Raw genomic sequence first — 531,882 nt, forward strand, 5'->3', positions numbered from 1 at the left:
AAGAACTGTGAGTCCCCCTTGATGATAGATATATGCCACAGTGGTGATATTGTCTGTCTGAAAACAAATGAATAATTCTCTCTTTAATAGTGGCCCAGCCTAAAGAGCCCTGAAAATAGCACAGAGTTATAAAATACTGATTGGTAACCTCGCCTCTTGAAGATTCCAAACTCTTTGTGCTGTCAGAGACCCCCAGACAGCTCCCCAACCTGTGAGACTTGCATCTGTTGAAATCACAGTCCAGGCAGGATGAACAAAAGAGGCCCCTTGAATAATACGATGATGGACTAACCACCACGACAGGGAGAGTTGAATGTTGGGATTTAAGTATATCAACTGTGATATCCAAGTATAATCCCTGCACCATTGATTCAGCATGCAAAGCTGGAGAGCAAAGGGGATCGCGTCTGATGCTGCAGTCATGAGACCTAAAACTTCCATGCACATAGCCACTGAAGGAAATGATCGAGACTGAAGGTTTCAACAGGCAGAAACCAATTTCATTTGCCTCTTGTCTGTTAAATACAAAGTCATGGACACTGAATCTATCTGGAAACCTAAAAAGGTGACCCTTGTCTGAGGAATCAAGGAACTCTTTGGTAAATTGATCCTCCAACCATGTCTTTGAAGAAACAACACAAGTTGATTCATGTGAGATTCTGCTAAATGAACCGCAATACTCTGCTTTCTGTTTACAGATAGAAGGGCACCGAGAACCTTCAAAAAGATTCTTGGAGCTGTTACTAGGCTAAATGGAAGAGCAACAAACTGGTAATGCTTGTCTAGAAAAGAGAATCTCAGAAAACGATAGAGGTCTGGATGAATAGGAATATAAAGATACGTATCCTGTAAGGCTCTTGAGGACATGTAATGACCTTGCTGAACAAAAGGCAGAATAGTCCTTATAGTCACCATCTTGAAAGTTGGAACTCTTACAAAATGATTCAAAAATTTCAGATCTAGAACTGGTCTGAAAGAATTTTCCTTCTTCGGGACAATGAATAGATTTGAAAAATAAAAAAAAGACCCTGTTCCAAAATTGAAACTGGTACAATCACTCCTGAAACCTCTAGACCTGAAACACACTTCAGAAAAGCCTAAACTTTCACAGGATTTGTTGGAACCTGAAAGAAAAATAAATCTTCTCACAGGAGGTCTTATTCTGAAACCTATTCAATACAATATTCTGAATCCAGTGATTCTGAATGGAACCTGTCCAAACATCTTGAAATAATTTCAATCTGCCCCCCACCAGCAGAACTTGATCGAGGGACGCACCGTAATGCAGTCTTGGGGGCTGGCTTTGGTTTCTTGTAAGGCTTGGATTTATTCCAACTCAAGGATGGCTTCCAATTGGAGCCAGAGTCTTTAGGGGAAGGAGTGGTTTTCTGTTCTCTATTCTGACGAAAGGAACAAAACCGATTAGAAGCTTTAGATTTGCCTTTAGACTTTATCTTGAGGCAAAAAAACTCCCTTCCCCCCAGTAATAGTGGAAATAATAGAATCCAACTGGGAACCAAACAAATTATTACCCTGGAAGGAAAGAGATAGTAACTAGATTTAGATACCATGTCAGCATTCCATGATTTGAGCCATAAAGCTCTTCTAGCTAAAATAGCCAAAGACATAGATTTAACATTAATCTTAATGATATAAAAAATAGCATCAAAGATCAAATGATTAGCATGTTGAAGCAAACGAACAATGCTATGCAAATCATAGTCTTTTTCCAGTTGTGCTAAGCTATCCAACCAAAAAGTTGATGCAGTCGCAACATCAGCCATAGAAATGGCAAGTCTGAGCATATAGCCAGAATGCAAATAAGCTTTCCTTAGATAAGATTCAATCTTGGGGGACACCCGGGCGACGGCCATCTTACAGGACGCACTGAGCTTCAGCTCCTCAAGCTATCTTCATTGGAACCTGATTTAGCATTGCATTTTTAGCAACACCTTGCTTAAAACAGTGGAGAGGCTAGACTGAAGAAGTCAGAATTCAAGATATAGGGTTTTTGAATAGTGACTAGGCTCTATAGCTATCAGTACCGGACATTGCACTTTGAGGCCTTCCCCTACCATAGAAGCCTCAGCCTGTCCCCACAACTAGCTGTGCCCTGAGTGCGCAGTATAAATCCAATCTTAAAATGGATTCAGCTAACTTTTTGTTATTGAAGCTCGGCAACATTCTAGATGCTTATCAAGTTGCTTTTGAAAAAACCCTGCAAAATGGGATCTACCCATCCACAGCTACTAACTGGGATGAAGCCATGCGGGGAGGCCACGTCTCTATAGAGGCGGAGAGGGATGCAGCTTTTGTGCCTCGGCAGACAATACAAAGCGATCAAGCTACATTTCTAGAAGATCGGCAAAGTTTTCTGCCTACCCCGAGACAAGAAGATCCAGTCGGTTATGGTACTACATGTATCGGCGGCGGAGACACCTTGGGACCCTGGCGGACCATTCCGCATGACGATGCTACTAAGACAGCTCTGGATTCTACACACACCATGCACTATGAGAAAGGAGGATGCTCTGTGCTGATGCAAAGTAACAGTGGTGAGAAATTCGAGTCTCATAGCAAGGCTAGTCTGCCTCCTATACAACCAGGCGGTCTGAGAACAGGCACCTATGGCAACACCCCTACACTAGCAAACTGCTCCAGACCATGCCATGCAACTGCAGAGTTTTCTGAAAATTTGCACGCTCATGGTGTACAGAAGCCTTTTTCAGCATGCGACCTGTTTCTTGCCCTTCTCAGAGAGGAGGATTACTTTGAGGTACTCTGTCATCGGGGGGAAGTCTGGCTGGCACAAATACCTTACCTGAAACTGATCCTGGAGAGTCTGGACACTTGTGAGCACTTCTGGGGCAATGCGATTCAGGATGGGGCTGCCTGGAATAACCGGCTTGTAACGGATCGATCTTCAGCAATGCATCCCTCGAAGTGTGCACACCACATTATGGACAATAAGCCTAATATAAACTGTATATAACTAATGGTCCAAGAGTGAACTCCAGGGCAACTACCATGTATGCTATAAAACTTTCCAGGGGGTCCATGAGCGACCAGTAAGGTAGCTATCCAAATGTTAATGTTTTTCTATAACACAAAATCGAGGTCTCTGAGATATGCCGTAATGGCTATAATTTAATGCCTATATGGTTCATGTGTACTAAAGTTTGTCATTATATTTGTCATTTATGTGCATTACACTATTTTCTAAGAGACCAGGTAGTGCCTTTCCCCTTACATCCCCCGCCCCAATCCTACCTGGTTCCCATCGACCCAAAAGTGGCCGTTTTCTTTCATTAAAGGGAAATTGTTTATTACCAAGCTTATAAATACAAAAAAATGAGGTCTTTTAATGTACATCTAACTTCTGTTATATACCATCAAATAATAATGTTAGTTTTTGTACAATTGTTATGTCATGCCTTTTTTTAATGTTTGGAATTCTGTTTATGTGTATCTGCATGATGCATTTTCATGTAATTTTTATTCCTCAATAAAAAAACCTATTAAAAAAAAATAAAAAAAATAAGATTCAATCTTCCTATCTAAAGGATCCTTAAAAGAGGTACTATCTTCCATAGGAATAGTAGTACGTTTAGCAAGAGTAGAAATAGCCTTATCAACCTTAGGGGCTTTTTCCCAAAACTCTCATTTAGTCACTGGCAAAGGATACAACTTTTTAAAACTTGAAGAAGGAACAAAAGAAGTACCAGGCTTAGACCATTCCTTAGCAATCACATCAGGAACAGGAAAAACCTCAGGAGTAGTCACAGGCGGTTTATAGACAGAATTTAAACATTACTGTATTTATTATTAAGAGGACCAGACTCCTCAATATCCAAAGTTATTAACACTTCTTTTAACAAAGAACAAATATACTTAATCTTAAAAAGATAAGATGATTTATCAGTGTCAATGTCTGAAGTAGGATCTTCTGAATCAGAGAGATCCTCATCAGAGGAGCATATATCAGTATGTTGCCGGTCATTACAAATTTCATCAATATTATGAGAAGTTTTAAAAGACCTTTTACGTTTATTTGAAGGCGGTATAGCAGACATAGCCTCCTGTATTGCCTCAGCAATATAATTTTTCATATCAACAGGGATATCATGTACTTTAGATGTTGAAGGAACAACAGATACTGTACTAGCACTAATAGAAACCTTTTCTGCATCCAAAAGCTTATCATGACAACTGTTACATACTACAGCTGGAGATATAATCTCCACTAGCTTACAACAGATACACTTAGCTTTGGTAGAACTGTGTTCATGCAGCATGGTTCCTACAGCAGCTTCTGAGAAAGGATCAGATTGAGACATCTTGTAAAATGTAAAAAAGAAAAAATAACATTAAACAGAAATATCTTATTTCCACATATAGCAGTTTCAGGAATGGGAAAAAATGCAAATGCTAAAATTGGCAAAAAAAAGCAAATATCATAGCCCTCTGAGCATAAAGAAGGCAAGGAGCATATAGGAAGTGAGGTAAAATGAAACTAATTTTTTTTGGCGCCAAGTATGACGCACGACGCAAAAGTAAGTTGAGAAATGTTTTGTTGCCAACAAACATCCGGAAATGATTCAACTTGCGTCATAACAAACACAATTTCGCACCAAACAACCTAGCGTCAAGTAAGATGAAGGAAATGACGAACTTGCGTCATGAAGAACGCACATTCGCACCAAAAAAAATCTCTCGTGCCAAGAATGGCGCAATAAATAACAGCATTTTGCGCCCTCGCAAGCCTGATTTGCCCACAAGTTTTCCAAAGAAAAACAAGTCAAATTGAAAAAAAGACTATACCTTAGATAAGACAAACTTCCTAAAACATGAATCCCATAACAAAAACTGTTGGACTGCAAAGGGAAATACACATTGACCTGACTCATGGTAAATATAAGTAAAATACATATATTTAAAACTTTATATTAATACATAAATCGCCAAACCATAGCTGAGAGTGTCTTATATAAAGATACATACTTACCAAAAGATACCCATCCACATACAGCAGATAGCCAAACCAGTACTGAAAGCTATCAGCAGAGGTAATGGTATATAAGAGTATATCGTCGATCTGAAAAGGGAGGTAGGAGATGAATCCCTACGACCGATAACAGAGAACCTTGAAAAGATTTCCCACGAGGAAAACCATATAATCAAATAGACGATACTCTCTTCACATCCCTCTGACAAACACTGTACTCTGAGGGGAATTGGGCTTAAGAATGCTTAGAAGCGCTTATCATAGAAGAAATTATAAAAATCAAGCACAAACTTACTTCGCCACCTCCATAGGAGGCAAAGTTTGTAAAACTGAATCGTGGGTGTGGTGAGGGGTGTATTTATAGGCATTTTGAGGTTTGGAAAACATTGACCCTGCTGGTAGGATTGTATATCCCATACATCACTAGCTCATGGACTCTTGCCAATTACATGAAAGATTAATAGGATGTGGCACTCCTAAAATGCCTATACACCTCTTAAGATTTAGTGTGCTGGTAGTCAAGATCAATAATATCTAACATGTAAGTAGAAAAGAGAAGTAAAATAATATTGTACTGCTAAAGAATGACAAGGCCGCACAAAATATCCAAATTTTATAAATCTCAGATTTATTGTGTGAGAGTACATTATCCAAACACCAAAAAAGTATATATGTGCTAAGAATATTCCTTAAACAGACTTGATCCGTATGGTGAGCACATTAGACAAACAGCCTCCGTTGTATAACACTTCATATAGTTCATCAATACAATGTTGCCAGTGCCATTAGACATACACTTCAATCAACATGCATTTACTTGCCACTGGGTTTACGGCTCCTTGTGCGTATCAATGAAACTTAGTAATGAGGTGCGTCCAGTTTGATAATCCCTTTACTTGATACAGCTCCTGGTGTCAGTATATTCCGCAGTTGCTACATCCACAGTCGTCACAATCCAGTCTTAGCAGAATCTTTCTAGTTGAAAGTCATTCCATGACCACCCAAAGTGTGTGATACTTTCAAAGTATGCCGGCTGAAAGTGAAAGTGTTCTCATTAGCCGCAACTAATACTACAGTTACTAGGAGCGTGCAGTTACACTATGTGCTCCTTTATTTCAGGAACATTTGGGTGTTTTGTATACAACCGAGTGACTGTTTAGAGGCGTGGATTTAGCACTAAGTGCCTCTTCTCATATTAGTTTGTTGACATCCCTTGCTCTCTATATATATGTTCCTAACCTCCGTTGTAGTGTTATTTTATTGTTAGCACATACTGTATATACTTTTTTGGTGTTTGGATTATGTACTCTCACACAATAAATCTGAGATTTATAAAATTTGGATATTTTGTGTGGCCTTGTCACTCTTTAGCAGTATAATATTTTTTTACTGCTCTTTTCTACTTACGTGTTGGATATTGTTGTATAACGCATAGAATGTATGAATAAGAACATTAAATGATTCCTTATCGGATTAATGAAATTTCATTATCAAACTAATCTCCTTTACTATTTAATACGAGTATCACCAAATAGCATAAAAGTATACCTTAATTTTTTATGGATATTTATAAAAATTTATAAATTAAAAAATATTAATTTAAAAAAAACTATAAATATTTATCTCAACCTTACCTGGGATCAAACACAGGTATACCATATTTTAATCCACTTACCAAACCATTCATACTTTAAGGCATTTGGCTGGATATTAGACCATATCTTGGTCTTAAAGAACACTCAAAAAGTAAATACATATAATAAAAAAGCAGACAAACACTTAAATGTTTCCAATTACAGAATGACAGAATTATATTATCATATAATTATTATATACAGTATATTTAAAAAATATTCATATGAATTACTTAAAAATAATATTCATTTAAATATTACTATCAACCTGATCCTAGGAATCAAACCCATGACCACAAATTATAAAAAAAAATCTATAACCATTCATCCATATTAGAACTTTACCACAGCAAATCCAACTATCTAAATTTATAGAAAATGGTGCAATTCAAAGTCTTTGTTTAATCCAATAGAAAATCATAAAGGACTTTAAAAGCCCCACCCACAAACTGCCCTGACATACCCACAGATCACTTAGAAATACCCACAAACCCTGCCCACTAACCACCCATGATCCTTCCCCTTCCAATAAAGCTCCACCCACAGAATGGTGATAAGCTCTTTTCAACCTCCTGTGTCCCTCATTCTCAGCCACAAAAGTTGAGAGGTAGGACTCTGTATTTTAGATCAGGGCCACCATAATGTCCCAACTTCCAGGGAATTTCTCTAGCATTTACCTGTAAGCCCCCATACTTACTCTCTTTTGTATAATTTATCTGACCCCCCCCCCCCCTCCAGGAAGCATATTCTATTTGCTGTAGAGTGAGATACCAGCACATTATCAACTTGATATTAGCATTAAGTAATTGTGCAGATTTAGCAGGTTTTGCTGTTTTTTCCTCTGGTGATTGGCCAAAGGTGCTGGAAGATTATTTTTTTTGCCAATGCCTTACATATTTTGGGAGGGATCTTTAAAAATATTTTTGCAGTTTTGAACTTCTGTATGTAAAAATCCTTCTATCAACATGATACCTTTTCACATGGATACTATTACCTGATGTAAATACAATTTGAAGAGTTAAAAAAAATACATTGGCCTAGACTTTCCTGTTCCTGTTCAGTATAATACAGCATCTTCCTTGCCCTTGTTTGAACCTAGGGCGCGATCCGATATACGGCGCAGGTTTCGGCGCAAGCGTGGAAACCTGCGCCGCTCGTAGTTTCAGCTCGCATAGCGAGCTATCACATATACGGCGCCTGCAATTGCTAAAGTGCCGTAAGTCGGACAAACTAGCGATGTCCAGAAATAATCGTAAGTACAAATTTCTGGAGTCGCCAGTGACTTAGGGCAATTTAGAAACTGCCGCCGCATAAAAAGACTAAAGTCTTAATCTCCCGTTACTGTCTAACACGCCTCCCACAAATAACCCGACACTTATACCCCTCTATTCGCAATCCCCCCTCTCACTCCTAACAATAAATATATTAACCCCTAAACCGCCGCTCCCGGACCCCGCCGCCAGCTACATTAAATGTTTTACCCCCTAATCTGACCCCCCCACACCGCCGCCAGCTACATTAAATGTCTTACCCCCTAATGTGATCCCCCTACACCGCCGCCAGCTACATTAAAATTATTACTCCCTAATGTGAGCCCCCTACCCCGCCACCACCTACATTAAAATTATTACCCCCTAATCTGAGCCCCCTACCACGCCGCCACCTATTTTAACTACATTAACCCCTAATGTGAGCCCCCTACCCCGCAGCCACCTATATTATATGTACTACCCCCTAATCTGACCCCCTTACACTGCCACCATCTATATTACATTTATTAACCCCTAATGTGAGCCCCCTAAACCGCCGCCACCTATATTAAATTTATTAACCCCTAATCTAATCCCCCTACATCACCACCAGCTATATTAAAATTATTAACCCCTAATCTAATCCCCCTACATCACCACCACCTATATTAAAATTATTAACCCCTAATCTAATCCCCCTACACTGCCGCCACCTATATTAAATTTATTAACCACTAAACCTAAGTCTAACCCTAACATCCCCTAACTTAATTATTATTAAAATAAATCTAAATAATATTAATAATATTAACTAAATTATTCCTATTTAAATCTAAATACTTACCTATAAAATAAACCCTAAGATAGCTACAATATAATTAATAATTACATTGTAGCTATTTTAGGGTTTATATTTATTTTACAGGTAACTTGGTATTTATTTTAACTAGGTAAAATAGCTATTAAATAGTTAATAACTATTTAATAGCTACCTAGTTAAAATAATTACCAAATTACCTGTAAAATAAATCCTAACCTAAGTTACCATTACCCCTAACACTACACTATCAATAAATTAATTAAATAAACTACAATTATCTCCACTAAAATACAATTAAATACACTAATCTATATTACAAAAAAAACAAAACACTAAATTACAAAAAAATAAAAAAAGATTACAAGAATTTTAAGCTAATTACACCTAATCTAAGCCCCCTAATAAAATAAAAAAGCCCCCCCAAAATAATAAAATTTCCCTACCCTAAACTAAATTAAAAAAGTAATCAGCTCTATTACCAGCCCTTAAAAGAGCCTTTTGCGGGGCATTGCCCCAAAGTAATCAGCTCTTTTACCTGTAAAAAAAAGAACAACCCCTCCATTACAACCCATCACCCACACACCTCTACTCTAAAACCCACCGATCCCCCCTTAAAAAAACCTAAGTCTAACCCCTAAGTGGTCCTTACCTGTCCTGAAGACTGGCAGAGAAGGTCCTGTTCCAGGCGGAGAAGTCTTCTTCCAGGCAGCGACCTCTTCTTCTTCCAGGAACCAGACGGCGCGGAGCGGAGGAGTTGAAGACCTATGACCGCGGAGCTGAAGACCGTCCTCTCTGGAACTGAAGACGAGGCGATGCAGGAACTGAAGATCAGCTACGCTGGAACTGAAGACCGGAGCCATGGAGCGTGGAGGATCCTCTTCATACGATCTCCGCCATACACTGAATAGGAATTCAAGGTACGCAATTAAAAATGGCGTCCCTTGAATTCCTATTGGCTGATTTAAGCCTTCAAATTCAAATCAGCCAATCGGATGAGAGCTACTTTAATTCTATTGGCTGATTTGAATAGCCAATAGAATAAGAGCTACTGTAATTCTATTGGCTGATTTGAATAGCCAATAGAATAAGAGCTACTGTAATTCTATTGGCTGATTAGAATAGACAATAGAATCCGATATACGGGGCACAATCCGATATACGCTTGTGCCCAAACCTGCGCCTCCCGTAGTTTCAGCTCGCACAGAGAGCTTTCACATATACGGCGCCGGCAGTTGCTAAAGTGCCGTAAGTCAGACAAACTAGCGATGTCCAGAAATAAGCGTAAGTACAAATTTCTGGAGTCGCCAGCAACTTACAGCAATTTAGAAACTGCCGCCGCATAAAAAAACTAAAGTCTTAATCTCCCGTTAATGTCTAACACGCCTCCCAAAAATAACCCGACACGTATACCCCTCTATCCGCAATCCCCCTCTCATTCCTAACAATAAATATATTAAACCCTAAACCGCCGCTCCCGGACCCCGCCACCAGCTACATTAAATGTCTTACCCCATAATCTGAACCCCCTTCAACAACGCCAGCTACATTAAATGTCTTACCCCCTAATGTGATCCCCCTACACTGCCGCCAGCTACATTAAAATTATTACCCCTTAATGTGAGCCCCCTACCCCGCCGCCACCTACATTAAAATTATTACCCCCTAATCTGAGCCCCCTACCCCGACGCCACCTATTTTAACTACATTAACCCCTAATGTGAGCCCCCTACCCCGCCGCCACCTATATTATATGTACTACCCCCTAATCTGACCCCCTTACACCGCCGCCACCTATATTAAATTTATTAACCCCTAATGTGAGCCCCCTAAACCGCCGCCAGCTATATTAAATGTATTAATCCCTAATCTAATCCCCCTACACCGCCGCCACCTATATTAAAATTATTAACCCCTAATCTAATCCCCCTACACCGGCGCCACCTATATTAAAATTATTAACCCCTAATCTAATCCCCCTACACTGCCGCCACCTATATTAAATTTATTAACCACTAAACCTAAGTCTAACCCTAACATCCCCTAATTTACGTCTAGATTTAGATTTCTGTGGCCAAAGGGGTGCGTTAGCTACGCGTGCTTTTTTTCCCCCGCACCTTTTAAATACCACTGGTATTTAGAGTTCACAGAAGGGCTGCGTTAGGCTCCAAAAAAGGGAGCGTAGAGCATATTTACCGCCACTGCAACTCTAAATACCAGAGTTGCTTACGGACGCGGCCAGCTTCAAAAACGTGCTCGTGCACGATTCCCCCATAGCAAACAATGGGGCTGTTTGAGCTGAAAAAAAACCTAACACCTGCAAAAAAGCTGCGTTAAGCTCCTAACGCAGCCCCATTGTTTCCTATGGGGAAACACTTCCTAAGTCTGCACCTAACACCCTAACATGTACCCCAAGTCTAAACACCCCTAACCTTACACTTATTAACCCCTAATCTGCTGCCCCCGCTATCGCTGACCCCTGCATATTATTATTAACCCCTAATCTGCCGCTCCGTACACCGCCGCAACCTACATTATACCTATGTACCCCTAATCTGCTGCCCCTAACACCGCCGACCCCTATATTATATTTATTAACCCCTAATCTGCCGCCCCCAACGTCGCCTCCACCTACCTACAATAATTAACCCCTAATCTGCTGACCGGATCTCACCGCTACTCTAATAAATGTATTAACCCCTAAAGCTAAGTCTAACACTAACACCCCCCTAACTTAAATATAATTTAAATCTAACGAAATAAATTAACTCTTATTAAATAAATTATTCCTCTTTAAAGCTAAATACTTACCTGTAAAATAAACCCTAATACAGCTACAATATAAATTATAATTATATTGTAGCTATTTTAGGATTAATATTTATTTTACAGGCAACTTTGTAATTATTTTAACCAGGTACAATAGCTATTAAATAGTTAATAACTATTTAATAGTTAACTAGTTAAAATAATTACAAAATTACCTGTAAAATAAATCCTAACCTAAGTTACAATTAAACCTAACACTACACTATCAATAAATAAATTAAATAAAATACCTACAATTATCTACAATTAAACCTAACACTACACTATCAATAAATTAATTAAATACAATACCTACAAATAAATACATTGAAATAAACTAACTAAAGTACAAAAAATAAAAAAGAACTAAGTTACAAAAAATAAAAAATATTTACAAACATTAGAAAAATATTACAACAATGTTAAACTAATTACACCTACTCTAAGCCCCCTAATAAAATAAGAAAGACCCCCAAAATAAAAAAATGCCCTACCCTATTCTAAAATTAAAATAGAAAAGCTCTTTTACCTTACCAGCCCTGAAAAGGGCCCTTTGCGGGCATGCCCCAAAGAATTCAGCTCTTTTGCCTGTAAAAAAAAACATACAATACCCCCCCAACATTACAACCCACCACCCACATACCCCTAATCTAACCCAAACCCCCCTTAAATAAACCTAACACTAAGCCCCTGAAGATCTTCCTACCTTATCTTCACCACGCCGGGTTCACCGATCGATCCAGAAGAGCCTCCGATGTCTTGATCCAAGCCCAAGCGGGGGGCTGAAGATGTCCATGATCCGGCTGAAGTCTTCATCCAAGCGGGAGCTGAAGAGGTCCATGATCCGACTGAAGTCTTCTATCAAGCGGCATCTTCAATCTTCTTTCTTCCGGATCCATGTAGTTCATCCCACCGACGCGGAACATCCATCTTCACCGACGACTTCCCGACGAATGACAGTTCCTTTAAGGGACGTCATCCAAGATGGCGTCCCTCGAATTCCGATTGGCTGATAGGATTCTATCAGCCAATCGGAATTAAGGTAGGAAAAACTTGATTCTGATTGGCTGATTCCATCAGCCAATCAGAATTTTCTTACCTTAATTCCGATTGGCTGATAGAATCCTATCAGCCAATCGGAATTCGAGGGACGCCATCTTGGATGACGTCCCTTAAAGGAACCGTCATTCGTCAAGAAGTCGTTGGTGAAGATGGATGTTCTGCGTCGGCGGGATGACCATGGATCCGGAAGAAAGAAGATTGAAGATGCCGCTTGATAGAAGACTTCAGCCCGATCATGGACCTCTTCAGCTCCCGCTTGGATGAAAACTTCAGCCCGATCATGGACCTCTTCAGCTCCCGCTTGGATGAAGACTTCAGTCGGATCATGGACATCTTCAGCCCCCCACTTGGGCTTGGATCACGACATCGGAGGAGCTCTTCTGAATCGATCGGTGAACCCGGCTTGGTGAAGACAAGGTAGGGAGATCTTCAGGGGCTTAGTGTTAGGTTTATTAAGGGGGGTTTGGGTTAGATTAGGGGTATGTGAGTGGTGGGTTGTAATGTTGGGGGGGGTATTGTATGGGGGTTTTTTTACAGGCAAAAGAGCTGAATTCTTTGGGGCATGCCCCGCAAAGGGACCTTTTCAGGGCTGGTAAGGTAAAAGAGCTTTTCTATTTTAATTTTAGAATAGGGTAGGGCATTTTTTTTATTTTGGGGGTCTTTGTTATTTTATTAGGGGGCTTAGAGTAAGTGTAATTAGTTTAAAATTGTTGTAATATTTTTCTAATGTTTGTAAATATTTTTTTATTTTTTGTAACTTAGTTCTTTTTTATTTTTGTACTTTAGTTAGTTTATTTAATTGTATTTATTTGTAGGTATTGTATTTAATTAATTTATTGATAGTATAGTGTTAGGTTTCATTGAAGATAATTGTAGGTATTTTATTTAATTAATTTATTGATAGTGTAGTGTTAGGTTTAATTGTAACTTAGGTTAGGATTTATTTTACAGGTAATTTTGTAATTATTTTAACTAGGTAGATATTAAATAGTTATTAACTATTTAATAGCTATTGTACCTGGTTAAAATAAATACAAAGTTGCCTGTAAAATAAATATTAATCCTAAAATAGCTACAATATAATTATTATTTATATTGTAGCTATATTAGGGTTTATTTTACAGGTAAGTATTTAGCTTTAAATAGGAATAATTTATTTAATAAGAATTAATTTATTTAGTTAGATAAAAATTATATTTAATTTAGGGGGGTGTTAGGGTTAGGGTTAGAATTAGCTTTAGGGGTTAAAAAATTTATTAGAGTAGCGGTGAGCTCCGGTCGGCAGATTAGGGGTTAATGCTTGAAGTTAGGTGTCGGCGATGTTAGGGAGGGCAGATTAGGGGTTTATACTATTTATTATAGGGTTATTGAGGCGGGAGTCAGGCGGATTAGGGGTTAATACATTTATTATAGTAGCGGTGCGGTCCGGTCGGCAGATTAGGGGTTAATAAGTGTAGGTAGGTGGCGGCGACGTTGGGGGCGGCAGATTAGGGGTTAATAAATATTATGTAGGTGTTGGCGGTATTAGGGGCAGCTGATTAGGGGTACATAGGGATAACGTAGGTTGCGGCGGTGTACGGAGCGGCAGATTAGGGGTTAATAATAATATGCAGGGGTCAGTGATAGCGGGGGCGGCAGATTAGGGGTTAATAAATATAATATAGGGGTCGGCGGTGTTAGGGGCAGCAGATTAGGGGTACATAGGGATAACGTAGGTGGCGGCGGTGTACGAAGCGGCAGATTAGGGGTTAAAAAAATTTAATAGAGTGGCGGCGATGTGGGGGGGCCTCGGTTTAGGGGTTCATAGGTAGTTTATGGGTGTTAGTGTACTTTAGAGCACAGTAGTTAAGAGCTTTATAAACCGGCGTTAGCCCAGAAAGCTCTTAACTACTGTCTTTTTTTCTGCGGCTGGAGTTTTGTCGTTAGATTTCTAACGCTCACTTCAGCCACGACTCTAAATACCAGCGTTAGAAAGATCCCATTGAAAAGATAGGATACGCAATTGACGTAAGGGGATCTGCGGTATGGAAAAGTCGCGGCTGGAAAGTGAGCGTTAGACCCTTTCCTGACTGACTCTAAATACCAGCGGTAGCCCAAAACCAGCGTTAGGAGCCTCTAACGCTGGTTTTCACGGCTACCGCCAAACTGTAAATCTAGCTGTTAATTATTATTAAAATAAATCTAAATAATATTAATAATATTAACTAATTTATTCCTATTTAAATCTAAATACTTACCTATAAAATAAACCCTAAGATAGCTACAATATAATTAATAATTACATTGTAGCTATTTTAGGGTTTATATTTATTTTACAGGTAACTTGGTATTTATTTTAACTAGGTACAATAGCTATTAAATAGTTAATAACTATTTAATAGCTACCTAGTTAAAATAATTACCAAATTACCTGTAAAATAAATACTAACCTAAGTTACCATTACCCCTAACATTACACTATCAATAAATTAATTAAATAAACTACAATTATCTCGACTAAAATACAATTAAATACACTAATCTATATTACAAAAAAAACAAACACTAAATTACAAAAAATAAAAAAAGATTACAAGAATTTTAAGCTAATTACACCTAATCTAAGCCCCCTAATAAAATAAAAAAGCCACCAAAATAATAAAATTTCCCTACCCTAAACTAAATTAAAAAAGTAATCAGCTCTATTACCAGCCCTTAAAAGGGCCTTTTGCGGGGCATTGCCCCAAAGTAATCAGCTCTTTTACCTGTAAAAAAAGAACAACCCCCCCCCATTACAACCCACCACCCACACACCCCTACTCTAAAACCCACCTGATCCCCCCTTAAAAAAACCTAAGTCTAACCCCCAAGTCGTCCTTACCTGTCCTGAAGACCGGCGGAGAAGGTCCTGTTCCAGGCGGAGGTCTTCTTCCAGGCAGCGACCTCTTCTTCTTCCAGGAACCAGCCGGCGCGGAGCAGAGGAGTTGAAGACCGATAACCGCGGAGCTGAAGACCATCCTCTTTGGAACGGAAGACGAGGCGATGCAGGAACTGAAGATCGGCGATGCTGGAACTGAAGACCAAAGCCATGGAGCATGGAGGATCCTCTTCATATGATCTCAGCCGTACACTGAATAGGAATTCAAGGTACGCGATTAAAAATGGTGTCCCTTGAATTCCTATTGGCTGATTTGAGCCTTCAAATTCAAATCAGCCAATCGGACGAGAGCTACTTTAATTCTATTGGCTGATTTGAATAGCCAATAGAATAAGAGCTACTGTAATTCTATTGGCTGATTAGAATAATAATTAATTAAGTTAGGGGGTGTTAGTGTTAGACTTAGGTTTAGTGGTTAATATATTTAATATAGGTGGCGGCGGTGTAGGGGGATTAGATTAGGGGTTAATAATTTTAATATAGGTGGTGGCGGTGTAGGGGGATTAGATTAGGGGTTAATAATTTTAATATAGGTGGCGGCAGTGTAGGGGGATTAAATTAGGGGTTAATAATTTTAATATAGGTGGCGGCGGTGTAGGGGGATTAGATTAGGGGTTAATAACTTTAATATAGGTGGCGGCGGTGTAAGGGGCTCACATTAGGGGTTAATAAATTTAATATAGGTGGCGGCGGGGTAGGGGGCTCAGATTAGGGTTAATGTAGTTATTATAGGTGGCGGCAGTGTAGGGGGATCATATTAGGGGTTAATAGAGTTAATGTAGGTGGCAGCGGGGAAGGGGGCTCACATTAGGGGTAATAATTTTAATATAGGTGGCGGCGGTGTAGGGGGATCATATTAGGGGGTAATATAGTTAATGTAGGTGGCGCGGGGTAGGGGGCTCACATTAGGGGGTAATAATTTTAATATAGATGGCGGCGGTGTAGGGGGATCATATTAGGGGGTAATAATTTTAATGTAGCTGGGGCGGTGTAGGGGGATGACATTAGGGGGTAAGACATTTAATATAGCTGGCGGTGGGGTCACAGGTAGATAGACATTGCGCATGCATTAGGTGTTTTATTTTGCAGGCAGTTTAGGGAGTTACGGGGCTCCAATACTCAGCGTAAGGCTTACTACGCCTGCATTTGTGGCGAGGTGAAAATGGAGTAAGATTTCTCCATTTTCGCCACGTAAGTCCTTACGCTGTATATTGGATACCAAACTGCGCGGGTTTGGTATATCACTCTATGGGCCAAAAAACTACGGCCGAAGGGTGAAATATACGAGCGTAACTTCTAGGTTATGCCGTATATGTGATACCAAACCAGCGCAAAATTTGGCATCGCCGGCTTTTGCGGGCGACGCTGCATATCGGATCGGGCCCCTGATGTCTGATTACCACTAAAAACTCCACAGGTTTCTAATGAGGCATCTTAAAGGGACAGCCTAGTCAAAAATAAACTTTCATGATTCAGATAGGGCATGCAATTTTAAACAACTTTCCAATTTACTTTAATCATCAAATTTGCTTTGTTCTCTTTGTATTCTTAGTTGAAAGCTAAACCTAGGTAGGGTCATATGCTAATTTCTAAGACCTTGAAGGCTGCCTCTTATCTCAGGGCTGATGAGGCATCTTAAAGGGACAGTCTAGTCAAAATTAAAACTTCATGACTCAGATAGGGCATGCAATTTTAAACTACTTTCCAAATTACTTTTATCATCAAATTTGCTTTGTTATCTTGGTATTCTTAGTTGAAAGCTAAACCTAGGAAGGCTCATATGCTAATTTCTAAGACCTTGAAGGCTGCCTCTTATCTCAGTGCATTTTTGACAGATTTTCACAACTAGACAATGCTAGTTCATGTGTGTCATATAGATACCATTTTGCTCACTCCTGTGGAGTTACATATGAGCCAGCACTGATTGGCTAAAAGGTAAGTCTATCAGAAGAACTGAAATAAGGGGGCAGTCTTCAGAGGCTTAGATACAAGGTAATCACAGAGGTAAAAAGTATATTAGTATAACCGTATTGGTTATGCAAAATCGGGGAATGGGTAATAAAGGGATTATCTATCTTTTTAAACAATAATAATTCTGTAGTAGACTGTCCCTTTAATGGGTTTTTTTTTTAGTTCATTAATCAGTGTTCACTGATATTCATTCTGAAATGGACAGTCGTAATAGATTAGTTTTATAATTTTAAGTTGATTACTGAGCCAAAAGAAATATCCTTTTTTGGAATTATAATCAGCTTCTCCTGAGTAAAACAAGACGTGTGACTCTTTGAAATGGAAAGAATGCTGATTCCTGCAGATGAACATTTATACAATTTATAAGCACTTCCCTCAAATTGTTTAGGTTAACCTTATTTTGCTGTGGCTGCAACCTTTTAAGCAAAGGACACTTTGAAGTGGCTACTGAGATTAATATAATAATAATAAGAAGAAGAATAATAACCTTGGTATAAAGCTATCACCATGACATTTTATGATATTTTTACTGGAGACATTTTTGCACATGCCTTTTAGCCTTTAGATATGTTAAAATTTGTATTTCACTTAAAGGGACAGTCTAGGCCAAAATAAACTTTCATGATTCATATAGAGCATGTAATTTTAAACAATTTTCCAATTTACTTTTATCACCAATTTTGCTTTGTTCTCTTGGTATTCTTACTTGAAAGCTTAACCTAGGAGGTTCATATGCTAATTTCTTAGACCTTGAAGCCCACCTCTTTCAGATTGCATTTTAACAGTTTTTCACCACTAGAGGGTGTTAGTTCACGTATTTTATATAGATAACACTGTGCTCATGCACGAGAAGTTATCTGGGAGCGAGCACTGATTGGCTAGACTGCAAGTCTGTCAAAAGAACTGAAAAAGGGGCAGTTTGCAGAGGCTTAGATACAAGATAATCACAGAGGTTAAAAGTATATTATTATAACTGTGTTAGTTATGCAAAACTGGGAAATGGGTAATAAAGGGATTATCTATCTTTTAAAACAATAAAAATTCTGGTGTAGACTGTCCCTTTAATCATAAGAAAAATATACATATCAGTACATTTCATTAATGGCAGTCTTGTTTTATCCTATATAATGTTTGGGGGTACAAAATATAACAAAAACAGAAATTCTATTTTAATTAAAGTGCCATAAATGTGCAGTAGAAAACGTCAAACAGCAGGTTTGGCTTAACAGTGGTAACAGGAAGAAGATATTTGTCAATTTCTGGTTAAATATTGTTGGATTCTGTTAAAGGGACAGTATAGTCAAAGTTAAACTTTTATGATTCAAATAGAGCACACAATTTTAAGCAACTTTCTAATTTACTCCCATTATCATTTTTTCTTCGTACTCTTGGTATCTTTATTTGAAAGTTTATGAGCCGGCCCATTTTTGATTTAGCACCTGGGTAGAGCTTGCTGATTTGTGTCTAAATGTCTTGCATTATCAAATAAAGATACCAAGAGAATAAAGAAAAAATGATAATAGGAGTAAATTAGAAAGTTGCTTAAAATTGCACGCTCTATCTGAATCATGAAACTTTAATTTTGACAACACCATCCCTTTAAGTATTTCTGTCATCATATAGATCCCCTTGCATTCCAGTACTTAAAATGTATTATATATTTTCCCATTTGAACAGTAATAATGTAATTTATATGCTTTTTATAAAATATTAGAATTCTGCATTCACGACAAAACGTTACTACCTATATTTATGTGAAATTAAAGGGCCAGTAAATATAGTATATTTGCATAATCAACACATGTATCATAAAAAGACAATGCAATAGCACTTACTCTTGCAGATCAGTAGTAGATTTTTAAGACAAATTTCAAAGTTATGTATATTTCCACACCTCAGCTATCAGCCAATCACAAATGCCTATACGTATATTCTGTGAATCCTTGCACATGCTCAGTAGGAGCTGGTGACTCAAAAAGTGTAAATATAAAAAGTAATTTTGTTAATAGAAAAAAATTGGTAAGTTGTTTAAAATTGCATGCTCTATCTGAATAATTAAAGTCTCATTTTGCTTAAGTCTAGTCAAAATTAAACTTTCATTATTCAGGTAGGGCATGTAATTTTAATCAACTTTCCAATTTACTTTTATCATCAAATTTGCTTTGTTCTCTTGGTATTCTTAGTTGAAACTAAATCTAGGTAGGCTCAAATGCTAATTTCTAAGCCCTTGAGGGCTGCTTCTTATCACATGCTTTTTAAATTGCTTTTCACAACAAGAGACTGTTAGTTCATATCTTAGGGCACCATGTACTAAGCCGTCAATTAATCCGAAATTGTAGACGCGTATAAACTCGCTGTTACTCGCCGCGGACCCAGAAATAGATACGTCTAGCCCGTCGTGAGCAGTGGCGGATTATTGATAAATTTGACGCCTCGCTCGCTGTGACTAATCTAATGTAAGTGTCAGTAGAATTGTATGGCCAATTATTAACACGTGACATGAATAATTTATGTTATAAATTTTAATATTTTAATAAACAATTATTTGTAGCATTAATTTTTACCACTTTTTTTGTATTCTTTATATATAATTAGTAGCACAACGATTGTCGCAATTTGCTTCCTCCAAACAGCTAATTTAATGACTGTGACATAAATTACATGTACAATGACAAAGTTTGATCTATATGAGCCACAAGAATTTTAAAAACTATTGAAGGGAAAATTAAATTTATAAAAATAAGTGTTAAGAGCAAGCCCTCAAGGGATTGGGAATTTGAATATGAGCCTACCTAGGATTTGTTCCAACTTTAAATTACAATAAAACAAAGACAATTTCAAGTTTATAGTCTTTTGGAGAGTTGTTTTAAATTACAAGTCCTATCTGAATCCTGAAAGTTTAATTTTGAATAGACTGTCAATTTAAGCGTCAAATTGAATGAGATGTTTAAATGGATTAACACCAACTATTGAGAGGTTAACAAAACCAAATAACATTATCTAAAATAGTAATAGTAGCTATAGACAGTACTGTTATATCACACAGACAATATATTTTCAATAAAGAACAGTGGTTTTTTATGCCCTTTATTATCAAAATGATTTATAATTACTATTTACAATCATTTATAATTGAATAAAAACAACATTATCTAGTTAGATGTTTATCTATAGTCCCTTTTTATACCTTGAAGTATACATATCATTAGAAAAAAATGTTGTTAGTTGTTGGATACCATGCTTTGACCATTGTTATGTCTGTTGATGAGAACCATGATTACTTTTTGTCTTCTAGGAAACAAAAGATCGAGAGAGGGCGCCACGATAGCGTGATATCGCTTCGTCAAATGGATTTGTGTGTTTGTAGGTAATACGCTTACCAGAGGGTTTGGCACTGTACTGTGACCTGTGTGTGATCGCTTGCTAGCACTTAGACAGTGGCTAGTACACTGCAGGAAATGCAATTCCTGTGGATCTCCTCCCGGTTCTTGCTCAATGAGCACCTCCTTCTGTGGCCGTGATGTCCTTTGTTTAGAATAAAAAGGATCAGCTTTCTGTACTGTTGTAATAGTACTGGAATACAACGATATAGACAACTTCTCAGTGTATAAAAATTACTTTATTTAATGACGCGTTTCTCAACCCCAACCGGGTCATTTCATCAGATAAAAAGCGAAATACCAAGAGAACAAAGCAAGTGTTCTAATTAAATCTGAAAGTAGTTTGAAATAACATGCCCATTTAAAAGAAGAAGGTTTTCTTTGGACTTGACTGTCCCTTTAGAATAAATTAGAATAAATTACACTCCAGTGGGTTCTAAAGAGATGAAGGTAATACAATTTAAAGTAAATAAGCAAGTATATGTCCACAATGTGATAAAGTACCTACAAGCTCAATCCATTTGATTATGTTGTGGCTTCAAACTATTTCAAATACACAAATAAACCTTAAAAAAGCAATATCATACTATACTGTCCCTTTAACCTTGAGATGCTGCTTAAATGTATGTGTTTGTTAAGGCTTCCAGGGAGTTATGTTGGTTTTTTAGTCAGTGCAAGTGTTCCTGCGCCTGCAATTTGTGGCGAGATGAGAATGGAGTAGATTTTCTGAATTCTGCGCGCGTAAGTCCTTATGCTGTATATTGGATACCAAATTGCGCGTAGTTCTATGTTAGTCTATGGGTAAAAAAAATACGTCCGAAGGGTGAAATAGCATGCTACGTCATATATGTAATACCAAAATCGCACAAAATCTGGCGTCGCTGGCTTTTGCGGGCAACGCTGCATATCGGATCAGGCCCTGATTATCTTCATGTTGGGGTCACAGACTATCTGAACATTCAAGGAATGGAAATGCTTTCTATTCCTATAGATCTCCTCACAAGCTTGAAGTGGTCTTACTGCAACATGGGTACAGTCTATGGCCCCTAGGACATTGGGCATCCCAGCCATCTTATAAAAATTAGATTTTATAGATTGTCATTCTTCTTGGGTAGATGGTAAGCAAACATATCATGAAAAAATAATCATCATAGCCTCTATGACTTTTGTTAAGTGAAGTGAAAATGCTGATTGACTTATTCCAATAATGATGCTAGAAACCGACTGAAAGGATCCTGTTGTCATAAAATGCAATGCAGCTAATAGTTTCAATAGTCCAGGAATAGCCTGTGAACGTGCCGTCATCGGCTCCAAATAATCTTCTTTCTCTCGATACAAGTGTAAGATGGATTCCCGATCAAGCCGGAATCTTTGTACAATCTCTCGGTCTGAAAGGCCGTGCAAACCAACCCGTGGAAGGAATACACGGGGGACACAAACTCTCCTTCTTCTAACTAATCGATTAGCGACATTTTCTTCAGTATTCTGTCTTCTAGACCGGATTTGCATCACATGGAGAAGAAACAAATAGAGAAGTGTCTCCATAGCTGCAGAAATAAACAATGTAAGTCCAATGATGATATTACTGCCTTTTATATTGGTCTTTACTGGCGTCTACATTGACTTTCCTATTGTTTTGTACCTTGCCCACCACCTAAAAGGTGGCGAGGCAAAAATAACAAGGTGGTAGTGAAAAATGTAGCGTGCGGATAAATAGATTTTTTAGTACATTAGTTTATTGCGAGTTGGTGGTTAAATCTGTCTATTTACATTGAAAAATGGAGAGGTAGCGAGGTTTAAAAATGCGGGTTTGAACATAGTTGATGGCTTTGTACATATCCGTGTGTGAGTTTTGATGCAAAAATATTTGCGGGCAGCTCGCTGACTGCTTAGTACATGGAGCCCTTGGACATATAGATAACACTGTGTTAACGCACAGTTATTTAAGATTTATCACAACACAATACTAAATGCAACTCAATAGATTTTATATAGACACAGTCATGTGATCAGGGGGCTGTCAGAAGGTTCTTAAAAACAAGGTAATCACAGAGGTAAAAAGTATATTAATATAACTGTGTTGGTTATGCAAAACTAGGGAATGAGTAATAAAGAGATTATGTATATTTTAAAACACAATAAAAATTCTATTGTAGACTGTCCCTTTAAGGGGTGATCAGGGGCATAACTAGAGGGGTCTCAGAGTTCTCAATTGAGAGCAGGCCCACACCTTTAGGGGGTCTCTGTGGCACTACCAAAAAAACTGTAATCATATTTATATAGGTTGTTTAAATCCTCTGGCAGGACTAACCAAGGTGGAAGGATAACTCACAGTCAGAGAAGCAACTCCTATTGATCCTATGTGACATATGGCTTCTGTTGAAATGGGGGTCCCTGCCATAGCCTTTGCCCAGGGGCCCAATGATGTCTAGTTATGCACCTGGTCACATTGTTTCACACAGCACTAATTTTAAAAACACTGTTTAGTGTGTGTGTTTGTGTATACAGATAGATGCTCAAAAAACAAAGTATTGCAGTATGCAGTGATACCTTTTTTATTGGACTAACATAATATTTAAAAGACAAGCTTTGACAATGACTTTGACAATGACAGGGACAGCGATGGGCACAAAAATGTCACCCCAATACGCCAATCTTTTCATGGCGTACCTAGAAAACAGATTCTTATGTACTCAGCCCCACAAACCTTATACATATTATCTTTACATCAATGATATTTTCATAATATGGACAAAAGGAGAAGAAAGCCTCTTATATTTCCACAAATCATTTAATTCATTTCACCCGTCAATAAACTTTAAAATGGACTTTTCAAATCATAGTGTGAACTTCTTGGACTGCACAATAACTGTCACCAATGGCATCCTTCATTCATCTATATACAGAAAACCCACAGACAGGTACAGCTACCTCGACAATTCCAGCTTCCATCCCAATCACACCAAACAAGATATCATCTACAGCCAGGCTATCAGATATCACCGCATTTGCTCTGACACAAAAGACAGAGATCAGCACTGTCAGAGTCATTTAGGCAAACACATACATGCATAAATACACACACAGTCACATACACACACACACATAAACACCAATGGGTAAAACAGAAACACTAACCCCTGTAGTCATGTCACACTCACATGATATCAGTGCAGGTAGTGGTAGGTTAACGTTATTGATAATAAAAAAAAAATATTATTAAAAAAAAAATAATAATAATTATAATTTTTTTAATTTTTTTTTAAGCTGGGCCCCCACCCTCAGGGGCCCAGTCGCACCTGCGGCCTCTACACCCCCTGTAGTTTCGTCCCTGCTTTGTATTGTAGGAGACTTTCCCGTGGTGTTTTTAGGGCAGATTTGATTTTTTTAGATATTGTCCTTTCCTTGTAGCCCTGAGGGTGGGGGCCCAGCTTAAAAAAAAATAAAAAAAATTATAATTATTATTATTTTTTTTTTAATAATATTTTTTTTTTATTATCAATAACGTTAACCTACCACTGCCTGCACTGATATCATGTGAGTGTGACATGACTACAGGGGTTAGTGTTTCTGTTTTACCCATTGGTGTTTATGTGTGTGTGTGTATGTGACTGTGTGTGTATTTATGCATGTATGTGTGTTTGTGGAACCAGCAAATTACAGACCTTGTTACTACAGCATGGGGGGGGCAGGGGTTAAACAGTGTCACTATACAGTACCACTGTATACAGTATGGGGGGGGGTGGACCATGTCACTGACTACTGTGGTCACTTTATAAAGTACTGGGCAGGTAGGGTCAGGCCAGCTATCTCACCGACAGATTACAAACTGTGTCACTAACTTACTATATACAGTACTGGTGGGTTAAACTTTGTCACTATATACAGTAATAGGGGGTCAGACCATCTCACAGACTGTGGGCACAGGGTACCTCCTTTTGCAGACATGTAATCTGATTCACCTTTTTTTCTGTGTTAAATGTAAAAAAAAAAAAAAATGATATGTATTAAAGGGACATGAAACCAAAAAAAAACTTTCATGATTCAAATAGAAAATTCAATTTTAAACAACATTCAAATTTACTTATTTTATTTAATTTGCTTCATTCTTCAGATATCCTTTGCTGAAGAAATAGCAAAGCACATGGGTGAGCCAATCATACGAGCAAACTTTGTGCAGCCACAAATCAGCAGCTACTGAGCCTATTTTGATATGCTTTTCAACAAAGCATAATAAAGAGAATGAAGCAGATTATGTAATTGAAGTAAATTGGAAAGCTTTTTTAAATTGCATGCTTTTCTAAATCATGAAAGAAAAAAAAATGGATTTCATGTCCCTTTAAATTCACCTTTTTTTGTAGGGGGGAGGGGTGGTGGGGGGGGGGCCCTTCTTAAATCCTTGCACCTGGGCCCTGTGGTTTCTAGTTACGCCTCTCATACAAAGAAAGGGAAAACAAAACAAGAACCCCTCTAGTAGTCACTTACAACCCTACTCTGGAAGGAGTACGCAAAATTATTAAAGAGCTACAACCACTAATTTCAGAGGACCCCACACTCAAAAAAAATATTTCCTGAACCCCCATACTAGCATTCAAACAACCGCCTAACCTGAGACAGGGATTGGTCCGCAGCAAATTAACCACAGAACAGAAGCTTACACAGAATGGCACTGCACGATGCAACAAATCACTCTGCAAACTGTGTCAACATATATGTGACAACAACACAGCCAGACACAACAACGCGTCATACAATATTAAAGGATCCTATTCATGCTCATCTGCTAATGTGGTGTACATGATACAGTGTACACTGTGTGACAGAGGTTGCTACATTGGAGAAACTGGCCTAAAGCTGCATCTCAGAAAGAATCTACACAGACACTCGATCAAAAACCACAAGGAAAATTAATATTGTACCCCTGTTGGTCATCACTTCACCCAGACTGGTCACTCCATCCTTAACCTCAGGATTAAAATTCTTGAAGGGAATTTCAAAGACTCTCATGAACGAAAGACGTTTGAGATGAAAATGATCACACATTTCAATACCAGAAATGAAGGACTTAATGTAGACTCTAGCTTTCTCACACACTACCATAACTTTCTATAATCTCTCATCTTATTGTCCTATATTGGTTTCTTTTTCCTTTTGTTTTTCCTCTCATCTTGCCTATTTACTCTCCTCTGTTTATTTATTCTTTCTGGCTATTCTCAGCTATTTTCTCCTTCAGACACATTCTCTGCTTTTATGACACCCCTCTCACCCCCCTCCCTCCCTTCCATTTGTTGTATGTGATGTGTATCTATATCAGAATGATCAGCATTGCTTCAGACCTGAGGAAGAGAGGAAAACTCTCGAAAGCTTGTCTTTTAAATATTATGTTAGTCCAATAAAAAAAGGTATCACTGCATACTGCAATACTTTGTTTTTTGAGCATCTATCTACTGGACTAACACGGCTACTCAAATCTTCACTACAGTATACAGATAGATAGATTTCTAACTTAAACTGCTCCTACTTCTTCTGAGCTTTGCATGACATCATCAACTACCTCAGGGATGACATCACACATGCCATCACCTATAGAACTTGTCACAATTCCCAATTATAAATCAATTTAATTCACAGCACTTTTTTCTACATTAAATAACTTTAAAAGGGCTTGAAAATGTAATTGAAATCTGGCAGTTTAGTAATCACTAGTAACAGCTAAAACTGCCAACACATTAGGTTTCATTTTTCATATATTTTCCTTCAAAATTTGAAAAATAATTATTTTATGTAGAGAAAAAAAAAAGAGATTTTGATAAATGATGTACTCAAGCGCACACACATTTTAGTCACTTGGACAAAAAGCATTGCAAAGGTTGTAAACAACTCAGTGATGGTTGCTTCATGTGTGGGAGGACGGTTTATATGTTGTTCTCTATTTAAATATAAATATCTATGAGTTTTAAAAATGACATAAGTCTAAGGGGCCTATCTATCAAGCTCTGGACGGAGCTTGAGGGCCTGTGTTTCTGGTGAGCCTGCAGGCTCACCAGAAACAGCAGTTATGACCATAACTCTGTCTGCCTTCTCTGAGCAGGCGGACAGACATCACCGCAATTCAACCCGATCGAGTTGATTGACAGCTCTCTGCTGGTGGCCGATTGGCCGCGAATCTGCAGGGGGCAGCGTTGCACCAGCAGCGCTCACAAGAGCTGCTGGTGCAATGCTGAATATGGAGACCGTATTGCTCTCCGCATTCAGCGAGGTCTGGCGGACCTGATCCGCACTGTCGGATCAGGTCCACCAGACCTTTGATAAATATCCCCCAGTATATTTGTGCATATGGCTCAAAAACAATTAGAGTAAAATTTTGCTTTAATGTGTTAGAACATTTTATTATTGCACTACTGGTTGCATATAACTATGGACTTGATCACAATCCTTTAAAATAACATATCTTAAGTTTTTCAACAGAAAATCACTTGTAGGTAAATCATTTCATAAGTTATTCTAAAGGATTGTGATCAACCCCTATGTGTTTAACTCACACAAATACATACCACACCACCCAAAAATCCTGCATCTTGTGGAGTTGTCCTTGTTTCGGAGGTCTACCCACTGCTCCGCTTGCAGTTTCCCCTGATCAGGGCAAATGTCCTGTTATTCAAGGATGGTCTTGGCCTTGCCCATAGCACATCTACTCTTCCCAACCCTTCACTAAACAAACCCCACTTTACACTCAAGGCTGACCCCTCCTTTCATGGCTCTGCCCACAAGTCTCTCACCTTCCTGGCTTGCAAATGTTGGGTTGTATGACATAGTTAAAGTCACCTCCAGGTCAGCAATACTGAGACATAGCGGCACACATCTAGGGAGTCAATAAGAGAAATATGTGAGTAGCCACCAGTAAGCTCCCAGTTGTTCATTGCGCACCCAAGCCTACCTAGGTATGCTTTTTAACAAAAGGATACCAAGAGGAAATTAGTACGTTTCATGACAAAAGTAAATTGAAACGTCATTAAAACTGCAAGAATCATTATTATTTAATTTTGACTTTCAGGTCCTTTTAATGCATGTAAAATCTGAGAAAAAATGCTTTGGTATTTAAAGTGCAAACTGCCCTTAGTCTTTAAGGAGTTAAAAATATGTAAACTAATGAACCAATTCCAGACAGCTTAGTGTAATAATTGGTTTTCTGAAAACCTAAAATATGGCTTTAGAGCTATTCTACCTAAAGAGACACAAAAGTGTGCTTTGAAATACATGGGAGTGCATTTCATATTTTACTGTCAGCCACAATCCTTTAGAAAAATCAAAAGATTTATCTGCAAAAATCCCCATAGTCTTTAATAGTTGTTTTATGTAGAAAAACATTAGATAGATTTTTCTAAATAATTGTGATCTATCTCTTTATTAGAATGCCATGGATGTCATATAAATATCAAAATTATTGTAAGACTGTAGAGCCTGTATATTACAAATGACAATATTGCATTGGCTCAATGTAATGTTGGTAATAATAATAATTACATTAGCCTGATAATATTGTGCAGGCGATTTAGGGGTTAATATGTTTATTATAGTGGCGGCGATGTCGGGAGCGGCAGATTAGGGGTTAATAATTTTATCTTAGTATTTGCGATGCGGGAGGGCATCGGTTTAGGGGTTAATAGGTAGTTTATGGGTGTTAGTGTACTTTTTAGCACTTTAGTTATGAGTTTTATGCTACGGGCTTTGTAGTGTAAAACTCATAACTACTGACTTTAGAATGCGTTACGAATCTTGCGGGATAGGCTGTACTGCTCACTTTTTGGCCTAAAAAAAAAAAGCTTGTAATACCGGCACAATGGAAGTCCCATTGAAAAAAGACTTTACGAAAATTGCGTAAGTTAATTTGCTGTACGGCCAAAAAAAGTGTGCGGTACAGCTGTACCTACAAGACTCGTAATAGCAGTGTTAGTAAAAAAGCAGCGTTATGAGACTTAACGCTGCTTTTTTACTCATAACGCAAAACTCGTAATCTAGCCGTTAGTTTTTATAACCATGTTGAAACTTGGATTTCACTAGGTTAAATGCCTTTTCTGTTTTATTATCTGCTCTGCTGTGGACAGCTATGGACTGTTATCAAACTGAAAATAAAGTAACCATCTCACAGGATTTAATGTGCCTTTAAAACCTTGGTGGCCATTGAGTGAAATGTTCTAGTCATCCTTGGCAACCAAGTGGATAATTCAAATCCAGATTATTATCCCATATCTCTAATCCGAATCCTAGCATCTCTAATTCCAATCCCCATCTTCTAAGAGTAATATTAAACCTTTACACTAAACCTAATCCCCAATCTCTTACTTAGTTCTGTTCAATAGCTGAGTATTTAATTTTGACAGAAACATTTAATATATAACTTTCGGGTTCCCTGGCTGTGTGATCTTTTGCTAGGAATTGTACAATCTGGGTTGTCCTTGTTGGTGAAAGAATACGTTTATGAGACATTCTCCATTCCCTAATTCAGTACTCCTCTTTTGATACAAAAATGAAAAAATGTATTTATAACCCTTGGAAATTGGGGACTCTATGACAAAGAACCCAATTTAAAGGGACAGTCTACTCCAGTATTTGTATTGTTTAAAAAGACAGATAATCCCTGTATTACCCATTCCCCAATTTTGCATAACCAACACAGTTATATTAATATATTTTTTACCTCTGTGATTACCTTGTATCTAAACCTCTGCAGACTGCCCCCTTATCTCAGTTCTTTTGACAGACTTGCATTTTAGCCAATCAGTGCTGACTCCTAGGTAATTCCACGGGCGTGAGCACAATGTTTTCTATATGACATGCATGAACTAATGCCCTCTAGCTCAGAAAAACTGTCAAAATGCATTCAGATAAGAGGTGGCTTTCAAGGGCTTAGAACTTAGCATATGAGTCTACATAGGTTTAGTTTTCAACTATGAATACCAAAAGAATCCTATCTCAATCATGAAACTTTAAATTTGATTAGACTGTCCCTAACTATTATCAAAAATATATATATATTTTTTTCATTTTGACAGCCACCAGAGGGCGCTAAAGCAGAGTGCTATTGAGTGTGGAAAATGTCATTACAAGGAGTAAAGCATTAGCTTTATTGATTGATAGGATTTCTTAGTGTGCACTAAACCACTATGCACAGTGTGAGACAGACTTAGCACTTCATTTTGCACAGTGTGTGCCTGAGTCAGACGGGAGACCACTTTCATTTGCAGAGTAGGTAGGACTTACTTAGTAAATGTTTTTTATTTAATTGTGCAATTTCGGATTGTAACTTCAGTGTGGTAGTTGTATGGTGGGGCTAGGGGTCCATAAAAACAAATTTATTTAGCAATATGCAGCAGCTATTTATGATTATTTGACAATGATGTAGACATTCTATATTTTAAACCATGCAGAAATGTTTCCTCCTCAATACATAAATGGTAGGTGTCCTTTTGGCAGATATGATTTTTTTTAATTTATATATGTATTTTTATTACATTCCAGTTTACTGCCCCTTTATGCAAGGACTTTCCAGAAGCCAGGAGGCATTTTATCTAAGATTTTTACATCTGCATAAAATGTTATACTCTCAGGCTAAGATTGCTCAGTGTTTGAAATGAGACAGGTTAACTTAACACTGTTCAGTTTACACTACAGCTGACTTAATTTTGAAATACATACTAACAAGCCTAAACCCTGCATTTAACCAGATCTAACGGTATGAGATTGAGCACCACAGCTTATGGTTCCACCAAGACCATATAGAGTACAGCATTTTAAAAATCCATAAGTACAGCTGACAGATGGGAATATTTGTACTCCAGATTTGTAGTGGTGCTCTTGGTTGGGTAAAATGGGGGGAACCCCCCAAACATATGTCAACCTTTCAAACGTACTTTTCTTCATCTACCCATTCTGACAGATCAATAATGTACAATTTTGAATTCACAGAAGTATTTTTGCTTTCACATTTACAAATATGATTCTTTAAAAAGTGATCTCTTAATTTCTGCTATTTATTTTTTATCATGCATGTCACACACTGTTGATTTAGGGGATGGCTATGTGCAGAAATGTTACCTCCTGTGAGTGTTTCTGTGGGTGTCTGTGTTTATGTATTTGTGCTTTTGTTTGTGTCTCTATGAGTGTGTATGTATTTTTTTCTCTGAGTCTCTCTGTGAGGGTTTGTGTGTCTGTCTTTGTGCCTTTTTAGTGGATGTCTCAGTGAGGGTGTGTGTGTGTAAATATGTCTTTGTGTGTTGTCTGTGGATGTCTCTGTGAGGGTGTGTGTGTATGTCTTTGCGTGTTTTCTGTGGGTGTCTGTGAGTGTGTATGTCTTTGTGTGTTTTCTGAGGCTGTCTCTGTGGGTGTTTCCTTGGGTGTATGTGCAAGTTTGTGTTTGAGTTTGTGTGTGTGTGTGTCTAATGTCTGTTCCTTTTTAGGACATTTTGACCTTACACATCTTTCTACAGACTTTGAGACCAATGAGACCTTTCCGGAAGTCACCAATCCACCACTTAACCTTTAAATTATTGTTTAGGCAGTTCAGGGTCCTTCCTTTCAGCCACTGCATGGTGTTGTCATCAGATAGTTGGCATCTTCCTTAACAAAAAGATAATCAGAACTCCATATTTTTTCTTGTAAATCTCCTTTTTTGACAAAACTGTAGTCTACCTCATTACTTGTCAGGTCAATGTAAACAAGTGCTGAGTGTCTGAGATTGCTTGTGTATTTCTTTGTGTCTCTGCTAGAGTGTCTATATGTGAATCCTTAAGTGTGTCTGTGTGTTTGTGTTACTACCTTTACAACACTTCCAAGTTTTACTACACTTAAGAATAAAGTGCAAATAAGTTTTAGTCACTTGGTCAAAAATTGCACATGTCAAAGGGGGGGGGGGGGGAGGCTGATCAATGGTTAAGTAAGGGGCCCCAAAAGGAAAAAAAAAAAAAAATCATATATAATTATCTAAAAGCATTTATTCCAAATTTTAGATAGTCATATATGATATATTTTTATTTTATTTTTTTAAGAACTGGAACCATTGTCATGTGCTTTCTTTACAATATGAGAAAAAGACTTTGGCTTTGAAAGAAGGAATAATGCATGCAAATTAAATTTTCTGGGCAGGATGGCACAGGCAAAACACTATGGAATTAAAATGATTTAAAAATATTTTAAGCACCATTTACATACCTGCTCAGCTCCTGAAATCATTTTGTTGGCACAGTGACACCACAAACAAATTACACATGCTGTGGAAAAATAAATCTGTTTTCCCTATTTCCAGTCCCATTGTTAACAGTAAATACAATAAATCTGAGTAGCATTGTTTAAGAAAGAACACGTTTTAAACAATCCCATGTGTATTTTTCTTTGTCTTTAGGAAATACTATAGATCTAAAGTCTTGTAAATGTATTATTTAACCTTTGTTATTAATACACTTTTTTTCTAAATCATTATTTAATAAAAAATGTGCTGGTTTCTTCCTTTTTAGTTTTAGTAAATTAGTTATCTTTACAAGAGAATATGGCAGGTTTTACCTAAAAGGGATTTGAAAGTCAAAATGAAATATTTATGGTTCAGAAAGAGAATGCATTTTAAAAGGGACAAAAAAGTGCAAAAAAATAAATTAAATATAATGCCGTAATGTGATAGATCAGGGGTGGGCAGACTTTTGTAAGGCAAGGGCTACCTTTTATTTTATTCCAAGTGACGTGGTCACAAAACAAAAAAAAACAAAAAACACCAGTCGCTGGCTGAAAATTGTATTTTTGCCACAAATAGGACCTGCTGGCTGAAAATTATATTTTTTGCCACAAATAATACAGCTTTAAAAAAAATCTTTACTTACTGCGAGAGCTCTCTCTTTACGTCACACTGGGACCATCAAGCAACCTTATCTGTGTACTGCACCTGCGTATGAATAAGTAGTCTCACAATCAAGACCACTCGAGTCTAGGGCTAACGGAGTAGTCAAGCCTGGAACACATGGGAAACCCACAGCTCAGGTACAACAATGAGAATTAACTATTCTCAGCCAATCATAGACAGACTTATTCTACAAAGTAATTTTATTGGCTGGACGCCATGTCAGGTTGATTAGCAAGCAGGTCCCGTTGGCTGCTCTCCAACTGTCTGCTACTAGCTGAAGACTACTGCAAATAATTAGGACAGTGACAGCGGCAGGCTTTGTACCGCCTACACAGCAACCAGAGACTGGTATAGCAGCAACAGCACTGACCTGCACAATTTGGTGACAACAAATTCCGGGGACAGAAAGCTGCAGAAACTAGCACAAAGTATAGCTAATATTAAAACAGCAGGATTCAGTCCCAGCAACTTCAGCACACACCCGGCCCCAAATCCAGGAATCCTAAAGCGTCGCCCAAAACAAGCACTAACTCCTGGAGTGCCGTAGCTGAAAAAAACAGGTGAACCACTCCTCAGATAAATGATAAAAAGAAAAAGTAGCAGGCACTACACAAAGGTGCAAAAAAGTCCAACAGTTTATTGAAGAATAAATATTAAAAAACAAAAATTAAAAAAAATCGAAAACTGGACAAAACACTGAACAGACCATGGAGGTAGGACAAAGACAGGTGTCTGACGTGTTTTGCGCCCCCTACAGGTGCTTACTCATAGACAAGTCTAATTGTCTATGAGTAAGCACCTGTAGGGGGCGGAAAACGCGTCAGACACCTGTCTTTGTCCTACCTCCATGGTCTATTCAGCGTTTTTTCCAGTTTTCGATTTTTGTTTTTCAATATTAATTCTTCAATAAACTGTTGGACTTTTTTTTGCACCTTTGTGTAGTGCCTGCTACTTTTTATTTTTATAGCTAATATTAGTGTGTCAAAGAAAGTATCAGAGAGCAGCATTAAAGCCTGGTACAGAGTAAGTAAAAGAACCTTAGGTAGAGTAACAGACCCTCTGGAAAAAAGCAACACCAGACCATTCACCCAGCAGAGCCTGGTGACAAGTAACGGAGGACAGAACTAGAAAGTAGCAGCAGAATATCAGACAGAGCAGGACCTGGAACTGCCAAACCCAGGGATACCGAGCAGCATCTCAGCCAGGCGCATGAAGCGTCTACTATGGACTAATTGCTCTTGAGACCAAAAGTAGGAGACTTTGGAACAGGCAGTAACCAAAGCTGGAGCAGCGATTTCAGCTACAGCCGCGTCGCACATGCTGAAGTCTGCATAAGAGAAACATTTCTCATATATCTACGGTGGTGAGGCTCTTCACTCAGATGTGTGAGAAATCTTTCTCTTATTATGCAGACTTTTGAAATCTTCCAGGCGATCACCTCAAAATTCACTTGAGGTCCACTGGTAGACCGTGATCTACCTCTTGCCCACCGCTGTGATAGATTATTTTATCGTTGCAATACAAGTGGCGCACTAAATAACCTTTTCACTTGTCCGCTAACTGCGCTCAAAGTAAAAATGTATTGCTCCCACATTAGCACACGTATTAATAGTTGAAATTTAACGTGCCTTTCTAGTCAGACACATTGCCTTTTAATACCTTTAAAAACCTTTTTATTCATGTTAATATGATATATTTTTTATTAAAAAGTGTGTATATATGTATAATATTTTATTTTTATGTGTTTTTATTTGTTTTGTGCAACTCCTCACACTATAGACTTCTATGATAGTGCACAGAAAAAATAATAATACATAAACACATATACATACACATTTATAAATACATATACACACATACATACACCTATATACATAAATACACCCATATACACAATATATATATATATATATTTACACATATACATACATACACTGACATATATACATACACACACTTATACACACATACATTACAACACACATGCATATATACCCAGGCCCGGCACTTGCATAAGGCAGGCGCCTTATTTCACCCAAGCAGGGGGCGGCAACACTTATATACATTGATAGTTAAAAACATATATATTAGTTGCTGCACACTCTTCAGCAACTAATATATTTTTTTTTAAATATCAATGTAAGTATTGCCGCTCTAACTTTGCAGATTGCAGAGTGCCAAATGCTGGATCTAAAGTGTCAGGCAGCAGGCCTGCCCACTAGGACACCGGGCAGCGGGCTCCATGCAGCAGAGACGCTTCCGGTTACTTGTACAGTGAGTGCAAAGCAGGAGCCCCCTAGGCTAAGGCGCTCACCGCTCAGCCATGTAGGGGAATCTCTATTAGCAGTGCTCCTGTCCTGTTGAGTCCGTGAACTGCCGTCGATGGGATCATACAGATTGCTAAACCAGGGGCCTTACTGTTTGTGCGAGTGTGACACTGAGACCGTGATAGCTGATGCTTGAATGAAGGGAGCATAAGAGCAACTTGTCAGGTTCAGATCATTATTTAAAATGTTTAGAGCCCTTGCTTTTTGATGCTGCTTGTTTCCAGCACAGCAGAGGAGTCGGTTACTTGTTGCAGTGTGCACACAAAGCAGGAGCCCCCTAGGCACTCAGCCGTGTGTGGGAATTTGTATAGGTGCTGCCTGGTGCCTGCTAAATACATTTACAGCCTGCAAGCCACTTTATAGAAGAGGAAAAAAATGAACAGGCTTTACCAACCCCCTGTCCCTGAATTAGTCAGACTGGCAGTGGCACCCCTAAATGACGTTGCTGCATTGTAGATTCCAGAGTTGGAAATTTCCAAGTATGTGTTTTTGTTTTTTTCTATTATCCCCAAACAGTGAAAAAGATAACTATAATGGAGGAGACCAAAACAAAAGACTAATTCAGGGACAGGGGGTTGGTAAAGTCTGTTAATGTTTTCTTCTTCTAATAAATAATCTGTTGAACAGACTTTACCAACCCCTTGAATTAGTCTATTGTTTTGGTCTCCTCCATAGTTATCTTCTTCAGTGTTTGGGAAGAATAGAAAAAAAAAATCACAAGTAGAGCACATACTGGAAGTTTTCCAGCGCTGGAATCTGCAATGTTATTAGCTCCAGAATCCCATAACCAGCCCCCATATTACTATGCAGGGGATTTTGCCCCCTCATTTACTGTCACTGGTAGTACAGCCCTCCCTCACTTTCTTTTTTTAATTTGTGTCCGTGTTAGTGCATCTGTGTGTTAGTGTTTGTGTGTCTGTGATAGTGTGGGTATCTATGTTAGTGTCTCTCTGTTTCTGTGTTGGTGTCTGTGTGTCTCTGTGTTTGTGTTAATGTGTGTCTATGTTAGTGTCTGTGTGTTAGGTTTAGGTGCCATTTTAAATATATCTGTGTGTGTATGTATATATATATATATATATATATATATATATATATATAACAACATTTAAAATTAGGGGGAGGTAAAAGGTGAGTTTAAAATCCTCCACTACACATATATATATATATATATATATATATATATATATATATATATATGTATAATTTGTTATGCAGCACTACCACAATTTATTTTGGTATGTGGCACAACCATTGTTTGATTTGCTATGCGGTGTTACCACTGATGTGTTATGTGGCGTTACCATTGTTTGATTTTTATGCAGCGCTACAACTGTCTGATTTGCTATGAATCACTACTACTGTTTGATTTGTTATGTTGTGTTTAGTGTGCTACCACTGATTTGTTATTCGACGCATCCACTGTTTAAATTGTTATGTAGAGCTACCACTGTTGGATTTGTTAGTCGGAGCATCCATTGTTTGATTTGCTATGCAGTGCTACCACTGTTTAATTTGTTATGTGACGTTACCATTGTTTGATTAGTTTAGCAGAGCTACCACTGTTGGATTTGCTTTGCTGCGCTACCACTGTTTGATTTGAATTTAGCCACCAATTAACAAGAGTTACTCAGGTGCTGAACCAAAAATGGGCTGGCTCCTAAGCTTACATTCCTACTTTTCAAATACAGACAGCAAGAGAAGGAAACAAATTTGATAATAGGAGTAAATGAGAAATTTGATTAAAATTGCACGCTCTATCTGAATCATGAAAGAAAAAAATTGGGTTTCATATCCCTTTAACTAGTAATGGGGATGATATGTAATCATATGGGGGGGGGTCAGCAAGATGTATCCTCGCTTGTGTGGCCAAAAATCCTAGTACCAGCCCTGTGTATATCTTTGAGTCCTTCCCAGTCCAGCACCTGATCATACATCATATACCTTTATATAATCGCTAAAATACAAATTCAATAATAAACCTTGATTTTTCATTTAATATGTATAAATATGAGTGAAATGCTTTAAAATATTATACATGTGTGTTGTTATGCATATTTAAAGGGACATTATACACCGATTTTCATATAACTGCATGTAATAGACACTACTATAAAGAATAATATGCATAGATACTGATATAAAAATCAAATTTAAAACTGTTTAAAAACTTACTTAGAAGCTCCCAGTTTAGCTCTGTTGAAAAGGTTAGCTGGAACACCCACTGAAAGTGGTTATATAACAAAAAGAGCAGACACTTCCCCTTCCTTTGCATATGAAAAGACTCTTTACACAAACAGGAGCAAGCTGGAGTAGGTATACATCAGTATACATCTAAAACTTTGGGGCTTGGTTAGGAGTCTGAAAATCAGCACAATGTTATTTAAAAATAAGCAAACTATACATTTCTAAAAAAAAATAAACCTGTATAGGCTATATAAATGGATCATCTACAAAACATTTATGCAAAGAAAAATGTAGTTTATAAAGTCCCTTTAAGCATTAGCACTTTACTTCAGGTCTCCAAAAGTGCTTGTGATATGAGCGATAATAGCGCACATGTTCTATCCATTCAAAATAAAGGGTATGCTAAAAAAATAATGAAGGCTCTCTGTTATACTTTTTTATATCATCCACTTCTAATACGAGATTTTGCACTAATTTTTAGTACTAGATCACACTATAGATAATGCACCCTGCACTATTGGTTGCATTCCAATTTTAATCTAGCCCATAGTTAAAGGGACAGTCAAGTCAGAATTAAACATTCATTATTCAGATAGGGCATGCAATTTTAAACAACTTTCCAATTAAATTTTATCATCAAATTTGCTTTGTTCTTGTATTGTTTGATGAAAGCTAAACCTAGGTAGGCTCATATGCTAATTTCTAAGCCCTTGAAGGCCACCTCTTATCTCAGTGCATTTTGACAGTTTTTCACTGCTAGACAGCGCTAGTTTATGTGTGCCACATAGGTAATATTGTGCTCACTCCAATAGAGTTATTTAAAAGTCAGCACTGATTGGCTAAAAATGCATGTTTGTCAAAAGAACTGAAATAAGGGGATAGTCTGCAGAGGCTTAGATACAAGGTAATCACAGAGGTAAAAAGTATCCTATTATATAAAAGGCCAAGTGTGTTTGTCCGAAGCTGTCATGCGCAGTAGAGACAGCACGAGGACAAACACACCTGGCCTTTGAGTCTTGCTCCAGTCCCTAGCTGATCTGCCGCCTGCGGTAGAAGTGGGTGGGTGTGAGCGGGGGCGTGGCCGGGCATGAGTGGGGGGCGTGACCATCGATGTGAAGGGGGCGTGAGAGCGCAAAAGAGATGGGGGAGAGAGAGCTCAAAAGAGAGGGGGATAGAGAGTGCAAAAGAGAGGGGGGGAGAGTGCACAAAAGAGGGGGGAGAGAGAGAGCAAAAGAGGGGGAGAGAGAGAGAGGGGAGAGAGAGGAGGGGAGAGAGAGAGGAGGGGAGAGAGAGAGGAGAGGGGGGAGAGAGAGAGGAGGGGGGAGAGAGAGGAGGGGGAGAGAGAAAGAGAGGAGGGGGAGAGAGAGAAAGAGAGGAGGGGGGAGAGAGAGAGGAGGGGGGAGAGAGAGAAGAGGAGGTAGAGAGAGGGGAGGGAGAGAGAGAGGAGGGGGGAGAGAGAGAGAGGGGAGGGAGAGAGAGAGCTCAAAAGAGGAGAGAGAGAGAGCGCAAAAGAGATGGGGGAGAGAGAGAGCTCAAAAGAGAGGGGGAGAGAGAGCGCAAAAGAGATGGGGGAGAGAGAGAGAGCAAAAGAGAGGGGGGGGGTGAAGCACAAAGAAAGGGGGGAGAGAGTGCAAAAGAGTGGAGAGAGAGAGAGTGCAAAAGAGAGGGGAGAGAGAGAGTGCAAAAGAGAGGGGGGAGAGAGAGAGAGCGCAAAAGAGAGGGGAGAGAGCACAAAAGAGAGGGGGGAGAGAGAGTAAAAGAGGGGGGAGAGAGAGAGCTCAAAAGAGAGGGGGAGAGAGCGCAAAAGAGATGGGGGAGAGAGAGAGCAAAAGAGAGGGGGGAGAGAGAGCGAAAGAGGGGGAGAGAGCGCAAAAGAGAGGGGAAAGAGAGAGCGCAAAAGAGAGGGGGAGAGAGAGAGAGCAAAAGAGGGGGGAAAGAGAGCAGAAAGATAGGGGGAGAGAGCGCAAAAGAGAGAGGGAGAGAGAGAGCAAAAGAGGGGGAGAGAGAGAGCACAAAAGAGAGGGGAGAGAGAGAGCAAAAGAGAGGGGGGGAGAGAGAGCAAAAGAGAGGGGGGAGAGAGGGCAAAAGAGAGGGGAGAGAGCACAAAAGAGGGGGGAGAGAGAGAAAGAGCAAAATAGGGGAGAGAGAGAGAGCACAAAAGTGAGGGGGGGAGAGAGAGAGAGGGGGAGAGAGAGAGGAGGGGAGAGAGAGAGGAGGGAAGAGAGAGAGGAGGGGGGGAGAGAGAGAGGAGTGGGGGAGAGAGAGAGGAGGGGGGAGAGAGAGAGGAGGGGGGAGAGAGAGAGAGGAGGGGGGAGAGAGAGAGAGGAGGGGAGAGAGAGAGAGGAGGGGTAGAGAGAGAGAGGAGGGGAGAGAGAGAGAGAGAGAGAGAGAGAGAGAGAGGAGGGAGAGAGAGAGGAGGGGGGGAGAGAGAGAGGAGGGGGAGAGAGGGGAGGGAGAGAGAGGGGGGGAGAGAGGGGGAGAGAGAGCTCATAAGAGAGGGGGAGAGAGAGCGCAAAAGAGATGGGGGAGAGAGAGAGCGCAAAAGAGATGGGGGAGAGAGAGAGCTCAAAAGAGAGGGGGAGATAGAGCGCAAAAGAGATGGGGGAGAGAGAGAGCAAAAGAGAGGGGGGGAGAGAGAGCAAAAGAGAGGGGAGAGAGAGCGCAAAAGAGAGGGGAGAGAGCACAAAAGAAAGGGGGAGAGAGAGAAAGCGCCAAAGAGAGGGGGGAGAGAGAGTGCAAAAGAGAGGGGGAGAGAGAGAGAGAACGAAAGAGGGGGGAGAGAGAGAGCACAAAAGAGAGGGGGGAGAGAGCAAAAGAGGGGGGAGAGAGAGCTCAAAAGAGAGGGGGAGAGAGAGCGCAAACGAGATAGGGGAGAGAGAGAGCAAAAGAGAGGGGGAGAGAGCGTGAAGAGAGGGGGAGAGAGCGCAAAAGAGAGGGGGGAGAGAGAGAGCACAAAAGAGAGGGGGGAGAGAGCAAAAGAGGGGGGAGAGAGAGCTCAAAAGAGAGGGGGAGAGAGAGCGCAAACGAGATAGGGGAGAGAGAGAGCAAAAGAGAGGGGGAGAGAGCGTGAAGAGAGGGGGAGAGAGCGCAAAAGAGAGGGGGGAGAGAGAGAGCACAAAAGAGAGGGGGAGAGAGAGAGAGGGCAAAAGAGGGGGGAGAGAGATAGCACAAAAGAAAGGGGGGAGAGAGAGCAAAAGAGGGGGAGAGAAAGAGAAAGCACAAAAGAGAGGGGGAGAGAGCGCAAAAGAGAAGGGGAGAGAGCGCAAAAGAGAGGGGAAGAGAGAGAGTGCAAAAGAGAGGGGGGAGAGAGAGAGCAAAAGAGGGGGAGAGAGAGAGAGCACAAAAGAGAGGGGGGAGAGAGAGAGGGGAGAGAAAGAGGGGGAGAGAGAGGGAGAGAAAGAGGGGGAGAGAGAGAGGAGGGGAGAGAGAGAGAGGAGGGGAGAGAGAGAAAGGAGAGAGAGGGGGGGAGAGAGAGAGCTCAAAAGAGAGGGGGAGAGAGAGCGCAAAAGAGATGGGGGAGAGAGAGCTCAAAAGAGAGGGGGAGAGAGAGCGCAAAAGAGATGGGGGAGAGAGAGAGCTCAAAAGAGAGGGGAAGAGAGAGCACAAAAGAGATGGGGGAGAGAGAGAGAGCAAGGGTTGGGACCGCTGTACTGCAAAAAAATGGCCCGTGTGAACGGGCTTTAGGACTAGTATAAATATAACAGTGTTGGTTATGCAAAACTGGGGAATGGGTAATTAAAGGTAATAAAGGAATTATCTATCCTTTTATACAATAAAATTCTGAAGTAGTCTGTCCAGAGCAGCAATGCAATACTGAGACCTTACTGAACACAACTGGTGAACTAAGGCATTCAGTATGTGTGTAGCCACCAATCAGCATCTAGCTCCCAGTAATGCATTGCTCCTCATGAACCTACCTAGGTGTACTGTTCCTTAAAGGTTACCAAGGGAACAAAAGTATGTTTTAAATAGAAGTTAAAACTTCTAAAATCACAAGCAATGTCTGAACCATAAAACTGGAATTTTGACTTTCATGTCCTTTTAATAGACATTTCAATTGACTTCTGTTATCAGATTTACTTATTTCTCTTGGAATCATTTGTTGAACAGCATATCTATATATTTCCGGGAGGTAGCAATGCACTATTGGAAGTTAGGTGGCTACGTGCATATGCCTCTTTTCACTGGCTCACTAGATGAGTTTGCAAGGGCTAAACACATAGGCCTAGATTACAAGTGAGGCGATAATTTTTATCGCTAACTGTACTCAAGGTTAAAAAAAAATCTACATATTGCTCATGCACTAACCTGAAACTATGTTCTTCACTTAGAAGGAAATGTTCTTTTTATTTTTTTAAAATAGATATTTCTATATGTACATACACACGTACACATATTTAGGCATATATGTGTGTGTGTGTATATATATATATATATATATATATATATATATACAGTATATACTTTGGAGCCTTTCCAAGTCAAATACTGTATACATTATTTTAAATATAATTTTTTTTTTTTATTTAAAATATGTATATATGAGTGTAATAGTATATATTAATATGTTTTCCATGTGTTTTGTGTAACTTTATTTTAAAACCTTAGGGGGATATTTGGAATCATTTGTTGAACATTGTTACATTGTGTATTATACTTTGAAAGTATGTGTATGTATGTATATGTGAAATTAGTATTAAAGATAAACATTGATGCTGACATTAGGACACACAGTGTAATATTTTAGACAATGATTTTAAAATTCGAATTTATGTTTGATTCAATATAATCTTAAACTGATAGCTCAAAGGGATAGCCCACTTAACATTAAACTGTCATGATTCAGATACAGCAGCAATGAAAATTACCTCTTTACTGTCATGCTATTTTCAGTGAATTTCTTCCTTCTCTTGAATTTATTTTTCAGCAAGAAATGTCATCTTATATGCCAGCCCATTTTATAACACCTGTGTAGGGGTGGTTTCTAAAACTAGATTGCAATCAGGAGGGGTTACACAGAATAATAATACATTTACACTATATACATATAGTGGTATAAATAAACACAGAGATATGAAAGACAACATTGTTTACAACAAAAAAAGGAATTTAGGGACATGTAAATACACACACACACATATATATATATATATATATATATATATATATATATATATATATATACAAATATGTGCAAAGATTTATCTACAAGTTCTAGCATTAATAATCATTTATTACAAAAAAACATGTTAAAAGCATAGCATGACTTCTAGAAATACAAATACACATTAATGTATGTGAAAGTATCATATAACATTTTTTTTTATAACAAATAAATAGAAAAATAATTTTCTATGAGATATTGTTTGTTGAGGTTTAAATCTATCTATTTCTTGGACATTAACAGATGAAAAATAAAAGATTAGCTTTAGAGAAATGTGCTTGTTCATGGACAGTAATGAAATGGTATAAATAGAGTTGGGAAAAACCCAAATAACCGCGACATTGCTGACTGTTAGTTAACAACAGTCCGATGCTCATCGCGCCGTACTTGACGCCCCTGTTTTTGACTGTTTTTTTATAAATAAGGGCACTGTATGTGGATCCGCGTCAACAATGTCTTGCGATGTCTGGCGAGCGTATTGACTCCGGCGAATGCGCCGAAATTGACGCTTTGATAAATATCCCCCTTACACTTTTTACTTCGTAGGTTGTGCTAATTCTTCTAGCACTATTTGGACTTTAGCTCTAGCGCACCCATAACTTTTAACTTGTAATATCAGCGCTATTTACTGTGGTCACAATATCCTTTGAAAGTAATTGGTGCGTTAGAGCTATGTTGGCCGCACTTCTCTGGTAAATTTGTTTTACTATGGACTTGTAGTATCAAGTTGGACACTAATTTCAGCGTGGTCCAGCGATACTAACTACTGTATCAAACGATAGCATTATCGTGCCCCTTGTAATCTTTGCCATAGTTGAACCAAAGTATGAAAGCATCAATGTAGTATTAATATGATCCAACACATTAGGGCTAAAGTGACATTACACTAAAAGAAAAATATAAAAGAAATATGAAAGAGCAATAGTATATGTTTGCATGAAAATGTTAACGTTATAGTTGTTACTAACTATTTGGAAACAAATAGAAAGTATATCGCCTAGATTTAGAGTTCTGCGTTAGCCGTCAAAACCAGCGTTAAGGGCTCTTAACGCTGCTTTTTACCGCCCGCTGGTATTTAGAGTCAGTCAGGAAAGGGTCTAACGCTCACTTTCCAGCCGCGACTTTTCCATACCGCAGATCCCCTTACGCCAATTGCGTATCCTATCTTTTCAATGGGATCTTCCTAACGCCGGTATTTAGAGTCTTGGCTGGACTGAGCGTTAGAACTCTAACAACAAAACTCCTACAGCCCATGGAAAGGCTGTAGTTAAGAGCTTTATGGGCTAACGCCGGTTTATAAAGCTCTTAACTACAGTGCTCTAAAGTACACTAACACCCATAAACTACTTATGTACCCCTAAACCGAGGCCTCCCCACATCGCCGCTACTCTAATAAAAAAATTTAACCCCTAATCTGCCGACCGCACACCGCCGCCACATACATTATCCCTATGTACCCTTAATCTGCTGCCCCGAACATCGCCGACACCTACATAATATTTATTAACCCTTAATCCGCCCCCCCCAATGTCGCCGCTACCTTACCTACACTTATTAACCCCTAATCTGCCGACCGGACCTCGCCACCACTATAATAAATGTATTAACCCCTAAACCGCTGCACTCCCGCCTCAAAAACCCTAAAATAAATAGTATTAACCCCTAATCTGCCCTCCCTAACATCTTTGACACCTAACTTCAAGTATTAACCCCTAATCTGCTGACCGGACCTCGCCGCTACTCTAATAAATGTATTAACCCCTAAAGCTAAGTCTAACCCTAACACTAACACCTCCCTAAGTTAAATATAATTTTTATCTAACGAAATAAATTAAATCTTATTAAATAAATTATTCCTATTTAAAGCTAAATACTTACCTGTAAAATAAATCCTAATATAGCTACAAAATAACGAATAATTATATTGTAGCTATTTTAGGATTTATATTTATTTTACAGGCAACTTTGTATTTATTTTAACTAGGTACAATAGCTATTAAATAGTTAAAATAATAACAAAATTACCTGTAAAATAAATCCTAACCTAAGTTACAATTAAACCTAACACTACACTATCAATAAATAAATTAATTAAACTACCTACAATTACCTACAATTAAATCAACTAAACTAAATTACAAAAAAAACAAACACTAAATTACAAAAAATAAAAAAAGATTACAAGAATTTTAAACACTAAATACCAGCGTTATTTAAAAGGTGCGGGGGGAAAAAACACGCATAGCTAATGCACCCCTTTGGCCGCAAAACTCTAAATCTAGCCGTTTGATTCTATGATTCTGCCCTGTGGGATAGAATGTCACTGACTGAGAAGCAAAACTCTCTTGACTATGACACACTTCACATGCATAAAATCAAAATGTGTTTTTACAAAATACCTCTAATACATATGAAAATGCACTTAGATGCAACAAAGAAAAAAATGATTTAGGGCTAGATTACGGGTGTTTGCAATAAATAACCAGGAATTACAAGATATTTGGTTAATTTTATAAATGTGTCCCAAATGCCCCAAAATACAGTGGTGTGTGTGACGGATCTCCGGCTACCCCGACTGGGTAGCTCCGCCAACGGATCCTTCCAGCACCTGGAACCAGATGCTATGTAGCATGGAAAACGACCTTAGCAAAGCCCCACCCAAATAACTAGACAGACTAGTATTCAGGTGTTAGAAGGGCCGAAACATGTCAGCAGTTTGTCTTCTATGTGTGTTTGTCTAGACACAGTTTGTCACATCACAGCTACCTGCCTACCATTGGAAGTTTGTAAAAGCTGTCAATAAAGCAGTTTTAATTGCATGAATTTGGTGCTGCTTCATCTATTATTTATCTACTAGTATTCAGGTGAGCAAAGAAGAAACTTTTATTAGGGAAAACACACAATATTTATACAGAGACTGATCTTGAAAACAAGCCTTATCTGACCCTCACATCTCCCGCCATTCCCGCCACCCCAGACAGGCTGGCACCTCAATGGTGTCCATTGTTCCCCAGTGTCCAGTGGTACAGGGATGGGGTATTGAGGGTGATCCCAGGGGAGCGGCGGCCCTTCCAGGGTATCGTTGGAAAGCCCCTGGCCCCCAGCTATTTTGGTCTAAAAAGCGCCTTGATCCATGGCTGGAGGTTGGCGTTATGGCTTGTCCAATGTACACCGGGCAGGCCATGGAAAAAAGGGGTAATGAGGGGGGTCCGAAACCCACGGTTTCCGAGAGAGCTCACCCCTGTAAATCACCCCACCTCTGGTCCTTCCCCAGGGGTAATAACTCCCCAAAGAGCGGAGCTCTGGGACAAAGGACCACTGGAGCGACCTGGGATGAAGGGGCCCGGAGATCTGAGCTGATATGGCCGGCCAGTCGGCGGTTCCATGGGGCCGGCCAGCTGAAGGGCGGTCCGTTGAATATAGCTTGGAAACCCCAGTTCCCAATAGAGTTCACCTCCGGCAATTGGCCGGTCTGTGGCAAGGGGCCTTCGAATCGGCCAGAGGTAAATTGTCCCGGAGGGTGCTGGGTGCGGCGGCCGGCCAATAGATCCAGGGGCCCGGCCGGCCTGAGTGCGATGGGTCGGTCAGAGACCAGTTCTTTCAAGATCAGATTCACATGACAAAACAAGGGAAACAAGACCTCTGGGAGATGGCGGTTGCTCTGAGGAGACCAAAACCGCTGAGATATAAGAGGGGGTAGGTGGTAGGGGGGTAGGAGCTTAACCCCTGCATCTGAGAAAGCTCTCCTCTTCCAGTTCAGCAGACCCGGCTAGATCCATACACGGGTCGGCCTGGGGCTGTCCGAGGAGTTATGCCACTTCAGTTTGCCGGGAAAGTCCATCAGCGATTCCATTGCTTTTTCCTGGCCTGTACTGAATTTCAAAGTTAAAGGGCTGCAGGGCTAAACTCCACTGCAACAATCTTCCATTGTCCCCAGAAACTCTGTTAAGCCAGACGAGGGGGTTGTGATCTGTGAGGATGGTGAGAGGTCTCTAGACTTGGGGACTGAGTCAGGGCTAAAGGAATCTGCCAGTACTCCTTACAGAGGTCGAGGGTGGTCAGGAAGTTGCCCCGGGTAATTCTGTCCAACAGGTCATCGACCCAGGGCATGGGGTAGGCGTCAGTGGTGGTTCTGTCATTCAGCTTGCGGTAGTCAATGCAGAACCGAGTAGTCCCATCTTTCTTGGGCACCAGCACCACCTGGGAGGCCCAAGGACTGTTGGATAGTTCAACAACACCTAGGTCCAACATTCCCCAGAGCTCCTGGTGCATACTGTCTCGAACTGCCCCTGGGACCCGATAAACAGCTTGTTGCAAGAGGGCCTGTCCAGGGGTCTCCACTCGGTGTAGGGCCATTGTGGTGTACCCAGGGACATTAGAGAACATCTCTTGTTGGTCTTCTGGCAGATGCCTGACCTGCCCTCTTTGTTCTGCCCCTAATCTTTCGTCTAGGGTTATGTCGGCTACTCCTTGAGGAGTCTCATTGGGTCTGGGGAGCTCCGGCATGGGGAGGCTCTCAGAGTCTTCCACAGCCGGAGCACAGATAGCAGCCAGATTCTGGGCCCTTTCTAAGTATGCCTTTAGCATGTTCACATGAAAGGTCCAACGGACCCGGTCATCTGAACATTTGGCTACCAGGTATGTGGTGTTGTTTAGCTGTTCCACCACTCGGTAGGGTCCTTGCCAGGAAGCCTGTAGTTTATCCGTTTTGACAGGTTTCAACACTAGTACCTTCTGACCTACTGCTAAGGTTCGGGTACGTGCACTTCTGTCGTACCACCATTTCTGCCGGCGCTGAGAGACCTGGAGGTACTCCCGCACCTAGTCGGTGAGGTCCTTCAATCGGTCTCAGAGTTGAAGGACGTACTCCACAATGGAGGGTCCCTTCTCCCCTGTGAATCCCTCCCAGTGGCTCCTAACTAGGTCCAAGGGCCCCCATACCTTCCTGCCATATACCAGTTCAAAGGGGGATAACCCTGTGGATTCCTGGGGCACCTCTCTGTATGCAAAGAGGAGGTGCGGCAGGAATGTTTCCCAGTCCTTGTGAGTGGCCAAGAATGTCCGAAGCAACTGCTTCAAGGTCCCGTTAAACCTCTCACATAAACCATTGGTCTGGGGGTGGTATGGAGTGCTGTGCAGGGGCTTGATTCCGCATAGTTTCCATAACTGTCTCGTAATCTCTGCAGTGAATTGGGTTCCCTGATTGGAGATTACTTCACAAGGAAAGCCCACCCTGGTGAATATCCAGAGCATAGCATCTGCCACCGTCTCCGCCTGGATATTAGCCAGAGGGATTGCCTCCAGGTATCGGATGGCATAGTCCACCATGGTAAGGATGTACTTCTTTCCTGAGGGACTGGTCTGGCTAAGGGACCCACTGTGTCTACAGCAACCCTACTAAAGGGTTTGTCAATAATGGGGAGGGGATGAAGGAGGAGCCTTTGTGTGATCCCCTGTCTTCCCTACTTTCTGGCATACCTCACACACGCTACAATATTCTTTAATTTTGGCTGTTATTCCGGGCCAGAAGAAGGTCTGAATTATGCAGTGGTGGGTCCTGGTCTTGCCTAGGTGTCCCGCTAGAGGGAATTAATGACCTATCTGCAGCAGCTCAGACCGAAACTGTTTTGGAACAACTAGCTGCCATTTAGGCACCGGCCCTTTTCTCCTCTTGGAGATCCGGTACAGGAGCCCTCCCACTGAAAACATTCAGCTTCAGGGCCCTGGGGGTCGGCACCTATTCAGTCTCGGTATGGGGCTAAAGTTGGGTCGCTCAGGGTCTCCTGGGCGAAGTTGGAAGGGAACGCCAAGGGAGTTCAGTCAGGGGGAAGGGTAGGAGTTGGGGCTGGAGGTCGGAGTAAAGGGGCAGTAGGGACGGGCCATTGGGGACAGGTAGGGATCAGAGCGGTCTGTCTTCCTGGGTGTTTTGAAACAAAAAAAATTCCGGCACCCCAGTAAAATTCAATGTCTTTTATTGCGGTAAGCCCATTTCAATGGTACTAGGCTGAAACATACATCTTACGCATTTCAGCTAGTGCCTTAGTCATAGATGCTGCCTTCAAATTATAAACACAGGTGAATTTAAGAGCATAATCAGTTGCCCATTGGTCAAACTCAAGGCACATAAGTCACATGATAAAAACCGTATTAAAAGCAAACAGATAAGGATAGCGCTAAGCACAACTTACAATTTTTAGCCACTCCTAATCCACCTCCCAGGACATGGATATAATGAGAATAAATAAAATGAGAAAAAATGGAGGGCGCTACAGAGCAAATTGTAAAAAATACATTTATTCAAAGACAAAATTGTCAAAAAAATATTTTTGCAATAAATAGTACATATATAGAGTACTGTCTATTTAAATGCAGTTTATATATGCAATTATAAAATAGATGACAAACAAATAATGATAAAGCGCATTTATCTAGAGATAATGCATAATCTGAAATACACAAAAAGGACGTCTCCCTTAAAACTTGATAAAATTATTCTTATTAAAAAACACTCTTTAGTATCAAAAACGCTCCTCAGTATCAAAAAATCAAAAAACAAAATAAAAAGGTAAAAAGATTGAACCTTCTATACCAACATAAAAATAATACGAGCATATGTGTGCACCACAAAGATAAAAAACACACACACTATATGTAGTTTATTAATTTCTTTGAGAAATGAGTAATCCTTTGTAGATACCAAATCACATCAAATGGTATACACTGTATATATAGTTCCTTGTGTTAATGCATAAAGTGTGATCGATACTATGTTTAAACAATGTAGCCACAGAGTTCCTTATGTCGATACTTGTGATAAATTCTAACTTGTAGATGAAAACAAAGTAACACAGACACCTGTTTTCTTATTTGTATTATATATCACATGTCCTTCGTAAGTCTGAGCTTCGAGTTCATAAGCTCTAATACACTATTATTTGCGTCAGTACTTGTATCAGTACTAATAATAGGTAATGTTGGGAGTAGAAACAGTATGTTATACAGAAGTTTCTTGCTTTAAAACACTTGCCTTCTGGAGATCGATAGAGTGATCTCACTCACCCCTCCAACTCCAGAATAACGGCTCCGGTGTTAAGCTGCACTCCCAATCCTCCGGTCTTTCAAATACTGTTGAAAATGCTTGTAGCAGTGATTTCAAAGTGCAATCCAGTTGGAAGATGGAAAAACAAACAAGAACTCCTGCTCTTAGCGTGTATCACGCAAGGGATTACTAGGTACCTAGATTTATATATCAGATAAAAGTTTGCAGGTAAACAGCTTCAGCTTCTACGCGTTTCACCCGTAGCTTGAGCTTTCTCAAGATAACAGCTGTTCCTGTCTGTTTCTGTAAACTTGCTCCATGAAATAACCAGTAAGGTCTGTAGTCAAATTGCATCGCTGACTGCATATAGTGTGTTTTTTATCTTTGTGGTGCCCACATATGCTCGTATTAATTTTATGGTGGTACAGAAGGTTCAATCTTTTTACCTTTTTATTTTTATTTTTTTTATACTGATGAGCGTTTTTGATACTAAAGAATGTTTTTTTAATAATATGAATTTTATCAGGTTTTAAGGGAGATGTCCCTATTGTGTATTTCAGATTATGCACTATCTCTAGATAAATGCACTTAATCATCTTTTGTTTTGCATCATCTATTTTATAATTGCATATATAAACCACATTTAAATAGACAGTACTCTATATATGTACTATTTATTGCTAAAATATTTTGTCATTTGCTCTGTAGCAACCTCCATTTTTTCTCATTTTATTTAAAAACCATATTAACACATTGTGAACCAAATAATGATAACAATATTGATAATGTATTTTGGGTCAATGGTAAAATATATTATTTGGGACAATATTAATAATAATAATAATGGTGATATAGATCCGAGGGAAGAGAAAAGACAATACAAAAACAAACATAAAACAGTGTTTAAATTCCACTAGCTGGCGTTATGTGCTCATTCAAATTATAAAACTGCTTTCGGCCAAATGTGTATATATATATATATATATATACATGCATAGCCACATATGCGCTATCTTTAAATGATCAGCTATTGCCATTAATGCCAATGTGTATTAAAAACCTGTAAATAATTGTTTGCTTCTAAATCCTACTGTCCAATTTGTCTTACCAAAATAATCCCAGAGTGTATTTGACCATCCCTTAATAAAATTAAATTGATTGTTTATGCTGTGTTTACTGTACTTAAGTGAGTTTGTTTCTTCTAAATAAGACAACGTAATTGTTCCTGCTTGTAGAATTACTTGAAGAAAACATAAGAGAACTTATTAACTATACATAATTTATTCATGGAATAAATACTACTATTGAGACTAGATGAAAAACTTTCTTTGAAACCCTAAGCTGAATTTGATTGCTAAATAGAGTTAAAGTTCAAATGTTTGGATATGAACTCCAAAAAACACTAAATATACTAAAATGAATAAGTGGACCAATTCCTGGTTTCTGTTAGTACTGTCAAACATAAAATACTGAATACTATTTACTTGTCTCATGGGTTGTTTTGTAATTTTGTCAAGACTACTCCCAGAAATTAACCAAGTCAAACTGGGAGTTGAAACCCTCAGGTGACCTGGTGTCCAGGGTGAAAATCCAGTACGTCTCCCTCTTAAAGCGGAGTCTGCTATGATCACTACCTCTCTCAAAATTCCTAATTTTCTCTATGATTTTCCATCTAAAAGAGCTGTCAACTCCATGATGAACCTCCAGAAAATGTCTGACCAAAAGAGATAAGATAATGAGATTCTTGACATCCAAAAGATGTTCCCTGATTCTATCACAACTCTCTCTAGTAGTGCAACCTACGTACTGCAATTAACAAATCAGGTACGCTACAAATTTTAAACGACAATTTACACAAGACTTAAGCTTGTATAAGTTACCATTTCTGAGGGACTCAAATTCTGGACCCTTGTCCACTTGTGTACAGGCTATGCATGCCCCATAGTGGCACTTATACATGCCTTTGCAAGTTAACCAAGAACTTGTCTTTTCTTTGTTGTACCTCAATTTGCTCGATGACAGCATGTTACCGAGTGTAGCATCACGTTTATAGGTGAATCTACACCCTTTGTGTATAACCTTCTCTAATTTTTCATCAGCTGAATGTATTAAAAAATGCTTCCTGATAATACTGCAGATCTTATATTCTGATGAATATTCTGTGACGAAGGTTACCCCTTTATACCTTTCAGAATCTCTTTTTCTGTTCTTGCTGTTCTGGGTATTGAGGAAAGACCCCCCCCCCCCCCCCCGGCCATGGAATCCACTTCAGTTTTTGCTTTTGTCACATCTATTTCAGGGTAACCCCTTACTTTCAAACATTTTCTAAGGATCTCACTCTGTTTTGTATATTCCAAGTCACTGGACAATTCTGTTTTGCTCGAATGAATTGTTCTTTAGATATAGCATATGGGACATGTCGAGGATGGCAACTCTTTCCATGCAATATCGTGTTTTCTGATATTGGTTTCCGATAAAGTAGTCTCCACCTTGGTGCCATATTTCTGTGGTGCTCTTAAGGTGACATTTAGGAAATTAATTTCCATGGGTTGATATTCCATGGTGAAAGAAATGCCAACATCATTACTGTTGATGTACTTGATAAAAACATAATTTATGCTTACCTGATAAATTCCTTTCTTCTGTAGTGTGATCAGTCCACGGGTCATCATTACTTCTGGGATATTACTCCTCCCCAACAGGAAGTGCAAGAGGATTCACCCAGCAGAGCTGCATATAGCTCCTCCCCTCTACGTCACTCCCAGTCATTCGACCAAGGACCAACGAGAAAGGAAAAGCCAAGGGTGAAGTGGTGACTGGAGTATAAATCAAAAAATATTTACCTGCCTTAAAAACAGGGCGGGCCGTGGACTGATCACACTACAGAAGAAAGGAATTTATCAGGTAAGCATAAATTATGTTTTCTTCTGTTAAGTGTGATCAGTCCACGGGTCATCATTACTTCTGGGATACCAATACCAAAGCAAAAGTACACGGATGACGGGAGGGATAGGCAGGCTCTTTATACAGAAGGAACCACTGCCTGAAGAACCTTTCTCCCAAAAATAGCCTCCGATGAAGCAAAAGTGTCAAATTTGTAAAATTTGGAAAAAGTATGAAGCGAAGACCAAGTTGCAGCCTTGCAAATCTGTTCAACAGAGGCCTCATTCTTGAAGGCCCAAGTGGAAGCCACAGCTCTAGTAGAATGAGCTGTAATTCTTTCAGGAGGCTGCTGTCCAGCAGTCTCATAAGCTAAACGAATTATGCTACGAAGCCAAAAAGAAAGAGAGGTAGCGGAAGCTTTTTGACCTCTCCTCTGCCCAGAGTAAATGACAAACAGAGAAGACGTTTGTCGAAATTCCTTAGTTGCCTGTAAGTAAAATTTTAGAGCACGGACTACATCCAGGTTGTGCAGTAGACGTTCCTTCTTTGAAGAAGGATTTGGGCATAAGGAAGGAACAACAATCTCTTGATTGATATTCCTGTTAGTAACTACCTTAGGTAAGAACCCAGGTTTAGTACGCAGGACTACCTTATCCGAATGAAAAATCAAATAAGGAGAATCACAATGTAAGGCTGATAATTCAGAGACTCTTCGAGCCGAGGAAATAGCCATTAAAAATAGAACTTTCCAAGATAACAACTTTATATCAATGGAATGAAGGGGTTCAAACGGAACGCCCTGTAAAACATTAAGAACAAGGTTTAAACTCCATGGTGGAGCAACAGTTTTAAACACAGGCTTAATTCTGGCCAAAGCCTGACAAAAAGCCTGGACGTCAGGAACTTCTGACAGACGTTTGTGTAACAGAATGGACAGAGCTGAGATCTGTCCCTTTAATGAACTAGCAGATAAACCCTTTTCTAAACCTTCTTGTAGAAAAGACAATATCCTAGGAATCCTAACCTTACTCCAAGAGTAACCTTTGGATTCACACCAATATAGGTATTTACGCCATATCTTATGGTAAATCTTTCTGGTAACAGGTTTCCTAGCCTGTATTAAGGTATCAATAACTGACTCAGAAAATCCACGTCTTGATAAAGTCAAGCGTTCAATTTCCAAGCAGTCAGCTTCAGAGAAGTTAGATTTTGATGTTTGAAGGGACCCTGTATCAGAAGGTCCTGTTTCAGAGGTAGAGACCAAGGTGGACAGGATGACATGTCCACCAGGTCTGCATACCAAGTCCTGCGTGGCCACGCAGGTGCTATTAGAATCACTGATGCTCTCTCTTGTTTGATTCTGGCAATCAATCGAGGAAGCAACGGGAAGGGTGGAAACACGTAAGCCATCCTGAAGTCCCAAGGTGCTGTCAGAGCATCTATCAGGACTGCTCCTGGATCCCTGGATCTGGACCCGTAACGAGGAAGCTTGGCGTTCTGTCGAGACGCCATGAGATCTATCTCTGGTTTGCCCCAACGTCGAAGTATTTGGGCAAAGACCTCCGGATGAAGTTCCCACTCCCCCGGATGAAAAGTCTGACGACTTAAGAAATCCGCCTCCCAGTTCTCCACTCCCGGGATGTGGATTGCTGACAGGTGGCAAGAGTGAGACTCTGCCCAGCAAATTATCTTTGATACTTCCATCATAGCTAGGGAGCTTCTTGTCCCTCCCTGATGGTTGATGTAAGCTACAGTCGTGATGTTGTCCGACTGAAACCTGATGAACCCCCGAGTTGTCAACTGGGGCCAAGCCAGGAGGGCATTGAGAACTGCTCTCAATTCCAGAATGTTTATTGGCAGGAGACTCTCCTCCTGACTCCATTGTCCCTGAGCCTTCAGAGAATTCCAGACGGCACCCCAACCTAGAAGGCTGGCGTCTGTTGTTACAATTGTCCAGTCTGGTCTGCTGAATGGCATCCCCCTGGACAGATGTGGCCGAGAAAGCCACCATAGAAGAGAATTTCTGGTCTCTTGATCCAGATTCAGAGAAGGGGATAAGTCTGAGTAATCCCCATTCCACTGACTTAGCATGCACAGTTGCAGTGGTCTGAGGTGTAAGCGTGCAAAGGGTACTATGTCCATTGCCGCTACCATTAAGCCGATTACCTCCATGCATTGAGCCACTGACGGGTGTTGAATGGAATGAAGGGTGCGGCAAGCACTTTGAAGTCTTGTTAGCCTGTCCTCTGTCAGGTAAATCTTCATTTCTACAGAATCTATAAGAGTCCCCAGGAAGGGAACTCTTGTGAGTGGAACGAGTGAACTTTTCTTTTCGTTCACCTTCCATCCATGTGACCTTAGAAATGCCAGCACTAACTCTGTATGAGACTTGGCAGTTTGAAAGCTTGAAGCTTGTATCAGAATGTCGTCTAGGTATGGAGCTACCGAGATTCCCCGCGGTCTTAGTACCGCCAGAAGAGCACCCAGAACCTTTGTGAAGATTCTTGGAGCTGTAGCCAATCCGAATGGAAGAGCCACAAACTGGTAATGCCTGTCTAGGAAGGCAAACCTTAGGTACCGATAATGATCTTTGTGAATCGGTATGTGAAGGTAAGCATCTTTTAAATCTACAGTGGTCATGTATTGACCCTCTTGGATCATAGGTAAAATTGTAAAAATGGTAAAACGATGGAACTCTTAGGAATTTGTTTAGGATCTTTAAGTCCAGGATTGGTCTGAAAGTTCCCTCTTTTTTGGGAACCACAAACAGATTTGAGTAAAACCCCTGTCCCTGTTCCGATCGTGGAACTGGATGGATTACCCCCATTAACAAGAGCTCTTGTACGCAGCGTAAAAACGCCTCTTTCTTTGTCTGGATTGTTGACAATCTTGACAGATGAAATCTCTCTCTTGGAGGAGAGTATTTGAAGTCCAGAAGGTATCCCTGAGATATTATCTCTAGCGCCCAGGGATCCTGAACATCTCTTGCCCAAGCCTGGGTGAAGAGAGAAAGTCTACCCCCCACTAGATCCGATCCCGGATCGGGGGCCCTCAATTCATGCTGTTTTAGGGGCAGCAGCAGGTTTCCTAGTCTGCTTGCCCTTGTTCCAGGACTGGTTAGGTTTCCAGCCTTGTCTGTAGCGAGCAACAGCTCCTTCCTGTTTTGGTGCAGAGGAAGTTGATGCTGCTCCTGCTTTGAAATTACGAAAGGAACGAAAATTAGACTGTCTAGTCTTGGCTTTGGCTTTGTCCTGAGGCAGGGCATGGCCTTTACCTCCTGTAATGTCAGCGATAATCTCTTTCAACCCGGGCCCGAATAAGGTCTGCCCTTTGAAAGGTATATTAAGCAATTTAGACTTAGAAGTAACATCAGCTGACCAGGATTTTAGCCACAGCGCCCTGCGTGCCTGAATGGCGAATCCTGAATTTTTCGCCGTAAGTTTAGTAAGATGTACTACGGCCTCCGAAATGAATGAATTAGCTAGTTTAAGGACTCTAAGCCTGTCCGTAATGTCGTCCAGAGTAGCTGAACCAATGTTCTCTTCCAGAGACTCAATCCAGAATGCCGCTGCAGCCGTGATCGGCGCAATGCATGCAAGGGGTTGCAATATAAAACCTTGTTGAACAAACATTTTCTTAAGGTAACCCTCTAACTTTTTATCCATTGGATCTGAAAAAGCACAGCTATCCTCCACCGGGATAGTGGTACGCTTAGCTAAGGTAGAAACTGCTCCCTCCACCTTAGGGACCGTTTGCCATAAGTCCCTTGTGGTGGCGTCTATTGGAAACATTTTTCTAAATATCGGAGGGGGTGAGAACGGCACACCGGGTCTATCCCACTCCTTAGTAACAATTTCAGTAAGTCTCTTAGGTATAGGAAAAACCTCAGTACTCGTCGGTACCGCAAAATATTTATCCAACCTACACATTTTCTCTGGTATTGCAACTGTGTTACAATCATTCAGAGCCGCTAACACCTCCCCTAGTAATACACGGAGGTTTTCCAGTTTAAATTTAAAATTTGAAATATCTGAATCCAGTCTGTTTGGATCAGAACCGTCACCCACAGAATGAAGTTCTCCGTCCTCATGTTCTGCCACCTGTGACGTAGTGTCTGACATGGCCCTAATATTATCAGCGCACTCTGTTCTCACCCCAGAGTGATCACGCTTACCTCTTAGTTCTGGTAATTTAGCCAAAACCTCAGTCATAACAGTAGCCATATCCTGTAATGTGATTTGTAATGGCCGCCCAGATGTACTCGGCGCTACAATATCACGCACCTCCCTCTGAGCGGGAGATATAGGTACTGACACGTGAGGCGAGTTAGTCGGCATAACTCTCCCCTCGTTGTTTGGTGAAATTTGTTCAATTTGTACAGATTGACTTTTATTTAAAGTAGCATCAATACAGTTAGTACATAAATTTCTATTGGGCTCCACTTTGGCATTGCAACAAATGACACAGGTATCATCCTCTGAATCAGACATGTTTAACACACTAGCAAATAAACTTGCAACTTGGAAATACAATTCAATTAGAATAATATTAAAATGTACTGTGCCTTTAAGAAGCACAGAAGATCTATGACAGTTGAAAATTAATAAATTGAAACAGTTATAGCCTCAATCCTTGTAAACAACACAACTTTAGCAAAGGTTTAATCCCATTAGCAAAGATAACAAATTCTGAAAGCAGGAAACAAATTACAGAATAAACGTTTTTTATCTCAGTCAAACTATAATTCTCACAGCTCTGCTGAGAGAAATTACCTCCCTCAAAATAAGTTTTGAAGACCCCTGAGCTCTGTAGAGATGAACCGGATCATGCAGGGAATACAATGAGTTGCTGACTGAAATATTTGATGCATAGAAAAAGCGCCAAAAAAAAAAAAACGGCCCCTCCCCCTCACACACAGCAGTGAGGGAGAACAGAAACTGTCAGAAAAACAGATTAAGCAACTGCCAAGTGGAAAAATAGTGCCCAAACATTTATTCACACAGTACCTCAGCAAATGAAAACGATTTTACATTCCAGCAAAAACGTTAAACATAATCTCTAGTTATTAAACAGCTTTATGTATTTCTTACAGTGTAATTCTAGTGAAGTACCATTCCCCAGAATACTGAAGTGTAAAGTATACATACATGACATTATATCGGTATGGCAGGATTTTCTCATCAATTCCATTGTCAGAAATTAAAAACTGCTACATACCTCTATGCAGATTCATCTGCCCGCTGTCCCCTGATCTGAAGTTTACCTCACTCCTCAGATGGCCGAGAACAGCAATATGATCTTAACTACTCCGGCTAAAATCATAGCAAAACTCTGGTAGATTCTTCTTCAAACTCTGCCAGAGAGGTAATAACACACTCCGGTGCTATTTTAAAATAACAAACTTTTGATTGAAGATATAAAACTAAGTATAATCACCATAGTCCTCTCACACATCCTATCTAGTCGTTGGGTGCAAGAGAATGACTGGGAGTGACGTAGAGGGGAGGAGCTATATGCAGCTCTGCTGGGTGAATCCTCTTGCACTTCCTGTTGGGGAGGAGTAATATCCCAGAAGTAATGATGACCCGTGGACTGATCACACTTAACAGAAGAAATTATCCACTAAGGATGGTTCACCCCTCCAAATTAGTATCAAATTGTCTATGTATCGCCTATAAAAGGCAATATTTTTTTCTCTAGGGGTTCCTATCTCCAAAGATGTCGGACACCTCCCATCAACCCAGGAACAGGTTGGCATCGGTGGGGGCTAACTTTGCCCCCATGGCTGTCCCACACCTCTGGAGATAGAAAATCCCCTCAAAACTAAAAAAATTTTGACTGAGAAAAAATTCTGCCACTCTGAGAATGTAACCCTGGAATTCTTTGTCAAAATCTGTTATATGCTTTAAAAAGTGAGGCAAAGCTTCTAGTCCCTTAGTATGTTGGATTCTAGAATACAGCACCGTGACATCTATAGTAAGCCATGAATAGCCCTTAAGCCAATCCAAGCCACTTAGAAGAGATAACAAATGTTGGGTATCTTGTAGGTAATTTTTAAATGACAACATGAGTGGTTGTAGGATGCTATCCAACCACTGAGACAGAGGCTCACAAAGGTAGCCTATGTCTGACACTATGGGCCTGCCTCTCACATCATTTATGGATTTATACACCTTGGGTAACATATGAAATATGGATAAAACTGGTTTGTCAACATATAAAAATTCAGATGTCTTTTGGTCAATAAAACTCCCATTTGTGCCATCATCCAAAATTGATTTGAGTTCTAACTGGAATCTAGTTAATGGGTTGAAGGTTAACATTTGGTAATTTGTAGAGTCGCTAAGTTGTCTGTTTGCTTCTTCTATGTATGATTGTCTACCCCATATGGCCCCCCTTGTCCGCCATTTTTATGACCAACTCTTTATTATCCTTTAGTTTATCTAAAGCCTTCTTTTCAGCAAATGTAAAATTGAAACCTGCGCAACGTGGTTTTTCAGAAAGATCAATCTAATCCCTCTCTACTCTTTTTTGAAAAAGTCTCTAGGATCTCCCCTCTAGTCTTGGTTGGGTAAAATACTGACTTGGGCCAGAAGCCACTGTGTTCCTTTTTTGTGTCTAATTCATTCACCTGTCTTTGCTCTGCTAGGAGATCTTCTAGTGTCTGTTTGGTTAATTGGTCATTGAAATCAAAATTACGATCCATGTCTAAACGTGTGTCAATATTTTCTTGACTAATGTTCGTACTGGAATAGGTTTCACTACTATAGAATTTTTTCAATGTAAGCTGCCTTATGAGGCGATTTACGTCCATTAATGTTTGTAATATATTAAAGCTGTGTGTGGGTAAATAATTAAGCCCATATTTTAAAACGTTAGCTTCAATATAACTTAAAGGATAATCAGTCAAATTTATGACACTCAATTCTAGTATTTGCTCCTCCTGCTCCCCCTCCTTAGCTGATAATGTGTTTGGGATTCTTTTCCTCCTCCCTCTCCTGGTTCATTAAGGTTTAATTGAAAAACCTGTTCGAACTCAGTCTCTTCACCCTGTTCTACCACTGGGGGCGTGTCTGGCTGATTGTATTTGCTTTCAACTTTACTCTTAACTGTTTGTGTATTTGTCTTTTCTGCACCTTTTGTTTTTAGAATAGATTTCACTTGTGTATTTTTATTACTATCCAATCCTCTTGTAGCTATTTCTACTGAGCCTGTTGAATCTTCACATCAGTGTCAGAAAATACAACTTTCTTATTATTTGCCTTTGCATTCCATGTTTTTAGATTTCTTCTCACTAGGTGACTGCTTGCTTTTACTATTTCTATTTCTAGATATACCTCTACTCTTGCGAGTCCACCTATATTCTTGGCCTGTGGTGTAGTCTGACTGGTCCCTTATGAATTTTGAATGTTTGATCGCTATGAGGTCTTGCTTCATTTTAGTGATGGTTTCTTTTAACATTTTGTCATACTTAGAAACATTTTTTTCCCTAAGGGTACTTAGTTGCTTATCTTTGAACTCTATTATCAGTATCAGCATCAGTTTCACAGAACATTGAGACAAAGAATTATTCCATCTTTCAATAAATTCCACATCATCAATTACAAAAGTGGGAAATTTCCTAACTCTTAAACCTCTGGGCACCATGCCCATGCATATATAACGCTCCAGGGTCCATTTATCCAATTTTAGTTTAGTTTCCTTGGTCATTAAATCCTCCATGGATTGAAATTTATCTCCTAAAGGGTTAATGGGATCAACATCTGAAAAAATGCTTTCAAAGTCCTGAGTAAGTTCATCTAATTCTTGAACATTAGTTAACGAATAAAAGTTCTGCTGTATGTGCTCCATTGTGGACAGGATATAACTGAAAACGTATGTAAACGTATAAATGATTACACCTTGGGGACACAGTTATTCAGTTGATAATATTGGAAAACCAGCTAATAGTAAAACCCCACTGTTCATAGGGTCTGGAGTGAACTGATTGTACTGCCACAATCAAGTGATATGTAAAATAAGGTCTGTTCATTCAACTCCCAATGCTCAAAAAAGTGGGTAAAATAACTGTCAAGGATTTAATCCCTAAATGTGCACATAGAGTCCCGCAGTAGAGACAGATATCAAATGAACCAACGGACAAAAAAATCCCAAATTATAACTCTCACAGCATATTGTGGAAAGTGGTAATTGAGTCCCAGAACGTCAGTGTGTGTAACTGTTTTAAAAGTCTATTGAGCATTGGGAATTGAATGAAAAGAACTTATTTTACATGTCTTACCTGGGTCCCCAGGTTAGGCATAGTGGCTAGACATCTGGCTTGCTGGCGGGTAGTCAGTGGGCAAATGTCCACGGGTGTACCCCCTGTGGAGTTATAAAATATAGAATATGGGAATGTGGAGTTATGAAACATAGAATATGGAATGTAGAGTTATAAATGTAATTAACATATGGCTAGATTACGAGTTTTGCTGTAAGAGCTGCTCGGTACTAACTTGCAAGTTATTGTCACCGCTTAACTCCCTGTAGCGCTGCTATTACAGGTTTTGATAAACACAACATTAGCAGGCAATATTGCAGCGTAAAGCAAAATTTATCTCCATACGGCACTCCAGTATCAGCATTGCTTTAAACAGGTTTTACATGCTTGTGCACGATTTCCCCATAGACATCAATGGGGAGAACCGGCTAAAAAAAAGCCTTACACCTGCAATTATACTTATTATACTTATTAACCCCTAATCTTCCACTCCGGACATCGCCACCACCTACATTATACTTATTAACCCCTAATCTGCTGCCCCCAACATTGCCGACACCTACATTATATTTATTAACCCCTAATCTGCCGCTCCGGACATCGCTGCCACTATAATAAACATATTAACCCCTAAACTGCCGCACTCCCGCATCACAAACACTAGTTAAATATTATTAACCCCTAATCTGCCGCCCCTAAAATCACCGCCACCTACCTACATTTATTAACCCCTAATCTGACGCCCCCCCAACATCGCCGCCACTATACTAAAGTTATAAACCCCTAAACCTAACCCTAACCCTAACACCCCCTAACTTAAATATAATTAAAAGAAATCTAAATAAAAATTACTATCATTACCTAAATAATTCCTATTTAAAATTAAATACTTACCTGTAAAATAAACTCTAAACTAGCTACAATATAACTAATAGTTACATCGTAGCTAGCTTAGGGTTTATTTTTATTTTACAGGCAAGTTTGTAATTATTTTAACTAGGTAGAATAGTTACTAAATAGTTATTAACTATTTACTAACTACCTAGTTAAAATAAATACAAATTTACCTGTAAAATAAAACCTAACCTGTCTTACACTAACACCTAACATTACACTACAATTAAATACATTAAATTAATTAAATACAATTACCTAAATTACAAAAAAAACAAACACTAAATTACACAAAATAAAAAAAGAAATGATCAGATATTTAAACTAATTGCACCTAATCTAATAACCCTATCAAAATAAAAAAGCCCCCCCAAAATAAAAAAAAATCCTAGCCTAAACTACCAATAGCCCTTAAAAGGGCCTTTTGCGGGGCATTGCCCCAAAGAAATCAACTCTTTTACCTGTAAAAAAAAAATACAAACACCCCCCCAACAGTAAAACCCACCACCCACACAACCAAACCCCCAAATAAAAACCTAACTAAAAAACCTAAGCTCCCCATTGCCCTGAAAAGGGCATTTGGATGGGCATTGCCCTTAAAAGGACATTTAGCTCTTTTTCAATTGCCCAAACCCTAATCTAAAACTAAAACCCACCCAATAAACCCTTAAAAAAACCTAACACTAACCCCTGAAGATCAACTTACAGTTTTGAAGAGCCGACATCCATTCTCAACGAAGCCGGGAGAAGTCCTCAGCAAAGCGGCAAGAAGTCCTCAACGAAGCCGGGAGAAGTCTTCATCCAAGCCGGCAGAAGTGGTCCTCCAGACGGGCAGGTCTTTATACAGACGGCATCTTCTATCTTCATCCATCTGGCGCGGAGCGGCTCCATCTTCAAGACATCCTGCGCGGAGCATCCTCTTCTTCCGACGACTAAATACGAATAAAGGTTTCTTTAAATGACGTCATCCAAGATGGCGTCCCTTTAATTCTGATTGGCTGATAGAATTTTATCAGCTAATCGGAATTAAAGGTGAAAAAAATCCTATTGGCTGATGCAATCAGCCAATAGGATTGAGCTTCAATCCGATTAGCTGATCCAATCAGCCAATAGGATTGAGTTGTTCTCTGTTACCTTCATATCTCAAGGTATGTGATTAATAAATTATTTATGTCAACTAATATTTGATAGATATGAGTGTTAATTTAATCTGTTAGATAACCCAGATTGAATATTTGTCTATAGCTAGTTTTTATAGCCAAGGCATATAATATTTATATTAAAGAATAATTCTTACAGCATTTCTTTCTGTATCCTCTTTTGTGAGAATCATACATCTGTTGCTAAACACTCATTTAGTGATAACCCATAGACTGAGGAATACAACACCCCCCACAAAGGCTGATACCAAGTGGCTGAGGTCATTTCCTAGTAGAACCTCGGCAGGGAGCAGGTGCATGATGCCCACCTCCACATCATGGGAGCCTGTGCCCCAGTGCAGGTGTATGTGGGTGGTGGGGACCTGTAGGGTGGCACCTCCTGCCACCTGAATGGACAGGGTCCTCCCTACTTGGCCAGAGGTGGGGGCCAAGTGTGGTTGGATCAAGGTGATTGCAACGCCAGTGTCTCTCAATCCCTGGGTTGCCTGGCCATTGACCCAGATGTCCTGTCGATGGTGGTGATGGTTATCCATGGTGGCAGTATGTACTGCATGTATCACCCCAACCTCATCTGCCCACCCGGTAGGGTCCTCTGCATACTCACAGTGAGCAGCGGCTTGGTAGGTCCTGATGGTAGCCTTCTCCCACTGGGCCATTGGGGCATTTCTTGGCTGTGGGGTGGAGGGAGTTCTGGCTGCTCATGCTGGGCAGTTGTACTGGATGTGGCCAATCTGTCCACACAAAAAGCATTTTTGGGACATACCAGACTGGGTCTGGGGTGGCCGGGGAGCCATCGAGAAACGGGCGGCCACAGGGACAGATCAGGGGTTTGCCCTGGGCATAGCTGCTTGATCAGCTGTTTAGGGTTGCCGATCGCAAACCCACTCTTTAACTTACAGCAGGACAGCGCTATAAAAGTGTTCCAGTAAGATTAGCTGTGAGGCTTCAGCCAGGGTGGTGACCTTGCAGCCGGTGATCCATGAATCCACAGCACAGGTGAACCAGAGTGTCCACTCCATGAAAGGCTGCCCCACTTGTCATTAAGCTCCCAGAATTTCTGCCGGTGTGCTTCTGGTGTGAGGCCATATCGGGCCAGGATGTGCTCCTTGACCTTGTCATAGTCTCTTTTGTCCCCAGGAGGGACGGTGTGAAAAGCATCCAAGGCTCAGCCGGACAACTTGCCAAGAAGAATGGAAATACGGTCGGTCCTGGCAACCTCTTGCAGCTCACACTGGTTTTCAAAGACTTGTAAAAAACTGTCAATGTCCTCATCTTCTTTCTTGACGACTCAGAAAGCCCCATACAGTAACTTTTGAGGATGGGGAACCTGCTGGGGAGAGACCAGAGTGGTTCCCCCTATGGACTGGTGGATTTTGGCCACCTTGAGCTGGGTGACCTCTGATACTATTTTGCTGATGACATCCTCGGATGGTCTGGTATCCTACAGCGCTATCCGCCACTTGATTTCCCATTGGACATCGGACATGGAAGTCCCTGGGGTGGACGCTGTGCTGGGCCGCCCACTGCCTTGGTCGCTAGGGGACCCTCCAGCCAACTCGTCAGACCGATCATCCTCCATTAGCTCGGTTATGATGGCTTCTTTGGTTTTGTTGCTTACGATTTGCCCTCTAGCCTCCAACAAGGCCTTAAGCTCAACCTTCCAGAGTGCAGAGTACCGCTCCATCCAAAGGTGTCTTCAGGTAGTGGTTTGGAGGTTCCAGGTAGATGGAAACATCCCACCGCTACCACCAATATGACAGATCTCCAGCTACCCCGACTGGGTAGCTCCACCAATGGATCTTTCCAGCACCTGGATCCAGCCACTATGTAGTGGGAAAAATTACCTTAGCAAAGCCCCACCCAAATAAATAGACTTATTAGTATTCAGGTGAACAAAGAAGAACCTTTTATTAGGGAAAACACACAACATTTATACACAGACTGATCTTGATAACAAGCCTTATCTGACCCTCACATCTCCCGCCTTTGTCGCCCCTCCAGACAGGCTGGCGCCTCCATGGTGTCCATTGTTCCCCAGTGTCCAGCGGTACAGGGATGCAGTATTCAGGGTGATCCCGGGGGAGCAGCGGCCCTTCCAGGGTGTTGTTGGAAAGCCCCTGGCCCCCAGCTATTTTGGTCACAAAAGTGCCTTGATCCATGGCTGGGGGTAGGAGTTATGGCTTGTTCAACATACACTGGGCAGGCCATGGAAAAAGGGGGTAATGAGGGAGGGTCCAAAACCCCTGGTTTCCTAGAGAGCTCACCCCTGTAAATCACCCCACCTCTGGTCCTTCCCCAGGGGTAGTAACTCCCCAAAGTGCGGAGCTCTGGGACAAAGGACCGCTGGAGCAACCTGGGATGAAGGGACTTGTAGATCTGAGCTCATGCGGCCGGCCGGCAGTTCCACAGGGCCGGCCAGCCAAAGGGCAGTCCATTGAATAGAGCTCAGAAACCCCAGTTCCCAATGGAGCTCACCTCCGGCAATTGGCCCACCTCTTGCCCTCCCCATAGTGTACCAATCCCCAAAAGAGTGGAGCTCTGTGGCAAGGGGCCTTCGAAGCGACCAGAGGTAAAGTGTACCGGAGGGTGCTGGGTGCGTGCGGCCAGTCTTTAGATTCAGGGGCCCGGCCGGCCTGAGAGCGATGGGTCGGTCAGAGACCAGTTCTTTCAAGATCAGAATCACATGACAAAACAAGGGAAACAAGAGCTCTGGGAGATTGTGGTTGCTCTGAGGAGCCCAAAACTGCTGCAATATAAGAGGGGGGTAGGTGGTAGGGGGGTAGAAGATTAATCCCTGCAGCCTGGCATCCATGACAGTGTGTATTGTATTAAAAAAATAAAAATTGTAGCATTTTTATTTTTTAATAAAATAACTGCACTAGTCAGTATTTTGGGGGTAGGCAGGAGTGGGATGTGAGAAAAAAAAACGTCACTGAAAATTATATTGCGGTCTATGTGTACTGTTTGTTCCCAGTAAACAGGGCCGCCATCAGGGGGTGACAGGGGTGACTCCTGTCAGGGGCCCAATGGGCCAGGGGGGCCCCATGAGGCAAGAACTAAAAAAAAAAAAAAAATGTTTTTTTTTTTAAAATTTTGGCAGCCACCAGTGGGTACTACAGCAGAGTGCTAACTGAGCATGGAAAATGTTATTACAAGGAGTAAAGTATTAGCATTTGAGAGGATTTCTGACTGTGCACTAAACCACTATGCACAGTGTGAGACAGACTTGGCACTTTGTTTGTACAGTGTGTGCCTGAGTCAGACGGCAGATCACTTTCATTTACAGAGGAGGTAGGACTTACTTAGCAAATCTTTTTTATTTCTTTGTGCAATTTCGGATTGTAACTTCAGTGTGGTAGTAGTTGTATGGTGGGGCCAGGGGTCCATAAAAACACATTTTTTTAGCAGCAGTGTATTTATGATTATTTGACAATGCTGTAGAAATTCTATATTTAAAACCATGCAGAAATGTTTCCTCCTCAATACACAAATGGTAGGTGCCCTTTTGTTACATACCAACAAGCCTAAATCCTACATAGAAATTCTATATTTAAAACCATGCAGAAATGTTTCCTCCTCAATACACAAATGGTAGGTGCCCTTTTGTTACATACCAACAAGCCTAAATCCTACATTTAACCAGATCTAATGGTATGAGTACCACAGCTTATGGTTCCACCAAGACCATATAGAGTACAGCATTTTCAAAATCCATAAGTACAGCTGACAGATGGGAACATTTGTACACTATATTTGAAGTTGTGCTCTTGGTTGGGGAAAATGGGGAAAAAAAAAAAAAACACACATGTCAACCTTTTAAAAGTACTTTTCTTCTTCTAGCCATCTACCCAGATCATTAATGTACAATTTTGAATTCACATAATTATTTTTGTTTACACGTTTACAAATATGATTCTTTAAAAAGTGATCTCTTAATTTCTGCAATTTTTTTATCATGCATGTCACACACTGTTGATTTAGAAGATGCAAGATGCATAAATGTTTCCTCCTGTGAGTGTTTCTGTGGGTGTCTGTGTTTATGTATTTGTGCTTTGGTTTATGTCTCTATGAGTGTGTATGTATTTTTTTTCTGTGGGTCTCTCTGTGAGGGTGGGTGTGTATGTCTTTGTGCATTTTCTGTGGATGTCTGTGAGGGTGTGTGCATATGTCTTTGAGCTTTTTCTATGGGTGTCTCTGCGAGGGTGTGTGTATGTTTGCCTTTGTGTATTTTCTCTGGATGCCTCTGTGAGGGTGGGTGTATATATCTGTTTTCTGTGGATGTCTCTGTGAGGGTGTGTGTGTATGTATGTCTGTGTTTTCTGTGGATGTCTCTGTGAGGGTGTGTGTTTTCTGTGGGTGTCTCTGTGAGGGTGTGTGTATGTCTTTGTGTGTTTTCTGTGGATGTCTCAGTGAGGGTGTGTGTATGTATGTCTTTCTGTGTTTTATGTGGTTGTCTCTCTGTGTGTGTATGTCTTTGTGTGTATGTCTTTGTGCATTTTCTGAGGCTGTCTCTGTCAGTGTTTCCTTGGGTGTATGTGCAAGTTTGAGTTTGTGTGTGTATGTGTGTCCATTGTCTGTTCCTTTTTAGTACATTTTGCCTTACTACTGATTATTCACATCTTTCTACAGACTTTGAGACCTTTACGGAAGTCACCAATCCACCATTTAACCTTTAAATTATTGTTTAGGCAGTTCAGGGCCCTTCCTTTTAGCCACTGCATGCTGTTGTCATCATTTAGTTGGCATCTTCCTTTACAAAAATATAATTAGAACTCCATATTCAGTTTTCTAAATCTCCTTTTTTTTACAGAACGGTAGTCTACCTCATTACTTGTCAGGTCAATGTAATCAAATGCTGATTGTCTGTTTCTGAGTGCGTTTGTGTGTTCCTTTATGTGTCTGCTAGAGTGTCTATATGTGAATCCTTATGTGTGAGTGTGTGTGTGTTTCAGTGTATGAGTGTGTCTGTGTGTTTGTATGTTTGTATGTTACTACCTTTACAACATTTCCAAGTTTAAATAGACACTTTAGAAAAAAGTGCATATACGTTTTAGTCACTTGGTCAAAAATTGTACATGTCAAAGGGGGGGGGGGGGGAGCGCTGATCAATGGTTAAGTCAAAATTTCTAGTGGCGGCCCTGCCAGTAAATATATATGTTTATGCTTATTTACATATATATTTATGTGTTAATATGTGTATATACACATATTAAAACATAAATATATATGCATATATATAAATAAGCATATATATTTAAAATTTGCTGCCATCGCTGTGCGGCTTACCCAAGTGGCATCACATACAGAAATTGACTCCGTTCTGTAGATAAACTCCTTCACCAGCACAAAGACTCACCATAGCTCAAGTGCCTTTTATTTACAGATTGAGGTGACAAGAAATGTCAGTTGGCTTGTTTGTATCTTGACATACTCTGATATATATTTGCACTTGAGCAGTTCCAACGGTTCCAATGGTGGTGAGCCTATTTGCTGGTGAAGGAGTTTGTCTGCAGACCGGAGTCAATTCCTGTATGTGATGTTGCTAAAAATACTGCAGATTTAAAACCTCTGCAAAGATAAAGGTTGTGGGTAATAAACTCTGCCTACAGCAAAACTTAGAAGACAGTTAGCCTTAAGAACATATTTACTTTGTGGGTGAGTTGTACATCTTCATTTTGTTATAAATGGCAGTAAAACTTGCATGAGATGGTCTTTCACACTAGATGCTGGTTCAGGTACAAAAGTCTGAGGTTTAGCTGCTGCAAGTCCAGTAATAAGCTTAGCTGGAAGCTTAAAATGTGTCAAAATCATTTTCTGCATGATAAGCAGAGGATTGTTTTATGTGTCCTTTTATCGAGAGACAAGTTTATAAGCTTGCACATCTGTTACTGAGCTGGAACGAATGACCTTTGTGTTTTGTTTGCAAAAAAGGAGGATTCGATTGTAGTTCACGTGTATAATACACTGATGAAGGAACTTGAGATGCACCTTTTCCTGGATGATTACAATTTGTTTGTAATTAACTAGTTTGGCAATTTCAACAGAAAGGGGTGTTTCTAAGGGAGTTTTTGGGTGTGCTTCATCTGAGAAATAGGAGACAATAAGCACAATTGCAGTATGTTACAACACTATTTTACCAGAGCTGCAACTCTTTTGAGGGACTACTTGTCAAAGTTTTTTTGGAGTGTCAAGAAAATAGTCATTTAATATTAATGGAAAATTCCCTACTATTCATATATATAGTTTAATTACTTAATTGAGGAGTTCACAATAAGTGGATATAGAGAGGAGCATAAAAATTATTTTTATTTGGTTTTAGTTATAGAAAGTTTTACCTGTTAGAACATCAAATCCCTGACCCCACAACCCTATACACCAGTCAGACCTCAGATCAGGCCCCTGATCTACAAACCCATACACAAGTCAGACCTTATATCAGACCCTTTACCTACAAACCCATACACAAGTCAGACCTCAGATCAGACCCCTGACCTACAAACCCATGCACAAGTCAGACCTTACATCGGACCCCTGACCTACAACCCTATACACAAGCAATACCTCAGAAAAGACCATTAGAGCTGCATTCCCATACACATATCAGACCTCAAATAAGACCCCTGGACTTGCAACCATATTTGTACTCAGATGAAATCATCGACCTGTAGTCATATACCCACATCAGACTTCAGATTAGACCCCTGATTCTGCAATCCCATACCCCCATCAGACCCCAGATCAGAACCTTGACCCCTCAGTCCTCAATACACAACAGGCCTCAGATCAGACAACTGAATCTTAACTGCTGCAATCACTTAGGAACCTTTCTTGGACTCAATTCCCAATATGTTCTTGCTCCATCTGTGCAGCAAATCAGCCAATAGGATTTAAGCAGCGTTCATCCTATTGGCTGATTTGAAATTTTGAGCCAATAGGAATGCAATGTACTCCAATATAAAATGGGTACCTTGTATTCAAGCTTCAGTGTGCGCGGCGGATGATCACATAAAGAGGAGCATCCTCTGGGAAGAACATAGAAGATGTCCCCGTGCTGGATGAAGATGTCGACGCCTGGATGAAGACTTGTTGCCGTCTGGATGAAGATGGATGTCCGGACTTCAGGAACGGTGAGTACATTTTTTGGGGTTAGTATTAGGGTTTTTTTTTGGGTGGGTTATTTTTTTAGATTAGGGATTTTTTTAATGGGCAGCAAAAGAGCTGATTGCCATTTTAAGGGCAATGTCTAAACAAACTCATTAGGGGCAATTGGTACATTAGATTTTTATAGTTAGGTCTTTTTTATTTTGGGGGGTTGGGTGGGTGCAGGGTTTTACTGTTAGGGGTTAATTTGTATCTCTATTTAGGTAAAAGAGCTGATTGCTTCAGGGCAATGCCAATCAAAAGGCCCTTTTAAGGGCTATTGGTAGTTTAGTCTTAGATTAGGGGGTGTTTGTTTTTATATATTTTTATTGAGGCTCGAATCAAGGCTTACATACAAGGCTGCGTCATTAATAGGTATACATAAAACAAAACATACAGCCTATTGAAGTAAAGAATATACAATACAGGTTTATATGACATATCTTAAAAGTCAGTATATTGCTTGCCCTTAGAGTTGCATACCTTCTATCTGATATACAAAGCCACTCTTGGACCTCCAAACAGGATGTAAACTAAAATTTATTTACAGAAGGCAGAGTAAACAGAGAGAGGCCACTCTTGTGTCTCAAATGTTGAACCTCCTTTTGTTTTTTATAATAGTGAAAATAAAACATATACGACTACTTTTGGACCCTTATAGTTATAACTGTACACATTCGAAAAATTAACTTATCAAATTGAACTGGGACAAGAAAAGATTTAAACCATTTGAGTAACTTTAACAAGGCTTCAAATTAAGACTAAACTCTATAACACAAAAGGCTGCTCTCTCATTACTAAGACATTGCACAGATATGCCTACTTCCTCATCAGAAATAGTGTGTTGGGGATACAGAGCTATATGATTAATGAGCTAACTATGCACATATGTATTATGTAGATGCAGCAAGGATTTCACTGCTTGACTAATGGGCCACTGAGGAATCCACTCCTTCTCATCGGCATTAATAGAGGATATGGGACCTAACAGTTCACAAAATAAGATTAGAGAGTTACAGTTAAGCTGACCCTTAGTATGTGGGAACTATAGTTATAGTCTCATTCGCAGGAAAAAAGAGAATAACTTTTATAAGGGTGCAGGAGAGATGGATAGAATATCTCTTATAAGGACTAATAACTATTAGCATTGGAGGTATAAATGGGTGTTGGATTAGAGTGTGTATAGGTCACTGTTAACACTGTCTATATAGCTTGACACAAGTATAATGGGTGAGGGGAGAAAAGTTTGTAGTGAGTCAATAGATACCATATCGTCCTTCCTAGCTATCTGATCTATAGCGGATGTACACTTACTATCTCCTTGTAGAGGAAAGAATAATATAACAACATAACTTATGCAAATATTGTAAAGTAGGGTAGAGTTTGGTATCTCAGTAGACGTGTACCACAATATTATGCTAACAGCTCCAGCATCAGTGATAGAAAGTAAGTTATCAGGATCTTCCCCTTTAGTGTATAGATATATGCAATTGCTGTGCAGTCTCTTGGCCGCTGACCGCCCAGCTTGAGGAAGTAGTCTATTATTCAGAGGTAGATATTGAAGCTGTTAAAGCACTAGGCTAGGGCATCATAAAAATTACATAAACAATACCATGTTTGACAAGTACAATAGCATGAGTATTTAAAGGGACAGTCTACAGCAGAATTCTTATTGTTTTAAAAGATAGATAATCCCTTTATTACCCATTCCCCAGTTTTGTACAACCAACACAGTTATATTAATATACTTTTAACCTCTGTGTTTATCTTGTATCTAAGACTCTGCAAACTGCCCCTTTATTTCAGTTCTTTTGACAGACTTGCAGTTTAGCCAATCAGTGCCTGCTCCCAGATAACTTCATGTGCACGAGCACAGATATCTATATGAAATACGTGAACTAACACCCTCTAGTGGTGAAAAACTGTTAAAATGCATTCTGAAAAGAGGTGGCCTTCAAGGTCTAAGAATTTAGCATATGAACCTCCTAGGTTAAGCTTTCAACTAAGAATACCAATAGAACAAAGCAAAATTGGTGATAAAAGTAAATTGGAAAATTGTTTAAAATTACATGCTCTATCTGAATCATGAAAGTTTATTTTGGCCTAGACTGTCCCTTTAACAATATATTCAGTAATCTCTTAAAACAAAAATGAGCAGGGCAGGAGAACAAAACAAACTAATAGCATAATAATGGAGTAAGTTCCTGTACCATGTGTGTTGCAAACTGGTAACTATATAGTAGGTAATTTAAAACACAAATAAATAAAGCAAGTGAAAACATAGTTATTAGCATAGTAGTAAAGTAAATCTATAGACAGTATGTGTTAAGATACTACATGAGTGGAGAGTATGTAGAAGGGAACAACTATGTGTAAATGTGTGAACACTTCTATGCTGTGTCCAGTGACCTTTTAGTTGGCCCATAAACTTAACCTACTCCAGGAAAGCAGGTACTCCAAAAGTGGTAGAGAGCAGCTTTACTTGCGGTCCATTCCACCACTCATCAATAGGTATATCAGTTAAAGCGTCTCTCTGTGTTTTATTCCTTTCACTCTGCAAAATTTCAGCCGGGCTCTGGACCAAGTTCCTCTACCCTCGGCATGACCAGGGAGTCCCCCAATGTAATCTAGCCTTTCACTGTCTCCTCGACAGGTAGAGCTGCTTTGTGTGTTTTTGGATAGTTCCCTTGTATGTCTGGACTGCGAGGTCCCTCTACACTTGTTAAGGAAGCGACTGCTTCCATGCTGTGGCCCTCAGCTATCTATTGTATTACAGGATTCAAAGAGGGCTCATGGCATCTTGCACCATTCACAGAGATGTGGGCAGCATAGTATTCACCACCCGGTGAGGGATCATCACTAGTCTATGTCACGTTGTGTGGGATTGTAATTGTTAGGGCTTGGCACAGCTGCCGTTCAAGGCTTTCAAAGTGCGCAGCGATCAACTGCACAATCTGCTGTTCCCATATAGAGATTCGTGTATAGGCCTTCATAGCGCTGCTACGGGGTGGCTCTTCTCCCTGCCTCATAGCTGCTCTGAGCACTACAGTGGGTTTAGTTGCCTTGTGATAGTTGAATGAGCAAGGTTTCAATCTTAAAGTTATGGCAGTAATATCTCACTGCTTGGTAACCCGGTTTCCCGGGGGGGGGGCAGTTTTGCGGCAGCCTACTCCTCATGTATCGGAAGCCACTCCATTTAGATTGAGCTGCGATGAGAAAGACAAGTCGCCCAAGATGGCGGTTTCCGCCGCACAGAATAATCCTGAGACTTTCTCTTAGAAATCGCAGCGGTATTCTCGTATGTCCAATTTAGGAGCAGGGTTCTAGTTTAGCTTGGGACTTCTTTTACACGTGGCGTGGTAGAGTCAATCTCAGAGGTAGTGTAGTCACTCACCATGAGGAGTCGTCAAAGAACATAGACTGGAGACGTGATCTTTAAGTTGCATGCTTGGCTGGTCAGAATGCTGGGTAGTATAGATGTCCTGACATTTCAGAAGTATATCTTAGATATGAAAATTAATAATATTTACTAATGTCAGAATTTATGTAAAGGAGCTCCAAGTCAGGGTGTTTTTATTTTAGTGTGGATTTTTTTATTTTTTTTAAGGGTATTAGATTAGGTTTAAAAAAAAAAATTGGGATAATTTTGTTTTTTTATGTAATTTTAGAGTTTTTTTTATTTTTTGTGATCTTCGATTTTTTTTATTTTATGTAATCTTAGATTTTGTATTTAAATTTATTCTTAGGTTTTATTTTTTTTTGTAACGATAGGAATTTTAGATTAGGATTTTTAATTTTTGTATTTTAATTAATGTATTATTTTAATAGTCTTTTTTATTTTATGTAATGGGGTTAACTTAGGGGTGTTAGGTTAGGGTGCTTAGTGATTATATTAATACTTTGCGTTGTGGGGGTGGTGGTTTATGGGGTTAATAGGTTAAATAGGTACTTTGCATTGTGGGGGGGGGTGGCGGATTAGGGGTTAATAGGTTAAATAGGTACTTTGCGCTGTTGGGGGATGGTGGTTTAAAGGTTAATACATTTTATTGTTAGTAGCAATGTGGGGGATGCCAGTTTAGGGGTTAATAATTTTAATAGATACTTTGTGATATGGGGGTTGGTCGATTAGGGGTTAATACATTTATTTGCTATTGCGGTGGGGGGGTGGCGGTTGAGCGGGAGATATTGCGCATGCGTTAGGTGTTTCCTTTTATCATAACAGCGAGCGACGGGTAAAATATATGTGATCGAGTGTAAGTGTAGTTTAAGGTCGGGTTACCATAGTAACCAATGAATTTTTAAGAAATCCGGCATTGGGTGGAAGCATTAACACAATGTTAACTTACACCTACATAAAAAGGGCGACTGCATGCAATCCGCAAAATATTTTAATGGAAACCTGGTACTAAAATGGCTTAAGGCTCCATTTTTAATGGCTCAATGAAAACGAGCCCGAAGTGGGTGGTGGGAACTCTGATCAAAAGTTTCATGCTAGCAGTCTGCATACTTTTGTTGCAGCTCATGGCCTCAAGCTGGGGGATGGCTCACGTTATCACCAACGATTGATGGGGCTTCTTCAGCCTGCAGCATTTAAAGCAAGCCTCCTTCCCCCAGGTGCCTGTGACTGAGGACCGGATAATCTAAGTCTCTCCACTTTGGAGAGATGATCTAAGCAGTTTTCTTAGTACTTTGAGGTTCCTCTAAAAATTTTAGAGGACAATTTTAGCTTGAGAGCTGTTTATATAGTTATGAAGATGTGAAGGACAGGCATATTTGTAGCAGTTTTATGCTCAAAAAAAGCCCTAAAGGGGGGGGGGGGGGGGGGGGCGGAGCAAGCTCTGAAACTGAGCGGTCGCAAACTACCAACGCTCTGGCTTTATTTTACAATTAAAGGGACATTAAACCCAAATATTGTCTTTCGTGATTAAGATAGAGCATACATATGTAAACAACTTTTCAATTTACTTCTATTATCAATTTTGCTTGATTCTCTTAGTATCTTTTCTTGAAGAACCAGCAATGCATTACTGGGAACTAGCTGGACACATTGGTAAGCCAATCACAAGAGGCATATATGTGCAGCCACCAATCAGTAGCTAGCTCCCAGCTTCTGAGGCTATCTAGATATGCTTTTAAACAAAGTATACAAAGGGAACGAAGCAAATTAGACAAAATAAGTATATTGGAAAGTTGTTTAAATTTGTGTGCTCTGTCTAAATCATGAAAGAACATTTTTGGGTTTTATGTCCCTTTAACTACACATTTGACCGTTCAGCTCAGTCCAGCAGGGGTAATTTTCACATCTGATAGTACATACAACCAGAAACTAAAAAAAAGACGCTGACAAGCAAAGAAATTTCACATATCTTTTGTGATGCTTAGTGCTGGGACTTCTTAAGAACGGCCATATCCCAGCCCACATGGAGGCCTAATAATGGAGATGACTAGCTGTGTGAAAAGACTCCTGGATGCCCTAAATGAAACATTTCTAAAGTTGGAGCAGGGATTGATTCTAGCGTTTAGTTCAACTGATGCTGATCCCATACCACTATCTAGACCAGTGTTTTTCAACCAGTGTGCCGTGGCACACTAGTGTGCCATGAGAGATCCTCAGGTGTGCCACGGCAGACTGACAACAGTGTGACATATTTTTTAAACTTTGCTTGTTTTTTACTCCCAGTGCAGAGGTAGTTTGTAGGAGGAATGGCATAACAGCACAATACATACAGTATGTGTGTGTTTGTGTGTATGTGTATATATATATATGCTGTATTAGGCTACAATGTGTGATTTTTTTTAAATTTTGGGATGGTGGTGTGCCACAGGATTTTTTAATGTAAAAAAGTGTGCCACGGCAAAAAAAAAGGTTAAAAATCACTGATCTAGACGACATGAAGCACAGCTCCGGAAGCTACCCCAAGAATCCTCAGAGCAGCTTGAAGTAATTGAGTTTGGTGGGACCCCAACCTCTTCAGAGGTTACAAGCACAAATAATAAGTCTATTGCTTACCCGGAGGCATCTTCCAATGTCCAAGCTGCGTCACAGGAACATGGAGCTGCACAGCTGAGCAGCGCATACCATCTAAGCAGCTGGGTAACAGGAGTGCCTACCTGGTACAAAGATCTGTTTGGGCCTGATGTGGCTTTGGAGCTCTGGTGCAATCTGACCAAGCGGATGAGGAGTGCAATAACTTTGGGCCCAGAATTGATTGATCGCTCTCTTGTGGTCTCACCTGGAGGGACTCAGCAAAATGACTTCTCATGAAATTTCAAGATGTCTGCTTACTCTGTCAAGTCTGGTCTGTACTGCTCCCTAAACTATGACTCTGGAATGCACCCATATGGCTGACCGATTCCATGCTTTCACGAACAACCAGTGTAGGGTAGCTTTACTACATCAGCTGTTTGGAGCCCAGAACTATAGCTCCTTTATTTTAGATAGATTTCTGTTAGCTAGAAAGATTTCCACCACAATATATTTTATTAGTAATATCCCTTCAGATACTTCAATATAGTTAGTCTCTTTTAGAATAACAGTTCAGACTTAATATAGCAATCACTGTAAGTGTTTTTATTAATATGAGAAGATTGTTTCAATTAAAGGGACAGCTACAACTGTATAGGACTCTCCAATATAGGTGGCATATGCATTGTGGGAATTTACTGTACGTTCTATATACTTATGTGTTGTATTATACTAGATTTGTTTGCATGATACTCATGGAGAGCCTTATACATGGTCATATTGTATTTAAAGGGATGGATATACATAAGGAAATATTGTGGATGGATATTTGGTACAATCCTATATAACTTAATCCGGTGGGAGTACATGCATCACTGTTCCTATATCCACTTTATGTCCTAAATTTAATCACCTGCATGACTGCTCTTCAATACGGGACTTGTCGGATCCTGGATTGATCTTGCTATTCTAACTATAAATGCCCTCAAATATGCAAGCTGTGAGATTGGGTTTAACTGCTCATCTCTTGGTTAAATTTACACCTCTCGTCAATGTCCTATATGTATGTGCCCCATAGCGCCTCACCAAGTATACCACTACTGATGTCTATAATGCATGATAGCTGAAGACTTGAGAGTTTGCCTAAAGTTTTGTATACTAGAATATGCTTATACAGGCCACTCTAAATTATGAAGTTTATTGTATATATGGGTCTTGTCTAGTCACCCCCAGAACCTACTGCTTTAACTTGTTGGGTTTTTCCTACGGTTATGGGCTCAACTTCTAGGCCTGTTTTCTTTTTTACCTCATATTTACTGAGAAGTATATAATTACAAGGCCAGTCTGTCACGAAGACAAAACCTGCTATATGGACAGTGTTGCATTGTGTGACATACTGTATACTGTGGCAGTTTAGTGTAGGATAGGAGAGTTCTCCTATTATATTTTTAGAAATATGTGCCTTTACTTTTATATGTGATAATTGAGTAGGATACTATTGTGCTGTCAGCGGCCGAGACAGCAGGATGTATGTGAGCTAAACTAATAGTTGGATCTTCAAAAGACAAAGAGCACTATTATTACTATTATATTTGAATAGGACTCTGATGTCACCTTAATATATAGATATATAATGTCCTTACCAAACATTACCCAAGCATAGAAGACTGAGTTATGGAAGGTTGAGAAGATGTTTGTATATTTTCTCTGTTAAAGGACGCATGTTTAAGCTGAACCTCATGTGCCAGTCCTACTAAAATAGTCAAGCTCAATAACATGAGTTTACTAGGAATTTCTTATAATGCATCTGACATTTTCATGTTGCTTGACAGAACCTACTTTCCTAGTTGACATTATCTAAAGCCTTCTTTTATCTGGGTATATGTTTCTATTATACTAAACAGAGTTGAAATGTGAATTGTAGGAGATGGGGGTTTATACCTAATCCTTGTTTGACTACGATGATCTGACTTACAACTAATGAGCGTGAATGCATTGTAATATTACATGGTGGTAGCCCTGTCAGCGACCTAGATAATAGCTTATAATTTTGCGCGGAATATGTTTAGTGTTAACCCCCTTACATACCTTAGATATTGCCCTTATGCACAGAATACTCATATAACCTCTACATAGTTAGGCCTATCCATAATACGAGATTTATAAAAACCTCTCAACTAAGCTTGACAAACTTATACTCCGTCCTCCCATCTATTTAGCTTACTGAGTAAGCCAAGGAAATTATATCCTAGTAAACCAATCCCTAAAACTACTACTTGCGGCATTTTATACTGATTTTCAAACTACTAGTTCTTATTTCCCTGTCAATGTATATCTATTGGCTATAGCATATACTAAACTAGCAAAACTCCCGAATATTGTCCTACTTTTTTTTAAGCAACAGCCAGAATGTGGCTAGCAACTTTGCAGGGAATTTGTTGATATTCTATTGGAAAAGAAAAAGGAAAATATAAGGTTCACATTGTATACATTTGCCAAATGTGTTTGTATCACATACTGATTGGAATTTATTCTTTGTCATGGCGTATAGTTATCTTGTAACCCATTGTATGACTATAGCTGACTATCTATTTTTATGTAAAGTTTCTATCGAACCTTAATAAAAATTATTAAAAAAAAAAAAAATAAGCCCTAAAGATTTTGCACTATTTCTCTCTATCTCGGCAAGGTTTTGATCATAATACCCTGACCGATCAGTCTGTTCCTGATCTTGACTAAGCAAAGGACACCAAGTAAACAAACTCAAAGGGGTTTTCAAGGGGTATATATATTTACACACACACAATCACAGTGTTCCTGTAACCCTGTTACTGCTAGGGGGTTAAAATGCAAATTATTCTCTATGACATGGTTTACAGAAGTCGCATCATTAAAACGTTTGTATTATGCTTATTATTTATAAAAAGTGTTCACTTTAAAGGTTAAATAATTTCATATTTCTGTATAAGCAAAAGAAGATTAGTACAACTAAAAACAACAATGTTGTGACATATCACCTGAGAGTCTACTTTCCTTTCTGCATACATACATAATCAGTAAGTGGGCATTGTAAAGATGGCCTCCAGCTTATTCCAGAACATGCTTTGTTAGCTGCCATGGCAACGTTAGTATTACTTGCCTGGAAGTTGATTTAGGCATTTAAGTAAACAAAACTCCAACAACAATTAAACATTTATATAATAATTATAAGCTCACATTTTAAAACTAGGTGGATAATATAGGTATAAATTAAATTAAAATGTCGTATTCGTTTGGGCATAGATAATTAGGAATAAAGTTATTTTTTACCAAAATAGCTAATTTGGTTTCACTAGGTCAATAGGTTCATGTTTGTCTTGGCCTAGAAAGCAATCTTTGCTGATATTAGGCCGTTAAAATTATGTGTAAAGGGTGCATTAAAGGGACATCAGATACCTTGTAATTACAAGACATCTGTAGCCTGTAATAAATTAACACCCTTTTTGAGTATCAAAACCTTTTGAATACATTAACACCTTGTACACTGCAATTGTTTTTCATTGGTCAAACTCCCCCATCTCATGCCTTATTTGGAGGAGTTAATATGAGTTGATACTGGAGCAGAAAATGCTACTATCATTTTGTTAACAAAATATCCAATGTTTTGCTGTATTTTTTGTCACCTCTGCTGAAGCAAGTTAGGGATATATATGTATCAAGGTTAGGCTTGAAAATTCTTAAGTGTGCACTTCCAATTCTTAGAATTGTAAAAACCACAAAGCTCAGAATTTAATTACAAGAAAAGGGGCACAATAAATAATAAATAATAAAAAAAATATTGCTAAATTGTTTCACCACACGTGATTACATTTTTTAAGTTTTCTATCAGGAATAAGAGCTTTTTGCTACTGCAGTGACTGCACGTAAATGGGCTGAGAGAGCCAATACATCACAAAGAGGGAGTGTTTTATGCATTGCCGTATATGCTGAACGGAGAACACCGAGTTGTATTCGGGGATCCTTTGATTTTGCAGCGGTTGTAATTATATGCATGTTCCTGAGCCTTGTTGATGATTTTTAAAGATTATCCATGATTCCAATTTGAAGCCAAGAGGCTTGATACCTACTACTGATATACTGAGAGCTGAGTGATAGCTAAGTGATAGATTTCTGAAGTGTGAGTATTTAAGTCTGTGTATTTATCCATTATCTCTCAGGTCTTTAATATTTTGCTGCTTCCTCTCTCTTTTGAGGAATTACCGGCCGGTATAGAAGATTGTTCCTGGTGTACACGCTTTTGGGACTTTATTCTGGAATATATCCTTTTATTTTGATGCGCACTATTTTACACTATTTACTGTATTATCATTTATATTGTTTAGTGGTTTTAGGGATACATTACAAGTGGAGCAGTAAATTATCGCTGCTTATAGATACTGCAAGCTCGTGGTAGTAATTAGCGCTCTGAAAAGTAACCAGAGATCCAAACTCTGGTTAATTTAATAAAAGTGCCCCAAATGCCATCAAAATAGAGAGCATTATAGTTTTTTTTTATTTAAATTTTTTTTAAATACAAAAACTGCACTAGGCAGTTTTGGAGCTTTAAAGTTAGTGGGAGTGGGTTGTTAGAAAAAAACGGCACTAAAAAGTGCCTTTAAATTGCGGTCTATGGGAACTGTGTGTTTCCACAGACCACAATGTAAATATATAGGTATATGCTTATCCCCTTAAGGACCAGGCATTTCAGACTAAAACTTCCCAAAAAACAAAGCATTTTTGCCAACACTACATTTAAACAAAAATAGAGCCTTTTTTATATTTAGCTATCAAAACTATATATTTTTTTTAGTAGACAACCCAAAGTATTGATCTAGGCCCATTTTGGTATATTTCATGCCATCATTTAACCGCCAAATGTGATCAAATAAAAAAAATTGTTAACTTTTTCACAAACTTTAGGTTTCTCACTGAAATTATTTACAAACAGCTTGTGTAACTATGGCACAAATGGTTGTAAATGCTTCTCTGGGATCCCCTTTGTTCAGAAATAGCAGACTTGTATGGCTTTGGTATTGCTTTTTGGTAATTAGAAGGCTGCTAATTGCAGCTGCGCACCACACTTGTATTATGCCCAGCAGTGAAGGGGTTAATTAGGTAGCTTGTAGGGTTAATTTTTTAGCTTTAGTGTATAGATTACCCTCCCACCTGATACATCCCACCCCCTAATCCCTCCCTGATCCCTCTCAAACAGCTCTCTTCCCTCCTCCCCGCCCCCCCCCCCATGGTCACCTCCATCTTAAGTACTGGCAGAAAGTCTGACAGTATGAAAATAAAAGGCTTTTTTTTTTCTTTAATATTTTTTTATATACATTTTCTGCAGTGTGGAATCCCCCCGACCTCCCTGATCCCCCCCCAACAGCTCTCTAACCCTCCCCCTCTACCTATTAGCCGCCAAATTTGCCAACTTTAGTTTATAAAATAAAAAAATAAAAAATTTCTGTAGTGTAGCTGCCCCCCACCTCATTTACCTCCCTCCCAGATCAATTTCCCACCCTCATATCCCATTCCGCAGTATGACCCCCCTCTCCCTTCTCGCCCCTCCCTGCGGCTCTGGGAGGGGGGGGGGTTCTGACAGCATCAGAACAAGGCTCCCATAGGATCCTTTGGAAGCACGCTCTTGTGAGCATTGCTGTAAACTTGTAATACCAACGCACATTAGCGTGCACTGGTATTACAAAGTGGAGGGCAAATATTGCTTTAGTAATAGTGTTACCTTACAGCGTATAGATGACCTATAGCTCCTGTCTATAGTGGGTCCCCAAATACCCACAGAGTGGATTGTAAGTAAAAGAATGGCTAGATAGGAGCGCCAAAAATAGGCAAGGTCTTGTAGGATTAGAGTATGGTGTATAATGCTACCAGGGGTCAGCAACCTTCAGCTCCCAGATGTTTTGGAACTACATTTCCCACGATGCTGAGACACTCTTTAGGCTATCTGAGCATCATGGGAAATGTAGTTACAAAACATCTGGGAGCCGAATGTTGCTGACCCCTGTGCTAGACCATAGGTGGAAGTAACACTCAGTTAATCATATAGTACTTGTACTGAACCATAAATGTGGTAATGGCACTATCTAAATGTATGGACAAGTCTCAAGATAAATGTATAGCACAGAAAAAAACTCTGAGATATTTTACACAAGGTATCACAAAATTTAATACAAATTACATTTATACACATGGATCCATGTTGACATAATCTTATATTGTCTAAAACAATTTCCGCTAATAAAATGAATTAAAATATAACACTTGTATATGAGCCTCACACATGGGGAGATGAGGGCTACAGTGGAGGTGTGATCACGCTAACAAATTAAGCGTAAGCACGCTAATACATTCGACTCTAACAGAATAAAACTGTTGCACATAAAAAATAATGAATTTGGCAAATATACATAAAAAGGTACAGTTGACGTTAGTCCATGTAGTTATCAATCTGGTTATTGATACAAAAATGCTAGTGAATATCGTTAGTGGTGAAAACAACAAGAAAAATAGAGTAAACGATGATTTAGAAGTGGTGTTAAGATGGTTGATTCCAAAAAAGGTAAATTTCCAAAGAACGTGATCCACATAAAATAATAAATCCAAAAAATATATATATAAAATGTTATTCAATCCAAAAATGTGGAAAATTAGTTAAAAAATGATGAAAAATGTGAGCAACTAGTGTGTACACAAACTAGTGAACGTGATCATAGAAAAAAACGTATAAAAATGTGGTAAAAAACGTATGTATTCTTGGATGTTACTCCGTTAATTGGAGTGTCCCTTTAGTTGTAATCCTAACAATGAAGGATATGTAGAGATAAAAATGTGGAGATAAAAAATGTAGAGATAAACAATGTGAAAAAATAAAGATGAATCTGGGAAGTCCTCAAAACCTAGGAATAAAGGATAATAGCATAGTGTGCATTAGCTAAATCGATATTTTAACTCCACTTGTTATCTGGCAGTTAATGGATTTATTATAGTTTTCTATCTGTGTTTTATTAATTAAGAGCTACAGTATTTTTGCTGCTGAAGTGCCTTGGCAGAGTGGTGGTGGGAAGCCACTGTTGAGGGGCCTCATTGGGGAACCAGCCATTATGCTGGGGAGTTAGTGCCCCCACAGTCCAGTTAGTGCCCCCACAGTCCCCCCAACGACACCATTGCTCCCCAGTTGTGAAAAATGTGTATGGCAAAGTCAAGAATGGCATCTTTAGTACAGCTTTATAGAAAGGTTATTGTGTGACCCCCCCACACCTACATGCCATTTCCGATCACAACTAGGTCCATTTTGTTTCCTAAGATGTTAAGCTTTTGACAATGATTCTTTACTGCGTGGCTCATCATCACAACTTCCTTTACAGATCCTTCTGGTTTTTACTGTTTTTGCTTTCCCAACCCATATGGTTAGCCAGTCCCTCCGACTTATATTGTCTAAAACAATTTCCGCTAATAAAATGAATTAAAATATAATACTTGTATATGAGCCTCACACATGGGGAGATGAGGGCTGCAGTGGAGGTGTGATCACGCTAACAAATTAAGCGTAAGCACGCTAATACATTCGACTCTAACAGAATAAAACTGTTGCACATAAAAAATAATGAATTTGGCAAATATACATAAAAAGGTACAGTTGACGTTAGTCAATGTAGTTATCAATCTGGTTATTGATACAAAAATGCTAGTGAATATCGTTAGTGGTGAAAACAACAACAAAAATAGAGTAAACGATGATGTAGAAGTGGTGTTAAAATGGTTGATTCCAAAAAAGGTAAATTTCCAAAGAACGTGATCCACATAAAATAATAAATCCCAAAAAAATATATATAAAATGTTATTCAATCCAAAAATGTGGAAAATGAGTTAAAAAATTATGAAAAATGTGAGCAACTAGTGTATACACAAACTAGTGAACATGATCATAGAAAAAACATAAAAATGTGGTAAAAAACTTATGTGTTCCTGGATGTTACTCCGTTAATTGGAGTGTCCCTTTAGTTGTAATCCTAACAATGAAGGATATGTAGAGATAAAAATGTGGAGATAAAAAATGTAGAGATAAACAATGTGAAAAAATAAAGATGAATCTGGGAAGTCCTCAAAACCTAGGAATAAAGGATAATAGCATAGTGTGCATTAGCTAAAGCGATATTTTAACTCCACTTGTAATCTGGCAGTTAATGGTTTTTGTTAGGTCTGGCTTTCTCTCTCAGGAGATATACCTGGATTCAGGTTGAAGAGATTTAGACATGGAATCTTTAATTATTCCACGTAGAGTCTGGTTCTCCATCTGCAACTCCCGTAGTCCATGGCTTAACTGGTCTACTCTCTGGGAAAGATTGTAGACTATTTGTGGGATCTCCTCTGGATCCATTTTGGGGCTTAGTATTATGTTAGGTCTGGCTTTCTCTCTCAGGAGATATAGTAAATTTTAAAAGGATACTCAGTTGCGGAACTAAATAGTAAATGTGTAGCACAGATTATTCCAGCTGTAACAAATAGAAAAGTAACAGCAGTAAATGAAATGTGAGTTAATGTAATAATTTCCTGCTTGATCCCAAAGTTGTAGGTTAGAGCAGAGGGAAAATTTGGGAAGCAGTAAAATTAAATGAGAATGAACTAACTGAACTAAAACTAAAATCCCTTCCAATAGCTACCTAAATCTTTCTTGTATGCCACATCTAACTCGTAATCCTGTTACTTCACAGGAGCGTGATTTATCCACAGCAGAGTTGTAGCATATAAGTACACAAGAGACTCTCCTAACAAAGTAAGGCAAAGTTCAATCAAGTGGGTATACTGCGCTGTGGATGCGCATCGCTGCGGTAGCTCAGAGAGAGTGAGACCGATCTGCCCGTTACCTTTTACGTCACAGGGAGGCGTGGTCTTATGCCGTGAATCGGCGTGCAAGCATTCCGGTAGCAAACAATCCTTATGGCTACAAATGCTGAGGAGAAGTGGCAAGATGAGTTAAAGTGATGCGGACAGTCTCCCTGACAAGTCCGTAAGTAATAACCTGCGTGCTTTTCTGGTAACTCCGGAGAGAGGCTGTGCTGCTTTGTAGTCCGTGTGAACACAGGTAAAGGTAAAAGTCTCCGGTTAAATGATTCCTGCTTCTATGTGAAGCTGTGGCCAAACAGTAAGGGAGTGAGTAAGAGAAGCAGAAAGCTGGCTGTTTGAGACTCAGTATAAATCTCTAGTAAGAATAGCTTCCAGGAATTAGGCTATTTGAGAGAGAGCTGGTTGTCAGCACTAACTGTGCAGAGAGACAAACAGATCTGAATTACAAAATACTAAGCACCTGTCTGATCTTGAGTGACAGGATTTATAGAGGAAGTGGGAGGAGATTAGAAAAGGTGAAATCCTGACATCACCCCCTCCTCAAAGAAGCGCTCCCAGAGCTTGAGGTCTCGGCCGGTCGGGATGCCTGCGGTGGAAAAGGAAGACAAGAGCTGGGGCATGTAGATGAGAATAGGGCTCCCAGGAATCATCGTCCGTAGAATAGCCCTTCCAGCGGACGAGATTGTCTAAGCCACCACCACGATATCTAGAGTCAAGCACCGACTGGACTTCGTATTCCTCAGAAGCAGGTAAGTGAGACGTGGGAGGCAACATCAATCGGGTATCCCTCATCCCCAGAGCTGGTTTGAGTAGAGAGTCATGAAAACTGGGGTGTATACACATAGAAGATGGTAAGTCCAGAGTGACGGCATTAGGGTTTATGACCTTTGTGATGGGGAAAGGTCCTATGAATAGCTTACCTAGCTTCTTGCTGGGCACATGAAGCTTGAGATTCTTCGTAGACAGCCAAACGAGGTCTCCCACTGAATAAGATGGGGGAGTACGATGCCTAAGGTCGTAATGGTGCTTCTGACTGTTTTGGGCTTGAAGGATATTAGAGCGGAGTGTACGGAACATTTCCAGTAAAGAATTGGATAGGTCATCAACTTTAGGTGAGTTGGAGATAGTTCCAGGTGAGAAATGAATAGTGGGATGGTACCCGTAGTTGGCAAAGAACGGTGTCATTTTCGTGGTGGAGTTGAGAGAATCATTGAAAGCGAACTCTGCCATAGGATGAAACTGAACCCAATTGTCTTGATGTTGTGAACAATAGGCACGCAAATACTGTTCCAGCCACTGGTTGGCTCGTTCCGTTTGGCCATTAGTTTGGGGATAGAAAGAGGTACTGTATCGATGATCAATCTGTAAGAGTGAAGATAGTTGTTTCCAGAACCTAGACGTGAACTGTGTTCCACGATCGGATGTTAAGATACGTGGTACTCCATGTAATCTCACTACATGTTGAAGGAATAGGTGGGCCGTTTCGGCAGACGTTGGTAGCTTGTGGAACGGGATAAAGTGTGCCATCTTGGTGAACAGGTCTATTGCAACCAGGATGGTATTTTGTTTATTAGAGAGGGGAAGTTAAACGATGAAATCCAGTCCAACATGCTGCCAGGGTTTGTCTTGGACCAGAATGGGCATGAGGAGACCATAGGGGGATCGATTCTCAGGCTTTGTTGTTGTACAGACAACACAGGATTTAACATACTGAGAGACACTGTGTGTTAAATCCGGCCACCAAAATTCACGAGAAATCTTTTCAGCCATTCTGTTGATACCTTGATGTCCAGAGGTCGGTGGATCATGGAAGCGTTCTATGACGGATCCCCTGAGAGAGGGGGGAATGTAGAGTTTCTGTAGATGGTAAAAAAGTCCGTTGGGTTTTTTAGTGAGCTTGTTAAGGGGAATTTGTCATCCATTCTGGATAGGGCATCAGCTTTGCTGTTCTTATTAGCTGGTTTATAGACTATGATGATATTGAAGCATGAGAAATAAAGGTACCAACAAATTTGCCGGGAGGAAAGAGTCTTATTCGTCTGTAGGTACTCGAGATTTTTGTGATCTGTATATATTGCTATTGGTTGTTCAGTGCCCTCCAAGAGTTGCCTCCAGTGTTCGAGTGCACGTTTAATGGCTAGGAGCTCCTTCTGCCCTATAGGGTAGTTGCGTTCGGCAGGAGACATGATCTTAGAAAAGTATGCGACTGGATGTATGGGTCCAGATTGGGATGGTCTCTGGGAAAGAACTGCGCCAACTGCGTAGTCGGAGGAATCAACCTCCAGGATGTAAGGTAGTGACGGATCAGGGAAAGATAGGATTGGAGCTGTGGTGAATCTGTGCTTTAGGTTGTTGAATGCGTCCATAGCCTCTGCAGTCCATTCGAATGGAGTTGTTACTGCTGTAAGACGGGACAAGGGTTTAGCGATCTGTGAGAAGTTTTTAATGAATTTTCTGTAGTAGTTCACGAAGCCGAGAAAGCGTTGTACCCCTTTTCTACTTTTGGGCCTGACCCAATCCCTAACTGTTTGGACCTTAGTATCCTCCATCTTTATTCCTTTTGGACTGATGTAATAACCTAGATAGGACAATTCTGTGATATGGAAGGAGCATTTCTCCAGCTTTGCGTATAAGTGGTGTTCTCTTAATCTTGTTAAAACCTTCCTGACGTGTTTGATGTGATCTTGTTCTGAATTGGAGTAAATGAGAATATCGTCGAGATATATTACCAGGCAAGTGTCTAGGAGGTCTCTGAAAACGTCGTTGACAAAGTGCTGGAATGTGGCAGGGGCATTGCATAGCCCGAAAGGCATAACCAAGTATTCAAAATGCCCGTTTCTGGTACGGAAGGCCGTAAGCCACTCATCTCCCTTTCTAATCCGGACGAGGTTGTATGCCCCTCGTAAGTCAAGTTTAGTAAAAATTTTTGCTTGGTACAGCCTTTCAATGAGTTCGGGGATGAGTGGTAAACGGTACCGGTTCTTTATGGTCCTCTTGTTCAATTCCCGGTAATCTATTATCAGTCTGAGACTGGAGTCTTTATTTCTGACGAAGAAAATTACTGCTCCAGCTGGAGAAGTTGAGGGACGGATGAAACCCTTTCGTAAGTTTTCATCGATGTATGATTTAAGATGTTCTAATTCGGGTTGGCTGAGTGGGTAGAGGTGACCATAAGGAACGGTAGCGCCTGGTTGTAATTCTATAGGACAGTCATACACATGGTGCGGAGGTAAAGACTCCGCTTGTTTTTTGCTAAACACATCAGAAAAATCAGAGTATTGTTGGGGAAGAGAGAAGGTGGGTTCTGTGAGTTGTAGTAGGTAGTCTTTGAGTGGAAATCAATGCTTCTTGCAAAAAGGTGAGGACAGGGTGAGTTGTAGGCTACCCCAATTAATCTGGGGCTGATGTTTTTGTAGCCAATGTAAGCCTAGAACAACTGGGAATAGAGGAGATGGAAGAACATCAAAAGCTAAGCTCTCTGTGTGGCCATCAGTAGTTGTGACTGTATAGGTACAGTGTTGTGAGTGATGGGACCAGAGGAGATGGTAGTACCATCAATGACACAAATGCATACAGGGTTATCTTTGCGAACAATCTGTATTTTATTTTTTACAACAATATCTTTGTCAATATAATTGCAATAAGCACCAGAGCCAATGATGGCTTCAGTGTTGCAGGTTCTGTTTACTAATGTACAAAAGCGTCTCCCTTTGCAGCTCCAGGCTATTTAGTGTTGTAGGTAAGATGGAAGAATATGTAAAATGACTCACCCGGCAGCGTACCGGTCGTGCCGTAAACGTGGCCCCACTATGCGGTTGCGGAGTAATCAACCGATTCTTCCCAGCTGTACTGAGGATCCCATCTCCGCCGGCCTCCTGTGCACTAACCTCTTCGATGCAAATGCCGGGTGAGTATCAGTATTGGCGTGCTTCTCGCTACCAACCGTAGCCCACGCTGTCTGCCTGATGCGATCTTCCCTGCTTTACGTAATGACGTCAGATCAACAACACCAATCCAACCACTGCTGCTCCGGTGTACGCCAAGGCTCAAGCTGGGAAAGGTAATAGACGTAATTGTAGAAAAACCAGCGAGACCTCCAGGCGTTAAATCAAAGAGAGAGTCCATGAATAAGGCAGAGGGCTGCCGAAACGCGTAGGACCCGTTCAGTATACCCCTTATGCAAGGGCATTAAGCTTTTATGCTGTTTTATTGTTTCTCCAATAAAGTCAACTTTGATTTAACGCCTGGAGGTCTCGCTGGTTTTTCTACAATTAGGTTCTGTTTACTCCCCACTGTAAAAGTAAAGAGAGATTACAGTAAGTAGGTTGTTTTCCATAGAGGTGAGTAGAGAAGAAATGGAACTTACTTTACTTAGTCTTGAGCAGAACATCGCATTCATGCACAGTGTGTGCAGGGTTAGCACAGTACATACACAATTGGAGATTTCTTCTTCTTTCTGTGGGTGAGAGAGGACCTCGAATGACACCAATTTCCATTGGTTCGGGTGGTAGCTTAGATGGAGTAGATGCGGAATATCTTGTCTGCGAAGGGACGTTAGGGTCTGAGTAAACTCTTTCCTGTCTTCTCTCTCTGAGCCTTCTATCAATCTGGATGGCAAGTTTCATGAGGGCTTCGAGTGTAGAGGGTAGTTCTGTTCTTGCGAGTTCGTCTTTTAGCTGATCGGAGAGACCGAGGCGGAATTGATTCCTCAGAGCCACAGTATTCCACTGGGAATCCGTGGCAAACTGCTTGAACTCCGTTATATATTCCTCTACAGCCCGGCGTCCTTGTTTTAGGCTCCTCATCTTGTTTTCTGCCGTGAGCTGTACGTCGGTATCTTGATACAATTCGTCCATGGTGGCATAGAAATCATCCAATGAAGACAGAATGGGATTGTTGGTTTCATAGCAAGTATCAGCCCAGACCCTAGGCTCACCTCTCAAGAAAGAAATGATGGTGAGAACCCTAATCCTGTCATTGCTGTAGGTTTTGGGTTTGAGGTTGAATAATAGGTTGCAGGCATTTTTGAACTGCCTGTAGACCTTACAATTGCCAGAGAAGAGATCCGGTAATGAAACTTGAGGTTCAGGGGTGGATTCAGGTTGAGGAGATTTAGACATGGAATCTTTAATTATTTCACGTAGAGTCTGGTTCTCCATCTGCAACTCCCGTAGTCCATGGCTTAACTGGTCTACTCTCTGGGAAAGATTGTAGACTATTTGTGGGATCTCCGCTGGATCCATTTTGGGGCTTAGTATTATGTTAGGTCTGGCTTTCTCTCTCAGGAGATATAGTAAATTTTAAAAGGATACTCAGTTGCGGAACTAAATAGTATGTGTAATGTGTAGCACAGATTATTCAAGCTGTAACAAATAGAAAAGTAACAGCAGTAAATGAAATGTGAGTTAATGTAATAATTTCCTGCTTGATCCCAAAGTTGTAGGTTAGAGCAGAGGGAAAATTTGGGAAGCAGTAAAATTAACTGAGAATGAACTAACTGAACTAAAGCTAAAATCCCTTCCAATAGCTACCTAAATCTTTCTTGTATGCCACATCTAACTCGTAATCCTGTTACTTCACAGGAGCGTGATTTATCCACAGCAGAGTTGTAGCATATAAGTACACAAGAGACTCTCCTAACAAAGTAAGGCAAAGTTCAATCAAGTGGGTATACTGCGCTGTGGATGTGCAGCGCTGCGGTAGCTCAGAGAGACTGAGAACGATCTGCCCGTTACCTGTTATGTCACAGGGAGGCGTTGTCTTATGCCGTGAATCGACGTGTAAGCGTTCCGGTAGCAAACAATCCTTATGGCTACAAATGCTGAGGAGAAGTGGCAAGATGAGTGAAAGTGATGCGGACAGTCTCCCTGACAAGTCCGTACGTAATAACCTGCGTGCTTTTCTGGTAACTCCGGAGAGAGGCTGTGCTGCTTTGTAGTCCGTGTGAACACAGGTAAAGGTAAAATTCTCCAGTTAAATGATTCCTGCTTCTATGTGAAGCTGTGACCAAACAGTAAGGGAGTGAGTAAGAGAAGCAGAAAGCTGGCTGTTTGAGATTCAGTATAAATCTCTAGTAAGAATAGCTTCCAGGAATTAGGCTATTTGAGAGAGAGCTGGTTGTCAGCACTAACTGTGCAGAGAGACAAACAGATCTGAATTACAAAATACTAAGCACATGTCTGATCTTGAGTGACAGGATTTATAGAGGAAGTGGGAGGAGATTAGAAAAGGTGAAATCCTGACATCACCCCCTCCTCAAAGAAGCGCTCCCAGAGCTTGAGGTCTCGGCCGGTCGGGATGCCTGCGGTGGAAAAGGGAGACGAGAGCTGGGGCATGTAGATGAGAAGAGGGCTCCCAGGAATCATCGTCCGTAGAATAGCCCTTCCAGCGGAGGAGATTGTCTAAGCCACCACCACGATATCTAGAGTCAAGCACCGACTGGACTTCGTATTCCTCAGAAGCAGGTAAGTGAGACGTGGGAGGCAACACCAATCGGGTATCCCTCATCCCCAGAGAAAAGGTGAAATCCTGACAGTTTTATTATAGTTTTGTATCTGTGTTTTATTAATTAAGAGCTACAGTATTTTTGCTGCTGAAGTGCCTTGGCAGAGTGGTGGTGGGAAGCCACTGTTGAGGGGCCTCATTGGGGAACCAGCCATTATGCTGGGGAGTTAGTGCCCCCACAGTCCCCCCCAACGACACCATTGCTCCCCAGTTGTGAAAAATGTGTATGGCAAAGTCAAGAATGGCGTCTTTAGTACAGCTTTATGGAAAGGTTATTGTGTGACCCACCCACACCTACATGCCATTTCCGATCACAACTAGGTCCATATTGTTTCCTAAGATGTTAAGCTTTTGACAATGATTCTTTACTGCGTGGCTCATCATCACAAGTTCCTTTACAGATCCTTCTGGTTTTTACTGTTTTTGCTTTCCCAACCCATATGGTTAGCCAATCCCTCCGACTCTCCACCAGATGCTGCAGTTTCTTTGAACCCCAGAACTATTATACTCACAACAATTAATTATTTGTATTGTTACAGAGCTAATGGAATTGTGTACAATGGAGTATACGTTTCCACACAAATTAGGCAATGCTGTTGTTGATGCTAAAATATACTATAAGGGGCGGAGCCTGGCCACGCAGGAAGATGACAGCAACTTAGTGGAGCTCCTAGGCCCCGTGGCAATATAACTACAAATAAACAACATATAAGCCCCCCAAACAAGCAAATATTGTAAGCAATTTGACAGTGGAGACCCGCAGCATAATCAACCCCCTCTCCAGCGCGGCAGATGGACAATTCCCCAAAGAACACATAGTGGCCCACGGATCCACTTTCAACAGCACAGCTGCCGCCATCCGACCACACTGCCAGCCGATACTTGCTCCGGCACAAAGAAAAGCATAGGAGCACTCACCGCCGCCACTCGCCAGAAGAGGTGACCGAGACAGCCGAGCTCCCAATCAGAATCACTGTACTCCCGAGGTCAGGTCAGGCCTAGTAACACCCCAAAGCGCACACCGCAGTGAATGGAAAGACCCATAGCACCCAGACAAACCACCCGGCTCACTAACTATACAAGGACACTTGTTGCAGCCTCAATTTAGCAGGTGGGGAGGCCACTGATTCTAAGCGCCAGTTATCGCGAGTAAAGTGGAGACAACCTTCCTGTTGCAGCACCGATCAGCCTCACTCTCCAGCCTGAATCGACTGATCCTTGATAACAGTCCTCCACCCAGCTCATACCTAACCATAAGAAGGGAACAGCTGGACGGCTCTAATAAAAATATTCTGCTAACTAAGAGTACCTACGAGGCCTGTATGGCCTAAAATTTGCAGATCAGAGCATTTCCTCTCACAATCCCAAGGTAAGGGACTTTTTCTGTTTTGCACTACGTGCTCACTTACAAACACTCATAACTTACTATTAATGGCAAATTAGCCTCACTAACAATGCAAAAACCTATACCTCCTACAACGGGCCCTAACAGCTGACCCTACACTAATACACCCTTACACCGAGGCACAAATGTACCATTTGCCTGTTTGCCCCCCACTCAAAAGGGACGCTAGAAGGGACATGGCTTGCAAGTGGAAATGATTGGCCACAGATTAGTCACAGCCCAGCCAAAAGAGCAAATTAAGGGGGGACAGAAGATACCAAGTAGAATTATAAATCTTTTATTATAAAATATATACACTATTTTATGTGGTTTTGCTTGTACCCTAATATATTTTCCTTGCAACATTCTTAAAATCTGAAATGTATAATCACTTTAATATACTTTATAAGCTCTAAACCTCTAAGCCCCTGCAGGCCACTTCTTATCTTAGTGCATTTTATTAGTTTTTTACAGTTGTGAAAGAAAACAATGTAGCACTGCACTTTCAAATTAGTTACAAATAAAATATTGTAAATATTTCAAAAGCTATTGGTCAATGTCAATCTTATATATCTATTGCTTATATACCAATAATCAATAAATAAACAAACAAATGTACTTTAGTGTCCCAGATAATGTAGTCAATACAAACCTTAGACAGAGACGCAAATTATCGAGAGAGGGCATCAGCCCTAACATTCTGTGGGGGCGACAAATGTTTAGTTTCGGATAGGTTCGTCAGATTCTTGTGGTCAGTGAGGATGAGCACCAGTACGCTAGTACCTATGAGAAGGTGCCTCCATTCCTTGAGTGCCAAAATTATGGCCATTAATTCCCTGTCGCCAATTCATAATTTCACTCCGCTGGGGACAATGTCTTAGAAAAGAAACCGCATGGATGCAAGGAACCCTCAAGTGTAGGACATTGAGACAAGAGGGGGCCTACTCCTGTCTCAAACGCATCAACCTCTAGAATGAAAGGCAGAGCAGGGTTAGGATGAGCCAGAACTGGGGAGGCAGCAAAGCCAGTTTTAAGACTCTGAAGGCCTTAATTGCAGTAGGTAAACAATGGAGTGGATCATTCTCTTAACGGGTCATGTCTGTGATAGGTTTGATTAAGAAAGAACATTTTTTAATAAACTTCTTATAGTATTTGGCAAAGCCCAAAAACGTTAAATAGATCGAAGACCAACTAAACAAAGCCACTACAGAACTGCAGATAAATTACTTAACCTAGAAAGGTGACTTGAGTTTGATGGAACTTACATTTCTCGAGCTTGCAAAACAGGCCATTCTCACGTAGTTTCTGAAGTACCCATGTGACATCAGAATGGTGAGCCTCAAGTGTGGGTGAGTGTATGAGGATGTCGTCTAAGTACACCACAACACACTGTTGAAACATATATCGTAGGACATCATTAATAAATTCCTGGAAAACATCAGGAGCATTCCATAGGCCAAAAGGCATTACGATATATTCATAATGCCTGCTCATGGTGTTAAATGCTGTTTTCCATTTGTGGCCCTCTTTGATCCTAACAAGATTGTAAGCTCCTCTCAAATCAAGCTTAGAAAAGACTGTAGCTCCCTTGAGGCGGTCAAAGAGTTCTGTGATTAGGATACAAGATAGGCTTCAAATCTTATCTGCCAAGGGGCAGATTCGTTCTCTCAAATCTGTCTACCAGACCAGAAAAGAGGGATGCCTTTCTAGGGTGCATTTGGGATCTAGCCTCCTTAGGAATTATTGTCCCGGTGCCTATCGAAGAAAGAGGTTTGGGGTTTTATTCAAACCTTTTCATGGTTCCAAAGAAGGAGGGAACTTTCTGCCCAATTCTGTATCTAAAGTGCTTACACAAATTTCTCAGTGCCCCTTCCTTTAAGATGGAGAAGATAAGGTCCATCCTTCCTTTAATTCAGGAAGGCCAGTTTAGGATTACTATAGATCTGAAGGACGCTTACCTTCATGCTACAATCCACAGGGAACACTTTCCGTTCCTAAGGTTTGCATTCCTGGACCAGCACTTACAGTTCCTTGCCCTTCCGTTTGGCCTAGCTACTGCTCCAAGAATCTTTACAAAGGTTCTGGGGGCTCTTCTAGTAATTGCCAGAAGTCAGGTTATTACAGTAGACCCATACTTAGACGATATTCTGATGCAAGCACCATCCTTTCGTCTTGCAGAAGAATAAACTTGGAAAAGAGTTCTCTTATCCCAAGTACCAGGGTGGAATTCCTGGGTACTATAATGGACTCCATATCCATGAGGATATTTCTAACAGACCAAGCTAACTTCGGCAAGTCTTGCCCTCCGGACCTCCTTGAATCCCTCTGTGGCTCAGTTTATGGAGGTGATTAGTCTCATGGTGTCCTGCATGGACATATTTCCTTTTGCAGGTTCCGTCTCAGACCTTTACAACTGTGCATGCTGAGGCAGTGGAACGGCGATCATTCAGATCTGTCTCAACAAATTGTATTAGACAGCCGGTCGAGAGAATAGCTCTCTTGGTGGCTCTGTCCAGATCATCTGTCCCAAGGGATATGCTTCTTAAGACCATCCTGGGAGATTGTGACTATGGCACAGGAGTTGTGGACTCAGGAGGAGTCCTCCCTCCCGATCAATATTTTGGAACTATGGGCAATCTTCAAGGCCTTGAAGGCTTGGCCACTTCTGGCTTTATCCCAGTTTATCAGATTCCAATCAGACAATATAACCTTGGTGGCTTACATCAACCATCAGGGGGGAACGAGAAGTTCCTTGGCGATGAAGGAAGTATCTCAGATTCTGGAGTGGGTGGAGGCCCATAGCTGTTTGCTGTCAGCGATCAACATTCCGGGTGTGGACAACTAGGAGGCAGATTTTTTCAGCAGGCAATCCTTCCATCCAGAGGAATGGTCTCTCGATCCTGAGGTGTTTGCAGAGATATGCAGCAAGTGGGGAACGTCGGTGATAGATCTCATGGCATCCCGTCTCAATACCAAGCTACCTAGGTACGGGTCGAGGTCAAGAGATCCCCAAGCAGATCTAATAGATGCACTAACAGTGCCCTGGAGGTTCAAGCTCATATATCTTTTTCATCCATTACCGCTTCTTTCTCGAGTGGTGGCCTGCATCAAGCACGAGCGTATATCAGTAATCCTGATTGCTCCATTGTGACTGCGAAGGACATGGTTCGTGGATCTAGTGGGGATGTCCTCATCTCCTCCGTGGAAGTTACCTTGTCGCAGAGAACTGCTGATACAAGGTCCATTTGTTCATCAAAATCTAGATTCTCTGAGGCTGACTGCGTGGAGATTGAACGCTTAGTCTTAGCCAAGAGAGGTTTCTCTGAGAGTGTCATTGATACTCTTATTCAAGCTTGTAAACCAGTTACTCTGAGTATCTACCACAAATTGTGGAGGACCTACTTATTCTGGTGTGAAGAGTGTGGTTTTTCCTGGCACAGGTTAAGGTTGCCAGAATCTTATCTTTTTTCCAGGATGGGCTAGAGAAGGGCGTTTCTGCTAGTTCCCTGAGGGGACAGATTTCGTCCCTGTCAGTTTTATTGCACAAGAGACTGGCTGAGCTTCCAGATGTGCAGTTCTTTGTTAAGGCTCTGATTAGGATCAAACCTGTGTTCAGATCTGAGGCTCCTCTTTGGAGCCTAAATCTTGTTCTTCAGGTTTTGCAACAGGTTCTATTTGAGCCTCTGCATTCCGTTGACATTAAATTGTTATCTTGGAAGGTTCTCTTTTTATTGGCCATTGCCTCTGCGCGCAGACTTTCTGAGATCTCTGTTTTGCAATGTGAGCCCCCTTATCTGATTTTTCTTGCAGGTAAGGCAGTTTTATGTACTAAATTAGGTTTTATTCCTAAGGTTGTGTCAGATCGCAACATCAATCAGGAGATTGTGGTTCCTTCCTTCCGTCCTAATCCTTCTTCATTGTAGGAATACTTACTTCACAAATTGGATGTGGTTCACGTCTTGAGGTTCTGTCTTCAGGCTACTAAGGAGTTTAGACAATCTTCCTCTTAGTTTGTTGTCAATTCGGGGAAGCGTAAGGGGCAGAAAGCTACTTCGACTTCCCTATCTTTTTGGTTAAGGAATGTCATCCGCTTAGCTTACGAGACAGTGGAACATCGTCCTCCTGAGAGGATAACGGCCCATTCCACAAGAGCAGTGGCTTCCTCTTGGGCCTTTAAGAACGAGGCTTCTATGGATCAGATTTGTAAGGTGGCTACCTGGTCCTCCTAACATACTTTTTCAAAAATTTTACAAGTTTGATGTTTTTGCTTTGGCTGAAGCAGCTTTCGGGAGAAATGTTTTGCAAGCTGTTGTGCCCTCAGAATAGGGTCTTCCTTTTTGTTCCCTCCCGTTATTCATTCAGTGTCCTCTTGAGCTTGGGTATAGTTTTCGCAACAGCAAGGAATGAAGCCGTGGACTCTCCCTATCTTAGGAAGGAAAACATAATTTATGCTTACCAGATAAATTCCTTTCCTTCCGGATAGGGAGAGTCCACAGTTTTCTCTTGTCTATGAGCGGTCCCCTATTATTTATTTTATTCTTCTGGCAACATTTATACCCTAATATTTCTACTACTTTTCCTTGTTCCCTCGGCAGAATGACTGGGGTAATGAGGAAGTGGGGTGTCTTTGCCTCCTCCTGGGGGCCAGGTGTTGTTTATCCCAACAGTAAGGAATGACGCCGTGGACTCTCCCTATCCTGAAGGAAAGTAATTTATCTGGTAAGCATAAATTATGTTTTTACTATAGAGTATAGATGCCTACAATGGGGTCTTCTTTTTGACTAGTGATCAGGTCCTCACTTGGAGAATCCTGACTCCATTGTACCAGGTTAGGCCCACTTTGTTGTTTAGCCTGGTTTCTGGTAATGGCTTCTACCTGAATTGCACCCATTAAGTGGTCGATATTAAGGAGTTCTCCAGTTATGGCTCCTTGTTTGGCTAATGAATCCGCAAGATCATTTCCTTCCTTATCAGGACCGAGAATGCTGGAATGACCCTTGGTCATTTTCCAGTGTATGGTTAACCCATTGGAAACCACCAGATTGTCAATCTTGCAGAACAACTTGCCATGTTTGACTGGTTTGTTGTTAGTTTTCTGCATGCCATTTCTTTTCCAAGTTGGCAAGCATTCAACAAAACTGTCACGCACATAATTTGAGTCAGTAATGACCACAAATTCATGAATATCTTGTTCAATAGCCATTTCAATGGTTTTTAGAACAGCAGTGAGTTCTGCAACTTGACTGGATCTTGGTCCAATGTTGAAACCTACAGAAATATTTGGGAATCCATTTGCCCAAGTTATACCAATGCCGGCGACTAATCTGCATTCATTATCAATAGTGGCATGGTAAGAACAACCATCAATATATACCCAAGGTAATGTTTGACAATGGTCCTCATGGTATATTTTATACGGGGAAAGCAATTGTTCCTCCAGGAAATCATCTTCTAATAACTTTTCCTAATGATCCTTAGCAGTACAGTCGTGGAGCTCAGCAAGCCCCTTTGCAACTGGATTCTTTTTGTTTTGCTTATAGCGAATTTCTAAAGGCCAGCCTTGTAAGGAAAGAGTCCAAGCTGTTATGCGGCTATTAGACAAATTTCCATCTCTTATTCTCTCACTTTGCAGATATAGCAAAGGCTGGTGGGCTGTTTCTACAATAATTTTCTCACCCTGTATATAGCTGCGCAAATTTTTTAGAGCCCATACAGTAGATAAGAGGGCTTTTTCACAATCGCTAAATCTTATTTCTTCTGGGGATAAAGTTTTACTCGCAAAAGCAAAGACTAATGGCTTCTACCTGAATTGCACCCATTAAGTGGTCGATATTAAGGAGTTCTCCAGTTATGGCTCCTTGTTTCGCTAATGATCCCGCAAGATCATTTCCTTCCTTATCAGGACCGAGAATGCTGGAATGACCCTTGGTCATTTTCCAGTGTATGGTTAACCCATTGGAAACCACCAGATTGTCAATCTTGCAGAACAACTTGCCATGTTTGACTGGTTTGTTGTTAGTTTTCTGCATGCCATTTCTTTTCCAAGTTGGCAGGCATTCAACAAAACTGTCACGCACATAATTTGAGTCAGTAATGACCACAAATTCATGAATATCTTGTTCAATAGCCATTTCAATGGTTTTTAGAACAGCAGTGAGTTCTGCAACTTGACTGGATCTTGGTCCAATGTTGAAACCTACAGAAATATTTGGGAATCCATTTGCCCAAGTTATACCAATGCCGGCGACTAATCTGCATTCATTATCAATAGTGGCATGGTAAGAACAACCATCAATATATACCCAAGGTAATGTTTGACAATGGTCCTCATGGTATATTTTATACGGGGAAAGCAATTGTTCCTCCAGGAAATCATCTTCTAATAACTTTTCCTAATGATCCTTAGCAGTACAATCGTGGAGCTCAGCAAGCCCCTTTGCAACTGGATTCTTTTTGTTTTGCTTATAGCGAATTTCTAAAGGCCAGCCTTGTAAGGAAAGAGTCCAAGCTGTTATGCGGCTATTAGACAAATTTCCATCTCTTATTCTCTCACTTTGCAGATATAGCAAAGGCTGGTGGGCTGTTTCTACAATAATTTTCTCACCCTGTATATAGCTGCGCAAATTTTTTAGAGCCCATACAGTAGATAAGAGGGCTTTTTCACAATCGCTAAATCTTATTTCTTCTGGGGATAAAGTTTTACTCGCAAAAGCAAAGACTAATGGCTTCTACCTGAATTGCACCCATTAAGTGGTCGATATTAAGGAGTTCTCCAGTTATGGCTCCTTGTTTGGCTAATGAATCCGCAAGATCATTTCCTTCCTTATCAGGACCGAGAATGCTGGAATGACCCTTGGTCATTGTCCAGTGTATGGTTAACCCATTGGAAACCACCAGATTGTCAATCTTGCAGAACAACTTGCCATGTTTGACTGGTTTGTTGTTAGTTTTCTGCATGCCATTTCTTTTCCAAGTTGGCAGGCATTCAACAAAACTGTCACGCACATAATTTGAGTCAGTAATGACCACAAATTCATGAATATCTTGTTCAATAGCCATTTCAATGGTTTTTAGAACAGCAGTGAGTTCTGCAACTTGACTGGATCTTGGTCCAATGTTGAAACCTACAGAAATATTTGGGAATCCATTTGCCCAAGTTATACCAATGCCGGCGACTAATCTGCATTCATTATCAATAGTGGCATGGTAAGAACAACCATCAATATATACCCAAGGTAATGTTTGACAATGGTCCTCATGGTATATTTTATACGGGGAAAGCAATTGTTCCTCCAGGAAATCATCTTCTAATAACTTTTCCTAATGATCCTTAGCAGTACAGTCGTGGAGCTCAGCAAGCCCCTTTGCAACTGGATTCTTTTTGTTTTGCTTATAGCGAATTTCTAAAGGCCAGCCTTGTAAGGAAAGAGTCCAAGCTGTTATGCGGCTATTAGACAAATTTCCATCTCTTATTCTCTCACTTTGCAGATATAGCAAAGGCTGGTGGGCTGTTTCTACAATAATTTTCTCACCCTGTATATAGCTGCGCAAATTTTTTAGAGCCCATACAGTAGATAAGAGGGCTTTTTCACAATCGCTAAATCTTATTTCTTCTGGGGATAAAGTTTTACTCGCAAAAGCAAAGACTAATGGCTTCTACCTGAATTGCACCCATTAAGTGGTCGATATTAAGGAGTTCTCCAGTTATGGCTCCTTGTTTGGCTAATGAATCCGCAAGATCATTTCCTTCCTTATCAGGACCGAGAATGCTGGAATGACCCTTGGTCATTTTCCAGTGTATGGTTAACCCATTGGAAACCACCAGATTGTCAATCTTGCAGAACAACTTGCCATGTTTGACTGGTTTGTTGTTAGTTTTCTGCATGCCATTTCTTTTCCAAGTTGGCAGGCATTCAACAAAACTGTTACGCACATAATTTGAGTCAGTAATGACCACAAATTCATGAATATCTTGTTCAATAGCCATTTCAATGGTTTTTAGAACAGCAGTGAGTTCTGCAACTTGACTGGATCTTGGTCCAATGTTGAAACCTACAGAAATATTTGGGAATCCATTTGCCCAAGTTATACCAATGCCGGCGACTAATCTGCATTCATTATCAATAGTGGCATGGTAAGAACAACCATCAATATATACCCAAGGTAATGTTTGACAATGGTCCTCATGGTATATTTTATACGGGGAAAGCAATTGTTCCTCCAGGAAATCATCTTCTAATAACTTTTCCTAATGATCCTTAGCAGTACAGTCGTGGAGCTCAGCAAGCCCCTTTGCAACTGGATTCTTTTTGTTTTGCTTATAGCGAATTTCTAAAGGCCAGCCTTGTAAGGAAAGAGTCCAAGCTGTTATGCGGCTATTAGACAAATTTCCATCTCTTATTCTCTCACTTTGCAGATATAGCAAAGGCTGGTGGGCTGTTTCTACAATAATTTTCTCACCCTGTATATAGCTGCGCAAATGTTTTAGAGCCCATACAGTAGATAAGAGGGCTTTTTCACAATCGCTAAATCTTATTTCTTCTGGGGATAAAGTTTTACTCGCAAAAGCAAAGACTAATGGCTTCTACCTGAATTGCACCCATTAAGTGGTCGATATTAAGGAGTTCTCCAGTTATGGCTCCTTGTTTGGCTACTGAATCCGCAAGATCATTTGCTTCCTTATCAGGACCGAGAATGCTGGAATGACCCTTGGTCATTTTCCAGTGTATGGTTAACCCATTGGAAACCACCAGATTGTCAATCTTGCAGAACAACTTGCCATGTTTGACTGGTTTGTTGTTAGTTTTCTGCATGCCATTTCTTTTCCAAGTTGGCAGGCATTCAACAAAACTGTCACGCACATAATTTGAGTCAGTAATGACCACAAATTCATGAATATCTTGTTCAATAGCCATTTCAATGGTTTTTAGAACAGCAGTGAGTTCTGCAACTTGACTGGATCTTGGTCCAATGTTGAAACCTACAGAAATATTTGGGAATCCATTTGCCCAAGTTATACCAATGCCGGCGACTAATCTGCATTCATTATCAATAGTGGCATGGTAAGAACAACCATCAATATATACCCAAGGTAATGTTTGACAATGGTCCTCATGGTATATTTTATACGGGGAAAGCAATTGTTCCTCCAGGAAATCATCTTCTAATAACTTTTCCTAATGATCCTTAGCAGTACAGTCGTGGAGCTCAGCAAGCCCCTTTGCAACTGGATTCTTTTTGTTTTGCTTATAGCGAATTTCTAAAGGCCAGCCTTGTAAGGAAAGAGTCCAAGCTGTTATGCGGCTATTAGACAAATTTCCATCTCTTATTCTCTCACTTTGCAGATATAGCAAAGGCTGGTGGGCTGTTTCTACAATAATTTTCTCACCTTGTATATAGCTGCGCAAATTTTTTAGAGCCCATACAGTAGATAAGAGGGCTTTTTCACAATCGCTAAATCTTATTTCTTCTGGGGATAAAGTTTTACTCGCAAAAGCAAAGACTTTACATAAATTATCATGCTTTTAGTACAAAACAGCACTCATGCTTATATCTGTGTAATCTGTCTCTAAGTAGAAAGGTTTACCCCCTTCAGGGTACGCTATGTAAGAAGTAGCAGTAGTTTAGCTAATTCTGCATAATTATCAATAAATTTGCGAGAATTCGTCATACCCAGGAATGATCTCAATTCCTTTAAGTTAGTTGGGTTCTTAGAATTTATTATATCTTCCACCGTTTTCTTCTAAGGATTTAACCCTTCAGAAGTAACTTCATGTGCTAAGAAGTTTACACAAGAGCAGCACCATTGAGCTTTTTGTATGGATAATTTGACACCTGTCCTTTTAAGTTGGCTGATGAAATGTGTAAGTTCAGTGATGTGTTTCTCAAAGTGTGTGCTTTTGATTAAAACATCATCAACATAAGATAAGGTCCCCCTTTCCAGTACATCAGGCATAGCCTTATGCATGAATACAGCAAATTCATGTCCTGAATTTATGTATCCAAACGGGAGCCTTTGGAATGCAAATTGGACCCTTTGAACGAGAATGCAAGCTTATACTGGTCCTCCTCATGTACCTTTATGGTTCAATATCCCTGTGCACAATCAATTGCAGTGAATATTTTAGATCCCTGCAACTGCGCTAGGCACTGGTCAATGTATGACACAGGCCAGCCAGACATGTACACTTGTTTGTTTAGCTGTCTTAAGTCAGCACACAATTGCTATTGTCCATTGGGCTTAAGAACAACTAGAATAGGATTGTTATAAGAGCTATGCACCTGTCTGATTATACCTCTTACTTCCAGGTTCCTTATGATTTCTGCACGATAATCATATGAGGCTAAAGGAAGTCTGTATTGTTTAACAAAGACAGATGGTGCATTGGGATCTGTTTGGATTCTTGCAATGTGCAAGTCTGTAGTCCCACATTCATTAGAATCCCTAGCAAAAATATCCTTGTAGTTCTCGTAGCTGTTGGCATTCATCATCACTGACTAAGGAGATTTGCTCTTCGACTAATTGCTGAAATCCTGGAAAGATTTCAGGCTGTCCTATCTCATAGGCTTCTTCCAACCTAGAGGTGAGATCCAACTTGATTATAATTGACATTGCCCCCATGATTCTGGGTATTGGGGTATTCTTGCTCTTAGATCGGCTAATCAAATACTAGAGAGGCTTCTTCAATTTTACAGATGCCTTCCTCTGAGCTGAAGGGATAAATTGACTGAATTGTAAACAATCTTTCTGGCATAGATGCAAAGGATTGTTCTATTAACTGTTCTTCAGTTAGGTATCCTTCAGGTATTAGCCCAATTACATTATTCTGGAATCCAAAAGTGTAATAACTTGATTCCAATGCATATCCTATGGTTGTTCCCTTGGATAATGTGATATCCTGTGGGGTCATGTTATGCACAGGAGTATGGGTCACTGTTATACCCAGATGTTGCATTCTATGGGAGATGCATATTAGTGTTTAAGAAGTTTTTAATTTCTGACCTCTTTTTACCTGTAAGGATACGAGGAATTTATCAGCCCCAGCAGGGAATACAACATCGTTAGACACCTGCATATTCACAGCATATGGCAATTGCTGGTTTAATTTCAGAGCTGCATTTTCACCCTGAAATACTTCAGGGTGCCCCTTTAACCTGCTCCAGAGGCAAAGGTTAATCAAATCTATTTGTATGGCATATCTATGTAAGAGATCATTACCAATATATATTTGATTATCAGGAGTATTTCAAACTAAAAATAGGTGCTTCACTGATTTATTACCTATGAAGATAGATAAAACACTTAGCTGTGATGTTATAGCTTTCACACTTGTCATCAAGGTCATGGACCAAGAGATCTTGGGGGGAAAGGTATTTAATCACTTTAGGTTCAGCTTTCTGTGCCAATAAACCTTCACTTATATAGCTAGCTTCCTGTTTTAAGTTTAATTTAGCATACTTGGTTTTCCCAAGGTCATGCACTTGTATAGGGATAAATAGATCCTCTTTAACTTTCGTAATTTGTGCGAGGAATTACGAATGATCTCCCCCTTTAGGGGATGTAGGGTCCCCCTTGTGGAGTTATATGACATAATACATTGTCGTCTAAGGAATATCTTTCCGGGCGAAATTTTAAAAGTATTACCATCAGAGCCACTTAAAGGAGTCTGATCATCTAATTGTAGGATAGTGATTTCAGGTACAGAGTCATTCCTGAAATGAATCTCCACAGCATCTGGCTTCTCTTCCACCACGTGACAGTTATGTTGGGTGCGACATATACCGGACCGCTCATAATTAATAGGCCTTTTTATTTGTGACCAATTACATTATTTATGCAATCAATTATGGTGCTTAATCGCTTCAGGAGATCACTACCAATAATTAAACGATCAGTTGGCAGATCCACTATAATGACAGGGTGTCTTATATCCCTGTTCCCCAGCCTTAGTTTTAACCATGCCGTACCGTAGACTTTGAGAGTCACCCCCAACACCTGTTAGTGAACCGTCAAATTCTTTTATCTTAGGTTTGTGGGTTGTTAGCTCATTTAGCGGTGTATAGTACCTGTGGGATAAAATAGTTGCCTGAGATCCAGTATCATTTTATCCCATGATAGGGTTAGCAACTGAATCCTGGAGTTCAGCACATACATAATATCTTCCTGCAGTTTCTACCATTTCACACATAAAACTAGCATGATTACAGAAGGTACTTTGTATATTGCATATTCCTGTATTGACTTGCTTTATTTCTGCTGTACCGCATAAAAACCTCAATAAAATATTATATATATATAAAAAAAAATGTTTTGCATGATTACATATCTGTGGGCTTCGCCACATTTTACCTGTATTTGCCATGTTACCTGATGCAGAAGATTTTTCATTCTTACCAGTCCTGTCCTCTGTAATAGGGTTGACAGGCTTCCTGTGTACTGCATCTGTGGGAACAAGGTTAGGGGAAAACTGCAAAGGAAGAGGTTTGTTAGAGCTTCCTGGGTGAGGATGCTCATCATCACAGCGAAATTGTCAATTTCTGGGCTGCAAGAAAAGAACATGATTAGTACCATTATTGACATTTATCATTTTATTCGGTGTATCTCTCCCCTCTCTCTCAGCCACTGGCTGTACCACTAAAAAAGGATTATTAGGGTTCTGAGCCGTCAAAGCTTGACTCATATTAATAAATAGTGTGCATAATTGACTTACTTGCATACTGAGTTGGTCCACTTGATTGGACAAGCTATTTCTACCCATGGACCAATTTTTTGATATCCCAGGGTATTGATTCCTGGACCCTTGGGATCCCTCAGAATCATAGCTATTGTTCCTATTTTGATGTCTTGGGGAGCACTATTTACTTGGGTGTCTGGTTACACTGAGAGTATTTTCGCCACTTATGGTGTTTATTTTTACTGGGGTACTGATTACCTTGTGGGTATTCATCTCTTTAGGGATAATTATTTATCTTGGTATGCCCCCCATTTTAAATATATTCTCTCTGCACTTCAGCCTGTGTTGGGGAAGGGGCAGAGTTAAAACTTTGTGGGGAAGGCCTGTTTTCTCGGGCCACTTCTGCATAAGTTTTCTTGTTAGACTCCAAATTGAGGTGACTAGGTGACACTCTAGTTTCTGCCACAATTTTGGTTCCCTTTTAACCCCCTGTTCACCGAACTGCTGAATAGAGTATAACTTTGTACTCTCTTTGATCAGCCAGTTCAATGAGCAGTTCTCATCAAAATCTCTAGCTAAGTTAAGTTTGATGTGTGCAGGCAATGCTTCATAAAATAAATTCACAAATTCTGAGCTTTCAAATATGGGGTAATCTTCGGCCATACTGTACGCACTTTTTAGTACAGAAATGAATTATATAGGGCTTTGATTGGCACTACATTTTAAACCATATACAGCTATTTTCGCAGTGATTTTAGTGCGATATTGCCCAAACTCCTTTTTGCACTGATTTTTTGTTTCACTCCAGGAATGAATAGTCATCCTTTAGTGAAGCAAAGAATTTGTGATGTTTACCCTCAAATACCAAGGGCAGAAATTCCATTTTTGACTGCTCACTATCACTAATAACATTCATTATGAATAAAGCATTATGCATTATAAAGCATAGGTCACTAAGTGGTCAATTATAGAATTGGTTCCCTTGTTGGAAAACTTAGGTACTGCACTATTTAAAAATGTAATTATTTTAGGGTTGTCATATACCTTATTGGTAGGCTGACCATATTGCCGCTTTAAAAAGGGACACATATGAAAAAATACATATGTCAGGGCTGTTTTCATGGCTGTTTAAAGAAATGGTTCGTATAAGATCCATCACATATGTATTTTTCATATGTGTTCCTTCTTAAAGCGGCAATATGGTCAGCCTACTTATTGGGCACATCTTAGGCTTTCCCATGGACCTTATTTTTGGGACTGGAGCATTCCCTATCTGTCCCTCTATTGTGGGGAGATCCCGTAAACATATTAGCATTATGGGGGTTATTTGGTTAGCTGGCTCTGCCCTCTCACTCACTACTAGAGCTTTCCCCCTCATCTGAAGTATAGCAGTTCCCTGAATTTATAACCTGAGGTGACTGACTATTTGGGAAGTGTATTTATGACCCAATAGGGGTCCTTTGTTTAAATTATTCCTTAATATTCTGCAGTTAATTTCTCATCAATTCTTCAACGAATTTAAAATTATCTACATTATCTTCATTGCTAATAGAGGGGTTTTCATTATGACTATACGGCCCTTTTAAACCACTTAACTCTCTTCATTAAAAGCTGTAGCATATAATCCATACACAAGCTGGCCTTTAGACCCTAACCTAATCTCGTTTTCTCAGCTTTTGAGGTTGGACAAATTTTAACTTTTTTTTTAAATATTTCACTTTCCCCACACCATATATTATTTGCAATATTTTTGGCCTTAGTTTTCAGCATCTTAATTCTCCCTTAATACTTAATCTATTTTTAAGGTGAGTAATGGCTTCTGTTTTAAGCGTTTCTGCCAGACTAACGAGAGATTTTGGGGAACATATATTTTAATACTATATATAGATTCATTGGATTCACTTCTAGTAACAGACATTATTATTTTGGCTTAGTATTTGGTTAAATAAAAATGCTAATATAATTTTTGACCAACAAGAATTTTTTTTTGTAAATTATGAATATTAATGTTGAAAAATGAATAAAAAAATTTAAAAAATGTTATCAATTTTTCAAAAAAATGTTTTTCTTTTTTATAATCTCTATTTACTACAAATATATTATATCAATGTGATAAATATAATAATCTCTTGCAGTGCCTCCAGATAATATGTCAGTATATACCAGGGTTATAATACAATTTATTTATATTATTCTTTAAAACAACCTCCAATTAAAATGTATATACGAAACAATTGAAATTAATAATTTTTCCTAAATTCTTTAAATTAGTTAAAATTTATATACACATTGCAATATATTTATGTAGAGACCATATTATGAATCAAATTATACACGCTTATGCTGTTATAATATTCTTTACAAAGATCATAAAAGATATACCCTTAAAATTAACTTTATGTCATGATTGCCTCCGTTCATCGCCGTGTCGCCGCGGCTCCCGGAACTTCTCTGTGTGTCTGACGTCATGTTGCTTAGCAACATGACGCTTTCTCAACACACCCCTCTGATGACGGTTACGCTGCTGCCCTTTAAACCACGGCGGGAGATCTGAATCTGGGCCCGTTTGTTTGTTTCCCTTTGGATTGTGAGTACCGTATCTTTCTGTTCTTTTGTGTACCGACTTCTGCCTGCCTGACCAAGCCTCTTGCCTAATCCCTACTTGCTGATATTTGGTTATTGACTTCTGCCTGCCTGACCTTGCCTGTAGCTTTTACCCTTTTGCTGATACTTGGATGCCGACTTCTGCTTGCCTGACCTTGTCTTTTGCCTATACCTTTTGCTGATATTTGGATGCCGACTTCTGCCTGCCTGACCTTGCTTTTGCCTTTACCTTTAAACCTTATCTTTGATAAACAAAACCTGCTTAAAGGGACATTCTACTTTTACAAGCTGCAAAAGAGAACTTTGCCTTTCTGTTTGTTATAAACCTGCTTAAAGGAACATTTTACTTTTACAAGCTGCACAAGAGAACTTTGCCTTTCTGTTTGTTATAAACCTGCTTAAAGGGACATTTTACTTTTACAAGCTGCACAAGAGAACTTTGCTTTTCTGTTTGTTATAAACCTGCTTAAAGGGACATTTTACTTTTACAAGCTGCAAAAGAGAACTTTGCCTTTCTGTTTGTTATACACCTGCTTAAAAGGGACATTTACTTTTACAAGCTGCAAAAGAGAACTTTACCTTTCTGTTTGTTATACACCTGCTTAAAAGGAACTTTTACTTTTACAAGCTGCAAAAAAGAACTTTTCCTTTGTTTTACAAGCCTGCTAAAGAGGACCTTTTTCAAAAGCTTCAAGTAAGAGCATTTCCTTTTTGTTCTTTGTACTACTTAAAGGGACGTTTTATCCTTTGTGGCTTTCCTGCATACTGGAACAATATTCATTTTTGTTATCTTCTTATCTGCTTCCTGAGTGGGTCACGTCCTGGATATTTCTCAGTGTGCTAGCGTGTGCTTTCAATTCACGCTAGCAGTTGGGTTACATCCCGGATTGATTCCAGAGCGGCTGACATTACAAACGGGCCCCTAAAATGGACCCCACTGAATTATCTATGGCCGTGGCTCACCAGGGACAGCTCTTGGGTTCTCATGCCACTCACTTGCAGTCTCTGGACACTAAACTTGATCAAATTACTGCTCTATTACAAAATTTGGTTGCTACCGCACCTCCCAATCCTAACCCCAATCCAAATCCGATTGAGGCATTACCTCCTCCGATTCCTAACAATCAGTCTCAGGTACAACTAAGTCCCAGGATACCTCTTCCGGATAAATATGATGGGAATCCTGAAGAATGTAGAGGCTTTCTGAATCAATGCCGTCTTCATTTCCGAAATAGCCCTACTCTCTTTGCTACTGCCTCTTCTAGAATCACATTTCTTATTTCCTTAATGAAAGGAAAAGCCTTGGCTTGGGTATCACCTTTGCTAGAAAAGAATGATCCTATATTGTTGGATGTTGATACATTTTTATCTACATTCTCAAACGTATTCGATAAACCTGGAAGGTCATCCGCTGCTGAAGCTACTCTCCTGGATTTACATCAAGGAAATCAACCAGTCTCTCAATATGCTATTGAGTTCCGCACCCTTGCCTCTGAAACCACTTGGAATCAGGGAGCACTCAGAGCCGCTTTCCGTAAAGGACTTTCTGAGCGTCTCAAGGATGAATTGGTGTATCGTGAACTTCCAGAGTCCTTAGAAGCCTTAATAAATCTCTGTATCAGTCTCGACGCCAGGTTTCGTGAACGCCAACAAGAAAAGGATAGAACACAGAGGACTTCAACTCGAACTCCTTTTCGTTTGGCTCCTCGTTTTTCTAATCCAGTCACTCCAGCCTCTCCTACTACTGATCAGGCTGAACCCATGGAAGTAGGAAGTATAAAATTAACTGAGACTGAACGCTTGAGAAGACGGACTCTTGGCTTATGTCTGTACTGTGGCCTTAAAGGGCATTTATTAAGGGATTGTCCTACTAGGCCAGTAAAAGCCAGGGCTTAACTCTAGTCCAGGGAACTGAGTTAAGCCAAAATATTGGTCATTCCCTATACAAGAAACTCTTTGTTCCAGTAACTCTTCTAATTGGACATAAGAAGATCTATACCCAAGCTCTAATTGATTCTGGTGCTGGAGGTGTGTTCATTGACTCTACATTTGTTTCTACTCATTCTATACCCTTACTAAAGAAGGAGTATTCCATTTCAGTCTCTACGGTCAGTGGAGATCCTTTGGGTTCTGGATACATTCAGTTTTCTACTCAACCCTTACTCTTCACCGTAGGAATACTTCATTCCGAGACAATTTGTTTCGATGTCATTCCCACTCCACAATTTCCCATTATCTTGGGATTACCCTGGCTCCAGATTCACAATCCCGTTTTTTCTTGGACTTTCGGTGAACTCACTTCCTGGGGATCTACATGCCAGACTAAATGTCTTCAAAAGATTACTAAGTTACCACTCACTATTGCTCTCACAGTTGAAACTCCGGAATCCTTACCTATGCATTACCATGACTTTGTGGATGTTTTCTCCAAAAAAGAAGCTGAACGTCTTCCTCCTCATCGCCCTTTTGATTGTCCCATTGATCTCCTTCCTGGGGCTGCCTATCCTCGAGGCAAGACATATCCACTTTCTAAACCAGAAAACATGGCTCTGGAAGAATATATAAAAGACAATCTGGCTAGAGGATTTATTCGACCCTCCTCTTCCCCCGTAGGGGCTGGTTTCTTTTTTGTGGGAAAAAAGGATGGCAGATTAAGACCCTGTATTGATTATCGTGGATTGAATCAGATTACCATCAAGAACAGTTATCCTCTGCCCCTTATTCCTGAACTTTTTACTTATCTTCAGGGAGCCACCATTTTCACCAAACTCGACCTACGTGGTGCATACAACTTGATCCGTATACGCAAAGGAGATGTGTGGAAGACTGCCTTTAACACTCGATTTGGGCATTATGAATATTTGGTCATGCCCTTCGGGCTATGCAATGCTCCGGCGGTTTTCCAGCATTTTGAATATTTTTGTTATCATATACCTGGACGACATCTTAATTTTTTCTCAGAACCACCAAGATCATGTGCACCACGTCAAGAAAGTACTTCAACGTCTAAGAGAATTCCATCTGTTTGCTAAACTGGAGAAATGTTCTTTCCATCAAAAATCCATACCCTTTCTGGGTTATGTAATATCGGCATCTGGATTCGAAATGGACCCTACTAAACTTTCTGCCATTTTGGATTGGCCGAGACCTGATTCTTTGAAGGCTTTACAACGTTTCCTAGGCTTCGCCAATTATTACAGAAAGTTCATCAAGAATTTTGCTACTATTACTTCTCCTCTTACTTCTCTCACTAGAAAAGGACAAAACTGTAAAGTATGGCCGTCTGAGGCTATAGAAGCTTTTGAATCTCTCAAAGAAGCTTTTTCCTCAGCTCCTATCCTTCGTCATCCAAATCCTGAGTTTCAATTTATTCTGGAGGTAGATGCTTCCTCTGTTGCTGCTGGAGCTGTTCTGTCTCAACGAATACCAGAGACTGGAAGGATTCATCCTGTTGCTTTTTTCTCTAAAAAATTCACTCCTTCCGAATTTAACTATGACGTAGGGAATAAAGAGTTGCTTGCCATCAAAATGGCATTGGATGAATGGAGACATTGGCTGGAAGGTACTTCTTTGCCATTTACTATACTTACTGATCATAAGAACCTTCTGTATCTCCAAACAGCCAAACGATTAAATTCCAGGCAAGCACGCTGGTCATTATTCTTCTCTCGGTTTCACTATAATTTGTCTTACATACCTGGTTCAAAAAATATTAAAGCAGACGCACTTTCCAGACAATTTCAAGATACCCCAGTTCCTGAGTCTGGTACCATTCTCCAACCTCATGAAGTCATTGCCCAGTTAACAACTTCTTGGTTACAAGAATTACAGTCCGCTCAAGAGCATCTTCCTTTGTCCTGTAAACCTCCCGATGGTTTACTCTTTGTTCCTGAACGACTTCGTTCCAAGATTTTATTTTGGGCTCATGATAGTCCCCTTTCTGGACATCCTGGCATCAGTATTACCACTCGAAACCTCAAACAACATGTCTGGTGGCCTACACTCTCTCAAGATGTGAAGGATTACGTCTCAGTATGCACACAATGTGCCATGAACAAAACTCCACGCCAACTTCCTTCAGGATTACTCCAACCATTGCCTATACCTCACCAGCCTTGGACTCATGTATCCATGGACTTTATTACTGATCTTCCCTTGTCCACTGGGAACAATACTATCTGGGTGGTGGTCGACAGGTTCACTAAGACGGCTCATTTTGTACCCTTGCCAGGATTACCATCTGCCAAAAGACTCTCTGAACTTTTTATTCTACATATTGTAAGAATCCATGGATTTCCTCTAGATATTGTGTCAGATAGAGGGGTACAATTCGTTTCTCGATTTTGGAGGTCACTTTGTAAACATTTCGGTACTACTATATCTCTCTCTACTTCTCACCACCCACAATCGAATGGTCAGACTGAAAGAGTAAACCAGTGTCTTGAAACATATCTTAGACATTATGTGGATCATTATCATTCTAACTGGACTTCTTACCTTCCTTTGGCTGAATTGGCTCATAATGCCCGGTACAATTCCTCCCTTCAGACTTCTCCTTTTCATGCAGCTTACGGATATCAGCCTAGGACATTCCCTTTGCATACTTCCTCCACAGTGAATCCTGCTTCTGATCTTACAGCCCGAAGATTAACTCGACATTGGCAGAAGATACATCGTATTCTTTCTGTAACTTCTAGACGTTACAAGTTCTTTTCAGATCTTCGACGGAAGAAGGCTCCCAAATATCGCCCTGGTGATAAAGTTTGGATTTCCTCTCAGTTTCTTCGCCTGAAACAACCTTCTAACAAATTGGGACCACGATATGTGGGTCCTTTCCGAATACTGGGTCAGGTGTGTTCCACTGCTTATCGGGTAGCTTTACCCAAGTCTCTCAAAGTCCATCCGGTATTCCATGTTTCTCTTTTAAAACCTGTGATGATTAACAGGTATTCTAAGCCTTTTTCTAAACCTCCACCGTTATTGGTGCATGGACATCCTGAGTTTGAGATCAGCCATATTCTAGATTCCAAGTTGCGGGGCAAGAAATTGTATTATCTCATTCATTGGAAGGGTTATCCAGTCACGGAACGTTCTTGGGAACCTGCTCATCAAGTAAATGCTCCTATTTTGGTCAAGACCTTCCACAAGACTCATCCTGATAGACCTGGTCCTGTCCCCCGGAGGGGTCCTTGAGGAGGGGGGTGCTGTCATGATTGCCTCCGTTCATCGCCGTGTCGCCGCGGCTCCCGGAACTTCTCTGTGTGTCTGACGTCATGTTGCTTAGCAACATGACGCTTTCTCAACACACCCCTCTGATGACGGTTACGCTGCTGCCCTTTAAACCACGGCGGGAGATCTGAATCTGGGCCCGTTTGTTTGTTTCCCTTTGGATTGTGAGTACCGTATCTTTCTGTTCTTTTGTGTACCGACTTCTGCCTGCCTGACCAAGCCTCTTGCCTAATCCCTACTTGCTGATATTTGGTTATTGACTTCTGCCTGCCTGACCTTGCCTGTAGCTTTTACCCTTTTGCTGATACTTGGATGCCGACTTCTGCTTGCCTGACCTTGTCTTTTGCCTATACCTTTTGCTGATATTTGGATGCCGACTTCTGCCTGCCTGACCTTGCTTTTGCCTTTACCTTTAAACCTTATCTTTGATAAACAAAACCTGCTTAAAGGGACATTCTACTTTTACAAGCTGCAAAAGAGAACTTTGCCTTTCTGTTTGTTATAAACCTGCTTAAAGGAACATTTTACTTTTACAAGCTGCACAAGAGAACTTTGCCTTTCTGTTTGTTATAAACCTGCTTAAAGGGACATTTTACTTTTACAAGCTGCACAAGAGAACTTTGCTTTTCTGTTTGTTATAAACCTGCTTAAAGGGACATTTTACTTTTACAAGCTGCAAAAGAGAACTTTGCCTTTCTGTTTGTTATACACCTGCTTAAAAGGGACATTTACTTTTACAAGCTGCAAAAGAGAACTTTACCTTTCTGTTTGTTATACACCTGCTTAAAAGGAACTTTTACTTTTACAAGCTGCAAAAAAGAACTTTTCCTTTGTTTTACAAGCCTGCTAAAGAGGACCTTTTTCAAAAGCTTCAAGTAAGAGCATTTCCTTTTTGTTCTTTGTACTACTTAAAGGGACGTTTTATCCTTTGTGGCTTTCCTGCATACTGGAACAATATTCATTTTTGTTATCTTCTAATCTGCTTCCTGAGTGGGTCACGTCCTGGATATTTCTCAGTGTGCTAGCGTGTGCTTTCAATTCACGCTAGCAGTTGGGTTACATCCCGGATTGATTCCAGAGCGGCTGACACTTTACTCACAATAATCGCATTAAAATACCACAATAAAATACTGTTAACTTAACAATGCTTAGTTAGACAATATAACAAAATACTTTAACATCCAATTCATATGCCAATTTATCTGATCTGAAATAACCTCTTATTTAGCTACAATAAGGCAAATTCTAAAATATACCGTATATAGCAATAACTGTAATTAATTTATGATATTACAATACAAAATTCATTCTAAACATTAATATTTAATACCAGTATACTTACTACAATCTAACTAAAGCTTTAGATTACCTTTGTTTAAAATATTAAATATACAATTGCTTATACTTTACCAGATCACCAGTTTGAGAATTAATTTAATATCCAAATATGTCTATCGTCATAAGTCTTAGGGGAATTATGCACATTTGTAAGAAAATTAATCTTGATAGTCTCTTATCCACAAAGAGTGTCCCAATGTATTTGTCTTACAGAAAACTGTGTTTGCACACTGATCTATCTATAAGCAAAAATGGTAGCAAATAGGATTGCAACTGTTACCAAGAAAAAAAATTCAGCCCAGTTCTCCTTTTTTCTCTGTGTGTAGGGAGTTTTTGTCTGAGACAAAATTCCTCCCCATTTCTTAATCATTCAATATATTTGGATACTCCCTCTTCTCTGATTGGCTACTGGGAGATGCCATTTTTAACAGCCAAATGCCTTTTGGTTGTAATTCTGGATTTAGGCCATCGGGGGCAGCAGACAAAGACAAACAGTTTTATTTTCAACACTGCTATACAGTAAATACAGTTCTTATATATATATATATATATATATATATATATATATATATTTATCAAATGCCTATTTTTATATACTTTTAATCTCCTAGTTTTAGTAATTATATGTTCCATATAAGGTCAGTTTAATATAATTTATTCTGAGTATTTCAAGATAAAACATGAATATACTCCACTTACAATATCCTAAAAATGCGTTTAAAAATCATAGTTTTTATGAAAAGATTTAAAAGGATTATAATACCTTCATTGTTAACTCAATTACTTTCCCAGTTATCATCTTAATATCACATACATAACTTGAGATCAGCAATCAGATGTAGTTTCATATAATTATATCTATATTGGATTACTATCCCATATTAATATAAATATTTCATATCTGTACATCTCTTGCTGAGTGTATAAAACATATGATATTATTTAAAGCACCAATTATATATGTACTTATTAGATGCCTGAAAAATATAAGAATATGTTATCGATTTTGAAACAAGTTGATTAAACAAGTTACATTGATTATATAGCTACTTATTAAGTTCAGCAAATACTTATTTAATATGTTACTGTGAGGCATTTCTTCTTATATCCACAAATATACATTTTTATACAATACTGAGGTATACCACTGAAAATTAAACATAAGTTGTACTTTAAAATGAATTTCAAAGTTACAAAGCAAAAACATGTGTTTCTGCTAGCCAGCCTAATGTGTATCTAGTCTTCAAAGGAAATCCAGTGAGCCATTATGTTAAATTATCACATGTGTCTGTTAGCTCATAATATCTTGAAATTCTGTTAGCTTATCTGAAAGTAGTGCAGAATTTTGTCTCCAACACCCCAGGATGCATATTGAGAATCTTCAAGGGGCTGTTTGTGATCTAACATTTGATTGTCAAGTAAGTGTTAATTACTATGGCCTAGATTTAGAGTTTGGCGGTAGCCGTGAAAACCAGCGTTAGAGGCTCCTAACGCTGGTTTTAGGCTACCGCCGGTATTTGGAGTCACTCAAAATAGGGTCTAGCGCTCACTTTCCAGCCGCGACTTTTCCATACCGCAGATCCCCTTACGTAAATTGGGTATCCTATCTTTTCAATGGGATTTTTATAACTCCGGTATTTAGAGTCGTGTCTGAAGTGAGCGTTAGACATCTAACGACAAAACTCCAGCCGCAGGAAAAAAGTCAGTAGTTAAGAGCTTTCTGGGCTAACGCCGGTTTATAAAGCTCTTAACTACTGTACTCTAAAGTACACTAACACCCATAAACTACCTATGTACCCCTAAACCGAGGTCCCCCCACATCGCCGACACTCGAAAAAAAATTTTTTAACCCCTAATCTGCCGACCGCCACCTACGTTATCCTTATGTACCCCTAATCTGCTGCCCCTAACACCGCCGACCCCTGTATTATATTTATTAACCCCTAATCTGCCCCCCTCAACGTCGCCTCCACCTGCCTACACTTATTAACCCCTAATCTGCCGACCGCAAAGCGCCGCCACCTACATTATCCTTATGTACCCCTAATCTGCTGCCCCTAACACCGCCGACCCCTATATTATATATATTAACCCCTAATCTGCCCCCCACAACGTCGCCTCCACCTGCCTACACTTATTAACCCCTAATCTGCCGACCGGACCTGAGCGCTACTATAATAAAGTTATTAACCCCTAATCCGCCTCACAAACCCTATCATAAATAGTATTAACCCCTAATCTGCCCTCCCTAACATCGCCGACAACTAACTTCAATTATTAACCCCTAATCTGCCGTCCGAATCTCGCCGCTATTCTAATAAATGTATTAACCCCTAAAGCTAAGTCTAACCCTAATACTAACACCCCCCTAAGTTAAATATAATTTAAATCTAACGAAATTAATTAACTCTTATTAAATAAATTATTCCTATTTAAAGCTAAATACTTACCTGTAAAATAAATCCTAATATAGCTACAATATAAATTATAATTATATTATAGCTATTTTAGGATTTATATTTATTTTACAGGTAACTTTGTATTTATTTTAACCAGGTACAATAGCTATTAAATAGTTAAGAACTATTTAATAGCTAAAATAGTTAAAATAATTACAAATTTACCTGTAAAAGAAATCCTAAACTAAGTTACAAATAAACCTAACACTAGACTATCAATAAATTAATTAAATAAACTACCTACAATTACCTACAATTAACCTAACACTACACTATCAATAAATTAATTAAATACAATTGCTACAAATAAATACAATTAAATAAACTAGCTAAAGTACAAAAAATAAAAAAGAACTAAGTTACAAAAAATAAAAAAATATTTACAAACATAAGAAAAATATTACAACAATTTTAAACTAATTACACCTACTCTAAGCCCCCAAATAAAATAACAAAGCCCCACAAAATAAAAAAATGTCCTACCCTATTTTAAATTACTAAAGTTCAAAGCTCTTTTACCTTACCAGTCCTGAACAGGGCCCTTTGCGGGTCATGCCCCAAGAAATACAGCTCTTTTGCCTGTAAAAAAAACACATACAATACCCAAGCCCCCCAACATTACAATCCACCACCCACATACCCCTAATCTAACCCAAACCCCCCTTAAATAAACCTAACACTAAGCCCCTGAAGATCATCCTACCTTGTCTTCACCATACCAGGTTCACCGATCGGTCCAGAAGAGCTCCTCCGATGTCCTGATCCAAGCCCAAGCGGGGGGCTGAAGAGGTCCATGATCCGGCTGAAGTCTTCATCCAAGCGGGCCAGAAGAGGTCTTCCATCCGATTGAAGTCTTCATCCAAGCGGCATCCATCCGGAGCGAAGCGGCAGCATCCTGAAGACCTCCACCGCGGAACATCCATCCTGGCCGACGACTGAACGACGAATGGCGGTTCCTTTAAATGACGTCATCCAAGATGGCGTCCCTCGAATTCCGATTGGCTGATAGGATTCTATCAGCCAATCGGAATTAAGGTAGGAATATTCTGATTGGCTGATGGAATCAGCCAATCAGAATCAAGTTCAATCCAATTGGCTGATCCGATCAGCCAATCAGATTGAGCTCGCATTCTATTGGCTGTTCCGATCAGCCAATAGAATGCAAGCTCAATCTGATTGGCTGTACTTGTAATTATTTTAACTATTTTAGCTATTAAATAGTTCTTAACTATTTAATAGCTATTGTACCTGGTTAAAATAAATACAAAGTTACCTGTAAAATAAATATAAATCCTAAAATAGCTATAATATAATTATAATTTATATTGTAGCTATATTAGGATTTATTTTACAGGTAAGTATTTAGCTTTAAATAGGAATAATTTATTTAATAAGAGTTAATTAATTTCGTTAGATTTAAATTATATTTAACTTAGGGGGGTGTTAGTATTAGGGTTAGACTTAGATTTAGGGGTTAATACATTTATTAGAATAGCGGCGAGATTCGATCGGCAGATTAGGGGTTAATAATTGAAGTTAGGTGTCGGCGATGTTAGGGAGGGCAGATTAGGGGTTAATACTATTTATGATAGGGTTAGTGAGGCGGATTAGGGGTTAATAACTTTATTATAGTAGCGCTCAGGTCCGGTCGGCAGATTAGGGGTTAATAAGTGTAGGCAGGTGGAGGCGACGTTGTGGGGGGCAGATTAGGGGTTAATAAATATAATATAGGGGTCGGCGATGTTAGGGCAGCAGATTAGGGGTACATAGGGATAATGTAAGTAGCGGCGGTTTACGGAGCGGCAGATTAGGGGTTAATAATAATATGCAGGGGTCAGCGATAGCGGGGGCAGCAGATTAGGGGTTAATAAGTGTAAGGCTAGGGGTGTTTAGACTCGGGGTACATTTTAGAGTGTTAAGTGCAGACGTAGGAAGGGTTACCGCATAGCAAACAATGGGGCTGCGTTAGGAGCTGAACGCGGCTTTTTTGCAGGTGTTTGGTTTTTTTTCAGCTCAAACAGCCCCATTGTTTCCTATGGGGGAATCGTGCACGAGCAGGTTTTTGAGGCTGGCCGCGTCCGTAAGCAACTCTGGTATCGAGAGTTGAAGCTGCGTTAAAAATGCTCTACGCTCCTTTTTTGGAGCCTAACGCAGCCTTTATGTGGACTCTCGATACCAGAGTTATTTTTATGGTGCGGCCAGAAAAAAGCCGGCGTTAGTTTTTCGGGTCGTTACCGACAAAACTCCAAATCTAGGCCTATCTTTCTGGGCTTTAGCCAGTTCCAAAGAGGTTATCACAGACAGCATGCATGTATATCTTTACATGGGGTCACCACCTGATAACCTTTATTATATATTTTGGGCCGGAAACTCCATATATGGGTGTTCAAACTTGAGAGTGTCATTCTAAGACTTTACAGGTGTGAGTTCCTTTGTTCTCAGATGTTCTGTTAATCAGGAAAAGGCATCTCATGTCTGACCTCAGATTTGCAATAAACAGAATGTATTCAGCGATAAAATGAGCATGCTAAAATTTAATATTTGATAGATTGTATACTTATTTTATCTTATTATATATATATATATATATATATATATATATATATATATGTGTGTGTGTATTGTCTACTGACATTCACAGGTACCCTGACATATTAACCCCTAAACCGAGGCCCTTCCGCATCGCAAACATTATTTTTAAGTTATTAACCCCTAATCTGCCGCTCCCAACATCGCCGCCACTAATAAAATGTATTAACCCCTATTCCGCCGCTCCCCGACATCGTCGCCACTATACTAAAGTTATTAACCCCTATTCCCCCGCACCCCAACATTGCCCACACTATAATAAAGATATTAACCCTTATTCCGCCACTCCCTGAAATCGCCACCACTAAATAAAGTTATTAACCCCTAAACCTCTGGCATCCCACATCACTGCTACTAAATAAACCTATTAACCCCTAAACCACCAGCCCCCCACATCGCCAAAAACTAAATTAAACTATTAACCCCTAAACCTAACAACCCCCTAACTTTAAATTAAAATTTAAAGATCCCTATCTTAAAATAAATAAAAACCTACAAGGGAAATTAAAAATAACTAAGTTTAAACTTTAAATTAAACTAACATTACATTGATTCGAATCAGCCAATAGGAATGAGGGCTGCTTAAATCCTATTGGCTGATTTGGAACAGCCAATATGATTTTAGCGGCTCCACTTCCTATTGGCTGATTTAAATTTTTCAGCCAATAGGAATGCAATGGTACACCTAGTATAAAAGCGGTACCTTGCATTTGAATCCTCAGTGTGTGGCGGACGATCGCATGAAGAGGACCTCTACATCAGATCGATGGACCTCTGCCTGTACCTCCACCTTGGACCTTCGCCTCCGGACATCGACCGCTTCCCCTACGCAAGGATGAAGAAGATGCCGGGCCCTCAATGGATGAAGATGGAACCTCCTGGATGAAGATGGAGCTGCTGGGATGAAGATGGTTCAAGCCGGACTTCAGCCACTGTGAGTACCTAAAGAGGGGTTAGTGTTTTTTTTATAATAATTGTAACTTTAATTTAGGTCTTTTTAAATTATGTTTAAAGTTAGGGGGTGTTAGGTTTAGGGTTAGGGTTATGGTTAGGTTTAGGGATACGGTTAGGGTTCGGTTTAGGGGTTAATATAGTTTAATTAATATAGTTTAATTTAAATTGTTGCAATGTGTGGGGCTGGCAGTTTAGGGGTTAATAGTGATAGTGATGTGGGAGGCCAGAGGTTTAGGGGTTAATAACTTTATTTAGTGGCAGCAATGTCGGGGAGTGTCGGAATAGGGGTTAATGTCTTTATTATAGCGGTGGCAATATCGGGAGCGGCAGATTAGGGGTTAATAGATTTATTTCTATGGTGGCGATATCGGGAGGGGCAGATTAGGGGTTAATAGATATATTTCGGAGGTGGCAATGTCAAAAGCAGCAGATTAGGGGTTAATAACTTTATGTAGGTGTCGGTGATGTCTGTTGCAGCAGATTATGGGTGTTTAGACGTGAGGTTTATGTTAAGGTGTTAGGTTTAAAAGTAATTTTTTTTTCCCCATAGACATCAATGGGGTTGCGTTACGGAGCTTTTCATTCCGCAATCGCAGGTTTTAGTTTTTTTTCTAACCCTCTCTTCCCATTGATGTCTATGGGGAAAGCGTGCACAAGCATGTCAAAGCAGCGCTTGTATTTTGTGTGGTATGGAGCTCAACGCAACCATATTGCACGCACAAGCCGGCTTTTTCAAAACTCGTAATGGCAGCGCTATGGAGGGTGAAATAACGCAATTTTTAAAATTCCATCTCCCTTATTTAGGGGACAAGTAAGGGAACTTCCAAATGAATGAGTAAAATTATGTGAGTTGATGAAAATATATACTTAGCTAAATTAAAGGGACAGTCTACTTGATTTTTTATTGTTTAAAAAGATAGATAACGCCTTTACTACTTATTCCCCAGCTTTGCATACCAATATTGTTATATTAAAGGGACACTGAATCCAAAAAAATTATTTCATGATTCAGATTGAGCATGACATTTTAAGCAACTTTCTAATTTACTACTATTATCAATTTTTCTTTGTTCTCTGGCTATCTTTATTTTAAAAGCAGTAATGTAAAGCTTAGGAGCCTGTCCATTTTAGGTTCAGCACCATGGATAGCGCTTGCTTATTGGAGGATTATATGTACCCACCAATAATCAAGCATAACCCAGGTTCTCAACCAAAAATGGGCCGGCTCCTATGCATCACATTCCTGCTTTTTAAATACAGATAGCAAGAGCATGAAGAAAAATTGATAATAGGAGTAAATTAGATAGCTGCTTAAAATTGCATGCTCTATCCGAATCATGAAAGAAAACATTTGGGTTTAGTGTCCCTTTAATATACTTTTTTAACCTATAAACCTCTAAATCTCTGCGTGTGTCTAAGCCCCTGGAGGCCTCCTCTTATCTTTTTTATTAGCTTTTTACAGCCAGACAGTGCTAGTTCATGTGTCATATAGATAACATTGTGCTTATTCCTGTGAGGTTATGCAGAAACCAGCACTAATTGACTAAAATGCAAGTTTGTAAGAAGCACTGAGATAAGAGAGCAGTGGCTTAGATACAGGTAAAATTAGTTATGCAAAACTGAGAAATGGTACATAAAGGGATTATCTACATTTTTAAACAATAACAATTGTCAAGTAGACTGTCCCTATAAGATGGCCATGTGTTGCCCTCAATGTGGTACATGTTGCCTCTCTCTAGATTGGAAGATGCAGTTTTTGAGTGACTGCTAAAATTAACCCTGAGATGGTTGTTTCTGTTTCTTGTTTCCTTCTTTATCTTTGAATATACTGTGTGTGTGAAATCTTTCCTTTGTGAAGTGTTTACTCTTTAGCGCTGCGGAATCTGTTGGCGCTCTACAAATAACCGTTAATAATAAGAAGATAATAATAAATCATCAATGAGAAACTTCTGGCTCCATCTCATAACTAATAAATGTTTTCCACCAAAATGTGGCATCCTTGTTGCTCAGAAAATTTTAAGAATTGAGTTAAGGGACATTCTAATCTAAAATCTACTAATTTGTTAGAACTTTTTGTAGTAGTGCTCCTTGTTAAAGGGACATGACTGAAGAAGTTTTCTAAGGGCTAGATTACAAGTGGAACGCTATTTATTGCTCCCACTTGCGCGTGCATCAAGTAGCGAGTGCATAACAAGTTGAAAGTAAAATGTTTTCACACAAGCGCTAACCTGACACGTGCAAAAAGCCGAACTTAGAATAACGCAACTGAATTAACGTATAGCCCCATAGACTGAATAAAGTGTGAATAGTCACGCAAACTCGATCACGTTTTCTCAAGTGCGCTAATTCAACATGAAATATTAATTTCAAGTAGAAGATAGAGGAATATGTTCTATTTATTTATAAATACATATATATAGTATATCATATATATATATATATAAATATAGATAGATAGATAGATAGATAGATAGATAGATAGATAGATAGATAGATGTACAGATATATATTTAAGAATATATATATAAAAATACTTATATTTTTTACACATATTCCTCTATGTGAAGAACATTGGAATGTTTAATATTTACAGTACATACACAGTTAAACACTTTATTAAATATATATATATATATATATATATATATATATATATATATATAGCATGAATTAGATTTTACATGTTTTCAGCTACTTGACTGCAAAGGGATCTAATGCACTTATATATGTAAACATATGTATTTATGTGTTTATATGTGTATATGTCTGTAAATACATATATACACATATAAATACATAAATACATCTGTACACACACACACACACACATATATATATGTGTATATATATATATATATATATATATATATATATACACATATTTAGACATGTATATGCATCTCTATGTTAAAGCTCTTTGCCTGCCTTTTTTTTTCTAACACCTGAAACCTCATATCTTTGAGCCCTTATAACTTTTTAATTAAATGTTTATTTTAATAATTTTCATTAGATAGTGTTATTATGATAGTTTTGGGCAACTTTTTGTCGAGCATAACAATTAACCAGAACTCTGAAGTTGCGATTTAGTGACGCCTGTTAAATTCAATTGTGCTCGAGTGAACATCTTTACTTTTACCTGTAATACGCGTGCTATTTCCGATGCGTGCAAAGAGCCACGATAAACCCCGTTTCGCTTTAGTGCAACAGTTAGCGCGCCACTCGTAATCTAGCCCTAAATATGTGGTATTGTCCTATTTGCCCCACAGTACATAACAGTAGCTTTCATTTTGATATTTTTATATACAAATAAGTAAAATAGTACCTTGATGTACAAAAAAGTATGTTTTTCCAGCAGTCTAAAACACAAATGCAAAAATGCAAACGTTGTCCCCTTAGGCGATAACAAATCAAGAATACCTTTCTGATTCGGCCTGAAAACAAACTTTCTCCTTATAGCAAAAAAAAAGTATAACATGTACTGTTGAGTGCTATGGTGTCTGACATTTATGAACTGACATTATACCTGCTCTTCTAATAAGGGTAGGGGATTGAGCAGGGACAGATAGAGGGGTTTGTAGCACTCTTATTCCTTATAAAGTAATGCCATGTATCAAAACCATGGATAAAGTAATATTATAGGGTAATAAAAACAAAAGTTTAATTGGTTAATTTAAAAAACAAATACAGACCACACAGCCCACTACACACGAGACTGTGTAAAGATAGATAATGATATAAAAACAACTTATATGAGCTAAGCCTAAAGCACGCACCAAAGCCCTGTGGTATATGCTCCCCTGTATTCCTGGCCAATAACTGGATACGTTGGCTTCAGGTGACAGGAGCACAACCCCAAGGCAGAGAATTGGTGCGCAAGGCTGAATACTAAAAACAGATAGTATCCCTGAGTTACAAGGGATCTCGTGGGTTCAAAGACCCCAAACAAACGCGTTTCGGCCGTGGAGCCGGCCTTTCTCAATGTTTACTGCAAAAGTTTTCAAGCCGAGTGACCGAGAGCAGCTTCTTTTTAAGTCCTACCCATGTTCCCATTAGCCAATCCAAGCACGGTACAAAACACACCTCTGTTGTTCGCCAATCAGATTTTCTGGATTTTTTATATGACGTAGGACCATCTCCTATTGGACGGACTATGCCACACTCCCAAAAACTTGTAAGTGTAGTCTTGTACTAATTGATTGTACTAGTACATTCGTAAGTAAAAAGATGAGACAATCATAATCCTGATTACTTCTACCTTTCTACACTAATGTAGTATCATCTATAAGGGGCGTTATGTTGTATATGCGGTTAACGTGTCACTCGAATACACGGTTCATGATTGGTTAAACATGTAAACCGGTCATTGCTTCATTGGTGTACGAGTTAAACACCTTCTTGCATACACACCCCTTGTTTATGAGTATACCGTTATGCCAGTGAGAGTGCGCATAGGACCCCATCGTAAATAGTAAGCTGTCAAAATTAATGATACGGGTCTCAAATCAACATTGTCAGATTCGATCCTTAAAGGTATAGTTTCTCGGGCTTGTATCAATCTTCCTAAGTATAAAAAGCAAGATCCCGCTTATATAGTGATAAGATTCGGCAAGTTCATGAAAACTTTTTCTGATACATATCAAAAAGCATCAAGTCACAGTTTCCAACTATATACCGAAATATCTATGTGCTAGGTCCCCAAAACAGATAATAATGTGCGACTAGGTGAAACATGAAAAATGTCCTTAACTCCCATTGCTTGGTGCCAACAGGAGAATTAAGAATTCTTAGGATAGTATCGCAGTGACACGTCTGTCTTGTCTGTAAACAAGTTATGACGTTTCTAAAATGTTGTCCACTACCCCAGGTTACAGATGAATTATTCGATCATATTATTTACATGTTTTCACGCTAAGATGATGATCTTTTAGAAAGGAAATGAATGAGTGAGGTGTGGTGTGTGTTAGAATTGCATTAATTCTCTATTCTGATTGTGTGGAATACCCAGGTATGCATAACTAAATTCCAAACATCATTGGACATGTATAGTAGCTTCATAATGACATGTGTTATGCCCCATATATAGTAGCTTCATAATGACATGTGTTATGCCCCACCAGATAGAGAAAAGACACATCCCCTTCCCTCATAAAGGCTAACCTAAATTGTATATAAAGTCAACTGACCATGACATAGACAATACTATTCTTACAGGAGGCCAAATACTTATAGAGGGAGAACATGCTCTACAAAGGTAGATAATCAGGATATGCTAAAAGTAAATAAAACATGGGTGGACATATGAAAGGAAATAACGATACATTCATGAATGTGCACCTATTGAATTAGTTTTTAGTGTGTATATTAATACTATAGTGGAATACAGTATAGCACCTGATCACATTGTGCCTACTAATTCACTATAAAGAGCATCCATGTAACTTGGGTGTTCAAAAAATAATAACACTAATAAAAAAACCAATTAAACTTTTGTTTTTATTACCCTATAATATTACTTTATCCATGGTTTTGATACATGGCATTACTTTATAAGGAATAAGAGTGCTACAAACCCCTCTATCTGTCCCTGCTCAATCCCCTACCCTTATTAGAAGTTTAATTAACTAGGGGTAGCACCGAGGTCACCTATACCTTTTATATTCCTTTATTAACAAACACAGTGCTGGTTTTGTGCTTTCTTTTTTAAGTCTAACTTGTGGGAAAACCACTTTCTTATAATTAACTGTGCACGTGTTTCTCTCCTGTCTTTTGTGACATAGGGTAATTTAACACTTATAATTGGTATTTACTTAACAGTATTTATGGCTACTTTTGATTTGGGGGCTGAGATGTTGAAATGGTCTGAGGACATACAACAGTTAACTAAGGATTTGAAAAATAAGAGTACTAAGGAAACTGACTCTAATGTAGAGTGGTTCAAGTCCCTGAAAGAACTTTAAAAAATCAGAAAGAAACAAATTAAAAGACAATGGAACATTGGCATGTTTAATTTCTATGTAGAAAACAAAGTAATTCCCAGAGGCTTACGCCTCAAAATGTTTCCTACATTTCAAGAATTTAAATTAGAACGTAAACTACTATGGGAGGATGCCCTTACCGAATGTTCCTTTAAACTGATAGGCTATCTTATTGACCATGAGAAAGAAAAACTACAAGATATTAATGACCAGGTCAGCAAGATTAACGAGGACTTGAAACCACATGAAAACGTAGAGGAATTTCAGAAATCCTACACAAAAATAAAGGGGGAGGTTGAACGCTTTGCCAAATATATAGCGGATAAAAAAGAGAGAAAAATTGACAGAGACATGAATGACTATACCAACAATAGGGTATATTTGTGGAATTCTAAACAGGGGGGTAGTGATTCTGAGATATCAGATAGAGAAGGGGAGACTGATCAAGATATCTCAGATGAAGAAGTTAGACCAAAATCTATCTTACGAAACAGAATAACACCACATAATACCAATGACTCTGTCCCTTTAGGCGGAGAACCCGCAGAGGCAAAGGTAAAAGGGCCAAGAACACGCCGACAGGTTCAGTTCCACCCCAAAACATCCAGCAAGAAAAACAAACCCAACAAACAGAATTAAATGTCATTAATTTGACTGAGAGGGTGTTAACTGACTCACATATCGCAGTCCTCAAAAGAGGTCTAACATTTGTACCGACACCCCAGATAGATAAGTTTGATATAATAAAAGATGTTCACCTTTTTACCAGGAAGATTCTATTGAAAAAATACTTTGCCAACAGCACTGACAATACATCACTAGATAAGGCTGATATGATAGCTATCAATGACTTAATTAGTCTTTTAGGAGACAATGATGATGATACCAGTAATATTACCACTACTAATACTAGGTGGAGGGATATTTTGAAAACTAAATCCAGGTTTATACCACCCAACAGTATATCACACAATACTGTCACTTTTTTAGATCTGGTTTGCAAAGACATCCTCAACTTGTCTGAGGAAATAGACTCACAATCTATAAACCTCTCTGCTGAGGAAAAACAAGCTCTCACTGAACTAAGTCAGTGGCCAGATGTACAAATCAAACTAAGTGATAAGGGGGGAAATGTAGTTCTATGGCCCACTTCAATGTATGTGGAGGAAGCGAAAAAACAACTCCTTAACAAAAAGAACTACATAAACCTTTTTAATAACCCGACTGAAAACTTTTTGAAACAATATAACAAACTGATATCATCTGCTTTATCCTATGGCATCATTGATAATACTGAATACAAATTCTTGGAAGTTAAACAACCTAAGGTCGCTACCCTATACTTACTCCCAAAGATTCACAAGAATCTAACTTGCCCTCCGGGGCGACCGATTGTATCGGGTATAGGGTCATTGACAGAGAAAGCCAGTAAATACATTGATGCCAGACTACGTCATATAGTTGAATCATTACCCTCATACACTAGAGATACAACCCACATACTGAATAAAATTAATGACATCTCTATAACTACCAATTCTATCCTTGTCACATGTGACGTAGAATCTCTCTACACTAGTATTGATACCACATGGGGATGCAGGGCTGTATCTCACTATCTAGCTAAAGAGAATGATCTATCTAATGAAAACAAGGAATTTATGATTGAGTTATTGGAGTTTGTCCTTAGACACAACTATTTCGTCTTTGACAATAAATTTTATTTACAGACTTGTGGGACGGCAATGGGGACTTCATGTGCCCCTACGTATGCCAATCTGTACCTGGGCTGGTGGGAGGAAACCATAGTGTTTCATGAATCTATGTCTAGATTCACATCTTGTATCTCCCACTGGTCCAGGTACATAGATGATATTTTCTTTGTATGGGAGGGGCCTAGTGAATTACTGTCAGAGTTTGTGTCAGTACTAAATAAAAAACCCCTAGGACTATACCTCACTATGAATAGTGACAGTTTAAAAGTGGAATTTCTGGATCTTACTATTAATAATGTTGATGGCCATCTTATGACTAAAACCTATAGAAAACCGACATCAACTAACAATATTCTAAGGGCTGACAGTTTCCACCACCCCAATACGATCCAGAGCTTACCATATGGAGAGTATCTGAGGATGCAACGTAATTGCTCAGATATAGACTCCTTTAAGGTAGTGGCTAAGGAATTAAAAACGAGATTATTACAGAGGGGGTATTCTAAGAAAGCACTGGCAAAGGCCTACAATAGAGCACTTAGTAAAGACCGAAGTGAACTTCTTCAACCAAATGAGACTAAACCATCTAACCCACTCAGATTTATATCCACCTACACGAGCCAAAGCCAAACAGTGTCTAGTATAATCAGTAAACATTGGCACATCCTTAAAAGCGATGAGGTACTACACACTATAATTCCTGATAAACCTCTCTTCACGTACAGAAGGGCTAACAATCTTAGGGACTGCCTTACCACTAGCCATTTTAATCGCAACGCTAAAAAGGCACCATTATATAAAGGATCAATAGCATGTGGACATTGTAGCATATGTGTACACATGCAAAAGAAGAAATATGTAATGGATAGATTTGGTAAAAGGTGGTATATTAACAGTCATATTAATTGTAAAACCATGAATGTGGTTTATTGCCTATCTTGTGAATGTGATAAATTATACGTGGGGATGACCACTAGAAGCATAGGCACTAGGATGACTGAGCACCTCAGTAATATCAGGTTGGCAGCTCGAGATGTTGAAAATGGTAAAAAGATTACCAGTGTAGCTAAACACTTTTTAGAACATCATAATGGTAAAACCCAAGGATTTAAATGTTGGGCACTCGAAACCATTAAAGTAGGAATTAGAGGTGGGAACACCGAGGACACACTTCTTAAAAAGGAAGCCAAATGGATTTTCAGACTTAATACTGTAATGCCATTTGGTATGAACGAATACAATAATTTCTGGGTGTACTTGTAATATGTTAATATATATTTGGAGATAAGGTATCAATTTTTCTGGAATTTTTCTGGAATCTGTGAAATATCTAGAAAATTGATAATACCACTCCCATTATTTAACATATTAATGACGATTAATAAGTACACCCTAGTAATATGTGCACCCAGAATAGGGATAATCTCTCAGTATCTTAAGATACAGGCTTACAAAATGTTGATACAACTATACCTGTGTGATCTAAAATACAGTTGATTAGTCCCCCTTTTTATTAGTGTTATTATTTTTTGAACACCCAAGTTACATGGATGCTCTTTATAATGAATTAGTAGGCACAATGTGATCAGGTGCTATACTGTATTCCACTATAGTATTAATATACACACTAAAAACTAATTCAATAGGTGCACATTCATGAATGTATCGTTATTTCCTTTCATATGTCCACCCATGTTTTATTTACTTTTAGCATATCCTGATTATCTACCTTTGTAGAGCATGTTCTCCCTCTATAAGTATTCGGTTCCTGTAAGAATAGTAATGTCTATGTCATGGTCAGTTGACTTTATATACAATTTAGGTTAGCCTTTATGAGGGAAGGGGATGTGTCTTTTCTCTATCTGGTGGGGCATAACACATGCCATTATGAAGCTACTATATATGGGGCATAACACATGTCATTATGAAGCTACTATACATGTCCAATGATGTTTGGAATTTAGTTATGCATACCTGGGTATTCCACACAATCAGAATAGAGAATTAATGCAATTCTAACACACACCACACCTCACTCATTCATTTCCTTTCTAAATGTGTTATAGAGTCACATAAAAGATCATCATCTTAGCGTGAAAACATGTAAATAATATGATCGAATAATTCATCTGTAACCTGGGGTAGTGGACAACATTTTAAAAACGTCATAACTTGTTTACAGACAAGACAGACGTGTCACTGCGATACTATCCTAAGAATTCTTAATTCTCCTGTTGGCACCAAGCAATGGGAGTTAAGGACATTTTTCATGTTTCACCTAGTCGCACATTATTATCTGTTTTGGGGACCTAGCACATAGATATTTCGGTATATAGTTGGAAACTGTGACTTGATGCTTTTTGATATGTATCAGAAAAAGTTTTCATGAACTTGCCGAATCTTATCACTATATAAGCGGGATTTTGCTTTTTATACTTAGGAAGATTGATACAAGCCCGAGAAACTATACCTTTAAGGATCGAATCTGACAATGTTGATTTGAGACCCGTATCATTAATTTTGACAGCTTACTATTTATGATAGGGTCCTATGCGCACTCTCACTGGCATAACGGTATACTCATAAACAAGGGGTGTGTATGCAAGAAGGTGTTTAACTCGTACACCAATGAAGCAATGACCGGTTTACATGTTTAACCAATCATGAACCGTGTATTCGAGTGACACGTTAACCGCATATACAACATAACGCCCCTTATAGATGATACTACATTAGTGTAGAAAGGTAGAAGTAATCAGGATTATGATCGTCTCATCTTTTTACTTACGAATGTACTAGTACAATCAATTAGTACAAGACTACACTTACGAGTTTTTGGGAGTGTGGCATAGTCCGTCCAATAGGAGATGGTCCTACGTCATATAAAAAATCCAGAAAATCTGATTGGCGAACAACAGAGGTGTGTTTTGTACCGGGCTTGGATTGGCTAATGGGAACATGGGTAGGACTTAAAAAGAAGCCGCTCTCGGTCACTCGGCTTGAAAACTTTTGCAGTAAACATTGAGAAAGGCCGGCTCCACGGCCGAAACGCGTTTGTTTGGGGTCTTTGAACCCACGAGATCCCTTGTAACTCAGGGATACTATCTGTTTTTAGTATTCAGCCTTGCGCACCAATTCTCTGCCTTGGGGTTGTGCTCCTGTCACCTGAAGCCAACGTATCCAGTTATTGGCCAGGAATACAGGGGAGCATATACCACAGGGCTTTGGTGCGTGCTTTAGGCTTAGCTCATATAAGTTGTTTTTATATCATTATCTATCTTTACACAGTCTCGTGTGTAGTGGGCTGTGTGGTCTGTATTTGTTTTTTAAATTAACCAATTAAACTTTTGTTTTTATTACCCTATAATATTACTTTATCCATGGTTTTGATACATGGCATTACTTTATAAGGAATAAGAGTGCTACAAACCCCTCTATCTGTCCCTGCTCAATCCCCTACCCTTATTAGAAGTTTAATTAACTAGGGGTAGCACCAAGGTCACCTATACCTTTTATATTCCTTTATTAACAAACACAGTGCTGGTTTTGTGCTTTCTTTTTTAAATTTTACCTGCTCTACAATTATCATTGTGCATATTCTATACAATGATACCTGAAATTTACTGTAATATAATGTGCTGCTATTAGTACAAACCCATACAGTAGTATAAGGGAGGCAGTTCCTGCAAGTGAGTCCAAAGCACCAAACAGGAGAAAGAAAGAGAAAATTATCAAGTCAGCAAGATTTATGTTTTGAAAAATGAAGGCATTTCTCCTGCGAAACCAAGACCTAGATTACAAGTCGTGCTGCAAATCCGTTGCGATATTTTGCATTGCCTTGAAAAGGTCATTTGGATGGGCATTGCCCTTAAAAGGGCATTCAGCTCTTTTCTGGCCCATTAAAAATAAAAAAGCCCTAATCTTTAAAAAAAAAAAACACCCAAAAAATTACCACCTAACACTAACCCCAAAATTGGTACCAATGATGAAGGGTGGCACTCCATCTTCATCCCGGCAGCGATCCATCTTGATCCACACGCATGTTATGCCTCATGCATGTATTCCCCTATAAAGATCAATAGAGAACAAAATGTGGAGAAAAAAAACATCTCATTTTCGCATTCCGCACACCCTACCATCAACCCCTAGTCTAATAACCCCTAATCCACCATCCCCCCACATCATGAACACTAAATAAATCTATTAACCCCTAAATCACCATCCCCCCACATCGCAAAAACACTAAATAAATCTATTAACCCCTAAACCGCCATCCCCCACATCACAAAGTATTAAACTAATAACTAAACCCCTAACTTAACCCTAATTAAAATACACATAAATTAAATTAAAATATACTACCTTTAAAAAAAAAAACTTACCTGTAAAAGAAAATAATAACCTTAAAAAAAACTACATTACAAAAAAGACCTACATTAAAAAAAATTACAAAAAAGAAAAAAACTACCATTAACAAAAATAAAAAACTACCCATACAAAAAATAACAAATGAAATTATCCAAAACATTATTCCTATTCTACAACCCCTAAAAAAAAAATACCCACCCCAAAATAAAAATAACCCTAATATACAAATACACTACCAATAGCCCTTAAAAGGGATTTTTGTATGGTTTTGCCCTAAAGATAACAGCACTTTTGCATACAAAATAAAACAATTACCCTCTAAAATTACAACTCCCCACCCCTCCCAAAATAAAAAAGGGCATTTGGATGGGCATTGCACTTAAAAGGGCATTCAGTTCTTTTTCTGTCCATTAAAAATAAAAAAAGCCCTAGGGGCCCATTTAACAAGCTCCGCCAGAAACACCAGAAACAACAAGCTCGCCAGAAACACCAGTTATGAAGCAGCGGTCTAAAGACCACTGCTTCATAACCTGTCCGCCTGCTCTGAGCAGGCGGAAGAGACATCGCCACAATTCAACCCGATCGAGTACGATCGGGTTGATTGACACCCCCTGCTGGCGGCCGCGGATCTGCAGGGGGCGTCATTGCACCAGCAGTTCACAAGAGCTGCTGGTGCAATGCTGAATACGGAGAGCGAGGTCTATCAGACCTGATTCGCACTGTCGGATCAGGTCCGACAGACCTTTGTTAAATAGGCCCCCATATCTTAAAAAAACACCCCTTGCATTCCTATTGGCTGATTTGAATTTTTTAAGCCAATAGGAATGCAAGGGTACCCCTATATAAAAGGGGTACCTTGCATTCAATCTTCAGTGTGCGGCTGGAGAACGCCTGAAGAGGAGTTCCCTGTCGATGCTCTGAAGAGGACCATCAACGTTGCCGCCAACCTCAACGAACACATTCACAGCCACCACCGGAATTAAGATGGAACGCGGCCTGGATAAGGATTGAAGAAGATAGTCCCGCAATGGATCAAGATGGAACGCTGCCGGGATGAAGATGGAGTGCCACCCTTCATCATTGGTACCAATTTTGGGGTTAGTGTTAGGTGGTAATTTTTTGGGTGTTTGTTTTTTTTTTTTAAGATTAGGGCTTTTTTATTTTTAATGGGCCAGAAAAGAGCTGAATGCCCTTTTAAGGGCAATGCCCATCCAAATGACCTTTTCAAGGCAATGGGTAGTTTAGTATTTTTTTGTTAGGTTTTTTTATTTTGGGGGGGTGGGGGGTTGTAATGTTAGGGGGTAATTGTTTTATTTTTCATGCAAAATAGCTGTTAGCTTTAGGGCAATGGCCTAAAAAAGGCCCTTTTAACGGCTATTGGTATCTTATTTGTATTATGGTTTATTTTTTATTTTGGGGTGGGTATTTTTTAAGGGGTATTAGAAAAGGAAAAAAAAAAATATTTTGGATAATTTTGTTTGTTATTTTTTGTAAGGGTAGATTTTTTTTTGTGTAGATTTTTTAGTTTTGTAATGTAAGATTTTTATTTTTGTAATGTAAGATTTTTTTTTTTTGTAATTTTTGTTTCAAGTAATGTTAGGTTTTTTTAGTTTAAGCTTAGGTTTTAATTTTCTTTAACAGGTAATTGTTTTAATTTTTTTAAGGTAGTTAGTATATTTTTAATTTAATTTATGTGTATTTTAATTGGGATGAAGTTAGGGGGGTTAGGTTATGGGGCTTAGTTATTAGTTTAATACTTTGCTTTGATGGCGGTTTAGGGATAAATATTGTATTTAGATACTTTGCGATGCGGGGGGATGGTGGTTTATAATAGTTTTATTTAGTGTTTGTAATGTGGGGGGATGGCGGTTTTAGGGGTTAATAGTGTAGTTTATGGGTGTAAGTGTACTTTGTAAAGTATTTTTGATGTGTTTTGTGAAACTTTTTTGTTTTGCAAGACACAACTAAATCTCTTCGAGTGCGGAATGGATTGTTGCGAAAAAGATCATATCGCACGCAGGAAAGACCGAACGTGCGACTTGTAATATCAAGTCAATAAACATTACGCGCACAGAGACCATATCGCGTGCAGGAAAGACATACCACGTGACTTGTAATCCTCCCGCAAAAAATAGTATCATGGCTTGCAAAACCTAGACAGGATGAGCTAGCATCATATGCCACACAGAAAGAGAATATCATATTCTCTTTGGGTTACCCAGTTATAGTGACAGACAGGGCAGCTAGAGAGAGTGGTTACCTGAAAAGCTATCGATAAAGAAGAATCTTCAGATGCACCTCAATGGTGGCTATAGAAGATGAACAATGAATAAGTTGTTGACCTCTGAAAAGGCGTTTCTCAGCTATTGTGAGGTGTATGAGAGTTCAGTTATCCAAGAGTTTGAATAATTCATACCTAGTGCTGTCAAGGGGATGGAAATTATGGTAGATCTTCATTTTTATCTGGTAGAGATGACCAGCTGGTGAAGCTGTGTGATTACATAGAGGGTCATGTGACCCATGTCAGAATCAGGCACAGTGGCATAATCAACATCCTGGAAATGTTACCCATGTTTAATTACATCAATGTAAGAACAGACAGAGAAATACTACAGTGGAGATACCCCTTAACTGTTTTTATATCCCATACTGTATTACAGTATATATCAAGCCCCAAAATGTTGCTGTTAAACTAATAAAGATTTTTTTCACTTTCTACCAAGAGAGTGCAGCTTTACTTTTTGCTATAATGTACGATTGAGCAAATTGGGGATGCTCTGAAAGCTTTTGCTTCCACTCAGGAATATATTATGGACCTTTATGCTGGAGAGTGCTTGTCTGTACATTCATTTGTATTGCTTGTGTATTGAGTTAATTCCCTAACTCTGGAAAATGCTATTTGGATATACTGGTTTAACTTCTGCTTCCCTTAAAGGGACAGTCTAGTCAAAATTAAACTTTCATGATTCCAATGGGACATGCAATTTTAAACAACTTTCCAATTTACTTTATCATCAAATTTGCTTTGCTATCATGGTATTCTTTGTTGAAAGCTAAACCTGGGTAAGTTAATATGATAATTTCTAAGCCATTGAACTGCCTCTTATCTCAGTGCATTTTGACAGTTTTTGACAGTTAGACACTGCTAGTTTATGTGTGTCATATAGATAACATTGCCTACACTCCTGTGGAGTTATTTAAGAGGCAGCACTGACTGGCTAAAATGCCTGTCTGTCAAAAGAACTGAGATAAGGGGGCAGTCTGCAGGGACTTAGATACAAGTTAATCACAGAGGTAAAAAGTGTATTACTATAACAGCGTTGGTTATGCAAAACTGGGGAATAGGTAACAAAGGGAGTATCTATCTTTTTAAACAATAAAAATTCTGGAGTAGACTGTCCTTTTAAAGGGACAGTCAACACAAAAATTGTTATTGTTTACATAGATAGAAAATGACTTTACTACCCATTCCCCAGCTTTGCACAACCAACATGGTTATATTAATATACTTTATAAACTTTAAACCTCTAAATTTCTGTCTGTTTCTAAGGCACTAAAGACAGCCCCCTGATCACATGCATTTTATGTTAGCTTTTCACAACAAGGGAGTGCAGTTTATCTGTGCCATATAAATAACATTGTGCTCCAATGGCCGCACTTCACTGAGGCTCTGAATGCGGGCCGGGTACTAATGCCTTTAAACACGACTTAACGCTCAAGTAATAAGCCCATAATAACTACAAGATATTCCTAACACCTGAGAACCAGATTGGGGACTCGATGGTTCTGCTCCTCACCGTGTACGCTGTCGCAGTGACCTCTCAGGCTTGCGGCCTTCACCGCAACAAACGATACTCCTGAAGCCCGGACCTAACAGTGCATAGATCGGAACAAACAGGATCAGGGTCAGTACTTGCTGCTCGCATTGGGAACCTCTCTCGCAGCTCATAACATTCTGCACCTCTAACGCTGCAGCTTGTGATCTCTCCCTAAGACCGGACCACGCTTTACAACACCCGGTAAGACCTACATGTTTTATTTTGCCCTAACCACAAATCATCTCCGGGGGGACACGCTTCCAACTCAACAACTCAGGAGCCACCTTAATACACTGACTGTGATGCATAAGTGGGGCACGCAACTGCTATAATCCTCTAGCTGCTGCACTACTTTGAACACTAACGTACAGAAACATCACCTATATATAAAAACTCTTTTCCAGAAGGCTCCCTCTCCAACCTTAAAGCCACGTGGGGCAACATTAAATACACCAAATTAGGGGACACATCAGAAACTACTCGTATCTCTCATATACTTAAGTCATCCTAAATATTAACGTTGTGCTCAATGCTACACGCGCAGCTCCTTGTGAGTCAGATGGGAGAAGGTTACCCTGCACACCGCCATACTTCCATATGCGCTGTTTCACTAACGCACACAGCCACAGCCTAATAAAAGTTTCTGTACAATTCTCCATAAGTGGACATTCTTTTCAGGAGTATGGTTGGGGCCTAACCTACCCTTTTGGACATTAAACATCAGAGCCCCAGACCATTGACAGAAGCCACCCTTTCCTCAGAACTAATGATGTACACAGACTGTATGAATCTCATGGCTGCAGACAAATAACTTTAGCACATGTGCTCCTGGTTCTGGGTCTTTGATCATTGTGCGCCTCACACACGTACCCCCGCTCCCTTTCCCGCCACACCACGGTGTGACGGGTCATACCCCATTTGCCCTTCACCGTGATCGCCCTGTGAGGGTAGAACCCCTAGGGGGTGCAGTGTGTGGCGACACTTTCAGATAAATCAAGTGCCCTAACACCACTTCCAGGCACTATGTCACAAAGAAAGAGCACTCGTCAAGATAAACCGCAAAAGCTGCAACAATCTACCCAGCCTGCAGTTCATGCTTTCTTTAAGCAGACAGACCAGCCGTCCATGACCAAAACAACAGAGTCCATTTCGGACGCTATAGAAGAAGAGCAAGTCAATAGTCCGCCTACAATCATTGAAGCGGCATCTACAATTATGGCCCAAGAGGAGGACACACCAATAACATATAAAGCTATTGTAACTCTAATTGAGCAGGTTAAGACATGCATCAAAGATGAATGCGCTGATCTGAAGAAAGAGATCAGCGACCTGAGCCACAGGGTTGACACTTTGGAAGAGCATGAGTTTGTGGTAGCACAAAAACTAGCACACCTCTCTACGAGTCAAACTCAACAAGACCGTCATATTTCAGAACTCGAAGACAAAATTGACGATTTGGAAAATCGCACCAGAAGGGGAAACCTTCGCTTCAGGGGGATACCAGAGTCAGTATTAAACAATGATATACGAGACTTTCTCCAGGCTCTATTTGCAGACATACTTAGAGAAAACTCCCCTGAAAACCTAGACATTCCACTAGATAGAGCTCATAGAGCACTACGTCCGAAGCCCCCAGATGACTCCCCTCCAAGAGACATTGTGGTACATTTCCAAAATTACTGTCAAAAAGAGGAAATATATAATACTGCCAGGAAAAAACAAATTATACATTTCCAAGGTCATCGAATCCAAATCTACCAGGACCTATCACTCAGAACACTGCAGAAGAGGCGGGACTTCCAACCCCTAACATCACATCTCCGTTCACTTCACATCCCATACAGATGGGGATTTCCTACCTCAGTAATAGTTACGAAAAACGGGAAGAAGACGGAATGCTCTTCTCCCTCTGACATTTATAGATTCTGCAACATTTTAAAAATATCATCACCTGACATAATAAACCATCAATCGTCTCAAAGACCTCAAGATGGTTCAACAGGCTTCAAATCCCAGCGGAGACCAGACCCAGACTCCGACTCTAATCAGACCAAGAGAAGACAAATATCGTCCACCAACTCAGGCACCATGGACTCAGGCTCCATCAGATGAGTAAATGCAATGTATTGTTTGCCTGTATATGCCTCTTTTTTTTCTTTTCTTACTAGGCCCTGATTACCAGACCTGGGGATGCCCATCACACATAGACTATGGTACTTTAACCACTTAAGGGCAATATAATCTGCTGGTATTGAGCTATGTTCCATATTAAGATAAGCTTCATTCTGTTATGTTATGTTATTCACAGAGTTTGATATGTTATAAATGTTCTGATGTTTTACGTTTCCCTACAAGTGTTGACATACTGCTACTGAACTCTAAACTTGTCACTAGACATTATCTCTCCTCTATCACACATTTGACCATACCAACAGACCCAACCACCCCCCTCCCTAGGTCCTCAGCACTGATCATATACATATGGCTCTCATAGAGAGATTCCGTTACAGCTTTATCCACTCTCCGTTACACAACCTGGGTCCTTGCTGAGGTTAAGTGGTGACACAATACATTGATTACCTAAGCGCCCGTGACTTGCCGACTTTAGACTCAACCCCAATAACTCAGACAGTATGTGTACTTCTCACCATCTCTGAAAAGTGAACACATCTCAACAGTTTAAGAAATTCACACAACTCCTTTAACTAACCCCCATGACCCACTAGACAGAATACAGTGACACTGAACAGGCCTTCTGAACCAAAGAGACACCATGGTCCCAAGGGTACTATATTCTGTTTGTGCTGAGCCATGCCTCATATTAAGATAAATTTTGTTGTGTTATGTTAGGTTATTCACTGAGTTTGATATGTTGTATCTGCACTGATGTTTTACATTTCCCTGCAAGCGTTGTCACATTGCTTCTGAACTCTTAACGTGTCACAAGACAATATCTCACCTCAACTACGCACTTAACCATACTAATAGACCTACCCATCCCCCTCCTTAGGACCTCAAAACTGAACATACACATCAGGCCCTCACAGAGAGATCCCTCCTTAGATTTTATATAGTCTCCTGTACATAACCTGGGACTTTACTGAGGTCAAACGGCACCACGACACACTGACTATTTAAATGTCCGTGACTTCACATCCTCTGACTCAATCCTAGTCACATGGACAGCATGTATACACTCCAACATTTCTGAACAATGACTACACTTCAACTAACAGTATAGGGATCCCACATAACATCCTCTACTAATCCCCACACTCCACTAGACAGGACACAATAAAACTGACCGGGCTTCTTTGAAACAAGGCAATGTAGAGGGGCTATGAGTCCCTACTTGCTAGAACAACTCCACTTAGAATTAGTCGACTTCCACATTACCTTACTCTACTCGGATACCCGGCCTGTAACGACGGCCCCCGAGATCAAAGTTACAGGTTACGAGCTGAGATTCTATTGCATAATTTTCTTCCCTCTCCCCTCAGCGCAAGACTTGTATTTTACATTAATGCTGATTGAATTAATGCTGTCATAAATATTGTTATTTACTCTAATACTGTTTTTAAAGTCATAACTTCTCTCTTCTCCTTTCCCATCCTCACTGACTCCTACTGACTAACCTTCCTATTGATACTCCCCTTCTCCAACACTAACAGTAGGTACCCTCTCCCTCTTCTACTCAGTGTCCCATCTGGTCCCCACATACCAAACAGTAGGATAGTGCTAGACACTTGACATTATGATGACTCCTACAGTACGCCATAAAGAAGAAACATTACACATAGCCACCCAGAATGTTAAGGGCTTCCTCTCAGCCGAAAAACGCTCTATAGCGTTCCATGACTTTTACAAACGAAAAATTGACATCATTATGTTTCAGGAAACACACTTTAAGAAAAACCATGAACCTACTTTATCCAAAAGATATTTCGACCAACACTACTGTAGTTCTGGTACAAATAGGAAAAATGGGGTCAGCATTTCATTTAGACGCGGCTTCCCATTCGAACTACTACAGAAATATACAGACACTGAGGGTAGGATCCTAATTCTTGTTGGCTTATGTTACGGCACCCCGGTCACATTGGTAAACACCTATGCACCAAACAGACCCACCCCCAACTTCTTCAAACCCCTAGTTAACAAGATACTAGACCTAGCTAAGGGGCCCGTCATTGCAGGCGGAGATTTTAATTTTCCCATGAACCCAATACTAGACACCTCCAGTGGAAAATCCTATCTACGCAATAATACTCTCAACTCTAACTGCGCAGCCTTACGAACTATTAACTTATTTGACACCTGGCGAGTAGTACACACTAACAGAAGAGATTACACCTTCTTCTCGCATCCACAACACACGTATTCCAGGTTGGATTACATACTGTGTGATCAGGCTCTGCTTTCTGCCCTTGTACACTCTAGAATCACACACACCTCTTGGTCTGATCACAGTATGGTATCTACAGAATTCAACTGGACTAGCAAACCACATACTACATTCAACTGGAGACTCAATGACCATATACTGACTAACCAAGCAACAGTCGATGACATTAAAAAACACTTGGTCAAATTTTTCGCCCTAAACAAACCTGAGGACACGACGCCCGCGAACAATTGGGAGGCATATAAATGTTTTATAAGGGGGGTAATAATAAAACACACCGCCACACAACGCAAGATTCACAATGCCCAGTTCACTTCACTATCTGACGAATTAACCACCTGTGAAACCATTCTTAGGGCAGACCCATCCTCCGCGACCAAGCTTTCCAAATTAAATGACGCTAGAGAAGCCCTAAATAAATTTCTGATCCAAAAAAGCCCACATGAGGGCGTTAACCTCCAAATCTAAGTTTTTCGTAGAAAGTAACAAATCAGGTCGCCTACTGGCCAGGTCCCTTAAAAAACAAAGGCTCTCCAATTTCATTAAGACAATCCGCCACCCATCTGGTGAGGCAACCCACAAAAATGAAGAAATTATCAACTCATTTGCTTCTTACTATAAGCAACTATATAATCTAGCAGACTCCACTCCACAAGATAAGAAAGAGAAAATAGAAACATACTTGAACACCGTCCCTACAACCTCTATCACAGAAGTCGACAAACAATTCTTAGACTCTCCCATCACCCTAAGAGACATCAATTTAGTTATTAAGTCCCTGCCGAATGGCAAATCCCCAGGCCCAGACGGCCTCACATCCAAATTTTATCAGCTCCTACAAGAACACATAAACCCCCAGCTCCTGACACTCTTTAACGACATAGATCAAGGTGCTGTCCTGCCCAGCTCCCTCCTAGAAGCAGTAATCACGGTGATTCCTAAACCGGGCAAACCCAATGATGTGGTCAGCAACTATAGACCAATTTCCCTTATAAATATTGACATGAAAATATATGCCAAAATCCTAGCCAACCGCATGAATGAAATATTGCCCAGCATAGTCCATCCTGATCAGGTGGGCTTCATTAGGGGGAGAGAGGCAAAGGACAATACCACCAGATTACTTCACTCACTGCAACAAGCCCACCTTACCCGTTCGCCCCTAACCTTGCTTTCGACGGATGCTGAGAAGGCATTTGACAGGGTGGACTGGCAATTTATGTGGTCCACCCTGTCAAAGTTCGGCTTTTCCGAGCTCTTCATTTCCAGAATAAAGGCCCTTTATCATAACCCGAGCGCAAAGATTAAAATCAACAATAATATATCCCAGCCTTTCCCCATTTCCAATGGCACGCGTCAAGGGTGCCCGCTCTCACCTCTATTATTCGCTATTACAGTTGAAATACTGGCACTGCAAATTAGACACTGTCATCATATACAAGGCCTAAAATTCGGAGACACTACCCAAAAATGCCTCCTGTTCGCGGACGACGGGATTTTCACTTTACAATCCCCAACCACCTCCCTTCCCGCTCTCATACAAATCTTAGACGCATACAAGCAGGTTTCCAACTTCTCCATCAACATGGAGAAGTCGGGTCTATTGCCGATAAATCTAACTTCTCATGAAATGCTGTATATTACGCGACAAACAAAGTTCACATTATCAGATAAACTTAAATATCTAGGCTTGATAATCTCCAAAGATCCACACACACTCTTTCCAGATAACTTTATCAACCTCCAAACGAGCGTTAAATCCTCACTAGAGAACTGGCATAGACAGGGACACTTATCATGGCTAGGGCGAATCAACACGGTGAAGATGATGATAGTTCCCAGATACTTATACTTGTTTCAGGCCCTCCCTCTGCCCTTACCGAAGCCCTTCCTCTTAACACAACAAAAAATGATTAACTCCTTTATATGGTCATATAAACGCCCGAGGATAGCTCAGCACACCATGTATTTGAGTAAAGAAGATGGAGGCCTTGGTGTCCCCAATCTTACTAATTACTATAAAGCCACACACTTAGCCAGAGTTATAGCTTGGAACCATGCCAACCCCTCGAAGCTATGGATACAGATGGAGGGCCATCTAGCGCAGGTTGACCCCATGAGAGACCTCCCCTGGATTCCTAAAGAGTCCAGACCTCGCATTATACAAGACAATGACTATATCAAAACCACCCTAGATGTGTGGGATGACGTACTCACTCACACAAAGGGAATTTCTACCATACTTTCCCCCCTGACCCCCCTCCTTCGAAATCACCTCTTTCTCAAACACAACCTATACACTCATAACCCAACTAATAGACTCCATAGGTCCCTACCAATTTACTTAGTGACCGACACCTCGGGAGTCAAGGACAGACTTACTCTCAATGAAGAACTAGGCCCACCTTTCCACCGTTGGTACTCCTATTTACAGATCAGACATGCGATCAACCACTGCCCGCACAAAGAAATGATACTTAGACCCCTGACCACTTTCGAACAGTTATGTATCAACCCGAATATAAATAGAGCACACCTTTCTCTAGCGTACAAAATGCTCAGGGGCTCTTTCCCGGAAAAACGACCCACATATCTAACAAAGTGGGCAGATGAACTCCAAAGTGATCTAGATACTGAGACCTGGAGGCAATGCTTTCGACACGCACACTCTACCTCTCTATCCTTGACCATATCTGAATTGAATTACAAAATATTAGCCCGGTGGTACCTAACCCCTCAGTGCCTGAGGACCATATACCCTACTGCCTCCTCCAGCTGCTGGAGACGATGCGGGGAGGAGGGTACCCTTACCCACATATGGTGGTCATGCCCCCTTCTACACATCTTCTGGAACCAAGTAGAAAGACACATAGCCAACATTCTGTGTGTAGCTATCACACTTTCCCCATCAATTATAATTCTTAACCTCATCCCCAAAATCGCTTGCGCTTACCGCAAGAAGCTACTTCTCTTAATGCTCTCCTGTGCTAAACGCTTAATCCCTAGGAAATGGAAGACATGTGAGATACCGACCATTGCCCAATGGAAATCTGAAGTAGATCATGTCCTCACGTTAGAAAGGATGCATTATTGTTATCTAGGTAAACAAGACATGATCTGCAATATTCAATTTATATGGGATCAGGGTTCTTATGATGACCACACTTAAACAGTTCACTCGAAATCTTATACTTGAAACTTTTAAAAGCTACAACCATACCCCTTCCCGTGACTATAGAGAAGATAGACCAGATGGGACACTATCTCCCCTTCTATTCCCCCTTCTAACCCCCATTTCCCTAACCCTTGCCTACTTTCACCCTCTATATTCTTTTATATCTTCCAATGATATGTTGTGACTCACTTCTTCCTTCAAAAAAATCTCAAAAATACCTATGGAAATTGGATTAATCATTAACGATGACTGTCTTTATAGTGAACTGCTACGATGTTATTCTTAAGTAACTGAAAATATATATCTTGTTCATTTTCAATGTACCAATTTTCAATAAAAATCATTTAAACATAAATAACATTGTGCTCATGTCCGTGGGTTGTGCACAACACAGCACTAAATGACTTAAATGCAGGTCAATATATAATAAATAAAAAGTCATGTGATCAGGGGCTGTCAGAAGATGCGTAGATACAAGGTAATCACAGAGGTAAAAAGTGTATTAATATACAATATCTCACAAAAGTGATTACACCCCTCACCCCTACCCGGTGTCATGTGACTCATTAGTGTTACAAGGTCTCAGGAGTGAATGGGGAGCAGGTGTGTTAAATTTGGTGTTATCGCTCTCACAATCTCTCATACTGGTCACTGGAAGTTCAACATGGCACCTCATGGCAAAGAACTCTCTTAGGATCTGAAAAAAAGAATTGTTGCTCAACATAAAGATAGCCTAGGCTATAAGAAGATTGCCAACACCCTGAAACTGAGCTGCAGCACGGTGGGCAAGACCATACAGCAGTTTCACAGAACAGGTTCCACTCAGAACATGCCTCGCCATGGTCGACCAAAGAAGTTGATTGCACGTGCTCAGCGTCATATTCAGAGGTTGTCTTTGGGAAATAGACGTTTGAGTGCTGCCAGCATTGCTGCAGAGGCTGGAGGGGTAGGGGGGTCAGCCTGTCAGTGCATCAAATTGGTCTGCATGGCTGTCATCCCAGAAAGAATCTTCTCATAAAGATGATGCACAAAGAATGTCCGCAAACAGTTTTCTGAAGACAAGCAGACCAAGGACATGGATTACTGGAACCATGTCCTGTGGTTCGATGAGACCAAGATAAACTTATTTGGTTCAGATGGTGTCAAGCGTGTGGCAGCAACCAGGTGAGGAGTAAAAAGACAAGTGTGTCTTGCCTACAGTCAAGCATGGTGGTGGGAGTGTCATGGTCTTGGCCTGCATGAGTGCTGCAGGCACTGGGGAGCTACAGTTCATTGAGGGAACCATGAATGCCAACATGTACTGTGACATACTGAAGCAGAGCATGATCCCCTGCCTTCGGAAAACTGGGCCACAGGGCAGTATTCCAACATGATAACGACCCCAAACACACCTGCAAGATGACCACTGCCTTGCTAAAGAAGCTGAGGGCAAAGGTGATGGACTGGCCAAGCATGTCCCCAGACCTAAACCCTATTGAGCATCTGTGGGGCATCCCCTAAACAGAAGGTGGGGAGCGCTCTGTGATGTCGTCATGGAGAAGTGGAGGAGGACTCCAGTGGCAACCTGTGAAGCTCTGGTAAACTCCATGCCCAAAAGGGTTAAGGCATTGCTGAAAAATAATGGTGGCCACTCAAAATATTGACACTTTGAGCCCAATTTGGACATTTCCACTTAGTGGTGTATTCACTTTTGTTGCCAATGGTTTACACATTAATGGCCGTGGGTTGAGTTATTTTGAGGGGACAGCAAATTTTCACTGTTATACAGGCTGTACACTCACTACTTTACATTATAGCAAAGTGTCATTTCTTCAGTGTTGTCACATGAAAAGATATAATAAAATATGTGAGGGGTGTACTCACTTTTGTGAGATACTGTAACCATGTTTTCTGTGCAAAACTGGTGAATGGCTAATAAAGGGATTATCTATCTTTTTAAAAAATAGAAAAAAATTGAGTTGACTGCCCCTTTAAATTCTCTGTTTTACCCTTTGTTTGAACTAACTTGGTTAATGACTTTAATTTGTTTGTAGACACTGCATTTGTTTAATTATTTTGGGGTGCTTTTCTCTGTGAGGCCTTGACTCGGACTATCTGACTCAGATAACCTTAACACTGCATTTCACTGATATAAGAAGATCTGCATTTAAATAACTATGCAAGTTTATATTTGTCTGGATAGCAAGACAAAACTGTTACAAAGGTATGTTTTTCTTTGATGTTTACAAACTTACAGTTACTTTCTAGTACTTAATTGTTGTTTGTTTTGTAGGAGCTTATTAAGGTATTTGAGAGAGTTCAGCTACTAAGTTTAGTCTCATTGCTGCCTTATGCCTGGTCTTTGTTAGAACACTGTGTTTTCGTCCAATGCTCTAGTAAGGGCTTGTGGTGAGCTGGACATTTCAGCCATTGATTCCAGCATGTTTCATTTTGATACAACAAAACTCAACCTGACACTAAGAAGACACAGGAAAGCGGTTTGCTGTTTGTTACACAAATCCTATTCCTCACCAATTACCATTGTACCTCTGGGTAGTATCCTGCAGGGGCTATGTTAATTTACAAATGGACAGTGATGATATATATATTTTAACTAGGTGGACAAGTGAAAGAGAAAACAAGAACGTATTTACATCTTTGTATGTATTCACATCCAATAATTAACAAAAGTATGTGTGTTATCCACATTCCTAACATTATAACATTTGCTTTTTGTTTCTACATTCCAGAATAATTACTAAGGTCTACTCTAATGGAAATGATATGACAGTACTGAGCATATGGGAAATTACATAAATGGCACTATACATATAACTTTCATATTATTATATATACATATATATGTAATAACAAATGCATACATGTATATGATTGAGTAAACATCCATAAATATGTAATAATCACATAGTGAGACATCAATAAATGTTGACATATGCATGTTACAATAATGGAAAGTTTGTAACCTATAATTAGTATGAAATGAAGAACCTTAAAAGAACCTGCATGCATGCTTACAAAATACCAGGCTGGTTGTAAATTCACTCACACCACAAACTCAAGAAAACCATTAGTCAAACATTCATACATTTGAAAGAATGTGCATGATTGTGTTTGTGTGTATGTCACACTGTTTATATGTTAGAATGTTTGTTATTATGTCAATTTACTATCAGAGAAAGTTAGAAAAGTTTGGATAAAAAAATGATTCACATAAGGGTCGCTACCTGCTTATAGGGTTGCCAGCTGTTCTCCACAAAAATACTAGAAAATCTGTCAGTGACAGGGCATGATGGTCTGTGGGGACACACAATGCCCCCTCCAAAGCTCTACCTTAATCCTCACTCTTGATCCCATATGTATATTTTTCACAACTGAGCAGTCATTTTACCCCTGGGCTGCATATACATCTATTTGGATAACAGTAACACAGATAAACAGTAGCAATTTGACCCTCTTTGCTGCCCCTCAATTCTATCTGCTCTGTATTTGTAATCCATTGAGGTATAGGAAAACTTTTATATTTAAAGGGACATGAAACACAAACATTTTCCATCATTATTCAAAGAGAGAATGCAAATTTAAACAACCTTCCAATTTACTTATATTATTTAATTTGCTTCATTCTCTTTGTATCCTTTGTTGAAAAAAACAGCAAGGCACCACTGGGAGCCAGCTAAATGCATTGGGTGAGCCAAAAACATGAGGCATATATGCGCAGCCACCAATCAGCAGCTACTGAGTCTACTTATGTATCCTTTTCAACAAAGGATTCCAAGACAACAAAGCAAATTAGTAATAGAAGTAAATTTGAAAGTTGATTAAAATGACATGCTCTATCTGAATACTGAAAGAAAAAAAATTTGGGTTTCATGTCCCTTTAACTGAAGATAATCCATTTACATACGGCTAGATTTAGAGTTTTGTCGGTAACGACCCGCGTAGTTAACGCTGGCTTTTTTCTGGACGCACCTTTAAAATAACTCTGGTATTGAGAGTCCACAGAATGGCTGCGTTAGGCTCCAAAAAAGGAGCGTAGAGCATATTTAACGCAACTTCAACTCTCGATACCAGAGTTGCTTACGGACGCGGCCAGCCTCAAAAACGTGCTCGTGCACGATTCCCCCATAGAAAACAATGGGGCTGTTTGAGCTGAAAAAAAACCTAACACCTGCAAAAAAGCCGCGTTCAGCTCCTAACGCAGCCCCATTGTTGTCTATGGGGAAACACTTCCTACGTCTGCACCTAACACCCTAACATGTACCCCGAGTCTAAACACCCCTAACCTTACACTTATTAACCCCTATTCTGCTGCCCCCGCTATCGCTGACCCCTGTATATTATTTTTAACCCCTAATCTGCCTCCACCTGCCTACACTTATTAACCCCTAATCTGCCGAGCGTACCGCACCGCTATTATAATAAAGTTATTAACCCCTAATCCGCCTCACTAACCCTATAATAAATAGTATTAACCCCTAATCTGCCCTCCCTAACATCGCCGACACCTAACTTCAAACATTAACCCCTAATCTGCCGACTGGAGCTCACCGCTATTCTAATAAATGTATTAACCCCTAAAGCTAAGTCTAACCCTAACACTAACACCCCCCTAAATTAAATATAATTTACATCTAACGAAATTAATTAACTCTTATTAAATAAATTATTCCTATTTAAAGCTAAATACTTAACTGTAAAATAAATCCTAATATAGCTACAATATAAATTATATTTATATTATAGCTATTTTAGGATTTATATTTATTTTACAGGTAACTTGGTATTTATTTTAACCAGGTACAATAGCTAAAATAGTTAAAATAATTACAAAATTACCTGTAAAATAAATCCTAACCTAAGTTACAATTAAATCTAACACTACACTATCAATAAATTAATTAAATAAAATACCTACAATTACCTTCAATTAAACCTAACACTACACTATCAATAAATTAATTAAATACAATATCTACAAATAAATACAATGAAATAAACTAACTAAAGTACAAAAAATAAAAATATATTACATATAAACTACAGGAAAAAGAACGCAACTAATAATATCTTACATGCAGATAGCAGCCATCCGAACCACCTTAAAAAAGGGATCCCGTATGGCCAATTCCTCCGTCTGAGGAGAAACTGCTCCTCTCTTTCCAAGTTTGACACTCATGCAGCCCTAATGAAAGAGAGATTCCTAAAAAGAGGCTATTCCAATAAGTGCCTTAAGAAATCTCTCTGGAAAGCCAGAAATATGTCCAGGGATGATTTACTATATAGTAACAACTCTAAAAATGAAAATAGCAAGATTAGATTTATCTCTAACTTCAATAATCAATGGGAGAGTTTAAGGTCAGCTTTTAAGAAAAATTGGCACATCCTATCCCTTGATGAAAAAGTGAACAGTGTGATGGGGGAAACCCCATTGTTGACGGCTAGAAAAGCACAGAGCTTAAAGGACAAATTGGTGAGGAGCCAATTTTCAAGGGGCCCCTCGGCCTCTGACTGGCTGAGAAAGGACAGAGGTATTAAGGGTAGCTTTCCATGTGGGCACTGTGTATACTGTGCCCACATGGATAGCACTAAACAATTCTCTGTCCATGATGGAAAGATCTTTGACATAAGATTCTTTTTCAACTGCAAATCGGAAGGGGTGATCTTCTGCGGTGCTCCTGTCCGGTCTTCTATGTTGGAAAAACGAAAAGATTGGTGAAGGACCGAGTACAGGAGCACAGAGACGATATTCTCCACTCCAGAGAAACTAACGTTGCTAGGCATTTTTGTAATGTACATAATAAAAATGTAGATTCATTGAAATTTATCATAATAGATAAAGGCATCACAAATGGACGTGGTGGCAATAATGATAGGGTCCTCCTGCAAAAAGAGGCGAAATGGATCTACAGACTGGGAACTAGGTTCCCAAAAGGTTTAAATGATAAGCTTGAATTTGTCCACTTTTTATAAATTTTCATTCGTTTTAAATATAATAAACATCTGTTTGAAGTGTGCGCCAGGATAGAGAGTAATTTCTATCTCTCTTCTGTTGTGTAATTGAAAGTATTGGGGGTAACCAGGAATTAGGTTGAACCAACATATATGTAGCTATTACTTTCTAACACAATTTTGAGTTTTGAGAGGCTTTTTGATACAGGGTTAAAAGTGATACAGCTTTAAGGTGTTGCAAGGATACTTGGGAAAAAACACCTGTAAGCAATTAGATATCTGCATAAAAGAGGAAGTCCATTGAGGACTCTATATGCCCTGATGATCCCCTGTAACACATACTGGAGGTGGGGGAGAAACGTGCGTTAACCCAGGTACCTGTCGAATGTACCGTGGGCCAGAATTTCTAGTGCACCTGACTAGACCTATTCCCTGAATCTCATGTTTCTTCAGAGACATTTTGGCTCTATACATGCAGCTGTACATTTCAAGTGAGCTACGAATTTTCTTGGTGTGACTCCGACAGTGGAGTAAGTGGTTTGAGGAGTGTGCTATTGGAGTGCAATGGAAGATGTGCCTATACGATAGGTGAACATACATATAACATTGTGATACAGCCTTTTGTCAAAGCTCTTGGCAAAACTGACAACGTAAAGATTGATTCAACTGGATCCTTCCGTTTACAGCCACTCACAGTCCCTGGTGACGCTACACCACTCCCACTGTCTGTTGACGTCACACGCCAAGCAATCATCACAGGTGCTTGCAAGCAGAAGAAAAGTGGAAGCAACAAAAACCGGAGGACTTAAGCTAAGTATATGCTGTGTTTTCCAACTGAATTATTATACTTGCTAGAGACTCCCTATACAGCAGCACTAACTGCGGCATATCCATTTGCCTTAAAAGGAGATTCCCTGGTACATACCAAAAAGGAAAAAAGCACTTTTCTATATACAATATAGTTCACCCCTGTTTGGACTGCAGCCATATATATAACATGTATTTTGCCTACCTACTATATATGTCCTATAAACATTAGATTCTATGTACAATTTGTTATAAACATAAGTTTTCTGGTTAACCCCTGATTGTTTATGATGTTTTTTCTGAGATTTATAGTATAGGGAAAGAATTAGGTCTCAGTGCACTATAAATGTTTTAGATTTTGCTGTCTTTAGTGGTGACTGAAATTGACAGATAAGATATTGCTATATACTGAAGTGTATTTTGGGAACTTATTATTAATAAATTTTTGAAAGTCTCTGATGTGTGCCGTTTATTTATCCCTTGCTGTTCTAGGGTAATCTTATATACCCTGGTATTTTTTCTATCTTTATTATATATTGTATATTTACTATAAGGGTGGCACCATTTAGAGCAAATTAGCAATATTACCTACTCTCTCACACCCCCTACATTTTTTTCTTTTTTTTTAATTAAATAAAATACCTACAATTACCTACAATTAAACCTAACACTACACTATCAATAAATTAATTAAATACAATATCTACAAATAAATACAATGAAATAAACTAACTAAAGTACAAAAAATAAAAAAGAACTAAGTTACAAAAAATTAAAAAATATTTACAAACATCAGAAAAATATTACAACAATTTTAAACTAATTACACCTACTCTAAGCCCCCTAATAAAATAACAAAGCCCCCCAAAATAAAAAAAATGCCCTACCCTATTCTAAATTACTAAAGTTCAAAGCTCTTTTACCTTACCAGCCCTGAACAGGGCCCTTTGTGGGGCATGCCCCAAAGAATTCAGCTCTTTTGCCTGTAAAAAAAACACATACAATACCCCCCCCCAACATTACAACCCACCACCCACATACCCCTAATCTAACCCAAACCCCCCTTAAATAAACCTAACACTAAGCCCCTGAAGATCTTCCTACCTTATCTTCACCATACCAGGTTCACCGATCGATCCAGAAGAGCTCCTCCGATGTCCTGATCCAAGCCCAAGCGGGGGGCTGAAGAGGTCCATGATCCGGCTGAAGTCATCATCCAAGCGGGAGCTGAAGAGGTCCATGATCCGGCTGAAGTCTTCATCCAAGCAGGAACTGAAGAGGTCCATGATCCGGCTGAAGTCTTCTATAAACGGCATCTTCAATCTTCTTTCTTCGGGAGCCATCATCTTCCATCCGACGCGGAACATCCTCTTCTCCCGACGCCTACTCGCCGAATGACGGTTCCTTTAAATGACGTCATCCAAGATGGCGTCCCTCGAATTCCGATTGGCTGATAGGATTCTATCAGCCAATCGGAATTAAGGTAGGAATATTCTGATTGGCTGATGGAATCAGCCAATCAGATTGAGCTCGCATTCTATTGGCTGATTCCATCAGCCAATCAGAATATTCCTACCTTAATTCCGATTGGCTGATAGAATCCTATCAGCCAATCGGAATTCGAGGGACGCCATCTTGGATAACGTCATTTAAAGGAACCATCATTCGGCGAGTAGGCGTCGGGAGAAGAGGATGTTCCGCGTCGGATGGAAGATGATGGCTCCCGAAGAAAGAAGATTGAAGATGCCGTTGATAGAAGACTTCAGCCGGATCATGGACCTCTTCAGCTCCCGCTTGGATGAAGACTTCAGCCGGATCATGGACCTCTTCAGCTCCCACTTGGATGATGACTTCAGCCGGATCATGGACCTCTTCAGCCCCCCGCTTGGGCTTGGATCAGGACATCGGAGGAGCTCTTCTGGATCGATCGGTGAACCTGGTATGGTGAAGATAAGGTAGGAAGATCTTCAGGGGCTTAGTGTTAGGTTTATTTAAGGGGCGTTTGGGTTAGATTAGGGGTATGTGGGTGGTGGGTTGTAATGTTAGGGGGGGGGTATTGTATGTGTTTTTTTTACAGGCAAAAGAGCTGAATTCTTTGGGGCATGCCCCGCAAAGGGCCCTGTTAAGGGCTGGTAAGGTAAAAGAGCTTTGAACTTTAGTAATTTAGAATAGGGTAGGGCATTTTTTATTTTGGGGGGCTTTGTTATTTTATTAGGGGGCTTAGAGTAGGTGTAATTAGTTTAAAATTGTTGTAATATTTTTCTGATGTTTGTAAATATTTTTTTATTTTTTGTACTTTAGTTAGTTTATTTCATTGTATTTATTTGTAGATATTGTATTTAATTAATTTATTGATAGTGTAGTGTTAGGTTTAATTGAAGGTAATTGTAGGTATTTTATTTAATTAATTTATTGATAGTGTAGTGTTAGGTTTAATTGTAACTTAGGTTAGGATTTATTTTACAGGTAATTTTGTAATTATTTTAACTATTTTAGCTATTGTACCTGGTTAAAATAAATACCAAGTTACCTTTAAAATAAATATAAATCCTAAAATAGCTATAATATAAATATAATTTATATTGTAGCTATATTAGGATTTATTTTACAGTTAAGTATTTAGCTTTAAATAGGAATAATTTATTTAATAAGAGTTAATTAATTTCATTAGATGTAAATTATATTTAACTTAGGGGGGTGTTAGTGTTAGGGTTAGACTTAGCTTTAGGGGTTAATACATTTATTAGAATAGCGGTGAGCTCCAGTCGGCAGATTAGGGGTTAATGTTTGAAGTTAGGTGTCGGCGATGTTAGGGAGGGCAGATTAGGGGTTAATACTATTTATTATAGGGTTAGTGAGGCGGATTAGGGGTTAATAACTTTATTATAATAGCGGTGCGGTACGCTCGGCAGATTAGGGGTTAATAAGTGTAGGCAGGTGGAGGCGACGTTGTGGGGGGCAGATTTGGGGTTAATAAATATAATATAGGGGTCGGCGGTGTTAGGGGCAGCAGATTAGGGGTACATAAGGATAACGTAAGTCGGCGCTTTGCGGTCGGCAGATTAGGGGTTAATTATTGTAGGTAGCTGACTTTTTTCTGCGGCTGGAGTTTTGTCGTTAGATTCCTAACGCTCACTTCAGACACGACTCTAAATACCGGAGTTAGAAAGATCCCATTGAAAAGATAGGATATGCAATTGACGTAAGGGGATCTGCGGTATGGAAAAGTCGCGGCTGAAAAGTGAGCGTTAGACCCTTTTTTGAATGACTCCAAATACTGGAGGTAGCCTAAAACCAGCATTAGGAGCCTCTAACGCTGGTTTTCACGGCTACCGCCAAACTCCAAATCTAGGCCATAGCCTTTTAAATAACATTGCACTGATTTTCAGACTCCTAACTAAACCCCAAAGTTTTAGGAGAATACTGATATATATCTACTCCAGCTTGCTCCTGTTTGTGTAAAGAGTCTTTTCATAGGCAGAGGAAGGGGGAGGGGGGGGTGTCTGCCTTTTTTGCTATAGAACCACTTGCAGTGGGTGTTCCAGCAACCTTTTTAAGTAAGTTTGTACACAATTTTATACTGGATTTTTAGATCAGTATCTGTGCATATTCTTCTTTATAACAGTGTCTATTGCATGCAGTTAAATGAAAATTGGTGTATACTGTCCTTTTAAATATTGGACTGTTCAGCTGAATACTGGATACCTAGCAAACCTGTTTTCTTATGATGATAAATAATAATGTAGACTGCTTAATACAACAAATTCAGGGCAGGCAGAAATCCACATACAATAATATGAGTGATGTGTGCAATGATGTATGAAACCAAAGTTACATCAAAGACCATAAAAGGGACATTGTGCTCAAACAACGTGTATAGGAAAAAGCTGCATTTACATGTGTCAAAAACGTTAAATAAAAGCTGTTTAAATCTAAATTTAAACTAACCTTACACTAACTACAAGTTGAATGTATTAATTAATGTGATACTAAAGTATCTGTGCAGTAAAAAAAATACTTATCTAACAATTGGAGGATACTCAAAGACACTGCTTTATACAACATTTACACCTGAACTACAACATACACTTCTGTCTTTTTACTTAAATGACACTAAATGAAGATGTTAGTTCCAATCCATTAGACTATCCTTGCTGTGCAATTTATTGCTTTTTTCTAAATCCTTTTAATCTATACAAAAAGCCGCTGTTCAATTAGTAAAATTGCTTGAATTAGAAAATGATATAAGAGGAAAATCTAGTTAAATACACACACAAAAATAATAAAACCTATAAGAAATAGGAGTATGTTGGGCTTTTCAACCAAGTAACTTCACAGACCTTCATAAAACCAGAAGATAGCCAGCAATAAATAAACATTGTGATATGCACATTTAAATGGTAATAAAAAAATGCTCTTCTTGATTAGAGTTTGAACACTGCTGATTTGCATTCTCAATTCCTTGGATATCTTTTTATATCCCTTTCCTGTTTTATACAGTTCAACTACCTTTTCCCGCAGATCGTTTGACAATTCTTTTGCTTTCCCCATGACTCAGAATCCAGAAACGTCAGTGCAGCACTGGATGAAATATGCAAGGGTCTGTCAGGAGTCCAGAAACTCATTGACCATTTCCTTCATTTCCTCTTTTGGCTGGGGTGTGATGTATAGAGCAGTCCCATCCACTCTCTACATAGGCTTTCTATGGGCTTTAAAGGGGCTGGACTTCAAGATTGTCAAATGACACACATGTTGATTGGATGTTCACTGGATTTATAAAAAATAATTAATCTATGTGGGCCGGCATAACATTGAAATAAAAGCATTATTCTATGAACTAATTTAACCCTTTCACAGATGGATTAAAAACAAAAAAGTACACATATACGTTGTTAATGGCAAAGATTACATTTATGGCATTTCATTATTCAAAGTTTACCATCACTTTAATTTGTCCCCCTATGAGGCAGATGATCACTGTCAAAACTGGTGACCTCATGTTCCACTAAAATAAATGTAATTTTGACAGCAGAAGGAGCGGCAATTATAGAACCCATAGTGCCCCCCATGAGATAGTACATAAATCACCACATTTCTTTCCTAAGAAATGGTAAGTCCACGGCTTGAGTAATTACTGTTGGGAATATCACTCCTGGCCAGCAGGAGGAGGCGAAGAGCACCACAGTTAAACTGCTAAGTATTACTCCCTTACCCACAACCCCCAGTCATTCTCTTTGCCTTCGGTGCATGGAGGAGGTGAAGTTTAGGTGTTTGAAGAAAAATTTTGATTTCATCTACAAGCAAGTTTTGGGGTATAGCCATATACCATGTCATTCCTTTCAGTCGGGTAGTGGTGGCTTTAAAGCAGTTAGGAAATTGTAAAGATGTACTTACTGCGTTTTCATAACAATTGCTGCCATAGTTTAGAAAGCTGGCTACTCTGTTCTTTCTTTTTCAAAGGTCTCTGTGAAGAACTGTGTCTTCTCATACCTTGTAACTGTCTACATGCCGGACAGCGGAGCAGGTAAGTGCTTTTTCTTCCAGTTGGGGAGACCATGCACTTAACAAATTAAAAACACAGATTTTTTATTGGGACATAGATAATCCTGTTGTATGGGTTACACTGGGGCATGAAGCAGGCACTATAGCATGTTTGAGACTAACATGTAAACTCTTTAAAAAGAAAGGGTAAAAAAATTTTATTAGGCTTTATTTTCTGACACATATTTACTGAAAGTAAGGCTGAATTTTCTATTTCAGCAGATTATTCATTTCCCCTATGCTTTTAAATAAAACAATGCAACATTTTAAACTGTCAGGTTGGAAAAACGGTTATTTCTGGTGCTCAGTGTACCAGGAAGCTATTTTTAGTGCCTCTCTGTGTTGCGGCAGTAATTTGAGTTTGACAGTTGTGGTAACATGACTGGCTTTACTTCATAACGTTTCTGAGGAAAAATTTGTTCTAAGGCACGTGTGGGGATGTCTGAGGGGTATTTTAGAAGTTTATTTAATGTTTATTAAAAGTTTTTTCTTAACCTTTCTCACATAATTTTAGCTGGGAATCGATCCTAATTTGGGATAAAATTTAAAGTGTATTTTTTCCTTGGCTTATTTTAATTGAATATTAAAATCTTTGAAACTTATCTGTACAAGTTTATTTTCTGTTTCACAACATGTCTGATATGGAGCAAGAGCCTGGTCCCATGAATTCATGCTTATTATGTTTAGATTGCTCCTATGCAATTTTGTTCTTCATGTGTCAAGAAAACCTTGCAAAATAAAGGTAACATTTTTGAGCCTAATGTCTCTCAGGATGATGCTGTTAAAATAATACCTCAGCTTTCTCCTGCTACGCCCCAAGCCTCAATGGCGTCACATGCAGTGCCCTGCGGTTCCTCTATAACTCCTAGTGGAGTTTATTTAAAAGTAGAAATTGCTGCCCAGGTATCTTGAGCGATATCTGCGGCATTAGCTGCCATTCCCAGATTACAGTGAAAATGCAAGAGGAAATCTAGAAATTCAGAAAGTAAGGTGTCTGTCCTCAGTTATGCTTCCTAAGTTGCCCTTTCTCATAAGTCTGATGAGGAAGATACATCTGGACTTTCTGAGGGTGAAATCTCAGATTCGGTCAGTATAATTCTTTCTTCTGAGACTGAGGTGGTATCCTTCAGATTTATGCTTGAACACCTTTTCCCCTCTGGCTAAGAGAACCACTATTCCTATTGCGGATAGCTGCTCTTTTAAGGATCCGATGGACAAGAAGCTGAAGGCTGTTTCCAATGGCATCCTGCGGTGTGTATTGCAACCGTGACTTGTTCGGCATCTTATTGGTTCGACACCTTGACTGTTTCTCTTCAAGTAGAGCAGGGGCGTATTATGACCTAGGCCAACAAGGCTGGTGCCTAGGGCAGCAGATTTGGGTGAGGCAGCACATCTGCCCTATTTTCTCTTTAAAAGCCACCACACAGTACAGTGAGCAATAAGGTGCAGGCTTTTACAGAGAAGACAAGGCACGTGCGCTGATTAAGGTCGCTCGTCACAGACAGTGCTCCTTTAAACCGTTGCCCGTGGATATGCTTATAAGGTGAAGCTGAATGAGAAGACCTTGTGCTGATATCCTGCGTCCCCTTGTCAGCTGTGGTGGATCTGCGAGCGCAGTGCTTACTGCAGGTCTTAGTAACTAACAGTAAAGACAAAAAAACAGTAAAGACAAAAAAACAAAAAAACACAGAGCGCAAACCTCTCTGAACGTAAAAACAGTTTAATGAAATACACAGCATAAAAAAGGACAAGTGCAAGCACAAACGTACATAACATAAAAAAAATGCAGGCATAAAATATCACCACTCGGCAGTAGTACAGCTGGGCACAAATGAATGTCCGTCACACTTTGTCACACCGGGTCTTTCCACCGGCTGTCTTTCACTCGGCTGTTGGAACTGTCTGCTATGGTAAAACGGTCAAAGCCGGAAGTCCAAAAGGTGACTGGAAATCGAAAATCGAAAAGGCAGAGGTAGATTCACAGAATCCTAACAGTGGTAGGCTACTGTAATGTAGCTCAGTATTTCTTGGTGCACTAAAACTCTACGCGTTTCGTCGGGTTACGACCCGACTTTTTCAAGAGAATGTCGTTATCCTAAATTTGGCTCCTATTTGAACCAAGCGGGCTGGGACACGCCTCTGAAATGTAACGATCTGATAGGTCGATTTGTGCTGACAGTGCTCAGTCCATGGATAAAGGAAGTCCCACATCTGACCATACAGAGAAAGGTTACAAATATATCTAAAAAAATACAAAAATAAAGGCGAGTCAGAGCATAATATACTGATTATTGGACCGCCATTATAAAGAAATGTATATGAGGAAAATTCATTTGATGTGTTAGTATTAAAAACGACATGCCGTGCATACTTCACATTAATTGATATTAATAAAATTCATAAACATACACAGAAATACATAGGGAATACATAGAAAAAAAAGGAGAATTTTTTTAAAACAATTAATAATCTCTTGATAAGAACTTTAAGCGTACATTAAAAACTGTATATAAATCTAAAACGTCAATACATATATATATATAGACAGCATATTAATCTAAGACATAAAAGACATGAGTTAAAGAGTGCTGACCCCAAAAAACATTGTTTCCCAAAGTATTATTATAATTTAACCACAGAGTATGAGGCATGAAAGAAATAAGTATTATGTATTATACCCCACTACTAAGGACAGGGTGTAGATGGTTTGATGTAAGCATTTATTTTCACATAAAAGCCTGTAGATCCAGGTCTATATTTAGACCTTTAGAATTATCATTATTGAGGGTTCTGAGTTCATGAATCCAAAAGGTTTCATGTTGTCTCAGACTCCTCAATCTATTATTGGAGCAATTAGGAGGAATCCAATCAAGTATCATGACCTTTAGGCTCTTGTTGTTAGCCTCATGAAACTGTTTGAAATGGAAGGGTACACTGTGATTTTCAATTTTATTTTTAATATTCCCCAAATGTTCGTTGAACCTACTCCTAATCATTCTTTTTGTTCTACCTATGTAGTAACAATTGCAGTCGCATATGAGGAGATACACCACAAAATTAGATGTACATGAAAATTTGTGTTTAACCTTGTAAGATTTGGTTTGATCTATATTTTTAAACACATCTCCTCCAATTATGCGACTGCACATATTACAATTCTTAGCCCTGCAAGGCCAGGTTCCATTTTTTCTACTGAGCCAATGGTTGTTAGAGCTTATGGAGGGTGCTTTTGTTGATGTAAATCTGGACGGAGCTAACATGTTTTTGAAATCCTTGTTTTTTCTAAAAGTGATGGTTGGTTGATTGGGTAATAATTTCCCTATGATAGGGTCAGATGTTAGGATTCTCCAATGTTTTTTCAAGATGTTACTTATTTCTCTACTGCCCTGACTGTAGGTGGTAATAAATCTGATTTCCTCTTTTCCTGTATTCGGATTTTTATTTCCATTATTATATTTATTATTGGAATTTGAGGGCACTAACATAGTATCTCTATCCATATTGGAAACTTTTTCTTTGACCGTGTTCAGGAGATTCTTGTCATAACCCTTTTCTATGAATCTGTGATCTAGTAAACTAGACTCTCCCAAATATTCCTCATAGTGGGTACAATTGCGGCGTATCCTCTGATACTGGCCTAGTGGGATGTTTTTCTTCCACCTCGGAAGATGCCCACTTTTGGCATTAAGAAAGCCATTTTTATCAGTGGGCTTCCGAAAATTCTTAACAGCAACTAAGTTATTATGGTCTATGTACAAAATTAGATCTAGGAATTCCATAGCGTCCCTATGGATCTTACTGGTAAATCTGAGATTCATGTTGTTATTATTCAGATGTGCTATGAATTCTTTTGCCTCATCCTCCTGTCCCTTCCATATGAAGATGACGTCATCAATGTACCGAAAATAATTAATAATTTTGGTACTAAAGGGATTATTATTCCAAACATGACCATTCTCAAAAGAATTCATAAAAAGATTTGCATAGGACGGGGCGAATGTAGTCCCCATCGCTGTGCCTTGTAACTGTAAATAAAAATTAGAATCAAATTGAAAATAGTTATGCTGTAATATAAACTCAATTCCCTTCAAAATAAAATCTTTTTGTAATTGGGGAAGGGGACTATTATGTAAACTGTCCTCTACAGCCTTGATGCCTTGGTCATGGGGAATACAAGTGTAGAGGGCCGTGACATCGCACGTAACCCATAAGAACTCTTTTTCCCATCTAATGCCTTCAAAGGTCCTAATGGTCTGGGTGGTATCTTTCAAAAAGGACCTAGTACCTCGGACCAGGGGTTGTAAGAAGTGGTCAATATATATAGAGAGATTGCTAGACAGGGACCCTATACCGGAGATAATAGGTCTCCCCGGCGGGTCCACTAGGGCCTTGTGTACCTTAGGGAGATGGTAAAAGATGGGAATAGAAGGGTCCCTGTCTAGCAAAAAACAAAACTCCTCATTATTAAGGATGCCACAAGATTTTGCTTGGCTCAGGATAACATTCAGTTCTTTGGTGAATTTTAGAGTGGGGTTGAAGGAGAGTCTTTTGTATGTGTCCGTATCATTTAAAATTCTTGTTGCCTCCTTAACATAATCCGATTTATCTTGAACCACTACTCCTCCACCCTTATCCGCTGTTTTGATCACTATATTAGGATTATTTTTCAGATTATGTAGTGTACTTCTTTCATGTTTAGAAAGGTTATCATTAAATCTGTTTAGCCATTTTCCATCTTTGTTTTCCCATAATTTGGAGAGGTCTGTGCTGACTAGTTTGTTAAAAATCTTAATGTGTTCCCCTTGGGCCCCCACCGGAAAGAAATTGGAAGGCTTCTTAAATCTAGTATGTAATATTGGGGGTTCCTCTTGTTCCTCATGTATGCTAAAATCCAAATTAGGTTGAGTAAACAGAGACGTTTCATCTTGTAGGGAATTGAGTACTTGTAACGTAACTGTATCTTGACTATTTAGACAGTTCGTGCTCTGTGTAGTCCCAGATGCACTTCTAAAATCTGGTTGTTGTTTGATAAAATATCTCTTAAGTGTCATTTTTCTAATATATTTTTGTAAGTCGATATATGTTTCGAATTTATTTGGTGCTTTCTTAGGGGCAAAATTCAAGCCCTTGGCAAGCAAATTGATCTCTTTATTGTTAAGTTTTTTGCTAGTCAAATCATATATCGACTCTTTGTTCTTCTCCAAATTCAACATCTGTAATCTTGCTCTCTGTATATGCCTTCCTCCTCTATGTCCTCGCTTGTTCTTTTTCTTTTCATGTGCGGCTCTTCTCTTGACCTTATTCCCTGTGGTGGAGGGAACGTGTGCTCTAGCCTCATAGCCTGTCTGTCCTCTAAAAAATGGTGATTGCTATTGATTCTACTTCTATTGGGTGTTGGCTCTCTCTGTTTCCACCCCTGTTGATCATTACTAGCTCCATGATTGCGTCTGTGCACTGCTTAGATCAGCTTGTGATGTCTAATCATAAACTCCCATTGCTTATATATGTTAGCTACTAATAGCTAGCTTTCTCTGCATTCATGTAATGTCTAATCATAAACTCTCAGCACTAATGTATGTTAGCTACTAATAGTTAGCTTTCTCTGCATTCATGTGATGTCTAATCAAATTCTCAGTGCTAATGTATGTTAGCTACTAATAGCTAGCTTTCTCTGCATTCATGTGATGTCTAATCATAAACTCTCAGTGCTAATGTATGTTAGCTACTAATAGCTAGCTTTCTCTGCATTCATGTGATGTCTAATAGTGATGTCGCAAACCTAAAATTTTGGGTTCGCGAACGGCGAACGCGAACCTCTGCGAAAGTTCGCGAACCGGCGAACCTGGCGAACCGCCATAGACTTCAATAGGCAGGCGAATTTTAAAACCCACAGGGACTCTTTCTGGCCACAATAGTGATGGAAAAGTTGTTTCAAGGGGACTAACACCTGGACTGTGGCATGCCGGAGGGGGATCCATGGCAAAACTCCCATGGAAAATGACATAGTTGATGCAGAGTCTGGTTTTAATCCATAAAGGGCATAAATCACCTAACATTCCTAAATTGTTTGGAATAACGTGCTTTAAAACATCAGGTATGATGTTGTATCGATCAGGTAGTGTAAGGGTTACGCCCGCTTCACAGTGCGCAGTGTAGGTGATATAGTGGTTAGATGGACCCTTGCCCCAACACTGTGTGCCAGACATGCCATTATAGCAGACTTATATGGCTTTGGCGTTGCTTTTCGGTAATTAGAAGGCCGCTAAATGCTACTGCGCACCACACGTGTTTTATGCCCAGCAGTGAAGGGGTTAATTAGGGAGCATGTAGGGAGCTTGTAGAGTTAATTTTAGCTTAAGTGTAGTGTAGTAGACAACCCAAAGTATTGATCTAGGCCCATTTTGGTATATTTAATGCCACCATTTCACCACCAAATGCGATCAAATAAAAAAAAAATTGTTCACTTTTTCACAAACTTTAGGTTTCTCACAGAAATTATTTACAAACAACTTATGCAATTATGGCATAAATGGTTGTAAATGCTTCTCTGGGATCCCCTTTGTTCAGAAATAGCAGACTTATATGGCTTTGGCGTTGCTTTTTGGTAATTAGAAGGCTGCTAAATGCCACTGCGCACCACACGTGTTTTATGCCCAGCAGTGAAGGGGTTAATTAGGGAGCATGTAGGGAGCTTGTAGAGTTAATTTTAGCTTAAGTCTAGTGTAGTAGACAACCCAAAGTATTGATCTAGGCCCATTTTGGTATATTTCATGCCACCATTTCAACGCCAAATGCGATCAAATTTTAAAAAAAACTTAATTTTTTTTGCAATTTTAGGTTTCTCACTGAAATTATTTACAAACAGCTTGTGCAATTATGGCACAAATTGTTGTAAATGCTTCTCTGGGATCCCCTTTGCTCAGAAATAGCAGACATATATGACTTTGGCGTTGCTTTCTGGTAATTAGGCCGCTAAATGCTGCTGCGCATCACACGTGTATTATGGCTAGCAGTGAAGGGGTTAATTAGGTAGTTTGTAGGGAGCTTGCAGGGTTAATTTTAGCTTTAGTGTAGAGATCAGCCTCCCACCTGACACATCAGACCCCCTGATCCCTCCCAAACAGCTCCCTTCCCTCCCCCACCCCACAATTGTCCCGGCCATCTTAAGTACTGGCAGAAAGTTTGCCAGTACTAAAATAAAAGGTTTTTAAATTTTCTAAAAATTTTTTTTAGCATATTTACATATGCTGTGGTGTAGCATGCCCCCAACCTCCCTGATCCCCCCCAAAACAGCTCTCTAACCCTCCCCATCTGCCTTATTGGCGGCCATCTTGGGTACTGGCATCTGTCTGCTATTATTTCACAGTCAAAAAAACAGAATTTATGTTTACCTGATAAATTACTTTCTCCAACGGTGTGTCCGGTCCACGGCGTCATCCTTACTTGTGGGATATTCTCTTCCCCAACAGGAAATGGCAAAGAGCCCAGCAAAGCTGGTCACATGATCCCTCCTAGGCTCCGCCTACCCCAGTCATTCGACCGACGTTAAGGAGGAATATTTGCATAGGAGAAACCATATGGTACCGTGGTGACTGTAGTTAAAGAAAATAAATTATCAGACCTGATTAAAAAAACCAGGGCGGGCCGTGGACCGGACACACCGTTGGAGAAAGTAATTTATCAGGTAAACATAAATTCTGTTTTCTCCAACATAGGTGTGTCCGGTCCACGGCGTCATCCTTACTTGTGGGAACCAATACCAAAGCTTTAGGACACGGATGAAGGGAGGGAGCAAATCAGGTCACCTAAATGGAAGGCACCACGGCTTGCAAAACCTTTCTCCCAAAAATAGCCTCAGAAGAAGCAAAAGTATCAAACTTGTAAAATTTGGTAAAAGTGTGCAGTGAAGACCAAGTCGCTGCCCTACATATCTGATCAACAGAAGCCTCGTTCTTGAAGGCCCATGTGGAAGCCACAGCCCTAGTGGAATGAGCTGTGATTCTTTCGGGAGGCTGCCGTCCGGCAGTCTCGTAAGCCAATCTGATGATGCTTTTAATCCAAAAAGAGAGAGAGGTAGAAGTTGCTTTTTGACCTCTCCTTTTACCGGAATAAACAACAAACAAGGAAGATGTTTGTCTAAAATCCTTTGTAGCATCCAAATAGAATTTTAGAGCGCGAACAACATCCAAATTGTGCAACAAACGTTCCTTCTTTGAAACTGGTTTCGGACACAGAGAAGGTACGATAATCTCCTGGTTAATGTTTTTGTTAGAAACAACTTTTGGAAGAAAACCAGGTTTAGTACGTAAAACCACCTTATCTGCATGGAACACCAGATAAGGAGGAGAACACTGCAGAGCAGATAATTCTGAAACTCTTCTGGCAGAAGAAATTGCAACTAAAAACAAAAACTTTCCAAGATAATAACTTAATATCAACGGAGTGCAAGGGTTCAAACGGAACCCCCTGAAGAACTGAAAGAACTAAATTGAGACTCCAAGGAGGAGTCAAAGTTTTGTAAACAGGCTTAATTCTAACCAGAGCCTGAACAAAGGCTTGAGCATCTGGCACAGCAGCCAGTTTTTTGTGAAGTAACACCGACAAGGCAGAAATCTGTCCCTTCAGGGAACTTGCAGATAATCCCTTTTCCAATCCTTCTTGAAGGAAGGATAGAATCCTAGGAATCTTAACCTTGTCCCAAGGGAATCCTTTAGATTCACACCAACAGATATATTTTTTCCAAATTTTGTGGTAAATCTTTCTAGTTACAGGCTTTCTGGCCTGAACAAGAGTATCGATAACAGAATCTGAGAACCCTCGCTTCGATAAGATCAAGCGTTCAATCTCCAAGCAGTCAGCTGGAGTGAAACCAGATTCGGATGTTCGAACGGACCCTGAACAAGAAGGTCTCGTCTCAAAGGTAGCTTCCAAGGTGGAGCCGATGACATATTCACCAGATCTGCATACCAAGTCCTGCGTGGCCACGCAGGAGCTATCAAGATCACCGACGCCCTCTCCTGATTGATCCTGGCTACCAGCCTGGGAATGAGAGGAAACGGCGGGAACACATAAGCTAGTTTGAAGGTCCAAGGTGCTACTAGTGCATCCACTAGAGCCGCCTTGGGATCCCTGGATCTGGACCCGTAGCAAGGAACTTTGAAGTTCTGACGAGAGGCCATCAGATCCATGTCTGGAATGCCCCACAGCTGAGTGACTTGGGCAAAGATTTCCGGATGGAGTTCCCACTCCCCCGGATGCAATGTCTGACGACTCAGAAAATCCGCTTCCCAATTTTCCACTCCTGGGATGTGGATAGCAGACAGGTGGCAGGAGTGAGACTCCGCCCATAGAATGATTTTGGTCACTTCTTCCATCGCTAGGGAACTCCTTGTTCCCCCCTGATGGTTGATGTACGCAACAGTTGTCATGTTGTCTGATTGAAACCGTATGAACTTGGCCCTCGCTAGCTGAGGCCAAGCCTTGAGAGCATTGAATATCGCTCTCAGTTCCAGAATATTTATCGGTAGAAGAGATTCTTCCCGAGACCAAAGACCCTGAGCTTTCAGGGATCCCCAGACCGCGCCCCAGCCCATCAGACTGGCGTCGGTCGTGACAATGACCCACTCTGGTCTGCGGAATGTCATCCCTTGTGACAGGTTGTCCAGGGACAGCCACCAACGGAGTGAGTCTCTGGTCCTCTGATTTACTTGTATCTTCGGAGACAAGTCTGTATAGTCCCCATTCCACTGACTGAGCATGCACAGTTGTAATGGTCTTAGATGAATGCGCGCAAAAGGAACTATGTCCATTGCCGCTACCATCAACCCGATCACTTCCATGCACTGAGCTATGGAAGGAAGAGGAACGGAATGAAGTATCCGACAAGAGTCTAGAAGTTTTGTTTTTCTGGCCTCTGTCAGAAAAATCCTCATTTCTAAGGAGTCTATTATTGTTCCCAAGAAGGGAACCCTTGTTGACGGGGATAGAGAACTCTTTTCCACGTTCACTTTCCATCCGTGAGATCTGAGAAAGGCCAGGACAATGTCCGTGTGAGCCTTTGCTTGAGGAAGGGACGACGCTTGAATCAGAATGTCGTCCAAGTAAGGTACTACAGCAATGCCCCTTGGTCTTAGCACAGCTAGAAGGGACCCTAGTACCTTTGTGAAAATCCTTGGAGCAGTGGCTAATCCGAAAGGAAGCGCCACGAACTGGTAATGTTTGTCCAGGAATGCGAACCTTAGGAACCGATGATGTTCCTTGTGGATAGGAATATGTAGATACGCATCCTTTAAATCCACCGTGGTCATGAATTGACCTTCCTGGATGGAAGGAAGAATAGTTCGAATGGTTTCCATCTTGAACGATGGAACCTTGAGAAACTTGTTTAAGATCTTGAGATCTAAGATTGGTCTGAACGTTCCCTCTTTTTTGGGAACTATGAACAGATTGGAGTAGAACCCCATCCCTTGTTCTCTTAATGGAACAGGATGAATCACTCCCATTTTTAACAGGTCTTCTACACAATGTAAGAATGCCTGTCTTTTTATGTGGTCTGAAGACAACTGAGACCTGTGGAACCTCCCCCTTGGGGGAAGTCCCTTGAATTCCAGAAGATAACCTTGGGAGACTATTTCTAGCGCCCAAGGATCCAGAACATCTCTTGCCCAAGCCTGAGCGAAGAGAGAGAGTCTGCCCCCCACCAGATCCGGTCCCGGATCGGGGGCCAACATTTCATGCTGTCTTGGTAGCAGTGGCAGGTTTCTTGGCCTGCTTTCCCTTGTTCCAGCCTTGCATTGGTCTCCAAGCTGGCTTGGCTTGAGAAGTATTACCCTCTTGCTTAGAGGACGTAGCACCTTGGGCTGGTCCGTTTCTACGAAAGGGACGAAAATTAGGTTTATTTTTTGCCTTGAAAGGCCGATCCTGAGGAAGGGCGTGGCCCTTACCCCCAGTGATATCAGAGATAATCTCTTTCAAGTCAGGGCCAAACAGTGTTTTCCCCTTGAAAGGAATGTTAAGTAGCTTGTTCTTGGAAGACGCATCAGCCGACCAAGATTTCAACCAAAGCGCTCTGCGCGCCACAATAGCAAACCCAGAATTCTTAGCCGCTAACCTAGCCAATTGCAAAGTGGCGTCTAGGGTGAAAGAATTAGCCAATTTGAGAGCATTGATTCTGTCCATAATCTCCTCAAAAGGAGGAGAATCACTATCGACCGCCTTTATCAGATCATCGAACCAGAAACATGCGGCTGTAGCGACAGGGACAATGCATGAAATTGGTTGTAGAAGGTAACCTTGCTGAACAAACATCTTTTTAAGCAAACCTTCTAATTTTTTTATCCATAGGATCTTTGAAAGCACAACTATCCTCTATGGGTATAGTGGTGCGTTTGTTTAAAGTGGAAACCGCTCCCTCGACCTTGGGGACTGTCTGCCATAAGTCCTTTCTGGGGTCGACCATAGGAAACAATTTTTTAAATATGGGGGGAGGGACGAAAGGAATACCGGGCCTTTCCCATTCCTTATTAACAATGTCCGCCACCCGCTTGGGTATAGGAAAAGCTTCTGGAAGCCCCGGCACCTCTAGGAACTTGTCCATTTTACATAGTTTCTCTGGGATGACCAACTTGTCACAATCATCCAAAGTGGATAATACCTCCTTAAGCAGAATGCGGAGATGTTCCAACTTAAATTTAAATGCAATCACATCAGGTTCAGCCTGTTGAGAAATGTTCCCTGAATCAGTAATTTCTCCCTCAGACAAAACCTCCCTGGCCCCATCAGACTGGGTTAGGGGCCCTTCGGAAATATTATTATCAGCGTCGTCATGCTCTTCAGTATCTAAAACAGAGCAGCCGCGCTTACGCTGATAAGTGTTCATTTTGGCTAAAATGTTTTTGACAGAATTATCCATTACAGCCGTTAATTGTTGCATAGTAAGGAGTATTGGCGCGCTAGATGTACTAGGGGCCTCCTGAGTGGGCAAGACTCGTGTAGACGAAGGAGGGAATGATGCAGTACCATGCTTACTCCCCTCACTTGAGGAATCATCTTGGGCATCATTGTCATTATCACATAAATCACATTTATTTAAATGAATAGGAATTCTGGCTTCCCCACATTCAGAACACAGTCTATCTGGTAGTTCAGACATGTTAAACAGGCATAAACTTGATAACAAAGTACAAAAAACGTTTTAAAATAAAACCGTTACTGTCACTTTAAATTTTAAACTGAACACACTTTATTACTGCAATTGCGAAAAAACATGAAGGAATTGTTCAAAATTCACCAAATTTTCACCACAGTGTCTTAAAGTCTTAAAAGTATTGCACACCAAATTTGGAAGCTTTAACCCTTAAAATAACGGAACCGGAGCCGTTTTGAACTTTAACCCCTTTACAGTCCCTGGTATCTGCTTTGCTGAGACCCAACCAAGCCCAAAGGGGAATACGATACCAAATGACGCCTTCAGAAAGTCTTTTCTAAGTATCAGAGCTCCTCTCACATGCGACTGCATGCCATGCCTCTCAAAAACAAGTGCGCAACACCGGCGCGAAAACGAGGCTCTGCTTATGCTTTGGGAAAGCCCCTAAAGAATAAGGTGTCTAATACAGTGCCTGCCGATATTATTATATCAAAATACCCAGATAAAATGATTCCTCAAGGCTAAATATGTGTTAATAATGAATCGATTTAGCCCAGAAAAAGTCTACAGTCTTAATAAGCCCTTGTGAAGCCCTTATTTACTTGCTGAATAAACATGGCTTACCGGATCCCATAGGGAAAATGACAGCTTCCAGCATTACATCGTCTTGTTAGAATGTGTCATACCTCAAGCAGCAAGAGACTGCACACTGTTCCCCCAACTGAAGTTAGTTGCTCTCAACAGTCCTGTGTGGAACAGCCATGGATTTTAGTGACGGTTGCTAAAATCATTTTCCTCATACAAACAGAAATCTTCATCTCTTTTCTGTTTCTGAGTAAATAGTACATACCAGCACTATTTCAAAATAACAAACTCTTGATTGAATAATAAAAACTACAGTTAAACACTAAAAAACTCTAAGCCATCTCCGTGGAGATGTTGCCTGTACAACGGCAAAGAGAATGACTGGGGTAGGCGGAGCCTAGGAGGGATCATGTGACCAGCTTTGCTGGGCTCTTTGCCATTTCCTGTTGGGGAAGAGAATATCCCACAAGTAAGGATGACGCCGTGGACCGGACACACCTATGTTGGAGAAAGTGTTGTTTTTTTTTTAAATGACATTACTGTTACACCAGATATGAGTGGTGGCACTGGGCAAGTGGGCACAGTATACGCTGTGAGCCTGACACACACGCTGGCAGGCAGGCAACTGCAATTAGATTAAACAGGAAAAAAAAAAAAAGCAGACTGATGTTCTAGCCCTAAAAAGGGCTTTTTGGGGTGCTGTCCTTACAGCAGAGATCAGATGAGTCTTTCAGGACTGTAGTGGACACTGAATACACTAGCCTAGCTATCGATTTCCCTATTAAATCAGCAGCAGCTACACTGTCCCTCCTCTCACTAAGAATGCAGCTTCCAAATGAATCTAAAATGGATGCTCTCCAGGAGGTGGGAGGGTCTGGGAGGGAGGGTCTGCTGCTGATTGGCTGGAATGTGTCTTCTGACTTTGAGGTATAGGGTCAAAGTTTACTCAATGATGAGGAATAGGGGGCGGACCGAACATCGCATATGTTCGCCATCCGTGGCGAACGCGAACATACTATGTTCTCCAGGAACTATTCGCCGGCGAACTATTCGCGACATCACGAATGTCTAATCATAAACTCTCAGCACTAATGTATGTTAGCTACTAATAGTTAGCTTTCTCTGCATTCATGTGATGTCTAATCATAAACTCTCAGTGCTAATGTATGTTAGCTACTAATAGCTAGCTTTCTCTGCATTCATGTGATGTCTAATCATAAACTCTCAGTGCTAATGTATGTTAGCTACTAATAGCTAGCTGTCTCTGCATTCATGTGATGTCTAATCATAAACTCTCAGTGCTAATGTATGTTAGCTACTAATAGCTAGCTCTGCATTCATGTGATGTCTAATCATAAACTCTCAGTGCTAATGTATGTTAGCTACTAATAGCTAGCTCTGCATTCATGTGATGTCTAATCATAAACTCTCGGTGCTAATGTATGTTAGCTACTAATAGCTTTCTCTGCATTCATGAACCCACAGAGTAAAAAGTAAACAGACACTTACAAAGTTTAATTACTTGAATGATGGTAATTACTGTACAGGGAGTGCAGAATTATTAGGAAAGTTGTATTTTTGAGGATTAATTTTATTATTGAACAACAACCATGTTCTCAGGGAAAAACTTTCACTCTGAAAAAGAAAAAAGCGCAAAGAGAGACTCAAGTGCAATAAATAACACAAACGCTGCTGCTCTTAAAAATATGCACTTACAATGTTTTATTAATAATACAGCAGTTTAAAAACACAGCTTTCTCCTTTAGGGTAAAATATCCAAATACTCAGCTGCTCCGGTCTGTTTTCACAGCCTAGTTGTCTTTTTTTCCCCAATGTCCGTTCCCTTCAACTGTTCACCGGAACTATCAGTGTATGGGAAATCCTTGTTCCTGGGGCTACGGTGGCCCTAAATGTCCAAAAAGCAAAGCGTTCTATTCCTAGAACTACGGCTCCTCTGAAGAACCAAAGTGCAATCCTATGATACCTCTACGCGTCTCTTCTGCTATCGTGCAGACTTTTTCAAGAGGATGAAGAGTCAAATGTTCTCAGGGAACCCAAAAAACTCATTAATATCAAAGCTGAATATTTTTGGAAGTAGTTTTTAGTTTGTTTTTAGTTTTAGCTATTTTAGGGGGATATCTGTGTGTGCAGGTGACTATTACTGTGCATAATTATTAGGCAACTTAACAAAAAACAAATATATACCCATTTCAATTATTTATTTTTACCAGTGAAACCAAAATAACATCTCAACATTCACAAATATACATTTCTGACATTCAAAAACAAAACAAAAACAAATCAGTGACCAATATAGCCACCTTTCTTTGCAAGGACACTCAAAAGCCTGCCATCCATGGATTCTGTCAGTGTTTTGATCTGTTCACCATCAACATTGCGTGCAGCAGCAACCACAGCCTCCCAGACACTGTTCAGAGAGGTGTACTGTTTTCCCTCCTTGTAAATCTCACATTTGATGATGGACCACAGGTTCTCAATGGGGTTCAGATCAGGTGAACAAGGAGGCCATGTCATTAGATTTTCTTCTTTTATACCCTTTCTTGCCAGCCATGCTGTGGAGTACTTGAATGCGTGTGATGGAGCATTGTCCTGCATGAAAATCATGTTTTTCTTGAAGGATGCAGACTTCTTCCTGTACCACTGCTTGAAGAAGGTGTCTTCCAGAAACTGGCAGTAGGACTGGGAGTTGAGCTTGACTCCATCCTCAACCCAAAAAGGCCCCACAAGCTCATCTTTGATGATACCAGCCCAAACCAGTACTCCACCTTGCTGGCGTCTGAGTCGGACTGGAGCTCTCTGCCCTTTACCAATCCAGCCACGGGCCCATCCATCTGGCCCATCAAGACTCACTCTCATTTCATCAGTCCATAAAACCTTAGAAAAATCAGTCTTGAGATATTTCTTGGCCCAGTCTTGACGTTTCAGCTTGTGTGTCTTGTTCAGTGGTGGTCGTCTTTCAGCCTTTCTTACCTTGGCCATGTCTCTGAGTATTGCACACCTTGTGCTTTTGGGCACTCCAGTGATGTTGCAGCTCTGAAATATGGCCAAACTGGTGGCAAGTGGCATCTTGGCAGCTGCACGCTTGACTTTTCTCAGTTCATGGGCAGTTATTTTGCGCCTTGGTTTTTCCACACGCTTCTTGCGACCCTGTTGACTATTTTGAATGAAACGCTTGATTGTTCGATGATCACGCTTCAGAAGCTTTGCAATTTTAAGAGTGCTGCATCCCTCTGCAAGATATCTCACTATTTTTGACTTTTCTGAGCCTGTCAAGTCCTTCTTTTGACCCTATTATGCACACCTGATATAGGGTGTTGATGTCATTAGACCACACCCCTTCTCATTACAGAGATGCACATCACCTAATATGCTTAATTGGTAGTAGGCTTTCGAGCCTATACAGCTTGGAGTAAGACAACATGCATAAAGAGGATGATGTGGTCAAAATACTCATTTGCCTAATAATTCTGCACTCACTGTATATTGTTGCATGTGAAGGGCAGTGATTGTTTCAAAGTGTATTCTTCTTTCCCTCCCATCCCCTCTCCCTTCTTTCCCTTTCTCCCTCCCTTGACTGCCTTCCCCCCTTCTTTCCCTCCTTCTTTCTCTCAACTTCCTCCCTTGTTCCCTTCTTTCAATCATTTCTTTCCCTCTATTTTTCCCTCCCCCCTTTTCTCCTATCCCTCCCCAATTTTCTCTTCTCTCTCTCTCTCTCTCTCTCTCTCCCTTCTTTCCTTTCCCTCCCGTTTTCCCCTCCCCTTCTTTTCTCTCCCTTCCTTTATAGAGAAAATGGTATGAGATGCATGCAATTCAAGCAACCCATCTGTATGCAAGTGTTTTGCTAGCAATTTTCTTTTGAATTGTCATGAAAAAACAAACAAAAAACATTTTACACAAAGTTTAATTACTTGAATGATGGTAATTACTGTATATTGTTGCACGTGAAGGTCAGTGATTGTTTCAAAGTGCATTATTCTTTTCCTCTCTTCCCCTCTCCTTTCTTTCCCTTTCTCCCTCCCTTAACTGCCTTCCTCCCTTCTTTCCCTCCTTCTTTCTCTCAACTTCCTCCCTTGTTCCCTTCTTTCAATCCTTTCTTTCCCTCTATTTTTCCCTCCCCCCTTTTCTCCTATCCCTCCCCACTTTTCCCTTCTCTCTCTCCCTTCTTTCCTTTCCCTCCCTTTTTCCACTCCCCTTCTTTTCTCTCCCTTCTTTTATAGAGAAAATGATATGAGATGCATGCAATTCAAGCAACCCACCTCCCACCTGTATGCAAGTGTTTTGCTAGCAATTTTCTTTTGAATTGTTATGAAAAAACAAACAAAAAACATTTTACACACTGACCCAAAAAAATATTAAGTGGAAAAAAGGCCTAAAACCTTTGGGGGGGGCAGCAGAATTTTGAGTGCCTAGGGTAGCACAAAACCTAAATATGCCACTGAAGTAGAGACTTCCTTGGATGAAATTCAAGATACGATTAAAGCTCTTAAGTTGGCCAATTCCTTTATTGCAGATGCCATTTTACAGGTTGTTAGACTAGGAGCTAAAACTTCTAGTTTCGCTTTCCTAGCCCGCAGGGCATTATAGTTGAAATCTTGGTCTGCGGACGTTTCCTCTAAAGTCAAACTTCTGGCAATTCCTTACAAGGGCAAAACCTTGTTTGGACCTGGTTTGGCAGAAATTATCTCTGATATTACGGGTGGAAAAGGTTCTTTTGTACCTCAAGATAAGAAGAATAGGCCTAAAGGACGTCAGAGTAATTTTCCTTCCTTTGGTAACTTCAGAGAAAAGCCTTCCACTTCTTCCATGCAGGAACAATCCGAGTCTTCTTGGAAACCCAATCAGTCTTGGAACAAAGGGAAACAATCAAAGAAACCCACAGCTGATTCCAAATCAGCATGAAAGTTTTGCCCCCGATCTGGGATCGAATCAGGTGGGGGGCAGACTTTCTCAGTTCTCTCAAGCCTGGATACGTGATGTCCCAGATCCCTGGACTGTGGACATAGTATCCCAGGGTTACAAATTGGAATTCAAGACTTTTCCTCCCAGAGGCAGATTCCTTCTCTCAAGATTATCTGAAGACCAGATAAAGAGAGATGCGTTCTTGAAATGTATACAACATCTTTCCTCCCTGGGAGTGAAAGTTCCAGTTCCAGTGCAGGAACAGGGTCTTGGGTTCTACTCCAACCTTTTTGTGGTTCCCAAAAAAGTGGGAACTTTCCTTCCCATTCTAGACTTGAAGTGTCTAAACAAGTTTCTCAAAGTTTCATCCTTCAAGATGGAGACTATACGCTCCATTCTTCCTTCAGTACAAGAGGGTCAGTTCATGACAACCATAGACCTAAAGGATGCGTATCTTTATGTTCCTATTCACAGGGACCATCACAGATTCCTGAGATTTGCCTTTCTGGACAAACATTTCCAGTTCATGGCCCTTCCATTTGGTCTAGCCAAATTTTTTCAAAGGTTCTGGGGGCTCTTTTGGCAGTGATCTGTTCTTGTGGAACTGCTGTGGAACCCTACTTGGATGACATATTGGTTCAGGCGCAATCTTTTCAACAAGCATAATTTCACACAGAGATATTGTTGTCTTTTCTTCATTCCCACAAATGAATATTTCCCCTGCTACAAGAGTAGTGTTCTTAGGGACCATAATAGATTCTCTATTGATGAAGATTTTTTTTGACAGAGGTCAGGAAAAACAAAATCATTTCCTTTGCCTCTCTCTTCAGGCTACTGTGCATCCTTCAGTGGCTCAATGTATGGAGGTAATCGGTCTGATGGTGGCTTCCATGAACATCATTCCTTTTGCTAGATTCCATTTGAGAGCTCTCCAGTTGTGCATGCTCAGACAATGGAATGGCGACCATGCGGATCTATCTCAGAGAATAGTTAGATCAGTAATCTCTCCCATGGTGGATTTCTCAGGAACATCTGTATCAGGGCACATGGTTTCGGAGACCTTCCTGGGTGATCGTGACCACGGACGCCAGCCAGCTGGGCTGGGGAACAGTCTGGAACTCATTAAAATCTCATGGCCTTTGGACTCAGGAGTTGTCTGCCCTTCCAATCAACATCTTGGAGTTGAGGGTGATTTACAATACTCTATTGGTTTGGCCTCAGTTGTCCTCAGCCCAGTTTATCAGGTTCCAGTCAGACAACATAACCTCTGTGGCTTATATCAATCACCAGGGAGGAATTTGGAGCTCCTTAGCCATGAAGGAGGTTACTTGGATTCTTCAGTGGGCCATCCACATTCCAGGAGTAGATAACTGGGAAGGGGATTTTCTGAGCAGACAGACTTTTCATCCTGGGGAGTGAGAACTCCATCCGGAGGTGTTTTCCAGCTTAGTCTCAAATTGGGGGTGCCAGAGTTAGATCTGATGAAGTCCCATCAGAACCCCAAGCTTCCAAGGTATGGTTCAAGGTCAAGAGATCCGCAGGTCGTTCTGATAGATGCTCTGGCGGTTCCATGGGTTTTCAGGTTGGCATACCTGTTTCCTCAGTTTGCTCTCCTTCCACAAGTCATTGTTCATATCAAACAGGAGAGGGTGTTGGTGATTCTAATAGTCGCTGCGTGGCATCGCAGGATCTGGTTTGCAGACCTAGTGGAGATGTCATCTCTCCCACTTTGGAGACTACATCGGAGGAAGGACCTCCTGATTCAGGGTCCCTTCCTTCATCCAAATCTCGTTTTTCTGAAGCTGACTGCTTGGAGATTGAATGCTTAATTCTGTCTAAGCATGGTTTTTCTGAGTCGGTCATTGAGACCATGATTCAGGCTCGCAAGCTTGTTACTAGGAAGATTTACCATAAGATATGGCATAAATATCTTTATTAGTGTGAATCCAATGGAGTAGAATTATAATTCCTAGAATTGTATCTTTTCTTCAGGAAGGCCTGAAGAAGGGATTGTCAGTCAGTACCCTGAAGGGTCAGATTTCTGCTTTATCAGTTTTACTACATAAACTTTGGGCGGATGTGCCAGATGTGCAATCTTTTTGTCAGGCCTTGGTCAAAATCAGGCCTGTCTTTAAAGGGCCACTAAACCCAAAAAAATTTCATGATTCAGATAGAGAATACAAATTTAAACAACATTACAATTTACTTCTATTATTTATTTTGCTTCATTTTTTAGATATTCTTAGTTGAAGAAAAAGCAATGCACATGGGTGAGCCAATCACACGAGGCTTCTATGTGCAGCAACCAATCAGCAGCTACTGGGCATATCTAGATATGCTTTTCAGCAAAGAATATCAAAAGAATAAAACAAATTAGATAATAGAAGTAAATTAGAAAGATGTTTAAAATTGCATTATCTTTCTAAATCATGAAAGAAAAAATTTGGGTTTAATGTCCCTTTAAGTCTGTTGCTCCTCCTTGGAGCCTTAACCTTGTTCTTAAAGTTTTTCAGCTGGCTTAGTTTAAGCCGTTGCATTCCATAGACATTAAGTTTTTATCTTGGAAGGTTTTGTTTCTTGTTGCTATCTCTTCTGCTCGAAGAGTCTCAGAACTCTCAGCTATGCAGTGTGATTCCCCTTATATTATTTTTCATGCTGATAAGACGGTTCTTCATACTAAGTTAGGTTTCCTTCCTAAAGTTGTTTCTAATAGAAATATCAATCAGGAAATTGTTGTTCCCTCTCTGTGTCCTAATCTTTCTTCTTCCAAAGAACGTTAGTTACACAATTTGAATGATGTACGTACTCTTAAATTCTACTTACAGGTGACTAAGGATTTTTGCCAGTCCTCGGCCCTCTTTATCTGTTTCTCTGGGAAACGTAAAGGTCAGAAAGCTACTGCTACTACTCTTTCTTTTTGGTTATGAAGTATAATTCATTTGGCTTATGAGACTATTCCGGTACAGCAACCTCCTGAGAGAATTACGGCTCATTCCACAAGAGCTGTTTCCTCTTCTTTGCTTTTTAAAAATGAAGCTTCCATGGAACAAATTTGCAAGGCTGCAACTTGGTCTTCTCTACATACTTTTTCCAAATTTTCCAAATTAGATACTTTTGCCTCGGCTGAGGCTTCTTTTGGGTGAAAAAGCGGTGGTGCCTTCTGTTTAGGACTGCCTGTCTTGTCCCACCCTATTTATCTGTGTCCTCTAGCTTGGGTATTGGTTCCCAACAGTAATTACTCAAGCCGTGGACTCACCATATATTAGGAAAGAAAAACAAAAATGTATGCTTACCTGATAAATGTATTTCTTTCTGGATATGGTGAGTCCACGGTCCCACCCTTTATTTTAAGACAGTTGTTCTTTTGACTATAACCTCAGACACCTCTACACCTTGTGTTACTCCTTTTTCTCCATTTCCCTTTGGTCGAATGACTGGAGGTTGTGGGTAAGGGAGTGATACTTAGCAGTTTAACTGTGGTGCTCTTTGCCTCCTCCTGCTGGCCAGGAGTGATATGATATTCCCAACAATAATTACTCAAGCCGTGGACTCACCATATCTGGAAATAAATAAAATTTATCAGGTAAACATAAATTTTGTTTTTTTCTGTCATGATTAAGACCGAACATACAATTTTAATCAACTTTTCAATTTACTTCTATTATTAAATTAGCTTCATTCTCTTGGTATCCTTTGATGAAGGAGCAGCAATGCATGACTGGGATCTACCTGAAAACATCAGTGAGCCAATGAAAAGAGGCATCAATGTGCAGCTATCAATCAGCAGCTAGCTCCAAGTAATGAATTGCTGCTCCTGAGCATACCTAGGTATGCTTTCAACAAAGGATACCAAGAGAATGAAGCAAATTAAATAGCAGTAAAATGGAGCGTTGTTTTAAATTACATGCTATATCCGAATCATTAAAGTATAATTTTGACTTTACTGTCCCTTTCAAGGGGCATTAAGCACTTTGAAAATGTTATATAAAATGTTTAATTATGTGTAGCAAAAATGTTTTTTGTAGTACATCATCATTATTTATTTTGCCCCCTGTATGGTTTTCTACAAAGTAATGGGGAACACCATCTTGTCGTGTAGTTATCCTCGATTTAAAATCCGGTTGTTTTTAACTCATTTCCCCTGCAGAGGCCAGATATTAACTGTTAACTGTAACAGTAGTGTGAGCTGATAAACTATCACAGGGATTAAAGTCAGTCAACATGTGCTACATTGCCCACAGCCATTGTTTGCACGTTAGTGTTTTTTTTTTTAAATATGTCCCTAATGACTTTAGCAGAAGAGATTAGATAAGGGAAACCTAGGTTTCAACATGGCAGTGTGCATTACTTTATAGAAACCGAAACTTAAAATATAGCTACATACTATTTTCAGGCTACTATTTGCTTAGAATACATCACTATATCTATCATTTGTTTACTGTTGAATGTCCTTTCAATTAAATTGATAAGTGACAATTCATGGAATTCCCTTCCAACACTGATCATCTGCTTGTGTGCAGTGTTAGATGAAGGGAAGGGGGCGCTTTTAGAGACCCTTTTATCCCAATAAAACATGGTGGTATATGAGACCCTAGTTTGCATAGAGGGGGGTCTTTTGTTTCCAAAGAAGGATATCATACACCTGTAATTTGTAGGTAATGTACAGAAAATGTAAATCACCTGACTACCCCTCACATAAAAGTTATATTCCAGAAATGCTTGATCTGTTATAGTATGGTTTGTGTGGGTACCACAGAGAGAAAAACACTGAAATGTACGTGTTAATTAAATGAGTGCCAAATGAGTAAGAACATCTCTAGCACATTGGTGCGAAAAGGCTCAGCACTGAAGGGGTGAAAAATATATTGTGCAGAAGCTTTATGTAAAGTGTGCATGATTTGTCCCTAATAGAGGGGATTAAGGAGATAGCACATATACAGGATCTAGATGATCTCTAGCAAACAGAGCATGTGTGAGTATCATATGTGCACGTACAAAGACTGCACCCAGTACTGAGTCAGAATAAAATATAACCCTACCCAACTCAGCAGGGCAATGCAAACAATGCCCAATCATTACACCACCATAAAGGCAAAATAGATATAAACACCAGAATAAGATGAATGCCACAGAGACTTCCAAACCTATTCTGACATAGAAACCTACCTGGCACTCTCAGTGATTACTATAAAAAGGTGTTGAGAAGACACACTGTAGCTGGCACATTCATGGATTACTGTAAACTGGTACTCAGAAGGCTTCCTGTAGCTGGCACACTCAGGAAATTAATGTAAATTTTATATGGAGTAGTCATATTGTAGCTGGCACACTCGGGAGATTAATGTAAATTTATATGGAGAAGTCATATTGTAGCTGGCACACTCGGGAGATTAATGTAAATGTATATGGAGAAGTCATATTGTAGCTGGCACACTCGGGAGATTAATGTAAATGTATATGGAGAAGTCATATTGTAGCTGGCACACTCAGAGATTAATGTAAATGTATATGGAGAAGTCATATTGTAGCTGGCACACTCAGAGATTAATGTAAATTTATATGGAGTAGTCATATTGTAGCTGGCACACTCAGAGATTAATGTAAATTTATATGGAGAAGTCATATTGTAGCTGGCACACTCAGAGATTAATGTAAATTTATATGGAGAAGTCATATTGTAGCTGGCACACTCAGAGATTAATGTAAATTTATATGGAGAAGTCATATTGTAGCTGGCACACTCAGAGATTAATGTAAATTTATATGGAGAAGTCATATTGTAGCTGGCACACTCAGAGATTAATGTAAATTTATATGGAGTAGTCATATTGTAGCTGGCACACTCAGAGATTAATGTAAATTTAGATGAAGAAGTCATATTGTAGCTGGCACACTCAGAGATTAATGTAAATTTATATGGATAAGTCATATTGTAGCTGGCACGCTCAGAGATTAATGTAAATTTATATGGAGAAGTCATATTGTAGCTGGCATGCTCAGAGATTAATCTAAATTTATATGGAGAAGTCATATTGTAGCTGGCACACTCGGGAGATTAATGTAAATTTATATGGAGAAGTCATATTGTAGCTGGCACACTCAGAGATTAATGTAAATTTATATGGAGAAGTCATATTGTAGCTGGCACACTTGGGAGATTAATGTAAATTTATATGGAGAAGTCATATTGTAGCTGGCACTCTCAGAGATTAATGTAAATTTATATGGAGAAGTCATATTGTAGCTGGCACACTCAGAGATTAATGTAAATTTATATGGAGAAGTCATATTGTAGCTGGCACACTCGGGAGATTAATGTAAATTTATATGGAGAAGTCATATTGTAGCTGGCACACTCAGGAGATTAATGTAAATTTATATGGATAAGTCATATTGTAGCTGGCTCACTCAGAGATAAATGTAAATTTATATGGAGAAGTCATATTGTAGCTGGCACACTCAGAGATTAATGTAAATTTATATGGAGAATTCATATTGTAGCTGGCACGCTCAGAGATTAATCTAAATTTATATGGAGAAGTCATATTGTAGCTGGCACGCTCAGAGATTAATGTAAATTTATATGGAGAAGTCATATTGTAGCTGGCACACTCAGAGATTAATGTAAATTTATATGGAGAAGTCATATTGTAGCTGGCACATTCAGAGATTAATGTACATGTATACTGAGAAGTCATATTGTAGCTGGCACACTCAGAAATTAATGTAAATGAATACTGAGAAGTCATATTGTAGCTGGCACACTCAGGAATTAATGTAAATGAATACTGAGAAGTCATATTGTAGCTGGCACACTCAGGAATTAATGTAAATGAATACTGAGAAGTCATATTGTAGCTGGCACACTCAGGGATTAATGTAAATGTATACTGATAAATCATATTATAGCTGGCACACTCACAGATTAATGTAAATGTTTACTGATAAATCATATTATTGCTGACACACTCACAGATTAATGTAAATGTATACTGATAAATCATATTATAGCTGGCACACTCACAGATTAATGTAAATGTATACTGATAAATCATATTATAGCTGGCACACTCACAGATTAATGTAAATGTATACTGATAAATCATATTGTAGCTGGTACACGCTGGGGGGTTGTTTGTATTATTTATTGCAATGTAAAAGAGCTGTTATCTTTGGAGCAATGCCCCGCAAAATGCCCTTTTAAGGGCCATTGGTAGTTTATTGTAGGCTAGGGTTTTTTGTTTTGTTTTTTATCATTTTGCTTTTATTTTTTGTAATTTAGTGGGGGTTTTTTTGTAATTTAGAAAATTGTATTTTAATAATTTAATTTATTTTATTTTATTGTAATGTTAGTTTTTAGTGTAAGGCAAGTTACGTTTTTTTTTACAGGTAACTTTGCATTTATTTTAACTAGGTAGATAGTAAATAGTTAATAACAATTTACTAACTAGTCTACCTAGTTAAAATAAATACAAACTTACCTGTGAAATAAAAATAAAACCTAAGGATAGATACAATATAACTATTAGTAATATTGTAGCTAGCTTAGGTTTTATTTTACAGGTAAGTATTTACTTTTAAATAGGAATTATTTAGTTAATAATTGTATGTTTTATTTAGCTCTATTTTAATTATGTTAAAGTTAGGGGGTGTTAGGGTTAGGGTTAGGCTTAGGGTTACGTTAGGGTTAGGTTTAGGGGTTGATATATTTATGTAGAGTTAGTGATGTGGGAGGTCAGAGGTTTAGGAGTTAATAATTTATTATAGTATATTTCGTTGCGGGGGGCTTGCGGTTTAGTGGTTAATAGGTTTATTATAGCAGCTGTGTGGGCGGAAGGCAGATTAAGGGTTTATAATTGTTAAACAGTGTTTGCGATGTGGGATGGCGGCGGTTTAGGGGTTAATGTAAATTTATATGGAGAAGTCATATTGTAGCTGGCACGCTCAGAGATTAATGTAAATTTATATGGAGAAGTCATATTGTAGCTGGCACACTCAGAGATTAATGTAAATTTATATGGAGAAGTCATATTGTAGCTGGCACATTCAGAGATTAATGTACATGTATACTGAGAAGTCATATTGTAGCTGGCACACTCAGAAATTAATGTAAATGAATACTGAGAAGTCATATTGTAGCTGGCACACTCAGGAATTAATGTAAATGAATACTGAGAAGTCATATTGTAGCTGGCACACTCAGGGATTAATGTAAATGTATACTGATAAATCATATTATAGCTGGCACACTCACAGATTAATGTAAATGTTTACTGATAAATCATATTATTGCTGACACACTCACAGATTAATGTAAATGTATACTGATAAATCATATTATAGCTGGCACACTCACAGATTAATGTAAATGTATACTGATAAATCATATTATAGCTGGCACACTCACAGATTAATGTAAATGTATACTGATAAATCATATTGTAGCTGGTACACTCTGGGGGGTTGTTTGTATTATTTATTGCAATGTAAAAGAGCTGTTATCTTTGGAGCAATGCCCCGCAAAATGCCCTTTTAAGGGCCATTGGTAGTTTATTGTAGGCTAGGGTTTTTTGTTTTGTTTTTTATCATTTTGCTTTTATTTTTTGTAATTTAGTGGGGGGGTTTTTGTAATTTAGAAAATTGTATTTTAATAATTTAATTTATTTTATTTTATTGTAATGTTAGTTTTTAGTGTAAGGCAAGTTACGTTTTTTTTTACAGGTAACTTTGCATTTATTTTAACTAGGTAGTTAGTAAATAGTTAATAACAATTTACTAACTAGTCTACCTAGTTAAAATAAATACAAACTTACCTGTGAAATAAAAATAAAACCTAAGGATAGATACAATATAACTATTAGTAATATTGTAGCTAGCTTAGGTTTTATTTTACAGGTAAGTAATTACTTTTAAATAGGAATTATTTAGTTAATAATTGTATGTTTTATTTAGCTCTATTTTAATTATGTTAAAGTTAGGGGGTGTTAGGGTTAGGGTTAGGCTTAGGGTTACGTTAGGGTTAGGTTTAGGGGTTGATATATTTATGTAGAGTTAGTGATGTGGGAGGTCAGAGGTTTAGGAGTTAATAATTTATTATAGTATATTTCGTTGCGGGGGCTTGCGGTTTAGTGGTTAATAGGTTTATTATAGCAGCTGTGTGGGCGGAAGGCAGATTAAGGGTTTATAATTGTTAAACAGTGTTTGCGATGTGGGATGGCGGCGGTTTAGGGGTTAATGTAAATTTATATGGAGAAGTCATATTGTAGCTGGCACGCTCAGAGATTAATCTAAATTTATATGGAGAAGTTATATTGTAGCTGGTACACTCTGGGGGGTTGTTTGTATTATTTATTGCAATGCAAAAGAGCTGTTATCTTTGGAGCAATGCCCCGCAAAAGGCCCTTTTAAGGGCCATTGGTAGTTTATTGTAGGCTAGGGTTTTTTTTTTTATTTGGGGGCCTTTTTTATTTTGATAGGGCTATTAGATTAGGAGTAATTCGTTTTTATTTTTTATAATTTTGTTTTTTATTTTTGTAATTTAGAAAATTGTATTTTAATAAATGAATTTATTTTATTTTATTGTAATCTTAGGACTAGATTTGGAGTTTTGCGTTAGAAGGGGTGCGTTAGCTACGCATGCTTTTTTTTGGCCGCACCTTTTAAATACTGCTGGTATTTAGAGTTCACAGAATGGCTGCGTTTTCAGTGCGTTAGGCTCCAAAAAGGGAGCGTAGAGCATAATTTACCGCCACTGCAACTCTCAATACCAGCGGTGCTTACGGACGCGGCCAGCTTCAAAAACGTGCTTGTGCACGATTCCCCCATAGGAAACAATGGGACAGTTTGAGCTGAAAAAAAACCTAACACCTGCAAATAAGCAGCGTTCAGCTCCTAACGCAGCCCCATTGTTTCCTATGGGGAAACACTTCCTAAGTCTGCACCTAACACCCTAACATGTACCCCGAGTCTAAACACCCCTAGCCTTACACTTATTAACCCCTAATCTGCCGCCCCCGCTATCGCTGACCCCTGCATATTATTTTTAACCCCTAATCTGCCGCTCCGTACACCACCGCAACCTACATTATAGTTATGTACCCCTAATCTGCTGCCCCTAACACCGCCGACCCCTATATTATATTTATTAACCCCTAATCTGCCCCCCACAACGTCGCCGCCAGCTACCTACAATTATTAACCCCTAATCTGCCGACCGGACCTCACCGCTACTATAATAAAGTTATTAACCCCTAATCCGCCTGACTCCCGCCTCAATAACCCTATAAGAAATAATATTAACCCCTAATCTGCCCTCCCTAACATCGCCGACACCTAACTTCAATTATTAACCCCTAAACTGCCGACCGGACCTCGCCGCTACTCTAATAAATGTATTAACCCCTTAAGCTAAGTCTAACCCTAACACTAATACCCCCCTAAGTTAAATTTTATTCTAACAAAATAAATTAACTCTTATTAAATAGTTTTTTCCTATTTAAAGCTAAATACTTACCTGTAAAATAAATCCTAATATAGCTACAATATAAACTATAATTATATTGTAGCTATTTTAGGATTTATATTTATTTTACAGGCAACTTTGTATTTATTTTAACCAGGTACAATAGCTATTAAATAGTTAATAACTATTTAATAGCTACCTAGTTAAAATAATTACAAAATTACCTGTAAAATAAATCCTAACCTAACAATTAAACCTAACACTACACTAGCAATAAATTAATTAAATAAAATACCTACAATTAAATACAATTAAACCTAACACTACACTATCAATAAATTAATTAAATACAATACCTACAAATAAATACAATTAAATAAACTAAGTAAAGTACAAAAAATAAAAAAGAACTAAGTTACAAAGAATAAAAAAATATTTACAAACATTAGAAAAATATTACAACAATTTTAAACTAATTACACCTACTCTAAGCCCCTAATAAAATAACAAAAAACCCCAAAATAAAAAAATGCCCTACCCTATTCTAAAATTAAAATAGAAAAGCTCTTTTACCTTACCAGCCCTGAACAGGGCCCTTTGCGGGGCATGCCCCAAAGAATTCAGCTCTTTTGCCTGGAAAAAAAACATACAATACCCCCCCCAACATTACAACCCACCACCCACATACCCCTAATCTAACCCAAGCCCCCCTTAAATAAACCTAACACTAAGCCCCTGAAGATCTTCCTACCTTATCTTCACCACACCGGGTATCAGCGATCGGTCCAGGCTCCGATGTCTTGTTCCAAGCCCAACCGGGGGGCTGAAGACATCCATCCTCCGGCTGAAGTCTTGATCCAAGCGGGCAGAAGAGGACATCCGGACCGGCAAACATCTTCATCAAGGCAGCATCTTCTATGTTCTTCCATCCGATGACGAGCGGCTGATCTTCAAGACCTCCAGCGCGGATCCATCCTCTTCTTCCGACGACTAGACGACGAATGAAGGTTCCTTTAAGGGATGTCATCCAAGATGGCGTCCCTCGAATTCTATCAGCCAATCGGAATTAAGGTAGAAAAATTCTGATTGGCTGATGGAATTAGCCAATCAGATTCAAGTTCAATCCGATTGGCTGATTGGATCAGCCAATCAGATTGAGCTCACATTCTATTGGCTGATCGGAACAGCCAATAGAATGCGAGCTCAATCTGATTGGCTGATTGGATCAGCCAATCGGATTGAACTTGAATCTGATTGGCTGATTCCATCAGCCAATCAGAATTTTCCTACCTTAATTCCAATTGGCTGATAGAATCCTATCAGTCAATCGGAATTCGAGGGACGCCATCTTGGATGACGTCCCTTAAAGGAACCTTCATTCATCGTCTAGTTGTCGGAAGAAGAGGATGGATCCGCGCTGGAGGTCTTGAAGATCAGCCGCTCGTCATCGGATGGAAGAACATAGAAGATGCCGCCTGGATGAAGATGTTTGCCGGTCCGGATCTACTCTTCTGCCCGAAGATGGAATTCTTCAGCCGCCGCTTGGATCAAGACTTCAGCCGGAGGATGGACGTCACTCTTCAGCCCCCGCTTGGGCTTGGATCAAGACTTCGGAGGCTCTTCTGGACAGATCCGGACCCGGTGTGGTGAAGACAAGGTAGGGAGATCTTCAGGGGCTTAGTGTTAGGTTTATTTAAGGGGGTTTGGGTTAGATTAGGGGTATGTGGGTGGTGGGTTGTAATGTTGGGGGGGGGTATTGTATGGTTTTTTTTTTTACAGGCAAAAGAGCTGAATTCTTTGGGGCATGCCCCGCAAAGGGCCCTTTTCAGGGCTGGTAAGGTAAAAGAGCTTTTCTATTTAAATTTTAGAATAGGGTAGGGCATTTTTTTATTTTGGGGGTCTTTGTTATTTTATTAGGGGGCTTAGAGTAGGTGTAATTAGTTTAAAATTGTTGTAATATTTTTCTAATGTTTGTAAATATTTTTTTATTTTTGTAACTTAGTTCTTTTTTATTTTTTGTACTTTAGTTAGTTTATTTAATTGTATTAATTTGTAGGTATTGTATTTAATTAATTTATTGATAGTGTAGTGTTAGGTTTAATTGTAGATAAATGTAGGTATTTTATTTAATTAATTTATTGATAGTGTAGTGTTAGGTTTAATTGTAACTTAGGTTAGGATTTATTTTACAGGTAATTTTGTAATTATTTTAACTAGGTAGCTATTAAATAGTTCTTAACTATTTAATAGCTATTGTACCTGGTTAAAATAATTACAAAGTTGCCTGTAAAATAAATATTAATCCTAAAATAGCTACAATATAATTATAATTTATATTGTAGCTATATTAGGGTTTATTTTACAGGTAAGTATTTAGCTTTAAATAGGAATAATTTATTTAATAAGAGTTAATTTATTTCGTTAGATTTAAATTATATTTAATTTAGGGGGGGTGTTAGGGTTAGGGTTAGAATTAGCTTTAGGGGTTTAAAAATTTATTAGAGTAGCGGTGAGGTCCGGTAGCAGATTAAGGGTTAATGCTTGAAGTTAGGTGTCGGCGATGTTAGGGAGGGAAGATTAGGGGTTAATACTATTTATTATAGGGTTACTGAGGTGGGAGTGAGGAGGATTAGGGGTTAATACATTTATTATAGTAGCGGTGAGGTCCGGTCGGCAGATTAGGGGTTAATAAGCGTAGGCAGGTGGAGGCGGCAGATTAGGGGTTAATAAATATAATATAGGGGTCGGCGGTGTTAGGGGCAGCAGATTAGGGGTACATAGGGATAACGTAGGTGGCGGCGGTGTGCGGTAGGCAGATTAGGGGTTAAAACATTTTAATAGAGTGGCGGCGATGTGGGGGGACCTCGGTTTAGGGGTACATAGGTAGTTTATGGGTGTTAGTGTACTTTAGAGCACAGTAGTTAAGAGCTTTATGAACCGGCGTTAGCCCAGAAAGCTCTTAACTCCTGGCTTTTTGCTGCGGCTGGAGTCTTGTCGTTAGATTTCTACCGCTCACTTCAGCCACAACTCTAAATACCGGCGTTAGAAAGATCCCATTGAAAAGATAGGATACGCAATTGACATATGGGGATCTGCGGTATGGAAAAATCGCGGCTGGAAAGTGAGCGTTAGACCCTTTCCTGACTGACTCCAAATACCAGCGGGCGGTAAAAACCAGCGTTAGGAGCCTATAACGCTGGTTTTGACGGCTACCGCCAAACTCTAAATCTAGGCGTTAGTTTTTAGTGTAAGGCAGGTTAGGTTTTATTTTACAGGTAACTTTGTATTTATTTTAACTAGGTAGTTAGTAAATAGTTAATAAGTATTTACTAACTAATCTTCCTAGTTAAGATAAATACAAACTTACCTGTGAAACAAAAATAAAACCTAAGATAGATACAATATAACTATTAGTAATATTGTAGCTAGCTTAGGTTTTATTTTACAGGTAAGTATTTAGTTTTAAATAGGAATTATGTAGTTAACAATTGTAGGTTTTATTTAGCTCTATTTTAATTATGTTAAAGTTAGGGGATGTTAGGGTTAGACTTAGGCTTAGGGTTACGTTAGGGTTAGGTTTAGGGGTTAATATATTTATGTAGAGTTAGTGATGTGGGAGGTCAAAGGTTTAGGGGTTAATAATTTATTATAGTATATTTCGTTGTGGGGGGCTTGTGGTTTAGTGGTTAATAGGTTTATTATAGCAGCGGTGTGGGCGGAAGGTAGATTAAGGGTTAATAATCATTAAATAGTGTTTGTGATGCTGGATGGCGGCGGTTTAGGGGTTAATAGGTTTATTATAGTGGCGACGATGTCGGGGAGCGACGGAATAGGGGTTAATAAAAAAAATTGTTGCGGCAATGTCCGGAGCAGCAGATTAGGGGTTAATAATTTTATTTTAGTGTTTGCAATGCGGGAGGGCCTCGGTTTAGGGGTTAATGGGTAGTTTATGGGTGTTAGTGTACTTTTTAACACTTTAGTTATGAGTTTTATGGTACAGCTTTGTAACGTAAAACTCATAATTACTGACTTTAGATGGCGGTAGGGATCTTGTGGTTATAGAGTGTACCGCTCACTTTTTGGCCTCCCAGGCAAACTCGTAATAATTAGCGCTATGGGAGTCCCATTGTAAAAGGACTTTTTCAAAAGTGCGGTACTGACGTTGCGTGACCGCCTAAAAGGTGAGCGGTACACCTATACCTGCAAGACTCTTAATAGAAGCGTTAACGCTGCTTTTCACTCATAACGCCAAACTCGTAATCTAGCTTTAATTAATTTATAGAACTATAGAAATATTTTTTTTTTATCTTGCTTGATATAGAAAATTGTAACAGTATAGACATATATAATTGATTCATAATCTATTTTCTACATAAATAATCATTCGCCTAGATTTAGAGTTCTGCGTTAGCCGTCAAAAGCAGCGTTAAGGGCTCCTAACGCTGCTTTTTACCACCCGCTGTTATTTAAAGTCAGCCAGGAAAGGGTCTAACGCTCACTTCCAAGCCGCGACTTTTCCATACCGCAGATCCCCTTACGCCAATTGCGTATCCTATCTTTTCAATGGGATCTTCCTAACGCTGGTATTTAGAGTCTTGGCTGAAGTGAGTGGTAGAGCCTCTACCGACAAGACTCCATCCGCAGAAAAAAGTCAGTAGTTAAGAGCTTTCTGGGCTAACGCCGGTTTATAGACCTCTGGCGCGGAACATCCTCCTTCCCCAACGACTACCCAACGAATGAAGGTTCCATTAAGTGCCGTCATCCAAGATGGCGTCCCTCAAATTCCGATTGGCTGATAGGATTCTATCAGCCAATCGGAATTAAGGTAGGAAAAATCTGATTGGCTGATTGAATCAGCCAATCAGATTGAGCTTCCATTCTATTGGCTGTTCCGATCAGCCAATAGAATGCAAGCTCAATCTGATTGTCTGATTGGATCAGATTTTTCAAACCTTAATTCCGATTGGCTGATAGAATCCTACCAGCCAATCGAAATTCGAGGGATGCCATCTTGGATGACGTCACTTAAAGGAACCTTCATTCGTCGGTAGTCGGTGAAGAAGGATGTTCCGCGCCGGAGGTCTTGAAGATTGAGCCGCTCCTCGTCGGATGGATGAAGATAGAAGATGCCGCTTGGATGAAGATGTCTGCCGGTCCGGATGTCCTCTTCTGCCCGGATAGGATGAAGACTTCTGCCGCTCCGGATGTCTTCTTTTGGTCCATTGGATGAAGAGTTCAGCCCAGTTGGGTGAAGACGACTCAAGGTAGGGAGATCTTAAGGGGGGTAGTGTTAGGTTTATTTAAGGGGGGTTTGGGTTAGAGTAGGGGTATGTGGGTGGTGGGTTGTAATGTTGGGGGGTGGTATTGTGTTTTTTTACAGGCAAAAGAGCTGATTTCTTTGGGGCATGCCCCGCAAAAAGCCCTTTTAAGGGCTGGTAAGGTAATAGAGCTGTTAACTATTTTAATTTAGATTAGGGTAGGGAATTTTGTTATTTTATTAGGGGGCTTAGAGTAGGTGTAATTAGCTTAAAATTCTTGTAATCTTTTTTTATTTTTTGTAATTTAGTGTTGGTTTTTTTTGTAATTTAGTTTAGTTTATTTAATTGTAGGTACTTGTAGTTAATTGATTTAATTTATTTATTGATAGTGTAGTGTTAGGTTTAATTGTAACTTAGGTTAGGATTTATTTTACAGGTAATTTTGTAATTATTTTAACTAGGTAGCTATTAAATAGTAAATAACTATTTAATAGCTATTATACCTAGTTAAAATAAATACAAAGTTGCCTGTAAAATAAATATAACTCCTAAAATAGCTACAATATAATTATTCGTTATATTGTAGCTATATTAGGGTTTATTTTACAGGTAAGTATTTAGTTTTAAATAGGAAGACTTTAGGTAATAATATTTCATTTATTTCGTTAAATTAAAATTATATTTAACTTAGGGGGGTGTTAGGGTTAGGGTTAGACTTAGCTTTAGGGGTTAATACATTTATTAGAGTAGTGACGAGGTCCGGTCGGCAGATTAGGGGTTAATACTTTAAGTTAGGTGTCGGCGATGTTAGGGAGGGCAGATTAGGGTTAATACTATTTATTATAGGGTTTGCGAGGCGGGAGTGCAGCGGTTTAGGGGTTAATACATTTATTAGAGTGGCGGCGAGGTCCGGTCGGCAGATTAGGGGTTAATAAATGTAGGTAAGTAGCGGCGACGTTGGGGGCGGCAGATTAGGGGTTAATAAATATAATATAAGGGTCGGCGATGTTAGGGGCAGCAGATTAGGCTTACATACGTATAATGTAGGTTGCGGCGGTGTACGGAGCGGCAGATTAGGGGTTAATAATATAATGCAGGGGTTAGCGATAGTGGGGGCGGCAGATTAGGGGTTAATAAGTGTAAGGTTAGGGGTGTTTAGACTCGGGGTACATGTTAGGGTGTTAGGTGCAGACTTAGAAAGTGTTTCCCCATAGGAATCAATGGGGCTGCGTTAGGAGCTTAACGCTGCTTTTTTGCAGGTGTTAGGTTTTTTTCAGCCCAAAATGCCCCATTGTTTCCTATGGGGATATCGTGCACGAGCACGTTTTTCCAGCTAGCCGCTACCGTAAGCAACGCTGGTATTGAGAGTTGAAGTGGCGGTAAATATGCCTGTATGCTTCCTTTTTGGGGCCTAACGCAGCCCTTCAGAGAACTCTAAATACCAGCGTTGTGTAGAAGCAGCGCTAGAAATAAAACACACGTAGCTAACGCACCCCTTTGGCTGCAAAACTCTAAATCTAGGCGATTGTGTTTTAATAAGGATTAACTGATCAGAACTTTGGAAATGTTGTTATGTAAATATATATTACGCTAGAGGTTACCACTGAAATAGAGTATAATCAATACTGTAACCTAGGTTATATCTAACACATTGGAGTACACTGCTGAGATAATATTTATGGTGATATTCTAGAAGATTTAATAGTATCAACAAATTAGAGGCATTGCTGAGATCATTACATCTTTATCACATTGATATAATATATTTTTTAGTAAAAAGAAATTAGCGATATTGTATTGGGGATTTAAGTTAACTAAATACTAAGCTAGAAGTGACTCAAATGAATCTGTACTCAGTATTGAAATGTGTCCCAAAGATTCGCCCCTTACTAAGGCAGACTGCCTTAGAATGGACGCTATAGGCCACATTAAAAATAGATTTAATATTTCGGGTGATTTAAATGATTATATTGATATGCTTACCACTAAGGCCAAAAATATTGCTATTGATAAAAGAATGTGGAATAAAAAAAGTGAATTATTCCAGGAATTATTAAAATTTTATCAATGGAAGAATTCTAAAAAATAGGATGAGATAATACTAAAATCTCGGCCATTTGTAATATGCATTAATGACAAAATGTCCACTCACCTTATAGAAAAAAAAATCAAATTACAGCAGCTAGAAGATTAAATTCGCTCATCCCGCAAATCCGATGAAAATTTAGAAATAGCCAAAAAGGAAAGTGTTACACTTAAACAAGACATAGCCACCTTAGATAAGATAAACATAACCAAAAATAAATTGCTAAAATATAAAGTTTAAATGAACAACTCGCAGAGAGGCATAAAAAGCTAAGTGAACTAAAAAGACAATATAGCAATAATAACCATCCCTTCATTAGTGAGGAAATTATGAAAACCCTAAAAGAATTTATGAGAAGTGAAATCCAAGGCCTCAGGGAAAAATTTAAACAAAGGACTCCGATTGGGTCAGAAGTAAACTTCCCACATAGGCAGTCACCAAATGTTTTAAATTCAGGGAATTTCAATACTTCAGAGGAAGAGGGGAGTTATTATAGTGAGTCAGAGGGCGGAGCCCGCTACCCAGATAGCCCATATAATGCTAATATGCGTAAGGGATCTCCTGATAGTAAAAGGGCAGATAGGGAGCGCTCAAACCCTCATGATAAGGTCACTAGGAAAACTTAAGATGTACTTAGTATGACACCCCTACAATAATTAAGTTTTAAGTAAAGCAGTACACCCATTTTCCAAAAGGGGGACGACTTCCATAATAGATCATTTAGAGGCTTATGAAAATGCTCTAGCTGTATTAAATATAAATGATGGGCAATCTGAAATTGAATTTCTGCCATGGGTATTTGAGCCTAAGCATCACCAAGGGCTGAGGTGCAGAGGGAATATACTCAAAATGGGGGGCATAGCCAGATAAATAGGTATCCCCAAAGAGAAGAAGTGGGGGAAATACTCTCAGGATAACCAGACACCCCAATTAAATAGTGCACCCCAGGATATTAACGCTGAACAAGTTGAACCCCAAAGACAACCGTGTCAAAATAGAAACAACAGCTATGATTCTGAGGGATCCCAAGGATCCAGGAATCAATACCCTGGAACGTCAAAAAATCGGTCCATGGGTAAAAATAGCTTATACAATCAAGTGGGCCAACTTGGTACACAGTTAAATCAATTATGTACACTAATCACTAATATGACTCAAGCTTTGACGGCTCAGCACCCGAATAATACTTTTTTAGGGGTACAGCCAGTGGTCAACAGTGGACCACAGGCACAGTCATAAATACTCAGGTATTATATGAGAGAGAGGGGAAGGATATACCAGATGAAATAATAAATGTCAATAATGGTACTAATCATGTTCTCTCCCTACAGCCCAGAAACAGAAGGCCTGACTGTGATGACAGTTGTCCTCAGCCTGGAAGCTCTAATGAATCTCTTCTTTTGCAGTTGTCCCCAAATCTTATTCCCACAGATGCAGTACACAGGAACCTTGTCATCCCAATTATAGAGGCAGTGACCGGTAAGAGTGAAAATTCTTCTGCATCAGTTACAGTGTTTGATACAGTTAAAACATGGCAAAGCTCACAAATGGGAATGTACATTTTATGTGTGAAATGGTAGAAACTGCAGGGAGATATTATATATTAGCTGAGCTCCAGGTATCAGTCACTAACCCTATCATGGGATTAATACTGGATCTCAGGCAATTATTATATCGCACAGGTACTACACACAGCTAAATGAGCTAACATCCCACAAATCTAAACTAAGGGAATGGGGTGACTCTCTCAAAGTCTGGGGTACTGTATGGTTAAAGCTAAAGCTGGGGAACAGGGTAATAAGACACCCTGTCATTATAGTGGATCTGCCAACTGATCGTTTAATAATTGGTATTGATCGTCTTGAACGACTAAGTACCATAATTGATTGCATAAATAATGTAATTTGGTCACAAGTGAAAAGACCTATTAATTATGAGTGATCCAGCATACCTCACATCAGACATAACTGTCATGTGGTGGAAGAGAAGCCAGATGCTGTTGAAATTAATTTCAAGAATAGCTCTGTACCTGAAATAACTGTCCTGCAGACAGATAACCAGACTCCCCTAAGTGGCTCTGATGGTAATACTTTTAAACTTTCGCCTGGAAAGATAGCCAATATTTCCCAAGATGCCAATGTATTAACCATATCTCTCCAAAAGGGGGATCCTAAATTCCCTAAGGGGGTGATCACTCTCAATTCCTCGCAGAAGTTGAGAAAATTAAGGATGATTTATTTATCCCTATGCAAGTGCATGACCTTGAAAAAAAAAACAAGTATGCTAAATTAAACTTAAAACAGGAAGCTAGCTATATAAACATTAGCTTATTAGTGCAGATTGCTGAACCTAAAGTGATTAAATATCTTTCTCCCCAAGATCAAAAAAGCTAATAAATCAACGAAGCACCTGTTTTTAGTTTTGAATAATCCCCATAATCAAATATATATTGTCAACAATCTCTTACATAGATATGCCATACAAATAGATTTGATTAACCTTTGACTCTGGAGCAGGTTAAAAGGGGACCCTGAAATATTTCAGGATGAAAATGCAGCCCTGAAATCAAACCAGCAGATGCCATATGCAGTGAATATGCAGGCGTCTAGTAATATTTTAATCCCTGCTGGGGCTGATAAACTTCTCTTACACTTACAGGTAAAAAGGAGCCAGAAATTAAAAACTTCTGAAGCACTAATTTGCATCTCCCAGAGAATGCAAAATGTGGGAATAACAATTACACATACTCCTATGGTAAATATTGACCTCACAGGATATCAACTTAAGGGAACCACCATAGGATATGCTCTGGAATCCAGTTATTACACTTTTGGATTCCAGAATAATGTAATTGGGCTAATACCTGAAAGGTACTTTACTGAAGAACAATTAATAGAACAATCCTTTGCATCCATGCCAGAAGGATTATTTTCAATTCAGTCTATTTACCCTTTCAGCTCAGAGAAAGGCATCTGTAAAATTGAAGAAGCCTCCCTGGTATTTGATCAGCCGATCAGAAAACAAGAATACCCCAATACACAGAGTTATTGGGGTAATGTGAATTATAATCAAGGGAATCACATCTAGGCATGAAGAAGCCTATGAGAAAGGACAGCCTGAAATCTGTCCAGGATTTCAGCAAATAGTCGAAGAGCAAATCTTCTTAGCTAATGGCTGTTCCAGTGATGATAAACGCCAACAGCTATGAGAACTCCTGATGGAGTACAAGAATATTTTTGCTAGGGATTCTTATGACTGTGGAACTAGAGACCTGCACATTGCTAGTATCCAACCAGATCCCAATGCAGCACCTGTATTTGTTAAACAATACAGACTCCCTTTAGCCTCATATGAGTCTCTTGCAGAAATCATAAAGAACTTGGAAGAAAGGGGCATCATCAGACAGGTGCATAGCTCTTATAATAATCCTATTCTCTGTATTCTTAAACTCAATGTACAATGGCGTTTGTGTGCTGATTTAAGACAGCTGAACAAACGAGTATACATGTCTGGCTGGCCTGTGCCATACATTGACCAGTGTCTAGTGCAGATGCAGGGATCTAAGATATTCACTGCCATTGATTGTGCGCAGGGATACTGGACCATGAAGGTACACCAGGAAGACCAGTATAAACTCGCATTCTCGTTCCAAAAGGTCCAATATGCATTCACTCAGCTCACGTTTGGATACATAACCATTATAGGTATCTTCTATAAACACATAGAAGATCCTGAAAACACCCCATCTCAAAAGAGGGCTGTATTGGTAAGGAAGATCTTAGAATCTTTATGAAGTCCAGATCACAATTAAAATTACAGGATGGTTTGTTAATTAGAACCTCCAAAACAGGTATCCAACAATGGGTGGTACCTACCCAGTTCAGAGGTCTTATGCTTCAACATGCCCATGATGCTCCCACATCTGGCCATCGTGGTGCCAAATTAACATATGAAATATTACGTGACTATGTTTTTTGGCCACATATGTTGAAGGATGTTCAAACTTACTGTCAAGGCTGTTTAATCTGACCACAATTCCAACCCACTGTGCCAACGTATAGCGCGCCTTTTCAGAAAGGGGGGATGGTAATGCCATGGTAAGATATACAAATTGATTTTATTGGTCCAATGATTAGGTCATCCAGAGGTAACCGATACATGATGACAGTAACATGCCTATTCACTAAATGGGTAGAGTGCATCAGTGCACCTAATAATAGTTCTGAAACATGTGCAGCATTGCTCATCAACCATGTGTTTTCCAGATTTGGTTTACCCCAGCTAATTGAATCCGATCGGGGGACCCACTTCACTAGCGAAGTGATGACAAAAATGTGGAAAATACTAGGGGTTAAAAGAAAGCTCTATATAGCATATAGAGCAGCCTCTAGTGGTGGTGTAGAGCGTTACAACCAGTCCATTGTGAAAATCCTCAAAAAGTTTGTGAGTGGAACAGGTAAAGACTGGGATGTAAAATTACCTCTAGTCCTAATGGTATTAAGAGAAACACCAAGTAGTGCTACTAAGATGTCACCTTTTGAATTGATGACTGGTAGAAGAATGGTTCTACCTCAACATTTACTGTACTGTACATCAGACCAGAACTTAATAAATGCTGCTACTAAACATCAATATGTGGAGAACTTAAAGAAGCACCTGCAATATTGCTCAAAGGTACATAGAGAAGTCTGCAACTGCCACTAAAACCTATTATGATCTCAAAACTTCCAAAAAGGAAAATAAATTTTATCTTTATAACATCGGAAGAGATCAGGTTAAGGAGAAGAAATTTCTTCCATCATGAAATTGTCCTTTTATCATTTCTGACAAAATATCTCCAGTTGCCTATAAAAATGATACATTTATGGATGGGTCCATATTAATCAGTTACCAGCGTGACATCCTAGATCCCAACTCCAAGTCATAGAGGGAGAATAAAAGGTTGTTTCCCCAAGCATACTAAGGAAGTGTTGTAGTTTAAAGATGTCTAGCTAAAGAGCATAAAAATGAGGATAAAAAAATAACGGACTCTCTCCATAGTAAGACTGTCTATGATGCATACTGTCAGTACACTCACCAATTCCAATGGGTTTTAAGTCAAATCCAATACAAACCTTTCAGCCTAGACCCCTCTCCCCACTCACTATGCAGATTACACTGTGATGTATATCTATATAACTCAATTCAAATAATTGCCCTGACAAGGTATTGATCAGAATGCTACCTGGGGGTGAGAGGGACGCTGAGTAGATATGCTCAGAATCCCAGGATATGGTCTTAGATACAATGAAGGGAGCGTGGCTTCAGGAAAAACGCTGTGGATCAAAGCAAGCCTCTAGTCACAAACATATTGGAATGTATCCAAAACATCCACATATAAAAGCTTGAGGTGAAGGCCTAGAGAAAAGGACTGATTAAGTCCAAACACTGCATGAAAAAAAGAAAAGGCAGCACTCACGGAATCCAAAAAAACTGAATTTTAATCCAACGTTCTCAAAGGTATACACAAACACACGTACATGAGGAAAAAAGGGTGTGTGTCCTTATGCATTTCGTGCCGTGTGGCACTTAGTCATAGGATAACAGGTAAGTATAGACTCAGTAGTCATATACCCTAACACCTCCAATCACAGCACATAGCTCATTCATGGGAGTGACAGGGCATACAAAAAAACAAACAGATAAAAAGATTATCAAAGAATTTTTTTAACATAAAGAAAAAAGAAATAGTTCTAGACTATATTCTACTGGGAACGGCATCAAAGAGTACACTGTAACACTAATAGAATTATAGAATACTTTCTGAAGACAATATATTAACTTTGCAACATTGTAAAATAAATTGTTAAGTTGCACACCAAGCAACGGCTGATAAAACAGCCTTGATAGAAGGGGTACAGCAAATCAAAAATTTGTAGTGGTAACAATAACAGAAAAAGGAACAAACTGTAATTAGAAAAGGTTTGATTAGGTATGCTCATATAAATATAATTACCCTCAAGCAAATAAATTCTAAACACTGATCAACCCAAAACGTTTCTAATAAGATGCTTTTTTTTAATGATTATATGCAAATCATGGGATAAAGAAATCCCTGGCAAATAAAAAATCAAAAAGAAACCTTTGGGATGGGGAGTAACAGATATGTACATAAAAGGCAAGAAATGATTCCTGTATGTCCACAATACTGATTAAATCTATAAAAATGAGGCAATAGTACAAAACTATTTAAAATATCATGCATCTAAATCGTCTAATCAATTTAAAAACTAATATCCCATTCCTTGTTTAAACCATTTGGTTCCCTTGTGTTTAGTGTAAAAATCCAGTATAACTCCTTTTTTCATAAGAATCTTATATTTATTACCTCCTCTTGGTGGCAATTTGGCAATATCAATCACGTTAAAGTTAGGAATATTTGTAAAATGTAACCCATTGAAGTGACTGGCTATGCTGGAGTCTTTTACATAATTCTTAACATCTCTCTTATGTTCTCCTATTCTGGACCTAAGGCACCGTGAGGTCTGACCAACATATTGAACCCCACACAGATTGCACTCCTAAAGATAGACCACAAACATGGAAGCACAATTAGCATAATGATCTAACCTATAGTTTAGACCTGTGGACGAACTTTTAATGAATCACCTCTGGAAATAGTCTCACAAGTGCCACAATTATGTGTCAAACACTGAAAAGTGCCTTTCTTGTTCAGCCAAGTTGATTTCTTCCTATTTTAGTTACTAACCACTAAATTAGGGGCTAGTTTATTTCCCAAAGTGGGAGCTTTTCTTGATACAAATTTTATTTCATCTACACAAGTAGAAAGTATCTCATCTCCCTTCACAAATGTCAAATTGCGCTTGATAATATCACAAATCTCTGTGTATTGAAAAGAGAATTCTGTAGAGAATACAATGGACTTTTTTATAACTTATTCTTAACACTAGCCAAAGGCTTATCCTTGACCTCCTTTAACGCTCTTTCAAGCAAACTGTGGTCATAGCCTCTGACCAAATGTCTTTTTATAAGAATCTGAAGATGCATTCCTTCTAAGTCTTAAACATTTACTCTTTGGGATAGCCTTTAACAGGTGTTTGGGGGTGACAGGACTTGGAATGCAGGATTGTATTACCTGCAGTAGGTTTTCAAATGGTGTCTGTTATGACTGAATTAGTCTGTATAGACCCACTCAGTTTGATATTCATATATTGGACCATAGTATGATGCATAATCCCTGTAAACCTCAAACCTAGTTCATTATCATTAATGAAACTCAAAAAAATCACCAAACACAAAGTCACCCCTGACTATAAAGATGAGGTCGTCTATATACCTTATATATAATTCAATATTGTCCTTGAAAGGATTAATTTTATTATAGAGTGCACTGAGCTCCCACCACCCCATAAACAAATTGGCAAATGAGGGGGGAAATTTTGCCCCCATTGCCTTCCCACAAGTTTGCAGATAATATTTGTCATCAAACATAAAAAATTATGTGATAGTAGGAACTCAACGCACTCACAAATGTACATACAGAACTCGTCTGAATATTTAGTTAGGATTAGATGACAATTGTCTAAAGGTGACACCATCACTCACCTGCCTCATTGCTTCCCTTACATAGTCAGATTTATTAATAACCACGACATTGCCACCCTTATCATAAGATCGGATGACAATGTCGTGGTTATCTCGTAATTGCTTAATTGCCAGCTTTTCTTTTTGACTAAGATTAAAAAATTTCTTAGTAGTACTGAAAGATGCCACATTCTGACCAAAATGTATAATGTCTTGTCCCACTTGTAAACTTAACAATTTATTTTAAAATGTTGCAAAGTTAATATATTGTCTTCAGAAAGTATTCTATGGCCTCTAGTTATCAAGCCGTCAACCGCAAATATGCTGGAATTCCGCAGCGTATTTGTGGCGAGGCTGATTCGCCTTAGTTATCAAAGGCTAGAGACCGGCAAAAGTAGAATATAGTGACGTAAGCTACGATCCGCCGGTATCAGTCCGACACAGATCGATTCTTACGTCACTACAGATGTTCCGAACGCAAGTTCGGCATAATCTGACTACTTTTGCTAGTTATCAAATAACTAGCAGGTACGCTCGGCACTATTCCGGCCCAGCGTACCTGGTTTTCAATCCGCCGCCGGATCCCATAGGAATCAATGGGAGTCTCACAGCAGCGAAAGCTCATGTTCGATGCTGCCTGATATCCCATTGATTTCTATGGGAGATGTCTGCACCTAACACCCTAACATGTACCCAGAGTCTAAACACCCCTAATCTGCCCCCCCACACCACCGCCACCTAAATAAATGTATTACCCCCTAAACCGCCGCTCCCGGACCCCACCGCCACTATAATAAACTTATTAACCCCTAAACCGCCGCTCCCAGACCCCGCCGCCACTATAATAAACTTATTAACCCCTAAACCGCCGCTCCTGGACCCCGCCGCCACTATAATAAACTTATTAACCCCTAAACCGCCACTCCTGGACCCCGCTGCCACTATAATAAATATATTAACCCCTAAACCACCGCTCCTGGACCCTGCTGCAACTATAATAAATATATTAACCCCTAAACCGCCGCTCCTGGACCCCGCCGCAACTATAATAAATATATTAACCCCTAATATATTAACCCCGCTGCCACCTACATTATACCTATTAACCCCTAATCTGCCACCTCCTATACCGCCACCACCTATATTAAAGTAATTAACCCCTATCCTGCGGATCCCGGACCCCGCCGCAAATTAAATGTTTAACCCCTAAACCACTGCTCCTGGACCCCGCTACCACCTATATTAAACTTATTAACCCCTAAACCTAAGTCTAACACTAACACCCCCCTAACCTAAATATTATTTTAATAAATCTAAATACATACTACTATTATTAACTAAATTATTTCTATTTAAAACTAAATACTTACCTGTAAAATAAACCCTAAGATAGCTACAATATAACTAATAATTAAATTGTAGCTATTTTAGGATTTATTTTTAGTTTACAGGCAACTTTGTAATGTAATAACTATTTAATAGATACCTGCTAAAATAAATACAAAATTGACCTCGCATTCTATTGGCTGATCGGAACAGCCAATAGAATGCGAGGTCAATCCGATTGGCTGATTGAATCAGCCAATCTGATTTTTCCTACCTTAATTCCGATTGGCTGATAGAATCCAATCAGCCAATCGGAATTCGAGGGACGCCATCTTGGATGACGTCCCTTAAAGGTACCTTCATTCGGTGTTAGGACGTCGTTGGAAGAAGATGGCTCTGCGTCGGCTGGATGGAAGATGGCTCCGCTCCGGATGATTGAAGATAGAAGACGCCGCTTGGATGAAGACTTCTACCGGATAGAGGACCTCTTCTGCCCCGCTTGGATAAAGAGTTCGGCCCGGCTGGGTGAAGACGGCTAAAGGTAGGGTGATCTTCAGGGGGTTAGTGTTAGGTTTTTTTAAGGGGGGTTTGGGTGGGTTAGAGTAGGGGTGTTGTGGGTGGTGGGTTGTAATGTTGGAGGGGTTGTAATTTTTTTACAGGTAAAAGAGCTGATTACTTTGGGGCAATGCCCCGCAAAAAGCCCTTTTAAGGGCTGGTAAAAGAGCTGATTACTTTGTAATTTAGTATAGGGTAGGGCATTTAGGTTAGGATTTATTGTACAGGTAATTTTGTAATTATTTTAGCTAGGTAACTATTTAATAATTATTCTACCTAGTTAAAATAAATACAAAGTTGCCTGTAAAATAAAAATACATCCTAAAATAGCTACAATATAATTATTAATTATATTGTAGCTATCTTAGGGTTTATTTTACAGGTAAGTATTTAGTTTTAAATAGGAATAATTTAGTTAATAATAGTAAGTTTTATTTAGATTTATTAAAATAATATTAAAGTTAGGGGGATGTTAGTGTTAGACTTAGGTTTAGGGGTTAATAAGTTTAATATAGGTGGCAGCGGTATAGGGGGGCAGGATAGGGGTTAATAAGTTTAATATCGATGGCGGCGGGATCCGGGAGCGGCGGTTTAGTGGTTAAACATTTAATTTAGTTGCGGCGGGGTCTGGGAGCAGCGGTTTAGGGGTTAATGAGTTTAATGTAGGTGGCGGCGGTGTAGTGGGGGGCAGGATAGGGGTTAATAAATGTAATGTAGGTGGCGGTGGGCTCCGGGTGCGGCGGTTTAGGGGTTAAACAATTTATTTAGTTGCCGCGGGGTCCGGGAGCAGTGGTTTAGGGGTTCATTTATTATAGCTGCGGCTAGGTCCGGGAGCGGCGGTTTAGGGGTTCATATATTTATTATAGTTGCGGTGGGGTCCGGGAGCAGCGGTTTAGGGGTTAATATATTTTTTAGAGTTGCGGCGGGCTCCGGGAGTGGCGGTTTAGGGGTTCATATATTTATTATAGTTGCGGCGAGGTCCGGGAGCGGCGGTTTAGGGGTTCATATATTTATTATAGTTGCGGCGGGGTCCGGGAGCGGTGGTTTAGGGGTTAATATATTTATTATAGTTGCGGCGGGCTCCGGGAGTGGCGGTTTAGGGGTTCATATATTTATTATGGTTGCGGCGGGGTCCGGGAGCGGCAGTTTAGGGGTTCATATATTTATTATAGTTGCAGCGGGGTCTAGGAGCGGCGGTTTAGGGGTTGATATATTTTTTAGAGTTGCGGCGGGCTCCGGGAGAGGCGGTTTAGGGGTTCATATATTTATTATAGTTGCGGCGGGATCCGGAAGCAGCGGTTTAGGGGTTCATATATTTATTATAGTTGCGTCAGGCTCCGAGAGCGGCGGTTTAGGGGTTAATACGTTTATTTAGTTGCGTGTGGCTCCGGGAGCGGCGGTTTAGGGGGTAAAACAGTATAGTTTAGTGTGGGTGCTTAGTGACAGGCTAGCAAGAAAGCTGCGAAGAAGCCGATGAGCAGCGAGATCCATGACTGTCAGTTCACAACAGTCCGCTGCTCATCGCCCCGTACTTGGTGCGCGGCTTCTTGACAGCTTTCTTGATAACTTTGGTGAACGTATTCAGGTCCGCGGTGGCGATGCTAGGCGAGCTTAGGCAAGCGTATTGGGTCGGCGAATGCAGGAAAGTAGACAGCTTCATACATAGAGGCCTATGAGTCTATTAGTGTTACAGTGTACTCTTTGATGCCGTTCCCAGTAGAATATAGTCTAGAACTGTTTCTTTTTTTATGTTAAATTTTTTTTTCATAATATTTTCATCTGTTTGTTTTTTAAATACATGTATTGTTTGTATGCCCTGTCACTCCCATGAATGAGCTCTGTGCAGTGATTGGAGGTGTTAGGGTATATGACTACTGAGTCTATACTTACCTGTTATCCTATGTCTAAGTGCCGCACGAACGAAACACATAAGGACACGCCCCCTTTTTTCCTCATGTACGTGTGTTTGTGTATACCTTTGAGAACGTTGGATTAAAATTCAGTTTTTTGAGATTCCGTGAGTGCTGCCTTTTCTTTCTTCATTCACTATGTCTTCTTTTGAAGGTCCAATCCACAAATACATCTGGGAAAATTTGCTTTCTCAAGATATGACATGGGAAGCTAAATCTTCATAATAATTTAAAATACTCAGATCATATAGAAACATCTACATATATGCATTGATCTGAAAATTATACTACATTGAATAAATGTCTACTGTAGTGAATAATTAGCTGAATTGATGAATTTAAAATGTTTAACCAACTTACTTCAGAATAGATACCATCTTCTTTCAGGCATCTGATAAACCAGTGAGATTCTAAATATGAAATGAAATATTGTTAGGGTTCCTGAAAGGTTGACTGATGTCATACTGAAATTATTGGTTTATTCTACTAGTCCACTCTTTTAAATACATCTTTTAAAATATAAAATAGGAGGAAATATTATCATGTGTATATGTATATTCTAAATATACTCATGTCTAGTATTAAAATACACGTGCTCAAGATAGCTAGATAGTCCCATACAGTGGGGAAAAAAAGTATTTAGTCAGCCACCAATTGTGCAAGTTCTCCCACTTAAGAAGATGAGAGAGACCTGTAATTTTCATCATAGGTATACCTCAACTATGAGAGACAAAATGTGGAAACAAATCCAGACAATCACATTGTCTGATTTGGAAAGAATTTATTTGCAAATTATGGTGGAAAATAAGTATTTGGTCACCTACAAACAAGCAAGATTTCTGGCTCTCACATACCTGTATCTTCTTCTTTAGGAGGCTCCTCTGTCTTCCACTCATTACCTGTATTAATGGCACCTGTTTGAACTTGTTATCAGTATAAAAGACACCTGTCCACAACCTCAAACAGTCACACTCCAAACTCCACTATGGTGAAGACCAAAGAGCTGTCGAAGGACACCAGAAACAAAATTGTACCAGGCTGGGAAGACTGAATCTGCAATAGGCAAGCAGCTTGGTGTGAAGAAATCAACTGTTGGAGCAATAATTAGAAAATGGAAGACATACAAGACCACTGATAATCTCCCTCGATCTGGGGCTCCATGCAAGATCTCACCCTGTGGGGTCAAAATGATCACATGAACAGTTAGCAAATGCTAGAGAGCATTTGGATGATACAGAAGCAGATTGGGAGAATGTCATATGGTCAGATGAAACCAAAGTAGAACTGTTTGGTAGAAACACAACTTGTCCTGTTTGGAGGAGAGAGAACACCATACCTACTGTGAAGCATGGGGGTGGCAACATCATGCTTTGGGGCTGTTTCTCTGCAAAGGGAACAGGAAGACTGATCCGTGTACATGAAAGAATGAATGTGGCCATGTATCGTGAGATTTTGAGTGCAAACCTCCTTCCATCAGCAAGGGCATTGAAGATGAAATGTGGCTGGGTCTTTCAGCATGACAATGATCCCAAACACACTGCCCGGGCAACGAAGGAGTGGCTTCGTAAGAAGCATTTCAAGGTCCTGGAGTGGCCTAGCCCATAGAAAACCTTTGGAGGGAGTTGAATGTCCGTGTTGCCCAGCGACAGCCCCAAAACATCACTGCTCTAGAGGAGATCTGCATGCAGGAATGGGCCAACATACCAGCATAAGTGTGTGACAACCTTGTGAAGACTTACAGAAAACGTTTGACCTCTGTCATTGTCAACAAAGGATATATAACAAAGTATTGAGATTAACTTTTGATATTTATCAAATACTTATTTTCCACCATAATTTGCAAATAAATGCTTTCCAATTCAGACATGTGATTGTCTGCATTTGTTTCCACATTTTGTCTCTCATAGTTGAGGTATACCTATGATGAAAATTACAGGCCTCTCTCATCTTCTTAAGTGGAAGAACTTGCACAATTGGTGGCTGACTAAATACTTTTTTTCCCCACTGTATATGTTGACCAGAAAGTTTATTAATAGTCGAAAATATGAGTATATTTAAGTATGGACATTTTATAAAAACATACACTAAGAAACAGAGGCCTAGATTTGGAGTTTGGCGGTAAAAGGGCTGTTAACGCTCCGCGGGCTTTTTTCTGGCCGCACCATAAATTTAACTCTGGTATCGAGAGTTTAAACAAATGCTGCGTTAGGCTCCAAAAAAGGAGCGTAGAGCATTTTTACCGCAAATGCAACTCTCGATACCAGAGTTGCTTACGGACGCGGCCGGCCTCAAAAACGTGCTCGTGCACGATTCTCCCATAGGAAACAATGGGGCTGTTTGAGCTGAAAAAAAACCTAACACCTGCAAAAAAGCAGCGTTCAGCTCCTAACGCAGCCCCATTGTTTCCTATGGGGAAACACTTCCTACGTCTGCACCTAACACTCTAACATGTACCCCGAGTCTAAACACCCCTAACCTTACACTTATTAACCCCTATTCTGCCGCCCCCGCTATCGCTGACCCCTGCATATTTTTTTTAACCCCTAATCTGCCGCTCCGTAAACCGCCGCAACCTACGTTATCCCTATGTACCCCTAATCTGCTGCCCTAACATCGCCGACCCCTATATTATATTTATTAACCCCTAATCTGCCCCCCTCAACGTCGCCGACACCTGCCTACACTTATTAACTCCTAATCTGCCGAGCGGACCTGAGCGCTACTATAATAAAGTTATTAACCCCTAATCCGCCTCACTAACCATATCATAAATAGTATTAACCCCTAATCTGCCCTCCCTAACATCGCCGACACCTAACTTCAATTATTAACGCCTAATCTGCCGACCGAATCTCGCCGCTATTCTAATAAATGGATTAACCCCTAACGCTAAGTCTAACCCTAACACTAACACCCCCATAACTTAAATATAATTTACATCTAACAAAATTAATTAACTCTTATTAAATAAATTATTCCTATTTAAAGCTAAATACTTACCTGTAAAATAAATCCTAATATAGCTACAATATAAATTATAATTATATTATAGCTATTTTAGGATTAATATTTATTTTACAGGCAACTTGGTATTTATTTTAACTAGGTACAATAGCTATTAAATAGTTAAGAACTATTTAATAGCTACCTAGTTAAAATAATAACAAATTTACCTGTAAAATAAATCCTAACCTAAGATATAATTAAACCTAACACTACCCTATCAATAAAATAATTAAATAAACTACCTACAATTACCTACAATTAACCTAACACTACACTATCAATAAATTAATTAAACACAATTGCTACAAATAAATACAATTAAATAAACTAGCTAAAGTACAAAAAATAAAAAAGAACTAAGTTACAAAAAATAAAAAAATATTTACAAACATAAGAAAAATATTACAACAATTTTAAACTAATTACACCTACTCTAAGCCCCCTAATAAAATAACAAAGACCCCCAAAATAAAAAATTCCCTACCCTATTCTAAATTAAAAAAGTTACAAGCTCTTTTACCTTACCAGCTCTGAACAGGGCCCTTTGCGGGGCATGCCCCAAGAATTTCAGCTCTTTTGCCTGTAAAAGAATAAATACAATACCCCCCCCCCCAACATTACAACCCACCACCCACATACCCCTAATCTAACCCAAACCCCCCTTAAATAAACCTAACACTAAGCCCCTGAAGATCTTCCTACCTTGTCTTCACCATACCAGGTTCACCGATCCGTCCTGGCTCCAACATCTTCATCCAACCCAAGCGGGGGTTGGCGATCCATCATCCGGTGCTGAAGAGGTCCAGAAGAGGCTCCAAAGTCTTCCTCCTATCCGGCAAGAAGAGGACATCCGGACCGGCAAACATCTTCTCCAAGCGGCATCTTCAATCTTCTTCCATCCGGTGCGGAGCGGGTCCATCTTGAAGCAGGCGACGCGGATCCATCCTCTTCTTCCGTTGTCTCCCGACTAATGACGGTTCCTTTAAGGGACGTCATCCAAGATGGCGTCCCTCGAATTCCGATTGGCTGATAGGATTCTATCAACCAATCGGAATTAAGGTAGGAATTTTCTGATTGGCTGATGGAATCAGCCAATCAGAATCAAGTTCAATCCGATTGGCTGATCCAATCAGCCAATCAGATTGAGCTCGCATTCTATTGGCTGATCGGAACAGCCAATAGAATGCGAGCTCAATCTGATTGGCTGATTGGATCAGCCAATCGGATTGAACTTGATTCTGATTGGCTGATTCCATCAGCCAATCAGAAAATTCCTACCTTAATTCCGATTGGCTGATAGAATCCTATCAGCCAATCGGAATTCGAGGGACGCCATCTTGGATGACGTCCCTTAAAGGAACCGTCATTAGTCGGGAGACAACGGAAGAAGAGGATGGATCCGCGTCGCCTGCTTCAAGATGGACCCGCTCCGCACCGGATGGAAGAAGATTGAAGATGCCGCTTGGAGAAGATGTTTGCCGGTTCGGATGTCCTCTTCTTGCCGGATAGGAGGAAGACTTTGGAGCCTCTTCTGGACCTCTTCAGCACCGGATGATGGATCGCCAACCCCCGCTTGGGTTGGATGAAGATGTTGGAGCCAGGACGGATCGGTGAACCTGGTATGGTGAAGACAAGGTAGGAAGATCTTCAGGGGCTTAGTGTTAGGTTTATTTAAGGGGGGTTTGGGTTAGATTAGGGGTATGTGGGTGGTGGGTTGTAATGTTGGGGGGGGGGGGGGGTATTGTATTTATTCTTTTACAGGCAAAAGAGCTGAAATTCTTGGGGCATGCCCCGCAAAGGGCCCTGTTCAGGGCTGGTAAGGTAAAAGAGCTTGTAACTTTTTTAATTTAGAATAGGGTAGGGAATTTTTTATTTTGGGGGGCTTTGTTATTTTATTAGGGGGCTTAGAGTAGGTGTAATTAGTTTAAAATTGTTGTAATATTTTTCTTATGTTTGTAAATATTTTTTTATTTTTTGTAACTTAGTTCTTTTTTATTTTTTGTACTTTAGCTAGTTTATTTAATTGTATTTATTTGTAGCAATTGTGTTTAATTAATTTATTGATAGTGTAGTGTTAGGTTAATTGTAGGTAATTGTAGGTAGTTTATTTAATTATTTTATTGATAGGGTAGTGTTAGGTTTAATTATATCTTAGGTTAGGATTTATTTTACAGGTAAATTTGTTATTATTTTAACTAGGTAGCTATTAAATAGTTCTTAACTATTTAATAGCTATTGTACCTAGTTAAAATAAATACCAAGTTGCCTGTAAAATAAATATTAATCCTAAAATAGCTATAATATAATTATAATTTATATTGTAGCTATATTAGGATTTATTTTACAGGTAAGTATTTAGCTTTAAATAGGAATAATTTATTTAATAAGAGTTAATTAATTTCGTTAGATGTAAATTATATTTAACTTAGGGGGGTGTTAGTGTTAGGGTTAGACTTAGCTTTAGGGGTTAATACATTTATTAGAATAGCGGTGAGCTCCGGTCGGCAGATTAGGGGTTAATAATTGAAGTTAGGTGTCGGCGATGTTAGGGAGGGCAGATTAGGGGGTTAATACTATTTATGATAGGGTTAGTGAGGCGGGTTAGGGGTTAATAACTTTATTATAGTAGCGCTCAGGTCCGCTCGGCAGATTAGGGGTTAATAAGTGTAGGCAGGTGTCGGCGACGTTGAGGGGGGCAGATTAGGGGTTAATAAATATAATATAGGGGTCGGCGGTGTTAGGGGTAGCAGATTAGGGGTACATAGGGATAATGTAGGTGGCGGCGCTTTGCGGTCGGAAGATTAGGGGTTAATTATTTTAAGTAGCTGGCGGCGATATTGTGGGGGGCAGGTTAGGGGTTAATAAATGTAATACAGGGGTCGGCGGGGTTAGGGGCAGCAGATTAGGGGTACATAAGTATAACGTAGGTGGCGGTCGGCAGATTAGGGGTTAAAAATTTTAATCGAGTGGCGGCGATGTGGGGGGAGCTCGGTTTAGGGGTACATAGGTAGTTTATGGGTGTTAGTGTACTTTAGGGTACAGTAGTTAAGAGCTTTATAAACCGGCGTTAGCCAGAAAGCTCTTAACTCCTGCTATTTTCAGGCGGCTGGAGTTTTGTCGTTAGAGCTCTAACGCTCACTTCAGAAACGACTCTAAATACCGGCGTTAGAAAGATCCCATTGAAAATATAGGATACGCAAATGGCGTAGGGGGATCTGTGGTATGGAAAAGTCGCGGCTGAAAAGTGAGCGTTAGACCCTTTAATCACTGACTCCAAATACCAGCGGGCGGCCAAAACCAGCGTTAGGAGCCTCTAACGCTGGTTTTGACGGCTACCGCCGAACTTCAAATCTAGGCCAGAATGTTTTATATTTGAAATGAAAATGCATTCCAGTTTACTTGTCGCCCCCCACCCCCCTCCGGTGTTTTGTGCAAGAATTGCAACCTAAAGGTATTTTAGATTATCAAGGAGTTAAAACTAGCCATGTACATTCTCAAAGGGCCAATGAGGGACAAGCTTCGATAATGCGTACCCAGATTTCACCAATGATTAGAAAAGAGGTGGGTTTTATCACAGAGATAAAAACCCTTACACAGGAAGAATAGGGGGCCTTTTGACTTTTTGCTTGGCTTCTTTGCTGCTTAAACGTGGCTTACTGACAAACTGCTGCCTTGGAAATACAGAGGCCTAGATTTGGAGTTTGGCGGTAGCCGTGAAAACCAGCGTTAGAGGCTCCTAACGCTGGTTTTAGGCTACCGCCGGTATTTGGAGTCAGTCAAGAAAGGGTCTAACGCTCACTTTTCAGCCGCGACTTTTCCATACCGCAGATCCCCTTACGTCAATTGCGTATCCTATCTTTTCAATGGGATCTTTCTAACTCCGGTATTTAGAGTCGTGGCTGAAGTGAGCGTTAGAATTCTAACGACAAAACTCCAGCCGCAGAAAAAAGTCAGTAGCTTTCTGGGCTAACGCCGGTTTATAAAGCTCTTAACTACTGTGCTCTAAAGTACACTAACACCCATAAACTACCTATGTACCCCTAAACCGAGGTCCCCAAACATCGCCGCCACTCGATTAAATTTTTTTAACCCCTAATCTGCCGACCGCCACCTACGTTATACTTATGTACCCCTAATCTGCTGCCCCTAACACCGCCGACCCCTATATTATATTTATTAACCCCTAACCTGCCCCCCACAACGTCGCCGCCAGCTACCTACAATAATTAACCCCTAATCTGCCGACCGCAAAGAGCCGCCACCTACATTATAGCTATGTACCCCTAATCTGCTGCCCCTAACACCGCCAACCCCTATATTATATTTATTAACCCCTAATCTGCCCCCTCAACGTCGCCTCCACCTGCCTACACTTATTAACCCCTAATCTGCCGAGCGGACCGCACCGCTACTATAATAAAGTTATTAACCCCTAATCCGTCTCACTCCCGCCTCAAAAACCCTATAATAAATAGTATTAACCCCTAATCTGCCCTCCCTAACATCGCCGACACCTAACTTCAATTATTAACCCCTAATCTGCCGACCTAATCTCGCCGCTACTGTAATAAATGGATTAACCCCTAAAGCTAAGTCTAACCCTAACACTAACACCCCCCTAAGTTAAATATAATTTAAATCTAACGAAATAAATTATTAAATAAATTATTCCTATTTAAAGCTAAATACTTACCTGTAAAATAAACCCTAATATAGCTACAATATAAATATAATAATAATATAATATAATAATATAATATAATATTATATTATAGCTATTTTAGGATTTATATTTATTTTACAGGTAACTTTGTATTTATTTTAACCAGGTACAATAGCTATTAAATAGTTAAGAACTATTTAATAGCTAAAATAGTTAAAATAATTACAAAATTACCTGTAAAATAAATCCTAACCTAAGTTACAATTAAACCTAACACTACACTATCAATAAATAAATTAAATTAAATACCTATAATTATCTACAATTAAACCTAACACTACACTATCAATAAATACATTAAATACAATTCCTACAAATAAATACAATTAAATAAACTAAAAAAGAACTAAATTACAAAAAAATAAAAAAATATTTACAAACATTAGAAAAATATTACAACAATTTTAAACTAAATACACCTACTCTAAGCCCCCTAATAAAATAACAAAGCCCCCCAAAATAAAAAAATGCCCTACCCTATTCTAAATTACAAAAGTTCAAAGCTCTTTTACCTTACCAGCCCTGAACAGGGCCCTTTGCGGGGCATGCCCCAAGAAATTCAGCTCTTTTGCCTGTAAAAAAACCCATACAATACCCTCCCCCCACATTACAACCCACCACCCACATACCCCTAATCTAACCCAAACCCCCCTTAAATAAACCTAACACTAAGCCCCTGAAGATCTTCCTACCTTGTCTTCACCTCACCGGGTATCACACCGATCCGTCCTGGCTCCGATATCTTCATCCAACCCAAGAGGGGGCTACACATTTATCATCCGACGGCTGAAGAAGTCCAGAAGAGGGTCCAAAGTCTTCATCCTATCCGGGAAGAAGAGTAGATCCGGACCGGGCAACCATCTTCTTCCAAGCGGCATCTTCTATCTTCATCCGATGAGGACCGGCTCCATCTTGAAGACCTCCATCGCGGATCCATCCTTCTTTTCCGATGACTTCCCGACGAATGACGGTTCCTTTAAGGGACGTCATCCAAGATGGCGTCCCTCGAATTTCGATTGGCTGATAGGATTCTATCAGCCAATCGGAATTAAGGTAGGAAAATTCTGATTGGCTGATGGAATCAGCCAATCAGAATCTAGTTCAATCCGATTGGCTGATTCAATCAGCCAATCAGATTGAGCTCGCATTCTATTGGCTGATCGGAACAGCCAATAGAATGCGAGCTCAATCTGATTGGCTGATCGGATCAGCCAATCGGATTGAACTTGATTCTGATTGTCTGATTCAATCAGCCAATCAGATTTTTCCTACCTTAATTCCGATTGGCTGATAGAATCCTATCAGCCAATCGGAATTCAAGGGACGCCATCTTGGATGACGTCCCTTAAAGGAACCGTCATTCGTCGGGAAGTCGTCGGAGAAGAAGGATGGATCCGCGATGGAGGTCTTCAAGATGGAGCCGGTCCTCATCGGATGAAGATAGAAGATGCCGCTTGGAAGAAGATGGTTGCCCGGTCCGGATCTACTCTTCTTCCCGGATAGGATGAAGACTTTGGACCCTCTTCTGGACTTCTTCAAACGTCGGATGATGGATGTCTAGCCCCCTCTTGGGTTGGATGAAGATATCGGAGCCAGGACGGATCGGTGTGATACCCGGTGAGGTGAAGAAAAGGTAGGAAGATCTTCAGGGGCTTAGTGTTAGGTTTATTTAAGGGGGGTTTGGGTTAGATTAGGGGTATGTGGGTGGTGGGTTGTAATTTTGGGGGGTATTGTATGTGTTTTTTTTACAGGCAAAAGAGCTGAATTTCTCAGGGCTGGTAAGGTAAAAGAGCTTTGAACTTTTATAATTTAGAATAGGGTAGGGCATTTTTTTATTTTGGGGGGCTTTGTTATTTTATTAGGGGGCTTAGAGTAGGTGTAATTAGTTTAAAATTGTTGTAATATTTTTCTAATGTTTGTAAATATTTTTTTATTTTTTGTAACTTAGTTCTTTTTTATTTTTTGTACTTTAGTTAGTTTATTTAATTGTATTTATTTGTAGATATTGTATTTAATTCATTTATTGATAGTGTAGTGTTAGGTTTAATTGTAACTTAGGTTAGGATTTATTTTACGGGTAAATTTGTAATTATTTTAACTATTTTAGCTATTAAATAGTTCTTAACTATTTAATAGCTATTGTACCTGGTTAAAATAAATACAAAGTTACCTGTAAAATAAATATAAATCCTAAAATAGCTATAATATAATTATAATTTATATTGTAGCTATAATAGGATTTATTTTACAGGTAAGTATTTAGCTTTAAATAGGAATAATTTATTTAATAAGAGTTAATTAATTTCGTTAGATTTAAATTATATTTAAGTTAGGGGGGTGTTAGTGTTAGGGTTAGACTTAGCTTTAGGGGTTAATACATTTATTAGAATAGCGGTGAGCTCCAGTCGGCAGATTAGGGGTTAATGTTTGAAGTTAGGTGTCGGCGATGTTAGGGAGGGCAGATTAGGGGTTAATACTATTTATTAAAGGGTTAGTGAGGCGGATTAGGGGTTAATAATTTTATTATAGGGTTAATAAGTGTAAGGTTAGGGGTGTTTAGACTCGGGGTACATGTTAGAGTGTTAGGTGCAGACGTAGGAACTCTGGTATCGAGAGTTGAAGTTGCGTTAAATATGCTCTACGCTCCTTTTTTGGAGCCTAACGCAGCCATTCTGTGGACTCTCAATACCAGAGTTATTTAAAAGGTGCAGCCAGAAAAAAGCTAGCGTTAGCTACGCGGGTCGTTACCGACAAAACTCTAAATCTAGCCGAGAGTTTGGTAAGACAAAAAATTTGCGTATTTCCAGCTTCGCCATTTCATTCCAAGTCGAAATTTTGTAATGGACTCGGCAACTGAATGGGCTGAGATTAACATATGTATTAATAAATTTAGAACTGGTGATACCTCAATATCTCTTATCTATGATCTTATGCTTGCTAAACAAGGTATATTATTCTTAGATAATATATGTAAGATCTGGGAGTGCTCCTTTCCTGCTATAAATCCAGACATAATCAGTCAGAGCCTACTTTTCATAAATAAATGTGTGATTCCCATGAGCTGGAAAGAATCTCATTTTAAGCTTATCAACAATTATTATATCTCTCTATCCAGGATGGCACGGTTTTATCCCACACAAGTCTTTGTATGTCCATGGTGTTTTTTAACAAAAGCAAATTCAGTACACATGTTCTGGTTTTGTCCTAAAATTTTACAATTTTGGCTGAAAATCCAGTTTTGGGTTAACCAACTATTTAATTTATCTACACAACTTTCTCTAGATTAAGTATTTTTTCTAAAAATCCAGAACTATATAGATCCCCAATTTTCATACTCCTTTATAACAATCCTGCTTACAGCCAGATTTCTTATAAGCTCCCTCTTTACCACTCCTTTTCAGGGAAATCCAAGCTCAAATTATATATGAAGCATATCATACGCAGTTTGCATCAGAAAATAAAATCAGTAAATTTATTTGTAGCTGGCTCCCAATCATTAAGTCCTATCCTTTGACAGTTCAAAAAAACATCTTGACTCCTTTTCTAAGCTCTAAGAGCTTTGCAGATCTAGTCTTATATGAGATATTTCCTTCGCTCTGGATCTCAAATTCTAGGGAAGTGGGTTGAGAGAAGGAGTTATCCCATTCCCCTTCCCCACCCAATCCCACGCTTCCCCCCCTTTTTTTTTTTTCTCTCTTGTTCGGTTTTGTTTTGTTTTGTCAGGTACATTGAAATTCCACCGGAATATTAAATAGTTGTACTTCTCTTTTTCTGTACGCAGTAAGCAGGTTTTCCATTATTCAGATTTTCTTAATTTTTGTGTTGATATTTTTTATAATTTGTTAAACTTCTCCAATCTGTACATCGCCATATTTACCAGTAGTTTATTGCCAACAGCATGTTCTTTTTTTCCCTCATCTAGTATATTGAGTATATAGTTTTGATGATTATTGTACTGCATATGAAAGTGTATTTTTCTTTTGTTCAATACTGTAATATGATGCCTTTTATACCTTTTCATGATCTGGTCAAATAATGCTGTATGTTTTTTTTTTTTTGTTTTTTGTTTTTTGTTTTTCAAAAGCTTTATTGTTGATTCACACTCACATCTTAACAACACAAAGTAAAATATATGTGGTTAAATATTGTTTGTAATATTTAACATTTCTTTCATGTAATTAGCAAGAGTCCATGAGCTAGTGACGTATGGGATATACATTCCTACCAGGAGGGGCAAAGTTTCCCAAACCTCAAAATGCCTATAAATTACACCCCTCACCACACCCACAAATCAGTTTTACAAACTTTGCCTCCTATGGAGGTGGTGAAGTAAGTTTGTGCTAGATTCTACGTTGATATGCGCTCCGCAGCAGGTTGGAGCCCGGTTTTCCTCTCAGCGTGCAGTGAGTGTCAGAGGAATGTGAGGAGAGTATTGCATATTTGAATTAAATTATCTCCTTCTACGGGGTCTATTTCATAGGTTCTCTGTTATCGGTCGTAGAGATTCATCTCTTACCTCTCTTTTCAGATCAACGATATACTCTTATTTATATACCATTACCTCTGCTGATTTTCGTTTCAGTACTGGTTTGGCTTTCTACAACATGTAGATGAGTGTCCTGGGGTAAGTAAGTCTTATTTTCTGTGACACTCTAAGCTATGGTTGGGCACTTTTTTATAAAGTTCTAAATATATGTATTCAAACATTTATTTGCCTTGACTCAGGATGTTCAACATTCCTTATTTCAGACAGTCAGTTTCATATTTGGGATAATGCATATGAATAAATCCATTTTTTTCTTACCTTAAAATTTGACTTTTTCCCTGTGGGCTGTTAGGCTCGCGAGGGCTGAAAATGCTTAATTTTATTGCGTCATTCTTGGCGCGGACTTTTTTGGCGCAAAAAAAAATTCTGTTTCCGGCGTCATACGTGTCGCTGGAAGTTGCGTCATTTTTTTACGTTCTTTTGCGCCAAAAATGTTGGCGTTCCGGATGTGGCGTCATTTTTGGCGCCAAAAGCATTTAGGCGCCAAATAATGTGGGCGTCATTTTTGGCGCTAAAAAACAAATATGGGCGTCACTATTGTCTCCACATTATTTAAGTCTCATTATTTATTGCTTCTGGTTGCTAGAAGCTTGTTCACTGGCATTTTTTCCCATTCCTGAAACTGTCATTTAAGGAATTTGATCAATTTTGCTTTATATGTTGTTTTTTCTATTACATATTGCAAGATGTCCCACATTGAAACTGAGTCAGAAGATACTTCTGGAAAATCGCTGCCTGGTGCTGGAGCTACCAAAGCTAAGTGTATCTGCTGTAAACTTATGGCATCTGTTCCTCCAGCTGTTGTTTGTACTGTTTGTCATGACAAACTTGTTAATGCAGATAATATTTCCTTTAGTACTGTTACATTACCTGTTGCTGTTCCGTCAACATCTAATACTCAGAGTGTTCCTGATAACATAAGAGATTTTTTTTCTAAATCCATTAAGAAGGCTATGTCTGTTATTCCTCCTTCTAGTAAACGTAAAAAGTCTTTTAAAACTTCTCATTTTTCAGATGAATTTTTAAATGAACATCATCATTCTGATTCTGATAATGGTTCTTCTGGTTCAGAGGATTCTGTCTCAGAGGTTGATGCTGATAAATCTTCATATTTATTTAAAATGGAATTTATTCGTTCTTTACTTAAAGAAGTCCTAATTGCATTAGAAATTGAGGATTCTGGTCCTCTTGATACTAAATCTAAACGTTTAGATAAGGTTTTTAAATCTCCTTTAGTTATTCCAGAAGTTTTTCCTGTCCCTGGTGCTATTTCTGAAGTAATTTCCAGGGAATGGAATAATTTGGGTAATTCATTTACTCCTTCTAAACGTTTTAAGCAATTATATCCTGTGCCATCTGACAGATTAGAGTTTTGGGACAAAATCCCTAAGGTTGATGGGGCTGTCTCTACTCTTGCTAATAATTTTATTTGTGATGCCATCTTTGATATCATTAGAGTTGATGTCAGGTATATGTCTCTAGCTATTTTAGCTAGAAGAGCTTTATGGCTTAAAACTTGGAATGCTGATATGTCTTCTAAGTCTACTCTGCTTTCCCTTTCTTTCCAGGGTAATAAATTGTTTGGTTCTCAGTTGGATTCTATTATCTCAACTGTTACTGGAGGGAAAGGAACTTTTTTACCACAGGATAAAAAATCTAAAGGTAAATTTAGGTCTAATAATCGTTTTCGTTCCTTTCGTCACAAAAAGGAACAAAAACCTGATCCTTCATCCTCAGGAGCGGTATCAGTTTGGAAACCATCTCCAGTCTGGAATAAATCCAAGCCTTTTAGAAAATCAAAGCCAGCTCCTAAGTCCACATGAAGGTGCGGCCCTCATTCCAGCTCAGCTGGTAGGGGGCAGATTACGTTTTTTCAAAGAAATTTGGATCAATTCCGTTCACAATCTTTGGATTCAGAACTTTGTTTCAGAAGGGTACAGAATTGGCTTCAAGATAAGGCCTCCTGCAAAGAGATTTTTTCTTTCCCATGTCCCAGTAAACCCAGCGAAGGCTCAAGCATTTCTGAAATGTGTTTCAGATCTAGAGTTGGCTGGAGTAATTATGCCAGTTCCAGTTCTGGAACAGGGACTGGGGTTTTATTCAAATCTCTTCATTGTACCAAAGAAGGAGAATTCCTTCAGACCAGTTCTGGATCTAAAAATATTGAATCGTTATGTAAGGATACCAACATTCAAAATGGTAACTGTAAGGACTATCCTGCCTTTTGTTCAGCAAGGGCATTATATGTCTACAATAGATTTACAGGATGCATATCTGCATATTCCGATTCATCCAGATCACTATCAGTTTCTGAGATTCTCTTTCCTAGACAAGCATTACCAGTTTGTGGCTCTGCCGTTTGGCCTAGCTACAGCTCCAAGAATTTTTACAAAGGTTCTCGGTGCCCTTCTGTCTGTAATCAGAGAACAGGGCATTGTGGTATTTCCTTATTTGGACGATATCTTGGTACTTTTTCAGTCTTCACATTTAGCAGAATCTCATACGAATCGACTTGTGTTGTTTCTTCAACATCATGGTTGGAGGATCAATTTACCAAAAAGTTCATTGATTCCTCAGACACAGGTAACCTTTTTAGGTTTCCAGATAGATTCAGTGTCCATGACTCTATCTATGACAGACAAGAGACATCTAAAATTGATATCAGCTTGTCGAAACCTTCAGTCACAATCATTCTCTTCGGTAGCCTTATGCATGGAAATTCTAGGTCTTATGACTGCTGCATCGGACGCGATCCCTTTTGCTCGTTTTCACATGCGGCCTCTTCAGCTCTGTATGCTGAACCAGTGGTGCAGGGATTACACAAAGATATCTCAATTAATATCTTTAAAACCGATTGAACGACACTCTCTGACGTGGTGGACAGATCACCATCGTTTAGTTCAGGGGGCTTCTTTTGTTCTTCCGACCTAGACTGTAATTTCAACAGATGCAAGTCTGACAGGTTGGGGAGCTGTTTGGGGGTCTCTGACAGCACAAGGGGTTTGGGAATCTCAGGAGGTGAGATTACCAATCAATATTTTGGAACTCCGTGCAATTTTCAGAGCTCTTTAGTCATGGCCTCTTCTAAAGAGAGAATCGTTAATTTGTTTTCAGACAGACAATGTCACAACTGTGGCATACATCAATCATCAAGGAGGGACTCACAGTCCTCTGGCTATGAAAGAAGTATCTCGAATACTGGTATGGGCGGAATCCAGCTCCTGTCTAGTTTCTGCGGTTCATATCCCAGGTATAGACAATTGGGAAGCGGATTATCTCAGTCGCCAAACGTTACATCCGTGCGAATGGTCTCTTCACCCAGAGGTATTTCTTCAGATTGTTCAAATGTGGGGACTTCCAGAAATAGATCTGATGGCTTCTCATCTAAACAAGAAACTTCCCAGGTATCTGTCCAGATCCAGGGATCCTCAGGCGGAAGCAGTGGATGCATTGTCACTTCCTTGGAAGTATCATCCTGCCTATCTCTTTCCGCCTCTAGTTCTTCTTCCAAGAGTAATCTCCAAGATTCTGAAGGAATGCTCATTTGTTCTGCTGGTGGCTCCAGCATGGCCTCACAGGTTTTGGTATGCGGATCTTGTCCAGATGGCCTCTTGCCAACCGTGGACTCTTCCGTTAAGACCAGACCTTCTGTCGCAAGGTCCTTTTTTCCATCAGGATCTCAAATCCTTAAATTTAAAGGTATGGAGATTGAACGCTTGATTCTTAGTCAAAGAGGTTTCTCTGACTCTGTGATTAATACTATGTTACAGGCTCGTAAATCTGTATCTAGAAAGATATATTATAGAGTCTGGAAGACTTACATTTCTTGGTGTCTTTCTCATAATTTTTCCTGTCATTCTTTTAGAATTCCGAGAATTTTACAGTTTCTTCAGGATGGTTTGGATAAAGGTTTGTCTGCAAGTTCCTTGAAAGGACAAATCTCTGCTCTTTCTGTTCTTTTTCACAGAAAGATTGCTAATCTTCCTGATATTCATTGTTTTGTACAAGCTTTGGTTCGTATAAAACCTGTCATTAAGTCAATCGCTCCTCCTTGGAGTTTGAATTTGGTTCTGGGGGCTCTTCAAGCTCCTCCGTTTGAACCTATGCATTCATTGGACATTAAATTACTTTCTTGGAAAGTTTTGTTTCTTTTGGCCATCTCTTCTGCTAGAAGAGTTTCTGAATTATCTGCTCTTTCTTGTGAGTCTCCTTTTCTGATTTTTCATCAGGATAAGGCGGTGTTGTGAACTTCTTTTAAAATTTTACCTAAGGTTGTGAATTCTAACAACATTAGTAGAGAAATTGTGGTTCCTTCATTGTGTCCTAATCCTAAGAATTCTAAGGAGAGATCATTGCATTCTTTGGATGTAGTTAGAGCTTTGAAATATTATGTTGAAGCTACTAAGAATTTCCGAAAGACTTCTAGTCTATTTGTTATCTTTTCCGGTTCTAGGAAAGGTCAGAAGGCCTCTGCCATTTCTTTGGCATCTTGGTTAAAATCTTTAATTCATCATGCTTATGTCGAGTCGGGTAAAACTCCGCTTCAAAGGATTACAGCTCATTCTACTAGGTCAGTTTCTACTTCCTGGGCGTTTAGGAATGAAGCTTCGGTTGATCAGATTTGCAAAGCAGCAACTTGGTCTTCTTTGCATACTTTTACTAAATTCTACCATTTTGATGTGTTTTCTTCTTCTGAAGCAGTTTTTGGTAGAAAAGTACTTCAGGCAGCTGTTTCAGTTTGATTCTTCTGCTTATAATTTCACTTTTTTTCATTATAAGATTTAAACTTTATTTTGGGTGTGGATTATTTTCAGCGGAATTGGCTGTCTTTATTTTATCCCTCCCTCTCTAGTGACTCTTGCGTGGAAGATCCACATCTTGGGTAGTCATTATCCCATACGTCACTAGCTCATGGACTCTTGCTAATTACATGAAAGAAAACATAATTTATGTAAGAACTTACCTGATAAATTCATTTCTTTCATATTAGCAAGAGTCCATGAGGCCCACCCTTTTTGTGGTGGTTATGATTTTTTTGTATAAAGCACAATTATTCCAATGCCTTATTTTTTATGCTTTCGCATTTTTTTCTTATCACCCCACTTCTTGGCTATGCGTTAAACTGATTTGTGGGTGTGGTGAGGGGTGTATTTATAGGCATTTTGAGGTTTGGGAAACTTTGCCCCTCCTGGTAGGAATGTATATCCCATACATCACTAGATCATGGACTCTTGCTAATATGAAAGAAATGAATATATCAGGTAAGTTCTTACATATCATTTTTCATAATCAAGTCCTTCTTATCTTCACCTCGGTGCAAGATTGTTAGCGGTCTAGCGGTCATATAAGGTGAAATGTTTGTGTTTATGATATTAAAACTTTATCTATACGGTGAACTTTTAACAAAAAGAAAAGAAAAAACTCAGTCCGCCATGCTCCTCTAAGCAATTGGAAGGTTGGGTTTTTTTTAAGTATCTTATTTAAAGTTCTTTTATTCTCGTGTCGCTCTCTCTCTTTGCTATTAGGTACTGGTGTAGATGTGGTGAAACACAAAGGAAGTGTGTAATTTTGCACTTCTCTCCGTACAACTCAGCTGAAGTACTGACTCTACCATTTTTGTGGTTACTCTATTGTGTTCAGTCAGAACTTGCACTAGTGCCTGTGAACATCTCATCCCATAAAGCCTGATGAAACAGCTTGTTGCTGAGAAACACGTCACTTGTTTTTAATCTTTTACAAGTAAAGTCTATCATTTTTTTACAAACACTTGCTATTGTGTATTATTTGGATCAATCCTGGTCCCTTGGATTATTGCTGATTGCCTCCTGTGGGAACCTTGTCATAGTCTGTTGGGTGACTGTATTGATCCCTTCCTGCCTGATTAGCATCAATGGAGATGCTTCACTGAATGTGAGTACATTTTCTACTATATACAGCATTATCCTCTGGGTCCAAACTGTACTAGGCCATATAGGCACCTCTGTGTCTCCTTGTATTTTTATCACAGAATATACTTCTCTATCCAAGAGGTCGGTCTGCTGGGTGACTGTGATTGATCCCAGACTGCTTCTATTGCACTAACTGGAGTGCTTCCTAAATTGTGAGTTTGCATCGGCACAATCAAATTGCATTCACTGAGTTGAACAAACAATATTGGGCCATGTGGCACATCTGTCTTTTTTCTGTTTTATAGATCATCCCATAAAAACCTAACCTAGTTTACTTCTTCTCAGATAGCCATACTCGTCCATTACCAATATATCTGCTACTCTCTCTTTCCAAGCAAGGACCGTTGGTGGGGTCTGGTTCTTCCAATTTAGAGTGATTAATGCCTTTGCTCCTGTCAATCCTAGATGTAATAGAGTTCGTCTGAGTGTGCATGTGATCTTTGCTGTGTCGTTCAGTAGTGCCAGGTTGGGTGTTAGTGTTAAGTCATTTGGTAGTATCTGCTTGTAATATCTTTCTATTTCTGACCAAAAAATTTTAAGTGTCCCGCAACTCCACGACATATGAAAGTAGCTTCCTCTCTCCTCACATCCTCTCCAGCATCTATCACTAGCGTTTGGGTAGATAGAGTGTGACCTTAAAGGGGTAAGGTACCATCTCATAAGAACCTTGAAATTTAATTCTAATAACTGAGGGGGCATTGAAATTTTATTTGTATTTTTAAATATTCTCACCCAATCTTCCCCTGTCATGTTGTGTTCTAGCTCTTCTTGCCACTTAGAAGTGTATGTTGGCAGGGTCAAAGCGTGTTCAGATTGTTGGAGCCTTTTTGAGATTGAGAGTGTGTGTCTGATCTCCTCTGTGTTAGAGCATAGTGTTTCATAAGGTGTTAATTCTCTTAAGAACTCTTGTTTATGTGGGGAGGTATGTATAAAATGTACCAGTTGTGAGTATTTCAGCCAAGTGGAGTATCTACCTTCCGCAATTGATGTCAAGTTTTCTCTGTTATCTAATTTTCCATTTTGTATAAACCTCTCCAATGGTGTTGAATGTCCCCACTCTAATAAACTTTGTTTGCCTTTATCCAATCCCCATACTCATTCTGCATCTATTGGGATGGGGAATAAGGGAGAACGCATCCCCGAGATATGTTTCTTTCATGTGAGTATGCTATCCCAAGTGTCAAATGTATGTTTATGTATAGTTAAATCTGTGCATTGGGGAGGTCTCAATTCTTTTGGGACCCAACAAAGCGCCCCCACCTCCGGAACCCTCAGAATATGGGAATCTATCGCTACCCATGCCTTTGTTTCCCTAGATCTGTGCCAATCTAAGATCCTTTGTAGAGTAACCGCCTCATGATAGTCCGCTATATGGGGTAGCCCTAATCCCCCATGTTCTGGTCTCCTGTAAATATTTCCTTTATTGATTCTGGGTTTATTCTTGCTCCAAACAAAAGAATTGATATGTTTCTGCAACTGGGGTATATACCATTTAGGGATGGGGATGGGGAGGGCCTGTATAAGATATACAATTCTGGGTAATGTTGTCATCTTAATACTTTGTATGCATCCTCACCATGTGATTGGCTTTGCTGCCCAAGTGTGTAAGTCCTTCTGAATATTGCGCAACAGTGCAAGATAATTATCATCAAACAGTTGTGATATAGTGGGAGAGAGTTGAATTCCGAGATATTTAAGGGATTTCTTACGTATTCTTAAGGGGCAAATGCTTGTTATAGATTTAAATTTTTGTGGTGCTAGAGACACATTCATAATCTCTGATTTTTGGGTGTTGACTAGGAAGCCAGAGAACTTTCCAAAGTTGTTAATTTCTCTCAAGGTTTCTGGCACAGAGTGTAAAAGGTCTGTGAGGGTGAATAGCACGTCATCAGCATATAACGCTATTTTGAAGTTATGTGGGCCGATGTTAATGCCATGAATCCCTTGATTTTGTCGAATGTGCGCAGCCATCACCTCCATTGAGTGGATAAACAAGATTGGGGACAGGGGACAACCCAGTCTTGTCCAATTTTGAAGCTAAAGGGGGTAGACAGCATACCGTTTGCTTTTACTTTGGCATTGGGTTTTGTATATAATTGAAAAATGCGTGTAATCATCTTCGATCCGAACCCTAACGCTACCAACGTCTCTTTTAGAAATATCCAATTGATGCGATCGAATGCTTTTTCCGCATCTGTAGCCATTAGGACCACGGGGATGTTATGAAATTTAACATATGTGGTTAGTGTTAAAGCTCTAATGGTGTTGTCTCTTGCTTCTCTTCCCGGGACGAATCCCACCTGATCTGAGTGAATGAGATGATGTAATACTTTATTTATCCGATTAGCTAATATCTTACCCAGTATCTTAATATCTGAGTTAAGAAGGGATATGGGTCTGTAACTGCTTGCTTAGGTGAGAGGTTTGCTGGGCTTGGGGAGTCAGAGATAAGGGCTGACAGCATTCCATGTGGGAGTTGGTAATTATCATCTAATGATTGGAATAATTTTAGTAGGTGAGGGGTTAAAATATGTTTGAATGTTTTATAGTATGAGTTTGTAAAACCGTCTGGTCCGGGGCTTTTGCCCGACGGTAGGGACTTGATTGCCGCTAAGATTTCAGCTATGGTTATGGGGGATTCTAACTCCTCTTTGTTAACACGCAGTATCTGAGGTAGATTTGCCTGTTTAATGTATTCCTTCATATTGTCTTTATGCTCGGTGGTGTTATTAGATTCTAAATTATAGAGCGCTGTGTAATATGAACCGAAGTGATTAGCTATTTGTTTGCTATCTAGAATCTCTTTTCCCCCTTCTGTTAGTAGTTTGTGTATTTGCAACACTGTCTTTTGAGTCTTCAACATTTTAGCAAGTAGCGACCCTGCTCTATTCCCCTCATAAAACATAATTTATGCTTACCTGATAAATTCCTTTCTCCTGTAGTGTAGTCAGTCCACGGGTCATCATTACTTCTGGGATATTAACTCCTCCCCAACAGGAAGTGCAAGAGGATCACCCAAGCAGAGCTGCTATATAGCTCCTCCCCTCTACGTCACACCCAGTCATTCGACCGAGAACCAAACGAGAAAGGAGAAACTATAGGGTGCAGTGGTGACTGGAGTATAATTTAAAAATTTAGACCTGCCATAAAAAACAGGGCGGGCCGTGGACTGACTACACTACAGGAAAAGGAATTTATCAGGTAAGCATAAATTATGTTTTCTCCTGTTAAGTGTAGTCAGTCCACGGGTCATCATTACTTCTGGGATACCAATACCAAAGCTAAAGTACACGGATGACGGGAGGGACAGGCAGGATCTTTATACGGAAGGAACCACTGCCTGAAGAACCTTTCTCCCAAAAACAGCCTCCGAAGAAGCAAAAGTGTCAAATTTGTAAAATTTGGAAAAAGTATGAAGAGAAGACCAAGTTGCAGCCTTGCAAATCTGTTCAACAGAGGCCTCGTTCTTAAAGGCCCAAGTGGAAGCCACAGCTCTAGTGGAATGAGCTGTAATTCTTTCAGGAGGCTGCTGTCCAGCAGTCTCATAGGCTAAACGTATTATGCTACGAAGCCAAAAAGAGAGAGAGGTAGCAGAAGCTTTTTGACCTCTCCTCTGTCCAGAATAAACGACAAACAGGGAAGATGTTTGGCGAAAATCTTTAGTTGCCTGCAAATAAAATTTCAGGGCATGGACTACATCTAGATTGTGCAGAAGTCGTTCCTTCTTTGAAGAAGGGTTAGGACACAATGATGGCACAACAATCTCTTGATTGATATTCTTGTTAGTGACAACCTTAGGCAAAAACCCAGGTTTAGTACGCAGAACTACCTTATCTGAATGAAAAATCAGATACGGGGAATCACAATGTAAGGCTGATAACTCAGAGACTCTACGAGCCGAGGAAATAGCCATCAAAAACAGAACTTTCCAAGATAACAGCTTGATATCAATGGAATGAAGGGGTTCAAACGGAACACCCTGTAAAACGTTAAGAACTAAGTTTAAGCTCCATGGTGGAGCAACAGTTTTAAACACAGGCTTAATCCTGGCCAAAGCCTGGCAAAAAGCCTGAACGTCTGGAACTTCTGACAGACGTTTGTGTAAAAGAATGGACAAAGCTGAGATCTGTCCCTTTAAGGAACTAGCAGATAAACCCTTTTCTAAACCTTCTTGTAGAAAAGACAATATCCTAGGAATCCTATCCTTACTCCATGAGTAACTCTTGGATTCGCACCAATGTAAGTATTTACGCCATATTTTATGGTAAATCTTTCTGGTAACAGGCTTCCTAGCCTGTATTAAGGTATCAATAACTGACTCCGAAAAACCACGCTTTGATAAAATCAAGCGTTCAATTTCCAAGCAGTCAGCTTCAGAGAAATTAGATTTTGATGTTTGAAAGGACCCTGAATTAGAAGGTCCTGTCTCAGAGGCAGAGACCAAGGTGGACAGGATGACATGTCCACTAGATCTGCATACCAGGTCCTGCGTGGCCACGCAGGCGCTCTCAGAATCACCGATGCTCTCTCCTGTTTGATCCTGGCAATCAATCGAGGAAGCATCGGGAAGGGTGGAAACACATAGGCCATCCCGAAGGTCCAAGGTGCTGTCAAAGCATCTACCAGGACTGCTCCCGGGTCCCTGGACCTGGACCCGTAACAAGGAAGCTTGGCGTTCTGGCGAGACGCCATCAGTCTAAGTATTTGGGCAAAGATCTCCGGATGAAGTTCCCACTCCCCCGGATGAAAAGTCTGACGACTTAGGAAATCCGCCTCCCAGTTCTCCACTCCAGGAATGTGGATCGCTGACAGGTGGCAAGAGTGAGACTCTGCCCAGCGAATTATCTTTGATACTTCCATCATCGCTAGGGAGCTTCTTGTCCCTCCTTGATGGTTGATGTAAGCTACAGTCGTGATGTTGTCCGACTGAAACCTGATGAACCCCCGAGTTGTTAACTGAGGCCAAGCCAGAAGGGCATTGAGAACTGCTCTCAATTCCAGAATGTTTATTGGAAGGAGACTCTCCTCCTGAGTCCATGATCCCTGAGCCTTCAGGGAATTCCAGACAGCGCTCCAACCTAGTAGGCTGGCGTCTGTTGTTACAATTGTCCAATCTGGTCTGCTGAATGGCATCCCCCTGGACAGATGTGGCCGAGAAAGCCACCATAGAAGAGAATTTCTGGTCTCTTGATCCAGATTCAGAGTAGGGGACAAACCTGAGTAATCCCCATTCCACTGACTTAGCATGCACAATTGCAGCGGTCTGAGATGTAGGCGTGCAAAGGGTACTATGTCCATTGCCGCTACCATTAAGCCAATTACCTCCATGCATTGAGCCACTGACGGGTGTTGAATGGAATGAAGGACACGGCAAGCATTTTGAAGCTTTGCTAACCTGTCTTCTGTCAGGTAAATCTTCATTTCTACAGAATCTATAAGAGTCCCCAAGAAGGGAACCCTTGTGAGTGGTAAGAGAGAACTCTTCTCTTCGTTCACCTTCCACCCATGCGACCTTAGAAATGCCAGTACTAACTCTGTATGAGACCTGGCAGTTTGAAAGCTTGTATCAGAATGTCGTCTAGATACGGAGCCACCGAAATTCCTCGCGGTCTTAGCACCACCAGAAGAGAGCCCAGAACCTTTGTGAAGATTCTTGGAGCCGTAGCCAACCCGAATGGAAGAGCTACAAACTGGTAATGCCTGTCTAGGAAGGCAAACCTTAGATACCGGTAATGATCTTTGTGAATCGGTATATGAAGGTAGGCATCCTTTAAATCCACTGTGGTCATGTACTGACCCTTTTGGATCATGGGTAAGATTGTCCGAATAGTTTCCATTTTGAACGATGGAACTCTTAGGAATTTGTTTAGGATCTTTAAATCCAAGATTGGTCTGAAGGTTCCTTCTTTCTTGGGAACCACAAACAGATTTGAGTAAAACCCTTGTCCGTGTTCCGACCGCGGAACCGGATGGATCACTCCCATTAGTAAAAGATCTTGTACACAGCGTAGAAACACCTCTTTCTTTATCTGGTTTGTTGACAACCTTGAAAGATGAAATCTCCCTTTTGGGGGAGAGGCTTTGAAGTCCAGAAGATATCCCTGAGATATGATCTCTAACGCCCAGGGATCCTGGACATCTCTTGCCCAAGCCTGGGCGAAGAGAGAGAGTCTGCCCCCCACTAGATCCGTTCCCGGATCGGGGGCCCTCACTTCATGCTGTCTTAGGGGCAGCAGCAGGTTTCCTGGCCTGCTTGCCCTTGTTCCAGGACTGGTTAGGTTTCCAGCCTTGTCTGTAGCGAGCAACAGCTCCTTCCTGTTTTGGTGCAGAGGAAGTTGATGCTGCTCCTGCCTTGAAGTTACGAAAGGCACGAAAATTAGACTGTCTAGCCCTAGGTTTGGCTCTGTCTTGAGGCAGGGCATGGCCTTTACCTCCTGTAATGTCAGCGATAATTTCCTTCAAACCGGGCCCGAATAAGGTCTGCCCTTTGAAAGGTATGTTAAGTAATTTAGATTTAGAAGTAACATCAGCTGACCAGGATTTTAGCCACAGCGCTCTGCGTGCCTGAATGGCGAATCCGGAATTCTTAGCCGTAAGTTTAGTTAAATGTACTACGGCATCAGAAATAACAGAATTTATGCTTACCTGATAAATTACTTTCTCCAACGGTGTGTCCGGTCCACGGCGTCATCCTTACTTGTGGGATATTCTCTTCCCCAACAGGAAATGGCAAAGAGCCCAGCAAAGCTGGTCACATGATCCCTCCTAGGCTCCGCCTTCCCCAGTCATTCGACCGACGTAAAGGAGGAATATTTGCATAGGAGAAATCATATGATACCGTGGTGACTGTAGTTAGAGAAATTAAATCATCAGACCTGATTAAAAAACCAGGGCGGGCCGTGGACCGGACACACCGTTGGAGAAAGTAATTTATCAGGTAAGCATAAATTCTGTTTTCTCCAACATAGGTGTGTCCGGTCCACGGCGTCATCCTTACTTGTGGGAACCAATACCAAAGCTTTAGGACACGGATGATGGGAGGGAGCAAATCAGGTCACCTAGATGGAAGGCACCACGGTTTGCAAAACCTTTCTCCCAAAAATAGCCTCAGAAGAAGCAAAAGTATCAAATTTGTAAAATTTGGTAAAAGTGTGCAGTGAAGACCAAGTCGCTGCCTTACATATCTGATCAACAGAAGCCTCGTTCTTGAAGGCCCATGTGGAAGCCACAGCCCTAGTGGAATGAGCTTTGATTCTTTCAGGAGGCTGCCGTCCGGCAGTCTCATAAGCCAATCTGATGATGCTTTTAAGCCAAAAAGAGAGAGAGGTAGAAGTTGCTTTTTGACCTCTCCTTTTACCAGAATAAACAACAAACAAGGAAGATGTTTGTCTGAAATTCTTTGTAGCCTCTAAATAGAATTTTAGAGCACGAACTACATCCAAATTGTGCAACAAACGTTCCTTCTTTGAAACTGGATTCGGACACAAAGAAGGCACAACTATCTCCTGGTTAATATTTTTGTTAGAAACAACTTTCGGAAGAAAACCAGGTTTAGTACGCAAAACCACCTTATCTGCATGGAACACCAGATAAGGAGGAGAACACTGCAGAGCAGATAACTCTGAAACTCTTCTAGCAGAAGAAATTGCAACCAAAAACAAAACTTTCCAAGATAATAACTTAATATCTACGGAATGTAAGGGTTCAAACGGAACCCCTTGAAGAACTGAAAGAACTAAATTGAGACTCCAAGGAGGAGTCAAAGGTTTGTAAACAGGCTTGATTCTAACCAGAGCCTGAACAAAAGCCTGAACATCTGGCACAGCCGCCAGCTTTTTGTGAAGTAAAACAGATAAAGCAGAAATCTGTCCCTTCAAAGAACTTGCAGATAATCCTTTCTCCAAACCCTCTTGTAGAAAGGATAGAATTTTAGGAATTTTTACCCTGTTCCATGGGAATCCTTTCGATTCGCACCAACAGATATATTTCTTCCATACTTTATGGTAAATTTTTCTAGTTACAGGCTTTCTAGCCTGAATAAGAGTATCAATGACAGAATCTGAGAACCCACGCTTTGATAAAATCAAGCGTTCAATCTCCAAGCAGTCAGTTGGAGTGATGCCAGATTCGGATGTTCGAACGGACCTTGAACAAGAAGGTCCCGTCTCAAAGGTAGCTTCCATGGTGGAGCCGATGACATATTCACCAGGTCTGCATACCAAGTTCTGCGTGGCCACGTAGGAGCTATCAAGATCACCGAAGCCCTCTCTTGATTGATCCTGGCTACCAGCCTGGGAATGAGAGGAAACGGTGGGAACACATAAGCTAGGTTGAAGGTCCAGGGCGCTACTAGTGCATCTACTAGAGTCGCCTTGGGATCCCTGGATCTGGACCCGTAGCAAGGAACCTTGAAGTTCTGACGAGACGCCATCAGATCCATGTCTGGAATGCCCCATAATTGAGTTATTTGGGCAAAGATTTCCGGATGGAGCTCCCACTCCACCGGATGAAATGTCTGACGACTCAGAAAATCCGCTTCCCAATTTTCCACTCCTGGGATGTGGATTGCAGACAAGTGGCAGGAGTGAAGCTCCGCCCATTGAATTACTTTGGTCACTTCTTCCATCGCCAGGGAACTCCTTGTTCCCCCCTGATGGTTGATATATGCAACAGTCGTCATGTTGTCTGATTGAAACCTTATGAATTTGGCCCTTGCTAGTTGAGGCCAAGCCTTGAGAGCATTGAATATCGCTCTCAGTTCCAGAATGTTTATCGGGAGAAGAGATTCTTCCCGAGACCATAGACCCTGAGCCTTCAGGTGATTCCAGACCGCGCCCCAGCCCACCAGGCTGGCGTCGGTCGTTACAATGACCCACTCTGGTCTTCTGAAGCTCATCCCTTGGGACAGGTTGTCCAGGGTGAGCCACCAACCGAGTGAATCTCTGGTCCTCTGATCTACTTGGATCGTTGGGGACAAATCTGTATAATCCCCATTCCACTGTCTGAGCATGCACAGTTGTAATGGTCTTAGATGAATTCGCGCAAAAGGAACTATGTCCATTGCCGCAACCATCAAACCTATTACTTCCATGCACTGCGCTATGGAAGGAAGAAGAACAGAATGAAGTACTTGACAAGAGCTTAGAAGTTTTGATTTTCTGGCTTCTGTCAGAAAAATCTTCATTTCCAATGAGTCTATTATTGTTCCCAAGAAGGGAACTCTTGTTGACGGAAATAGAGAACTTTTTTCTACGTTCACTTTCCACCCGTGAGATCTGAGAAAGGCTAGGACAATGTCCGTATGAGCCTTTGCTTGTGGTAGAGACGACGCTTGAATCAGTATGTCGTCCAAGTAGGGTACTACTGCAATGCCCCTTGGCCTTAGCACCGCTAGAAGGGACCCTAGTACCTTTGTGAAAATTCTTGGAGCAGTGGCTAGTCCGAATGGAAGTGCCACAAACTGGTAATGCTTGTCCAGAAAGGCGAATCTTAGGAACCGATGATGTTCCTTGTGGATAGGAATATGTAGATACGCATCCTTTAAATCCACCGTGGTCATGAATTGACCTTCCTGGATGGTAGGAAGAATTGTCCGAATGGTTTCCATCTTGAACGATGGGACCTTGAGAAATTTGTTTAGGATCTTGAGATCCAAAATTGGCCTGAATGTTCCCTCTTTTTTGGGAACTATGAACAGATTGGAGTAAAACCCCATCCCTTGTTCTCCTAATGGAACAGGATGAATCACTCCCATTTTTAACAGGTCTTCTACACAATGTAAGAATGCCTGTCTTTTTATTTGGTCTGAAGACAATTGAGACCTGTGGAACCTTCCCCTTGGGGGTAGTTCCTTGAATTCCAGGAGATAACCTTGAGAAACTATTTCTAGCGCCCAAGGATCCTGAACATCTCTTGCCCAAGCCTGAGCGAAGAGAGAGAGTCTGCCCCCCACCAGATCCGGTCCCAGATCGGGGGCCAGCATCTCATGCTGTCTTGGTAGCGGTAGCGGGCTTCTTGGCCTGCTTACCTTTATTCCAGCCTTGCATCGGTCTCCAGGCTGGCTTGGTTTGAGAAGAATTACCCTCTTGCTTAGAGGATGTAGAATTTGAGGCCGGTCCGTTTCTGCGAAAGGGACGAAAATTTGTTTTATTTTTAGCCTTAAAAGACCTATCCTGAGGAAGGGCGTGGCCCTTTCCCCCAGTGATGTCTGAAATAATCTCTTTCAAGTCAGGGCCAAACAGCGTTTTCCCCTTGAAAGGGATATTAAGCAATCTGTTCTTGGAGGACACATCCGCTGACCAAGATTTCAGCCAAAGCGCTCTGCGCGCCACAATAGCAAAGCCTGAATTTTTCGCCGCTAATCTAGCTAATTGCAAAGTGGCGTCTAGGGTAAAAGAGTTAGCCAACTTAAGTGCTTGAACTCTGTCCATAACCTCCTCATAAGAGGATGCCTGATTGAGCGACTTTTCTAGTTCCTCGAACCAGAAACACGCTGCTGTAGTGACAGGAACAATGCATGAAATTGGTTGTAGAAGGTAACCTTGCTGAACAAACATCTTTTTAAGCAAACCCTCTAATTTTTTATCCATAGGATCTTTGAAAGCACAACTATCTTCTATAGGGATAGTGGTGCGTTTGTTTAGAGTAGAAACCGCCCCCTCGACCTTGGGGACTGTCTGCCATAAGTCCTTCCTGGGGTCGACCATAGGAAATAATTTCTTAAATATAGGGGGAGGGACAAAAGGTATGCCGGGCCTTTCCCATTCTTTATTTACAATGTCCGCCACCCGCTTGGGTATAGGAAAAGCTTCGGGGGGCACCGGGACCTCTAGGAACCTGTCCATCTTACATAATTTCTCTGGAATGACCAAATTGTCACAATCATCCAGAGTAGATAACACCTCCTTAAGCAGAGCGCGGAGATGTTCCAATTTAAATTTAAATGTAATAACGTCAGGTTCAGCTTGTTGAGAAATTTTTCCTGAATCTGAAATTTCTCCCTCAGACAAAACCTCCCTAGCCCCCTCAGACTGGTGTAAGGGCATGACAGAACCATTATCATCAGCGTCCTCATGCTCTTCAGTATCTAAAACAGAGCAGTCGCGCTTTCGCTGATAAGTGGGCATTTTGGCTAAAATGTTTTTAATAGAATTATCCATTACAGCCGTTAATTGTTGCATAGTAAGGAGGATTGGCGCACTAGATGCACTAGGGACCTCCTGAGTGGGCAAGACTGGAGTAGACATAGAAGGAGATGATGCAGTACCATGCTTACTCCCCTCACTTAAGGAATCATTTTGGGCAACATTACTATCAGTGGCATCATTGTCCCTACTTTGTTTGTCACATTTATCACATATATTTAAATGGAGAGGAACCTTGGCTTCCGAACATACAGAACATCGTCTATCTGATAGTTCAGACATGTTAATAGGCATAAACTTGATAACAAAGCACAAAAAACGTTTTAAAATAAAACCGTTACTGTCTCTTTAAATTTTAAACTGAACACACTTTTTTACTGAATATACGCAAAAGTATGAAGGAAATGTTCAAAATTCACCAAAATTTCACCACAGTGTCATAAAGCCTTAAAAGTATTGCACACCAAATTTGAAAGCTTTAACTCTTAAAATAACGGAACCGGAGCCGTTTTTATATTTAACCCCTATACAGTCCCTGGTATCTGCTTTGCTGAGACCCAACCAAGCCCAGAGGGGAATACGATACCAAATGACGCCTTCAATAAGCTTTTTCAGTGGACCTGAGCTCCTCACACATGCATCTGCATGCCTTGCTTCTCAAAAACAACTGCGCATTAGTGGCGCGAAAATGAGGCTCTGCCTATGACTAGAAAAGGCCCCCAGTGAAAAAGGTGTCCAATACAGTGCCTGCCGTTTTTTTTTAACAAAATTCCCAAGATTAAAATAACTCTCCAAAGTTATAAACCATTAAATATGCTTATAAAGTAATCGTTTTGGCCCAGAAAAATGTCTACCAGACTTTAAAGCCCTTGTGAAGCCCTTTTATTCTTATATTGAAAATTAAGAAAATGGCTTACCGGATCCCATAGGGAAAATGACAGCTTCCAGCATTACCAAGTCTTGTTAGAAATGTGTCATACCTCAAGCAGCCAAAGTCTGCTCACTGTTTCCCCCAACTGAAGTTAATTCCTCTCAACAGTCCTGTGTGGAAACAGCCATCGATTTTAGTAACGGTTGCTAAAATCATTTTCCTCTTACAAACAGAAATCTTCATCACTTTTCTGTTTCAGAGTAAATAGTACATACCAGCACTATTTTAAAATAACAAACTCTTGATAGAAGAATAAAAACTACATTTAAACACCAAAAAACTCTGAGCCATCTCCGTGGAGATGTTGCCTGTGCAACGGCAAAGAGAATGACTGGGGAAGGCGGAGCCTAGGAGGGATCATGTGACCAGCTTTGCTGGGCTCTTTGCCATTTCCTGTTGGGGAAGAGAATATCCCACAAGTAAGGATGACGCCGTGGACCGGACACACCTATGTTGGAGAAAAATGAATTAGCTAGCTTAAGGGCTTTAAGCTTGTGTGTAATCTCATCCAATGGAGCTGATTCAAGGGTCTCTTCCAGAGACTCAAACCAAAATGCTGCTGCAGCCGTGACAGGCGCAATGCATGCAAGGGGTTGTAATATAAAACCTTGTTGAACAAACATTTTCTTAAGGTTACCCTCTAACTTTTTATCCATTGGATCTGAAAAGGTGCAGCTATCCTCCACCGGGATAGTGGTACGCTTAGCTAAAGTGGAAACTGCTCCCTCCACCTTAGGGACCGTTTGCCATAAGTCCCGTGTGGTGGCGTCTATTGGAAACATCTTTCTGAATATAGGAGGGGGTGAGAAAAGCACACCGGGTCAATCCCACTCCTTAGTAACAATTTCAGTAAGTCTTTTAGGTATTGGAAAAACGTCAGTACTCGACGGTACCGCAAAATATTTATCCAACCTACACATTTTTTCTGGTATTGCAACTGTGTTACAATCATTCAGAGCCGCTAACACCTCCCCTAGTAATACACAGAGGTTTTCCAGCTTAAACTTAAAATTTGAAATGTCTGAATCCAGTTTATTTGGATCAGATCCATCACCCGCAGAATGAAGCTCTCCGTCCTCATGTTCTGCAAATTGTGACGCAGTATCTGACATGGCCCTAATATTATCAGCGCACTCTGTTCTCACCCCAGAGTGATCTCGCTTACCTCTAAGTTCTGGAAATTTAGACAAAACTTCAGTCATAACATTAGCCATGTCCTGTAGTGTGATTTGTAATGGCCGCCCTGAAGTACTCGGCGTTACAATATCACGCACCTCCCGAGCGGGAGATGCAGGTACTGACACGTGAGGCAAGTTAGTCGGCATAACCTCCCCCTCGTTGTTTGGTGAATGATGTTCAATTTGTACAGAATGACTCTTATTCAAAGTAGCATCAATGCAATTAGTACATAAATTTCTATTGGGCTCCACCTTGGCTTTTGCACATATAGCACAGAGATATTCCTCTGAGTCAGACATGTTTAACAAACTAGCAATTAAACTAGCAAGCTTGGAAATACTTTTCACTCAAATTACAAGTATTATGGAAAACGCACTGTGCCTTTAAGAAGCACAGAAAAAAATTATGACAGTTTAATAATAAGGAACCGGAATTGCCCCCATTAGTAATGGATAATTAACCCTTAATAGCAGAAAAAAATGTACAAAATATAAACGTCTTTTATCACAGTCAAAGCACAATCTCACAGGTCTGCTGTGAGTGATTACCTCCCTCAAAATAATTTTTGAAGACCCTTGAGCTCTGTAGAGACGATCCGGATCATGCAGGAAGAGAAACAGACTTTTGACTGAATTTTTGATGCGTAGCAAAAGCGCCAAAATAGGCCCCTCCCCCTCACCCACAGCAGTGAGGGAAGTTCAGTAAACTGTCTTAAATTAAAATAAACGACAGCCAAGTGGAAAAACAGTGCCCAAAAACAATTTTTCACCCAGTACCTCAGATAATTAAACAATTTAGCATGCCAGCAAAAACGTTTAAAATCAAATAACATGAAATGTCATTAAACAGCCTGTTGCTAGACGTTCCCACTGCAAGTTAGGCTAAAAATTATATGCATATAGTATTACCCAGAGAAGTGCCATTCCCCAGAATACTGAAGTGTACACATATATACATAAACAGCCTGATACCAGTTGCTACTACTGCATTTAAGGCTGAACTTACATTATATCGGTATTGGCAGTATTTTCTCAGTCAATTCCATTCCTCAGAAAATAATATACTGCAACATACCTCTTTGCAGGTGAACCTGCCCGCTGTCCCCTGATCTGAAGTTTACCTCACTCCTCAGAATGGCCGAGAACAGCAAAATGAATCTTAGCTACGCCGGCTAAAATCATCCAAAAACTCAGGTAGATTCTTCTTCAAATTCTACCTGAGAAGGAACAACACACTCCGGTGCTGTTTTAAAATAACAAACTTTTGATTGAAGATATAAAAACTAAGTATAATCACCACAGTCCTCTCACACATCCTATCTATTAGTTGGGTGCAAGAGAATGACTGGGTGTGACGTAGAGGGGAGGAGCTATATAGCAGCTCTGCTTGGGTGATCCTCTTGCACTTCCTGTTGGGGAGGAGTTAATATCCCAGAAGTAATGATCACCCGTGGACTGACTACACTTAACAGGAGAAAAATACATCTTTTTAATTCCTAAGGCTTTCCTCTGTGCTTCTTTAATCAAGATAGCATTTAGCTCTTTCCTGGTCTCTGCTAGTTGCTTAAATGACATTAAATCTTTTGGATTATTTTTATGAGTTATCTCTAATTGTCTTGTCTTTTTCGTCAAAACATCCGCGGTGTTATTGTAGGTTTTTCGTCTGAACGCTGTGTGTTTTATACATTCTCCTCGTAACACTGCCTTGTGTGCTTCCCATAAGATTGCGGGGGTTATGTCTTGTGATGTGTTAATAATGAAATATTCTTTCAGGGATTTAGTTAAAGCTTCCAATGTGGCTGGATGTCTCAGTAAAGAATCATCCATCCTCCATTTGAACGGTATGACTGGGTGATTTGGCCACTGGAGGGTTATAAGTGCAGCTGAGTGATCCGACCACGGAGTCGGTTGTATATCTGAGTCTTTGACCATAGACAAGTGATTCCTATCTACCCTTAAGTAATCAATTTGTGTGTATATGGACCATGGATGCGAGAAGAAGGTGTCATTTCTTTGACTTGGATGTTGTATGCGCCATATGTCGAGCATACCCAGTTGTATCATATAGTTGTATACTGCATTTGGTAGTCTTATGCATGGTGAGACCCTGCCTGTAGAAGAGTCCACAGATGAATCTAGTACCACATTGAAATCCCCTCCCAATATTAGTGTCCCTTTTTTATGTTCTGTGACCAGTTTCGCTAATTGTTGGTAAATTTATGTCTATTGCTGTTTGGAGCGTATATATTGACTGGGGTCACTGGCCTATTAAACAGTACCCCTATGAGGATCATTATTTGCCCTTCTTTGTCTGTCACCATATTCTGTAGACTAAAATGTATGTTTTGATGAAAAAGAATTCCCACCCCATTCCTTTTTGCCGAAGTGTGTAAGTTGAAGTACCCTGTTGGGTGGTCCCTAGATTTAAATGTTGGAGATGCTGATGCTAAAAAATTAGTTTCCTGTATGAATATGATAGAGTCTTTATGTTTATTGAAGGGCCTAAGGGCTATTGAGCGCTTAGTAGGTGAGTCCCTTTGTGTTTTGTGTGATTATTGTTAGCTGTATGTTTGTTTTAATGATGTACACTTTGGAGCAAATAAAAAGAATATATATAAAAAAAAATAAAAAGACAAAACTGGGCCTAACATTTACTTCCAGACGTGTGCATCCTTCTTATATGACGGTGAAAAGAATTTATCTGGATATTGATTCTCAGAATGGTTTGTTGGTAATGTATGGCAATTGTTATATATATTTAATATTTTAAATCAAAGGAATTCTTTATAGCATAGTTAAATTGTAGCTGTGATTTAAAAGGGTATTTTGTATTTTAAACTTATGTCTCATTGGCCTTTCTAGTCTAGAAATAATTATATTGATGTTAAGATTATTTTTTGCTAAGAATAGTTTTGTTTTCCAGATTTATTCAGTCAGTTTTCTTTATTGTGGAAATTTTTAAGAACTGCCCATAAATTGGCTATTGTGTTGATAATATACAAACTTCTCTAGTTGTTGTTGTTTAAGCATTGTAAGTTAGTGATACATATTTTGGCATTAGACTTGTGTTGTTAGCTAATTACAAATTGCCTTGTAAGTTTAATGGTAAGGTGTGATTTTAATAAGCGATTCATTAAGAGTAAGGTTAATTTATACAAATATTTATTTTATAACTTGCTTGGTATAGAAAATTGTAACAACATAGACATATATAATTGATTCATAATCTATTTTCTACATACATATAATCATTGTGTTTAAATAAAGATTAACTAATCAGAACTTTGGAAATATTGTTACGTAAATATATAATATGTTAGAGGTTACCACTGAAATAGAGTGTAATTAATATTGTAGCCTAGGTTATATCTAACACGTTGGAGTACACTGCTGAGATAATATTTATGGTGATATTCTAGCAGATATAATAGTATCAACAAAATGTATACTGATAAATCATATTGTAGCTGGCACACTCAAGGATTAATGTAAATGTATACGGATAAATAATTTTGTAGCTGGCACACTCAGGGTTTAATGTAAATGTATACTGATAAATCATATTGTAGCTGGCACACTCAGGGATTAATGTAAATGTATACTGATAAATCATATTGTAGCTGGCACACTCAGGGATTAATTTAAATATTTACTGAAAAATCATATTGTAGCTGGCACACTCAGGGATTAATGTAATGCATACTGATAAATCAAATTGTAGCTGGCACACTCAGGGATTAATGCAACTGTATACTGGTAAATCATATTGTAGCTGGCACACTCAGGGATTCATGTAAATTTATACTAAGAAGTCGTATTGTAGCTGGCACACTCAGAGATTAAGGTAAATGTATACTAGTAAATCATATTGTAGCTGGCACACTCAGGGGTTAATGTAAATGTATACTAAGAAGTCATATTGTAACTGGCACACTCAGGGATTAAGGTAAATGTATACAGGTAGCCCTCAATTTACGCCGGGGTTAGGTTCCAGGAGGAAAAGTTGTAAATCGAAACCGTTGCAAATTGAAACCCAGTTTATAATGTAAGTCAATGGTAAGTGAGGGAGTTAGGTTCCAGGCCCGGCTTAAAATTGTCATAAGTAACATCTAATGCATTATTTTTAAAGGTTTGAAATGAAGACTTTAAAGGCTAAACAGCATTATAAACCAAATAATATAGATTGCTTCATCATCAAACTAAGTTTAATGAACAATAACATTTGCTAAACATCACCTAATAAAATAATTACACAACAGATTGCATCATCATCAAACTAAGTTTAATGAACAAAAAGTTTTTTTACTTGCATTTTTCTGCAAACTGTTCAATGCATTGTTAGCATGTTAGATAATATTGGGTATGCACCTATTCTATGCATTTCAATCTGCAGTGATTAATAGGCAGTTAGGCACCCTCACCTCAAGCAGCTGGACAGGAGGATAATAGGGAAGTGGCTGCAAGATCTTGCTCGATGGGTCTTGTCTGATCTGTGTACACAGATCAATTTAAGGCTGTTAAACTTGCTTAACTTTGCTAAAACACAAGCGGACAGCTCCACCTACTGGCTATTTTAATTAGTGCACTGCTTTTCAATGCATTTCAAAAGCAGTCCCATGACTGAAAAAAAAGGTTGTTATTCTGAAACGGCGCAAATTGAACCGGCGTAAACCGAGGGCCACCTGTACTAATAAATCATATTGTAGCTGCCGCACTCAGGGATTAATGTAAATGTATACTGATAAATCATATTGTAGCTGGCACACTCAGGGATTAATGTAAATGTATACTGATAAATCATATTGTAGCTGGCACACTCAGGGATTAATGTAAATGTATACTAATAAATCATATTGTAGCTGGCACATTCAGGGATTAATGTAAATGTATACTGATAAATCATATTGTAGCTGGCACTCTTAGGGATTAATGTAAATGTATACTGATAAATCATATTGTAGCTGGCACTCTTAGGGATTAATGTAAATGTATACTGATAAATCATATTGTAGCTGGCACACTCAGAGATTACTTTAATAAAGAGTTTACAAGGCATACTGTAGCTGGTAAACTCAGGGATTACTCAAACTGGAATTAACAAGGCATACTCTAGCTGAAGCACTCAGGGATTACTGAAATTGGAACTAACAAGGCATACTTTAGCTGGTGCACTCAGAGATTACTCAAACTGGAACTATCAAGGCATACTGCAGCTGGCACACTCAGGGATTACTGGAATTGCAACTAACAAGGCATACTGAGGCTGGCACACTCAGGGATTACTAGAATTGGAACTAACAAGGCATACTGTAGCTGGTACACGCAGGGATTACTCAAACTTGAATTAACAAGGTATACTGTAGCTGGCACACTCAGGGATTACTGTAATAAAGAACTAACAAGGCAACCTGTAGCTGGCATACTAAGGGATTACTGGAACTAACAAGGCATACTGTATCTGGCACACTCAGGGATTACTGTTATAAAGAACTAACAAGGCAAACTGATACTGGCACACTCAGGGATTAATGGAATTGGAACTAACAAGGCAAACTGTAGCTGGCACACTCAGGGATTACTGGAACTGGAAATAACAAGGCATACTGTAGCTGGCACACTCAGAGATTACTGGAATTGGTACTAACAAGGCATACTGTAGCTGGCACACTCCGAAATTACTGGAATTGGAACTAACAAGGCATACTGTAGCTGGCACACTCAGGGATTACTGGAACTGGAAATAACAAGGCATACTGTAGCTGGCACACTCAGGGATTACTGGAACTGGAACTAACAAGGCACACTGTACCTGGCACACTCCAAAATTACTGGAATTGGAACTAACAAGGCAAACTGTAGCTGGCACACTCAGAGATTACTGGAACTGGAACTAACAAGGCAAACTGTAGCTGGCACACTCAGGGATTAGTGGAACTGGAACTAACAAGGCAAACTGTACCTGGCACACTCAGAGATTACTGGAATTGGAACTAACAAGGCATTCTGTAGCTGGCACACTCAGGGATTACTGTAATAAAGAAATAACAAGGCACAATGTAGCTGGCACACTCAGGGATTAGTGGAATTGGAACTAACAAGGCAAACTGTACCTGGCACACTCAGAGATTACTGGAATTGGAACTAACAAGGCATACTGTAGCTGGCACACTCAGGGATTACTGTAATATGGAACTAACAAGGCAAACTGTAACTGGCACACTCAGAGATTACTGTAAACTGGAAATAACAAGGCAAACTGTAACTGGCACACTCAGAGATTACTGTAAACTGGAAATAACAAGGCATATTGTAGCTGGAAAACTCAGAGATTACTGGAATTAGAACTAACAATGCATACTGTAGCTGGCACGCTAAGAGATTACTGGAATTGGTACTAACAAGGCATACTGTAGCTGGCACACTCAGAGATTACTGTAATAAAGTACTAACAAGGCAAACTGTAGATGGCACACTCAGAGATTACTGCAATAAAGAACTAACAAGGCAAACTGTAGCTGGCACACTCAGGGATTATTGTACTAAAGAAATAACAATGCAAACTGTATCTGGCACACTCAGGGATTAGTGTACTGAAATTAACAAGGCAAACTGTAAATGGCACACTCAGAGATTACTGGATTTGGTACTAACAAGGCATACTGTAGCTGGCACACTTAGAGATTACTGGAATTGGTACTAACAAGGCATTCTGTAGCTGGCACACTCAGAGATTACTGTAATAAAGATCTATCAAGGCAAACTGTAGCTGGCACACTCAGAGATTACTGGAATTCTAACTAAAAAGGCAAACTGTAGCTGGCACACTCAGAGATTACTGTAAATTGTAACTAACAAGGCAAACTGTAGCTGGCACACTCAGAGATTACTTTAATAAAGAAATAACAAGGCGTAGTGTACATGGCACACTCAGGGATTACTGTAATTGGAACTAACAAGGCATACTGTACATGGCACACTCAGGGATTACTGTAATTGGAACTAACAAGGCAAACTGTACCTGGCACACTCAGGGATTACTGTAATTGGAACTAACAAGGCAAACTGTACCTGGCACACTCAGGGATTACTGTAAATGGAACTAACAAGGCAAAATGTAGCTGGCACACTCACAGATTACTGTAAATTGTAACTAACAAGGCAAATTGTAGCTGGCACACTCACAGATTACTGTAATAAAGAAATAACAAGGCATGAGGGCGGGGCTTGGCCATGCTGGAACATGGCCACATAACGCTTGAGCTCCGGCACCACTCTTCCCTATCAGCCTTCCTGGGAGACATTACCCTGATGAAACCAGACCTAGTAAGCTAAATGGGGTAAACTGCCTATCGGGAACCTTTTGTCACAATGCAGAAACGCTTGGTTTAACTGCAACAGCGGACCCGACCCACAGCTACGCCACCTCTTTCACACGGCGCAGCCAACATAGGCCTATTAGGCTAAAACACTCTGGATACACGGAGGAGGCTCTGTGGCACTTAAGGATACCTTTCCTGAACTACTCCAGAGGCACATGGAGAAAACGAAGGAGTCGCTATGACGAACAGTCCCGGGCGCCATTTTTAATTTGGGGCCTGATAAACCTGCACACTCACACAGCAGGTTGGATCGGATGTCGCAGCAGAATGGAAAGTGAATGGGGAGCAGATCAGTCAAGCACACAAGGTACTAAATAATCCCGATGGTTGTTCTGCCTTTACATAAGTTATTCCCACATTGTGTAAGAACGAGAGGAATTGAGGAGAGGGGATGACGCAGTGACACATATTAATAAGAGAGGGTTAACAACCTAAATACCAACTGGAAAACATGTCGGCTGTATAGAGACCCTAACCTATAACATATGAGCAGCTCCCTAAATCTCTAAAGAGGGGTAGTATTATATAAAAACAAGTCTAAACTGACCTTCAGAAAAAAGGGGATATTAAACACATATAAGGTGCATCACAACCTACAGAAAGAGACGCTGAGAGCTACATAAACTTGAAAACCACAACATAAAGCACCTTATCACAGCTTTTATTTACATTTAAATATACCACTACTACTTGTAATAATGTCGTCTAGAAGACCAACAAAAACAGACAAAAATGGAAAACCTGCATCACAGACGACATCTGTATCTGCCTTTTTTACTCCCTCAGACCATGGGAAAACAGATACCCCCCCTCACCAAAAGAGCAATTACAAGGTACCCCCACCCAAACGGTTACCACTCCTCAGATCAGTCTATAACACAGCAGCAACTCTCTACTTTGCAAGCTACCATAGACAAACTGCCATCCAAGTCTGATATAGCAGATCTTAAATCCTTCATACAGTCAGAGATTTCCACTGTCAAAAAGGAAATTAACACTTTAGGAGCCAGAATCGAAGATCTGGAAGACAGCCAAGAAGTTATCAATTCCATGATAAATAACTCAGAATCAGGCCTATCACAGCAAGCTTCTCTGATCCACAACCTGCAAGACAAGGTGGAGGACTTGGAGAATAGGAGTAGGAGAAACAATTTGAGAATACGTAGAATCCCAGAAGATGTTTCAGCAGAAGACCTCCACTCCTACTTAACAGATCTCTTCAACTTTATTACCAAGTCCTCCACCTTCACAGAATTAGCCATAGAAAGGGCCCACAGGTCTTTAAGGCCCTGCCCTAAACCATCTGCGCCTCCAAGAGATGTGATTATCAGAATGCTACATTTCAAAGACAAAGAGTCCATCTGGTCAGCTGCAAGAAATATCCACCCCATATCATTCCAAGACAAGGACTTACAAATCTACCAAGACTGGTGCCCAACTACTATTGAACGGAGGAAATCCTTGAAGTTCATAACTTCGGTGTTACAAGATCACAAAATACGTTATCGCTGGGGATTCCCCTTCAGTTTGCTTATACCACATGAGGGCAAATTGCTGATATACAGAGAGTCTTCGGACTTGGATACTCTCTCCAAATCACTGGGCCTTACATTTGTCGCTCCACCCCTGCCTACAGATGAAGAGGGTGGATCCAGAGGTCTACCCAACAACAAAATGTCTTCGAACACACGCTCAGGTTGGACCTCCGTCCCCCTAAGGCACAGACAAAGTAATTTATCTACTCAACAGTATCTCCCACCTTGACCACCTTCTTCATTAGGACTGAGAGATTCTTTGGTCTAACCGCAGATAAGTATTAGTATAATCTCCTGACTGACATAACCTATTTTTCTAATAGAAAACTGTTTCCAGGTGAATTCTCAAGAGACGGTAAAATACACCACCTCCAAACCATTTCTTGATGGTTTTCTCACATGACAACGCTAACACCAATGTTATGGGACTAATGTGTTTATGAGATGATTGATTGTTTGTTAAGATATATTTAGATAAGAGTTAATATTTTTCCTCTCCTCATTATTACTTTGGAAGGTAAATTCAACCATCTAGCTGTTATATGGTCCCCCTTCCCCCTGTTTATGTCGACCTAGTTAACTGTGTTCACATTATGTTTCTACGCCGCTCATTGGCAAAGGCTAATATTTAAGCACCCCCCCCCCTGCAATTATTTGGCTTTACACATCTGACCCTATATGACTCACCCTCAATTTAAAGCCAGGCCTTGAAAGGCTTGTTTAAGATATACCTGCAGATGCCCATACATTAGGTGACACCTGATACTTTTAAAATAAAGAACCACCACCATCAAACAGTGAAACATAGATTAGACAGGGGTTAAACAGAGATCAAATTACCTCCTATTTTATACCAGGGAAAGTTAAGTTATATATAGTTAAGATCGTCCACCGAACCTTATAAGATCAGCCATACCACACCTCTAAAATTAAAGGGAGGCGATGATCACCTTAGCAGGAATGGGCTGCTGGGGAGGAGGGGTCACTCCTCCTTGTAACTCGTCGTTCTAACAACAAAAATGTTTGTATTATGTTTAACATTATGTTGTCTTAGTTGTTATCTGTTATTGTATGTTGATTTGTTCTTATGTTTATTTGTTGTCATGGACTGGGCAGCCACACACCACATATTATATGCAACCTCCAACGATTCTCTAATGTTTTTATTGGTAATAACTAAGATAAAACCTAGCAAACCAAAACTCCTCACACATGGCCTCGCAAACTAATAAAGGGAATAGTAGAAACATAATTTTTTCAACTATAAATACCAAGGGACTAAATTCTCCTAGGAAAAGAACAACAGCCTTAACTGACTTTAGGAGAAAAAAGGGAGATATAATACTTCTCCAGGAAACCCACTTCCTAAAAGGGAAAGAACCCAAAACATTCCAATATAAATTTGGTAAAAGTTATTATGCCTCTCATTCACAGAAAAAAATCCAGGGGGTGGGCATTCTGATCAAAGAGGGAATCCCATTCCAAGAAATCTCTGTCAATAGGGATAGAGAAGGCAGATATATCATTTTAACTGGTCTCTTATATGGCCTTCCCATAACAATAGTCTCAATATATGCTCCGCACACAAAACAACACTCCTTCCTTAAAAAGGTGGCAAACACTGTAATAGAACTTCAGAAAGGCACGTTACTAATTGGCGGGGATCTTAATCTACCACTAAACCCTAAACTAGATAGTTCCACTCAAACTGCATCTACCTCCAAAACTAATATTAGGAAATCGAATAACATACTGAGACAAATGGGGTGCTTAGATGTTTGGAGGATAGTAAACCCAGATGTTATTGACTACACATTTTACTCCTTCCCCCATAAAGTATACAGTAGACTTTATTATATATTTACATACATAACGAGCATGGGTTTAGTACGATCTACACATATTTCTTCGATAACATGGTCTGACCATGCAGGAGTTTTCTGTGCTTTAGAATGGCCCTCTAAACCTATAAATAACTACATCTGGAAACTAGATGACAGCTTACTAACCGACCCTGTCATTAGATTGAAAATACAAAACAAAATAGATGACTTCTTCCTACATAACGTACACACAGACACATCCCCTCAAATCAACTGGGAAGCCCACAAATGTACTATCAGAGGCGAGCTAATAGCCTATAAAGCTTATCTCTCTAAACTGAAGAGAGAGGCAATTACTACCTTTATCAAAGAAATATCCCAACTAGAGGAATCTCACAAAGCAAACCCTAAGGACACGTCCATTTTACAACTTCTACAAACTAAACGGTTCAGCTTAGCTTCCACTATTAGTAAGGAACAGAATAGGAGAGCCTTTTTATTTAAACAACATTCATATATAGACTTAAACAAACAAGGGCGCATGTTAGCCAGATATATAAAGAAAAAAAACCTTTCTCACTAGAAGATCTTCAAATAGTAATTAAAAATCTCCCCACTGGTAAAGCCCAAGGCCCTGATGGATACACGTACAAATATTTTTCGACATTTGCAGAACAATTATCATTACATCTATTACAATACTTTAATTCCATAGATTCTAATCACCCCTTCCCGGAATCGGCTCTTGAAGCGCATATAACTGTACTACTGAAACCTCAAAAACCTCCAGAAGAAACCACTAGCTATCGCCCAATTTCCTTATTAAATACCGACATAAAAATATACTCGAAATTGTTGGCTAATAGAATCAACGCCCTTTTACCTGATCTTATACACCCTGACCAAGTGGGTTTCGTAGTGGGAAGAGAAGCAAAAGACAACACGGTTAGAGCCCTAAATACAATCTTTTACGCTCAAGACCATAAATTACCACTAATAGCACTTTCCATTGATGCCGACAAGGCTTTTGACCATGTCGCATGGGATTATTTACAGCTCATGCTTCGGACCATGGGATTCAGGGAGGGGGTGATACAGAGAATATTCTCTTTGTACACCAACCCTAGTGCTAAGGTGCTAATAAATGGGACCCTATCAAAATCGTTTAAAATATCTAACGGGACACGGCAGGGATGCCCACTATCCCCCTTATTGTTCGCCTGTGTAATTGAGACACTAGCTGTCAAAGTCAGATCCCACCCAAACATTAAAGGAATCACAATAGATAACCAGCAATACATCATATCCCTATTCGATGACGACCTACTATTCACTCTGACTAACCCTGAAGTATCGTTGCCCTTGTTGATTGGAGAGTTCCATGATTTTCATGTCCTATCAAACTTCCTAGTTAATGTTACCAAGTCCGAAATATTAAACGTCACAATTGACCCTCATAAAAAAGAGCTACTAGAAAAACTAACACCATTTAAATGGAACAAACACCACCTTAAATATTTAGGAATTTACCTAGCCACGTCCGTAGAAGCGTTATTCCAACTTAATTATGAAAAGATCAAATTTGAAGTGATCAGAGACCTATCAACTTGGAGATCCAAAAAATTATCTTGGTTGGGCCGTATTAACTTAATAAAGATGAACATATTTCCCAGGATATTGTACATCCTCTAAACCCTACCAATTACCCTGCCAGAAACATATTTAAACTCCTTACAACGAGCTCTTAGCGACTTTACATGGCATAAAAAAACACCCTAGAATCAGTAAATCTGTTATGACAACACCTAAATTGCAAGGTGGATTGGGTCTTCCCAACTTAATTTATTATAGATATGCAATATTTTTGCAAAGAATTGTGGACTGGAATATTCATAAAAAATACAAAAGATGGGTAGATATGGAGCATGGAATAGCCCGAACACAGAACATTAGCAGACCATGTTGGGCCTTCAAATCACAAAAAAACATAACTTCTTGGACGACTATCACCATAGCAGAAACCTACAAACTATGGAATAGGATTTTAATTCTGTTTCCAAATCTTTCCACTAGATCCTCACCTTTAACATCTCTTATAAAGAATGGAGAATTTGACTTAGGGCCTAACATAAATAAACACTCCTTTCCCTCCCACCTCCAAGACTTCCCAGTCTGCTGGCTAGTTCAAAATGAACAGATCAAACCGCAAACAGCATTAACACAACAAGGCTTTTCCTGTTTATCTAATTGGTTTACGTACAGGCGAATCCACAACTTCCTATCGACACATACGCAATCCCCAAATACGACTAGACCATTAACTACATTCGAACAATTATGCATAAGAGCTCCCCCAATTCGCCATACCCTCTCACTGATATATAAGATATTGATTACACCATTCCCTGGACACCCTATCCCATACCTAGAGAGTTGGGAAAAAGACCTAGGAATAATAATTCCACAACACATAAGGACAAGGATAATTAGCACAACACTGAAAACCTCTATCTCCACAGCCACTACAGAAATTAACTTAAAGCTGCTCCATATGTGGTACTATACACCTCAAAAATTACACTGATTATTTCATAAATCTAAAAACAAATGCTGGCGATGTGGCCATGTCAACAGCGGTATGGCTCACATGTGGTGGTGGTGCATGGCCATCCAAAACCTATGGAGATCTGTTATATCCAAAATAGAGGATATACTTGAAACACAACTCCCGCTAGACCCCCTACTATGGCTATTAAACAAACCCCCTAAAATAAAACATAAACCCTCCCTCAAATTATTTTTCATAATGTCAAACAGTATAAAATTCTTGATAGCCAAAAACTGGAGGTCAAAGGACCCCCCCACTATAGAAATGTGGGTTCAAAGGGTATCTGAGCTAATCCACCTTGAAGAGCTTTATTACTTAAAAACTGACAGGATGGCAGGGGTGTATTAAGGCATAGGCCAACAAGGCCGGTGCCTAGGGCAGCAGATTTTTAAGGGGCAGCAGAATTTTGAGTCCCTAGGGCCACTCTACTGAACTCAGGGCCGGGTGGCTAAATCAACCAATTACTAATGACTTAAATGGCTGGCCCGGCTATTCCTATCCTATGGGATTGTATGTGGGTGCGCATGACGTGGTGACAGTGGAGGCGGAGCTCACTTGCGCAGCCTGGCCTGGACTGAGAGGGAATGCGGTATTCTTCCTGGCTCCACCGCGTGATTGAGACTCACACAGACTACACAGTGCAGTGTGCACTACAACGTGACCACTGTGAAACAGCATATGCCTTTCTCCCTTCAAAACATCTTCATTAGGCATTAAAATACTTAAACGGATTAGTCACTAAATACTTGTACATTTACTGTTTGTCTATCTGTCATACATGCAAAGAATAAGTATTTATTGCTGAATCTATACAACTATGTAACTTAAAACACAACTGACAATATGTTGCATTTAATACATTCAGAAACAATACAAGTATATACTTTATTATGATTGTATCATGTGACTTTATCCCCTAGGATACAATTCCTAAACCTATCATAACTACTGTTGTATTTTTTAAGTACTTTTAAAGGTCAGTTTGTATATTCATTACATATTTATCCAAGCAGATATTTTGCTTAAATAACTGTCAATCACCAAAGAAGATGTTTAAGGTTAAACAACTACCTACTGACAAACTATCATACAGTGAAGGATATTTTTTTCTGATATAAACACTTTAATCATCTTTAATAATGTCTTTATATATATATATATATATATATATATATATATATATATGTGTGTGTGTGTGTGTGTGTGTATATTATATATATATATTTTTGGGGAAGGGTGTAAAAAATTAAAAAAAATGTCTTTTTAAGTAGATGTTCACCAGGGCTTGCATTCACTCTGGTCACACACACACATATATATATATATATATGTGTGTGTGACCAGAGTGAATGCAAACCCTGGTGAACATCTACTTAAAAAGACATTATTTTTTTAATTTTTTACACCCTGCCCCAAAAATATTATGTCTAAAAAAAGGCCTTAAACCTGGGGTGGGGTGGGGTGGGGGGCAGCAGAATATTGAGTGCCTAGGGCAGCAAAAAAACTAAATACGCCCCTGATGGAAATATACTCTGAGATCCTAATAACATGGGAAACATACCTTAAAGATAACTAGATAGGGCTGACACTTGACATTATCCTAGAAGGGAAAGGGACACATTTGTTGGAGGTTATTGGTACTTATGGTAGATCCTATTATAGCTTATCTCTCGAGAGACAACCTATGTCGAAAAGTGTTGGTTAACCCAGTCCAATGTCAAGCTATTAAAAAGGAATTGGCTTAAAACATAACATGTGATGTCTCACTTTCAATGTATTACCTTGGAGCTGCCTCTCCACAATTTGTAATTCTACCTTTATAATTTTCTAAATAAAGCTAATTCAAAAAAAAAAAAAAAAAAGAAATAACAAGGCATACTGTACATGGCACACTCAGGGATTACTGTAATTGGAACTAGCAAGGCAAACTGTAGCTGGCACACTCAGGGATTACTGTAATTGGAACTAGCAAGGCAAACTGTAGCTGGCACACTCAGGGATTACTGTAATTGGAACTAGCAAGGCAAACTGTAGCTGGCACACTCAGGGATTACTGTAATTGGAACTAGCAAGGCAAACTGTAGCTGGCACACTCAGGGATTACTGTAATTGGAACTAGCAAGGCAAACTGTAGCTGGCACACTCAGAGATTACTGTAATAAAGAAACAACAAGGCAAACTGTAGCTGGCACACTCAGAGATTACTGTAATAAAGAAACAACAAGGCAAACTGTAGCTGGCACACTCAGAGATTACTGGAATTAGAACTAACAAGGCATACTCTAGCTGGCATACTCAGAGATTACTGGGATTGGAACTAACAATGCATACTGTAGCTGGCACACTCAGAGATTACTGGAATTGGAATTAACAATGCATACTGTAGCTGGCACACTCAGAGATTACTGGAATTGGTACTAACAAGGCATACTGTAGCTGGCACACTCAGAGATTACTGGAATTGGTACTAACAAGGCATACTGTAGCTGGCACACTCAGGGATTACTGTAATAAAGAAACAACAAGGCATACTGTAGCTGGCACACTCAGAGATTACTGGAATTGGTACTAACAAGGCATACTGTAGCTGGCACACTCAGATATTACTGAAATTAGTACTAACAAGGCATTCTGTAGCTGGCACACTTAGAGATTACTGGAATTAGTACTAACAAGGCATTCTGTAGCTGGCACACTTAGAGATTACTGGAATTAGTACTAACAAGGCATTCTGTAGCTGGCACACTCAGATATTACTGAAATTAGTACTAACAAGGCATTCTGTAGCTGGCACACTTAGAGATTACTGGAATTGGAATTAACAAAGCAAACTGTAGCTGGCACACTCAGAGATTACTGTAATAAAGAAATAACAATGCGTAGTGTAGCTGGCACACTCAGAGATTACTGGAATTGGTACTAACAATGTATACTGTAGCTGGAACACTCAGGGATTACTGTAATAAAGAAAAAACAAGGCATACTGCAGCTGGTACACTCAGGGAGATTGCTGGAATTGGTACTAACAAGACATACTGTAGCTGGCACACTCAGAGATTATTGGAATTGCTATTAACAAGGCAAACTGTAGCTGGCACACTCAGAGATTACTGTAATAAAGAAATAACAATGCGTAGTGTAGCTGGCACACTCAGAGATTACTGGAATTGGTACTAACAATGTATACTGTAGCTGGAACACTCAGGGATTACTGTAATAAAGAAAAAACAAGGCATACTGCAGCTGGTACACTCAGGGAGATTGCTGGAATTGGTACTAACAAGACATACTGTAGCTGGTACACTCAGAGAATACTGGAATAAGAACTAACAAGGCATACTGTAGCTGGCACACTCAGAGATTGCTGTAATAAAGAACTAACAAGGCATACTGTAGCTGGCACACTCAGAGATTGCTGTAATAAAGAACTAACAAGGCAAACTGTAGCTGGCACACTCAGAGATTGCTGTAATAAAGAACTAACAAGGCAAGCTGTAGCTGGTACACTCAGGGATTACTGCAATTGGAACTAACAAGGCATACTGTAGCTGGCACACTCAGGGATTACTGCAATTGGAACTAACAAGGCATACTGTAGCTGGCACACTCTGCAATTGGAACTAACAAGGCATACTGTAGCTGGCACACTCAGGGATTACTGGAATTGGAACTAACAAAGCAAACTGTATCTGGCACACTCAGGGATTAGGGATTACTGTAAATTGGAACTAACAAGGCATACTGTAGCTGGCACACACAGGGATTACTGTAAATTTGAACTAACAAGGCATACTGTAGCTGGCACACTCAGAGATTACTGGGATTGGAACTAACAAGGCAAACTATATCTGGCACACTCAGAGATTACTGGAATTGGAACTAACAAGGCAAACTATATCTGGCACACTCAGAGATTACTGGAATTGGAACTAACAAGGCAAACTATATCTGGCACACTCAGAGATTACTGGAATTGGAACTAACAAGGCAAACTGTATCTTGCACACTCAGAGATTACTGGAATTAGAACTAACAAGGCATACTGTAGCTGGCAAACTCAGGGATTACTATCTCTGCTCTCTCCTTTAGAGTAGTCACTCTACACTATCTCTGCATAAATATGCTTTAACATGTTTTCATCCAGTCAACACAGTAGTTGCATAATCAACAAATGCAAGATAACAAGACAATGCAATAGCCCTTAGTCTGTTTTGTGACACTTTTTTGTTTTGCTAAACAGTTAATCAAAGCTCTGAGGACACGCTAACCCGGCGAGCGTTAACTTGAATTGCACTTAAGCTATCCTGTTTAATTTCAATTTGTAGTACGAGCGATAAACCCGACGCACGCAAAAACACCTGCGATAAATCCATTATCGCTTGCACGTAACTGTTAGCTCTTCAATTGCTCCACTAATCTAGACCTAAATGTTTTGTCAATTGGCCTTTAATACCCTTTTTCAGCCATATTAAAACATACATTTTCCATAAAATACAAGAAACGTTCAGTATGTGGCATCTTGCAAATTCCATTGCTTATTGTGCAGGGAAACTGCCACATGTCACCCACGTGAAAAAAATGGCAACAACAAAAAAGAGTGATTTCAGCATAACTAAAAATACCAGGAATTATGTAAATATAGCAGCACTGCATGTGTCACTGTTTAAGCTCTTTGTGTCTAAAAAAAGTCAATGTTACATTTTCATGTCATTCCTCTTGTGAATGCACAAATAATTACTCTATTTTTGTAGTTACTAATCCTGCACGTAGTGACATAGTGATTAATGCCGTTTGGAGTTGCAAAACCTGTTTACTAGCAAGTAGTAAAAATGTGATTCCTCTCAGGAACTACTGTGTCACTAAATTGCTTTGATACTTCTCATGCTAAGAAAAAAAAAAGAGAGAGAGAAACCCAGCCCTCCTACACACAACTCTCATAACAGGTTGAGAAAGGAGGAAGTGATAAGCAGAGTTGCTGTACCTCAGCTCCCTCTCACTGTGTGAGCCTTTACTGGCTGCTGCAGCCTACAGAGCTCCTTATGTGAAGCAGCTATCACTTAACTGAAGCACGTTGTCCCCAGTCCTCCCGATGCCTGTACATTTTGGATGATTCCTACATATGTTTTCAGTAGCACAGGGATGAACCATGAGAGGGGTGTAGGTGAGCCCCCTCTTTCTCCAAAAGGGGCTAACATCAAGAAGCGGTTGAGTGTAGAGGAATTGCGCCTCTTCTTTGAGGCTCAGTGCTCAGAGGATAAAGGTAACCAGAGGGAATTAAGGAAGAGAAGGATGGGGAGTGGGAGCTGGCACAGGAGTAATGGACAGATATTGGAGGAAGCTAGAAGGGGCAGCTGGGACACTCCGCTGCGTACTTACACTATCCCACAGCTTCTAGTGACCAGCTCTGAAGAGCCCCCACCACCAAGCCCTGGACCGGGGATGCTGGAATTGTCGAGTTGGGAAGGACTGAATGCTGATAGTTTGCTAAAGACATCTCAGCGGCGACTTTCTGTGTCCACTGCATCCCTATCTTCTACTGGATCTTCCTCTGTTCTGGAAGACTCTGAGGATGACTTACTAAGTGACAACGAGAGTAAGAGCCAGGGGCACGTGGACTTAGAGAACAGTTATGAGCAGACCCAGGTAAGTGTGTGAGTTAGAGATAAGTGTGTAAATGGCAGATGGAAAAAGTGCTGAGAGTAAAAGTGTTATAAAGGGTTAGACAAAGGACTGAGAGGGCAAACAATACAGAAAATGTGCTGAAATGGAAAGGGCAAGCGTTGTATTCACTAGAAGGGGAGTGTTAAAGAGCGCTGGGAAACCTTGTGTCAACAACACTGATGGGGCAAGCCCTGTATAGGGAGGGTAACTAGTTGGCAATGGCAGGTATCATACAGTAATGTGACAAATATTAACGCTATACAGAGTGCTGATGAGGGGCAATCTGGCACTGACAGGATGCTAGGGGGGGGGGGGGGGGGCAATTAATTATTAGCAGAAGCATATGCTATTAGCATGTGGTTCAAAACTAATAAGGAGCATTGTGATAACTATAAATCTGACTGTACAATGCAAGCACCTTACATTTACACATTACCAATTCATTTTACAAGCAGTACATATTTATATGTAAAGCACTGATATCATTTAACAATGGAAGCACTAGCATATAGCTAAAACAATGAAAATATGGATTTTTATGAGAAATACAAACCTGCCAGCATACCCTTGACATTTTTGATCTGTGTAATGGTGTTTGTCCATGACAATTTAAATCTATCTACTAAGCTTTCTGTGAGCTATCATGTGCAGAATTACTTCTGAATATTTTGTTCTTCATTATCTGTCATTATGTTATTATATTTACAAGGCACCAACATGTTAACACAACTAACCATAGAATTCGTAATCTCCTAATATTTTTTTCTTCTGAATTAAACTTTCCTTCTAAATTTCTTAAATTCATTCATTTGTTTAAAATATATTTATTTATTGAATTTTTCTCTTACAAACAATCTGATTTTTTTTTACTTTAGACCATATAGATTTTTAAAAGCCTTCTTTTTAACATCTAGGGACCTTTTGAAAGTAAAGCAATGATAATTTTGAATAATGTAGCATTATTACTTAGTTTTTAGGTTATTTTAAGAAATAATCTCACTGGATTTTCCTGCTGTGTTGCTTATTCTAAATAATCGGAAGCATAATTCCAAGTTCCTTTCCACTGTTGTTAACGTTGCCTGGGTACCTAATGAAACAGTATTCCTCTTTTTTTTTCTTGTGTCATTGCTAATTTTTGTTTACCTTCTCCCCCACTAATACTACTCTTGCTGCAGTTCTTTTTGTTAAAGCTTTATGGCTCAAATATATGAATATGCTGGTGATCATAGTTCCCAGGCAGGGATCTTGTCCACTTGTGTTTGTGGGCAGCAATACAGCAATCACCTGCACCCTGCTCTCAAGCTATCAATTGAGAACAAGTATGTCAATTATCCTGTGAGCACTGACTATCCTTCAGTCAGTACCATATCCACTCAACTATGTTAGGGTTCAGTTTGGTAGATTAGAACAGTATCACATTTGTAATTATATAAGCTATATTAATTTTTTATGCTTATGTAGTTACTTTAGTTATACAGTTAAAGTCAGCTAATGCAGTTGGTAACTTTATAACAACTAAAAATGTTGCTTATTATTATTGTTAGACTATTATAATATTACTAGAGCTTATCACATTTACCCCGACCCTTCTATTAATATATTCTTCTCAAAACTGTAATTTATAAATGGATGTCAGTTAATTAAAGGGACATGAAACCCCAAATTTTCCTTTCGTGATTCAGATAGACTGGAGCATGTGATTTTGAACAAATTTACTCTTCAATAAAAGATATCATGAGAACAAAGCAAATGCAATAACATAAGTAAATTGGAAATTTGTTTAAAATTGCATGTTCTATCTGAATCATGAAAGTTTAATTTAAACTGAGAAGGGAATAGCATGACTGTACCTGCAAATGCCAGATGCACACTCCTTTGCAAGTCCCAGGACTAGCATCCTGACTGGCTGCTCTAAGTCCTTTTACAATGGGATGTGGGTACTGAGGAAATTTTGAGGTAAAAATATCTTCCTTTTTTATATAGAGATGTTCAGGAGATATTTTATAGCTTTTTACAGATATGCTGCATTACTTTTAAAAGGACGTGAAACCCAACATTTTTCGTTCATGATTCAGATAGAGAATACATTCCAATTTACTTTCTTTTATCTAATTTGCTTCATTCTTAGATATCCTTTGTTGAAGAAATAGCAATGCACATGGGTGAGACAATCTATGTTCAGACACCAATCAGCAGCTGCTGAGCCTATGTAGATATGCTTTGCAACAAAGGATATCAAGAGAATGAAGCAAATTAGATAATAGAAGTGAATTGGAAAGTTGTTTAAAATGGCATGCTCTTTCTAAATCACAAAGGAAAAAAATCTGGGTTTCATGTCCCTTTAAAGGGACAATAAAGTCATAATTAGACATTCATGATTCAGGCAGAGCATATCATTTTGAACAACTTTCTAATTTACTTCTATTATTTATTTTGCTTCCTTCTCTTGTTATCCTTTGCTGAAAGGTTTATCTAGGAAAGCTCAGGAGCAGCAATTTCTAGCTGCTGATTGGTGGCTGCGTATATATACTGATTGTCATTGGCTCACCCATATGTTCAGTTAGGGACCAGTAGTGCATTGCTGCTCCTTCAACAAATTATACCAAGAGAATGAAGCAAATTTGATACAGGAAGTAAACTGGAAAGTTGTTTAAAATTGTATGTTCTTCCTAAATCATGAAAGAAAAATTGTGGGTTTCATGTTCCTTTAAGTGCCATAACATTTGGGTATCATGTCCCTTTAATAAAGCAACCTTAAATCAACCAAATGTGTAGCTCTATAGCTAAGTGAAATGTCTTTGAGCAAAAGCTCTTTTTTAAGCTTGATGTGCATTAAAATCACAGTGTACTTATGAATTTAATGTGGAAGATCAATATATATATATCAATCTATCTATTACTTTAGCTCTCCTGCTTTTATATTTCAGGCCCGATGATCAATAAGAGGTTTAAGAGCACTGAGCTTCACATTATGGGAAATTAGAAACTTTGAGTTGCAAGAAATCCAAATATAGCCAGTTTCTATATCATCAGTGCCAAATCAGCCTAAAATCTATGTTTATGGAAGTTGTGTCATGTTTAGTTTTACAGCAGTGTGACCTATTGCAAAGTGTTAATAACTCCCTGCCCAACAATGCTACTAGACTTTTTTATCTGTCATATGAATAGTCTTTAATTAAAAAAAAACACAACAAAAAGAAAAGTGTGCTCTGTAAGTACAGCTAAAAATGCTGCTGCATTATACTCATACACTGTGCTCAGAAACATTTTGGTTCCACATTTAAAAAAGGACATTAAACACTAAGGGCCAGATTACGAGTGGCGCTGTTTCTCGCAAGCGATTTTGGATTTATCGTGGCTGTTTGCACAGCAGGAGCACTCGTATTACAAGTTGAAAGTAAATGCGAACGCATGAGCGCAATCACAATTTATGCTAGAATGATTACTGCAACCTCAGAGCTCTGGTTAAAGGGACACTGAACCCAAATTTTTTCTTTCGTAGTTCAGCTAGAGCATGCAATTTTAAGTAACTTTCTAATTTAATCCTATTATCAATTTTTTTTCATTCTCTTGGTATCTTTATTTGAAAAGCAAGAATGTAAGTTTAGATGCCGGCCTATTTTTGGTAAACAATCTGGGTTGTTCTTGCTGATTATTGGATAAATTCACCCACCAATAAACAAGTGCTGCCATGGTCTGAACCAAAAATTGTCTGGCTCCTTAGCTTAGATGCATTCTTTTTCAAATAAAGATAGCAAGAGAACGAGGAAAAGTTGATAATAGGAGTAAATTAGAACGTTGCTTAAAATTGCATGCTCTATCTGAATCACAAAAGAAAAAAATTGGGTTCAGTGTCCCTTTAACTGCTACAATCCACAAAAAAGTGTCACAAAACACATCACAAATAAATTTAAAAGTAAAGTTACACTCGTAATAACACTTTCTGATAAAAATTATTTTAAAAATTTATGAGGTCTTAGGTGTTGGGAGAAAAAGGGCTGCAAAAGGCTTTAACATAGGGATACATACATATGCATGTCTATATATATATATATATATATATATATATATATATATACCTGTACATATATATATAGTACTGTGCAAAAGTCTTAGGCCACCATTATATTTGTTGTTTTAGAAAAGTTTTAATGACCATCCATATTTATTTTTCTGTCTCTTTATTAAGATACAAACAGAAAATACAGTAAATATGTTCACAAAATATTAAAAAATAATAATTTTAAGAACAAAATGGTTTCTTCAGGCAAAAATCAGTATTTAGGGGGACCTTGGCACAAAGCACATCTTGAACTCTTTTGGTATATTATACCAAGCTTCTTTCAGGACTTCCCAGAGTTCTTCTTTAGATTTAGGTTGTCTTTTATTTCTTTCTCTGTCCAGGTGGTCCCATACTGTCTCTATAATGTTCAGGTCTGGACTCTGTGAAAAATAAAATCATTCCCGATCAGGCTCTTTCTAAAAGGAATAACATGATGAATTTAAACCTTTCTGTACTTTCCAGAATTTGCAATCACATCAATTCGGACAATATAGCCAACACCACTGGCAGAAATGCAGCCCCAAACCAGGACAGACCCTCCACCATGTTTCACTGAAGGCTGCAAGCACTTATTCTTCCATCTCTCTCCAACTCTTCTTCTCACATATTGTCGACGATTGGTCCCAAAAATTTCAAACAAGGATTCGTTACTCCATAATACTCTTTTTTTCCACTGATCTTCATTCCAATCTTTGTAAGCTTTAGCACATCTTAGCCTTTTCCCCCTGTTCCCCTTCCAAAAAAGTGGTTTCTTGGCTGCTACCCTTCCACAAAGACCATTCCTGATCAAGCTTCTTCGGACTGTAGAAGGGTCAACTTGGCATCATGATGAATCTGCAAGATGCTGAGCCAGGTCTTTGCTGGACTTCTTCCGGTCTCTCAAAGAAGAAACTCTGAGAAACTTGTCATCAGATTTTGAAAGTTTTCTTGGCCTTCCTGTCCTTTTTTTTTTTTTGTCCTTGACCTCTCCTGATTCTTCAAATTTCTTTATAACATCTTGACTCTCCAGTTTGTTTGCTGATTTCCCTTTGAGAGTGGCCTTGCTAATGAAAAAGTATGATTTTATGTCTGTCAAATTCTGTGATCTTTGACATTTTGAATGGAGTAATGTGATTGAAAGTTGGTCTTATTAGCAAGCTTCCAATGAATTAAACTCATACCACATGTGTATGTAATGCTCAAGCATGTCTTGCACAAACCTGGTGTAATAGATCTTTTTTTGAGCGGAAGCGATAAATAGAGCTCCACTCGTAATCTAGCCCTCAATAAATACTAGCTATAATGATGTATTACAAGCAAAGATTCATATTAATTAATATAAAAAAAAACCTGTAAACTTTTAGGGCTAGATTATAAGTGGCATGCTAAGGTTAGCACGCTCGCAATATTGAAATATTTCGCCTGAGCTAACTTATATTACACTTTGATAGTAAAAGCAAACGCACAAAAACAAACAAAATTTGTGTTAGGTTAGTGCGACTGAAGTTGTGTAAAGGGTTAGGACTAAATAAAGTTGCACCAAACACAACATAAATACATTAAAATAAAAAATAAAGCGGTACATTTATATATACACTAACTAATAAAAAATAATCACAGAAATATTAAAAAAATAATAATTATAAGGGTTAAAAGGTATATGGTTTATGACAAGGTATTTGAATGGAAAGGGCTATTATATATATATATATATATATATATATATATATATATATATATTTATATATATGTATATATAGTTAGTTCGTTAGTTCAGCAAAGGTACGAAACCTCGGAGTGCTGATTGACGCTGGACTATCTTTTAAACAGCAGATTTCCTCCGTAATAAAATCTGCCTACTTTCATCTGAAAAACATAGCCAGGATACAACACTTAATTCCACCGGATGATATGCCAACAATAATGGCTAGATTACTGCAATGCACTTTACTTGGGCCTCCCAAAAAAAGAACTCCATCGCCTTCCGACAGTACAAAACGCAGCAGCCAGACTACTGACCAATCAATCTCGCTTCTGCCACATAACACCTGTTCTCCACTCCCTGCATTGGCTTCCAATTAAATGGCGAACATATTTTAAAATTGGCCTGCTGACCTTCAAAGCCTTAAACAACCAAGGCCCACAGTACCTGAAAGAGCTCCTGACACCCTACATCTAATCCCGGCGCTCACTTAGGTCAGCCAACACATCCCTCCTCTCAGTGCCAAGAATAAGGACAAACTCAGGCTCCAGAGCATTCTGCCACACTGCCCCTACTTTCTGGAACTCTTTACCGTGCGCAATCAGAGAAGCACCGTCCTTACAGACTTTTAAAAAAAAGCTAAAGACCCACCTCTTCCATCAGGCATTCAGTCGGCCTATCTGACCTTCAGAAACTCCTAACTTTTATGTCTTATGTTGGTACAGTATATTTGTAAAGTGCTTTGAGTCTCACAGGGAGAAAAGCGCTATATAAATCGCAAATTATTATATATATTATTATTATTATATATATACATATACATTGTCTAAATATGTGTATATATATATATTCATATGTATATATGTGTAATACACTTGCTAACCTGCTCACGTTAAAAGTTTACTTCTGGCAGTGCTTGCGCACAAGCGAAAGCACTAATTAGCGTCCTACTGTCCCCTAGTGTCCTTAAAGCAGTGGGCACAGCCATGTTGTAACCTAGGTTTCCTTCTCTGCTGAGGTCAATTAGGGACAGATAATGCTACCGATGACAGTGAGGACTATAGTATAATGTTAAAGGGATATGAAACACAACATTTATTTTCATGATTCAGATAGAGCAAATAGTTTTAAATAACTGCAATGTACTAATATTATAAAATTGACTTTATTCTCTTAGTATCATTTGTTGAAGGAGTAGCAATGCACCACTGGGAGCTAGGGCTGATTGGTGGCTACAAGTGGCGGTTTTATAAGCTGCAAAGGGCTCTCTATTTATTATATTCACTACTTTTATAAGCCCCCCAAATATTAAGTCCTAGAACTGCACCTGAGGCTTTCAGTAAGCTCCTAGTAGTGTATTGTTGCTTCTTCAACAAAGGATACAAAGAGAAGGAAGTAAATGTGATAATGAAAGCAAACTGGAAAGTTGTTTAAAAGGATTTTGTACTCCTTTTTAAAGGGATATGAAACTCCAACAGTTTCTGTTGTGGTTCAGGCAGAGCTTGCAATTTAAACAAGTTTCCAGTTTACTCTATTATAAAAATGACTTTGTTATTTTATAAATGTGTTAAAATAATACAAGCAATTATAAGAGGATACTTAGTTCTTCAGTTTTTCAAACATAATTCCAGATACCGGTAAAGCTTACATCACTTCCTGTTTTTGCTAAGAGCGCCCATATCCTCCATTTCTGTAGGTCAGTCATCAGATGGAGATTATTAAGGATGTGTAATTTATTTTTTTTCTCGTTAACAATATAAAAATAATCTAGAAATATCTCTTATACAGTAATCTTTAAAACTATTTATGTAATATCCAAATAATCATATATATCTCAAAAGTGCATCCATTTTTTAAAATTTGTATATCACATCATATAATGATAACTCTTATGAGTTGTATTCACTGTATTCAAGTGGAGACATATCTTATTATCAATAGTGTTTCAGACACATGCATTCACCTAAACTTAGGTCCCTGCTTTTCAGCAAAAGATACCATACGAACAAAGACAATCTGATAATAAAAGTAAATTAGAAAATGTTTAAAATTCCACGCTCTATCTGAATCTGCTGGGGTATATTTAATTGTTTGCAGATATATCCTTTACCTTTATTGGGTTTTTTAAATAGCTAATTTTGCCTGTTGTATCCCCACCTACACTGAAAATATGAGTAAAAAACATTTTCTCTGTATAAAAGCAAAGTATATAGTAGACAATAACCCTGATTAAACTCCCAGTGGAGGTGGGAATAACTGCTTGTGCTTTTTTAGCCTAACATAAATAACATGTCAGGTTTGTTACTTGTTGACTCAGCCCATTGTTATTCGCATGTCCTAGGTGATGGTTTTAGTGATAAGAAACAGCTATTTCAATTAGAAAAACAAACACGAAGGAACATGCTGTCACACATTTTGCGTTTCATATAAGAAAAAATAATTAAAAATGATATTGCGGTTACAATATTTACTTATGCAGAGTGCTAATTTAATTTTGTAACTATAATGTGTTTACCATCACTTTAATTATCGGCAAATTACAAACTTTCATGTGGTTTGCACAAAATGATACAAGATTGGTTTACAGTTTATGTCCATTAGTTTGTAGAACCAGTTGATTTGTTTTGTGAGTAAGGATGAAAATACGCATTTGGCTTGACCTGTTCATGCGTGTAACATAGCAAAATGCACATGCACTCTCTTTTAGTTGCAAATCCCTTCATTATTAAGTGGAAGGCTTCATGGAATAACACAGGTGAGTAGACGTTCACTAAAGTGAATTTAGGCTCACATGTACTGTACATATATGAAGGAGGCTGATCTGCATATGTGTGGTACCCTTCCTGTATGTACTTCATCAGTCAAACTTTTATTTTGAGGATACTAACACATAGAGCTAGATTACAAGTGGAACGCTAATTTATTGCGCGCCCACAAAAGGGCAAATTCGTCCGTTTGCGGGCACGCAATAAATAACCAGCTATTCCAAGTGGCTGGTTATTGCTACCGCAAACTCGCGGTAGCAATTAGTGCTCAGAAAATTAACCAGAGATCAGATCTCTGGTTAATTTTATAAATTGGCCCCAAAATAATAATAAGTAACATATTTTTTTTTTTATAACTGGGGCTAAAGTTGGCGGGTGTGGGGCCCCAAAATAAGGAATAGTGTTGCTTTAATAATTTTTTTTATAAAAGTAGCATCTTTATTTATTTTTTTATAACTGGGGCTAAAGTTGACGGGTGTGGGGTGTTTGAAAATAAAACAGCACTGAAAAGTCCCTTTACATTGCAGTCTATGGGAACTGTGTGTTCCCAGTAAATATATATCTATGTACAGTATATTCTTATATACACAGGGCCGGACTGGGAATAAAAAGAAGCCCTGATATATTTGGAGACCAGTCCTATTTTCCATTAGGCACCTCCCATTTTTCTCAGAGGAAATTACTGGGATACCCCTTCCACCAATTTTTTTGCATTCAGAATTATATTAGCTTGTATTAAAGAAAGTGCCATATTGTTGTTATATAGATACCCTACAACCAGTGTTCCCTCTAAGGCCAGTATTTGTGAGCTGCCCAGCAGTGAAACTGTTAATAAGGGAACAACACCTTGCAGTCTGCATTGTGTAGTGTTTGGTAATTGCTCTAATTAACTGTTTCACTGCTAGGCCGCTCACAAAACTGGCCTTAGAGGGAACACTGCCTACAACCCAACTCCATCCATTAATCACCCCTTTAAATTGTAGCTTTCCAGACCCATTTGCTGCAGCCCACCGGGAAGTCTTCTGGTAGGCCAATCCAGCATTGTATACACATATATATTTATGTGTTAATATGTGTATATACATATATGTATATTTACAAATCTGCTGCCCATCGCTGCACGACTTACCCCTTCACTGCGCTTGTTTTCATGCCGTCTCACAGCATAAGAATGAGGCTCCCATTGGAGCCTATGGAAGCGTGCTCTATTGAGCGCCTAGCTTCCTAGCAGTGCCAATGCAAAGTCACATTCGCATTGCGCTGCACTGCAAATACCAGCGCACAATTACCCTTAATAAGTAGTTCCACTGGCTCTGTTGGTGGATTACTTCAGGGGAGTATTTATTGGATCCATCAATGGTTTATACCTCAACACATTTTGCAGGTTTTGAACATTCTTCATCAATAATGAAGCATCTGTATTTTTGCAGATGATTTATATGCTAGGGGCATGCCATGCTGTGCATATTTGTATATTGCATGGAACTACGTTACCCAGAATTGTGTTACATTTGAATGTTCTTATCCTTTGAATGCATAGCGCTGAAAGAAAAACAAATTAGAAAGCCTATTAGTCGTTCTATAAAAATGTTAGATGGTTTTAAAATATTTTAAACAACAAAATCATAGTAAAATAAATAAGTGAAATATACATTTCACTTTTAAAATGTTTGTTTAAGTTCCCTGAGCCAATAAAAGGAAAATGTGAACACTAAATACACTTTGTAAGTATTTAGGCTATTACCTGCCTCCCTCTAGTCATGGGTGCTTCCATTTTGATATCTAGCTTACGCTGCCCCCAGTGTTGATGCGTTTGATAATGTGCAGCAACTACAGTGAAATGTAGGTTCACTAATGCACTCACCAGCCATATTCAGGTCAGGATTTGCAGTGAGTTGCAGCTCTTGAGCTGAGTTTATCTATGTGTTTAACACTTTTGCAGGGTTAAACATATAGATCTGTGCACAATTATCTAACACATTAGAGTATTGTATTATCAATCTTTCATATCTCTGTAATTCATCCATTTTAATCAGCTATCTATTTGAATAAGTGGTCAAAATAATTCTTAGTAAATCTTATCAACAGCTATAATATACATTTAGCATGCTATTGGTAAGTTATATATCCTTAAGCCATTTAATTCAAACAGTATAAGTGACTAAACGTGTCGTGTATTAAATATAATGCATCAAATTATTCCCAATATTACAAAAATGAAGAAAGCAAAACAAGAAACTGTAAAGTATTGCTTTGTCTTGTTTTTTATTGTTGTTTTTTTTTTCTCAAAAAGACACCATACAATACGCATGTAAGAAGGATATTGTAGCGTCACATATTCTGGGGCTGTATTGTACCAGGCTATTGTTTTAAGAAATTTGGAAACACATAGGGCCAGATTACAAGTGGAGCGCTAAATATTGCTTTTAGCTAAATTGATATTTGCGCTCCACTGTGTAATACCAGCACACACGCTAATGCGCGCTGGTATTACAAGTTTACATCAATGCGAACACAAGCTTGCGTTTGCATTGCTGGGAAGCATTTCGCTCATGAGAGCTTGCTTCCATAGGCATCAGAACCTCGCGCAGTGAAGGGGGAACGTAGCACAGCGATGAGCAGCAGTTAGTAAATATATATGTATATGACTATATACATGTATAGTTATGTGTTAATATGTGCATATACACATATTAAAGGGACAATCAAGTCAAAATTAAAGTTTTATGATTTAGATAGAACATGCAATTTTATACAACTTTCCAATTTACTTCCATTAACAAAAGTGCACAGTCTTTTTATATTTATACTTTCTGAGTCATCAGCTCCTACTGAGCATGTGCAATAATCCACAGAATATATATGTATATGCATTTGTGATTGGCTGATGGCTGTCACGTGATACAGATGAAGTGGAAATAGACACAACTTTGAAATGTGTCAGAAAAAAAATCTACTACTCATTTGAAGTTCAGACTAAGGGGCCGATTTAACAAGCCCCATATTTAGCTAAATGTAACTGTTTCTGTGTGAGCCTTCAGGCTTGCCGGAAACAGGAGATAAGAAGCAGCTCCTTAACTGATCCTCCAACTCTGAGGCGGCGTACAGCAATCCACCCAGTCGCATATGATCGGGATGATTGACAAACCCTGCTAGCAGCAAATCTGCAGGGGGTGGCATTGAACAAGCATTTCTTGTGAAATGCTTGTGCAGTGATAAATGCCGATAGCATACGCTTTCGGCATTTATCGATGTGCAGCGGACATGATCGCTACAGCGGATCATGTCCGTCAGCACATTGATAATTCGGCCCCTAAGTGCTATTGCATTGTCTTTTTATCATTCATTTGTTGATTATGCAAATCTACTGTATTTACTCGTCCTTTAACACATAAATATACAGTATCTCAGAAAAGTGAGTACACCTCTCACATTTTTGTAAATATTTTATTATATCTTTTCATGTGACAACACTGAAGAAATGACACTTTGCTACAATGTAAAATAGTGAGTGTACAGCCTGTATAACAGTGTAAATTTGCTGTCCCCACAAAATAACTCAACACACAGCCATTCATTTCTAAACCGTTGGCAACACCATTATTTTCCAGTACTGCCTTAACCCTCTTGGGCATGGAGTTCACCAGAGCTTCACAGGTTGCTACTGGAGTCCTCTTCCACTCCTCCATGACGATATCATGGATCTGGTGAATGTTAGAGACCTTGCGCTCCCCCACCTTCCGTTTGAGGATGCCCCACAGATGTTCAATAGGGTTTAGGTCTGTAGACATGCTTGGCCAGTCCCTCAGCTTCTTTAGCAAGGCAGTGGTCGTCTTGGAGTTGTGTTTGGGGTCGTTATCATGATGGAATACTGCCCTGCGGCCCATTCTCTGAAGGGAGGGGATCATGCTCTGCTTCAGTATGTCACAGTACATGTTGGCATTCATGGTTCCCTCAATGAACTGTAGCTCCCCAGTGCCGGCAGCACTCATGCAGGCCCAGACCACTTCCACCACCATGCTTGACTGTAGGCAAGACACACTTGTCTTTGTACTCCTCACCTAGTTGCCGCCACACACGCTTGACACCATCTGAACAAAATAAGATTATTTTGGTTTAATCCGACCACAGGACATGGTTCCAGTAATCCATGTCCTTAGTCTGCTTGTCTTCAGCAAACTGTTTGCAGGCTTTCTTGTGCATCATCTTTAGAAGAGGCTTCCTTCTGGGACGACATCCATGCAGACCAATTTGATGCAGTGTGTGGCGTATGCTCTGAGCACTGACAGGCTGACCCCCCCACCCCTTCAACCTCTGCAGAAATGCTGGCAGCACTCATACGTATATTTCCCAAAGACAACCTCTGGATATAACGCTGAGCACGTGCACTCAACTTCTTTGGTCGACCAATGGCGAGGACTGTTATGAGTGGAACCTGTCCTGTGAAACCGCTGTATGGTCTTGCCCACCATGCTGCAGCTCAGTTTCAGGGTCTTGGCAATCTTCTTATAGCCTAGGCCATCTTTATGTAGAGCAACAACTTTTTTCCAGATCCTCAGAGAGTTCTTTGCCATGAGGTGCCATGTTGATCTTCCAGTGACCAGTATGAGAGAGTGTGAGAGCGATAACACCAAATTTAACACACCTGCTCCCCATTAACACCTGAGACCTTGTAACACTAATGAGTCACATGACACCGGGTAGGGAAAATGGCTAATTGGGCCCAATTTGGACATTTCCACTTATGGGTGTACTCACTTTTGTTGCCAACGGTTTAGACATTAATTGCTGTGTATTGAGTTATATTGAGGGGACAGCAAATTTACACTGTTATTCAGGCTGTACACTCACTACATTACATTGTAGCAAAGTGTCATTTCTTCAGTGTTGTCACATAAAAAGATATTATAAAATATTTACAAAAATGTGAGGGGTGTACTAACTTTTGTGAGATACTGTATATATGTATATAATCATATACATATATATTTATATTGCGGTCTATGGGAACACACAGTTCCCATAGACACCAATGTAAAAGGCTTTTTTCAGTGCCGTTTTTATTTCTTTCTAATACCCCACTCCTACCAACTTTAAAGCCCCAAAACTGCAAAACTATAATGCCCTCTATTTTGAGGGCATTTGGGGTACTTTTAGAAAATTAACCAGAGATCTAATCTCTGGTTAATTTTCAGAGCGCTAATTGCTACTGCAGGCTTGCAGCCCATATTTGGTTAAACATATAAATGTTCCTGCTTGTTGCTGAAATAAATTAGAAATAAATTCACCATACACATGCAGAGGCGTCTCCATGAACATTACATGGGGGTGCAGAGCCAAAAGCAGCGAGGCTCTAAAAATAATTAAGGCAAAGAGGGAAATTTGGGGAGGGAAATTTGGATTAATTTATAAATGTGCCACAAAATATTCTCCTGCTCATTTCAAAGTAAGTGATATAACATTTTTATTTTTTATTGCATAGTTGCTAAGTATTACATTTGTCCTTATTTAGTGGTCAGTTAAGTTTAATTTTGACTTTCATGTCCCATCATTTTTATTGTTATATCTGTGTGCTTTGACTGTGTTGGTATGCCATTCATCAAGATATGTATCCTTAAATTAATTAAGTACTTTATGGGAATCAAGCATATCTTTGACTGTTTTGCTGGTACCTGGATAATCTAGATAGTTTATTTTAGCTTTTTGTTAAAAGAGTATTGAGGTAATTGGAGCTACATTTCCCATAATGCCTAGACATTGAGCATCATGGGAAGTGAAGTTCCAAAACTTCTGGAGCACCAAGGTTGAGTACGCCTGCTCTAAATAGACGCTAATCCAGTCTAATAAATATTTTTCTATAAATCATGTTACACTTTATAGAGTAAATATTCCTTTTGAGGTGGTGTTCGACACTATTGATAATACATTTTAATTTACGTTTTAACATTTTTAGAGCTAAGTTGCAGGAAGTCAGAGAAATAAGACTACCTATCATTAAAAACAAACCAAAGTGCTTTTAAAGGGAAAGTAAAATGTAACTTTAAGATTTTTTTTTAAATCTTTGTTCTCTTGGTATTTTTTGTCGAACAGTAAACCCAGGTAGGCTCAGGCCACAGACTGCTAAAGACTTGACATGTGCATCCGTGAAATATTTTTTTTAGAATGAATATTAGTTTCCCAGATTATTCATTGGCTGCACTATTCAGTATTCAATTTCTTTTATTTTTTTATTTAAATATTTTTATTGAGGGCTCAAAGTTACAGATCTATATAAAACAAAACAAAAAGTGTTATATCAGGTATTCATATCATATCTGTATGGTAATAGTAAGCATGAAATATATAAGTTCTCATTTTTCCCCCTTCTATGGTGAATTGGCTGCTTTTGGACCACTGAATTATCTTTTGAACGCTCATTCAGGGTTTTTTCATTTTTGTATAATACAAAGGTTAACATATTGGTATGGAGTTGCTTAATTAAATAATAAAATATAGGGGAGGTTAAAAGAAAAAGAAAGGAACCTCCAACTAGGCTATGTATTCTTAAATCACTATATATACTATCATATAAGGCAATACGTTTTGTTGTAAACAAGGACAAGGCAACCAAGCGGTACAAGCTACAGTGTTAGTTTAGCTTAAAGGGACACTGAACCCAATTTTTTTCTTTCAGATAGAGCATGCAATTTTAAGCAACTTTCTAATTTACTTCTATTATAAAATTTTCTTCATTCTCTCTGTATCTTTATTTGAAAAGAAAGAATGTAAGTTGGCCCATTTTTGGTGAACAACCTGGGTTGTTCTTGCTGATTGGTGGATAAATTCGCCAACCAATAAACAAGTGCTGTCCATAGGTCTGAACCAAAATTTGTCTGGCTCCTTAGCTTAGATGTCTTCTTTTACAAATAAAGATAGCAAGAGAATGAAGATAAATTGATAATAGGAGTAAATTAGAAAGTTGTTTAAATTTGCATGCTCTATCTGAATCATGAAAGAAACAATTTGGGTTCAGTATCCTTTTAAGTGTGAATTCAAGCTTGTGCAATCTGTGTATTTATATAATGTATTCCATACAGGGTAACTTTGTCATTTTGTGTATAAGATTTTGTCTATCCTGAGCTGGCAAATATTTAAGTTAAATGGTTCTTGATATAAACTCCCTCATGGCCCCGGCCACTGACCAGTAAGAGGAGGTACATATGATTTCCAGCAGTGATGGGAGATGAATAATGCTAGCCTCTAACGTATAAGTAGTGTAAACGTTGTCCTCTAGGGGCCCCCGCTAACCCCCGGAACAGCTATATGTACATAAGTGCTTATAGAGGTCTTTACTAGTAATAGAGCGGTGACATAATCTCAGAATGGTTTATATTTACAATAAATGGAGGATCAGTAGCCTTGACATCTGTAACACATTTAAATATTATTAGTATTAGATATTCGTTTTGTGGAAACAGAACAAATGTCATTGTTTTAAACAGAAGGCACATGTCTTCTAAAGACACATGCAGACTCCTGAGCTACTAGAAAGTGACCATCCTATACCATTTATGACATTGCACTCAAAATTCCCCATAAAAATGTAATTATGCATAGAGAAGAAATGTTGCAATGCACTGTCATTATATATTTTGTTTGCTCTTCCTGTATATTCAAGTGCTTATTTACAATAAATCTTTTTCTAACTGGCTACAACAAATCAGATAAGAGAAAAACCAACTCCATTTTTCCTAGCAAAATTAAAGATTTAAAGTACAGTCTAGTGAAAATTAAACTTTCATGATTCAGATAGGGCATGCAATTTTTTAACAACTTTCCAATTTACTTTTATCATCAAATTTTCTTTATTTTCTTGTTATTATTTGTTGAAAGCTAAACCTAGGTAGGCTCATATGCTAATATCTAAGTCCTTGAAGGCTGCCTCTTATCTCTAGTGCATTTTGACATTTTTTCACAGCTATACACTGCTAGTCCATGTGTGTCATATAGATAACATTGTGCTTAACCCAGTGGAGTTACCTAGGAATCAGCACTGATATTGGCTAAAATACAAGTCTGTGAAAAGAACTAAAATAAGGGGGCAGTCTGCAGAGGCAACTATAAAAGGTAATCACAGAGCTAAAGAGTATATTAATGTAACTGTTGGTTATGCAAAACTGGGGAATCGGTAATTAAGGGATTATCTTTTTTTTAAAACAATAAACATTCTGGAGTAGACTGTCCCTTTAAATGTCTTTAAAACATTTATTTTGCATGCAGATTTTTTACAATGTTGTAATTAAAGGGACACTAAAGTCAAAATTAAACTTTAATAATTCAGATAGACTTTCCAGTTGACTTCTATCATCTAATTTGCTTTGTTTTTGTGGTTTGCTTTGTTGAAAAGTATACCTATGTAGGCTCAGGGGCAGCAATAATTAATGGGAGCTAGCTGTTGAATGTGTCTAAATAAAGAAAGGAAAAATGTGGTTTTCATTTCCCTTTAATTTGTGCTGTATAAATAAAAAAGGGTCAATGCATTATAGTCCCTTCTACACCCCTTTCAGCATACATTAGCGCTGCGGAATCTGTTGGCGCTCTACAAAAAACTGATAATACATAAGCGCATGCACTGTTAAAAGCTTTTAATTGGTAAGTCTCTTATACATCGTGCAAACACATTCGAGTAATGGAATTTCTTTTTATTGCCTGACTAAACATAAAAGCAAATAATGTATCTATAAGCAGTAGCACAGTTTCAACAGATGAATTTCCTTTATGTTGATGTCATTTCTTCTTTTTCAATTAGAAGATTTAAATATGATTTAGACTTGAGAGAATCTGTGCCAAGCAAATACTATGTAAAACATTTGTATAGTAAGCACTTAGTTTCCTTAGGTCAACACCTTTTTTTTTTTTTTCCTAAAACTCAGTAAGTTTCCTGAGGAAAATGATGCTAGTATTAACCGTCAGTAACATTTTGTGTGTTTATTTTTTTAATTTGTGCTTTAAAGGAAAATGGAAATCAAAACCTGCAAATCAAATAGCTGGTTTAGGCAATTTGCAGTATTTTGCTTTTTGGCCTCTCTATGGAACGTGGGATAAATCCACAATTTTAATGTTTAATGTCCCTTTAAGGTGTTTGGCATTTAACATTTGTTATGCCCAAGTATCATATTGCTGATAGAAATCCAGAGTTTACAGAACATAATCTGTAGCCAATAAACATTGCAGCTTCTAGACTTGATTGTTATACATTAACACAAGACTGTTGTTTGGAAGGAGATTGAATGTAGTTACTTATTAAGATCCATATCTGAGAAATTGTAGTATGTTGTTGCCAGAAAGAATACCTAGGAGACAGACACTCCCAATCTCAGTACAACAAAAGGCCTTACAAGAAGACAGTGTAACTATTGATCTCCACATGACCTGGTGACCGGGGTGGTTGTAGATATCTACTATATCAATAACAGAGACTAAATTCTCTATGTAAAACGGCACAGGGAAACTGCTTACCTTTGTATAATTACAGTATTTCACTAGTTACTGAGGAGTTTATGTTTTAATTTATTTGGTTTATGGATGTAATACTGTACAAGGTTTCGCATTAAAGGGACATGAAATAAAAATTGACACTTTAACTGCTAAATCATTTCTGCCTGAGCTGTTTTACAGTTTTTAGATGCTGCTCATATTTAGGCCCTACTGTGGCCATTCTTCTGTGAGAAAACCCACACATATTATATATCTTTTTTTTTATTCAGGAGACCCAGCAGATTCAAACTATACCATATTTTATCTATATATCATGACATGTAAGAAACAAACAATATTGTGTGTGTGTTTTTCCCCCTAAACTCTATAGTACAAAGAAGAGGTTATCCTCATGTAAATAAGGGTCTTTTGTATCATAATGTTTTGAGCTGTACATAGGGGGCCCTATTAGCCTCTATGCAAATAAATCACCTTATTAATAAAACTTATATAGGGGCTTTATTTTTAAGAGTGGCTTAGGGGCTTTAAAACAAGGGGTCTTGGTCATTAGGGGCTATATGTGTTAATTGGATTAAAACAAGTGAATTTATTTTAAAAGGTGCGTAAAATGTAACCCCTAAGACACACACATTTGAAAGAGCAGGTTATTAGCTTTCAAACGGTGGATCTTGGGAGTCTCTAGGGCTTGACAGAGCTGAGATTAAGTGGTATGAATACCAAATCCATGTCCCTTAAAGGGACATTAAACACTAAATAAATGTTAGATAAAATAATACATTCAAAGAAAAGAATAGTCTGAGGATAACATGTAGATTTATTTTTTAAAGTTTCATTGGGTGTTTGAATATTAACAAAATAAGTGTACATTTTTAGTGTCTATAAAACAATGGGAGCTGACATATAACTTAGGTCACCGTCTCTGCTGTGGCCAATTAGGGACAGTTATAAATAGGTCACTAGAGTGTGCAGTCAATGGCTGTGTGGAACATAACAGTGTTCTGCACTTCCATTTCTGGAAAAGGAACTGAAATGCTCTCAATTTCAGAATGGAATTACAGAAAAAGGAACAAAATAAATAATGAAAGTATAATGCAAAGTTGTTTTTTATATATACAATTTATCATTGTATATTATCATCTCAAAATGTTTAATGTCCCTTTAAGTCCTGTTGTCCTTTCCAGCAGACTTGGTGATGTCACCTGCATCTCCAGAATCTCTGGGTGATGCTGGAGCCCTAAACCTCCAGGGATGTGGGATAAGTGCGGACGTGGGGGGTGAGATGTACTTTACTTATTTTTTCCAGCTGCTACACAATATTTTCTTTTTGCACATATTATGTCCCTTTTTGCTTTTGATGAGTTTCCTTTGCATATGACTTACAGTTCTTACGTGCTGGTGGCGCAGGTAGCTTTGATCAAAACACTAAACACTTCCATGAATAGCTGCACAGATATCACACAAATATCATGTCCTCCATGAGAACGCTTTTTGACCCTTTCTGCAATATGTAGAGTCTTAGTTGCATATGAAATGAAATGCTTTGAAGGAAACGTGACTTTTGGAATCCGTGCTACAACGTTGGCAGTTCCTTAACAGTCTACACTGTAGATAAATTATGCTTTTGGAAAAGCATAGCATATGAATACATTATAACAGAGTAAATTAACCTCCCAGTGTGAGGGAGAGAGAGAGAGGTGTATTTGTATCTGAAATAGCTATTTTTGCTCATTGAATTCCCTTTTGCCTTAATTAGCATTTCAATACTTAACTATTTGACTCTGTGTACCAAAAATGAAGATAACATGGGAAGGTCTACTCTTTCTGCAGAGTCTGCCCATTTGAATGGGCATATCATTGAAAACAATTAGGTGATGGTTTTAGTGAGCAAAACCAGCAATTTCAAATAAAAAAATATTAACAAGAAGGAACAATTTCTTAAACATTTTATAATCTGCAGTAAGTATAAGTCGTTTGTAACACTTTAAGAGGAAACAAATTTTACAGTAATGTGCCCTTTACCTACATCCCCAGTTCCGAAAAAGTTGGGACAGTATGAAAAATGCAAAAAAAACAATCAAAAATAGTCATTTGAAAATTCAATTCACCCTGTACTATATTGAAAATACATTATTAACACATTATTTGATGTTTTACTTTTTGAATTTAATGTATTTTTGAAAATATAAACTCATTTCAAATCTGATGACTGCAAAACGTTCCAAAAAAGTTGGGACAGGGGCAATTTAGGACTAATAGTGATGTGATAAGTTGAAATAAGGTCATGTGAAACAGGTGAGGCAATCATGTAATCATAGTATATAAGGAGCCTCCAAAAAAGGTCTGGTCCTTCAAGAGTAAGGATGGGACGAGGCTCGCCAATCTGCCAACAGATGTGTCAGTGAATAATCCAACACTCTGGGAATAACATTCCCCAAAGACAGATCAGTAAGATTTTGGGCATTTCACATTCTACAGTGCACAAATAATATATTTTAATTAATATTATTATAATTCTGGTCAAACTCGGTGTGTAAAGGGCAAGGCCGAAAATGACTTCTGAATGTGCATGATCTTTTTTCTCCCTTTGTTGCATTATCTTAAAGGGGCAGCACCGGAATCTGGTAACAGATTCTTTACCTTACTATTACATGGTGTAGTGCCAGTTGATAACATTTTTTCTAGTATACTTTTATCCATCAGACGTCACTCAAAAACCGTCATATTCTGTAAAGGATATCCTGACATGGGCTCGGGAATACGTTGGTAAACCTTTCTCAGTCAACGCCAATTGCCGCTGCATCCACAGATGCAGGTTAAGGCTTTTCTATGCAAAGCAGAAGCAATATATGAACACTGTCCAGAAGCGACGCCGACTTCTCTGGGCTCGGTTTTATCTGAGATGGACAGTAGCACAGTGGAATCGTGTTTTGTGGTCCGACTAGTCAACATTTCAAATAGTTTTTGGAAAAAACAGCTGTAATGTTCTCTGGGCCAAAGAGGAAAAGGACCATCCAAGCTGTTATGAGCATCAGGTCCAAAAGTCAGCGTCTGTCATGGTATGGGGGGTGTCGGTGCCCATGGCATGGGTAACTTGCACATCTGTGAGGGCACCATTAATGTAGAAAGATATGTATACATTTTGGAACAACATATGCTGCCATCCAGACATCGTCTTTTCCAGAGATGTCCCTGCATTTTCCAGCAGGACAACACAAAACTACATTCTGCTCTGTAAAGTGCATGGTTGCTTAAGCAGAGAGTGCAGGTGCTAGCATGGCCTGCCTGCAGTCCTGACCTGTCTCCGATTGAGAATGTGTGACGCATTATGAAGCGCAAAATAAGGCAAAGAAGGCTCGTACAGTTGCGCAGCTGAAGACATGCATAATGAATTCATGCTAAACATATTTATGCAATATTCTTATTTAATAAAGATTTTAACTATATATTTACTGTAAATATTTCACATTTGCTAATGCGAAAATGCTATGTTGTTTTTGCAATTTTTTTTTTTTTTTTTTTAATTCTCCATTGACTTCAATAGGGAATGCGAAAATTCAAAGGTGTATGTGCGATCTCGGGTGTTCATTTTTTTTTTACTTCTTTTTTTCTCCATTGATTTCTATGGGGAAATACATGCACGTGCATGCGAAAACTTAAGTTTGGATTTTCACACTATTCGGGTTACGCTAACTCAAAATACGTTTATTTGGAACTTTTTATACCAACACAACCCGACTGGCGCTAAAAGCTTAACTCTAGCGGAGTTTTCACAATTGCAAAAAATGACCGCGCCACTTGTAATCTAACCCTCAGTGTTTGTTTTGTTTGTGTGTTTGTAGGGATCTGTCATTGTACTTACCTGTAACTATTCACATATAGAGCAATGGTACTTTTGCTATCACGGGCATTATTAAGTTACAACTCTCTTAACACTTGTGTAATGTGCTTACCATGGATTAGTACAGTATGTTTCAGTTCTATTTAAAAACAAAATGTTAAAATATCTAATTTATTAATGTAATAATCATATTTACATATATTCAGTACTCTCCTTATATCCCCATAATTCTCCTGTGTGGATTAGAGAATCTATTGAGACACTGACACCAGGTTCTCTTATGACTCTGCACATTCTACTCATCATCTGATTAAAGAAATCTGTTTGTTCCCCAATAATCCCCCAATTCTCAAAGGGAGAAGAATATATTTATAATGAGTAGGATGACCAGGTGAAATAAGGTGGATAAGCTATTTTGTTCTTAAAAAGGACATGAAACCCAAACATTTTCTTTCATTATTCAGATAGAGAATACCATTTTTAAACAACATTCCAATTTACTTCTAGTATCTAATTTGCTTCATTCTTTAGGTATCATTTGTTGGAGATATTGCAATGCTCATGGGTGAGCCAATAACACGAGGCATCTATGTGCAGCTACAGAGGATATTTAGATATGCTGTTCAACAAAGGCTATCGAGAGAATGAAGCAAATTACATAATAGAAGTAAATTGGAAAGTTGCTTAAAATTGCTAAAGAAAAAAATGTTTCAAATTATGACAAGAATATTTTTACGTATATGTTGAATTAAAATTGTTGTGCATATCTCAAAGCACTATAACTTATTAAACACTTGTTATTGAATGGTTCCTAATATTAAAATGACAGATACAAAATTTTAACAATAGCACAAATCTATAAAACATTAAAGGGACAGTCTACACCAAAATGATTGTTGTTTAAAAAGATAGGTAACGCTTTACTACCCATTCCCCTGCTTTGCACAACCAACGTTGTTATATTAATATACTTTATAACATTTAAACCTCTAAATTTATGCCTGTTTCTAAGCTACTACAGGCAGCCTCTTATCCCATGCTTTTTATTAGAAAGACTGCTAAACCATGTGTGGGCCATATAGATAACATTGTGCTCTCTTCCCTGGAGTTGTGCATGACACTGCACTAATTGGCCAAAATGCAAGTCAATAGATAATAAATATATAGCAATGTGGTCAGGGGGCTGTCAGAAGAGGCCTAGATACAAGGTAATCACAGAGGTAAAAAGCAAATTAATACAACTATTTTGGCTGTGCAAAACTGGGGAATGGGTAACAAAGGGATTATCTATCTTTTTAAACAATAACATTTTTTAAATAGTATGTCCCTTTAAGCAATTAGTCTAGCTTTTAATTGACATGTGCATTCAAGCTGTACAAATCTAACCCTTTTAAATTATTTTTTGGACAGTCAACTTGGAAACCAAGGTTTGAAATTGTGCCTTTTGCTTTGTTTTAACATTATTTAATTGTGCTGCATCTTATAACCTTGGGTGTTGTGTATCAAAATACCTCCATGGTTCAAACATAAACAGTCTGGAAAGTCAGTGTATAATAAAAGCATTGTGGCCCTGGGACCTTAGGTTGGACAGCTTTGTGGTAGCATTACTCAAATACTGTAATTATTCCTAAATAACCAAAATTTATAGTCACTATTGCTTTCAACTATATATCACAAAGTATTTAATACCTTGTTATAAAATCTGAGTTGCAATGACTTCATGCACAGTTAATGAATACTGGGACAGCACATCAAGCTTCAGAATATGTTGCCTGAGGTTATTTGATGATAAACATTCTACTCGTATAATGAGGATTAGTAGCTTCTTAACCCAAGCAAATGAGAGTCTGTCTCGCCATCCGCTGGAGTCAAATAGAGCTTAAAATGGTCAGCTCTTTAAGTCTAGGGATAGTTTAGCCAAACTTTGACCAAAAGCACAATATTCTATAGAGGTAATTATACTTTTAGCAAGGTTATAGAAAAGTGAGCTTAAAGGGACATAAAACCTAACATTTTTCTTTCATGATTAAGATAGAGCATGCAATTTTAAACAACTTTCTAATTATTTTTATTATCATTTATTTTCTTTGGTCTCTTGGTATCTTTTGTTGAAAAGCAGGGATGTATGCTTAAAGGGACATTAAACACAAAAATTTTTCTTTCATGATTCGGATAGAGAATACAATTTGAAACAACTTACTATATTACTTCTATTATCTAATTTGCTTAATTCTCTTGATATTCTTTCCTGAAAAGCATATCTAAATAGGCTTAGAAGCTACTATTGGTGGCTGCACATAGATGCCTCGTGTGATTGGCTGACTTATGTGCACTGCTTTTCTTCAACAAAGGAAATCTAAAGAAAGAAGCAAATTAGATAATAGAAGTAAATTGGAATGTTGTTTAAAATTGTATTCTCTATCTAAATCATGAAAGAAAATGTTTGGGTTTAATGTGCCGGCCCATTTCTGGAGCGCTATATATGGCAGCAGTTTTGCAAGAATGTTAAAGGGACACTGAACCCAATATTTTTCTTTCTTGATTCAGATAGAGCAGGCAATTTTAAGCAACTTTCTAATTTACTCCTATTATTAGTTTTTCTTCGTTCTCTTACTATCTTTATTTGAAAAAGAAGGCATCTAGGCTTTTTTTTGGTTAAGGCCTCTGGACAGCACTTTTTTATTGGTGGATGAATTTATCCACCAATCAGCAAGAACAACCCAGGTTGTTCACCAAAAATGGGCCGGCATCTAAACTTACATTCTTGCATTTCAAATAAAGATACCAAGAGAATGAGGAACATTTGATAATAGGAGTAAATTAGAAAGTTGCTTAAAATTTCATGCTCTATCTGAATCACAAAAGAAAAAAATTGGGTTCAGTCAGTGTCCCTTTAAGCAATTGCAAGAGCACTAGACAGCAGCACTATTTCCAGCCATGTAGTGCTACAGATGCCTACCTAGGTATCTCTACAACACAGAATATCATGGGAACAAAGGAAATTTGATAATAGAAGTAAATTGGAAAGTTTTTTTTAATGTGTATGCTCTGTCTGAGCCACAAACAATGGTTTTGGGTTTAATATCGCTTTAATCACAGGAATGAACTGAGCTATATTAACAATTTGGTTGTGTTTACATTTATAATCTTATTTGCTTCACTAAAGCACAATGTTTTGCCTAAGCTGTGATCAGGGGCTTTTAGCCAGAAGCACCTGTAGCCAATGTGATCAGATTAAAGCGACAGTAAACACCCTGACCTTTTAATATAAAATATTTAGTTATGCAAAGTAATACCTTTGCCATATACTCTCATTATATATTTTGCCCACTTTTCACATAATTTAGCTCTAAAATGGTGCCATTTCTAACTGTCAGAACTGGAAACGCACACTGCAGATGTATCAAGGCTAACCCTGCATCATATCTATTTAATTTTTTTATGTTTTGTAAAAATTGTACTTAAACTTAACCCACAAGACACAGACTATTTGAGTTGATGATTACCTTTCAAACAATGGATCTTAGGGGTCACTGGCATCTCTGAATTTCCCTGGATTTGCTAGAGCACTAGACCACCAGGGTTGTAGGATAAGTGCAGGGGGCAGCAATGAAAATGTTCTAAGTATTTTAAAATATATATTCCTATATATATATATATCTGTATATATCTATACCTATATATAATCATATATATAAATATATATAGGTATACATATATATTTTGCCAAATAAAAATATTCAGATATGCATAGAAATATGTATTTAAGAATAAATAGAACATATTCTGCTATGTGAGGAAAATCAGAATGTGAAATATTCATATTTTTTATGTTGGGTTAGCCCACTTGGTTAAAGGGATATGAAATCCCAAAAAAATTATTTCATGATTCACATAGAGAATGTAATTTGAAGTAACTTTCTAAGTTACACCTATTATCAATTTTTCTTCATTCTTTTGTTATCTTTATTTGAAAAGCAGGAATGTAAGCTTATAGGCTGGCCCATTTTTGGTTCAGAACCTGGGTAGCGTTTGCTGATTGGTGGCTAAATGTAGTCACCAATCAGCAAGCGCTACCCCCAAGTGCTGTACCAAGAATGTGCTAGTTCCTAAGCTTACATGCCTACCTTTTCAAATAAAGATACCAAGAGAACGAACAAAATTGATAATAGGAGTAAATTAGTGCATTCTTTAGCTGAACCTTAAAAAAAAAAATTGGGTTTCATGTCTCTTTAAACGCGATTGTGTTTGCGCGTGAGTATGGATGTTGTTGTTATTTCCACTTTTCACACTCCATTGAAGTCTATGGGAGAATACATTAAAGCGGTCGCAATGTTCGAAGTTCAGCTTTTTGCGCGCTTCAGGTTAGCGCTTGTGCAAAAACGTTTTACTTTTAATAGGCGCGCCACCCGACGCGAGCAAAAAGCTTACTTCTAGCAAGGTTAACGTACGAGCAGGAGCACAAAATACTGCTACACTTGTAATCTAGCCCTAAAAGGTTAATGTCCTTTTGGAGCAACGTGTGTGAATGTGCAACATTGTTTTAAATGTGAGGGGGGAGACTTAACAGAGGGTAAAAGGTGATAGGCTCAGTAAGCCCAGAGTCAGTATTTTTTTATTTTCCAGATCACAGCATGCTGTATGACTCACTGGACCTGCATTTAATGTGGTTTGTTGATTGTGGCCCGGACAGCAGGCAGAGAGGGCAGAGAGTGACAGCCATTGAGAAGGGAAGTGATGACTCTAGGACCTGGGTGTGTGCAACGGGCTCTGAATGTTGTTGCCTCCGTCCAAGGGCATTGAAGTTGGGCTCCACTCTATTTCAGCCTGTCTGGGCCGCTGACCATCTAGGCATGAGTTCTTTATGACCTATAGTTAGGCTGACCATATTGCCGCTTTAAGAAGGAACACATATGAAAAATACATATGTCAGGGTTCTTATACAAAACATTTCTTTAAACAGCCCTGAAAACAGCCCTGACATATGTATTTTTCATATGTGTCCCTTTTTAAAGCTGCAATATGGTCAGCCTACCTATAGTAGTAGGGCCGGATTGCTGCCACCTTATTTGAGCAAAGTTTTAATAAGCTATGGCTAATGTTTTTGTGTCAATTGTGACCATAACTGGTTTTCTCCCATAATAATTCTCTTTCGGCTAGATTTAGAGTTTTGTCGGTAACGACCCGCGTATCTAACGCTGGCTTTTTTCTGGCCGCACCTTTAAAATAACTCTGGTATTGAGAGTCCACAGAATGGCTGCGTTAGGCTCCAAAAAAGGAGCGTAGAGCATATTTAACGCAACTTCAACTCTCGATAACAGAGTTTCTTATGGACGCGGCCAGCCTCAAAAACGTGCTCGTGCACGATTCCACCATAGGAAACAATGGGGCTGTTTGAGCTGAAAAAAAACCTAACACCTGCAAAAAAGCCGCGTTCAGCTCCTAACGCAGCCCCATTGTTTGCTATGGGGAAACACTTCCTACGTCTGCACCTAACACTCTAACATGTACCCCGAGTCTAAACCCCCCTAACCTTACACTTATTAACCCCTATTCTGCCGCCCCCGCTATCGCTGACCCCTTTATATTATTTTTAACCCCTAATCTGCCGCTCCGTAAACCGCCGCTACTTACATTATCCCTATGTACCCCTAATCTGCTGCCCCTAACACCGCCGATCCCTATATTATATTTATTAACCCCTAATCTGCCCCCCACAACGTCGCCTCCACCTGCCTACACTTATTAACCCCTAATCTGCCGAGCGGACTGCACCGCTATTATAAAGTTATTAACCCCTAATCCGCCTCACTAACCCTATAATAAATAGTATTAACCCCTAATCTGCCCTCCCTAACATCGCCGACACCTAACTTCAAACATTAACCCCAAATCTGCCGACTGGAGCTCACCGCTATTCTAATAAATGTATTAACCCCTAAAGCTAAGTCTAACCCTAACACTAACACCCCCCTAAGTTAAATATAATTTACATCTAACGAAATTAATTAACTCTTATTAAATAAATTATTCCTATTTAAAGCTAAATTCTTACCTGTAAAATAAATCCTAATATAGCTACAATATAAATTATATTTATATTATAGCTATTTTAGGATTTATATTTATTTTACAGGTAACTTTGTATTTATTTTAACCAGGTACAATAGCTAAAATAGTTAAAATAATTACAAAATTACCTGTAAAATAAATCCTAACCTAAGTTACAATTAAACCTAACACTACACTATCAATAAATTAATTAAATAAAATACCTACAATTACCTACAATTAAACCTAACACTACACTATCAATACATTAATTAAATACAATATCTACAAATAAATACAATGAAATAAACTAACTAAAGTACAAAAAATAAAAAATAACTAAGTTACAAAAAATAAAAAAATATTTACAAACATCAGAAAAATATTACAACAATTTTAAACTAATTACACCTACTCTAAGCCCCCTAATAAAATAACAAAGACCCCCAAAATAAAAAAATGCCCTACCCTATTCTAAATTAAAAAAGTTCAAAGCTCTTTTACCTTACCAGCCCTGAACAGGGCCCTTTGCGGGGCATGCCCCAAAGAATTCAGCTCTTTTGCCTGTAAAAAAACACATACAATACCCCCCCCAACATTACAACCCGCCACCCACATACCCCTAATCTAACCCAAACCCCCCTTAAATAAACCTAACACTAAGCCCCTGAAGATCTTCCTACCTTATCTTCACCATACCAGGTTCACCGATCGATCCAGAAGAGCTCCTCCGATGTCCTGCTCAAAGCCCAAGCGGGGGGCTGAAGAGGTCCATGATCCGGCTGAAGTCATCATCCAAGCGGGAGCTGAAGAGGTCCATGATCCGGCTGAAGTCTTCATCCAAGCAGGAGCTGAAGAGGTCCATGATCCGGCTGAAGTCTTCATCCAAGCGGGAGCTGAAGAGGTCCATGATCCGGCTGAAGTCTTCTATCAACGGCATCTTCAATCTTCTTTCTTCGGGAGCCATCATCTTCCATCCGACGCGGAACATCCTCTTCTCCCGATGCCTACTTGCCGAATGACGGTTCCTTTAAATGACGTCATCCAAGATGGCGTCCCTGGAATTCCGATTGGCTGATAGGATTCTATCAGCCAATCGGAATTAAGGTAGGAATATTCTGATTGGCTGATGGAATCATCCAATCAGAATCAAGTTCAATCCGATCCAAGTTCAATCCGATCCAATCAGCCAATCGGATTGAACTTGATTCTGATTGGCTGATTCCATCAGCCAATTAGAATATTCCTACCTTAATTCCGATTGGCTGATAGAATCCTATCAGCCAATCGGAATTCCAGGGACGCCATCTTGGATGACGTCATTTAAAGGAACCGTCATTCAGCAAGTAGGCGTCGGGAAAAGAGGATGTTCCGCGTCGGATGGAAGATGATGGCTCCCGAAGAAAGAAGATTGAAGATGGCGTTGATAGAAGACTTCAGCCGGATCATGGACCTCTTCAGCTCCCGCTTGGATGAAGACTTCAGCCGGATCATGGACCTCTTCAGCTCCCGCTTGGATGATGACTTCAGCCGGATCATGGACCTCTTCAGCCCCCCGCTTGGGCTTGGATCAGGACATCGGAGGAGCTCTTCTGGATCGATCGGTGAACCTGGTATGGTGAAGATAAGGTAGGAAGATCTTCAGGGGCTTAGTGTTAGGTTTATTTAAGGGGGGTTTGGGTTAGATTAGGGGTATGTGGGTGGTGGGTTGTAATGTTGGGGGGTATTGTATGTGTTTTTTACAGGCAAAAGAGCTGAATTCTTTGGGGCATGCCCCGCAAAGGGCCCTGTTCAGGGCTGGTAAGGTAAAAGAGCTTTGAACTTTTTTAATTTAGAATAGGGTAGGGCATTTTTTTATTTTGGGGGTCTTTGTTATTTTATTAGGGGGCTTAGAGTAGGTGTAATTAGTTTAAAATTGTTGTAATATTTTTCTGATGTTTGTAAATATTTTTTTATTTTTTGTAACTTAGTTTAGTTAGTTTATTTCATTATATTTATTTGTAGATATTGTATTTAATTAATGTATTGATAGTGTAGTGTTAGGATTAATTGTAGGTAATTGTAGGTATTTTATTTAATTAATTTATTGATAGTGTAGTGTTAGGTTTAATTGTAACTTAGGTTAGGTTTTATTTTACAGGTAATTTTGTAATTATTTTAACTATTTTAGCTATTGTACCTGGTTAAAATAAATACAAAGTTACCTGTAAAATAAATATAAATCCTAAAATAGCTATAATATAAATATAATTTATATTGTAGCTATATTAGGATTTATTTTACAGGTAAGTATTTAGCTTTAAATAGGAATAATTTATTTAATAAGAGTTAATTAATTTCGTTAGGTGTAAATTATATTTAACTTAGGGGGGTGTTAGTGTTAGGGTTAGACTTAGCTTTAGGGGTTAATACATTTATTAGAATAGCGGTGAGCTCCAGTCGGCAGATTAGGGGTTAATGTTTGAAGTTAGGTGTCGGCGATGTTAGGGAGGGCAGATTAGGGGTTAATACTATTTATTATAGGGTTAGTGAGGCGGATTAGGGGTTAATAACTTTATAATAATAGCGGTGCGGTCCGGTCGGCAGATTAGGGGTTAATAAGTGTAGGCAGGTGGAGGCGACGTTGTGGGGGCAGATTTGGGGTTAATAAATATAATATAGGGGTCGGCGGTGTTAGGGGCAGCAGATTAGGGGTACATAAGGATAACGTAAGTAGCGGCGCTTTGCGGTCGGCAGATTAGGGGTTAATTATTGTAGGTAGCTGGCGGCGACGTTGTGGGGGGCAGGTTAGGGGTTAATAAATATAATATAGGGGTCGGCGGTGTTAGGGGCAGCAGATTAGGGGTACATAAGTATAACGTAGGTGGCGGTCGGCAGATTAGGGGTTAAAAAAAAATTTAATCGTGTGTCGGCGATGTGGGGGGACCTCGGTTTAGGAGTACATAGGTAGTTTATGGGTGTTAGTGTACTTTAGAGCACAGTAGTTAAGAGCTTTATAAACCGGCGTTAGCCCAGAAAGCTCTTAACTACTGACTTTTTTCTGCGGCTGGAGTTTTGTCGTTAGAATTCTAACGCTCACTTCAGCCACGACTCTAAATACCGGAGTTAGAAAGATCCCATTGAAAACATAGGATACGCAATTGACATAAGGGGATCTGCGGTATGGAAAAGTCGCAGCTGAAAAGTGAGCGTTAGACCCTTTCCTGACTGACTCCAAATACCGGCGGTAGCCTAAAACCAGCGTTAGGAGCCTCTAACGCTGGTTTTCACGGCTACCGCCAAACTCCAAATCTAGGCCTCAGTGTCTTATTTGTAGCTGTTGCACACTGCATTTTAATAGGGCATTTAATCCCTTAAGCGATTTGTTTTGCAGTTAAAGCCAAATAGGGAAATATTTTAATTAGCAGGGTTAGCCTTGAGTTTGCAGTGAGCATTTCCAGCTCTGATAATTAGAAAATCCCCAATTAACAGAACTAAATTACATAAAAATGGGGCAAATTAATTAATTTAACATTTTATATTAAAATCTAAAGGCTATTTATTTTACCTTTAAAGGGACAGTCTACTTCAGAATTTTTATTGTTTAAAAAGGGTAATCTTTTTATTACTTATTCCCCAGTTTTGAATTACCAGCAGGGTTATATTAATACACTTTTTACCTCTGTGATTGCTTTGTGCTAAGCCTCTGCAAACCGCCCCCTTATCTCAAAGTTTTTTTAAAAAAAAACTTGCATTTTATCCAATCACTGCTAATTCATAAATAACTCCATAGGAGTGAGCACAATGTTATCTATATGGCACACATGAACTAGCACTGCCTAGCTGTGAAAAAACTGTCAAAATGCACTGAGATAAGAGGAGGCCTTCAACTTCAAGGGCTTGAAAATTATCATATGAGCCTACCTAGGTTTAGTATTTCACAAAGAATACCAAGAGAACAAAGCAAATTTGATAATAAAAGTAAATTGGAAAGTTGTTTTAAGATTGCATGCCCTATCTGAATAATGAAAGTTTAATTTTGAATAGACTGTCCCATTAAAGGTACTGTGTTTTCTTCAAAAATTGAAAATGAGAAAAATCCTAGGGTTTTCAGGTGCCTTTTGGGGAAAAAAAGTAAATAACGTTCATTAATGCTAGAGACGTTTCGCTTTAAGTGGTTAAATATCAATTTATGGGCACATGGTTATGTTATAAAATATGTTTTTAGTGTGCATATTTGTACTTTATTTTTATATTCATTAGTGAAAACCTTTTAAATGGGGTTATAGTCATAGTCATTATTTGTAAATATAAAAGAGTTGTTCATAGTTTGTTTCATATTATGGGAATCTGTATTTTTTTTCTAATCTTACAGATTCATAATGAAAGTGAAAATTGTTGACTTCATTAAGTTCCTAAATCATCTTCTTCTGCTCATATTTTGTTTATTACATATATGAAAATCCTTTATACACAAATACAAGCAGACAAGAGTTTCAGAAAACACTGGTAAAAACAAATATGTTACATCAAAGTGAATATAAAAAGAAACAGATTGTGTAAAAAACAGCTAATATGTTAGCACTAAGAAATTATTAGTGTAGCTTCTGCCCCCAGTGTGACAAGAGCAGAGAATTTTAAAAACCTAAGTTTTTATTCTTTTCTGGGCATGAGCAAATCTGACTCCCTGTTATCTATCTAGTCTTTGCACTAGCCTAGAAGTTTTATTACATCAAGCTAAGATAAAACTTCCTGCAAAGGTCTCCTTCTCTGTGTATTGTTGCCACCATGTTTTCCTGGGCACTTATGAGTTACACCTGCAGAGGGGAACAGGAATTGCACCCCTGGAGAGCACACGAATAGTGATCCTGGACAGCATTATTCATGTTCCTCCCTGCACACCGTGCAGCATGTGTAACTCATAAGTGTCCAGGAAAACATGGGCCAGGGGAAAAAAAAAGAAATAAAAAGATTAAAACCATTTAAATAAATGAACAATACATATTTCAATGATTAAAGGACCACTAAAAAAAGTAGAATTGCATAATCATGAAATACGTAAAAAGACAATGCAAAAGCACTTTGTTTGAATTTTAATTGGGATTTCTTTTTGACAAATTTTAAAGTTCGATTTTCCCTCCCACTGCATTATGTGACAACCATCAGCCAACCATAAAAAGCATATACGTATATTCTGGTAATCTTGCACATGCTCAGTAGGATCTGATGCCTCAGAAAGTGTGCATATATGAAGACTGTGCAAGTTTAGACAATGGAAGTAAATTGGAAAGTTGAGTTAGCCCTATACAATGCATAGTTAATGCTGCATACAAGGTACCTGAAATTCTCCTATTTTAGCTGAATGGTAGTACACAGTATTAACAATGAAATGTGCAGGACCCTTCATGATGCATAGTTAATGGCGGACAGTAAAATGTTTCAATTCACCTGCCATTCACCTCTTAATGAATAGACCCCTATGTGTTTAATCTCTGCAAAGACACTAATGGGCGCTAGCTGAACACAACTGGTGACAAGAGGCTTTTGTGTGTAGCCACCAATCATCAGATAGCTCACAGTAGTTTATTACTGCTCCTGAGCCTACCTAGGTGTGCTTTTCAATTAAAAGAAAAAATACATACTTAAATTACAGCATTCAATTAGAGCACTGGTTTTCAAACCTGTCCTCAGATCTCCCTAACAGGCCAGATTTGGAGGATCTCTGAACTGGAGTACAGGTGAAATAATCAGCTAATTAGTAAACATGGTTATTTTACCAGCTCTCACCCAATGTAATCCTGAAAATCTGGTCTGTTAGGGAGGGCTGAGGACAGGTTTGAAAACCAGTGAGTTAGATCATGTTTACATGGAAATGCTGTAGACAATATAGCTCTCAATTACATATACAGTAATATGAAGATTTTATTATTCTTATATTCTCTGTTAGGAATACAGAGCTCTAGCGTCATGTTTGTGTTTGATTGTGACTCATTCTGACCTTGAGTTTAATGTCATCTGGTGAGATATCAATTTCATTATCCTTTTATAACTGCGCAGAGTGCATATCCCTTCTCTGGTTAAACGGGCCAAAAGTCATGACTTTGTGACATGCATTTTATTTGGTGTTATTGACGTGTTAATGTAGACAGGATAATGGCCTACAATTGTGTTTCACAATATACTTTTCTGAAAGATCTCTTTAAAGAGACAGAAATACCTAATAATTAAATTTCTGTTGTCTTATTATAGAAGAAAATTCTTTGCTGCCACTGTTTTTCAATAGTCAAACTCTACTTACCACTTGCTTTATTTGGAGGGGCTAATCCAGGTTGAGTCTGTAGACAACAAGGTTAGCCACAGCAATTATGTTAGTATAAAGTGCTTTGTTTTGCAGTTGTTATTAGCTAAATATATGTAGCAGGGTTAGTCTTGACAAGTCTGTATTTCCAGCGCCGAGAATGAAAATGTACAATTTTCACAGCAAAATTACAGGAAAAATGGGAAAAATAAATAACGCCATGCATAAAATAGCGTAAATAGAATGGCTGCATGGAATAAACATTACAATAATAACGGAATCCCACCACAGAATTATCTCTTCACAAAAATAAGAAACTGAAACTGAGGATGTAACCAAAATTAGTGTCTGAGTGGCTCATTTATTTGCAATACATTTTGAATTTCATCATAAAAAATTCTGGCTGTCAGATATAAGGATTTATAAACATTGACTACTAAATAAAAATCTTTTACATTTATTTTAAACAGTTGTATTTGTGATGATGTGGTACTTTAGACATTTTTGGTTTAAGTACCAGTAAATACAGTGGATTTGCATAATAAACAAATACATGCTAAAAAGACAATGCAATAGCACTTACTCTGAACTTCAAATGAGTAGTAGATTTTTTTTATGACAAAAAGTTTTATCTATCTCCACTGCCACTGCATCATGTGACAGCTATCAGCCAATCATAAATGCATATACGTATATTCTGTGAATTCTTGCACATGCTCATTTGGAGCTGGTGACTCAAAAAGTGTAAATATAAAAACACTGTGCATATATTGGTAATGGAAGTAAATTGGAAAGTTGTTTAAAATTGCCTGCTCTATCTGAATCATGAAAGTTTAATTTTGACTTGAGTGTCCCTTTAAGATATGTTGTTTTTTTTCCAACACAAATGTAGAAGGGCTTTAAGTAAATATTTAAATTATAGATGAACACTGAAAACTTTCAAAATCCTACCAGTCCTGTATATAGTGCAGGGAACTACAGATCTGCTCTCCCATGTTTAGAGAACGAGATTATTTGAGCCTTAAAAATCTTGCTTTCTTCTTTGACATTCATTGGTGCATTCATCAGATGTATTGTTCTTGACAGTTCTCTCCTTTATCCTAGGAGTGGAAAGTTCAGCAGCAAGTGCTTTTCATTTATCTGTACATCATCACTTGCATATTCCAGGATCCCTATTAGTGGCTGAGCATTGATCCATGAAACGTGAAGTTTAATTATTTTGTTTTCCATGCTTGAGCACTTCATGTACGCTTAGAACAGGTCATTTGCTACATGTCTGATGACAGATACTATGCTCTGATTCCTAAATTAGCAGTCAAAGTCGTATTTTTATGGAAAAAGTTGAGTGGGCAAATGTCTTTAGTGACGATATTATTTCTCCAACTGCGTTCTCTTGACTTTTTTACTATTATGTAGCAATAGTTTAAAACTATCCTGGCATAATGGTCTATTGGCAGACTTATAAAGTGACTCACCAGTCGATGCATTAAGCTGTAGTAAACAAACTATTGTTCCAGATGCTGTACATTAATTTAACACTTGCTAGCATTTGTTTCTGATTGGATATCAGGGTTTTAATTTTCTTATAGTTGCATCCTACAATGTAATCCTAAGAAATACTCACTATAGGAAATCTAAATACTGCAATATGATAGTGCTACTTGAATAACAAACATAACTAGATAAAACCTCTGATTTTTTTAGAGGCTTATACAATAATTAACTCCAAATAAATAACTTCTTTAAAGGGATTTTTTCCTTTGTTACAGCTAAAAGTGGGTATTTAAAACTGTATCTCATTTTTTTTATAGGCTTGTGTTTGTGTCTTGAATAATCCAAAGTTTTCTTGTCACACTAATTTTGAGTAGAATATCCCTTTAAGATAAAGGCCATAGACCTTAGTCTTAATGAACAAGAATGTTTTTTTTTCCCACCAGGATGGTTTCAGTTTTTAAAGTAACTTACATTGTATTGTAAGTAGCTTATAAATGACAATTACGGGAATAGTTTCCCTAGAAAAAACAAACAAAAAAAAACATACGCCTAGATTACGAGTTTTGTCGGTAAAGACCCGCGGTGCTAACAAGGCTTTTTTTTCCAGCGCTCCCTTAAAGGGACAGTCAACACTTCATTTAACATGATTTGATATTGAAAATTAAAAAACAGAGATCCGCCTGCACTATACCCCTCCTGCCTTGCCGCCTTGCTTCTGTCCTAATCAGCGTCGCTAACTTTTGTCCTAGGACTGGATTCTGATTTGCTTATCAGTTGAAGAAGGCGGCAGCTACGTAACAGTGGGGGGAGTTTGGCTGCCATATTTACCGGTTATTAGAGAAGTTAGCGACGCTGATTAGGACAGAAGCAAGGCGGCAAGGCAGGAGGGGTATAGTGCAGGCAGGTCTTCGGTTTTTTATTTTCAATACCAAATCATGTTAAGGGAAGTGTTGACTGTCCCTTTAAGACAAAGCTGGTATTACGAGTTGTCTGAATGGCTGCGTTAGCCTCAGAAAAGGGAGCGTTGAGACAAATTTAGCTCCACTTCAACTCTCAATACAAGCGTTGCCTTTGGTAGCGGTAAGCTGGAAAAACGTGCTCGTATATGATTTCCCCATAGGAAACAATGGGGCTGAGCTGGCTGTAATAAAACCTAACACCTGCAAAAAAGCAGCGTTCAGCTCCTAACGCAGCCCCATTGTTTCCTATGGGAAAATAATTTCTAAGTCTAGACCTAACACCCTAACATGAACCCCGAGTCTAAACACCCCTAACCTTACACTTATTAACCCCTAATCTGCCGCCCCCGCTATCGCTGACACCTGCATTATACTATTAACCCCTAATCTGCCACTCCGGACACCGCCGCAACCTACATTATAGTTATGAACCCCTAATCTACTGTCCCTAACATCGCCGACACCTATATTATATTTATTAACCCCTAATCTGTCCCCCCCCAATGTCGCCGCCACCTACCTACACTTATTAACTGCTTGAAGCAGTGCTCCAAGACCAGTTCACACAGGTAGAAAAGTGGATCTCGAATAACAAACTCTTCCTAAACACTGACAAAACGGTCACAATGATCTTTGGAACGGGACCTAAAATACAAAAATTACAAAATTCCCATCTTCGCATCAAAACAAAATCCAATTGCACGCTGACCGCAGTCCACTCTTTTAAATACTTAGGTATGTTGTTAGACCCCAATCTATTTTTTGGACTCCACATAGAAAAACTTGCCTCTAAACTTTATCCAAAACTAGGTGCCCTGTACAGAAACAAATCTTGCCTCAGCCCTACAGTAAAGGAAAAGATTGTACAGCAAATGCTGATGCCTATCTTGGATTATGGGGACATAGTATATGCACCTGCTCCGCAAACTCACCTTAATAAACTAAATACGTTATATAACTCGTTCTGCCGCTTTGTGCTACAATGTAACTACAGGACCCACCATTGTGACATGCTAAAAGAACTAAACTGGCTGTCGCTTGAATCCAGACGCACCCTCCATCTTTCCTGCCTTGTCTTTAAGAGCCTTTCTGGGAAGCTCCCACCCTACCTGAGCAGAATGCTCTCCCCTGCTATTCCCACCTCCTATAACCTCCGATCCAATAACAGCACATTATTTAGCTTGCCTCAATACAAAAAGAAAGCAGCTCGATCCTCCTTTTCCTACAGAGCGCCACAATTATGGAATGACCTCCCCCACACTTTAAAAACTTCCCCAAGCCTAAAATCCTTTAAGAGATCCCTCTATACATATCTCAAAACAGAATGCTCCTGTCATGGTTGATTAAATATTTCGTACCTGCTCTATGTTAAATGTTTGCATATATTGTGTATTTTTATTATTGTTTTTGTATTTTATTGTACCCTATTGTATCAATGCAATGTTTTGTGATCCCAGGACATACTTGAAAACGAGAGAAATCTCAATGTATCCTTCCTGGTAAAATATTTTATAAATAAATAAATAATTAACCCCTAATCTGCCGACCAGACATCGCCGCCACTATAATAAATGTATTAACCCCTAAACCGCTGCACTTCCGCCTTGCAAACACTATAATAAATTGTATTAACCCCAATCTGCCCTCCCTAACATCTCCGCCACCTACCTACAATTATTAACCCCTAATCTCCCGACCCCAACATCGCCGCTACTATAATAAAGTTATAAACCCCTAAACCTAAGTCTAACCCTAACCCTAACACCCCCCTAAGTTAAATATAATTTAAATTAAACAAAATAAATTTACTATAATGAAAAAAATTATTCCTATTTAAAACTAAATACCTATAAAATAAACCCTAATATAGCTACAATATAACTGTTGAGTCACCAGCTCCTACTGAGCATGTGCAAGAATTCACAGACTATACAAATATGCATTTGTGATTGGCTGATTGCTATCACATGGTACAGGGGAGTATACAAAGGTTTGAAATTTGTTAGAAAAAAAATCTGCTACTCATTTGAAATTCAGAGTAAATGTATTGTATTGTCTTGTTATCTTGCATTTGTTGATTATGCAAATCTACTGTGTTTACTGGTCCTTTAAACCCAAAGTGGAAAATAAAATTTGGTTTACTATAAAATCTTTTATATTTTTTATTTGTATAGTACTAACATATTCCTTGGCACTAAACAAATCTGCATTGTGTTAAAGTAAAATTGATTTAATGGATGTATAGGACAATATAATACATTTTCTTAACTGGGGCTTTCCTTCCCCTTGCTACGAAATGATTTGTCCTAGGGGAAATTATTAAACATCTCTATTCCTTCAATGTCCTTCTTTAAAGGGTGAAAAGTTATCCAGCCCTTATTCCCTGTTGGTGTTTTCATTCTTTTTCAGTTTCTATTGTTGTAGCATGGCATCAGTCCTACAGCAACAGGAAAGAACAAACTCAAGGGAAAGGATAGGAAGACAAGAGAAGAAATGCCATGATTGGCTATTAATAAGCACTCATTTATACATGTCCGATGGGTCGGAACAGAGGAAGACATTGGTTGTACCCAGCTAGCATGAAAGGTGGTTGCAGTTTCCTAGTAAAATATTTTGTTCATAAAAATGTGGTTGTCAACACTTAACATCTGCTTTTGTTGGACTTGCAATGTCTAAAGTGAAGTGGGGAATGTAATTGAACTCAGGTAATTTATTGCAGCATTTTCAGGCTTAACATTGCAAAGTTCCTCATTATAAAGTAACACCAGAATCAGAAATGTTAGAAAGTAAATCCCGTCTGCAATTAATTAATTGTCTAGGAGGCACAGTATATTTTATTTTTGTTAGGGACGGCTATGGGGGACAAATGTGTATCCTCATATGCAAGCCTCTATATTGGGTTTTGGGAGCTATCCCATATTTTTGGAGATACCAAGTCATATAGAAAACACAAACAGGTAGATTACGAGTTTTGCATTACGGCTTTTAACGCTGTAAAAAATGACAATTCCCGCGCAATGGCCAGTAATGCATATTACGAGTTGTGTCAGTGTTGCTATACCGCAAGCATTTTAGCTTGTAACGCACCGTCCATTCCGCACTCAAAAAAATTATGTTTCAGTGTGGAATTTCCATAGCACCGGTATTACAGGTTGTGCGTTCAGGCTAAAATTCTTGCGCTACAGCCTATACCAACACAATCCATACCGCCATCTGAGAGCAGTAGTTATGAGTTTTGCGCAACAAAAATGTTTTACAAAACTCATAACTAGTGTTACAAAGTACACTAAAACCCATAAACTACCTTTTGACCCTTAAACCGCCGCCCTCCTGCATCACAATCACTATATTAAACTTATTAACCACTAATCTTCCACCCACCCACATCGCGACTATTAAATAAAGCTAATAACCCCTAATCTGCCGCCCACTGACATCACCGACACTATAATAAAGCAATTAACCCCTAATTTGCCGCTCCCCGATATCCACGCCACTATAATAATCCCATTAACCCCTAAACTCCCACATTGCCGCCACTAATTAAACCTATTAACTCCTAAATCGCTGTATCACCACCGCTAAATAAACCTATTAACCCCTTAATCGCCGGCCTCCAACATTGCCGACACTAAATAAACCTATTAACCCCTAAATCGCTGGCCTTCCACATCGCCGCCACTTTAAAAAAACCTATTGACCCCTAAACCGCCGGCCTCCCACATCACTGTCACTAAATAAACCTATTAACCCCTAAACCGCCGGCCTCCCTCATCGCCGCCACTAAATAGACCTATTAACCCCTAAACCGCCATCCCCCCACATCGCAAAACACTAAATTAAACTATTAACCCCTAAACCTAACACCCCTAACTTTAAATTACAATATAACTATCTTAAAATAAATCAACACTTACCTGTGAAATAAAAATAAACTATAAATTAACCTAACATTACTATTCTAATAAAATAAAAAAATACTACCAATTAAAACATCTAAATTACAAATTTAAAACTACGAAAAAAAAATAAAAATCTAAAATTACAAAAAATAATAAACACTAAATTACAAAAAATAAAAAATACTAAGCTTGCAAAAAATAATAAATGAAATTATCAAAAATAAAAACAATTACACCTAATCCAATAGCCCTATAAAATAAAAAAGCCCACCCAAAATAAAAACACCCCCTAGCCTACAATAAACTACTAATAGCCCTTAAAAAGGCCTTTTGTAGGGCATTGTCCTAAGTTAAACTGCTCTTTTACCTTTAAAAAAATACAAAGTCCTCCCAACAGTATGGGCACTCAGCTCTTTTTCATTGCCCTTAAAAGGGCATTCAGCTCTTTTTAAAAAAAAACAAAAAAAACCCTAATCTAAAAAAATCCACCCGAAATATGAAAAAAAAAACTAACACTAACCCCAGAATATCTACTCATGGTTCCTGAAGTCCGGACATCCATCTCCATCCAGGTGGTGAGAAGTCTTCATTCAGGCGGGGATATCTTCATCCATCCCGTGGGCATCTTCTATCTTTATCCCGGCGGGGCAGTCATCCTGGAAACCAAAGACATCCTGTGTGTCCTCTTCATACGATCACCGCCGTACACTAAAACTGAATGCAAGGTAGCCGATTCAAAATGGCGTACCTTGCATTCCTATTGGCTGATTTGATTCTTCAAATTCAAATCAGCCAATAGGAGGAGAGCTTCTGAAATCCTATTGGCTGTTCAAAACAGCCAATAGGATGAGAGCTACTGAAATCTTATTGGCTGTTTTGAACTCCTATTTACTGTTTTGGCTGATAATTTTAGTTGGCAACAGGACACACATTTAGTTTAGTCTATGGCAACAGGACACACATTTAAGATAAAGTTTTCATAAATTGTAATACTACACGTAATTTATTTATTGACATGGCAAGGGTTGTGAAAAACAGTATGTAGGGTGCACCAAAAGACCCCTATGCCACAGGCTCCTGGAACATGTAAGAGCAATTAAAGACCCCAAAACATTTTAGAATCTGTCACAATGCAGATTTGTTACAAATCCAAAGCATACATTTTATACCCAGACCAAGAGGGGGGAGATAGGGAGAGATTTTTGGACCAAAGTTAAGGATTTTGGATATTTAATTTATATACTAGACACCCTCAGGGACCTATTTCATATATAGATGTAAAGAGATACAATTATTTAACTATATAGTTATTTCATGTATTTACAAGTATATACATATATTTGCATTTCCGAAGTGAGAAAGTATTAGCAATATTTATCAATGTAAATCTGTATAGCTTTAAAATTTGTACTTGCAAATGAGTATGTAAGGGTTAATCATTTAGTGTGCATAAAGCTGGTGAGCAAGGGCGTAAGGTAATGCTTTCCTTGTTGTCTAGACTGGACTTTTTCTAAATGTTTTATGGAGATCCATTATGTTTTTAATCGGCCTGGATGCAACAATATATTAAATTGCTAGAAATGTTACAAACACTGCTACCAAAGGTTGCAAAAGATGCATTTTCCTGAGCCTACTTAGTTTTTCTTTTCAACAAAGGATGCTGAAAAAAAGAAGCAAATTTGATAATAGAAGTAAATTGGATTTTTTTTTAAAATTCTAGGTTTTATCCAAACCAAAAAATATTAAGTTAACCCCTTAATGACAACTGACGTACCTGGTACATCAGTTGTCTAAGAGAGTGCTGGAAGCATCCTGCAATACCTTTTCAGAAGACTCCGATGCAGAGAGAGCCACTCTGTGGCCCTCTCTGCACCGGTAGCGATGGTGCCGGTTCGTTGGTGGGTGGGAGCATATCAGGGAGGCGGGTGGGCGGCCCATCGCTACCCGGCATCCGGTTCCTGTAAGTGCTATGTGCACGCCGGGTGCCGGGAGCGTGCGGGGGCGCGCGCGCGCGCGCAATTAGCTGGCCACTGACACCAATGAGAAGGGAAGAGGGGGGAAAAAAGAATTAAAAAAAATAAATATATAAGGATCTGGGAGGGGGAGGGGGTTGGGGTATTGTGGGGGGCTGCTACACTACAGAAAACATTAAAAATTGCAAAAAAAACACTTGTTTTGGGGGCAAATTGGGTACTGGCAGACAGCTGCCAGTACCCAAGATGGCGGCAATTAGGTAGGGGAGAGGGTTAGAGAGCTGGAGGGGGGGGATCATGGAGGTTGGGGCTAAGGCAGGGGTCCATCACAGCTAAAACATTTTATTTTTTTTTATTAAAAAAAGAAAAACTCCTTTTATTTAGTACTGGCAGACTTTCTGCCAGTACTTAAGATGGTGGGGACAATTGTGGGGTGGGGGAGGGAAGAGAACTGTTTGGGAGGGATCAGGGGGTGGGATGTGTCAGGTGGGAGGCTGATCTCTACCCTAAAGCTAAAATTAACCCTGCAAGCTCCCTACAACCTACCTAATTAACCCCTTCACTGCTGGGCATAATTTACGTGTGGTGCGCAGCAGCATTTAGTGGCCTTCTAATTACCAAAAAGCAATGCCAAAGCCATATAAGTCTGCTATTTCTGAACAAAGGGGATCCCAAAGAAGCATTTACAACCATTTGTGCCTTAATTGCAGAAGCTGTTTGTAAATAATTTCAGTGGGAAACCTAAAGTTTGTGACAAAATTTGTGAAAAAGTGAACTTTTTTTTTTATTTGATGACATTTGGCGGTGAAATGGTGGTATGAAATATACCAAAATGGGCCTAGATCAATACTTTGGGTTGTCTTCTAAAAAAAAATATATACATGTCAAGGGATATTCAGGTATTCCTGACAGATATCAGGGTTCCAATGTAACTAGCGCTAATTTTGAAAAAAAGTTGTTTGGAAATAGCAAAGTGCTACTTGTATTTATGGCCCTATAACTTGCAAAAAAAGTAAAGAACATGTAAACATTGGGTATTTCTAAACTCAGGACAAAATTTAGAAACTATTTAGCATAGGTGTTTTTTGGTGATTGTAGATGTGTAACAGATTTTGGGGGTCAAAGTTAGAAAAAGTGTGTTTTTTTCAATTTTTTCCTCATATTTTATATTTTTTTTATAGGAAATTATAAGATATGATGAAAATAATGGTATCCTTAGAAAGTCCATTTAATGGCGAGAAAAACGGTATATAATATGTGTGGGTACAGTAAATGAGTAAGAGGGAAATTACAGCTAAACACAAACACCGCAGAAATGTAAAAATAGCCATTGTCATTAAGGGTAAGAAAATTGAAAAATGGTCCGGTCATTAAGGGGTTAAGAGCATTGCGAAGGCAAGCTCGCATTCGCATTGCTGGGAAGCATTGTGCTCAAGAGAGCGTGCTTCCATAGGTTCTAATGGGAGCCTTGTTCTGATGCCGTCAGATATAAGCATATATATTTACTGGGAACACACAGACTTATAATCGCTGATTAATTATCACGCGCCCACAATCGGGCAAATTTACTAATTTGCGGGCGCGTAATAATTTTGCGCTCCACTTATAATCTAGCCCTTAATTTTGAAATTATATTTTAGCTTTAAACACCTTAGCCTTCCTATATGTGTTTGTTATAAATGTAATAATTAATTTTCAGTCAGATACCACCTTCATCCAAAAGATATGCTTTTGCAGTGTTTAGGTTACCAAATTTGTAGAAGCCTATGGGGGAAAAAAACATCTTTTAAATGAGTGATTGAGTAATAGCAAGATAAACATTCTAACCAAGGGGCATTACTGAAGTTCAAACAGATCTGGGTTTTCGATTAAGCTAAAAATTAAACGGTTCTATTACCATTTAATGCCTACATTGACACTTATGTGTCTGTATGTAAACACACAATTTAAAGGGACAGTATACACCAATTTTCATATAACTGCATGTAATGACACTACTATAAAGAAGAATATGCACAGATACTGATATAAAAATCCAGTATAAAACCTTTTAAAACTTACTTAGAAGCTCCCAGTTTAGCACTGTTGATGAGGGTAAGCTGGGACACCCATTGAAAGGGGCTGAGAATGTAGAAAAAGCAGAGCCTCCCCTTCATATGAAAACACCCACTACACAAACAGGGGCAAGCAGGAGTCTATAGACCTGGGTCTACATCTGATATTTTGGGGCTTGGTTAGGAGTCTGAAAATCATCAAAATGTTATTAAAAAATAAGCAAAATGATACATTGTTACAAAAACACAATGTTATATAAATGGATTATCTACAAAATATTTATGCAAAGAAAAATCTAGTGTGCAATGTCACTTTAAACACTTACATATATCTCCTGATATCTTCAAAGGTGATATGAGCGGGATTATGTTTTAACACACATGGGAAACGCACAGCCAAGGTGTCAAAGAGGCAGGGCTTACATGGTGTAGAGGAACATCGTACAGTGGTCACTGCAGCAGGACTTGCAATGACCAAGATGTAGGAGTTTGGCTTGATCACTGTAAAATATGCAGCAGTAATCTCTGTCAGGTAGAGGAGATTCTAGACCAGGGGTCAGCAACCTTCAGCTCCCAGATGTTTTGGAACTACATTTCCCACGATGCTGAGACACTCTTTAGGCTATCTGAGCATCATGGCAAAACATCTGGGAGCCGAAGGTTGCTGACCCCTGTTCTAGACCATAATAAGAAAGTCTACAAAAGGTTTACTACAAAAACTAATTATAAAGGGTGTGGGATCTCATGTTCTTCTACATAGTTTAACCTTTATTTTATTTTTAAATCACTCCCTCATTTACCTGTTTTTTTTAATTTGTGTAGAGTAATGGACAAGGATAAAAAGCATTACCTTGCAAATTCAGCATTTAGCTGTAACTTGAGTTTTGGAGGTGGAACACTAATTAATATGGGTTCATAGAACCCTCTTATAACCAACACTGGTACTAGGCTGTCTGTACAGAGGTCAGTACATGCTGTGATGAAGAACAATGGTCTAAAACCACAAGCAAATACCCATCTAAATCAATCTCTGTACAGGCTAAAGCGCCGCTGTCAGGGCTTGACAAGGTCATGTCGGGTCTTTTATTAGCCCCTTACAACATTACTACCATTTAGTGACTACAAATATGGGAATTCCTTATATAACTTGGATGGTTTTATCTTACCCCATCATCTTAGAAAAGTTTAATACCTAAGCAAGCGACTGTAAAATGATTACTCATGTTCCTGTTTAAGTTCTTGTTATTTAAGTTCATGTTTCAGATTCTTGTCTCTTACAAAATGCAAACTTGGCAGCTTTAATTGTCCTGCCTTAAATGAACTTCTGACATGAACACAAAACTGTCATTTATTGTAAAGCCACATTGGTGTGTCAGCCACCCATTTGCTAAGATGAGAGTTTGATTGGTCTTTACTGGACTTTTACTCAATTATCTCATATTGTCAACTTCTGTTTTTGTGACTGGTGATGATAAACCTCCACATTTTTAAGTATACACATTTTTTTATGAATAGAGAAGATGTACTTAATGAAAACATAAAGTGGGGGCTAGCTAAGGATCAGGCAAGGTTTCAGCAATTACTTCTGTCTCCTTTTTTCTGTGGAAGCTCTGCTTGAGTTACATTGTTTTGGTGCTTCACAAGAAGTGAGTGAACTGCTTCTATTCAATGTGGCAGAAAGTAATGTTAATAACCTCTAAGTGTGTTTGCTTTTTCTATGTAGATAATACTGAACTCTAAAAAGGTCAGTAGTATCATGTTAGTCCATTATGTATCACACCATTCTAATTTGCATCATGATGTTCTTGCCAGAAATATGACTTACTGATCAGTATAGAACACTGTGATTATTTATTTAAAGTGTTAACATTTAAAAATGCTTCAGATATATATGTGATTAGTGTGGCCCATAGTTCATTTTGGCTCTTATAAATGCATTTTTTATGATATTTCTATTTTAGTTTTTAAATCAATTACATTTTCCCATAGTCACAATTTTTCTACATGTCTACTGTCTAGTACATTTTTTATATGTATTTATTTAGTTGTATAATTAACCATGATTACTTGGACTGACTGCATTTCAGTAAAATTATTGCATGCCCTTCTTACTTTGTGATTAACAGTCATGTCACAAAGAAAATACGCCCTCTTTGAATTCTATGGTTTTACGTATCAGGACATAATAACAATCATCTGGTCCTTAGCAGATGTTAAAATTAGGTACCCACTGGCAACTTTTGGGATATTTTTTTTAAACATTTTACAAAATTATGTATCTGGCCCTTTAAGAAAACTGGCAATAGTTTAATGCATGATGCGGCTCTATAGTGCAGGCTCCATTTAGGCTGGGGAACATATTTTTTATCAGGGTTTATAGGATTATTATTTTTGGTGCACTTTATTTTCTTTAAAACATTCAAAAGTGTTTTTTATTATTTCGAAATCACTGGCTTTACTGCCTGCGGTAGCCACACCCCCTTAGTGTTCCCAGGATTTTCTGGAGCCTCTGTGACTAGATTTAACCTTGAACAGTCGGGGCCTCATCATTTTAGTGCCTGCCAGTCCCAGGAAGGGGGCGAGTACCCATACAGGAGCTGCCAGGGGGTACTTAAGGGCTTCACTTATTTCTTGGGGCTTGTTAAACTTATTACATTGGGATATTGTACAAGTGTCTGAGGGAGTGTTACTATAGTGTAGAGGGCTCTCTACCAGGTTTTCTGTATACTGTTTATTATATAAGGTGTCATTGTATATTGTTATATAAGAACAAATATGGAACAACATGTTTCTGTCCCTACTGATATTTCTTTAGAGGAGTTAGTTTCTGATATCTTTCTAGTTACATATATTTGTTTATTTTGCAAATCTGTTCCAGAATTCCAGGTTAACCAAATCTGTGAGAACTTACAGATGGTAGAGAACTGTCTGCCTGCAAACACCACTTGCAATACAGCAAAGCATGGCCTAATGCAACATTGCAAATGAGCTCTCTTGTGCAATCCTGCCCCTGCTCTCATGCAACCGATTGCACAAGAGCAGTGCATGTGAATCATCCTGAAGCATGTGTCTGGATGATTTATCTTGTCACCTCTGAGGTGGCTAAGAGGATAAAGAAGCAATTTCTTCTTCTTAAATTTGCGGGCTTGATCATGCAAACTTGTTCCACACAGCCTCAAAAGGTGCGAGTACAGCAAAATACATCTTGCCCTTAACAAAATAGTGATTTTTGAACATGAAGATTAAGTAATCATCAATTAAATTAGCTGCTACTGGATGCTTAATAATACAAGTTATTGCAGGTTGAGCTCCTCCTTCCTCATTTATAACTATTTTTTTTGCTTCCAGTAGGATGACAACATCGTACTGGCTAAACAAAACAAAAAATAACTACTGGTGGAGTCATGCGGCAGGATGGGTAGAATGTTCTGATGGCTTTGGGAAAATTGTTTCTCTCACACAATAATGTAAAATTTGTTTACGCATGACAGAAAAATAGGGGTGTTCTGCCCAATTAAAATAGTTTAACCTTTTTTACCTCAAGGAAACTGCCATGTTTGACTATACAGGTACAAATGCCCATATACGGAATTTCAAAATCCAAACTTATTCTGAAATCCAAACTTTTTAATTATTATATATATTTTTTTAAATAAAATGATAAAAAGTACTATTTTTCCCTGCTTGTAAGTTACAATCTTCTCTGCCTGCGTCTTTGGTTGTTTTTTTGTGTTTTTATTGAAAAAAATTAGATTACAGTACTATTCTATCTTTCTGGGGGTAATATGTATACAAAGGTATTAAAATGATATAAAACTACCTTTACAACATGTAAATATTGCATAAATGACATAAGATGTTTACAACTTGATTCCATCCCCTCTCCAAACTGCCCCATTTTAAAAATGCAAATATTCAAAAATTAAAATTATTCCGAAATCCAAACCTTTTCCCCTCCCACGCAGTTTGGATAAAGGGTTTTCTACCTGTGTATTTATCTATCTATCTATCTATCTATCTATCTATCTATCTATCTATCTATCTATATATATATATATATATATATATATATATATATATATATATATATATATATATATACATATATACACAATTATAAATATAATTGGGGTTAATTATAAAATGATAAATGAGCAGATTGTTTCATCAAAAGAACAATCAACTAAAAAAATAATTCACTTAAAATGTTTAATTATACAGTGAAACATTCTTGCAATGTAAGTTTATTTCAATCAGTATCTGTCGGAGATACAGTTATCACAGGCAAGAAAAGACGTAAGCTTTTGAAGTGTATGCCACAGAAGAGCAGGCTGCTTATTTCCTCAATATTGTGCATATATTAAAACAATATTACATCATTGTGCTTTTTTCCTCTTTTTTATTTTAGATTGCATTACATGTTGATAATTTCTGTATGTTCAATTTAGTGGGCCCTTTGGCTTGAATAGTATATTATTATTTACAATAGAGGTGTGTCACTTGGTTCTGTATTTTTTCATTATTAGTGTAGCTTAAGAGTGGGTTACTGTTGGACACGTTTAGCTATTTATCTATGCTACAGGTTGGCAAACTTTTTTTGCAGAATGTGTACCTAAATGGGTTATAATCTACTACAAAAAATATCTCATGGGCTCATGGTACCTTTTTATATTTTAAAAAAGACATTAAAAGAAGCATTCAAGTTATTCTTTCATTTAAATCCGTTATTTATGATATATAGCATGGGTTCCTAAAAAAATAATTAAAGGGATACTAAACCCATTTTTTTCTTTCATGATCCAGATAGAGCATGCAACTTTCTAATTTACTTTCTATTATCAAATTTTATTCGTAAACTTGTTATCTTTATTTTAAATAACAAGAATCTAAGCTAAGGAGCCGGCCCATTTTTGATTCAGCACTCTGGATAGTGCTTGCTGATTGGTTGTTACATTTAGCCGTCAGTCAGCAAGAGGAACCCAGGTGCTGAACCAAAAATGGGACGGCTCCTAAGCTTACATTCTTGCTTTTCATTTAAAGATAGCAAGAGAATGAAGAAAATTGAAAATAGGAGTAAATTAAAACGTTGTTTAAAATTGCATGCTCTAAACTCATCATCCAATTATATGTTATTTAAAATTGACTGATTTAGATGGGCTTCAGTCTAGACTGAATAGTTGTTTTCGGAGAATGGAATGAACAAAGGACTTAACCTGCCTAGACCCCAACCGGGAGGCAATCAAAATACCGAAACTCAAAATCCGTAATAACAGAAGACAGAATGTTGAAATCCAGAAACATCATAATCCAGAAATAACAAAATCCCAAAATTAAAAAATCCAGAAAATCTAACTTAAAAAACCTATACATATGATGTCCTGTGATGTCCACATCTTCACTATCATTTTGCCTCCGCCTGCGGGGTTGTAAACCTCATTCCCCAAGGTTCACTTGGGGTGGATGCCAGAGGATCGGTGGGGCGCCCCCTTGAACCCTGCAGGCAGAGGGGAAAAGATAGTGAATAAGAGCGCGCTCACTAAGAAATTTAAAATAGCCCAGTAATTGCGCTGACTAGCAGGGAGGAGCAGAGACGTAATTGCGCTGCCAGGAGCTGAGACGTGATTGCGCTGCCAGAGAGGGACAAAAAAGTCAAGTACTAGGGAGGAGCTGAGACTTCACACACACACGCTGAATTGGCGGCGAAGTAAGGAAAAAGAAAAAAAAAATCTTACCCCTGCTGCTGTCTGCTTTCGGCATTTCACAGGTTATGGATTATGTTGTGTTGGCATGTTTCACTTTCGGGATTTCGAACTTCGGTATTGCCACGTTCTGTATTCAGTACTTCAGTCTTATTATATAGACCCACCCCAACCTACCCTTAATGGCTTGGGAGAAATGGAGATTTGAATCTCAGGCATATGGTCAGAGATTTAGGAGAAAATTATTTAATTTACTGTAATAATCTATTTTACCTTCTGGAATGTATTCCATTTTTACAAATAGCCCCTCTTTTATCTTTAATTTCAGCACAATAAGTAAAAACAGCTGTTGCATATACAAAAATAAACCTTAAGGAGCAATTTATAATTTTGTACTCTGCACCTAGTATAAGTCGTCATTGGAAATGTAATAAAGCATGTCCATGAAAAATAATATAAAAAATAATAATTATAATATGCTTATTGCTTAAAGATTGAGTGTGCTTACTGTTAGGGTTGTGCATGCGTGCAACCTCCATTCAACTTTACAAATATACAAACAACAGAAGAGGGTGCTACATACTTGGGGTATGTCAGGTGGACATTGTGGCTCCGTTTTGGTACACATTCCATTTGCCCCTATTTGTAGGGGGAAGTGTTGTGCACCTAACGGCACGGAGCAGGGGGGACATCTGTCTCCATCTTCTCCGTGGAAGCCTGGTCTGCCCTGTGCAATTACCCACTGTTCAAACACGCACCACCAGTCTTAAAGCGGATATGAATACTACTATACCCATTTGGAGAAATTTCTGATGTGGGGACTGTTTATATGAGCTACATGTCCTTATTATCATTATCTCTTCTATCTTGTGATATAGGTTGCTTTGCTGTCATGTTTGAGGCTATAATTCCAAAATAAGGTTACCACCCTTATATTTTTTTTCCCAGCCACTACATATAATCAGCTGCATCTATATTTGGGCTGATGTATGCTATAACCGCCCGATGGCCAAATTTACTTTATATGAACATGATGTGATGCCCCAGCGGTATAGCTTATAATTTGTACAGCCCTACAATATCCCACATATTCCTTTCATTACATATTGCGCATCTATCTGTTCGCATATCGATTGAAGCAATATTCATGCCATCTGTCAGTGGGTCCAAGTTTCCCATATGTCATATTGGTGTCACACTTTAATTTTTTCCATCCATATTTGCAGCATTTCATTTGTTTCTTATTTAGAAAATGTCATTCCAACCACACGTACTGATATATAGTCAAATTATTATTTTAATCATTATTATTATTTTTACTGTAATGAGCATATTCAGCATGAATCTATGCTGTTTTGCACATTAAGAAAATCGTTGTTCTGTCCAGTTGGTATTCTGTTCTAAACTTAACACAGGTAATGGCACTTATGGGTAATTTACATTGTATACAATTACCATGGTTACTGTCACCATGCCAACTCGATGCACTAACACTTTCTAATATTTATTTATCACAATTTTAGGCATTTGTGGCAATGTTCCACATGTTTGTATATATGAAGTTTTCTACATTAGTATGTCACACAAGAATGTTCAGACATGTAGATTGCACAACTTTATGAATAAGTTCACGATTGTATATTGGAACCGTAAACCGGAAGTGAGGTAATGAAACTTCCGGTTTCGGACACCACTGTGGAACGCAAGATGCGTTCCAAGCTCGAAGTATTGGCGCACTTTTTTGGAGAGGCACTAAGGTTGGTGTGATTTAATTTGTATGTAACACTATAAATGAGTTGTATTTTGTTTGTTCTGTATGCTGATGAAGGGGTTGTGAACCCCGAAAACGTTCCATTAAATTGTTTTTTTTTAAAAAGTCCTGAGAGTGCATTCTCTTGTTTTATATATATATATATATATATATATATATATATATATATATATATATATATATATATATATATATATATATATATATATATATATATATGATAATATTAATGTAAAATATCTATATTTATATAGCTATATGAATAGAAATACAGGTAGCCCTCAGTTTACGCCGGGGTTAGGTTCCAGAAGGAATGGTTGTAAATCGAAACCGTTGTAAATTGAAACCCAGTTTATAATGTAAGTCAATGGGAAGTGAGGGAGATAGGTTGCAGGCCCCTCTCAAAATTAAGTAACACCTAATACATTATTTTTAAAGCTTTGAAATGAAGACTTTAAATGCTAAACAGCATTATAAACCTAATAAAATAATCACACAACACAGACTTCACTTGCATTTTTCTGAAAACAGTTCTTCCTATGCATTCCAATCTGGACTGATTAATAGACAGGAAGATCTTGTTCCTTTGAAATCTGCCCAGTAGCTCAGGTCTGGTTAAACTGATTAATTTCAGCTTTCTTGTCTTTGCTGCAACACAAGCGGACAGCTCCACCTACTGGCTATTTTAATAAATGCACTGCTTCTCAATGCTTTTCAATAGCAGTCACATGACTGGAAAAAAAGGTTGTTATTCTGAAACGGTGTAAATTGAACCGTTGTAAAACGAGGGCCACCTGTACATGTATAGGTATATACAGAAAATATTAAAATATGTATTTGTAATAAAAATAACAAATATAATGTAAATGAAGCCTATTAGAATGATATGTACAGTAAATATACAGTAAAACACATAAACACATATATATGTACACACATCTATGTAACATACATAACATAGTAACATAGTAGATAAGGTTGAAAAAAGACTGAAGTCCATCGAGTTCAACCTATACAAATCTAAAATACTTACAAAAAGCTCCAGTTAAGCTTAAATAACCCCATTAAAATGTGACCCATTTAATACTAGCAATCATATCCATGAATTTTGTTTATATACAGAAATTTATCCAGACTATTTTTAAATGTATCTATGGTATTGGCATTCACTACCTCCTTTGGTAATGAGTTCCACAATTTTATTGCTCTTACAGTGAAAAAACGTTTCCGTTGCAGGAGATTAAATCTCCTTTCCTCCAACCTTAAATTATGACCTCTTGTCAGAACCAATTTTCTTGGAATAAAAAGAGCTTCTGCCATCTCTGTATATGGGCCTTGAATATATTTATATAAAGTAATCATGTCACCTCTCAAGCGCCTTTTTTCTAAAGAGAACAGACCCAGTTTGGCTAGCCTCTCCTCATAGGTTAATTTCTCCAATCCCCTTATTAGCTTTGTGGCCCTTCTCTGAACTTTTTCTAGTTCTGCAATATCTTTTTTAGCAATCGGTCCCCAGAACTGCACTCCAAACTCAAGGTGAGGTCTTACCAGGGCTTTATATAATGACAGAATTATGCTTTCCTCCCTTGAATCAATGCCTCTTTTAATACATGCTAGTATCTTATTAGCCTTTGAAGCCGCTGCCCTGCATTGTGCACTCATCTTTAGCTTGTTATCTATTACTACTCCCAAATCCCTTTCCTCCTGTGTTTGGCTAAGTCTTGTCCCATTTAAAAAATACATAGCCTGCTTATTTTTACTTCCAAAATGTAGAACCTTACATTTTTCCGTATTAAATCTCATTTTCCATTCACTTGCCCATAGTTCTAATTTTAGCAAATCCCTTTGCAAAGAGAGTTCATCCTGCTCTGACCTAATGACCTTACTTAACTTAGTATCATCTGCAAAAATAGAGATGTCGCTATTTAATCCTTGCTCCAAGTCATTTATAAAAATATTAAAAAGAACAGGGCCCAGTACTGATCCCTGGGGGACGCCACTGATTACCTTTGTCCAATCTGAGTATGATCCATTTACTGCTACTCGTTGCTCCCTATCTTTTATCCAGTTATTTATCCATGAGCTAACATTTTCAGCTATTCCCAGTCCCTTAATTTTGTGCATTAATCTCTCATGTGGCACTGTATCAAATGCCTTTGCAAAATCTAAGTATATCACATCAACTGATTCCCCTTTATCTATATTTTTACTTACTTCCTCGTAGAATCTAATTAGATTAGTTTGACATGATCTATTTCTCCTAAAGCCATGCTGATTAGAACTCATAATCTTGTTTACACGAATATGCTCATCAATATAATCCCTTATAATCCCTTCAAATATCTTCCCCACTATTGATGTCAGACTAACTGGTCTATAGCTTCCTGGATCATCCCTGCTTCCCTTTTTGAAGAGTGGCACCACATCAGCTTTACGCCAATCCTGGGGTACCATGCCTATGCCTATACACATATTTAGACATGTATATGTATGTATGTGTATATATATATATATATATATATATATATATATATATATATATACAATGTAGCCCTTTGCAGTCAAACACCTTGCCATATATTATATATATTTAAGCGCTTATATTATAAGCGCTTATAATTTCTATGAATAATTTTTAACAGATAGTGTTTATATGAGCGTAACTGTAATTTTGAATGTATTTATGTTATATTAAGTGCACTACCTTCTACACAAGGTTTTCATTTGTGCTATCCCGACAAGCGTAAATCATTGTGCTATTGCGATCGCGTTTACTTGTAGTACGAGCACTATTTCTGTTTCTTTCTAAAACCCGATATTGCATGCTCACAATAGCCTAAAATGGGGTGGCAAGTCTTTGTTTGATGGAGGAAGTTTGGCTAGTCAAAAACAATTGCAACAAGCAAAGAGTTAATCTAGTCAAAAATATTTCTTACTAGTCCTGTATATTAATTTATTGCAACACTACACAAAAATCTTGTAATTACTAGGCTTTGCATAAACCAAGAAACAGATATAAGACACTGCTTTCCTACGAATTGTAATTAAATAATTAAGTTGGCTTATCACTGGAGAAGATGATTACTGAAGGCTGTGGCGATATTTTCAAAGATAAACACCAACACCCCTGCAGATCATAATTCCTTATTGACATTGAATACTTGCGTTCAAACACCGCACCTGCTCAGAAAGCCAATAATGGGTTGTTTTGCATCAGCAATGACGCAAAGGGTTGAGAATCACATCAAGACATCCCCATTCTAACAGACATACAAGTTGTAACTATCTACCTAAGGGACAAAACAGCTCCCCACTTGGTAATAATATAGGTAAAGGAAATAGGATAACAGGGCTGATGTGACTAAGATATTGGGGCCTATTTACTAATGTGCGAGCGGACATGATCCGATATCATGTCTGCTGCACATCGATAAATGCATACGCTGTCGGCATTTATCATTGCACCAGCAGTTCTTGTGAACTGCTGGTGTAATATCGCCCCCTGCAGATTTGCAGCCAATTGGCCGCTAGCAGGGGGTGTCAATCAACCCGATCGAATTTGATCGGGTTGATTTCTGGCGATGCCTGTCAGCCGCCTCAGAGCAGGCGGACAGGTTATGGAGCAGCGTCTTTAGAAACACGAAGCATCAATACGGAGCTTGATAAATAAGCCCCAATGTGTTTATGTATAATATAAGAACACTTAAAAAAAACATATTCATATTATAAATAGGTAGGAACGTCTTAAAGGGACATGATTCCCAAAAAATGGATTCAGAAAGAGCATATCATTAAAAAAAACTTTACTATTTACTTTTATTATTAAATGTGCTTCATTTTCTTGGTATATTTAGTTGAAGGAGCAGCAGTGTACTACTGGGAGCTAGCTTAACACATTGGGTGGTGAGCCAATGATAAGAGACATATATGTACAGCCACCAATCAGCAGCTAGCTTTCGGTAATGCATTGCTCCTTCAACAAATGATACCAAGAGAATGAAGCAAATTTGAACATAGAAGTAAATTGAAATGCTGATTCACATTGCATGCTTTATCTGAATCATGAAAGTTTTATTTTTACAGTCCCTTTAAGAGGAATGCAGACAATGCACTATGTACTAGTAGAAAGATATGGCAGATATGTGTGAATGTGCATAGAATTGTTATTATTTTGAGAAGATTCTAAATTAAGCTCTCTCTCTTTCTGGAAAAGGACACAGGGATGACGTTGGGCTTGTTTTCAGTAGGTAACGATTTCTGAACTTCTGCCGATATTGTCACTGTGTCGCAATCACAATTTGCATCTCTACCCCTAAAGCTCAAAATTGGTACCTCCTGAAAACAAAATAAAATTGTTATCCTGATTTCATCATCTAAAACCAAATGCCCACCGTGAATGACAAATAAAAGGGGGATTTGTGAGTTTAGTTATTACATTGCCGAATACCTGTATGCTGATCGATCATTTTTAATAGTGATTACATTATGGAACTTCTACAGAAGAGAACAGTCATTAACAAAATGTCTGTTTAATGTAGCAGTTTAATAATACTTGCAAAATATATTAATAATACACCCAAATTGTATCACTAAGCAACCTTTTATATAAATCAAAAATCTAATTTCTATTATTCATGAATTAAGTGGATTTTCTGATTGACTTGGCAGTAAAACAATGGGATTTAGTTTCCTTGGAGAACTATTACTTAGAAGCAATTATACCAGAATACATTTTCAACAGTATTTCCATCTGATGCTTTGTTAATTTTGCAATGTTGTTATGATTCAGAAGCATGTTGTACTATGAAGCATAATCCTTGTCAGACCTGTTGGTCGCATAGTTAAAGGGATAAAAAGGTTAATATTGTAATGTGCATGGGTGCATTAAAATCTAAAATAGAATAATTTTTGCAATATACTTCCATTAGCAAAAATGCTTTCTAGTAAAAGTTATCACTGTTTTTCAGCAGCATACGCACATATTCTGTAAGGGACCTGTGCACCCGTATTTAAACATCACGCCTGGTGACACAAATTTAATCTTCACAGGCAAAATACACACCATCACTAGCTCTCTGACCTGGAATTCAGTGCACGGCCCTTTACAGCATATGTGAATATGCCACAGAAAAACTAATATATTTTACTATAAACCGTTATTAATCTGAATGTCAAATGAACAATAGATTTTTTTAATCTGCAATTTTTTAAAAAATTTCCTTTGATTTCCTTGTACCCTGTATCATGTGACATCAGTGAATCACACATAATAATACTAACTCATACTTCTATATACTTTGAACTCTTGCACATGCTCAGTACCTCATAAAGTGTACACATCAAAAGACTGGGCACAATTTGATAATGGAGATACATTGTATTTTGTATAATTGCATGCTCTGTCTGAAAGTTTAATTGGAATGTTCTGCTACTTTAAAGGGTCCATATTTCTATAGATGCATCAGAAAAAAATGAGAAAATGTTGCAAAAGATCTATGTACAAAATGCATTTTGTTAGATCATTGTTGCCTTGAAGCACAGGGGCTTGCATTTTAATCTCCTTTTCTGTGACTCATTAGGGACAAAAATAAATGAGCTCCTGTACATATCAGCCAATCCCTGTGCAGCATGTAGGAGTGTCAGGGTTCCGTATTCCACAGAATGCACTCCAGAATCTCTGTGGTGGATGAAAACATAATTTATACTTGCCTGATAAATTATTTTCTTTCCTGGCATGGAGAGTCCACAAATCCATTCAATTACTAGTGGGAATTCAACTCCTGGCCACCAGGTGGAGGCAAAGAACACCCCAATAAAGCTTCAAGTATCCTCCTATTACCCACAATCCCTAGTTATTCAGCAGAAGAATTATGGAAAGAGAAGAAGACACAAAGGGTATAGAGGTGCCTGAGGTTTAGAAAAATGACAAAAAGCCGTCTTAAAAAATAAGGGTGGGTCATGGATTCTCCATGCCAGGAAATAAATTAACTTACCTTCTAGATTGTAAGTTCCCACGGGAATAGGGCCCTCAATCCCTCCTGTATGTGTTTGTAAATTTTGTCCTGTCTCTTACAAGTCTTGTATTGTTTTATTTAAATGAATTGTATCCATGGACAGCACTGCGGAATATGTTGGCGCTTCATAAATAAAGTATAATAATAAATAATAATAATAATAATTTATCAGGTAAATATAAATTATGTTTTCTTTCCAATGGCATGAAGAGTTCACGAATCCATTCAATTACTAGTGGGAACCAATACCAAAGCTAGAGTCCACATAATGGAATGGAGGGATACACAAGACAGGCGAACCTAAACACAAGGCACCACCACTTGAAGAACTTTCCTCCCCAAAAAAAGCCTCAGCTGCCTTTTTTAAAAAAACAAACAAAAAACAAGGAACTCCTAAGTGCTACATCCTGTAGATCAGAGCTTTCCAAACTTTTCATGTTGGCGACACACTTTTTAGACCTACATCATTTCGAGACACAGTAATTAATTCAATTGTACTAGCAAACAGGAGGTTAAACTAACTTGTTTTAAGAGATACGGACACATACATAAATGATATAATAATGAAATTTACAAGTAACAGTAAGTATGTGCAAGAATTAAAAAAAAGTTTAATAACACTAATAGCTACTTACTATTTTAATGTGATGTATGAGGTTGATGGGATGAACACAATTTCTGAATATTTGGTGGAATATTAGATAAAGACACTCGCATTTCATCATCAAGCATTTTTAAGATTCCACTTCCTATCCATATATCAAGAGCTAGAGCAGCAATGCACTACTGGGAGCTAGTTTAAAAAAAAAAAAAAAAAATGACTTCAGCTCAGCGTTTAAGCTGCCGCCCTCAGAGCTCGGTGAGTCTGATTGACTACTGCTTGCGCTGCAAACACACTGCTGTCCCACTCAATGACTACACGTGCAGTCAGGAGCCAATTAAGGAGACTACATGTGCAGTCAGGAGCCAATGTCCTGCCAAAGCCACCAATGGGAATAGTTTCAGTTCCCACTGAGCTGCGCCAATTGGTTAAGATGATCTGTGACCCACAAGGTATCAATCACTTGTCAACCATGTGATATGCGTAGCAGGCAGGCGGAAAGTCAGAAACCAAAAAAATAAATAAATGTAAAAAAAATTCTGCTGAAGCAGGGACACACCTACACACTGCTGCCGACACACTAGTGTGTCCCGACACACAGTTTGGAAAGCACTGCTGTAGATAAAGAAAAAACAGAGTTACCAACCCTGGTTTTATATATAGGGGTAGCAAAAATGTTGGAAGGTAAGCAAAGACCACCTCGCTGTCTTCCAACTGCTAAAAGCCACCATTAATCTTACTAAAGATAATTTCATGGAGATAGCATAACCCCAATCCTTGTTTGCAGGGAAAAGTACCCATAAAAGGATTAACAACTTGATTTCTTCAGATACCTTCTTTGCACATCACCTACAATGTTACACAGGCAAAGAATAAATGGGGATTGTGGGTAATGGGAGAATACTTGAAGCTTTGCTGGGGTGTTCTTTGCCTCCACCTGGTGGTCAGGAGTTATATTCCCACTAGTAATTTAATGGATTTGTGGACTCTCCATGCCATTGGAAATAAATTACGATTTTAAGATTTACATTACAAAAAAAGAAGGCTAAACAAAATTGAAAGTTGAATACTAAGTTTCGTAACTATGTATAATAAATTACATTTTTTAGTTTAATGTCCCTTAAAGTATGCAGTATGCACTCCAGCCTCTCAGAGGGAGTGGAAAAATACACAAGTTCCAGATGTAAATTAGATGAAACCAGGTACAAAATATATAATGAATCTGCACTGCTTTAGTTTGTATTGTTTTTCATTTAAAAACTTAGGCACAGATTACAAATGGAGCGTTATTCCACACAGCGCTAACCCGATATAACACCCTACTCGCTCGTAAACCAGATCGCGTATTCTCAAGTGCGCTAACCTGACATGAAAAAGTGAATATTTCACATTCAAATGTTCTTCACATAGAAGAATATGTTCTAGTTATTCATAAATACATATTTCTACATATATCTGATATTTTTTGGTACAATATACTGTATATCTATACCTATATCTATACTATAATCGCGTTTGTAACGCGTCCGTCGGTGTCGCCAGTTGTGCACGCATCCTCAAAGGAATGTTGGCTGCGCAAGGCACCTAAAAGAATGTTGACTGCGCACGCAGCCAAAATAATTCACCTGGATGCAGCAAAGCTTCATCCCGGTGGATTCCAAAAATGGCAGGGAGGTGAAAGAACTGCAGTGGAGTCTTTCACCACCCTGCCATTTTTGGAATTCATCGGGATGCAGCGAAGGCAAACAAAGCATTACAAAAAAAAACAACTAACCGCTCACAATAAGTATTAGCAAAATAAAAACCTAACTGCACGCAATAAGCATTAACAAAAAAAAATTACTGCACGCAATAAGTATTAAAACAAAAATTTAACCACCGTACGAAGTATTAAGAAAAAAATAATAATCGCTCACACAAAGTATTAAGAAAAAAACAAAAACAACTACCTAATAAAATTATTAACCCCTAAATCCGCCAAACCCCAACATCGCAAACTACCTAATACATTTATTAAGCCCTAATTCGCCATTCCCCCATATCGCAAATTAAATAATTGATTTGTTAACCCTCTAAACCGCCATCCACCACCAACACAATAAACTTAATTAACATATTAACCCCTAATCTGCCAACCCCCACAACGCATTAAATCTAAATTACCTATTAACTCCTAAACCGCCAACCCCCACAATGCAAATAACTAATTTAATGACTAAGCCCCCTAACCTAACACCCCCTAAATTAACCCCTTAATTACATAAAAAAAAAAAATACTACATTACAATTAAAATAAAAAATCCTAACAGTACTTTTAAAAAAAATAAAACAGAAATAAGATTACATTAAATTAATCTAAAATTACACAAAATTAAAAAAGTCTAATATTACAGAAAATAATAAACCACATTATCCAAAATAAAAAAATAAACCTAATCCCTATGAAAATAAAAAAGTGCCCCCAAAATAAAAACACCCCCTAATCTAAGAATAAACTACCAATAGCCCTTAAAAGGATTAACAGCTCTTTTCCTTAAAAAAATACTAAGTCCCCCCTCTAATAGTTAAACCCCCCCACCCACCAAACCCCCCAAAATAAAAAAAAACTAACACTAAAAAACCTAAACTACCCATTGCCCCTAAAGGGGCATTTGTATGTGCATTGCCCTTAAAATGATGATATAGAGGTTCCATAATATTTATTGTGTCTAAACATGTAATACACTTTGGGGGTACACTACTGAAATAATAATAATAAGGATAATATTCACAACAGCTCTTTTTCGATTGCCCAAAAAAACATAATCTACCCCCCCCCCAAAAAAAAAACCTAAAACTAAAGCCCCGGGGGGCGGAGTCAACCAGGAAGGTGAGCGGTCGCATACTCTCTGAGCTCTGATCAAATGCCTCTGTTATCTAATACCGCTCACCTTCCACTAAAGATAGCTTAAGTTTGCTTGCCAATCTTATCTTGGACATTTGACCCTAGAAGAAGCAGTGTACTGTGAGACTCTGAGAAGTTTGAGGCTTATGGAGACCGAGCAGTGACTAAGTGAAGCCGGCGGCCATCTTGGTTGCCGGGTGAAGTTACAACCAAAGAGCTAAAAAACTAATCTAAAAGCCTCGACACGGGTGGTGTAAAACTCAGCAGTAGTTCTCTCTACTCTGCTAACAGGATCAAGAAATCACTCGTACGTGGTTCATGGTCCTCACTCACTCAATACTACCTGCAGCGGTAAGTACTACTATGGAGGGGGCTACTGATTTCTACAATAGGCTACGTTGCTTACTCCGAGAACATCATACTGCTCTTGAGAACAAGCTGCATGCAGCGTTTTGTTATAGTGGTACGCGGTCTGCTCACCAGCTAACCTCCCCCGCAGTTACCTTTACAGCGTGTGATGGTGGGGGCGCTTTGGGGCCCCAGCGCTCTCCACCCCCTCCTGCCAGTCTGAAAACAAATCTTATGCTGTGTGAGGTTGGCGGGAGCTTGGCTGCGGCCGCAGGATCAAGGAATGTTCGAGAGAGCAGTGTGGCTTTAATGGTGAAGGACACACATACATCTGCAGAGGATCGGTCGGGCGCAGCAGCTTGTCAGGAGGAATACGCAATATGGCTCAGATTCTAGGTGACAATGCTAATGCTCTGTATCCAAGACGCCAAGAGAAGAAAGATACATGTTGTTTTCCCTCTGACCAACCATCTAGATTTTATTTGAGACTTAGCATGGAGTTAGTCCATGAGCCTGGGGACAGACTTTCCTTATTTTGGCCATCCGGTGTGGGTTAGATACTCTGAGGTGCATAGCTACCAGAGGCTCACCTACGTAGATAATGCAGCTATGAAGGTGGACATGTATTTAGTTACCATGGGACTTCACTCTTTTACCCACTTCTTGAGCAGAATGCTTGTTTTATAGATATGGGACTGCACATGTTTATATACTACTTGTTAAGTGACAAGCTTATGGTTTTGCGTGATATACAGTTTTCTATGTTCAAGCAGTCCATGCAATGTTATATTGTTATCAATTAAGGTCGCCTGATACCTATGCTATTTATCACACTTATTATAGAACCAACAAACTTCATATCCCACTAAACTTTATTTTATTATTATTATTATATACACCCCGTTATGCTTTGTACTTATGCTTCAGAATCACAGGATGGCTTTAGGCGCTTATTGCTATGATAATTTACTTTCATGAACACGACATTAGGGAATATAGATTTAAAATTATACCTTATATTGCAAGGTGCTACCACTATTCTTTACCATTAGAGGGGAGTAACGGTTTAATTACATTCTATACCTAGTGTTTTTTTTTGTTTTTTTACATGTCTCCCTTAGATTATGGCCACCTACAATTATGCTTATTTCACTTATGTTGCACTTCCCCTAGGAGTGGTAAATCTAGCAATGTATCACAAATAGTCCAATAGCCCTCTTTGTCTATTATACACTATTAATGCTTTACCAAGCTCATGCTAACCATAGACACAGATGATTATAAAAATGTTGGATCTGGTGTCATTAGATATATATCCCAATAATGCTTATGGTTTTGAGTATGTATGGAGGCTTGGATGTCTGCGGCCGGGATGTCTGAGCTTGCCTGCAAGCTTATTGGTAGCTACAATATACAGGCTACATATGGACTAGAGATCTCAGAGTTTTTAGAGGGATGTTAGCATTTAATGTTTCATATGTGACTATGCCTTTATGAACCAGCTCCAATTATCTGCGTACTACCAAAGCTTGATGTGTAATAATAGTTGTTTTGAAATAACAGAAGGGGAACAGGCAGAGAACAGGTATTACGCTTCCTATTTTCTTATCTTTTTATTTTTATATATACATACTATAGGATATTATATGTAAAACTTGCAATGTGTTGTTGTGGTTACCGCTAGCCTTAATTTACAATATGTGATATGCCTCTAGGGTGGGCTGGACCCACACTACTACCACTATTAATGGTCTCCATACTCAATTTATTTTAAATAAGCCATATAGATAAAGTCAAATTCATTTCATATTAGGACCACATACAGCATTAGCCAAGCATGCAATATGCCTATTACACTTATATAGCCACCTCCCTCCCCCCCTCATAATATACCTCCGAGTTTAGGAGGGTTAACTATGCGGCTTATCTAGCCTATGCCGCACCTTCATTACTTTCTTACAGTAACCCTTGCAGTACATAGTGAATGCTGACTTTATTTTCCCTTCCTTGTCTAGTCCAGCAAACTTCATAATTTATACCAGCTACAAATAAGATTGTCTATAATATTCCCTCTAAGGATACTTATAGTATATGGGGGTCCTTGAGGGACTCGATGTGGCATGAGAGGGATGCACGTCATATTATATTATCTAAAAAGAAGGTTCCATTTTGCCTGTTCCTTATTATGACTATTGTGATGTCTATTATTTTACAGGAACTCAATTAGCTGCATTATTGTGTACAATATTTGATATTTCCTTATACTACTTATGCGTAGGAAAGAATTCCTCCTCTATAGTGTTAACAACTTTTCAGGGCACATGAGTGGCCCCTTGGGTAATTGGAGGATACCACAAATTCACTAGTAAAAAAAGAGGTTTTAACTTTAATTTGTACTTATTGTTTAGATATCTCTGCAATGGAATAGTTCACTTTTAACACTTGTTGTACATCATGACATTATTGTGCTTGTTGAAAACCTTAATAAAAAATTATATTAAAAAAAAAAAAAAACTAAAGCCCCAAATAGGTACTCACGGTTCCTGAAGTCTAGCGGAGGTCTTTTCCAGGCAGGTCAATCATCTTCTATCTTCATTCACAGTGAAGGCAGCGCGGAGCGGTGTTCCCAGATGTGTCAATCCTCGGCGTCGGTCCTCGGCAGCAGCGGTCCTCGGTGACATGGAGGCTCCTCTTCATGCAATCGTACGCCGCACACTGAAGATTAAATGCAAGGTACCCTATATTTATTGGGATACCTTGCATTCCTATTGACTGACATTTTTTAAATCAGCCAATAGAATGAGAGCTACTGAAATCTTATTGGCTGATTTGAACAGCCAATAGGATTTCAGTAGCTCTAATCCTATTGGCTGATTTCAAAATTTCAGCCAATAGGAATGTAAGGCACCCAAAATTGATTGCAGCACCTTGCATTCAATCATCAGTTTACGACGGACATCGGATGAAGAGGATCCTCCATGCTGCCGAGCAACGCCGCTGAGGACTGCTGCCGCCGAGGACTGTCGCCAAGGACTGCTGCCGTTGAGGGAATCGGGAACACAGCTCTGCACCTCCACTACACGCCGCCTTCATTCCGGATGAAGATCGAAGATGATGGATCCGTCTGGACTTCAGGAACAGTGAGTACCTATTTGGGGCTTAGGTTTAGGCTTTTTTATTTTAATTTTTGGGGTGTTTTTTTTTAGATTAGGGGTTTTTTGGGCTAGAAAAAGAGCTGATTGCCCTTTTAAGGGCAGTAAAACAGCTGAATGCCCTTTTAAGGGCAATGCTCATACAAATGCTCCTTTAGGGGCAATGGGTAGTTTAGTTTTTTTAGTGTTAGTTTTTTTTTATTTTGGGGGGGTTTGGTGGGGGTGGTGGTTTACTGTTAGGGGGGACTTAGTATTTTTTAGAGGTAAAAGAGCTGGTTCACTTTTAAAGTGAATGTAAGTTTAGATCAAAAACGGGGGCACTTTAATTAATCAAAATTTACATTTTACTTGTGTTGTGAAAATACTTTTAATCTTGACAGTCACTCGTCGTAAATGGTAACCATTTGTTCCAGAAATTATTTTAACTTTATGCTCTTGATAAAGGCTTCTTTTAGCCAAAATGCGTTGAGCTTGTAATTTTTAAATAAAACCTGAAGCTGCACCTGAAGACACCTTTGTGATGATTTTAATAAAAGGCTTATTTTAACTGCAATCTTGTGAGTATAACCAGTTTGTGCGCCTACCACATTGTCTAAAATCTGCTACACTATTGTGAGCTCTTTTATTTTGGAGGTGAAAGCAACAAGGTTGACTCAGAGGATGTGGGCAGCTTGGTTCCCTGGAGGTGACACAGCGCCGCCATTTCCAACACTTTCTGCTTCTATACACGGTTTGGGAAAACCGAGCTGGCAGCGAGCACCTGAAGGGAAGTGCTAACCTTGCTTCATACTTTATCCTTTATAATATGCTTCATTCAGGGGCGGAGCTAGCCTGAGAGGAGTACAGACGTGGAGTGAATGAGCTCCTGCATACTTTTGATAATTTTACATTAAAAAGTGGACTATAGTTGGTTTATTGATGCTGGCTATCTAAACTGAGACACTGGGTCTTCGGTGGCACTAAAGGATTGGGGACTATATACTCTGTTTTACTTATTTGGAGAACTAGCACAGACGAAACAGTAACCGCTCATCTGCAGCAGCGGAACTCGGAGTTCAAGCAGACAGTCCGACTCCTGCCGACTACAGAAGAGGGGACCGCCTGAAAGTACCGGTGAGTCGGAAGATCACTGAGGGATAAATACCCTAATAGTAGTCACTGCTGGCGATACGGGGCAAAAGAGCGCGAAACAGCGCCATTGCTCTGTGACGTCACAGTAGCATACCCGGAAGAGACGGAGAGAGCTGGCTCCAACAAGAGACATAGAAAGCAAAAACATACAGCTCAGCTGCTCTCTTAGAGACTGAGAAACTCCCGGCACACACATAATATAAATATCCTACTGACACTGAGTAAGAGCAAGAGTGTGGGAACATTATAACCGCAAGGTACAAATTATAACACAGGATCTGATCGCTACGATAGCCTTAAGACCAATCTGATCACTGCATCATACTATCTTGCCTTTGAATAACAGCAGCAATCAATTCTTGAACAAACTCCTATAAAGTAACATCGTACTGTCTGACAAACAAAAGAGATTAATAATTAGAGTTGGGAGAGGGAAAGTCTCTGTATGCTGCTGTGGCGGTTTGACCTATACTGAAAAAAGAAAACAAACACTGCAGGTGATCCACAATCTAACTGATTCCCAAACAACAGTGTGTTATATAATATAGACAGACTACCCTACTGAACTGCAGGCTGATATTTGCGTAGCCCAGGAGATCTGGACCCCAGTTGATAACCGAGATATATTACAATATAGGTTCCGGCTAGTGAAGGGGGAATCCCCAAATCCTTACTATCTAACCTCTGCAGTGACTTTATACACCTTAACACTCTAACCACAAGACAGAGGCATACATTCAACTGCCACTACAAAAGAGTCCTCAAAGTAACGTTCTACAAGCACATTAGAAACACCTTATCCACTCCTTATCCACATTCTAACGTCTGCTCCTATCACTAAGTGGACATTTAAAAGCTCCCCCCAACAATCAGCTATAGCATAGCGGCAGTGCTATAGGAGGACCTCCTGTCACCTTCCTCTCCTCCCCCCTTTCCTGCCAGCCCAAAGTGGTGGCAGGTCATACCCCTTGAACCTTTTCCCGAGATCATCCTGTGAGGATAAATACCCTGAGGAGAGGGAGATCACTAATTCATAATATTCTATAACTAACCTTGAAGTCACCCTACAACTGAGAAAAGTAACCTACAGCAGACACATCGGGTGCTGAAACACATACTTCTCAGCACTCCCCAGAGTCCGACTACACTTAACCTACCTCCTGATATACTCCTGGGATAACATAACACAGGAGAACAAGTGGAATAAAATGTAAACTACATCCTAAGAAGGGAAAATTTCTAATGGGGGAACCGAAGGAGATCTAAAATAATAATCATAACACTGATATGAGTCATACCATGTTTTAAAGATTGATAAACATACCTCTTGTTATCCTAAATGAGCTGCCTCCCCGAGACAAACAATTAAAACTGAATCTGGGTTTCCACAATCAAAATACAAGTACATACACTGTAAGGCTTTAGATCTGGCAAAAAACAGCTACTCTAGAAGATAGCAGATTCATCCCTAGCAGTAAACAATACCACTCTCTTGGCTATATCTGTGATACGTCAAGATGTCCACTAAAAGACTCCCTAAGGGAGACAAAACAACCAAAACAACAGCTGTGTTCACATTCTTTAAACCATCTCAAACAGCTAAACACTTGACAGACACAGAAGCAGAGGAGGAGCTGGACGCTGACCATCAACAATCACCACAAGACAAAAGTCCTTTAACAAAAGCTGACCTCAGAAATTTAGTATCTAAACAGGACATTGCAGAGAATTTTGACAGGCTATGGGAGAAAATTGACACTATTCACTCATCTGTGACCAGCAGCCTATCCGAAATCAAATCTGACCTACAAGAGATGGGCAATAGAATTGAAACACTAGAAGATCAAAAAGACTCCATGGTGGAACAAATGGACGAAATGTCCCAAACCATGTCCTCACAACAACAATTATTGGAGGAATTCCAGGATAAAATGGAAGATCTGGAGAACAGGAGCAGGAGGAATAACATTCGACTTAAAGGAGTTCCTGAGGAGGTGGGCCCCACAGAAATCCCACGCTATCTTGCCCAACTCTTCACCCAAATCACAAATTCCCCAGCTGACTATGTTTTCCACTTAGAAAGAGCACACAGGGCACTAAAAGCCAAACCCAAACCAGGCCTGCCCCCAAGAGACATAATAATTAAACTAACTTTCTTCCCAGACAAAGAAAAAATCCTACAAGCAGCAAGGAAAAACCCAACTTATAAACACCAGGGCAACATCATACAATTTTACCAAGACCTCAGTGTCAGAACACTGCAAAGAAGGGGATCCCTGCGCCCTCTTACCACAATGCTCAGAAAACACCAGATACCATATAGATGGGGGTTCCCGTTTGCCCTACACATTATTAAAGACTCCAAAACAGTCACACTAAAAGACCCTGAGGATATTCCTGAGATCTGCAACATCCTATCACTGGAAACACCCAGTATCCCAAGCACAACACCAAATCAAGAGAAAAACAAAGGCCAAGACAAACACCCAGATTCTCTAAAATGGCAGAATATCAATTATAAAAAACAAAAAATAAAGGAAACAAGGGGGAAAATCTCCTAGATGGTATCCTGTTTGTGGCATGGATACAGGACCTCAAACTATACTACTTTAGGAGCCTGAGAGTCGGAAAGATTGACTGAGAGAAAAATATCCAGAGATAGCCTTCGTTCACCTTGAAAGCATCTGCAACTACAAATTTTTGGACCTTTCCCACCTATCACTCAGAGACTCCTGTTAAGTTTCACTACTAGAAAAGTTATCAGTTGTTATGGAAATTTAATTTCCCCCAGGACAATTTAGTATCATACTAGTTTATGTTTACTCTTAGAATGCATAATAGTTTTACTCCTAGGAACCCTTCTGTTGAGGATTCCACAGCACTGTTTGCTATGTTATTAACATTGTTTTTCTTTCCTAGCTTCCCTCCCATCCCCAGTGACGACACAACACTTCCTATCAATTACATTTCAAATCGACTACAACCGGTAATGTCAGGTTTACAACCCGAAGATCCTCAGGTAATAAAAATCTCACTACACCAACCCAAAACAAACACACTAACATGATCCCCAAAATAAAACAATATCCCATAATGTTAGGGGACTAAATACTAATATAAAAAGACGGATGGCGATGACACAGTACACCTCTTTACATGCCAACATTCTATTTCTCCAGGAGACCCACCTACTTAAAGATAATATCCCAAAGTATTGGGCAAAAAATTTTAATACCCATTTTCACTCAACCACCACATCTAAAAAACGGGGCACATCCATCCTCATTCATTCTTCACTCAATTTCAAACAGGAAGACACTATCGCAGATACTGAAGGGAGGTACATAATAGTGAAAGGTAGAATTTCAGATTCCGAAATTACCCTATGCAATGTTTATGCTCCAAATGAGAATCAGCACAGCTTCTTCCAACAAATTTCAAACTTACTAACACAATGGTCCCACACCAAAATATTTATAGCAGGAGATTTTAACATCACCATGAGACCTATTAACCCGACCGAATCCAAACCCCTAACCAACAAACAAAACAGACATAATCGCATTGTCAAATCAATCCAGGAACACCTACTACCTCATTCCCTCATAGAAACTTGGACAACACTATATGGCTCGACCAACGACACTACATTTTACTCCGCTGCACATAAATCCTACATCAGATTAGATTACATTTATGTAAGCCAGATATTACAACCCTTATTACACAACTCCCAGATACACACTTGCGTATGGTCGGACCACTCGATCCTCACTCTTCAGGTAGAGGGTTTGTGTGACCCAAACAGAAGTAAAACTTGGACCTTTGACAAATCATATATTAGAGACCCCCAAACACATGACAAAGTACTGAGATTACTAACTGAATACTGGCATATAAATATAGATACTGCAACTAATCCAGGGATCACGTGGGCGGCTCATAAAGCGGTCCTAAGGGGGATACTTATTAAGGAAAAAGCGCAGCAGATTAGAAAATATAGACAACAACTAGAATAGTTCTACTCAGAAATTGAGGAATTGGAAAAACGACATAAGCTCAATAAGACAAAAGCCAATGCAAATGCTCTCCACCTAAAAAAAACAGCATTAGCTACACTGCTTCATTCGCAAGCCACCAGAACAATACAACGCCAACAATCACAATATTTTATATTTGCTAATAAGCCTGACAGATTCATGGCACATAAAATCCGAGAACGCTGTAGAGCCTCAGTAATCTCCGCGATTGAAACACCTCATAACACAGTAACCTCACACCCACAAGAAATTGTAGACACCTTCGCAACATATTACGGTGCCCTATACGATGGGGAAAAAGTCCTACACAACACAGACACTGAAAAACTTGCCTCATCCTTCTTCAACCACGACCTACTACAGACTATATCTAAGGAACAGTTAGAATCCCTGAATTCCCCCATATCCACAGTAGAAGTACTAGGGGCTATCAAAGATCTCAAACCGGGAAAAGCGGCGGGCCCAGATGGCTTCCCAGGCGACTATTATAAATTGTTCAAAATAACACTGATTCCACACCTTGTCAAACTATGTAATCATCTCATGGAAGGGGGGGCCATCCCACCTGAGCTCCTGGCAGCAAAAATAGTTGTAATTCCCAAACCAGGGAGAGATCACAAGAAATGCCAAAATTATCGCCCAATATCCCTGATTAACCAAGATCTTAAAATATTTACAAAGATATTGGCAAACAGATTAAAACATATTATACCACACCTAGTCCACCCAGATCAGGTGGGCTTTGTCAAAGGTAGGGAAGCTCCAGACAATATCCGCAAAGTCACCAACTTAATTCAGACCTTAAATGAAACACAAACGCCTTCTCTGCTCTTATCATTAGACGCAGAGAAGGCGTTTGATAGAATTGACTGGAATTATATGTTTGTAGTGATGCATAAAATGGGGTTTGAGGGGGCATTCATTAAGGCATTAAAAGTTATCTGTTCCATGCCGGGAGCTCAGGTTTCATCTTCAGGATACAAATCACAACCCTTCCCAATTCGTAATGGGACTAGACAAGGTTGCCCTTTGTCTCCATTACTTTTCGCCCTTTCCATTGAACCTCTGGCCGCCAAAATCCGCTCTCAAGTAGACATCTCGGGAGTTAAGTTAGCTAAAGTGGAACATAAATTGGCTTTGTTTGCGGACGATATTTTATTGACTGTAACTAACCCCTTAGTATCATTACCCAACCTTTACCAAACACTAGCAACCTTCTCTACCATATCGGGATTCAAAATAAACACAGAAAAATGTGAAGCCCTACCCATTGCACTACCACAAATGACTCAGACGCTATTAGAAACTAATTTCAACTTTAAATGGATGAAACATTCATTAAAATACCTTGGAGTTCACCTTCCTTTCTGCCCTTCACATCTATACAAAGTAAATTATATCCCATTGTTCAAACAAATTAAAAAAGATTTATCAAAGTGGAAAACCTATAGATTTTCATGGCTAGGCAGAGTGGCCGCGGTTAAGATGACAATCTTGCCAAGGATCTTGTATCTCTTTAGAACACTCCCTATCCAAATTGTCAAAACAGATATAGACTCATTGCAAAAAGAGATACTAATCTATATAAGAGGAGACAAAACGAACAGGATTGCTAAATCTATCCTGACTAGACACAGGACTCTGGGAGGTATTGGGGTCCCCAATTTAATGGAATATTACCACGCCGCCAGATTAGCACAAGATAGTCTATTACTAAAAAGAAATAAAGAAATTATCTGGCCTACTCTAGAAACAACGCTGGGTGGTTGGGGGGAAACGGATACCGTTATTTGGGATCCTGAGAAAGCACAATCCAAACAAGAATCATATAGACCCTATACTACAAACACCACAATAACTACCTGGAAGAAAGCAAAAACCAAATACAATCTTATTCCACAATATTCCTTATACATCCCGATAAAATATATTTTGCCCAGAGAACTCTGGGATCAACTGCAGAAATGGGGAAATAAGGGTCTCTATAGAGTAGCAGATTTCATAGAGGGAGGAACTACACTTACATTTAACCAACTTCAAGAAAAATTATCCCCCTTGAAATTGAGATGGTATTTATACCTACAGATTCATTCAGCCACCCAGATATATCTGAAACATCCAAGAGAAAGGTACACCGCGCCACTAGAACATCTTTGTAAATCGCAAGAACGAGATAAACATACTATTTCTATCCTCTATACAAATATTCAAATATCACAGAATAAAATCAAAACCCCTACTATGATAGCTTGGGAAAGGGATCTCCACATTTCTAAAGAAACTAAAGAATGGGAAAATATATTTCTAAAGGCTGAGAAGGGACTTATAAGTGTAGATCTTAAGGAGAACATAATCAAGACTATACACCGATGGTATCTAACACCCATTAGAACGGCTCATATGCACACACAGGGAAGTCCCTTATGTTACAGAGGGTGCGGGGAGGCAGGAACATACAAACATATGTGGTGGGACTGCAAAGAAATTACAGGGATATGGCAACAGCTATCCTCCTTCCTTAGTCACATACTGAATGAAAGTATAGATCTTACCATCCAACAGGCCCTTCTACACATAAATATTAGTACACTTAATAAACATATCAACACATTTATTAGGATATTGTGTACAATCACAAGGACATGCATAGCCAGATATTGGAAGACAGGCAGCCCAACCTGGACGGAAATTTATAATAAAATCCAATATACATATACTATGTATGAGCTGGCATCTCACACCCTAGACAATAGAGAAACTTTCCTAGCGATATGGTATTACTGGATAGCTAAATAAATAAAAAATTGAAACACAAAAATAACGAGTGATTTTACCTACTGCGAAATCACTCCCTAATAATCACATCAGGTTGTGTCGTCACTCCCCTCCCCCCCCCCCCATCCCCCCTTCCCCTTTTTTTTTTTTTCTTTATATCCTATTTATATAATTTTACCTCCTAAGGAGGACATACCTCTTTAAAGTTAATTTATGTAGAGTTAATTCAGGTGACCTCAGATACTGTGAAATGGCTATCGTAACTCAACAACAGGTTAATATGAAAGTTAAATTAGATATTTGCTCTACCCCTTAAGAGAGGGTCCCTAACACCACGGACGATACTCAAATCATCATGCGAAAAAAGATGACCTACGAATATTACCACCTATCTTTCATTTCAGAAACCAAAAGGACATTCAAATTTCATTGGGAATGAGTAGAGCACTGTAAACCTTACCACATTAGCTATATTGTTTGCTATATAAATGATGTTATACTGAATGTCTTCTTCCTAACCTTCATGTAGAGGGAATTACATGGAGGGGAAGGTATGTCTGTAATTGTTTTCAAAGTTTCAAAATAATGACAATAAAAAATATTTAAACATAATATGCTTCATTCATCCGGCCTCTTCTATCTTCATCCATCCGGCGCAGAGCGGGTCCATCCTGAAGACATCCGACGAGGAGCTCCTCTTCAATTTGGTCTCCGCCGTAAACTGGATCTTGAATGAAGATAAAAGAAGCCGCATGGATGAAGACTTTGCCGGCTGGATGAAGATGGAAGAGGTCGCCTGGATGAAGACTTCTTGCCGCCCGGATGAAGACTTCTTGCTGGCTGGATGGATACTTCCAAGTGGAACTTCAAGAACTGTAAATGGATCGCCGGGGTTAAGTGTTAGGTTTATTTAAGGGTTTTTTGGGTGGGTTTTATTTTTAGTGTAGGGTCTGGGCAGTAAAAGAGCTAAATGCCCTTTTAAGGGCAATGCCCATACAAATGCCCTTTTCAGGGCAATGGGGAGCTAAGGTTTTTTACATAGGGTTTTTATTTGGGGGGTTGGTTGTGTGGGTGGTGGGTTTTACTGTTTGCAAGAATGTAAGTTTAGATGCCGGCCCATTTTTGGTGAATCACCTGAGTTGTCCTTGCTGATTGGTGGATAAATTCATGCACCAATAAAAAAGTGATATCCAGAGGTCTGAACCAAGAAAAATGCTTAGACGCCTTCTTTTTCAAATAAAGATAGCAAGAGAACGAAGAAAAATTTATATTAGGAGAAAATTAGAAATTTGCTTAAAATTGCATGCTCTATCTGAATCACAAAAGAAAAAAATTTGGGTTCAGTGTCCCTTTAATAGTTTAATATAGTTTCTTTTCATTCTACAGGTAAGTTTTAATTTATTATAAGATAGGGATGTTGTAATTTTAATGTAAAGTTAGCGGGTTGTTAGGTTTAGGGGCTAATAGTTTAATTTAGTTTATAGCGATGTGGGGGGCTGGCGGTTTAGGGGTTAATAGGTTTAGTTAGTGGTAGTGATGTGGGAGGCCAGGGGTTTAGGGGTTAATACATTTATTTTGTTGCGGTGGGGTCCGGGTGCGGCGGGATAGGGGTTAATACATTTATTTAGGTTGCGGCGGGGTCGGGGAGTGGCAGGATAGGGGTTAAACATTTTAGTATAGTGGCAGTGTTTAGTGACATGGTATAAATAATGTTGGTAAAAAGCCGAATAGCAGCAAGATCGATGACTGTTAGTTAACAACAGTACGCTGCTCATTGCCCTGTACTTGGTGGGTGGCTTTTTGCCAGTTTTTTTTTTATAAATATGGAGATCGTATTCAGGTCCACGGCCGCGATGTTAGGCGAGCGTATTGGTGCTGGCGAATGCAACAAAGTTGACGGCTTGATAGATAGGCCCCTTGGTCTGATCTGAGGTCTAATGCAGACATTTAACTGACAGGGAGTACAGGGCCAAGGATTTAAAATTTGGGCAAATAGCTGAAAGGGGCTGTCAAGTTTTTGGCCACAACTCAAAAGGGCTTTAGACAATGGGGTCTGGCATGAGGTCTATTGGGGGCTTAGGACAAGAGCTCCACCTATAGTATATTTGTAGCAGCTAACTGGCAACCCTACTAGGTAATTAGTTAGATTAGCAATGTAGACTATGTAACACACATTCTGCAGCATCCAAGCCAACCAGTGAACGCTTTCTTTTTCTATGCTTTGGGCAAAGCAACCAATCAGATGCTATGTTTCTTGAACATGTGTGTTCTCCTGCATCACTAAAGCTGTTTGTTGTCAAGAGGAAGTTTCTGCTAATAGCATTCCTGTGCACTAGCACATCATTTACGCATCTACAAAACATCTAGCATATCTCTACCTAAGCAAATACTTATTCTAGTCACCTGTAAACCAGAGATTCTCATTGTGTCTTTTACTTTTTTTTTGCCATTTTCTATTATTTAAAGAGTATTTTGTAAACACTGGAAATTGTTTTTACATACAATACTGAGAAAGCTGAAAACTATTTTAACCCCTTCACGCTGATAGGAAGTTCCATGCTGTCCTAACAGTGCTGGGCTTTAACACAGAAGGACGGCATGGAACGTCCTACGGTGTTAAAGCCCAGCTTCCCCCTTTGACGAAATAAGGAATCTGCCTGGGGGAATTTCTTAATTTATTTCCGATGTTTACACTTTGCTTTGTAGTACTTTGTAGTACAGGCTTAAAGGGGTTAAAGGTTCAGTGAATGCAAACATTTCTATTGTGCATATGAAAGAGGAGGATTTAAAGGGACAATGAATACCTTTAAATTACAAGATTTCTTTTTCCTGCAGACTTGCACTAAATTAACATATTAGGTAAGTGTGAAAATGTTTAGAAAACTTTGTTTGTTTTTCAATAGACAAACTCCAGCCACCACTTGCCTCATTTAGAGAAGCGAATCCGAAATAGATATATGTAGCTAGCCAAGGTTATTTGGTTAGAAAAATTGTCATTGTTTTGCAGTTTGTATATTAGGGGCAGATATGTGGCAGTGTTAGGCTTGTGTAACCTGTCGTGCGCACTTTTGTTTATTAAACTGGAAGACCAATTTTCAGACTGTGATTGCAGTAAAAGGAGGCAAAAGATGTAACGAAAGTATATTGGAATGTTGTTTTACTGTGCAAAATTCAAATTACTTTCTTTCATGTTGCAGATAGAGCATACACAGATTGCTCATTTATTATTATTATTATTATCATCTGTTTTGTTTCCTTCTCTTTGTACCATTTGTTATAGTATACCTAGGTAGGCCCAGGAGCAGCAATGCAGTACTGATAGCTAGCTGCACAAATATATCTCTTTGCATTTGCTCATTTGATGTTAAATTGTTTGCTCTATGTGAATCATGAAAGAAAAATTTTGGGTTTCATGTCCCGTTAAAAATTTTGGGCCAGATTACGAGTGGAGCACTAAATACCGCTTTTGTGAAAGCAATATTTGCGCTCCACTGAGTAATACCAGCACACGCTAATCTGCGCTGGTATTACAAGTTGACAGAACGCTTCCATAGGCTCCAATGGGAGCCTCATTCTAATACCGTCATACACGGCACAAAACCAAAGCACAGAGAAGGTGGTAAGTAGCGCAGCAATGGCAGCAAAATAAAAATATCTATATATATATATATATATATATGCTTATAGACATATATATTTATATGTTAATATGAGTATATACACCTATTAACACATAAATATATATGTATATACACCTATTAACACATAAATATATATGTATATACACCTATTAACACATAAATAAATATATATGTATATACACCTATTAACACATAAATATATATATGTATAGTCATATTAACAGATAAATATATATGTATATACACCTATTAACACATAAATATATATGTATATACACATATTAACACATAAATATATATGTATATAGTCATATTAACAGATAAATATATATGTATATACACCTATTAACATATAAATATATATGTATATACACCTATTAACACATAAATATATATGTATATAGTCATATTAACAGATAAATATATATGTATATACACCTATTAACACATAAATATATATGTATATACACCTATTAACACATAAATATATATGTATATACACCTATTAACAGATAAATATATATGTATATAGTCATTAACAGATAAATATATATGTATATACACCTATTAACACATAAATATATATGTATATACACATATTAACAGATAAATATATATGTATATACACCTATTAACACATAAATATATATGTATATACACCTATTAACAGATAAATATATATGTATATACACCTATTAACTGATAAATATATATGTATATACACCTAATAACACATAAATATATGTGTATATACACATATTAACACATAAATATATATGTATATACATACACCTATTAACACAAATATATATGTATATACACCTATTAACACATAAATATATATGTATATACACCTATTAACACATAAATATATATGTATATACACCTATTAACACATAAATATATATGTATATACACCTATTAACACATAAATATATATGAATATACACCTATTAACACATAAATATATATGTATATACACCTATTAACAGATAAATATATATGTATATACACATATTAACAGATAAATATATATGTATATACACATATTAACACATAAATATATATATATATATATATATATGTATATAGTCATATTAACAGATAAATATATATGTATATACACCTATTAACACATAAATATATATGTATATACACCTATTAACATATAAATATATATGTATATACACCTATTAACACATAAATATATATGTATATACACCTATTAACACATAAATATATATGTATATAGTCATATTAACAGATAAATATATATGTATATACACCTATTAACACATAAATATATATGTATATACACCTATTAACATATAAATATATATGTATATACACCTATTAACACATAAATATATATGTATATACACCTATTAACAGATAAATATATATGTATATACACCTATTAACAGATAAATATATATGTACATAGTCATATTAACAGATAAATATATATATATATGTATATAGTCATATTAACAGATAAATATATATGTATATAAGCATATACATATATATTTACTGTGAACACACAGTTCTCATAGACCGCTATGTAAAGGAACTTTTCAGTGCTGATTATTTTCTAACACCCCACTCCCACCAACTTTAGCCCCTACAAACTGCCTGGTGCAGTTATTAAAAAAAAATATATGTGTTCTATAAAAAGTTCTTGTTTATACATTGCTGATTAGTGGGATATAAGCTTGTTGGCTAATAAGCTAAATTCCCAGAACTCTATTGGCAGACAATGACATGCCCCACATAATCAAATTTTAGTAGAAAGAAAATTTTAGGGGAAAAAAAAGCTTGTAGGAAGATAAAAGAACACTTTAAAAAAAAAAAAAAAAAAAAAAAAATATATATATATATATATATATATATATATATATATATATATATAGTTGTTTCAGTTGTGTATTTCCTCTTAATTATCTTGGCTTATACACAATTTCTGCTGTTGCTCATTGGCTGATCGGTACATCAGACAAAAACAAGAAAAAGGACACTATCTCTCTCTCTCTGTCTCTGTCTCTCTCTCTATATATATGTGTGTGTGTCTATATATGTGTATATATATATATATATATATATATATATATATATATATATATATATATGCCCTATTTTGAAGAAACAAAGATAAAACTGACTACAATGCCCCTTTAAGCCACCTGCAGTTGTGGTGCAAACAGGATGCAAAGGAAGGATACACCTGTTTTTTTCTTCTTCTTCTTTTTTACATATAGAAGATTAGTAAAGATGTGTACACCCTTGGTCATTACAGAGAACAGAAACAGGATATGAAGCAGACAAATACAGCTGTTAATGTGCAAATTGATCTAATAGTTGGGATTATCTTTATTATGTAATGTCAAATTACTTTATTAAACACTGGTGTGATAACAGGTTACAGTATATATAGCTGTATATATGTGTGCATATACTGTTTATATAATATTTCATAATAATAGATTAAAGTGTACATATGATAACACTGTGTTTTCCCGTTTGTATGTTTTTAACAGAAATAATGTTTTAATTATGCACCAGAAATTATTCACTGCTTTGCAAAACATCTGCTTGCAAAGTAATTGTTTAAGGAAAATGTATACATTGTTTTTCATGCCTGGGGTCAGGGGTCAAGTTCTACAAGAAAAAGTGTGGGAACTCACCAAGACTTCCACCCCCTCACAATTAAAGTGATGGTAAAGTTCCGTTAATCGCTATCAAGTATTGCATTAATTGATAAAAATCAATGTTTAATTTATCGTTTTTAATAAATGTGGGTTTCAATCAAGTTATAACCTTTATAAAGGCAATTTCTAAACCTCATATACTCAACCCGTTATATATTTTTTTTTCTACCTTTCGATCAAGTTCTTGACTAAACCAATTGAAATTTAGGCCGTTAGGCGGCTGTCACTCCGCGTCATCCACCCCTTCATGCAACTGCACATGCGCTATTTCATTTCTCACGGCATTGTAAATGGCGCACGTGCCCGTGTAACGCATGCGTGATAATTAGAGGTAGGAATCCCTTACTATTTCATCGGCATCTTGTAAAAGATACCGACAAGCGCTTGACTTTACTTTTGATACTGCCCATTATAAGTAAGTATCGCATTTGCTCACAAACTTTATGTTAAATTGTAAAACTTCTATAATTTCCACTCATGCGCAAAACATTTTTCTCGGGAGCGAGCGGATAGCTTTGACGTAGAAGCGGGTAGGACCACTCTGTAGTGTAAGTAGATATCGGAGCAGGAAGTGTCAGATGGGAGGAGCGAGGAGTGGTAAGGGAAAAAGTTTTAAACATTGCGATTTATTGTTGTCAATAATTTACAAGCTTTGAAAACTTAGCCACTAAGCTTACAAAGTGACAAACAAACTAGTTTGTGTACCTAAACTGATAAACTTTACCATCACTTTAACATTCAGCTAGATTACAAGTTATGGCGTTATGGCTGCTCGCTAATTTTGTGTACGCTATTTGGTTGTGTGGGTGGTGGGTTTTACTGTTGGGGGGTTGTTTGTATTTTTTTTTTACAGGTAAAAGAGCTGATTTCTTGGGGGCAATGCCCCGCAAAAGGCCCTTTTAAGGGCCATTGGCAGTTTAGTGTAGGCTAGGGTTTTTTTTATTTTGGGGGGCTTTTTTATTTTGATAGGGCTATTAGATTAGGAGTAATTCATTTTTATTTTTGATAATGTGATTTTTTATTTTGTGTATTTTTTTTTTTGTAATTTAGATAATTGTATTTGATTAATTTAATTTATTTTAATTGATTGTAATGTTAGTTTTTAGTGTAAGGCAGGTTAGGTTTTATTTTACAGGTAACTTTGTATTTATTTTAGCTAGGTAGTTATTAAATAGTTAATAACTATTTACTAACTAGTCTACCTAGTTAAAATAAATACAAACTTACCTGTGAAATTAAAATAAAACCTAAGATAGCTACAATATAACTATTAGTTATATTGTTGCTAGCTTAGGTTTTATTTCACAGGTAAGTTTGTATTTAGTTTTAAATAGGAATTATTTAGGTAATAATTGTAATTTTTATTTAGATTTATTTTAATTATATTTAAGTTAGGGGGTGTTAGGGTTAGACTTAGGCTTAGGGTTACGTTACGGTTAGGTTTAGGAGTTAATATATTTATGTAGTGATGTGGTAGGCCAGAGGTTTAGGGGTTAATAGTTTAATTTAGTATATTTCTTTGTGGGGGGCTTGTGGTTTAGTGGTTATTAGGTTTATTATAGAGGCGGTGTGGGTGGACGGCAGATTAGGGGTTAATAATATTTAAATAGTGTTTGCGATGCGGGAGGGCGGCGGTTTAGGGGTTAATAGGTCTATTATAATTGCAACGATGTCAGGGAGTGGTGGAATAGGAGTTAATAAATTTTAATAGTGGCAGCGATTTCCGGAGCGGCAAATTAGGGGTTAATACATTTATTAAAGTGTTTTCAATGCGGGAGGGCCTCGGTTTAGGGGTTAATAGGTAGTTTATGGGTGTTAGTGTACTTTGAGACAGTTTAGTTATGAGTTTTATGTTACAGCTTAGTAGCATAAAACTCATAACTACTGACTTTAGATGGCTGTACGGATCTTGTCATTTTAGGCTGTACCACTCCCTTTTTGGCCTCACCGCAAAACTCGTAATACCAGCGCTATGGAAGTCCCATTGAAAAAGGACTTTTTTAAAAGTGCGGTACTGACGTTTGCGGTACACCTATTCTGAAAAGACTTGTAATAGCGGCGTTAGGGAAAAAGCAGCGTTATGGGCCATAACGATGCTTTTTGAGTCATAACACAAAACTCGTAATCTTGCTGATTGTGAAAAATGTATACAAATATATATTGAATACCTATACCTCTATACAGAAGATACCTACAGTATTATGTAAAGGCTCTCATAAAAAGTGATGGACTTCGAAATCTTTGTTGAGACTGTTGGGTATGAAACTATCCTTAACATGGATCCATTTCATCTCCATACGGCCCAAGGTGTTCTTAATGTCGCCTCCTCTCCAATTGGGCTCTACCTTTCTAATACCTAAAAACTGTAAATCTGTAACCTTTCTTTCCGTCTTAATACAGGGAGAGTCCACAGCTGCATTCCTTACTTGTGGGAAATACTGAACATGGCCACCAGGAGGAGGCAAAGACACCCCAGCCAAAGGCTTAAATACCTCCCCCACTTCCCTCATCCCCCAGTCATTCTTTGCCTTTCATCACAGGAGTTTGGCAGAGAAGTGTCAGAAGATTTCGGAGTAGTTCCTTAGGAAGGGTATCTACCCTTTGAAATGGGACTGGAATTTAAGGTAGTCTTGTCAGCCTCTCAGTGAAAACATTGATGAATGTTAGAGTCTGGAGATGCAGGAAGAGTCTTTCTGCGAACCCATCCAGACTCATATTACTGATTAACTCATATTAATCAGTGGTGACGAGTTTTACTGCCTGCTTTTCATCACTCAAGTCCATGTCAGAAGCGATGCTACAGTCTGTCAAACTTGTTTCTGTTCCACGGCATAGATTCTGGTAAGATCGTTTTATTTTTTAATCAGATGTTAACGCTAGAAGACAGGGTCACAGTGGGACTCCTTTATCTTAAATATGGAATCAAGGGTTAATATCTCCTGAGGAGATATTCTAAGGTTGTGGGGGGTTAATCATATTTATTTTATGTGATTTCTGCTGCTTTATATGTGTGAGATGATATGGAACTTACAGGTTGCCTTTTTACTTGAGAGTTGCACAGTTTTTATTAAGCTTGGCATGCTTTCACTTTAGTAAGGGCAGTCCTGCATTGCGTACCATGTGACCGGGAGTGGTCACGGTTTCCATTTCCTATTCCTGACTGAGTGACTACGGAGAGGAGCGAGTTTCTCTATACTGTCTGGGTCATAGGAGGTGGTGAGTGCCCCAGTCATTGGGGGTATAGGTGCTGGTTGTTTCTTGAATTAAATAGGGTTACCTAGTTATGGAGGATTCTGAATTTTTAGAGGGTGATCCCTCTATGACAGAAATTAATACCTGTGTATATTGTGAGGAGGCCTGGGTAATCCAGCCCTCTCAATTATGTTCCATATGCCGCAACAGGGTGTTTTCATCAACCAATGTTGAAATGTTAAATGCCACTGAGCCTTCTGTCTCTGAGGAATCTTTGTTCCATGAGGTGTGTCCCCTACAGTCATCCAATCCTACACATGCACTTCCCCTTGCATGCATTTTTCCACCAGACGTTACGGCCCAGTTCCATATGGCAATACAGTTTCTGGAGACTTTCTATGAAAAATTTCTGTCTCGATTCGAGGTGATGGTTCCCACAATATATTTTTGAGAAAGAATTAAAGCCTTGGAGCTTATAATTCTTCTCTGGAACTTTTGCAGAGTATTGCCCAAAGCTAGGGCTTCAGGTTTTTTCTGTTCAGGCCTTGATTCGTTCTGACAGATATGACTTCTGAGTCTAATCTTTCCTTTTGAATGGAGAAAGATTTAATTTGGTTCCACTATTCTGCGTTTTTTTACCGTTGGATGAGAAGGCGAATCTGAGAGACATATTCTTTTTCTCTTGTTATTTTTGGTGCGGTTAGGACCCAGCATCAGAGATCTCTGCTAAGCCTTAGCTATCCAAGAGTTTTTGGAAGCCGACTCAGTCCTGGCATAAGTCCAAGCAGAGCAGAGGCCTGCCTAACCTAGGTTGGCAAGAGGTGCTAGTTCCAGGTCCTAGCTTGGATCGCGTTGGGAACTGATTTGCTCTTTTTGGACTCTTGATTCGGGAAGTTATAGCTAAACTCAAAACTCAAGTTTCCTTCTCTTTCAGACAGAGAGAGGAGCCTTTCAGGGTTTTGTTCTCCTTTGGAGTCATTGTCCCAGTGCCTATCGCAAAGTGAGGTTTGGGAGATTATTCAAACCGTTTTTTCTTTTTGTTTTGTGGTCCCATAGAGGAAGGGAACTCCCATCCTATTTGGGCCCTTAAGTTTTTAAGCATCTTTATCATGTCTTCTCATTGGGAGACTATAAGGTCCACTCAACCCTTGGTACGGGAGGAGCAGTGCAGGGCCACTGTTGAGGAAGGATCTCTTACCTTTTCTTTCCTCTTTGGGGAACATTTCAGGTTTCTAAGGTTGTCTTTTCTGGACCAGCACTTCCAGTGCATTGCTTTTGTTGTTTTGGTCTCGATACTGCTTCTAGAGCCTTGGAGGAATCTAGGGTTTCTTTTGGCAGTCACCAGAGTCCAGATCTTACGGTAGCTTCCCTTATCTTGACGATTCTGGTTTAATTTCCATTGTCTCTTCTCCTTTAGGGATTTCCTCTTCCTCAATCAGAGAGGGAAGAATACGTAGACCAGAGTTCTCTGGTGTAGGCACCAGGGTGGATCCTGGATGCTGATTTAGTCTTCATAAGACAGGAAGACGTGCCTATCGAACTTGTAAAGTTATGAGTTAGCTTCATCAGGTCATGCCCTCCAGGTCTCCTTCAGGCCATTGTTGGCTCTGTGTTAGGTGAGGATAATTTGTCAGGTCCATCTGGACTTCATTCCTTTTGCCAGATCATATCGGTTGAGGCTCGGTGTATGAGGAGGCAGCAGAGTGGCGCTGTTTCGATGTTAACAGATTTACCTGGACTACTGGTTGAGAGAATCATTCTCTGGTGTCTTTGTCCAGATCTCCTTGTCCTGAGGGCGGTTTCGACTACTGTCACAAGTCCATCTGGGTGGTGAGGGTGTCCCAAGAGGGGGCCCGTGGGCTCAGGAAATTTCCTCCTGAGTAACTTTTGGATCCTCAGGCAATCTCTTTGCTCTGAGGGTTTAGTCTTCTGGGTTTGCCCCATTGTATATATACTAGTCAGTCTTACTCTCGGTGGCTTAGATCTCCATCGGAGAACGAGAGAATCCCATGGAGGGTAGTAGCTCGGGTTTGGTAGTGGGTGGAGGCCCACTACTGCTCGCTGTCAGCGATCCACTCTCTGGGTGTGGTCATCCGGGTTAGATGTTCTCTAAAGTTTCTCCCTTTAATTGGGGATAAGGAATCCATCTGAGGGGTTTTCGAATATTTATATCTGGTAGGTGACGCCAGATGGAAATCTCAGGACATCCTGGCTCTATTCCAAGTTACCCACAGATGGGTCATGGTTCAGGGATCCTCAGGCGGAGTTAATGGATGCTTTAGCGGTGCCTTGGAGGTTCAATACAATTCTTTCTCTTCTGCCATATCACTGTTGCCTCGAGTGGTGGTTCAAACCTATCAGGAGCAGGTGTCAGGGATGCTGACTGCTCCATTGTGGCTGCGAAGTTGGGGTCGTGGTTTAGCGAGGATGTTGTCTTCGCTTCTAGAAAGGTTACCTTTTTGCAGGGATCTGTTGAACAAGGCCCCTTTGCTTATTCAAATCTTTTTTCTCTGTGGCGTACTGCAAGATGTCGCTTGGTCCTAGCCAAGGAAGGTTTTTCTGAGAGGTTATGGTCCTCTCCTTTAAGTGCGTAAGCTGGTCCCTAGTCATCTATCACATAGTGGGGAGGACCCCTTCTGCTGTAAAGAGCATGGTTTGTCCTGGCACACTATTTTGCCAGAACTCTTTCCTACCTCCAGGATGGTCTGGAGAAGGGCCTCTTAGCTAGATCTTTGTTGGGACAAGTTTGGCCCTGTCGTTTTTTTGTTAAGGATCTGACAGCGATCAGGCCAATGTGTTGATCTGATGTTCCCCCTTGGAGCTTAGATCTTCTTTTTAAGTTTTTGCATGCTTTTGTACCTATGCATGAGGTTAATGTTAAGTTTTATCTTAGAGATCCTTTCTGTCTAATTAGGGCTTCTGCGTACAGAAGTGTCTGAGATTGCAGCCTTGCCATGCGACCATCCTTATCGGGTGTTCCTCGATTATATGATTGTTTTATGAACCTAGTTAAGTTCTCCTCCTAAGGTGGTATCAAATCACAACTTCAATCTTATGTCCTATTCCTTCTTCTTGAAGGAAAGTTTTCTACAGAGTATGGAGTCATGCCTTGGAGTCCTATCTTCAGGCTGCATAGGGATAGACAGGTGTTCTCTGTTTGTTATCTTTAGTTGAGGAGTGTCATCTGCTTGGCATATGAGACAGCGGGACACAAGCCTCTTCAGAGGATTATGGCTCATTCTATGTGAGCTGTGACGTCCTATTGGTTATCTTGGTCCTCCTTACATTCTTTTTCGTAAATTTCTAACAATTCTTTTGCTTCTGTTGAAGCAGCCTTCGGGAGAACGGGTTTTGCAGGCTGTGGTGCCTTCAGATGGGGCCGCCTCTCCTTTTGCCCTCCCGTTAGCATTCAGTGTCCTCTAGAGCTTGGGTATAATTTCCCACAAGTAAGGAATTCAGCTGTGGACTCTCCCTGTATTAAGAAGGAAAAGATAAATTATGCTAACCAGATAATTTCCTTTTCTTCTGTACAGGGAGAGTCCACAGCTCCCGTCCGTGTTCTCTGATGGGTGGCCCTAAATTTTTAATGTGTTCTTCTGGCACCTTTTTCACCCTGATATTTCTCCTACTGTTCCTTGTTCCCTCAGAATGACTGGGGGATGAGGGAAATAGAGGAGGTATTTAAGCCTTTGGCTGGGTTGTCTTTGCCTCCTCCTGGTGGCCAGGTTCAGTATTTCCCACAAGTAAGGAATGCAGCTGTGGACTCTCCCTGTACAGAAGGAAAGGAAATTATCTGGTAAGCATAATTTATGTTATTGTGCTGGCAATTAAAATGAGCATATATTTTATATATGTTCATTAAGTCTGATTTTTAATAATCTTGTGGTGCATTCTATATAGATTAGGTCACAAGAGCAGCGCAACAAATAGATAACATTCTTGCTGTTGCACGTAATGAACTGATCAATATCATTGCTTTTTTTTTGCCATCCTTCAAATTAAATTTATTGTTGACTTTAGGTGCTGATTTGATTTGTTTGCACGCATTGCAATATTGGCACCTTCTAAATCCCTTATGGGAATGTCAGGGTGACAGGAATCAGACTGAGACTATAAGTTCAAAAATAATCACATTATTAATAACAAAAATAATAAAAAGTCCACAAGTCAAATAACAAGCCAGGAGTCAAAACCGGAGCTGTTAGTCAGACGAGCCGAGTCAAGAACCAAAGCGAGTAGTCAGACGGGCCGGAATCAGGAACAAGGAGAACAGCAAAGTCAGGAACAAGCTGGGGATCAGGAACCAGAAGAGACGTCAGACTAACCAGGTAATACACAGGAACTGGAACACAGGAACTCACAAACAGGTCTGAGACAACGCAAGGGCAAAGCATACTGAACAGAGGCCCTTTAAATAATAAGTGATGACATTACAATTCTGAGACTGCAACCTGTCTCACACGGAAATGAGCAGCATCACACACTCTGCACCAGATTCAGCAAGAAAAGATGAGCAAAATGACTGCCAGCAGCACATGGCAAACAAAGCAGGGAAAAAACCCTGACAGTACCCTCCCCTAATTGACCTCTCCCCCGTGGGAGGACAAAAAGCTTATTGGGGAAACGGGCATGGAAGGCACAGAGAAGGGAGCATGAACATCAAAGGAGGAAACCCATGAATGCTCCTCAGGACCGTAGCCCCTCCAGTGAACCAAATACTGTATAAGGCCCCTGGACATACGAGAGTCAATAATGCTGCTGACCTCATATTCTTCATGGTTGTCAACAGAGATAGAATGGGGACGAGGCAACACAGTGGTAAACCAATTACAAACCAATGGTTTCAAGAGGGAGACATGAAAAACATTGAAGATGCGCATTGCAGGAGGAAGGTCAAGAGCGTAGGCCACAAGATTGACCCGTCGGAGTATCTGAAAAGGACCAACATAACGGGAAGCCAGTTTATTGGAAGGCACACAAAGGTTCAAGTTGCGGGAGGACAGCTAAACCCTCTCACCAACCTTGTAGGAAGATGCGGGCAGATGCCTACGATCAGCCTGGAACTTTTGGCGCTGCATAGAATGATGAAGGCAATCCTGAATCTGCACCCACGTGGAATGGAGTTGCCGAAAATGCTCCTCCAAAGCCGGAATACCCTGAGACATGAATGAATCGGGCAACAAGGATGGTTGAAACACATAATTCGCCATGAATGGGGATAACTGGGAGGAAGCATTAATAGCACTATTACGAGCGAACTCTGCCCAAGGTAACAATTCAGACCAATTATTGTGGTGATCTGAGACATAGCAACAGAGGAACTGTTCCAGAGCTTGATTAGACCGTTCCGCAGCCCAATTGGATTGAGGGTGATATGCCGAGGAGAATGAAAGCTGGATCCCCATTTGAGCACAAAAGGAATGCCAAAATCTGGAGACAAACTGGCTACCCCGGTCTGAGACTATCTCCTTGGGTAACCCATGTAAACGAAAGACCTCCCGGGCAAAAATTGAAGCAAGCTCCTGAGTAGTAGGCAACTTCTTCAAGGGAATGCAATATGACATTTTAGAAAACCGGTCAACCATCATTAGGATAACAGTATTGCCATTGGAAACAGGGAGCTCGACAATGAAGTCCATGGAACAAATTTCTCCTCAAATACATTCATAAAAATGTTAGCATAGTTAGGGGTGACGTTGGACCCCATGGCTGTGCCTTGTACCTGCAAAAAGTACTCATCTTCGAACAAAACATAATTACAGTACAAAATCAATTCCAATATCTGAAGTAAAAAATGAGTCTGAGCTTTTTAATAATTTTTATCCATACTTAATACCATTTCAACAGCTGCTATACCACTTTCGTGGGTAATTGAGGTGTAAAGACTCTCAACATCTAAGCTGAATAAAATGTATTTTTCTTTTACCATATCCAATGTATCTATCTTTCTGAGGAAATCACTAGTATCTTTCACAAATGAATTTGATATTTCTACATATGGTCTCAAAATACGATCAAGAAAGATAGATACATTGGTTAAGACAGATTCGGTACTAGCAACAATTGGACGGCCTGGGGGGCCTGCAGGTTCTTATGTACTTTTGGTAAAGTATATAGCACAGGGGTGCAAGGATGTTCAATATACAAAAAGTTATACAGATCCCTATCAATTAGACCATATTGTAAAGCTTTCTCGCATACATTGTTTAACTCTTTCTGGATAGAAAATATAGGATTGTTTGCCAATTTCTTATACACTTCAGGAGCATTCAACTGCTGTTTAATTTCTTCTATATAGTAGTTTTTATCTAAAGCAATAATAGCTCCGCCTTTATTGGCTCTTTTCAAAATAATATCATTTCTGGACCTTAAAGATTTTACAGCAGCCACATTATTCAAAGTAAAATTACTTTTTTGATTTTTAATATGCATGTTTTTATTCTTATCAGCTTTACATGAAGACATTTCTTTAACATTATGTTTACCCTTGATGACTTTTGCTTGTAATTTAGCGATATCTCTTTCCACTAAATTAATATATGTTTCCACACTATGATTATTTTATGGAGGTAAGAAAGAGCTTTTTTTCTTTAACCCTAGCTTTGACAAATTAAAGGCAGCTTTTTCTTTTTTAGCGGTTTCACTATATCCTAAATTACACATAAAGCTTTTTAGCCTCAGGTTTCTGTAGAATCTAAACAAATCTTTACTCAGTTGGAAGAAAACATAATTTATGTAAGAACTTACCTGATAAATTCATTTCTTTCATATTAGCAAGAGTCCATGAATGAGCTAGTGACGTATGGGATATACATTCCTACCAGGAGGGGCAAAGTTTCCCAAACCTCAAAATGCCTATAAATACACCCCTCACCACACCCACAAATCAGTTTAACGCATAGCCAAGAAGTGGGGTGATAAGAAAAAAGTGCGAAAGCATAAAAAATAAGGAATTGGAATAATTGTGCTTTATACAAAAAAATCATAACCACCACAAAAAGGGTGGGCCTCATGGACTCTTGCTAATATGAAAGAAATGAATTTATCAGGTAAGTTCTTACATAAATTATGTTTTCTTTCATGTAATTAGCAAGAGTCCATGAGCTAGTGACGTATGGGATAATGACTACCCAAGATGTGGATCTTCCACGCAAGAGTCACTAGAGAGGGAGGGATAAAATAAAGACAGCCAATTCCGCTGAGAAATAATCCACACCCAAAATAAAGTTTAAATCTTATAATGAAAAAAACTTGAAATTATAAGCAGAAGAATCAAACTGAAACAGCTGCCTGAAGTACTTTTCTACCAAAAACTGCTTCAGAAGAAGAAAACACATCAAAATGGTAGAATTTAGTAAAAGTATGCAAAGAAGACCAAGTTGCTGCTTTGCAAATCTGATCAACCGAAGCTTCATTCCTAAACGCCCAGGAAGTAGAAACTGACCTAGTAGAATGAGCTGTAATCCTTTGAGGCGGAGTTTTACCCGACTCGACATAAGCAAGATGAATTAAAGATTTTAACCAAGATGCCAAAGAAATGGCAGAGGCCTTCTGACCTTTCCTAGAACCGGAAAAGATAACAAATAGACTAGAAGTCTTTCGGAAATTCTTAGTAGCTTCAACATAATATTTCAAAGCTCTAACTACATCCAAAGAATGCAATGATCTCTCCTTAGAATTCTTAGGATTAGGACACAATGAAGGAACCACAATTTCTCTACTAATGTTGTTAGAATTCACAACCTTAGGTAAAAATTTAAAAGAAGTTCGCAACACCGCCTTATCCTGATGAAAAATCAGAAAAGGAGACTCACAAGAAAGAGCAGATAATTCAGAAACTCTTCTAGCAGAAGAGATGGCCAAAAGAAACAAAACTTTCCAAGAAAGTAATTTAATATCCAGCGAATGCATAGGTTCAAACGGAGGAGCTTGAAGAGCCCCCAGAACCAAATTCAAACTCCAAGGAGGAGAGATTGACTTAATGACAGGTTTTATACGAACCAAAGCTTGTACAAAACAATGAATATCAGGAAGATTAGCAATCTTTCTGTGAAAAAGAACAGAAAGAGCAGAGATTTGTCCTTTCAAGGAACTTGCAGACAAACCTTTATCCAAACCAACCTGAAGAAACTGCAGAATTCTCGGAATTCTAAAAGAATGCCAGGAAAAATGATGAGAAAGACACTAAGAAATGTAAGTCTTCCAGACTCTATAATATATCTTTCCAGATACAGATTTACGAGCCTGTAACATAGTATTAATCACAGAGTCAGAGAAACCTCTTTGACTAAGAATCAAACGTTCAATCTCCATACCTTTAAATTTAAGGATTTGAGATCCTGATGGAAAAAAGGACCTTGCAACAGAAGGTCTGGTCTTAACGGGAGAGTCCACGGTTGGCAAGAGGCCATCCGGACAAGATCCGCATACCAAAACCTGTGAGGCCATGCTGGAGCCACCAGCAGAACAAACGAGCATTCCTTCAGAATCTTGGAGATTACTCTTGGAAGAAGAACTAGAGGCGGAAAGAGATAGGCAGGATGATACTTCCAAGAAAGTGACAATGCATCCACTGCTTCCGCCTGAGGATCCCTGGATCTGGACAGATACCTGGGAAGTTTCTTGTTTAGATGAGAAGCCATCAGATCTATTTCTGGAAGCCCCCACATTTGAACAATCTGAAGAAATACCTCTGGGTGAAGAGACAATTCGCCCGGATGTAACGTTTGGCGACTGAGATAATCCGCTTCCCAATTGTCTATACCTGGGATATGAACCGCAGAAACTAGACAGGAGCTGGATTCCGCACATACCAGTATTCGAGATACTTCTTTCATAGCCAGAGGACTGTGAGTCCCTCCTTGATGATTGATGTATGCCACAGTTGTGACATTGTCTGTCTGAAAACAAATGAACGATTCTCTCTTTAGAAGAGGCCATGACTGAAGAGCTCTGAAAATTGCACGGAGTTCCAAAATATTGATTGGTAATCTCACCTCCTGAGATTCCCAAACCCCTTGTGCTGTCAGAGACCCCCAAACAGCTCCCCAACCTGTCAGACTTGCATCTGTTGAAATTACAGTCCAGGTCGGAAGAACAAAAGAAGCCCCCTGAACTAAACGATGGTGATCTGTCCACCACGTCAGAGAGTGTCGTACAATCGGTTTTAAAGATATTAATTGAGATATCTTTGTGTAATCCCTGCACCACTAGTTCAGCATACAGAGCTGAAGAGGTCGCATGTGAAAACGAGCAAAGGGGATCGCGTCCAATGCAGCAGTCATAAGACCTAGAATTTCCATGCATAAGGCTACCGAAGGGAATGATTGTGATTGAAGGTTTCGACAAGCTGAGATCAATTTTATACGTCTCTTGTCTGTCAGAGACAGAGTCATGGACACTGAATCTATCTGGAAACCTTAAAAGGTTACCCTTGTCTGAGGAATCAATGAACTTTTCGGTAAATTGATCCTCCAACCATGATCTTGAAGAAACAACACAAGTCGATTCGTATGAGATTCTGCTAAATGTGAAGACTGAGCAAGTACCAAGATATCGTCCAAATAAGGAAATACCACAATACCCTGTTCTCTGATTACAGACAGAAGGGCACCGAGAACCTTTGTAAAAATTCTTGGAGCTGTTGCTAGGCCAAATGGCAGAGCCACAAACTGGTAATGCTTGCCTAGGAAAGAGAATCTCAGAAACTGATAGTGATCTGGATGAATCGGAATATGCAGATATGCATCCTGTAAATCTATTGTGGACATATAATGCCCTTGCTGAACAAAAGGCAGGATATTCCTTATAGTTACCATTTTGAATGTTGGTATCCTTACATAACGATTCAATATTTTTAGATCCAGAACTGGTCTGAAGGAATTCTCCTTCTTTGGTACAATGAAGAGATTTGAATAAAACCCCAGCCCCTGTTCCAGAACTGGAACTGGCATAATTACTCCAGCCAACTCTAGATCTGAAACACATTTCAGAAATGCTTGAGCTTTCGCTGGATTTACTGGGACACGGGAAAGAAAAAATCTCTTTGCAGGAGGCCTTATCTTGAAGCCAATTCTGTACCCTTCTGAAACAATGTTCTGAATCCAAAGATTGTGAATTGAATTGATCCAAATTTCTTTGAAAAAATGTAATCTTCCCCCTACCAGCTGGGCTGGAATGAGGGCCGCACCTTCATGTTTACTTGGGAGCTGGCTTTGGTTTTCTAAAAGGCTTGGATTTATTCCAGACTGGAGATGGTTTCCAAACTGATACCGCTCCTGTAGGTGAAGGATCAGGCTTTTGTTCCTTATTGTGACGAAAGGAACGAAAACGATTATTAGACCTAAATTTACCTTTAGATTTTTTATCCTGTGGTAAAAAAGTTCCTTTCCCTCCAGTAACAGTTGAGATAATAGAATCTAACTGAGAACCAAATAATTTATTACCCTGGAAAGAAAGGGAAAGCAAAGTTGACTTAGAAGACATATCAGCATTCCAAGTTTTAAGCCATAAAGCTCTTCTAGCTAAAATAGCTAGAGACATATACCTGACATCAACTCTAATGATATCAAAGATGGCATCACAAATAAAGTTATTAGCATGTTGAAGAAGATTAACAATGCTATGAGAATTATGATCTGTTACTTGTTGCGCTAAAGCTTCTAACCAAAAAGTTGAAGCTGCAGCAACATCCGCTAAAGATATAGCTGGTCTAAGAAGATTACCTGAACATAAGTAAGCTTTTCTTAGAAAGGATTCAATCTTCCTATCTAAAGGATCCTTAAAGGAAGTACTATCTGCCGTAGGAATAGTAGTACGTTTAGCAAGAGTAGAGATAGCCCCATCAACTTTAGGGATTTTGTCCCAAAACTCTAATCTGTCAGATGGCACAGGATATAATTGCTTAAAACGTTTAGAAGGAGTAAATTAATTACCCAAATTATTCCATTCCCTGGAGATTACTTCAGAAATAGCATCAGGGACAGGAAAAACTTCTGGAATAACTACAGGAGATTTAAAAACCTTATTTAAACGTTTAGATTTAGTATCAAGAGGACCAGAATCCTCTATTTCTCCTGTTAAGTGTAGTCAGTCCACGGGTCATCCATTACTTATGGGATATTAACTCCTCCCCAACAGGAAGTGCAAGAGGATCACCCAAGCAGAGCTGCTATATAGCTCCTCCCCTCTACGTCATACCCAGTCATTCTCTTGCACCCAACTAATAGATAGGATGTGTGAGAGGACTGTGGTTGTTAAACTTAGTTTTTATTTCTTCAATCAAAAGTTTGTTATTTTAAACGGCACCGGAGTGTGTTGTTTTTTCTCAGGCAGCATTAGAAGAAGAATCTACCTGAGTTTGTGTATGATCTTAGCGGACGTAACTAAGATCCATTTGATGTTCTCGGCCATTCTGAGGAGCGAGGTAACTTCAGAACAGGGGACAGCGGGCAGGTTCACCTGCAAAGAGGTATGTTGCAGTATATTATTTTCTAAGGAATGGAATTGACTGAGAAAATACTGCTAATACCGATGTAATGTAAGTACAGCCTTAAATGCAGTAGTAGCAACTGGTATCAGGCTGATATGTATGTATGTTTACACTTAAGTATTTCTGGGGAATGGCACTTCACTGGGAAAATACTGTATACATATAACTTTTAGCCTAATCTGCAGTGTGAGCGACTAGCAGCAGGCTTTTTAATAACATTTCATAAATTATATTTTAAACGTTTGCTGGCATGTTAATCGTTTATTTATCTGAGGTACTTGGTGAAAAATTGTTTTGGGCGTTATTTTCCACATGGCTGTCGTTTGTTTTGAATTAAAACAGTTTACTGAGCTTCCCTCACTGTTGTATTGTGAGTGGGAGGGGCCTATTTTGGCGCTTTTACTGCGCATTAGAAATTCAGTCACAGTCTGCCTTCTTCTCCCTGCATGATCCAGGACGTCTCTACAGAGCTCAGGGGTCTTCAAAACTAGTTTTGAGGGAGGTAATCACTCACAGCAGACCTGTGAGACTGTGCTTTGACTGTGACAAAAACGCTTATATTTTCAATTGTTATCCGTTTTTCTGATATTAAGGGGTTAATCATCCATTGCTAGTGAGTGCAATCCTTTGCTAACTTAATGCATTTACTGTGAAAATTTGGTTTCTATAACTAATCCGGTTCATTGTTATTTCAACTGTGACAGTTTTTGTGTGCTTCTTAAAGGCACAGTAACGTTTTTTATATTGCTTGCAAATTTATTTGAAAAGTATTTTCCAAGCTTGCTAGGCTAATTGCTAGTTTGTTTTAACATGTCTGACACAGAGGAATCTCTTTGTGCAATATGTTCAAAAGCCAATGTGGAGCCCAATAGAAATTTGTGTACTAATTGCATTGATGCTACTTTAAATAAAAGCCAATCTGTACATTTTAAGAAAATTTCACCAGACAACGAGGGGAAAGTTATGCCGACTAACTCTCCTCACGTGTCAGTACCTGCATCTCCCGCTCAGGAGGTGCGTGATATTGCGACGCCAAGTACATCAGGGCGGCCATTACAAATCACTTTACAAGACATGGCTAATGTTATGACTGAAGTTTTATCTAAATTACCAGAACTTAGAGGTAAACGCGACCACTCTGGGGTGAGAACAGAGTACGCTGATAATCTTAGAGCCATGAAGACGGAGAGCTTCATTCTGTGGGTGACGGATCTGATCCAAATAGACTGGACTCAGACATTTCAAATTTTAAATTTAAGCTTGAGAACCTCCGTGTATTATTAGGGGAGGTATTAGCGGCTCTGAATGATTGTAACACGGTTGCAATCCCAGAGAAATTATGTAGGCTGGATAGATACTATGCGGTACCGGCGTGTACTGACGTTTTTCCTATACCTAAGAGGCTTACAGAAATTATTACCAAGGAGTGGGATAGGCCCGGTGTGCCCTTTTCCCCCCCTCCTATATTTAGAAAAATGTTTCCAATAGACGCCACCACACGGGACTTATGGCAGACGGTCCTTAAGGTGGAAGGAGCAGTTTCTACTCTGGCTAAGCGTACCACTATCCCGGTGGAGGATAGCTGTGCCTTTTCAGACCCAATGGACAAAAAGTTAGAGGGTTACCTTAAGAAAATGTTTACTCAACAAGGTTTTATATTACAACCCCTCGCATGCATTGCGCCTGTCACGGCTGCGGTGGCATTTTGGTTTGAGTCTCTAGAAGAGACCATTAGCTCAGTTCCATTGGATGAAATTATAGACAAGCTTAGAGTCCTTAAGCTAGCTAATTCATTTATTTCTGATGCCGTAGTACATTTAACTAAGCTTACGGCTAAGAATTCCGGATTCGCCATCCAGGCACGCAGAGCGCTGTGGCTAAAATCCTGGTCAGCCGATGTGACTTCTAAATCTAAATTGCTTAACATACCTTTCAAAGGGCAGACATTATTTGGGCCCGGTTTGAAAGAAATTATCGCTGACATTACTGGAGGTAAGGGACATGCCCTGCCTCAAGACAGAGCCAAACCAAGGGCTAGACAGTCTAATTTTCGTGCCTTTCGTAACTTCAAGGCAGGAGCAGCATCAACTTCCTCCGCTCCAAAACAGGAAGGAACTGTTGCTCGTTACAGACAGGGCTGGAAACCTAACCAGACCTGGAACAAGGGCAAGCAGGCCAGAAAACCTGCTGCTGCCCCTAAGACAGCATGAAGTGAGGGCCCCCGATCCGGAAACGGATCTAGTAGGGGGCAGACTTTCTCTCTTCGCCCAGGCTTGGGCAAGAGATGTCCAGGATCCCTGGGCGTTAGAGATCATATCTCAGGGATATCTTCTGGACTTCAAAGCTTCTCCTCCCAAAGGGAGATTTCATCTTTCAAGGTTGTCAACAAACTAGACAAAGAAAGAGGCGTTTCTACGCTGTGTTCAAGATCTTTTGCTAATGGGAGTGATCCACCCGGTTCCGTGGTCGGAACACGGACAAGGGTTTTACTCAAATCTGTTTGTGGTTCCCAAGAAAGAAGGAACCTTCAGACCAATCTTGGATTTAAAGATCCTAAACAAATTCCTAAGAGTTCCATCGTTCAAAATGGAAACTATTCAGACAATCTTACCCATGATCCAAAAGGGTCAGTACATGACCACAGTGGATCTAAAGGATGCGTACCTTCACATACCGATTCACAAGGATCATTACCGGTACCTAAGGTTTGCCTTCCTAGACAGGCATTATCAGTTTGTAGCTCTTCCCTTCGGGTTAGCTACGGCTCCAAGAATCTTTACAAAGGTCCTGGGCTCTCTTCTGGCGGTACTAAGACCGCGAGGAATAGCGGTAGCTCCGTACCTAGACGACATTCTGATACAAGCGTCAAATTTCCAAACTGCCAAGTCTCATACAGAGTTAGTTCTGGCATTTCTAAGGTCGCATGGGTGGAAGGTGAACGTAGAAAAGAGTTCTCTATTGCCACTCACAAGAGTTCCCTTCTTGGGGACTCTTATAGATTCTGTAGAAATGAAAATTTACCTGACAGAGGACAGGTTAACAAAACTTCTAAATGCTTGCCGTGTCCTTCATTCCATTCAACACCCGTCAGTGGCTCAATGCATGGAGGTAATCGGCTTAATGGTAGCGGCAATGGACATAGTACCTTTTGCACGCCTGCATCTCAGACCGCTGCAATTGTGCATGCTAAGTCAGTGGAATGGGGATTACTCAGATTTGTCCCCTATGCTGAATCTGAATCAAGAGACCAGAGATTCTCTTCTATGGTGGCTTTCTCGGCCACATCTGTCCAGGGGGATGCCCTTCAGCAGGCCAGACTGGACAATTGTAACAACAGACGCCAGCCTACTAGGTTGGGGCGCTGTCTGGAATTCCCTGAAGGCTCAGGGATCATGGACTCAAGAGGAGAGTCTCCTTCCAATAAACATCCTGGAATTGAGAGCAGTTCTCAATGCCCTTCTGACTTGGCCTCAGTTAGCAACTCTGAGGTTCATCAGGTTTCAGTCGGACAACATCACGACTGTGGCTTACATCAACCATCAGGGAGGGACAAGGAGTTCCCTAGCGATGATGGAAGTTTCAAAGATAATTCGCTGGGCAGAGTCTCACTCTTGCCACCTGTCAGCGATCCACATCCCAGGCGTGGAGAACTGGGAGGCGGATTTCCTAAGTCGCCAGACTTTTCATCCGGGGGAGTGGGAACTTCATCCGGAGGTCTTTGCCCAAATACTTCGACGTTGGGGCAAACCAGATATGGATCTCATGGCGTCTCGCCAGAACGCCAAGCTTCCTTGTTACGGGTCCAGATCCAGGGACCCGGGAGCGGTCCTGATAGATGCTCTGACAGCACCTTGGACCTTCAAGATGGCTTATGTGTTTCCACCCTTCCCGATGCTTCCTCGATTGATTGCCAGGATCAAACAGGAGAAAGCATTGGTGATTCTAATAGCGCCTGCGTGGCCACGCAGTACCTGGTATGCAGATCTAGTGGACATGTCGTCCTGTCCACCTTGGTCGCTGCCTCTGAGACAGGACCTTCTAATTCAGGGTCCTTTCAAACATCAAAATCTAATTTCTCTGAAGCTGACTGCATGGAGATTGAACGCTTGATTTTATCAAAGCGTGGATTTTCGGAGTCAGTAATTGATACCTTAATACAGGCTAGGAAACCTGTTACCAGGAAAATCTACCATAAGATATGGCGTAAATATTTACACTGGTGCGAATCCAAGAGTTACTCATGGAGTAAGGTTAGGATTCCTAGGATATTGTCTTTTCTACAAGAAGGTTTAGAAAAGGGTTTATCTGCAAGTTCTTTAAAGGGACAGATCTCAGCTCTGTCCATCCTTTTACACTAACGTCTGTCAGAAGTTCCAGACGTTCAGGCTTTTTGTCAGGCTTTGGCCAGGATTAAGCCTGTGTTTAAGACTGTTGCTCCACCGTGGAGCTTAAACTTAGTTCTTAACGTTTTACAGGGTGTTCCGTTTGAACCCCTTCATTCCATTGATATCAAGCTGTTATCTTGGAAAGTTCTGTTTTTAATGGCTATTTCCTCGGCTCGTAGAGTCTCTGAGTTATCGGCCTTACATTGTGATTCTCCTTATCTGATTTTTCATTCAGACAAGGTAGTTCTGCGTACTAAACCTGGATTCTTACCTAAGGTAGTCACTAACAAGAATATCAATCAAGAGATTGTTGTTCCATCATTGTGCCCTAACCCTTCTTCAAAGAAGGAACGACTTCTGCACAATCTAGACGTAGTCCGTGCCCTGAAATTTTATTTACAGGCAACTAAAGATTTTCGCCAAACTTCTTCCCTGTTTGTAGTTTATTCTGGACAGAGGAGAGGTCAAAAAGCATCTGCTACCTCTCTCTCTTTTTGGCTTCGTAGCATAATACGTTTAGCCTATGAGACTGCTGGACAGCAGCCTCCTGAAAGAATTACAGCTCATTCTACGAGAGCTGTGGCTTCCACGTGGGCCTTTAAGAATGAGGCCTCTGTTTAACAGATTTGCAAGGCTGCAACTTGGTCTTCTCTTCATACTTTTTCCAAATTTTACAAATTTGACACTTTTGCTTCTTCTGAGGCTGTTTTTGGGAGAAAGGTTCTTCAGGCAGTCGTTCCTTCCGTGTAAAGATCCTGCCTGTCCCTCCCATCATCCGTGTACTTTAGCTTTGGTATTGGTATCCCATAAGTAATGGATGGACTGACTACACTTAACAGGAGAAAACATAATTTATGCTTACCTGATAAATTCCTTTCTCCTGTAGTGTAGTCAGTCCACGGCCCGCCCTGTTTTTTATGGCAGGTCTAAAATTTAAATTAAACTCCAGTCACCACTGCACCCTATAGTTTCTCCTTTCTCGTTTGGTTTCGGTCGAATGACTGGGTATGACGTAGAGGGGAGGAGCTATATAGCAGCTCTGCTTGGGTGATCCTCTTGCACTTCCTGTTGGGGAGGAGTTAATATCCCATAAGTAATGGATGACCCGTGGACTGACTACACTACAGGAGAAAGGAATTTATCAGGTAAGCATAAATTATGTTTTCTAATGCAATTAAGACTTCTTTAAGTAAAGAACGAATAAATTCCATTTTGAATAAATATGAAGATTTATCAGCATCAACCTCTGAGACAGAATCCTCTGAACCAGAGGAACCATTATCAGAATCAGAATGATGATGTTCATTTAAAAATTCATCTGAAAAATGAGAAGTTTTAAAAGACCTTTTACGTTTACTAGAAGGAGGAATAACAGACATGGCCTTCTTAATGGATTTAGAAACAAAATCTCTTATGTTAACAGGAACACTCTGAGTATTAGATGTTGACGGAACAGCAACAGGTAATGTAACATTACTAAAGGAAATATTATCTGCATTAACAAGTTTGTCATGACATTCATTATAAACAACAGCTGGAGGAACAGATACCACAAGTTTACAGCAGATACACTTAACTTTGGTCGATCCAGCACCAGGCAGCGTTTTTCCAGAAGTATCTTCTGACTCAGTGTCAATCTGGGACATCTTGCAATATGTAATAGAAAAAACAACATATAAAGCAAAATTGATCAAATTCCTTAAATGACAGTTTCAGGAATGGGAAAAAATGCCAGTGAACAAGCTTCTAGCAACCAGAAGCAATAAAAAATGAGACTTAAATAATGTGGAGACAATAGTGACGCCCATATTTTTAAGCGCCAAAAAAAGACGCCCACATTATTTGGCGCCTAGATGCTTTTGGCGCCAAAAATGACGCCACATCCGGAACGCCGACACTTTTGGCGCAAAAAAACGTAAAAAATGACGCAACTTCCGGCGACACGTATGACGCCGGAAACAGAAAAAAAAAATTGCGCCAAAAAAGTCTGCGCCAAGAATGACGCAATAAAATGAAGCATTTTCAGCCCCCACGATCCTAACAGCCCACAGGGAAAAAAGTCAAATTTTAAGGTAAGAAAAAAATGTATTCATATGCATTATCCTAAATATGAAACTGACTGTCTGAAATAAGGAATGTTTGAACATCCTGAGTCAAGGCAAATAAATGTTTGAATACATATATTTAGAACTTTATATAAAAGTGCCCAACCATAGCTTAGAGTGTCACAGAAAATAAGACTTACTTACCCCAGGACACTCATCTACATGTAGTAGAAAGCCAAACCAGTACTGAAACGAGAATCAGTAGAGGTAATGGTATATATAAGAGTATATCGTCGATCTGAAAAGGGAGGTAAGAGATGAATCTCTACGACCGATAACAGAGAACCTATGAAAAAGACCCCGTAGAAGGAGATAATTGAATTCAAATAGGCAATACTCTCCTCACATCCCTCTGACATTCACTGCACGCTGAGAGGAAAACCAGGCTCCAACCTGCTGCGGAGCGCATATCAACGTAGAATCTAGCACAAACTTACTTCACCACCTCCATAGGAGGCAAAGTTTGTAAAACTGATTTGTGGGTGTGGTGAGGGGTGTATTTATAGGCATTTTGAGGTTTGGGAAACTTTGCCCCTCCTGGTAGGAATGTATATCCCATACGTCACTAGCTCATGGATTCTTGCTAATTACATGAAAGAAATCACAATCTCTCCTGGGACAAAAGGAAAGTCCTTTATTTAAAGTATTAAGTTCATCTTGTGAAAGTTCAACTTTTGAGATGTTAATTACTGTATCTTCAGCATAAGTGTTAGGGTCAGGCTTACTCGCTAATGCGATATCGGTCTTACCCACTCTGCTTATTTCTGTTTGCCCCTTGTTGACCTCAGCTGTCTCTGCTGTTTGCCTTTTGGAGCCGTGGTGCTTGTGTCTGCCTCGGCGTGATCTGCCTCTGAGTCCCCCGGTGATACATCCGACGATCTGGAGCTGCTTCCACTCCTTGCGGGGTAACGATTGCGATGTCGCTGGAAACCGGAAGTCTGTCTACGTCCAGCTCCTTCCGGGTCATACTTCCAGCGGTACACCCGATTCTGTAAGTAATCATTTTCGTCTCTAGCGAACTTTGTTCGCTTACGTTCCTCTATTACTTTTTTCAGGTCTCCCACCTTCATATTGACCTCTTTTAAGACTTTTGTGGCCTCATCGGTTGGCAAGGAGCTCTTTATTTCAGCTTCCATTGATAAAAATTTGGCATCCTGCTCACCAATCTCTGTATTCAGGCAGTCAACGGTTAGAACCATTAGGTCCATAGAACATTTATTTAAGATTTGTTCAAATCTCTCACAGTAAGCAATGTTTTCCTTCATTAGGGTAGGGCGTGTATTCATGCAAAGTCCTCTTGGGATTCTTTTAACCCTGTGGTACTCTGCCAGGGGGGTTGCGTGCAGATCGTAAGCAACTCTTTTCTTATGTAGCCTCTCAAAGTCTTTTGAAACTGTTTCTGTAGGAGCAGTTTTTAGGAAATCTCTAGACCCTTTTGTTAAAGTTTTAATTCGAGCAGCTTCCATATCTGTATATGAAAAAGTCTTTAACTCTTGTTGTGCAGTCTCCATTATTATAATTTTTTTTTTTTTTTTGTGCAGACAGGATTTGGTTTGTGCAGCCAGGATCTCCTCCCCTAAGGGAGAAGTGAAATTAGTACGTATGGTGGACAAAATATGGTCAGGAGGTATAACTGGAAAAGGTACAGACTCCTCCTTGGACAGAGGCAAAAATTGATGAGAGAGGGCATCAGCCCTAACATTCTTACTACCAGGCAGGTAGGAAACCACATAATTAAACCGGGACAAAAATAGCGCCCATCTGGCCTGTCAGGGCGACAAACGTTTTGCTTCTGATAGTTAAGTCAAATTCTCTCGAGTAGGTGCCTCCATTCCTTGAGTGCCAAAATTATGACCAGTAATTCCCTGTCGCCAATTTCATAATTGCACTCCGCTGGAGACAATTTCTTAGAGAAGAAACCGCATGGATGCAAGGAACCGTCAGGAATAGGACGTTGAGACAAGAGGGCACCTACTCCAGTCTCAGATGCATTGACCTCAAGAACGAAAGGCAGGACAGGGTTAGGATGAGCCAGAACTCGAGCGGCAGCAAAGGCAGTCTAAAGACTCTCAAAAGCCTTATTGGCAGTAGGTGACCAATGGAGTGGATCATTCTCCTTATGGGTCATGTCAGTGATAGGTTTGACTAAGGAAGAAAAGTTTATAATAAACTTCCTATAGTAATTGGCAAAGCCCAAAAAACGTTGAACAGAGCAAAGACCAACTGGGCGAGGCCACTGCAGGACTGCAGACAACTTGTCAGGATCCATGGAGAACCCTGCAATGGACATTACATAACCTAGGAAGGTTACTTGAGTCTGATGGAACTCATATTTCTCAAGTTTACAAAACAGGCCGTTATCATGTAGTCTCTGAAGTACCTGTGTAACATCAGAACGATGAGCCTCAAGAATGGGTGAGTGTATGAGGATATCATCTAAGTACACCACAACACACTGTTGCAACATATCTCGTAGGACATCATATTAATAAATTCCTGGAAAACAGCTAGAGCATTACATAGGCCAAAGGGCATTACAAGATACTCATAATGCCCGCTCCTGGTGTTAAATGCTGTTTTCCATTCGTGGCCCTCCTTAATCCTAACGAGATTGTATGCTCCTCTCAAATCAAGTTTAGAAAAGACCGTAGATCCCTTGAGGTGGTCAAAGAGTTCTGCAATAAATAAGCATTCTTAATGGTAAGATGTTTAAGACCCCTATAATCGATGCATGGTCTTTTTCACAAAGAAAAAGCCAGCCAATGCAGGAGAGCAGGATTTGCGGATGATCTCCCATGACAGAGCATCGGCAACATACTCCTCCATAACACAATTCTCTGCAACCGAGAGAGGGTAAACCCGTCTGCGAGGAGGAATAGCTCCTGGTTGCAGGTCTATGGCACAATTATTAGATCGGTGAGGAGGCAACATACTGGCACACACCTTGTCAAAAACATCTTGGAACTCTCGGTACTCATCAGGCAATTGAGATACCGAAGAAGTGCACAGGACTTTGACTTGTTTCCGAAGACAAGTGGAAATACATTGCAGAGACCATGACAATATTTCAGACCTATGCCAGTCAAGACTGGGATTGTGCTTTTGGAGCCAAGGATAACCCAGAAAAACCGGAAAATGTGGAGAGTTAATCACCTGGAACTCGGAGGTTTCAAAATGGAGAGACCCAACAGCCATGGATAGCAGAGTGGTTTCGTGAGTAACGAGTGCAGGCTGAAGGGGCCTGCCATCAATGGCCTTAATAGCAAGTGGAATGGACCGAGGCAATACAGGAATAGAGTGCTTTGATACAAAAGCACTGTCAATGAAATAGCCCGCAGCCACAGAGTCAACAAGAGCCTGGGTGACTATGGAGGAGTTCACCCAGGAAAGGATAACTGTGACCAAAGGTTTCTCCTTTAGTGGTTCCGGGGATGAGGATAAACCACCCAAGGTCTGCCCCCAACAGGACCCTAGGTGCAAGCGTTTAACCGGCCGTGTAGGACAAGACTTTAAAAGGTGGACCTGTAACCCGCAATAGAGGCAGAGCCCCTCCATCCTCCTAAAGGCCCTCTCCGCCGTGGAGAGACGCGTGTATCCCAACTGCATCGGCACAGCAGTACCTGGTGACTCAAGACCAGGAGACATGGGAGGAGAGGGAGGCATGGGTGGGAACGATAACATAGGAGACAACGGAACAGGAAGCTTCCAGAAGCGCTCCTTGAAAGAGGGCCTCTCTCTGAGTCTGATGTCAATTAGGTTTAAAAAAGACACCAAAGCCTTGAGATCCTCTGGTAAATCTCTGGCAGCAACTTAGTCTTTAATCGCATCAGAGAGCCCATGAAAGAAGGCGGCAACAAGGGCTTTATTGTTCCAACCAACCTCTGTGGCAAGCGTACGGAACTCAATGGCATACCTAGCAACAGATCTTGTACCTTGCTGAATAGATGTTTGGCAGCAGAGGAGGAGCGAGCCGGAACATCAAATACCCTTCGAAAGGAGGCCACAAATTCAGGGTAATTAGAAATCACAAGTTCATTAGTCTTCCACAAGGGATTAACCCAGGCAAGGGCCCGTGTCAGAGAGTAAAGCGATGAGAAATCCCACCTTAGCTCTGTCAGAGGGAAACACCTGAGGTAACATCTCAAAGTAAATGCCCACCTGGTTCAAAAACCCTCTGCACTGATTAAGATCACCTCCATAATGCTGAGGTAGAGGTGCAGAACCGGACATGCCCCTGGTAGGACTAGATGCAGCAGCGGAAACAGGAGCAGCCATAACTTGTGTGACACTCTGGTCCAAATGTGCAGTGTGAGTCAGCAGGGTTTGCATGGCTAGTGCAAATTGATCCAAGCAGTGATCCTGTTCATCTATCCTGGAAATGATGGTAGGTAAAGGTGGATTATTAGCACCATCAGGATCCAAGGCCCTTGCGTAATGTCAGGGTGCAAAACGAGAAGTGCAAAAATAATCACACCCTTATTAATAACAAAAATAATAAAAAGTTCACAAATCAAATAACAAGCCAGGAGTCAAAACTGGAGCTGGTAGTCAGACAAGCCGAGTCAGGAACCAAAGCGAGTAGTCATACGGGCTAGAATCAGGAACAAGGAGAACAGCAAAGTCAGGAACAAGCCAGGGATCAGGAACCAGAAGAAACGTCAGACTAGCCAGGTAATACACAGGAACTGGAACACAGGAACTTACAAACAGGTCTGAGACAACGCAAGGGCAAAGCATACTGATCAGAGGCCCTTTAAATAATAAGTGATGACATCACAGAGACTGCAACCTGTCTCACATGGATGATGTACAACAGTCTGGCCATAAGAGGGCGTGCAGGAAATGAGCAGCATCACACACTCTGCACCAGATTCAGCAAGAAAAGGTGAGCAAAATGGCAGCCAGCAGCACATGGCAAACAAAGCAGGGAAAAAACCCTGACAGGGAAGGAAGGAGCCAATTCTTGCTCATTTTCTCATCCGGTTTTATGGAATTGTTGGAAATCTGAAATTTGAGATTAGGGACTTTTCTGAAAATTATATTTGGGCCATCTCCTAAGAGCCCTGACAATCCAGAGTCTCAAGAAAGGATACCCCAATGTTTTTGTATAATTTCCCTCAGATCTCTACTTTGTGTATTATGTTGGAATATAAGCATATTTGCTTAATTATTTTAATGTTTATTATTAAGCGATTCTTTGTTTTTGAATTTAAGTAGTTCCTTCCTGTCTAGTTTCAATACTTCTTCAATTCTTTCATCTAATAGGGACTCGGGATAGTTTTTCTCTACAAAACGTTTTTTCAAAATTTGAGATTGTTACCGTATCTATCTACATCTTTACAATTTCTCCTTAGGCGAAGGAACTGTCCTTTTGGTATATTATTTAACCAATGTCTTTGATGGCAACTATCTGTATCAATATAGTTATTCACATCTATGCTTTTGAAATGGTTTTTAGGATATTAGCCTCAATGTATATTTCTAAATCTAAGAATTCCATTTTCACCTTATTATACTTCTAAGTTAGATCCACTTTGAATTCATTCCCTTTAAGAGCTTTCATAAAGTCTAGCAATTGTATTTCACTACCTGACCATATCATAAATAGGTCATCTATATAGCAATGGCAGGACACCAGACATTGTATTTATGTGTTTATATATGTATATATGTGTGTAAATACATATATACAGATATAAATACATACTTTTTTTTCACCTGAGACTTCATGTCTTTGAGCCCTTTTTTTGTGCAATTTTTTATTAGTTGGTGTTATTATGAAGGTACTGTACTTTCTAATGAAATGTTATGTGTTTTGTGACACTTTTTTTGTTTTTCAAAACAGCTCTGATGAAGTAGTAATCTTTCTAGCATAAATTCGTGATTGAGCTCAAGCGATTATGTTTACTTTCAACTTGTAATATGAGCAGTAAACCTGTCGCACACAAACACCCACAATAAACCCCTTTTTGTTTGCGTGTAACTATTAATGCACCACTTGTAATCTAGTACTTTATGGAAAATTAAATTATGAGTTTGATGTCCCTTTAAAAGATTAAATGGACACTTAACACTTCATGCCCTATAAATATGGTTGCTGCCATACTGGAACTTACATTTCATTGCAAGTATCTGACGGAGAGTTGCTGCACATGTGCAAACATGTCAGCACTGGAAAGCATTGAAAGCCTGATTTCAACATGGTGGCACCCATGATTAGAGGGAGGTGGGAATAACTTAAATACTATGCTTATAAAAAGTATTTAGTGTTTAATGTCTCTTTTAAGACCAAATAGTTTCTATATATCATTAAATTGTCAATTATTTTTCACATTTCCCTTTTTTATTATTCTAAATAGGATCTAAATATACTCTACCAGTTATAGGAAGCATGTAAGCGTAAGAGACCAAGAGTTTCAATATCACCTTCATAAGAGCTGACTACAACAGTGGGAATCTCGGCAGGGACCTCTACCCATTTGATCCCTATAGATGTTACCTTGGATACTGTCTATGTTTATAGCGCTGCGGAATCTGTTGGCACTCTACAAATAATCAATAATAATAATAGGAAGACAAGCACCGTATATATAAAAATGATTAGATTAGATAACATTTTGCTTGTGAATTGCTTATAACATACTCTGAATCGATGCATAAAAGAGAGGCACAACCCAGATGTGCAATTGTAACTGCTGATTGGCTAACTGAAGCAGCAGCTCTGCAGTTCCAAAGCTGTTCCCAAGCAGTACTTTAACAAAGGACCCATTTATGAAGCTGTGTAAGAAGCTTTGGGTCAGTTACGGTGCAGGATTGTTTTTGTGAGACTACAAACAACCAGTAACAAGCACTGGTCTTACAACCACTGCAACCTCAGAGACTGTGGATGTCAAACATCCCAGACTCATATATCCAGGATAACTGACAAGTCCTGCTCTTGTGCAATTAGTTGTATGAGTGCAGGGGGCGGGGTTGCACAAGCATTTGCTCATGCAAAGTTAAATTCTTGTAGCCGATGATGCATCAGAGGCGCTGGAGACACAAGGAGGTTCTCTTTGTGGTAATCTGTAAAACAAACAGGAAGCTCCTCATAGTGTAGCTAAAAGAGTAAACAAGACGTGAGATCAATAGAATGACACATTATATATGTCAGGCAAGTCAGAATTTCTAAGAAGATAAAAATTTTACTTTGGTTAGGACCGCAGCTGCTGAGATTTTAATATGTGGTAATGTTGCTGAGGAGTGTGAGGTAAGCAAATAAACTACCTAGAGGGTAGTGTGCTGGCCTCATGTAACTATTCAGCAGTTTAATGTGGAGGTTTAAGAAAAGGAAGCACTCAATTGTTGCCACCTGTGCTAACTTAAACACTAAAACATGCAGCAGAGCTCTTGTAAATCTGGATGTTAGTAATAAACTGTTTAGTAAGGAAATCAAAACAATATGCTAAGCTGAATTGCATAAAACAAATTAAGTAAAGAAAACTAGACAGAGGTACAGAGTTAAACTCGACATACGAACTGCAAATAACATGTAGGAACTTTGACAGCATAAGTATTTAGCAAGCTTTATACCTTTGAGAGAAGTGAAACCTTTCAGGCTGAACCGGTGTGGTTTGTAGGCAGAGAGGGTCTTGAGCGTGGAGTGCAGCGGTGCAGGCTGTTTGCTGAATTGAGGGTAGTTCCGTGAAGCTGGCGTGTGACGTCACCGCGGAATGATCCGTTGAGGGGCAGCTACTGAGAGCCGAGTCCGGATAGCGTTTAACAGAGGAGATTCGAGATAGAGTTACTACAAGGTATGTAGTATAGCGGTAGTTTGGCAAAACAAACAGGTAGAAAGTGACATAGAACAAAGTCACAGTATGTCACTTTGAGAGAGAGTTCCGGTGTCCAATAAAAAGCACAGGGGATATCAGTAGCTCAGTAGGACTTAACCTAATTCAATACCAAGCAAAGTAGTGAGGGTTGATGGGACATTTATATGAATGAGTGGAAAAAGTAATTGAAATTTAAAGGTATAGCATGGAATGTGCAAAGCAAAAAATGAAAAAGGCAGGGAACAAGGTAATAACGTGACAGGACCCCCCCCTCAAGGAGCAACCCCCGGTGCTCAGGGTCTTGGACGGTCCGGGTTCCGACGATGAAACAGGGCAACCAACCGGGGAGCCGAGATGTTAGAGGCAGGCTCCCAAGAGTCATCATCGGGAGAGAAGTCCTTCCAACGGATCAGATACTGGAGAGAACCCCGGGCACGTCTGGAATCCAAGATCGAATGCACCTCATATTCCATGTTAGGATCCGCAAGTATGGAAGGATCTGGAATGGGGGGAAAAGAATTCCTGAGTGCCCTGTAGGGTTTCAACAGGGAGACGTGGAAAGTAGGATGAATTCTCATGGTTTCTGGCAGCTTGAGGCGAACAGCATTGGGGTTGATGAGTTGAGAAACAGGATAGGGTCCAATGAATAAAGGTGATAGTTTCCTCGAAGGAGTATTGAGTTTGAGATTTTTTGTGGATAACCACACTAGGTCTCCGATAGCGTATTTAGGTGATGGTAACCTCTTCTTATCGTAATAGAACTTTTGAGTTTTCTTCGCCTCGTCTATAGCTGCCTGTATGAGAGCAAAGTTAGAAGAAATGAGATCCGAGAGTTCACTTACATTGAGCGAAGTGCATTGATTATCTGGAAGAATCTGAAACCTGGGGTGGAAACCATAGTTCACAAAAAATGGGGTTTTATTGGTAGTTGAGTGGACGGTATTGTTGAAACAGAATTCTGCATAAGGGAGATGAGAGGACCAAGTGAGAGGCTGTGATGAACAATAGGTTCTGAGAAATTGCTCCAGCCATTGATTCGTCCTCTCAGTTTGCCCGTTTGTCTGAGGATGGTAAGCGGTGCTCAGTTTCTTGTCGATGGAGAAGATTTTGCAGAATTCAGTCCATAGCCTACTAGAAAATTGGGTACCCCGGTCGCTTAGTATGCTGTTAGGAATACCATGATGTTTGAAAACGTGGGAAATGAGCAGATGGATAGTTTCTGAGGCTGTTGGGAGCTTATGGTAGGGAATGAAATGGGACATTTTACTGAACAGATCAACAACTACAAGAATAGTAGTCTTGTTATCGGATTTTGGCAGATCTACGATGAAATCTACTGCGATTTCCAACCAAGGCCGAGTAGGAGTCGGTAGAGGTATAAGTAATCCATAGGGGGAATGTTTTGCCTTTTTAGAAGTGGTACATTGTGCACAAGAGGTGATATGAGTGCTGATGTCATGTGTTATACCAGGCCACCAGTAAGTACGTCCAATAAGTTCTTGGGTTTTCTTAAGACCCGGGTGTCCTGCGAGTAGAGAATCATGAGAGGATGAGAGTACCATCTTTCTTAGGCTAGGAGGAATATACAATTTGTCTTGGAAATAGAAAAAACCATCCTGTTTTTTCTGTAATTGAGACAAAGGTTTGGATAAATCGTTGTTTTGTTCCTGTTGGAGAAACGACTTGGAGTCAATAGCGAAAGATAGAAAGTTCTGCAAAGGAATAACAGTGTTCTCAGGAGTCTTGGAACGGGTGTAAGTGAGCAATCTAGATAAAGCATCAGCCTTATGGTTTCTATTTGCAGGACGGTACACGATTTGAAAATTGAACCTAGAAAAGAAAAGGCTCCATCTAACCTGTCTAGAGGATAGAATTTTTGTTGTTTTAAGGTACTGAAGGTTTCGATGATCCGTATAAATAACCGTTGGAACGGTGGTGCCCTCAAGTAGGTGTCGCCAGTGCTCAAGTGCCATCTTGATTGCCAGCAATTCTTTATCGCCGATGGGATAATTTTGTTCCGAGGTAGATAAACCGTGGGAGTAGAAGGCAACTGGATGTAACGGTTTATCGATACCTTGGCGTTGTGAAAGAACTGCACCTACCGCAACATCTGAAGCATCTACCTCCAGAGTGTAAGGTAGGTTGGGGTTTGGAAACCTTAGAATAGGTGCAGTGGTGAATCTCATTTTTAGATGGTTAAAAACCTTCTGGGTTGTTTCATCCCAACGAAAAACAGTAGTAGTTTTCGTGAGATTAGTCAGTGGTTTGGTTATGCTGGAAAAATTCTTTATGAATTTGCGATAGAAGTTCGCAAAGCCAAGAAAACTCTGAACCTCTTTTCTAGACTTGGGAGTAGGCCAATCTACAATCGCCCTGATTTTTGCATCTTCCATACGGATGCCAGTTGAATTTATTTCATACCCTAAGAAAGTAATGTTTTGGGAATTGAAAATGCACTTTTCAGCTTTAGCATATAAGAAGTTACTGCGTAACCTAGAAAGGACCTGTCTAACATGTAGAGTATGTTCAGCCAAATTTCTGGAATAAATCAATATGTCATCCAGATAAATGACAAGAAAAACATCAAGGAAATCCCGAAAAAGGTCATTGATTAGGTGTTGAAAAGTGGCAGGGGCGTTGCACAGGCCAAAAGGCATGACGGTGTATTCATATAGTCCGTACCTAGTACGAAACGCCGTCAGCCACTCATCGCCACTTCTAACACGGATAAGATTATACGCTCCCCTAAGATCTAATTTAGTAAAATAATTTGCCCCTTCCAACCTTTCTATCAATTCCGGAATTAGTGGTAGGGGGTACCTGTTCTTTATTGTGACTTTGTTTAACTGCCTGTAATCCACAATAGGCCGTAAGGAGCCGTCCTTATTCTTAACAAAGAAAATGCCGGCTCCTGCTGGCGAAGTGGATGGGCGTATAAAGCCTTTTCTTAGGTTATCTTCTAGATAATCCTTTAAGTGGGCGAGTTCAGGTTTGGAAAGGGGAAATATGTGCCCATATGGAATTTGTGCACCCGGTATGAGGTCGATAGGGCAGTCATATTTCCTATGGGGAGGTAAATTTTCGGATTCAGTCTTACTAAAAACGTCAGCAAAATCTTTGTACTCATCAGGTAAGTGTAAATCTGGTTTTGATAAGACTGTGTGCATGATGTTTACTGGAAAACAAGTAGTGGTACAAAACTTTGAATTGAATGAGAGAGAAAGTGTGTTCCAGGAAATACATGGGTTATGTAACATTAACCAATTTAATCCCAGGATAACTGGGGACACAGGAGATGAAATAACATCAAAAGTAAGATATTCAGTATGATGTTCTTGGGTAGTAACTAGGAGAGGTATAGTTTGGTACTGAACAGGACCGGATGAAATAGGTCTACCGTCAATACCTCTCAATAAAACAGGAGATTTCTTTTGCATGAGTGGGATTTTATTTACATGTGTAAATTCCTTATCTACATAACAGGCAGTAGCTCCTGAATCAATAATTGCGGGAACCTGGAGGCGGTGGAGATCCCACTGAAAAGAAAGGGAGAGTTTACAGTAGGGGTTTCTTAAATTAATAGTGTTGCAACAAGTTAAAGGGTTATGGGACTCACCCTTATTAGTTTTCAGAAGAGATGGACATTCCTTTACGGAGTGTTCGTCCGAGGCACAATAAAGGCATAGATTATTCTCTCTTCTCCTGGTCTTTTCCTGAGCTGTCAGGGGCCCCTTAAGGAAGCCAATCTCCATAGGCTCAGCTTGATGTTTACTAGTGGAGGGTGTAGTAGTAGTGTGTCTCTTTGTATAAGCCTCTGGGTAAGATCTTTCATTTTGCCTCTCTCTTAAGCGTCTGTCTATAGTAATGCAGAGGTTCATTAAACCCTCTAAGGTTGTGGGAAGCTCAGTTCGGGACAACTCATCCTTAACCGCGTCTGAGAGACCCAGACGAAACTGATTCCTTAAGGATAAGTTGTTCCACTCTGAATCCTTTGCCCACCTCTTGAAGTCTGTAATATAATCTTCTACCAACCTTTTTTTTTGTTTTAGAGCCCTAAGAGCTGTTTCTGCAGTCTGTTGTTTGAATGGGTCTTCGTATAACTGACCCATGGCAGTGAAAAAATTTTCCAAGGAGTTTAGAATAGTCTCATTGGATTCAAAAAAAGTGTTTGCCCAGCTACGTGGTTCCCCCCTAAGAAATGAAATAGTGGTCAAAACTCTAATCCTATCATTAGGATAAGACTGTGGTTTGAGCGTGAAGAGAAGCAGGCAAGCATTTTTAAAGTCCCTGTAGTGTGCCCTATCACCATAAAACTTTTCAGGCAAACTAACTTGAGGTTCTGGTGTATGTAGCTTGGTTTCTAAGTAATCTTTTATGTAAGCTTTTAAGGCAACATTTTCAGCTTTGAGTGTATTGAGACCGTCAGTGAGCAAATCAACTCTGTTGCTGAGAGTCTGTATTAGTGCAGTTATCTCAGCTGGGTCCATGTTAAGGTAGGCTTGGTATTCTGTCAGGCAAGTCAGAATTTCTAAGAAGATAAAAATTTTACTTTGGTTAGGACCGCAGCTGCTGAGATTTTAATATGTGGTAATGTTGCTGAGGAGTGTGAGGTAAGCAAATAAACTACCTAGAGGGTAGTGTGCTGGCCTCATGTAACTATTCAGCAGTTTAATGTGGAGGTTTAAGAAAAGGAAGCACTCAATTGTTGCCACCTGTGCTAACTTAAACACTAAAACATGCAGCAGAGCTCTTGTAAATCTGGATGTTAGTAATAAACTGTTTAGTAAGGAAATCAAAACAATATGTTAAGCTGAATTGCATAAAACAAATTAAGTAAAGAAAACTAGACAGAGGTACAGAGTTAAACTCGACATACGAACTGCAAATAACATGTAGGAACTTTGACAGCATAAGTATTTAGCAAGCTTTATACCTTTGAGAGAAGTGAAACCTTTCAGGCTGAACCGGTGTGGTTTGTAGGCAGAGAGGGTCTTGAGCGTGGAGTGCAGCGGTGCAGGCTGTTTGCTGAATTGAGGGTAGTTCCGTGAAGCTGGCGTGTGACGTCACCGCGGAATGATCCGTTGAGGGGCAGCTACTGAGAGCCGAGTCCGGATAGCGTTTAACAGAGGAGATTCGAGATAGAGTTACTACAAGGTATGTAGTATAGCGGTAGTTTGGCAAAACAAACAGGTAGAAAGTGACATAGAACAAAGTCACAGTATGTCACTTTGAGAGAGAGTTCCGGTGTCCAATAAAAAGCACAGGGGATATCAGTAGCTCAGTAGGACTTAACCTAATTCAATACCAAGCAAAGTAGTGAGGGTTGATGGGACATTTATATGAATGAGTGGAAAAAGTAATTGAAATTTAAAGGTATAGCATGGAATGTGCAAAGCAAAAAATGAAAAAGGCAGGGAACAAGGTAATAACGTGACAATATAAAACATCTCCTAGTCCTATATGGACATGCTGGATCATAAAATACACCAAGGAAACTATTTTCTGGTAAGCTAAAGTCAGCCACAAGTATCCAGGTCTACCCAGTGTGTTCTCCTCACAGCATCAGACCCTTCACCGCATTGGTAATTGTCAGCGACTCCTCCGATCAGCTGTGTAGTTGTCAGAAACAAAACAAACAGCTACTATGTAGAAATAGTAAACCAACCAGCTATCACCCATACAAAGGCTAACACACTATTTAAAGGGACAGTAAACACTTTGTAATTATGAAACATGTCTGTTGTGTTGCTATAGAATAACATATCAGCTACATCTTAACATGTTTAAAACAAATTAACATAATTTTTACTGCAATTATTTACCAATAGCCAAACTCCACCCACCATTTGCCTTATTTGGAGGAGCCAATCTGGGCTTTAGTCCTCAGACAACAAGGCTAACCTTATCTATAATTTTAGAATAGATTGATTTGTGTTGCAGTTGTTATCAGATAAAGTCAATTAGGGATAGATATATAGCAGGGATATCCTTGAAAAGTCAGCAGGGTGAAGTTTAAGTTCTGGTAATTAGAAATTGCTCAATAAATTCTGTGAAAAGCGGCAAAATAAATAATGAACGTAAATTGCAAAGTTGTCTCACTATGCATAGCTAAACATTTTATATAAAAATCTCAAGGTGTTTACTGTCCCTTTAAGTTAAAAACAATTATTATTTAAATTAAGCCACAGTAAAAGCAATGGGTATGATCATTTTTTTAAGTAAAATTAATAAAAGGTTGTAATTCATTTTCAGCTTATGAGATCAACTGGAGCTGATAATTACTTTAGACCCTCATACATTACTTGGTCATTCCCTATGCCAGAGCTGCCTGTGAACAGTGCGTTTGGCTTCGGTATATGGCAGTCGTTCCTGTGCCATATTTGCTGTCAGCCACTCCCTGCTTCATACCTACCTGTGGCTACTACTGTGCCAGACCTGTCTGTGACAGAACTCTTTTGGGTCATTGCCTGTAACAGACCTGCCTGTACTTGCCATAAGAAATAGCATCTTCATATACAAAATCTCTAGCTGTTCATAGTTAGCCTAAACATTCCATTCTTACCCAGCAGGCTCCTTGGTGTTCAGTCTTGCTGAACTTGCAGGGTATACTTTGGTCGCCTTTTGTAAATAGGTGTTGGCATTGGCTCTCATTTGCAATCAGAATCCTGGCAGCTTTCTAATTGTTAAACCAGTGCTGACTGAAATAATGATAACAGGTATAATGCCAGCCTATATGGCAATTAAAATATGATTCAGATAGAGCATGTCATTTTAAACAACTTCTAATGTACTTCTATTATAATTTGTTTCTTTGTTCTCTTGGTATCTTTTGTTGAAAAGCAGGGATGTATGCTTAGGAGTTGGCCCATTTCTGGAGCACTATATATTTTTTTTGGGTTTCATATCCCTTTAATATTTTGACAGCAATAGTGAATCTTTGATGTATCCAGAGGAAGTAAAACAAGGTTGGCTCAGTTCCATAAAAAACCTAAATGGATAATGAATACTAGTTCATCGGGAGTTTTACATTTCTAGGAAGAGAGCTGGGTCACATAAAGATATCGCTAACAACACCCAGGGGGTCGATCCGATATAAAGCGTCGCCCGCAAAAGCCGGCGACGCCAATAATTGCGCGGATTTGGTATCCTATATACGGCGTAAGCTAGAAGTTACGCGCGTATATTTCTGCCGTCGCCCGCAGTTTTTTGGGCCATAGGCAGGTATACCAAACCCGCGCAGTTTGGTATCCAATATGCAGCGTAAGGACTTACGTGGCGAAAATGGAGAAAACTTACTCCATTTTCACCTCGCCACAAAAAGCAGCCGTAAGAAGCCTTACGCTGACTATTGGAGCCCCGTAACTCCCTAAACTAGCTGCTAAAATAAACCTAACACCTAACGCATGCGCAATGTCTATCTCCCTGTCAACCGCGATCTTCTAAAATAAACCTAACACCTAATGCATGCGCAATGTCTATCTCCCTGTCAACCGCGACCCCCCCCCCCCCAAATCCCTAATAAAGTTATTACCCCCTAAAACGCCGCTCCCGGACCCCGCCGCCATCTACATAAACTAACCCCCTACTGTGAGCCCCTAAAACCGCCGCCATCTACCTTATCTATCCCGTAATCTGACCCCTTACACCGCCGCCACCTATATAAAAATTATTAACCCCTAATTTAATCTACCTACCCCGCCGCCAGCTATGTTATCTATATTAACCCTAAGTATATTATAGTTAATATAGTTATTACATTATATATATTAACTATATTAACCCTAATTATATTAGGGTTAATATAGTTAATATAGTTACTATAGTATTTATATTAACTATATTAACTCTATCTAACCCTAACACCCCTAACTAAATTTATATTAAATTAATCTAATTAATTTATAAACTAAAATATTCCTATTTAAATCTAAATACTTACCTATAAAATAAACCCTAAGATAGCTACAATATAATTAATAATTACATTATAGCTATGTTAGGGTTAATATTTATTTTACAGGTAAATAGTTAATTATTTTAACTAGGTATAATAGATATTAAATAGTTATTAACTATTTAATATCTACCTAGTTAAAATAATTACCCAATTACCTGTAAAATAAATCCTAACCTAAGTTACAAATACACCTACACTATCAATAAATTTAATAAACTACAAACATCTATCTAAAAATACAATTAAATTAACTAAACTAAATTACAAAAAAAAACAAACACTAAATTACAAAAAATAAAAAAAAGATTACAAGATTTTTAAGCTAATTACACCTATTCTAAGCCCCCTAATAAAATAATAAACCCCCAAAATAACAAAAATTCCCTGCCCTATTCTAAATTAAACAAATTTCAAAGCTCTTTACCTTACCAGCCTTTAAAAGGGCCTTTTGTGGGGCATGCCCCAAAGAATTCAGCTCTTTTGCATTCAACAAATACAATCCCCCCCCCCCCCATTACAACCCACCACCCACATACCCCTATTCTAAACCCACCAAAACCCCCCTTAAAAAATCCTAACACTACCCCCCTGAAGATCTCCCTACCTTGTCTTCACCACACCGGGCCGAACTCCTGATCCGATCCGGGCGATGTCGTCCTCCAAGCGGCAAAGAAGAAATCTTCCTCCGGCGATGTCATCCTCCAAGCGGCAAAGAAGAATTCTTCCTCCGGCGACGTCTTCAATCTTCTTTCTTCGCTCCGCCGCCGCGGAGCATCCATCCCGGCCGACTGCTAAACTTGGAATGAGGTACCTTTAAATGACGTCATCCAAGATGGCGTCTGCCGAATTCCGATTGGCTGATAGGATTCTATCAGCCAATCGGAATTAAGTTAAAAAAATCTGATTGGCTGATTGAATCAGCCAATCAGATTCAAGTTCAATCCGATTGGCTGATCTAATCAGCCAATCAGATTGAGCTCGCATTCTATTGGCTGATCGGAACAGCCAATAGAATGCGAGCTCAATCTGATTGTCTGATTGGATCAGCCAATCGGATTGAACTTGAATCTGATTGGCTGATTCAATCAGCCAATCAGATTTTTTTAACTTAATTCCGATTGGCTGATAGAATCCTATCAGCCAATCGGAATTCGGCGGACGCCATCTTGGATGACGTCATTTAATGGTACCTCATTCCAAGTTTAGCAGTCGGCCGGGATGGATGCTCCGCGGCGGCGGAGCGAAGAAAGAAGATTGAAGATGCCGCCGGAAGAAAGAAGACTTTGCTGCCGCTTGGAGGAAGACGTCGCCGGAGGAAGAATTCTTCTTTGCTGCTTGGAGGACGACATCGCCCGGATCGGATCAGGAGTTCGGCCCGGTGTGGTGAAGACAAGGTAGGGAGATCTTCAGGGGGGTAGTGTTAGGCTTTTTTAAGGGGGGTTTGGGTGGGTTTAGAATAGGGGTATGTGGGTGGTGGGTTGTAATGGGGGGGGGGGATTGTATTTGTTGAATGCAAAAGAGCTGAATTCTTTGGGGCATGCCCCACAAAAGGCCCTTTTAAGGGCTGGTAAGGTAAAGAGCTTTGAAATATGTTTAATTTAGAATAGGGCAGGGAATTTTTTTTATTTTGGGGGTTTATTATTTTATTAGGGGGCTTAGAATAGGTGTAATTAGCTTAAAAATCTTGTAATCTTTTTTTTATTTTTTGTAATTTAGTGTTTGTTTTTTTTTGTAATTTAGTTTAGTTAATTTAATTGTATTTTTAGATAGATGTTTGTACTTTATTTAATTGTTTGATAGTGTAGGTGTATTTATAACTTAGGTTAGGATTTATTTTACAGGTAATTGGGTAATTATTTTAACTAGGTAGATATTAAATAGTTAATAACTATTTAATATCTATTATACCTAGTTAAAATAATTAACAATTTACCTGTAAAATAAATATTAACCCTAACATAGCTACAATGTAATTATTAATTATATTGTAGCTATCTTAGGGTTTATTTTATAGGTAAGTATTTAGATTTAAATAGGAACATTTTAGTTTATAAATTAATTAGATTAATTTAATATAAATTTAGTTAGGGTTAGATAGAGTTAATATAGTTAATATAAATACTATAGTAACTATATTAACCCTAATATAATTAGGGTTAATATAGTTAATATATATAATGTAATACCTATATTAACTATAATATACTTAGGGTTAATATAGATAATATAGCTGGCGGCGGGGTAGGTAGATTAAATTAGGGGTTAATCATTTTAATAGAGATGGCGGCGGTGTAAGGGGCTTACATTAGGGGTTAATAATTTTAATATAGATGGCGGCGGTGTTAAGGGCTCACTTTAGGGGGTTATAGATATAATATAGCTGGCGGCGGGGTACGGGAGCGGCGGTTTAGGGGTTAATAACTTTATTAGGTTGCGGCGGGGTACGGGAGCGGCGGTTTAGGGGTTAATAGCATTTTTATTGTTAGGCTAGTGAGGGGGGATAGCGGATAGAGGGTTAGACAGTGCGGGCTATGTTAGGGAGGCGTGTTAGACAGTGCGGGCTATGTTAGGGAGGCGTGTTAGACAGTGCGGGTGTTTTAAACTTTAGTCAGGTTTTATAGGCGCCGGCAGATTCTAACGTGGCGCAAGTCACTGGCGACGCCAGAAATTTGTACTTACGCAGATTTCTGGACATCGCTGGTTTGTCAGACTTACGGCACGTTAGCATCTGACGGCGACCTATATGGGATGGCTCGAGTTGCGAGCTGAAACTGCGGGCGACGCCGGTTCCCTCGCTTGCGCCGCAAACTGCGATCGATATCGGATCGCGCCCCAGATTGTTTCACAGAAAAAAAAAAATGTAGATATAGATTTGAGAATAATATTTTCTTACTTAGCTGTTTGTGAGTTTAGCAGACAGCTTCATTGTGTATTACTTTATTGCCACTTGTCTGATCCTGTTCTGGCACAACACATTCCTGGATACCTTGCACAACTGTCACACCCAAAGGAGAAGCAAACCTAGCCTTCAAGTTACACCTTCTTTAGTTATACAAGCAAAATGCCAAAATATGCAGTTGCTAAAGAGAGGAGTGGTGCTGGGAGATTACAAGGAAGTTGCAAAAAACTACTTGCATACATATTTGTCAATTCATTCTTTGGAAAAAAGAAAAAAAAAATTCCTGCTGATGATTATAATTATTGATCATTATTGTCATTATTTTGTAAATAAAAAAATAATAGTGACTTATAGCTGAAGAGGAAGAGCCCTGCAAGATATGCAATCACATTCCTGGGTCTCTGTAGTTCTTATGGGCATCACTTGTCCAATGTTGGGATTCCATTCAACACTTTTCTTGCAGAACTCCACCAAGATAGGATTTTTTTTTACAATTAAGGGAAATATTTTTGGTTAAATGCATAATAATAGTGCTAACTGTGTCTGCAGATGACCAAGCATATCAGATATGTAAAATCTAGTTAAAGGGACAGTATACACCATGTTTCATATAACTTCATGTAATAAACACTACTATAAAGAAGAATATGCACAGATACTGATCTAAAAATCCAGTATAAAACCTTTTAAAAACTTACTTAGGAGCTCCCGGTTTAGCATTGTTGATGAGGTTAGGCTGGGACACCCACTGAAAGGAGCTGATAAAGCATGAAAAGACCCATCACACAAACAGGAGAAAGCAGGAATCTGTAGACTTCAATCTACATCTGATACTTTGTTGCTTGGTTAGTCTGAAAATCAGCACAATATTATTAAAAAATAAGCAAAAATATACATTGTTACAACACTCCCAGATAGGTTATATAAATGGATCATCTACAAAACATATATAGTATAGTGTCCCTCTAACTCCTTTGTCCAGACATGATCACATTTTACAAAATGTGATGCATACATACAAGCAACATTTTACAAAATGTGATGCATACATCTGTTTTATCATCTGATATTTTTGTCTAGAAAACTTAAAACTGTTGCATCATTTTACTATCTCTCTTTGCAAAGACTCTTGCCCCAAATATAAGAATGTCCAAAAGTGAGAGATGAGGCAAATATAATCATGTTTGTTACTTTGACCATTTTAGCAGTGGTTCTCTGAGCACTTGGCATTCATATATTAAAGGAAGATAAAGAATAGAACTTTCCTGTTCCAAAATAACAGGCATTTCTCTTCTGAACAAAGAATTTCTACAGCTAACCCGGGTGTACATTTCAGTGTGTAAAGGTGATAGGGCAACCAGACTGTAGTAGTGCACTCAAACTGATAAGGTCCATAAAGGAAAAAATGTACATCTGTGGTTAGCTAATACGTTATACTAATGGGTTCCTAATATGAACTTAAAGGGACATTAAACAATTTGAGATGAAAATATAAAATTATAAATTGCATAAATAAAATTATTTATTGTGTCCACTTTTCCTGTAATTCCATTCTGAAATTTTAAACTTTTCAGTTCCTGTTAGAAACAAAAGTGCAGAACACTGTTATATTCCACACAGCCATTGGCTGTACACTCTAGGGACCTATTTATCACTGTCCCTAATTGGCCACAGCAGATAAGGTAACCTAAGTTACAACATGGCAGCTCCCATTGTTTTACAGACACTAAAACTTTACACTTATTTTGTCAATATTTAAACAGTTAATGCAACTTTTAAAAAAATACATCTATGTGTTATTCTTAGACTAATCTTTTCTTTGAATGCGTCATTCTATCTAGCAGTGTTTAATGTCCCTTTAAAGAACTTTAGAAAATCACCAATAATGCTGTATTATGAGCTGTGTGCTCCATTCATACATACAAACCTGAGTATGCTATTGGAATATACTTAGCTTTACCATTAAAACATTTTTGCTCAAGAATTAAGTTTTATTAAAGTTGTATTTAATGTTTCTAATGTATTAAGCATACAAGAAATGTTGGAATGCTCAGTAGCATGTCCTTCCTCACCCTGATGGTTTCATGCACCAGACATAGGAGAAAGAAGGATGCAAGAATATAATCATTATGTGTTTTTCCAGCTTACGGTCCTGAAATCAGTGGCAGCTGGTGACTTTAAAGGCTGATGGGACAAAAAAGACTCACCCATCACACAGTTCCACAAACACCTACTTTGCCTCTCACATAGACAAAAAGAGAGGGTGGGGTGAGCACGCAAAAAGTAAGACCCCTTATAGAGTAGTATTTACTCAAAGGAGAGTAACTAAACAACATTAAAGGAATAGTCTAGTCAAAATTAAACTTTCATGATTCAGATAGAACATGCAATTTTAAGCAACTTTCTCATTTACTCCTATTATAATTTTTTTCTTTGTTCTCTTGCTATCTTTATTTGAATGTAAGCATAGGAGCCGGGCGATTTTTAATCCAGCACCTGGGTAGCGCTTGCTGATTGGTGGTTACATTTAGACACCAATCAGAAAGTGCTACCCAGGTTCTCAACCAAAATGCGCCAGCTCCTATGCTTACATTCCTGCTTTTTCAAATAAAGATAGCAAGAGAACTAAGAAAAAATGATAATAGGAGTAAATTAGAAAGTTGCTCAAAATTGCCTCCTCTATCTGAATCATGAAAGTTTAATGTTGACTAGACTATCCCTTTAATATTGAAATATTATTTATATACATATATATCTGTCTGTCTATCCCAGTCATTTAACTGCACACACACTATAATACAGGGGTGTCAGAATCTTATTAGTTCCTTTATGTATTACTTACTTATACCATAAAAATGCCGAATTATGATTTTTTATTATTTTTTTAAAATTAAACACCATGTTCTATCTATCTCTCCATCTCTATCTACCTTTCTCTTTACCCTTTTCTGTCTGTTTTTCTCTTAGTTCCTTTCTCCTTCCACATTTTTTTTCTCCATCACCCTCTTCATCTCCCAGTGTTCCTTTTTCTCTCTTGCAATCCACACCCTCCACCCCTTTCTGTTTTGTTTTTTCTCACGTTATCCGTTTCTCATTATCTCTCTCTGTAAAAAATATGACTGAGCCTGAGGGTGATATTTTTCTTGGGACAGTGAATGTAGGAAATGTGATAAAGAAAAACAAAAACACTGGTTTTACAGTAAGAGACATTAGCCATTACCATTAATTTCCCTATAAAATCAACACAGTATCAATGCAGTAGGTTGAAACAGCACGCTAAAAGACCAGCTAGTCATGCAGAGTACATTAGAGGTAATTTGTAAACTATAAAGGTTAGACAAGTTAGACAACAGAGCACATAGAATATTATAATAAGATATGAATCAAGCAACCGATGAAGCACCACAATCCTTAAAGTTAATGTAAATTTTGATGAATCAGTGCCTGGTTTTTAATAATCCTATAAAAAACACGGGCACTTATATTCATCAAACTTTAAATTACACTGCTTTTTTTTAAAAACTTACCTTTTCTTTCTGCAAGCCGCTCCAGCGCTTCCTCCGCCCGTCGCAATCCTCTGCCGACGTCAGAAATGACGATTCTGGCCTTCCACCAATCACGGCGTTGCTTTAGGTAATGATTCCCCCAGGGGGAAGCCGTGATTGGAGGATGCCGGAATCGTCATTCCTGACGTAAGAAGAGGCTTGCGACGGGCTGGAGAGGCTTGTTGAAAGAAAAGGTAAGTATTTTAACAAAAGCAGTGTAATTTAGAGTTTGATGAATGAAAGTGCCCATGCTTTTAATAGGATTATGAAAAACCCGGCACTCATTCCTAAAACTTTACATTCACTTTAAGAAGAGAGTGTTTACTAGACTTTGGTTCAAGTCTGCCATGTTACTATTGATATAAGCTAAACACAGTGAAACAGCAGTCTAGTCCTCAATTTGCAAGTAAGCTACATATATCCCTTACTCATATATCTTCATATTAGTGAATTTCTGCCCTGCACTGTCAGCCAGCACATACGTATCTGTGTCTTGTAGCTGTATATATTCTTACAATGTCCACTACATGCAGGATTCTCTATAACAGGTCGCTGGAGGTGACAGTATACTCTGCAGGCAGGACTCTCTATAACAGATCACTGGAGGTGACAGTATACTCTGCAGGCAGGACTCTCTATAACAGATCACTGGAGGTGACAGTATACTTTGCAGGCAGGACTCTCTATAACAGATCACTGGAGATGACAGTATACTCTGCAGGCAGGACTCTATATAAAAGATCACTAAAGGTGACAGTATATTCTGCAGGCAGGACTCTCTATAACAGATCACTGGAGGTGCCAATGTACTCTTCAGGCAGGACTCTCTATAACAGATTACTGGAGGTGCCAATGTACTCTGCAGGCAGAACTCTCTATAACAGATCACTGGAGGTGACAGTATACTTGCAGGCAGGACTCTCTATAACAGATCACTGGAGGTGACAGTATAGTCTGCAGGCATGACTCTTTATAACAGATTACTGGAGGTGACAGTGTAGTCTGCAGGCACTCTCTGTAACAGATCACTGGAGGGGACAATGTCCATTGCATGCAGGACTCTCTATAACAGATCACTGGAGGTGACAGTGTAGTCTGCAGGCAGGACTCTCTGTAACAGATCACTGGAGGTGACAGTATACTCTGCAGGCAGGACTCTCTATAACATATTACTGGAGGTGACAGTGTAGTCTGCAGGCACTCTCTGTAACAGATCACTGGAGGGGACAATGTCCATTGCATGCAGGACTCTTTATAACAGATCACTGGAGGTGACAGTGTACTTTGCAGGAAGGACTTTCTGTAACAAATCCCTGGAGGTACATAATTTTGTATCTGAAGAGATATAGGTGTGGGAGATCCTGTATTAGAAAGACTAACATTCTTCAGCTATCCCCAAAACATTGGAATTTCCCAAACTCTGTTAAAATGTTGCATTAAGGCTGAAACAAAAAGCTATAGTACCAGGTGTCTCCACACCAATTCTATAACTCCTGTTACTACACCTGTGAGTTCTCACATATGCAGCATGATAAAATCACAGATCCCGCTGCCAGGAACTGAAATGGGCCATCTTCCTGCAGCTGATTTTCCCACCCTAGTTGAAACAGGAAGTGAAATAAACTTCTGGATAGCCAAACACTGCAGGATGTGGGAGTACTACAATAAGTATAATACATTGCTGGTGGTCTAGCACAGGCAGTTATTTTTTTTATTACAATATTATGTTTGTTTATAGCCCTGTCTGCATTGAACCATTAAAGCCACTAGATGGGGCTGTTCTTGATTTTAATTGTAGGAGAATAAAGAATTGTGTATCAGATGAAAAAGAAAAGAAAAAGATATATACAAAAAGTAATCACTGTGAGATTTCATGTTTCTTAAATTGATTTTTCAGCTCTTATAAAACAGAAACATACCACTGATAAAACATAACAGAATGCAATTAACACATTCACAGTTTTCTCTCTTCAGGGGATCACTTTAATTTGTTTTACCTACACTCATTTCTATTTTAGGAAATATTACTTTTGACATATAATTAGCGACTTTCATTAATGTGAATGCAACTGATAATGGGCTGGCAATGGACCATTTAGGTTATGAAGAGACTCTGGGGACAAGTTATATATTTAAATAAGGCAGAAGATTTGGTTAGACTAGAGAAAGTCAGCGACTTAATATGTTGTCAGTATAAATAATGGCCGGAGAAAATGAGATAGACGTCTTTGAGTCTGACATAAGGAATAGTGGGGGAATACCAAGTCTGGAAAATAAGGTAAATATGTTTATAAGAAGTAAATACAACTGCATTGAAAATTCTAAGTGTTAATTAACTAACTGATTAATTACTGTGTGTGTGTATATATATATATATATATATATATATATATATATATATATATATATATGTATATATATATAAAATGTTTATTCAGACTTGATTGTTCTGCAATGTCACTGTCTTCTGGTATATATATATATATATATATATATATATATATATATATATATATATATATATATATATATATATATATAAACATAGTTTATTCAGCCTTGCTATGCATACAGAATATTACCAGCATGATACATATATATGCTTAATAATGACTATGGACTATATTAGTCCTGGAGAATATAAAACTACAATCCACTGAATATTTTTTTTTTATTGTACTCTATCTGAACCCAGAAAGTTTAATATTGATGTATATGCCCATTTCAGTGCACATTCACTACTTGGTAAAACAGATGTGTAATTGTATTTAATTTTGAGCTTTGTATTTTATTGTATTACAAAACAAACAGGAAGTGCATAACTGGTCTATGTGAGAGAAGCTCACTGGCTCAAAGTGAAAACTCCCATAATTCAGCAATGTCCGTAAAGCATAATAAGAAAAGGAGATTCATTTTCTAAAATATGTTTTAAAATAAGGTTTTTTAAATACAACAAATTAAAATCAATAGTTCCACAGATATAAAGCTCCAGAATATATTCAACTTTAAGCTTGATTATGGCAACCATTTTATTAAATGTCTTTTAACTTTTAAAACTTTCCTCAATACTATAGCTTCAAAATAATGCCATCATTTGTTTTTTTTTTGAATAATTATTTCAATATACATGTTCTTTCTTACAGAACAAATCCTGGCAGAAGATAAGAACCATTGTAAACATACCCATTATCAGTCCTTTCAAGAGGCGCTGGGTGCAGCTTGCTGGGCACACAGGTGAGACAACTGACACTGAGATCTGATAGCCATGCTCTGGACAAACCTATTTATCACTGTAGCACTGGACATTTACAGGAAAGAGATCATTCAGTATTGATCCTTCAATTGTATCACATGTTTTTTGATATCCATTCTTATTCTAAGCACAACATATATGATGTTTTCTACTTTGTCTTTGTGAGTGATTGATGTTTGATACTTAAATGTAGGTTAATTAAACTGTCATGATTCAGACAGAGTTTAAAAGGTAAAAAAAAAATGTCTAGTTTAATTCTATTATAACATTTGGCTCTGTCTCAAGATATCCTTTGTTGAAACCTAGTTATTTTCCATAGCAGCTATGTTTGCAATATTATTACACATCATGTTATGCCTTAAAGGGACAGTCAACACTTGCGGTAACATTATGCGATATTGAAAAATAAAAACCGAAGATCCGCATGCAGCATAGCCCTTTTGCCTTGCCTACTTGCTTCTTGTACTAATCACCGTCGATAACTTCTCTAATACCAGGTAAATATGGCAGCCGAACTCCCCCCACCGTTACGTAGCTACCTTCTTCTTCAAATGATCAGCAAATCAGAATCCATTCCTCGGTCAGAAATTGCACGCGCTTGGAGAGTCTAAGGTTAGAAATTCTCTAATAGAGTGCCGTACAATGTTTGGTTCAAGCTAAAATAAGACACACTCTTAGTCTCCAACACCTTTCAAAAGTCCCTGGTTCTAGTGTGATTGAGAATACTGTGTAATTTAAAGACAAAAGCAGAAAGGGTGCATTCCATAACTTACAAGATCTCTGAAGAAAATCATCTTTTTGGCTATTAATCCATTATGTGTTAGCAACTGTTTAGTCATCCAAAGCCAAAAATACAGGGCATATGATAAAATTTAGAAATCAAATAGACAAAAAAATGCTATTTGATAAACACTGTTGTTTTTTGTTTTTTTTCTTACTGATGAAAATGTTGCTCCTCATTTAGGCTTTGTGCATATCCATGAGGATTCATGTCAATGCTTTTCATTTGCCTTGTCAATACATGCTTTTTTATCTTTATGGAAGATAGTTATAAGTACCCAATAGGAAATAACTACATCATCACAGAATTTATATGTTATAAAAAAGATGTTAATTAAATAAATCTTAGCTAAATAGTTTCATTGGTAGAGAGAGGGCTAGGCAGACAACCCATACAAAAATATGTTTTGTTATTGTTGTTACACACACTACACAGTCATACACAAAATATGTACCTCACACAAAAACACACCTTTTGTTTCTGTGGTATGAGTGTGTGGGAGTGGGGGCTTGAATAGTATGTAAAAGGGGGTGAGAGAGTGAAGAATGGGAAGACAGAAAGTGATGGGGGTGAGAAGATAAGATAAGAGTGAAGGGGAGAGAAGATAAGAGTCACAGAAAGTGAAAGAGTGATTAAGTGAGAAGGAAAGGCAGTTAAATAAAATAAATGACATAGACATAGTGAGAGGCACTGAGGATGAGAAAGACTTGGGATTTACTGGATAGAATAAGGAGAGATAGGAATGTGTCTGTGTAAAAAAAATATATTATTATTATTGGTTATTTGTAGAGTGCCAACAGATTCCGCAGCGCTATAAACATAGGCGGAGTACAAGGAAACATTTATAGGGATCAGATGGGTAGAGGGCCCTGCCAAGAGTTGCACTGTTATAGTCAGCTCTAAAGAAGGGGATCTACAAACAGCATGACTCTTAGGCTTACATGCTAAGGGGGTTAAAGGGGATAGCAGTGGAGGAGAGGAACTGGTATAAAGAAGGTTAGTGTAGGTTGTAAGCATCCCTGAACAGTAGAGTCTTTAAGGAGCACTTGAAGTTTACAAAACTAGGGGAGTCTTGTGGAGCGAGGCAGAGAGTTCCACAAGATGGGAGTCTGGAGAAGTCCTGTAAGCGAGAGTGTGAGGAGGTAGCAAGAGAAGAGGAGGTCATGAGCAGAGCGAAGGGGACGGGAGGGAGAGTATCTGGAGACAAGGTCTGAGATGTAGGGGGGAGCAGTGCAGTTGAGGGCTTTGTATGAGTGAGAATTTTGTGTTTAATCCTTGAGGCAAGATTAGACACATATAATATAAAATGAATCATAAAAGGTAAACACACCGTAAATACTTTAAAGGGATATGAAACCCCAAAATTATATTTTGTGATTCAGACAGAGAATACAATATTTAAAAAAAAAAAAAGTTTACAGTTTACTTACTATTATCAAATTTGTTTCTATCCTATGATATTCTTTGTTGAAGAGATACCTTGGTAGGTGTCTGGAGCACTACATGGCAGGAAATAGCGCTGCTATCTAATGCTCTTGCAAATGGATTAAATTCTTCCAAAACGGCTGCCATTTAGTGCTATAGACACATGCACACTCCTGAGCTTACTTCCCTGTTTTTCAACAACAGATACCAAAATAACTAACCGCTAGATTTGGAGTTTTGTCGGTATCGACCCGAAAAACTAACGCCGGCTTTTTTCTGGCCGCACCATAAAAATAACTCTGGTATTGAGAGTCCACATAAAGGCTGCGTTAGGCTCCAAAAAAGGAGCGTAGAGCATTTTTAACGCAGCTTCAACTCTCGATACCAGAGTTGCTTACGGACGCGGCCAGCCTCAAAAACGTGCTCGTGCACGATTCCCCCATAGAAAACAATGGGGCTGTTTGAGCTGAAAAAAAACCAAACACCTGCAAAAAAGCCGCGTTCAGCTCCTAACGCAGCCCCATTGTTTGCTATGCGGTAACCCTTCCTACGTCTGCACTTAACACTCTAACATGTACCCCGAGTCTAAACACCCCTAACCTTACACTTATTAACCCCTAATCTGCCGCCCACGCTATCGCTGACCCCTGCATATTATTATTAACCCCTAATCTGCCGCTCCGTAAACCGCCGCTACTTACATTATCCCTATGTACCCCTAATCTGCTGCCCTAACATCGCCGACCCCTATATTATATTTATTAACCCCTAATCTGCCCCCCACAACGTCGCCTCCACCTGCCTACACTTATTAACCCCTAATCTGCCGACCGGACCTGAGCGCTACTATAATAAAGTTATTAACCCCTAATCCGCCTCACTAACCCTATCATAAATAGTATTAACCCCTAATCTGCCCTCCCTAACATCGCCGACACCTAACTTCAAACATTAACCCCTAATCTGCCGATTGGAGCTCACCGCTATTCTAATAAATGTATTAACCCCTAAAGCTAAGTCTAACACTAACACCCCCCTAAGTTAAATATAATTTAAATCTAACGAAATTAATTAACTCTTATTAAATAAATTATTCCTATTTAAAGCTAAATACTTACCTGTAAAATAAATCCTAATATAGCTACAATATAAATTATAATTATATTATAGCTATTTTAGGATTTATATTTATTTTACAGGTAACTTTGTATTTATTTTAACCAGGTACAATAGCTATTAAATAGTTAAGAACTATTTAATAGCTAAAATAGTTAAAATAATTACAAATTTACCTGTAAAAGAAATCCTAACCTAAGTTACAAATAAACCTAACACTAGACTATCAATAAATTAATTAAATAAACTACCTACAATTACCTACAATTAACCTAACACTACACTATCAATAAATTAATTAAATACAATTGCTACAAATAAATACAATTAAATAAACTAGCTAAAGTACAAAAAATAAAAAAGAACTAAGTTACAAAAAATAAAAAAATATTTACAAACATAAGAAAAATATTACAACAATTTTAAACTAATTACACCTACTCTAAGCCCCCTAATAAAATAACAAAGCCCCCCAAAATAAAAAAATGCCCTACCCTATTCTAAATTACTAAAGTTCAAAGCTCTTTTACCTTACCAGCCCTGAACAGGGCCCTTTGCAGGGCATGCCCCAAGAAATACAGCTCTTTTGCCTGTAAAAAAAACACATACAATACCCCCCCCCAACATTACAACCCACCACCCACATACCCCTAATCTAACCCAAAACCCCCTTAAATAAACCTAACACTAAGCCCCTGAAGATCATCCTACCTTGTCTTCACCTCACCGGGTATCACACCGATCCGTCCAGAAGAGCTCCTCCGATGTCCTGATCCAAGCCCAAGCGGGGGGCTGAAGAGGTCCATGATCCGGCTGAAGTCTTCATCCAAGCGGGGCAGAAGAGGTCTTCCATCCGATTGAAGTCTTCATCCAAGCGGCATCCATCCGGAGCGAAGCGGCAGCATCCTGAAGACCTCCACCGCGGAACATCCATCCTGGCCGACGACTGAACGACGAATGACGGTTCCTTTAAATGACGTCATCCAAGATGGCGTCCCTCAAATTCCGATTGGCTGATAGGATTCTATCAGCCAATCGGAATTAAGGTAGGAATATTCTGATTGGCTGATGGAATCAGCCAAACAGAATCAAGTTCAATCCGATTGGCTGATCCAATCAGCCAATCAGATTGAGCTTGCATTCTAATGGCTGATCGGAACAGCCAATAGAATGCGAGCTCAATCTGATTGGCTGATCGGAATCTAACAACATAATCATTGCTAAAATGCAGAACAAAATTGAAGACCTGGAAAATCGCTCTAGGCGAAATAATATTCGTATCATTGGGGTACCTGAAGGGGGCCAAACGGAAGATTTAAGTAAATTTATTCCTGAGGTGTTAGCTCAGCTACTCAAAATTTCTCCCAATCATCCTCAAAAAGTAGTTGAGAGGATACATAGAATAGGGAGACGAATAATGGACAGGCAGGAAGATAGCAGGCCCAGACCTATTATAGCGAAGTTACTTAACTTTCAAGATAAGGTCACAATACTTCAGTATTTTCGGAAAAACCAGCCCATAACCTATAAGGAAAATAGAATTCTTCTATTCCAGGATTATTCAGTTGAAACGGCCACTAAGAGAAGGAATTTGGCTCCAATTTGTACAAAATCTATCCATCAAGGCTATCAGGCCTTAATTATATATCCTTCCAAACTAAAAATTTATGCAAAAGGTAAAACTTATTTATTTGATAATTCACACGAGGCAGAAAACCTGTTGCAGCAACTGAATAGTCAGGAGTAGTAAAAGTTATCATGGATAAGGTTGCAAATATAGATAAAAAATGTGGCTAGAATGGACAGATTTTCTTTTTGTCTGTTCTCTCCCCTTTTCCCTCCAACTTTTTTTTTTTTTTCTCTTTTTTTTTTTTTCCTTTCTCTTTTTTTTTTCTCTTCTCCCCTTTTGATATTTTATTTTTTACCTTCTGTGCCCCTTTTTCCCCTCCTTTTTCGCTCTCCCCCCCCCCTCCTCAGGTGAATGACTAACCAAGTGGCTAACTTTAAGGTAGTTTCCTGGAATGTGGGGGGGGATATCAACACCCATTAAAAGGAAAACGATTTTAACCCATGTAAGACGGCTCGAGTCTGACATAGTTTTCTTACAGGAAACACATCTAACCCTGGAGGAAACTCTGAAACTTAAACAAGGATGGGTAAAAGAAATCTATGCCTCATCAGGCACAGGTCGGAGAAGGGGGGTGGCCATATTGATGGGGAAAAGGCTTAAAGCAGACACTCTCCAGATTTTACCTGATCCAGAGGGGAGATATATATTTTTAAAGATTAAAATTGACAAGACAATTTTTTCACTCTGTAATATTTATGCACCTAATACTATTGATTCAGAATTCTGGAATCAACTACAAGCCAGGATTCTCTCTTTCAGGGAAGGATATTTAATTCTCGGAGGGGACTTTAATATGGCCCCCCATTGTCCTTTGGACAGGTTAAGGGAGAAAGAGAAATTTAAAAAGAATAAGAAAGATAATCTAGAATCTAAACTGCTGACTAAAATCAGGCAAAACTTGAACATTAGAGACATATGGAGGATTCAGAATCCTGACGTTAGGGAATTCACGTGCCTTTCCAAAGCACATAAGACTATGTCAAGAATAGATCTTTTCCTTATTGACGAAAGGCTGTGCACAGCCAAAATAAGAGCAAAGATATTACCTATCTTTCTCTCTGATCATGGACCAATCTCCCTGAATTTCCAACTGACAGGCCCTAGAACAGGCTCTTCGCGTTTCCACTTTCCCTCCTTCCTAGCATCAGATACAAAATTCAAAGTTCAGCTGAAGATTAAATTTGAAGATTATATTCAGTGCAACAGAGAATATTGGGACCGCCCCCTGATTTTTTGGGAGGCAGCCAAAGCAGTTATGAGGGGTGAAATCATTGCCTATAATGCAATGATAAATAAAAAATTAAGATCAAGAGAAAGAGAGCTAAATAATGCAGTAATTAACTCATATAATCGTCTCCTCTTGACAAGAAATTCGGTTAACTGGGCAAGTTATCTTCGGGCGAAAAACGATAAAGACACTTTTTCTATCTATAGAGAAACTCAGTCAGAGTTAAAATTACAATCTAAACAATAAAATAACAGAAAACAGGAGCGCTAAAAAGCTAAAGGTGTCTCTAAACGTGAATATAATAAAATAAAACCAGGTATATCCTGCAAATAAAGTGCTATCAAAAACAAAATCTAAATGAATTCAAAGTGCTATTCATTAATGGTGTGTATATACAGTAGAAAACGAAATACTTAATATTACAAGTTACAAAGGGTATCCCTTTAAACAGTACACTAGTGTTCTTAATATGTATAAGATACTGAGGTTGAAAAAAGAGACCAAATCTTACATTTAAAAAGGGGACTATGCCAATTTAATATACTTCATAAAGCATAAAAGAACGATATTAGACAATTCTCTTAAAATGGTATAAATGCATAAAACTAACGGACGTCTCCGTTAAAAATAAAAATAAAACTCAGGTTGCCACCACATAAAAATATATATAGAGGAAGATCCGTTATTGTGGGCCAATGGAGCTAATAACAGTTCAAGTTGGAAAGATATCAGGAGTAAATTCCACAGTTCATACTCTAAGTTAGCGATCAACCGCAGGCTTACCCCCACACTGTGTGTGTTCTGAAGTCTCTGTGTTCAAAGTTACCGCCGTAGCGGGGTGACGTCACCTTTATGGGCGCTGTCCTCGATCGGCCTAGAGGCATTGCTGTTGGAATTCGTTACCCTTGATATAACAAAGAATCTGCAATTGTCAGCTGGACCGGCAGAGACTGACATTATTGGCAAGCAAGGTCGACAGAATCCGACAAGGGTACTACTGCACGGAATTTTTCCGCAGAGAAAAATCAGAGATCCTCAGTTTGAGGATTGGACAGAGCTAATTCTTTCACACATCACTCCTTCAAAGGTATCTTGCGTGTTGTTATACACTTAAGAGCAGATACTTTGGTAGCGGAAATTTCAGTTACCTTCTAAAGCCGCTCCGACAAAGGACCAATCAGGAGGCCGATCGAGGACAGCGCCCATAAAGGTGACGTCACCCCGCTACGGCGGTAACTTTGAACACAGAGACTTCAGAACACACACAGTGTGGGGGTAAGCCTGCGGTTGATCGCTAACTTAGAGTATGAACTGTGGAATTTACTCCTGATATCTTTCCAACTTGAACTGTTATTAGCTCCATTGGCCCACAATAACGGATCTTCCTCTATATATATTTTTATGTGGTGGCAACCTGAGTTTTATTTTTATTTTTAACGGAGACGTCCGTTAGTTTTATGCATTTATACCATTTTAAGAGAATTGTCTAATATCGTTCTTTTATGCTTTATGAAGTATATTAAATTGGCATAGTCCCCTTTTTAAATGTAAGATTTGGTCTCTTTTTTCAACCTCAGTATCTTATACATATTAAGAACACTAGTGTACTGTTTAAAGGGATACCCTTTGTAACTTGTAATATTAAGTATTTCGTTTTCTACTGTATATACACACCATTAATGAATAGCACTTTGAATTCATTTAGATTTTGTTTTTGATAGCACTTTATTTGCAGGATATACCTGGTTTTATTTTATTATATTCACGTTTAGAGACACCTTTAGCTTTTTAGCGCTCCTGTTTTCTGTTATTTTATAGTACTATTTTCTGGCCTATATTAGGGACCTTTAGGTCTTTTCAGGAGTTTGGTGTATCACCCTGCGCTCATATTTAACCTTTATTTTATACAATCTAAACAATACAGATATGGAAACAAATCTGGTAAATTACTTGCTAATTTGGTCAAAAACGAGAAAAAGCCATCACTTATTGAAAAACTTCTTGTAGATGGGAAGCTCCTTACGGAGAACACAGAGATACATAAGGAACTGGTTAAATATTATCAAGATATATATGCCTCTAAAATATATGATTTAACACAGGCAGAGGAGTTCTGGAGTAAAATTAGTTGTCCCAAGATATCTGTAGAATTAATAGAGACTCTTAATGCCCCGATAAGAGTAGAAGAAATAGAGAAGGTGATCTCTGAATCCGCTATCAATAAAGCTGCAGGCCCGGATGGGTTACCAAGCGAATTCTATAAGATCCTTTCCTCAGAAATCGCGCCTCATCTTAGTAATGTATATAATGCTATGTATATTAAAGGAGAATTGGTGCCGAAAGCTTTTTCTGCCTCCTTCACAACACTTATTCCTAAAAGTGGAAAGGATCCAGTTCAAAGGGAATCTTACAGACCAATAGCCTTATTAAACGTCGACTATAAGGTTTTCATGTCAATCTTGGCTAAAAGGCTACAAAAGATATTACCGAATATTATAAATAAAGACCAAGCAGGTTTTCTAAATTCACGGAATTCTTCAGCAAAAATCAGAGAGGTTTTAGTGGTAACAGAATATTTTTATAACATGGGGAGGAAGGAGAGGGGAGAGGGGGAACAAACTCCTGACCTGGCCATAGTGTCAATCGATGCTGAGAAGGCATTCGATTCGATACAACATGACCATCTTTTTACTTCATTGGGACGGTTTGGGTTTGGAGGAAACTTCCTCAAATTCGTTATGAATCTGTATAACTCTCCTTTAACAAGCTTAATTGTGAATAACACCGTCTCTTCACAAATTGTGCTTAACAGAGGAACTAGGCAGGGTTGCCCCCTCTCTCCTCTCCTTTTTAACCTATGTATTGAACCATTAGCCATCAGGATTAGGTCACAGCTGGAAGGGGTGGCGATAGGTAGACAGGAGATGAAACTAGCCCTATACGCAGATGACATCCTTGTCTATCTGTCAAACACTAGGGTTAATATACCTAAGCTGCTGGGAATCACTAACCAATTTGGACTATTCTCTGGTTATAAAATAAACGTGATGAAATCAGAGCTGTACTGGCTTAGAAAAAATAAAGACTCCTTGGTGAATAGTCCTTTTAGAATAGTTAATGAGTCATTTAAGTATTTAGGCATAGTAATACCTACTAATCCACGGGATCTATATAATTTTAATATTTCTCCAATTATGACCACAATTAAAAATAAACTTAGACTCTGGGAAAATCTACCTCTTTCTATTTCAGGACGGATAGCCTTGTTTAAAATGGTTCTTCTCCCCAAACTATTATATGTATTACAGAACACAGCATTAATACTTTATGATAGGGATATTCGAGGGCTAAACAGCTGGCTCAGAAGCTTCATCTGGCAGAAGAGAAAACCCAGGATAGCCCTGAGCAAACTAACACATGCTAAAATATTTGCTGGTTTTGCATTACCTGATATACGGCTTTACAATTTTGCTTTCTTAGCACGAATTGCAGCAGATTGGATCTTCTGTAATAACTACGTTTTAAACAATGCATTGGAGGATAGTGTTTGTGACCCATACCTTCCATGTGCACTGCTGCATTGTGACTTAAAAGGTTTGCCATCTAAAATTAAGGAGAACAAAATGATTTTTAATCCTCTAAAGGCCTGGTGGAAGATCTTTCTATCAACTGCAAGGTTTCAAAATATCTCCCTGTTCTGGGTAACCCATTATTTCAAGCAGGACTGGATTCTGCAATTTTTAAGAAATGGCAAATGGTGGGACTGAACACAATGATCCAATTCATTGATAAGGAAAAAAAATGTGTTAGAACTTTTGAAGAAATTAAAAATAGCTTCAACCTCTCTAATAAGGAGTTCTTTGCGTTTTTGCAAGTAAGGCACTATGCATTAGAGCTAACGAGGGAGGGAGAGTGGCAATGGGATTTGGGAGATCTAGAGGATTGGCTCACGTTAGTTAAGAAGGGACGTATGTCCATCTCTTATTGCTACTACCTCTTAGGAGCAAACAGAGCAAGTCATACTTTAGAGAAAATTGCTCAAGATTGGAGACTAATTTTGGCCCAGGATTATATTGACCATAAATTTATACAAAAATCTATTCATAAAGTGGCAATGGCTACTCTTTCAGCAACATGGAGAGAGGCTCATCTTAAGTTATTACATAAATTTCACTATACTCCGGAAAAAGGCTATAAGCTCCAGAACATGAATTTTTTTAAATGTCCTAAGTGCTCCTTAATTGCGGCAGATCTCTTACATATGATAGTTAACTGTCCCCTGATTAGGCAATTTTGGCGAAAACTAGAATTCTGGATCAATACTACTCTCAGGATCTCCCCTCTGGAGATATCGGCAAGCTTAATTATATTTTGCTGTGATAATCAGATAGAACAACAATCAAATGAAAAAATAATAAGTGTCTCTATAATGGCAGCTAGGTACTTAATATTTAAAAAATGGAAGACGAGAGAAATCCCTAGTGTGGTGGAAATAAAAAATTTCCTCAAAAAACAATGCATATTAGAACAACGTGACACGGATATTAATAATGATTCTGACATCAGAAATTTTTTTAGTAAATGGGCACCATTTATTAAATCCCTCCCGGCCACAGAGATAGACTATATTGTATTTCCCTTCCAAAACACAGAGCTAGTACAACTGGGGTTATGGTAAATGGATAGGAATCAAAGGTTTTTGGGGGGGGGGGGGGGACGAATGTGGAAATTCCCTTTCCCCCCTCTCCCCCTCTTTTTTTTCTTCCCCCTTTTTTTTTTTTTTCTCTCCCTCTCTCTCTCTCTTGGTGGAAGTATTGAGAAGTAACAGATATGAGTCTGGACTGCAATAATAATAATATAAAATTGAACTGAGGTTGATCAACTAAGAAAAATTATCTTGAGCATACTAATTCTTAATTAACTTGAAGGTAATTTAGGAGTATTATTGGTTATAAAAAGTATAAACAATAGATTTGTTGACTGTACGCATAAAGTATATAAGGGAAATAGTGCTGTTTTTCTCTGTTAAATTTTTTTTTTTTTTTCCCCTTCCCCTCTCCTTTGTTATTGTTTTTTGTTTAAGGAATTATAGAAATAATATAATTCAATAGGAAACTCTAGAGATGAATGATTGTTAGAATTATTGAATCCTCACGGTTGTTTGGTTGTTTTTTTTTCATTGTTTATGTAACCTTCTCTGTTTTCTGAAAACTGCTTAAAAATGTATAAACATGTTGAAATATAATAAAAATGAAATTTAAAAAAAAAATGGCATGCTGTATATGAATAATGAAAGAACAAATTTGTGGTTTCATATCCTTTTAAGACTTTAATATTCATCATTAGTTATGCATAATTAAACTTTGTTACTAAAAAAAAGAATAATATTTAGACTTGGCTGTTGTGTTATTCCATAGCAAGGCAGCAAAAATATCTTGTAATTACAAGGTGTTTACTGTCCCTTTAACTAATTTATTACTTTAAATATGCGTAGAAAATTTAACCTAAATAGAATCTATGTGAACTCTACATAACCTGGAATCCTATCACAGGTGGTAAAGTGATAATTGCTACTGTCCCTAGTTGTCCAAGACAGTTTTTTATTGTCTGAGCCTCACCCTTGAACTAGTACATTGCCTATTTCTTTTTTGTCATGTAACTGTTCTTACTAAAATAAACAGTTTCCAGTTTTTCAAGTGTGACCAATGTCTTAGTTAATGTTATGTTCTTCAACTTAGTTAATAACTAAAGCTTTCCAGTATTTATTTAATAACAAGGTAAAAGCTAAACAGAGTATTATGAGTTTTTTTTTCATTTTCACAGTTGATACATATTTTAACTAGATTATTTTTTTGTCATTTATTCCAACTATGGAAAAAAATGCATTGGAATAACTAGCAAATGTTATTTATTAGCTACAGAAATGTGTATACAGTATATATATATATATATATATATATATATATATATATATATATATATATATATATATATATATATATATATATATATATATATATATATATATATATGGGTGGAAGAAGGGAGGGGCGCAAAGAAAGACCAGATCCTAGTGCAGTATATTATGACAAGTTTGTGTGACACACATACATGAATATACAGGTGGACACTCACTTGTTGAGACCTCAATCCAAATGAGGTAAGGGATTAGCGTGGAGGCTATATGCAGCCTGAAGTGAATGCCAAAGTTGTTATCCGTTGTACAGCTTACTTCCCCTTTAAGACCGGTGCCAGAAGGTAGATAAATCACACTTTTCTTCTTAATCAAAACACCTTGTCAGTCTCTCCTGGATCCCCTTTTGACTGTATGGTGTTCAATCTGTCAGGGGTATGGGAGGGAAGGACAGGGGGCCGTTCTGCTAGTGATACTGACCAAAATATTGGTTAAAATAAAGTGTACTTTATTACAAATATATAAAAAACAAAAGTGTCAGTAAAAGTCCACAATGACACTGTTTAAATTACACAAAACTGGTTTAGCATTACCAGTATGGATTAAATGGATGTATAGCTGTGCAGCAATGCATGAAATGTCACAGATAATATAACTGATTTAACACTGCTTCCAAAAGCACAAAGCAGACAGGACGGTTTGCAGAAGCTTAACCGCTAACCTCCTTGATGCTTATTGTGCTGGAGAGAGTGTTCGTGTCGGGGGCGGAGCCTGATGCATTTCTTTTTAAAAGGTAACAGAGAGATTTAACATGTTAGACATTCTATGAGCACATTCGCTTCTATGATAATCCACTTTCAAGTTCATTTACATTATAATAGATTAGGAGTGTAATGACTCAGGTTGCTGTATTTTATATATTTGATATTTTAGGGACTATCATCTTAACAGTAATCGCAATATCGTTGCCCATACAGAAGTAGGCACGGCCAGTAAGTAAAATGGCGGCCGTGCTTAGTGAACATAAGGACCTGTACAAATAAAAACAGAGCTGTAGGGGGGGGCCCCACCTCTGACGAAGTGACCAATAGCGTTGCGAAATGCATCAGGATCCGCCCCCCGACACGAACACTCTCTCCAGCACAATAAGCATCAAAGAGGTTAGCGGTTAAGCTTCTGCAAACCGTCCTGTCTGCTTTGTGCTTTTGGAAGCAGTGTTAAATCAGTTATATTATCTGTGACATTTCATGCATTGTTGCACAGCTATACATCCGTTTTAATCCATACTGGTAATGCTAAACCAGATTTGTGTAATTTAAACAGTGTCATTGTGGACTTTTACTGACACTTTTGTTTTTTATATATTTGTAATAAAGTACACTTTATTTTAACCAATATTTTGGTCAGTATCACTAGCAGCACGGCCCCCTCCCCTTCCCTCCCATACCCCTGACAGATTGAACACCATACAGTCAAAAGGGGATCCAGGAGAGACTGACAAGGTGTTTTGATTAAGAAGAAATGGTGATTTATCTACCTTCTGGCACTTAAAGGGGAAGTAAGCTGTACAACAGATAACAACTTTGACATTCACTTCAGGCTGCATATAGCCTCCACGCTAATCCCTTTCCTCATTTGGATTGAGGTCTCAACAAGTGAGTGTCCACCTGTATATTCATGTATGTGTGTCACACAAACTTGTCATAATATACTGCACTAGGATCTGGTCTTTCTGTGCGCCCCTCCCTTCTTCCACCCATTCCAGATTCTACTAAGACCTCCTTGAGGACCCTTGGTTTTTTGCATTTGGAGAAAGGCTGCAAGAGAAACTGTTTCCACCTTAACAATATAAAGAGTTACTCTTTTGTGGTACATTCAACCATATTAATAGAGAAGAGGACAGTGTTTACCTACATTTATTATTTGGCCTAGATTTTGGTCACTTATATTGTTTATCTGTTTATATAACATAAGTATAGATCTTATAGGTCACACTGAATTATTGTGCAGTTTCTGATAACCATATTTTAAGCGCTGATATTTTCTTTGTCATATATATATATATATATATATATATATCAAGAAATGCCTGGCGCTGTATATCTATACCTTGATTTCTCTAAATATTATTAGGCAACAAATGATATATGTGTAAAATTAATGGTAGCTCTATTGCTACTTAAACCAAATATATATGGTATAGGTTCCCGCAAATACCAGTACAGTTAGAAATATGGAAAATCAAGAGAAGGATTAGTGCAAAGCACCTGGATTATTGGTAGCAGTGATTAAGCTGATTGGCTGTTGTTTTTTAACTATACATATAACAGTATAAAGATTAGCTTTGGATCAGAGCCCATACTATGGAAGAGATTTTGAGAAAAGAACTTTAGAACACATAGAAGGCCAACAGAACAATCCAAGATTCTAAGTTCAAAAACAGCAGACCAGATAGGGGATCAGGAAGCTTATTCCAATTCTACCATACTACAAGAAGCATTGAAGTTGGGAACCTGGGTGGTTGAAGACATGGCATCACGCTGTGGATTTTCAGTTTGTACATATCTTTGGATTGGGGTAGGAAGAGGAACAGAGCGACTGACATCCCTAGTGCCATTTGTAACTCTCCACGGTTACACTTAACTTACCTCATAGGATTGAGGTACAAACCCCAGACGGGGATCTTCTTTTAGCTTGGGACACTCCTCTCACTGTTCTACTTGGGGCATTACTAACTAATGTTTTTTTTAATGGACTCAAAATAAAATATAGACTTTTTAAAGTACCCTCAAAAAATTCATAGACTGCTATAAAAGACTACATAAGAATGTGCCATTCATGAGGATAACTTTGCACAATATATATTGGGGCAGATTTATTAAGACCCGAATGCACCTGCTGAGGCGGCGGAAAGCAATCCGCCCGATTGTGTATGATCGGGTTGATTGACACCCCCTCGAATGTGCAGGGGGCGGTATTGCACAAGTATTTTACTAGAAATACTTGTGCAATGATAAATGCCGACAGTGTATGAGGTCAGCATTGATCGATGTGCGGCGGACATGATCTGCTACAGCGGATCATGTCCGCCTGCACATTGTTAAATCAGCCCCTATATATTGTGTCTTTATAATTTGATATTGCATGTGTGTACCAAGGTTCAACCCAGAAATAAAACAGTCCACTGATAGATTTCACTAAAGATATTTTATTTTTGCAGCAAAGTGAAATAATTACTTGCTTATACGAGATTGTCCTTGGTGCATGAAAAAGTTCTTAAATATGAGAAATGCACATATAGATAAATACTGGCCAGTATATAATAAACTATATTACTATAGCATCATCTCATTTTATATTTGCAGCATGAAGATCAACTTTATTATCGCCAAATCCTGGAAGCTTGCCTAATAGTTCAGCCTCATCCAATAATGCTTTAGAGATTATCACAACCTCTGTTACAGTTCAATGCTGTTACCGGCTTAGAGACCAAAATTTCAGTGCTTATAGCAAATGCAACCTGTGTATCCTTTGCTTGGGAGGAATCAGCCTCACATTAGTGTTGCAAATTTCCCATTAAGCTTCAATTCGATGCCTTTAAAGGCTTATGTCATTCCGATATATGAGGTAGGCTGAGAAAAATATCCCACTGGCAGAGTTCCTTGTGCATGGGGTAATTCTTTTGCCGTTTTTCAAATCTTGTACCTAATGCTGCTCAGCAATTCTAACTTGCACACTCGGAGACAAACTTTTGAAAGTAACTGTGTACTAGTATATCTTTTAAGGCTTTTTGCTTTTTTTGCTGTTTTTCCTGGTTGTTCTACTATTTCCTTTATTTCACTGTCTGAGGTTAAAATATGCCAATGTTTGCAAAGTATTTTTTGAATTTTGTTCCAGTGGCCATTAAAGTTAGTGAATAATCTCACTTTATTGTGTTTTGTTTTTATACCTAGATTGTACAGAATATGATCTCTATTTGTATTTTTTGTTGCTTCATAGCCCTTATTTATGCTCCTATTGGAATATCCCCTACAGCTAAATCTTTTTTTTTCATTTCTACTGCATGTTTTTCAAAAAGCTTATCTGTTGAACAGTTGATGCATATTCACAGGAACTGGTCTTTTGGAATATTGACTGTGTGTGCTAGATGATGGCTTTAAGCATATACTATGCTGTTTGTTGCAGTTTCTTTCCTAAAATTTTGAGTAATTATTCTTCCATTAACATTTTCTAGGACAAGGTCTAGGAAAATTATCTTTTTCTTATCAAAGTTATATGTTAGGTTTACATTATATTCATTGATATTAAGACATTTTACAAAATGTTCCCTCTCCTCCTTCTCATAATATTAAAATGTCATCCATATAATTTATCCATAAAGAAACATGGTTATCTACTACATGTGAATATTTTTCAAAGACCTCCTCCAACTCCCAAATGCCTAGGTAAAGGCATGCATATGTGGGGGCACATGTTGCCCCCATTGCCTTTCCTTGGCATTGTCGGTAAAATATATTCTGAAATAAAAATATATGATTAGTGGGGGCGGAGCTTGGCCAAGCTTGTGAATGGCCGCACATTGATTTAGCTCTGAAGCCCCAAGACTCTTGCTACAGGTTACCAGTAAATCTTAACAAGTTAGAACTAACTGAAAAACCCAGACCCATAGCTATAAACGGTCTGAGCACCTATGTCAACCACTTTGAGGAGCTGAACAGTAACGGAGACCTGTGTTTAAACATATGCGCAGTGAGGCCTGAGCGGACTGGGAACCAGCTGTAGCGGTGAAAACTTTGACCACGTAAAGGAAGGATAAATGGATACCGCATTGGGGCAGCAGTAACTAAACAAAATAAGGCCAAGACAAGCTGGAGTTTGGTGTGCTTGTGACCCGACAGCCCAGATAAGTGCGCAGTAGCGGATCGCTGCACCGGAGGGTAAAGACACTGAGCGGTAACGGGCCCACTACCTGCCGCTTCACTGACCTCTGCAGGATCTGGATAAAGGCAATCAGGTACCCTATAAGCTGTTGTGGGGGACAGGGAGGTGCACTCGGTTGATCGGTGCTGCCCGGTGTTTTTTTTTTTTTTTAAAGCTGACAAGTGCCTTACCGGTGTAAAGAGCCAAGGCTGTGATCGCAGAAACAAGCCCAAAGTAGTAAACCCTCTGGCTTTAATACACACCTAACTGAAGGGGCATTGTTTGCTGAGGACTACTAGTGTATTAACAGGCACTTTGAACACTATTGCTAAATAAGCCTAACAGATGTGAGGGAGAATCCTTAGCTGATTTCACCTGAAGCATTGCTGAATTACACAGGCCTGTCTGACCTGAACTGGCTCCCTCTACAGAGACATAACTGACAGTTTACATACATTATACAGCCAGACCTAGGAAAACCCCACTTGCCCTACCCTATTGCTCAGTAAATGAAAATGGCGAACAGACGCATAACCAAACCGGTTAAGGGGTCTCAATCTTCCAATATGGAAAACTACTTAATCTCTGCTGAAAATGCTCCTGGCACCAATAAAGAACTACCAGACAGTAGTAAACAAGCTGCTGCTGTGCAGACTTCCAATCTAGATCCCCTGCAGCCTTGTTAACTCACTCACTAGAGAGGACATTAAACATTTGTCATCTAAAAAGGATATACAGGAGGCTATGACAGATGTCAAACTTATGTTTGGGGATTTGAAGAAAGATATAGTGGCAGTGGATCACAGAGTCTCCCAGATTGAGGAAATGCAGGAAACAATACGCTCAGACCTCCAACACCAGGCCAGCTGTATGAAATCCCAGGATGCTACAGTCCAGTCCTTGACCGATAGAATCGAAGACCTTGAAAATAGGGGCAGGCGCAACAACCTGAGGCGTCCCTGAAGCAGTGAATCCTCCAGAGATAGGTCAATACATTCAGGATTTCTTCAAATTCCTTAAAAGCGCTCCAGATGCAGCTGATATACAGGTTGAAAGAGCGCATAGGGCTCTCAGGCCCAGACCGCCGGCCAGGGCCCCACCAAGGGATATTATCATCAGACTTCTCTCCTACAGGGACAAAGAAGAAATTCTTCGGCTGGCTAGAAATAAGCACCCTCTTACCTATGAAGGTACTGATCTCCAGGTGTTTACGGATTTATGCCCTACAACTCTACAGAAGCGAAGAGATCTACGCTACATTACCTCCAGCCTTAAAGACCACCACATCCAATACAGGTGGGGATTTCCCACCTGTATCATCGCATCTAAGAATGGCTCAACAGCAATTTACAAATCGCTGGAAGATCTTCCCACTCTAAATCAGGCATTTGGTTTACAGATTAGACCACCAAACATACCTGTTGCCCCCGCACAACCGGGCCCTAATGTTATTCATGGGGTAGCAGACCGAGGTCCTGACTAGGCTACCGGAGGCCTTGTCAATTCGCATTGTCGTGTCATACCTGACACGCTAATGGAGCTGGAACTCCCATGGAACACCCTGCCTGGAAATGAAAACTCCACCACCCTCTACACCAGATAAGTTTATAAATATATGTTTCAACTCCAGACACATGTTGTATGTATAACTTTCTCTTTTAGCTGTATAATTGTAGAATTAGCAATATGCATCTCTGACACCTTGGTCAAGCCATTTGGACACTGAGAGACTTTGACAGGTGTTGGAAACCGATCTCTCATATGGGAGTGTGCATTTCACTTGCTCTTTGTTGCTTATCTAAATGTTTTTTGCAGCTACTTTTACGATGTTGTGTGTCTATTTAATTTCTCACATACAGGAATATGCTTTATCAACAAATAAGACTGGCATTAGGTATTAGCAAATCTTTTTCTTGCTCTCTCTAGGCCTAATAGAATGTAAACTTCACCATATTTACAGAATGCATAAATAAAAGAAATTCTAAAAAAAAAAAAAAAAAAAAAAAAGATCTGGGGGATGGGTGGAGAAGAGTCTGCACTAGTCTTGGATTCAGTAAATTGAGTGAGTCATAAATGGGTATTCTCTAGAGAAAATAGGACTCTAGGTAGGGTCAGCATGGGAGAGAGCTGTGTGTTCCTGCTTCTAGTCCATATTTTAGTTCTGACAATGGTTATTGATATGTATTGAGTTACTTTACCTACAAAGTTTAAATATCTGTTAATTTTTCTATGCAAGAGTTTTGGGGTTACTACCTCCTATTTGTGTACTTCAATAAGTAGATTTTTACCCCCTTTCTTCTTACTCTCCAATCTTACATCCTTTTGTAATACGTGTGAGGATCTAGCCTGTTTTTGCTTAGATTCTCTTTGAACTCTCTTTTTCCTTTCCCCTCTACTTTCTGCCTCTACATTCCTCCCCTTTTCTCTAGCAACCTTAACTTGCCCTTCTCCTTTGCTCTTCCTCCTTAACGCACTTTCCCCACTTCTGCTAAAAACCTCCCCTCTTCTTTTGAGACCCTCCTCTCTTTGTTCTTATCCTTCCTTCCCCTCCTTGTTCCCTCTTTCCCTTTAATCCCCCCTTCCACCCCCTTTTTTTTTTTTTTTCCCCCTCCCTCACCTCATCCATGGCGCGCCCACAACCATTACATAAATCCCACAATCTGGATCTTCTCACTGTTAACGTTAAGGGGTTGAATAGCCCAGAGAAACGCTCGATTATCACGAGAGATCTACACAGAATGGGTGGTGACATCATTTTTATTCAAGAAACGCACTATTCTAAACACAGGGAACCCAAATGGTTTAACAGATATTATCCAGAGGCTTGTTTTGCATCTGGGCCCTCCAAAAAAAATGGAGTTGGCATTTTGTTTCGCCATGATGTTCCATTCCAATTGGAGCAAACTATTAAAGATCCCAATGGTAGATATATAATTCTGATAGGCAAACTATATGATAGATCCGTGACCCTGGTCAACCTATACCTCCCACACAAGGCTCAAGATGTGTTCTTTAAGAAAATCACACAGTTGATCTTGGAATCACAGAAAGGTGTCCTCTTCTTGGGAGGGGATTTTAATATTTCCCTAAACCCGAGCTTGGACACCTCGAACGGCCTCTCCAGCGCTCCACATAAAGTATCTAAACATCTAATTAGGTCTCTTAGAGATCTGAACTTGCACGATATCTGGCGTACCTTCCACCCAACAGACAAAAATTTCACTTTCTATTCGCACCCCCATAGGAAGTACACCAGAATTGATTACCTTTTTACAGATTCAGCGGGTCTTACGGTTACAACGGGAAGCAGTATCAATGTGATTACATGGTCGGACCATGCTCCTGTTAAATGCTCTATCAATTGGCCAAACGCCCCAGTAACCCCACATGTGTGGAGGCTTGATGAATGCCTTCTTGACGATAAACTCTTAATATCAAAGCTACAAAAAAACATTGAGGAATATTTCCTCCTAAACGCGGACGGGGTTGTGGCCGGATCCACTGTGTGGGAAGCCCACAAGAGTGTGATCAGAGGTCATTTGATCGGACACAGCGCAGCTTTGCGCAGGTCTAAAAGGGAAATCTACAACGCGCTGTTGGCGCAGTTTTCACAAAAAGAACTAGCGCATAAAGACCTTCCCGCTGATCAGGCTCTTCATGCGGAGCTGGCTTTAGCCAGATTAGCATTGTTACGTCACCTACAAGAGGAGCAACAAAAGCCCTCATTATGCGGCAAACATTTTTTGAGCATAGTAACAAAGCAGGGAAGCTATTGGCCCGAGCGCTAGCTCGGAAAAGATTGCGCTCATATATCTATGAAATCACAGATAAACATGGGATGACGCATAGAGATGGTCAAGCCATAGCGAATACCCTTGGCAACTTTTATAAAACCCTCTACAATATACACCCAGCAGAAAACTCGCGGGTAGAGTCCCACGACAGACAGATTTTTGAACAAGAGGTATCTGACTATATCGAAAAAGCGGGAGTACCATCTTTGACTGCTGAGCAGGCATGTCAATTGGATGCACCCTTTACTGCGGAGGAGATTCTAGCAGCTTTCAAAAGCCTCCCAGCTGGAAAAAGCCCGGGCCCTGATGGGTTTGGTACGCGCTACTATAAAAGATTTGCAGGCATCTTAATACCTCACATGCTCAAGGTGTTCCACCGGCTTTCAGAGGCCCCTATCCTACCAAATTCGATGCTGGAAGCATTCATCTCAGTGATCCCTAAACCGGATAAACCAGAGAACCTGCCTGGCAGTTATAGACCGATATCGCTGCTTAATTCTGACATCAAGATTTTGGCCAAAGTTATAGCAAATCGCCTCAAGATATTTTTGCCACATTTGGTCTCTACAGATCAAACAGGCTTTATCCCAGCAAGAGAGGCACGGGATAACACTCTCAGAGTGATCCAGCTGATCTCTCATGCGCAGGTTACTTCCGCTCCGTTAGTCCTTGTGTTGACGGATGCGGAAAAGGCCTTTGATCGAGTCAATTGGACTTTTATGCGATTCACTCTGGAAAAAATGGGCTTCGGAGCCCACTTCATAAATTATGTATTCTCACTATACTCCAACCCAAACGCCAGGGTCCGTGTGAACGGACTGTTCTCGGATACATTCCAGATCTCTAATGGAACGAGACAGGGGTGCCCCCTCTCACCCCTGCTCTTTGCTCTGATCATGGAGGTCTTAGCTTGTCAGATACGCAAGAACCCAGAGATACGTGGATTTAGAACAGGAGGAATAGAGCATAAGTTGGCTATGTACGCCGATGATGTGCTGTTGACCCTAGCCGACAATGGTGGGTCTCTGCAGGAATCGCTAACCGAGTTTGAGAGATTTGGGCAGATGTCAGATTTCTCACTTATCCTTTCCAAATCTGAAATATTGAATATTTCAATGCCTAGAGAGGTGTTTGAATTACACAGTGATGGCTGCCCCCTGAAAATTGCTATAAAGCACCTTAAATACTTGGGTATTACACTAGCCCCTTCGGTTGGGGAAATTGTGTCCCTAAATTATAAGCGCGTTAGGGAGGAGACCACACGGGACTTTGCGGCATGGAAAAATAAGACCATCTCTTGGATGGGTAGAATACAAGTGGCTAAAATGAACATCCTACCCAGAATACTATATATTATGCAGGCCATTCCTTTGTCGTCTGCTGACCATCTAATCCATCAAATACAGTCGGCACTTGAATCATACATCTGGAACAATCTAAGACCACGGATCAACCAAAAGACGATGTATCTGCCCAGAGACCGGGGGGGGGGGGCAGGTGTCTCTCGACTAAGCGAATACCTTAAGGCCATCCAGCTACAACGAATAGTTGAATGGTGCCATGGTTCGCCCAACAAAGCTTGGATAGGCTTGGATAGGGAGATCCTCTGCAGGGGTAACGTGGGATCTCTCGCGTGGATCAGCCCTGCCCAACGCCCTGCTTGGCTCGCACAGTATCCCCTGATTGAGGATGTGTTGTGTAGATGGGATAAATTGATTAAGGTGAAACCGTATATTTCTACCTCTATTTCACCTGTGACGCCCGTTCGTGAAAACCCAGATAACGGATTAGCCAATAAAGCCTACTCTCTGGGATCTTGCTATACTCTAGCGGAGACCGCTGTCTCAGGTGCATTGTCGGGGGGCAAAATTAAGCCACAACTGGAACTGGCTGAATGGGATTGTGACTTGTTCTCCTCTTGGTTCAGGGCAACGCAGTTCCATCATTATTACAGCACTCTACGCGACAGAGAATTACTGAAAAGACAGAAAACGGCATTTGAAGTGCTTTGCACCTCTCCAACTCTACCACGTCATCTCATTTCAATTTTGTATAAATTGCTGTTGGAGGGGGGTGCTGATGTGCTCCCCTCTTACATAACAGCATGGCAACAAGAACTGGGCATTGGGCCCGACTCCAAAGCATGGTTATCCATATTTCTCAAAGCGAAACAGGTGTCGGTTTCAATGAAACTGCAAGAAATGCATTTTAAATTTCTGAGCCGTTGGTACCTCACCCCACAGAGGTTAAAAAAAATATACCCGCACACAGGTGGCGAGTGCTGGAGGGGCTGTGGGGAAGAGGGATCTATGCTGCATATCTGGTGGCAGTGTCCTCATATACAACCCTTTTGGAACGAGGTGTTTCGGGAGTGTAGCAGGCTACTGGAGATCATTCTCCCGCCAGACCCTAAATATCTTATATTCCATGAGCTACCAAAAATTGTCATGGACTCGAAACGCCATTTATTCCTCCTAATGTTGAACTGTGCAAAAGGACTCATACCAAGACATTGGAAATCAATACACACGCCTAGCCTTGAGGAGTGGAGGGCTGGGGTCTGGGATCTTTTGAGCCTGGAGAGGTTCCATTACCTAAAGACTGGGAGACTTGAGACTCATGAATATATGATTTTGATCTGGGAGGGTAGGGGTATATAGCTGCCAGGGAAAACTTTGGAGATTGGGTGGGCAGTTGAGGTGAAACGCATGAAAGATCTGGATTATTTAGTTTAAAATCAATATGACCATTGGGACTTATCCCTCCCCTTTCCCCCCCCCTTTTTTTTTTTTCTTTTCCTCCTCCCCCTCACTCAACCCTTTTTCTTCCCCCTCCTCTTACCTCTACTTTTCTCTTATCATCTTCTTCACTGAAATTTTCAGAGACAGTATGGGGTTGGCACTGCCGGACTTACCCGCATCTAACACTAGAATAGCAGTCTTGTTGTTTTTTGGCCATTGGATGCTCGGGTCCGGTGCTGTCGACCGCAGGAACTTATGTTTATTTTTGGCATTTTTGCAAAGTGGAATGATCAACAGTGAACACACCAAATGTAATATTATAATTCTTTATCAGTCTATTACCGGAATATGTTTATGTTTATCTGACATGGCGATCTTGGTCGCTATGGTTTTATGTATCATCCTGAATGTAAAAGATGTAATCTTATATGTGTTCATTCAATAAAGCTTACTTTTGGAAAAAAAAAAAAAAAAAATATATGATTAGTTAGTACAAACTCCAAGGGGCCGATTTATCAATGTCTGTTCGACATGATACCCTGTAGCGTATCATGTCCGACAGACATTGCTGAATGCCGACAGCATACGCTGTCTGGTGAAGGCTTGCGCGGAAACAGGGGCATCAAGGGCCATTCGTCTCTTTATAAATCGGCCCCTAAGAGTTCAATTACAAAATCTGTTTGTTTTTTAAAAGATTTTCCCCTCTTTTCCATAAGCTTTCTACAAGCTCTTAAGCCGATCTCATGTGGGATTGATGAGTATAGTGCCTCCACATCCAGTGCCACTAAAATAGTTTCACTGGATGTGGTCACCCTATCCAATCTTTTAAGTATATCCAATTTATCTTTTACATATGTCAGTAATTGTATTAAGAACGGTCTTAGAAATTGATCCACAGTTTCCAATTTGTTCTGTAGGGCCAGCTATTCCAGCTATTATCGGTCTGGCAGGGGGAGATACATTTTCTTATGTATTTTAGGGACAAAATAAATTGTGGGAATAATTTGACTTTTAGGTACTAGTGCTCTTGCTTCATTACTTTTTATTATGCCATCTCTTAATCCACTTTCAATTATTTTCTCTAATCTTTCTGTTATCTCTAATATATGGTTATTTTTTAAGAACTTCATATTGTTCTTTGTTATTAAGTTGTCTAAATGCTTCTTTAAAGTATTGTAATTCGTCCAAGATTACTATATTTCCACCTTTATACAATGGTTTCAACAGTATTTTCCTATTATGCATTAATGAATAAAGGGCTTTTCTTTCTTCATATTTTAGATTTTCCTTTATTCTTTTAGTTACTATGGCCTAGATTTGGAGTTTGGCGGTAGCCGTGAAAACCAGCGTTAGAGGCTCCTAACGCTGGTTTTAGGCTACCGCCGGTATTTGGAGTCATTGAAAAAAGGGTCTAACGCTCACTTTTCAGCCGCGACTTTTCCATACCGCAGATCCCCTTACGTCAATTGCGTATCCTATCTTTTCAATGGGATCTTTCTAACTCCGGTATTTAGAGTCGTGTCTGAAGTGAGCGTTAGAATTCTAACAACAAAACTCCAGCCGCAGAAAAAAGTCATTACTTTCTGGGCTAACGCCGGTTCATAAAGCTCTTAACTACTGTGCTCTAAAGTACACTAACACCCATAAACTACCTATGTACCCCTAAACCAAGCACCCCCCCCACATCGCCGCCACTCGATTCAATTTTTTAACCCCTAATCTGCCGACCTACACCTACGTTATCCTTATGTACCCCTAATCTTCTGCCCCTAACACCGCCGACCCCTATATTATATTTATTAACCCCTAACCTGCCCCCCACAACGTCGCCGCCAGCTACCTACAATAATTAACCCCTAATCTGCGGACCGCCACCTACGTTATACTTATGTACCCCTAATCTGCTGCCCCTAACACCGCCGACGCCTATATTATATTTATTAACCCCTAATCTGCCCCCCTCAACGTCGCCTCCACCTAACTACACTTATTAACCCCTAATCTGCCGAGCAGACCGCACCGCTACTATAATAAAGTTATTAACCCCTAATCCGCCTCACTAACCCTATAATAAATAGTATTAACTCCTAATCTGCCCTCCCTAACATCGCCGACACCTAACTTCAAACATTAACCCCTAATCTGCCGACTGGAGCTCACCGCTATTCTAATAAATGTATTAACCCCTAAAGCTAAGTCTAACCCTAACCCTAACACCCCCCTAAGTTAAATATAATTTAAATCTAACGAAATTAATTAACTCTTATTAAATAAATTATTCCTATTTAAAGCTAAATACTTACCTGTAAAATAAATCCTAATATAGCTACAATATAAATTATAATTATATTATAGCTATTTTAGGATTTATATTTATTTTACAGGTAACTTTGTATTTATTTTAACCAGGTACAATAGCTATTAAATAGTTAAGAACTATTTAATAGCTAAAATAGTTAAAATAATTACAAAATTACCTGTAAAATAAATCCTAACCTAAGTTACAATTAAACCTAACACTACACTATCAATAAATGAATTAAATAAAATACCTACAATTACCTACAATTAAACCTAACACTACACTATCAATACATTAATTAAATACAATATCTACAAATAAATACAATGAAATAAACTAACTAAAGTGCAAAAAATAAAAAAGAACTAAGTTACAAAAAATAAAAAAATATTTACAAACATTAGAAATATATTACAACAATTTTAAACTAATTACACCTACTCTAAGCCCCCTAATAAAATAACAAAGCCCCCCAAAATAAAAAAATGCTCTACCCTATTCTAAGTTACTAAAGTTCAAAGCTCTTTTACCTTACCAGCCCTGAACAGGGCCCTTTGCGGGGCATGCCCCAAGAAGTTCAGCTCTTTTGCCTGTTAAAAAAAACATACAATACCCCCCCCCCAACATTACAACCCACCACCCACATACCCCTAATCTAACCCAAACCCCCTTAAATAAACCTAACACTAAGCCCCTGAAGATCTCCCTACCTTGAGTCGTCTTCACCCAGCCGAGCCAAATTCTTCATCCAAGCGGAGCAAGAAGAGGTCCTCCATCCGGTAGAAGTCTTCATCCAAGCGGGGCAGAAGAGGTCTTCCATCCGATTGAAGTCTTCATCCAAGAGGCATCTTCTATCGTTATCCATCCGGAGTGGAGCGGCAGCATCCTGAAGACCTCCAACGCGGAACATCCATCCTGGCCGACGACTGAACGACGAATGACGGTTCCTTTAAATGACGTCATCCAAGATGGCGTCCCTTGAATTCCGATTGGCTGATAGGATTCTATCAGCCAATCGGAATTAAGGTAGGAATATTCTGATTGGCTGATGGAATCAGCCAATCAGAATCAAGTTCAATCCGATTGGCTGATCCAATCAGCCAATCAGATTGAGCTCGCATTCTATTGGCTGTTCCGGATTTAGGCCTTAATTCAATCCGGTTTGCACAATAAAGGGTTAAATGTTAAATTTTCTTGTGGGGCAAACTTAACTACACATATTGTGTTTGCTATCAAAACTTTTAAAAATTTGGTGCATTTTAAAGCAGTTTTGCAGAACATGTATGCTTTTTTTTCTCTTAAAGGAGCAGTACCGTTTTTTAAGATTTTTGTTTTTTTCACTAAATAAAGTGTTTTCATGCTTGTTTGTAGTCATTACTAGCCTGTTCAACATGTCTGACATTGAGGAAAGTCATTGTTCAATAATATGTTTAGAAGCCATTGTGCACTGAAAGGTCAATAAATTGCAAAGAACATATTTTAGCTACTAAAAGTATGTCGCAGGATGATTCTCAGTCAGAAGGGAATCAGGTAATGCCATCTAATTCTCCCCAAGTGTCACAGCCATTAACACCCGCACAAGCGACGCCAAGTACTTCTAGTGCGTCTAATTCTTTCACCCTGCAAGATATGGCCACAGTTATGAATACTACCCTCACAGAGGTTTTATCTAAGCTGCCTGGGTTGCAGGGGAAGTGCAGTAGGTCTGGTGTGAGAACAAATGCTGAGCCCTCTGACGCTTTATTAGCCATATCCGATGTACCCTCACAATGTTCTGAGTTGGGGGTGAGGGATTTGCTGTCTGAGGGAGAGATTTCTGATTCAGAAAAGATGTTCCCTCAGACAGACTCAGATATGACAGCTTTTAAATTTAAACTAGAACACCTCCGCTTATTGCTCAGGGAGGTTTTAGCGACTCTGGATGATTGTGACCCTATTGTAGTTCCAGAGAAATTGTGTAAAATGGACAGATTTCTAGAGGTTCCTGCTTACACTGATGTTTTTCCGGTCCCTTGTTACTAAGGAGTGGGATAGACCAGGTATTCCATTTGCTCCCCCTCCTACTTTTAAGAAAATGTTTCCCATATCAGACACCATGCGGGACTCGTGGCAGACGGTCCCTAAGGTGGAGGGAGCTATTTCTACCCTGGCTAAGCGTACAACTATACCTATTGAGGACAGTTGTGCTTTCAAAGATGCTATGGATAAAAAATTAGAGGGTTTCCTAATGAAAATATTTGTTAATCAGAGTTTTCTTCTCCAACCTATAGCGTGCATTGTTCCCGTAACTACTGCAGCTGCTTTTTGGTTCAAGGTTCTGGAGGAGGCTCTTCAGGTTGAGACCCCATTAGATGATATTCTGGATAGAATTAGGGCTCTGAAGCTAGCTAATTCTTTCATTACAGATGCTGCTTTTCAACTGGCTAAATTAGCGGCAAAGAATTCAGGTTTTGCCATTTTAGCGTGTAAAGCGTTATGGCTTATGTCCTGGTCTGCTGATGTGTCATCAAAATCTAAGCTTTTAGCCATCCCTATTCGGGACTGAACTGAAAGAGATCATTTCAGACATCACTGGAGGGAAAGGCCATGACCTTCCTCAGGATAAGACAAATAAGATGAGGACTAAACAAGGTCCCTTTCACCGGTTCTAAGGCCGCGGGGCATAGCAGTGGCGCCTTATCTGGACGATATCTTAATTGAGGCGTCAACTTACCAACTAGCCAAATCTCACAAGGACATCATGTTGGCTTTTCTAAGATCTCACGGGTGGAAGGTGAACGGAAAAAAAGAGTTCACTTATCCCTCTCACAAGAGTTCCATTCCTGGGAACTCTGATAGATTCGGTGGACATGAAAAATTTTCTGACGGAGGTCAGGAAATCAAAGATTTTAACCACCTGCCAAGCTCTTCATTCCATTCCTCGGCCGTCAGTGGCTCAGTGTATGGAGGTAATCGGACTAATGGTAGCGGCAATGGACATAGTTCCGTTTGCTCGCTTGCATTTCAGACCACTGTAACTATGCATGCTCAAACAGTGGAATGGGGATTATGCAGATTTATCTCCTCAGATAAATCTGGATCAAGAGACCAGAGACTCTCTTCTTTGGTGGTTGTCACAGGATCATCTGTCCCAGGGAATGTGTTTCCGCAGGCCAGCATGGGTCATAGTGACGACGGACGCCAGCCTATTGGGCTGGGGTGCAGTCTGGAATTCCCTGAAAGCACAGGGTTTGTGGACTCAGGAGGAGGCTCTCCTCCTGATAAATATTCTAGAACTGAGAGCGATATTCAACGCGCTTCAGGCGTGGCCTCAGCTGGCTTCGGACAGATTCATAAGATTCCAGCCGGACAATATCACGACTGTAGCATATATCAATCATCAGGGGGGAACAAAGAGTTCTCTAGCGATGATAGAGGTTACCAAAATAATTTGATGGGCAGATACTCACTCTTGCCATCTATCAGCAATCTATATCCCAGGAGTGGAGAACTGGGAAGCAGATTTTCTAAGTCGTCAGACTTTTTATTCGGGGGAGTGGGAACTCCATCCGGAGGTGTTTGCACAATTGATTCAGCAATGGGGCACACCAGAATTGGATCTGATGGCGTCTCGTCAGAACGCCAAACTTCCTTGTTACGGGTCCAGGTCAAGGGATCCTCAGGCAGTACTGATAGATGCTCTAGCAGTACCCTGGTTGTTCAACCTGGCTTATGTGTTTCCACCATTTCCTCTCCTTCCTCGTTTAATTGCCAGAATCAAACAGGAGAGAGCTTCGGTGATTTTGATAGCACCTGCGTGGCCACGCAGGACTTGGTATGCAAACCTGGTGGACATGTCATCTCTTCCACCATGGACTCTGCCACTGAGACAGGACCTTCTGATTCAAGGTCCGTTCCAGCATCCAAATCTAGTTTCTCTGCAGCTGACTGCTTGGAGATTGAACGCTTGATTTTATCCAAGCGGGGTTTCTCTTAGTCGGTCATATATACCTTGATTCAGGCTCGAAAGCCTGTCACTTGGAAAATTTATCATAAGATATGGCGTAAATATCTTTATTGGTGCAAATCCAAAGGCTACTCATGGAGTAAGAAAATGTAAAAATGAAGCTCTCCAAAATGCCAAAGTTTCAGTGCTTTATTTTAGAAAGTGCAGAGTCAAACAGCCACGACGTTTCGGGGAGCTATGCCCCTTAATCATGTGGTAAGTGATAGTACAGGTACACCTGTTTAAATAGCTCACCTTGGGATTTTAACCCTTACAATCTTGTATTCCACATTCTATAAATGCAACAGCACCATCTGCTGGTGGAAAGATAGGTAGACCATGTACAAAAATTAAAAACAAAAACAGCTATGAAGCCCCTATACCAGAACCACATCTACATAAACAATAAACACTGCAATTTATTTATTAGAACTTATTTAAACAACATTAGGCTCCATGATTTAAAACCAATATTGCAAAATATAAGAACACAAGAGCAACACCAGATCAGTAGAACACAGACCAGTCTATCTCTCTATTGAGCCCCCTAGGCTCCAGGGTATCCAACTTAAAAATCCAATAGGATTCACGTTGTTTCAAAAGGATATCCCTATTGCCACCTCTACGGGGGGTCCTAATTTGTTCGATTACCTGGAACCTAAGTTGGCTAATAGGATGTCCCATAGCCAAAAAATGATAAGCTACTGGTGCAGTGAATACCTTACACCTGATGTTGCTCTTGTGTTCAGTGATCCGATCCCGTACCCTCCTAGAGGACTCGCCAATGTAGGCTTTCCCACATGGGCATTTGATCATGTAAATAACATAATTGCTATTGCAAGTAAAGTAGTCCCTATAATGAAATTTATAACCACTATGTGGGTGTAAAAAATAGGGACTCTTTATTATAGAATTGCAATTGCTGCACCCTAAACAGGGAAAACAGCCCAAATTCTTTTTGGTGATAAACCGCTGAGATAGTATTCTACCAGGGCCAATGTCAGCTTTAATCAAAGAGTCCCTCAAGCTCTTACTACGCTTATATGCTGGCATAGGCATTTGGTCAAATTCAACAACCTCCGAATTGCAATCTTTCAGGATACCCCAATGTTTTCTGATAATTTTCCAAACCTGATCACTTTGTCTGGAAAATTCAGATACAAAAATCATTCTCTTTGAATCTTTTTTAGAAGACAACCCAGATTTTAACAATGATTTTCGATCCAATTGGGACACCTGATTGATGGTGTCAACAATAAGATCTCTGGGGTACCCGCGTTGCACAAATTTGTCACCCATTTCTGAAAGTCGCAAGGGTACTAACGATTCCTCTGCAACTATGCGCTTAACTCTAAGCAATTGACTCTTTGGCAATGATCTGACTAGTGAAGGATGATGTGCACTGCTATATAATAGCAGGTTATTCCTATCAGTTTCCTTGCTGAAAATATCAGTCTTGAAATTGCACCCATCCTTCAAAACAGTCACATCCAAAAAATCAATTGAAATTTCGCTATAAGTAAGTGTAAACTTAATACTGTTTGTCGAATCATTTAACTCCCTAACAAAAAGTTCAAGGGCTCCAACGCTGCCCAACCATATGCCAAAAATATCATCAATGTAGCGCCACCAGGTGGCGCCACACTGACGAAATAAATAATTTTCAAAAACAAATTTTTCTTCAAAAAGATTCATAAAAATGTTTGCATAGTTAGGGGCAACGTTGGAGCCCATGGCTGTACCCTGCAACTGAAGGTAAAAAAAGTCTTCAAATAAAAAATAATTGTTAAAAAGTATAATTTCCAACAGTTGCAGAATAAACCAAATCTGTGAAATGGAATATAAACCAGAAGTAAAAAGCGCATGTTTAACAGCTCCCAGTCCGCTCTCATGGGTGATTGAGGTATATAAACTTGTCACATCCAGACTGAAAAGAATGAATTTATCAGTCTGGAGTTGCAAGTTGTTCAATTTGACCAAAAAATCATTAGTATCCTTAATGAAAGTACTTGACTGCTCCACCAGGGGTCTCAAAAGTTTATCCAAAAAGATGGATATCCCTGAGAACACAGAGTTAGTTCCAGCCACAATCGGTCGCCCAGGTGGAGCAGTCAAGGACTTATGAATTTTGGGCAGTACATATAGTACTGGCGAGATCGGATCTTTAACAATAAGAAATTTAGCTGTTTTATCATCAATGATGCCATTGTTGAGTGCAAATTTAACAGTGACAGATATCTCTTTAGTAATCTTAGATAGAGGATTAGCAGTAATTTTTTTATATACATTCCCAGCACTTAACTGACGATAAACCTCAGACCTATAGTCAGTTTTGTTCAAGATCACAGTAGCACCGCCCTTATCAGCTTGCTTTAAAATCACCTTGTCATTAGATTTAAGTGACTTCAGGGCAAGATGGTCAGCTGCTGTGAAGTTGACAAAAGCAGATTTTACCTTATGCCTCTGTTGAGAAACCTTAGACTGCAATTTCTGTACGTCCAAAAGGACAAGTTTCTCAAAAGTAGCAATGCTATGATCAGTGACCACAGGATAAAATGAACTTTTATTAAACAGCCCCACATTCTTAATGCTTAAAGTGTTAGTTTTATTGACACATTTTTCAGCAGGGTCAGAGCTAACAGCAGTGGTACAAATATCGCTATTAGACTGTGATAACCCCTTATCCTTGCTACAATGCCAGAATTTTAATCTTACATTTCTGAAAAATTTATGTAAATCCTTGTTAAGGTTAAAGAAATCACAGTCACTCAATGGGCAAAACGATAGTCCTTTTTGCAGAACATCCGCTTCCCTTGGATCAAGCGGGCAATCAGATATGTTGACCACTATATCTTCTTGCGTGCCCTGGTGATCCTGTTGGTTAACGCTCTGTTGGTCTTGTTTACCTTGGTTGCCTTGCTTGTGCCCCCGATGAATTTCAATTGATTTTTTGGATGTGACTGTTTTGAAGCATGGGTGCAATTTCAAGACTGATATTTTCAGCAAGGAAACTGATAGGAATAACCTTCACTAGTCAGATCATTGCCAAAGAGTCAATTGCTTAGAGTTAAGCGCATAGTTGCAGAGGAATCGTTAGTACCCTTGCGACTTTCAGAAATGGGTGACAAATTTGTGCAACGCGGGTACCCCAGAGATCTTATTGTTGACACCATCAATCAGGTGTCCCAATTGGATCGAAAATCATTGTTAAAATCTGGGTTGTCTTCTAAAAAAGATTCAAAGAGAATGATTTTTGTATCTGAATTTTCCAGACAAAGTGATCAGGTTTGGAAAATTATCAGAAAACATTGGGGTATCCTGAAAGATTGCAATTCGGAGGTTGTTGAATTTGACCAAATGCCTATGCCAGCATATAAGCGTAGTAAGAGCTTGAGGGACTCTTTGATTAAAGCTGACATTGGCCCTGGTAGAATACTATCTCAGCGGTTTATCACCAAAAAGAATTTGGGCTGTTTTCCCTGATAAGGGGTTATCACAGTCTAATAGCGATATTTGTACCACTGCTGTTAGCTCTGACCCTGCTGAAAAATGTGTCAATAAAACTAACACTTTAAGCATTAAGAATGTGGGGCTGTTTAATAAAAGTTCATTTTATCCTGTGGTCACTGATCATAGCATTGCTACTTTTGAGAAACTTGTCCTTTTGGACGTACAGAAATTGCAGTCTAAGGTTTCTCAACAGAGGCATAAGGTAAAATCTGCTTTTGTCAACTTCACAGCAGCTGACCATCTTGCCCTGAAGTCACTTAAATCTAATGACAAGGTGATTTTAAAGCAAGCTGATAAGGGCGGTGCTACTGTGATCTTGAACAAAACTGACTATAGGTCTGAGGTTTATCGTCAGTTAAGTGCTGGGAATGTATATAAAAAAATTACTGCTAATCCTCTATCTAAGATTACTAAAGAGATATCTGTCACTGTTAAATTTGCACTCAACAATGGCATCATTGATGATAAAACAGCTAAATTTCTTATTGTTAAAGATCCGATCTCGCCAGTACTATATGTACTGCCCAAAATTCATAAGTCCTTGACTGCTCCACCTGGGCGACCGATTGTGGCTGGAACTAACTCTGTGTTCTCAGGGATATCCATCTTTTTGGATAAACTTTTGAGACCCCTGGTGGAGCAGTCAAGTACTTTCATTAAGGATACTAATGATTTTTTGGTCAAATTGAACAACTTGCAACTCCAGACTGATAAATTCATTCTTTTCAGTCTGGATGTGACAAGTTTATATACCTCAATCACCCATGAGAGCGGACTGGGAGCTGTTAAACATGCGCTTTTTACTTCTGGTTTATATTCCATTTCACAGATTTGGTTTATTCTGCAACTGTTGGAAATTATACTTTTTAACAATTATTTTTTATTTGAAGACTTTTTTTACCTTCAGTTGCAGGGTACAGTCATGGGCTCCAACGTTGCCCCTAACTATGCAAACATTTTTATGAATCTTTTTGAAGAAAAATTTGTTTTTGAAAATTATTTATTTCGTCAGTGTGGCGCCACCTGGTGGCGCTACATTGATGATATTTTTGGCATATGGTTGGGCAGCGTTGGAGCCCTTGAACTTTTTGTTAGGGAGTTAAATGATTCGACAAACAGTATTAAGTTTACACTTACTTATAGCGAAATTTCAATTGATTTTTTGGATGTGACTGTTTTGAAGGATGGGTGCAATTTCAAGACTGATATTTTCAGCAAGGAAACTGATAGGAATAACCTGCTATTATATAGCAGTGCACATCATCCTTCACTAGTCAGATCATTGCCAAAGAGTCAATTGCTTAGAGTTAAGCGCATAGTTGCAGAGGAATCGTTAGTACCCTTGCGACTTTCAGAAATGGGTGACAAATTTGTGCAACGCGGGTACCCCAGAGATCTTATTGTTGACACCATCAATCAGGTGTCCCAATTGGATCGAAAATCATTGTTAAAATCTGGGTTGTCTTCTAAAAAAGATTCAAAGAGAATGATTTTTGTATCTGAATTTTCCAGACAAAGTGATCAGGTTTGGAAAATTATCAGAAAACATTGGGGTATCCTGAAAGATTGCAATTCGGAGGTTGTTGAATTTGACCAAATGCCTATGCCAGCATATAAGCGTAGTAAGAGCTTGAGGGACTCTTTGATTAAAGCTGACATTGGCCCTGGTAGAATACTATCTCAGCGGTTTATCACCAAAAAGAATTTGGGCTGTTTTCCCTGTTTAGGGTGCAGCAATTGCAATTCTATAATAAAGAGTCCCTATTTTTTACACCCACATAGTGGTTATAAATTTCATTATAGGGACTACTTTACTTGCAATAGCAATTATGTTATTTACATGATCAAATGCCCATGTGGGAAAGCCTACATTGGCGAGTCCTCTAGGAGGGTACGGGATCGGATCACTGAACACAAGAGCAACATCAGGTGTAAGGTATTCACTGCACCAGTAGCTTATCATTTTTTGGCTATGGGACATCCTATTAGCCAACTTAGGTTCCAGGTAATCGAACAAATTAGGACCCCCCGTAGAGGTGGCAATAGGGATATCCTTTTGAAACAACGTGAATCCTATTGGATTTTTAAGTTGGATACCCTGGAGCCTAGGGGGCTCAATAGAGAGATAGACTGGTCTGTGTTCTACTGATCTGGTGTTGCTCTTGTGTTCTTATATTTTGCAATATTGGTTTTAAATCATGGAGCCTAATGTTGTTTAAATAAGTTCTAATAAATAAATTGCAGTGTTTATTGTTTATGTAGATGTGGTTCTGGTATAGGGGCTTCATAGCTGTTTTTGTTTTTAATTTTTGTACATGGTCTACCTATCTTTCCACCAGCAGATGGTGCTGTTGCATTTATAGAATGTGGAATACAAGATTGTAAGGGTTAAAATCCCAAGGTGAGCTATTTAAACAGGTGTACCTGTACTATCACTTACCACATGATTAAGGGGCATAGCTCCCCGAAACGTCGTGGCTGTTTGACTCTGCACTTTCTAAAATAAAGCACTGAAACTTTGGCATTTTGGAGAGCTTCATTTTTACATTTTTTTACTATTGTTGGGGAGTTTTGTAGTGACTCCTTGAAGCTCTGACCTGTGAGTATTGCTGCTGGATGTATTGCACTATTTACTCATGGAGTAAGATCAGGATTCCTAGGATTTTGTCCTTTCTCCAAGAAGGATTGGAGAAGGGGCTATCAGCTAGTTCCTTAAAGCGACAGATATCTGCTTTATCAATTCTACTGCACAAGCGTCTGGCAGATGTTCCAGACGTTCAGTCGTTCTGTCAGGCTTTAGTTAGAATCAAGCCTCAGTTTAAACCTGTTGCTCCGCCATGGAGTCTGATTTTACTTCTTAAAGTTCTTCAAGGGGTTCCGTTTGAACCTATGCATTCCATAGATATTAAGCTTCTATCTTGGAAAGTTCTGTTTTTAGTTGCTATCTCTTCGGCTCGAAGAGTTTCTGAACTATCTGCGTTGCAATGCGACTCGCCTTATCTTGTTTTCCATGCTGATAAGGTGGTTTTGCGTACCAAACCTGGATTCCTTCCTAAGGTTGTTACTAATAGGAATATCAATCAGGAAATTGTTGTTCCTTCTCTGTGTCCTAATCCTTCTTCTAAGAAGGAGCGTCTGTTGCACAACTTGGACGTGATTCGTGCTTTGAAGTTTTACTTGCAAGCAACCAAGGATTTCCGTCAAACATCTTCTTTGTTTGTTGTCTGTTCTGGAAAACGTAGAGGTCAAAAAGTGAAGGCTACCTCTCTTTCTTTTTGGCTGAAAAGCATCATCCGTTTGGCATACAAGACTGCTGGACAGCAGCCTCCTGAAAGGATTACAGCTCACTCTACTAGAGCGGTGGCTTCCACATGGGCTTTTAAGAATGATGCTTCTGTTGAACAGATTTGTAAGGCTGTGACTTGGTCTTCGCTTCATACCTTTTCCAAATTTTACAAATTTGATAATTTTGCTTCTTCGGAGGCTATTTTTGGGAGAAAAGTTCTTCAAGCAGTGGTGCCTTCTGTTTAACCATCTGTCTTGTCCCTCCCGTTCATCCGTATCCTGTAGCTTTGGTATTGTATCCCACAAGTAAAGGATGAATCCGTGGACTCCTTGTACCTTATAGAAGAAAAGTAAATTTATGCTTACCTGATAAATTAATTTCTTCTATGGTACGACGAGTCCACGGCCCGCCCTGTCATTTTAAGACAGATTATATTTTTTTATTTTAAACTTCAGTCACCTCTGCACCTTTTAGTTTCTCCTTTTTCTTCCTGTACCTTCGGTCGAATGACTGGGGGGTGGAGCTAAGGGAGGAGCTATATAGACAGCTCTGCTGTGGTGCTCTTTTCCACTTCCAGTTAGCAGGAGGATAATATCCCACAAGTAAAGGATGAATCTGTGGACTTATCGTACCATAGAAGAAATTAATTTATCAGGTAAGCATAAATTTACTTTTTCAACACTTTCCTTTCTCTTTCTGTCTGGTGACAACTCCTTCTTGTGTTGTCTTTTTCTCTCTATCTTGTCCTGTTTTTGTGTCTCCTAGTTTTTGTCTTTTTTGTTTCTTTTATATAACAGTATATATATATATATATATATATATATATACTGTACACACTAATATATTTTAAATAAACATATATTAGATGTAACAAAAGAAAAATGACTTTAATGCTATTCTAGGTATTTTAAGTATTCTTTTAAGGGTGTGGTTCAAAAAGCTTATTTTAAAAAGAGACATTTTCTACCTCAGAAATGCAAAACATAAAAAACAGTTATTGTTTAGCGATGCTATATTAACATTCCTATAATTAAAGTCTGAAAAAATAGTTTTCTATGTCTGGGAATTGATAGAGCACCCAGCAAAGCTTCCTAAGCTTAACCCTGCAGCACATCTACGCTTAATTGGCCTAAGCAGAAATGATAAGATAAGAATGGCAAATCAATGGAGAGTTTGATAACACATTGACCATGGCTATCTGCGTATATATCATTTTAAACATTTTTTAAACTCACCCAATATATTAGTTTATTGCAACACCGAAGTAAAATCTTGTAGTTATACAAAGCAGTGTTCTTCCCAGGACCACACAGCTGATTTTACTAACCACCCAGCTAACATTTAAGCTAAGAGTAGCTAATATTACTATTTTTTCAATGTTTGCTGCACAAATTAACATTGAATCAACTTATTATTTATTTATTTATTATTTTATTATGCAATTAGTGTGTGCTTTGCATAGCTTAAGTAACATTTACAAATGACAGAAAATGTTTTATTATTGCAAAGTAGTACACTGCTGCCACCTGGCTACCTCATACGTAATGCCACCCGGCTGACAACATTTTCTGTGGAGATCACTGCATTTAAAGGGACATTAAAAACGTAATAAATCAATGCTTGATGTATTTAGAGCAAAGATTAGCCTGATAATAATTTGTACATATATTTTTTTAAATTATATTAGTTGTTTAAATATTGAAAAAATAAGGGTAAAGTTATTGTCTATAAAGCATAGGGCAACTTTTCTGCTGAGGCCAATTAGGAATGGTTATAAATGACTTACTAGAGTGTGCAACCAATGACTGTGTGGAATATAGCTGTGTCTGCAGTTCTATGTTTATCATGAAATGTTAAGACCACAATATTCAGGATTAAATTAAAGGAAAGGAGAACAACATAAATAATGAAAGTATATTGCAACGTTGTTTTTCTACATGTAAATAAACAATTTATGTTACTATCTTGAGGTGTTTAATGTTCCTTTACTTTGACGTGTTTTTATGTACCTGTAGATGAAAAAAAATCTAGCAGTTAGTCTGCAGTTATGTCTCTGTTTTTATTGACCAAGTCACTCCCTGAAATCTTTTTATGTTGGGGATTCCTTTCTGTCAAGTAACCAGTGTAAACAAAATGACTAAAAAGTTCTTCCCCAACGGCTAACACACAGCACAATTAATTAATTATTACTCGCTACCCATATTAGCTTATAACCCAATGCTTTTATTCATTTCTATAGTTTTCACTTTAAGCATGAGAATTTAACTTAACCCAACTTTGCAAATGTAAAATGCATCATAACATAAAAATAGCCTAAAAAACATGTGAACATAAGCTGTTAAAGATGCAGCATATCGCTCCCGGTGATGCAATTCAGTGTTTTTATTGACCAAGACACTCCCTTAAGCTTTGCTAGTTCTCCGGGAATTCCTTTCTGTTACATAATTACTTTAGAAAAATGAACTACTGAGCAAATCCTTAGTTCTGTAAAGTTGATTAGACTTAGGAGAAACTCCATTCATTTAAAGGGACATTAAACTCTTTGAGATTGTGATTGTTTAATTATGTGCAACAACAATCATTTTGCAAAATACTTTCATTATTTATTTTATTCTTTTTCTGTCATTTAACTGAACATTTTGTGGGCGTTCCAATTCCTTTGGGCTTCTATAAAGTAATGTTTGCCACCATGTTGAAACCCAGATTCCCCTTATTAAATCTCTTCTGCTTAGGACAATTAGATACAGATACAAATGTGCAGATTTATCATGGCACGAATTGGGCCAGATACATCTGTTTCCGCGCGAGCCTTCAGACTCACCGGAAACAGGAGTTAAGAAGCAGCGTTCTTAAGACCTCTGAGGCGGCGTACAGCAATCAGCCTGATCACATACGATCGGGTTGATTGACACCCCCTGCTAGCGGTTCACCAGAACTGCTAATGCTTATGCTGTCGGCATTCAGCCATGCCGGGCAGAAATGATCGCTACAGTGGATCATGTCCGTCCGACTCTTAATAAATCGGCCCCAATGACTGTTCAATATAGCAACATTAAATGGACTTTAAACCCAGTTACATAGTTACTTCAAAGTTACGTTATAGAAACTTAAGTATTTTATACAAAGTAAAACTTTACACTAATTTCTTCAATATGTTAACAATCACAGCTAAGGAGATTGTGATATAAAATGTTTAATATGTACAATTATGTGCAATGAAAATCACTTTGCAAAATACTTTCAGCATTTTTTTTTTTACCTTTTTCTGTCATTTAACTCTGAACATTGTGGACTTTCCAATTCCTTTGGGTTTCTATATATGTAATGGCTGTCGCCATGAAACCCAGATTTACCTTATCAAATCGCTTATGCTGAGGACAATTGGGGCAGATAAAATGTGCAAACAATGACTTTCTGCAATATAGTAATATTAAGGGGAAACTAAACACTTTGAGATGGTAATATAAAATGAAAAATCGTATATATAAAAAAAAACTTTGCAATATACTTACATAGTTTATTTTGTCCCCTTTTCCTGTAACTACATTCTGAAGTTGTGAGCTTTTCAGTTCCTGTTAGAAATGGAAGTGCAGAACACTGTTATATATTATTTATGGTATGGTATCATTTATGGTATGTTCATTTAGGAAAACAAAATGTAAAACATACACACACACACATAATTGTATTTCTATCTTTAAAAGCAACAGTGACAGACATCCTAACAAAAGCTACTGCCAATATTGGGCTAGATTACAAGTGGAGCACTAACTAGTGTTTTCGCTAGAGCGCTAACTGCGCTAGCGGTAAAACTTTTGCGCGAGTCGAGTTGCACTGGTATTACGAGTTGAAAGTAAAAACTTATCGCTCCAGTGCTAACCCGATTCGTGCAAAAAGCCAAACTTACAATATCGCCCACGCAATAACCTACTGCCCCATAGAAGTCAATGGAGCAAAAAAAAAGTGTGAACCTGAATAGCCATAAGACCCCTACTCTATATACCCTAAACTGCCCCACAGCCTACCGCAAAGTGTGTGCTACACTATTAACCCCTAAACCACTAGCCCCCACATTGCAAAGTCTGCACTACACTAATTAATTTCAAAGTTTCCTTTTATTTCCATGCCCGCATTATCACATGACAGCCTTCAGACAATCACAGATTGATATATTAACTAGGAAATCTTTGCTTTTAGCAAGAAAACAAAGTAAATTTGATAATCGAGGTAAACTGGAAAGATTTTTTATTTTTTTAAATTGTTGGTTTTATCTGATTCAAGAAAGTTTCATTTCAACTTTTTTTTCAAATAGTTACTCTGTCCAAACATTCATCATTCGTGGGGCCAACATTCCAATGAAAATGTATGTGCGAAAACACAGTGTGCAAGTTTCAGTGATATTTTGCTATGTCATTACACCAGAAAACCCAATAATCTTTCAATTAGTAAAACTGCTTGAGTTATGTAGACAATTTAACAGGAAAATCTGGTTACACAAAAGAATACCCATAAGAAATGTGTCAGAGGTATTTCAACAGTGGCTTTTGCTTGTCGGTTTTACAGTTCTTTATGGAAGCAAAAAAATATATAATTCACTGTTATTGTTAAAGAAAACTATGATGGCTAATTGATTAAGCATTGATTAACCTTTAATGCCAATTCATAATACTTTGATATGAGTATTTTTATGAAGGGTTTTAACTGTCTAAACATGTGTAATCATAAATGATCGTTTGGATATCCTAATTTTAACTTTCTATTAATCTAAGAAACTAAACAACTTTAAAGGGACATACAAAGAAAATGTTCTACTGAGTTGGAGCATTTTTGTTTGCACTGTTGCTTACTTAAAGGGACAGTCAAGTCCAAAACAAAATGTCATGATTCAGTTAGGGCATGTAATTTTAAACAATTTTCCAATTTACTTTTATCACCAATTTTGCTTTGTTATCTTGATATTCTTAGTTGAAAGCTAAACCTAGGAGGTTCATATGCTAATTTCTTAGACCTGGAAGGCCGCCTCTAATCAGAAAGCATTTGGACAGTTTTTCACTACTAGAGGGTGTTAGTTCATGTGTTTCATATAGATAATATTGAGCTCATGCACGTGAAGTTACCTTGGAGTGAGCACTGATTAACCTAAATGCAAGTTTGCAGAGGTTTGGATACAAGGTAATCCATTTTTTTTTTTTTTTAATACTTACCTTTTATTCCTTGCAAGCGTGGAACCCCGGAGCAGCGATTCCCTCGCCCCCAGGTCGTCTCTTCTTACGTCAGAAATGACGTATCCGGCTTTCTCCAATCACGACGTGGCCTCAGGCAATGTTGCTCTAGGGGGGAAGCCGTTACTGGAGGAAGCCGGATTCGTCATTTTTGACATAAGAAGAGATGACCTGGGGGTGGGGGAATCGCTGCTCTGGTGTTCCAAGCTTGAAAGGAATAAAAGGTAAGTATTTTAAAAAAAACGGCTGCAATGTAAAGTGCCCCTGTTTTTAATAGTATTTTTTTAAAAACAGGGCTTTCATTAGTGAAAATTACCATTCACTTTAAAAAAGAGTTAAAACAAAATATAGTCAGTGACAGAGCAATTTTTAATGAGACGTAGCTGAACATGTCTGGGGAACCAATGACTAGAGGTATATGCATTGGCCACCAATCACCAGCTAGATCACAGCAATGCATTGCTGCTACTGCAGTATACTTTTCAATAAAGGTTACCAAGACAGCAAAATAAATTTGATTACAGAAGTAAATAAAAAGGTTTCTTAAAACTGCATGTGCTATATCTGAACCATGAAACTTGTATTTGAGTTTTCATGTCACTTTAATAAAAACAGCCAATGCAAATAGACAAACAATGCCATATGGAGTCTAAAATGAGTTATAAAGAAGTCAAGACTGATATAAATGCCAAAAAACCCTGTAATAACATTTTTTTGCTCTAGATTTGTGATAAATCTAAATAACTCTCTTGAGCTCTCCCATTTGTGAGTGTTAAAGGGCCATGAAACCCACACTTTTTCTTTCATGATTCATATAGAGCTTGCAACTTTAAATTACTTTCTAAGTTACTTCTACTTGTGTACCGCATTTTCGTTTTTACAAATTGAAGATTTGTGGCAACCCTATGTCGAGCAACCCTAGTCAAAAAAGGATGATCTTCCTGAAATCGTTCTGAAGTAATTGATGACTATTCATCAGAAGCCATCCTGAAGTTTGCCCACATGCCGAAATATTTAAATAAGATGACTCATACTGTTCAGAATGATTACCTTATTTATTACTTCACTAGCATGAAGTGATCACCCAGATTTTTTTACCTTAGCTGATGACTTTACAAGCCTGATGATGTGAAAATTACTTGTAAAGTAGTTTGATGATCATGAAATGACTCCAGGATGGTCTCTAAAGTAATCCTGTTTGTCTTGGGAAGTCAAATGGCACAATTTTTCTAACATATATACACATATAAACACATAAATACACATGTATACGCATATATACGACTTGCTGAAGGCTCAGATGATGGTTAGAATTTTTTAGCAATAAAGTTTTAATTAAGTTATGTACATTGATTTGTTAAACATAATGCTCGTGCACACTTAACAGACTACAGTATAGTTTGAGGTCTGGAACCGAACCCGCAATCTCTCCAAGGTATATCTGTATTATCAAATGTTCTTCGTTCTCTTAGTATCTTTTGTTAAAAAGCAGGGATGTAAGCTAAGAAGAGTGTCTGGTGCATAATATGGCAGCAATTGTGCAAGTATGTTACAAATTTGCAAGAGCACTAAATGGCAGCACTATTTCCTGCAATATAGTGCTCCAGACACCTAGCTAGCTATCTATTCAACAAAGAATGAAGCAAGTTTGCTAATCGCAAATTTGAAAGACTTTTTTTATTTTTTAAATTGTATTCTCTGTGTGAATCACAAACGAAAATTGTTGGGTTTCATATCCCTTTAAGCACACAAGGCACTTGAAAAGCTAGTCCTAAACAAGTTATCATTAGTTTTTTTTATTAATTGCATCGTCCTTCAATCTAAAAAAAAAAAAAACGTAAAAAGAAATACAATGAACTTTGCACAACATTTTTACTGAACTAGAAAAAAACATCTAAGACAGCAATTTAATTATTTTAAAGTCAGCTTTTAGTTCTTGTAACAACCTATGAAATCTTTGTGATCAAGCACCAGCATATCACAATTTTACAGCCATTCTTAACTTACTATTTACTTACATGAGTAATCATGTGTCCCCAGTGTGTCATCAGGTTGTAAAATATACTTTGTCTTTAAAGGGACATAAAAGTGCTAAAAAGGACATGGTTTAAAGGTACAGTAAAGCCAAAATTAAATGTGTATGGATTGGATAGAAATGCATTTAAATATCTTTTCAATTTACTTTTATTATCAATTTAGCTTAGTTATCTTGGTATCCTTTGTTAAAGGGACATAATACTTCATAATCACTTGACAGTTATTTAGTATAACTGTAAAAAGCTGACAAGAACATATCACTTGAACAGGTGTATGTAAAAAAGGAAGACATTTTACCTAAAAATTTCTTTATCTTACCATAGTAAGTGCTCAGTGAGCGGTTATCCTTTAGCTACTGTCCAGCTGCAAAACAAAAGACAATCACCATCAGCAGTGCTGAGGTCATATTTGCTTTACTTTGATCTTATGAGATTTTCCTAAAATCTCACGAGATTACATTGTAAACTTCCTTAAACTGAATAGGGAAATATCAGGATTGTGTCTGCACATTCCAGATGCACGCTCCCTTTCAAGTCCCGGGATTAGCATCCTGATTGGCTGCAATGGGATGTGGCTACTGAGGAAATTTTGAGGTAAAATATCTTCCTTTTTTTACATAGACTTGTTTGGTCAGATTTTTTACAACTATTCTTAATCACTTTCAAGTGCTCCAACATTTTTGTATCATGTCCCTTTAAATAGTAATCTTAGGTGAGATCAGGAGTATCTTTAGCCATATAAGTACATTTAAAAGTTGTTTAAAATCACACACTCTATCTGAATCATGAACATTATTCTTTTGACTTTACTGTCCCTTTAATATGATCATTTTATCATTGCACTTCTATAGTTATAGATTGCTTTCATATATAACTATGTGTTTAAACTCTGCAAATGGGTTAAATACATAGCTAATATCAGCTACAAACGATCAATTCACCACTGGCACATAGCTGAACACCTCTGGTGAGACAATGACAAGAAGCATATGTGAATAGCCATCAATCAGCAGCTAGCTCCCAGCAGAGCATTGCTGTTCTTGAGTCTACCTGGGTATGCTTTTCAACTAATGATACCAAAAGAACAAAGTACATTTTATATTAGCATGAAATTAAAAAGGAAATTAAAATTGCACGCTCCATCTGAATCATGAAAGTTTAATTTTGTCTTTCATGTCCTGTTAATTGATTTAAATTTTATAACATCGGTCATTATTATGTTGTAGCTTGGGAACTTTCCAGAGAGATTTATACAAAGTGGTGTAATCAGTCTTTAATTTAAGGCAAACAATGGAGTTGCCACAAATTATTCAAGAGAAGAACGGAACCCAGTGTAGGATATTATTTTCCTGATAAGATAAACAGGAGCCAAGTCAACTCAACAATTTCATGTAATTCTATATTTAGCAATCTAAACGCTTCTCCTTCAGTCTAATCTTTCTCCTTTGGGTGGTTTGGAATTTGTACACGCTGCTTTGTAAACAAGGATTGTAAAAGGCTCCATTATGTTATTTTATTTTTAAATCATATAGTTCTTAAGGTTTACAGGTTCGCTACTCTGGGATACCAGCTGAACTGCTCTCAAAGGCAGTTTGTGATTAATAACCTTGAGATGTTAATGATTTACTATATATATTTATGCTTAATGGGACATTTATTTATTTTTCTATACAAGTGCAACATAAATCCGCAATTGAGCATTGCTTTGCAAAAGATCTGTACAGAAGTTATATTTTGAAGACATTTAAATCTGTACCAATTTGTATGTATATATTGCAATTCATGGACTCTCCCCTTTAAAATCCTTTTGAATATTGTTTATCTTCTTTGATAGGGACAGATATATTAGAGATCCTGTACTGATCGAGCAATCACTGTGTAGAATATTGTAGTGTTATGGTTATAGATCCTGCAAGATGTAATTCAGCACTTCTGGGTGCAGAGGAAAAACTAAAGGCTAGATTACGAGTTGTGCGTTAAGCTGAAAAAGCAGCGTTAACAGGTCCTAACGCTGCTTTTTCACTACCGCTGCTATTACGAGTCTTGCAGGTTTAGGGGCACCACACACTTCTTTGGCCTTACCGCAAAACGACTTATGTAAACTTTGTAAACCCTTTTTTCTATGAGACTTCCATAGCGCTGCTATTACGAGTCTGTCCTGGGAGGCCAAAAAGTGAGCTGTACACCCTCTACCTCCAAGATCCATAACGCATTCTAAAGTCAGTAGTTATGAGTTTTACACTACAACGCCGTAGCATAAAACTCATAACTAAAGTGCTAAAAAGTACACTAACACCCATAAACTACCTATTAACCCCTAAACCGAGGCCCTCCCGCATCACAAACACTATAATAACATTTTTAACCCCTAATCTGCCGCTCCGGACATTGCCGCCACTAGAATAAATATATTAACCCCTAAACCGCCGCACTCCTGCCTCGCAAACACTAGTTAAATATTATTAACCCCTAATCTGCTGCCCCTAACATTATACTTATTAACCCCTAATCTGCCATCCCCAACGTTGCTGCCACTATATTGAATGTATTAACCCCTAAACCTAAGTCTAACCCTAACACCCCCTAACTTAAATATAATTTAAATAAATCTAAATAAAATTACTATTAACTACATTATTCCTATTTAAAACTAAATACTTACCTATAAAATAAACCCTAAGCTAGCTACAATATAACTAATAGTTACATTGTATCTAGCTTAGGGGTTATTTTTATTTTATAGGCAAGTTTGTATTTATTTTAACTAGGTAGAATAGTTATTAAATAGTTATTAAAGTGAAGGTAAACTTCGCAGGATTCGATTAGTGGCAATGTAAATACGTTTAAAATTAGAGGTACTTTAATTCATCAATTTAATTAGCTTGATATATTTACCGATTTAAAAGCCTTTATTTTGCATTTTCTTATCGTTTCAAAATCAACCCGTTTTTTTAGGGGTTTTTTTTGGGTCCGGTCACGTTCTTGAATAACCGTCACAACATATTTGGACGTTCTGCGCATGCGTTTGCTTTATTACCTATAACTTCCTACCCGGGCTTGCTCCAGTTTAGCGCATGCGCAATTACGATAGAGACCACAAAATATTGAATTTCCCTCACGCAGGCGAAAATAGAAGATAAGCCGAGGTGTGCGCATGCGCACTTTGTTGGGCAAGCGAGAACGCGCTTTTGAAGTACGCATAGAGCGGGTGGGACCGCTCTGTACGTAATAGACTGTAAAATCCGGAAATTCATGGAGGGAGGAGCGAAGACCAGCAAAGTAGGTAAAAAACATTAGTTATAAATACAATGATACATATTAAAATAATTTTAAAAAAAATAGCGATCACACTATATAGCATGTCAGTAATATAGTAAAGGTGAGAAAACCGGCAAACTTTACCTTCACTTTAACTATTTAATAACTAGCTAGCTAAAATAAATACAAAGTTACCTGTAAAATAAAACCTAACCTAAGTTACAATAACACATAACACTACACTACAATTAAACAAATTAACTAAATTAAAAACAATTAAATAAATTAAAGACAGATCTTTAAACTAATTACACCTAATCTAATAGCCCTATCAAAATAAAAAAGCCCCCCAAAATAAAAAAAACCCTAGCCTAAACTAAACTATCAATAGCCCTTAAAAGGGCCTTTTGCGGGGCATTGCCCCAAAGTAATCAGCTCTTTTACATGTAAAAAAAAATACAAACAACCCCTCTAACAGTAAAACCCACCACCCACACAACCAACCCCCCCAAATAAAATACTAACTAAAAAAACCTAAGCTCCCCATTGCCCTAAAAAGGGCATTTGGATGGGCATTGCCCTTAAAAGGGCATAGCTCTATTGCAGCCCAAAGCCCTAACCTAAAAAATAAAAAAAAAACTAACACTAACCCCCTGAAGATCGACTTACTGTTCTGAAGACCGGACATCCATCCTCAATCCAACCGGGCCGAAGTCCTCAACGAAGCCGGGAGAAGTCTTCATCCAAGCCGGGCGAAGTGGTCCTCCAGACCGGCAGAAGATGCCATCTGGATGAAGACTTCTGCCCGTCTGGAGGACCACTTCGCCCGGCTTGGATGAAGACTTCTCCTGGCTTCATTGAAGACTTTGGCCCGGTTGGATGAAGACTTCTGCCGCTTCCTTGAGGATGGATGTCCGGTCTTCAGAACAGTAAGTCGATCTTCAGGGGGTTAGTGTTAGGTATTGTATTGGGTGGGTTTATTTTTAGTTTAGGGCTTTAAGGCAATGCCCATCCAAATGCCCTTTTCAGGGCAATTGGGAGCATAGTTTTATTTAGTTAGGCTTTTATTTGGGGGGTTGGTTGTGTGGGTGATAGTTTAGTTTAGGCTAGGGGTTTTTTTATTTATTTTTTATTTTGATAGGGCTATTAGATTAGGTGTAATTAGTTTAAATATCTTGTAATTTGTTTATTATTTTCTGTAATTTAGTGTTTGGTATTTTTTGTACTTTTTTTTTTAGCTAATTGTATTTAATTTAGGTCATTTATTTAATTGTAGCGTAGTGTTAGGTGTTAGTGTAACTTAGTTTAGGTTTTATTTTACAGGTACTTTTGTATTTATTTTAGCTAGGTAGTTATTAAATAGTTAATAACTATTTAGTAACTATTCTACCTAGTTAAAATAAATACAAACGTGCCTGTAAAATAAAAATAAACCCTAAGATAGCTACAATGTAACTATTAGTTATATTGTAGCTAGCTTAGGGTTTATTTTACAGGCAAGTATTTCGTTTTAAATAGGAATTTTTTAGGTAATAATATTAATTTTTATTTAGATTTATTGTAATTATATTTAAGATAGGGGGTGTTAGGGTTAGGTTTAGGGGTTACATTTAGTATAGTGGCGGCGACGTTGGGGACAGCAGATTAGGGGTTAATAAATGTAGGTAGGTGGTGGCGATGTTAGGGACGGCAGATTAGGGGTTAATAATATTTAACTAATGTTTGCGAGGTGGAAGTGCGGCGGTTTAGGGGTTTATATGTTTATTATAGTAGCGGCGACTTTGGGGCGGCGGATTAGGGGTTAATAAATGTTGGTAGGTTGTAGCGACATTGGGGGAGGGAGATTAGGGGTTAATAAATATTATGTAGGTGTCGGCGATGTTGGGGGTAGCAGATTAGGGGTTAATAAGTATAATGTAGGTGGCGGCAATGTCCGGAGCGGTAGATTAGGGGTTGATAAATATAATGCAGGTGTCGGCGATGTCGGGGGCAACAGATTAGGGGTTAATAAGTGTAAGATTAGGGGTGTTTAGACTCGGGGTTCATGTTAGGGTGTTAGGTGTAAACATAACTTTTATTTCCCCATATGAATCAATGGGGCTGCGTTACTGAGTTTTACGCTGCTTTTTGCTTTTTTTTTTTAGACTTTTTCTCAGCCGGCTCTCCCTGTTGAGTCCTATGAGGAAATCGTGCATGAGCACGTACGACCAGCTCACCGCTGACTTAAGCAGCGCTGGTATTGGAGTGCGGTATGGAGCTCAATTTTGCTCTACACTCACTTCTTGCCTTTTAATGCCGGGTTTGTAAAAACCTGTAATACCAGCGCTGCAGGTAAGTGAGCGGTGATAAAAAAAATGCTTGTTTGCACCGCACAGCTCCTAACGCAAAACTCGTAATCTGGCCAATAGTTCTCAATGGAAAATGATAGGAAAGTAAGCAACATAAATAATAAAAATACACTGCAGTGGTTTCTCAAAGAGATATGAAACCCAATTTTTTTTTTTCATGATTCAGGTAGATCATGCGATTTTAAAAAAACATTCTCATTTACCTCTTTTATCAATTTTGTCTACGTTTTCTTGGTATCTTTTGCTGAAAAGCAGGGACACATGCTTAGGAGCCTGTCCATTTCTGGAGCACTAAATGGCAGCAGTTTTGCAAGAATGTTATCCATTTGCAAAAACACTAGATTTCAGCACTATTTCCTGCCATGTAGAGCCCCAGATGCCTGCATGTATCTCTTAAACACAGACTATCATGGAAACTAAGAAAATCTCAAAAGAGAAGTAAACTGGAAGGTTTAAAATGGTATTCTCTGTCTGAATCACAAAAAAATATATAAAAAAATTTGGGTTTCACATCACTTTAAGACATACCTATGACATTGTTTTAATGAAATGTCCCAGAAATGGACATTTCTGCTCCTCCATATGCAGTATGCAAGCACAACTAAACAAATGCACCTTATTAATCAGGACTTATTCAGAACATAAACTTTGAGATTAACAAAAGGTTTTTTTTCTCCCAATGAATTTCTTCATTTTCAGAATATTATATAAAGTAGTCAGCCAGTGTCAAACCAAGAGCCTTAAAAGAACACTGTAACTTGTCCTCCTCTGTTGGCGAGTATTACATTGTTTACAAATGACTTAGTGAGATTACAACCGCTACAGCTCACGGTCCCACAGAGGATGCGGTGTCGTAGGTTGATGACATCATCCGCCAGCAAACGTGGTAAGCCACAGCCCTCAAAACTCTATCCATGCAAGGTGCAAAGCTAAGGGGTGCGAGAACCATCCGCCCAAAGCAACATAAACAAATGTGAGGCTGAACAACAGGTTCAAATATACATGTATACGCGTCAGACTACCCACCTGTCCATGTCTGTCTAGGTTTTATTATACGAATAAACCTATGTTTTTCATTTGAACCTGTTGTGCAGCCTCACGTTTGTTTACAAATGACTTCTTTACCTTTATTTTGTCATGTGATATAGCTGCTTTTGCCTATTACAACCAACATATTTAAAGAATATTTTTTAATTTTTTTGTATAGGCTAAAGTCATGTAAACAATAGGCAGAAGCAGAAATCAACCACTCAGTGGGGTGTGGGAAAGAACCCAGGCCATTTTAAAGAGTGTCCCTTCTGAAAAATACATGTTATACTACTTGAGATGTGCAAGTTGCTGGATTTTGTTAAACGTGGATCAAAACCTGGTGTTCTAACAATGGGAGTCAGAGATAATGTCACACAAAAGCCACAGGAATTTCTCAAATCTCTTCTCTTCTAATCTATTTATCTCTATATTAAAGGTTACTTGTTTGCTGCCTTTTGGATGCAGATTCCTGAGGACTATACTGCTTTCTCTTTCCTCAAATAAAAATAGTTAAAATTGATACTTACTGTAACAAGCAAAAAACTTGTCAAAGCAAAAAGTGAAATACATTTTAATAATTCCCTTCCAGACCTTTGTATTTACCAGGACAGTAAAGTCTACAATAAACTTTCATGATTCTGATGTTGCATAACATTCCAATTTACATTTATCTACTTTGATTCATTCACTTAGTATCCTTTGTTGAAAAACATACCTCGGTAGGCTCAGTACTGGTAGCTAGTTGGTGATAGGTGGCGGCACATACTGTATATGCCTCTTGTCCGACTGACATTCTTGTGACGGATAGTATTCCAACAGACAAATGGCCATCGGATAACTGTCTGGCCACGCAACAGATAGATTAGATAGATTGAATAGATAGATGCACAGACAGAGAACCACAATACGTGCGGGGTGGGACCCATGGTTAGGTTCCCAGATGCGGTTGCGGCACCCGAGGCTCTAAATATAACAGAGCACTCTGGGAACTTACGCCAGCAGATTTTAGTTTTTTTAATCAGGGGATACATACACTCTGAGACTGTATAGAAATGTGCACATGTATTTTAATTTATTTAAGCTAAAAAGAATAATTAGGGCAACAGTTCATAAAAACTTTAAATTAGAGCAACCCACTTGGGTCTTTACAGAAGATGAATTATTTAATGAATTTTATGAACTTGAAACAATGTCAGAAGACAAATGAAAAAAAAACAACTGAGAATAAACTTCAGATGTGAATTCAAAGTACTGTAAAATTGATATATGTGTAATATTAGCTTGCTTCAACAAATTAAAAGTCTTTAATCTAATTATCCTATTATTTCCCTACTTGAGTATATGACTAATGTGTTTATATACAGTTTTTTTTGGTTAACTAGTAATATCAAGTCATGATCATTTTTACAACTTCATAACGTGCAATAAAGAACTATTTATTTTTTGATGATCATATTTTACTTGGTTATAAGTTTCATAGTTTAAGAGTGGGATTTAAAGCAACAGTAAACCTGTTGAGATTTTTATATAAAATGTTTAGTTATGCTTATTAACCCCTTAATGACCGAGGACGTGCAGGGTACGTCCTCTAAAAAAAGGCAGTTAACGCCTGAGGACGTACCCTGCACGTCCTCAGTCTGGAAAGCAGCTGGAAGCGATCCTGCTCGCTTCCAGCTGCTTTCCGGTTATTGCAGTGATGCCTCGACATCGAGGCATCCTGCAATAACACTTTCTGGCCATCCGATGCAGAGAGAGCCACTCTGTGGCCCTCTCTGCACCGGACATCGATGGCCGGTATCGTTGGTGGGTGGGAGCCGACTTGGGAGGCGGGTGGGCGGCCATCGGTGTGATCTGGAAGGTGGAGGGGGGCGGGATCGGGGGCGGAGCCTTCGGGGGCGCGCACGGGCGCGCGCGCGTGCACGGTGGGTGGCGGGCGGGCGCGTGCACGGGGCGGGAGCGGGTGGGAACCGCTACACTACAGAAAAAAGTAAGAGTAAAGTGTATTAAAAAATGAAAATAAACATTTAAAAAAAAAAGCATTTAAGCGATCTGGAAGGGGTGGGGGGTTGGTATTGGGGGGGGGTGAAGCTACACTACAGAAAAAGGAAAATTTTTTAATAAAAACACATATTTTCACTAAAATGGGTACTGGCAGACAGCTGCCAGTACCCAAGATGGCGCACATTAAGTCAGAGGGGGAGGGTTAGAGAGCTGTTGGGTGGGGGATCAGTGAGGTTGGGGGCTAAGGGGGATCCTACACAGAAGCATATGTAAATATGCTAAAACAAAATGCACAAAAATGCACAAATTTTCCTTTTATTTTAGTACTGGCAGAGTTTCTGCCAGTACTTAAGATGGCGGGGACATTTGTGGGGTAGGGGAGGGAAGAGAGATGTTTGGGAGGGATCAGGGGGTCTGATGTTTCAGGTGGGAGGCTGATCTCTACACTAAAGCTAAAATTAACCCTGCAAGCTCCCTACAAGCTACCTAATTAACCCCTTCACTGCTAGCCATAATACACGTGTGATGCGCAGCGCCATTTAGCAGCATTCTAATTACCAAAAAGCAACGCCAAAGTCATATATGTCTGCTATTTCTGAACAAAGGGGATCCCAGAGAAGCATTTACAACCATTTGTGCCATAATTGCACAAGCTGTTTGTAAATGATTTCAGTGACAAACCTAAAATTGTGAAAAATGTAATGTTTTTTTTAATTTGATCGCATTTGGCGGTGAAATGGTGGCATGAAATATACCAAAATGGGCCTAGATCAATACTTGGGGTTGTCTACTACACTACACTAAAGCTAAAAATACCCCAAAAAGCTCCTTACATGCTCCCTAATTAACCCCTTCACTGCTGGGCATAATACACGTGTGGTGCGCAGTGGCATTTAGCGGCCTTCTAATTACCAAAAAGCAATGCCAAAGCCATATATGTCTGCTATTTCTGAACAAAGGGGATCCCAGAGAAGAATTTACAACCATTTATGCCATAATTGCACAAGCAGTTTGTAAATAATTTCAGTGAGAAACTGAAAGTTTGTGAAAAAATTTGTGAAAAAGTGAACAATTTTTTGTATTTGATCGCATTTGGCGGTGAAATGGTGGCATGAAATATACCAAAATGGGCCTAGATCAATACTTTGGGATGTCTTCTAAAAAAATATATATATATGTCAATGGATATTCAGGGATTCCTGAAAGATATCAGTGTCCCAATGTAACTAGCGCTAATTTTGAAAAAAATATGTTTTGAAAATAGCAAAGTGCTACTTGTATTTATGGCCCTATAAGTTACAAAAAAAGCAAAGAAGATGTAAACATTGGGTATTTCTAAACTCAGGACAAAATTTAGAAACTATTTAGCATGGGTGTTTTTTGGTGGTTGTAGATATGTAACAGATTTTGGGGTTTAAAGTTAGAAAAAGTGTGTTTTTTTCCATTTTTCCTCATATTTTATAATTTTTTTTATAGTAAATGATAAGATATGATGAAAATAATGGTATTTTTAGAAAGTCCATTTAATGGCGAGAAAAACGGTATATAATATGTGTGGGTACAGTAAATGAGTAAGAGGAAAATTTCAGCTAAACACAAACACTGCAGAAATGTAAAAATAGCCTTGGTCCCAAACGGACAGAAAATGGAAAAGTGCTCTGGTCACTAAGGGGTTAAAGGGACATAAAATCCAAAAATTTTATTTCATGATTCAGATGGCGAATACAATTTTAAACAACTTTTCAATTTACTTCTATTGTATAATTTTCTTCATTCTTTAGATATCCTTTGTTGAAGAAATAGCAATGCATATGGGTGAGCCAATAACACGAGGCATCTACAGGCAGCCATGAATCAGCAGCTGCTGAGGATATTTAGATATGCTTTTAAACAAAGGCTATCAAGAGAATGAAGCATATTAGATAATAGAAGTACATTGGAAAATTGTTTAAAATTGTATGTTCTATCATAAAAGAAAAAAATTGGGTTTCATTCCCTTTAAAACAGCTTTGCAATATACTTGATTATTAATTTGTCCCCTTTTCATGTAATCTATTTCTTAATAAGGTTTATTTTCTAATTCTCAGAGCAGTAAAAGTACATTTCAGACTTCTCTAGGCTAACTGTGCTACATATCATTCCCTAATTGGATTTTGTAGATAACCACTGCAAAACAATGCACTTTATAAAAACAATATGACTGTGTCTAGAATTGTCAGCTGCAGATTTGATGATCAATTGCAGCAAATAAGATGTTAATTTGTTTTAAAAATGTTTAGACTTTGCTGATATGCTATTACATAGTATGCAAACTGAAGTATCTTGTAATTACAAGATGTTTAGTGTCCCTTTTAAGTTCTGTGAACTTTTTACTAAACTAGGAATCACTTATATTTATTTAACGCTAAATAATACACATTATTAGTTGAATAATATGTATTATTATTATTATTAATAATAATAATGCATTAAAAACCTGTTTTATTATATGTATCACTAGTCCTAAAACCTGTGTACACGGGTCATTTTCTTCAGCGCAGCAGTCCCACCCACCCGTGCTTCCGCCTAGCCACACCCTCACCGCACCCCTCTGGCCGCGGCTGCTAGCGCCAGGCCACGCCCCCCGTCACACCCGCTCCCACCCTCTCTGCTGTCTGATCCTCATTATTATTATTATCGGTTATTTGTAGAGCGCCAACAGATTCCGCAGCGCTCATTGACTAATCCTTCGTTTCTGTGTCAACGGCCAGGTATGTTAGTCCTTGCGCAGTCTCTATTGCGCATGACAGCTTCGGTCAAACATACCTGGCCTTTTAATATATAGAATATTCTTAAAGGGCCATTATAGTCGAAACATTACATGCTATAATCTATTAGAGCATGCAATTTTAAGACTATCAACCCTGCAGCACTGTGTGTTTAACCCCTGCAATGGAGTTAAACACACAGTAGAACTACTGCTCAGGACACGCAGTGCACTGCTGGTCCCAAGCAGAACTTGCCGCTGATCTAATCAGCAGCGCTACTTGCACTATTCAGATGTGCAACTAGCGCTGCTGATTGGATCAGCTGCGATTTCATTTTAGGACCAGCAGTGTGTCCCGAGCAGTAGTTCTACACAGTGCTGCAGGGTCAATAGTCTTAAAATTACATGCTCTAATGAATTAGAGCAATTAATTATTAACTATAATGGCCCTTTAAAAGTTTTATCCATATATCTGATTTTTTTTTTCAAGTATACACTACTCTCCTAGTCATGTAATTGGAGCAGATATTTGACATTTTTGTACATTCTAGTCGGTTTCTAGACATAGTAAAAACTTTCACAGCTCTTAGCAATAGAAATAAAATAGTATGATATCTATGTTGGTTATTTTTATCTATATATCGGTTTCCTTAGCAAGGTGTTTACATTACCCTGCAGGGGAGCGATAGAATGGTTTCCTTCCATGACACAACTGTAGTGCTCAAATTCTGCATAGGTTAAGCTTATCAATATTTTTCCTTTTGTCATGAAGATAACATAATGATTATCATATTTTACCTGCTAACACATTTAAAGGGACAGTAAACCTTGTCATTACTGTGCTAGACTTCCACTGGAATTATGTGTTATGTGGTGGTTTTAGGATTATGGCTTGTGAAATATCTTCAGCATTAATATATTGTAGGTTTGGAATATATGTTACAAAATATATCTTAAATAAAAATATATAACTGTACTAAGATACTGAACTATTCAACCTCGGTGACCTAGACCTGTTCATCCCATACATGCAGTTAGGGAAAGTTTTGTGTCAGAGTTTGTTTATGTACTTATGTATACTCTATATCTGAGGTAAACATGGCAGTGCCTATATGCATGTGTGGGCACGTATACTTGGCATGTATGTATATAAAGCATAAAACAAATAATAAAAAAAGAAAAATTGAAAAAAAGGTTTCTCCAACATAGGTGTGTCCGGTCCACGGCGTCATCCTTACTTGTGGGATATTCTCTTCCCCAACAGGAAATGGCAAAGAGCCCAGCAAAGCTGGTCACATGATCCCTCCTAGGCTCCGCCTACCCCAGTCATTCTCTTTGCCGTTGTACAGGCAACATCTCCACGGAGATGGCTTAGAGTTTTTTAGTGTTTAACTGTAGTTTTTATTATTCAATCAAGAGTTTGTTATTTTGAAATAGTGCTGGTATGTACTATTTACTCAGAAACAGAAAAGAGATGAAGATTTCTGTTTGTATGAGGAAAATGATTTTAGCAACCGTCACTAAAATCCATGGCTGTTCCACACAGGACTGTTGAGAGCAATTAACTTCAGTTGGGGGAACAGTGAGCAGTCTCTTGCTGCTTGAGGTATGACACATTCTAACAAGACGATGTAATGCTGGAAGCTGTCATTTTCCCTATGGGATCCGGTAAGCCATGTTTATTACGATCGTAAATAAGGGCTTCACAAGGGCTTATCAAGACTGTAGACTTTTTCTGGGCTAAATCGATTCATTATTAACACATATTTAGCCTTGAGGAATCATTTTATTTGGGTATTTTGATATAATAATATCGGCAGGCACTGTTTTAGACACCTTATTCTTTAGGGGCTTTCCCAAAGCATAGGCAGAGCCTCATTTTCGCGCCGGTGTTGCGCACTTGTTTTTGAGAGGCATGGCATGCAGTCGCATGTGAGAGGAGCTCTGATACTTAGAAAAGACTTTCTGAAGGCGTCATTTGGTATCGTATTCCCCTTTGGGCTTGGTTGGGTCTCAGCAAAGCAGATACCAGGGACTGTAAAGGGGTTAAAGTTCAAAACGGCTCCGGTTCCGTTATTTTAAGGGTTAAAGCTTCCAAATTTGGTGTGCAATACTTTTAAGGCTTTAAGACACTGTGGTGAAAATTTGGTGAATTTTGAACAATTCCTTCATGTTTTTTCGCAATTGCAGTAATAAAGTGTGTTCAGTTTAAAATTTAAAGTGACAGTAACGGTTTTATTTTAAAACGTTTTTTGTACTTTGTTATCAAGTTTATGCCTGTTTAACATGTCTGAACTACCAGATAGACTGTGTTCTGAATGTGGGGAAGCCAGAATTCCTATTCATTTAAATAAATGTGATTTATGTGACAATGACAATGATGCCCAAGATGATTCCTCAAGTGAGGGGAGTAAGCATGGTACTGCATCATTCCCTCCTTCGTCTACACGAGTCTTGCCCACTCAGGAGGCCCCTAGTACATCTAGCGCGCCAATACTCCTTACTATGCAACAATTAACGGCTGTAATGGATAATTCTGTCAAAAACATTTTAGCCAAAATGAACACTTATCAGCGTAAGCGCGACTGCTCTGTTTTAGATACTGAAGAGCATGACGACGCTGATAATAATGTTTCTGAAGGGCCCCTAACCCAGTCTGATGGGGCCAGGGAGGTTTTGTCTGAGGGAGAAATTACTGATTCAGGGAACATTTCTCAACAAGCTGAACCTGATGTGATTACATTTAAATTTAGGTTGGAACATCTCCGCATTCTGCTTAAGGAGGTATTATCCACTCTGGATGATTGTGACAAGTTGGTCATCCCAGAGAAACTATGTAAAATGGACAAGTTCCTAGAGGTGCCGGGGCTCCCAGAAGCTTTTCCTATACCCAAGCGGGTGGCGGACATTGTTAATAAAGAATGGGAAAGGCCCGGTATTCCTTTCGTCCCTCCCCCCATATTTAAAAAATTGTTTCCTATGGTCGACCCCAGAAAGGACTTATGGCAGACAGTCCCCAAGGTCGAGGGAGCGGTTTCCACTTTAAACAAACGCACCACTATACCCATAGAGGATAGTTGTGCTTTCAAAGATCCTATGGATAAAAAATTAGAAGGTTTGCTTAAAAAGATGTTTGTTCAGCAGGGTTACCTTCTACAACCAATTTCATGCGTTGTCCCTGTCGCTACAGCCGCATGTTTCTGGTTCGATGAGCTGATAAAGGCGGTCGATAGTGATTCTCCTCCTTATGAGGAGATTATGGACAGGATCAATGCTCTCAAATTGGCTAATTCTTTTACCCTAGACGCCACTTTGCAATTGGCTAGGTTAGCGGCTAAGAATTCTGGGTTTGCTATTGTGGCGCGCAGAGCGCTTTGGTTGAAATCTTGGTCGGCTGATGCGTCTTCCAAGAACAAGCTACTTAACATTCCTTTCAAGGGGAAAACGCTGTTTGGCCCTGACTTGAAAGAGATTATCTCTGATATCACTGGGGGTAAGGGCCACGCCCTTCCTCAGGATCGGCCTTTCAAGGCAAAAAATAAACCTAATTTTCGTCCCTTTCGTAGAAACGGACCAGCCCAAAGTGCTACGTCCTCTAAGCAAGAGGGTAATACTTCTCAAGCCAAGCCAGCTTGGAGACCAATGCAAGGCTGGAACAAGGGAAAGCAGGCCAAGAAACCTGCCACTGCTACCAAGACAGCATGAAATGTTGGCCCCCGATCCGGGACCGGATCTGGTGGGGGGCAGACTCTCTCTCTTCGCTCAGGCTTGGGCAAGAGATGTTCTGGATCCTTGGGCGCTAGAAATAGTCTCCCAAGGTTATCTTCTGGAATTCAAGGGGCTTCCCCCAAGGGGGAGGTTCCACAGGTCTCAGTTGTCTTCAGACCACATAAAAAGACAGGCATTCTTACATTGTGTAGAAGACCTGTTAAAAATGGGAGTGATTCATCCTGTTCCATTAAGAGAACAAGGGATGGGGTTCTACTCCAATCTGTTCATAGTTCCCAAAAAAGAGGGAACGTTCAGACCAATCTTAGATCTCAAGATCTTAAACAAGTTTCTCAAGGTTCCATCGTTCAAGATGGAAACCATTCGAACTATTCTTCCTTCCATCCAGGAAGGTCAATTCATGACCACGGTGGATTTAAAGGATGCGTATCTACATATTCCTATCCACAAGGAACATCATCGGTTCCTAAGGTTCGCATTCCTGGACAAGCATTACCAGTTTGTGGCGCTTCCTTTCGGATTAGCCACTGCTTCAAGGATTTTCACAAAGGTACTAGGGTCCCTTCTAGCTGTGCTAAGACCAAGGGGCATTGCTGTAGTACCTTACTTGGACGACATTCTGATTCAAGCGTCGTCCCTTCCTCAAGCAAAGGCTCACACGGACATAGTCCTGGCCTTTCTCAGATCTCACGGATGGAAAGTGAACGTGGAAAAGAGTTCTCTATCTCCGTCAACAAGGGTTCCCTTCTTGGGAACAATAATAGACTCCTTAGAAATGAGGATATTTCTGACAGAGGCCAGAAAAACAAAGCTTCTAGACTCTTGTCGGATACTTCATTCCGTTCCTCTTCCTTCCATAGCTCAGTGCATGGAAGTGATCGGGTTGATGGTAGCGGCAATGGACATAGTTCCTTTTGCGTGCATTCATCTAAGACCATTACAACTGTGCATGCTCAGTCAGTGGAATGGGGATTATACAGACTTGTCTCCGAAGATACAAGTAAATCAGAGGACCAGAGACTCACTCAGTTGGTGGCTGTCCCTGGACAACCTGTCACAAGGGATGACATTCCGCAGACCAGAGTGGGTCATTGTCACGACCGACGCCAGTCTGATGGGCTGGGGCGCGGTCTGGGGATCCCTGAAAGCTCAGGGTCTTTGGTCTCGGGAAGAATCTCTTCTACCGATAAATATTCTGGAACTGAGAGCGATATTCAATGCTCTCAAGGCTTGGCCTCAGCTAGCGAGGGCCAAGTTCATACGGTTTCAATCAGACAACATGACAACTGTTGCGTACATCAACCATCAGGGGGGAACAAGGAGTTCCCTAGCGATGGAAGAAGTGACCAAAATCATTCTATGGGCGGAGTCTCACTCCTGCCACCTGTCCGCTATCCACATCCCAGGAGTGGAAAATTGGGAAGCGGATTTTCTGAGTCGTCAGACATTGCATCCGGGGGAGTGGGAACTCCATCCGGAAATCTTTGCCCAAGTCACTCAGCTGTGGGGCATTCCAGACATGGATCTGATGGCCTCTCGTCAGAACTTCAAAGTTCCTTGCTACGGGTCCAGATCCAGGGATCCCAAGGCGGCTCTAGTGGATGCACTAGTAGCACCTTGGACCTTCAAACTAGCTTATGTGTTCCCGCCGTTTCCTCTCATCCCCAGGCTGGTAGCCAGGATCAATCAGGAGAGGGCGTCGGTGATCTTGATAGCTCCTGCGTGGCCACGCAGGACTTGGTATGCAGATCTGGTGAATATGTCATCGGCTCCACCTTGGAAGCTACCTTTGAGACGAGACCTTCTTGTTCAGGGTCCGTTCGAACATCCGAACCTGGTTTCACTCCAGCTGACTGCTTGGAGATTGAACGCTTGATCTTATCGAAGCGAGGGTTCTCAGATTCTGTTATCGATACTCTTGTTCAGGCCAGAAAGCCTGTAACTAGAAAGATTTACCACAAAATTTGGAAAAAATATATCTGTTGGTGTGAATCTAAAGGATTCCCTTGGGACAAGGTTAAGATTCCTAAGATTCTATCCTTCCTTCAAGAAGGATTGGAAAAAGGATTATCTGCAAGTTCCCTGAAGGGACAGATTTCTGCCTTGTCTGTGTTACTTCACAAAAAGCTGGCAGCTGTGCCAGATGTTCAAGCCTTTGTTCAGGCTCTGGTTAGAATTAAGCCTGTTTACAAACCTTTGACTCCTCCTTGGAGTCTCAATTTAGTTCTTTCAGTTCTTCAGGGGGTTCCGTTTGAACCCTTACATTCCGTTGATATTAAGTTATTATCTTGGAAAGTTTTGTTTTTAGTTGCAATTTCTTCTGCTAGAAGAGTTTCAGAATTATCTGCTCTGCAGTGTTCTCCTCCTTATCTGGTGTTCCATGCAGATAAGGTGGTTTTACGTACTAAACCTGGGTTTCTTCCAAAAGTTGTTTCTAACAAAAACATTAACCAGGAGATTATCGTACCTTCTCTGTGTCCGAAACCAGTTTCAAAGAAGGAACGTTTGTTGCACAATTTGGATGTTGTTCGCGCTCTAAAATTCTATTTAGATGCTACAAAGGATTTTAGACAAACATCTTCCTTGTTTGTTGTTTATTCCGGTAAAAGGAGAGGTCAAAAAGCAACTTCTACCTCTCTCTCTTTCTGGATTAAAAGCATCATCAGATTGGCTTACGAGACTGCCGGACGGCAGCCTCCCGAAAGAATCACAGCTCATTCCACTAGGGCTGTGGCTTCCACATGGGCCTTCAAGAACGAGGCTTCTGTTGATCAGATATGTAGGGCAGCGACTTGGTCTTCACTGCACACTTTTACCAAATTTTACAAGTTTGATACTTTTGCTTCTTCTGAGGCTATTTTTGGGAGAAATGTTTTGCAAACCGTGGTGCCTTCCATTTAGGTGACCTGATTTGCTCCCTCCCTTCATCCGTGTCCTAAAGCTTTGGTATTGGTTCCCACAAGTAAGGATGACGCCGTGGACCGGACACACCTATGTTGGAGAAAACAGAATTTATGTTTACCTGATAAATTACTTTCTCCAACGGTGTGTCCGGTCCACGGCCCGCCCTGGTTTTTTTAATCAGGTCTGATAATTTATTTTCTTTAACTACAGTCACCACGGTACCATATGGTTTCTCCTATGCAAATATTCCTCCTTAACGTCGGTCGAATGACTGGGGTAGGCGGAGCCTAGGAGGGATCATGTGACCAGCTTTGCTGGGCTCTTTGCCATTTCCTGTTGGGGAAGAGAATATCCCACAAGTAAGGATGACGCCGTGGACCGGACACACCGTTGGAGAAAGTAATTTATCAGGTAAACATAAATTCTGTTTTTCTTTTACAAGATATGACGAGTCCACAGATTTCATCCTTACTTGTGGGATATCGCCTCCTGGTCATCAGGAAGTGGCAAAGAGCTCCACAGCAGAGCTGCATTTATAGCCCCTCCCTTCCCTCCCCCTCCAGTCATTCTCTTTGCCTGTGTTAGTGATAGGAAGAGGTAAAGAGAGGTGTTTAGTTTAGATTCTTCAATCAAGAGTTTTTTGTTTTTAAATGGTGCCTAAGTGTACTATTTTATTACAGAGCAGCTTCAAGAAGTCTTTTTAGACTGTGGGAACTGGTGGATTTTTGTCTCCACCGTGCCTCCCAGGATTGTGCTGCGTTGCTGTACATGGTCTTGGAAATTCTTAACTAAGACTTCTCTGTTTCACAGGACCTCAGGAGGGAAAGTGGACCTCTTGATACTGTGAAGTTGTCATGCTGTTCCTCAGCATGCAGGTTAGTGCAGTTCTTTTATTCTGGGACATAGAAACAGAGATTGAACGCTTGATTTTATCTAAGCGAAGGTTCTCTGATTCGGTCATTGATACCTTGATCCAGGCACGTAAGCCTGTTACTAGAAAGGTTTACCATAAGATATGCCGTAAATATCTTTATTGGTGCGAATCCAAGGGCTACTCATGGAGCAGGGTTAGGATTCCCAGGATTTTATCTTTTCTCCAAGAAGGATTGGAGAAAGGGTTGTCAGCAAGTTCCTTAAAGGGACAGATTTCTGCTTTGTCCATTTTGCTACACAAATGTCTGGCAGATGTTCCAGATGTTCAATCTTTTTGTCAGGCTCGGACTAGAATCAGGCCTGTATTTAGACCAATTGCTCCTCCTTGGAGTTTGAATTTAGTTCTTAAAGTTCTTCAAGGGGTTCCGTTTGAACCCATGCATTCCATAGATATTAAGTTATTATCTTGGAAAGTTTTATTTTTGGTTCCTATTTCTTCTGCTTGCAGTGTTTCTGAGCTTTCGGCTTTACAATGTGATCCACCTTATCTTATTTTCCATGCTGATAAGGTGGTGTTATGTACCAAACCTGGTTTTCTTCCTAAGGTTGTTTCTAACAAAAATATTAATCAGGAAATTGTTGTTCCTTCATTATGTCCTAACCCTTCTTCTAAGAAGGAACGTATGTTACATAACTTGGATGTAGTTTGTGCCTTAAAGTTTTACTTGCAGGCGACTAAGGATTTTCGTCAAACATCTTCATTGTTTGTGGTTTTTGCTGGGAAACGTAGGGGTCAGAAAGCTACGGCTACCTCTCTTTCTTTTTGGCTGAAGAGTATCATCCGTTTGGCATATGAGACTGCTGGACAGCAGCCTCCTGAAAGAATTACGGCTCATTCTACTAGGGCTGTGGCTTCCTCATGGTCATTTAAAAATGATGCTTCTGTTGAACAGATTTGCAAGGCTGCAACTTGGTCGTCTCTTCATACTTTTTCCATATTTTACAAATTTGATACTTTTGCATCTTCGGAGGCGTTTTTTTGGAGAAAGGTTCTTCAAGCAGTGGTGCCTTCCGTTTAGGTCTCTGTTTTGTCCCTCCCTTTCATCCATGTCCTGTAGTTTTGGTATTGTATCCCACAAGTAAGGATGAAATCCGTGGACTTGTCATATCTTGCAAAAGAAAAGGAAATTTATGCTTACCTGATAATTTTATTTCTTTTTCGATATGACGAGTCCACGGCCCACCCTGTTATTTTTCTAAAGACAGGTTTTAATTTTTGTTAAACTTCAGTCACCTCTGCTCCTTGGCCTTTCTTTTCTCTTCCTAACTTCGGTCGAATGACTGGAGGGGGAGGGAAGGGAGGGGCTATATATGCAGCTCTGCTGTGGAGCTCTTTGCCACTTCCTGCTGACCAGGAGGCGATATCCCACAGGTAAGGATGAAATCCGTGGACTCGTCATATCGTAAAAGAAATACATTTATCAGGTAAGCATAAATTTCGTTTTTTCACTCACATATGGAAGAGCACTATCAAGTGCTAAGAAAGCAAACTAGCATTGTCAGTCCCCAGCTGACTGAACCATGGCACCCAGCACATTCTATACTAATTCATCTCTTCATTTTGCCTCTGTGCCGTGACTGAGGCAGGTAAGGTGCACAAAAAAGTAGTTGTGGTGAGAGCACACCACCCGACCGGATACTATGGGGTATATTTAACAAGCTGCCAATGCAGCTGTTTCCGTCGGAAACAAAAGTTAGGAAGCGACCGCTGCTCCTTAACTTATCCGCCACCTCTGAGGTTGCGGACATCAATCATCCCGATCGTATACAATCAGGATGATTGACACCCCCTGCTAGCGGCTGATTGGCCGCAAATGTGCAGGGGGCGGCATTGCACAAGCATTTCACCAGAAATGCTTGTGCAATGTTTTGTCAGCATTTAGCGATGTTGGGCAGACATGATCCCCAATGTGATGACAATGTTGTATCAGTAAAATCAAGTTGTGACGCGTTTCTCGTCCCAAAACAAGGAATGAGAACACCAGTTTGCCTTCTTAGCACTTTATAGTGCTCTTCCTAATGTGAATGAGAAGTTTATATATAGTCTCTAGTATAAATGTAATTTTAAATTAGTGTATGTGTACAATATCTTACTGGTACAGACAAAAGAAAAGCATTTTTTTCGGTCTGCTTTTCTTAAGAAATATAAATAAAGTTATATTTACTACTTGAATAATTTTTGTTTTGCTTGTTTTGTAGGAAGTTTTAAAGCAGCTGCTGGTGGTACAATTCTAAAACGCTACTCTGAAAATGAGGAAAAATGCTTTGAGCTGCTAATGAATGATTCTCTGTACTGTTGTGTCCCTGCGTACCATGGTGTGGTGGAGAGAGATGGCGAAAGTTATATTCAGCTGGATGATCTGCTTAACGGCTTTGAAGAGCCTTGTGTTATGGACTGTAAAATGGGGGTCAGGTGGGAACTTCATTATTCTGTTTATTTCTGCTTAGCTATACATTTTAACTTTATTGTCTATATTAGAAGTAAGTTACAAAGTAGTGCATAGGTTGGGGGAAAAAAAGACTCAATTCCATTAAGTTTTACCTTTAATATATTTCTGTTATTACTGTTGATACAAAAAATGGCAAAACAACCCAAACTGAAACGATTTCCAATTGCCTCAAAGAGAAAAAATTCCATCTTGACTCCAAAGTGGCAATCAAATTTCTCCTTTCATCAATAATACTGTCAATACTGTTTTGTACAGTTCTACTGTTAAACAGGTCAGCTGAGAATTGCTTATATAAGTCCTGTGTACATTTGTATAATGAAATATCTCCTCCTATTTAATCCCATTTAATATAAATAATCTTTAAAATGCAAATCTTGCATTCTCCTGATCAATTTTGTACTTTTTCCAGTTCCATGATGTCCTTAAAAACTGGTGCCCAAATTGCACTTCATATGCCCCGTAACGAATTCAGACCTCAGACACTGTCCCTGGAAAACTTCTGTTGGTCCAAACCCTCTTTTAGCCTCATGCCCTAATTAGACTTCATATTAGATGCTTGGACCAGCAACCACTCTGTTGGACTCCCACCCTTATCTAACGCTGACCCTGCAGCCGCTTTGTCAGCTCCATACCCACATCAAACTTTAGACCCCTGGCTCTACAAGCTATCTGAACACATCAAATCACGGACCCTGACCCTACAGCTGCTCCTTCAGCTCATATTCGTGGCCCTGCAACACATGTGTCAGACCCTTACCCAAATAAGAACTCAGATCAGATCCCTGGGTAAATACCCCCACTAGATTTCATCAAACCCCTAGCACAAGATGCCTTTCATCTAGATGCCTATATCAGACCTTAGACCCCCTGACCCTGAAGCCCCATTGTCAGCCCAGTTACTGCATCAGAACAAACCGCCTGACCTTTTTAGTACTCGTTTAATGATAAAAGAAATCTTTATCAAATATACGGCAAGATTACGAGTTTTGCAGTAACAGTGGTGCGTTGCTAATGCTTAGTTTTAGCACACCGCTCACCTAAAGTAACGCTGGTATTACAGGTTCTTTTTAAACCCGGCGTTAGCCGCAAAAAAGTGAGCATAGAGCAGAATTTAGCTCCACATCTCACCTCAATACCAGCGTTGCTTATGGTAGCAGTAAGATGGCTAAACGTGCTCGTGCACGATTTCCCCATAGGAAACAATGGGGCTGAGCTGGCTGAAAAAAAAACCCTAACACCTGCAAAAAAGCAGCATTCAGCTCCTAATGCAGCCCCATTGTTTCCTATGGGGAAATACTTTACACCTACATCTAACACCCTAACATGAACCCCGAGTCTAAACACCCCTAATTTTACACTTATTAACCCCTAATCTGCTGCCCCCGACATCGCCGACACCTACATTATATTTATTAACCCCTAATCTGCCGCTCCAGACACCACCGCCACCTATATTATCCCTATGAACCCCCTAATCTGCTGCCACCAAACTTCGCCGAACCCTACATTTTATTTATTAACTCCTAATCTGCCGCCGCCAACATAATAAATTTATTAACCCCTAAACCTAAGTCTAACCCTAACCCCCCTAACTTAAATATAATTTAAATAAATCTAAATAAATTTACTATAATTAACTAAATTATTCCTATTTAAAACTAAATACTTACCTGTAAAATAAACCCTAAGCTAGCTACAATGTAACTAATAGTTACATTGTAGATAGCTTAGGATTTATATTTATTTTACAGGCAAGTTTGTATTTATTTTAACTAGGTACAATAGTTATTAAATAGTTATTAACTATTTAATAACTACCTAGTTAAAATAATTACATAAAATAAATACTAACCTAAATTACAATTACACCTAACACTACACTATCATTAAATTAATTACCTAAACTACCTACAATTATTTACAATTAATTTAAATAAACTAAATTACGAAAAAACAAACACTAAATTACAGAAAATAAAAAAAGAATTACAATTTTTTAAAGCTAATTACACCTACTCTAATCCTCCTAATAAAATAGCCCCCCAAAATAAAAAAAATCCCTACCCTATACTAAATTACAAATAGCCCTTAAAAGGGCCTTTTGCGGGGCATTGCCTTAAAGTAATCAGCTCTTTTACCTGTAAAAAAAAAAAAAAAGACAATACCCCCCCAACATTAAAACCCACCACCCACACACCCAACCCTACTCTAAAACCCACCCAATCCCCCCTTAATAAAACCTAACACTACCCCCTTGAAGATCACCCTACCTTGAGACGTCTTCACCCAACCAGGCACAAGTGGACCTCCAGAGGGGCAGAAGTATTCATCCGATCCGGCCAGAAGAGGACATCCAGACCGGCAGTAGTCTTCAGCCAGGCGGCATCTTCTATCTTCTTCCATCCGGAGCTGAGCGGGTCCATCTTGAAGACATCCGACACGGAGCATCCTCTTCCTTCTTGATCCGACGACTGAATGAAGGTTCCTTTAAGTGATGTCTTCAAGATGGACCCGCTCCGGATGGAAGAAGATAGAAGATGCCGCCTGGATGAAGACTTCTGTCGGTCTGGATGTCCTCTTCTGGCCGGATCGGATGAAGATTTCTGCCCCTCTGACGTCCACTTGTGCCCGGCTGGGTGAAGACGTCTCAAGGTAGGGTGATCTTCAAGGTGGTAGTGTTATTTTTTATTAAGGGGGGATTGGGTGGGTTTTAGAGTAGGGTTGGGTGTGTGGGTTTTAATGTTGGGGGGTATTGTATTTTTTTTTACAGGTAAAAGAGCTGATTACTTTGGGGCAATGCCCCGCAAAGGGCCCTTTTAAGGGCTATTTGTAATTTAGTGTAGGGTAGGGAATTTTATTATTTTAGGGGGGCTTTTTTATTTTATTAGGGGAATTAGAGAAGGTGTAATTAGCTTTAAAAAATTGTAATTATTTTTTTATTTTCTGTAATTTAGTGTTTTTTTTTCGTAATTTAGTTTATTTAAATTAATTGTAAATAATTGTAGGTAGTTTAGGTAATTCGTTTAATTATAGTGTAGTGTTAGGTGTAATTGTAACTTAGGTTAGGATTTATTTTACAGGTAAATTTGTACGTATTTTAACTAGGTAGCTATTAAATAGTTAATAACTATTTAATAACTATTGTACCTAGTTAAAATAAATACAAAGTTGCCTGTAAAATAAATATAAATCCTAAAATGGCTACAATTTAACTATTAGTTATATTGTAGCTAGCTTAGGGTTTATTTTACAGGTAAGTATTTAGTTTTAAATAGGAATTATAGTAAATTTATTTAGATATATTTAAATTATATTTAAGTTGGGGGGGTTAGGGTTAGACTTAGGTTTAGGGGTTAATAAATTTATTATAGTGGCGGCGACGTTGGGGGCGGCAGATTAGGGGTTAATAATTGTAGGTAGGTGTCGGCGATGTTAGGGACGGCAGATTAGGGGTTAATAAAATGTAACTAGTGTTTGCGAGGCGGGAGTGCCGCGGTTTAGGGGTTAATACATTTATTAAAGTGGCGGCGATGTCCAGTCGGTTTTATGTTCCAGTGTTAGCCCATAAAACTCTTAACTACTGACTTTAAATGCGGACAGGAGAGGGTCAGCGATCGTAATACCGGCGTTAGGCAAATCCCATTAAAAAGATAGGATACGCAATTGACGTAAGGGGATTTGTGGTATGCTAAAATCGCGGAAAAAAAGTGAGCGGTACACCTGTACCTGCCTGACTCGTAATACCAGCGGGCATTAAAAAGCAGCGTTAGGACCCCTTAACGCTGCTTTTTAAGGCTAACACAAGACTCGTAATCTAGCCGATAGTAAAAAATGACTGCAGTTCCTTTAAAGGGACAGTGAACTCTTTGATATGGTAATATTAAATAATAAATCATATATATAAATATAACTCTACAATATACTTTTATTATTTATTTTGCCCCTTTTTCTGTAATTCCATTATGAAGTTGTGAGCTTTTCAGTTTCTGTTAGAAATGGAAGTGCAGAAACTGTCCCTAATTGACCACAGCAGAGATGGTAACCTAAGGTACAACATGGCAGCCCCCATTGTTTTAGAGACACTAAAACTTTACACTTATTTTGTCAATATTTAAACAACTAATGAAACTTTAAAAAATACATCTACATGTTATTCTCAGACTAATCTTTTATTTGAATGCATCATTCTATCTAGCATTAATTTAGTGTTTAAAGGGACACTAAACCCACATTTTTTTTCTTTAATGATTCAGATAGAGCATGCAATTTTAAGCAACTTTCTAATTTACTCCTATTATCATTTTTTCTTTGTTCTCCTGCTATCTGTAGTTAAAAAGCAGGAATGTAAAGCTTAAGAGCCGGCCCATTTTTGGTTTAGAACCTGGCTTGTGCTTGCTTATTGGTTTACTAAATGTAGCAACCATTAAGCAAGCGCTATCCAGGGTACTGAACCTAAAATGGGCTGGCTCCTAAGTTTTAAATTCCTGCTTTTTAAATAAAGATAGCAAGACAACAAATAAATATTGATAGTAGGAGTAAATTAGAAAGTTGCTTAAAATTGAATGCTCTATCTGAATCATTAAAGAAAACATTTGGGTTTAGTATCCCTTTAATGGACATGACACCTAAAATTCTTCTTTTATGATTCAGATAGAGCTAACAATATTAAAGTAATTTTCTCTTGCACCCTTTAAATGTAATTTAACTCTAACTCTTCAAATTGAGCAATTTCTAATTCCCAGAACTTAAACTGCAACTGCAAAACAATGCACTCTATACTAACATTCTAGCCAGGGTTAGGCTTGTTGTCTATGGAATAAAGTCCAACATGGCTCCTACAAATAAGGCAAATGGTGAGTAGAGTTTGGCTATTGATAAATAGTTGCAGCACAACAGAAATGACTTGTAATTACAAGGTGTTTACTGCCCCTTTAAATCCACTAGACACCAAGTTTAGTGAAATAAAACATATTTATCAAGGCACCATCCTCTCTACCAAAAATATAAGGGTTTTTGGGATATTAAATTTTTTGGCTGTGCCCCTGGAAATCTTTCTTTGGACGCCCATGAACACACCTAAACTGTATGTTTTTAGGACATGAAGCATAAATTACAACATAATAGATAATTATTTTTTTAATTGGATGTGTTTAATATAACCGCACCCACAAGCTATAAAACTATAAGTGCAGAAACAAGACCAAACATGAAACCAAACACGAAACAAACAACAATAAATATATGAATAATAGTAATAATAAAATGCACACTGAGGATAAGGATTTTTTTTTTTATTGCTACACTCAGCTCAAAAAAAGATGCATTAAAGGGGCATGAGTCCACTGCATTGTTTAACACTAGTACCTATAAAATTGTTGTACCAGTGTTAGCCCTATATATTGAAGAACCCTCTAGTTTCTTCCTTACTAGCTGTATCTGTGACCCCCAACTGCTGCTATTACTCTAATACTACCCAAACCCTCAATCTGTTAACCCTATATTACCAAGCCATATCCCTCTCACTGCCAGTATTCCCATCTATTAACTCTATACCACCTAGATTTCCCCATGTAACATTCTAGTCCAATGAATCCACCATACACATTACATGCCTTCAGTTATCACAGGTGTGCCTAATAATGACCTTTACTATCCAGTACTAGCCCCTCTAGTATCTAACACCCTTCTCCTAACAGCAAAGTGCCACTCAGCATTCCTTCATTCATGGCCTCTGCATTGCAAAACTGCCAGCCCCTTGTATACACAAGTCCTACACTGTACAACCCTCCATCCAACAAAAGGACATCCATAGAAATCAAAGGACTGTTGCTATGCAACCAACCCACTGCAATCTAACACCCCATGAAAAGTGCCTTTTACATTAATCCTTCCTGTGATGTTCTGTCAGCACTGAAGACTATTAATATTTAGTAACTTGTGAACGCTATACATAGATTCCTCACAGTCCTCTTCCTCTTAATTGTCTGAAGCTGATCTGTACTAGCTTCTGCTTATCTTTTTTTGTTAACTCTGATTGGGTAAAGGTACATGAAACACAACATTTTTTGTTTGTGATTCAGATAGAGCATAGACTTTTAATAAAGTTTCCAAGTTACTTCTATTCAAGAATAGGTGGAATTTTCTTCTGATTGGTTAATTGTACTTGTTTTGATACCTGTTCCTTGTTATGCGCTAAATATAATCTAGGTCATCTAGGTGATCTTGTCATTTAAAAAACCAAACCAAATCAATGATACATTATGTACGTTCATCTAGGACATACTTGGAAGAAGAGTTGACAAAAGCACGTGGAAAACCAAAGCTGAGAAAAGATATGTACAAGAAAATGATCGAGGTGGATACTCAAGCTCCTACAGCTGAAGAAAATGCACAGCAAGGAGTGACAAAGCCACGATACATGCAGTGGAGGGAGACGATCAGCTCAACATCAACCTTGGGCTTTAGAATAGAAGGAATAAAGGTAACATCTTGTCTTGGTCATTTTTCACATAAATTATATGTGGTTGAGAAAATATTTGATATCTTTAATTCACAGTAAGTTTGCATTTACCTCTCAGTTTTTCAAAGATTTATAACAAAACTATCAAATCAGTGTATGAATTATTTATTGCTAAATATACTGAATTAGCTGCACCACTAACATGGAACGTAAGGCCCAAAATGTATATTTGGGTTTATTTTTACAAAAGAGAGTTGGTTTGTATTTTGGGGCTGGACTGTCTTTTTGGATGGGGTCAGAATTATAGAGAGTTTATAAAAGCTTTTTAGTGTGAAATGTCTGCTAAATGAGGCTGCTTCTGGGTCCTTACCATCCCATAGGGCAAACTATTAAAGAGACATTAAAGGGACAGTCTACACAATAATTGTTATTGTTTTAAAATCCCATTATTACTGTCGTTATATACCAGGGTTACAGTATAATTTATTTATTATTATCTTTAAAGTAACCTCCAATTAAAATGTATATATATATATATATATATATATATATATATATATATATATATACTTAACAATATATTTATTAAAATCAATATTTATTCCTTAATTTTAGACTAGTTAAATTTATATATGCATTTTAATTGGAGGTTACTTTAAAGATAATAATAAATATATTATATTGTAACCCTGGTATATACCAATATATTATCTGGAGGCACTGCTGAGATTACTTTGAAAGCACATCCTTTAAAGAATTGGGACAAAGGTTTGCAATGCGTCCTTGACAACAAGAAAGGGGGGTTGGGTTACAAACTCAGACCATTTGATAGAGGGAATAGTAATGTTACAGTAATAACTGATACAAATAGCTTCATATATGATATCTATTTTAATATATATATGTGTAGATAAATATATATATATATATATATATATATATATATATATATATATATATATTATTTAATAACACTCACAGATATCCTGACATTACCCATTCCCTAGTTTTGCATAACCAACAAAGTTATTTTAATACACGTTTTACCTCTGTGATTACCTTGTACCATCTTCTGACAGCCCCCTGATCACATGACTTTTTATTTACTATCTATTGACTTGCATTTTAGCCAATTAGTGCTGTGTTGTGCTGGCTCTTAAATAACTCCCCGGGCGTGAGCACAATGTTATCTATATGGCCCACATGAACTACAGGGAGTGCAGAATTATTAGGCAAGTTGTATTTTTGAGGATTAATTTTATTATTGAACAACAACCATGTTCTCAATGAACCCAAAAAACTCATTAATATCAAAGCTGAATAGTTTTGGAAGTAGTTTTTAGTTTGTTTTTAGTTATAGCTATTTTAGGGGGATATCTGTGTGTGCAGGTGACTATTACTGTGCATAATTATTAGGCAACTTAACAAAAAACAAATATATACCCATTTCAATTATTTATTTTTACCAGTGAAACCAATATAACATCTCAACATTCACAAATATACATTTCTGACATTCAAAAACAAAACAAAAACAAATCAGTGACCAATATAGCCACCTTTCTTTGCAAGGACACTCAAAAGCCTGCCATCCATGGATTCTGTCAGTGTTTTGATCTGTTCACCATCAACATTGCGTGCAGCAGCAACCACAGCCTCCCAGACACTGTTCAGAGAGGTGTACTGTTTTCCCTCCTTGTAAATCTCACATTTGATGATGGACCACAGGTTCTCAATGGGGTTCAGATCAGGTGAACAAGGAGGCCATGTCATTAGATTTTCTTCTTTTATACCCTTTCTTGCCAGCCATGCTGTGGAGTACTTGGACGCGTGTGATGGAGCATTGTCCTGCATGAAAATCATGTTTTTCTTGAAGGATGCAGACTTCTTCCTGTACCACTGCTTGAAGAAGGTGTCTTCCAGAAACTGGCAGTAGGACTGGGAGTTGAGCTTGACTCCATCCTCAACCCGAAAAGGCCCCACAAGCTCATCTTTGATGATACGAGCCCAAACCAGTACTCCACCTCCACCTTGCTGGCGTCTGAGTCGGACTGGAGCTCTCTGCCCTTTACCAATCCAGCCACGGGCCCATCCATCTGGCCCATCAAGACTCACTCTCATTTCATCAGTCCATAAAACCTTAGAAAAATCAGTCTTGAGATATTTCTTGGCCCAGTCTTGACGTTTCAGCTTGTGTGTCTTGTTCAGTGGTGGTCGTCTTTCAGCCTTTCTTACCTTGGCCATGTCTCTGAGTATTGCACACCTTGTGCTTTTGGGCACTCCAGTGATGTTGCAGCTCTGAAATATGGCCAAACTGGTGGCAAGTGGCATCTTGGCAGCTGCACGCTTGACTTTTCTCAGTTCATGGGCAGTTATTTTGCGCCTTGGTTTTTCCACACGCTTCTTGCGACCCTGTTGACTATTTTGAATGAAACGCTTGATTGTTCAATGATCACGCTTCAGAAGCTTTGCAATTTTAAGAGTGCTGCATCCCTCTGCAAGATATCTCACTATTTTTGACTTTTCTGAGCCTGTCAAGTCCTTCTTTTGACCCATTTTGCCAAAGGAAAGGAAGTTGCCTAATAATTATGCACACCTGATATAGGGTGTTGATGTCATTAGACCACACCCCTTCTCATTACAGAGATGCACATCACCTAATATGCTTAATTGGTAGTAGGCTTTCGAGCCTATACAGCTTGGAGTAAGACAACATGCATAAAGAGGATGATGTGGTCAAAATACTCATTTGCCTAATAATTCTGCACTCCCTATATATATATATATATATATATATATATATATATATATATATATATATATATATATATATATATATATATATATATATATTGATATTTTATATTTATAAAATTCACAAATATGATAGTTAAAATTTAAAAAAAATATGTGCATAGATAGATCAACTGAAATGATGTTACAAAACCCTAAAATTCATTAAAATTACCATAAATTCATCAAAACAGCATAATAAGTTCACAATAACACCTCTGAAAAATAGCAGCACCTTAATTTAGCAGCACCTTAATTTAAAATAGTAGCCATAAATGCAGCAAGAAACAATTAACTAAAAGATGAAATAATTATATAAAAAACCCAATTGAGTAAGGGTAAAAATGAACCGCAAAAATTTATAAAATTAATAAAAAAGAAGAAAAAAGTAAAACAAAGTATTGCACACTGTTTGTGTTTTCAATCCAACAGTACCTCTTATAAATTCATAAATATTCACATAAAGAGTCTTCAGAAGACAGGGTAGTATGTCCCTTTAAATTAAATACCACAGCTCAAATCAAACCAGGTAGATCCAAACCTCAGTCGTGGGGACAATGATATATGAAAAGATAAAAAGAGAGCGCACAAAAGACTCAAGTGTAGATTTTATTAGAAGAGTTTGCACACAAAATAAATTGCACTTACTAGAAATAAAGTTTAAAACGGCATTCAGAATTCAACTCTCTTTCCTCTGCTTTAAAAGCCGCTCCACACTGCAGCCTAGGAAGTCAGTGTCTCCAGGTGTTATAGGCAAAACCAGCGTCTGTAACAGGGCTTTCCGGATTCCCCTGCTAACTGCCCGTCTGCCAAAAGGAAGGAGCGGTTCAAGTCAAAGTCGGAGCGTCGGACCTGTCTGCCGGTACCTGCCGCGTTTCCCCCAGTCAGCGGCTGGGCTTTTTCAAAGGTAAAAATCGGGTATATTTCCCCCCCGCTGACTGGGGGAAACGCGTCAGGTACCGGCAGACAGGTCCGACGCTTCGACTTTGACTTGAACCGCTCCTTCCTTTTGGCAGACGGGCAGTTAGCAGGGGCATCCGGAAAGCCCTGTTACAGACGCTGGTTTTGCCTATAACACCTGGAGACACTGACTTCCTAGGCTGCAGTGTGGAGCGGCTTTTAAAGCAGAGCCCTAGTTAGAGAAAGCCAGAGTTGGTTACTCTTTTCTTTCTTTTTCTACAGGTCTCTGTAAGGAGTATGTGTCTTTTGACACTGCCGGACAGCTAGACTGCAGATAAGTGCTTTTGTCTTCTAGGTTTTGGAGACTTGCACTTCAGAAGAATATTTCATTTGCAATATATGGGGACATATTTAAAATCCTTCATATGGGATTCATATTGGCAGAAGGCAGACACATTTTGTATGTGGAGACTAGGGGTTAATTTTCCCTTTATTGGGAAGTTTTTCCTCTTTGGGACTAAGTTATAAAATACTTTATATGTGTGTGGGGCTTATGTTTTTTTTTACTGGGCTATATGAATAAACTTACATTTTGGCAGTTTATTTCTACGGGCTAACTGACAGACTGCTTGAAGCTGCGTCTGTGTAATTTGAGCTCCGGTGTTGTAGGCAGAGGGAAACGCGCACTTTTACTTGCTGCGCAGTTTCCTTTTCTCTGCCGGTCATGTGACTTCCCTCTTCTGTCGGATATCACGGAGCGGCATCACTGAAATTCAGTCTCTTCTGTGTTGGCCTGCTGTATGATCGTTCAAGAGACTTTTGGCAGCCAAAAATTGTGAATAAATGTTATGGTAGGGCACCTCAATCTGTCTGAGGTGTAGAGGGCCTGATTTGGTTTCTTGTTCTTAAAAAAATGTTCATAACGTTACTCGGCTGTGGTGCTGTGGTATAAGGAATCTCTTAAAGTGACAGTAGTATTTAAAATATTTCTGTAATTTGGGAAATTTTTTATCTTGTATTATGGACATGGATCAAGACTCTGGCATCTACTTATCAAGCCGTCAACCACAAATACGCTGGAATTCCGCAGCGTATTTGTGGCGAGCCTGATTCCCCTTAGTTATCAAACCCTACAGACCGGCAAAAGTAGAATTTTGTGACGTAACATACGATCCGCCGGTCTCAGTCCGACACAGATTGATGCTTACGTCAATACAGATGTTTCGAATGCAAATTCAGCACAATCTGACTACTTTTGCTAGTTAACAAATGTCTACCAGGTACGCTCGGCACTATTCCGGCCCAGCGTACCTGGTTTTAAATCCGCTGCCCTGGAGGCAGCGGATGCCATAGGAATCAATGGGAGTCTAAAAGCAGCAAAATTCATGTTCGCTGCTGCCCGATATCCCATTGATTCCTATGGGAGACTAAAGTTACATTTACACCTAACACCCTAACACGTACCCCACGTCTAAACACCCCATATCTGCTGCCCCGACACCGTTGCCACCTACATTATACTTATTAACCCCTAATCTGCTGCCCCGACACCGCCGCCACCTATATTATGTTATTAACTCCTAATCTGCCACCCCCTACACCGCCGCCACCTACATTATACTTATTAACCCCTAACCTGCCGCCCCCTACACCACCGCCACCTACATTATGTTATTAACCGCTAATCTGCCACCCCCTGCACCGCCGCCACCTACATTATACTTATTAACCCCTAATCTGCTGCCACCAACGTCGCGGACACTATATTAAATTTATTAACCCCCTAAACCTAAGTCTAACCCTAACACCCGCTAACTTAAATCTAATTTAAATAAATATAAATAAATATTCCTATCATTAACTAAATTATTCCTATTTTAAACTAAATACTTACCTATAAAATAAACTCTAAGATAGCTACAATATAACTAATAGTTACATTGTAGCTATCTTAGGGTTTATTTTTATTTTACAGGCAAGTTTGTATTTATTTTAACTAGGTACAATAGTTATTAAATAGTTATTAATTATTTAATAACTACCTAGCTAAAATAAATACAAAAGTACCTGTAAAATAAAACCTAACCTAAGTTATACTAAAACCTAGCACTGCACTATAATAAAATAAATTAACTACATTAAATACAATTAACTAAATTAAATTATCTAAAGTACAACCCCCCCCCCACTAAATTACAGAAAATAATAAACAAATTACAGATATTTAAACTAATTACACCTAATCTAATAGCCCTATCAAAATAACCCCCCCCCCAAAAAAAAAACCCCTAGCCTAAACTAAATTATCAATAGCCCTTAAAAGGGCCTTTTGCGGGGAATTGCCCCAAAGTAATCAGCTCTTTTACCTGAAACAAAAAATACAAGCAACCCCCCCAACAGTAAAAGCCACCACCCACACAATCAACCCCCCCCCCCAAAAAAAAATACTAACTAAAAAAACCTAAGCTCCCCATTGCCCTGCAAAGGGCATTTGGATGGGCATTGCCCTTAAAAGGGCAGTTAGCTCTTTTGCAGCCCAAACCCTAACCTAAAAATAAAACCCACCCAATACACCCTTAAAAAAAACCTAACTCTAACCCCCTGAAGATTACCTTACCGGGAGACGTCTTCATCCAAGCCGGGCAGACGTGGTCCTCCAGACGGGCAGAAGTCTTCATCCAAGCCAGGGCGAAGTGGTCCTCCAGACTGGCAGAAGTCTTCATCCTGACGGCATCTTCCATCTTCATCCATCCGGAGTGGGTCCATCTTCAAGACATCCGACGCAGAGCATCCTCCTCGGCTGACGACTACTCAACAAATGAAGGTTCCTTTAAGTGACGTCATCCAAGATGGTGTGCCTTAGATTCCGATTGGCATCAGCCAATAGGATTTTTTCTACCTTAATTCCGATTGGCTGATAGAATTCTATTAGCCAATCAGAATCTAAGGGACACCATCTTGGATGATGTCACTTAAAGGAACCTTCATTCGTCGGGTAGTCGTCAGCCGAGGAGGATGCTATGCTTCGGATGTCTTGAAGATGGACCCGCTCTTTGCCGGATGGATGAAGATAGATGATGCCGTCTGGATGAAAACTTCTGCCCGTCTGGAGGACCACTTCGCCCCGGCTTGGATGAAGACTTCTGCCCATCTGGAGGACCACTTCTGCCCGGCTTGGATGAAGACGTCTCCCGGTAAGGTGATCTTCAGGGGGTTAGTGTTAGGTTTTTTGAAGGGTGTATTGGGTGGGTTTTATTTTTAGGTTAGGGTTTGGGCTGCAAAAGAGCTAACTGCCCTTTTAAGGGCAATGCCCATCCAAATGCCCTTTGCAGGGCAATGGGGAGCTTAGGTTTTTTTAGTTAGTATTTTTTGGGGGGGGGGGTTGATTGTGTGGGTGGTGGCTTTTACTGTTGGGGGGGTTGCTTGTATTTTTTGTTTCAGGTAAAAGAGCTGATTACTTTGGGGCAATTCCCCGCAAAAGGCCCTTTTAAGGGCTATTGATAGTTTAGTTTAGGCTAGGGTTTTTTTTTGGGGGGGGGTTATTTTGATAGGGCTATTAGATTAGGTGTAATTAGTTTAAATATCTGTAATTTGTTTATTATTTTCTGTAATTTAGTGGGGGGGGGTTGTACTTTAGATAATTTAATTTAGTTAATTGTATTTAATGTAGTTAATTTATTTTATTATAGTGCAGTGCTAGGTTTTAGTATAACTTAGGTTAGGTTTTATTTTACAGGTACTTTTGTATTTATTTTAGCTAGGTAGTTATTAAATAATTAATAACTATTTAATAACTATTGTACCTAGTTAAAAAACTTTTCAGGGCAATGGGGAGCTTCTTTTTTTTTTTAGGGGGGTTAATAAGTATAATGTAGGTGGCGGTTGGCTCTGGGAGCGGCAGGATAGGGGTTAATACGTTTATTAGAGTGGCGGTGGGCTCTGGGAGCGGCGGTTTAGGGGTTAATAACTTTAGTTGCGGCAGGGTCCGTGAGCTGTGGGTGTTTAGTGACAGTATACCAATAAAGCTGTGAAAAAGCCGAAGAGCAGCAAGATTGATGACTGTTAGTAAACAACAGTCTGCTGCTCATCGCCCCGTACTTGGTGCGCGGCTTTTTGACAGCTTTTTTGGTAACTTTGGAGAGCGTATTCAGGTCCGCGGCAGCAATGTTTGTTATGCCTAGAGGCACAAATTGTTTTACCTATGCAATTATGTGCTGCATGCTTAGCTAGAACTCTTCAATTTAAAGATATATTGTTGTCCTCTGAGCCCAATGTCTCTCAGGATGATGCTGTTCAGGCAATGCGACAGCTTTCACCTCAAACGTCCCAAGCTTAATTAGCATCACATACAGTGCCCACCGGTTCCTCTCAGCCTTCTGGAGGTCGTATATTTGCCTGTAGATTTTGATGCACAGATATCTTCTGCGGTATCTGTGGCTTTATCTGCTTTTTCTGCATTGGGGAAACGCAAGAGGAAATCTAAACATTTTTCAGAGTGTAAGGTGACTATTCTGCTTGCTGCTACGCAGGTTGCCCTCCTTCAAAAGACTGATGAGGAAGATACCTCGGTAGCCTCTGAGGGTGAAATCTCAGATTTGGACAGTATAATTCCTTCATCTGATACTGAAGAAGTAAACTTCAGATTTAAGCTTGAACACCTTTGTGTACTTTTAAAGGAGGTATTGGCTACTTTGGATGACTCCGACTCTTCTGTCGCTGTAAACCCTAAGAAATCTAGAAAGCTTAACAAATACTATGATATTCCTTCCTCTGTGGAAGTGTTTCCTGCTCCAGATTGTGTGACTGAGATTATTTTACAGGAATGGGAGAAGCCAGGGATACCTTTTCCCCGTCTCCTATTTTTAAAAAGATGTTTCCTGTTGCTGACTACATTAAAGATTTATGGCGCACGGTGCCTAAAGTAGAAGGGGCTATTTCAACTCTGGCTAATATAACTACAATCCCTATAGAGGATAGCTACTCTTTTATGGATCCCATGGACAAGAGGCTGGAGACTTATTTTAAAAAGATGTATGTTCATCAGGGTCTTCAATGGCAACATGCAGTTTGTATTGCCACAGTAGCAAGTGCTGCATCTTATTGGTGTGATGCCTTGACTGAATCAATTTTAGTTGAGACTCCATTAGAAGAGATCCAAGAAAGGATTAAGGCTCTCACATAAGCCAATTCCTTTATTTCTGATGCTAATGTGCAAGTTATTAGACGGGGAGCCAAGATGTCTGGCTTCACCGTCCTAGCCCGCAGGGCCTTGTGGCTAAAATCTTGGGCAGCTGCTGTTACCTCCAAGTCCAAACGTCTGGCGCTTCCTTACAAGGGTAAAATCTTGTTTGGACATGGTCTGGCAGGAAAAATTTCTGATATTACGGGTGGAAAAGAGTCTTTTCTACCACAAGACAAGAAGAACAGACATAAAGGACGTCAAAGTAATTTTCGTTCCTTTCATAACTTCAAAGGTCAAAATTCTTCCTCTCCCTCTTCCAAGCAGGAGCAGTCCAAGTCTTCTTGGAAACCCAATCAGTCTTGAAACAAGGGAAAGGAATCTAAGAAACCCTCAGCTTAGTCTAAGTCAGCATGAAGGGTTTGTCCCCGGTCCGGGATCGGATCAAGTGGGGGGCAGACTTTCCCTGTTTTGTCAAGCGTGGATACGAGATGTCCCAGATCCTTGGGCTGTGGATATAGTATCTCAGGGTTACAAAAAAAATAGAATTCAAATCTTGCCTTCCCAGGGGCAGATTCCACCTCTCAAGATTATCTACAGACTAGGTAAAAAGAGAGGCATTCTTGAACTGCGTTTAGGACCTTTTCTCCCTAGGAGTGATTGTTCTAGTTTTACTAAGGGAATAGGGTCTAGGTTTTTACACAAATCTGTTTGTAGTTCCCAAAAGAGGGAACTTTTCGACCCATTTTAGATCTGAAGTGTCTCAACAAGTTTCTCAGGGTACCGTCCTTCAAAATGGAAACCATTGGTTCCATTCTTCCTTTGGTCGAAGAGGGTGAGTTCATGACGACCATAGACCTGAAGGACGCGTATCTTCATGTTCCCATCCACAGGGATCATCACAAGTTCAAGAGATTTGCATTTCTAGACAAACACTTTCAGTTTGTGACTCTTCCGTTTGGCCTTGCCACAGCTCCCAGAATTTTCTCAAAGGTTCTGGGGGATCTCTTGGCAGTGATCAGGTCTTGGGGAATTGCAGTGGTGCCATACCTGGATGACATATTGGTTCAGGCACCATCTTTTCAACAAGCAAACTCTCATACAGAGATCTTGTCTTTTCTACGTTCCCATGGATGGAAAGTGAATCTGGAAAAGAGTTTGTGGTTTTCTTAGGGACCATAATAGATTTCCTATCTATGAATTTTTTTCTGATGGTGGTCAGAAAATCCAAAATTCTCTCCTCTTGCCTCTCTCTACAGTCTACTGTTTGGCCATCAGTGGCTCAATGCATGGAGGTAATTGGTCTGATGGTTGCTTCCATTGACATCATTCCCTTTGTTCTCCCTCCCTATTCATTCTGTGTCCTCTAGCTTGGGTATTGGTTCCCACTAGTAATTGGAATTAGGTTGTGGACTCTCCATGTCTTAGGAAAGAAAACAAAATTTATGCTTACCTGATAAATGTATTTGTTTCCGGACATGGAGTCCACGACCCCACCCTTAATTAGACAGTTATTTTTGACTAAACCTCAGGCACCTCTACATCTTTGTGTTATTACATTTTCCATTTCGCTTCGGTCGAATGACTGGGGATTTGCTGGGGTGCTCTTTGCCTCCTCTTGCTGGCCAGGAGTGATATTCCCACTAGTAATTGGAATGACGTTGTGGTGTCTCCATGTCCGGAAAGAAAGAAATTTATCAGGTAAGCATAAATTTTGTTTTTTTATATTCAAAGGCAATATTACATACATGTTAAAAATATTTTAAACTTAGTTTTTTCTTGTCTCTTCAGTGGACTGAGCCTGCAGAGGTTAAAATAAACAGCAGGAAGTCACAGAGGTGGGGGATGAATAGTCTTACAATTCTTCACACTGCGAGACAAGATCAGCATTGACCCCGGTCTCCATGTGCTCTGACAGTCAGACTAAGACTGTATGCCAGTGAATCACATAAGCATCAGAGGGAACTGTAAGGTTAAATACCCTGCTCCAACAACCTCCCACTTCCCTGAGAATAGAAAATAATGTTTTCCTACCATAATGATGGTGCATATAATTAAATATGCATATAAAAACAAACTAATCTTCCAAGCACAGCCCTCTACACATGACATACCATCACAAATGCCAGCAGAATCAATGGTTCACTGATGGGAAAACCCTTAGAGTATTGCTTTGTACACAGAGATGTGACAGCAGGATGGGGGCTCATGCAATTTGTTGTTCTCTCAAAGTTTCCTTGCCCCCCCCCCCGTGTCCTTCAGGGAGATCAGTTCACTTTCCATGTGCTGGGGTGGATAGTTATGGGCAGAGTGGAGGGGGGGCAGTGTGGCAGGAAAAATGATGTTTCTTGTACTGCAGTGGCATCTCTACATGTATAGGTGAAAGTGTGAGACTTTTAATTCATGACAGAATCTCCCCTACCTTATTGCTCTAGTATCGGGAAGGTGCTCAGGAGATCCCAAGTCTAGCACTCGTGCTCCAGTGATTAGCTCTTTTCAAATGAGATTTGCAGAACGTCCCCTCTGTGACCACCTATGCAGCATGGTTCAGACAGTAGCCCTATTTCCCGCCCTAAACGACCAGCACGCAAGCTTACTTACTCCCTAACTCACATTCTGCATGCGCGCTCTCCATGGATGGACCGTCACTGCGGCCCTCATAAAATAAAATGTATTTTAAAAAGTGCACAACAATTAAAAAAATAAAAATAAACAGCAATTTTTTTTATATATAATAAACAGCTCAATTTTTAATTTTATTTTGTGCTAGCCTTCAGCTGCTCTGATTCTGGGCACCCTGGGCCCGTTGCAGTAGCACCCCTTGCACCGGCAGTAGTAAGTCCGCCCCTACACTTACTTTCAGTGAGGCACTAAACAAGTGCTATTCAGGCAGGCCAGATCCTTACCATTAATTTTCGTTTCATAAATAGGGAAATCATCTGTCCGGTGGTCAGCCACAGTGGTTAGAATCAGCAAGGCCCAAACTGATGATCAAGTACTGCAAACAGCTTCAAAAAGACTCAAATTGTGTACAAGGTAGCGTAAAAAACAAGTGTTTAAAGTAATTGTAAAGAACTAAAGCCCAGTATCTAAAAATACTCTTAAAAACAGGGGCACTTAAATTCATTAATCTTTACAAACATGCTTTTTAAAAAAAAATACTTACCTTTTTGTTATGGTAAACAGACCGCCGATCCTCCACCCCCATCTTCGACAGTATTTTGCAAATCGATGACGATTCCGGCTTCCTACAATCGTTGTGTGCCCTACGAGCTGGACCCCAATGGGGGCACACAACGATTGGAGGATGCAGGATTCATCATCGATTTGCAAAATACAGAAGATGGGGGCGGAGTCTGTTTAACATAACAAAAAGGTAACTATTTTTAAACAAAAAAAAGCGTGTTTGTAAAGTTTAATGAATTAAAGTGCCCCTGTTTTTAAGAGTATTTTTAGATACTGGGCTTTAATTAATTAAACTTTACAATCACTTCAATATCAAACACAAAAGTATCCAGTGATGCGTTTCTCAGTAACAAACAGTTTCATAAGGCTGATACTTGAATGACAATTAGGGTTAGGGTGCCACGTGACTAAATCGTCATTCAAGTATCAGCCTGATGAAATGGTTTGTTAATGAGAAACGCTTTTCTGGATACTTTTGTTTGATATTAAACACTTGTTTTTACACTACCTTGTACACCATTTGAGGGTTTTTTTAAGCTGTTTGCAGTACTTGATCATCAGTTTGGGCCTTGCTGGCTCTATCCGCTGCTGCTAACTACTGGATAGACGATTTCCCTAACACTTGAGGAGAGCTACCTAACTGATAATATAAGACTGTTTTGTTTGGACTTTCACATTATATTCACATTACCACCATTTATTTGTTGTTGTTTTTTATATATTGTGGTAAGCGCCCCTATTATCACTTTGTTTTGTAGTAGCATTTATTAATAAATTAATTATGTTGCCCTATAAGCTATACTGTAGCTTTGAATACAAATATTTTTCGTTCATTTTGCTGAGAATGATCCAGATGAATATAATAGTAAATGTTTCCTTTCATAAGTAATATGTTAATAAGAAGTAACCTCCATAACATAATCTAACTAAAACAATCCTTTTATTTACTTAGAAAGGTGATGGAACTTGCAACACAAACTTTAAAACAACTAAAACCCGGGACCAGATTCATAAAGTATTTCTAGAGTTTATTGATGGCAACAAAGTGATTCTGGTAAGTGGAATTTTGGAGCCTTCCTCACAATGGAAATAATGTGTTTGTAGAATACACGGATTACATTTTTCTTATATTTTCTAAAAGACAATAATGTTTATTTAAAAACAATAAGCATAAAGAAAGTGCTGCAGAGGAGAGTGCAATAATGATCCAAAGTGACCTTGTACCTCTAGCATAATGAAAAGTAGATAACTTAAAGAGACATTCTAGTGTTAAAAATCTATCGGCTAGATTACGAGTTGTGCGTTAGGGTAAAAAAGCAGCGTTAAGAGGTCCTAACGCTGCTTTTTTTACACCCGCTGGTATTACGAGTCTTGCAGGTATAGGGGCACGGCACAATTTTTTGGCTTTACCACAAAACGACTTACGTAAATTTTGTAAAGTCTTTTTTCTATGGGACTTCCATAGCGCCGGTATAACGAGTCTGTCCTGGGAGGCCAAAAAGTGAGCGGTACACCCTACCCTGTCAAGAGTCCTAACGCATTTAAAAGTCAGTAGTTAAGAGTTTTATGGTACAATGCCGTAACATAAAACTCATAACTAAAAAGTACACTAACACCCATAAACTACCTAATAACCCCTAAAGCGAGGCCCTCCCACATCGTAAACACTATAATAAAATTATTAACCCCTAATCTGCCGCTCCGGACTTTGCCGCAACTATAATAAATATATTAACCCCTAAACCGCCGCACTCCCGCCTCACAAACATTAGTTAAATATTATAAACCCCTAATCTGCCACCCCTAACATCGCCGCCACCTATCTACATTTATTAACCCCTAATCTGCCGCCCACAACGTCTCTGCCACTATACTAAATGTATTAACCCCTTAACCTAAGTCTAACCCTAACCCTAACACCCCCTATCTTAAATATAATTTAAATAAATCTAAATAAAAATTAATATTATTACCTAAATAATTCCTATTTAAAACTAAATACTTACCTATAAAATAAACCCTAAGCTAGCTACAATATAACTAATAGTTACATTGTATGTATCTTAGGGTTTATTTTTATTTTACAGGCAAGTTTGTATTTATTTTAACTAGGTAGAATATGTATTAAATAGTTATTAACAATTTAATATCTACCTAGCTAAAATAAATACAAATTTACCTGTAAAATAAACCCTAACCTAAGTTAAAATAACACCTAACCTAACCCTACAATTAAATAAATTAACTAAATTAAAAACAATTAAATAAATTAAATTAGCTAAAGTAAAAAAAAAGCAAACACTAAATTACATAAAATAATAAACAAATTACAAGATCTTTAAAATAATTACACCTAATCTAATAGCCCTATCAAAATAAAAAAGCCCCCCCAAAATAAAAAAAAAACCCTAGCCTAAACTAAACTATCAATAGCCCTTAAAAGATCCTTTTGCGGGGCATTGCCCCAAAGAAATCAGCTCTTTTACCTGTAAAAAAAATACAAACAACCCTCCCAACAGTAAAACTCACCACCCACACAATCAAACCTCCAAATAAAATACTATCTAAAAAAAACCTAAGTTCCCCATTGCCCTGAAAAGGGCATTTGGATGGGCATTGCCCTTAAAAGGGCAGTTAGCTCTGTTGCAAGCCCAAACCCTAACCTAAAAATAAAACCCACCCAATACACCCTTAAAAAAACCTAACACTAACCCCCTGAAGATCGACTTACAGTTCTGAAGACCAGACATCCATCCTCAAGGAAGCGGCAGAAGTCTTCATCCAAGCTGGACTGAAGTCCTCAACGAAGCCGGGAGAAGTCTTCATCCAAGCCGGGCGAAGTGGTCCTCCAGACGGGCAGAAGTCTTCATCCAGACGGCATCTTCTATCTTCATCCATCCAACGCGGAGCGGGTGATTGGAACAGCATATAGAATGCAAGCTCAATCCTATTGGCTGATTGGATCAGCCAATAGGATTGAACTTCAATCTTATTGGCTGATTGCATCAGCCAATAGGATTTTTTCTACCTTAATTCCGATTGGCTGATAAAATTCTATCAGCCAATCGGAATCTAAGGGACGCCATCTTGGATGACGTCACTTAAAGGAACCTTCATTCGTCGTTAGTCGTCGGCAGAAGAGGATGCTCTGCGTCGGATGTCTTGAAGATGGACCCGCTCCGTGTCAGATGGATGAAGATAGAAGATGCCGTCTGGATAAAGTCTTCTGCCCGTCTGGAGGACCACTTTGCCCAGCTTGGATGAAGACTCCCGGCTTCATTGAGGACTTTGGCCCGGCTTCCTTGAGGATGGATGTCCGGTCTTCAGAACTGTAAGTCGATCTTCAGGGTTTTTTTTTTAAGGGTGTATTGGGTGGGTTTTATTTCTCTTGTTAAGTGTGTTCAGTCCACGGGTCATCCATTACTTATGGGATATATTCTCCTTCCGAACAGGAAGTTGCAAGAGGATCACCCAAGCAGAGCTGCTATATAGCTCCACCCCTCACATGTCATATCCAGTCATTCTCTTGCAAGTCTCAACAAAGGAGGTTGTGAGAGGAGAAATTTCCAAGCTTGATAGCTTCATTGCTAGTCTGTTTAAACATGTCTGACACAGATGAATCTGCTTGCTCATTATGTTTAACCCCTTAATGACCACAATGTACCCTGTATGTCACTGGTCGTTAAGGGGTTTTTCAGGACATAATAGCACAAGTCTAGCAAGAACACGCTATTAATACCCTCCCTCCAGCAGGCTTTGTGGAATAGAGCAGTCTCAACGCTGGTGGCAAGACCGTGCTATAAAACAATCAAGTCCCAAAAAAAGGCCAGTGACATACAGGGTACGTCGCTGGTCCTTAAGGGGTTAAAGGCCAATGTGGAGCCCAATAGAAATATGTGTACCAATTGTATTGATGTTACTTTAAATAAAAGTCTGTCTTTACTGGTAAAGAAATTATCACCAGACAACAAGGGGGAAGTTATGCCGCCTAACTCTCCTCACGTGTCAGTAGCTTCGCCTCCCGCTCAGGAGGTGCGTGAGATTGTGGCGCCAAGCACATCAAGGCACTTACAAATCACTTTACAAGATATGGCTAATGTTATGAAAGAAGTATTATCTAATTTGCCTGAGTTAAGAGGCAAGCGCGATAGCTCTGGGTTAAGGACAGAGCGCGCTGATGATATGAGGGCCATGTCTGACACTGCGTCACAATTTGCAGAACATGAGGACGGAGAGCTTCATTCTGTGGGTGACGGATCTGATCCAGGGAGACCGGATTCAGAAATATCAAATTTTAAATTTAAGCTTGAGAACCTCCGTGTATTACTAGGGGAGGTATTAGCGGCTCTGAATGATTGCGACACGGTTGCAATCCCAGAGAAATTATGTAGGCTGGATAAATACTATTCGGTACCGGTGTGTACTGACGTTTTTCCTATACCTAAAAGGCTTACAGAGATTATTAACAAGGAGTGGGATAAACCCGGTGTGCCTTTTTCCCCTCCTCCGATATTTAGAAAAATGTTCCCAATAGACGCCACCACACGAGACTTATGGCAGACGGTCCCTAAGGTGGAGGGAGCAGTTTCTACTTTAGCCAAGCGTACCACTATTCTGGTGGAGGATAGTTGTGCTTTCTCAGATCTAATGGATAAAAAATTAGAAGGTTACCTTAAGAAAATGTTTGTTCAACAAGGTTTTATATTACAGCTCCTTGCATGCATTGCGCCCGTCACTGCTGCAGCGGCTTTCTGGTTTGAGTCTCTGGAAGAGGCTATTCGCACAGCACCATTGGATGAGACTTTGAACAAGCTTAAAGCCCTTAAGCTAGCTAATGCATTTGTTTTGGATGCCGTTGTGCATTTAACCAAACTAACGGCTAAGAACTCCGGATTCGCCATTCAGGCGCGCAGAGCGCTATGGCTTAAATCCTGGTCAGCAGATGTAACTTCTAAATCTAAATTGCTTAATATTCCTTTGAAAGGGCAAACCTTATTCGGGCCCGGCTTGAAGGAGATTATTGCTGACATTACTGGAGGTAAGGGTCACACCCTTCCTCAGGACAGGGCCAAATCAAAGGCCAAACAGTCTAGTTTTCGTGCCTTTCGTAATTTCAAGGCAGGAGCAGCATCAACTTCCTCCGCTCCAAAACAGGAAGGCACTGCTGCTCGTTACAGACAGGGTTGGAAAAGCAACCAGTCCTGGAACAAGGGCAAGCAGGCCAGAAAGCCTACTTCTGCCCCTAAGACAGCATGAAGAGAGGGCCCCCTATCCGGAAACGGATCTGGTGGGGGGCAGACTTTCTCTCTTCGCCCAGGCTTGGGCAAGAGATGTCCAGGATCCCTGGGCGTTGGAGATTATATCTCAGGGATACCTTCTGGACTTCAAAGCTTCTCCTCCACAAGGGAGATTTCATCTTTCAAGGTTATCATCAAACCAAATAAAGAAAGAGGCTTTTCTTCACTGTGTACAAGACCTCCTAGTAATGGGGGTGATCCACCCAGTTCCGCGGACGGAACAAGGGCAAAGATTTTACTCAAATCTGTTTGTGGTTCCCAAGAAAGAGGGAACCTTCAGACCAATCTTGGACCTAAAGATCTTAAACAAATTCCTAAGAGTTCCATCATTCAAAATGGAGACTATTCGAACCATCCTACCCATGATCCAAGAGGGTCAGTATATGACCACAGTGGACTTAAAGGATGCCTACCTTCACATACCGATTCACAAAGATCATTATCGGTACCTAAGGTTTGCCTTTCTAGACAGGCATTACCAGTTTGTAGCTCTTCCCTTCGGGTTAGCTACGGCCCCGAGAATTTTTACAAAGGTTCTGGGCTCGCTTCTGGCGGTACTAAGACCGCGAGGCATATCGGTGGCTCCGTACTTAGACGACATTCTGATACAAGCGTCAAGTTTTCAAAATGCAAAGTCTCATACAGAGATAGTTCTAGCATTTCTGAGGTCGCATGGGTGGAAAGTGAACATGGAAAAGAGTTCTCTGTTACCACTCACAAGGGTTCCCTTTCTAGGGACTCTTATAGATTCTGTAGAGATGAAGATTTACCTGACGGAGTCCAGGTTATCAAAAATCCTAAATGCTTGCCGTGTCCTTCATTCCATTCCAAGCCCATCAGTAGCTCAGTGCGTGGAAGTAATCGGCTTAATGGTCGCGGCAATGGACATAGTGCCATTTGCGCGCCTGCATCTCAGACCGCTGCAATTATGCATGCTGAGTCAGTGGAATGGGGATTACTCAGATCTGTCCCCTTTACTAAATCTGGACCAGGAGACCAGAGATTCTCTTATCTGGTGGTTGTCTCGGATTCATCTGTCCAAGGGAATGACTTTTGGCAGACCAGATTGGACGATTGTAACAACAGATGCCAGCCTTCTAGGCTGGGGCGCAGTCTGGAATTCCCTGAAGGCTCAGGGATCATGGACTCAGGAGGAGAAACTCCTTCCAATAAACATTCTGGAATTAAGAGCGATATTCAATGCTCTTCTAGCTTGGCCTCAGTTAGCAACACTGAGGTTCATCAGATTTCAGTCGGACAACATCACGACTGTGGCTTACATCAATCATCAAGGGGGAACCAGGAGTTCCCTAGCGATGTTAGAAGTCTCAAAGATAATTCGCTGGGCAGAGTCTCACTTTTGCCATCTGTCAGCGATCTACATCCCAGGCGTGGAGAACTGGGAGGCGGACTTTCTAAGCCGCCAGACCTTTCACCCGGGGGAGTGGGAACTTCACCCGGAGGTATTTGCTCAACTGATTCTTCGTTGGGGCGAACCGGAACTGGATCTCATGGCTTCTCGCCAGAATGCCAAGCTTCCTCGTTACGGATCCAGGTCCAGGGACCCGGCAGCGGTGCTGGTAGATGCACTAGCAGCCCCTTGGGTTTTCAACATGGCTTATGTGTTCCCACCGTTTCTGTTGCTGCCTCGTCTGATTGCCAGGATCAAACAGGAGAGAGCATTGGAGATTCTGATAGCGCCTGCGTGGCCACGCAGGACCTGGTATGCAGACCTAGTGGACATGTCGTCCTGTCCACCATGGTCTCTGCCTCTGAGGCAGGACCTTCTACTTCAGGGTCATTTCAACCATCCAAGCCTATTTTCTCTGAGGCTGACTGCATGGAGATTGAACGCTTGATTCTATCAAAGCGTGGTTTCTCGGAGTCGGTTATTGATACATTGATACAGGCTCGGAAACCGGTTACCAGAAAAATTTACCATAAGATATGGCGTAAATATTTACATTGGTGTGAATCCAAGAGTTACTCATGGAGTAAGGTTAGGATTCCTAGGATATTGTCTTTTCTACAAGAGGGTTTAGAAAAGGGTTTATCCGCTAGTTCGTTAAAGGGACAGATTTCTGCTCTGTCTATTCTTTTTCACAAACGTCTGGCAGAGAACCCAGACGTCCAGGCTTTTTGTCAGGCTTTGGCTAGGATTAAGCCTGTGTTTAAAACTGTTGCTCCCCCGTGGAGCTTAAACTTGGTTCTTAAAGTTCTTCAGGGTGTTCCGTTTGAACCCCTTCATTCCATTGATATTAAGCTTTTATCTTGGAAAGTTCTGTTTTTGATGGCTATTTCCTCGGCTCGGAGAGTCTCTGAGTTATCTGCCTTACATTGTGACTCTCCTTATCTGATTTTTCATTCAGACAAGGTAGTTTTGCGTACTAAACCTGGGTTTTTACCTAAGGTTGTTTCTAATAGGAATATCAATCAGGAGATTGTTGTTCCATCATTATGTCCTAACCCTTCTTCAAAGAAGGAACGTCTTTTGCATAATCTGGACGTAGTCCGTGCCCTGAAGTTCTACTTACAGGCAACTAAGGATTTTCGACAAACTTCTTCTCTGTTTGTCGTTTATTCTGGACAGAGGAGAGGTCAAAAGGCTTCGGCCACCTCTCTCTCTTTTTGGCTTCGTAGCATAATACGTTTAGCGTATGAGACTGATGGACAGCAGCCCCCTGAAAGAATTACAGCTCATTCCACTAGAGCTGTGGCTTCCACCTGGGCCTTTAAGAATGAGGCCTCTGTTGAACAGATTTGCAAGGCTGCAACTTGGTCTTCACTTCATACCTTTTCAAAATTTTACAAATTTGACACTTTTGCTTCTTCGGAGGCTGTTTTTGGGAGAAAGGTTCTACAGGCAGTGGTTCCTTCTGTTTAAAGTTCCTGCCTTGTCCCTCCCATCATCCGTGTACTTTAGCTTTGGTATTGGTATCCCATAAGTAATGGATGACCCGTGGACTGAACACACTTAACAAGAGAAAACATAATTTATGCTTACCTGATAAATTTATTTCTCTTGTAGTGTGTTCAGTCCACGGCCCGCCCTGTCTTTTTTTGAGGCAGTTCTAAATTTTAATTAAAACTCCAGTCACCACTGCACCATATAGTTTCTCCTTTCTCGTCTTGTTTCGGTCGAATGACTGGATATGACATGTGAGGGGTGGAGCTATATAGCAGCTCTGCTTGGGTGATCCTCTTGCAACTTCCTGTTGGGAAGGAGAATATATCCCATAAGTAATGGATGACCCGTGGACTGAACACACTACAAGAGAAATAAATTTAGTCCTTTACTCTTCAGGTGAAAAAATTGCCAACAGGTGTATGGTTTAGTGGTCACTCACTGCTATGTTTACATCGATCCTGTGCAGCAGAAGACTGGAAAGAACAGATAAATGATTGTTGAATGATTTTAAAACAATAGAGCTTGATTGTACATAATGTTTCAAACATATAAATATATATCTCAGTAGGCGTAGTACTGAATAAGGTCACAAAGGCATTTGCCTGCTCTAAGTGCTTATTGTATAATTTGCTTTGGTTTTGATTTCTATATTTTCACTTTTAGGAAAAGCACATATTGAAGTTAAGCAGTAAGGCCATTTTTTATGGTCCCGTAATTTGACAAGGCCCTTTATAGGGAGATTTAAACTTGGAGGGATTATATATGGCCTAACTGAGACAAGAGTTAACAATAGCCTTTTAAGTGATTTCCAGTACTACTCCAAACGTCATCATGCATAAAAATGATTAATAATTAATAACATTCTGTAGTCTAATAGTATTTGTAACAAGCTTTAATAGGTTGTATTTAGTGAATTACTTCTGTAAGGCCACTAGGAAAGTATATGTTTACTTTACTATGTGCCTAGAGTCCCCTAATAATATTATTTGGCTCATAGTTGTGTGCCACAAATGGTGTTAAATGTAAAACAGTGGATGGAAAATTACTCTAACATGAGAATTGTCAATACTAAGGAAAAAGGTTCTGTTATATGATACTCTGGGGGAATACTAGTATATGTTAGCTACCTTACCTGTTGTGAATAGCAACGTGGGGTAAGGAATTAGGACTATTAGATGAGCATGATAAAAAATGTTTAATGTTTATCTAATTACAGTAGATAAGCTAAAAGAAAAATAATCAAACTATTATTGAAAGAGGGATAAATCTAACTATACCTATACTAAGAACATTGTATATTTTATATATATGTCTCTTAATTATTTCTTCTAGTTGCTATCTTTTCTCTAGTCTGAGATTTTCTATCTTTGGTCAGGGGATTTAAGATCTAGAGTGGCTTGGATGAATGGAGAAAGGGTGTCCTGTTCACTCAATGTATAGATTGACATCATATCTTTTGTTCATGCCTTGTGGTGCCCTAGTTTGCAGCATGAAGATCCAATATACTTCTCTTTTGGATAATGTTTTATTCCGATCTCCTCCCAGAGGATTTTTTATTATATGTTCAATTGCTTTGAATGTAAAATGGGTTAGTTTTTGTGAGTGTGTGTGGAAATGTTTGGCCACTGGTGTTCTGGGGAATTCTTCCTCTATGGATAGGAGATGTTCCCTTATGCGGTCTTTTAGGGGGCGTGTAGTAATACCAACATATTGTTGTTGGCAGTATGAGCATGTAATCAAATAAATTATGTATGTTGATGTACAGTCCATCCTAGTGGTGATGGGGTATGTTTTGTTGGTTTGTGAGGAAGTGAATGTTAGGCACTTATCAGTATGTTTACAGCTTTTACATGGTATACGGCCATGTAGTTAGGTTGCGGCGACATTGGGGGAGGGAGATTAGGGGTTAATAAATATAATGTAGGTGTCGGCGATGTTGGGGGCAGCAGATTAGGGGTTCATAAGTATAATATAGGTGGCAGTGGTGTCCGGAGCTGCAGATTAGGGGTTAATAAGTTTAATGTAGATGTTTGGGGCGGCAGATTAGGGGTTAATAAGTGTAAGATTAGGGGTGTTTAGACTCGAGGTTCATGTTAGGGTGTTAGGTGTAAACATAAAATGTATTTCCCCATAGGAATCAATGGGGCTGTGTTAAGGAGTTTTACGCTGCTTTTTTGCAGGTGTTAGGCTTTTTTTCAGCCGGCTTTCCCCGTTGATTCCTATGGGGAAATCGTGCACGAGCACGTACAACCAGCTCACCGCTGACTTAAGCAGCGCTGTTATTGAAGTGCGGTAAGGAGCTAAATTTTGCTCAACGCTCACTTCTTGCCTTGTAACGCTGGGTTTGTAAAAACCCGTAATACCAGCGCTGTAGGTAAGTGAGCGGTGAGAGAAAACTGCTCGTTAGCACCACACAGCTCATAACGAAAAACTTGTAATCTAGCCATATATTTCTTTTAAATATTTTATATTTAAGCAAATTCATTCATTTTGCTATGTGTTTTAACCCCTGCAAATATTTATTCAAAATTGTGTTCCTGTGCCACTCAAAATTAGATTACTTTTTTAAAGCAAATAAGACACGCAACGTTTTGGGAACTCCTTCCCTTAGTCATGCAATAAAAATTGTGGTACACAACCTCCTTATATAACCCTCAGCCACCAGTTGGCGATAGAGGGATATTTACAAATGTAACTGTTATTAACCAGATTCACACTAGTCAGTTTATCTCAAATCACAGAATGGGACCACAATACTACAAACTGATACTAAATAAGCAAATGCAAAATGTAATTACAGAATTGTTATCAACAATAATCATAATTACAAAATAAATGTAACCTTAAAGCATGAAAAAATCTAGCTGCAAAGTAATTTACACCCTATATTACAGGGAGGGCCATAGACCATTCAAAAAATGGCCACTCCATTTTTTACATCGTTAAGTTATTACCTATAGGGTGTGGTGGTGTCCCTACGTGGTGTGCAGTGGCCTTATTCTCACCTGGAACAGAATGGATATGATCTAGGAGTGCAGCTTTAACTTTGGGACCAATGGTTTAAAGGGACATTGTACTGTAAAATAGGTTTCCTCTTAATGTGTTTCCAATTATTTGTTTTAGTAGCTGCAGAATATAAAATGATGGGAAAATGTATTTTTGTGCATGGAATATCTATTTTATAGCTGTTTTTGCTGATTGAAGTCTATCCATTGTTATCAAGAATATGCCTATATACATATATTAGGGGTTTACTCACTTTTGTTGCAAACGGTTTACACATTAATGGCTGTGTGTTGAGTTATTTTGAGGGGACAGCAAATTTACACTGTTATACAGGCTATACAACAACTACTTTACATTGTAGCAAAGTGTCATTTCTGTTCAGTGTTATCACATGAAAAGATATAATAAAATATTTACAAAAATGTGAGGGGTGTACTCACTTTTGTGAGACACTGTAAATGGGCTGCGCCTGTTAAAATAGCGGTCCTCCTAAGCTTATCTCCCTCTATATATACATTAAGGCCTCATTATCTTATCTCTTTCTCTTTACACAATGGGCAATACTTAAGGCTTGGTATTCAATACTTTGCCGCTCAGGCGAGATATTCTAACTCTCGTCGGTACGTTTCAAATCAATAGTTTCAAATGACAAAATAAAGGTAAATTAGCTATTTGTAAACAATTGAATACAATCCAGCAGGTAAAATAGATTATTTGGGGTGTTAAAGGAGAGAGAACAAAATGACAGTACACTGTCCCTTTAAATTTAATTGGTTGGAGCCTTTTTTCAAATTTGACACATTTTTTTATTATATACGTGTTTGTTCTAACAGTACACTTGATAATGCACTATGGTTGGTACCTTTTTTTCTAATTTTGTAAGTATTTGAGCACTGCCTATTTATTTTTTATTGTTTAGTTGTGTTTAGCTTCTTCGAAAGTTTATTTTTTGTCCTTATAGGTTACTACTACATAACTATTGTTTTTCTACCCTCCACAGAATAAATATCTGTGCCGACTGCAGGAAATCAAGGCTGTCGTTGAATCCTCTGAATTTTTTAGACAACATGAGGTGAGCAATGAGTTAAACAATTTCCCAGCAAAGTGATAGTTGCAGTAATATGTCAGCACCAAATGAAATTGAGCTAACTCCAATCTAAATAAAATATAGTGCACTTTAAATTAACCAGTTGCCTCTCTGAGAGCCTTACAATATATTGCTACTCAAAGAAGTGCAGGTGTAACTAGTAGATCTCTCTAGATCAGGGGTTTTCCCTGACAGGCCAGATTTTCAGATGATTATTTCACCTGTGGGAACAGATTTGAAAACCCCTGCTCTACCAGATTAAGCTAACAAAACTTTAACATTTAACTGTCCCTAAAACAACAATTTGCACCCAAAGTAACTGAATCCTCAATTACTTTAATATTTTAAATATAATATTTCAAATCAAAACTGAACTGACACACGCCCGGAAGAAGCCTTTCCCAAGAGGTGAAACGATCGTTGGCATATGCTTCTAACTAAGGAAGAAACTTAGTGTCCACTACTGGTTCATGCTGAACATTCCTTATAGGTATTTCCTATACTGCCTGCTTATTTGCGTCTGAGGTGGGAGAAGGCATTGGGTAATCTTACCCAAAATCTCTGCAACTTTGTTAGGCAGGGGCGACCCTGTTGCCTGGTTGCGTTCAAGATTAAGCACACTCCAATCACCTTAATACGCAAGCGGCACCCCCCACCCCCCCCTCCGGATTTATCAATCAACAGTCCTCATCTGTGACAGCCCTTTGTGAGAACAGGTGTCGGCTCTACATCCCGACTTCTCTGCTGTTTGAATTGTTCTAGTAATACTGGCTGCCGACCGCATAAGAGATATTGCTACTCCTCTAGGGCTCTCATAATTGGATTACGGGACATTTAATTACATCTTTTGGAACCATTGAACAGCCTTTAAGGGCGGGACTCACTCCTGTTCCTCCAATAGAGGACCTGAAATCGGTAGAACAAGGAGGACTCTCTCACTCAGACGACTGCATTTGGACTATCTGCTACAAATGAGTATATCTTCTTTGTCCGCAATAGCTCTCGTTTTCACTTGAGTCTTTGGAGCTAAGTATTTCTTTGCTGTATCTAATGCTTTTTAGTCTGTATAATAAGTGGCTAAGTTGTATATATCTCCTTATGTAAGAATGTTTATACAGAACATACACTTAACATTATTGTAAATTGTTTTTCACTGACCAATAGAGTTTTTTGTTCACTAAATAATTGGATATACCTCCATAAGTGATTAAAACTGGTCTTATATGTGACAAGAGTGCTGTTTGGGATCTCTTTTTCTCTTTTTAATATCCAAAACTGAACTTATATTGGAAGTATTTATTTGCATGATTGTGGGCATCAGTCTGATAAATCAATAGCACACTTGTATATACTGTAGATCAGGGGTCAACAAATCTGTTTAAAATTTAGAAGCCAGTAACAATATTTAGGAGTCAAGCACACTTTTAGGAACCAGACAGTGGTATTGTATTACAAACATACACAAAGTTCTGGTTGTGAAAAATTAATGTGTATAAAAAAATAAAGTCAATAAAGGCACCAGTTATAATAAATGGGTATGGCGAAACCACGCCAGTTATAGTCCGTACAATTGCAGCTCAATGAAGGCAAAGCAAAAAACAGTCACCCAAAACAAGCTTGATATGTACAAAGGCTCACCTCCTCTTCATGGGAATAAAGTGCTCCCGTTGTCAGCCATTAGATCTCTGGTTCCAGCAAAACCTGATTGCCACAGGGAACCATCAGAGGCAAATACCTCCAGAGACCAGTCCCAGGACGTCAGCACATATTACTGTGCTCCCCTCCTGGCGTAGGTCAATCTTGGGTAGACTCAGGTCAGTGCAAAGGGAAGTAGCAGCCACTTACTCGTGGTATCCTGAAGACAGCTTCGGGCAAAACTGTGTATATCTGTAGAATGAAGGCTTGTGGGCAGGATGTAGAACGGACAATAAACCCCAATGATAACTCCACGGTGCCTTGAGATCCGGTACGAGTAATTCCTGTAAGGGTAGGAGACCCCCCGTAGTCTTTAATACTCAATGAATACAAAAGAAGGGATACAGGAACTCCATAGGTATGATGAATAAAAAACAGTCTTTATTCCAAACTATTAAAATTGAACACAGGTACAGGTAATGACTGGTCTTGCACGTTTCGGCGGACTGCCGTAATCATAGACCAACAAACAAATGTCAATTGACAGCTTAAAAGGGTTACAAGTGAATATCATTGGTTAAATGATGATTGAACACCTGCTGTACCTATACACATAATAGACTCTCTGCTCGCTGTGAAAATAAATCTATGTGGATACAAAAGAGTAAAATATATACAATATGTGCCCAAATATCCATATACAGTATTACAAAAGATAAATGTTGTATTTAAATAGCTACTTATATTGATCTGTAAAACAAGATGCCAGCAATGGCATACAATGGAACAAAGTGAAGACTAATTATACAGGGATAATTGACTGGGAGATAAAATATTACCCAGTGTGAGGTTCTTAGAGTAAACACATTTACACCCATTTTCCACAACTTTGTTCAAGGATTTATCTCCATAAAGTATAGGAAAATACTTATTAATTATTTTACAGATAGAAGAATATTCTATAGAATATTGGGTAATAAATAAAGGTGTATCATCTCTATTTTTATTTTTAGTCTTGCTCCTTACATGTTTGGAACTCTTTACATCGTCAATTTTGTCCACAGTTTTGGTGTGCTATTGAACGCATTTCCAACCTAAATAGAGGAGGAGACAGATTTAAAGTTTTGTCTAGGCAGAAAGCGTTTTGGATTTTTAAGTTGTCAACTCAGGTGCCTAATGGTTTCAACTCTGAATTCGATCTTATCAATTATTGGAAATGAAACACTATGCATTTAAGAAGGTTCATTATCTGCATTGCTTTGTTTCTAGCTATTTATTATTTGTATTTGTGAGCCCTGTATAATTCGTCTTCACTTTGTTCCATTGTATGCCATTGCTATATATATTTCTGGTATCTTGTTTTACAGATCAATATAAGTAGCTATTTAAATACAACATTTATCTTTTGTAATACTGTATATGGATATTTGGGCACATATTGTATATATTTTACTCTTTTGTGTCCACATAGGTTTATTTTAACAGCGAGCGGAGAGTCTATTATGTGTATAGGTACAGCAGGTGTTCAATCATCATTTAACCAATGATATTCATTTGTAACCCTTTTAAGCTGTCAATTGACGTTTGTTTGTTAGGTCTATAATTGCGGCAGTCCGCCGAAATGCGTAAGACCAGTCACCTGTACCTGTGTTCAATTTTAATAGTTTGGAATAAAGACTGTTTTTTATTCATCATACCTATGGAGTTCCTGTATCCCTTCTTTTGTATTCAGTGGTATTGTATATATATATAGATGGAGAATACACCAAAAAGTTAGGAGCCAGGGGTAAAATTCTAGGCGCCAGTGGCTCAGAGGCTCCAGCGTTTGACGAGCCCTGCTGTAAATAGTCCATTCTTTATGGTCTTCCTTTTTTGGAAAAATTATAGACCCTGGAAAATCAGCATAATGTTTACGGTCTATAATAAAGGGTCACCTGGGAAACTAGAGTTGTTGCTTTTAATGTAAACAATCTTAAAGGTCAATTTTTATTTATGTGTATGCAAAGCTAATTGACATGTGAAACTTAAGATAAGATAGTCAACAACATATAAACAAACATACTTTAGGCTATTCAGTGTGTATATTCCTGGGCTGCAAAACAATACACATTTTTAACACATTTAGTGCTTAGCTCTTAAAAAAAAATATATATATATATACACACACACACTATGCACATGTAAAAACTCCCTTTGCCTTTTATGGTCTAACATTAAATAACCACTAAATACAGTAAAATTGCATAATCAATAAATGCATAATAAAAAAAATTTAAAAAAACTTCTGTACCCCTGCATTATGTGACAGCCATCAGCCAATCACAAAGTCCATATAAATATATAGTGAATCCTTGCACATGCTCAGTAGGATCTGGTGTCTCAGAAACTGTGCATATTAAAAGATTGTGCACATTTTTATAATGGAAGTGATATGAAAATGTGTTTAAAATTGCTTGCTCTGTCTGAATCTTGAAAGTTTAATTTTGACTCTAGTGTCACTTTAAAGGGATATCAACCCCAAAATGTTTATTCTATTGTCAAATGTGCTTTGTTCCCATGATATTCTGTGTTGAAGAGATACCTAGGTATGCATCTGGAGCACTACATGCCAGAGAAATAGTGCTGCCATCTAGTGCTCTTGCAAATGGATAACAGTCTTGAAAAACTGCTGCCCCCTACACCGCCGCCACCTACATTATGTTATTAACCCCTAATCTGCCCCCCCTACACCGCCGCCACCTACATTATGTTATTAACCCCTAATCTGCCCCCCCTACACCACCACCACCTACATTATGTTATTAACCCCTAATCTGCCCCCCCTACACCGCCGCCACCTACATTATGTTATTAACCCCTAATCTGCCCCCCCCTACACCGCCGACACCTACATTATGTTATTAACCCATAATCTGCCATCCCCAACATCGCCGCCACCTACATTATGTTATTAACCCATAATCTGCCCCCCCTACACCGCCGCCACCTACATTATGTTATTAACCCATAATCTGCCCCCCCTACACCGCCGCCACCTACATTATGTTATTAACCCCTAATCTGCCCCCCTACACCGCCGCCACCTACATTATGTTATTAACCCCTAATCTGCCATCCCCAACATCGCCGCCACTATATTAAATTTATTAACCCCTAAACCTAAGCCTAACCCTAACACCCCCTAACTTAAATCTAATTTAAATAAATATAAATAAAATTCCAATCATTAACTACATTAATCCTATTTAAAACTAAATACTTACCTATAAAATAAACCCTAAGCTAGCTACAATATAACTAATCGTTACATTGTCGCTAGCTTAGGGTTTATTTTTATTTTACAGGCAAGTTTTTATTTATTTTAACTAGGTAGAATAGTTATTAAATAGTTATTAACTATTAAATAACTACCTAGCTAAAATAAATACAACAGTACCTGTAAAATAAAACCTAACCTAAGTTACAATTACACCTAACACTACACTATAATTAAATAAATTAACTAAATTAAATACAATTAACTAAATTAAATACAATAACCTAAATTAAATTATCTAAAGTACAAAAAAACACTAAATTACAAAAATTAATAAACAAATTACAGAAATTTAAACTAATTACACCTAATCTAATAGCCCTATCAAAATAAAAAAGCCCCCCCAAAATAAAAAAAAACCCTAGCCTAAACTAACTTACCAATAGCCCTTAAAAGGGCCTTTTGCGTAGCTTTGCCCCAAAGTAATCAGCTCTTTTACCTGTAAAAAAAATACAAACAACCCCCCCAACAGTAAAACCCACCACCCACACAACCAACCCCCCAAATAAAATACTAACTAAAAAAACCTAAGCTCCCCATTGCCCTGAAAAGGGCATTTTGATGGGCACTGCCCTTAAAAGGGCAGTTAGTTCTTTTGCAGCCCAAAGCCCTAACCTAAAAATAAAACCCACCCAATACACCTTTAAAAAAACCTAACACTAACCCCCTGAAGATCGACTTACCGGGAGACGTCTTCATCCAAGCCCTGACACCGGGGCAATGGGGAGCTTAGGTTTTTTTAGTTAGTATTTTTTGGGGGGGGGGGTTGGTTGTGTGGGTGGTGGGTTTTACTGATGGGGAGTTGTTTGTATTTTTTTTTTTACAGGTAAAAGAGCTGATTACTTTGGTGCAATGCCCCGCAAAAGGCCCTTTTAAGGGCTATTGGTAGTTTAGTTTAGGCTAGGGTTTTTTTTTTTTTTTTTTAGGGGCTTTTTTTATTTTGATAGGGCTATTAGCTTAGGTGTAATTAGTTTAAATTTCTGTAATTTGTTTATTATTTTCTGTAATTTAGGGGGGGGGGTTGTAATTTAATTTAGGTTATTGTATTTAATTTAGTTAATTGTATGTAATTTATTTAATTGTATTTAATTGTAGTGTAGTGTTAGGTGTTATTGTAACTTAGGTTAGGTTTTATTTTACAGGTACTTTTGTATTTAATTTAGCTACAGTAGGTAGTTATTAAATAGTTAATAACTATTTAATAACTATTCTACCTAGTTAAAATAAATACAAACTTGCCTGTAAAAAAAAAAAAAAACCTAAGCTAGATACAATGTAACTATTAGTTATATTGTAGCTATCTTAGGGTTTATTTTAAAGGTAAGTATTTAGTTTTAAATAGGAATAATGTAGTTAATGATAGTAATTTTATTTACATTTATTTAAATTAGATTTAAGTTAGGGGGTGTTAGGGTTAGACTTAGGTTTAGGGGTTAATAAATTTAATATAGTGGCGGCGACGTTGGGGACGGCAGTTTAGGGGTTAATAAGTGTTATGTAGGTGGCGGCGGTGTAGGGGGGCAGTTTAGGGGTTAATAAGTATAATGTAGGTGGCGGTGGGCTCCGGGAGTGGCGGTTTAGGGGTTAATAACTTTATTTAGTTGCGGCGGTATTGGGGTAAAACAGTATAGTATAGTGTGGGTGTTTAGTGACAGTATACCAATAAAGCTGGGGAAAAGCCGAAGAGCAGCGAGATCGATGACTGTTAGTTAACAACAGTCCGCTGCTCATCGCCCCGTACTTGGTGCGCGGCTTTTTGACAACTTTTTTGGTAACTTTGGAGAACATATTCAGGTCCTCGGCAGCGATGTTAGGCGAGCGTATTGGTGACGGTGAATGCAAGTAAGTTGACGGGTTGATAAATAGGGGCCATTGACTCAGCACTTGGGCTTATCACCATTTGGTCAGATGTTGTAATCAGCTCTTGATTGTATGCATTTATCCCAGCTGTGTGTGCCATATCTTGTGCTGGGAGCAGGTATATGCTACACTAATTATTTTTAATTTTTTCTTGGTTTTCAATTAGGTGATTGGAAGCTCGTTGCTTTTTGTTCATGACAAGAATGGCAAGGCTAACATTTGGCTGATTGATTTTGGAAAAACAACAGCCCTTCCAGAAGGGCAGACACTGAACCATTGCATACACTGGGAAGAAGGGAACAGAGAAGATGGCTACCTTTATGGATTTGGCAATCTAATTGATATCTTATCTGGTATTGCATCCTGATAAGTCACAAGAACCTAAGCAATTGATCACTACACTAGGATTTTTTATCTAAAATTTTGCTGCCAATTACTTTGGGAATACAACCATGGGATTTAAATTATGGTGATGGAACTGAGGATAATTTATGAGACAGATTTGCATATGTACATTGTTTTATACAGTCAAGTAATACAGTATGTCTGTAGTCACCAACAAACATTCTACATCAAATCGAAGTGTTGGTCCTCTCAGTGACAAACCCAAATTAATTTAACCATATGCTACACACAGGTCTGATGAGTTCACTTTTCACCTATGACTTGTTGGGAATACCGATATGCTTTAAACATGAAGACTACATGTCATTTTGCTGCATCAACCCCCGAGGGACTGCACATTCCTACCAATATTTAGCACTGTGTAATTCTGAATAGTAGACCTATGGTGACTGCTTGACACTCCATATTACATATTGATTAACTAAATCTTGTGATCATTATTTTATCTTTACCTTCAGGTTATTTGTGCACAAAATATACTTAAAAACGTTCAGCCTACAGTTCAACTTTAGCAGTTTTTGGTAATGGCTTATTGTATTTTTATATGAAGATTTATGAATAGAAGCTGGATACAAAGTATATTTTTCTATGAAGGTTTGTGAGCATACAAAAGGTTACAAATTAACTTTTAGAGTGTGTGTGTATTGATATACACACACACACACATATATATAATAAAAAAAAAAACACTCATCAGGTCTAAAACTAAATATGCAATTTAAAAAATGTCCAAACAATCTAAGCACCAAAACCAAGGTGATATTTTGTTTTTGTATTTGTAAAAAATATGCATGTGAATTACTGAAAACTTGTATGTATATATGGAAGAAGGGTTTAAAAGCTATATGTAGGCCAATTAATTCAGATTTTTTTAACAAGGTAATATAAAGCAAAAATCAGTCCATCTTTATAACTCACTACACGATATGAAACAAAGCATATGTAAATATTGCTTATGAACATTATTGTTATTTATTAGAGCCGTGCAAAAGCTAAATGGTTTTATGTCAATGTTTTAAATATTTTTTCTTGTGTTTAACCGAGAAACAAGAGCAAACTGTTTCCTTACATGAGCAAATTAATTCAGAAAGTGCATTAAACTGATGAAATTTGATATACAAATTAATCAGGACTATAATGTTTATTTATAAGCAGTAAGCTGCTACCATGCTGAAATTTTCTGCTTAACCCTTTCGTGACAGGGTTAAAGTGTCTACATCGGAACACCTGTTCCGATGTAGACAAATTGAAACTACGCGATCGTGCATACGATCGCGAGATTTCAATTATTGGATCGCATCTGGGGGGCGTCCCTACAACCCTAGGAACGCCCTCCAGACCGCGATCAAGTCCTTGAAGCGCAGAAGGCTTCAGGACAGCCGTTTGATATGACGTTCTATTCCGTCATAACGGCTTTAAAGCCCAGTGTAAATATGACGGAATAGAACGGCATAACGGCGTTAAAAGGTTAATGTTCGCTTAAAAATAAAAAGAAGATTCCAGAAATTTAAGTAAACATTTCATGCAAAGAAATAATAAAACAAGTCTTATAATTCTGGTTAATGAATTTGCAGACATTCATGTCTCTTTTTATTGCACAAATAGTACATAGGCCTAGTAAAAAGACCAATGTGTATTATCTACATTATTATGAACATAACATCTGACAGCAAGCCCACAACATGTGAATACGGCAGCATTCTAGAGTGAATTTATCTTTGCAGAACATTTGCATACCAGACTCACATCTATTATTACGTTTTTTTACGGTATTCTTTTACGGCAAATTAAGATGTTTAACAAACCTCCATCGTCTGGATCAGAACAAAAAGACTTCATATAAATTCTATATTTTGTTTAGTGTCTGTTTCCTTTAATAACTTTTTGGTTAGTTAACCGGTTTTAGGAAACTTGAGGTCATATTTCCTATGAAATTGAATTGTCTAATGTGAAGTACACCATACCTAGAAGACAAGTGTTTTCTTACATTACTGTACTTTGTTTTTTTATTGTGAAGAACTGCTATACTGTAACACTGTAATGTTCGGTTCTTTACTATAACTACAAATGGATTTGAAATATATACACACACAAAGGGAATATATGGTGAGCAATTTACATAATGCATTTTTTTTATTTAATCTGTGAGTTTTTCTAAACAGCTATAAACAAAAATATTTTACCAAAGGGATTTATGGGATTTAAGGAAGAAATAGTGCCTTGTGTCAATTTTGTAACTGTATTCAAATAAAAATATAATTGCCTAGAAATGTAATAAATATTGTTGTTCTAGAACATCTCTTCTGACAAATAGGTTGAAGGGCAACCAAACCACATGGATTTCAAGTAGATCCTCGACAAACTATTGCGCAAGTGTGCAATTGTAGCCTAAAAATAAATATCTTAAAAAAATAACTCGGCTCTATTGCACTTAAGGAATATTAAAGGATAAGATTTTCTGTACTGATTTAGATAGAGCATGCAATTTTAAGCAACTTTCTAATTTACTCCTATTATCAATTTTTCTTCATTCTCTTGCGATCTTTATTTAAAAAGCAGGAATGTAAAGCTTAGGAGCCAGCCCATTTTTGGTTCAGAACCCTGGGTTACACTTGCTTATTGGTGGATAAATGTAACCACCAATAAGCAAGCACTATCCAGGGTGCTGAACCTAAAATAGGCTTGCTCTTAAGCTTTCCTGCTACATTCCTGCTTTTTAAATAAAGATAGCAAGAGAACAAAGAAAAAATGTCTGAATCATGAAAAAAAATGGGTTTAGTGTCCCTTTAATTGCATCATGACTGCTATTTTGTGCCTTTTTAGAAAAAAGAATAATTAAAGGAAATCCAAAAGATTGCATTTACTGACACTTTGCTTCCAATTGTCATTGAATGCAAAGTTTCATCAATTAGTGCCCGGTTTTTAAAAATACTATTAAAAAACAAGGTTACAAGGAAACTTTACATTGCACCATATTTGTAGAAATACTTAACTTTTACTTCTCCAAAGCCGGATCGCTGATCCCCCGCCTGCTTCTTCCTGCTGTACTTACACAGCAATGAAGATACCGGCTTCCTCCAATCACAGCAGGGCATCAAAAGAAGGGTGCTCTGGGGTGGAAGCCATGATTGAAGGAAGCCGGTTTCGTCATTTCTGACGTAATTATAGAGGAGCTGAGGCGGGGGATCGGCGATACGGCTTTGGAGAAGTAAAAGGTATTTCTACAAATACGGTGCAATGTAAAGTTTCATCAATGAAAGTGCCCGTTTTTAATAGTATTTTGAAAAACCGGCACTAATTGATGAAACTTTACATTCACTTTAATTGAGGTTTCACTTTTAGTGCAATGTATCAGTTTTGTGTTCTCACAAACAACTGAAAGGTTATATTGGAAATCAGGAGGTGCTTTGGACATCGGAATAATCTAGTTTGTACATTGTAGTGCACCTGTTAATTTTCTTTTACATGTGGATATAATAAATTTGCACCATGATGTAAGATTTAGATGTTTGATTTTGCAACAATTTTATAATTTTTTCATAATAATAAAAAAAGGAAGCTGGTAAACCTGAACTTATAAACATTACACATATACTATTAGAAATATAAATGTTGAAATATTTCAGATGAATGTTCTAGTAGACATTTATGTTCCTTTAACTACAATGAGGGGACAATATTATTACTTTAAATAACAAAACCTTTGAAGTATTCATTCTAAAATGCACGTCGCTACTGATTTTTTTAATACAATTGTGCTTCTTACCATTAATATCACAGTAATGTTTAATTTGTTTTCAATGTTTCCACACAAGAGAATACTCTGTCAATTTTGAAAAATATACTAAAGCACATAATTGTTTATCTACTAAGGTCCATATGAAATGCATCACCTGTAAAGATGTTCAACAATAAAATTCTGCAATGATTATACTTGCAATGTATGTAGATTTATTGACACAGTGAACCTTGTCAAGTAACATCTATGTGTATTAAAGAGACAGTCAAAACCAGAATTTTTGTTTTAAAAGATAGATAATCCATTAATTACCAATTCCCCAGTTTTGCATAACCAACCCAGTTATAATAATACACATTTCTCCAACATTGGTGTGTCCGGTCCACGGCGTCATCCATTACTTGTGGGAATATTCTCTTCCCCAACAGGAAATGGCAAAGACCACAGCAAAAGCTGTCCATATAGCCCCTCCTCAGGCTCCGCCCCCCAGTCATTTTCTTTGCCGCTCTGAACAAGTAGCATCTCCACGGAGATGGTGAAGAGTATGTGGTGTTTAATTGTAGTTTTTTATTCTGCTATCAAGAATTTGTTATTTTAAAATAGTGCCGGTTTGTACTATTTACTCTAAAACAGAAAGGGATGAAGAGTTCTGTTTAAAAGAGGAGTATGATTTTAGCAGCAGTAACTAAAATCAATTGCTGTTCCCACGCAGGACTGTTGAGCCCAGAGAACTTCAGTTGGGGGGAACAGTTAGCAGACTTTTCTGCTTAAGGTATGACTAGTCCATTTTCTAACAAGACTGTGTAATGCTAGAAGACTGTCATTTTCCCTCTTGGGGATCGGTAAGCCATTTTCTTAGACTCTTAACAGAATGAAGGCTTATTATGGGCTATACACTGGTTGACACTCTTATGGGCTAAATCGATTGCTTTATTTAAGTTTTTTATGAAATCTAGAGGTGATTTATAAAACTTTTATGGAGGGGGAACGTTTTTAGGCGCCAGGCAGTTGTTTAGACACCTTTCCAGTCAGGAAGGGCCTTTCACTATAGTAGGCAGAGCCTCATTTTCGCGCCATAATTGCTCAGTTTCTTTTGGATGCAGTGCATGCAGCTGCATGTGAGAGGGTCTGGTGATCATTGAAAACGTTCCTGGAAGGCTTAATTTGGTATCATATAACTCCTAAGGACAGGTGAAGTCGCAGCAAACGCTGTGGCTGGGACTGTAGTGGGGTTAAAAATTGTTATTTGATTAAACGGCTCTGGTTTCCTCATTTAAGGGGTTAAAATTGGGGTGCAATACTTTTAAGGCATTAAGACACTGTGGTGAAAATTTGGTAAAGATTGGATATTTCCTTCATAGTTTTTCACACATTCAGAAATAAAGTGTGCTCTGTTTAACATTTAAAGAGACAGTAACGGTTTTGTTTTAAAAAGTTTTTTTTGCATTATTAGCCTGTTTAAGCCTGTCTAACATGTCTGTACCTTCAGATAGAACATGTTCTGTATGTATGGAGGCCAAGGTGGTCCCCCCTTCAAATGTATGTGATAATTGTGCCATAGCGTCCAGACAAAGTAAGGACAGTACTGTCACATTTAATAAGGTTGCCCAAGATGATTCCTCAAATGAAGGTAGTGGGGATAGTTCATCATCCTCTCCTTCTGTGTCAACACCAGTTATGCCCGCGCAGGCGACCCCTAGTACATCTAGCGCGCCAATGCTTGTTACTATGCAACAATTAACGGCAGTAATGAATAATTTCATAGCTAATATTTTATCCAAAATGCCAGCATTTCAGAGAAAGCGTGATTGCTCAGTTTTAAATACAGTGGAGCAAGAAGGCGCTGACGATAGTTTATCTGTCATACCCTCACACCAGTCAGAAATGGCAGTGAGGGAGGGTTTGTCGGAGGGAGAACTTTCAGATTCAGGAAGAATCTCTCAACAGGCAGAACCTGACGTTGTGATATTTAAATTTAAGTTAGAGCATCTCCGCGCATTACTTAAGGAGGTGCTATCTACTCTGGATGATTGTGAATCTTTGGTCATTCCAGAAAAATTGTGCAAGATGGACAAATTCTTAGAGGTCCCGGTGCACCCTGATGCCTTCCCGATCCCTAAAAGGGTGGCGGACATAGTGAATAAGGAGTGGGAGAGACCAGGCATACCCTTTGTCCCACCCCCTATATTTAAGAAATTGTTCCCCATGGTCGACCCAAGGAAGGACACATGGCAGACAGTCCCTAAGGTTGAGGGGGCAGTTTCTACCCTAGCTAAGCGCACGACTATCCCCATTGAGGACAATTGTGCTTTCAAAGATCCTATGGATAAAAAATTGGAGGGTTTGCTTAAAAAGATTTTTGTGCAGCAAGGTTACCTCCTCCAACCAATTTCGTGCATTATTCCTGTCACTACGGCGGCGTGTTTCTGGTTCGATGAACTAGAAAAGTCGCTTAACATGGAGACTCCATATGAGGAAGTCATGGACAGAATTCACGCACTTAAGTTAGCTAATTCCTTTATTTTAGATGCCGCTTTGCAATTAGCGAGATTAGCGGCGAAAAATTCAGGGTTTGCAATTGTGGCGCGCAGAGCGCTCTGGCTAAAGTCTTGGTCGGCGGATGTATCTTCCAAGACAAAATTGCTTAATATCCCTTTCAAAGGTAAGACCCTTTTTAGGCCGGGATAGGCCTTTCAAGGCTAAGAATAAGTCCAATTTTCGTTCCTTTCGCAATTTCAGGAACGGACCGGCTTCTAACTCTGCAGCCTCTAGACAAGAGGGTAACGCTTCCCAGACTAAACCAGCTTGGAAACCAATGCAAGGCTGGAACAAGAGTAAACAGGCCAAGAAGCCTGCTGCTGCTACCAAGACAGCATGAAGGGGTAGCCCCCGATCCGGGACCGGATCTAATAGGGGGCAGACTCTCTCTCTTTGCTCAGGCTTGGGCAAGAGATGTTCCGTATCCCTGGGCACTAGAAATAGTCTCTCAGGGTTATCTTCTAGAATTCAAGGAACTACCCCCAAGGGGAAGGTTCCACATGTCTCACTTATCTTCAAACCAAATAAAGAGACAGGCATTCTTACATTGTGTAGAAGACCTGTTAAAGATGGGAGTGATACACTCAGTTCCAGCTGTGGAACAAGGTCAGGGGTTTTACTCAAACCTGTTTGTAGTCCCCAAAAAAGAGGGAACTTTCAGACCAATTCTGGATTTAAAAATTCTAAACAAATTTCTCAGAGTTCCATCGTTCAAAATGGAAACCATTCGAACAATTTTACCTACAATCCAGGAGGGTCAATATATGACTACCGTGGATTTAAAGGATGCGTACCTACATATTCCTATCCACAAAGATCATCATCAGTTCCTAAGGTTCGCCTTTCTGGACAAACATTATCAGTTCGTGGCTCTTCCATTCGGTTTAGCCACTGCTCCCAGAATTTTCACAAAGGTGCTAGGGTCCCTTCTGGCGGTTCTAAGACCGAGGGGCATTGCAGTGGCACCTTATCTAGACGACATTCTAATTCAAGCGTCGTCTCTTTCCAAGGCAAAGGCTCATACAGACATTGTTCTAGCCTTTCTCAGATCTCAAGGGTGGAAGGTGAACGTAGAAAAGAGTTCCCTGTCTCCGTCAACAAGAGTTCCCTTTTTGGGAACAATAATAGATTATTTAGAAATGAAGATCTTCCTGACAGAAGTCAGAAAGTCAAAGCTTCTAAACGCTTGTCAAGTTCTTCACTCTATTCTGCAGCCTTCCATAGCTCAGTGCATGGAAGTAGTAGGGTTGATGGTTGCAGCAATGGACATAGTTCCTTTTGCTCGAATTCATCTAAGACCATTACAACTGTGCATGCTCAATCAGTGGAATGGGGACTATGCAGACTTGTCTCCAAAGATTCAAGTAGACCAGATGACCAGAGACTCACTCCGTTGGTGGTTGACCCAGGATCACCTGTCTCAGGGAATGAGTTTCCGCAGACCAGAGTGGGTCATTGTCACGACCGACGCCAGTCTATTAGGCTGGGGCTCAGTCTGGGATTCCCTGAAAGCTCAGGGTCTATGGTCTCGGGAAGAGTCTCTTCTCCCGATAAACATCCTGGAACTGAGAGCGATATTCAATGCTCTCCGGGCTTGGCCTCAACTAGCGAAGGCCGAATTCATAAGATTCCAGTCAGACAACATGACCACTGTAGCTTACATCAACCATCAGGGAGGAACAAAGAGTTCCTTGGCGATGAGAGAGGTATCCAAGATCATCAAATGGGCGGAGGATCACTCCTGCCATCTATCTGCAATTCACATCCCAGGGGTAGACAACTGGGAGGCGGATTATCTGAGTCGTCAGACTTTCCATCCGGAAAAGTGGGAACTCCACCCGGAGGTATTTGCCCAGTTGACTCAATTATGGGGCATTCCAGACATGGATCTGATGGCGTCTCGTCAGAACTTCAAGGTTCCTTGCTACGGGTCCAGATCCAGGGATCCCAAGGCGACTCTAGTGGATGCATTAGTGGCGCCTTGGTCGTTCAACCTAGCTTATGTGTTTCCACCGTTCCCTCTCCTTCCCAGGCTCGTAGCCAGGATCAAACAGGAAAAGGCCTCGGTGATTCTGATAGCTCCTGCGTGGCCACGCAGGACTTGGTATGCAGACCTGGTGAATATGTCATCAGCTCCACCATGGAAGCTACCTTTGAGACAGGATCTTCTAGTACAAGGTCCATTCGAACATCCAAATCTAGTCTCTCTGCAGCTGACTGCTTGGAAATTGAATGCTTGATTTTATCCAAGCGTGGGTTTTCAAATTCAGTGATAAATACTCTGGTACAAGCCAGAAAACCTGTGACTAGAAAGATTTACCATAAAATATGGAAAAAATATATCTGTTGGTGTGAATTCAAGGGATTCTCCTGGAGTAAGATTAAAATTCCTAAGATCCTCTCCTTTCTCTAAGAAGGTTTGGATAAGGGATTGTCAGCGAGTTCTCTAAAAGGACAGATTTCTGCTTTATCTGTCTTGTTACACAAACGACTGGCAGCTGTGCCAGATGTACAAGCTTTTGTACAGGCTTTGGTCAGAATCAAGCCTGTTTACAGACCCATGACTCCTCCTTGGAGTATAAATTTAGTTCTTTCAGTTCTTCAAGGGGTTCCGTTTGAACCTTTGCATTCCATAGATATCAAGTTACTATCTTGGAAGGTTCTGTTTTTGGTTGCTATTTCTTCTGCTAGAAGAGTTTCTGAATTATCTGCTTTGCAGTGTAATCCACCCTATCTGGTGTTCCATTCAGATAAGGTCGTTTTGCGTACTAAGCCTGGTTTTCTTCCGAAAGTTGTTTCCAACAGGAATATTAACCAGGAAATAGTTGTTCCTTCTCTGTGTCCGAATCCAGTTTCAAAGAAGGAACGTTTGTTGCACAATTTAGATGTAGTTCGTGCTTTAAAGTTCTATTTAGAAGCAACTAAGGATTTTAGACAAACCTCATCTTTGTTTGTCGTTTACTCTGGTAAGAGGAGAGGACAAAAAGCTACTGCTACCTCTCTTTCTCTCTGGCTGAAAAGCATTATCCGATTGGCTTATGAGACTGCCGGACGGCAGCCTCCTGAACGAATCACAGCTCACTCCACTAGGGCTGTGGCTTCCACATGGGCCTTCAAGAACGAGGCTTCTGTTGATCAGATATGTAAGGCAGCGACTTGGTCTTCTCTGCACACTTTTGCCAAATTCTACAAATTTGATACTTTTGCTTCTTCGGGGGCAAGAATTAAAAAAATGTTTAATAACACCAATAGCTACTTACTATTTTAATGGGATGTATGAGGTTGATGGGATGAACACAATTTCTGAATATTTGGTGGAATATTAGATAAATACACTCGCATTTCATCATCAAGCATTTTTAAGCTTCCACTTCCTATCCATATATCAAGAGCAGGAGTAGCAATGCACTACTGGAAGCTAGCTGCAAAAAAACCCACTGACTTCTGCTCAGAGTTTAAGCTGCCACCCTCAGAGCTCGGTGAGTCCGATTGACTACTGCCCGCGCTGCAAACACACTGCTGTCCCACTCACTGACTACACATGCAGTCACAAGCCGATTAAGGAGACTACACGTGCAGTCAGGAGCCAATGTTCCGCCAAAGCGGCCAATGGGAATAGTTTCAGTTCCCACTGAGCTGCGCCAATAGGTTAAGATGATCTGTGTCCCCCTAGGTATCAATCATGTGATATGCATAGCAGGCAGGCGGAAAGTCAGAAACCAAAAAAAAAAAATTTCAAAAAAAATTTGTGCTGAAGCAGGGACACACTTACACACTGCTGCCGACACACTAGTGTGTCCCGACACACAGTTTGGAAAGCACTGCACTACAGTCACCACGGCACCCTATAGTTTCTCCTTTTTTTCTCCTAACCGTCGGTCGAATGACTGGGGGGCGGAGCCTGAGGAGGGGCTATATGGACAGCTTTTGCTGTGCTCTTTCCCATTTCCTGTTGGGGAAGACAATATTCCCACAAGTAATGGATGACGCCGTGGACCGGACACACCGTTGGAGAAAGTAATTTATCAGGTAAGCATAAATTCTGTTTTTACCTCTGCAATTACCTTGTACCTAAGCCTTTGCAAACTACCCCCTTATTTCAATTCTTTTGTCAGACTTGCATTTCAGCCAATCAGTGCTCACTCCTCGGTAAATTCACATGCATAAGCTCAATGTTATCTATATAAAACACAAGAACACCCTCTAGTGGTGAAAAACTGTGAAAATGTATTTAGTTTAGAGGCGGCCTTCAAGGTCTAAGAAATTAGCATATAAACCTCCTAGGTTTAGCTTTCAACTAAGAATACCAAGAAAACAAAGCAAAATTGGTGATAAAAGTAAATTGGAAAGTTGTTTAAAATTACATGCTCTATCTGAATCATGAAAGTTTTTTTTGGACTTGACTGTCCCTTTAAAGGGACAGTCTACTCCATAAATTTTATTGTTTAAAAAGATAGATAATTCCTTTATTACCCATTCCCTAGTTTTGCATAACCAACACTGTTATTTTAATACACTCTTTACCTCTGTGATTACTTTGTATCTAAGCCTCTGCAGACTGCCCCCTTATCTCAGTTCTTTGGCAGATTTGCATTTTAGCCAATCAGTGCTGACTCATTAATAACTCAACAGGAGTGAATGCAATAATATCTATATGGCACACACAAACTAGCGCTGTCTAGCTGTGAAAAACTATCAAAATGCACTAAGATAAGAGGCTGCCTAGGTTTAGCTTTCAACAAAGAATGCAAAGAGAACAAAACAAATTTGATGATAAAAGTATTGGAAAGTTGTTTAAAATTGTATGCCCTATCAGAATCATGAAACTTTAATTTTAACTAGACTGTCCCTTTAATACATAGAGCATGGAAAATGTCTTTTTCTCAGCAATAATGAACAAGGGTTCTGCAATCTGGAGTGTATAGTTTTCACAACGTATAGTTATATATACTTATTATACATATTAAAACCATATATAATTTTTATACATACATAAATATATAAGGAAACAGAAGAAAAATTAGTGTGACTTTCTAGTGCAATTTTTTTTTATATTTTTTAATTTGTCAACTCATGTCATTTTGCAACTACTGTTTCTAATTGGCTCACTGGCTGGGAACTGGTGGTCCCGAACTGTACTTTAAGGGATACTGAACCACGTCACATTTACATTAATAAATCAAAAAATGTATGGGAAGGAGAGAGAGGGAGGGGGTAATAAATGTTGGGCAAGGGATCTGGGAGGGGGGTAGGGTATTGAGGGGGGACAGCTACACTACAGAAATGTTTTTAATCTGTATAAAACAACAACAAAAAACTTTTTTTGGCAAACTGGGTACTTGCAGACAGCTAGTTAGAGGGGGAGGGTTAGAGAGCTGTATGGGGGGATCAGGGAGGTTGGAGGCTCTCTGCTAGTACTTAAGATGGCGGTGACAATTGTGAAGTAAGGGAGGAAAGAGAACTGTTTGAGGGGGGGGGCAGAGAGGGATCAGGGAAGGAAAGGTGTCAGGTGGGAGGCTGGTCTCTACACTAAAGCTAAAATTAACCCTACAAGCTACCTAATTAACCCCTTCACTGCTGGGCATAATACAAGTGTGGGGCGCAGCGGCATTGAGCGGCCTTCTAATTACCAAAAAGTAATGCCAAAGCCATATATGTCTGCTATTTCTAAACAAAGGGGATCCCAGAGAAGCATTTACAATCACTTGCACAAGCTGTTTGTAAATAATTTCAGTGAGAAACCTAAAGTTTGTAAAAAAGTTAATTTTTTTTTATTTGATCACATTTGGCGGTGAAATGGTGGCATGAAAATGGGCCTAGATCAATACTTTGGGTTGTCTACTAAAATAAAATATATACATGTGAAGGGTTATTCAGGGATTCCTGACAGATATCAGTGTTCCAATGTAACTATAGCTAATTTTGAAAAAAAAAAATGGTTTGGAAATAGCAAAGTGTACTTATTGCCCTATAATGTGCAAAAAAAGCAAAGAACATGTAAACATTGGGTATTTCTTAAAGGGACACTGAACCCAATTTTGTTCATTTGTAATTCAGAAAGAACATGCAATTTTAAGCAACTTTCTAATTTACTCCTATTATCAATTTTTCTTCGTTCTCTTGCTATCATTATTTGAAAAAGAAGGCATCTAAGCTTTTTTTTGGTTTTAGTACTCTGGACAGCACTTTTTTATTGGTGGATGAATTTATCCACCAATCAGCAAGGACAACCCAGGTTGTTCACCAAAAATGGGCCGGCATCTAAACTTACATTCTTGCATTTCAAATAAAGATACCAAGAGAATGAAGACAATTTGATAATAGGAGTAAATTCGAAATTTGCTTAAAATTTCATGCTCAATCTGAATCACGAAATTAAATCTTTGGGTACAGTGTCCCTTTAACTCAGGACAAAATTTAGAAACTATTTAGCATGGGTGTTTTTTGGTGGTTGTAGATGTGTAACAGATTTTGGGGTTCAAAGTTAGAAAAGGTGTGGGGGTTCTTTTTTACATTTTTTCATCATATTTGATAATTTTTTTTATAGTAAATTATATGATATGATGAAAATGGTATCTTTAGAAAGTCCATATAATCGCGAGAAAAATGGTATATAATATGTGTAGGTACAGTAAATGAGTAAGAGGAAAATTACAGCTAAACACAAACACAGCAAAAATGTTAAAATAGGGTAAGGGTAAGAAAATAAAAATATGGTCTGGTCACTAAGGGGTTAAGTACTTTATGTATATGTATTTTAAGAGAAGCACTCTCTCTGGAACAAACAACTGCTCACCACCTGGGAGCAGCCACTTTTAGCCCAATTGTGTTTTTCACAGAGAAGAACTTTCCTGAAGAATAGCAGTCTGATCCCGCCTAACAAGGTCAGTCCAGTCCCAAAATACCAGGCAATCCCTGGCAGCCCTAGATGATCATTTTGGCCTTCTTTGGGCATCATCAGTGAGGTGAAGGCAAATTCCTCTAAGCACATTGGGCAAGGAGTCAACATCTGGTTTCCTCCATAACCCTTAGAGAGACTTTCCTAGGGTCATGTTACAAATAAATAGAAGTGCTCTCTGAGGAACGAACAACTACTCAGTAGTTTGTTCTATTACAATTTACCACCTGGGAGCAGCATCTTTAAGCCCAATAAATATATTTATTTACAGTTGTTGTAGTGGAAATCTAATTCACAGTCCAGACCTGCCACCTGTGGAAACAATACTTATAAAGTTAATAGAGTACATGAAAGTGCATTAAAATAGACTATTCAAAAGTAACCACTATACAATTCAAGTAAACAACAATATGTAAGAAATATTTTATATAAAGCTCCAGATCACATCTCTGACCAGATGCACGGTACTGCTCACCCTTCTATACCAAGTTTATACTAAGCAAAGCCTCTAATCAGATACAGTACCCCTGAACCATGTTATGCTGTGTATATTCATGCTATCAAACATCTGACCAGATGCATGAGCTTGATGCATCAATTATACCAAGTACATGCCACAACAGAGTTCCAATCAGATGCATGAGATCTCTGCATCAATTATACCAATTATATGCCACAACAGAGTTCCAATCAGATGCATGAGATCTCTGCACCAATTATACCAATTATATGCCACAACAGAGTTCCAATCAGATGCATGAGATCTCTGCACCAATTATACCAATTATATGCCACAACATAGTTCCAATCAGATGCATGAGATCTCTGCATCAATTATACCAAGTATATGCCACAACAGAGTTCCGATCAGATGCATGAGCTCTCTGCACCAATTATAACAACTATATGCCACAACAGAGCTCCGATCAGATGCATGAGCTTGATGCACCAATTATACCAAATTTATGCCACAACAAAGCTACGAACAGATGCATGAGCTTGATGCACCAGTTACACCAACTATATGCCACAACAGAGCTCCGATCAGATGCATGAGCTTGATGCACCAGTTACACCAACTATATGCCACAACAGAGCTCCGATCAGATGCATGAGCTTGATGCACCAATTATACCAAATTTCTGCCACAACAAAGCTCCGAAGAGATGAATGAGCTTGATGCACCAATTATACTAAGTATATGCCATAACAGAGCTCCAATCATATGCATGAGCTCTCTGCACCAATAATACCAAGTATATATCACAACAGAGCTCTGATCAGACGCATGAGCTCCCTGCACCAATTATACCAAATATATATCACAACAGAGCTCCAATGAGATGCATGAACTTGATGCACTAATTATACCAAGTATATGTCACATTACATGTATGTAATATACAACATACAGCTAACAAGATCTGTTGGAAAGGCCAGAACAAGAAAGCAACAGCAGAAACATCTAGAAATTGTGTTTCTTACAATTTATTTTTATTTCCTACTCACATTTTTGTGATTGCAAATTACAGTAATTTCATCTTCTTAAATGGGATTTCTATCAGATGTTGCATCTTTGTAATCAGAATTTAACCTTTGCTGTTCTGTCTTGTTTTTGTTTATTATTTTACAGTAAACATAAGTCCCAAAGAACTCGTTTTGAATTATTGCGATTTACTATATCTAGAACCTTGTGTCTAGATATTCTGCAAAGAAAAACTTGTAATAGTTTTTTGTCAAAGACAAACTTGTTCTGTACAGGGAGGTTTGGAAGAATTGTTTGCCAACAGGGAGGTTTGCCAACAATTCCAACTTTGCCCCCAGGCAGCCACTAAGACTGCAACAATTCCACCCCTAGCATCCCCTGACTCCTCCCACAGACCAGTCAAGAAAGGGGTGGGAAAATGGCATTTATTTGTTAGAAATGTAGCAATCCTATACTGTGAGCAAGATTGTCCTGATCTATTATTTAAATTATAGAAAAAAGTAAGCAAACAAGCTACAGCATCCCTGAAATATTAACATATAACACACATTTTCACTATTTCTTCAGCAGAGCATTCACTTCCAGAATATACTTTTACCAAAATATCAAAACTCTCTAAATATTATTGTCATGAGATGCAGGACACAGCATAGAAGGTGCAATGCTATTTTATTGCAGAGCATAGAAGTATAAGGCTTGTACAACACATCTAACTTAGTAACTGTGACATAGACTAAAACGGCTATAAGTCACGCTCCATCCGGTGACGTCACACTCCCACTCTCATCACATCTTCCCCTTTTTCAAAGGAGTACAACAAATAACAAGGTATACAAGAAGCATACAAAAATAGTTTTGTTTAGTGTACAGCAAATAACAAGTTAAAGAGAATATAAATGAACAACAAGAAATAAAATCCTGTCTTGGACATCGGGGTAGACTACCCTAGTCCACAGTGACCATTTGATTATTCTGCCCATTCTTCTGGTCACTGCTCTAACTACAGTGCTAATCCCGGTAGCGGGCAGGAAGCTTCACAACTCTCCGACTTGACGTAATTTTACATGAACTGTCTTCTGATACAGAAGGTGATTGAGAGTCTGCTGGAAGCAAATAAGTATCCCTGCTGTGGTCTTGCTGAGTGGAAGGTACCCCTCTTAAAACAGGGGATCCCACCGGCAATGGTACTGAGGCATCCAGTCCCAAACTCTCAGGTACTGGCTTAAGATGTCTTCTATTTCAATGTGTGACTGTCTCTCCTTCAGTAAGGACTACATAAGACCTTGGTTCTGGAGAGCGTCCTATTACCGTAGCAGTCGTCTTCCATTTCTTCTCATCATCCAGCTTAACTCTGACATTTGGCCCACATTCAGCTACTGCAAGGTCCTCGCATTCGGCTAGATTACAAGTGATGCGGTACGGCTTTTAACCCTGAAAAAAATAGCAATTCCAGCATGATGGCCAGGAATGCATATTACGAGTCGTGTCAGTATAGCTATACCGCAAGCATTTTAGCCTATAACGCAACGTCCATTCCGCACTCAAAAAAATGACGTTTTTGTATGGGATTTCAATAGCGCCGGTATTACAGGTTGTGCAGTCCATCTAAAATGTTTGCGTTACAGCCTATACCGACGCGATCCATACTGCCATCTGAGAGCAGTAGTTATGGATTTAGTGAAACAAAAATGTTTCATAAATCTCATAACTAAACTGTTACAAAGTACACTAAGACCCATACACTACATATTAACCCCTAAACCACCACCCTCCCGCATCGCAAACACTATAGTAAACCTATTAACCCCTAATCTGCCGCCCACCCACATCGCGAGTATGAAATAAACCTATTAACCCCTAATCTGCCGCCCACCCACATCTCCAACACAATTTAAATATATTAACCCCTAAAACCGCCGTTCTCCAACATTACCGACACTATAATAAATTAACCCCTAAACTGCCGGCCCCCCACATAGTAACTACTAAACTAAACCTATTAACTCCTAGACCGCCAGACCCCCACATCGCAAAATACTAAATTAAACTATTAACACCTAAACACCCCCCAACTTTAAATTAAAATTACAATATAACTATTTTTAAAAAAAATTAAAACTTACCTGTAAAATAAAAATACACCTAACATAAACTATAAATTAACCTAACATAACAATTCTAATAAAATAAAAAATATTACCAATTAAAAACCTAAATTACACATTTAAAAAAAACTAATATTACGAAAAAAAAATTCAAATCTAAAATTACAAAACATAATAAACACTAAATTCCGAAAAATAAAAAAGACTAAGCTTACAAAAAATAAAACAAATGTATTAAAACTGAAAACAGTTACACCTAACCTAATAGCCCTATAAAAATAACCCCCCCAAATAAAAACACCCCTAGCCTACAATAAACTACCGTTAGCCCTTAAAAGGGCCTTTTGTAGGGCATTGTCCTAATTTAAAAAGCTCTTTTATCTGTAAAAAAAACTACAAAGTCCCCCCAACACTAAAACAAAACATCCAATAGGATTTCAGTAGCTCTCATACTATTGGCTGATTTGAACTTGAAGAATCAAATCAGCCAATAGGAATGCAAGGTACGCCATTTTGAAACGGCTACCTTGCATTCAACTTCAGTGTACGGCGGTGAACGTATGAAGAGGACGTTCCGCGCAGGATGTCTTCGGCTTCTAGCTCTGTGCCGCTGGAATGAAGATAGAAGACGTCCCCGAGATGGATAAAGGTGTAACCACCTGGATGAAGACTTTTCGCCGCATGGATGAAGATGGATGTCCAGACTTCAGGAACTGTGAGTAGATATTCTGGGGTTAGTGTTTTAAATTTTTTTTAGGTGTTTTTTTTTTTCAGATTAGAGATGTTTAATGCCCTTAAAATCCCCCTTTAGGGGCAATGGGTAGTTTAGGATTTTTTAGAGTTAGGTTTTTTATTTGAGGGGGGTTGGTTGGTGGTGGGTTTTACTGTTGGGGGGACTTTGTATTTTTTTACAGGTAAAAGAGCTGTTTAACTTAGGGCAATGCCCTACAAAAGGCCCTTTTAAGGGCTATTGGTAGTTTATTGTAGGCTAGGGGGTGTTTTTATTTTGTTTTGCTTTTTTATTTTTATAGGGCTATTTGATTAGGTGTAATTGTTTTTATTTTTGATAATTTCATTTATTATTTTTTGTAAGCTTAGTGTTTTTTATTTTTCGTAATTTAGTGTTTATTATTTTTTGTAATTTTAGATTTTTTTATTTTTTTCGTAGAGTTAGGTTTTTTAAATTTTTAATTTAGATTTTTTAATTGGTAGTATTTTTTTTTATTTTATTAGAATAGTTATGTTAGGTTCATTTATAGTTTAATGTTAGGTTTATGTTTATTTCACAGGTAAGTTTTTATTTTTTAAAGATAGTTATATTGTAATTTTAATTTAAAGTTAGGGGTTACTATCTTAATTTAGCGTTTTGCAATGTGGGGACCTGACGGTTTAGGGGTTAATAGGTTTATTTAGTGGCGGCGATGTGGGAGGTCGGAGGTTTATGGGTTAATAACTTTATTATAGTGGCGGCGATGTGGGAGGCCAGAGGTTTAGGGGTTTATAACTTTATTATAGTGTCGGTGATGTCGGGGAGAGCGGCGGAATAGGGGTTAATAACTTTATTATAGTGTCGGCGATGTCGGGGAGCAGCGGAATAGGGGTTAATAACTTTTATTAGTGTCGGCTATGTCGGGAGCAGCAGATTAGGAGTTAATAACTTTATTTAGGTGTCGGCGATGTTGAGGGCGGCGGATTAGTGGTGTTTAGACTTGGGGTTTGTGTTAGGTTTAAACTTAACATTTTTTTCCCCATAGACATCAATGAGGTAGCGTTACAGAGATTTTTTTTTTTTGTCAATATCATAGGAGTTGATTAGAAGGACTAGCGGTTTATGGTCAGTCTCCCAACTAAATTTCTCTAAACCCACTAGGTAATGCAGGAAGCACTCACAGGCCCAAACTGCAGCCAGGCACTCTTTATCAATTTTGGCATATTTCGACTCAGCAGCCTTCAGTGTATGGGAACAGTAGGTGATGGCCTGTAGTTTGTTTTCATTCAGCTGTAAAAGGGCGGCCCCTAGCCCATAACTGCTCACATCAGCACTAACCACAGTCTTTTTAGAAGGGTCGTAGAACCCTAACACTGGGGCAGACCCTAGCAATGACTTGACCTGTACAAAAGCTTCTTCCTGTGGAGGACCCCAGACCCAGGCAACATCTTTCTTCAACAACTCTGTAATAGGGTGTAGTACTGTGGATAAATCTGTAAGGAATCTGCCCACATAATTCACAAGGCCCAACATTTGTTTTAGCTTGTGTACATCAGAAGGACTTTTCATCTGTTCAATAGCAAGGATTTGGGTCCGGCTTGATGCCATCTCCATTGATGATATGCAAAAGTAACATAACTCAGATTTTCTAAAATGGCATTTCTCTTTATTTAATTTCAGACTAGAGTCTCTAATGGTCTGCAGCACACAGCTCAATCGCTGATCATGTTCTTCCAATGTAGACCCATACACTAAAATGTCATCCATGATGACTGCTGTGCCTTTGTGGTCCCTTAGAAGGGAACTCATCTCTCTTTGAAATATTTCAGGAGCAGAGGATATCCCAAAGGGGAGTCTGCAGAAGCAAAACTGACCTACCGTGTAATGAAGGTAGTCTGTTTGCGGCACTGTGGATCTAGAGGTATCTGCCAGAAGCCGCTGGAAGTAGCCAGTGTAGAGAAGAACTAGCCCCAGTCAGTTTCGGACCTATATCTTCAATCGTCGGCAGCACATATCTCTCTCTCTCTTCACCACCTAATTCAGCCTTTTCAAGTCTACGAATATTTGCGCACCTTCCCGTTTTTCTTCGCAACAGGCACAATGGGGGCACACCAGTCAGTTGCTTCAACAGCCTCTTCAATAACTCCTATATTTTTTATACGCAGAAGTTCCTTCTCCACTTGAGGCATGAGCGGGAATGGAATTCTACGAGGAGTGGTAATGCTGTATAAGACTGCATCACGTTTAAGTGATATTCGGACTGTGTTGCAATTCAGTAGGCTAAATTAACCAAACATACCTTCCAAAAATCTCATTCACTCTGGCGACAATGCCCAAACCACAAGCTGCTTTCCTGCTCAATAGGTTGTTAACACACTGACCTCTAATTACATGTACCCACATGGCGAATTTCCTCTGCTTGTACTCGCAGCTAGCAAGAAATTTCACTGCACAATCAATGCGGACAACAGGACTATAAACTTTCATTGTAACTTTCTCCAGCTGAGGATGTCGAGGCAGTTTTTTTAAATGCTGCAAGGGACATTACAGTGATGTCAATCTTGAAGGCAACCTTGGCTCCCATTACAGTAAGAGTAACCCGCCAATCTTCGTCTGAACCAGACCATTTAACAACAGACCCTACAAAAGGACACTTCTTGACCCTCCTGGTCACTATCCACCTGCATCTCCTTAATGTATTCAGTTTTACACGCCACTTCAAAATGGCCCATTCGGTTACACTTTCTACATCTTTTATCTTTAGCGGGGCATATGACATTCTGATCATGGGTACGGTTACACTGCGTGCATTGAGCCTGCTGCACCCATCCACTTCTGGGCCTATCTGTTGCCCTTGGTCTACCGTTCACACTGTGCATTTCACCTGCAGCTCTCCTGAACTGCTGCACTTCATCCACAATACTCGCAGACCTCATATCAGCACTTTGCTTTTTCACCAGTTCACTCTGGTGGGCCATACTAATAGCCCCATCTAATGTTAAATCAGCCTCCAACTGTAGCTTAAGTGAGACCTCAGCATCTGCAATTCCTATGACTCATCTGGCTCTGATTTGCTCCTCTTTAGCAACACCAAACTCACAGAATTCAGCTAATTCATACAGGCTGCGCACAAATGACTCCACAGATTCTCCCACACGCTGGGCACGTTTGTGAAAACAAGCTCTTTCATGAATCACATTTCTTTTGGGTACAAAGTGAGCACTGAGTTTGTTCATAACTATTTCAAAGTCAAATTCTTCCCCTTCTAGGAAAGTAAAAGCATTGAACACTGGCTCCACATCTTTCCCCATAGAGTATAAAAGAGAATTAACTTGTACTTCACCACTCTCCTTGTCCAGCTTGGAAGCAATCCTGAAGCGTTGAAACCACTGAAGAAGTCAAAAGGCTCAGGTGGCTTAAATTTCGACATTGTCATTACTCAGGAAACAGAAGCGCAGGCAAGAACTTTTGACACCATGTCATGAGATGCAGGACACAGCATAGAAGATGCAACACTATTTTATTGCAGAGCATAGAAGTATACAGCTTGTACAACACATCTAACTTAGTAACTGTGACACAGACTATAACGGCTATAAGCCACGCCCCATCCGGTGACATCACACTCCCACTCTCATCACACTTATGTCATTATTTTCTTAACTTTGCAATCAAAATCTTCATTACACGATATATGGGTTCAATTCACCTTCGCAAAACACTATGATTTAACAGCTGACTTCTGGTTGGCGGCTCTTCATGATGGCTACGAGCTTAGTTTGTCACATACCACTATATATGTTCTTTCGACAAGATGGAGCACATTATTTGTAACCTGAATAAGGTTATAAGGTTCTTACACTGTCTGCAACTATGAAGGAACTTTTAAAGGTGTGAATGTAGGAGATCTCCCTGTTTAATTGTAGTTCACCAAGCAGATTACAGTTTTTCACAGTTAGACAGTGTTAGCTCATCTGTGCCATATCGATAATATTGTGCTCACTCCTGTGAAGTTATTTAGCACTGATTGGCTAAAATGCAAGTCTGTTAAAAGAACTGAGATGAGGAGGCATTCTGCAGAGGCTTAAATACAAGGTAATCCCAGAGGTAAAAAGTATATTAATATAACAGCGTTGGTTATGCAAAACTGGGGAATGGGTAATAAAGGGATTATCTATCTTTTTAAACCATAACATTTTTCAAGTAAACCCCTTTAAGACATCGCAGCAGCACCCAAGTTTGATAAAATATGACTTCTATTTGATGGGTACACTGCAAAAAGGGCAGGTATAGGTTAACTCTTTTATGACAGGACCAGTCCCTTTTTTCCTTGTTTTTTTTTACTCTTGTCTCCCCAGCAGTTGATAAATGAAGTCCATTGTCTGATATTGTGTAAAACAATGTACAGGTAGCCCTCAGTTTACGCCGGGGTTAGGTTCCAGAAGGAATGGTTGTAAATTGAAACTGTTGTAAATTGAAACCCAGTTTATAATGTAAGTCAATGGGAAGTGAGGGAGATAGGTTCCAGGCCCCTCTCAAAATTGTCATAAGTAACACCTAAAACATTATTTTTAAAGCTTTGAAATGAAGACTTTAAATGCTAAACAGCATTATAAACCTAATGAAATAATTACACAACACAGAATATATAATTAAACTAAGTTAAATGAACAAAAACATTTGCTAAACAGCATTATAAACCTAATAAAATAATCACACAACACAGACTTCACTTGCATTTTTCTGCAAACAGTTCTTTCTATGCATTCCAATCTGGACTGATTTATAGACAGGAAGATCTTGCTCCTTTGAAATCTGCTCGATAGCTCAGGTCTGGTTAAACTGATTAATTTCAGCTTGCTTGGCTTTGCTGCAACACAAGCGGACAGCTCCACCTACTGGCTATTTTAATCAATGCACTGCTTCTCAATCCTTTTCAATAGCAGTCACATGACTGAAAAAAAGGTTGTTATTCTGAAACAGTGTAAATTGAACCGTTGTAAAACGAGGGCCACCTGTATCTTTTTTATATATAATGTATTATCCTTGCACTGGTTAACTGTACTTCATTGTAAAAAGTATGTAAAAACACTGTACTTTATATGTTTTTATTTTTTTCCTAACTATGAATCAAACATTTACCCAAACCTGTTAATATTGTGTATATAACTCTTTTGAAATTGATTTGATGGCTTCAATAATGAATTGCAATAACTTTAAAATAAACACCTGAAATGTTATTCAGTTTTTATGACCTCTCAATGAAAATGTATATATTGTCCAAGAAGCTAAAAACAATTCTCATTCTTACCAAGGCAAACATATTACAAATATTATTATACCATGCAATATTATTAATGAACCATAAAGAACATTAGAACCATCATTTATTTAATTCTTCAAGAAATGTTTTTGGGAACGTGTTGGGAAGGAAATTTTGTTTTGAAACATTAATTTAGTAACATATATTTCATGTCATACTGACCTCTAGTGATAGGTAATGGTATTGGCTAAGATTGGAAAAAAGAAAAAGGATTAAAAAATGTGTTCATTCAAAAGTAAAATTGAACATATTGAGGGCTAGGTTACAAATGGAGTTTTATCAATAGGGCAGGGTGAGTAATATGTTGTGCAAACTTGCATCAAGAATAACCCACAATCGGCTATTACAAGTAGATGATTAAGCCTCTAGTCTACGCAACTGAAACGTTTTTCAGGGCGTCTTATACTTTTTGTGGATAGCACATGGAGCACAGTTAATCTGATATATTAGCACTTAATAAGTACATGTACCGATTCATATCTAATTATGTTATTATGTTATCAATCAAAACAATTTAAGATGAGTGTCTTGAAAAATGTATAAGTATTAAAATTTCAATTAAAAGACAAAAAATATTAAAAAACATAGATACATTTTAAAATTCCACAAATTTGTGACGTATTATTTTGACAATCCATGCAACCCCTGTATAAATTCATTCTGTGTATAAAAAATAATAAAATAATCCTGTAAAGAGTTTCACAAAACATAATCTACTTTAGCACAATCCCTGTTGTCCCATTTATTTTACAAGGCCGTCATTATTACCTGCTTAGCACTCTTGTCCGTGAGCCAGCTGCAGGGTCCGGGTTTGGTCTGAGAGCTCGGTAGTGTTCAGCTGCACTATTGTGTGTTGTGCGCTGCAGGGTCCACGTGTACTGTTTGGTCTGAGAGCTCTGTGGTGTACAGGTGCACTATTGTGTGTTGTGCGCTACAGGGTCCGTGTGTACTGTTTTGTTTGAGAGCTTGGTGGAGATCAGGTGCACTATTGTGTGTCGTGTGCTGCAGGGTCCGCGTGTACTGTTTGGTCTGAGAGCTCTGTGGTGTTCAGGTGCACTATTGTGTTTTGTGCGCTGTGGTGTTCAGGTGCACTATTGTGTGTTGTGTGCTGCAGGGTCCGGGTGTACTGTTTGGTCTGAGAACTCGGTGGTGTTCAGGTGCACTATTGTGTGTTGTGTGCTGCAGGGTCTGTGTGTACTGTTTTGTTTGAGAGCTTGGTGGAGATCAGGTGCATTATTGTGTGTCGTGTGCTGCAGGGTCCGCGTGTACTGTTTGGTCTGAGAGCTCTGTGGTGTTCAGGTGCACTATTGTGTTTTGTGCGCTGTGGTGTTCAGGTGCACTATTGTGTGTTGTGTGCTGCAGGGTCCGGGTGTACTGTTTGGTCTGAGAACTCGGTGGTGTTCAGGTGCACTATTGTGTGTTGTGTGCTGCAGGGTCCGTGTGTACTGTTTTGTTTGAGAGCTTGGTGGAGATCAGGTGCACTATTGTGTGTCGTGTGCTGCAGGGTCCGCGTGTACTGTTTGGTCTGAGAGCTCTGTGGTGTTCAGGTGCACTATTGTGTTTTGTGCGCTGTGGTGTTCAGGTGCACTATTGTGTGTTGTGTGCTGCAGGGTCCGGGTGTACTGTTTGGTCTGAGAACTCGGTGGTGTTCAGGTGCACTATTGTGTGTTGTGTGCTGCAGGGTCCGTGTGTACTATTTGGTCTGAGAGCTTGGTGGTGTTCAGGTGCACTATTGTGTGTTGTGCACTGCAGGGTCCGCGTGTACTGTTTGGTCTGAGAGCTCAGCGGTGTTCAGGTGCACTATTGTGTGTTGTGCACTGCAGGGTCCGCGTGTACTGTTTGGTCTGAGAGCTCAGCGGTGTTCAGGTGCACTATTGTGTGTTGTGCACTGCAGGGTCCGCGTGTACTGTTTGGTCTGAGAGCTCAGCGGTGTTCAGGTGCACTATTGTGTGTTGTGCGCTGCAGGGTCCGCGTGTACTGTTTGGTCTGAGAGCTCAGTGGTGTTCAGGTGCATTATTGTGTGTTGTGCGCTGCAGGGTCAGCGTGTACTGTTTGGTCTGAGAGTTTGGTGGTGTTCAGGTGCACTATTGTGTGCTGTGCGCTGCAGGGTCCACGTATACTGTTTGGTCTGAGAGCTTGGTGGTGTTCAGGTGCACTATTCTAAAAGCGGAGAGAGTGAATACGATGGGAGCGCACCTAAGGCTAGTGGCTCCTGTCACGGGCGAGAAAGGGTTAAATGGGAGCTGGGTAGAAGAGAGGGGGGAGGATGCAGCCTAGGAGATAGGAGCTTAGGGTGGGTTTAGAGTAGGGAACAATAGAAGGTAATTTTAAGAAGAGGAAGCACTGAAGGGGGAAAGAAGGAGGGGGGGCAGGTACTATAAGGAGGAGGAATAGGAAGTAAAGGGCATTAACATTTTTTTCTGTTTTGCAGGAGGACGTGTTTTGCAAGCTGAAGAATGTCTGTGAGGAATCGCAAGATACCAAATAAGTACCTGAATGGGGACGATACTTTGTGGAAGACCAGAGCGCTGCAGGCCCAAAGAAGACTGAAGAGATTGGAGAAGGAGAGAAAAGAGGCGGAAAGGCCGAGTGCAGGAGAGCAGCAGCGACAGTCGCATTCGGAGGGGCTGGTGGAGCAGGTGATGCCAGCTAATGCAGTTGGAAGCATTAAGATACGTGCTGGGGTGGAATGGAAGGAAGCGGAGCAGGAGAGAGTAGAGGTAAGAGGCTCTGGTGCCCCCGTTAGCGACGCACAGCTGTTTTCTGACTCCGAAGCGAGTCTAGACATCCCTGTGGTTTTTAAAAAGGAGGCTAGCTTGTCCCCTCCTCCCATTCCCCTGGTCCAGGTTCCCAAGCTTAGTGAGAGATGCAGCGCAACGAACAGGGAGGCAGGCAGTAGCAGGGGGCCCCCACCCCCCCTCCGGCCCAGGTCCCCAAGCCTAGCGTGCGGCGCTGTCTTAAGAGCAGGGAGGCAGGCAGCGGTAAGAGGCCTATAGCGGTCGGGCAGCGAGTGAGGCAAACGGGGGTTGGGCGTGGCCGCGCAGGTAATCCTGCGAGAGTTGGGCGGCCATATTGGAATGATGGGGCCTGTGAGTGGGGTGACGCAAATCGGTCTATGCTAACCAGAGGCGTTAAGAATACAGCAGCTGTAAAATGAGTAATAACAAGATGTGTTTTGTGGTCATCCCCCCCGGAAACGTGGACCCATGTTCAGTTGAAATGCTTGGGCATTACGTTGATTTGTGGTGTTGAAATTGCAGGAATTTGATTTATGGCTCTCTAAGCTGATTTTGGTAACAATGTAAAATCAGTATAAATAAAAGTGACCTTTCCATTTTTTATTGGCAAACAAGTGTTGTGTGTTTATTTCAGGTATCATGGGAAACAGGGAAGGGGGGGGGGAATGCGTATGGTGTTGGTAAAGGTGTTTGTTTTCAAGTAAAGTAGAATGGACCATCTAAGCCTTATGTGTGTTGTGCGCTGCAGGGTCCGCGTATACTGTTTGGTCTGAGAGCTCGGTGGTGTTCAGGTGCACTATTGTGTGTTGTGCGCTGCAGGGTTCAGACACGTTGTCGGGACTGGGTGCGCTGTAGATTTGTGCTTGTTATCACAGACACAGTTTATTGTATATATACATTTATTTAGAGCCCTTATTAGTAATGTGGCTGTGCTGTTTACTTTTATTGCTTTTTTATTAGACTGGCGCAGGCGCGCTATTGTGATTATTGTTTTACTTACACGGTTTTTGGATTACTCGCTGCAGACCTCTGACTTGTCATTTCACCTGCTCTTGGATTTTCTCCTGGTACCTCTGCTATCTGCCTGTAAAATAAATATTAATCCTAAAGTAGCTACAATATAATTATAATTTATATTGTAGCTATATTAGGGTTTATTTTACAGGTAAGTATTTAGTTTTAAATAGGAATAATTTATTTAATAAGAGTTAATTTATTTCGTTAGATTTAAATTATATTTAAGTTAGGGGGGTGTTAGGGTTAGGGTTAGACTTAGCTTTAGGGGTTAATACATTTATTATAGTAGCGGTGTGGTCCGGTCGGCAGATTAGGGGTTAATAAGTGTAGGTAGGTGGAGGCGACGTTGGGGGCGGCAGATTAGGGGTTAATAAATATAATATAGGGGTCGGCTGTGTTAGGGGCAGCAGATTAGGGGTACATAGGTATAATGTAGGTTGTGGCGGTGTACAGAGCTGCAGATTAGGGGTTAATAATAATATGCAGGGGTCAGCGATAGCGGGGGCGGCAGATTAGGGGTTAATAAATATAATATAGGTGTCAGCGGTGTTAGGGGCAGCAGATTAGGGGTACATAGGGATAACGTAGGTTGCGGCGGTGTACGGAGCGGAAGATTAGGGGTTAATAATAATATGCAGGGGTCAGCGATAGCGGGGTCGGCAGATTAGGGGTTAATAAGTGTAAGGTTAGGGGTGTTTAGACTCGGGGTACATGTTAGGGTGTTAGGTGCAGACTTAGGAAGTGTTTCCCCATAGGAAACAATGGGACTGCGTTAGGAGATCAACGCTGCTTTTTTGCAGGTGTTAGGTTTTTTTTCAGCTCAAACTGTCCCATTGTTTCCTATGGGGGAATCGTGCACGAGCACGTTTTTGAAGCTGGCCGCGTCCGTAAGCACCGCTGGTATCGATAGTTGAAGTGGCGGTAAATATGCTCTACGCTCCCTTTTTTGGAGCCTAACGCAGCCCTTCTGTGAACTCTAAATACCAGCGGTATTTAAAAGGTGCGGGGAAGAAAAAGCATGCGTAGCTAACGCACCCCTTTGGCCGTAGAACTCTAAATCTAGCCATAGGTTTGCTGTTGCTGCCAGATTATTTGTATTGCTATGACTTGAATTGTGGAGCCTCACTCTTTCAAATGAGAGGTTTTATGATATATTTTTATGGTGATGGGGTAATAAAAACCTCATACAAATTGCCTACACTCCTAAAATAGAAACAATGCTGTGAGGTGTTTATCATTATTATGAGAGTCGCCTTGCTACTGGACACGCAATTCATTTAAAGAGCTTTAAAATTGCTTTAAAATAAAAATAACATTTGTTCAGTATAACTATGGTTCTGGCAGATGATCCCTGTTGTCATCTGAGCAAGGGCCTCTTTAAAAGCCCAGAGCACTGTAAAATTATCCTAGCTAGCAGACAGGTTATTGCACTTTTTTAGGCAATCACCTGCTATGTAAAAGGGTATGAGACTACTTATTTGAATGTATGTGATCCCCTCTTTCATGTGAGGAGGATTGTGTGTGTCACGCCGCGCCGCTCTAGCCGTTGCTAGGGACGCGGCATCTCCTTCCCTGCTCGTTGTCAGGGGCAGTGTCGGCTCCAGATGCATGCAGCGCTGACATCATCGCCGCACACTCCGGATGCTGGTCGGAGATCAGTGGCGCAAATCTGCGCCTATTTAAATGTTTTTAGAACGATCGATCTGTCACTGCCCAAGTATAGATGTTACTTTGTGTGCTCCTGGGTGTGACAGATCGTTCTTTCTTGTGCCTAATAGCGTTACTGAACCTGCCTGCCTGACTACGCTACCTGCCTTAACCCTTAAACTGCTGTATAAATTACTGTTGCTGAACCTGCCTGTCTGTAGGGTTACTTCTTTTGTTCCTTAGCTCTGCTCTGGCTGATAAGGGTGCGGCACACGTTTTCTTCAGGGCCCTGGGGTGACCACTGAAATCACACACACATGCAACTGAGTGTTTTCACAAAATTCCCCTTTATTTGAAGAACACACAAAGAATTTATAGTGATGTATACGTCATACATGAGGTCACAGGAAATATATAAAAAACGTAGTTAACTTCACATCTGCATAAGGGGCCCACAGGATATAAGAATGTTGTTATAGCACATAACAGAATATGCCCATATAACCATTTGTAGAGAGGATGCTATATTAGAAACATATGTTACAACTTATACAAAAAGAAACTTGTGGAATGCTGCATTATAAACATTTGATACTAGATTTAAGGCTACCCTCAATATGCTTAATATGTGAGATTCAAATTACCCATATAACATAATATATATAATATATATATATACACATATATACACATATATATATATATATATATATATATATATATATATATATATATATATATATATATATATATATATATATACACATATACATACATATACATACACACATACATATATACCCATCATTCCCCTCTTTGATCACATCGTGATCACATAACCTGTAATGTTCCTACAATATAAACTATCTGGGTCTACCTCTAATTAAATTTTGCAGTTGAACTTTTTCTGCATCTTGTATCATACCTGATATTTTCTTTCGTAAAGTACAAGACATGTAACAGTTAAACAATGTTAATAATAGTAAACAAATAGGTGTAAAGTGTCCAGCATCTTCAGGTGAGTAATAACATGCCGTTATTAATACTATTGGGATATACACAAAGATCAATATCCCCATTAGGAAAAGGAAGATCTTGCAGAAATGTCTTGGATCCATGATTGAGATCATCATCCTGGTCTTTGTGAGGAGTGATCGATACCTTATCACCCACTTCTCCTTTGTGAGGGGTGACCGATAGCTTGTCACCCGCTTCTCCTCTCTTTGGACAGAGTTTCACTCGTGAAGCGTGTATCCAGATGTCCTTGTCGTCAGTCAGTACGGCAGTCCTGGTTACAGCGATCACAGTGACTGGCTTGCTGAACGGGAAACTTCCTTTCTTTGCTTTATTCAGCTGGCAAATGCAGACCAGATCTCCAGGCTTGAAAGGATGGGTTGGTTCCTGTGAGGGAAGAGGTAAACGGGAAGACACATCACCATAGATGCCATTCAATTTATCAATCAATTGTTTTACATATTGTTCCTTAATACAATCTAAATCACCATTTTTAATGATAAGTGGGCCTTTTACCCATGGAGTCGGGAATGGTCTACCCATTAGGACCTCAAATGGAGACAACCTGGTTGTCCTATTTGGGGTCATTCTGATTTCTGCTAAAATCGCAGGTAAATAGTTTTGCCATTTAACCCATGTACCTGCTGTTGCCTTTAAAAGTTTTTCCTTGATATTGCGATTCATTCTTTCTACAATCCCTGAGCTTTGAGGATGGTAGGGAATGTGAAAGTTCCAATTAATCTGTAACCATTCTACTAACTCATGTGTGATTTTACTAATGAATGAATCTGAAGCGGACAACCAAATCTGGGAATTATTTCAGTGGCTAAAATTTTAGCGACTGTTTTTGCATCTTCCCTCTGGGTAACAAAAGCTTCTGGCCACTTAGAAAATTGGTCAACTATTACAAGCAGATATAATTGTTTAGTGCCAGTTTTTGGAATATGTGTAAAATCAATTTGTAGATGTGTGAATGGGGCTGTAGGTGGGGGTAAGTGGTCATGCTGGGCTTTATTGGGAATGGTTGCATTGGTCTGTAAGCAATATACACATCTATTAATATATGCCTTGCAATGATCACCTATACCTCTAATGTAGAAAGATTGCTTCAACAAGTTAGTTGTTGGTTTTAAAACCTAGGTGTCCAACACCATGGGCTTGTGCTATAAAGAGTGGTGCACTGCTTTCCGGGTATGCCCACCTTCCCCTCTTTAGAAAACAAACCATTCTCATCTAAAGTTAACCCATTAGTAGTCCAGAAAGATATGTCACTAGGAGTGGCATGTCCCTGGAGTTCAAGAAGCATATGGTCTGTAGGACATGAAGGTGGGGCTAAAACAGCATACATACGGATGGTGGATCCGGGTGTATGAGAAACATAAGCAGCCTCTTTAGCAATTTTATCTGCAAGTGCATTACCCAAGGAAATAGGGTCAGACTTGTATGTATGTGCATGGCAATGTATGATCGCTATGTCCTTTGGGAGTTGTATGGCCTCTAAAAGGTCATTAATCAGGTCTGTATGAGAGATGGTCTTGCCATCTGCTGAAACAAAACCACGTTGTTTCCATATCATACTAAAATCATGCACAACCCCAAAAGCATAGCGAGAGTCAGTGTAAATGTTAACAGATTTATTTTCAAACAATTTACATGCTTTTGTGAGTGCTATTAATTCTGCAGCTTGTGCAAAAGGATAAGGAATGGGGCCTGCATCTAGAACAATGTCTGGTAGTTGCACAACTGTCTTATAAATACCGTAACTAGGTCGGGAACAAGAACCATCAACAAACACATTATCAGCATGGTCAAAAGGTTTATCCATCAAGTCAGGTCTTGGTGTGGTAATGTGGTGCATTACCTCTATACAATCATGATCTGTTGGAAAGTCTGGTGATCCTGTAAGTAAGGCACTAAGTATTTGAGTTGGCCCTGAGGATACACTACTATATTTAATAGTCAGATTTGTATTATTCAGTAATATACATTCATAACCAGAAAGTCTTTGAGAAGTCATGTGTTGGGTAGTGACATTTTTTACAAGATGTAAAACTTGGTGACTAGTGTGTAGTACTATTGGATGGCCTAATGTGATTGTTTCAACCATCTCTACAGCATTGGCGCAAGCCGCCAATGCTCAGAGACACGCCGGCATCCCTTGTACCGGTATTGGAACTACTTTGGAAAAGAAAGCTACGGGACGCATATTGCCTCCACCATGCTCTTGGGCACAGACAGCAGCCATGGTTTTACAATTGTCCCTCGCATACAAGTGAAATGGTTTACAATAATCAGGTAGTCCTAAAGCAGGGGCACTAATAATGCTAGTCTTCAGAGCTATGTAGGATTTAGTCATGTCTGTGGTCCATTGTATATGTTCAGGGCTATCCCCTTTTGTGGCTTGCCTTAGAATGGAATCATGATGGGAGCACTCAGGAATCCATTGTCTGCAATAATTAATCATACCTAGAAAGGTGAGCATGTCCTTTCTAGTAACTGGCTTTGGGATCTGTTGAATCGCTTGGATTCGTTTGGGACTAATGGACCGGTGGCCTTGGGAAAGCACAAAACCAAGGTAATCCACTTTTGTCACTCCTACTTGTAGCTTATGTTTTGCTATTTTATGACCTTCAGCAGCAAGGTGTTTTAACAGACTTATTGTATCTACTGTATTAGCCTCCTGGTTAGGACTACACAACAGTAGGTCATCGACGTACTGAAGGAGGACGGCACCTTGGCTTGGAGTCCATGACCGCAACGTACGTTGGAGCACCAGCGAATAGACTGCAGGTGAGGCCACATAGCCTTGAGGGAGGCATTTCCAGGTAAGCTGACGCCTATCATAATAAAAAGCCATAAGTAGCTGTGTCTCAGGGTCCAATCGGACTGAAAAAAATGCGTTAGCTAAATCAATGACTGTAACTATACAGGCGTCATGTGGAATGGCTGTGAGTAAGGTTGTAACATCTGGGACTATTGGGGCAATTGGGATTACTATTTCATTAATTGCCCTTAGGTCTTGTACTAACCTATATTCATTGTCTTTCTTTGGGATCGGATTTATGGGGGTATTATAGGGAGAAACTACTGGACGGAGGATTCCTTGTTTAAGGAATTCCTCTATCATGGGTCTTATCCCTTCTTTCTTTTCTCTAGACAATGGATATTGTTTAATAAACACTGGAGTAGTATTAGGTTTTAATCTGGCTTTATATGGGGTACACTGAACTAAACCAACGTCAAGTTTTGAAGATGCCCATACAGAGGATGGGACATCTGTCAATATGTCATTAAAAAAACACAGGTTAGTGGACCCTAGACTCACGTCTAACCCACCCTGTCTAGTGACAGCTACTTTCACTCCAAGGGGACCCATAAGATCACAACCCAAAAGGTTAAGGGGACACCCAGTTATAATACGAAATGGGTGCAAAAGTTGTTGGCCAGTACAGGGTACCCTAACTTCAAGTGGCGGTGTGATGCGAGTCTGAGTCAGCACTCCATTAATCCCTAAAGAAGGTTCAGATTTTCCAGTAATGCCATCATACATATCTGAGCATAAGGCAGAGCATGTAGCTCCTGTGTCTACTAGAAATGGTAGGGGTTCTCCCTCTACTTCTAGGACTAAGTACGGTTGCTCATGATAACTTGTTGACACCACTGGAAAAATTGGAGTGCTACCTTCTAGGCACCCCTATGGCCATTGTATGTTGTGTTTGGGTGCCTCCATGGGTGCAGGGGCTATGTAAGGCTGTCTGTTATACTGTCGGGGATTGTAAGGGGGGCCAGAATTATTAGGGGGTTTTGGGCATTCATTTTTCCAATGTCCCTGTTCCCCACAGTTAAAACAATGTGTTCTGTTTGAAGTATAATTCCCTCTAGCTCTTCCTCTAGCTCTCCCTCTACTTCTCACATACATTATATTACTCCCTGTATTATCCCTTTCCCTGGTCTGGAATGGATCACAATGTTGTAAACTCTGCTTTTGATAAAAATCAGCGTTTATTCCTTCTAATTTCCTGATGTCAAAACAACCTGCCCCTTCTTTTTCATGAATTCTTTTCAAGAATTCTGCTGGAGTCAACTCTGGCCAATCAGAGACAAGTTGTTTCACCAACAAGGAAAGCTGAGGTTGCATATTACTAATGCAAGTCTGGACCTTCAGAGAGCCCATTGCATCTCCTGATTCCATTCCAGCCTCTTCCTTCCAGCATTTATAAAAACGCTTAACAAATTCTACTACTGTTTCCTTTGTATTCTGTTTGCACGCTAGTGCAATTGACATACTTTGTTTATCCTTCCATATTCTATGCATTTCTATACTTAATTCTGTCCACATTTCATCAAGTCCCTCACGTGTGATTAGGGCATAGTTAATTGTTGGATCTTGACTCAATTTACTAATACTCTTTACATTACCCCACTCCCAACCTGATTCAGGGTCATAGTCTAGAAGTGCATCAATGATAATTCTTATATCTGTCTGTGTCATGTTTTGTCCTTGTAACATTCTTTTTAAATACATAATACAAGCTGATGGATGTTGACGGGGGTTTGGGGCTCCCTTGGTAATTTCCCTTAATTCACCCGGGGACAAAGGTTTAATAATTAATTGGTCTCCCACAGTAAGAAATGGCATACTAGCTTCTGGTACAGCTGCCTCCTCCTCCTCTACTTCTTCATTCCCTCTTTTATATTGTGGGGTTATTGTAGGGGGGTAGAAAGGTGTTACTGGTTCAACCTTAATCGGGGGTTTGGGCATAATTGGGGGTTTAGTGACCAGGTATCGGGGAGTTACAGAAGGTCCTGGCAAGGTCCATTCCTGGGGTACCTGAGCAGAGGCAATAGCAATAGTCTCTAGATCTATGTCACTAGGGGATGGAAGGCTAGGATATAGTCTGTTATATGATGGCAAAGGTAGGTGAGGGGCATTATATGGGGCAGGGGGGGTGAATATGCTTTCTGTCTTTGCTTCTCACTTTTACCCTTCTTTTTATTCCCATCTATATCAATATATCGCCAGTATGGAGCAACAGTCAGCCAATTTTCCCCACCCTTTTTCATATAATCCATATTCCATCTTGGATCACCTTTATACCATGGAAATGCCTCTTCATCACCTAGACACAACCCTTTTACCATATTCATATGAAATTTATCATTATCCCCCTCTCTGGGGAATGGATCAGAGCTTCTCATAGCTTCTGTCCATTCTGCCATATATACATATATATATACATTTTTCTCCTTGCATAGGTGATGGAAATTGTTTAGACTGGGATTTGCCCATTCTCAACTCCTAACTTATCTTTTAAAACTTTTACAACAAAATATAATACAATACAAAAAAAATAAATAAATAATAAAAAAATAATAAAAATAAAAAAATACAATACCTTTACCTTTAAGAGCAATTAATTATTGAATCTTTTTGCAAAAAACAAATTAACTAGAATGGTTGTACTCCGTTACCAGTTATTGTGCTTAATGCTTAAGTTTACAACAAGAGAAAGAAAAAAAATATCACTATGCTGATCCTTTCAGTAGTTTCTGGCATTAATTATCTCTAGGTCAAAGGTCACCCTTCACCAGAAAAAATGTAGCATTTAGAAACAGCAATACATATTAGCAACAGTTTACATTCTTAATACTTTATACAATAAGCAGTATTTTACTTCCTTAACACTTTATAATAAACAGTATTTTGCCATACAGCATATTTAAAAGCAAGCAGCATAAAAATTCATATAAACAATGCAGTATTTATCTTATAACTTTAAAGCAATGTTAGCCTACAGCAATATTTCAAAAGCATAATGTGATTTGTCAGCGCTAAGATATACCTTAAGCTGTGAGTCACAGAAGGGGTCTAACCAATCCCCTCAAAAATGTATACTAAAAAAGGTGGTAGTGATCACAGCGCCAAAAAAGGCTAAAAAGGTAATTACACACAAGTATGATAGATTTTAAAAATATATTTATTTAGTGTAAAACAATGGAGGTTAAAATCTCCTAGGAAGATTTTAAAACAAATAAAATAAACTAGTAATCTCTAGAAATATTAGCTGCGTTAGCAACAATGTTACCATAACATAACATAAAGTAACTCAAAATGATATTGGAAATAATAATGTAAAACTCACATTAGTTTTATTAGACCCTGTCCCAAAGCATATGGATAGGAGTGGGGTATAATTAACCTCCCGTAAAACACGATGGGAATAACTAAAAATGCAGAGCTTGATGGTACTGTTCTTTAGGCTACGAGACTGATAAATAGGGTGCTAAAAATGGGAGCACGGTATATATCAGTGGAGCTATGGATCCATAACAGTGTAGCAGCCGCAGTTAGGATTCAAAAGAGGGAGTGCTTGACAAACGCCGCACTCGATTGAGAATCTTTAACACTAACCCCTTGTTACAAGGGTAGCTGCGGTACCAAAAGGAAATATATATATAACATAAATACGTAATTATGTATCACAAGCTGGTAAATATATACTGAAGAAAAATCAAAACAAGGGTGTCAACAATCTGTGCAACACTTAAATTAGAATACAAGTGCAACAAATTCTGTGCAAATGTAAAAATCAATACATACAATAAAAAATCAATACATATAATAAAATGACAGTGTCAATCCTATATGATAAAAGCAAATATGTGAAACAATGAGTGGGTGACAAGTAGTAAGTGTAAAATTGGGTAAAAAGGACAATATCACATAAAAAATCACATAAAAAGTCGTGCGTGAACGCTAAAAACTGTGCGTGAACGTTAAAAAACTTAAATGAATTCCTGACTTGTTAAAAAATGTATATATAACGATACAAAAAGCGTTCGTGGTGATATAAAGTTAGTGAAAAAAAGAAAAAAATCCCTTAAAAATAGAAAGTACAAAAAGCCAATGTCAACTTATCCAACAAGGTGATTATAAGTACAATCTTATTCCCTGTGAGAAAACTTGTTACAATTGCTGATGAAGGATCGTCCAAAGGAATCCTTTTGGGGATCTCAGCTGGGTCTGTTAGGTATCGATGTGCCCTAAAAACAAAGATACAACATAGTGTAGCCGAATTTCCAAAAAAAGAATAATCAAAAAGATGCTTACCAATGCTGTCTACGCGTTTCGGTCCATACAAGACCTTTTTCAAGACTGATTCATTGGTAAGCTAAGCATCTTTATATAGGCCTACTGATTGTTTGACCGGAAATGGCTGAATTTACTTCCGGTTTTCGATATTACTATAAAATGTCTTATAAGTTTTTGTTTCGATTTGAAGTTTCTGTAAATTTTAGGTACTGTTAGTGGCTATCTTACAATTGGTAGATATTTGTGTGTAATAATAACCTTAATCAGCGGTGTTTGATTTCATTGACATCGATATTCTGATGTCACTTCCGGTTAATCATTACTTTGCTAAGGTAAAAATGGCATTACGTTGCTAACGGCATTACGTTGCTAAGGTCAAACTCGATGACACTTCCATTTATTAAGGATGGTATCTCAAAGTTACTCCTTTATTATATTTTATTCAAAAAGCTTAGTTTAATGACATCGTTATGTCACTTCCGGTTAATGGTACCGGATGTAAACAAACCCGGCATTACTTCCGGTTGTTCATTACTAAGAGCTAACCCGGTGACACATCAATTGCTATTTCAGTTATTAGGGATGGCTTCTCAAAGTTACTCTGTCTTGTATTCTGTGCAGAGACCAATAACATCGCAATCACAAAAACCCTGTCTTCACAAAAAGGACCCAAAGGACTAACTTATATAAAAATTCGTTTGGGAAATTTAAGCCTAAAAGCTATAAAAAGTATATTTTTTGAAAAATGCAAAATTGTGAAATATCCTTAAAAAAGTGGTTTAAAAGAAGTCTTTAAAAAATACAAATATATTATATATAATATGTAGTCATACATATAGAAACCAAACCAATGATCAAGGGATTGGTTCATATCTCAGATAGTTGTTACTCCTTGGAGAACATCAATTCTGATCTATGGCTAAGCTTAGTATAGCACATAGAGACATATAACTCCACTGTTTGTAGCCCTAGTTTCTGAGATTGAATTTCAAGAGTTTCAAAATGGCTAAATGGTTAAATTCTATAACTATGTGCATTTTACCTTAAATCCTACAGGAGTAACGTTGTTCTTAATGGGACTAAGTACTAAACTAATCTTTGGAGGTTCATAAATTGGTAATCGGATCATGAATCTATAGGTTATATCATATTTTTGGGATGTGTATATTAATAGAGGCCAATGTATATTTAATGCTGTAGTATGGCCGGTGATTATTACTTTGTAAAGTTTTTAAGGTGGTTTCAGTGAGATATAAAAAATGGGAAGAAGATGTAGTCTGGTATTCATTGTATCTGATCACAAAGAATGACTCAATTGTGTAGGTAGGTCAAGTCCTCTCTATTGTTCAGACCTTTCGGATGAAGGCAATCCATTAAAAAGATCCATTTGGATTCAGCTTTGAGGAGGGTCTTTTCAAAATCCCCTCCTCTCCAATTTCTTATAACTTTTTGTATGCCCATAAATTTCATCTCTTGTATTTTGCCATTATGTTTAGTGGCAAAATGTTTATAGAGGATTGTGTCTTTATCCTTTTTTTCTATTAGCCGAATATGCTCTCTTAGCCTGTCTCTAAGGCTCCTTGAAGTCTGGCCGATGTACTGAAGGCCACAGGTACATTCTATGAGATAGATGATGCCTGTATCTTGACATCTGATGAGGTCCTTGATCTTAAATTCTTCTCCTGTTTGCGTTGATTTGAACTTCTTTGTTTTGGTTCCTCTTTTACAGGCTTTACAGCTTAAGCAAGGGAAGAAGCCTTTAATTACTTCTCCTTGTAGACTTTGTGTATTAGGTTTCTTCTTTTTTGGCAGGCTTGGTGCTAGTCTGTTTTTTAAATTCTCTGTTTTCTTATATACGAAGCTCGGTCGATCTGGAAGCTTCTCTCCGATTATGTCATCGTTTTTCAACAGATGCCAGTGCTTTTTGAAAAATTTTTCCATAATGTGCTTATTGCTGCAATATTCGGTGATCATTGGTACATGTATAGTTTCTTCTATTCCTTTTGTTTTCTTATCTTTATATTTCATTAGTTCCTTTCTTTCCACCTTTCTTACTTCCTCTATCTTGAGGTCCAGTTCTTCCTCTTTATACCCTCTTTCTATGAACTTCTCTTTCAGACGTAATGCTTGTTCTTCCCATTTTTCACTGTTAGAACAATTCTTTCGAACTCTCAGGAATTGACTCTTGGGAATGTTCTTTTTCCACTTTTCATGATGGCAACTTTCGTGATGTACATAATTGTTGCTATCAACTGTTTTAAAATGTGTGGAGGTTTCCCATTTTTTGTTTTTTGCTTCTATTTGTAGATCTAGAAAGACGATTTCCTTTATACTCCAAGTATGGGTAAATTTGAGATTCAATCTGTTCTGATTCATGATCTCAATTGTATATAGTAGATCTTGTATTGAACCTTTCCAAATGATTAAGATATCGTCTATATACCTGCGGTAGAGGACCAGGTCCGCGCTTGCTGGGCAGGAGTCCCAGAATATACTCTCCCATTTTCCCATAAACAAGTTGGCATAGCTAGGCGCGAACCTGGTCCCCATAGCTGTGCCGCATATTTGTTGGTAATAGACTCCCTCGTTACAAAAGTAATTATGTTGTAGGATATATTGAATGCTGTCCATTATGAAGTCGGCCTGATCTTCTAACATCTCCGGGTCTTTTTTCAAAAACCAGTTGATCGCTTCAAGTCCCTCTATATGTGGTATGCTGGTGTATAGTGCAGCGACATCACAGGTCGCCATAATATATCCATCTTCCCACGGGGTTTCTTCCAAGAGATTTAGAACTTGGGTGGAATCCCTCAAATAGGATGGGAGGGCTTTCACATATTTCTGGAGATGTTGATCCACATATTCTGACAAATTGCTGGTGAGTGATCCAATTCCAGAGATAATTGGACGGCCAGGTGGTTCTTTGAGGTTTTTGTGTATCTTGGGCAAGTGGTATAATATCGGAGTTATCGGGTATTTGGTATCTAGATACTTATATTCTTTTTCATCCAGTATACCTAATGATTTTGCGTTTTCTAAAAGTTCCTTTAGTTCTTCCTGGAACCTGTTCACAGGATCATTCTTTAGCTTCAGGTATGTCATCTGATCATTCAATAGGCGTTGGTTTTCTGCCAGATACTTCTCTCGGTCTAAGATGACTATACCTCCACCTTTATCCGCTGGTTTGATCGTAAGATGGTTCTTATTCTCTAGTCTCCTGATTGTTTCTGTATGTTGCCTTGATAGATTCGGTTTTATTCTTTTCAGACTTTTTTGGTTAATATCTCTGATGTCTTTAGTCACCATCAGTTCAAATGCCTCAATGGCATTCCCTTTCGCATGTACAGGGTAGAATCTTGATATTGGTTTTAACCCTGTGTGTATGTAGGGGTCCTCGGCATTTGCTGATGTGTAACTTCTTATTGGTGTCGGGTCCATTGGAGTTTTTAGAAAAAATCTTTTTAGAGTCAATTTCCGTATAAAGTTTTTAGTATTCATGAATGCTTGAAATTTGTCCATGCTTCTGGCTGGAGCAAACGAGAGGCCATATTTCAGGATCTCTCTTTCCTCTTTGCTAATTTCATAGGTGCTGAGGTTGAAAATCCCATCTCCAATATTTGTCACGTTGTGTGGAGTTTTTGATGTAGTTGCTATCTGTATAGGTTCTGTGTCATCCAGTGTCAACTCTTCTTCATTACTTGGTATCTTTTTCGTTGTTCTTTTGCCCCCCCGTTTACCTCTGGTCTTTTTTCTTTGTTTTACTGTGTCAGGGGCCTTCTCTTCTATCCTCTCTGTTTCTTCTATTTTACTTGTTTGTCTTTTGCTGTTGATGGATTCATCCTTAAAAAATGTGATGAAGAGGCAGTTTGATTTAAGCTCGTTCCTGGATTCGTATCACCATTCTGTGCTGTTCTATGGATGCCTTCATTCTGGCTGTAGGCCTTTTCCAGATTTTTGGGTTCTTTTCTCTCTTGTGTTTCATAGTTCCTTCTTTCGTGGTTGTCATATTGTCTTTCGTTGTCCCAATATACATGTCTGGATCCCATGTTATGGTATTCATTGCTTTGATCTTCTGTATATCTTTGATCTCCATAATAGTTTTGGGGATTATTTCCTCTTCCTCCTCTGTATTGGCGTCTGTGTGCCTTTCTATAGTGCCATACAGGGTACTGAGTTTGGCCTTGGTCATCTCTACCGCCAAAGTTATTTCTATGGTTATTTCTATAGAATCTCTGATGAGGTGCTTTGTCCCAAGGTTTTCGGGGACTATCAGGTCGTCTGTAGTAAGATTCTGGTCTGTAGTGTTGTGAACCCCGCCAGTAACCATCGTCCCTTCTATGGTTATGGTTATCTCTATAGTTGGTATTTCTATCCCACTCATATCTATTAGGGCTATAATCCGAATATATCCTATCTCTTGGAACTCTATTTGTGTGTGGTCTTTGTGAGTGGAACCTGTTTTGTTTTAGTTGTTGTGTGTACTGGTTCATCTCTTCTGATGGTCCCTTATGTATCGTATTGCCCTTAGGTTGGTCTATTGTATTCCCCCCCGTGATTTCATTAGATGGTGCTGAATCTGCAATTTCTATATTTTCATTAGAAAAGATTCTTTTTTCGTCTAGCTCTCTCTTGAGTTTTTTGGTTTTCTTTGTAATTACATCATCTCTAATTTTTGTGACTTTTGTGACTAGATTTATTTTCTTCTCAGAAATATCAATCCCAGAATTTTCTAGGTTCATCAATATCTGTTCATCCTCTTTAATTTCAGTATCTGTTTCGTGTAATAGTTCATCTCTGTAATCGATGATAATATTCATTAAGGTGACGGAAGCAGTTGCTAGCGCTTCAGTCCATCTTTTAAAATACTTAGGTTTAGATATAGGGAAGGCACATTCCTTAGAAACCATTAGACCCTTTGGTATAATGTTAAGTTCTATACATTTTCTTAGGAATGATATATCTGCTTTGTATTTAACTTCTGATACTAGTGATTTTTCTAAATTTTTGAAGATGGTTTGGATATCCAAACAGTCATCTCCTTCTTTGTCTATGAGACATGTATCAAAGTCAATGTCCTGCCTAATGTCTATTAAAGTGTCCATGTTTAAAATATAAATGTGTTCAAAGCTGCTGAGATATCGGTTAGATAAACAAGTAATGATAAAGGATAATGTGATTTGTCAGCGCTAAGATATACCTTAAGCTGTGAGTCACAGAAGGGGTCTAACCAATCCCCTCAAAAATGTATACTAAAAAAGGTGGTAGTGATCACAGCGCCAAAAAAGGCTAAAAAGGTAATTACACACAAGTATGATAGATTTTAAAAATATATTTATTTAGTGTAAAACAATGGAGGTTAAAATCTCCTAGGAAGATTTTAAAACAAATAAAATAAACTAGTAATCTCTAGAAATATTAGCTGCGTTAGCAACAATGTTACCATAACATAACATAAAGTAACTCAAAATGATATTGGAAATAATAATGTAAAACTCACATTAGTTTTATTAGACCCTGTCCCAAAGCATATGGATAGGAGTGGGGTATAATTAACCTCCCGTAAAACACGATGGGAATAACTAAAAATGCAGAGCTTGATGGTACTGTTCTTTAGGCTACGAGACTGATAAATAGGGTGCTAAAAATGGGAGCACGGTATATATCAGTGGAGCTATGGATCCATAACAGTGTAGCAGCCGCAGTTAGGATTCAAAAGAGGGAGTGCTTGACAAACGCCGCACTCGATTGAGAATCTTTAACACTAACCCCTTGTTACAAGGGTAGCTGCGGTACCAAAAGGAAATATATATATAACATAAATACGTAATTATGTATCACAAGCTGGTAAATATATACTGAAGAAAAATCAAAACAAGGGTGTCAACAATCTGTGCAACACTTAAATTAGAATACAAGTGCAACAAATTCTGTGCAAATGTAAAAATCAATACATACAATAAAAAATCGATACATATAATAAAATGACAGTGTCAATCCTATATGATAAAAGCAAATATGTGAAACAATGAGTTGGTGACAAGTAGTAAGTGTAAAATTGGGTAAAAAGGACAATATCACATAAAAAATCACATAAAAAGTCGTGCGTGAACGCTAAAAACTGTGCGTGAACGTTAAAAAACTTAAATGAATTCCTGACTTGTTAAAAAATGTATATATAACGATACAAAAAGCGTTCGTGGTGATATAAAGTTAGTGAAAAAAAGAAAAAAATCCCTTAAAAATAGAAAGTACAAAAAGCCAATGTCAACTTATCCAACAAGGTGATTATAAGTACAATCTTATTCCCTGTGAGAAAACTTGTTACAATTGCTGATGAAGGATCGTCCAAAGGAATCCTTTTGGGGATCTCAGCTGGGTCTGTTAGGTATCGATGTGCCCTAAAAACAAAGATACAACATAGTGTAGCCGAATTTCCAAAAAAAGAATAATCAAAAAGATGCTTACCAATGCTGTCTACGCGTTTCGGTCCATACAAGACCTTTTTCAAGACTGATTCATTGGTAAGCTAAGCATCTTTATATAGGCCTACTGATTGTTTGACCGGAAATGGCTGAATTTACTTCCGGTTTTCGATATTACTATAAAATGTCTTATAAGTTTTTGTTTCGATTTGAAGTTTCTGTAAATTTTAGGTACTGTTAGTGGCTATCTTACAATTGGTAGATATTTGTGTGTAATAATAACCTTAATCAGCGGTGTTTGATTTCATTGACATCGATATTCTGATGTCACTTCCGGTTAATCATACCGGATGTAAACAAGCCGGCATTACTTTGCTAAGGTAAAAATGGCATTACGTTGCTAACGGCATTACGTTGCTAAGGTCAAACTCGATGACACTTCCATTTATTAAGGATGGTATCTCAAAGTTACTCCTTTATTATATTTTATTCAAAAAGCTTAGTTTAATGACATCGTTATGTCACTTCCGGTTAATGGTACCGGATGTAAACAAACCCGGCATTACTTCCGGTTGTTCATTACTAAGAGCTAACCCGGTGACACATCAATTGCTATTTCAGTTATTAGGGATGGCTTCTCAAAGTTACTCTGTCTTGTATTCTGTGCAGAGACCAATAACATCGCAATCACAAAAACCCTGTCTTCACAAAAAGGACCCAAAGGACTAACTTATATAAAAATTCGTTTGGGAAATTTAAGCCTAAAAGCTATAAAAAGTATATTTTTAGAAAAATGCAAAATTGTGAAATATCCTTAAAAAAGTGGTTTAAAAGAAGTCTTTAAAAAATACAAATATATTATATATAATATGTAGTCATACATATAGAAACCAAACCAATGATCAAGGGATTGGTTCATATCTCAGATAGTTGTTACTCCTTGGAGAACATCAATTCTGATCTATGGCTAAGCTTAGTATAGCACATAGAGACATATAACTCCACTGTTTGTAGCCCTAGTTTCTGAGATTGAATTTCAAGAGTTTCAAAATGGCTAAATGGTTAAATTCTATAACTATGTGCATTTTACCTTAAATCCTACAGGAGTAACGTTGTTCTTAATGGGACTAAGTACTAAACTAATCTTTGGAGGTTCATAAATTGGTAATCGGATCATGAATCTATAGGTTATATCATATTTTTGGGATGTGTATATTAATAGAGGCCAATGTATATTTAATGCTGTAGTATGGCCGGTGATTATTACTTTGTAAAGTTTTTAAGGTGGTTTCAGTGAGATATAAAAAATGGGAAGAAGATGTAGTCTGGTATTCATTGTATCTGATCACAAAGAATGACTCAATTGTGTAGGTAGGTCAAGTCCTCTCTATTGTTCAGACCTTTCGGATGAAGGCAATCCATTAAAAAGATCCATTTGGATTCAGCTTTGAGGAGGGTCTTTTCAAAATCCCCTCCTCTCCAATTTCTTATAACTTTTTGTATGCCCATAAATTTCATCTCTTGTATTTTGCCATTATGTTTAGTGGCAAAATGTTTATAGAGGATTGTGTCTTTATCCTTTTTTTCTATTAGCCGAATATGCTCTCTTAGCCTGTCTCTAAGGCTCCTTGAAGTCTGGCCGATGTACTGAAGGCCACAGGTACATTCTATGAGATAGATGATGCCTGTATCTTGACATCTGATGAGGTCCTTGATCTTAAATTCTTCTCCTGTTTGCGTTGATTTGAACTTCTTTGTTTTGGTTCCTCTTTTACAGGCTTTACAGCTTAAGCAAGGGAAGAAGCCTTTAATTACTTCTCCTTGTAGACTTTGTGTATTAGGTTTCTTCTTTTTTGGCAGGCTTGGTGCTAGTCTGTTTTTTAAATTCTCTGTTTTCTTATATACGAAGCTCGGTCGATCTGGAAGCTTCTCTCCGATTATGTCATCGTTTTTCAACAGATGCCAGTGCTTTTTGAAAATTTTTTCCATAATGTGCTTATTGCTGCAATATTCGGTGATCATTGGTACATGTATAGTTTCTTCTATTCCTTTTGTTTTCTTATCTTTATATTTCATTAGTTCCTTTCTTTCCACCTTTCTTACTTCCTCTATCTTGAGGTCCAGTTCTTCCTCTTTATACCCTCTTTCTATGAACTTCTCTTTCAGACGTAATGCTTGTTCTTCCCATTTTTCACTGTTAGAACAATTCTTTCGAACTCTCAGGAATTGACTCTTGGGAATGTTCTTTTTCCACTTTTCATGATGGCAACTTTCGTGATGTACATAATTGTTGCTATCAACTGTTTTAAAATGTGTGGAGGTTTCCCATTTTTTGTTTTTTGCTTCTATTTGTAGATCTAGAAAGACGATTTCCTTTATACTCCAAGTATGGGTAAATTTGAGATTCAATCTGTTCTGATTCATGATCTCAATTGTATATAGTAGATCTTGTATTGAACCTTTCCAAATGATTAAGATATCGTCTATATACCTGCGGTAGAGGACCAGGTCCGCGCTTGCTGGGCAGGAGTCCCAGAATATACTCTCCCATTTTCCCATAAACAAGTTGGCATAGCTAGGCGCGAACCTGGTCCCCATAGCTGTGCCGCATATTTGTTGGTAATAGACTCCCTCGTTACAAAAGTAATTATGTTGTAGGATATATTGAATGCTGTCCATTATGAAGTCGGCCTGATCTTCTAACATCTCCGGGTCTTTTTTCAAAAACCAGTTGATCGCTTCAAGTCCCTCTATATGTGGTATGCTGGTGTATAGTGCAGCGACATCACAGGTCGCCATAATATATCCATCTTCCCACGGGGTTTCTTCCAAGAGATTTAGAACTTGGGTGGAATCCCTCAAATAGGATGGGAGGGCTTTCACATATTTCTGGAGATGTTGATCCACATATTCTGACAAATTGCTGGTGAGTGATCCAATTCCAGAGATAATTGGACGGCCAGGTGGTTCTTTGAGGTTTTTGTGTATCTTGGGCAAGTGGTATAATATCGGAGTTATCGGGTATTTGGTATCTAGATACTTATATTCTTTTTCATCCAGTATACCTAATGATTTTGCGTTTTCTAAAAGTTCCTTTAGTTCTTCCTGGAACCTGTTCACAGGATCATTCTTTAGCTTCAGGTATGTCATCTGATCATTCAATAGGCGTTGGTTTTCTGCCAGATACTTCTCTCGGTCTAAGATGACTATACCTCCACCTTTATCCGCTGGTTTGATCGTAAGATGGTTCTTATTCTCTAGTCTCCTGATTGTTTCTGTATGTTGCCTTGATAGATTCGGTTTTATTCTTTTCAGACTTTTTTGGTTAATATCTCTGATGTCTTTAGTCACCATCAGTTCAAATGCCTCAATGGCATTCCCTTTCGCATGTACAGGGTAGAATCTTGATATTGGTTTTAACCCTGTGTGTATGTAGGGGTCCTCGGCATTTGCTGATGTGTAACTTCTTATTGGTGTCGGGTCCATTGGAGTTTTTAGAAAAAATCTTTTTAGAGTCAATTTCCGTATAAAGTTTTTAGTATTCATGAATGCTTGAAATTTGTCCATGCTTCTGGCTGGAGCAAACGAGAGGCCATATTTCAGGATCTCTCTTTCCTCTTTGCTAATTTCATAGGTGCTGAGGTTGAAAATCCCATCTCCAATATTTGTCACGTTGTGTGGAGTTTTTGATGTAGTTGCTATCTGTATAGGTTCTGTGTTATAAGAAATTGGAGAGGAGGGGATTTTGAAAAGACCCTCCTCAAAGCTGAATCCAAATGGATCTTTTTAATGGATTGCCTTCATCCGAAAGGTCTGAACAATAGAGAGGACTTGACCTACCTACACAATTGAGTCATTCTTTGTGATCAGATACAATGAATACCAGACTACATCTTCTTCCCATTTTATATATCTCACTGAAACCACCTTAAAAACTTTACAAAGTAATAATCACCGGCCATACTACAGCATTAAATATACATTGGCCTCTATTAATATACACATCCCAAAAATATGATATAACCTATAGATTCATGATCCGATTACCAATTTATGAACCTCCAAAGATTAGTTTAGTACTTAGTCCCATTAAGAACAACGTTACTCCTGTAGGATTTAAGGTAAAATGCACATAGTTATAGAATTTAACCATTTAGCCATTTTGAAACTCTTGAAATTCAATCTCAGAAACTAGGGCTACAAACAGTGGAGTTATATGTCTCTATGTGCTATACTAAGCTTAGCCATAGATCAGAATTGATGTTCTCCAAGGAGTAACAACTATCTGAGATATGAACCAATCCCTTGATCATTGGTTTGGTTTCTATATGTATGACTACATATTATATATAATATATTTGTATTTTTTAAAGACTTCTTTTAAACCACTTTTTTAAGGATATTTCACAATTTTGCATTTTTCAAAAAATATACTTTTTATAGCTTTTAGGCTTAAATTTCCCAAACGAATTTTTATATAAGTTAGTCCTTTGGGTCCTTTTTGTGAAGACAGGGTTTTTGTGATTGCGATGTTATTGGTCTCTGCACAGAATACAAGACAGAGTAACTTTGAGAAGCCATCCCTAATAACTGAAATAGCAATTGATGTGTCACCGGGTTAGCTCTTAGTAATGAACAACCGGAAGTAATGCCGGGTTTGTTTACATCCGGTACCATTAACCGGAAGTGACATAACGATGTCATTAAACTAAGCTTTTTGAATAAAATATAATAAAGGAGTAACTTTGAGATACCATCCTTAATAAATGGAAGTGTCATCGAGTTTGACCTTAGCAACGTAATGCCGTTAGCAACGTAATGCCATTTTTACCTTAGCAAAGTAATGCCGGCTTGTTTACATCCGGTATGATTAACCGGAAGTGACATCAGAATATCGATGTCAATGAAATCAAACACCGCTGATTAAGGTTATTATTACACACAAATATCTACCAATTGTAAGATAGCCACTAACAGTACCTAAAATTTACAGAAACTTCAAATCGAAACAAAAACTTATAAGACATTTTATAGTAATATCGAAAACCGGAAGTAAATTCAGCCATTTCCGGTCAAACAATCAGTAGGCCTATATAAAGATGCTTAGCTTACCAATGAATCAGTCTTGAAAAAGGTCTTGTATGGACCGAAACGCGTAGACAGCATTGGTAAGCATCTTTTTGATTATTCTTTTTTTGGAAATTCGGCTACACTATGTTGTATCTTTGTTTTTAGGGCACATCGATACCTAACAGACCCAGCTGAGATCCCCAAAAGGATTCCTTTGGACGATCCTTCATCAGCAATTGTAACAAGTTTTCTCACAGGGAATAAGATTGTACTTATAATCACCTTGTTGGATAAGTTGACATTGGCTTTTTGTACTTTCTATTTTTAAGGGATTTTTTTCTTTTTTTCACTAACTTTATATCACCACGAACGCTTTTTGTATCGTTATATATACATTTTTTAACAAGTCAGGAATTCATTTAAGTTTTTTAACATTCACGCACAGTTTTTAGCGTTCACGCACGACTTTTTATGTGATTTTTTATGTGATATTGTCCTTTTTACCCAATTTTACACTTACTACTTGTCACCCACTCATTGTTTCACATATTTGCTTTTATCATATAGGATTGACACTGTCATTTTATTATATGTATTGATTTTTTATTGTATGTATTGATTTTTACATTTGCACAGAATTTGTTGCACTTGTATTCTAATTTAAGTGTTGCACAGATTGTTGACACCCTTGTTTTGATTTTTCTTCAGTATATATTTACCAGCTTGTGATACATAATTACGTATTTATGTTATATATATATTTCCTTTTGGTACCGCAGCTACCCTTGTAACAAGGGGTTAGTGTTAAAGATTCTCAATCGAGTGCGGCGTTTGTCAAGCACTCCCTCTTTTGAATCCTAACTGCGGCTGCTACACTGTTATGGATCCATAGCTCCACTGATATATACCGTGCTCCCATTTTTAGCACCCTATTTATCAGTCTCGTAGCCTAAAGAACAGTACCATCAAGCTCTGCATTTTTAGTTATTCCCATCGTGTTTTACGGGAGGTTAATTATACCCCACTCCTATCCATATGCTTTGGGACAGGGTCTAATAAAACTAATGTGAGTTTTACATTATTATTTCCAATATCATTTTGAGTTACTTTATGTTATGTTATGGTAACATTGTTGCTAACGCAGCTAATATTTCTAGAGATTACTAGTTTATTTTATTTGTTTTAAAATCTTCCTAGGAGATTTTAACCTCCATTGTTTTACACTAAATAAATATATTTTTAAAATCTATCATACTTGTGTGTAATTACCTTTTTAGCCTTTTTTGGCGCTGTGATCACTACCACCTTTTTTAATATTTCAAAAGCAAGCAGCAAGAAAATGTGTGGTTTAACCCTTCAGCCAGACTTAATATAACCTGATTTCTACCAAAGAAATCTATTA

The 531,882-nt window shown here is 39.1% G+C and overlaps 1 protein-coding gene across 1 annotated transcript; it reads left to right on the top strand.

The window, feature by feature from the left end:
* Positions 1-252,719: 252,719 nt before the first annotated feature.
* Positions 252,720-486,614, top strand: ITPKA (inositol-trisphosphate 3-kinase A). The gene is made up of 7 exons (XM_053697718.1): positions 252,720-253,404; positions 379,252-379,342; positions 444,399-444,612; positions 450,926-451,130; positions 464,120-464,221; positions 475,379-475,450; positions 482,443-486,614. The coding sequence occupies exons 1-7, from the start codon at positions 252,868-252,870 to the stop codon at positions 482,641-482,643; spliced, it is 1,422 nt and encodes a 473-aa protein (XP_053553693.1). The 5' UTR covers positions 252,720-252,867; the 3' UTR covers positions 482,644-486,614.
* The last annotated feature ends 45,268 nt before the right edge of the window (positions 486,615-531,882 follow it).

Source organism: Bombina bombina, chromosome 1 (genome assembly GCF_027579735.1).
Source record: "Bombina bombina isolate aBomBom1 chromosome 1, aBomBom1.pri, whole genome shotgun sequence".
In the NCBI taxonomy this organism is placed as follows: Eukaryota; Metazoa; Chordata; class Amphibia; order Anura; family Bombinatoridae; genus Bombina; species Bombina bombina.

Coding starts and splice junctions, on each gene's coding strand:
- ITPKA (XM_053697718.1), top strand. CDS start 252,868: ATGATTCCTACATATGTTTTCAGTAGCACAGGGATGAACCATGAGAGG. Junction 379,343..444,398: donor GCAGCTTGCTGGGCACACAG/GTGAGACAACTG, acceptor CTTGTTTTGTAG/GAAGTTTTAAAGCAGCTGCT. Junction 451,131..464,119: donor TTAGAATAGAAGGAATAAAG/GTAACATCTTGT, acceptor TTATTTACTTAG/AAAGGTGATGGAACTTGCAA.